Source organism: Miniopterus schreibersii, assembly GCF_964146895.1.
Source record: "Miniopterus schreibersii genome assembly, chromosome: 19".
NCBI lineage: Eukaryota > Metazoa > Chordata > Mammalia > Chiroptera > Miniopteridae > Miniopterus > Miniopterus schreibersii.
The window spans coordinates 4,513,853-5,078,916 of NC_138119.1; the positions used below are offsets into that span (position 1 = coordinate 4,513,853).

At 45.8% G+C, this 565,064-nt stretch overlaps 25 protein-coding genes, 1 long non-coding RNA gene and 1 pseudogene across 51 annotated transcripts; 14 read left to right on the top strand and 13 right to left on the bottom strand.

Moving 5' to 3' along the window:
• Positions 1-8,961: 8,961 nt before the first annotated feature.
• On the bottom strand, positions 8,962-30,504 carry SLC25A24 (solute carrier family 25 member 24). Of its 2 annotated transcripts, none has more exons than XM_081120551.1 (10): positions 30,183-30,504; positions 24,089-24,215; positions 21,628-21,715; positions 17,912-18,023; positions 16,798-16,956; positions 16,196-16,348; positions 15,239-15,346; positions 13,611-13,778; positions 12,185-12,335; positions 8,962-11,353 (listed from the first exon to the last, which is right to left on the bottom strand). In XM_081120551.1, the coding sequence occupies exons 1-10, from the start codon at positions 30,363-30,365 to the stop codon at positions 11,169-11,171; spliced, it is 1,434 nt and encodes a 477-aa protein (XP_080976677.1). In that variant the 5' UTR covers positions 30,366-30,504; the 3' UTR covers positions 8,962-11,168. The 2 variants fall into 2 exon arrangements, with proteins under 2 accessions (XP_080976677.1, XP_080976678.1); XM_081120552.1 differs by having other exon boundaries at positions 11,260-11,353; positions 12,210-12,335; positions 30,183-30,499.
• Positions 30,505-34,839: 4,335 nt separating this feature from the next.
• LOC308549319 (mitochondrial adenyl nucleotide antiporter SLC25A24-like) lies at positions 34,840-52,709 on the bottom strand (the record flags this gene model as incomplete). Its single annotated transcript, XM_081121865.1, is given in 11 exon segments — positions 34,840-35,015; positions 35,633-35,783; positions 37,579-37,746; positions 39,170-39,277; positions 41,402-41,554; positions 42,666-42,824; positions 47,273-47,384; positions 48,776-48,863; positions 49,947-50,073; positions 52,244-52,327; positions 52,329-52,709. Coding segments are annotated over 11 exon segments (1,707 nt in total).
• On the top strand, positions 43,293-44,918 carry LOC308548892 (large ribosomal subunit protein uL16 pseudogene; annotated as a pseudogene). The gene is made up of 2 exons: positions 43,293-43,307; positions 44,284-44,918. The product of its transcript is annotated as a large ribosomal subunit protein uL16 pseudogene (transcript).
• A 15,069-nt stretch (positions 52,710-67,778) lies between the features above and the next one.
• Positions 67,779-101,535, top strand: EEIG2 (EEIG family member 2). The gene is made up of 11 exons (XM_081121140.1): positions 67,779-68,020; positions 81,243-81,363; positions 83,960-83,989; positions 87,384-87,500; positions 89,095-89,141; positions 93,095-93,198; positions 94,968-95,063; positions 95,207-95,396; positions 95,502-95,629; positions 96,272-96,341; positions 97,356-101,535. The coding sequence occupies exons 1-11, from the start codon at positions 67,884-67,886 to the stop codon at positions 97,396-97,398; spliced, it is 1,083 nt and encodes a 360-aa protein (XP_080977266.1). The 5' UTR covers positions 67,779-67,883; the 3' UTR covers positions 97,399-101,535.
• Positions 101,536-103,451: 1,916 nt separating this feature from the next.
• HENMT1 (HEN methyltransferase 1) lies at positions 103,452-110,427 on the bottom strand. Its single transcript, XM_081121139.1, has 8 exons — positions 110,333-110,427; positions 109,105-109,202; positions 107,697-107,822; positions 107,151-107,263; positions 106,371-106,505; positions 105,872-106,051; positions 104,858-105,035; positions 103,452-104,098 (listed from the first exon to the last, which is right to left on the bottom strand). Exons 2-8 carry the CDS (start codon positions 109,126-109,128, stop codon positions 103,694-103,696), a joined length of 1,161 nt encoding a protein of 386 aa, XP_080977265.1. The 5' UTR covers positions 109,129-109,202; positions 110,333-110,427; the 3' UTR covers positions 103,452-103,693.
• A 4,244-nt stretch (positions 110,428-114,671) lies between these two features.
• Positions 114,672-123,453, top strand: PRPF38B (pre-mRNA processing factor 38B). 4 transcript variants are annotated; one of them, XM_081121937.1, is made up of 6 exons: positions 114,672-115,228; positions 117,999-118,067; positions 118,351-118,502; positions 118,583-118,643; positions 120,891-121,114; positions 121,436-123,453. In XM_081121937.1, exons 1-6 carry the CDS (start codon positions 114,950-114,952, stop codon positions 122,292-122,294), a joined length of 1,644 nt encoding a protein of 547 aa, XP_080978063.1. In that variant the 5' UTR covers positions 114,672-114,949; the 3' UTR covers positions 122,295-123,453. The 4 variants fall into 4 exon arrangements, with proteins under 4 accessions (XP_080978063.1, XP_080978064.1, XP_080978065.1 ...); XM_081121938.1 differs by having other exon boundaries at positions 114,675-115,228; positions 117,999-118,077; XM_081121939.1 differs by lacking the exons at positions 114,672-115,228; positions 117,999-118,067; positions 118,351-118,502 and having other exon boundaries at positions 118,600-118,657.
• Positions 123,454-127,454: 4,001 nt separating this feature from the next.
• Positions 127,455-143,425, top strand: FNDC7 (fibronectin type III domain containing 7; the record flags this gene model as incomplete). Its single annotated transcript, XM_081121866.1, has 12 exons — positions 127,455-127,517; positions 128,007-128,025; positions 131,131-131,385; positions 132,157-132,417; positions 133,412-133,669; positions 134,771-135,025; positions 136,458-136,715; positions 137,608-137,862; positions 138,510-138,764; positions 140,358-140,618; positions 142,278-142,307; positions 143,394-143,425. 12 exons carry the CDS (start codon positions 127,455-127,457, stop codon positions 143,423-143,425), a joined length of 2,202 nt encoding a protein of 733 aa, XP_080977992.1.
• Positions 143,426-146,125: 2,700 nt separating this feature from the next.
• STXBP3 (syntaxin binding protein 3) lies at positions 146,126-171,631 on the top strand. The gene is made up of 19 exons (XM_081120575.1): positions 146,126-146,294; positions 148,614-148,663; positions 149,264-149,345; positions 152,036-152,112; positions 154,919-154,997; positions 156,310-156,410; positions 157,619-157,773; positions 158,908-158,998; positions 161,750-161,874; positions 162,511-162,606; positions 162,740-162,797; positions 163,540-163,605; positions 164,656-164,736; positions 165,616-165,754; positions 166,020-166,126; positions 166,670-166,762; positions 168,372-168,457; positions 170,215-170,363; positions 171,154-171,631. Exons 1-19 carry the CDS (start codon positions 146,246-146,248, stop codon positions 171,246-171,248), a joined length of 1,779 nt encoding a protein of 592 aa, XP_080976701.1. The 5' UTR covers positions 146,126-146,245; the 3' UTR covers positions 171,249-171,631.
• A 3,169-nt stretch (positions 171,632-174,800) lies between these two features.
• Positions 174,801-196,372, bottom strand: AKNAD1 (AKNA domain containing 1; the record flags this gene model as incomplete). The annotated part of the gene is made up of 13 exons (XM_081121867.1): positions 174,801-174,932; positions 175,667-175,796; positions 176,655-176,736; positions 178,560-178,661; positions 178,754-178,876; positions 181,988-182,157; positions 184,877-184,962; positions 186,562-186,718; positions 189,284-189,417; positions 193,621-193,683; positions 193,781-193,929; positions 194,098-194,137; positions 195,395-196,372. 13 exons carry the CDS (start codon positions 196,370-196,372, stop codon positions 174,801-174,803), a joined length of 2,346 nt encoding a protein of 781 aa, XP_080977993.1.
• Positions 196,373-204,830: 8,458 nt separating this feature from the next.
• Positions 204,831-233,549, top strand: GPSM2 (G protein signaling modulator 2). The gene is made up of 15 exons (XM_081120481.1): positions 204,831-204,978; positions 212,727-213,030; positions 218,845-219,066; positions 219,432-219,567; positions 219,894-220,036; positions 220,605-220,728; positions 220,828-220,943; positions 222,552-222,707; positions 223,590-223,698; positions 224,498-224,627; positions 226,301-226,371; positions 227,269-227,445; positions 228,123-228,282; positions 228,977-229,191; positions 232,827-233,549. Exons 2-15 carry the CDS (start codon positions 212,975-212,977, stop codon positions 233,052-233,054), a joined length of 2,043 nt encoding a protein of 680 aa, XP_080976607.1. The 5' UTR covers positions 204,831-204,978; positions 212,727-212,974; the 3' UTR covers positions 233,055-233,549.
• A 317-nt stretch (positions 233,550-233,866) lies between these two features.
• Positions 233,867-253,398, bottom strand: CLCC1 (chloride channel CLIC like 1). Of its 3 annotated transcripts, none has more exons than XR_013997644.1 (12): positions 253,306-253,398; positions 249,507-249,686; positions 249,047-249,127; positions 246,431-246,538; positions 244,241-244,462; positions 243,859-243,999; positions 242,559-242,652; positions 240,141-240,238; positions 239,547-239,693; positions 238,151-238,489; positions 236,542-236,890; positions 233,867-234,830 (listed from the first exon to the last, which is right to left on the bottom strand). XR_013997644.1 is itself a non-coding variant. In XM_081120482.1 (12 exons), exons 2-12 carry the CDS (start codon positions 249,636-249,638, stop codon positions 234,813-234,815), a joined length of 1,656 nt encoding a protein of 551 aa, XP_080976608.1. In that variant the 5' UTR covers positions 249,639-249,686; positions 253,306-253,398; the 3' UTR covers positions 234,390-234,812. The 3 variants fall into 3 exon arrangements, 2 of the variants coding, with proteins under 2 accessions (XP_080976608.1, XP_080976609.1); XM_081120482.1 differs by having other exon boundaries at positions 234,390-234,830; positions 236,615-236,890; XM_081120483.1 differs by lacking the exon at positions 233,867-234,830 and having other exon boundaries at positions 236,488-236,890.
• A 2,372-nt stretch (positions 253,399-255,770) lies between these two features.
• Positions 255,771-283,884, bottom strand: WDR47 (WD repeat domain 47). Of its 4 annotated transcripts, none has more exons than XM_081121480.1 (15): positions 283,638-283,884; positions 274,024-274,190; positions 271,830-271,913; positions 270,462-270,546; positions 268,732-269,534; positions 267,375-267,498; positions 265,647-265,825; positions 264,965-265,225; positions 263,861-263,936; positions 262,920-263,077; positions 261,784-261,953; positions 260,820-260,990; positions 259,817-259,948; positions 259,012-259,230; positions 255,771-257,128 (listed from the first exon to the last, which is right to left on the bottom strand). In XM_081121480.1, exons 2-15 carry the CDS (start codon positions 274,179-274,181, stop codon positions 256,986-256,988), a joined length of 2,763 nt encoding a protein of 920 aa, XP_080977606.1. In that variant the 5' UTR covers positions 274,182-274,190; positions 283,638-283,884; the 3' UTR covers positions 255,771-256,985. The 4 variants fall into 4 exon arrangements, with proteins under 4 accessions (XP_080977606.1, XP_080977604.1, XP_080977603.1 ...); XM_081121478.1 differs by having other exon boundaries at positions 270,441-270,546; positions 283,638-283,860; XM_081121477.1 differs by having other exon boundaries at positions 267,375-267,501; positions 270,441-270,546; positions 283,638-283,860.
• Positions 283,885-290,276: 6,392 nt separating this feature from the next.
• On the bottom strand, positions 290,277-299,465 carry TAF13 (TATA-box binding protein associated factor 13). The gene is made up of 5 exons (XM_081121481.1): positions 299,341-299,465; positions 294,620-294,840; positions 293,712-293,790; positions 292,629-292,726; positions 290,277-291,544 (listed from the first exon to the last, which is right to left on the bottom strand). Exons 2-5 carry the CDS (start codon positions 294,644-294,646, stop codon positions 291,374-291,376), a joined length of 375 nt encoding a protein of 124 aa, XP_080977607.1. The 5' UTR covers positions 294,647-294,840; positions 299,341-299,465; the 3' UTR covers positions 290,277-291,373.
• A 147-nt stretch (positions 299,466-299,612) lies between these two features.
• TMEM167B (transmembrane protein 167B) lies at positions 299,613-304,712 on the top strand. The gene is made up of 3 exons (XM_081121614.1): positions 299,613-299,704; positions 301,620-301,751; positions 302,303-304,712. The coding sequence occupies exons 1-3, from the start codon at positions 299,695-299,697 to the stop codon at positions 302,383-302,385; spliced, it is 225 nt and encodes a 74-aa protein (XP_080977740.1). The 5' UTR covers positions 299,613-299,694; the 3' UTR covers positions 302,386-304,712.
• A 2,166-nt stretch (positions 304,713-306,878) lies between these two features.
• On the bottom strand, positions 306,879-313,080 carry CFAP276 (cilia and flagella associated protein 276). The gene is made up of 5 exons (XM_081121946.1): positions 312,917-313,080; positions 309,458-309,574; positions 308,811-308,926; positions 308,026-308,156; positions 306,879-307,653 (listed from the first exon to the last, which is right to left on the bottom strand). Exons 1-5 carry the CDS (start codon positions 312,995-312,997, stop codon positions 307,583-307,585), a joined length of 516 nt encoding a protein of 171 aa, XP_080978072.1. The 5' UTR covers positions 312,998-313,080; the 3' UTR covers positions 306,879-307,582.
• A 135-nt stretch (positions 313,081-313,215) lies between these two features.
• On the top strand, positions 313,216-359,848 carry ELAPOR1 (endosome-lysosome associated apoptosis and autophagy regulator 1). 4 transcript variants are annotated; one of them, XM_081121944.1, is made up of 23 exons: positions 313,216-313,501; positions 314,903-315,133; positions 330,401-330,521; positions 332,550-332,742; positions 335,325-335,472; positions 335,773-335,853; positions 336,454-336,559; positions 336,687-336,836; positions 341,802-341,890; positions 344,362-344,539; positions 345,438-345,566; positions 345,938-346,028; positions 347,696-347,801; positions 348,042-348,179; positions 349,121-349,384; positions 350,650-350,823; positions 352,690-352,870; positions 353,115-353,211; positions 353,713-353,814; positions 354,913-355,039; positions 355,117-355,295; positions 355,800-355,965; positions 356,987-359,848. In XM_081121944.1, the coding sequence occupies exons 4-23, from the start codon at positions 332,582-332,584 to the stop codon at positions 357,053-357,055; spliced, it is 2,736 nt and encodes a 911-aa protein (XP_080978070.1). In that variant the 5' UTR covers positions 313,216-313,501; positions 314,903-315,133; positions 330,401-330,521; positions 332,550-332,581; the 3' UTR covers positions 357,056-359,848. The 4 variants fall into 4 exon arrangements, with proteins under 4 accessions (XP_080978070.1, XP_080978071.1, XP_080978069.1 ...); XM_081121945.1 differs by lacking the exon at positions 313,216-313,501 and having other exon boundaries at positions 314,758-315,133; XM_081121943.1 differs by lacking the exons at positions 313,216-313,501; positions 314,903-315,133 and adding an exon at positions 315,199-315,516 and having other exon boundaries at positions 356,956-359,848.
• Positions 359,849-361,672: 1,824 nt separating this feature from the next.
• Positions 361,673-374,079, top strand: SARS1 (seryl-tRNA synthetase 1). Its single transcript, XM_081122101.1, has 11 exons — positions 361,673-361,916; positions 364,730-364,800; positions 366,524-366,604; positions 367,450-367,608; positions 368,516-368,659; positions 369,447-369,602; positions 370,540-370,761; positions 371,340-371,469; positions 371,727-371,884; positions 372,567-372,696; positions 373,028-374,079. Exons 1-11 carry the CDS (start codon positions 361,781-361,783, stop codon positions 373,183-373,185), a joined length of 1,545 nt encoding a protein of 514 aa, XP_080978227.1. The 5' UTR covers positions 361,673-361,780; the 3' UTR covers positions 373,186-374,079.
• Positions 374,080-381,921: 7,842 nt separating this feature from the next.
• On the top strand, positions 381,922-405,793 carry CELSR2 (cadherin EGF LAG seven-pass G-type receptor 2; the record flags this gene model as incomplete). Of its 2 annotated transcripts, none has more annotated exons than XM_081120230.1 (34): positions 381,922-385,222; positions 389,398-390,045; positions 391,883-392,105; positions 392,472-392,587; positions 392,747-392,835; positions 393,197-393,354; positions 393,715-393,878; positions 394,013-394,138; positions 394,491-394,657; positions 394,947-395,234; positions 395,324-395,498; positions 395,730-395,871; positions 396,040-396,160; positions 396,547-396,730; positions 396,900-397,001; positions 397,707-397,801; positions 398,045-398,254; positions 398,649-398,832; positions 398,954-399,082; positions 399,168-399,348; positions 399,515-399,682; positions 399,769-399,895; positions 400,007-400,207; positions 400,502-400,676; positions 400,990-401,102; positions 401,237-401,316; positions 401,406-401,532; positions 401,637-401,759; positions 402,360-402,487; positions 402,705-402,793; positions 402,906-403,097; positions 403,237-403,404; positions 403,517-403,751; positions 404,087-405,793. In XM_081120230.1, the coding sequence occupies 34 exons, from the start codon at positions 381,922-381,924 to the stop codon at positions 404,112-404,114; spliced, it is 8,757 nt and encodes a 2,918-aa protein (XP_080976356.1). In that variant the 3' UTR covers positions 404,115-405,793. The 2 variants fall into 2 exon arrangements, with proteins under 2 accessions (XP_080976356.1, XP_080976357.1); XM_081120231.1 differs by having other exon boundaries at positions 404,238-404,390.
• A 2,455-nt stretch (positions 405,794-408,248) lies between these two features.
• PSRC1 (proline and serine rich coiled-coil 1) lies at positions 408,249-411,915 on the bottom strand. Of its 3 annotated transcripts, none has more exons than XM_081120232.1 (8): positions 411,840-411,915; positions 411,440-411,493; positions 411,291-411,348; positions 410,410-410,851; positions 409,795-410,071; positions 409,454-409,705; positions 409,040-409,127; positions 408,249-408,824 (listed from the first exon to the last, which is right to left on the bottom strand). In XM_081120232.1, exons 2-8 carry the CDS (start codon positions 411,456-411,458, stop codon positions 408,821-408,823), a joined length of 1,140 nt encoding a protein of 379 aa, XP_080976358.1. In that variant the 5' UTR covers positions 411,459-411,493; positions 411,840-411,915; the 3' UTR covers positions 408,249-408,820. The 3 variants fall into 3 exon arrangements, with proteins under 3 accessions (XP_080976358.1, XP_080976360.1, XP_080976359.1); XM_081120234.1 differs by having other exon boundaries at positions 411,885-411,910; XM_081120233.1 differs by lacking the exon at positions 411,840-411,915 and adding an exon at positions 411,621-411,682.
• Positions 411,916-412,068: 153 nt separating this feature from the next.
• LOC308548568 lies at positions 412,069-477,266 on the top strand. Its single transcript, XR_013997633.1, has 4 exons — positions 412,069-412,608; positions 413,817-413,866; positions 475,789-475,856; positions 476,282-477,266. It is a non-coding gene; the product is annotated as an uncharacterized lncRNA (long non-coding RNA).
• MYBPHL (myosin binding protein H like) lies at positions 416,332-426,565 on the bottom strand. The gene is made up of 9 exons (XM_081120237.1): positions 426,272-426,565; positions 421,232-421,320; positions 420,510-420,705; positions 420,141-420,280; positions 419,838-419,997; positions 419,602-419,738; positions 418,441-418,627; positions 417,532-417,578; positions 416,332-416,421 (listed from the first exon to the last, which is right to left on the bottom strand). The coding sequence occupies exons 1-8, from the start codon at positions 426,516-426,518 to the stop codon at positions 417,568-417,570; spliced, it is 1,167 nt and encodes a 388-aa protein (XP_080976363.1). The 5' UTR covers positions 426,519-426,565; the 3' UTR covers positions 416,332-416,421; positions 417,532-417,567.
• On the bottom strand, positions 429,324-484,322 carry SORT1 (sortilin 1). 2 transcript variants are annotated; one of them, XM_081120235.1, is made up of 20 exons: positions 483,951-484,322; positions 466,985-467,044; positions 465,507-465,580; positions 457,517-457,619; positions 456,840-457,004; positions 454,032-454,105; positions 451,560-451,609; positions 450,564-450,694; positions 447,733-447,877; positions 446,747-446,902; positions 444,847-444,953; positions 442,008-442,110; positions 441,437-441,605; positions 440,671-440,861; positions 438,648-438,837; positions 436,030-436,146; positions 435,346-435,454; positions 434,368-434,474; positions 433,977-434,100; positions 429,324-433,770 (listed from the first exon to the last, which is right to left on the bottom strand). In XM_081120235.1, exons 1-20 carry the CDS (start codon positions 484,266-484,268, stop codon positions 433,756-433,758), a joined length of 2,508 nt encoding a protein of 835 aa, XP_080976361.1. In that variant the 5' UTR covers positions 484,269-484,322; the 3' UTR covers positions 429,324-433,755. The 2 variants fall into 2 exon arrangements, with proteins under 2 accessions (XP_080976361.1, XP_080976362.1); XM_081120236.1 differs by having other exon boundaries at positions 450,564-450,691; positions 483,951-484,306.
• Positions 484,323-487,702: 3,380 nt separating this feature from the next.
• PSMA5 (proteasome 20S subunit alpha 5) lies at positions 487,703-501,905 on the bottom strand. The gene is made up of 9 exons (XM_081120238.1): positions 501,727-501,905; positions 498,030-498,096; positions 495,584-495,710; positions 493,319-493,386; positions 492,296-492,403; positions 492,153-492,211; positions 491,477-491,579; positions 491,093-491,179; positions 487,703-487,941 (listed from the first exon to the last, which is right to left on the bottom strand). Exons 1-9 carry the CDS (start codon positions 501,753-501,755, stop codon positions 487,864-487,866), a joined length of 726 nt encoding a protein of 241 aa, XP_080976364.1. The 5' UTR covers positions 501,756-501,905; the 3' UTR covers positions 487,703-487,863.
• Positions 501,906-508,433: 6,528 nt separating this feature from the next.
• SYPL2 (synaptophysin like 2) lies at positions 508,434-521,432 on the top strand. The gene is made up of 6 exons (XM_081120239.1): positions 508,434-508,564; positions 508,725-508,799; positions 514,935-515,059; positions 516,025-516,226; positions 517,389-517,580; positions 518,942-521,432. The coding sequence occupies exons 1-6, from the start codon at positions 508,511-508,513 to the stop codon at positions 519,086-519,088; spliced, it is 795 nt and encodes a 264-aa protein (XP_080976365.1). The 5' UTR covers positions 508,434-508,510; the 3' UTR covers positions 519,089-521,432.
• Positions 521,433-523,067: 1,635 nt separating this feature from the next.
• On the top strand, positions 523,068-531,827 carry ATXN7L2 (ataxin 7 like 2). 6 transcript variants are annotated; one of them, XM_081120241.1, is made up of 12 exons: positions 523,102-523,243; positions 523,943-524,006; positions 525,134-525,199; positions 525,544-525,648; positions 526,043-526,253; positions 526,545-526,834; positions 527,408-527,490; positions 527,860-528,113; positions 528,948-529,143; positions 529,265-529,386; positions 529,861-530,653; positions 531,682-531,827. In XM_081120241.1, the coding sequence occupies exons 1-12, from the start codon at positions 523,181-523,183 to the stop codon at positions 531,694-531,696; spliced, it is 2,262 nt and encodes a 753-aa protein (XP_080976367.1). In that variant the 5' UTR covers positions 523,102-523,180; the 3' UTR covers positions 531,697-531,827. The 6 variants fall into 6 exon arrangements, with proteins under 6 accessions (XP_080976366.1, XP_080976368.1, XP_080976371.1 ...); XM_081120240.1 differs by lacking the exon at positions 523,943-524,006 and having other exon boundaries at positions 523,068-523,243; XM_081120242.1 differs by lacking the exon at positions 523,943-524,006 and having other exon boundaries at positions 523,078-523,243; positions 526,641-526,834.
• Positions 531,828-533,124: 1,297 nt separating this feature from the next.
• On the top strand, positions 533,125-538,080 carry CYB561D1 (cytochrome b561 family member D1). Of its 4 annotated transcripts, none has more exons than XM_081120577.1 (3): positions 533,125-533,317; positions 533,763-533,800; positions 534,317-538,080. In XM_081120577.1, the coding sequence occupies exons 1-3, from the start codon at positions 533,170-533,172 to the stop codon at positions 534,818-534,820; spliced, it is 690 nt and encodes a 229-aa protein (XP_080976703.1). In that variant the 5' UTR covers positions 533,125-533,169; the 3' UTR covers positions 534,821-538,080. The 4 variants fall into 4 exon arrangements, with proteins under 4 accessions (XP_080976703.1, XP_080976704.1, XP_080976705.1 ...); XM_081120579.1 differs by having other exon boundaries at positions 533,132-533,265; XM_081120578.1 differs by lacking the exon at positions 533,763-533,800 and having other exon boundaries at positions 533,131-533,265.
• Positions 538,081-544,634: 6,554 nt separating this feature from the next.
• Positions 544,635-546,760, bottom strand: AMIGO1 (adhesion molecule with Ig like domain 1; the record flags this gene model as incomplete). Its single annotated transcript, XM_081120576.1, has 2 exons — positions 546,587-546,760; positions 544,635-546,160 (listed from the first exon to the last, which is right to left on the bottom strand). Exon 2 carries the CDS (start codon positions 546,093-546,095, stop codon positions 544,635-544,637), a length of 1,461 nt encoding a protein of 486 aa, XP_080976702.1. The 5' UTR covers positions 546,096-546,160; positions 546,587-546,760.
• Positions 546,761-565,064: the final 18,304 nt, after the last annotated feature.

Consider the following 565,064-nt stretch of genomic DNA (forward strand, 5'->3'; position numbering starts at 1 on the left):
ATCAGGAGAGTTCTCACCCAGGCGTGGGGTGAAGCCACTCTGAATTTTCAGCCTAGACGTGAAGACAGACAGACAGGAAAAGAGGGAAAACCAACCAGCTCTAGCTCCCAAGTCCTTTCCTGAGCAGTATGCTTGGCTCACCCGACAATCCAAACTACTGGGAACAGCAACAATCTGACTTACTAATAACCAAAGTCTCTAATGTTAAGACTGTGGCTAAATTTAAACTTTCAAGTGAAAGGTGTGTGTATGTGTGTGTGTGTGTGTGTAGATTATTTGAAATGGGAGAATTCGAGTAAAAATACCAATGCTCTCCTTACTCGAAAGCTAGACTTTCATCATTTTTAAGGTTGACATTGGGCAGTTCTAATAATGCCAAAAATTCTTGGAGACAGTCATGAGAAGAGCACCCATAATTCCCTTAGTAGATGCAAGATTGCCTGTGTGGATATTAAGTTGAATTATGTCCCAAATTCTTTTTTCTGGGAAAGAAACAAAGCAGCCAAGAAACTGGTACAAATGTGGAACAAATGTGGACAGCGTAAAAAACATCAAGGCCAAAGCAACTGCTCCTTCAGTCTCCTAGATGCAGTCACTGCTGCGGCAGGTTGGAATGAGATTTGAGCCCATATAAAAATGGGAATTAAGCAATTTAATTTTCCAGGAAACTAGTTAAGAAATGAAGAGGAATGTGGAGGCCATGGTTATTAAAATAAAATTTAGTTCACATCAATCATGTTCAAGAGAGAAAAGTGATTGTTTACAGATGTCTGATGGGTAAGAAAAAGGCGACTGTCCACAGTGACCTGAAGCACAACAGAGTTTCTTTTTTAAAAAAGGGAAAACCTGTAATATAATGAGCTGTTCTCCCAACTATATTTTGATGAGTCTCAGGAAAGAGGAAATGTTCATAAATTGTCACGTAATGGCCTTAAATAAAAATCAGTTATTCGTAATTTACCTTAATGTGTGTTGGCCAAAATGCCACATATGTATCTGCGGGTTGCTCTGGGTCACGGGTATATGGATCGGTATTCATTGAGTGATTCTTTCTACTTTTCTGTGCGCAGAAATTTTTTATCATAAAAAGTCCAAAAATCAGTTAATCAAACAAGAACTATTTAAAATAAACTGTATGAAGGCTAAATAATTGAAATATCCCATTATCAGGTACCAAAAAGAACCAAGTATCATTACGGCTCTTTGAAAACATGGTTAAAAGGCCCTAATACAGACTGCTCTCTATCTTGGGCTTATTAGAAGAGTTTATATTCTTTTATTACATGGTAAAAACTGAGACCCCTAGAAAATAAAGGGAGGGAATAAATTCACATTGTTGTCAATTAAATATAAAAATGTTTTGGTGTTTGTGTTTGCACCAAATAAAGAGAATGAAAGTCTAAAACCAATAGTTATGTGCCCAGCTCCGTGGGATGTTATCTGCCCCAGAAGATTTAACTTGGGCAAGAAAAAGACTTGCACACAAAATAGACACAATAAAAATACAGAGCAAAATTAAGTACAATTATAGATTAAAATGTATTGCAGATACACAAATACAGGGCATATCTGCTAGGCAGAATGGCCCCCCAAAGAGGTCCAGGTCCATCCCCAAAACCTGAAGGTATCTTCCCTTCCATGGCCAAGAGACTTTGTGGATGTGATTAAGTGAAGGATCCTAAAAGGCAGAAGGTAGCCTGGGTTGTTCTGGAGGGCTTGCTTTAATCACAAAGGTCCTTACAAGAGGATGGCAGGAGAGTCAGAGATGAGACCAAACAAGCAGAGGTTGGAATGCGGTGGGTGACAAGCCAAAGAATGGGGGCCATCTCCGGGAACTAGAAAAGGCCAAGAAATGGATTCTTTCCTACAATCTCTATAAGAAACACAGCCTTGCTGACTTACTTTTTTTATTTTTATAAATTTATCTTTATTTTTGAAAGTATTACAAATGTCCCCTTTTCCCCCCCATTGATCCCCTCCACCCTGCACCCCCCCCCCCCCAGGCCTTCACCACACTGTCGTCTTTGTCCATGGGTTACGCAAATAGGCATATAAGTTCTTAGGGCATTCTCCCCCCCCACCACCACCACCCCTGTCTTTGCTTTGTCAGATTGTCAACAAGGAGGCACCCCCACTTTCTATTCCCCACCAGGTCAAAACTCCCTGGGCTAGGGAACCTCCCAGGAACCTATTCCCCAAAAAAGAGGGGATGCTGATAATATGGCCAGGTAAAGAGCAAGGACATTTACTGGGTGACATTTTATAAGTACAATCAGAGTATGATCAGCTCTTCCCGCCCCCCCCCCCCCCATCTCTAGTTCTCTCTCTCTCTCCTGATTCCACCATTCAATCTCTTCCTGGTGACTTCCCTTTGCGACAGCTGAAGTGTGTAGCCTAAACCAGATCCGTTTTATATCCGGAGGAACCTCACCCTTACTTTTCCTCAGCCTGCCTGTTAAAATGACACCAGCAGAGACATGAAAAGAATTTTCTGCACTGGAGCCCTGGTCGGGTAGATTAGTTGGTTAGAGCATTGTAGATATAGCAAGGTTGTGGGTTCAGTCCCCGATCAGGACACATACAAGAATCAAACAATGAATGTGTATGTAAGTGGAACAACAAATCAATGTTTTTTTCTCTATCAAATTTCTTTTTTTAATTTTAAAGAATTTGTGCATTAGAGCGTGCCATCTCTTGCTGCTGGAAGCCCCTCTAAACAAGCCGAGGCAGGACTCTGGGGGAAGAAAGACAATGTAGAGAGGGGCCTGAGCTATTCCCAGCCCTCCTGGCTGAAGCCCCTGATACGTGAGCAAGGCCATTGGGACCATTCACTCCCGCGTAGCCAGCTGAGACCAAAAGAACTACCAGCAACCAACAGAATCCTGAGGAATAATAAATGTTTGTTGCTTTGACTATGCTTTGGGATTGCTTTTTATGCAACAAAAACTGATACACTGCTTTGCCTTGGACTCAACATCCCACGATTTAGCTGTTTCAATCTTAGACCAAATAAGCTTACAACTATGAGTTAATAAGAAAAATATTGGATAAGTAAAATGGAGCCAAATTATGGTGAAATTTAACTTTCACCAAATTATGGTGAAAAAAAGAGGCATTAAAAAAAGACAGGGAAAGGACATGATAGAAACAGTATTTTAAGAAGGTACATCTATTAGGCCCTCTGTAGGATGTATTAACAGAAATACAAACTGAAAACAGAGAGGCCATTGTGATATTGTCACTGTAATTCAGGGATGAAGGGGAAACACAAAAGGCCACTAGAAAATAAAAGCAGAAAGTAGAACTCTTAACCGATCTTATGGTTTATATGACTCTATAAACATAACTAATCATAGCAGAGGCCGGTGGTTGTTCACCGATTGTTTCTCTTTCCTCCTGGGCCCACAGCTAGTCTGCATTTCCCAGACTCCCTTGCAGCCCAGTGTAGCTGTGTGGCTGAGGTCTGGCCAATGTAATGGGGGCAAAAGTAATGCACTCCACTTCCAGAGCTGACCCATAACAACTTCCTGCGGGATTCTCTGTCCGTGCTCTGTCTTTCCTTATCTACTGGCTGGATGGACAGGATTCCGAAAACAGAGGGAAGGCCAGGGCCACAAGGAGACTAGGTTTCCACACAGCCATGGGGAAGGCTACCCACTAAGTGGAAACATCTGCTATGAACTTTGTGGGAGCAAGAACTAAACCTCTATTATGTTGAGCCACTGAGATTGGGCGGTTTGCTTGGCATGGCAGCTAGCATCTCTTACCTACGGAATCCAACTGTGCCGCTTCAGGCCTAATGATTTACCATACTCTAACAGCAGCAAAAAGTGGTGGGGTGCTATATTTCAAAGCACAAGGACCTGGGGGCAGGCCAAGTAAACAGGGAATTTGAACAGAGTGCACCAAACACAATCCGAGCCTTGTGAAGATGGAACTCATAACACGATATTGGAAGGGCTTACCTCACTAATAAAAAGCAAGTGAGGCAGAAAAGAGGCGACACTCCAGTCAATCAGTGAAGCCCCGACTGGGAATCCAGGTTTCTGATAATACATGGAAATTAGAACTCATTTAGCTGGGGACGAAAAGAGAAGGAACAAGTGAAATGGCTGGGGGCGCTCCAGGGAGACCAAGCTGGGCGACAATCACAGAGATAAAAAACGCAGGGTAGAGTTCAATGGTTCTGATGACGCAACAGCTTCCAAAAGTCCCCTTCGGCCAAAAATTAAGTATCAGGCTCTGTCTTGACTTGCCCTGCTGGTAACTTCACCTCTTGGAAGTCACAGGAAGCCACAGAGGGAACCGATGTTCCAGACCTAATTCTGAGAAACAAGGGAAATGCGGTTGGTGATCGGAGATGACGGGAAGTGACCGTGTCATCGTGGAGTCTTTTATAGAGGAAAGGAAAGCTTCGAACAGTTGGACAATGTACCATTAGCTTGAGAAGATGGGACGTTTGATTAAAGACAGAGAGGACCGGAGATCCGATAGAGAAAATTTGGCACAAGAGGGTTCAGGTATTTTAAAAGTGTGAACTTCTAAAAAAAAAAAGTATGAAATTCTAGGTATACAGTCCTGAATATCTTCCTGTCCTTTGAGGGGAAAAAAGTGGAGGGGCACTTAAAGAAATGAGTAAGATTCCATGACAGTTCTTTGATTAGCTATGACTTAAAAGTATACATTTGAAAGAAAACAAAGGACAGACGCAGACATAAAACCTGGAATAGAGCCTGAAGACCACAGGCCACCATGGGGATGCTGCACCTGGAGCCCAGCATGCCAGCCGGGGTGAGTCCCAACCCCCTTGTCAAACATCACCACATGCTCCTTCCCTGGCGGTCTGGGCCCCTCTGCATCTGTGTATCTTACTCAGGAAATTTCCAAAAAATCAAGAATTTAAGTCAAAGTAAATCAACAGATAAATGGACGGCCTCTGATGGTGTTCAATGCCCGTAACAAACACTTGGCCTTGAGGAACTGAGTGCATTCCTGTAGGAAAAGAAAGCAGGGCTGGAACGAAATCAAAGCTGTGTTCAGGGACAGCGAGTGGCAAGGGGTACCCCCCTTTCATCAGGTAGATGAGCCGTGACCCAGAGAGGCAGCTGGAAGGATGGGGAACCAAATACGTTTATGTTTATGTTTACGTGTAAATTCATTTCAAGCCACCTCGCTATCTGAAGTCTCTCTCCTCCTTTCCTCCCCACTCCCTGCATGACGCTCCCACCGCTGCAGGAAGGGACAGTGGAAAGAAGTTAAGAATTCATCTTCAGTGCCCCTGAAACCTATATAATTCTATTAACCAATGTCACCCCAATAAATTCAATTCCTGATAATGTTAACCCACTAGACTCTGCAAGTCCCAAGAGGGCCAGCGCTAGGTCTTGTTCTCCACCCCACTTCCCAGTACCTGGGATGGAAAAATCGCTCCATAAATATTTCTTTAATGAGCGAATTGAAAAAGCCTCATTAATTCTCTATAATGGCATGCGTCCAGGCCAAAGCCAATTACTCTCATCCTCAGAGCTATGCTTCGTGTCCACACATCTCTCAGCCCTGCTGGTATTTCTATTATTTCCTGCCCACTGTCTGCAGGATTTCCTCTCTGCTGAGATGCCCGACTCGCTTCCTCATGGAAGTTTAATGAAGTTGTCAGCAGGGTCCTTTCTCATCAGACAGCCTGGCTTACATTTCACTTAAGGTCTTATTAGCATGCCTAATTTCATTTCCAGAAAACACTCTTAATTAAACTACCAAATCTGTGAGCATTCAGGTGGGATCGGTTTGCCTGGCAATCCAAGCGGCTTCCTGGACCCTGGGGACGTGTAACATGGAGCATAAGCCACCTCCCTCCGCCTCCCTTTCCTCACCTGTAAGTGGGGATCACCGACCCTCCCTGTGGGCTGGTCGAGCGGGTCAGTGACGTGAATACAAGACGGGTTGCGCTGAGTAGGTACTGCAGCTACCTGTGTTAATATAACTGTTATTATTCCATTTCTGGCCTTCCAGACATTCTTTCCCTCCTTCCCCGAAGTGCTCAGTGAGACTGAAGTCTTGACTCTGAAGCTCCTTATGGGATAATTCACGGAAACCAGTCAGTTCAGTTCTCAGCAAACAACAGCCATTATTATTATTATTACTTCCTCAATTCCTCAACTCACATTCCCAGGATCCCAATGTAGATTAACTCCGTTTATACTAAGACATAAATTATTAACAGACTTAACCCTAAGAACAGGTTATTCGCTAACAGAATAGTTTCTAATTGATGGGGACATGGGAAGATAGGTTTGAGTTTGGACAGGAGGGTCATCTCCCTGCCTCTTGGGTCCTCTCCATAACCACAGGCCTCACAGCATAAGACCTGCCCCGATGTCAGAGAGGAGCCCGACCACGCCTGCTCCAAGTCCTCAGGCACCAAAGTGTCCTACTCAAATTCTTAACAGCGTGAAACAGCACAGGGTTATTAAGCAATTATTTCCCTGATGTAATCCTCTCTTCCACTTTTTTTTTTTTTTTTTTTTTGGGCAATTGTTCCCTCTCCTCTTAATTTGGCAATTTAACATCTGTAATTAAAGATACTTCTGTATCCCAAAAGCACGGTAAGTGTAACTTACAGACCTACCCTGGGGAAAGCAGGGTACTGCCCAGCTCACTGGGCTGGTGCCCTGTGCCTTGTGGGAACAGGATGAGGGGGGCTGGCTGATCTGGCTGAGCAGCAACAGTGGCTGATGGATGGCACTCTCCTTCCCCTGGAAGGTCCCTTAACATGTGCAATAAACTAACTGGACGTCATCGCTTTCCTGACTCCTCCTACCCCCAACACACACATGCTGGGTGTCCCCTTCAAGATGCTCTATTTGGCCACCACAACACGTCCAGCACCTACCACCATTCTGTCCACCTAGAGTGCATTTAACACATACCTGTTGAATCAATGAGCAAGTTTAAAGTTCCCCGTGGAAGGGGATCCTTTATGTCTACTTTCCCTGGGAATAAGTTCCATGGCTGGGTTAGGATTCCGGGGGCCAGTAGTTCCGAACCATTGAGAAAGGGGGAGCAGACGGTTTATTACTGATGAAACAGGATGGCAGCCCGTGGCCTAGGTGGGTGACTGCAACAGACATCCTAACACCCCCAGAGTGAGGGGACTTAACCTCCCATCCCCAACTGAGCCAGGCCACGTGGTTTAGGGCAGCAGGCGGATCAGAATAAGCCTGTTCCAAGTTCAGGCGGCTCCAAAGAGAACAGCAAGTGGAGGGGGACTGGCTGAGCTCGGGAACCGGGGACCCTTCCCAAGCTGGCTGGGCAGGGTCCCGGGAGTGTTAGGGTTGTGTGTGCGTGTGCGCGTGTTTCTGTCTCTGATGGCACTGGGAAGGCCACCAGCCTGGATCACAGCATGAAAACCTCACCCTCTCTGTCTCTTGATGGGGTGGCCCAGGCCAGGTGTGGAGGGCCCTCTCCTGGTCACCGGTCACACTGAGTTGGGCTGGCCCTTTTGCAGGCTCAGCATCCTGACCTCTGGGCTCACCAGGCCCTGGCAGGCTGTGGATCTGATGGAGGCGGGTCTTTCCAGTATGGAACGGTGCCCCTGGGCTTGTTCTTAACCCATCACTCAGTTCATTGCTCCCATGCGTGGGGGCCTTTCACTTGCTTTGTTTTATTTTTACACTTCTTTTACCACCCTTGTACTTCAAGCTTGAATTATGAGTGTCTCAAAATAGTTTAAGCAAATGAAAAATATTCATTATACTATAAACACAAATATCTCGAAATACCTTCCACGGTCACAGCGCTCACGTCTGAACATCTACACTACAACTCTGTCTACGGCCAGGAATACCTGTTTTTCAGTCACCTCTAATTTGACTTGTAAAATGTGGAATTTTTCTATTTTTGAAAAGTCCCAAAAAATAAAAACAAGCCTCTCTCTTCAGTGCTCTACACAAAGGGCCTTCTCTCCTGCGCTGGTGACAGGCCGAGCCTGCCCCACTTCTCCGACCAAAGCAGCGATGGTTCTGCGGGAAAGCGCGAGTGGCCGCGGCAGCCGTGGGAACCTTCCGGATGGACACAAAGTAACAAAGTAACAAAGTAACAAAGTAACGGGCGCTCCGCCGCCTAGGGGCCCGGAGCGGCAGAGCCGGGGGAAGCCTGCCACCTGGTGGCGGCTGGAGGCCACGCCAGCTAGTCCTTCCGCACAGGGGGCGCAGTTCCACGCCCCGCGGGGACGCAGAAACCAGACGGAACTAAACGCGGACAGACGCTGCGCCTTTCCTGCACCCGCACGCCTGTGGCAGGGGTCACCGTAGGAGTCAAACACAGTACGAGGTGGACGATACCCACCGACAGAACAACCGCAACGACGCGCGGGGGCGGCTCTGAGATTACGGTCTCTCTCGAAATACCTTGCTGCACTGTACTCACCTTTCTGACGAGGGTGGCGACAAAAGGCCTCAGAGGTCCGGAAGGCCCACCCTTTCGCTTAAAGGAGGCGCTCTGCGGCTTCCCACTGGCATATCCACGGTGCCGCCAGAACTGCGCCTGCACGAGTACGAGAGGCTGGAATGCGAGCACCGGTACCCGCTGGTCTTATCATCAAAACACCCAACTCACGCAGGAGCACGGAGATCACGCGGGAGCATGGAGTTCACGCGGGAGCACGAGGCTCACGCGGGAGCACGGGGCTCACGCAAGAGCAGGAGCCAACGCGGGAGCATGGAGATCACGCGGGAGCACGAAGCTCACGCGGGATCATGAAGCTCACGCGGGAGCACAAGAGCTCACGCGGGAGCACGAAACTCACGCAGGAGCAGGAGCCAACGTGGGAGCACGTGGCTAACGCGGGATCCGGTAACTAACGCAGGAGCACGTAGCTAACGTGGACACACCGACCACGGGACGATTCGCGACCCTCGGAGGAAGCGCGGGGTTTCATCACACTCCTCTGAACCAAGTGGATCTAAAAGTTGTGGTTTATTTCTGGAATTTTCCACCGAATGTCTCCCTACCCCAGCCGATCGCGGATGACTGACGTGGCGGAACGTGGAACGGCGGGTAGGGGACGGGACCGTCGTGGTGACTTGGCGCCCGGGCCTCACGGGCCTGAGCTGCTTCCGCAAAAGCCGCCCTGGGCCGCGGCCAGGAGGGAGCCCTGCGAGCAGTGTCCAAACGCGGGCACGTCGTGTTCCCTCCCGCGAGGAAACACGCAGGCCGCGTGACGTGTGTTTCAGCGGAGCCTGTCTTGTTTCTATGGTGACGGCCCCGGCTTCTCCTCCACGACGGTGGGGGAAGCGGTGCACGAACACTGACGCCTCGTTACGGTGACTCGTGGGGCGCTTTTACCTTTTCCGCGCAGAGGATAGTCCCACCTGTTCGGTCCCTGCCATAACCTCAGCCGAAGGCTGCCATTCAAAGTGATTGCCGCGCCCCGGTCAAGTTCAGGGAGTGGAACCTCTCCGTGCACCCAGGCGACACCCAGGCGACACCCAGGCGATGGCGCCACACCGGCCCCGGGCCACACAGCCATTGTGGTTTTGCTTTTAGATACACTGTTGTTTTTTAAATAAGGAAACAAGTCATTTTTAAAACAAGTACTTTTTTTTTTAATATAAATGGAAAGTAAATATTTGCTAATGCCAGAAATAATCTATCTTCAACTCCGGACCCTTTTCAAGAGATACAAGATCATTGTTTCAAAAGATACAAGATGCACAGATGAATCACATTCCCTCTTTGCAAATGTGAAAATAGCACACGATTTAAATTCACAATGAACAATGATGATTTTTCAGTAGCTTGAAATTTCAGTTGTTCATTCCATAATTTTTATGAGTTAAAAAAAAAAAGTTAATCATGTACCTTAATATTGTCGTTTTTTGTATTACTCCAAAGTACAAACCACCCTAAAGATAAGAGTCCCACATTTATCATATGTATTATAAAAAATACTGAGACACTTACCAGGCAAAACTCATAGAATGAAAACTATATTTTGGGATATGTTTCACAAAGACAAGTCCAACATTTCTCTTTGGTTCATAAAATAGAAGAGGTAGATTCAAATAAAGTAAATACCTATTCTGTCACTAGATTTTCACTAAAAAGTTGGCAATTTATAACACATTACTAGAAATCAAACAAGTTCAGGAACTAAATTTACAAAGCGGTAAGAATAACTTCAACTAATAAATATTTTTCTAAGTCCTAATCACATAAATCAGAAAAGATAGTTGACTACAAAAAAAAATGGCTCTAGTAAAATAAAAACATGCTATCAATATTAAAAATTAAGTTTTCTATTTCATAACATGTTCTATAACTTGGGACAAGAGAGAATATAAATGTGTGCGTTTATAAATTGGGCCTTTCATTTAAATATAAGTACCTAATATATGAGAATAATATTTGTTACTATTAACATGTACTATTCTCCCAGGTTTGTGTTGCCCAAGTTGAGAATTTCAGGTTCAAAGAAATTCAACAATGAGGGGGGGAAAGAGAATGTCATTTGCCCATGATCAACCCACTTCATGTAACTAAGAAATTTCAGATTACGAAGAATGGTCCCCAGAAGCCATCCTTATTAAAACGAAATCTGACCCAAGTAGGAAACAAAGGACAAACAAAAGACAGATGCTCTTGAAACGCTGATACAAGTCAAAAGGTTTTGTCTCCTGGTGTTTTTCAAAGCAAAGACACATTAAACAGAATCCTTCGAATAAGCTGCCTTGTGTTGATAGCATAACAGTAATATAACGACAATCAGTGTGTCATCCCTTAAGTATAAGGAAACTGGCATAAACTTGAACCATCCAAAATAAAGACGGATGATTTATGATCTACCACACAAAACAAACCTAGTTCAGGCAGGTACGTGTTTCAGATTTAGGGTTCGGGGCAGAGATCTGCAGGAAGGACTTAGAAGAAGAGATAAAATACAACGTTCTGGCCTTTTCAAAACTGTATGAGCTTATCAAAACTATGATTTTTTTTAAAAACATTTCCGTATGTACAAAATTGAGCGCAAATGTCTAAAGTGATCACCGATAAGCTCTTCCTTTTTGTGAAAAAATAAGGCTTCTTGCAAGTCTAGAGGGAAAAGTCCCCCTGAAGATTATTGAGAATTTCTGTAATCATGCAAAAGAAAAAAAAAAAAAAATTTCAACGTGTCATTTCTGGGTCACTCCTAAAGTTTGTTTCATGTTCTCGTAAACCACGTAGCTGATGCCTACAGCAGGGAGCACCTTCATGAAATTTGGGGTGATGCCTCGGTAGAGTCCTGGTATTCCTTCTTTGGAAATGATTCGGCGAAAGAGGCCAACCATGTTCAGCTGTGGGCTTCCTTCTACCATGGCTAGAAAACAAAAAAGGGAACCAGGCTAATTTAATACTCGAGCATGTTTTGTTCTTATTAATACACATAATTATGATTCAGAATGGATCAGAAGGAAAGAAAATTTATTCCAAGGGATCCAAGAAAGTACCCCTTTATATAAAGGGGGAGGGGTGGTCGGACTTGGAAGAGAGGTTGGGGATAGAGCTGTAGATGCCCAGGGGATACTATTTAAAGAAATGACAGAGGGTGAGATTGGCCAGGGAAAGAGCAAAAAAGAAAAAGAGAGGCACAGAAAGTGTACTTATATAGAGCAATAGAAACCAGCGAACCATAAGAGAATTATCCACGAGACGGCAAGGAAGCCAGGAGGGGAGAGTGGGATCAGAGCCAAGGGAGGAGAGAGTGTCAGGTGGGGGCCATCACAGCCGAACTTGTAGCGTCCACAGTAACAAGCCGTTCCCGCCGCCACTGACCAAGAATCAGACAGAGGCCATCCTGGGCTTCCCGTAGATTGCTGCTAATTCTTGCAGCACTGCACAGTTCTCTTTCTTACAGATGAGAGAACGAAAACCCAAAGAGGTGGTGTGCAAGGACCTTACCCAAGGCCATCGAGATACTAAAGCTCATATAATGTGTTCTCCACACAGGTAAAAAAAAAATCCAGACTTCGTTTATGCATAAGGCACAGATACACATACAGGACGCGAGCAGCGTGTCCGTGGTACTAAAATGAAGGAGGGGTTAGGAAAAGGCTTTGTATAAAGTGCCCCGAGGGAGGCAATAGAGATCCTAAGGCTGAGGTGCGGGATCCTAAAAAGCCCGCCTGCGCCTTCTTCCGCCCGGACCCACCTTGGGCCTGCATGCGCGTTCTCACCAAGGCCAGCGGGTAGCTGGCCAACTGCCCACAGGTGCTGGACAGGGCGCCGCAGCTCAGCAACACCACGACGCCGGGGTTCACGGAGTCTTGGGCAAAATTATCCAGCCAGTGGGACTTCAGGAGCTGCCAAGGAACAGAAAGGGGGAGAGGCGGTGAGCAGCGAACTTCATGACCGCGTTCACTCGACGTGACCATTTTCCCAGCGACCCTCGTCCTCGCGGGAGACAGGCCACCTTTCCCCAGGAGCGGCGGGGACCACTGAGGATGCAGACATGCAAGGCCTGCATGGCTGCTCGGCTGCCTCTGAACAATCGCGCGGGTCCACAGCACCACCAGCTGCAGGGCCTAAACAACACTTCCCACAGCGAGTCTGAATACAAATAACGTGGCACTACCGACGGCATCCAGCTTTGTACTTGACACGTATGTCATTTCACTTAGTCCTATTACAAAGCTTGGAGGCGGAGATGCTCTTCTGATTTTAGAAATGAGGAAAATCGGTCTCAGGGATGGGTGTGTGTTTTTTAAACAAGGGTGCAGAACCAAGTGTGCTGATCCCCCAGGCCATGCTTCTATCCCAATTTCCTTAAAAAGTAAATATATACCAGAAGCCACTGAACAGTACACTGTAAATAAATTAAATGTATGATATATGACTTGTAGCTTCATAAAGCTGTTTTTTAAGAAATCCAGTCTTCTCAGAAAGGTTTCATCACACATTCCACCGCCGCCCTCAGCTGTCGGCTGGTCCTTCCTCGTGTGCCCAGAGCACCACTGGCCACACTGTGCTCCTTCGTCCCCTTGACCACCTCCCCCGCCAGACCTTCGGGCTTCTAAGGGAAGATACCCAAGCCCCTCTTTCCAATCTCCAGGCCCAGTGTCTAACCCAGGGCCTTGCACATAGTATGTGCTCACTTTGTCAGGTTCATACATCATTAAACGGTTTAAATGGCAAAGTTGACTTCAAAACTGTAGTTGGAGTTGTTTCGTCAGTACCAGGGATGAATCTGCCGCCCACGCCAGTCTCCTGGCTTTATGGACGTGCAGTATGACCAAATCAGAGAAAATGTGTCCTTCTTGCCTAATTTCTCTGCCCCCACCACCACCAAAATCCCCAGTGCCACCTTCTAAGCCGAACAACTGTATCAGACTGTGAGTCCACTCTCTTCATTAATAAAAGTGATTCCCAGAGAAATCTAATACAAAACTGACCACAGGCGTACGGGGTCTCAGACTCAAGGTACTTGGGGGGGAAATATAAAAGATCACACGACACCATGGAATCTATTTTTGGTCACAAACTGTTCCCTGGTAGATACGTACTCCTTCAGACAGAGTCAAATTCGAACAGTAAGAACTATTTACACTTTCAGGTTCAAACGACTGCTACAAACTCACCTCATACACGGCGAGGTCTATGCCCGCGTAAGGTATGATACCTAACAGATTGGGAACATAGCCTTTGTAAAAAGCTCCCATGCCCTCGTGTTTCAAGATCTTCTTGGCGCAGTCGGACAGCCCGGAGTACTGTCCAGTTTTGCCTACCGCCAGCCTGGTTTTCAAGACCTGGTCGGGAAGGAACATGACAGAATATGGTCACTCGAGTTCACTGCATCGGCATGAAATTCAAAGCAAGTCATTTTACAGGAAACAGCTACCCAGCACTACTTGCGACTTGTGCAGTTCATTGCTGTGTTCTCCTTACATGTTACCTCTACGGAGGGACTAAGTCGAGGGCCACGAGGAGCCACTCATTGCAAAGAGAACCTGAAGGAGGGCAGTGGCACAGGGAACAGAGAAAGGATAACCTACTGGTGTCTTACCAAAATGGACTGGTGGCCAGTTGGACGTGGTGGGAAATGGTGGAGTAAGAGGCGACTGCAGTGTTTCTAGCTTGGAGCACAGGATGGGGGCGGCACAGAGGGGGGAAGGTGATGCTATTGACTGAAATAAGCAACGTAAGAGGAACAGCCGGTCTTGGGTTGGGATGTTTTGAGGGGTGTGTGGAGTACTGTGAACCACCACATTAAGATGCTTGCAAGGAAGGCTAGGGTGAGAGGTGAAAATTAACAGCATATCTTGCCTAGGTCTTACCAGTTGTTGAAAAACCCCTCCGTCCTATCAATAAAAATATCCACACCCACAATATTATTTTTGCTCTACAGTGGACATTGGGAAGCTTTTCCTGTAAAGGCCCGATGGTAACTACTTCCTTGCTGGCTGGCTTAAAACATCAGGTCTCTGTTGTATATTGGTTTGGGGGGTGGGGGGGTGGTTAACCACTTTTTTTAAATGAAAAAATTCTTCTTAGGTCAAGGTCTTTACAAAACAGTCCACAGGCCCGTGATTTGCCAACCTGTGCTCTGAGTGAAGGATGTCTAGGCAGGACTGCCACCGCCTAACCTGATGCCGAGTTCCATTATGAAATTACGGTACCAAAACTCTCTGGAGAGGACCCGGTGTTACCATTCTTGCCAACACTGTGGCCCCCAGCCTCCACGGTGGCCCCCCTACCCCCGCTGCCTGATACTCACACCCTGTGTGGTCTCCTCCCACACTCTACCCGGGGTGGTCGGCATGACCAACAGTTTGCAGCAGAAGTGACCAAAGACTGCAGCTTCCATCTTGGGTGCTCCCCCACCCCTGAGATCACCAATTTGGGGAAACCAGCTACCATGTTGCGCGGACACTTGGGCAGCCTAGGGAGAGGCCCACGGGATAAGGAGCCCCTGTCTCCAGCCAACAGCCAGAAAGGCCGGACAACAAAGGCGAGGGTCTGGAAGCAGAGCCGTCCCCGCTGAACCCTGCGGTGACTGCAGCCCCAGCCAACACCTGGACCGTAGCCTGTGAGACACCCTGGGCCGGAGGCACCCAGCCCAGCCGCTCCCGGATGTCTGAGCCACAGAAACTGGGAGACAGTAAATTCCTGTCATTCGAAACGGTTCATCTGGGGAATACTTGTTGCACAGCAATGGACCGTTAGCACGAAGACCATTCCCACTGTCAGGCCTCCCAATGGCACGCACCTCCATAGGATAAATAAACGTCTGCGCAGTGGCTCCGGCCATGGAACCAGAAACGAATCTCTCAAACGTTCCTATTTTCTGTCCTTCCTCGGTGAGCATCTTCTTGTACTGCGTAAATCAATTTTAAAGGCACATGAATATTTGCTCTAGACAGAATTGTGTGTCCCTGCCCACAAAATGCATATGCTGAAGCTGTAACCCCCAGTGGGATGATATTTGGAGGTGGGGCCTTTGGGAGGTAATTAGAGTTAGATGAGGTGGAGAGGGTGGGGCCCTCAGGACAAGATTAGTGTCCTTATAAGAAGAGACACCAGAGAGTTTTCCTTCTCTCTCTCTCTCTCTCTCTCTCCTTCTGTCTCTCTCTTTCCCTCTCCACATGCACGCACCAAGAAGACAGCCCCCACCGCAAACCAAACTGGTCAGCACCTTGATCGTGGACTCCCCAGCTCCAGAACAGTGAGAAATAAACTTCTGTTGTTTAACACCCCCCACTACACGGAATTTCGTTACAGCGGCCCAAGCCGAATGAGGCAATACCAAAATACAAACCAGCTCCTAGAAATCAATTAACTGGCAATGCGTCTACGTTTCCCAACACGCATACGCCACGTTAACAACACTTAGCAGGAAAGCAAGGCTTAAATGCTGATACATCCAGCCTACTGGACAGCGGTTTCGAGTTAGGCCTCTGCAGAGCGCAGACGTTGCCCAGCTGGGCCCAGCGGCTCCTCTGCCCCAAGAGAACCGCGCTCCTTCCCGGGCGCAGAGACACAGGGGTAACAGCGTGTCTGTAATTTCCGAATAGCTGCCCCGCAGCTTTTTTTGAACGAGGGTTTATTTTCACCAGGACAAATAAAACTATTAAGTAAGCGACAAATATTAACGACTTAGGAAAACGGTTTTGGTAGGTGATGCATGGAATTATACTATCGCTAACCACACAGTGATAAGAATTACCTGTTCATATGCCCAGAACTTCACAGCCGTCTCCGGAGCAATTTTAATGACATTTGTACCATTTCCTCTCCAAAGGGAGCGGATGCCTCCTTCTTTCACCATCTGCCGGAAGCCACCATATAGGTTCATTTTGTCGGATTTTGAACCATGGACCTAAAAATAAAAGTAAGATGATATAAAATACTGGTGGCATGTTATTGTTACTGTTTCTAAAGTAACAGTACTAACCACTCTCTTTTCTCCAATACTGCAAGAAGATATATTTGATAAGAGAATATAGGAGGCTGAGAGTATATATTATATATAAATAATTTAGGGAGAAACCTACAATAATGGCTGGAGACTTTTTTAATTAAACACTAGAATAGTCAAAGAACACCAAAGATTAAAAGTTCATCACACACATGTACCAACAATTTAAGATTTGGCAGAACACTGAAATAATTACATGGACTGATTTTAGGGTGAATAGCAATAAAATAGACATTTTTTAAAAAGGTATGAAAGACTATTACGGAGAGTTTTTTAACTTTTTTCAAAGCACCGTATTTATCGTGGTTTGAGGATATTTAGCACAAACAGACACAAGGTCACAAGTTCACCTGCATCATGACTTTGAGCCGGTCCAAGGGCGCGGTGCTGGTGCGGGAGACGGCGCCGGCGATGCCTCCCGCCAGAAGCTGCCTCCACCACTGACCCGACTTTTTTTCCTCTTCTGTGAATTCATCGGGAATAGTTAAACTATCTCCTATGTCCATACCCTGTTACGATGAAAAAAGAGACCCCCGGGCCCCATAGATTAAAGGTCGATCATTCCAGCACGTCTGTTTAGAGACGAAGCGCGTGTTATTTCACAGTTAAGATCAGCTTTGTTCCCTAGAAAGTACCTGAGGTGACTATGAAGAGCTGCCTCTCACTAAGCAAGTGTGGTGTCTGTCAGTTCACAAGAAGTGAAAATTAACAGTATTCACAAACTTACAAAACCAATAATCCCAACTTTCTTAACAGATTCAAAGTAACTCCTCCTCTGAGGCTAAGTCAGAATGAAAGGGCAACATTTCCATTCTTTTTAGCTACAGAAAGAAATTAGCTTATCAGTTCTCCAAAGGCACATCCTTTATCTCGAAATGACATCCGTTATGCTTTGCACCATGATATGTGCTTTAAATATGTAAATAAAAATTAAATAAAAACTATGTATGTCAATACCCCTAAACTTATTTCCTATATAGAGTATCTATCAATATTTTTATAAATCTGACTTGTCATTGAAAACATTCTATACAAAACTTAGCTAACAGGAGGTATTGTTTAAAATTACATGCCCTCCAATCTCTTCTAAACTACTATAGATTACAAAGGTAGCTTGAGAGAAACGAAGTTGTACAATGATAATATTTTTGCAACTTTATCATCTGAATGATTTGGGTGTAAAAGATTTTATAGGTAAGAGTGTCTGGGTAAGGAGCTATGCAACAGCAGTAACCCTCTCTTTCTTCGACTGTGAATACGGTGGATGCTGTTACCAGCTACCTCCAAAGACACGGTAAGAATCTGATATGCGAGCAATAAAATCAGCAGAGCCCCACAAGTTCAGGAGCCGCTGGGACTTGGCTGGGCAGCCCCGGCTCTAAATGTTCCAGCGTCCCCAGGTGCTGACTACACCAGTGCTTACAGCTCCACAAACGTATACATTGATCCATAAAGCCTACTTACAGTGGAATGTTTCCAGAAACGGATAATTTCCTCAATGTCTGTGACGGGATTAAACAAGAAGTAGTCTCTCCACTCATTCCAGTCTATTGTCATGGTCCCATCAGCATCGATGCTGGAAAGAAAAAGAAAAAAAAAAATAAGCTAACGAAGGAACAAAACAGAATTTACAAATAAAACTAACATGACTGGCTGTTTTGTGGAATGACAGTTTCTTTTCCAACTGGATATTCTTACTGAATTTTTTAAAATCCTAATTCACAATAGGTTGTTGGAAATGGCAGCAAGCACTGGGTGGTCTTTCGTATAGTTTTAATCATTTAGATAAAACAATGGGCCCTAAAGTTACAGAGAGACATCACTGAAGACAATGTTTGGTGCTCTGTCAGACCCTAAGTCAAGGAGCTATCAAACGCAACACTTAGAAGATAAAACATTGGAAGGTAAGTAAAGAATGGTTTATGATCCATTTTTCCTTGCACTGGCTCAGGAAGGTGTATCTGCATGTTGTTATAACATTTGGATGTGATTTGGGAATATACTCGACATATCCTCTCCATTTCCTTCTCCAACTTTCTCTAAACTAAGAAAATTAGCAGTGATTATGGAAAAAAAAAAAAAAAACTTAGTGATTGGGCCTTTTGAATCAAGAAATCCTGGTATCTCATCTTGAACATTTAAAATTGATGTCATAGCCTTAAATATTTTTCATTTAACTCTTTTGTTTTATAAAATTCTGGGCAATCATGCCATTTGTACCTGTTTTGTCATAAATTACATTAGCCTGTAATTTCCCTCTTTGTGAATTGTCTGCCTTTGGCATTATGGTTATAATGACCTGATAAAATGGACCAGGTAGTGTACTTTCACACTCTACAAATATCTATATGTCTGTTTTTTGATAGTTTGTAAGAACCATCTGGAGCTACATTTTCCTTTATGGGAAAATTTTAATTACTGATGCAGTATCTTTATTTAGGAATGACTGGCTATTTCTTCCTGATTCCGTTTCAGCAAATCATATTTTTCTAGAAGTTCTATTTCCTATGTTCTCATATTTATTGGCATAAAATTATTCATAATATTATCTTTTTTAAATTTCTGAAGCATCTCTGTGCAATTGGACATCATTTATTTACAAGTCATCTCTCTTTTTTCTTCATCAGTCTCTCCATAAGTTTGTCTTTCCAACAATCAGCATCTGGCTTTGTTGATCCTATTACTATATCTTTGCTTTCTGTTTCCACTGCTGTCTTCACCTCCTTCTTTCTACCTTCTTAGAGATTATTCTGGTTTCTACCCTTAACTTAGCACATTAATTTTCAGTCTTCATTCTTTTCTAATATGCACAAGCTTTAAGGCTATAAATGTTCCCCTAAGTACCACCACAGCTACATCTCACAAGTTTCAATATGTGGTATTTTCATTTTTTCTAGTCAAAGTACTTCTGAATGTCCCCATATGATTTCCTCTTTGACCCATAAGCTACTGAGCAGTATATATCATTTCAAAAGCCACTGGACTTTTTGTAAATCATCCGTTATTGACTTCTAAATTAGTGCAGAGTGATCCAGGAAGGCGGTCTTCATAATACCATTTGTTTTGAAAATGTGTTGAGCCTGGCTTTGTGGTCTACTGTGAAAACCATTTTTATGCATGTTCCATCTGCATCTAAGCAACATTTTTTTTTCTAATTCTCTGGGACAAGGTTTTATTGTATGACCATTAAATCAAGCTTCTTATTTATTTAAATCCTTTGTGACTACATTTTTTCTCTGCTTGACCTATCAAATACAGGAAGGTGTGCATTAAAATCTCTCACCACTACAATGGACTTGTCAATTTATCCCCAGAATAATCATTAGCCAGCTTAAAATTTTTATGTCTTTGTGGTGAATTTTAAAATGTGATGGTGACACTCTATTTTCATGAATGTGAAAGTGTGTAATTTTTACCTTTTAATCTTATTTGATATCAATTTAGCTATCACAGCTCATTGAGAGAGAAAAAACAACAGACACAAAAGGTCACATATTATATGATTCTATTTATATGAAGTGTCCAGAATTGAAGAGTCCATAGAGACAGAAAGGTAGTCAGTGGTTGCCAGGAGCTTGCAGGGGACAAGTAAGAAATGACCGCTGATGGGTACAGGGCTACTTTTGGGGGTGATGGAAATGTTCCAAAATTAGATAATGGCAATGGTTGCATGACTGTGTACATATACTAAAAAAATCACTGGATTGTACACTTTAAAAGAGTGAATTTTATGGCATGTGAATTATATGTCCATAAAGTTGTCATACAATATTTATATAAACAATTATATAGCCACTTCTAAATATCCATCCCTCCGCCTTACCCCTGATCTACTCTGGAGCTTGGGCTTAGAATTTGCATTACCCTTAAAGCTTTCAAAAGGAATACAGGAACATGATTTCTGGCCTAAAAACAACCACCAAACAAAAACCCCACTTTCCCGGAAGAATGTGACTTTAGAAGCAGGACATTACATGCTCCGTATCCCACTGTCAAAATGCTGTTTATCTTTTTCATGTTACAGCTTTTCATTTCCTCAGGAAAGCCTTTCTCATCCAGCATTAACAAGAGCAACACCATGCTCAGCTCTGAGACCTGGGCCTTCTTATTGAGCAGCTGCTTATAAGACAAATTCCAAAAAGACAGAAGGGAGGAAAATGTCACGGGTGCAGACACAAAAGGAGATAAACTCTACAATAAAACCATTTAGAAGAAACTTAATATAATGTTGAAGACCAAAAACATTCGTAAAAATATTAATCTATAACATAACTGCCCTTTTCTTGTTCTCTGATGTCATAAAAAAAAAAAAATTAGTCCCTATGGTGTATTTCTAACAAAAGGGCTTTCAGGGAACTTAGACTTCAGAGATTATTGTTCTATCCCATGAAACAAAACGTTAAGTCTGCAAAGGTCTGACCTGTGAATGGTGTTTCCTTGTCAGTCAGCTGGAAGAGCGCTGGAATTTCCCTCTTACCCAGTCACGGGTAGGCTCAGTCATGTGACAAATCTGCTAGACTCCTGCTCTCGAGACAATAAGTCTATTGTCACATTAGACACCAAATGGGAAACAGAACACTAACCCTCTTAGACCTCTCTACACATTTAACACCTCCCTGACATGGCACCGGCCCTTGGGGGCTTGCAAGAAAGGGTCCTGTCTGTCTCTCCCTTATATGTGGAATCTAAATAAACGAAGCTAAACTAAACGGAAACAGACTCACAGAAACAGAGGCCAAAGGGATGGTCACCAGACGGGAGCGGGTGAAGGGTGGGTGAGAAGGTGACGGGAAACAGAGTAAATGCTACTGGGATGAGTTTGCACGCTGACAGATAAGGGCTGGAATTAGTGGGGTGCTCACACTGTGAGGTATAAAAATGCTGAAGCACTATAATGTATACCCGAAACTAATATAAGATTGTATACCAACTATACTTAAACAAAATAATAGATTTTGAAGAGAAGGAAGAGTCCTGTCCGAGCTTACACTCCCCACTCGTACCCGTTAGAGGTACGTGTGCAAACACAGTGAAAAGGAGGGAAAAGGGGGAGAGAGACTGAATGGGGCAGTGAGCAGCAGCAAGACGCAAGGATGCGTTTCAGCCACACTGACAAACGCAGGACAGGAAAATGAAAGTCAAAAAAACTCCAGCAGTCCTCGAGCAACTAAAGAGCTTACCTTCGAAGAATCAGCTCTGCTTGCTGTTCAGAAATAGTTAGACCCAGTATCTGGAGAGACTGAACAATTTCGGAAGCCTCGATTTTTCCTTTAAAAAAATAAAAAGAGCATAAACGGAGACTCAGAACTGTAAGGACCTTAGAAATCATGAATTTCAAATCCCTCATTTTATCAGGGAAAGCCTTGAACTGATGAAGGTGAAATTATGAATTTAGGGGAGCATTAGAATGCGTAAGTACCAGCTGCAACACCGACTCAAAATTTAACAACTACATTAAACAAGGGCACACACATCATTTCACTCAGAAATTCTCCCGCAGAGAGCAAAGGAACAGCATGAGAGTCTGGGCAATATAAGGACAGTTAGAGGCACCCATCTCTTAGCAATTAAATTCCTTAAATACCACTCTGAATGTCATACTCTTAAATAGATACAGTCGATTCCCGTCACTCACGGTAGTTATGTTATGTTCACAGGTCCCCATGAACCTGAATTAGCGAACCCTGACCCACTGTTCCTGCAGGAAATACGGGGTTAGGTTCCTATGAGCCTCTGGTCACAACATGTTCATCAACCAATCAATACACACCCTTCTTTTATGTGTGTTTCTGTCTAAAGACACCTTATGTAATATATATTATGCATTCTTTAACATTGAACTCACAGTCAACAGTACTACAACTGTGGCCTGAATGAAGCTTACCCATCGCATGTATTTATTTCCTAGGGCACGTCACGGCCTTCTTGCATTTAGAAACGCTAGACAGCACTGTGCTTGGGAGCCATTTAAAATGGCAAATCATCAACCAAAGGCACAAAAATGCATAAAACATGGCATGAAGTAGACTGAAGAAGGACACCTAAAAGTATCTTGTTTTAACTATGAAAGTAAAGCATCACCTTGTTCTATCTCAGCTACAAATGTGCACGTCAAGGAACTAAAATGTTTCACTGCTCTGAGCATGTCTACGAGTGACTATGAAAGTGCTATGAGTATTGATTCGGGGGTTAAATTTTAGCAAGCAGGCAAATTCTCAAATACAGAACCCATGAACAATGAGAATAGAGTGCATATGCTTTGCTTTAAGGAAGTCTGACAAACAAAAGTATAAACCTATAATGAGAAATTGTTTTATAATATACAAACAAGATAAATTAAGGAGAAAATGCTTGTATTTTCTACAAACGTATCATAAAATTTCATCGTTTATTTCATCTGGTTCAATTAGAGTTTTCTGATGGACAACCAAAATGTGCACAATTTACGCACTGGAATGACTGGCCTCTACGTATCTGGCAGATGGCCTTTGAGGTGGCACGTCGCCCAGCTACTCTCTGCCCTAGCACACTGCCCGGACAGTCCGACCTCTGCCGCTGAATGGAGAGGGCCCAGGGGGAGGTGAAAGTTTACAGGCAAGAAGTCGATTGTAAGAACTGAATTTTGCTAGAAGACTAAGACCAAGGCTAGACTTAGGGGCATAAAATGTAAGGTTTAGGGGAGGTAGCAAATGGTCCAATAGCACAACTTTCCACCACAAACTCCACTCTTCCTAGCTGGGTCACAGACTTGAACAGTCTTCAAAACCATTCAAAGGGTTTGGTTGGTTGTTTGTTTGCAGGAATCTGCCTTGAATCTATCTGAATATAATGTTCAGTATAATCCAGGGGCCAGTAAACTATAACCTTTCTTCCAAATAAAGCCGGTTGCTTGCTTTTGTAAATAAATTCTTATTGGAGCACAGCCATGCCCATTCATTACCTATTGTCTATGGATGTGCCATCTGACAGCAGAGAGGAGTAGCTGCAGCCTAGAGAGCATGGCCCACAACGTGAAACAGTTATTATCTGGCCTTTTCCAAAAAAAGTTCGCCAACTCTGATATGAACCATATTTTCTCTCAATCTATTTGTTTAATTTTTAAAAAATAAGAAGTCTGTGGATAAAATGGTCCTGATTACTCCTATTTAGGAAGAGTTTGGAGTCTGCATTCTAATTTTTTAAAATAAATTCTCTTTTCCCATCCCCCTACTGTGGGGCTCTTGCTTTTTGCTTGACACAAATGGGACTCTCACTCCAAGCTATTAATCTAAATAGAGAAACCATAATTCCACGCAGAAGACACATATTTAAATGCCTATCTTTTTTTTTTTTTCTTCCTTTTCCTAATTTTCAGGATCAGAGAGAGTCTGCTCTAAATGAAATCTTTCAAAAAGACTATCAAATGTAAGATAATCTACAAGTTTTTAAAATTTAGATTATGTCATATCTGTGCCTAATATGAAAGAAAAATAAATCTCTCTTGCCCAGAGAGCAAGGAAACATAATAACCATCATTATTATTATTATTATTATTATTATTATTATTACCTAAGAAAAGAAAGACTGACTATACGTTGTTTTAGGCTCTCGGAAGTCTAAGTACTTCCATGCAGCTGGTGATGAACAGAAAATAAAACATACCATCATTATTTTTGTCCAGACTCTTAAATGCCAATTTCATTTTTTTCTCATGGTCTTTAAGGTACTTCATAAATTCTTCAAAATCCAGCTTCCCATCTTTGTTGGTATCACCCGTAGTAAAAATTTTCTACAAAGAAAGAAAAAGACAGAGGTGTTAGCCCTGCAGAGTTACTCATGAAGCATCCACAGCAAGGCAGGTAAGGGCCCTGAAGGCGGCAGTGGGGCCCAGGTCAAGCTCGGGGACATGTACGTGTGGCTTCACCCTCTCTGCCCAAGGCCTGGCCTCCGGTGCTCGAGTCCCAACCCCTCTCTGAGCACAGCCCCCAGGAGGCCCATCTTCCCTTTCTCCTAGGAGGAGGTGACCCCTATGTCCTTCAGGCCTTCCTAAAGCTCAAGGATGTCCAGGGTCCCGTCTTCCTCGTGGTCCATGTACCAAAAGAGCTCCTCATGTCCATCGGGGTGGTCTGGAGGCGGGGGCGGTCCACGCAGCGGCCCCCCCGAGGGCCTCCCGGGGGTGGAAGAGAGAGAGGGGAGGGGTCTCTGCCCACCTCAGTCCCGACAGCTGGCACCTAGGACAGCAGCATCCTCTGGGGCACAGGGCGCACAGCCTCTCCAAGGCCAGGGCGCCTCGCCGCGCAACGGCTCCGGGGGGAGGCGCGCGGGGGGCCCCTGGAGCCCCGTGGGGGCCACGCTGGGGGGCCGGCCCCGAGGGGGGGGCCTCGGGGTTCCAGCGGCGCTCCCAGGGCAGCCGGCCCGAAGCCCCGGCGTCCAGCACGCGCTGCAGGAGCAGCCCAGGGGGCGCGCTCAGGTCCACCCCCCAGGACTCCCAGGAAGGCCTTTGCGCGGGGCCATCTCTCAAGGTGGATGTTTTCAGAGCAAAGTGGGTAGCGGGGCGCTGGGCCACAGGGGGTCGGGGGTGGGGCCCGACCGTTTTTGGAAGTTGTTTGGCCACAGCTTTCTAAGAAGTCTTCTTCTAAGGTCCAGACCCTTAGGCACTGCTGTAGTGAAGACTGGGAATTGGGGACCTAGTGAAAATTCGCCCATCTGGGCCTTTCCTTCTGTGATGCTCGCGGACCCCCCCACCCCTCACCCCAACCCCTAGACCCTCATCTTCACCAGGGGTCACAGTGGCTGCTGGGCAGGGCTGCTCTGACCACCAGGGTCCCAGCCCTGCCCTCAGGGATGCACAGCTGGGAGGACATCTCCAAGGCAAGTCGGCTGGGGTCCCAGACAGGAGTCAGGGGACACTCAGAAGCAACGTCCCTGCCTTCTGAATCCCCACCCTCCGGAACCCTAGAGGGCTCTGCTGTTCCATACATATGCCTGTGGTCCCTCATCCCGCACCACCAGAAATGGGGACCAGCGGTTTCAAAATAAAAACCAGCTTTTTACGTGATGTGTTTTCCTAAGTATGGAGCGCTCTTTAAAAAGCTGAGCATTAAGATTCACATAAAGCAACAAGAACACGCATCACTGCTGGTGGGAATGCAAAATGGTGTGGCCGCTTTGGAAGACATTTGGGGGGGCATATGGAAAAAAAGGAAGACATTTTCGCAGATTCTTACAAAAGTAGACACACGCTTACAATACAATCCAGCAATCACAGTCCTTGGTGTCTTCCCAAAGGCGTTGAAAACTTATGTAACTTATGTCTACACAAAACCCACACACAAATGTTTGGCTTTATACAAAATGGGCCAAAACTCGGGAGCAACCGAGATGTCCTTCCGTAAGGGAGGGGTACACAAACTGTGGTACACCCAGAAAACGGAACATTATTCAGCGTTAAAAAGAAATGAGCTAGCAAATGATAAAAAGACATGGAGGAAGCTTAAATTCACATCACTACGTGAAAGAAGCCAATCTGAATAGGCTACCTACTGTATGGTCCCAGTTATATGACATTCTGGAAAAGGCAAGACTGTGAAGCCAGTGAAAAGATCAGCGGTTGCCAGAGGTTAGGGTTTGAGGGGAGATAAATAGGCAGAGCACGGGGGAGTTTTTAGGACAGCGAATATATTCTGTATGATACTATAAAGGTGGTTACAGGTCAGTATACATTTGTCCAGCCTCACAATATGTACAACACCAAGAGTGAAACCCTATAGGGTAAGCTATGGACTTGGGGTAATAGTGATGTGTCAATGTAGGCTCATCAGTTGTAACGAACGGATGTGCCAACATCTGCTGCCAGATGTTGATAATGGGGGAGTCTGTGTACATGTGGGGACAGGAGGGAAACCTCTCTGCCTTCCTCTTAATTTTGCTGTGGGCCTAAAACTGCTCCAAAATATATATATATATATATATATATATATATATATATATATATATATATATTTATATATTTACATATTTATATATGTATATATATGTAAAGTCATAAAGAAAATTTAATCAAGCCCTTATCTGTTAGTTCTTGCCCTGCTGACTCATCATGCCAAGTCCTGACACCATAACGAGGACCCTTGCATATCCCTGAAACACCCATGGGTTTGCCCGTGGGAGGAGGTTGCGCCACGGTTAGTCACAGGCACTCCTGCAGGCTTTGCAATAGTGTTTCCCCCGCGCTGCCCGGCAGGGCCAGATGCCCAGCGCAGTTTCACAAGACGCGCTGTGGCCCGATCAAGAACGAATCCTCCAGCGTGAGGGACCTTTCCAGTCCACAGGGAATGGGCCTTCCTTGTGCTCCGCTGAGCATGCAGCCGTCACGGTGAGTCACAGAAGTCGGGCTCCCAGCCGGGGCCCAAGGGTGCCCAGGACCAAGTAGGAGAGACAGGAGTCGCCGGCAGGGTAATGAGGAGCAGACTGACAGCACTTTGCAGCACTGACAAGACGGAGCAAACCCAAGCGTGGACAGCCTTGCCCTGGCTCAGTATTGGGCATGGTCCTGGGCACCGAAAGGCGCTCTGTGTCCCCAACAGGAAGAGTGCATGAGTCCAGGAACCAAGATATGAAAGCAAGAGTGGTCCCCCGACTGTCACTCCCAGTGACCTAGGGGGGGACTTTTGCTACCTGTTCCCACAACTCTGGGCTCTGCAGGGTTAGTTTCTAGTCCCCAAACAGGATACACGCTTGTGTCCAGGGACCAACAGGCAAGAGGAGAAGCCACCATCTTAGTAGGTGTAACTGACCCTGATGAGCAGGAGGTACGGCTGCTTTTACACAAGGGAGACGGAAACGCATGCAACGCAGTGACCCACGTGCCCAATCCAAGCGGTGACTGGGTGACACCTACAGTAACACTGGCCTGAGAAGCTCAGACCTCTCGGGAATGCAGGTTTGGGTCACGCCACCAGATAGGTCACCAAGACCTGCAGAGATGATGGCTGGGTGTGAGTGGAATTTAAAATAGACGGTCAAGAAGGGAAATAGTGAGTTCCAGGTGTGACCAAGTGAAGCAATGGGGACTGTGGTTTGTCCCTCTGACTTCCCTGAGGAAGACAGGCTGGGGACCGTGCAGAGGAGCAGATCTGTGGTGGCCAGGTCAGATCACCTTCAAGACAACCTGCTGCGGGAGCCCAGGGGAGGGAAAGCCTGCCCCACCACGCCTTTGGGACTCGGGACACACTGTGGCCCTCACACCAAGTCCACTCGCCCTGGGTTGTTCCAGCCCATGACCGGCCACAGCAGGTTCTAGCTCTGGGCAGCCGATGCCCAAGCAGGACTCCCCTACCAGACAGCACTTCCTCGGAGACTCCCCTCTAGCCTCGTTGAGACTTTCTAAGAACCACACTTTGGCCTGAAGTTCCATCTAAGGCAACCCTTCCTTCTTGCACTCTTCTCACAGGAGTTAAACTTGCACCCTGGTCTGAAGACCCTGTTGGTTCCCTCCTGTTTCCTCTCCCGTGCCCTTCCTGGGCATTTTCCCCAATAAATCTCCTGCACACCCAGCCGCATCTGGGTTTCCTCGGAGGCCCAGAACTGACGCAGTTCCTACCAGGAGGGGTCCGAGACAAGAGGTGGGGACATGAGGCCTAGGGCCTGGCCTGCTCACTGCCCCGCAAGCAAAGAGCCCTGGCAGCCTATGGGGTAAGGATATGCCTCACACAAGGCAGGAGCCCAAATGCTGAAGATGTCCCGGTGGTGATCTGGGAAGATGACCTGGTTGAGGGCAACACCCTGACTTGTGCAATGATTTGGGCATTTGTAAAATATGAGGGGCACTATGCTGTGAGGGTTGGCGGGAAGGCAGGATGGTAAAAGGAGCGATTCACCAGGCAGATGCAACATGCTAGGGTTGACTGTATCGAGAGTATAGTCTCAAAATATAAAACGGGGAAACTGACAAATTATAAAGAAGAGGTGGCAGATCCACAGTCTCAGAGGGAGTTTCGACACCTCTCTTTCCGGAGTGACGGCAGTAACAGCACAAGGTCACTTACAGGCTAATTGTTCATTAATTGCTTAAAGGCATTAATGCATTCATTCCTCACAATAACCCTACGGTTACCTCCGCCCCAGAGAGGAAACTGAGGCCAGAGAGATTTGTAAACGGGCCCCAAATTAACTAGTAAGTAGCAAAACCAAGATTTAAACCCAGGCGGGCTGGCTAGATTTTTCTTAGTTTCTGATAAACTTATCTGTGCATGTGAAAAGATGTTTATCTGCCACAATGAGGGGGGCAATAAAAAGATTAGAGGTGTGGGGAAGACTAAGCAGAGCACAGGGGTTGCTGGGGCAGTGAAAATACTCTGTACGATACTATAATGATAGATACAAGTTGGTATCCATTTGCCCAAACCCATAGGATGTACAGCACCCAGAGTCAACCCTAATGTAAACTATGGACTCTGGAAACTTAAAGCACATGGTTAAATAATTCATGGGTCACAGAGGAAATCATATTGGAAACTAGACAATACTTCGCACTAACAAACAAAAGCACAGCCTTGGGGGATACAGCTGAAGAAGTGATTAAGGGGACACTGTCGGTCAAAATTAATGAGCATTTAATGCAAGAAATTAGGAAAAGACCAAATGAGTAAACCCAAAGAAAGGAGAATACACAGAAGGGAAGAAAATAAAAAACAGAGACAATCAGCAAAAGGGACCAGGAATGACAGGGAGCATAACTACAGATACAGTCAGAACTTTAAAAAAAAATAATAATAATAAGTGAATATTTACAAACCTTGGGCAAAATGGGCCGTTTCCTAAAAACTGTAACTTACTAACGCTGACTCGAGAAGAAACAGTAAACTCAAGAGGCCAGTCACTACTACAGACATTGAACGAGTCGCCCAAAATACAAAACTGTAAAACAGTTGTCGGCTCCCGTGGTTGGATCACTTTCCTCGGGGGACCGGGACGCGAAGCGCCCTCTCGGGTTTCGGCGGGGTGGGTTGGAGGCGGTCCAAACACCTCGGCGCTGCTCCCGGCGCTGAACTTCAGCGCACAATTCAAGTGACTCAGAGGCCGGCCCAGCCCATCTGTGTCAATCAATGGAATGTCGCCCCTCCTCCTCAACAGGAAGTTGGCTTTCTTTTCATTTTCTTTCTTTATTATTAAATGTATTGGGGTGACTGTGGTTAATAAGAGCACATAAGTTTCAAGTGTGCATTTCTAAGACGCCTGATCTGTATATTGCGTCGTGTGCCCACCACCCGAAGACCAAGCATCTTCCGTCCCCAAGTGCGTATTCGGCCAAGGCTGGTTTTCCAGCAGATGCAACAGTGGGCAAAACTGGCTGGTGCAACAAGGCAGCTTCCAAGAGATACAGTGTGAGCTCTCCGCAGAATCGGGGCCCGGGAAAACCTGAGCGCTAAAGGTTCCCGTCCGATGGCGTGTTTGCAAAGGCGCACGGAGAGGCAGGTAAAGGGCCTGCGGCGCATTCAGGCTTAAAGGACTGGGGTCCGGGGGGCGAGCGTTCACTGCACTGATTTCATCTGGGAAGACACCGGGAGCCTTTCGGAACCCGCCGGGCCTCCGTTGGCGGGGGGTGCCTGGCCGCGCGCCCCGTTCCCGAGCGGCTGAGCCCACGGTTGGCAGGGGAGCCCCGGCTCCTCCTCCTTCCTGGCCCAGCCCCGGCCGCCGCCCTCCGAGCTGGCGGCGCCCCGAGTCCCCGCAGCCTCCGGGCCCAGCAGCGACCCACCTCCTCGGCGTCCTGGCCCAGGGGGATGCCCAGGCTCCGCAGCCCCTCCTGCAGCTCGCGGATGTCCACCACGCCGTCCCCGTTGCGGTCCAGCTGCTGGAACAGGGTCTCGTAGCGCCGCGGCGGCTCCGCGTCCTGGCAGGCCGCCGCGGGCAGCACCGAGCCCCGCAGCCAGCGCAGCATCGTCCCGAAGGCGCGCGGCGCCGCGGCCGAGAGAAGTCACGGTCACCCGGGGATCCCGCGCGACGGCTGCTGCCCGGCTGCCAAGACCAGCCTAGAGCACGACGCAGTAGCGGGGACCCCACCCAAGCCGGGCTGGGCGAGCAGGGAGGGGCCGGGCGCGGGGCGGAGCTCGCGGGGCGCCCGCCTCCACCGGGCGCAGCCCAGGGCGGGCAGAAGGGGCTGTGGGACCTGGGGGGACAGTGCCGCTCTGTGCCAGCGGCCAGGGGCGCGGGGGCGAGGAACGCGGACCAGGCCCCCAGGAGTCCCGGGCCCCCGAGGGAGCTAACGAGGGCGGGGAGTGGGGCAGTCCGGAGCTCAGGCTCCCTACCCTCTTCACTCCTGGCGGGGAGCCCTGGCGCCCTGCCCGGAGGTGGTTCTCTGCCTGGAAACTGGGCCAGGTCCGCTTTGTCTAGCAGATCTTTGTCTGGCACAGATCTCTTGACTTTTTCCTATCACTCCAGACACTGCACATCTCTGGGCCTGTTTTCTTTTTTAAAATGTTTTTACTGATTTTAGAGAGAGAGGAAGGGAGAGAGAGAGAGAGAAACATCGACGGGCTGCCTCCTGCGCGCCCCCTGCCCGGTCGGAGCCTGCGTGTGCTCCACCCCGATGGAACAGGCAACCTCTCGGTGCCTGGGGGGAAGCTCCACCAACTGAGCCCACCAGCAGGCTGGACCTGTTTTCCATTCACAAAAATGCACACCCTGTGATGGGAATTCTGCCCTAAGAAGCAGAGGAATTAAATCTGAAAGCAATTTTTTTTTAAGTAGCACCTAAAAATAACATTGTTATATCAATTATATCTCAATAAAATTGTGGGGGGGGGGGGCAGAAAACCAAAGTGAAAAAACTCAGGGTTCTTTTGCAGAAAACAGCGACATCCACCCAGGTGGGCAGTGGTAAAAAGAGGGTCTACTTTGTTTTACAGCTTAGTGAGTAGCCTCTGCCTCTGATAAATCGTAGGTAGCACCTGCCAACAGCACTTGTCAAAAAACCTCAGGCTCTCCCTCTCAAGATGGGTGCAGATACAAGGCTCCAGGTTCACTGCCCAGGGAAGACAGAATGTCTGACGTATAACATGGGATAGGGCACCAGGGAGAACCTTTCTTAACGTTCTTTCTGGTACTAAGTTCTCAAAATCCTCCTCGGAGGCTCCTGGGCTTATCTTTAGATGCTCACTGGTGGAAAAGTTAATGATGCGCCAGGGCCTGAAGCACTGCATTCCCAGTGACTCCCAGTTAAAGGAAAGGGGAGTGGGCATTTTTTGGGAGAGGATATGTATGGGTGCACAGATAGATTTTCCTTACTAAATTGGATTGACTTGGCTTCAGTATATCAGATTATATGTAATTTGTCAAATGTTCAAGTCAGTTCCACTTAGAAACAAGTCAAAAAAAAGGCAAAAAAATAAATAATTTATTCCTTCCTCCTGAGGTTTTTCTCTCTGATTATAGATCCACTACCTTTGTTAAGAAAAAGACTCTCCTGGGACTGGCATCCCTGTGTATTCCAACAGAGTAAGACCACTTTTCTTACAGCTCAGTTCATACAAACAGCTATATGCTAACCGCTTATAGGAAAAACACACCAGTGCCAGTTAATTCACTCCATCATTCGTTTACCTCGGTATGGACTCCTGGATGTTTATTTTACATGAGGGGTTATAATCCAATACTACTTCATCAATTTTGTTGCTCAGATTGGTCCAGCTTTGGTGACTGGAAGCTCTTTTAGTTGCGCCCTGTGCTCCTTTCCTATGTCCCCACTGATGTGTGTGTGTGCACGCTCAGGTTCCTCATATATACAGCATGTCCCCTCAAAATGTATACACATTTATTATAATTACTAATTCCAATGGGTTAAGTCTGAAAAGAAACATCAATTGAGCTATCAGCTGTTAAAGTGTGTATGCATTTCTTCAGGGACACCCTATATTTACTTCCCAAGTCCTAGAATTGGTTATTTCTCCAAGGAGACCTGGTGCCTTTATTGGAGAGTGCTATTAGAAACTCAATTTGAGAACTGAGAGGCTGTCCCCAAGAACAACAGGCTAAATCATCACTTTAAGATATTTTACAGAATGTCCAAGCCATAGCCAAGGTTGTGGTAGACAGTAGGCCTTCGTGTGAAACAGAGGCCCTGAGAGTGAGGGCTGAGCACAATCTTTAAGGAGGGACGGAGGGACGGAGGGACGGAGGGACGGAGGGAGGGAGGGAGGGAGGGAGGGAGGGAGGGAGGGAGGGAGGGAGGGAGGGAGGGAGGGTTAAAAGATCTGCCCAAAGCACTGACCTCTCTAAACTCAGTTCCTCAACTGAAAATTGGGATAATCATCTCAACCTCCTAGCGTGGTTGTTAGAATGAAACAAGAGAACCTTTTAAAGTGCTTTGAAATAATACCTGGCACAGAGCAGGCACTTAATCAAGTTTAATTTTTTAATTAAAAATAAAGACAGCATTGGACTTTGACTCTGATACAGTAATTGGGTCCACCTCCCCTAAAGAGAAGCCCTTGTAGAAGTCATCACTATAACTCAGCTACAGCAACACCATCCTACTTGGACTCACTGGCTCTGTGTCCCCCTTTCAATGGTTCTGTTGTCAGTTATCTTCTACCAGAGCACGTGATTATCACTCAAAGCCACCAACCTACAGCGGTAGCCGCACATCTCACCATACCCTCCTAGGCATCGTGTGTTTGAAAATGACTAGGCTACCGGTGATGCCCTAATGCTCCATGGGCCTCCCATTTCCACATTACTGCTCAACATGTTTCATCGATTTGGAAGGCTTTTAAAACATCTGCACAGCTACCACCATCACTCAAGTTTCTTGCACAGTCCTGTATCTCAAATGAGTTTTGCCTTCCTCCCTTGGGGCATCCGTGGCTGAGTTTAGCTCAAGTTCTACAAGTCTCCTCTCTCTCCTACTCCAGGTCTCCCATCCTCTCCCTTATGAACAAGGTCCCCAACTCCTCCCACCTTAACTGGGATGGATCTGAGTAAAACACTCCTCAAAAATACCTTCTTCTCTTTGTTCTAATTCCAGACCCATCTTCTCATTACTTATTTGGTTTCCCAGGCACTTTGATACCAGGGAACAGTGTGCCTGGAGAAGGGATGAAAGTGTTCAGGTTTGTGGGAAGTAGGAAGCTCCCCTCTAAATTAACAACTTTGAGTTGTGATATGTGTCTCAATCTTGTAATTTTTAAAAATATATACATTTATTGATTTCGGAGAGAGGAAGGGAGAGGGAGAGACAGAAACATCAATGATGAGAAAGCCACTGATCAGCTGCCTCCTGAATGCCCCCTGCTGGAGATCAAGCCCAAAACCCAGGCCATGTGCTCTGACTAGGAATCAAACTGCAATCTCCTGGATTCTAAGTTGATGCTCAACCACTGAGCCATGCTGGCCGGCATGAGTAATTTTTAATTAATCTATCACCAAGAAACTGATCATCCTGAGGAAATTAATAAAGGCAAATGTTTGGATCAGCAAGGCTAAGACTCAAAGACTGGGCATTAGTCAGGTTAGCTGGGTGGTTTGTCATTTGAGGCATATTGTGACCAAGCAGCCCATTGCCACTCTCACCTCACTCTTAGTGAAATAAATAATTCCAACAGAGACTAGGATTCTTTTTTTGTTTTTTCTTTTTTAATAAAAGTGAAAGGAGATATTTAGGATGTCAAAGGCCTGGCTCCGTCAACTCCTAAGTTGAATAAGAACTGCTTCAACAAGTATTAAATAACGCATTTAATTTTTAAATTCTTCCTCTACAATTTTTTTCTACTAGATGATAAACAGAAATGTGTTCAATGCTGATTTGTTCTCAATGCTGACTCCCTTTTAACAGCTGCAAATATCAAGAATAAAAATGAACCAATGGCATTTAGATTTGCAAGGAGAGGTACCCAGAGAAGTGAGGATACTTTATCGCACACCATTATTCCATCCACGCTCTGGCAAAAGGAACCCTGAGACCAACTTTCCATTCTGCTTAAAGAAGACAAATAAACTCTGATCGTTTGCTGTAACATCAATTTTAAGTGCACTGATTTTTCTTTTAGTGAATAAAACAATTTCAAGCTCAGCTTTAAAAAAAAAAAGTTGTTTAACTACAAAAAGGTTAACACAAACTGTGACCACTAACCAAATGTTTACAATGTTACTACAGTACCTGTAAACCCAACAGAAAGGAGGTTCAAGTTAGGATTCGAGGGAGGAGATGTAAACAGAATTCTGTGAGTATTAAAGACTTTAAATTAAGGAACTTTACCAAAATGATTACTTAATTTATAGATTTTTATAACAAAGAGAAAATGTTTTAACGATTATTTGATGCTTTTTTCCCCCTTTTAGGAAAAGACCAATTTTTCTTTATAACCCAGGTATTATCTTACAATTAAGTGATCAGAGTAATGACAACAATTTCACTTCTAAATTAGTCCAAACTGCCTTTTCACTTTCTCGTAAACCACGGAGCCGACAATCACTGCAGGGAGCACTTTTAAGATGTTTGGGGTGAGGCCCCTGAAAAATCCCCTTTTCCCTTCTTTTTTATATATATCTTGAATGAGACGAATCATAGAAGTTTTTCCTTTTTCCTTCAGGGCTATAAATTGAAGACAAAAATCAGTGTGATTCAGTATTTAATTTTTATACATTAAGATGGTCCAGTGATTAATGAGAATTTATAGGGGCTGAAATTCCTTCAGAGTACACCTCTCTCTCTACCCACAGAATATCCTCTGCAGTCCAATATCCTAGTCACTAGACACATGACACTATCTAAATCTAAATTAATTAAAATTAAGTAAACCTGCCTGGCCAGGCATAGCTCAGCGGTTGAGCACTGACCAAGGATCCAGGAGATTGCAGTTTGATTCCTGGTCAGGGCACATGCCTGGGTTGCAGGCTCCATCCCCAGTTGGGGGTGTACAGGAGGCAGCGAATCAATGACTCTCTCGTCATTGATGTTTCTATCTCTCCTTCCCTCTCCCTTCCTCTCTCTGGAATCAATAAAGATATTTTTTTAATTAAAAAAAAAAAATTAAGTAAACCAAAAATTCCCTTATCTCAGTTGCACGAACAACACTTCAAATTTAATAGCTCTTAGTACACCATCATAGCAGCTGGTTTCTAAGAATATGGTTACAGGAAACCTGAATATTAATTATTAACTTTTTAAACTTATTATTACTTCATTTAATACACACATACCCCACTCACCTTGAGCCTGCATGCGTGTTCTAAGAAGGCTCAGAGGGAAGCTGGCTATCTGACCACTCGTGTGAGACACGGTACTACATCCCAGAGAAATCATTATCCCGGGGTCCACAGAGTTTCCTGCATAATGTTCTAGCCAATAGGTCTTCAAAAGCTGGAAGAGAAGAAAGCAATAAACGTCCTTTATCCACTGTGCAAGCAGAAGCAGAATAAATTCATTGCTCAACAACTTCAGTAAACATTCCTGAGTAGCTGCTTGATTCTGAAATTATACTGAGCGTTTTTGTCATTTAATTCCTATAGAAACCTGACAAGTCAGAACTGTTGTCTCCATTTCATACATTTTATCAACAAGGAAGCTCATTCAGAGAGACTAAGGTATCAGGTCACAAAGATGATCAATGGGAGTCCAGGTTGATGGCTTGACTTCAGTAATGGTTCTTTCCACGATCTTTACAGAAGGTTGTTTCTAATCCCTGTACAGAGGAGGCTGTCCCCTGTCCCCGCTGTCCTCTCAGGGACAGGGCATGCAGATGTTCCCAAGTAAAGGAGTCATACAACCTCAGTTACCTTCTCTTATGTTTGTATCTGTGTAGGTTCTGTTTATTTGGGGTTTTGTTCGTTTCATTTTGCTTGACTGTTTGGCTTGTAATGCTCTTCAATGACCCAAGCAAAATTCCGGAGTCTCGAGGATTTACAGATTATAGAAAAGACTGCTAATCCACTCTAGGTTAACAAAACCATAATTTCTCAACTTTTAAGAAAGATTCATCTTTCCATATTTGCTGTTCCTTGCATGAAAGTAGCTGGAAGGAATTATTTTGCAACAGTGGGTTTAAAATATCACTAAGTGGTTTTCGAACTGTTCATTTATTAAAGGATACAACTTGACAGTTACATACTGGGACAATTTACTATGAAATGTATAATTTGATGCTTTAAAAAAAAAAATTTCAAATATGTCTTTGCTCGGTGTGTAACAATAGAGAGAGAAATGTATAATATCACTCTGGTATGAACAGTAGAAATTAAAGAGTGGAGGGAGGCCAACATTAAACAGGAGCAATGAAATTATTTAGTAAGATCACAGAAACAAGAAAACAAACAGGGAAAAAAGTACACATTATAATATTCAATACTTTAAACTTCTACCAAAAAGAAGTCAGCATATTTTTTTAAGGGCTAAATGAAACTGGCTATCTTTCTTGTGATGGTGGTACCACCTGCCAAAAATACCACTGAGCCTGTGCCTAGAGAGCTGTCCTTCCCATACTGAGAATGGATGGAAGCTATGCCAGTCACATGCTCTCGTCTGGTTCTTATGACCAGAGGAGTGTTGTTAAGATAGTCTACCTGAAAGGGTTACATGGTCATAAAAATAAAATGGCTGAAAGGGGAGGGACCTGGAGTCCTGCCTATTCAGCACCACACTGTCAGGATACCTGCCCTGGCTCCATGCTGCCTCCCCAAAAACCGTTTCCTTTCCACTATTCTCATTTTCACAACTGTGCAATAATATCTCTGTTTTCTCCATCTTAACCGTGTATCAGATTCTCCTAGAGAGTCACAAAGCCTGAATGCCAGGCCTCTCCCAGGAATAATTAAATCAGAGTATCTTGGGATGTAGCCCAAGAATATTTTTATTGATCCAAACATTGGTAATTCTGGTATGATCCAGAGATGAGAACCACCATTTTGTCAGCATTTTGGTCTATAATTATTATTACCAAAAACTAATTCACACACCAAAAAAACACCAAACAAAAAATTATTAGAATACCAGACAACTAACATATATATGAAAAGCCAGAGAAAACCATTCAATTCACTTCTTGGTCAGAAGCTATTTCGTGAAAAGTCATTTATAACCAGGTTTTTAGAATAAAATCTATTATTGTACCAAGTTTTCCCATCTCACACATGATGTTACATTACAAGAATAAACTTACCTCGTAAACAGTGAGGTCTGTGCCTGCATAGGGGATAATGCCGAGCAAATTGGGGATATAGCCTTTGAAGAAGGTCCTGACACCTTCTTGTTTCAGGAGCTTCTTGCCACAGTCAAGAATCCCTGAATACTGTCCAGTGTTACTGAGAGCCAGTCTGGTCTTTATAACCTGAATGTGAGATAATGTAGTAAAAACACATTAATCAGAGTCACTCAGCTTATCTAGCAACCTAGGAAACTGTATTATAGCACAATGTTTACTAATTATCAGAGAAATCAAAAAAGAAAGCAATCCTACACCTAATTTTGATTTCTTACTAACTCACTCAATAATGAACTGATATAGTATTACAGCTTTTTTTAACAGGAGAATATGACTCATCGTGGCTCTGATGGATACATCCACTCAACCTCCCTTACTGGGCTGTAAAGCAACATATTATGAAACAAATGATTGGAGACACCATTATTGCTTCAAAATAAAGCAACTACAGCCAAAATCCAAGTTTTAAAAAAGTACACAGTCTTGTTCAAGTGAAGAAAATTCTATGTACATTTAAATACATACTCTGGGGACTAGGGCAGCAGTGAGGCCTATAAACTATAATTTAATATGACTTGGGCTCATTGTGTGCTCATGAAGCAGTAACATAAGAGAGGCTACGAGGCCTATAAACTATAATTTAATATGACTTGGGCTCATTGTGTGCTCATGAAGCAGTAACATAAGAGAGGCTACGAGGGCCACAGTGGGCTCCAGTAGGTGACTGTGATCAGTACGCTGCTCAATGTAATTCTTCTGACAGAACCTCACTCCTTGTCCTCTTAACTTCCATTAAATGAATTTAAGGGAGCTCTACATAGTATGATAGGATAAATAACTCTCCAAAGAAGCCAACATAAAAAATAAAAAAGTCTCAACTCTGTCTTGATTGGGCAAACTGTGTGTCCTAAGGGAGCGCCACTGAGCAAGCAGGTGGAAACCCTTTGTTTTATGACCTTCTCTGCAGGACCCTACACTCTGGATAACCCCAGTCTTAAAACTCTAACCTCTCCAGGGCAGTGCACTTTCTTCTTACCCAACATCTCTGAATGTCCAATTCTAAGCCAAACTCACACATTCTATTCATGTCTTTCATGAAATCCCTAGCTGGAAATAATTTCTCCCCTCTAAATTTCCACTAATACTTCCTATTGCTCTCTCTTCTAAAATCTGTATTTTCTATGTTGGACCATCATCATGGATATACATGTTTTGTCTCCCTTCTAGACTATAAGAAGCTCCATGACCAAATGACTGTCTGACTCATCTCTGGATCTAGAAAAGTACCTCACACAGAGTGGGTATGCAGTATTAATGAGTAAGTCAATTAAACAGCAGACGACGTCACTGTTATCTTCTTGGTGCATCTATAATACTACCTTTATCCTAAACAACAAAAAAATACACTGAGGCCAACTGATACTTGATATGGGATTTAAATCTTATAGCTATAAAATTGTTTATTGAACAAATTCTTGATATGGGATTCATTTATTTCTTAAAAAGTTATGAAGCATTACTTTAGCTAAAATTTTATAATAGTACATACCTCCATGGGGTAAATACAGGTCTGAGCAGTTACACCAGCCAATGATCCAGCTATAAATCTCTCAAAAATTCCTATTTTAGCACCATCAAAACTAAGCCATTTCTTATACTGTATAAATAAAAATATTAAATGTACAATATTACTGAAATGAAATATATATTGTTTCTAAGTTTATAACATTAATACTACAAAATTATTTGTAAAAGTATTCTAGACACCTGATATTAGCATCTAGTAGAATACTTGATTTCAATTTTTATGCAATTGTCTAAGGTAATAAGAATCTTTTCCCTTTCCTTCTGCAGAGTAAGTTGGCAATATTAAGTCACTTAAGCACATTCATGAATGTCATACTATTTCATAAAAGGTATACAAATAACACAAAGGTGGCAGGGACTGTATCTTTTCTCTTTTTAGCCCCACACCTTCCATGTGGAAGGTACTTAAGATTCTTTGGCTACTGGGTAATCAGGAATAGTAACCTGATGCAAAAGGCTCGGTTTGTTACACAGAACAGTTTATTCTGGTTAGCTCAAGAAAACTGGGAGGCTACTACAATAGCACACGTGGAAATAAGGAAAACATAAATATCAGCCTAAAGGTCAGGCTTCACAGGAACTAAGTCAGTCAAGTTTCATGAGACTGAAAATGGAAACTCATTTAGAATCCAAGACAGCCTTGGAAGCAGGTTATCTTGTCTCCTCCTAGGCAAGATGCTTTCCCATTTGCCTTTTCCAGTGGTCTCTCATCAATACAATTCAGCTCCTAAGAACTGACTGGTTCTCACATCAGCGGCTCCCCATCGGGAAGTGCGACTGGTTTGGTTCACGTGGCAGACACCATTGTCTGTTCCCAGTAACCGTTATCATCAACTTCGTTTTAGTAATGGAGCCAACTCCACTATAAACTACATTTCCATCGCCTCCCTTGCAGCTAGGTTGGGTGGTTCAGTGACTCAATTTGGCTAATGAGATAGGAAGGGAAGTTGGGTATGCAAATTCTGAGACATCTCCTTAAAGATGCTTGGACTCCTCTTTCCTCCACCTGGGAAATGGCACATGGTTGTGACCTTTGAAGCCATGTGCTGAAGATGGCAGAGCTATACTGTTAGCCCTGGACCACTTGCCTCTAACATAATGAAGCTACTGTATTTTGGTCTCTCTTTGTTACAACAGCTTAGAATGAACCCTAACCAGTACAGAAATTGGTTACTAGCTGTAGGGTACTGTCATAACTAAAACCTACAATACATGGTCTAGCTTTACTGTTAGGACACAGATACTGCAACCTAAGGAGGTGGTGATCTGTCCAGTGCTTTGTGGAAATGCTTGATGAAACTACCTCCTGTGATAACTGGGAAGTTAAACCATGTGCTTTCTGAGCCTGAAGTTCTAGGAAAACTGACTATAAAATATCAGCATGTTGGTCAGTGTTGACCACTCCTTGCTGCTTTTAGCAAGATCTAGGAGACATGAACTAAGGCATCTTGCATTTTTTGCCTTTGGGCCTTCTCCAAAGTTATCGGAGCCTGCGGAAAACAGAAAACCTGAGACGTGCAAAGAGCACTCTTGGACTCTTATGTAACACTAATAACTTGCACTACTTAAAAATAAACATAGCTCACCCAGCCGGGCATGGCTCAGCGGTTGAGCGTCAACCTAGGATCCAGGCGATCAGGGTTCGATTCCTGGTCAGGGCACATGCCCGGGTTGCGGGCTTAGTCAATGACTCTCATCATTGATGTTTCTATCTCTTTCTCCCTCTCCTTTCCTCTCTCTGAAATCAATAAAGATATATTTTAAAAAAGAAAAGAAAAATTGGATTCTTCATTTAAAAAAAAAATAAACATAGCTCATCTCAAAGTGAATTATTTAAGCAAAATCAAAGTCCTATATCAGATTAACAAATTTTAAATAAAGCATTCAAACTGCTCAAAGGGAAACCAATATTGAAATATTTTGTGAGGGCTTCCTTCACTGCAACACTAAAATTAAAAGAACTACTAATACACATCAGTTATGGTAATATACTATAATCCATGGGACATCTTTTATAAACAATAGCAATATGAAAACAAAAAGTAATCAAATGAGAATGTACAAAGTCACTCATATTTCAGTTGATATCTACTGCTTGAGCACACTCATTTTCTCTCATGAAAGCCTAAACTTTTTAAACATTCAATTTAAAATCTGATCTTTGTTATAAAATTCCACAGACAACAGCATTTACCTGTTCATAGGCCCCAATCTTGATGGCCGTCTCAGGTGCAATTTTGAAAACATTTGCACCATTTCCTCGCCAAAGAGAACGAATTCCTCCTTCTTTTACCATCTGTCCAAACCCACCAATTAATCTCATTCTTCTTGACTGTGAACTATGAACCTAGAAAAAAAAGAGAAGATATTCTCAGACTAACTAATATGGCTGTGCCTCATTGCCTGGGGCCCAAAAGAGCTGGCAGATCTGCAAACTTTCCAATCTCTCTAAAGATGATGATGCCCATCAGTGCATCAGCGTGTTGTCAGAAAGCCTCAAAACATAGAAGGTGTGAAACCCAAGACCAAAGTCCCCAAGATTCAGTACCTTGTTGCTCCACATGTCCTGCAACACACACATCGGCCATGGCTCTGAAGAAGTAGCATAGTAATAAAACTAACAAAGAGGCTCAGAGTAAAGAGGCTACAGAATTTGGATAGGAGAATGAAGGAAGACAAAGAAAAGCACCAGGAACAGACTGCCAAGAGATGGAGGCTGTCCACTCTGACAGCTCCTACCTCTAAATATGAGTCAGTCGAAAATAAGATCAGACATCAACCAAAAAACACCCCAGCTATTCATAATCCATTACCAAATGTCACGATGTTACCAAAATTCCAAAAGACAATAAAAAACAAGGTATGTAAATTTAATTACAAATTTAAGTTCACTAGATTGTGGATTATTAATTTTTGTATTCTTGCAGAGAAAGTATTCAGCAAATATAAAATTTTAATTACTTCACAGATTAAGCCATACACTATATTATAACTACTGTTAACAATCCATTACTCAGTAAAATAAAAGGTAATTAGACAACACTACTTCTAATGAGATATTAATCAATAACCCACTCTGGTAACTTAACTTCCATTTTAGAAATATTCTTAGTACTGAAATAGTAGAGTAAAACTAGGCTATTAGGTAGGTGTCAGAGTCTAGAAATAACTAATAAATTAGACTAATGGTGTCTTATCACTTCTTTAGTAGACTTATGTTTTTGAAAAAACTTCTAATAGAGTGGTTGGTTCTATTATTATTTCAAATGAAAATTCATTTAAACAGTATACAAGCATCTTTAAGAAATTTTTTAATATTGAAAATAAGACAATTTACATTTTAAAAAAATGTACAACTTTAATGACTAGTATGAAATGTATCAAAACATTTCCTTTGCAAGTTATCAAGGATTTTCAGGTGACTTTAACGCGTAAGGGCCAGTGACCATGCAATCTACCTGCATCATGAGTTTCAAGCGGTCAAAAGGCGCGGTGCACGTCCTTGAAATCATGCTAGCTATTCCTCCTGCCGCCAATCGCCGCCACCAATCTCCAGAACGCTTTTCTTGCTCAGTAAATTCATCTGGAATAGCTATGCTCTCCCCTATGTCAATTATCTGATAAAATGTAAAATCAGAATTAGATGATAGAGAAAAATGCAAACACTTGATAAAGTAAGAGGATAACTTTTTACAAAGACCAAAAAAACCACAAGATTTTTTTTTCATCTTTCACCTCACTGGTACTAGACCAAATAATTTTTAATAATGCATTCAGATATAGGTTTAATGTAAAATCAATTCCCGCTGATGAAAGAAATTGAAGAAGACACAAATAAATAGAAAGATATGCTGTGCTCATGGATTGGAAGAATCAATATTGTTAAAATGTCCATACTACCCAAAGCCATCTACAGATTCAATGCAATCACCATCAAAATTCCAATGGCATTTTTCACAGAAATAGAAAAGAAATCCCAAAATGCATGTAGAATCACAAGACCCTGAATAGCCAAAGTAATCCTCAGACCAGAAGAACAAAACTAGAGGCATCACACTCCTGCTTTCAAACTATACTATAAAGCTATGGTAGTCAACCCAGTATGGTACTGGCATAAAAAGAGACACATAAATGGAACAGAACTGAGAGCCCAGAAATGAACCCTGACTTATACAATCAACTAATATTTGACAAAGAAGCCAAGAATACTCAGTGGAAAAGGACAGTCTCTTCAATAAATGGTGCTGGGAAAACTGGATAATCACATACAGCAGAATGAAAGTGGACTCCTATCTCACATCACTTATAAAAATTAACTCAAAATAAATTAAAGACTTAAACATGTGAAACTCCTACAAGAAAACACAGCAAAAAAGCTCCTTGACATTGGTCTTGGTAATGATGTTTTGGATTTGACACCAAAAGCATAATTAACAAAAGCAAAAAATATGTGGGACTACATCAAACCAAAAAGCTTCTGCACAGCAAAAGAAATAATCAGTAATATAAAAAGGCAACCTACAAAATGGGAGAAAATATCTACAAATCACATAGCTGATAAGGGGTTAATATCCAAAATATATTTTTAAAACTCATACAACTCAATAACAAAATCCAATGAAAAAAGTGGGCAAAAGAACTAAAGAGACATTTATCCAAAGAAGACATACAAATGTCCATATATATGAAAAGATGTTCCATATCACTAATCATTGGGGAAATGCAAATCAAAACCACAATGAGTTATTCCCTCACACCTGTTTGAATGGCTATTACCTAAAAAAGAAAAAAGAAATAACAAATGTTGGCAAGATATATATACACATATATACACACATATACACATATATACCCAGAAATATATATACATACACAATGGTTTATTATTCAGCCATAAGAAAGAAGGAAATCCTGCCATTTGCAATAATATGGATGGGCCATGAGGATATTATGCTAAGTTAAATAAGTCAGACATAGAAAGATACTGTATGGCATTACTTATACGTGGAAACTAAAAAGCCAAATTCATAGTCTCTTTCCCTTCGGCATGCCACTGAAGATCCTGGTGTCACCAAGGGCCGGCGCCCCGCCCAGTGTTACGGGTATTATAAGAACAGCCGTACCCAAAGTCTCGCTTCTGCGAAGGGGTCCCTGATGCCAACATCCACATCTTTGACCTGGGACAGAAGAAGGCAAAAGTGGACGACTGTGGCCACGGGGTATCAGACAAACATGAGCAGCTCTCCTCTGAAGCCCTGGAGGCTGCTCTATTTGTGCCAACAAGTACATGGTGAAAAGCTATGGCAAAGATGACTTTCACAACCAAGCGCGGCCCCACCCCTGCCACATCTTCCACATCAACAGGATGTGGTCCTGTGCTGGGGCTAACAGGCTCGACAGGTATGCGGGGGAGCCTTTGGGAAACCCTAGGGCACAGTGGCCAGGGTCCACATTGGCCACATCATCATGGCCATCTGCACCAAGATGCAGACAAGGAGTATGTGACTGAGGCCCTACGCAGAGCCAAGTTCAAGCTCCCTGAACTTGGCCGCCAGAAGATCCACATCTCCAAGCAGTGGGGTTTTACTAAGTTTAATGCAGATGAGTCTGAAGACATGGTGGCTCAAAAGCCGCTCGTCCCAGAAGGCTGTGGGATCAAATACATGCCTAATTGTGGTCCCCTGGATGAATGGTGGGCCCTGCACTCATGAGAGTCTCAGTGCTGCCCCCTCCTTACACCCAACAATAAACCCTACTTCCTGTCCGAAGTAAAAAATAATAATAGAAATAAAAAGCCAAATTCACAGAAATTGAGAGTAGAATGTCAGGGGCTGGGAAATGGGGAAAATGGAGGAAATGGGGAGACATTGGTTAAACGGGACTTCCAGTTACGAGATGAGTAAGGTCTGGGGATCTCATGTACAGCACGTGACTATATTTAACTACACAGCATTTATCACATGCTTGAAAGTTGCTAGGAGAGTAAATCTTAAATGTTCTTAGCATAAAATAGGAATATTATGTGAGGTGATGAGGTGCTAAGTAACCCTACTGGGGTAATCATTTCACAATATATAAGTGTATCAAATATCATGTTGTATACCTTAACTTGAACAATGTTATATACCATTTATATCTCAATAAATCTGAAAAAACAGACAATGCAGAGAAAAGCACATGAATGTACAATATTTATATCAAGAGCCCTAGCTAGTCTGGCTCAGTGATTAGAGTGTTAGCCCTCAGACTGAAGAGTCCTGGGTTCCATTCCAGCTAAGGGCACATACCTCGGTTGCAGGCTCGATCCCTGGCCCTGGTCCAGGCTTATGGGGGAGGCAACCAATCGATGTCTCTCTCTCACATCAATGTTTCTCTCTCTGTCCCTTCTACTCTCTCTGAAAAACAATGGAAAAATATCACCAGGAGAAGATTTAAAAACAAAAAAAACTTACATGAAGAGAAGTTTAAAATGCACTAGGAACCAGTGAAATGCACATTAAACCAACAAGATATCACTTTATGCCCTACAAAATGGCAAATACAGAAAACTGGATAATGCCCAGTAACAGTAATCTATAGAGAAGAAAAAACCACCCTGCACTGCTGTGGGAGTGAGCTGCCCCAGCAAGCCATTCTGGCAAATAACATGGTTAGAGGGCATTTTGGAAAATGAAGACTGGATACCCTAGTAAAATTTATAAATGCATATTCCTTCTGACTCAGAAATCCAAATGACACTCTTTCAGATACATAAAAGAAAAGCATTTTGTGGGTGGGGAACTGGAGAAAACCTAGATGTCTATTACTAGGAGAATGGGTAAAGGGAGATGTTACACACATGCTATGCAGTAGTCAGAAGCAATAAGCCAGATGAATGCATAACAAATCTTAAAACATAATGTCGCATGATCAGTGCATGAAATCTGATGTGGCCCAGCCGGGTGTGGCTCAGCGGTTGAGCGTCGACCTAGGATCCAGGCGATCGGAGTTCAATTCCTGGTCAGGGCACATGCTCGGGTTGTGGGCTTGATCAATGACTCTCTCATCATTGATGTTTCTATCTCTCTCTCTCCCTCTCCTTTCCTCGCTCTGAAATCAATAAAGATACATATAAAAAAAAAAAAAAAAGAAATCTGATGTGGCCCTCAGCACAAGACTATCTGTGTGAGTTAAAGCGCACACATGAAGCAACACTATGTGATTCCTAAGAATGCATCTACATTCAAGGACACAGATGGAACATGAGACTAAGTGTCTACCATAATAAGTAACATTCACTGAACACATATATTACCTGTTTAGCCCTTTTCTAAATACACTAACTTACTAATTTAATTATCAGAGCTCTTAATATTATTATCCCTAGTATATAACTGAGGAAACTGAGGCACAGAGGGGTTCTATAACTAGTGGGTGGCAGATGTGAAATTCAAACCTAGGCAGTCTGACTCCAAATCTTATGCTCTTAATCCCCCCCTATATTGTCTATGAAGTGGGGGGGGGGGGTAAGAAGTCACAAGGATGGATACAAATAGGATGTCACGAACAAATAATTGACTTAACCCCTGCATAAGAAAAAAAGTTCCTAATTACAAAACCTCATTCGTTCCTCACAACTCCGAGGCGAATGGTTACATAAAAAGAGGAGAGGGGGTGACATCTTTGATCCTTTCTGACTCTAAAATGTTGAGCCTTAACCTGACTTTACATTTCCTATGACAGAAGCCCAAACAGAGCACATGATATCTGTGAATAAAGAAGAGTACGTAACTTTTCTACTTTTCTAGGACAGTGGACTCTACCAGAGTAATTTATCTGAAACACAAAAGAAGCCCTTTCAGCAGATGGGCATCCATTTTAAGTTCTAGGTTTTAGCAAACAAAGAAATCATGGTAGCTGTGTTTGTATATATAATACTAACACTCCTCATTAAATTAGTAAAACAGTGTGAGAGAGAATACTGTTATTTTAGTCACTGAGGCTGGAAGTATTATAGGAATTGTATGACCATAATAACAGCTATGACATTTATGACAAATAAAAATAAAGTACAAAGTAATCTTACAGTAGAACGCTTCCAGAAACCAGCAATTTCATTGATATTTGCTGCAGGATGAAGTAAAAAGTAGTACTTCCATTCATCCCAGTCTATTGTCATTGTCCCATCAGTATCAATGCTGAAATTTAAAAAAAAATTGTGCTTACTACATTTATAAAAACGCATTACATGCTTCTTACATATTTATTGTAAAAGCCACTCCTTTGGACTTCATGAATATTGCTGTATTTTCATATTTAATAGACTTTATTTTTTAAGAAGAATTGAAAATATATTCCTGGCCGGGTGGCTCAGTCAGTTGGAGCATCGTTTCATACACGAAAAGGTTGTGGGTTCAATTCCGTTAGGGCACATACCTAGATTGTGGGTTCAATCCCCAGTAAGAGCACGTAAGGGAGGCAAAAGATCAATGTTTCTCTCTCTTTCCCCTCCTCTCTCTCTCTAAAAATCAATAAAACATATCCTCAGGTGAGGATTAAAAAAAGATTTTTTGAGAATACAACACAGAGAGTTACACCAGTTTCCCCTAATGGCAACATCTTACGTTATGATGGTACATTTATTACAATTAATAAATCAATATTGATACGTTATTAACTAAAGTTCACACTTTACTCAGAGTTCCTTAGTTTTTAACTAATGTCCCTTATTTGTTTTAGGATTTCCATGTAGTCATGTCACCTTAGGTTCCTCTTGGCATGACAGTTTCTCAGACTTTCCTTGTTTTTTGGTAACTTTGATGGAATTTCTTTTGTATTGCTTTTTAATTATTTATTTGTATTTCTCAAACACATGCCTGTGCTCTTTTAAAGGGAAAGGCTATTTAAAGTCACCTTTGTATTGCTAGCACTGAGCACTCAGTAAATGTCTGTTGAATGAATGAATAAAACTGACTGAAGATGAGCCTTATACCTTTTGACTCTTCTAATAGTATTTTTACCTCTAACCCTTTTCTCTCTACTTATAGCTTTTAAAATCAACATTAAAATAACCTTTTATTTATGAATTTAAAGAAAAGACTCACTTTTTAACATGTGACATTCAGGATTTACTCAACTTTCAAGCATCTCAAAACAAAAAATACATCAGATGTTGTTTCTTTAAAGTCTGAGTAAAAGGTGGAATTAAGTGAAATGCTTTTACAACTGCATTTTTCTTAATGGAAATTCTAAAAAACAAATTCCATTCTGCCAACAGAAAGATCAGTACGATGTCCAGGTCTAGCCAAGAAGAACTAATGGGTGTAGAATTTATCCTTTCACTATAAGCAATTACGAAACTGGACGCAATATATATATGGCCAAACGCTAAGCTATGCATGACTCCATCCATCTCACAAAAGCAGTTATTAGAGGGCTGTGAGCTTAATGGAAATTCTGTAGCTGCACAATGTTAGAATAAAGGAAGGGAGGAAGAGAGGGAAGGAGGAGCTACATTTATGGAAATTAGTTTCTAACAGGGAATATTAAACAAAAATGAAAACTATTAACAATAAGGATAAAGGCTGACCTTTGTAGAATTTTTTTTGCCTGAGCTTCAGAAATACGTAAACCCAGTGATTCCAAAGTAGCAATTAGTTCTGAAGTTTCTATTATTCCTGTAAAAAGTAAAAAAGTGTCAAGTTAAAGTCTCTAAGATAACAAGGCAAAATATACTTAGAACACAAGAGTCTTAAAAAGCCAATGTGTTTCATAGGCCTTTCATCCCATATTCACAACCCAAAGACTAAAAAGCTCTAAAATTAAAAGACATTTCATCAACTACACTTTAATTAAAAAGGGCTTTACATTCCAGAATGAAAAAAACAAAAACAAAAAACAAAATAAAAGACATTTTGTAAATTTTGCACCAAAATTTATTTGGTGGCAGAACATGCCTTAAACTGATGTGAAGTTAACTTTAGACCATTACTTATCTAATTTAGTGTTATTGTTTATTTGTTTCACTAAAGGAATATTCATGAACAGTTGACCTTTGCCCTGGCCAGTGTGCTCAGTGGTTAGAGCATCCACCCAAGAACCGAAAGGTCTCAGGTTCAATTCCTGGTCAGGGGCACATACCTGGGTTGCAGGTTTGATCCCTGGCCCCTGCTGGGGCAAGTGCGGGTGGCAACTGATTGACGTCTCTCTCATATCGATGTTTCTCTCCCTGTCCCCCTCCCTTCTCTCTCTAAAAATCAGAGGAAAAAATACCCTCAGGTGAGGATTAACAAAAAAACAAAAAAGGAAATATAAAAATATATTAAAATGCTAAACCTGATCTCTAGATAGCAGAGTTACAAGTAACTCAGTTTCTTTCAGGAGCTTGTCTGTGTTATCTAACTTTCCTGCAACTGAAATATTTTCAAAATCATCAAGAAAACAATAAATATCATTTTTAAAAACTACCATGATACTTTCAGCTCATATACTACACAAGAGTGGAGAAACCTACTCACTAAGCCAAGAAGCTATAAATTCAGAGGGCAAAAATTATTTTATTAAAATGATGACAATCAAACAGAAATTATAACACTAATAGATGTAGTTTATATATTATTCTTAGAAATTAAAGAAATACTGCGTAACAAGTAATAGAATTGAATCTTTGATAGTAGGAGTTAGTTGAAGGCTAATAAACATATCCTGTAATATTGTTATTTGTGCTGAGCTAATTGTGAGTAAAACACACATACACACACCATCCTTATTTCGGTCCAGCCTGTTAAATGCCAGCCTCATTTTTTTCTCATGGTCTGTAAGGTATTGCAGAAATTCTTGGAAGTCCAATCCTGAATCAGCATTGGTATCTCCAGCTTTAAAAATTTCCTGCAAGAAAGAAGAAACCACTGCCAAGATGCGTTGCAAGTAAAGCCCCTGTACCATTCTAACATTGGCCCATTTCACTCATGCTAATTATGATTTCCATCCACAGCCACTAGCCTGGTTTTTCACTCACAGCTACAAAGCTAAGTGCATCAAGTAACCTTTTATTTTAAAGAGTGTGCAATACTACAGTCAATAGCCACCATGTCATTCCAAATTATCACCAATCTTAGAAAAATTTACCTGCAGTTATCAATGAATGCCAAGTACCTTGAAAGGATACTAAGATACATAGTTCTTGCCAACAGAGACCTCATTAAATGAGATAAAATATGTGAAAGTGTAGTATGACCCACAGCTTCATAGTTTGAGACCTATAAAGTAAGAGTGTATGTTCAAGTCTCATTAGGGTGTTATGCTTTTGTAAATAAAAAATTAATAATCCTAATTTTTAAATGCACATCACCTGTATTTCTACTGGATTCCCAAGTCAAGGGCACAGGTCGTGTCCTGTTCATCTTTGTACCATCAATGCCCAGCACAAAGTACAGCACACAAAGGCCTTTAATTAGTATTTGTTGAACTGAAAAATACTGCGAGCTGGGCCCTGAGACTAGGTCCTAAGGATTAAAAGAAGAGCCTAGGCTGGTGTGGCTCTATGGTTAGAGCCTCGGCATGCACACAGAAGGGGTGCAGGTTCGATCCCCAGTCCCCATTGGGAGGCATGCAAGAAGCAACCAATTGATGTGTCTCTCTCACATCAATGTTTCTTCCCCTTTCTATCTCTCTCCCTCTCTCCCTCCTTCCCTCCCTACCTTCCACTCTCTCTGAAAATCAATGGGGAAAAAATCCTCCGGTGAGGATTAACAAAAAAACAAACAAAAGACAGGAAGATACAGTCCCTGCCCTGAAGGAAATTACAGACTAGTAAAGGTCACTCATATAACCAGAGAGAACACATTGAGTGACATAATAGGAAGGTATTTAAGGCACAGTGGAGTTTCAGGGGATTCAGGAGAGCCTGTATCCCTGCCATTCCTCTCTGATTCCTACCTCTCTCAGGTTTCTTCTCTGATATCCCTTCTCAGGTTAGCAGAAGCCTGAGATACTTGACAGGCTGAGGTGCAGTGTCCTGGAATTCTGGGCTGGAGAAGGAAGTAGAACCAGAGACTGTTCTAAGAGACAGTGCCCAGAGACAAAATAAAAATAAAACCATGTAGCCCTAGCCGGTTTCGCTCAGTGGTTAGAGTGTAGGCCTGAGGACTGAAGGGTCTGGGGTTCAATCCCAGTCAAGGGCATGTACCTCCCTTGCAGGCTAGATGCCCAGCCCCCATCAGGGCGGGGGTGGGAGGCAACCAACTGATGTGTCTCTCTCACATCAATGTTTCTGTATCTCTCTCTCCTCCTTCCACTCTCTCTGAAAAGCAATGGGGGAAAAAAATATCCTTAGGTGAGGATTTAAAAATAAGTAAGAAGTAAATAAGTAAACAAATATAAAAAACCATGTAGATGGTTTAAGTCACCGATCTGAAGGAACTAAGCAGAGTGCGAGGACACAGGTCTGAGATAATGATATAAAAATTAATTCAGAGCAACAGGTTTTGGAGCACAGAACCCTGAAGGAATTTCCTGAGCCATGGGAACATCTGGACTTCACACACACACACATACACACACACCCCTCTCACTGGTACAGAGCTGAAATAAGTGGGGTAGTATCTGAAGACTGTTTAGCACTTGACAGAGGGGAAGTAGAATAAATGACACCCTGAAACTTCCATCTGAACCTATTTTTAAATAATCAAGTCAAAGACCCGTCTAGAGAAGAAAGACACCCCCTCATTTAGCCGAGGTCCTAAACAATCAGCTACAGAGGAAACCCCATGGATCAAGGTCTGACTCGCCCCAGACCCTGGGTCGGTCAGAAAGAGCCGCCAGCTCTGGGGACCCATCTGTGCCTGTCCTGAAGTGTGAACGACCTAATTAAAGAGGCCTCCGACTCCTGCATTCACAGCAGCTAACACAGCTCCTGAAACTCTGTGCGGGTTCAGTGAATGCTGAATGAAGTCACCAGAAACCCACTCGGCCTCTCCCACGAAGGCCAGGAGGAGGCGTCCATCATGGCGGACAGCGCCCATCTGAGGAAGGTGGAGCCGTGCGTCGCCGGCGGCACTATCTGTGCGCCAGGAGCTCCAGCAGGGGCGGGTGTGGCTTCCCAGCTACCCCGCGTCTCCGCAGATGCCCAGGGCCATGTTCCCTCGGTCAATCACCTTCTCCGACTGCAGGCCGAACGAGGAGCTCCAGTTTCTCAGCCCTTCCCGGAGCTCGATGATGTCCACCACCCCGTCCCCGTTGCGGTCCAGGTCTTGGAAGAGGATCGCGTAGGGGAAGAAGTCGTCGTCGTCCTCCTGGCAGGCCGCCCTGGGCAGCACGAAGCCCCGCAGCCAGCGCAGCGCGGCCCGTCGGGTGGCGGCCGGCGGGGTGGGCGGTGGAGGCCTCAAGGCCGCCTCTCCTTGGGGCCCAGGCGAGGACATCCCGCCCTCCGGCCCTGCCACCTGCTGTGGCCTCGATGATGATGATGATGATGATGACGACGACGACGCCGCCAGGAGGCCGGTCCAAGCAGTCAGCGCAGCCATGGCAACGGCCCAGCCGAGCCGCCAGGGTTGGAGCCTCCCAGGGCCAGGGTACCGGCGCCTATGGGGCTGTCGAGCGCTCCGACCGGGAGCCTCCGCGCGACCTCGCGGGAACCCTGGCGAGCGCCACGCGAGAGTTGGCGCACCGGAAGCTGGGACGGCGGACTTCCTTCCGGCCTAGAGTCGACCCGGAAACAGAGGGGACCGGAAGTGAATTCAGTGCCCTGCGTGGAACCTGAGCTGCGTGTCCAGCATCTCCCGGTGTTGACTCTCCGTCTGTGGCAGGTGAGTTGCTCTGACTTGCGCCCCTGACGCCGGCGTCCAGTGCCCTGGTGCCTCCCCGCCTCGCAGGGAAGGTCATCGCCTGCAGTCAGGGTCCCATTGACCCTGCCGGAGAGTCCGGAGAGGGCGGCCTTCCCGCCGTTGGAGTGTGTGGACAACTGATTTGGACAAAGAAGCCATACAGTGGAAAAAGGAAAGGCTCTTCGATAAATGGTGCTGGGGAAATTGGAAAGCCACCTGCGAAAGAATGAAACTGGACTGCTGTTTGACACCATACACAAAAATCAGCTCAAAGACCTAAATGTAAGACCTGAAACAATAAAACACGTAGAAGAAAACACAGGTACTAAATTTGTGGACCATGGTCTCAGATAGGATTTTCTGAATTTAGCCCTGATGGCAAGGGAAGTAAAAGCAAAAATAAATGAATGGGACAACAGCACATTTAAAAGCACAGCAACAGAAATCATCAACAAAACAAGGACAACCAACTGAATGGGAGGAGAGATTTGCAAACAATGCCTCCGATAAGGAGCTAATATCCAAAACATGTTACGAACTGATACAACTCAACAACAAGGAAAAACAATCCAATTAAAAATGGGCAGAGGACCTAAACAGACACTTTTCCCAAGAAGACATGCAAATGGCCAACAGATGTGAAGAGATGCTCAGCTTCACTAGCTCTAAGGAAAATGCTGCTCCAAACCACAGTAAGATACCACCTCACGCCTGTTAGAATGGCTGTTACCATTAAGACAAGAAATAAGTGTTGGAGAGGCTGTGGAGAAAAAGGAACTCTCGTGTACTGCTGGTAGGAAGGTAAATTGGTACAGCCACTGTGGAAAACGGTATGGAGGTTCCTCAAAAAGTTAAGAATGGAGCTATCCTATGACCCAGCAATCTCTCTTCTGGGTATCTACTGGAAAAATTTGAAAACGCATATTTATACACCTGTGTCCATTGCAGCACGATTCACAATAGCCAAGATATGGAAGCAACCTGGATGTCCATTGATAGACAAATGAAGAACATACAATACATGTATACAAAGGAATATTACTGAGCCATAAGAAAGAATGAAATCTTTCCATTTGCAGCAACATGGATGGGCCTAGAGGGTATTATGCTAAATGAAATAAGTCAGAAAGAGAAAGATAAATACCCTATGATTTCACTCATATATGGAATCTAAAAAACAAAATAAATAAGCAAATAAAACATAAACTCATAGATACAGAGAACAAATTGATGGTTGCCAGATGGGAGGAGGTTTAGGGGGATGGATGAAAAAGGGGAGGGATTAACGTGCAAATTGCCAGTTATAAAAATAGTCGCAGGGATGTAAAGTATAGCATAGAGAATGTAGTCAATAATATTGTAATAACTATGTATGATGTCAGATGAGTACTAGATTTATTGGGGTAATCACTTTGTAAGTTATAAATGTCTAATCACTAAGTGGTACACCTGAAACGTAATATTGTTTGCCAACTGTAACTGAAAAAATAAATATAAAGCAGTAAAAAAAATACCAAAAAATATATATATAAAGTAGAAAATGCTGAAAAACTTCAAAATAGTCCAATTTTTTTCTATACCATAAAGTTATGTTAGGTTAATATAATGAGGTTATATCAGGTAATATAAATTGAATTTTAATCCATTTAAATGCAAATTTCTAGTGAGTGTTTATTAAAATTTAAAGAAGCTTAAATAGATTTTATAACAAAAATTTTAATAAAGATCTTAAAGTATAATTCTGGCTTACATAATATTAAAATTCCATATTTGAGTCTAATTTCTGTGTTAATCTTTTTAGAGACTGTATATAGCCTCTTTTCATACAGACTTCTTGGAATTGTAAGGAGAAAGCCACGACATCCTCTTGTCTATAAATAAATGTACGTAAAAGGACAGTTCAAGATTTCATTTCTGCAGTCCTCTCAAATGTGGCCTTACTGATTCATACACCAAACAGTTTATCCACACTGAAGGAAGCAGCTCAGAAATCCTGTAACTCTGTGGCTTTTATAAATTTAACCAAAGACACTGATCATATTTAGCCATGGGATGCCTGTTATGCCTAGAAAATGAGAGGAAAGGGAAAAGTAACTCTTTTTCTAACTTTATGCAAATTCGTATAGTAATGATACTTATGAAACAAAGAACTTTACAAACTAATAATGTATGAAGCACTTATTTTCAGTATAATATTTTTATTCATGAGCAGATATTTTAGATTTAGCAAATGAACAAAATATTTTTAGCTGTTATAACCTCAATCCACTAAATGTAATTTGGCTCAATGACCAGTAGAGGGTGATAGAATATCAGAATGACAGCATAAGAATGCATTTAGGGACCATGTTTCAGACATTTTCCTATAAATGTAACTTACTCAATACTTTTCCCCCAAAACCCATTACATATTTATCTATTGAAAATACAAAGTATATAGATCCATCACATTCATGATGTAGAAAGATACCGTGAAAACTTTTTTACTTATTCCTGTTTTATTTATCATTCTATTTTACATTTTTTTCCCTATGTCCTACACCATCATGGAAGCTCATTAACCAAAGAAATACATTGCATCAGGGTTTTTTTACCTTAAGTGCTGCAAATATCGTTTATCTGTCTTATCGGTATCTTTCAAGAGTAGTCAAGTTAATGAAACTCAATGTAATGGGTTCACCGAGCCAGCTGCAGTTGTTTACAATTACTGTTGAAGTGCCTCTTGTTTAGGTTGTTATAGACAATTAATCCTTCCTTTTGAAGGGTATCAACCTGCAGTTATTTATGGAGTACCCACGAGATGCTCAATTTATGTGCTGTAACAAATTACCAAAAATTGGGTGGCTTGAAATAAAAGATATTTGCTTTCTCACAATCCAGGAAGCCAGAAATCTGAAATCAAGGTTGGATTCTTCTGGAAGCTCTGAAGGACAATCTTTTCCTGACCACTCCTAGTGGTTGCCAATAATCCTTGGCTTTTAGCTGCAGGTGGCTCAGAGGGCAGGAGGCGGAGGGGAGGCTAGAATGGGGTTAACTGAAAGTATGTATATCACACAGCCGCTCCAGACACCTGCCCGCCTCCCCACCCTCCTCTCCCACTCCTGAATACCTGGAATACCAACTAGCATTGGACTCCTGGCCAAAAAAAAAGGTGCTTGTCTTGAAAACTGCATAAGCCAACTGAGGAGGTTCAGGAATGCTGAGGCTGACCGCCAGCGCCCCAGTAAAGCTCTCTCCATATGTGCATATTGGAGCGCCAAATCTCCCCTCCCCCCAAAAAACGACAGGCTCCAGCATTCTCGGCCTAAAAGGAAGGCAACCATGGATGAGGCTATTTATAGAGGCGGTGGCTGGATGCCCATCAAGAACCTGTGCCCCCCCTTTCTTAGAGCGATGCTCCTGGGCTCGGCTGCCGGCCAGGGACGGCCTTTCCCAGCCTCTGCTGCACCCAGGTGTGGCCCTCTAGCTGGTGGGACAGGAGTAGAAGGGATGTGGGTCCCTTGCAGGCCAGGGCTCTTGAGAAAGTAGGTGCATCTTTTCAGTTTCTCGTTTCACCTTCTGGCAGCCGGAAGCAGAAGACACCAATGCCCAAGGAGGTGCTAGAAGCAAGATGCTATGACAAGTTAAACTCTGTATGTCGTGTCCTTACCGACAGCCTTCCTCACTAGGCCTGAGGCAAAGTGGAAAAAAAACATCTGTCCCATTAGTCTCCCACGGGTGGAGGGAAGACTCACAACTCAACTGAAGATGCCAACCTTTCAGATGTCATCTAGTTCCTCAGCCCCTTCCATTTCAGCACTTATATAGCCTTAGGATAAGCAAAGGAGTAAGAATCCACAGAGTGGGTTTTTTAAAAGCATCTTCTCTGTGACTGTCACTGAGGATCTGACCTTGACACTTGTCAGTGAGCATCAGTGACTCAGGAGAGTCTGCTCAAATTAAAAACGGCAAAGTTTTATTCAAGAGTCTTAGGATTTGGAAATCCTAGGAACACAACTAGGCGATACCCAGTGTTCTGGGGAAGAAGGAAGAGCTGAGAGTCTCCTCACAGTAAAAAGTAAATAAAGCGCATTCTTGATTCTTAGCGTCTGGATTGGCTTGAGATGGTGATCGTCCAGGTGCCCAGTGTTCTAGATCACGGAGCTCACTCGGGTTGTCTAGACACATGAGCATCCTTCCTTGAAGTTGGGAGGATTCTTCAGAGGGTTACCTATGGGATCTCCAGGCACTGACACACAACTGAAAAGCTATAACTCCTCAGGGTGGTAACAGTAGGATTAGAAGAGTTTGTTCATGCCTCAGCCTCCCTGATTTTAGTTACTTCGTAGTTTGACTCTAATGACTCTCTTTTGCCTGTTCACTCTTTCCTCACGCATCACTTTGGAATGTGGGGGTTACTGGGGTTTCAACTGCTGGTGAGTCAGAAAGAGGCCCGTCTTCACGCCCTGTTAGAAAAGACTAACAGTAGCCTGTCTGTGCACTGCTATTAGGGCTGAATTCTAACTCCTTACTCCATTCAGTACACGCTGCGTGATGTGGCCCGGGCTCCCTCCCCGGCCTTGCCTCCCGCACGGTCCTGGGCTAGGCTGCCCCGGCCCTCCAGGTCCTTAGCTTACGTACCATTCCTGCCTCACGCCTCCCTACATGCCTGCTGAGTGTTCTTCCTCCTACTACCCCTTTCTCTCGCTTTCCGGGCCGCAGCTTAAATATTACCTCGTGACAAAGGACTTTCCCTAAACAGCTCCTCACCCGCACTCCAGTATCCTCGCTCTCGTGCACTATGTATTTTACTTTGCAACATCTATCGCAAGTGACATAGCTGCGTGCGTGCGTTTCCCGGCGCCCGCCTGTGTCCCTCTGAGCGTGCAGTTGGGGCACGTTTCCCAGCCCTCCTCTCAGCAGGTGGCTCAGTGCTAGCACACGGAAGGCAGGCCGAAAAGACCACTTCCAGGCAGAGGGCCTTCCAGGTCTGTTTGTTTTCCGTCTGAAAAGAATTATAGTTGAAATATGCAGTAGACCTATTTAGCCCGATACTTTGAATGCCGTATTTAACTTTACTCACTTTGAATCTTAAGAGCTATCTTTATAAAAAGCTGTTCTCTTCTCTCTTTTTTTTTTGGAAGGAAAGGAGGGCCAAGACTTAAGGTATGTCGAAATCTGAATATTCCTTCTTAGAAAGATTGTATTACTCATGCCAACTGGGAAGTTGTATTTGATAGTCATGATAATGACAGAATTGTCTACGGGCTTTATATTTGAAATATATTAACCACATCAGATTTAATCTAGAAAGACCCTTAGTTTAAGGGTTCAAAGAACATGTTGGCTAAAAGCTTAAACCAGGTCCATCCATGGATGGGCACTTCCTGTTGTTTTTGTTAAAGATAGAGATCCTGTGTGCTATTTTAAGAATCTCCTAGGTTATAGATTGGAATGCAGCGAAAAAAATCTATATACCTCAAACCCCGGGCTGGCCAAGAAGGTCAGGTTAAGGTGATAAGAGGCATGTCCCCATTTCATCAGCCTGAGAACATAACTCTGTTTAAATAGTGAAACAACGCTGAATGCGAGTAACCTGGGCGCTCACTATCACAGTGCAGGATGCAAGATGTCCTCCAGGGCACCTGGCGTTTTCCTCACTGCCATCCGTCAAGGTGAATGGAGCGCATGCAATTCCATAATAGAGCGTAAATTCACGTCTTCCTTACGAGAGCGTATTTTCTGCATCAGTTCTCATCTGTTTCTCCTCCTGCATCCCCTAAACTTGCTTCAAGTACCAGCATCCTCTCTGTCATGGAGATTTAGGAAATCAAAGCCGTTTTTCACTTCCTCTCCCCGTTCCATCATCTGCAGAACTTTCCAAGGCCTAGTTCAGAGCCTCACCACCTGCTGTCTGCACAGCCGCGATAACCAGCCTCCGAACTGGCCCCTCGGCCTCCTCCTAGCCCAGCGTATCTTAAACACCCCCATCGGGGTTTTGTTCCTAACGTACAGCTTTGCTCAAGCGCCTCACAACCTGCAAAATGAAGCCTCGACTGCCCGGCCTCGCACTGAAAGCCAGGCTCTGGCCACATTCGGTTTCTAACCCGGTTTCCCTCTGCTCTTTATAGCTACCTTTTCCTGTGTTTCAGCCCAGACCCCCCTCCTCCCTGGCTTTATGCTTTCCTGCCTCTCCGCCCCGGCTCAGGTCAGAAATTGTTTTTCCTTCCTTCTCTGCCCTTGCAGATCCCCTGCTTCCTTCAGGACTCAGGTCCTGCACAGGCCACCCTCCCCCACAGAGCCTTCTCTGGATTCGCATCTGGAAGCGATTGCTTCCTCCTCTGAAGAGCTCCGGGAGCGATGTGGACGCCTCTTTCTCAACCCTTTGTTTTACTTTCCCTCAGCCCTCTGAGAAGATCCAGCTCTTGTTTGCTTTTGTACCCTCTAACGGAATACTTGCATACTGGCCAGCTAAATAAATAATAGTTGAAGAAATACATATGTATATACCCGATAAATAAGAGGCACTTGAGGCAGATAAGAGCTGCATGTAAAAGAAGACATGAGCTCATGCACAGAAAAATACTGACTTGGCCCAAGCTGGCTTGGCTCGGTGGTTAGAGCGTCTGCCCGAGGACTGAAGGGTCCCGGGTTTGATTCTGGCCAAGGGCACGAACCTCGATCGCTGGCCCGGGTCAGGGCACATGCAGGAGGCAACCAATCGATGTGTCTCTCTCACATCCATCTCTCTCTCTCTCTCTCTCCCCCTTCCACTCTCTCTGAAAAGCAATGAAAAAATATCCTCGGGTGAAAATTAAAAAAAAAAAAGAAAGAAAAATACTTAACCTGATACTGTCTCAAGACACCAGTAAACGAGAATATTGAAAAGGGAACATGTATTTATATCTAGCTAATAACATAGAGTAATCTTTCCTAAGAAATATCTCTCAAAGGATTTATTCTAACTGACATATTCTAACGCAGAGCTTACGGGTAGTTTTTTCGTTTGGTCTTTTTACGGGTAGTCTGAAGTGGAGAAACATGCCTAACCCTTTCATTTCCACTTTCTTTATTATTAATACTAGCCAGTGCTGCTGACTTGGCTCTAGGGAGTTGAAATAATATTTGAAACACCATCAATTCTGAATATGACTGACCAAAATCATATTTAGACCAATAAATATAAAATCAAATTGAATTGAAACACTATCAATTCTAAATATAACCAAACTTTTCTCCTGGCAATTTTAGTTTTTGAAAAATAGAGTCAAAGTCTGTTTTTATTTCACTATACACCCTTTCCCCCCACTCTACCCTTTTGAGGTCACCTTTAAAACATCATCAAATTCACTTTTTTCATACATGCCTAGCAAAGCTCTTGGTACATAAACACTCCCTGAATCCTGAACGGATGAACCCACCAAATAAGAATGCTGAGAGTATTTGTCAGCTGCTACCTCTGAGTGATGACGCTGTGCCCAGAAATCAAGCTGACAATGAGCTGGGCAGAAAACAGAGGCTCAGTAAATATTTGCTGAGTTTAATTCACATAGTTTTAAACCTGGAGAGGATCTCAGAGATGATTCACCTTCCGGTAATCACTCTATGTTCACGGTGCTTTCTGCATTTATTGAAGCACATTTATCAGCAAATATTTACTTAGCTTTTCTCCTTGAAGACAAAGGCATTGTGATGACCCACCTTTCCCACATACCTGATGCTTGGCAGGTTATAGGCACTCAGACGCTTCCCCGAGTGAGCGAGAGTAAGAAATGCCTGCTGTCCAATATCGCAGCCATTTGCCACCTGTGACTATTTAAATGAATTCTAATTAAATACAACTTAAAGTTCATTTCATTTAACGCACTGGCCACATCTCACCTATTCAGTGACAGCATGTGGCTACCATAGTGCACAGAACAGAGAATATTTCCATCATCACAGAAAGTTCTTTTGAGCAGTGCTGGTCTGGACTACTTTTCTTCAGTTGTCACTTGCTCAAAATCAAACCATCAGAAGCAGAACCGGGATTAAAACCTGGAGCTCCTAAATCGAGCAGGCAACGTCTGGCCTGCGAAATCATTTGGTCTGGCCCTGCCAAGGCAACCGGCAGTTCCAAACATCACATTAGGGGTGAGTTAATTAAACGTTTGACAAGATATAGCAGGCTAATTTTTAACTTGACAGTTTTGTATGGCCCTCAAATGATGTTATAAATACCCAGATGGCCCTTGGCAGAAAAACGGTTCCCCACCTCTGTCCTAAGTCAATGTCCATTGTTGCTAAGTCATAACTCTGATTCATTTCAGAATTCCAGCTGTTTGTAGCCCTAACTTAGAGCTAGTAATATTATGGGAGGCGTGGTCTTTGTCTTATGATTGCCCTAGCAGCTATTTTATTTTTTTGTATTGTAATCAGTCAACATGCATGCTTTACAAACAAAAAATATAACAGATTTAAAAATGTACCTGAAAGTTTTATACCTCTGCTGTAAACGGAGAAAATAATGCTAATTTTAAAAAACCTTTCCAGGTGCCTACCTAAATAAAACATGATAGTATTCTGGTCTTGTGCCAATTTAATTAGAAAATGCACAGAAAAGGCTCTGGTTTAGTGGTTGCTTTTTGGTTTGGTTTCTTTGAAGCATTTCCCTTTGGTTTACTAATTTGTAAAAATTCTTTGGATCTAAACCAACAGATCAGTTTGGGGATTATTCAAGGTTGGTTTGGTTTGAGTTCTTAAAAGATCTCCTCAGCCTTTTTTGAGAGCATCAGAAATTTCTAAAATGCTCTTAGAGAAAGAGCTTTATTTCCTACAACTCCCACAATCTAACTCTGTCCTCAGGAAGAAGAGAAACAGGTTTGGTGTTGACCTAGCACGCTATGCCGCTATGCCGTAGTCCGCCCATTTGGCCGTCAAATAACCATTTCCCCTTTCTTCCCAAATACCACACTCACTCTTTCCCCAGGGGACATCACCTAAAATCTCACCCGGTCACCTCATCAAGTTCAAAGTACAAGATCCCCAGGTAACCACAGGCTTCTCCCTCACGTCTGAACATAAGGCCACATCGTCTTATGATCCGGTCATTCTCAACCAGGGGTGATTTTGCCCCCCAGGAAACATGAAGCAAGGCCTGGAGACATTTTTTATCATCACAGCTGGGAATTAGGGGGTTGTTACTGGCCTCTGGTGGGTAGAGGCCAAGGCTGCCGCTAAACACCCTGCAATGCACAGGACAGATCCCACAACAAAGAATCGTCTGGGCCAACAAGTCAGTAGTGCCAACAGTGAAAAACTCGCTGTGACCTATAAGCTAATAGGAAATCTTCCCCAATCACACCCAATATATAAACACCGGCCCACTGCCGGGATGAAACCCTGCATGGAGGCAGGGTGAGGGCCAGGCGGCAGGCCTCCTTTCTCCTTTCTCTCCATTGTCCTCTGTGGCCACTGGCTCTGCCCTCTGGAGTTTTTCCCCTAAGCCCACAATGAAGCATGACTTCTTTGTGTACAGTAAAGCTTTTAGCCCAGGCTCATGATTTCTTTAGCATCTCAGTCCCTCAGGAACTGAAAGGCCTCTGATCTATTTGCATCCGATCAGTTTCATATGCCGGGAACGCTAACGTTCTTTCCTAGAGATCATTCTCGATCGATCCTAGCTTATTTCTTTGCTTTCTCACCCCCATACTTCTCTTCCTCTCAACTTAAAGGGCCCTCAGACTCAAATGGGAAGGCTACACCCTAAATCTAATCTTGGCTGCACGGCTGAGTTCTAATGAGCCCATGTTGCCCAGAAGCTTTTTCAATCTTATTTCCTGTTCTTTGCAGGATAGAGCAGCCAGTTCTTCCAATCCCTCGAGGCTCCGAGTTTCTGTACTCGCTGCATTCCTTTTCATTCCTTTTCATGTATGCGTGGAAACCTGCTTATTGCCGCATGAACTCACCTCATTTTTTCTAACATCTTGCTAAATGCAACTACTAAACATAACCCACTTACGCCCCATTTTCCAACCTCTTCTAGAGCTATGGGCTTTGTAGGCACTTCCTTGCCTTCTGATTATCACAGGCAACTCTTCTACCAAACGTCTCACCACAAGTTTCCATTTTCCAGCTGCTCATAATTGTTCCTTTGCTGTCTGACTGCCTACCTGGCTGGCTTTAGATTTTTACGACAGCGCCCTGCTTCCGTAGCAACTTCTGCATTAAGGTAACGCAAGCTGCTGTAACAAATATACCTGAAAAGGCCACAGTAAAATGTTTGTTTCCTGCTCAGGCGACAGTTCAATGGAAGTGTCCTTGGTCAGGGGCGGAGGAGTGAGGGAGTCCCTCTAGCCACACAGTCACCTAGGGACCCAGGCTCCTAGAGCCTCTGGCATCTTGCACATGTAACTTCCAGCATGTCCCTTGTCATCAAATTCCAACCAGCAGATGCCAGAAGAGAGGGAGGCGACGGATGTTAACTAAAGCGGTGAGGGTAATCATTTCACAGCGTGTACCTACATCAAATCATTACGTTATACGCCTTGGGTTAATACAATGTTGTATGTCAATTATATCTCAATAAAACTGGGGGTGGGGCACAGTTCCCTGCTGGTGTCGGCAGCTCTCCACGTGCTGACTCAGCCATCTGGGCTGCTTTCAGTCTTGTGGCTACTGCATCTCAGCCCAAGGTTTCCTCCGTGACTAGTGTAGCAAAGAAGAGGAAGTCTAGGGAGCCGCTCAAAGGCTTCCACTGTCTCCTCCTAGAAGTGACACATTACATCTCACGTATTATTGGCCCCCACCTAACCGCAGGGGGGGGTCTGGAAATGTAAACGCCACTGTGCCCAGGAAGTAAAGGGGGACCAGATACTAGCGTGAACACTAGTGATGTTTACCACTCATGATGTGACCGCGAATTCGGTAGTCTGTTGACTTCCACTCCTCCAGCCCTCCCAAGGGTTTCAGGAGCTCTGAATTGCCTGGCCGATACCCCTTTGTTTTTTGAAGTATCTGGTGGTGTGGGGTTCGTCTGGGGAACCCTGCCTGAATCAGGTGTGTGCTGGTAGCTCTCTGTCCCCTTACCTCCATTCTCTCTCCACCCTTCGGTGCCCTACTCTGTGCCCCAGGAGGGCATCCCCTACCAACTACATCTTTGCAGGTTTCATTGCCCTCTGGCTGTGGTTGGCTTTGGATAAAGGGAGGTACCGCCAGACTGTAGGTCCCTTACCCTGCCCTATAAAGAGTTCTGTAAAGAGTCCTTTTATTAAACCGTATTTATTTAAACACTGTGAGTATGATGTCTGTTTCTTGCCTGGACCTTGACTCATACAAGGTGTTTAATAATCAAAAATGAGTCTAAAAATAGAGTACTAGACTCCCTCCCTACCTCCAGTTTTACAGCAGCTGGAGATCTTTATAAAATGCAAATCTGACTCCGGCCTGGTGGCTCAGTTGGTTGGAGTGTTATCCCATACACCAAAAGGTTGTGGGTTCAATTTTCGGTTGGGGCACATGCAGAGGCAACCAATTGATGTTTCTCTCTCACATCTCTCACATCAATGTTTCTCTCTCCCTCTCTCTCTCTCCCCCTTCCTATCTCTCTAAAATCAATAAAAACATGTCCTTGGGTGAGGATTTTTTTTAAAAAAATCCGAATACATTATCCCTCTATTTTAAAACTTCAGTGGCTCCCTATTATATCCCTGTCACCACACCCCACTCTAAGCTGCCGCCAGACTCAACTACTTTTGGTTCCTCCTGCAACGCGGTCTCCCTTCCCCTTCCCCCGAGCCTTTGCACATGCAGTAGCTTCTTCCTAGAAACCGCTCCCCACCCCCACTCCATCATTCAGACACCAGCTCAAACGCGACCAGCCCCAGAAAGTCTTCCACAACTCACTTGCCGAGTTAGATGTCATCAGGTGCTCCCCCAGCAGCCTGGGTTTACCGTCACACACAGACAGAACGCGGGGTCACGCTGACCGTAACTGCCTGCCTGCTCATCTCCCACAGGCTCCAGCATCCTCCGGCCGACTGCAGGATTGAGAGCAGGCGCCGCATCTCAGATCTCCAGCACCTGGAAGGACTCGGCACCTAACGGGCTCTCGACGAATCTTGGATGGTTCCTGAATGTTACCAAAAAAGCTTGAACCCTCCTCCTTCAGCTCCTTTCCTCTCTCTTCTCATTCAATGACAAAAATCAGAAAAAAAATAATTTTTAGCCCGCCACTCTTCATTACTACCTTCCATTTACTTCCCAGACCATTTTCATCTTACTTTGTCACCCCTTCTTGCAGAGACTTCTCCTGCCAAGGTTACCGATGGACCTAGGAGATCTTCAGTTTAGCAGTTTCTTTCCCATTGTATGAGAGGAAATATTTTCCCTTCTACCCATCTAAATTCTTCTGGCTGGTTTAATAATCAAATTAACACGAGAGATTAACAAGAAAATAACCAAATTTATTGCCTATGTACAGACGGTGGGGGGAGTCTATTGAATAGGGGACCCTGAGGACATACACTCATTTCTTAAAAAATAACCACTTAAAATGACATAATTTGGGATGGCAGCTCCCTCAGCTCTCCATGGATCATGAAGATTTCTCTCCCTCTCTCCCTCTCTCTCTGATCTGTTGGCACATCTATGTCACCCTCCATTTATTTATAATCCCCGTGTCTTGTTCGTTTGTATCTCTGGTCCCCTGCATAGTGCCTGGCACACAGTAGGCCTTCGTAACTATGAACATTAATGATTAAAACCCTTCCTTGGCTTCCAGGCCGTCTGTCTTGATCTCTCTCTCTGACCGTTCTCAGGCACCTTCACAAGCTCCTCTTCCTCTGTCTACCCCTTCAACGTTGTTCTGCTCGGAGTCGCCCACTGTTGCCCACCTCTGGGGCTTCGGCCTTCAGGGCCGAACGCTCTAATCCCCAACTGCACGTTTTCAGTCTTAACCTCTCGCCTGACCTAAGGCTGCCCTTCTCTCCTGCGTGTCTCTCAGATCATACAAACGCTCATCATCTCCTCCATCCCCAACCTGCCCCCCTCCAGCTTCCAAAGCTCATTCAGTGGAATTAACATCCACCTAAGCTGTCCACGTTACAACCCTCAGTGTTCCCCTTAAGTCTCCCACTGCCTTTCCCCCTGGTCCTGCTGGGCAACCAGCCTTACCCACTACCAAACCCCCAGCCCCCAATCCTAAACTCTGTTCCTGGGTCTCTCCTTCTATTTCTCCGGCGGGGAACACCCTCCCCCTCTGTGCGAAATCCCGGTGGCTCTTTGAAATTCGGAACAGCGGTTCACTTCAATGAATTGCTTCCTCTTCTGAGCTCTAGACAGACTGCTTCTTCTCTCTGAAGAACACACCTTGAGTCTCGGTTTCATTTTCTAGTGACTGATGCACATAAGGCTCCCTCACTAGATTGTAAAATTCTTGAGGGCAGGCTTCTGTTCTGTTCTGTTTTGTTGCATTGGGGCTAGCCAGTGACCGACATTTCAGGCTATTCACAAATATTTTTACGTGGCCCAGCCCCGTTGGCTCAGTTGGCTGGAGTGCCCTCCCTGACGCCAAAAAAGGTTGTGTTCGATTTCCCGTCGCGGCCCATACCTAGGCTATGGGTTCCATCCCTGCTCGGTACCTGCTTGGGGCGGCCTATCCCTTCCTTTCTCTCTCTCTCTCTCTCTCAAAGTCAATAATCCTCAGGTGAGAATTAAAATATGTATGTTTTAAATGAATGAATGCATGAATAAATGAGGGACCCGGGCAGAGAACCTCTTCAATTGCACCCTTTCAGAGATTACTTCCAGGAAACCTTTGCGTTAACAGGACCATTATGACTCCGTTGGAAAACACCAACATTGTGTAACCAGCCCAGCAGTCTGTGTACATTGAAACACACGGGCCTGCCTGCAGACAGCAGGGAGCTGCTAGGCATCCAGGGAGACCAGATTTAGGTTTATGTGCACAGCCAAGTCTGACAAGGGAAGCTATTATTTTATTATTATTTTATTATTATTATTATTTTATTATTATTATTATTATTTTATTATTATCATTTTGTTATTATTTTGAGCCCTTCTGCACTCGTGGGTCCCGGGCGACAGGGACCAGAGCCTCAGCTAGAGGCCCCCCGCAGCAGTCCAGTGCCCGGGCAGGTGCCAGGCCCCCAGCACGTTTCCCTGCTGTTGCTTCTCCCTGCGTCGCCCTCGTATTATATTAGAAGGCTCGTGAATGGGGGGTGCCTACGGGGGATCCTGGTTTTAGGGTCTCACTGGGTGAGGACCCTGATGACCCCTAGTCACCCCAGGCGGGAGCCCCAGAGGGAAGCGCGCCTGGAGGCCCGGGCGGGAGGCGGGCGGCGCAGCACCGCCCGCGGGGCCGGGAGGAAGCGGCGAACGAGGCTCCCTCTGGGTCGCGCTGGCCTCTCTTGACCCCCAGGGAGACGTGGCGCCCTAACTGCCGCGGCGGCTCGTTTCCCGCAGCGCGCCGCCCGCCCCCCGTTTCCCCGCCCGGCCCCCGCTTCCGCCGGTGGGGGGCGGGGCGGGGGGCGCTGCGCTGCGCTGCCGGCCGCCGCCGCTGGGGGCGCCCGGGGCCGGGAGGCGGTTCTCGGAGAGTCGCTCCCGGGGCTCGGCTCGCAGACGGGCGGCGGCGGCGAGCTGCGCACCGACACGGCGCCCACCGGCCGGCCGAGCTGCAGCGCGATCGTGGCCGCCGCGCCCGGGCCCGCACAGCCGCGCGAGGCCCCGGCCCCGCTCCCCGCCGGCCCGCGGCGCCCCCCTGCGCCCCCGCGCGCGCCTCGCGGCCTCGGCCATGGGGCCGGCGGGGCCCGGGGCTCGGCCGAGCTGAGGCGGTGGCGCCCCGCGCGCCCCTGGGGGCCGCCCCCGCCCCCCGCTCGCCGGCGCCTGGCCCTCAGGATGATGAAGAAGAAGAAGTTCAAGTTCAAGGTGGACTTCGAGCTCGACGAGCTGTCCTCCGTGCCCTTCGTCAACGGCGTCCTCTTCTGCAAGATGCGGCTGCTGGACGGCGGCAGCTTCAGCGCCGAGTCCCCCAGGTAGGCGCCCGCACGGCGGGGCCGGGGCCCGCGCCTCCGCACCCCGGCCCGCGCCCCCGCACCCCCGCCCGCCGCGCTCCTGCCCCGCGAGCGCCCCTCTCCGGCGGCCGAGGCGCGCGGAGAGCCCGCGCCGGCTCCCCCTGCGCCCCCGCGCGCTGCCTCCCCGCGCGCGCCCAGCTCGCCCCTGGAGACGGCGCTTCTGGTTTCCCTCAGGCCGGCTCCATGTCTGCGAAACGCGGAGCGCGACTGGGCGGCCCCGGCGGACGCTCACAGGCGTCGCCGCGGGCGCCGGAGCTCCGACCCTCCCCCCGGTCGGTTCCCGGGCGCCCCGCGCGCAGGTTGCGCCGGGCTGGGGGCAGGGGGTCCCGGGGCTGGGGGCGGGGGCTCCCGGGGCTGGGGGCGGGGGGTCCCGGGGCTGGGGGCGGGGACGGGGCGCAGCCGGTGCCTCCGGGGGAGCCTGGTCTCCGGTTCTGCGCTCGCGGCCCCTGCATTACGCACGTGACGCGGGCGCCCGAGGCTGTCGGGGTGGGGGACCTGGAACCGGCGCCGGAGCCCAGGCGCTGCCCGCATTTCGAAAGGAGCCCCAGGGGCTCAGAATAAAGTCAGGAGTCCCTCGGGAGTCATGTCTGGGCCATTCGTGAAGGTTGACAGACCTGCGCGAAGCTGAGTGTTCCTTAAGAAAGTAGAAAGCGTACAGTACAGCATTTTAAAAAATGAACTTTTAAGCTCCTGCAATCGAGGGGAAAAGGTTAACACTTAATGCTTCTGTTGCCCAGCTTGACGGTTCAGAGACTCTGTTCTTACCCTGAACATGTTGTGCTTTCCTTTCATCTGCCCTCCATAAATGTCGAGAGGTGGTGGAATGGGGGCCAGAAGATTGGCTGCGGTGCCAGTGTCGAAGCCTAAGGAAAGCCAGGAATCGTGATGTCTGGCTGGCCAAGGATGTGTGAAGCGCTGTTGATTCTCAGCATTAAAACATGGTCAGCCGAGTGTCGTTTTTTAAAATTAAACTGGGCTGGCAAATCTGTGGCTATTCAGCTAACTAATTAAACTGCAATCATTTTTAGCACAGGTAAGAGAACAGGGTAACTTGGCAAATATTGTATCCGCTGTTAAGGCGTTGAAAAGCCAAGTCAGTTCTTGAATATCCTGTGGGTGCAAGCGGCAGCCTTACCCTGAACCTTACCCTGTTTTGCTGCAGGGTCCCACCTACACTTCTGGCCTAGACCAGGTCTCTGGGGCCGCTGGTGACCCCTGGTGGTTGGGGTACCTCCCTACCGCCTCCTTTCTCCCTGGGGTTGTTGATTTGGCTCTCTTCTTTCAGATCAGTTCTGATGCAGGTAATCATTAATTTAGCAAATATCTATAGGCTGGGCCCTTCAAATATGTTGTCACGTTGAATTCACAGCAAGCCTGTGATCTGGGGATTCCCATTTTGTGGATGAATAAGCTCAAAAAGCATAACTGACTTTTCCCAAGGTCCCCTCCTCTGGTAGGTGAAATGCAAAGGTTATTTATTTATTCACTTTTTTAAAATATGTTTTTATTGATTTCAGAGAGAGGAAAGGAGAGGGAGAGAGAGAGAGAGAGAGAGGGAAACATCAGTGATGAGAGAGTCATTGATCGGCTGCCTCCTGCACACACACCCCCGACTGGGGATCGAGCCTGCAACCCCCGCATGTGCCCTGACCCGGAATCGAACCCTGATCTCCTGGATCCTAGGTCGATGCTCCACTATCGAGCCATACCTGCCGGGCAGGTGCCAAGATTCTAATACAGGTCTGTCTAATCTCAAACAGATTTATGCCAGAGAAAGGAGAAAATTGTGTGCTCTGCTGAGTTGGGAGGTTCCTGATGGTTTTAACAAGCAAGGGGTATATTTGATTTGTGATTTGCACAAGTTGGAAAGGAAGAAGGTGAGTATCTGGGTTAAACTGAATCCAGGAGTCAAGAAGTGCCCGGCCAGTGTGACTCAGTGGTTAAGAGTCAACCTATGAACCAGGAGGTCACGGTTCGATTCCCCGTCAGGGCACATGCCCGGGTTTCGGGCTCGATCCCCAGTCGGGGGCGTGCAGGAGGCAGCCGATCAATGACTCTCTCATCATTGATGTTTCTCTCTCTCTCTCTCTCCCTCTCCCTTCCTCCCTCTGAAATAAAAAAAATTTTTAAACATGCTTAAAGAAGTTGAGAAGCATCTTCACTTAATTTTGCTTTGTTAAGGAGACTGTAATATATCGTGAGGGAGGCGATGAGGCAGTAAGTTATTTAACATTACATGGAGCTGACAGCCAGGTGAGACATATTTACTGTGTATTTCTTAGATTCTGGTCGGTTGGAAGTAAACCTGCTTACTAAACTTTTCCTCTAGAACTTCCTTACACCATTTTGCCCTTTTATTTTTTATTTACTTATTTATTTTAATTTTATTTTATTTTTCAATTGCAGTTGGCATACAATATTATATTAGTTTTCCTGTTTTGCCCTTTTAAAGAATATTAGTGAAAGTTAATTTCAGAAGGATCCAATTTCTCCTGGGAAGGTGTGTCCAGTGAAGTGGTTAGGAAAAATATAAAGACTAAAAGGTATTTATTTGTAATAAGTGTTACTAAAATGATCAGATTTTACATAACATAGTTAATAAAACATTCCGAAAACACATTGTACGACTATAATAAACTGAATCCAAATCATTGCCTAATAAAAAGTTTTGAAGAACTTTCAAAGGCAGAATGTTACATTATTTAAGTCTTTTCACAGCACTCTTCCTTTTTAAAAGGGTTTAAATCACTTTAGGTTTATTAAGACCATTAGAACAGGTTTAATTTCTGGTCTGCTGTAATAAAAGGAATAATAGGAGAATTTTCCTGTATTTTTGGGGATTTCCAAGTTTGCCATATGTTTGTTCATCTTTTTTGGTGCCCATAACGAAATACTTTTCTAGGTTTCACATGGGCTTGTGGCAAAAAAACATGTGAACTCAGGGAGTGTCCGGGAAGCTAATGAGCACATCTGTGTATTGGATCTTTTACTTTATAAACAAGCCAAAGGGATTTCTTGTCTTTGGCCAGAGCATGTGTTCATGTTTTCAAGATTTTAGTTCACTGCACATCGTGTACTTCCTTTTAGTAACCTTTTTCCTCATTGCAAAAGTAATATAGATTCATGTAGAAAACTTAGAACATAGAAAAGCAAAACTAAAAACAAAAATTGCATAGAAATGAACCAACCAGAGATAATCACTGTTATTAATATTTTGGTGTATAACCTAGGAATCTTTATTGATTCATACACATACACACTTATCACATACTTTTTAAAAAACCAAAATGGGATCATACTGTCCTTGCATGTTTGTTTCACAAACACGCCACGGCAGGCAGCCTTAGGGCCAAATTTTATGCACATTCATTATTATTTATTTAGGATTAACACTAGAAATGGAATTACTGAGTCCAAGGGCTTGCAGGTTTTTAAGGTTTTTGATATATATTATCAAACTTGGCCTTTAGTACATTAAGTTAACTTTTTAAGATGTAAAGGTCACTAATAACTAGCAAATATAAAAAATAACCAGTATTAGAAAATGCTGTTTGACCATATGGCACAGAATTCTTTATACCCTGACCAGAAATGGGGTCATCTCTTCACATTATTATAATAGCTATAATAATAATAGCTAATGTTTATCCAGCATTTCCCCCATGTGCCAGGAACCTTTAGAGTCTTTATATCCTCAAAATAATCCTAGGAGGAAGGTTCCATTATTCCATTATCACTATTACTACTGCCTTTACTACCCTCGTTTTATACCCGAGGAAACAGAAATGCAAGAGGCCCTGAAAGTTACGCAGCGAGTAAGCACCGAGCCAAGAGGCAGTCCGGCTGCAGGGCCCACTCTCAGTCACTGAACTCTGCTGCCTCTCAGATCTTACGGGATATGTTTTCTCATTTCTGTGTTTTAATAAAATAGTGGATACACATATATAGCTGTTCTGAATGCCAGTCTCAGAAAACTGGTTTCAATAGGTAACCCCACTAGACACCACAAGACCTGGCCCCTTCAGGTTTCCCCTGAGGTTATTGTATGTGAAAGATAAGAAACATCCTACTCACATACTTTTCAGAGTAGGACGTTCCGATAGAAAGTCTCAAAATTCAGTCTCATCCCTGGGTAACTACCTTGTAAGAATATTATGAATGCCATTTTACACCAGTCAGCTACGATTCGCTATTGTATTACCTAGCCTTGCACAGTAAGCAGTTTATAAATACTTATTGAAAATGCAGATATTGGGAGAAAAGCTCTATTGTGGCATCACTAAGGATGATAAATATACAGAGATCCCCAAATTAAGTATATGAGGAAGTATATACTATTCTGTGTGCACAGCTTATTAATTCTTTGTAAGATTGTTAGTGAAAGTTAACTTAGAAGAATCTAGTTTATAATTCTTTGTAAGCTGTGTACACAGGACAGTATACACTTCCCCCCCGTTCAATTTGGGGTGTCGGCCTTTGAGGGATATTATCAGGTAGAGATCCAGGGGTGTACATTAGGATTCTGAGGAATCCTGAATTACGTCAATAACAGGGTCCGAGACGAGTCTCGAGAGAGGAGGTGGTCTTCAAATACTAAAAAAATAAGCTTGTATCTATGTGTATTTTACATTCCTAATTTCATTTACTTCTTACAAAATCTCTTTATAGAGATGTTACCTCCTGTTGGGTTAGGATATATGCTCAGTGCTGTAACACATATATTAGAAAAATAACAAGTGGCTTAAACGAGATAGAAGTTTATTTCTCTCTCCTATAAAGCCCAAGCTGATGCGGTGGCTGGGCGCTGTCAAGTGGTCAGGGCCCTGACTCTTTTATCCTGTTGCTCTCTCACGCCCAGGGTATCACTGTCATCCACACGGACTAAGTTGGCTCACCCCACATCCGAATTCCAGCCCCTGGGAAGGCAGAAAGGGGAAGGGGAAGTCCCTTTTGCTCACAGCCCACTGACCAGAAGGCAAGCCCAAGGCCACATCCAGCCCCAAGAAAGGCTGAGAAATGTCGTCTCTGCTGGGTGCCCAGGTGCCTGACAATTTTATGCATTTATTTTTAGGATAAAGATTTGAATGTGATTATAGATTGGGGCAAAGGAATAGTGTAAGATAAAATAGGCTACAAATATTAAAAACACAGCCATGATTGAGAACCTATCTTTCTTTTGTCTTAAAGAAAAAACAGATTTTTCTGTCCTGGACCCTGTTTACTGTTTCCAGAACAACTTCTCAGGCTTTTCCTAAGCAAGTGGTATTTCCAAGCATTGTGGCTTAGAGACTAGCTCACACCCACGACTTATTTTATCATTGTGAAATGAGGAACTACCCGTAGAATTGATTTTGGACCTTACACGTTTGCTTCATTTCATTTTAGTGAGTCATCAGTAGCCTAGCATTTGAGTGGCATTTTCTTTCTAGTCAACGTTTTATGTTTCCTGTTCGTAGACTGCAACAACATTTCAATAGCAGTTTCTGGGAATTCTCTGGTGCTGGTGTGAAGTTGAAGTTGTTAACGTTTTATCTTCTGTTGTTCCCATTTGAGGCCAACTCAGGATCTCCTAAGGTGTTGTGTTTTTAAAAGTGTCTCCTCTGTCTACCGTCCTGGACATGGAGGTCTTCCCATTTGGTCATCACTTAAGGATGGCTTCTCCAAAGCTCAGATGACCATCTTACTTGGACTGTCCCCCGGCCATCCTTGTTTCCTCTGTGTACCGGGCAGAAATAGTTTCAGAAAGAGCAGCCCCAGGAAGGGAGTTGGAAAAGATTGTTCACAGTCCTTGCAAAAGAAAGTAATTGGTTCCAGAATTTTGCTGGCGGACCAAACCAGTAAAGAACCTTTTATAAGAACCATAAATTACCTTTCTAATTTCTATCAATGCATTTCTGGTAAAGGAAAAATAAACTCAATAATAAGTTAGTAATACAGATAATATGCACTTGTAATTATGTACAGGTGAGAGTGTAAATTCTCTTGTTACACTAATGAAGTGTAAACGCTCCTGAAGCAACCAGCAACTCAGTAGCTAATAACTGCGGAATGAGTACTCGCCGTTTCCTAACCTCAGAAACTGGACGTTAGTACCAGCTGGTAGTAAAAATGAACCTGAGAGCTCTTTTGGCTAAGGTACCCCGTATAAAACCAGCATACAAAATCATTGAGAGGCTATTTTAAATATGTATTGCCGTTTCTTTGACTCGCCTACTCTGCTCCCACTGGGGTTTCCTTCACGTGGGGAAGGTATCAGACATGTCGCGTAATGATGGCCTTCGTGGTGCACACACCTGAAGTTCACGCTCACTGCTCCAGGTGAGCCCAGCTGCCCCCGCAGACTGCGCCCCTCAGCACACACCCCAATGTGCAGGCTCCGTCCAGCCCCACTACACCCCCCCCCCCCCCATAATCTCAGGCTTCCACCGCTGCACAGATCTCTCCAGGCTGCTCCCCGGACCCCCCTCCAAGCAGAGCTCACTAGACCGTGGTGCCGAACCTTTGGTTTTAATTCACTTCGTTTACATGGATTTTTCCTCCTTGTAGCATTATGATGATTTTAAGGGTAACCCAGACAGCCCGAGTTGCGCCTTCCCAGGACAGCGGGTGATTCTCCTGGTGCTGTTCTGTCACATCCCACTCATCTCACTCGCCGTCTCAAGCATGTGAGCCCTCTGCTGTCCGCTTCTCGTTATCTTTATCTCCAGACAGGTCTTGGCGTCTGACCGTGTTCCCTGGAATTCATGACTTCATGTCACTGTTCCAGGAAACGTCCTCTGATGCTATAGAGTCGGTTCCTTTCCAAGGACTGTACTGGTGCAAGTACCGAGGCAGGAGGGTACTTTCAGAACACACAGCAAAACCTCATTCAGGTCCCACTTCTCTTGCTCTCCGTGTCTTCCATTTACAGGGCAGCTCCAGATGTACCTAGAAAATGTCCCAGGATTTTATAGGAACAAGGGAATTACTATACCCCGGGACTCAGGAAATGTATCCTACAAAAAGCTTTGGTGAGAAGAGCTGACTCATAACACCCCATGGTTTACACAGTACTTTAAATATATCGTTTCATTTTCCGACTACCCTTTGAAGTAGGTCCTTAGACCGCTTTGTAGATTCGGGCAACATATGTTTAGCAATTCTTAGCTGACTACAAAACATTTCATAAGAGAGGAAACTTAGGGAGAGGAAAGTAATTTGTCCAGCATCATTCGGAGCTGAGATTAGGCCTGAGCCCAGGTCTCCTGAGTCTGAGATGTGTTCCCTTCCCATCACACCATGCAGATGAGGTTGGATGGCACGTAAAGGATGGACAGCACCTGGGAGGGCATCCGGCAGGGAGAGAACCGCAGCGGGCAGGTGTGCAGGGCATAGCAGCTGCGTGGGAATAGCGGGTAAGTCAGGTTCCTGAAGACTCAGCAAAGGCGAATCATTGGGCATCAGATGTGCGAGGTGGAGGTCAGGCCATGGAAGGTCATTGAAGACTGTGGCCTTTAGTCTACAGACAGAAAGAGGCCGTACAATTTGATCTGGGAACTGGTTGGTTGAATATGTGATATAGAAACTGTTCACAGCTGTTATTTTCACACATGCTTTTAGATTGTTCAGAAAAGACAAAACCGTCCTTTAGTTTAAAAATAAATATTTTCAAAAGAGGTATAGAATCCGTAGCTCATACCAGCCTCTGAGTTCCGTACAGTTGTCCCTTGTCCCTCTGTTTTTAGGAGTTCTGGGAACATGTTTTCATGCCTATGGACATAACCTGATTTTAATTTCCTATATTGTTGGAGGATTTTTACCTTATTGAAACTGGGGAGTTTTGTGTAGTTTTCTTTTTGCTAAGCTTTCCTAGACTATTCTGTAATGTGGATTCTTAAATTGTTAGTATGAGGTCTTTTCTTAGATTAGGATTTTTTTCTATTACTTCATTTTTCTTTGTGTCTTCATCTGTCCTTTCCTTTCTAGAAAGTGGGGGGTGATGCCATGTGGAATGTGTGTAGTTATAGCACAACAAATTAATTTTCTGGGATGATAGAATATTTTTGTTACACATACTCATTTTGAGCCCTGGCTAGTTTGGCACAGTGGTTAGAGCGTTGGCCCGCACACCAAAGGGTCACAGGCTCAATTCCCCGTCAAGGGCACAGGCCCCGGTCGGGGCGCGTGTTGGAGGCAACCGCTCGATGTGCCTCTCTCACATTGATGTTTCTCTCTCTCCCTTCCACTCTCTCTGAAAAGCAATGGAAAATATATCCTCAGGTGAAGGTTAAAAAAAAGACGAGTTCTGGGTAGTAAACAGCAGTCTGTTGACAAACTTGCCTGCATTGAAGCTTGTCTTTTCGCTGGCCCTCCTCCTGATGCAAGAGGAGCCCCTTCTCCTAAGGCCAGTCCCCTACCTGTGTCTGGGTGCCATCCCCTCTGGCATTCTCAGGGACAGGTCCCCTCTGGCGCCATCATTCACACCCTGTCAGATCTTTGACTTTTTATCTTGATTGGTTCTTTCCCGTCAGCCCTAAACCATGCTCATGAAACCTCCCCTCCCCCGAATGGCCCCCTCTGGCTGCCTGCCTCACTGTCCCCACTTTATTACTAAAACATTTGCAATCAGTGGTGTGTGCCCCACTTCCCACGGTGACCTGCCTCCCGCCCCCAGCTTTTCCCTGAAACTTTTCGGCCTTTATCTCGCCTGCCCTCTCTGCCACGTTCCATACTGTTGAGCGACTCCTGTAAAATCTCCTCCCTCGCCTTGGTATTCATGATAACGTGGCTCCTCCACTGCTCTCTCTGTTGACCTGGTGACCGGCCGTGCCCTCACCTGCCCCCTTCCTCCCCTGCCCTTGCCGGTGTCCCCTGGAGGCCCGGGCTCAGCCCGCCTCTCTCCCTACGCTGCCCACTCTCTCTGAACGGCCTCGCCCATTCCCGTGGCCTCCCTGACAGTCCCCATGCTGAGGACTTGCCCCTAAGTCTACAGCCCTGTCCTCGCCTTTGAGCCCTGGGTCTCTCTGTGTACCCATGCGAGGGACTCTCAGGCTCCTCGACCGGAAAATGTCCAAAACTGGGTTATATGCCCCTCACTGACCAGCACCACCAGCAGAATGTGCGAATGAGAGAAACTCTTCTTGTGTTCAGATGTTTTCCATTGAATGACAGTCCTCTCCACCCAGTTACTCAAGCCAGAAGTAACCCTGGGGGTGAGAGATTCATTTACCCTTAGTGTTGTAATTAAAAGCCACAATTGTGTAGATCTGATTTATCCTTGGAGTCTTAAAATGTTTGTTTTTGCCTCAGTTCCCAAAGGTTCATTTTCTCAGGAATCTTTGTCCTTCATAAAATAAATTAATGTTGAAGAAATTCTGTACTTGTAAACGTAACCATTGTTTCTCTGCGGCGGACAAATGTAAGTGGACTCAGAACTGCTTAGATCCTTGATAATAACAACTCCTAACATTATTATGGAGATCCGCTATAAGCCAGGCACTGGTCCAGACACCAGGTGTAATCATTCACTTGGTTTTGCAAAATTCCCACGAGCTGTAGGTACTGTTACCATCCCTGTTTCACAGAGAAGGAAAGGGAAGTTCAGAGAGGTTAGGGAATGGGTGCAGCAGGACAGCTGCCAAGTAGAAGAGGCAGGATTTGAACCCTAACATACTGGCTCTGGACATGAGCTCTTAACCTCCGGCAATAATACTGTCTGGCAAACAGCTTGCATTCCTCATAGCAGTTTTTGTTCTTTTTTAAATATCACCATTTCTAAAAAAGTTAAAAATACTTTGACTTACCAAGACATGGCATAATTTTAAATATGTACCTCGAGTATACATATGCAAGTTATTCTTAGACTATTAAGTAAGTTTGCTAATACAGTAACTAAGTAGTCACAAGAAATAGATCTATAATTTTTATTTTATATTGCTTTTATTTTTTAAAGACCTTTTAGATTTTCTTTTACTCTTTTGAAACATAAATAATAGCCATAGCAACATTTATCTTCTTTTAAGTGTCCTCTGCTTATGTATTTCATAATCAGCATCTTTATCGTTTTATCTTAGAAATACTTGGCTTTTCAGTGTCAACACAAATCATAGTCTGTTGCTTTGTTTCTTGAAAGTGGTTAAGCAACCGTATAAAGCTCATAGGAAGTTGATGACTCATGTAACGGAAAGCACTTACTAATGTGACTTTTGTCTCAGTTGTCAAGTAGTCTGAGTTTGTTTCCATGGTAACCCATCAGTATAACAAATTGTCACGAAATAACTGCCACTTTTTTTTTGTTCTCGTGTGTAGTTTAGACAGCCTTCTAACAGCTGTGTGTGTGTGTGCATTAAGGATATTTTTATCACAAAAAAATTCTGAGTCATTGCCTTAGGCACAGAAAAATTTATTTAGAGAAATTGTTTAATACTCCAGGGCTATTGCTTTGATATTACAAAATCTAAAAGATGATTTAAATTAACATATCTAGTTCAACTTGACTTCCTGTTCGTGAAGGCCACCGTCAACGATTCTTTAAGCTTATAGATGTTTAAAATCCATTTACAGTATTGGTTCATTCGAAAGAATACTGTATGTTATCATAGGAGAATCTGTCACAAGCAAGGCGGGGCAGAGGGAATGAGGACCTCGTCTGAGGGATGCAGACGTAGGGACATGCGGAGGAAGCCAGTTCAGCCAGTTCTTGCCAGCCCCTTCCTTGGGCGACAGTGGCCTAGGATGGGGAGTGGCAGACACCCAGGGCAGCCCCGGTGGGTCCTACAGGACGCCAGGCTTTCACCTGAAGGCCGAGTTGGGAAAGATTCTTAGAGGAGGTAGTGACTAAACTGAAGTTCAGGTTAAACTGGTGACTGAGGGAAGTTGAAAGGGAGAGAAAACATTAAGAACAATGGTATACAAATGAGAAGTAATGTGATGCAAATGGGGAATGACCGAATTATGACACGGAAGGGTCCAGAGGTGAGGCTGAAGGTGGGTGGGCAGGGCCTCGTCATGGAGATGCTGTGTGAAGGAGCTTGGACCAGACCCTCCAAGATATGGGGAAGCGGGGAAGGACTTGAACAGACGAATGACATCCTCAACTTTGTATTTTAGGAGTTCTCGGGTAGCAGTGAGGAAGGTAGATCTGAGCAAGGACAGTTTAGGAGGCTGTTGCCGTATTTCAGAGAAGATCTATTGATTAGGGTCGTGGTCAGACACAGGAAGGGGGCTGATTCAGGAACAGCTGCGAAGTAACAGAGGCAAGACTTGGTAGCCGGGACTGTTGATCTGTGGCCCCTGCATCACATTTATTCAACTCAGTCAGCAAATGTCATTGCGTGTGGATTGTGGCTGGCAATGTCCTGTCCAGAGCGTTATGCTGGGCTCTCATTCATTCCAACCTAACCCCTTGGCTCATTAGACTTTCTTCCTCTCGTGGAAGAACCTCTTCCAGAGCCCAGCATATATGCCAGCCGACTGCTTAGGAGCAGTAGTCATGTGTCCAGGTAGCGTCTTCACCCCCAGCAGATAGGTCTGAGCTTATTTATGCCTTGGTTGGGTGCAGCTATACAGGTCCAATGCATTTTATCCATACAATGATTTGGTTTTGCTTTTAGCTCTATTGAGGCATAATTGGCAAATTCATTGAATTCAAGCTAATTAACATATCCATTACCGCACATAGTTTACCTTTTTTTTCTTTTCTTTCTAGAACACTTAAGATCCACTTTCTTAGCAAATTTCAAGTATACAATACAGTATTGTTAACTAAGGTCACCACGCAGTACGTGAGATCTCTGGAACTTACTGCTCTTGCATAACTAGGGTTTGTTTTGTTTGTTTATTGATTTTAGAAAGAAGGGAGAGAGAGAGAAACATCGATTTGCTGCTCCACTTACTGAGGCACTCCCTGGCTGCTTCTTGTATGGGCCCTGACCAGGGGCTGAACCTGCAGCCTTAGCGTAGCCAGCGGAGCTGCCCGGCCAGGGCGTGTAGCTGAATTTTGTGCTTTTGGACTTCTGTCCTCTCCATTTCCCACACTTCCCAACCCCTGGCAACCACTCAGCTGCTGTGAGTTTGACTATTTTAGATTCCGTTTTGGTGAGTTGTATGTTTCTAGGAATTTATTGATTTCTTCTAGGTTGTCCAATTTGTTGGCATATCATTGTTCATAATAGTCCCTTAGAATTCTTTTTATTTCCGAGGCATTCACTGCAATGTCTCCTCTTCCATCTGTGCTTTTGTCTCCTCTCTTTTTTTTCTTAGTCTAGCTACGGGTTTGTGGATTTGTAATTTTTCCCCCCTAAAAAAAAAAAATCAGCTCTTATTTTTGTTGATTTTTTTTTTCTGTTCTCTGTTTGATTCATGTCTACTCTGATCTTTATTATTTCCACGCTTCCGCTAAATGAAATAGCCATTTCTCTCTCTCTCTGGGAATCCTTTTTCCAGCATAGACTCTGTTTTGTCTAAGATGCTTTTCGCTATTGGTTTGTGTCTCTTTCATATGAAGAGACTTTCCTCCTATTTAACTACAAGGCAACAGAAGTTGCTTAGAAGCTTTGCCCACGTGGAGCATGGTTTTCGGCTCAGGCTTTTACTGCAAGTTCTGCTGCTTCCTGCCTTAAGTGACCTTGAGTTGACCTCCCTCCTCGTGCCCCATTTCCCTGATCTGTAAAGTGGACGCCAGTCATCTCCCGGGGTGGTTCTGAGATTAAATAACGGGCAGTAAGCCGTCCGTACTTGGCCCTGCTGCTGCTCTTACAGCTGCAACAAGGAGTGAACCTGTGGCAGCTGTTCCCTTTGGAATAAGTATCTGTTTATATTTCTGTCTCTTGCACTAACTGTAAACTGCAAGCCCTACATGTTTAGAAATACCATCACTCTCACCTTCACATTTTAAACACCTAGCACATCTCCAACACACCTGAAATAAATGCATATTGTGTTTTGAATGAATGGTGAAGCTGCAATTCATATTGATTGAGTTGATAAGTAAATTCGCTTTTGCTCGGTGTCTGTGGAGAATTGAAACCTGCAAAGATTTTCTAGTCCCCTTGCTAGGAATTCGTTTGCTTGGAGTTTCACTGTTTTCCGGATACTGGCTCTTCACACACCAGTGTTGCGCGTAGACTGGGGCGCGAGCGCGTGCGCCCGTTTATCGTGCCATCGGTAATAGGTCACTAACCGGTTCTCTTTTTCTCCCCCTCAGGGAGGTGGTGCAAGCAAACTGTGTCCACTGGAGGAAGAAGTTCTCGTTTATGTGCAAAATGAGTGCCAGCGCCGCCACAGGCATCCTGGATCCCTGTGTCTACAGGGTGTCTGTGCGCAAGGTATAAAAATAGCCCGCCCTGGCTCCCCTTTCAGGACCCATAATTAGCCCCCTCGTCCCTGACGCACTTTATTTAGCTCTGCTTTATCCTTCGAGCTGTTATATGCATCCCACTTCCCGCTTGCAGCACAAATTCAAATCACTATGACAACTATCAAGAGGAACCCAAAGTTACAGATTAAGATATTATTCAGGAGCCTTATCTCACTATCGAGATACGTATAAGCATTAACCTTATTTGCGTTATTGGGGGGCATATGTATGTCTACACCCCGCTGTTCAGTAACCGCCTCTTTGCTAGGTATTGTTTTCAGGACTTTACATGTATGCTGTCTAATAACAACCCCAACAGTAGGTGTCATTTTTTTCCATTTTCAGGAAAAATCAGGCTCGGAGAGGTTGTTACTTGCTCAGATTCACATAGCTAATAAGTGGCAAAGTAGGGACTCAAAACACAAATTTTTCTAATTCCAACTCCATATTTTCCTTTTTATCTATTTCCTTTCCACAAATCGTGTTGAGGCATTTTACCAATAATCTCCCAAAATGGTGATCTCAGGTGGTTCAACTTAATCGTATATAAGCACCCAGTCCTACCTTTTGTGTGTGAAAATGCAGAATCCATTAGTCACCACTACTGGCGAACTAAACTACTGGCTGTAAAATGTCAAGTTGACACATAAAATTCTCCATCACAGACCTGAAAGTAAAAACACCTGCGTCAGTTTCCTAGCGCTGCTGTTAGGAAGCACCACAAACTGAGTGGATTAAAGCAGCAGAAATGCAAACAATAGACAGGTGATGTGTTCTAGAACTCTACCCCTGAAACCTATATCATTTTATTAACCAGTGTGAATAAAATTGAATCCCAATAGATTCAATTAAAAAAAACTTAATTTAAAAAAAACACAAAAACCAAAATAAAGCAACAAAAATGTATTGTTTTACGGTTCTGAAGGCACTAGGGAAGAAACTCACGCCTCTCTCCTGTCCCTGGCAGCCTCAGGCATTCCTTGGCTTGTGGATGCATCCCTTCAGTTACATGGCTGTCTTCTCCCTTTGTGCCTCCACATCATCTTTGCTCTGTGTGTGTCTGTGACTATATTAAAATCCCTCCCCCCTTTTTTTTGTAAGGACGCCAGTCATATTGGATTAGGACCTCATTCTAACTAGATTACTTTGCAAAGACTCTGTTTCCAAACAGGGTCAGTTCTGAGGTACTAGAGGTTAGGGCTGCAACATATCTTTTGTGGGGAGAGGACTACAATTTAATCCATCACAGGCCCTCAGATTATGATAAACCTGGGGATTTGTACTTCTGAAATTAATGGGCCAGCTTGTCCCAGACCACCTCTGCCTCTGAGAACCACCAGAAATGCTAGACAAAATATTAAAAATAGCTGCTCAGAGGCATTAGCAGCTGTCAAGGCAGTAAGGACCTGTCAGGCTTAGAATCATAGACAAGGGAAGCGGAGAGATGAGCCTGACATCCAGCATTGCTTTTACCCTCAGAGCATTTGCTCATTTGCAAGCAGCGGTTAAGAAGCAGCGCAAAAAGCAATAGCCTAATAAAGAAGAAGAAAATCAATAATTCATAATGGGGTAGACATAGCGCCACGGCCACCGGTTACATCGACGGGGCAGGGAAGGGGGAGGAGCAGGAGACGTTCAGGAGTAACAGAATTTACCATCGATTGCTTCTCAGCTTATTTAAATTCACCACTTTAAAGATGGAAATGGCAGGTAGTACATTTTGTATGTGGTTTATGCAAGAAAGATAAAAGCCAACTCCATCCAGCAAACACATGTTTAAAAGTGAGGGTGGGGAGTTTGGCCCTAATTATAGTGGCAAACACATAAACAGTGTATGTTGTATGCTAGGCATTGTTCCAAGTGTTTCACACTTATTAAATCTCACATATGTGTGATATCCTAAATCCAGAGACTTGGCAAATGAACGTCAGTTCATATTTTAAATTGTTAAGGCATCTATATATTATTTTTCACTTTTGTCCGTCTTATTCACATTAGATGAGAGAGTTTCTGCTATATTAACACAGAATATTGCCATATGTATATGTATATGTATATGTATATGTATATGTATATGTATATGTATATGTATATATAGTGGGGAAAAGTAAGGTGTGTATAGTATGTTATCATTTGAGTTGTCTATCTATATGCTTAGATATGTATAGAGCATCTTTTGGAAAATTCTTAAAAATTGGTAACAGTGGTTGTCTCCAGGGTAGGGGTTTTGACTCTTACTAAAACCTTTCTACAGTGTGTTAATATGATTAATTATTTTAATCTTTCTTTAATGACTCAGGTTCTTGCAATGTGTCTGGGATCTTTTTGGCAATTCCTTCAACAAGCAGGTCAAATATTAGCTTCTCACCATTTGTTGCTTTGAAACTTAAGTTCTAAATAAAAATCCTGGTCATTTTTGGGGAGCATCTAAATAGTTGGATTTAAGATCATCAGAATTATACTATCTACAGGATATAAATGTCTACTTCAGAATTATTGGATACATGTTTCATTTTAAATCCTTAATCATGTGATAACTTAATAGTGTTTTCTATCTTTGGCAGGAATTGAAAGGTGGAAAAGCTTATGCGAAGGTAAGTGAATGGCCTTTAACTCTTTTGGAGTGTGTGATATCACTCATTGCTGTTTATAAACTTAAAAATGAAATAGTTTGTTCTTCTAATTGCCATTCAAATAGGCTTTTTTAAAATAAAGCAACTTGGAGATGGAACAGTTGGCTTCAACGATAAATTAGAGGTATATTCTTTCTAAATGCTGATTATAGGATGTTCTTAAGTTTCAGTTTCCAACTAGAAGATGGTCTCTGGTTTGCACTAAGCAACAGCGTCTGTTAATACGTTCTTCCCAGGAGGTATTCCCAGTCCCACCTCCTCTCAGTAGAATAGGCTCCCTCCTCTGTGTCTTCCTACACTCTGTATACACCTGATCTCTTCTGTCCTTTATACTTTTATCGCCTATAAGGAATTACTAAAGAATGTGCTCACCTTTTTTGCTAAACAGAAGGAATTAGTAATACTACTAGAAACCCACACACTCCTCTTTCATTTCCAGTCTCTGTGATGGTATCTCTGTCAATCAGTCATCAAAGCCAAGGACCAGGACTCTAGTTCCAACCATCACATCTGCCTGACTCCCTAAAACTAATTGGCTGCAGTGTCAGTTAGGATGCTCTTTGCTACAAGTAACAGAAAACTCTCCTCACCTAGACATCTTTTTAATCTCACAAAACAAGTAGGTGTGAGGTAGAGCTGCTCCGGGATTGGTTCATCCAGTGACAGGAGAGCGTCTTCAGGAGCCCATGTTACCTTCCTCTCCCCGCTCTTTCATTCTCTGTGTATTGACTTTGTCCTTGGCTAGTTCCCCTCGTGGTCACAAGGTGGCTGGCTGCTCAAGTTTTAGTCAACATATTGACTTAGGACAAAATCCAGCTGCTTCCCCATGTGTGACTTTTTTTGAGTGAGAAAACTCTCTCAGTGGCCCTCAGGGTTTCCCCATGCCTGTCGCTGGCCCAGCTGGGTCATGCATTCACTCCTGAACCAGTCATGGGCGCAGGAATGGACTGCCGTGGTTGGTTCAGACTGATCACAGCTTAACAAGGGGCTGGAGGTTGGGTTACTTCCCTTGTGCACATGGATCAGAGTGATCGTTCTAAGATTCAAACACGATCGTATCATTCCCTCACTGAGAAACGTAAAGTAAATCAGGGGTAAAGGGTGACAACTGCCGGGTAGGAGAGGGAGGAGCCAGGTGTGTTTTAGAATGGGGGGGCTTTAGAGGGATGACATTTGAACAAAGGTATGAATGGAGTGAGGAAGAAAGCCACAAGGAGATCTCAGAGGGAGCCTATCAGGCAAAGGAACAGTCGGTGTGCAAGGCCTTGAGGTGCTCGTGGCATTTTCTAGGAAAAGAGCACTGTGGCTGGAGTGGGGAGACGAAGTCGGTGAGGTGGCCAAGGACAGAGGGGCCAGAGACAGTCAACATGGACAACTTTTTCAAGGAGTGTTGCAATCAAGGGGGAGCATAAAAATCGTCCAGTAGACTAGAGAGGTGTGGGGGAGGTGGTGTTTACTTTGTTCGTTAAGATGGAGAAGGCCCAGCACGTTTGTGTGCTGGTGGTAATGGTCCAGTAGAGAAGGCACATTGTGGAATGCGGGGGGGGGGGGGGTCCCTGGAGCGGGGAACTGGAGCGGGCCCGAGGAGCGCAGCCAGTTCACCGCCAGAAAGAAGAAAGGCAGATGTGAGCACAGATGCAGGCTGGGGAGTGAATGCGGCTGCTGATAAGAGCTTCTGAAAGCTAAGTGCTCTTTGGATAGCTTTTCTCTTCTGAGTGAAATATGAAGCAAGGCATTAGCACGGAGCACAGATGCGGAGAAGGCGTTTGAGGTTTAAAGAGAAAAGATAATGTATGAAATAGGGCATGCGGGTGATGTGTGATCCGATAGCCACACGAGTCTGCACATGCTCGCTTGGATGTTGGCTTTGTCCTGGACATACCCAGGCTTTTTAACTGATCTGTTGAAGCCCCTAAAAGAGGCAATAAGAGCAGAGTAACCATGTGAAAATGACATAGATGTTACCTGTGGTGTGATGTGTTCTGACTTACTGCAGTTGGGGCTTATGGCCCTTCAGCTGGACTCTTAAGTTCTTTTTTTCATTCTTTTCATACCAGTTAAAAGCTATGAAAATAATGTTCCAGTCTGCTGTTAAAATCTTCATCTTGAGTGTCATTCATATTGCCCAGTGTGTCTTTGAAAATCTTAAAGCAGGCAACTTAAAGTTGTAGCAGTGTTTGAAATGGTCCGTGCTTTTTATGTATTCAGGGAGGTGTGCTTAATAATTGCAGACTCAAAACAGTTTTTTTGTTATAAAAGATTCTGTGTACACTTCATCACAGAGTAGACTTAATTTGTTTGTTTGTTTTAATTAAAAAGAAGAGCCCTGGCCGGGTAGCTCAGTTGGTTAGAACATCAAGCCGATGCGCCAAGGTTGTGGGTTCGATCTCCAGTCAGGGCACCTACAAGAATCAACTAATGATGCATCAATAAGCAGAAACAACAAATCAATGTTTCTTTCTCTGGCTCTATAAAAAAAAATTTTTTACTTAAAAAAAAGATATAATGGGATTGACTTGTACCAATTGGAAACCAAAAAATAAGGTCTAGTACAGCAGAGGAAAGACTGGAGGGCAGTCTTTGGTAGCAGCAGAAATGGTGACCAGGCCCGGGTGGTAATAAGCAGGAGGAACAGGTTTGAGCTGAACTTCTGGATGGCAGCCAAGAGCGTTGGCGCGGGGCTCAGCCTTGGGGAAGGAAGGAAGTACAGTTTTTAAAGAAAGATTCAGCTCAAGGGTGATCAGCAAGGCAAGGTTATGGAAGGTGCTGGAGGAGAAGGGGCTTGTACCAACGCAAGTGTGTGACACACACTTAAATCATTCTAGCTTTCACGTGGAGAGTGGGAAATGAACAGCCTGCAGCGGCCTGCAGCCGTCAGGGGTTAACTGGGAGCTGAGCCAGAACCCGAGTAGGGAGAGGGAAGCCTGGGCCGTGTTCTCTCTGTCTAGGCAGATGAGCTTGATTGGTCTGCTAGTGTTTGCCTCAGTGAAGTGCTCCTGCTAATCCCAGTGATTTAAGTTACTTAATATGCCTCATTGATTTTTACTTCAACAGTTATATATTTTTATGTGTTCAGAAAAAATATATTTAGCACATCAAAGCCATGATTTCAAAGATTGCATTGCTTATAATAAGAGTACAGCAGCTACTCAATTTTTTACCAGAAGTGAGCCAATTTAAAGACACACACTGAGCAAATAATAGAACAGGTATTGTTAAGATGGCAAAAACTGCAAGTGACTGAAGTTTGAAATAACTTGTCTACAGCATGGGTTGAATATTTATTTTAAGGAGAATATGATAGAAGCCTAGTAGATATTCTATGAATACAACTTTTTTTTTTTTCTTTTCATAGCTGGGCTTTGCAGATCTAAACCTGGCAGAGTTCGCTGGATCGGGAAATACCACTCGTCGCTGTTTACTGGAAGGCTATGATACCAAAAATACAAGACAGGATAATTCCATTCTTAAAGTAAGCACGGTTCAAGATTTGCATGTCAACACTTGAGATCCTCTGCCTTTAAATAAGCACAGGTATATACTGTCCAGGGCAAGATGGGAATCAATACTGAGACCCTAAGCTGAGCACGTCACTGAAATACTCGCCACCTACGGAGAAACTGCCCAAGTCACAGAAGCAGGAAAAAGTAACCGGGTTTCACCTTCACGGCCCGAAAGTGTTTCTCTGTGGTGCTGTGACCATTTGGGAATGATGCACATGACCACGGCCGCCTCAGGGCCCACTGGAGGAAGGAGCGTGATGGATGGATGCATACCGTCAGATGTTTATAGCCCCCAAAAGGTTACTCCCAGAGGTGGCCAGGTAGAAGTCACCGTGTCCTCTTGTAGCTAGTGAAGTGCTTAAAGTTTCCAAACTTTGTTTCCAGTAAATATTTAGCTCCAAAGATGTAAAAACGCACCAAGTGGTGATGATAGTGCGTCCATTCCTTGCACAAATTCAGCAGCTGTAAAGAAGGGAGGGATGTCATTGGAGTGGGGAGGCAGATGGTGAAAGAAGACCAGCAGGGAGTTTGAAAAAGAACATGGTGCACACTTCTGTGCACATCAGATTGATTTTATGGCTTTATGGTTGTCTCTGTGTAACTGAAGATTCTCCAAAGCACTTGCATTCACCTCTGTGAAATAGGCAGGATGGGAGAGGTGGGCACAGGTATCTCTGCTCCGTAGAAGCTGAGACTCAGAAGGCGAAGAGTCTCGCTAAAGTGGTGGGTGGCAGAGCTGAGACCAGAATGCCTCCACGTGCTTTTACTTCCCTCTTTATCCCGCCTACATTCCATGATCCGTGATTATCATAACCTTAAAAATGCCCCTTGCTCCTTTGCCCCCGTCTCCCTCCATGGCTGTCCCCTGAGGAATCCCCAGCCCTAAGCAGACTCAGCTGCCCTCCCTGGGTCTGGGTCCCAGCTGCCCTCTCTGGGTCTGGGTCCCGGTGGTTGAACATTGCCGGAGGAATCACCAAGTCTAGCTGGTGTTATGACGTCACGCCCTCCACCATCAAGCGGTCATGCTCCGCTTCCTTTGTAAGCTTCCTTTCCCTGTTACCCTGGTTTTCTTTTTCTTATTTTTAAAATCATTTTTAATTGTTCAGTTACAGTGGACATACAATATTATACTGGTTTTAGGTGTAATCACCCCAGCGATTAGGCCTTGTATAACTTACTAAGCGATCATCCCGGTAAATCTCGCAGCATCTGGCACCACGCCTAGTTGTCACAATACTGTCGACTGATTCCCTGGGCTGCGCTCCACATCCCCAGGGCCATCCTGCAACGACCAATTTGTACTTACTCCCTCCCCCCCCCCCATCCTCCCATCCCGATTCCCATCTGGCCACCGTCAAGGTGTTAAAAATGATTTGTACCCGATGTCTGTCTAGAGCAGCAGTTTATCGTTGGATGTAACCCAGCTCGGCCGTCATCCTGGTCGGTCCTTTCTGGACGGGACGTAGGGAGCAGGCCTCCGTGGACGGCGCGCCTTAGCAGAACATGGGGCCCTCCTCTCAGGAGACCTTGCATAACCCTGGTCTTTCTCTTTCTTACGTTTAGGTTTTAATCAGCATGCAGCTGATGTCGGGTGACCCGTGTTTTAAAACGTAAGTCCATGCTCAGTAAGTGGGTTATTTATCTGAAAGTGTAATAGTGATGTATTTGTTTCAAGTTTTACATTCCTATTTTGTAGCGTTTGCAAGCTAATCCCAGTGAAGGGACAGTTCCTCTCCTGGGTGACTGGCCTGACCCTCATAGAAGTTGCTATTACCTATAGCCCAACGAACTCTCCACACCCCGGATTATTTAAGCTATAGGTCTTTTCTCATCTTCAAGTTTGGGGTGAAATTACACAAATTAAATTTTTTTAATTTGACCTCTGTGGACTTACTCATGTCTTCAACAAAAACCTAGTAAGTGTCTTACCATGTGCTAGGCTCTATTCTAGACATGACCAAGAGCAGGGAGAAAACAGGCCAGGTCCCTGATGCCTTGGAGCTTCTGTTCTGCAACAAACAACAAATTCACAAGTAAATATATAATGTAGAGACGGCAATGAGTTTATTACTGACCCTTTCTCTGCCGTTTCCTCTCCCTGCTTATGAAACCCAAATACCAAAAAAGCTCAAAAATAGATCACCTTATGTTCTAAATTGTCTCCACAAATACAGTTCTGAGAATCTCAAGTTTATATTTATAAAGACTTTTATAATGTGTTAGAATAAACAGGCATTACCTCATCACGAGATACATAAAAATATTTCTTAGGAGAATCAAACCCCCAATATTTGTTTTTTCTCTGAATATCTGAAATTGTGCAATTTTCAGTGGGAAAAGGACAACTCTAGTATACATACTGAGTCGGGATGGAACAGGAAAATGTTTGAACTACTGATGCAAAGAGTAAATTTTTTATCAGGTGATATTTTAACATATATTAAATATGTAAAATCACAGTACTTTAGAGCTGAAAAGAGTGTTGGAAGTTGTCTAGTTTAGTGATTGTTTTTCCCCCAGAATATTCAGCTACAAAATGTTTTACTCAAATGTATTATGAATCCCAGTATATAACATTTTTCTATTGAGAGGAAAGACACAGATTTAAATAACTGCTGGAGAGCTTCATTCTACTCTTCTCTCAGCTTTTGTCTGTCTTTGAATTTTTCGTGATATAAAGTTTTTTTTTTAATGTACTAGAAAAACTAACAAGAGTAGAGCAAACCCTTAACATTCTCAGATTTAAATGCTAGTTTGTGTTGGAGCAGATCTAGGGATGAAGTGACCCTTTTGAGTAGCTAGGGCCCTGGAGCAATCACACTCCAGAAGGAAGGAAATCACCATTTGTCAAAATCATTTCATGAACATGACTGCCTCCCTGTTTAATTCTTAAAACAACTCTAATCTGAGTATGATCCATATTTGTAAGCGAGGATATTGAGCCTCGGGGTCCCGGGATGCACCCATTCATTCGGTACACGTGCATTCATTGCCTACCATGTGCTAACATTTACCAAATTGAATGAGACCAGCCGCTGCTCTGAAGGAGTCACTGGTCACACGGGAGAGACACACAGCGTGTGGTGTTACTGAGGCACAGAGGACAGAGGCCCTGCTACTTTCCTTGGAAGCCAGGAAAGTCTTCACTGAGGGGGGGACACTGAGCTAAGTGTCCAGCGATGATCGGGCAATTCCGAAGCAGGGGAGGTGGGTAGAGACGTTCCGGGAAGAGAAGAGAGCATGCACAAGTGTGTGGCGCCGCTGTGGGGCGTGACTGCTGACAGGATGCCGCAGGTAGTGTTGTCACGGGAGGCTGTCACTTTTCACGGGCTCTTAACGTTACTGTGAAACTAAAACCAAGCAGTCCCGTCTCTTTTGTTCCATAATTGAGCCATATTAAACAATCTCTGATAGGGGATATAAAAACATTTTCAGGACAAAAGGGTAATAGAATAAAAGCTGGCATGTGATGGGCACTCAGGGATTATTTTTTCAACGCGATGAGTCTAGGGCGCTGCCGAGTCCCTGTGAAGATTTTAGATTCTTCGTTTGCCTTAGTATCAGTCCCCGTGTTGATGGATTCTCTCCGTAATGCTTTGTGGCCTCGGCATCAGAGCAGTTAGTGCAGTGGCTGAAACTGTCAAGGGCTGGGATTCTCCGAGCTCGTTGAGACTGCAGACCAAGGGGTGCCAAACCCAAGGTATTGCTGTGGCCGTGAAGTCAGGCGGCAGGAAAGAGTGGAGCCAGAGGGAGACTGCTAGAGGGCGAAAGGGAACAGGGCTCGGGCTGGGGGCTCGGAGGGCTGGGGAGCAGGTCTGAGAGGTGGAGGGATGGAGACACTGCAATCAGGCCATCTGTGAAAGGAAAGCCAGAGCAACTGGCCGGGAAAAGATAAGCCTGCAGACAGGCAGGCCTGAGTCACCACCCATGATTAATGACTGGCTTCGGACTCCATTCTTTGGAAGTATATATCTTCTACGTTCGTTCTGCTTACAGAAAATTGAATGCAGGTATTGTGTGTTTTTTTCACCAAGCTGTTTTACATTACAGCAGGTCCTGGGATAATATTGTTTTGTTATAACATTGATGAGATACTCTAGGGACTTAGCTCTTGTTTATATCATTTGGCCTATGGTACAATTGCACTTGTTTCCCTTAAAGTTCCCGAACCTGTCAATGATGTTCAGTGAGGACTTACTGTTATTAAAAATACAGATTTTGGTAAATTTAGAGGTAGGTCTGGGCCAGACCGCCAAGGGCCTTGTATTGCCACCCTAAGGAGTCTGAGTTTTATCCCTAAGGAGCTGTGGAAGCCTTTAAACCGGAGAGTAACCTGTTTGTGTGCACATTTCAGAAGGACCACAGTGAGTAGCCTGGAAGAGAGGCAGGCAGCGGAGCTCGGAGACTCGTGCAGTCACCCAGGAAAGGGACAGCGGCCAGGCTGAGGTCGTTAGTGGAGATGGAGGAGAGACAATGAATAGGAAAAGTGTGAAGGAGCCTCTGTGGGATTTGGAGGTTGATTGGGTATGGAGAAATGTGAGTAGGGAGGAGAGAGGTGGTGCCCAGGGTTCTAGCTGTGGTGCCCTCGTGGACTGTAGCGGCCTTCACAGGGATGTGGAGTCCAAGAAGAACACAGATTTGGGGAAAGAGGGCGACTTCAGGCGGGGATATACTGACTTCGATGTACCTGCAGGACAAGTACTTGAAGATTTCCCAATAGGATGTGGAATTCTGGAAATTAGGAGATCCTGGGATATAACTCATCTATCAATAAAACAGGTTTAATGGCGATCTTAAGTGTCTGTATCCTCAGGACCTGAATCAGCTTCGTGATCCCTCCACCACCTTCCTGTTTCATCTCAGGTTACCAAGGGATAGTCTCTAGGAAAATGTGGTTTTCCTCTGGAAAATCAGCCTCTAAAGGTTAGGGATGTTTGTATTAAAAAAAATAAATAAATCCTCTTAGAACTCAGACTTGCGCCTCCCAGTTTCACGGCTTCCACATGGAGATTAGGAGCCTTGAATGAGCCAAGAAAAATATATCCATTACCCACTTCCAGAGGTTCCAGCCCAGAAAGCAAATCTAACTGGGGCTCTTTATAGACTCCCCCTGGGGCAGGCGATGAGAAAACCATGGACACTATTTAGCGAGTTAGCGGAGCCAACAAGGGGGCCTAGGCCGGAGGCAGGAGGTACCCTCTCCGACCTCTGACCGGAGGGCCGGGGCCGCCTCGCCTCCGCCGCCTCATGGGTGCTTCCCTGCCTGAGGTGCCAGCTGGCCGATGGAGCAGCCCCACTGATAGTGCTGGGGACACGCTGACAGAGCCCCCCTCTTTTCCCGACTCGCTTTCTGGCCTCACATTTTTGGTTGTGTAAAAGAATCCCACCCACCCCCCATGAATTTTAGTCAGGTTTTGAGGATGCTCGGACATTACTTGGTTTTTATTACTTTCACCCTTGAAGAGAGGATATTTCAGGCACCTTCCAGAGGCCGTGTGCCCACCACACAACCTGTCTCTCGCCCGTAAACCAAGTTCTGACCCTTAGAAATGCTTATTCCCAGGCCTCCTTCTACATCCATGTCTATACCGATTGCTGGTGAGTCCGAATCCCTGGAAGAAGATCGAAAAGGGGGAGAGACTCTCAAAATCCACCTCGGAATAACAGGTACGGCCGTGCAGCTCGCTGGGCTTTTCCTTGGTGAGATTCCCGTGGCCCCTCCGACATTTAAACTCTCCGGGTGTGCGACTTGAAGTGGGTCCGTGAGTGTCAGTCATGCGGTCTGTGGTTACGCCAGGCCCCCTTTGTCTGCGGTGTGCGCTGACGCATCAACAGCCTAATGCTGCGGGGACACCCCCCCCACCGTCGTATGTTCTCCCGACAGACACCCCAGGACACTGCAGGATTAGCACCCTGAATCCTTTGTGTGCCTTAACCTTCCCATTAGCTCCTCCTCGTATTTAAATATTCCGAATTCTTTCTCCTATTGAAAAGCCAGGAACTCATCCATCAGCCCTACCTCGCCTCTCCCCCCTGCTCTTCGGGGGGCTCTTGCTCTCCTTCCCCCTCATCTCTCACGCTTCTCATAGAAAACCCTTCATTAGCAGCCACCCGCTCATCTCCCTTCTCCCTTCAGTCGTGTCCACCCGTCCCCTGCGTGCCAGCTTTGCCAAACTGGCCCTGCTGTTCCCTGTGCTTGTCCCCAGCGTTCCTCGACGCTGGTCAGGTCTCGGGGTGAAGCTCCTCCGTGAGGCCTTTGCCCCGTTAGCAGGTGGTGGTGCTTGTGCGCGTTTCAGTACTTGCCCCATTCTGCTATAACCTCTCCCCCTTCTCCACTCGGAACATATATTTTGTCTTATCTGTTTTGTCCCCATATATCTTCTACAGTGTGGGGCACCTGACCCAATAAGAACTTAGTAAATAGCTACCGAATGAATAAATTTTGTAAACCAGTAGGTAAATGGGTGAATTAAGGTCAGAGCCAACCCTGGGAGTAGAGTTAGTCCTGTGTAATTTCCATATGAACCAACCCTTTGAGTTTGGGTTGTGTCGTCTCTGATCTGTGACGTTTAGGACCACATCGGGCAGGACGAGGGTGCTAATGTGGATGGTATCTTACCGTCTGTCCAGAAATGAGAGCCCTTTGCCGGAGGACCAGGTCGCTCCAGGGGCTCTTGTGTCTGATAGCGGTCGCTGCCATCATGACTGTGTTAATCAGTTGGCTTCCTTTTGCCTCTAAGTGAAAAACAGTTCTAGTTTCCAAATAGTTCACCCCAATGAAAACGACAGTCACCATTCCGCCTTCCGCGGGAGAAGCCCGGTCCTGGAAATATATAATCAGCAGCTGGAATATGTACATTATCAGGGAGCCACTAGAAAGGGCTCTGACGCTTTTTTATCTGTACATTTACTTTGGAACTGAACACTGTAATCAGTTTCTGAAAAACGTTCACTCTTAATGCCACATTCCATGCTGTGTTGACTTAAAACAAAGACATTTGCCCAAATTGTAGCCTGGCACTAGCAACACTGACGTTAACGTAGCTGAGTGCTCTTCAGTGTGCTGCTGTGATGGGTGTTTGAGAGCAGGATTTCCGTGAAAACCTGCGATTTTGTGAGAATTTGTAAGAATACATCTGACCCATTTTTTATGAGAAATACTAAGCAATAAAAACTGAAAGTTTTATTTAAGGTAGAGTTCTGTTAAACCTATTTAAAATACTCTAGTTCAGTAAGCTAAGGAATTCAGGTTTTTTTTTTCATTTTTTTTTGCAAGACAGTCGTTTCCATTGCACAGATTTAAAGGAATCTCTTTCACTCTGCAACTTGCTTTTCTCGAAAATGAACTTGGCAGTTTACAAAGTCTGCAGATTAGAACACAGTTGACCGTTGACTTGTGGGCAGTGATAGTAACATGACGTGATAACGTATTACAGATCTCTCGGCAAAGAGCGCCTCCGTTCCCGAAGAACTTGGTGCCTGTGGACATTCGAGGACATCGAGCCATGCGAGCCAGCAGTCAAAAGTATCAGGTCGGTGGAGGCCGAAAGTGAAGTTGAGCTCCTTAGACCTTTCTGGCGCCAAAGGGACTAGGAACGGCTGCGGTGCTGGAGGAGGGGGTTTGGCCGCAGTGTGTCTGGCATCCTGTCACATCCAGAGTCATCTTCTCTGACAGGGTACAGCTCGTGCCACTCCCGGTCATCCAGCTTCTCCGAGTTCTGCCACAGGAGAAACACGTCCGTGGGAAGTACGTCAACAGGCGTCGAGAGCATCCTAGAGCCATGCGATGAAACTGAGCAAAAAGTAGCTGAGCCAGATCTCGATACCGCTGATAAAGACGACACGGCTTCAGAAACGCTCACCAGGTATCCCTCTGGTCTCAGCTCAGTGCGGGGTGGGGGTGCGGGACAGGGCGCTTTGTTTTCACAACGCAAGAAAAAGGAGGGAATTTTAAAAAATTATTTCCAAAGGTGCCCAGTGAAACAAGATTCTGTAGAATCTCAGCTGAAGCGAGTTAATGACACCAGAGTGGATGCCGACGACATTGTGGAGAAAATACTACAGAGTCAAGACTTCAGCCTAGATTCCAGTGCGGAAGGTGAGTGGATGACCGTTCAGTACATGTAGGTGCAGGGGTCCGAGGCGGTGCGGCCCAGGGGCCAGCCCTGTTGCACATTTTGAAATAAATGTTATGCCCATAAAAATCTGAAGATAACTTTGTAGCTCATTTGTTTTCTAAGAATGGATATTAAATCCTTGGGAAAGGACTTTAAAAAGCTCAGTTTTAAAGAAAGCTCTTAGTGCACTGTTTCGATGGTGCGCCAATATCTACCATGTTTATATACGTGACGATGGATGTTTGCATCTGCGTTGTTATAACTGGACGTAAGGGCTTCCAGTCACTGTTGTAATTTGGAAGGTTGGGTGGTGAACTTGGAATGACATCGAACAACAGCATCCTTCGCTCCCTCCCTAGCATTTCCACTGCAACTGACAATTTACGTGCCGCCAGCTTGAAAGGTCGAATGACCCCTGCTGGTGCGAATGGAGCAGTTAACAGTGCACGTGGTTTCATCATCTAAGTGGTCGTAAAGAGAAATAATTAAACCTCTCTTGTGGAAATTTGTAGGAAGAGCTGTTTGATTTCTTTAGTAAAGCTGAAATGTGAAGTATAAATTTGTCGCAATATGAATGTTGTTTGACAATAATAATTGTACCCACAACACATTTTAACCTGCAGAAGAAGGACTACGGCTCTTCGTGGGCCCCGGGGGAAGGACGACGTTTGGCAGTCATCACCTTCCCAACAGGTACGCGGTCCCCACAGGACCTCTTAGCGCCAAGAGTAGACTGACTTTTCCTTTTGAATGTCCGTGAGGAGGAGATGAAGGTCCCAAAGTTTGTAATAGGCTGAGGCTGGGAAACACAAATCTTAGTAGTTTCACGAGAAGAATTATAGCTCTTTGTGAGCCCTCAGTGTTTCTTATTCTGAGTGTGTTTGAAATTATGTTTTATACATTTATTCGTTGATGTCCTTAGATGTATCTTTAGAATAGATTCGTAGAGGACCGGTAGAGCGTTGGGGAAGATGCAATATAAAAAGGACACTCAGAAAAGAGTTCTGCCCTGGTCGGTGTGGCTCAGTTAGTTGGAGCATCATGCCACCCCATACACCAGAAGGTAGCAGGTTCAATTCCCAGGTCAGGACACACACCAAGCAGACTGTACCTCCCTAAAACTGAGGAAAGGGATAGTAGTTTTGGGGGTGTCATCAGCAGTCTGTCAAAGCAAACCAGTGAAGAAATAAACCCCCCCTCAAGATCGTTTTCCCTGTAAGTCTTCATTACACGGATATAATTGACAGTGCAGACCGTGGACAGAGAAACTTCCTTATTGATCCAAAGTATTGCCTTCCGGGAAGTGCATTAAGACGCCACACTCCCAAAGCAGCTGAAACCTATTATGCATTCATTCTGCACAGTGAATATACCGGGTCAGTATACATTCTTGGGTGAGACTGACTTTAGGATTTACGTATAAACACGTTTGCCACAGTGTGTTGATAGGGTAAGAATCTGGAACCATTACTAGATTATTGTGGGAGTTAAGCATGAGAGGATCAGGGACTGGACTAATACAGTGTATTAATTATAAACATTAATATTTTAAGTATTCTCTCTCTGTGATGTATTTAAACCCAGTAGAAATCAAATCTAGTAGGAAATGCCTAATGCAGTCTCTCTTCGGAGCCAAGGTTAACAGGGACAATTTCAGACACCGCTGCTCAGAATTTTCAAGTTGTGTTTTTTTTTCCTACTGTTCAGAGTGGTGTCCGGAGCTTACGAACAAGTGGTGATCAAGCGCTAGAGGCCGGGCTGGCGAGCAGAAACTTCCCTGTGGGTTTGAGATGTGGGCAGCTGAGCTGTCACAACTCTCCCTTCAAGCACTTATGGCAAAATGAACCTGTTCATGCGTCCAGAGGAAAGCCAGCACTGCTTTTTCTCGGATGGTGCCCACCTCCCATCCTCTCCCACACACAGGGAACATCAGAATGGTTGTGTCGGGGCCTCGAGTGTCCTGTGTGTCTGGAGATCCCTGGCCTCCGTGGTCACCGCCCGTGATCATGAAAAGACTGTATTTGTTCGGCTTTTTTTTTGGTTTTTTTTGTTTGTTTTTCAAAACCTCCTGGTGAGGAAAACAGCACTGTGCACCTGGGTCTCATTTTACTGTAAAGTACAAAACCTGGAGTCGGGGTGCGCGATAGATTTGGGCTCTAATTACTCAATTTTAGGTTTGAGAGATAATAAATGAAGATAAAAACCCTATACATCCTGTCAAGATAGTTGTAATTCCTGGTAAGGAAATCTTGCATATTATACCACCTAGAGTATTGTACTAAGTCTGTTAATTCTTTTTGATACAGTAATTGATATAAAAGTGGGGGTGTTCATGCTTTGGGGAAAAGCTGTACTACAACTGAAACCTGTAAAATGCTTAATGTAAACGTATCAGCCACAAGTTAAGTGTGTCTAAGTCTGAGCTACAGGAGTGGGTATAAAGCCACTATTAGGCCGTGTGTGTTGTTTGTTAGTATTGGATGCGCTGCGGAGCTCCCGCTAGCGCTCGGTGGGAGATTCCAGTGTTAGGCCATTGTCACGCACCCCAACATATGAGCTGTTTTAACTAACTGAGCAGTGTCTGCTGGTCTCAGGAGCCAGAGTTTAGAACAGCTGGAGGAAAACGGATTTGATGAGCAGCAGAGCAGCCTTCCCCGTGAGTTCACACTTACCTGAAACTCAGAGGTATGCCAAGGAGGGCATGGACGGGACCGGGACAGCCGCTTGGCCTGGACCTGGGGTCTTCTGTCTTAGCCTCTCCTCCCACCCCGTGATCAGATGCTGTGCTTTCTTCTTACTGCATCAGAGGCAAGAATAGGCTGGAACATACACCAGACAGAGCTTTTAAAGTGAGAATATCCGATCTGGATCCAGGGTAATGGCACAGCAGACAAACCTGAAGACTTTTTCTGGTTTTATGTGACAGTTTATGTGTGGAAAGATCTTAATTTTCTTGGAATCGCCCAGTCAGTAAAGAAAAATGTAAGATTCTATAAAACCAGAAATTCCCAGTCTTTACTTTTAAAACCACGTCCAAGTAACGCAATATGTTAGAATTACCCTGGTCTGTGTACTGTCGTGTTGGCAAAATAAGGGGGGGAATATTATTTTTAAGAAAATATTATTTTAATATCCAAATGGAGAGGTTGGAGAGACTTTGAATAGTTCACGTTAGGGTTTTTGTGGGGGATTTTAAAATTTCAAGGATTGGGTATTCCAAACGAATCCAAAACTTTTACAAATAGACTGAGATTTTTTAAAGAGATGATACCCCAGTTTAGAATATTTTGAATGTCAAGAGATAGGGTTTTCTGAGTCCTTAAACTTTCTTCTTTAAAATTTGTTTTAAAGGGAAAAAAAAAAAAAAAATGACCTGAAGATTTACGTCTAACCCAGGAAAATGTTACTTTAAGTGATAAATAAGTGAATGGTCCATTTATTGTATATTATGGGGGAGGGGGGAGAATCAAAGTTTTCAATAGAGATATGAAGATATTGTTTAGAGAGAGATTTATTATGACATGTTTTAAAAACCTATTTTTCTACTTTCAAAATATTATCCCTAGTCTGTATTTTTTATGGGGACTTCTGCAAATGATTTTGCAGTTTTGAAATGACAGCTAACAGCTGGATTGTAGGCAAGGTTCAGTGAGGACAGTCTTCAGATCGCTCAAAGGTGCTATATTCCAGCACCAGCCTCTCACTCAGCCTCGGCTGCCCTTGGCCAAAACCTTTATGCAAGACCGGCTCTCAGTATTTAAAAATGATACAGAATTACTTTCTAAAAACAAAATGTGGATTTTGAAAAGCACAAAAGTCATGCCTTTATAAATTTAGCAGCCACCAGATAACATCTTGACTTACATATGAGTAAATGTAAGACGTTTTAATAGATAGAAACATGAGGAAGAAAAGAGATGGCAGTGTCCTCTGTAGCCAGTGACGTCTGCATTCATTTTATTCTCGTTTGTGTCCCATCCACATACTTTGCAATCACATTTCCTTACAGTCCTTAAAAATATTTGTTCAAGGTTGCCTAAGTGTCTGCCTCCACTCCCAAGTTCTTCTTTTCTTGGAGCATGTCAATCTGCTTACTCAATACCAAGTTTACTTTTGGTTTTGAGTTTAGAAAATCAGATTTGAAAAAGTAGACCTTAATACAGTGATTGCTAAATATTAAACTCAAATGTCAAATCCCCCAGTCTTGGAGAAATTGCACATCTGTGACATTTTCTAACCCTATATGCCAGAGAAAATGAATGGTATTTTAAAGCTGAGTTTGTGATAAGAGTCTTAAATGCCTTGTGTGGGGGGGATTATAGAAGCAGCAGGTCATGAGGCCACTTCCTGTGACTCGTGCTGGTGACTGAGAGGATGTGAAAGGCAGCCAAGGACAGAGAAGGCCCTGGGCCATCAGTTTACATGTTGCTGGTTGACTCCCCTTTGCGGTGGTGGTGAAGGTTCTGTATACAAACAACTAACATGGATTACTATTTATAATCTGACAAAGTCTTGACTAAGATTCTTAAAGTATCTACTAGCCCTGTCAAAATATATTCGGGCCTGGCCGGCATGGCTCAGTGGTTGAATGTTGACCGGTGAACCAGGAGATCACGGTTCGATTCCCGGTCAAGGCACACGATCCCCAGTAGGGGGCGAGCAGGAGGCAGCTGGTGGATAATTCTCATCATTGATGTTTCTTCTTCTCTGAAATCAATAAAAACTTTTAAAAAATAAATTTAAAAAAAACATATTCGGGTAGCAATGAGATTTAATAAATTGAAACATCAAGAAATAATTTTAGACTTTAAGATTGCCATGCTAACGGCCACTCCGCAAGCTCAGGCTGCCAGTATTGTTAATATTGAAGTACTCTGACGAGTTAGGCTTCCAGTGCGTGTAACAAGGCTCCGAAGAGACTGGGCTCACAGGATGGGGCTGTATTTTATTTCGGCAGGTCTTTCACTGGGACGGTTCAGAAATTCTACTGTCAGTTCTCCTAGACGGTACGTCATGTGACTATAATCAGGTACTGTAGCTGTAGCTGAAACTGATATGCCGCTTTTTACGTGTTGCCTTAGGTACTATGCATAATTTTAATAGCTGAGACGCTAAAGAATATGAAGTCTTAAAAATATAATGGAAGAAATATGCCTGTATTAACCCTGTTTTAAGACCGATCTGGATATAAGGCCTTATTACTCCCTTCTACGTGTGGCGTTTCATAAAATAATATACAGGATGGGGCAACAGGTGTACAGTTATCTATATGGAAAATAGTACAATAATTCATAAATAATAATAAGAGAAACTGTTTCGTGTACTCACAACTGTAAACCTACTGTTGCCCCATCCTGTATACAGTGTATTTTAAACAGTTGTGTAGGTGGTTTCTAGCTCCTCCGTGTGACAAAACTGGCGGATTTTTTTCATTTACACAGGCTGTGTGCTCTGCATTTACAAATGTTTATGTTCATCTCATATATATATATGTGTGTGTGTATATATATATGTGAAAACTCTCGTGATATTCATTGACCAAATCCCATGCACAGGAAGACATTTCGGGTACATTGTTGTTGTTTTTTTTTTTGAACTACATCTTATTTGGGAAATTACATCTACATCTTCGTTTTTATGCATTTATTTGTTGATACAGTTGTGAGTTGTCATGTAAATGTCCAGGTGAAAATCTGTATTGAAGTGATTCCATTAGTATTCTGTTCTGATACTTGGAGAATGACCTTCATTTTTATGTATTTCTTAGTTTTACCTGCACTACTCTAAATCCAGGAAATGTTCCTTTTTTTTTTTACAAAAACTAATTTTTTATTGTAAAGTATTTGTAATAATGTAAAAGTGAATCTTATACATGTCCAATAAAAATCGTATCTTAAAAGTTTGGAATGTTGTTTATACTCCCAAATTTCAGTTGAGATTCTGTTGCTTGTCAAGGTCAGAAGCCAGAAGTGAAAGAACCAGTGTTAACTTTTCCCTGGGGGTTTCCCAGTGAAAGACACTTTACACCCCGAGGCAGCTCCTGCAGTGCCGGGTCATGGACCTGGAACGAGAGACCTGCGTCTGACCCGAACGCCCCTCTGGACCTGTTTTCTTTTTCATTTTTATATTGATTTTAGAGGGGGGGGGGGGAGAGAGAGAAACATCAATGTGTTCCCAGGCCCAGCTTTCTTGTTATGACTCAACGCCTAGTGTTTTTCTCTTTCCCCCTCCATCCCCCCTCCCTTCTTAAACCTTAATTTACCTGTTCCTGTTCTTATACCATTTACCAGGTAGCAGCACATATACGGAAATGAAATCTTTCTTCCCATCTGCATGAGAGGAAATCTTTGGTGGAGTCAATCCATCCCACGTTACTTAAGATGCAAAATAGAAAGGGCTTCAACTCAGACCTTCCCTGAGTTGGGACAGGGATCTCTATTCCAGGTGGAGCCACGCAACAAGGAACGTCAGGCCTTCGTGTGTGAGTTAGCTCAGACCCCATTCCCATGCAGTGACAACCCAGGCGGGTCGAGGGGTCTCCTGAACCATTTCTCTGACGACACTGACTTCACTACTAGATTTTTTTTCTTTAACGTAATTTATTTCATTTTATTTTTTCCACTGCTAGATCTTTAAATCATTTCCGCAGCACTGTCCTGTGTTGGAAAAGCTTCAAACCTCTATAGAAAGTTGCCATGCCTAAGTATGGGGGAGGGTTTTGCACCTTCTATCAGGGAGCCCTCAAAGCAAAAGAATGCATGTAAGTGAGAAAAGTGTGCCACCTTCTGGTGTCGAGCGTCAGTGATTCAGCTCAAACACACCTCTCCCACCTGATCCTGTGTCTGCCCTTCTCTCCCCATGTGTTGTTACAACCAAAGGAAACATTTTTCTTTTATCACTAATTTGAATTTGAAATACTTGCAAAAAGATTTGGAAACGCTGCATACTTTGCCTTAAGTAGGGTAAAAGTGTTTCCCTTTAGCGTGGGATTAATGAAAGAGTCTGTGAATCCAGTTCCATGGGGATTCCTGCTAGAAAGGTCTGGGTGGGCGGCTTAAATAAATGGCGTCCAGACAGAGGGACAAGGCTGGACGAAGACACTGCGGAGGAAGATCAGCCTATCCTACGAAAGCAAAGAATCTCGAGTCGAGGGTGAGGTGTGGAAGCAGGAAGCAAGGCAGTGAGCCTGGGAGAGGCAGTGAGATGATCAGAGCGTCATGTGGCTCCTCGAAGCCGGACGGACGGGGCGGAGTGGCAGAGACGAAGGCAGCGGGCAGGCAGGGCACACAATTAGGCGGGGCCGGCGGGGACCCGAAAAGGCACCGAGTTCATCTTCAAGGCAAGCGTGTAACTGGCTTCAAAAGCGACTGGCAAGGTGAAGTTAACATTGTAGCCTTCATGACTGCCGGGTCCTACCCGCTGGCTAAGTCTCAGCAACGCTCCTACGTGGTCCCTATTTGGAGGCACCCCCAAAGGTGTGCGCCGCACACGAGACACACGTTAGCCGCAGCATCAAAGCCAGTTTCCCCCCATTACGTGCACTTCCCTGTCCTCCGTGGCTGCCACCACCCCAGTTCCAACCAGGAAGCTGCCAAAGGGGGTGTTCGAAACCCAGAGACGGGGTTCTCGTCATGAGGCTCCCATTTCCTTCTGTCGCCTGCAGCCCTGATTTGTATGACATTTTAGGCTACGGATGAGAGGTCAGAATCGAGCCCAAAGGAGGTAGAGGATTCCAGTGAGATTTTTAAAGCAACCCTTATTATCCCCTGGGAAAAAGTTTTAAACATTCCATTTCCTTTAACTCAATTTCCTTTAACATGTTTTAATGTCAACATACGGCTCCAACAACAAAAACCAAAAAAAAAAAACCACCACCACCCTATCAGGAACTCTCTACAAACGCCTCCAAACAAAATAAGCCTATTTATAAAACAAAAACAAAACACATGGCAAGTAATTTCAAAATCAAAAGTTCCTTGAATGACTACGCAAGAACACCAAGCCAGCCGGCCGGCGGCCGAGACCCTGGCCCTCGGCACAGCCGCTCAGGGGCTCTCGTCGCGCAGGTTGACCTTCACGGCGGAGCCGTCGCTGCTCAGCCTCACGGTGTCGCCGATGAGCGCCCGCATCGTGGCCACGTCACCACACAAGCGGCTCACCTTGGGGTACGCGAGGAGCCTTTCCAGCGGCACGTACAGCTTGTTCCCGAAGCAGAAAGGTCTGGGAGACTTCTCTATTCTCAGTTTCTCAAGTTCTGTGAAGACCGGTCCAGAAAATGTGACGAGCCCGGTGTCGCTGAGCCTGTGACCGTGTTCGTGGCCATTCCGCAGTATCCTCAGGCTCGACACGTATCTGTGCCTCAGGCTTTGCACTTGTCGAGACACCTCATTTGCCAATGCGAGTTTGCGGACCTCTTTTTGCTGTAAACTCGGGTAGGAGACTGAATAAACCTGAAAGGTGGCGTGGGGGGGAGTGGGGGGGAACCATTTAGAATATAGGAAAATTTTCCAAACCATCAGCAGGACCTTTGTACCACGGGGATCAGTAACTGTATGTACAGGTTTCAAACCTGACTGATCGTAACGGCCACACCTATAACGGAGGCCGAGCTACGGACACACAGGGTCGAAAAGGAAAAGTGTTGCCCTGGCCGGTGTGGATCAGTGGTTAGAGCGTCGGCCCGAGCACCGCAGGGTCCCAGGTTCAATTCCCAGCCAAGGGCATGTACTTCGGTTGCAGGTTTGATCCCCAGCCCTGGTCAGGGCACGTGTGGGAGGCAACCAATCGATGTCTCTCTCAATGCCTCTCTCTCTCTCCCCCCTCCCTTCCACTCTCTCTAAAAAACAATGAGAAGAAAAGTGTTGCCAATTAAAAGAGAAATCTCTTTCTTCACCGAACCTCCTGAAACCAAAAGGGTCTGAGATGCTTGGAGGCTCAGTTCCAAGTCACTGAGCCCAGCTGTGAAACCTGCTGGCTCCCCCTTCCTGCCGAGGATCCTCACCCCTTACAGAAGGAGCGCTGCTGGCCCCAGCTGCTCAGAAGGCCATCGTGGCAAGAGGCCAGGAGGTCGGTCTCAAGGCTCCTCCCGGGGTCAACCTCGTAATCAGGTCATTCCTTGTCTCTACAGTAGGGACTCCCCATGAGAAACAGTTCACTATCACAGTAGATGTATTTCTTGTCCCGACAGCTACCCCATGGGGAATACTCACAATCTTATAAACATGTCGATCACACTGCTCTGCAGCACCCGATCTGGTCGCCGGTGCTCCGATCTTCTGGAAGACCCCTATCTGGGTACAGTAGCCGACGTTCCCGGCTCCTTCTGGCGGCTCCCCGACCCCAGTAAACTCCACCGAGTAACCGTAGAAATTTGCCACACCTAAGGCCCTGAAATCAAAACAAGGAGAGAGGTCGTTTTTTTCTAAACTTAAGAGCTAATTGTTAAATAGTCAGCAATGTCCAGTTGACTAGAACGTGAACAATACCACGAACAGAAAGACTCCTAAGCCGCAAGTTCTTAAGGCACCGCACTAAGCCACGCCGTGGGGCCTGCTCACTTCTCTGAGGGGCACTAAGGCGCTGACTGCAAGTTTAATTAACCACAAGGACGTGGCGGAAAGGAAAGTCGTGGGGCGGAGTAGAGGAGGGACAATGACACCACAAGGGCTGCAACCCCAACTCCTATTTGGGTTTGGAATTATGCCGGGAACACGTCGAGCCCCTGGGAGATGCCCCGGGGCCAAGGCACCGCGCTCAGGGCCTCAGCTTCCCCCAGCTCCGTTCCCGGATCTCCACGCCAACAGTCCTGAAGCCTCCACGCCTGCAGCCCACGCACCCTGCCCACACTTGCCTGAGACCTAAGAGAGGAAACAAACTTCCCCATTTATTTTACTAAGGGGCACTGTGGAAATCAACTTTATTGGAAGAAAGCAAATCATTTCAGTCATGTATAGGTAAAGACTTACTTGGCAGAATTTTTTTTTAATTGATTTTAGAGGAGAAGGGAGGGAGGGAGAGAGGGAAACATCAATGTGAGAGAGAGACATCCATCGGCTGCCTCTTGCACACGCCCTTAGGAGGAATCGAACCCGCAACCTTCCCGTGCACAGCACACAACAATGCTCCAACCAGCTAAGCCACATGGGCCAGGGCTTACTTCACAGAATTTTAAACTTCAGTGGGGTCCCAAAAAACAAACAAAATCAAAACCCTTATGAATTCACCAAGTCTGAAACTGCTTCCTGTTCCACTCAAACTTGTGATCTGAATCTCTTAAGGTCACTGCCGGGAACAGGGGGTTGAAGTCAGAGTTTGGTGTGCTGATGACGATCATGGCTGGAGACAGGTACCCAAACACGACTTCGGGAAACCTGGCCAGGTCTTCTGAGTCCAGATGCTCTATTCTGAAATGGTTAGCGGGGGAGAGAGAGTAAAACCTAGCTTCACTTGCAGATATTTTCCTAATTCATTTAGCAAAAACCCATTGCTGTCCCCACACTGATTTCTCCCGTCTCTGAAGATGTGACAGTGACCTCAAACGGTCTCACCCTTCCCTTCGCCCGTTCCAGATGGGGCAGGACGGTAGCAAGCCAGTCCCAACTGACTACCAGTTTTCTTGACCGATAACAATTAAGATTATATTTAGGAAACAAAGTGTACTGAGACTAATTTGGTGAGGCTTTTCTAATGAATGTGTACAGAAGAAATCTATTTAATACTTACAACTCAATACAGGCCACTAAGTCAAATCCAAGCAAACGAGAGTCCCTCTCGACAACGGAGCCGTGGTACAAGGTGATAGACAAATTCAGATCCCGGGGACTTAGATACTCCCCAGAGAACGGAGACAGTCTACACCTGCAGAAGCGTTATTGGAGACGTCAGGGCATTTGAACACAGCTGTTTAGAATGATCCCAACTACAGACACCAGGTCATAGAGTAACTTCCTCTCGTGGGGAGGTCACTGGCCAGTAAGAGCAAGATTCTGAATATTTGATATTGCTCTCGTTTTCAATACTTCTGGTCTCCCGGCTCACTTTGGATCAATGATTTTCAATTTATTTATTTTTTCTTTAAAAGAAAAACGCTCTTGAAACAATCTATGGAAGTCTAATAATATATAGGATATAGGAGAGCTGCTCTGTTTCAAACTGGAGGTGGTGGTCCGGGGCTCCATTGTCACCAGGGCGTCCAGCACCAACGTAATTAGATTCTTGCCCTTTGAAATTGAATTTGCAATGCTCTGACTACCATAATTGCTTAATTGAGGCTATACTTTCTACACTGGTAGAAAGCAGGTATTCACGTCGCACACAGCTACTTAGTTTGACGGCGCAGTCGTTCGTCAGTGAGCCCGAGGCTCTCTTAGTGTGTAACGGACAACACACTTCCACGTTTCACGTGTTTTACACATTGCGTAAAACGGACAGTGCCTCCAAGCCTATTTAACCATGCCGCTAGTTTTAGATTAGCGCACAATCCTTCCAGAAACTAGGTATTACCTTTGCGATCCTATTTTATCTATATTGATGTCTACTCCAACAATCAGTTCCAGGCAACTGTGTGACTTAATCATCTGTATGAGGGAAGCATTGCCACACCCCAAGTCTGCAACCTGTAGATGAGACGAAAGCTGTTTCAAAGACATTTATAGCCAGAGAAGTCAAGTGTGATCAAAGGCTTTTTTTTTTTTTTTTTTTTTTTTACAGTGAGTGGGTATCAAAAATGAAGCCAAAAACATTATGTGTAAGGATCTCTTTGGCAGAAAAAAAAAAAAAAAAGTACATAAGAGGAAATTTATCTCGAGACCCTATGAGCCTGGTGGGGGTGGGAGGAATAAGTTCTGCTTAGTTTCGCCTGTTCACCAAACTTTTTCCTCTACTTCCCTCACCCCGCTCTTTCGAGCTTAGTTTTCTCTCTATAGCCCTTTCCCTCCTTGCAGTAATCTTTTTGAACCGTCTCTGGTTACTCACTGACCGAGGCTTCTGTATCTGACAAAACATTTTTTTAAGACAGCTTCAATTAAATGTTTGGAAACAAATACCTACCTTCTTGGGTTTGTGGCGATTCACTAGATCGTTAACAAAGCTGTATCTCTGTCTGTACAACGGAGGGGAGAAATTAATTGCCTTCTTGATGGGAAGGTCAAAATTACCATCAACCGCACTGTTGCCCTGAAAGTTTACAAACAGAAAGTGTTCTGAATCACGCGTGACTTCAGGAATGAAATAAGAAAAAAACAGCTGTATTTCCCCCAGTTAATTGGCAGAGTACACTGGCCTTTCGGCCACCTCTGTTCTAAAATCATTAGGTGGCACTGGGTTTCCTCCACAGTCCATCTAAGTCTCCGCTCTTATTTTTTTAAATGTTTTTATTGATTTTTTTTTAGAGAGAGAGGGTGTGAGAGAAAAACACCGATCGGCTGCCTCCTGTACACACCCAACCGCGCTCCAACCAGAAATTGAAAACCCAAAACCTGGGCATGTGCCCTGACTAGGAATCAAACCAGGGACCTTTCAGTGCACGAGACGATGCTCCAACCAACTGAGCCACACCAGCCAGGGCTACTTCTTATTAAGAATCTTGCTTTATGCTTTCTATAGTTCACAGTCAGCTGAACGAAAAACTACTTATGAATGCATTGCATAAAACAATTATAAACCTCCCCGCTGCAAGGGATCTTTAGGGAACTTCCAAAGACTGGAGTCCAGGCAGGCAGGAGGCTGGAAAACTGTTCATGACTGACAAAGTCTCTCCTTGACCAAAATGAGGTCAGGCTCCACTGCAACCTCCTCTGACTAGGCCTGGACCTGGACCTGTCCTGTCTTTGGCCTGCCCAGCCTGGTTTTAGCAAGATTCCTACTATGCCAGTTTAAAGGGAATCCCCTGCCCTTGATATATGATCAAACTCTGTCTCTGATCAAGTTCCTCATTTCTCACCCCTGATACCTGATCATCTTGGCCTGCCTTCAGCAAGAATCCCGTTAAATCTGTAACTCGCTTAACAAGAATCCCCATACCCTTGATGTCTCCTCTCTTTCCCATCCACTGACTGCCCCCTCACTCTGCTCATAGGCTATAAATCCATTAGTCTTTGTTGTATATGGAGTTGAGCCCACTCTTGCCCCTAATTGCAATGCTCTTATTGCAACAATCCTAGTAATTCTGTCCTAACAGAATGTTTCTTTAACATGGCCCCACTAGGAAAAAGGAATTATGACTAATCCCTAACAGCTATCCCTGCTCCTAAATGCCAGTATTACACAGGGGTACAGTCCAAAAGGTGCTTCTGTCCAAGAGAAATAAAATACCAGCCAAATATGCAACTTCCTTGTAGCCCATTTTTTAAAACTGCTTTTAAAGCGTAATTGTAATATTTTATTAAATCAATGTATCTAAAATTGCAAGAATAACTCTTGAGAGTCATGCAAGCCAGTTAGAAAGAGCAGCAATTACCTCTTTGTTGTTGCTCTGTTCCATCTTGTCTCTCGAAGTTTCCTCGAAACAAAAATGTAGATGTATCCTTCAAGGTCCAGGAATCAACAGCGACTGGGCTATAAATTTAAAAAATATATCAGTTACAAAAAAGAAGCCAGGACAAAATAGCTGCCTAGACCAGCAGGGAGGGGAGAAAGCGGCTTTCTCCATTCCCTTTCGATGTTACTATGTAATCCACAGAATTTACTCAGTAAGTATTGTTTCAGACAACAGCCGACAGCTTAGAAAACCTAAATAACTGCACTGTGCCAAACCCAGCTCCGTGCAGCCCAGCGTAGCCCTAAGGCACCATTCTTTCCTTCGTTTACCATCTTTTCAGTTTGACCATTCCATTAAAGCCCTCGACCTCATTCAGACTGCCTGCAATTACCCTTTCACACACGGTCAAAACGAAATTTTGAGGGGAAGAGAGTGTCCCACGTAATAAGCAAGAGATGCTCCAACATCTCTCCGATAACTCACAGGTGAGCTTGAAGTTAAATTCTGGTTCTCTGCTGCAACTTGGTCTCCACTGCAGGCAGGTGGCCAACGGACTCGCAGGTGTAGGCAGTGGGGTACATTAGGGGCCGGTGCTTTTGCTACCACCATGAGGGTCTCTGCCCAATGAGTGGCGTTTGATAGTGATCCTTGCTACAGGTGTGACTTGAATGTATTAGTCTCAGGCATTCGTTGGCCTGTTTTCAAACCAACTTGGTGAATCCTGCTATGAGCTACTAAAAAGGTGGGTTGCGTAGGGTTCAAACTGGCCCAGTTTGTCACTGATCTCAAGCCCCTGATTGCACATAAGCATCACCTAGAGATTTTTTTATTTTTTAAGTCCAGGCACTTATCTCAGGGAGTTTTTCATTTTGTTGCCAAGGATGGAGACTGGACAATAGTACTTTCTAAAATCTCAATCAATCAAGGTTGAGAACGCCCGATACACTGAACAACCTTCCTTGCTATAAACACTTTTATACTAAGAGACACGTCTGTTCTCTTGGTACCAAGGACCTAGGTGATGCGGAGGTACCTGTTGTTTGGGGTTGACCAAGTGTCACTTTGTAATATCCTGGAAAAAAAATAAAATAGGATGCAGGCAACATGTCAGTCGCCTAACTTTTCGAGTTATTCTCTCACTCGAGTCCCGAAACCCTCCTCCAGCCGCCCAGCGTCACAGCCGAGCACGAGCGGTCGCCAGCCTTACCTGCGAGCGAGAAGCGCGTCCAGGTGGCCGAGCGCAGCGCCGCCGACTAGCGGACAGCGCCCGGCGGCAGCCGCGTTTCACTCCCGGCCCCGCCCCGACGGCCGCGCACGCGCAGTCCCGCTGCGTCGCGTTGCCCGGGCGCGGATGCGCCTGCGCCGCCGCCTCTTTCTGGGCGCGCGCTCGCCCTCCTCCGGGCGCCCAGCCCGTTGACCCCCTAGGATCCCCGCTCCTAGGCTTCGGTTTTGCGCCTCGTAACGGCCGCGGTGGCGCATGGCCCGAAGCCATTTTCTAGCTGCGACTGTTGGGTGCCGGCCGCGAGCTGTTGGGGGCGCGGCCCGAGCTGCAAACGGTCCCGGCGCCGGGCCGAGCGCGAGCCCGCCGGCGGCTGGCGTCCGAAGGAGCCGCCCCTCGGGCCCCCAGGACAGTCCCCCAGGGGCCTGCGGGGGTACCCTGAGCTGGGCACAGTTGCTTCCATCCATCTGAACTCAGAAAAGCTTTCAGCCCCCAAACCTCCAGCTGGTAACTTCTGCAGCTGGAGACGCAACCGCACGGCCTCTTGGAAACGTTACTGTATCGGGTGCTCCTGCCCCGCAGAGCTTCAACTTGACACTGTGTCCATCAGTTCTTTCTTGTAGGTGATGGAAACGTTTAAGGAAGGGAGGAGAGAAGCTGCCGTCTCTGGGGGGGGGGGGGGGGGATTTTTTTCTTAGCCCTACTTTAAAAGACAAAGCCGGTGTTTACTAATGAATTAATGACCCATTAATATATACCACAATGTGTCGGAAGTGTATTTTCAAATAATACCTACAATGTGCAAAGCACAGTGCTAACAACTTTGGGGTATCACAAAGAAATGACGTAATTGGTTTTGGTAAGTGGAAGGAGTCTATCTCCGAAAAAACGTAACTCGAAGGTAAACTTCACTGAGAGGTTCCCATTGGCCTAGGGACACCAGTTTAACAGACTGTCTTACCTCCTTACGCAGAATATGTGATTTAAATAGAACCTTTAGCCCTCGCCGGGTGGTTCAGTTGGTTAGAACGTCGTATCCGCCAAGGTTTCGGGTTCAATCCCTGGTCAGGGCACATACAAGCAGCAACCAATGCATGCATAAATAAGTGGAACAACAAATCTATGTTTCTCTCTCCCCCTTTCTCTAAAATCAATTTTTTAAAAAAAGGTTGCGAGTGTCTGAATCTATTCCATCTCAGCATTTCACTTAATTCCACCAATCCATCTCTCTTGGAGCAAACACTCCTATCTAAAAAAAAAGGGGGGGGGGTTATATGTATGTTTACCACAATTTAAAATTCTTAAAGAAAAAAGTTTTAAGTTAATAGGTGATCTGTACAGGATTCCTGAAATCTAGAGTTTTCGCCTTAGCCGCTAGTTGGCTCCAACTCTCCCTGCAAATGTGCCCATTTCATCATTCTCCTGGCCTCCTACTATTTCAGAGGCCGGAAACCATCCTTGGCTCTATCCATTCCCACTCTTCCCACACTTGGACATTTACCAAACCTTGACCTCTTCAAGCTGTCAGTTGCATCTGTTCCTTCCCATAGCCAATACCTTAGCTTACCCTTTGTCATCTTTTTTTTCTTTATACCTAATCTTACCTCGCTCCACCAGATTCTAAGTCCTACTAGATACGGACCATGTTATGCATTTTCAGAATGAGTTTTAAGTCAGACCTTTCATCCTGATTTAACTACTACTCTCTAACCTTTGTCAATTTACTTAACCCTGAGTGTTGATTCATTCCGTTGAAAATGAGAATTAAATAAGATTATCCATCAATAAGTATGCACAATGTATCTATTGTGGACCAAGTACCAGTTTGAGTGAAAAAGACAGGTAAAGGTCCTCCTACAGTTCTTCTAGTCCAGTGGGTGTGTCAGCCATGCAATAAGTGACCAAAAGTTAACCTGTGTACCAGCTTGAGCCTGATGCTAAAATTAGCATGAAATATTTGGAGGGCTTGGGAGAAGGCAATTGTGTTTTGCATATAAAAGGAATGAATGTGTAGCCCTGACTGGGTAGCTCAGTTGGTTAGAGCATCAGGAGATGCTCAACCCAAGGTTTTGAGTTCAATCCTTGGTCAGGACTCGTACAAGAATCAACCAATGCACGAATAAATAAGCAGAACAACAAATCGATGCTTCTATCTGTAGTTTATCTCCCTCTTCTTTGTAAAATCAATCAATAAAAAAAATTTAAATAAAAAAATAATAAAAGGAATGAATGTAAACAGTTTGTGGCCAGAAGGAAAACTGTGCCTGATTAAGATGCACAAATTCTTGGGACACTCCTATTGCGACGTGGGGTCTGTTTCTCCTCCTGAATCTGGGTGGGTTTTGTGATTTCACCAACGAATGGAATACGGGAGGGCCAGCTTCAGGCCCAGGTGTGAGGAAACCGGGGGCTTCTACTTCCTGTCTCCTGGAACACCTTACTCCTGGAACCCAGGTGCCAGGCTGGGAGGCAGAACCCGCAGCCCCATGCAGAGGCCCACCCACCCCACCCCAGGCTGCCAGCACCAGCCAGTCTTGGCAGCCCTTTGACGAAGCCATTTGGGAAGCAATCCCCCAGGCCCAGTGGAGCATTTTAGCCAACCGCCTGAGGGCTACTAGAGCAGCTGGGCCCACACACACACACACACCCAGAGCTGGGAGTGTCTGAGAATTTACTCTCTCCTAGGTAGCGTTTTGTTTTTTTTTTTGGCTGATGACTGACTGCTATGGATATATAAAAAATCAGCTCCCTTAAGTTTTTGGAACAACAATGGGGTATAATTTATACTCCACCTGCTGGAGCTAAAGCCAAAAATTCTGACCCTGTGCCTCTGCTCTCTTTCCCCTATAACCTCTTCAGAATAAGAAAGAGTGAAGAATAAATATTGTTTTTGGCCTCTTAAAAGTCTGTCCTCTGCCCCTTTATATGGCTGCCATAGGTTTTTGTTTGTTTGTTTTTGTTAATCTTCACCCGGGGATATTTTTTCCCACTGAATTTTAGAGAGTGGAAGGGAGGGAGGGAGGGGGCGAGAGAACAATGACGTGAGACACACACATGGATTGCTTGACTCGAACCCGTGACCCTTCGGTGCTGGGGCCTACCTTCCAACCACTGAGGTCAGCCAGGGCTGCAGGGTAGGTTTTAACAACGACCCTGACATTGCCGGCAGGCTCGGACTCTCGTTTCCAGGAGTCACCTGCTTTCCTGCAGGTGGAAAGGGAGCCTCCCTTCCCCAAACCACCGATCCTGTAAGCCTATGCAGGAAATACCAGAGTGGTGTTTGATGGCACCCGAGTTCAGAATCCACTGATGCACAACGAAGGCAGAACATGTTACGGAAAAAAAAAAAAAAAAGCCAGGCGAAAGAGAAGATAGCGTATGATTTCACTTAAAATTCTAGGCACTTCGGTGGCCCGATTCCTATCGAGCCATTACTCCCCCATCAGCGTATTTCCTGGCTCGTGTCAACTGGGATGTTTACTAACAAGCCCCCACTTCACTAGGTGTACTCTCCTTCTATAGACATTCGGGCTATTCTCTGCCGATAAAAACGGCCGAGTCCATTACCACCCGCAGAAAAACCTAAGTGCCTTTTGTAGCCGCCTTTTCACGCCCAAACACGAGGCTTCTCTAGGTTATGAGTAGCTTTTGAGAGAGAAGACAGATTCTGACTCACTTTCACTCCCCCCCCACCTCCTCCCGCCCTCTCTGGCCCCATTTCGGTGCCTCGCCCAGTGTTTACCACTCATTCCGCACCCGCAGAATGTAAGAAACTCGAGAAGGAACGAAAAAAACGCATCTAACAAATGCCTGGGGCCTCCAGGGATAGGAGCGCTTTTAATGCTTGGGAAGCTGTTATCTCGATCTTCCAGTTTAATAAATCCAGGCTGGAACAAGACCTCGGGTCGGACAAGAAGACCTTGCACCGTAACCACGAGGAGGCGTGAGGTCCTGGCCACCATCCTTCCCGGAGAATCGGAAAACCGTGAACTCAAGGAGGCGCGGATCCTCCGCAGGACTGAGAGTCACGAATTTGCAAGCAGACAGCCACGCGAACTCCCTCTTTCTCGGCTTTCCAGAGGAGAAGCCGGGGCCCCCGTCTACGCCCTAAAACATTCCAGTTGGACCGACAACGCCCGCTGACTCCCGAACTCCCGGGGGAAACCGAAGAGTCGGGACCAGCCAGGCGCCGCAGCGACCGGCGCGCGCACGGAACGCGCGGCGGAAGTAGAGAGAGGAATCGCCGGCCCACCTGGGCGCCTCTGATTGGCTGCCGGCGAAGCTTGGAACTCTGGGGCCTGTGGCGTCACATCCGGCGGGCCGCCATCTTGTTCCCAGGAGCAGTTGGCGGAAGAGATCGCGCTCGCTGGCCGCCGGCTCGCCTTCTGCCGGGAGTTCTCGCGGCCAGCGTCTCGGCGTCTGCTCTCGACCCAGAGTCCCTTTGTCGGCGTCCTCGTCGCCCTCCCTCACCCGGCGGGGGCACAGCGAGGCGGCCCCCCTCTCCCGACGGCGTTCCATGGAGTAGGGTCCCGGACCGTTGTCCCGAAGAGCGAGCGAGCTTGGCCCCCTCCCCCCTCCTTCCTCCCTCCTTCCTTCCGCCGCAACATGGCTAACAACAGCCCCGCGCTGACAGGCAACTCGCAGCCGCAGCACCAGGCGGCCGCGGCCGCGGCCCAGCAGCAGCAGCAGTGCGGCGGCGCCGGTGCTGCCACCAAGCCGGCGGTCTCGGGCAAGCAGGGCAACGTGCTGCCGCTGTGGGGCAACGAGAAGACTATGAACCTCAACCCCATGATCTTAACCAATATCCTGTCGTCGCCTTACTTCAAAGTGCAGCTCTACGAGCTCAAGACCTACCACGAGGTGGTGGACGAGATCTACTTTAAGGTACGAAGCAGCGTCTAGGCCTGGGCAGGGGTTAAGTTCGCAGAAGGGAGTATGGCGGAGGCGGCCCCCGAGATTTGAAGATTTGGGGCTGGGGGAGAAGTTGGGTGGGGGGAGCTGTGGCCAGTAGTCTGCCAGGGAGGAGTCAGACTGGGGCCGCCCCCGTTTCCTTTTCAGATTTTTAGGGCTGCGTGAGCCCGCCGCTGTTGATCTCTCACCACTGCCACCACCCACACCTGCTGCCCCACCCCTGGGGGGAGTAGGACAAGAAGGGTGGGGGAGAGCAGAAAAGAATAACTGACGCCTCTCCGGTTCACAGCTTTAAAATTATTCCTTTTGATGTGGATCTACTCGGCGCCAACTTGTTGGTGCTTCTCCCACTCACCCCGAGCCAGGGCGTGTATTGACTTCAATGTTGGCCTCGTGTTGTTGGTATTTACTATCCAGACAGGGACATAAATGGCCAGGGCGGGTGGGGTGGGAGGGTTGAGGGTGGAGAGGTGCCAGTGGAAGAGATGTTATGGAAGGCCTGGAAATTTTCCCAGCAGGAAGTCAGGAGTAAGTGGTCTCAGTTACCTGTGCATTGGGCTTTTTAGAATTATCTGGGCCCTGGGCTTCTGCGGCAGGGTCGGTGCTGGCTTGGCTGTGCTGGGGAGCTCACCTGGCGCCTCCTCACTGCACTCTTGTCTCAGTTCTTGTTTCGTTAGCAGGATTGACTCAGTCTTGCAGCGAGGCTCGGAGCAGCCCAGGGTCGCAGGTAGAGGTATGCACTGTTAATCATGCTCAATCGCCATAAATGCATTTCCCTGGGTTAAATGAACGGCTAATTAGATTTTTTGGGCCACTGGTTTTGGTCTTTTCTTTACCAACTAGATAGGCTTTCTCCGAGTACCTGCAAATTATGTAGTTTTTTTAAAAATGTCTTCCGGGCCTCCTAGGGTTATATTTTTTTAAATATTTATAATAACCTTGACGATCTTTAAATATTTTAGCTAGAGCATCTAATATAATACAGTCTGTTTTGTCTATATTGACTTTTAAAATTTATTTATTTATTTATTTTAAGTAGAGGAAGGGAGAGAGAGAGAAACATCAATTTGTTGTTGCACTTATTTATGCATTCATTGGTTGCTTCTTGTATGTACCCTGACCGGGGATCGAGCCCAAAACCTTGGTGTATTGGGACCATGCTCTAACCAACTGAGCTACCATTTTGAGAATACAGTTCAAATGTGGGTATAAAAAGTACCCTGAAATGTTGATATCCTTTTGCAAGAGTATTGTAATACTGTAAACTAGGTGTGGGGTTTTTTGTGTTTTTTTTTTAAGGTAAGGCCTTTTTCAGCATGGAGACAGTGGTGAATATTCAACCCTTAGCTTTAGTAGTAAACGTCAAACCGTTGAAAATTGAGTTTCTGCTCTTTTTGTGGCAGGTTCTGTTTACTATCAGGCAAATGTTAATGTGATAGGGAAAAGCTTGTTTTCAAATACTGTGTTTTGAAACGACTTTAAGATTCTACTAGAAATTATTTAAATTTAGTTATAAAACTAAAGCCTCAGCTTTCTTATCAATACGTTCGATCAAATGTTCAATCAAATGATCAGTGAAATGTGTAGGCTTCCAGTTTTATAAGTGCATTTTGTATTGTACCCACCTCTTTGGCTACCCTTTAAGGAATTGAAACCTCTTTTATGCAGCAAGCTGGGGGAAGGAAATGAAACAGGAAAGCAGTGCAGGAGTCAGCTGAGCAAAATAGTGTAGTGCTTTACATTTAAATGCCTGCTTTTCTGTTTGAAGCCACTGAAAAAGATTAAAATGTAACTAACCATGGGTAGGTGGAAATAGGGTTTCAGAAATACATAGTAAAAGAACGGGGTTTTATTTTGCTTTTAAGAAACAGTGGCTCTTATCTTTCCAAAAGGCCTCCTTGAGTTATATCTTTTGTAGAGCTAATATTCTTTCTTTGCTGTATTTTAGGTAAAATATGTGGTTTTTATAGGGTGCCCACCTTAGCAAAGATGATACTGAATCTTTGGATATAGTTAGTGTAATGACCAATGACATTCATTCAGTTGAATTGGTTCACATAATTAGGTTGAAAATAAATTATACACTGACCAATAGGAATGATCTCTGTAGGTGTGGTTTCTGATTTCGTCTTTAATCAGGAATGAATATAATGCCCGATGATGGTGAAAAAAAGATGAATTAAATTCCAAAACTTTGCATCAGAAATAACTTATTGTTTTAGCATACTTTCTTCAATTCCTTTATTTTAATGTAGGATTTTAAATCACTATAAAATTGAACTATTAAGGGTATTTTAAAGAATTTGTTTTAATAATCATTGATACTTTTTGGTTTAAGTGGGAGTTTATATCCATTTAAAAGTGAAAATTTTTCTTTTTTAAGCAACTCATATAAAGTTTTACAGTTGGTATATTATAGGATATTTTTTACAAGTATATGAGACTAGAAATGTTCTGGTTCCACGTTACCAGCTCTCTACAAAGCTAATGGGATTTCTGCTCTGTAAAGCTGTTGAGGTTTTGTTAAACCCTAGTAGCTTTATTGGTGCTCTCTAAATATCAAAGCAGTTTTTTAAAGATGGTTTACATGCTTAACATATGTAAGCAAAATATATACATGTCAAAATACCAAATTCCAAACTTTTGGAAGAGCTACTCTGTTATGGACTTGGATTTACTTTAATCATACTTGTAAAAAATTTGAAGTATGAATGTTTGTTGTGTTCCTCTTTTCTATTTTCAGGTCACACATGTTGAACCATGGGAAAAAGGAAGCAGGAAGACAGCGGGCCAAACAGGGATGTGCGGAGGGGTAAGTAGAAGTACGTGCATTTTTCAGTTTTTCTGTGTCTGATGACTGAGTTTATACTTATGTCAGTTATACACTCAAATGACAGCAAATCTTAGAAGTTTGTTTTTTTAATCTAAATTCAAGTGTCCTATATATGGAGTTAGAATAGGTGGGGTTTTTTTTATGCTCTGGTCTCATTTTTGGATTATATATTGTTAATAATACCTATCAGGATTAATCAGTTGGTGTTAAGTAACTCCATTAATTATTTTACTACGTTTTTTTTTAACTCTTTTCCTTAAAGGTTCGAGGTGTGGGAACAGGAGGAATTGTTTCCACAGCTTTTTGCCTATTATACAAATTATTTACTTTGAAGTTAACTCGCAAGCAAGTCATGGGTCTCATAACACACACAGACTCTCCATATATTAGAGCCCTCGGATTTATGTATATAAGGTGAGCGTGCATCTATCTACATTTCCAGTGAGTAGCTCACTTTAATGCATGTAAGCCTAATGAGTGTTCTGTGATTGTAGGTATACGCAGCCCCCCACAGACCTATGGGACTGGTTTGAATCCTTCCTTGATGACGAAGAGGTATGTCAACAAGGGTAATAATTAGTTTTTTTCTGATTCCTCTCATGTTTTTAATCTTTTATTTATTGGAGGTTTAATGTCTTCCAGAATTTTCTGTAGTTAAGTTTATTTCACTCAAGTACTTTTGGAATTAATGTCCTTTAACAAAGACTTGGTGGGTTTTATATATCTTGGGCTAATTTTTCTTAACTTTTGCTTCCTCATTTTTAGGTTTAAATGCTTGATAACTATTAAGACTTTTATCTTTCTAATGTTATGTGTATGGTATTGATATTGACTCATACAGTCAATAGGGACTTTTTAAGGTGCACTGTGCTCAAGATTGAAGTGATAAGACATGCACATAGAATACTAATTATAGCTTTTTTTCCTGGAGCTTTTTAGTTCTTTATCATCTAACCTCTTCCAAATACTAATGTTCCCACTTGCATAAAAATGCAAAATTGAAGAGCTGCATGGAACTTAAGTAGGCTGAGAGTTAGATGACTTTTTCAAAATGACCAAAATATTTCAATTCTAGCTTTCTGACTCCTGTTATACTATATGTATTTACAAAGCTAGTACACCTTTTCTTTAAGTTATTTTAGGTTTTGTTTTCATTCGAAATCTATGTGCCATTCAAGCTTACCAAGATTGAGCTGCTTACATATGCTCAGAAAAGAAGAGTTGCTTTGGAAAACCTTACCCTTTCAGGTTTAGATCACACAGTGTTATTAGTCTGTGTATATGGTGAATCCTGGAGCTCAAAGACTTATCAGTGAGCTTTATTGCCCATGTACCTACCCTGCCTCTAGTTTGTATGTTTAGGTTCATAAAACAAACTTTGTGTTACATTTCAGTAGTCATGTTTTTATTTTCTTCTATTATTAACATATTTTTTAATTGTCCTCTTGTGCCTTTAAGGGCCAGCCCTATACTCTGGATGGCCCTCCTAAACTGAAAGGGAGGTTGCTGTGTATCCTGCCAGACTCCCCTGATACAGCTGAGCGCAGGGGAGCAGAGAAAGCATAGCCCAGGACAAGTCAGTGGTCCTGTTTTTAAAGTTGATCTAAAGAACTTGTTGAATTAAAGGATAGTTGTAATAGAAATCTTTCTAGTATGTTATTATGTGGACACCTAATCTCACTCGTATAAATATGGAAACTTTTTGTGTGCATTTTTTTCCTTTTGGCCTGTTTACTAAGTTGTTCAGTATCTCAGAAGAAGCAAAAGGTGTGTGTTAGGTGATAAGCCACAATCTTCAAATTTTTTTCATTTTAGATGAGATTTTTTAGGCTGAAGCACTTCTCCCTTCTATATGTAAAAAGCATGTGCCTTTTCATAATTGGTATTGTGTTAGGTTTGTTTCTGAATGCTTCTACGTAATGTTTTTTATTGTGTTTACAAATCTGAGGATCTCTATTTAAGCTAACTTATTGTTTTCTTCCTTAGATATCTGCAGCGATTATATTTGGAAATACTGTATATCTGAACACTTAAATGTGTGTGAGTGCAAGCAGTTTTACCTTTAGCTCTTGTTTTCCTGTTTAGATAACAAATCTCACTTTCCTTGTGTGCTTGCACTATAGGTTTGGGACTGACAATAGCTGACTAACATGTCCTGAGCTGTGAGAGGGCATAGCAAGAAGGCCTTCATGCGGTAATGACCCTTTTCAGAGACAATGGTCATCATGGATTATGCGTTTCCAATTATTTGTTCATTTATTTATTTTCTACATGACTCTAAATTAGAAACCTCACTGCTTCATGGCAGTTGGTTTGCTATTGCTTCCAGTTTTATTAGGGCTTCATTTTATATTAGAGCTGTCAAAAGATAGTCTTTAGACAGGAACTGTCTGAAGTAGTTCATATGTAGCTAGGTCACAGTGCTAGGAATGATGTGTGCAAACATTTCCACAGAAATCATTGTATACTTAGTAGGTATGTGGAATGCAAATTTAAGTTGATCCACATAGTTGAGTAATGTAAAGGGCTGTTTCATGTTCTTACTGTGTGAGAGCAGCTCTCTCTATGCCTAGGAGGCTGCAGGATTTGTTGGCACCTGCATGCACACACTTACTTAAGCCCAAGTATCTCTCTGTATCATTCATTACCAGATTAGAAGGGTACACATTGAAATTGTCCTGTTAGAATTTTTTTTTTTTTTTTGTATTTGAGATACCAAAGATGGAAACTTATTTAGTAGTGTTCATGTATATATTGGAATAATTATTTTTGACGGCTAGGGTATCTTTTGTGTTTCTGTAGGACCTAGATGTGAAGGCTGGTGGAGGCTGTGTAATGACCATTGGCGAAATGCTGCGGTCTTTTCTCACAAAACTGGAGTGGTTTTCTACCTTGTTTCCAAGAATTCCAGTTCCGGTTCAGAAGAACATCGATCAACAGATTAAAACCCGCCCTAGAAAAATCAAGAAAGACGGGAAAGAAGGCGCTGAGGAAATAGACAGACATGTTGAACGCAGACGGTCAAGGTAATGTAACTCTTGAATTAAGTTTATTTTTAAAACATGCTTTATACAAAGGTCCTTGCAATCAGTGACAAGTTCTGGTTAATGGTGTTCATTTTATGGGTTCGTCACTTTTTCTCCCAAAAAGTCATTTTCTGCCTTTCATGGCATTTTCAACAAAATCATGCATCTGTAAATGTGAACAAGCAAAATGTTTACTTTAATCTTTCTTGACTTGTTTGTGTAAGCTAGGGATCTAAATAAATAACCCTGATGAAAGTTAAATTTTTTATAAATATGTTTAATTCAGATTTTTTTCTTTCCTCCCCGTTTCTTAAATATTAGGTCTCCAAGGAGATCACTGAGTCCACGGAGGTCCCCAAGAAGATCAAGAAGTAGAAGCCATCATCGGGAGGGCCACGGGTGTTCTAGTTTCGACCGAGAATTAGAAAGAGAGAAAGAACGCCAGCGACTAGAGCGTGAAGCCAAAGAAAGAGAGAAAGAAAGGCGAAGATCCCGGAGTATTGATCGGGGGTTGGAGCGCAGGCATAGCAGGAGTAGGGAAAGGCATAGAAGTCGTAGTCGAAGTCGTGATAGGAAAGGAGATAGAAGGGACAGGGATCGGGAAAGAGAGAAAGAAAATGAGAGAGGTAGAAGAAGGGACCGTGACTATGACAAGGAAAGAGGCAATGACCGGGAAAAGGAGAGAGAGCGATCAAGGGAGCGATCCAAGGAACGGAGAAGTAGGGGTGAGGTGGAAGAGAAAAAACATAAAGAAGACAAGGATGATAGACGGCATAGAGATGACAAAAAAGATCCCAAGAAAGAGAAAAGGCACAGTAGAAGCAGAAGCCGAGAAAGGAAGCACAGAAGTAGGAGTAGAAGTAGGAACGCGGGGAAACGGAGTAGAAGCCGGAGCAGAGAGAAGTCAAGTAAGCATAAGAGTGAAAGCAAGGAGAAGTCAGATAAGCGAAGCCGAAGCGGCAGTCAAGGAAGAACTGACAGTGTCGAAAAGTCAAGAAAAAGGGAACGTAGCCCCAGCAAAGATAAATCTAGAAAGCGTAGTGGAAGCAAAGAACGTTCCCACAAGCGGGATCACAGTGATAGTAAGGACCAGTCTGACAAACATGATCGTCAGAGGAGCCAAAGTCTAGAACCAGAGAGCCAAGAAAAACAACAAAAAAACAAAGATGAGACTGTGTGAAAATGTTTTGTGAAAGTGGATCACATTGAATCCTATAAATCTTTGATTAAATCTGCTTTTTCCCCTCCCGAGTTGAGATTGTTGCAGTAGTATGTACTCTCCAGGCTCCCCGTAGGCTGCGTTTTCATTTCCTTTGTGTAGGGAAGTGCCTTTGTAATCCCATTTATTGCATTGATGTTTTCACCCAATTGTTGAGTTCGATACATAATGCACAGATTGTTCTTGCATTTTTATTGTTTAATTGTTTTTGAGATGTACAGTCTGTACATATGTCCTGAAAATGTTTTAATTTCTTTGGCATGGTTGCCATGTTGGTTAAATTTGTATAAGGCAATAAACTGCCACTAATTCTATTTTTGTTTCGTAGTAGGTGTGGGATTATGGTTTGTGTACTGAAGTTAGCATGGCTGTGCTTTTCGTAATAGAATGCTAAAGACTTTGAAAATGGATCTTGGACGTTTATTATAGGAAAATTATGTGCTTTCAATGTACATGAAGGCAGCAGTTGTAGGATTAACATTCTTGTCCACTGTATATTATCTTGGAAGACTTGTTAATATGTTACACTTAATATTCTCCACAGTTAACTTTAGAGAGAATTTATGAGTAGTTTCTGATACAGAGGTTTAAATTAGGCTATGATTTGATCAAAAGTCCTTTTAGCATTCTACCTCAAAGGGACACTGTTAGTATGCCTAAAATTTATTCACTTAGTTTTTTTATTTGAAAAGATACATGACGTGTATTTTTTTTTTAATTTCTCAGATTTTAAAGTACTATATTAAAGGAAAAAATGTTTAAAGCCCAGCATTCTTGCAGCAACCATATACTAACATGAAATTGGGAGAGGGTGGGGCAGGTGAACAGAGAAATAGATTCAAGCCTCAAGCTTCCAAAGCATTTTTATAAGTGGGAAATACTTAAATTATAAAACAGCTTGATATAGTGTCCTTTTTTTAAAATTCAAAACTTTTTTATTGATAATGAAGATCGATGTTTGAGTTTTTAAACTTAACCTAGGACAGAGAAGTATTAGAAGTAATGCTGTGCTGCATTATTTAAGATTATCGGCAAATTATTTGATAGATTGTTCTTATGACTTGTATTCTGATTACAGAGAAGGATCATGAGTGTGGAATAAATACTGGATTAAATCCTTTATCCTGGGTGTTGACTTTTCCCCTATGTGTTAATATGTTTTAAAAGTATTTTTGTGCAAATTGGTAAAATGTCACAGTGAATTTTAAAGCGTGTAAGCTAGAATCAGACCTATGTCAATCCTCAGTCATCCTCAGTGGTAGTTTCCTTTGTTCTCAGGTGGTGTGTTCCTGGGTGGTTCTTTGGATTGAGTGATTACTCGGTTTCACATCAAAGGTGCTTATTTAGGTACTTTGCACTTGGATTACATGATCGGACTTAAAGGAACTTCTATTATTTAATTCTTTTTAGAGCAGAGAAACAGTCTCCAAGTGATTTGTTCAGTCAGTGCCCAGACTAACGTGAGTGTTCCTGAAATCATATCATAGTAACATTTCTCTGATCTCAGTTTATGGTGGCCAGCTGATGGGCACTCGGGAGCCACCTGGCAAAAATGTTGAACGGAGCAAACAAGTATATTCCTACCTAACTCCAGAAAAAATCATTAAATGAAGGAATTTCTCTATGAAAATGCTATGCTTTTTTTTTAAAGAGAATATTCTGTCAAATTGAGATCAAGTGAATTGACACTAGACACATGGAAATTAGAAAACTTCTTGAGTAATGAAAAACAGTAGATACATCATGCGTGGGAAATATTTCTGGTGTACCTAAATTAATGATGCTGCTCCTTTGAATGTAGTTCTACCAGAAATGTTAATGGTATATTTTAAGCAAAATGTGGAAAAAAGTTACCTCAAATGGAGGTGGAAGTTCTATCACAAGCTGCATCTGATTTCCTGTGATATTTTAAGTTAGGTTTGCTTTTGAGGAACATTTTGATAGAACATGTAATAATACTAGTTAATGCTAAATATATTAGGGATTATTTCTTACAACATGAGAAAAGTTTTTGATAGAGCTTAATATAACTAGTAGCCTCCAATTTTTGTTCTCAGAGTACTGAAATGGTTTCATATTCTTAAAAAAATTTCCATATAAATGCTGCCCAATTAATCTTTTAGGTTAGTTCTTAACCTTTGAGTTATGGGCATTTTTTTAGGGATCTAAAAGCTACAGATCATGTCTAGAAAAACAAAAGGACTTGCCCTGGTCGGATAGCTCAGCTGGTTAGAGCAACTGTCTTCCTAATAGGCCAAGGTTGCGGGTTTGACCCTCTCTCTAGGCAGCACATACAAAAAGCAACCAAAGAATGCCTAAGTAAGTGGGACAACAATGTTTCTGTCCCTTTCTCTATAAAGTCAATAAGTAGAAACTGTGTAAAATAAAAGGACTCAAAATTTGTACAAAATTTCAAAAGGACTATAAACTGCCTTTGGGCTTTTGGGCTGTTTACTGATCTTTAAAAACCTGTGGCCCTGGCCGGTTTGGCTCAGACTTGCAAACACGGGTTACACTTGCTCAAGGTAAGCAGCTGGCCTCCGCTCCCAAGTCTGCCCTTCATTGCTCTACGTTGTGATACTGGAGCTGAGCCTTGAATATCTTGCCTGCTGATGCAACATTAAACTGGACTGTGGAGGATGCTGCAGAGGAAAGGAACTTGGCTTGCTGGTTCTGGCGGGTTCTTTCCTTCCGTAGTGTATAAGGCCATTGGCATGTCCAGTGGCACCTCGTGGGAGGGTGTTTCCCAGCAAGTCCTGCTGGTGCTTCAGCAGCCAGCCTCCTACTAAGTCTCCATGGCACCCCAGTGGCTAGCTTCCTAACTAGTTTTGTTGACACCCCTTCCTCTCCAGCCCCAGATTTAGTATCTCAGCAGAGTGGGCCACAGCCACGCCCTCTCTGTCAGAGTCTCAACGTCTTGCAAGGGAACCGCTTCCAAACTTGTTCCTTGGGTCCTCTGCCTAGAGGTAGTGGCTGCTCCTGTAGCCACTGTTCCTGTATTATTAAGCCACCTCCTTGCCCTTAGTAATTAATTGCCTGTTACTGGTTAGTAATTATATCAAACTTCACGTTTAAACTACTGTGTTTTCTGTCCCCCGACTGGCTGATACAGTGGGTTAAGATACCAATCATAAGGGCCCCTACTTCACTAGGCTGCTTGATAGCCCTGATGTAGTCTAGTATAAAGTTGTCATTTGAGGATACCCATCGTCCCTCCCCCTCCCCCCTTTTTTTAAAAGATGGCCCAAGCATCAACCTATGAACCAGGAGGTCACCGTTCCGTTGCCAGGCCACATGCCTGGGTTTCCGGCTCAATCCACAGAGGGGCGTGCAGGAGGCAGCTGATCAATGATTCTCTCATCATTGGTGTTTCTCTCTCTCTCTCCCTCTCCTTTCCTCTCTCTCAAATCAATAAAAACATATTTAAAGAGAAAAAAAAAATTGACCTGAGTTTCTCTTCTCTGGAACCCACAAGCCTACCTGGTTTCTTTCGCTGTAGCCATCAGGGATCCCTGATCAGGGAAGGTCTTCCTGACATTTTCTCGACATTTTATTCTTACCTATCTGTGCTCAGGACAGGTAAGAAAATGTCACCGACTTGATTGGACTTGTCGAAGAAGAGGAACAACACATTCTAGGCGCAGCTGCTTTTCCTTGTTTGGGACGGTCTGTCGGGGGGCAGAGCGGGCGTCTGGGTGTGGTGGGAGACCGCAGAGTGAATTAGGGCCTCCCTCAATCTTCCTGGACAATCGGCCCTCCATCTATATTCCTTCTGCATCACCAAACGACTCTTCTTTCCCCTACGATGGCTATTTTAAATCTTCACTAGTTTCTTAAGTGCCCTGCCCCACCTCCACACTCCTTCTCAACTTCACATACAGAGAACATTAGGTAAAAAGTCCCTCAACTCGCTGCCTTCCCTCCGATACGACAGCTGGAGCTTTATCTTGGACCAAGAGTAAGAGATGGTAGACTAGGAAAGTGGACAGGGCCGCCAAGGACTCCATGGAATAGAGTGGCCCCCACTATTTTATATCAGAAACTTCTGTTGAAAACCACTTTATAGGTTTGCTGTCAGAAAAACCTAATTCTAACTAGAGATTTTATACCTGGACTTGTATACCAAATAAAGCCAGAGATACTGAGCACTAGCTTAGAGAAGGAGATCAGGTATCAGGGTGGTCCTGGGGATGGAGGAATTTACTCTGCTCATCAAGGACCTCCCACTATCTTTCCCAGGACAGGGACGTGCTCCTGCCCTTTCATCTTTATTTATTTTGAGATACAATTGAACAACAGCAAAAAAAAAAAAAAAAGATAATTGACATACAACACTGTGTAAATTTGAGGTGTACAAAGTGTTGGTTTGACACATTTATATATTACAACGTGATTGCTACAGTAGCGTTTGCTAAACACCTCTGTCGCATCATCGAATTATTTCTTTTTTGTGTGGAAACCGGTGAAGATCTAGTCTCTTAACTCAGGTTTATAATTCAGCACTGTGGACTATAATCAGCATGCTGTGCATTAGGCCTCCAGGACTTATTGATCTGCTAGTTGGAAGTTCATACCCATGAGAACATCTCCTTAATGCCCCCCCCCCAACCCCCTGCCCTTCCATCTTCCAAATGGAAGTTTTGCAGCAAATTGCTCCCAACAGCAGACTGATCACTTCCTACAGAGAAAAGAAGAGCAACAAAGACCGGAAAGGATAAATAAAATTGGTCAGGATTCCCAAGTTGGAAAGAACTGTCCCTCTTTCTCAACAATTTTCTATACAGCTTTGTAACATTTTTATTTAGAAACAAAATATTTTTAAAAAAGAAATGGAGAGCATTCTGCATATCACCTTCAAACCCAGGATACAGTAGCTTTTTGGCCTGCTTGGCATGGCTTTCTTCAGCGCTCTTTTTTCAGTCTTGGCAATCCCTGCCCCTGCCTGTCTCCAAGTGCCTCTAGTTACAAGTCAGCCCCACACTGAAGGGGAGGAGCTACTCTCCAGGGTCTGTTCCCAGCATCCCAGCCCACATCCCAGCGACCTACAGTGCTGCCCTCCTGGGGACCAAAGAGGACCCCCATCACTCCGTTTTGTGGCCCGTGAGTACCGGGTCGGACACGATGGCTGGTGGGCCCAAGAAATATTTGTCTTTGATTGGATTCAGTCTTCTCTGTCTTAAAATGGTGAGTTGACCATTCTGGCCTACCAGCAACTATTTTGGGGGGGGGGGGGGGAAGAAGACATTAGGGCCTAGGAGGTGAGGAGATAGAAATTAAAATACTTTGGACCATACCAAGATTGCGTATGTTTGCATGTTTGAAATGTGACGCAATTTACTAGAGGAAGAAAACAAAATTATCATTATAGTTTAAGAACAAAGATTTCTGAGAAATCTGTCAGCAGCTACTGACTTCGTTCAACAGGCAGATTCAGAGAGAAAAATGAAATAGTAACGTGAGCTGCCTCCTGCCTCTGAATTCTAGCTGGGATTGCTCCGTGGTAGATTCGAGTGTGGAGCAATGATCTGTGCAATAAACACTGTGTAGACTGAAAGACTGCTCACATGATGTGTGAAAATGTGATGAATTTATTACCCCCCTGATTGATGTTTTCACATTTCCCCAGATGGTGTTCTTCTTTATGGTTCTAATTTTCTAAACCTTCCTTTTCAGGTTGCTTCAGCAAACACAGGTAAAGTCTTAGAAAAGTTTTTTATTAAAATCTCAAGATTCTCTAATTAAAAAATGATTTTACACTTCTAATATTGCATAGTTAAAATGTAGACAATGATAACGCAGAACTAGAAAAGGGCTTTAAAAAAAAAACAACACAATTTTATTACCATTTTTCTTGAATAAATGACTGAAGGCACAGATAATTTCCCTAAAGGCCTCTCCTAACTCATACATTCTAGAAATCTCAGCCCCCCCAGAATGGAAATATGTATTCAATGGGATTAAGATGATCTGGAGGGACCTTATAATATCGATTATATCACCAGTAAACTCTCATACCAATTGAACATATGAACAATTTTAGTTTATTATTTTATCTATACCCTCGTAAAGAATGTATAGATAAGGCAATTTCAAATTTGATATTAAACATGGCTGAGCCATAAAATGCATGCATATACAATAGTTTCTTAAAAAATCATTTCATGCTTTATTCTTACTTATTCTCGAGAAGCCTTTAGAATTGAGCAGGAAACTATGAGGCCTGTCCAGCCACATACAGAGTGATTTTTATAAGTGGCCTTTGGATAGCTCTGCTGCCTCCTGGAGGTCCCAGGACACATGCACTGAGGCCCCTGGAACCAGCTGGCTGTTGGAGAAAGTGGGGCCCCTGAGATGCTGACCACGCTGTCCGTCGACTCATCCCGGCTCCGTGGGTGGATGCGCTCCATCGCCCGTGTGGAGGCTTCCACTTGGGTGCGTGTGTTTTGATTCTCCCGGGCCCTGGCGTCAGCTGTCTGTCTGTGTCGGGCGCTGGGCGCTGCGGGCAAGGTCAGACCTCGGCTGGTGGGAAGCGCAGGTGCTGAGCATCCGAGGGCTTCCCTTCTGACTCGTCGGGATGGTTGGCCGCACCTCTAGGGAGAATGTTTTCTCTCCTCGGTGCGCAAGCGGGCCAAGCGCGGGACTGAGACCTCGTGAAGAGCTGCTCGTCACGGAGCCCAGCCGACCCGCTCAGGCTGCCCCTCTCTTTAAGGGAAACTGCAGGCGTGGGGATCCTCCGACTGCTGTTCCTGTTCAGATCCTGCCCTAGAACCTAGTGACAAACGGGCAAAGCAGGCAACCCATCTCTCCAGCCTGTGCTGGCCCCAGACTCCCCAAAATCTCGCCTTCCCTGGCACCCCTCCATGGCAGTGCCATGCAAGCTGGCTTTTCCGAACCCAAGACTTATGGTCCTGGCGCACACACACACACACACACACACACACACACACACACACACTGGCCCTTCCTACCTTTCAAAGTCCCCTTACATACACTCCTTTTTTTAATTTTTATTTTTAGAGAGAGAGGGGAAGGGAGAGGGGTAGCGAAGCATCGATGAGAAACATCGATTGGCTGCCTCTCGCATGCCCCCTGCCAGGGATCGAGCCCACATGGGCCCGGACCTGGAATCAAACCGGTGACCTCTTCGTTCACGGGTCGACGCTCAGTCACTGAGCCACACCGGCTGAGCTTGTATACACTATTTCACTTCATCTGTACAACAGTCCTGAGATGCAGGCATTTTGCATTTCAATGTAAATTTTAATACGTAGGTATTATTAATGTTGGACGTTCTCCAGGGAGAAAACGGAGACTAGAAGATGTTAAATGACTCGTACATGTTCACAAGCAAAAGTAAATGGCTCCCACCCAGAGTTCCTGAGTCCAAACCCTTTGCTGTTTTTCACCAGCAGGCCCTGAGCTTCATCCTGCTGAAACCGGCTTCGTGTATGACTCCTTCCAGGCAAATGTGCCTCTCCCGGCTCGATTCAACAGGGCAAGTCTGGGGGAGTCTTCAGGCCCCTTGACAGGCCTGCAGGGAAGTCATCTGTGACCTGCTGGTCTTTTATATTCCTCTCCAGCTGCTCCGCAAATGCACCGTCAGGCCTCCTGTGTCAGTGGCTGGTTTGGTTGTCACTTTCCCAGGAAGTTATTCCATCCTGTTGAGCAAGACTGGTTGACATGGGAGATAAACTGTGGGGACAATGGAAACAGAAGGAGCTGAGAGACATAGCATACTGCACAGGACGAATAACTTGAGGAGCGGGAAAGGGGTGGGTGAGTGGGAGGGATGAAACGGGGAGCCCCTGTTGAGGCTTTCTACCCTGCAGGGGAGAGAGGGGACATCCAGCTCCCTGCAGAGTCTGTTTCTGCTGGCAAATGGCTGGGATGGGCAGGCCTGCCACCTCCCCCAGCATACAGAACCGTCATCATTTCCTTCCGATGGCTAAGGAGACACTCTGGGTCACGTTCAAGGAATGCCTGGCCAGTGCACAGTGGAGACTTTGTTCATTCTTGTGGCATGGCTCTGTCTGAGACGCTGCCAAAGCCAACCCTCTGGGCTATTGGTGCAGAAAGAGAAGGGTGTCTGTATGTCGCACATGGGGATTTGGCAGGAGGGGGCTGCCGGGGGGAGGGGGTGATACTGGCAAGTCACACATTTGGTCTGTGATGACGCTTCCTCCTCTTTGCCCTATAGTCAACGCGTTGCCCTTTAGTTTTGAGTTTGGCATGTAGTGATGTTACCCCTAAACCGAAAAGGCCAGGTGCCAGTTTCAAACCTGAGACCCAGCTATTTTTGCTTGACCTTTTCTTGCTCTTGGGTCTACATCTGGAGCATTTTTGTGTCTGTGGGATTTTTGCAAAGCAGCGAATCTGATCACCATGCTGTGCCTCCCACCCGATGCCGAAAGTCTAGGAATGTCTAGTATGAGCTTGTGACATAAACATTCGTATCTTCCTGGCAAACTGTGGCCGGGCCCAGGTGAGCAGGGACCGGAGCAGCCCGGTTTATGCTGAGGCAGATATTTTGACAGAGAAAGGGGGAATAAAGCCGATTTTTATTTTATACAGAACAATCTGAAAATGGTCCCATTCTAATAATATGAAAGGTTCTCTTCCGGAAGGTAGCTTTGCCTTTCTTTTTCTCTCTTGTTTTGTTTTTTTAAATCTGGAAAGTAAGGGCAGAGACAATGTCTGAAGGATGGCGCGAAAATGATGTCGTTTGCCAAGTAAAATGCTGAAGGAAGTAATTCTTACAGGTGTTGTAGCTAATGTACAACTTCACCGTCTCTTTCAGCTCCTGAAATACCCACTATTGATCAGGCATACTCCAAAATCAGCAACAGTATCACTGTGGAATGGGCTACCGTGCCCGGGGCCACCAGTTATCTCCTCACAGCCAAAGATGGGGACACCGTCATTGAAACCACGGTGGCCAACTCCCCAGGCACTGTGACGGGCCTGAAGGCTGCCACCTCGTACCAGATCACCGTCAGATCCATCAGTGCTGCTGGGAGAAGCCAGGCATCCCCTCCAAAGCAGGCAAAGACAGGTAACTGGATGCCCACCCTCCGTGGAGCCATGGTTTGTGATATGGATCGGTTACACTGAGGCTGCAATTGCATGATGTCATTTGGGGTCACGTGGGTGCCTATGACTCAGGGCCCAGGTGTAAAAGCCACCAAATGATGTCTTTGGGGAATCTGGTTATCTTCGGAGAAGGTGGCATTTAGATGCTTTGGAAAAGAACCATCCCTGGGCATTTTTAGAATTCTCCCTGCTTGTAAATCTCTGGAAAAGGGATTTTTCGGTTTTTGACCTCAGTTACCCATCAAGACCATGCTGAATAAAGAATGCTGAGGGGGTTTTGCTGCACTTTGACTTGTTTGGAATAAACACATTTGGAGTTTGTCATCAGTGTAATTTAAATGGATTCGATAAAGTTGTACCCAGGCACATTTCTGAGAGGTTCTGTGTAATAAAACAGTACAGACCATCATGTCCCGCACTGACTCATATGATGATTCCAGGGATGATTTATCTAATTTCTCACCATCCTCCGGTTTATAGTAATGCCTAGAATTCCTGTGATGAACTATTTATAATCAACACACACTGAAATAGTAATTCTTATGTTTTTATTAAAATAGCAATTTTTTTTTTTTTAAATAGCAATTCTTCATGAAACTCTGCATGGATCCTTTTGCAAAGCAAATCGTTATTTCATGACATGGATCACCAACCTCAGAATACATATTCCTAGATACGAATTCTCCTCGACCAAACCTCTGTAACACAAACACACGCGTCTCTGTCTTTGCAGTGCTGGCTGCCCCGATTCTAGAAGTGAGCTCTCCAAGTCCAGACTCGATTCTCGTGCACTGGGGAGCTGTGTACATGGCCACCGGATTCTCCGTGTCCATTATGCGTGCCAATGGCTTGGGGAGAATATGGAAGGAGAACACCACAGACACCACCTTGACATTCACCAGTTTAGACGCCGGGACTCTCTACACCATCAAGGCCTACGCGTGGAATGCCAACGGGACCCCTGGGGATGACTCCACCTGCAACCAGAGAACAAGTAAGGCTCAGCTCAGCCCCCACACCTGCATTTTGATTGACGAGAGGGGCTGCGCATGGGATCTGTCGAGAGCAGTGTTAAGCGCTGAGCACAGAGCAGCTGGCTCAGCTATTTAAATGTATGAGTTTATTTATAGTGCCCTGTCTGGTCCCCCTTTGGTAGCTTAAATGCTTACTGCATGAATAAAGAAATGCTCATTTCGTAGCAGATGTAACTAGTTAAGATGATGTCGTTAGGGTGGCCCTAATCCAGTATCACTCATGTCCTTATAAAAAAAGGGAAATTTGACCCTGGCCTGTGTTGTTCAGTGTCGGCTCATGCACAGAAGGGTCACAGGTTCGATTCCCGGTCTAGAGCATGTACCTGGGTTGCAGGTTCAGTCCCTGGCCCCAGTCAGGGCGCATGCAGGAGGCAACCAATCGATGTTTCTCTCTCTCTCTCTCCCCATCCCTCTCTTCCACTCTCTCTAAAAATCAACAGAAAAAATATCCTTGAGTGAGGATTAATAACAACAACAAAAAAGAGATTAAATTCGGGCACAGACATACACATACAGGTAGACTGCTATATGAGCATGAGCTCTACCATCTATCTACAAGCTAAGGAGAAACGGATCCTTTCTCAAAGTCCTCAGAAGGAACCCACCCTGCCAACACCTTGATTTCAGGCTTCCAGCCTCCAGGACTGCGAGATAATACATTTCTGTTGTTTCAGCCACCTAATATGTGATACTTTGTTACAGCAGCCCCAGCAAAGTCAGGCTAAATAAACCCAAAGTCTCTAAAAACTTAAAACACGGGGACACAAACGCAAAGGAAGTTCTCTGGGAAACCAGCCGCCTCTAGGACATGACTCTTCCCGCCCCCAGCCTGGTGTAGACACTCCCTCTGCCCCTCTCTGCCCGAGAATCCTTCTATCCAAGCACTTGTTAGGCCAAATCTCACTCGGGTTCTTGAGGCTACTGCAAGATCGCAACTGTTTCTCAAAAACGCAGGTCCTCGTGCTCCTGCGGACATTGGAGTCTCTTTCGATAGCGGGGCTCTGAAGGCGTCTGTCTCATGGGCCCCGACGGAAGGAGCTTTCAACTACACGGCGGTGGCTGTGGGCGACAGCTCCGAGCTGAGCTGCAGCACGACGCTCAGTGGCTGCACCATCGCGCCCCTCCGGTGCGGGACGGAGTACCGGATCTCCGTGGCAGCCAGGAACGACGCTGGAGCCAGCCGGTCGGCTTCGGCGGTGACCCTGAAAACCGGTAGGTGACCGGTAGGTCACTGGGGGGGGGGGAGCCAAAGGGACCGCCACTCGGAAGCAGGTGAAGCGAAAAGGAAAGCTGGGCTAAGTGAAAGCACTGCGTCGGATGCGCCGATGCGTTTGAGTGATGTTGACTGTGAAACCAAAAAGGAGGCCCGGTTCCTATTGCAGGTCTTCCCTCACTTAGTTTCTTTTTCGTCTGTAAGGTTGTAAAATTGTAACCCCCAGTGTGAGTCACACACGTTCTGACTGCACGGTACAGATAGGGGCCTCTTCCTCGCATGGTGTTGCACAGACCTAGGCTTGCGGGAGCTATTTTCTAAGATAAAGATGGGCTGTCTGTAGTTCTGAGTATGTGTCTAGATATCTCCCCATTTTCATTCTTATCAAAGACATAAAGACATACGGACGTGGAGGTTTACTCCTTTGTTTAGAAATAGCTACGTGTCTGGGGGATGCGGACTGACATTTATCGAAGACCTACTATGTCCCGGTCATTATACGTTCATCATTTTATTTAATTCTCGTGACCACTCAGTGAGGTAGGTTCTGTTATCTCTTTTTTTAGATAAGAAAATAGAAACTTAGAGAAGTTCAATAATTTTTCCAAGGGTCCAATGATGTTCAGTTCCTGCACCATCTGGAATTCAAGCCTAAGTTTGTCCGATTTCACTTCTCTAAGCCAAAGAAAATGTAGATAACTACGACAATGTCCATATCAATAAAAGAACTATGTTTAGAAAGTTCTATGTGTTTCCTGGGCCTGAAAACTGTGATTTCTATTAGAGATGACTAAAATTTTAAAAGCTTGGGGCCCAAAAGAATCAACTTCAGTTGAATTCATTCCTTCAGAAGACTTCATTTCATGCCAATCCTGGCACTGCCTTCACCAGAAGCAATATTAACGCAATATTGACCAATCCGTGCCCGTTTCTGACACAGTCTAGCGTGTGTGTAGGGTGTGAGATAGATTTCAGGACATGTAAGAATGTCTTATTGGCTTGCACATACTGTTCGATGTAGTCTTCCTCTGGCATCCTGGACAACTGCGAAGCTACAAAGAAAAGTCTCTCGCAGCTATTTATTATACGTGATTTCCTAGTTGCATGTGCACCTGGAAGAGTGACGATCCAAGAAGATCCCCCTGGCCACCTGTCTGTGTCGTGGTCCAACGTAGACCTGGGTGATTACTACGTGGCCTTTGTGAAGAGTGATGACGGCTTGGAAGTCCACTGCAACACGTCCCTCACCCAGTGCGACTTCCTGTCCGAATGTGGCTTCACTTATTTCATCAGCGTTTTTGCCTATAACAAGGCAGGGCAGAGCCCTCTGGGTGACGTGTTCAATCACACCACAGGTAAGTCGCACCTGGTGCTCATGAAGGGCGCCCTGAGTTCACTACGTGTAGCAGCAGAATGGATCACCTGTTACCTGGGCCCCCCTCGGGGTCGCTCGGGGGGCCAAGAATGGAAAGTGAGTTTCTTCCTTCACACTTTCCAGACTAGGAGGTTTTTGGCTTCGTGGACCTAAGTTTAACAAGAAGGCAAGGTTTCAGAGAGAAACGGGGGCGGGGGAGGAGAATGTAGTTGTTTAACCCTGCTCTGAAAACTTGAACCCTCCACCAAGGCCTACTCAGTGTTCAGCCTGGTGCTGGATGCTGAGGGGAATGTCTCAGGAGTTCATTCCTTCCCCCAAAGCAGGAAACAGATGCAAAGACCCTACATGGTGTAGAGGGCTTTGCCGAGGACTCCTGGGTTCAAGTCCTAACGTGACCACCAACGAATTTGTGAAATGGAGACAATGACGTCTACCTTGCTAGTTCCTTAGCATCCCCCACTGCAGAATGAGACAAATAATAAGTCATGAGAAGATGAACACGAAAAGGCACAATGCGAGTATTTTTATTAGCACCATTATTGCTGTTACTATTAATCTCCACTAGGCTAGGATCTTCCAGGGGGCAGGGATTATGTTTCATTCATCTCTTCATCCTCAGTGCCTATCCCAGTGTGACTGGCATATGCGAGATGCTCGATTTTTGAACAGTGAGTGGAGTGAGCGACTTAAAATTAATCAACTATGTTTACTGATAAGAATACTACAATATAGTTGTAAAAAAAAAAAAATACTAGCTGGATTATAATACATTTTTACCAGGATGAGGGAACCCAATAATCAATGCCTTTGGAATTTGGGGTAAGAGGCCTCCAGGCCTCAAGAGCCCAGGAGGCTCTTCCGGCGGGCGTGACCTTGAGCTGGATCTCCAAGGATGGGCGGGGGGTAGGTGGGGCAAGAGCGTCCCAGGGACACTCGAAGCGGAGTTGGACATCGGTCAGAATTTGTCTGTGAGGTGCTGCAGGGTCTCTTCTAAAATCCACTAACATGATGCTGCGTGCCCCCCTCTGCCCCCCAGTTGTCTCCGGTTCAGCATCTGGAAAGACCGATCGGATCTAGCAGTTAGACCGAGGGTGGTTTTGTCAGGCCGAAGAGGGGAGCGGCATTCCAGCCGAGGGGTCAGCCGTCTGTGAGGCACAGGGAAGTGAGAGCACTGGTGTGATGGGGAGCTGAGGGGTCTGGCGGCAGGGGGCCCAGGCCGGTGCAGCTGGTAATGAACTTGAATGTCATGCTTAGAGGACTCATCCTCCAAGTGGCTGGTGTTAGGACAGCCCCGTAGGAGGGCCTTGCAGTAATTTGGGACAGAGACAGAGTCTGCGCGCGGGGAGGTCTGCGGCCCCTGAGGACAGTGTTGCTCCTGTGCTGACCCCCCCTCCCCCTGTTCCCGCATCCAGCTCCCTGCTGTCCTAGTGACATCAGCCCTGTGTTGGTGTCCAGTGACAGAGTGGAGGTCGTCTGGTCTCCTGTCCGCGGTGCCGAACTCTACCAAACCAAGGCCGTGGGCGGGCTCGACGCGGTCGAGTGCAACGACACGGCGCCGGCCTGCACCCTCTCGGCTCTGCAGTGCGACACCGAGTACAACATCACCGTGTATTCCTTCAGCGAAGCCCGGGGCAGCAACACGTCCTGTGCTTCCCGATTCGTGACCACGGGTACGATACAGCTGCGACTTCCCCGCCGAAGTCTGCCCCACCCGCCCCTGCTGCGTCCCTCGGGAGGGGCCTCCAGCAAGAACTGCAAAAAGGCTGCCTTCCACTAACCACTCTGTGCTGGGACTGTTATTTATATATATGTGAAAATAATAGTCCCAGCAAAGAGTGGGATATATATATATATATATATTTATATTTATATTTATATATTTATAATTTTTAAATATGTTTCTATTGATTTTTTAAAAATATATCATTATTGATTTCAGAGAAAGGAAGAGAGAGAGAGAGAGAGAGAGAGAGAAACATCAATGATGAGAGTCATTGATGGGCTGCCTCCCACACGCCCCCTACTGGGGATCGAGCCCGCAACCCAGGCATGTGCCCTGACCGGGGATCGAACTGGGGACCCCTTGGTGCATGGGGCATTGCTCATCCAACTGAGCCACACCAGCCAGGCTGCTGGGACCATTAGAGCCCGAGGGGAGGCAGAAGGGAAGGTGGAAGAGGGAAACGTGGAAAAAAGAAAACAAAAGGGGAGATCATGAGGATGGTGGGAGGTTTTGCCTGTCAGCCATTCACTTCCCCTACCTTTGGGGACCCTGCCTGTACTCACACCTTGAAGGTTAAGACCCCAAAGGTTTGTCTTAATTACTTTTGCTTTTGGAGTCCACAACGTAGCATCTTCCAGCGAGTCCGACGCTCTAGGAACCCGAACCCTATGTCGATGGCTTCAAGGGTGCACACAAAGACTGTGAATTCGGCCTCCACCCGTGGGGTGGTTGAAAGTGATACTGAGCTCATTTGGGGGAGAAAGTCGGTTTTAGGGCAAATGGCACAGGTGATCATTTTTGACGCTCACCGTTTCCGTTAATAATCTAAACCCTCTTAGCTCCTTGCAGTCCTGAAATAAAAAGCGTCTCGAAGGATGCCTCCTCCGCGGTCCACGTGCACTGGAGATCCAGTAACGAGGGCACTACCTACACGGTGACGGCGAGGGGAGCGGGGGGGCTGTACCGGTGCAGCAGCGCCGGCCGGTCCTGCGCCCTCGGGGGCCTGCCCTGCGGCTCCGTGTTCTCCGTCACCGCGGTGGCCGAGACGCGGGCCGGCCGGAGCCTGCCCAGCTATAGCGTGCCCCTGGAAACCGGTAAGTGGCAGCCACCAGCTTTGGACATTATTTTCTCTTATAGGACAACGACAGAAGGCACTTGGGACTATAAAAGTTGAAACGTAAGAAGCCGCAGGATAGAGATGACTCTAAATACATTAAGAAGACTCTAGATATCCCGCTATGCTATACAGCGGGTCCCTAAAAAACTGAGGCTCGGCTGTGGTACTTGTAGGTGGCGAGGAATGTTTCTAGCTTTTGTACCAATTATATGCCATGAAATGCATGAGAAACGCAAAAAAAACTTAATTACGAATGCTGTGAAATTGGGGAAGAATGTTATATCGGGAGAAGGGGGTGCACGCAACTGCTGCTTTGGAATTTGCAACTGGAGTCGTTAGAGTTGGGGGACAACAAAGGGTCTTCTTATTCTGGAAACAATGGGGGGAACCTCGTATTACCCACAGCCAGTCAGGGCATCGTGTTCTTGGGGAAAGTGCCCATCACGCATTCAGTTGATGTTAAATGATTTGTGAGAGGAAATGAGGTTTTGCTTAACAAAAGGAAATTTTTATTAACACTGAAGGTTTGAGAAGTGTAGGCTATTGAATGAGACACAGGCAAAATACCGCTCTTGGTCATTTTTCACAAATAACCCTGTTACATTCTGTTTTCCCTCGCTTCAGTGCCCTGCTGTCCAGCCAGTCTGACAGTGACGCAGGTCACCCAATCAGTCATCAACGTGAGCTGGACTGTTGGCACCGGGGCCCTAACCTATGTTACAGTTCTGGAGTCCCACACTGGACAGTCTAAGTGTCACACCCATCAAAACCACTGCCTCCTGGGATGCATCACTTGTGGCGTCAATTACACGGTGGCCCTAAAAGCAGTCAGCGCCACCGGGCTGACTGCAGACTGCACCTACCGACCCTATGCCTCTAGTAAGTGAATTCTCCCTCGGGCTCTACGGTCTCGCTCAAGGCCTTGACTGTCCATCTCAAATCCAGGCATAAGCCCTTCCTTCTGGTTGAAAAAAGATGCTGTCTCTCCTGGGAAAGAGTTTAACGATCAGTTCGTCGGGCCTGTCGCAGGACACGGGACAGGAGAGCTGAAATATAGTTTTGCCATCCCAGGGGTAGTAGAAAGAGTGTGAAACTAGGAGTCTAAAGACGTGGCTTCTTAGAAGCTGGGTTGCCTTATCTCCCCTGGTTTTGTTTCCTCACTGGGAAGAGAGAGAGAAGTAATCATACCGTGAGAGCATTTATAGTAAGTCGGTTTATGCCGTCTTCTGGCCCGCTATCTTTCTTTAGATTTGCTGCCTAAGTTCTCAGCCTGATATCCAGTTCTGGGAATGTGGTCCTTTGCTTAGCTTCACACACATACACCCCAAAATTGTTTTAAGAATAAATCCAGTGGGCCTGATGATCTATAACTGATTTTTTATTAATATTATTATACAACAAAATCTTTATTTTAGTTACCGAGGAAGCCACCATCTGGTGCCCTGCTTGACACCTAACGTGTGACCCACTCGAGGCATTTGGAAAAAGAGAAAAAAAGCACCTAGTCAGCCAGCGCGGGGGAAGTGTGACCGGCAGGGCTTGGTCGCCTGCCTGTTGTGTAAGCGGCGGCTCCCCTGGCATCACGCTGCTCAGCTCAGCCCCATAGGTCTTCTCGATTAAAGCCGAAGGCAGTTGATGATATTTAAATTCAGTCCCACTAGAATCATATGAAACTAGGATAACGGGAGGGCTCTTGACAAGGATTCTGTACATTTGACTCACAAGTTTTGACTCAAGTACAACATGTATCTGTCAAGTGTGACTGTTTGACTCACCATTGCTATTAATAAACCATGCACAGCCTGGCCGGGTGTGGCTCAGTGGTTGAGCGTCGACCTAGGATCCAGGTGATCGGGGTTCGATTCCCAGTCAGGGCACATGCCCAGGTTGTGGGCTCGATCAATGACTCTCTCATCATTGATGTTTCTATCTCTCTCTCTGCCTGTCCTTTCCTCTCTCTGAAATCAATAAAGATATGTTTAAAAATAATAATAATACTCCATGCACACCCTGGCCGGTGTGCTCTGTTGGTTGGGTGTTGTCCTTTGTATGGAGAGGTCACTGGTTCGATTCCCGGTCAGGGCACATGCCCAGGTTGCAGGCTCATCCCCAGTAGGGCACGTGCAGGAGGCAGCTGATCAATGTTTCTCTTTCTCCGTCACTTCCTCTCTCTAAAATCGATAAAAAACATATTTAATAAAAGATCCATGCCCCTCACACACTTGGATTTATTTTCTTTTTTTTTCCTTTCTTTTCTTATGTCTTTTTACAGCCTCGCGCGTTTCCTTCACTGTGTTTACGTGTCGGTTTCTGATCATGTCGCCCACCGTGGAAAGAACCGAGTCCCTCTTCAAATCTTGCTCTCTTCATGCGTTATTTAGAATAGGTGGCTTATATTGTTCCCCCGTAGTGATAAAGGCCATGTCTGCGTGATGGGGAGTAAGTGGTCCGTGTCTGGTTTTGATCTTCCAGGTGCCTGCTGCCCGCTGGGGGTGAAGTTGTATAGGCTGGGCCCTAATGGCATCCGGATCGACTGGCAGGCCGCCAGGGGCTCTGCCAACTACAGCACTGACCTCTACGGCTCCAAGGGCATTTTCACCTGTTCCCCAAGCTCCGGCCTCAGTTTCTGTGACGTCGCTGAGATACCCTGTGGGGACGTATACACCGTGATGGTCTCACCGGTGGCTGAGACAGGACTGAAGCTCACCTTCTGTCCGAAAAAAATATATTCAGGTAGAGCAAGTTATGACCCTTTGTTTAAAACTAACCCTCACGCCAATCTATGAATGGAGACTCAGAGCAGTCACCCTCACCTGAGGGAAGGGAGATCAAAGAGGGTACGACATTTCTACACCCCGCAGGCAGATTCTGGCTGCTGGGGACCCCCTGGCTTCTTGGGACTCGTGATGCTTTATTATTATTTGATTTGGAGACACTCTGTCTTCCCTCTCTGTCTCTTCTCCTTCAGGTAAAGGACCAGATGCTCGCTGCTTAAATAGTAAAACTGATTTAAAGATTTTTTTTTTATTGATTTTTAGAGAGAGAGGAAGGGAGAGGGAGAGAGAGAAACATCGCTGTGAGAGCGAAACATTGATCAGCTGCCTCCTGCACGCACCCTACTGGGGACGGAGCCTGCAACCCAGGCATGTGCCCTGGCCGGGAATCAAACCGGCAGCCTTTTGGTGAACTGGGTGGGTGATGCCCAACCAACCGAGCCACACCAGGGCGGGGATAGATTTTTTAACACAGTCTTAGAGATAATGATGGACACCTTGGAATGTTGGAAATTAAGATACTTAAACTTTTATTTGCACAGATTCAGACTTATGACTGAGGAAGAGTTGGGGAATCAGAAAAAAAACCCATAAGAATTTATAAATCCTAAGTTGGGTTTGGCAATATGTGATCAAAAATCATGACCGTCAGCGAGTGCCATCTCACCAGAGCTGGCAGCAAAGCGCTAGCAATTCCCTGCTCTGTACTCCAGCACCGACCTTCTGCCCCCTCGCCCAGGGCGTAGTCATGTATTTTTCTTTAAAAAAGAAAAGAGATGATGAAGCCTTCGAACACAGGAAGAGGGATAAATATTGGCTCAGAAATCTTCACGGGTAACCAGAATCTGAAATTTCCCATTATGTGTAGGTGGCAAGAAGGTTCGAGAGGGCTCCGGGAGGTGGAGCCAGGCCAGTTCCCCCTCGGGGGGCGTTCTCGCTGTCCTCGGCTGTCATGCTTCGATTCTTTATTTTTTCATTATCTCGTCCACAGGACAAGCTGGCCCAAAGCATGGCCCTCTGGGAAGGCACAGGAATAGGTTGTTGGGGTGTGTGATGAGCCTTAGGAAGAAGAGGCCACTGCTCATAACATATCTGCATAATGTTTTACAATTAATCAAGTGTTTTAAAATGTATCAAGTGTTTTCACTTTCAGTATTTCATTGAATGCTCAAAAAATATCTTGTTGAATGCTCCGTTTCCCTGGTAAAAACCATGCATTTGGGGGAAATTTTTTGGTTTTTTGTGTGTGTGTTTTTCAGTGTCGGTGATGCCTTACTCTGATAACTAGGACATTATTGTAAACGACTAATGCCTGTTATTTATTGAGTGCTACGTGCGGCCACTATTACAAGGGTTTACGTGTATTAATTGATTCCTATAATAACCCTATGAAGTTGGCATTCTTCTTCTTACCACTTATAGGTAAACTGAGGCACAGAGTAATGAAGTGACTTGCTCAAGGTCATATTGCTAGGAGCTATGTCCTTCTCCTGTCGCCCAAACTGGTTCTTATTTATTCCCTGGTTTACTTTCCCTTTATTCTTTCTTAAGTTTTATCTTTATCATCTTAAATATGTCAATAAGTATATTTGAAATGCTGTGTTTTTACTTATTGCAGTCACCTGCTCTGGAAGTACGCTTGGAATGGGTAAGTCGTTTTTCTCATGGATGAAATAGAAGGAGATTTTCTTGTTGCCTTTTAGGGTGACAGCGAAGTCAGGATCAAAGCTGACCCTTCAATTAGTCAGGAAGGCAAATGCTGGGGTATTTGCTTCTTGTTTGCATGGACAGATGTGCCCAGTGGAGGAAAAGGGTTGCTGAGAGGGAGACTGGGATCAAGATAACTTTTTTTTTTTTTTTAATCCTCATGTGAGGATATTTATCCCATTGCTTTTCAGAGAGAGTGTGGGGGGAAGACACAAAGAGATTGATTGGTTGCCTCCAGCATGCACCCTGACCGGGGGCCGAGCCTGCAATGGAGGTAAATGCCCTTGACCAGAATCGAATCTGAGACCCTTCAGTCTGAGGGCCGACGCTTTAAGCGCTGAGCAAAACTGGCTAGGGCGCAGCAATCTTTGTTTTAACGAGCCTGCCATGAGATTCTGAGGCATGCTAAGGTTTGAGAACCACGGCTCTAATTCAAGGAAGCTGCTTGGGTGCTGGAAACTTGATGCAGGTTGGAGGGAGGGGGCAAACGATCTGTTTGAGGTGACAGGGCTCTAACCAGAGGTAGACTGCAGGGCTGTGCCTGCCATCACTCTGTGGGATGTCCATCGTCTTCAGCACCCCGCTGCCTCAGGGTCTCCTACACATTCCAGGGAACTTTGGGGACATTTCCTCTTCACAACTATCCTCCGCAATTGATTTTTATTTTCTCTACACCACGTTTTCCAAGAACCATTACAATTTTGGAGCTCCCGGAGAACACAGCAGTTGGTCTGGGGTGGAGAGGAAAGTTCTTTGTCCTGGGTCCATAGTCTGAGTTCAGAGTTCTTTGGGAGTGCTCATTTCATGAAGCAAGACCGAGGTCCCCTGGTTAGTTAGGCTCTGCTAGTCAGGGCCTCTTGCCCTTTGAACAGTTCAGGCTCTTAATGGCCGGCTTCCTTCCCTTGAAATAGCATTTCAGATAAAAATGCTAATCTAAATCTCAGAGAGGTTTGAGGGCTTTTTATTTAAGAAAATGTCTTCATATTTCATGCATCTTGTGCCATATCGCCTCCCTTGTCCTTCTCAGTGATCTACAGAGGGAAGAGAAATGCAGATTGACAGAGTGAGCCAGGGTGACCACGGAAACTTGACCTAGTGAGTAATTTGAATTGACGTGGTGTGACTCAAAGGTAAAGATTTTTGTCTTTGTTTTTCAAAATTCTTCTCATACCTTTTGCAGGGTTGTCTCAGATGTTAGTGTGCCTAGAGATGGACAAGCTCTATTAGCCTACATGATGCTTCTAGGATAGGACAAGCTCTTTAGAAGAATGACTTTGACACCACTTCCGAGGGTGATGTCAGGTGTGTCGTCACCTGCATGGGACTTCAAGATGTGCTGCAGAGAGGACTCAGGAGAGACCTGGATCCAGAAAGTCCTCCGGAAGGCTCCCAGAGTAAGCTCCTGAGCTGGGCAAGTCCTGGATACATGAAATATCTGCTTAGGATTTTTCACATGCAGATTCGCCATGGACTTCAACACATCTGCTTCATAAGTGTTCCATCGACACCAGCACTGACCATATAGCCCTTTAACCATCCAAGGGCTGGAAAGATTCACTCCCAGAGAAAATCACATCAAGTCACCATACAGAAATGCCACTCATCCCCAAACAAACCACGAGGACTTCAGCGTAGGTTGGCTAGCAGCAGCTGCCAGGCCCACCCTGTCGTAACAAACACCCTCATCTCAAGTTGGAAGAAACCGAGCTGCTTGCAGGGTTCACCCAGCCAAAGCATCAGGCAGCGTGACATCTGCTGGAGCGCCTGGGAAAGCAGAGTTGTTGGCCTGTTGCTAGAAGGATCACAGCCATGCTTGTGAGTGTGCAAAGACTTTGGATGGAGAGACAGCCAGGGCCAGGACCTTGAACTGTGGCAGACTGACATATGTGCATCTTTGTGGGGAGGACCATCAGTTTTGGTGGCTGTATCCCCCAATCACATTGTAATCGTGTGTGTTTTTCATCTCTGGAAAGGCAGTAATTATATATAATATAAATCTGTTGTACCTAGAAAATTTTGTGTCCTTCAAATGCCAGTAAACTACCTATAAAATAGTACAAGTAGCATTTGTGTAACACACACACAACTACAGTGTTTATTCCCCTGAAGCATATCTGTGGAGCCAAGAACTGTAGTTAGGAACCACCACAGAATTCTGCCCGAAGGGAATTGGAGCATGGAGTTGGGCTTTGGGTAAACTGGAAGGGAGGGCAAACTTCCTTGTTTGTCTCCTTTCCCTTTCTGTGTAAGAATGATGAGAGATACATAATGTGTCATGGATAAGAGGTACTCCCCAGAGCATCTGCACTTGCAAAGGAGACAAGCCATAGACCTCTAACAATGGAATTTGCAGCCTCAGCTGGCACACACAGACGAGTGGTGAGTTTAGTTCACGTTTGTTCCAGTGAACGAACAGGGAACTCATTACTTAATACACCTCCCAGGTACCATATCCGGAGATTCTAACTCAGTAGGTCTGGGATCAGGCCTGAGAATCTCTAACTGTGACAAGCTCACCAGGTGATTCTGACTCCAAGTAGGGCCTCTTGTGTTGTTTTCAGCAATGCCATATGTTGTGCTTGAACCCACTTTATGGGTGATTTCATTTTTCATTTTGCTTTTCTCTCCTAAAGAGCAAACGCTGCCGGTTACCCCACAGACTGCTCTATTTGCTTTCGGTGTGACTCATCTGGTCTTTTTCCCCTACTCCACCACCTGCTGTGCCTCCCCACCAAGTGACTTAACTTCACTAGGTCTCAGTTTTCTTGTCTGGAAGGGTTGCTTTGGGGGCCAATGAGATAATCTGCTTACCACGGGTGCCTGGCCTAGAATAAGCACTCTGTAAATATCAGCATGATTATTAGCAGTAGTTAACAATTTCTGCTTCCCTAGGTGACCAACTCGAATTAAGACCGTTCCTTCTTTGCAGATCTCTGTAGTAAAGTCTACTTCCTGCGAGTGTGTCACAGTTGGGGTGCTCAGCAGCTGCACCCACCTAACTCATGACCGATTGCTTTAACTCCAAGTCTCAAAACGAACCATCTCTGCAAACAGATCTCTGCCTAAAACTTTCTGAGCTCATGTGATGGCCTCTGGGAATCAGCTTTCAACAAGAATTCCCTTCTTTTGGATTCTAAAGCACTGACAGCCTCTCCCGTACCATTTGGCACATGCATTTCCGTCCAGCTGGTTATTGTTTTATTGGTTCCTTTACGCACATCATCATCATGAAGGCATTTATTTGCTTTTGAAACCAACTTTGGGCGACTTTCAGCAGGCCAGGAACTGAGCTCTCTCATTCGGCTCTAAATTCTTAAGAAATGGGCTTCCCGTGGCTGTGAGCTTCCCGACAGCCCCGCGCAGCTCCGGCCCCGCCGCGGGCGCAGCTCACAGCTCTGCACCATCACCAGGTCCTTGCAAAGAGTCAAATACACCTGGACGGGGGTAAGTTTTCCGTCTGGTTGTTGAACCGGCTGCTGCGTGAAGCCCATCACGAACCGCTTCGCAAAGTGAAAAAATTCTTTTGCAAAGACGAAGAGTCCGGCCCGTCTCCGTGCACAGAACCCGCGAATTTAAACCTCGGCGACCCAGTCGGCCGACCACCCGCCCGTCCGCCCCTCGCGTTGCTTCTGACGTCACCGGACGTCGGGCCTCCGAGGACGCCCCCTCCCGCTACGGCCGGCGTGACGTCCCGACGCGCTTCCACCCGCACTGCGCAGCCTCCGCCCAGGGGTGGGCGGGAATCCCCGGCCGACGCGCGGGACGTCAGCGGAGGGCGCGGCCGGCGGGTGGGCGGGGCCACCGAGCTTCCCTCGGCGCTGAGGTAGGTGGCGAGCCGGGGGGCTGCGGCCGCTCCTCCGCTGCAGCAGCGTTCGGAAGATGGCGCCGCCGGTGATGGAACGGGGGCTGAAGAGCGTCGTGTGGCAGAGTGAGTGCGCTGGGGCGGGGGCTGCGACCGAGCAGGCTGCAGGCGCCGCCACGCCCGGCCCGGCCCGGCGTCCTCGGCACTTGTTGCTCCGGGTCGCGAGTTGCTCCTGTTGCAGCTCCTTCCTTCTTCTCTTCCCGGCGGCGCCGGCATGGGCGGGGTGCGGGGACGCGGCCTTCGCGCTCGCGTCGGGCACCCGGCCCCCGCCCCGGCGTGTCCTCCCGCGGCCCCCGCGCGGGCCCCCGGCCGCGCCCCCCCCACGCTCCTCCGTGGCGGCTCCAGGCGGTGATGTCCCCGCCGCGACAGGGCCCGGTGTCCCTGCCCCGCCCCCCCCTGCGCCTGCGTAATCGTGTGAGGACCGAGGAGGGGGTGACAACCGTAGTTTTCATTGCCTTTAAAAAAACAACTACTCCTCACGCTCAAAACACACCCTCCTTCCTCCATTCCTGAGTGACAAACTGCCCGTTTGTCAGCAGTTCGCGAGAAGGGACCAGAGCGGCACCCCCGCCTCCCTCCCCCCTTCCACTCGCGGGCCGCTCCCTGCTCTTGGGACCCGACCCCTTTCTGGTTCCCCACGTCCCGCCCTGTGCTCCGGGACTTTCATGAAAGTCGCTCCACTGCCAGGCCTGCCAGGCCGGAGAAGGAATGAAACCGCCCGACAGGAAGAACCATCATTGTTTGGCATTGCTGGGTGCAGAGTAATTACGGCCTAGTAGTGGAAAGGGAGCAACATCTAATTAGTATTCCCGACTCTGGCTTGTGGAGCAAAGAACAGAGAGGACCGAGTTGAAATTCCGAGAGTTAACCGAGGTCCTCGTGTGAAATTCAGACTCCTCATCAGTTAACTGGCGTGGTGCTTAACATACTGGGTACGGAAAACAAGTGTATAGAGAGAGAAGGGAAAATAGAAAAGCTACGAAAACCTCTTTTTACAAGTTGGATGATTATAAGGTTGCATTTTGTTTTTCGAGATTTACGCGGCTGATTTTTAAGATATGGTAATGTTTTAAAGTCACAACGGCAGTTAAGTGCATTTATATGGAAATGGGTAACGAATCGTGTTGTATAAATAATTTCCAAGAGATATAATGGTCCTTAGCATCAGCATTTATCCGGGAAAAAAGGTTAATGATAGTAATTTCAGTCTTTGATAGCATGGAAACTGGGCAAGAGAGGGAGAGTTTAGAGGTAACAGGATTTCCATCTGTGCTGTTAATGTGAGGTAGCACCAGGGTGTCGGACGGAATGTAAGATAAAGAAGACAGGAGACTGAATGGAAGGAAAGAGATATGAATAAAAATAGTTCTTAGAATCTTTGTGTAAATAGAGACATAACCCAAAGACAAGATGATGTTCATTCACCATTTAGTAAGGAGAGAGAGAGCGAGCGAGAAGGGGGAGCCTCTGAGATCTATTAGCAAAAGATGACTCTGAAAGAAATGATGAAAGAATCTCCTTAGAGGTAGGAGAATCCTACATTTGACTGGGCAAAGGTTTAGCTAGGTTGAAGGTAGTAGTTATGTCAGGGTAGAAAGCTAAATAACCTTCAGTTTACCCACAGAGTAGGGAGAAGGGAACTGATTGTTTAGAACATTTACTCTGTGCCAGGCGCTCTTTACGTATATTAAAACTTAAAAGTTTTAATCTGTGATTCACAGCTGTTATCGTAGCTGCATTATTCAAAATAGTCAAAAGTCAAAACAACTCAAATGTCTGTAAATAAATAACATGTGGTATGTTCACACAATGGAATATTAGGCAATAAAAGGGGATGAAGAACTGATACATGCTGCAGTATTGATGAACCTTGAAAAAATTATGCCCAGTGAAAGAAGCCAGTCACAAAAACCCGCATATTGTATGACACCATTTATATGAAATATCCGCAATGAACATATCTTTATAGACAGCAAGTAGATTAGTGGTTGCCTACATGAGGGTGGGGATTCAGGGATGTTGGCTAAGAGGAACGATTTCCTTTAGAAGTAATGAAAATGTTCTAAAATTGATTATGGTGATAGATGCCTGGCCCTGAATATACTGAGAGCCATTTAATTGTACACTTTGGGTGAATTATAGTTGACTATTTACACAAAGATTCACTGAACAACACAGGTTTGAACACCACAGGTTCCATTTCTACATGGAAGAGAACTGGGTTTTTACAGAGTTTAACAAGTGTATAAGCTTTTTATGTAGCTTAGCAGAATTTCAAATTGGATATTTCCTCAGCCACCTTGGGCCTTTTGAGTAGTTATTCTATTATTATATTTCTGACTTCTGATTAAGTTTCCTAAATAATTCTTTTATTTTTTTCCCCAGAAATAAAAGCAACAGTGTTTGATGACTGCAAGAAAGAAGATGAATGGAAGGTAGAATTTGCATATTTTGCCCTTAGATTGAGGACTTCAATATATTGTCCTTATTATACTTTTATAAGAGTATAGAATCTGGAACCATACCACTTGTGTTCAAATCCTAGTTTCACTTAATAGTTGTGGCTTCTTGGGCAAATTATTTGATCTCTCTATGCCTCTGTTTCCTTGTCTATAAAATGGGATGATAGTCCTCATAGAAAGGTTGTAAATATTAAAATGAATTAACCCATGTAAAATGCTTAGAACAGTGCCTGGAACAATTACTATTATTCTACAAGTGGCATTTTATAATTTTAAGAAAATTTGATGTTAAACATAACTTAAATTTAAAATGAACATTCTCTGCTTCAAAATGGAAATATTTCCATTCGCTCACTTGTATATAATACTACATGTATGTATACTGAAAACCAAATCTCTAGGTAATGCACTTTAAAACATGAGTTGAGATAATTTTACCTACTGTTCTGATATTTGTATGTTATAAAATGTTTAGAAGTTTGAGTAGGTTTAATGGATTAAATTCACTGTTTTGTGTGTGAATTCTTAGCAATCAAATGTTTATACTGTTTTTTAATTTATATTCAATTTAAGATCATGCTTTTAGATGAATTTACCACCAAGCTTTTGGCATCATGTTGCAAAATGACAGATCTTCTAGCAGAAGGTATAACTGGTAAGTATTACCAATACTCATCATGAAAACTTTTTATTGTGATTGGGAAAGTTTGAAGTATTAATAAATTTTAGTAATTGTGTTTCTAAGGGGATTACGTTTTATTTTTTTTATAACTCTAGCCATAATAATTACATTGGACATTGTTCTTTTCTCTTTGAATCTTTATAATAATCTCTGTAACTTGGGTCTTTTTTTTTTTTCCCCTCACCTGAGACATGTAATTAAGTGTCTCTAACCAAGAGTAAGTCATTTGCCTTGTTGAGTTTGTTCTCCATTTTTTTTTTTTTTTTTAATCTTCACCTGAGGATATGTTTATTGATTTTAAAGAGAGGAAGGAGGAGAGAGAGAAAAAGAGAGAAAGAAACACCGATGTGAGAGAGAAACAATGATTGGCTGCCTCCTGAGACCTGGGTATGTGCCCTGACCAAGAATCGAATCTTCCACTTTTTGGTGTACAGGATGATGCTCCAGCCAACTGAGCCACACCGGCAAGGGCAATAATACTTTTTGATGTCTATATGTAAAATAATCTTTTATTGTTGATTACATATTCAATTTGCAATCTTTATTACCTTTAGTGGGAAAAAGCTCTAAATTAGAAATCAGAAGATGAAAGCCTTGATTTTTTTGCTATTGGATAAGTGTAATATTGGGTAAGCCACTTAAGTTTCCAGAGGTCATTCTGATGTGCAACTGGAGTGAGAACCATTTGCTAATAAGTTCGAAAGTACTATGAAACTACAGAACCATTTTGCACCGTAAGGAGGTTTTACTGAATTTTTGTAGACTTATTTCTTACTGTGTGTTCAGTGCTGATAGATGTTTTTCAAGGAAAGGATTCTGTGGTGAAGTAAGTTTGAGAAATAGCATTTAGCAAAGCTAAAGAGGTTTCTTTAGGACTTTTTGGAGTTTTTTATATGACCCTCGGTACGGGTATAGTATTCAGTTTTCTGAATTTATTTGACCACAGAAAGATTTTTTTGAGAAGCATTTTGTAGGACTATATATCATGGAGCATATTGCTCTGGACTGTTCTCAATATCCTCCAGAGTCACCTAGTTTGCTGTGGGGTTCTTTAATTTTTCAATTACAATTAACATTCAGTATTATTTTCAGGTATGGTTTATTGTGGTTTAATCATATCGTATCTCCTAACTTGAACTTGTCACAGCCCTTTTGAGTTCCACATGTGCTCCTGAGAATCCCTCTCTGTTAGACTTGGTTTTGGCAGGTTCATTGATCAGAATTAGTTTTTATTCAGCTCATCTCGAAAATATTCAGTAATGTCTGGGACTTTTAAACAGTAGATGAGAAAAAAAATGCATACATAATGCTACTTCAGTGGAGTAAAGTCAAGTAAAAACCTTAAAAAAAATAGATGGAACTAGATTATTTCTTTGTCACTATTATAGGAGTAGCTATGAAAACCTCTCTTTTTTCATTTAATAGATGTCCACTTTTCAGTGGATTGAAGAAGTGGCACTTTCTGCATTTGCTAACCAGGCATTTGGAATATTTTCAAAGTCTGTGTTCCAAACCATATCATGTATTTTCACAACACTTCCACACGTCCATTATTGACCAAACATAATAGTATGTATAGTAAAAGGTCACTCTTAGACCCTTCGTTTTGAGTATTAAGCAACAGAAGTAAGTTAACACAGATTTAACCTTAATTGTTTAAAGGTAAAATTACAGTTGTTGAGAATGGAGATAAAAACAAAATTAAGTATTTCCTTGGCAATCTTAATTGATATCCTACCAAATAGAAACTATGATAAACTTACACTTTGCTAATATAAATTTAGGAATGAGAAAATGTATCATCATATTTAAAAGAAAAGTCCAACAGTATCCTCCCTTGCATGTCAGATTAATGTTTTTAATTCTTCCTAGGGCCTTGCCAGTGGGAGTCTTGAAAAATGGTTCTTTTGATTTGTAGAAGGAGAATACTTTAGCTTTAATAGATAGTTTGACAATTTAGAGTTTACTAGTTTAAATTCACTGTTTTATATTAGGTACTTTTATAAACTTCTTAATTTCAAAAATAAAAATATAATTGAATAAATTATGGTGATATTTCATTGTTGAAAGAATAATGTGTGGTTTTAAAAGAATAGGAGTTAATTGGAAATTATTTAAAGAATATTATAGAACTGTGGTTAAAAACTTGGGCTCTGGAGTTGGACAGATGCGGGTTGGAATCCCATCTGTTCTTTCTATCTGTGTCACTTGGATAAGCTACTTCTTTAAACCTGTTTTCTCATTTATAAAATACCTATAGGGTTATTATGAGATTTAATAGATAATTCATGTAAAGTGCTTAGCCTGGTACCTGATATCATAATTGCTATTATTATAGTAGAATATTTTTAAAAAGAAATACATACTTTAATTTTTAATACATTTCTTGGTTTCTTCGTGGCCTGTTGATCGCTTGTGCCGGTACACCTAACTAAAATAAATGCTCTTTTTTCTCATGATGAACACTTAGCCCAGAGGTTAACCTTAGGGAAAACACATTTTTTAAGATTTTTTTAATTTATCGAATGAAGTCAAAGAAAATTAATAACCCAAGATATGTAAATCTATTTCTCTGTTATAAATAAGAAGTACAGTAAAGTTTATTTTAAAAATGTCTTGATGTATAAATATTTGGTTATATAAAATGACTTTTTTTTTGTTAGTTGTGGAGAATATTTATAAGAATCGAGAACCTGTCAGACAAATGAAAGCTCTGTATTTTATCTCTCCAACATCAAAGGTGAGTATTTTGAATCTTTAAAAAGTATATTCTTCAATATTTTCACTATTGACATAATTTTCTCACAGGAAATACAAAGTAATAAAATACCCTTTATTAGAAAAATAGTTCCATAAACTGGTTTGCTTAGGAAAGCTTTTCTGTTAGAAGATTGTTTCATTTGTACTCTTCTCACTAAGAATATGTAAGTGAAAAAATTCCTATCTCTTCCATATATGAAAGCAGAATTTAATCATATAAAATGTTAAGTTTCTTTGAATAATTGGTTATTCATGCAGTTCCTGTTCAGTCATAATTTTTAAGAGGAAGGAATAGTCTTGAATTAATCATTTATCCTAGTGACTTCCCTACACACGTGAATGTATATATATATGCATGTGTGTGTATGCGCGTGCACACGTGTATATGTATATAAATTTTTTTTTATGTCAAGGGAATTTCTTTAGTTTATAATCTAGAAATGGGCCCTGGCCAGGTAGCTCAGTTGGTTTGAGTGTCATCCCAATATGCCAAGCTTTTGGGTTCCATCCCAGTCAGGGCACGTACAAGAAGCAACCAGTGAATGCATAAATAAGTAGAACAACAAATCTATGTTCCTTTCTCTCTCGCTCTCTCTCCCTCTTTCTCTTCCTTCCCCTCTCTCTCTCAAACCAATAAATTAAATATATAATTCAGCCATGATTTAACTCATACTTAAAGCCAAACTTTCAGAGCCAAATAAAGTATCAAATTCCTTTATTCAGTACAATATCTGAGAATGCGTTTTTCAACACATCCTTTGGTTTATCCTCACCTAGAATGTTAATTTGGCAATTCCAGTTTTCTTTCTTCTAACTCTGGCAATATGAAAAAACATATATTCCCTATTTAGTCTCTATACATTGGCTGCTAGTGAGTTTTAACAATATTTTATATCTTTTTCCTGATACCAGTTCATAAAATTCTCAATTAGAAAAAAATGCAAGCTAAAAGCACCATTTTTTACCTACTAAATTGGCAGAGGGATTTAAAAAAAAGTATATATGTATATAAATCTCATTTTATCAGTGGATAATGGAGCAGAAACTACTATAAACTGCTAGTGGGAGTATAGAGTGACACAGCCTTTCTGGAAAATAATTTGCTGTTCTTTATCAAGAACCTTAAAACGGTCTATATCGTCAAGTTTATTATGAAGAAGTAATGAAATAAATGGTCATATTAAGTTCCTAGCAATAAATAAATCCAATTAAGTTCTTAGCGTTAATAAATAATGATATGAAAGACTGTGTGGTTATTGAAAATGAGGTTTCTAGGAAATTTAAATGGTCTAGGTAAAAGTTCATTTATAATGTTAAGTGACAAAAGCAGGATACAAAATTGTATGTTCAGTAAAGGAGTAAAGAATTCAGAGAAAATGGTACATGAAAGTGACTCCCTTTTTCTGCCACAGCCAACTCCAATTTCTCTTTTGTCCTTTCTCTTCCTGTCCTTAATCAGTTACCTGTTGGGTCCTACAGGCCTCTGGGTATAAGTGAGACTTTGGGCTCCTTGCCCACTGGTGGAGAAACCTGGCGTGAGACTTTTCCTCAGGGACTGGGCAAGTACCTGGAGACTAGACCAGATAGTTCCTGGGCAAGGACTGTAAAATGACAAATTTCAGGAAGAATTTGGCCCTAAGAGATTCTGTGAATCCCAAGGGAGAGGTCAGTTAGGTGTCTCAGAAAAGCCCTGCTGGCCTGTTTGCTTTTATACCTGTAGCCCTCAGGAGGAGAACCTCTTTGCCTTCCTCCTCTGGTGGAAGAGCCTCTATTGAGGATACGCCACCAACTAAACCTAAGCCTCGAGTGAGTTGCAAGAGCAACCATGCATCTGAGGGGTCAAGCTGCTAGAGAGAGGAAGTTCAGTAAGAAGAAAAAAAATGCGTGTCTAGCAAACTCTAGCTGCTTGGAGAGAAGGATGACACTTTGAGCAGAGAAATAGTGCACAGTGAGATTCTAGTGAGCATCTAAAGAACTTTCCGAAGCTCAAAAGTGTGACTTTTCAGTTAAAGTTACTTGAAGACAAGGATAATCACTATTGAAATTTGAATAATAGCCTGGAAGATCAGAATGGACTATCTCAAAGCAAAAAAAACTCCACAAAGTCCTGGAAATCTTGGGGGGGAAAGAGACTTGCAGGATAGATACACAAGATCTAATAGAAATATTGTTTTAGGAGTTCCAGGAGGAGAAAAGGGGACATATGAAGGAGAGAGAATTAAATCTTTGTTATTTTTTGCTTTCAGACTGCTGTATCTTTAAAACTAGTAGTGTTGAGTCATACCCCACCAGACTGGATTACCTGACACTCCTCCTCCTTGCGGTCCTCTACCAACCTCTGGGTTTTCATTCTAATCCCTTGACAGTTTTAGCTCCTAGCTCACTTCACTCTCTTCAACTCATCTCCAGTCGTAGTCTCAGAGGTTTCAGTGTCTGTGTATATAACACTCCGAGTATGCTGTTTGTTGACTTGTCAGTTCCTTGATCTATTGTCTTCCAGCAGTCTTGTCTTCTATGTTGCTGCAGCTTCCCAGCCACTTGATCATTCCTAGATCCCCTCCTTGCCAAACAGCACTCTGTTCATACATATCACCTTACTGCTTTACTACATTTCTAGCTGTCACTGGCTAGACAACATAGCATCTTACAGAATAAGTTTATAAATTAAGCTTTTAGACAGTTAAAGTTTTACTTTATCATCAAAATAAAACAATCTCAGTTATTTCAAAAGCTAGTATATTAGTATTTAATAAAATATATATTAACATCTAACCTTTTTTTTTAAGTCTGTAGACTGTTTTTTACGTGATTTTCCAAGTAAATCGGAGAACAAATATAAAGCAGCATATATATACTTCACTGACTGTAAGTTGCCTTGTAAAAGTCATTGCTTCATTGTTTAAAATCGTTATAATATGCCAATACTAGTGACTTTCTATTCTAGTGAAAAGTAGATGATCATATGTATCCTAATTCATGCTAAAGTGATAGAAAATTAGAAGAAATCATCCCAAACTAGTTTCAAAAGACAATCATTTTTGCTGGTATACAGAGGTGGGGGGGCTGGTGAAGAGGGCTAGCCCTCAAATTCTGTGCTGATCACAAGAAGAATTATTTTTTAAAACAGTTTCAATTGGGGATTTGATTATATAAGAAATAAGACCCTTTGGGAGGGCACTGAAGAAACTCCCATCTGTTTGGCAAATATTAAGGGAGAAAATCGATCACATTTCTCTTACTATGCCAGATGTTCAAATAGAAAGCACCTAAGGGAATGAATCACAGAGAAGGCCAGACACATAGGATTCTGTTTTATGTTACATAATTACACTGCAAAATAAAAATGTCATTGATCTAAGTTAGGTCTTAGTCTCTGCTATTAGAGATTCATCATTTTAAGGAGTGTGTTATTTTTCGTGTTAATTATTATTTATGTCATGCCCAGTAGTAGTGTGCATTTTTAAAAATTTCATACCTTAAGTATTTGTCACTTAAGTAATCTTATTATACAGAAACTCTTGTCTATGGAATTGATAAAATGAATGTGAAGCCTCTTTTACCTTAAGGAATCTTGAGGCTAAAGAGCTTCATGTTAAAAGACACTGGAAGCCAATGGCTGATATTCTAACTTAGATTTGATGGAACTATAAACAGGGGAAGAAAAAATATGGGTTCTGAGGTCCAGAACTCACTAGTTCAGAGTCTTAGAATTTCCTGACATCAGAGCAGTTCCTGTAATTAAAGAAGGAATTAACAGTTTGTGTGGTATGGTTTACACTTAGCAACCGACTTAGAAAAGTAGTGCAAATTTCTAAGATGTTCTGAAAGTCCTACAAAATTTTGTTAAGTCATGAGTTAGAACCTTATTTTCCTTCCTGACAATTTTAGTTTTCTGTGTTAGCAGCTATCTAAGGAAATGCATCTTAGGGTATGGTGGATATGAGTGGGGAAAATGGAATTTCTGGAACAGCCCTCTTGACTAGAGGACATCTGCTCTGTAAACTGAGGAACAATATTTACGTATTATCTCTGTCCTCATGGTAAATTATGTTGTGAAAGTCAGTAATTTATATAAAAAATTCTATTCTTAGATGTTGGAATGGTTTATTCAAAAGAGTAAAAATTTAGATGGAGTTATACGCTTTGATTTTTTTTTTCCTCTTTTTTTTCCTCTCAGTTTGCCCTGATAGTCTCTTTAACAAAATTAAGGCTTCTTGCTCTAAGTCAATAAGAAGATGTAAAGAAATAAATATTTCCTTCATTCCACTTGAATCTCAGGTACTTTCTATTTTATTTTTAATTTTAGTTCATAATAGGTTTTAATATTTGGTTTTATGAGCTTATTTATTAGTAAGGTATATTTTACTTACGTATTTGGCGAATTTTGAATAATCCTCAAGTAAACACTTTCCATGATGAAGGGAAGAATATGAGTACTTTATTAGAATATAACATTAATAATGAAAGTGGGGTTTAAATTTCACATCTGCCACTAAGTCCTAAGTATGTCGAGTTTTATAGCACAGATTAGGAGAGCAAATGATTTTGAGCACAATCTTTGTTAGATAACTGAGTAGTACAGGCACAGGTGGATTAGCTACAGCTAACTCTCAGTCCATGTTCCAGCTGCTGTTGGTTGGGATGGGTTATGTTCTGAGAAATGAATGACTGTGTGAAAGGAAATGCAGTGAAGTTGATCAGTAGTTTATCAATTAACCTATAATGTTTATTACGTAGCTACTTCTACACTCAATCCATTATCCTAAGCTAAGAGGGATCACAGTTGTTTTTAAAAAATAAAATAAAAATTAATTTAGTTAGGAACTCTCAACCCGTTAGAGAGCTTCTTTCGTATTCTTCAAATAACACAATAATAGTAAATCTCTAATCCGATTCTTTGCACATAAGCAAATGCTTTTGTTAGTTGAGTAAATAGGTCTGTGAGGTCACTGTATGTATGATAAGACCAGTACTATGGCACAGTGTTGTGTCTTTTTAGGAAGTATATCTCTGTTTTAAGAACATGAAGAATATAGGCTAGGGAATTGAAGACATATGTCAACTATGGAAAATTTCTAGGTTATTCTCCAGAAGATTTTTAATGTGTGCCAAATATATAGACCAATTTTGGCTTTGTTGTATTTCTTTGTACCAGGTATTAGGTTTTTATTTTAGTTTGACTACCTCAGATTCCTTCATCTGTTGCACAGGTAATGAAAAGCAAACAGTGCTATCTGTATATGAAACAAGAGCTGAAGGAGAGAGGTAGACTAAGCAGGAAAGGAGAGAGAGAAAAGAAAGCATGAAATTCAGATGACAGAGAAAATGAGATTTGATTAAGGTAAAGATGCAGTTGTTTCAGAAAACAGCATGGTTAGTGCAAGTATTTTTTTTTAATGCCCCAAATAATAGCCGCGTTTTTCTTGATATATTTTTTAAAATCTAGTCTTCACATTGACAGCATAACTTTTTTTGGCCTCACTTAGGTATATACTCTTGATGTACCAGATGCATTCTATTACTGTTACAGTCCAGACCCCAGTAATGCAAACGGAAAAGATGCTGTAATGGAAGCAATGGCTGAGCAGATAGTTACAGTGTGTGCTAGCCTCGATGAAAATCCCGGAGTGAGGTATAAAAGGTAAGGCACTCAGTAGTGTCTGTTTATGTTATGTTTTCTATTTGCTTTCCAGTGTAGCGGTAAGAAGTAATGTTTGTGCTTAGGTGAATTGGTTTGCAGAATTTTCCTGTAAAATTATGCTGTACTTACACATTTAAAGTGTGAGGTTTAAATTTCAGAGTAACTAATAGCCTCTGTTATTGTTTTTCAGAGCTTAAATTTGGTGTGATTTACAGGCATGTTTTTTCATGAGTTTAAGGCATGCTTAGAGGAAATATCTTTATTGACACATAGGGGCTATAGTCTTACATTTATTATTTTATTTATTATTTTTATTTTTTAATCCTCACTCTAGAATATGTTTTTTATTGATTCTAGAGTGAGAGGAAGAGAGGAGAGAGAAACATCAGTAGGTTGTCTCCCATATGCACCCCGACTGGGGATTGAACCAGGAACCTGAGTTATGTGCCCTGACCTGGAATCCAACCTGTGACCCTTTGGTGCATGGGGCGATGCTCTAACCAACTGACCCATACCAATTATACTTTTAGATGTAATATACCTAGAGAAGTGTACATGGTGATATATGTACATAGATTTTGTTTCAACATTGTTTGCAAGAGGATAGAATTGAGAATGACTTAAATATCCATCTTTAGGGGAATGAGTACATAGCATCCAGTATAGTTATTTGGTAGAAGTATACATATAGAACTAAAGTGAATAAATTTGATATATGTGCCAACATATATAGATCTCAAACATATATATAACAATAAAAACATACACTGTTAAGACATATATACTGTAATGGCAGGAAGAATACACATCGAATTCATGATAGTAGCTTCCTTGGGGATAGGAGGATTAGAGGTAGGGGAGAAGACTAGGAATTGGAAGGGAGATAAAGGGAACTGCAATTTTATTTATGTTTCCTTTATATTAAACAAATCTGAAGCACATACAATAAGGTTTACATTTATAAAATCTAGACAAATTGATAGAACATTATATTTGATGTTACCTGAACTTTCCCATTTCATAAAATTTTTTAAATTAATAAATTGCATGGTTTAATTTTAAAATTCGACTTTATGATATTGTAAAGTGTCTTGAAAGAAAGGCAAATGTTTGAACGTTTTTTTCCATTTCTAGCAAACCTCTAGATAATGCCAGTAAACTTGCCCAGCTTGTTGAAAAAAAACTTGAAAACTACTACAAGACAGATGAAAAGAGCTTAATAAAGGTAATGTATAAAAGGCAGATAGTGATTATGCATAAAGTCTGACTTACTTCTTTATAAACGAAACAAGCTGTTGTATATTTTTAGTATTGATTTGGGAATCATTAACATAGATCCCCAATATTGATTTGAGAATCATTAATATGGATGGTAGTGGAAACCTTACTAGTGTGGTGTAGTGGGGAAGATACAGGTTTTACAGGTACTGTGTCCAAATTCTGACTTTGCCATTTAATTTGTAGATATGTCTATTTGGGCAAATTATATAACTTCTCTGTGCCTAAATTTTCTTATGTATAAAATGGGAATAATGAGAGAATATCTATTTTACAAAGTAGTGAGAGGATTTAAATAAGTTAATGTGTATAAAGCTCTCAGAATAATGCTTGCCACTAAGTAACCATTTAATAGATACAGTTACTCCGATTATTACTTGCTCTGTGAGCTTGGACAGATTGTTTACTCCCAGTTTATTTTCATCTGTGAAATGAGGATGTAACATACACCTTGTTTGCTTAGTATGAAAATTAGGTGAGTTAACATGTGTGGCACATGTAGTAGTTCAATAAATAGCAGCTGTTGTTATCCTGTGAAGATAGTATAAAGTAATCAAGGACTAAGGTTGGAACCTGGGGAATACCTGCATTTAGGCATGGTTGAAAAATGAAGAGCCTGACAGGTGGTGCCAGAGGGCTGGGAAGCCCCATTACAGTAGGTAAGGAATGAGAGGGAGAAACTAGATTGTTGAGAAGAGGAGATGGGCAAGGGAACCACCAATTACACTGCTATGTGTTAAGTGGAATGAGAAGAACCCATAGAATGTAATGGGAACATAGGCTGGGTGGGGCTCACTCTTATTCTAACTGGAATCCTGGACGGCATCCTGGAGGAAGAGGCCCTTGAGCTTGATGAGAGTATAACGTGATAGAAGAGGGATTTTATTGCTTAGATAACAGGATATTTTGGGCAGAGGCATAGAGAAAAAGGCAAAATTCACAAACACCTTGGCTAGATATAATGTTAGTTTAGAAATTTAAAAGTTAATGGTTTTTGCTTTGGAGGTCTAGTGAAAGCTCTTGCTGGTTGCAGTTATGAAGACAGTGGTTCAGTGCACATAGTGTAGTAAGTGTCAGTAAATGTTTATCAAATGAGGAAAGAGATATACAATCAGTGTATTAGTAAATGTCCTAAGTCTTTCATGATTTCAGTAAAAACTGGCAAAATCCACAAAAATAAATAAAACTCATCCTTTCCCTTCTTCCTTCCTGGAAAACTATACATTCTTCCAAATGCTTGATATCTATCTTTCCTTATTCAAGGGCTTGATAAAATGTCACCTCCTTTTTGAAGCCTTTCCTGACTCTTAGGTCAAGGGAGACTTCCTCCCATAGCCTGTCATAACCCCAAGCCCTGATACAGCAGTTGTTTTTCCTGGTCATGTTTCTGAAGACTCAGAACTTACATGTATTGAGGGCTCACGCGGTGCCAGGCTGTGCTAAGTGTTTCATGGTATTATTACATTTAATCTTTACAATGATCTTTTAAGCAGAGGTTCTTACTATATTTTGTTTTACAGTGAGAATACTGAGATATTAACAAGTTAAGCAGTTTACCCAAAGTCATAAAGCAAGAAAGTGGTCAAGGCTGGACTCAAACCCAGATCTGTCTGATTCCTAGAGGCTATGCTCTTAACCACTAAACCATATTAAGTAAGGTTTATTTAAATGAGTAAATAGTTAAGCATTTTTTAAAGATCCTATTAATTTAGCTCTGCTGTAAATAAATAGGAAGTGTTTGTCTAATGAGTTGTAGGTATATCTTACTGCTTTGAATAATCCAAAGAATTTATTACTTTTTAAAGTGAAATATGAAAGATACTGATAATAGCAATTATTTTTTCCAGCACAATTATTCACTTTTTAATGATTAATGCTGTTTATGAATTAATGAAAGTAAGGCTTTCATTAAGATTTATCGTCTTAGCTGGTGTCAGTATTATCTTTTTAAGTAGCGTGATGGTGAAGAGCACAGGCTGTGGAGTGAACCTGACCTAGGTTTGAATCTCCATTCTGCCGCTTCCCAGCTATGTGATTTGGGTAACTTATTTAAGCCTTAATTCCTTCATTGTCAAATGAAGATAAGACTACCTGTCTCATAGGGTTGCTATCAGAATGAACTAATAATATATTTCCTGCTTAGCAATGTGTAGCACAAAGATCTCAAGTAATAGCTACTTTTCATAATTTATATCAGTTTTAGTGTTTATGGAGCTGAATTCCTAAGAAAATAGATTTAATACAAGCCAAATGTTACTTTTTTTTTTTTTTTAAATATATCTTTATTGATTTCAGTGAGAGGAAAGGGGAGAGAGAGAGAGAGAGAGAGAAACATCAATGATGAGAGAGTCATTGATCGAGCCCGCAACCCGGGCATGTGCCCTGACCGGGAATCAAACCCCAATCGCCTGGATCCCAGGTCGACACTCAACCGCTGAGCCATGCCCGGACGGGCCAAATGTTACTTTTTTAAAAGGAATTTTCACAGTATTATTGAGCATATCCTTAACCTAATTATGAAAACTTTTGGTTTTGTAGTTTGGGTTTTCTTTCCCCTATTGTGCTACTCAGCTTTTGCTATTTTAGTGTACTGTGATAGAACTTAGGAAATAAGTCTCCTTTTGTTTTCTAAGATAGTAAAAAAGTGTTCCCACAAAGAGGTGGAAGTTTCTTAAGATAATTTATCTTGTTATTCCAGGGTAAAACTCATTCCCAGCTCATAATAATTGATCGTGGCTTTGATCCTGTGTCCACTGTCCTGCATGAACTGACGTTTCAGGCAATGGCGTATGATCTACTGCCGATTGAGAATGATACATACAAGCAAGTATAACTGGAAGGGCATCTAAAGGGCATATACAAACAGGATAAGATATGAGCAATTAATGATTCTTGTAGGCACCAGGAATCTAAAATCTCTCAAAGATTTTTTAAACATTGATTTTTAGAGAGAAGGATGGGAGAGGGGGAGGTGAGAGAGAGAAAGAAAACAAAAACATCAATATAAAAGCAAAACATCGATCTGCCTCCCATACGCCCCCTACCAGGGAATGTGCTCTGACTCTGATGGGGAACCCAGCTGGCAACCTTTCTGTGCATAGGACGGCACCCAGTCAACTGAGCCACACAGGCCAGTGCACTCAGTCTTGTTCTTAAAGTTGATTATAGAACATTGCATTTTTGTTTTATAAAATACCATTTTGCTAACCTAAAACTCTGTAATAATGACAGCTAAGTCTAACATTTGAAAGTAAAAATGTCTTGGTAGACATAGCACTTTGATTTTTAATGTAAGGATTGGAGTGTTCCTTAATTTTGAGTAGGTATTTATTCATTATCCCCTCAAAATAGTGGACATGTACTCTTCAGTTCTTGAGCTATGTCTTAAAGTTATTGTTTGTAAAAATGTTTCTTCCACTTTTGGGGAGGTAACAGTTTTATACTTCTGTCTACTGGTAGATATAAAACAGATGGGAAAGAAAAGGAGGCAGTCCTTGAAGAAGATGACGACCTCTGGGTCAGAATTCGGCACCGGCATATTGCGGTTGTATTAGAGTATGTGAACCTATTTTAATTTTTATTACATATTCTTTGGACACTAAATACATGAAAGTACATTCTGTAATCTTAAAATGTCTCTGTAAAGAATTACACCTTAGAAATTTAAAGAATTCTCTCAATTTTACAGGGAAATTCCCAAGCTTATGAAGGAAATTTCGTCAACAAAGAAGGCAACAGAAGGAAAGGTAAGAGAGAGACTTATTTAACTTTCTAAATAATGATGGTGAATTTTAAAGTTTGTTTAAAATTTTTATTTTATCTATTGAACTTTCTGCTTCAGATTTCTAACATATACAAAAGTAGAGTAAATGAACTCCCATGTACCCATTACCTAGCCTTAACAGTTAGCAATGTTTTGCCTGTCTTGCTTCATTCAAGTTTCTTTTTAAAAGGCCACTTGGCCACTTTTATCAATGCATTGTTGCTAGGTTTTTTATATTCAGGTATAATTTACCTAAGTAAAGTGCACAAATGTTAAGTGTATACTGAATAAGTAGGAGTCACAACTTAAATCAAGATACAGAACATTTCTGTCATTCCAGAGGTTCACAATGGCATAATCTGTAAATAAAGAAAATTTAGTCTGATCCTTTTCAATCTTTATTTTAAACTAGCTTTTCTGGTAGTTAATACCTCCTGGCCATATAATCATTTTATAGAACTAGTGATAGAGAATATTATTGTTTCATTTCTAACCTTAGGGGAAACATGCTTGATATTATTTTTGTTTATGGAGGAAGAGTAATTTTGATTTCAGCTACTTGATGGTGGTTGAATCTGGAAATTTCTTAAATTTTTTTTCCTTAAAAAATTTGTCCAATATTTAGTAAATTAACAAATATTTAAAACTACAGGATTTTAAAGTTTTATATAGAATAACTGAATCATAAACTTGCTTTTAAAATGTTTGATTTTTTTTTTTCCTAGACATCACTTAGTGCTCTTGCCCAGCTGATGAAAAAGATGCCACATTTCCGGAAACAGATTACTAAGGTAAGCAGTATTGTGTGTGAGATACCTTATTTATTAGTCCACCTAGTTCTGTAGTCAGGGGGTAGCAGTGTGTGTCATAGGATACTTGGTGTTAACTGTACTGTAAAAATCTTACTCTAGTTCTGAGAAATAGCCCAAATAACTAAGCTTTTCAGTAGTATTTTCTCTACATATAATCTAGATTTATCCATATCCAACTTAAACTTTTATATATCTTTGTCTTGAATATTGATACAGAGGATGCTTAGCATTTATTAACTTAATAAGAAAATTCAACATTGGATCAACTAGTGTTTGTTCATCTATTTGCTTCTTTAACAGTTACATATTAGTAGATTTAAAGAGTAGTTAAACTGTGTGGGCAGGTAAACTATTTATTTGCTGTTCCAGTTATCCTTACAAGTTATCAGAATAATCTTTACATATTTTTATCAAATTGCACCCTAATTAAGAACTAATAATACAAATTCAAACTTTTTCTGCTGGACTTGAATGACTGCACTATTTTTTTTCCACCTTATTTTTCTTTACCCGGAAACCCAACACAAATTCAGTTCTTTAATTTTATTTTTTGCTGTCTGTTGATTGTCCCCTGTAGATCATGTTAATTCTCACTTTTTTTCCCTTGTTTTGAGCTGTTTCCCTTGCTTTACATGGTACCTCCTTTCCACCCACACCCATACTTTCCTTCAGGCCAATCTCAAAAGTTTAATTTTGTACAAAAAGAAATTAAAATGCTTTAAGTCAGCAATTTTCAACCTTTTTAATCTCATGGCTCACATAAACTAATTACTAAAAATCTGCAGCATAACAAAAAATACATGTTTTGCTCATCTTACCAAAAAAAAAAAAAAAATAGGTATAATTTTGATTCACTCATACCAGGTGGCTATTGTTGTGTTGGTGGTTGTCATTTTTTTATTTGACAGTCTAAAGCAAAAGAAGTTAGTGCTTCTGACTAAATAGTCAGGTATTACATATTTTAAATAAACTTTTAGCACCTTGGTTGAAAATCGCTGCTTTAAATGATTGATTTCTTTTGTTTTTCAGCAAGTTGTCCATCTTAACTTAGCAGAAGATTGCATGAATAAATTCAAGTCTAATATAGAAAAGCTCTGCAAAACTGAACAGGTACATACAGTGAGAAATATCTGTGTTCCTAATAGATTTCCTGAGGGAGTTTTCTAAGGTACAACCTAACTTTGCTCTCAATACAGTGTGTCCTGAATCATAGAATCTCCCTCTTGGAAGGGAACTCACCTAGGCCATATTTAATACATCATTTCCCACCAATATTAACAAGTAGCTATACGGTATAATAGTAAGCAGGTCCCTCCTAGTCTGTGATTATGCATATTTGATTGAATGGGATGATTTGAGCATTTGGAGCATTATTTCAGGGAGCATTGTTGGCAGGCCTTTCTCAGGTATAGCATTAACGTAGCATCCTGCAGAGCATTGTGCAGGCACATTGAACTTGTTGAAGAGGCTCCTCTCTAAAGCAAAACTATTAGATCAGTCCTGTCTAATAGAATTAGAATGCAAGTCATGTAATTTTATATATTTTAGCAGTCACATTAAAAAGGTAAAAAAAAAAGTAGTTAATTTTACTAATATATTTAACTTAACCCAATAAATATATCCAAAGTATTATCATTTCAACATGTAATCAGTATAAAAAATTTAAAAATATTTCACATTCTTTTCTTCATACCAAGTCTTTAGAATCTGGTGTTTTAACTTATGGCACATCTTAATTCAGACTAGCCACCTTTCAAGTGCTCAGTAGCCACATGTGGTCATGGCTACCCTGTTCGTACAGGTTTATAGTAATGGTTTTCTTTTTCTCTGAATTATTTTTTGACTTTTTACATTTTCTACAATCAGAAGTTTACAAGTGATGCCCACATTTTCCTGTGAAATATCATCAGTATTCTATTAAAATTTGCCAAGATTTTTAACTGAAATGAACTTGGGTTATGGACCATTAACTGTGTCATTTTCAATAAGGACCTGGCACTTGGAACTGATGCAGAAGGACAGAAGGTGAAAGATTCCATGCGAGTGCTCCTTCCAGTTCTACTCAACAAAAACCATGATAATTATGATAAAATCCGAGCAATCCTCCTGTATATCTTCAGTAACAATGGTAATGGAGACTTTGTTCATTTTCATGAATTCATTAGAATACCCAGCTCTAAAATCATGTTACAGTAAGTGGTTTACTAAGAAAATTCAAAGGTAGTAGCTGAAATTGGCTAAAATAAGTAAAAGGGAAAATATGAAATTAGGAGAAAACTGAAGGTATAATATTTGTTTGCTTTTTATTTAAAAAGTGTTATTCATGGGTACTACCTAAAACCTAGAAATGAGTGTGGTAACCATTATATGACTCATACTTTTACTTATCTAAGGAACTACGGAAGAAAATTTGGACAGGTTGATCCAGAATGTAAAGATAGAAAATGAGAGTGACATGATTCGTAACTGGAGTTACCTTGGTGTCCCCATTGTCCCCCCGGTAAGAAATCTTATATTCTATACATGCTTATAAGAAAGTATAAGTAGCTGTTTGCATTAAATGTTTTCTTATATGGGTATCCTTGTGGACAGTCTTCTTAATTTCACTCTGTAGATTTGATAAGTAAAAAGTTAACATTTTTATCCATATATGAGTAATTTGGACAAATACATCTTTCTAGTGAATTTATATCTTATGGCTTCTATTGTAATTTGCTGTTTATGCTTTTCTCTTTATGATTAATTTATAGCAAATTTTGAAAGAACTCTATTTAGAATCTCACTCTTTCCCATCAAGTTTTATAGCACTTCGGAGTAAACACATTATCTGGTACTACTATAAATCTTATCCTTAAAGCAAAAAATATTACAAAGTTATGTGTCCACACCTATTCAGATTATTTGAATAGGCATTTCCAATCTTAGTTTTAAGTAATACAACATAGTATTTGCTGTAAATTAAATATCTTTGTTAGAAAACAATAAAAGAATATCACTAAATAAAATACTGGTTTTTAATTTTTTTGCCCTCTAATTATATTAGTCTTCACAAGGCAAACCATTAAGAAAGGATCGGTCTGCAGAAGAAACTTTTCAACTCTCTCGATGGACACCTTATATCAAAGATATTTTGGAGGTAAAATTCATTATATTTTACTTATACTTTGAATGCCGTTCTGTAGAGCATTCTTAACTGTTTGTAAGTTTATCTGTCAGTCTGGATGTATCTATAGGTCAGGAATTTTCTGCAGTACTGGGAGAGTTTGCCAAAGAAGGCTGTATCTGGGGTCAGGGGAGGAGTGGAAACTCTTGAAGATTCTTTCCTTCAAGACCTCAAACACCACTGACTGCCTCCAAATAAATAAATGCATAAAAATCAATACACACATGCTTTAAGGAAAAAACTCTGTTTTAAATAACTGTATATAGCAGAAAAACAAATAATTTACTTGAATGAAAGTCCAAAACAAAATAATGTTTGTATATGACCACTACTAGAAAGTGTTAGACTCCAATATTCTCAGAAATGTACTTGTGATTAAAATGTAAACCTCACTATGGTTTGCTGTTATATACAACAGATGGTTTGTGCCTTTAGTATTGTTTGCTTAGAAGATATTTAATTATAGGAAATAAGAAAATAAACTTATAAAAATTGTATTATGAACTCTGTCAAATCATCACATTGATTCTTCAGTCATAATTATATAGTTTCATGTATTACTGCTTTCCTTCAGGATCTAATTGGGTACAGTTTATCACTAATTTTTCTGTTTTGTTTGGCTAATTTTATGTCACACATACTTAATCATAGATGAAAAGTTTAAAGAATTTAGACTTTATATTCTGTAGCATAAGATTTTTTTTCTCCTTATAACAAGGATAGAGAACTAACTAGTTTTTCTTGGCACGTATTTTTAAAGTAAGAGTTGACTTTCTTGAGCCCTTTAACAAAGATTTGCATGTTAAACTCAGAAAATCCACTTTTGGCTCAATGGCAGTCTCAGACTTCCAGGATTTCCCCTAAAACTTGGCTTCTTCCCTTCCTGCAGTCCTTTTGAAATATCCTTGCACTACTGTGCCCGCTCATTCATACCATTTGTACTGTGTTGTGAAGCAGTGACCCCCAGCCCTTTTGATCATGCACACTCAACCATAAAATCTCTGAGCATAAGCTTTCAGCCTATTTATTTATAAAGTACTGCGTATTACTGTACTAGTAAAACATGTACATAATATTTCCACATACATAAGTATATCATAAAATGTAACCCTAAAAATAGGAAACTCTTTAAAATGAAAATTTCCCTCACCCCTATGGATTGTCTTATGTAGCCTTGGGCCAGGGGTGCACTTCCTGTTGTAGAGTCACTGCTATGGAGGGCAAGGCCTGAACTCTCCAGTAGCCTAAGAGGTGTGTCAGGACTAGTGTGGTATTTAGAAATCCCTGGCCCTCTAGACATAAAGGTCCTGATAAGATGCCTGGAATCCTCACACCAATGTGGAACCCTCCCAGTGAAGAAATGAAGGCACGCAATAAATATTGGTTTAATAAGTTAGTAAATGATTGCGTTAATTTTTGAAGCAAATAAGATTTGTGAGGTTCGAAGATTAAATATAAATTAAATATATATCTTTATGTTCCTTAATTGTAAATACAAATTTTGAATTTCATGCAAAACAAGTAAATAAAAATTTCTTGGAATTTACATTTTCTTGCTGGTGTTAACTTTTCTCTTCTCTAGGATGCCATTGATAATAGATTAGATTCAAAGGAATGGCCATATTGTTCCCAGTGTCCAGCAGTGTGGAATGGCTCAGGAGCTGTAAGGTAAAACCTGTAAATATTTTACATGGGAACCAAGAGTATATCTTGTTCCTGTTCCACCTTTCAAAACTAGCAGCTAGTTCTCTTTCCCTTTTCCTGTTATTGCCTCAGTGTTCCTTAAGGGGGCAGATGGAAGCTATCATCCCAAGGCTAGACAGACTAAGAACATTATTAAAAGTATACTGTGCGCTCCTACACTGCAGAGTCTTAGAGGTCATGTAGAGCATGGTTTCCAAAGTGAAACAAGATGACCTGTTGGGTACTTACTTTTACCTCAGAAAGGGAGCAGTTAAGTTTTATTAACATACCCTAGTATACATACGTAATTTATAAACTAATGTATACTTTAATCAATGCATGTAAATGTTTATTTTAAATATTTACTTTTCAAATAAAAGCTCAAAACTTTTACCAGTGGGGTATGGGAACAAAAAAGGTGATCCCCGTGATCTAGACCAGTGCTATCCAGTAGCACCTTCTGCAGTGATGGAAATGTCCTGTATCCATTGTCCATTGTGATAGCCACTAGCCACATGGAGCTGCTGAGCACGTGATAGTTGGCTCGTGTGACTGAGGAACCAACATTTCTATTTTATTTCAATTAATTTAAATTTAAGTAGCCTAATGTGGCTAAGTGGCTACTGTATTGGACAGTGCATATCTAAAGCAATCTGAGGAGGAAATGGTAGAAATAATAGCTGCTGTTTATTGAGCGTTTTTGTGGAACCAGACTCCATACTTACTGTGTTCTATGTTACTTTATTTAATCTGAAAACAACCCTTGTAGTTTAGAGAAGTTAAGTAACTTGCTGAAAGTCATACTGAATTAGGAAGAAGCAGAAGCAGAGTTGAAACCCAGGTCTGACTTTTTACTTAACAGCTTTATTAAGGTATATATAATTGGATTAATCCCATTGTATATGCTTAAAGGATACAGTTTGGTTTTGATGTGTACACATTGTGAAAAGATCACTACAAATATATCCATCACTTCACATAATTACTGTTTTCTTTCTTTTTTTGTGTGTGTGGTAAGAAGACTTAATTTAAGATCTATCCTCTTAGCCAATTTCAAGTAGGCAATACAGTTTTTGCTCACTATAGTTACCATGCTGTACATTAGCTCTCTAGAACATAGTCATCTTGCATAACTGAAACTTTGTGCCCTTTCACCAACATGGTATATACACACACCACACTGTCTTTATCCACTTGTCTGTGTCACTGACATTTGAGTTGTTTTCGTATCTTGGCTATTGTAAATAATTCTGCAGTAAACATGGGAATGCAGATGTGACTTCAGTATCTCCTACCATACTCTACCGAGTTCTAGAGAGGGACGTCCCAATACCACATCAGCTCCAAATCAGTACCTGTTACACCCCCCATAACTTTAAAAGCCTATTCTTTCACTTCTACTTCCTCCAATTTTTTAACTTCAAGAAGTCATAGACTTCAGGTATATTATTTCTTAATGAAATAAATAAAAGAGGGTGTTAGCTCTATTTTATAGGTAAACATGCTGAGCTAGATTATGAGTGATTTGTCCAAACTATCACATCAAAATTAAACTTGAAGTGAGGCTGTCCTTCCTTATTTTTGGTGCCTACTCCTTTCATAGTTAACTCATTTCTTTAAAATTAGTGTAACTGGTGCCAAATTTGAATTTGCTTGAGTTAGGCTTTCTGAAGTCTATAAGCAGTAAGGCTTTGGAAGTGTCTATTACATGTTATTGGGGTTTTTTTGTGTGTGTTTTTTAGTGCTCGCCAGAAACCCAGAGCTAATTATTTGGAGGACCGAAAAAATGGGTCCAAGCTGATTGTTTTTGTTATTGGAGGAATTACATACTCTGAAATGCGCTGTGCGTATGAAGTGTCTCAGGCACACAAATCCTGTGGCGTTATCATTGGTAAGACTTGCTTTCCTCTTTTCTGTTTCTTTAAACAGACTCTAAATGCAAAAATATATATGTAGAACTTTATCTTGAATTTTACATTTACAACTAAATTGTTGAAAGCAGAACAACTTGTTTTAATCATAGTTAATGTTTTATCTGATGTGCTAGAGTTTTTCTGGTCAACCTTTTGATAATTTTCTTTTTAAATATCCTGTTTTTGAGTGAATGAACTTCAAAGTATTACATTCTTTAAAATTATTAAATATGTCCTTTAAAATATGTTATGTTCCATACTTTTCTTGCTCTTATCATTAAATAATTTTTGAGACATTTCTACGGAACTATTTTGAATTATTTTGTACATGGATCTGACATTGTCAAGGCCTGTATGTTGAATTCAGTTTTAAGAACTTCAGTAAGAGCCTCTTATATATAAGCTCTCCTGACCCAGGCCTCAATCCTCAGCACTGCTTAATGGTTCTCTGTGATTGAACAGTGACTTTTCTGTTGTGAGGGCAGAGTAACCTCCAGTTTTGCTATTCAGTATATCAATATGTAGCACAAGGTAGACAAAGCACCAAAAGTGGGCAGTGTTTCTGAAAGTTTACTGAGCATGCTTACTGAAGAGGAAAGATTGAAGTACTGCAGTGTGGGCAGATTTCAGGAAGGTGTCCTACAGGAATTTTGTTCAGTTGCCCCAAGTTATCCTAACTTTGCATACTTGAAGGACAGGACAGTGAAGTTAGCCAAGGAAATTGATTTAACTGCTGGCCTCTGAAAACTTATCTTTTTTCCCTGCCAGGTTCTACACATATTTTAACACCCAGAAAGCTGTTGGATGACATAAAGATGCTGAATAAATCCAAGGATAAAGTCTCCATTATTAAGGATGAATAGTATTTGGGGGAGAGGAGTTCTTATTAATACTTTCAGCTAAACTGGATAAGACGTTGTTGCTATTATGTAATTTCAAGTGTAAATATTTTATGGGATAAGGACTTTTCAGATATATTTCTTAAAGGACTGCTTATGGTTACACATAATTGGATTTGCCACTTTTAATAATTTAAATGTTGATATTTTATTGATGATGATAAATATTAAAATGCTTTTAAAAAATGTTTTCACCTTTGGAACAGAATATAAGTTGTGGGTAATTTTTCACAGCTACCTATGTACATACTAATTACTTGTTAGATACTTATGTTTTATGTTGAAATACTGTTTTTGGGAAAGTGATTTTAAATGAAAAGGTTATAAAATTTAAAACTGTAAATGTGTATGTATGGCAGAATGATTTTCTATACATGCAGTTTTTCTTTCAACTGAAATTCATAATTTCTTTTATGTGTAAATCAGTCATAAAATAGAATGATTTCACAGTATATACTATCTTTCTAGATACTTCTAAAGAACACAATTTTATATAACTCTGAAATCATATATGTTTAAATTGGAAAACCAAAAATAATCATGAACATTCTAAGAGAAAATAAATACATAGTTACAAAAATGTATCTTTGTTTTGCGGGGGAGAGATGAGAGAAGTTAGGAAGTTTAAAAGTTCTAAGCCAAGGAGTTAGAAAGAAGAAAGAAATGCACAATAATCTTCCCACCAAGATAACCCACTGACTTTTTAAAAAAGTAATGTAAAGTACAGTGGATTCACATTGCTCAGCCATAGTCACAAAAACAAAGAAAAATATCAGTAGTTCACAACATACAAAAAGTTTTGGATCTGGCCCACAGGGCCCAGGTCCTGGCAGTTTATTTTGTAGATGTGTTTGTAAATCAGTGGTGTAGGTGTCTGGTTCCCTTCGTGACTCCCATCGGGATGCAGGCATATTTCTTTTAAAATCAAAGGAGCAAGAAATGTCTTCCTCCTCAGTAAATTTCTACTACCAAACATTTTTGGGTATTAAATATAGACAAGTATATATTCATATTTGGTATGAATTAGGTCTATTTTAAATAATTCATTAACAAGATTACAGTAGAAACAAATGATAAAAGGATGATTTATCATTAGTATACTCTGGTAGTTAACTAAAGTGGATGTCACTTCTAAAGAGGTGACAGCATTCTACGAGCAGTCCCCCCTCACCCTGCTGTCTTGGTCCTGGCACCTCAAGCAGGAAGCAAGCACAGAGGCCTCTGTGCTGTGGAAGCTGCCAGCTGTGTTTACACCACCTCTGCCCTCAGCGGTCCTGAGCCTGTGACTCAGCATTTGGAGATACAATCACAGTTTCTTAACAAGCTTGTTTTTCTGGTTTATTCCTGCAGCAGAATTAGAAGAGAGGTCTATCAGCGTTGACACAAAGAAGTTGCATGAGGGAGGAGACAGCCAAGGCTACAGAATCAGTAAATATAATGTTGTCTTTGTAAATCAGAGCCTGTCCAGCATTTTTCCAGATGCCTTAAGGAGGTTGCCCTACTTCTTTTCCTGGGATGAGTCATGTTGCAGTGATTGTTATAATGATCCTCAATCATCAAGGAGATGTAAAATTATGTTTAGAATATGGTTTAGTAAAGCAGAGGTGGATTGTATTTTTAAGTAAAAAATGACTGTAGTAGTTTCTCTAAAGGTCAGTTCGAGGGATTAGGAACATCATTTATGGAAGTCCTTTCTAACCGGAGTGCCATGGATTTGCTTCAGGTGTCTGTGGACTTTTAAAAATTGGGTGCATGTTTATAAGTTGATTTTTCCATGGGAGAGTGGAGCATACAGGAGGGAGATGCCACAAGTTTCATCACATTTTCAAGAGGATTGAACTCCAAAAAGGTAAAGAGCTACTGAATTGTTTAAGAACACTTCAAGCCAGAGAATTGCGTGATTTTAAGTTTGGGGACAGGTTCTCAGGCTGTGATGAAATTTAGGTCTGTGATGAATCTGGAAGCCTCTTAACACATACACAGTATTTCTCTGAAATACTACTGCCAGTCTTCACTATCTTCCTCACAGTGCCACAGCCTATAGTAAACTTAGCCACAAAGTCAGAAGAGTCTTGAGTCTTGCCTCTGCTTTCTCTCTCCCAAGGCACCCGAAACCAATTTCCAAGCCCCAAAGTTAAAAATAACCCATTCTCCAGTCAGCTAGTCAAACAGCAGCTGCCATGGTCACCACAAAAATCCTCAGCGTGGGAATAGATTCAGCTCTTCTCCCACTGAGCACAGCTCTGGGGATGGGAACCCATTTTTTGAGTATTCGGAGTGAATGGAGGCCTCAGGAAAGAGGGAAAGAAGCAATAATTTGCTCCTCTGTCATTAAGGAGGTATAAATCATTCTTAAAGGAAAACTCCTAACCTTACTCTGACATTCTGCATGAAATGGTATAAATTTCATGGGGTACATAGGGTATATAGTTGTAATGAAATGCCTTCACTTTTGTCCCAAATTTCATGAACCTAGAGCTAGGGCTATCATTTTAGGACATTTCTGACTTCAAGACAGCTTTCATCAAATAATTTCTGAGCATTTTGTAAGGATTTTATACAGTACAGAAAGTAAAGATACTCCACTTCCCCATAAAACTCCCTGTTCTACTCCCTGAGGGTCCACTCAGTGTTTTTGTGTACTTTCCAGAAAGTATGTCTTCCCCTTGAAAACATACACAAAAGATCACACATGGGTATTATCAGGCATCGTGCCATTTTTTCAGTCTTGCCGATCGACCTCCCTCATTCTTTTCAGCAGCTGCAGAGTATTAGTTGTATGACTGTCTTTGTTTACTAATGGCCACATAGGGTTTTAGGTTAGTTCCAGTTGGGGCTGTTCCCATCTGGGCTGCATGGCCATCCCCCCTCACGTACCATGGCCTGTGTGAGTCACCTGTGAGGTAAACAGCTAGTGGTGGGATTGCTCCAGGTCAGGTGCATGTAAAATTTGGTAGAATTTGCACCAATTTATACTTCCACCAGCAGTGTCAGAACCTGTCTCCCCCAGCCTCATTGACACTGGGTTTTCAAAACTAATTTTTTTTTTGCCATGCTAATAACTATAAATGTATATTGTTTTGCTTCCTTTTAAAAGGAATAACATTTCTTTTAAAATAAATACTTGTTGCCCGGCCGGTTGAGCATCGACCTAAAATCCAGGCAATCGGGGTTCAATTCCCAGTCAGGGCACATGCCCAGTTGCAGGCTAGGCAGCCAATCAATGACTCTCTCATCATTGATGTTTCTATCTCTCTCTCTCCTTCTCCTTTCTAAAATCAATAAAGATATATTTAAAAAAAAAAAAAAAGTAAAATAAATACTTATTGATTTCATTTTAAGAATCAGAGGTCCCTTTTTTCTCATTTAAGTACTTTGTGGTCCCCATTTCTTATGATATTGGCATTTTCTCTAGAAATTCATCCTCCTAAATTGTGTAATAAGTAACACATTTTAGAGGGAAGATTAAGTTTTCTTTGCCTTTTTTTTTTAAGTTCTCAGTTGCCTTGCGTCAGACTAGTATTTCAGTTGATTCCTCCGTCTCTGTAGCTTGGCGAGGTCTTCTGCAATAGTTCTGATCATTTGATCAGTAGTTTCTTTCAAAACTATTGCTGTTCTTAGGGCATGGTCCAGAGACGAGTTTAAACCCTACAAGGGAGAAATGCGCACATTTTAGTTACATAAATTTGCCACTGTTCCTGTCAGTTGGTTCTCTCATCAAACACTACGAGGTAGAATTTGGAGTGCTCTTTTTCCACCCAGTCTGTTTCTGTTTTTTCCACCTGGTCTGTTTCTGTTTCTGTTTCTGAAGGTTGGTTTCCTAGGAAACCAGTCAGAGATGGAAGATATTTTTTAGGGCAAGGGACATAAAAAAGACCGACCTGTGACTAATAAACATGAATCAGAGGGTGAGGTTGGCAACCTGCTGGGCCATTTCCCCACTGTAGAGAAAGAGATCTGAGAAAGAAGAAAAGCTCTTGGGGGCCGCTGAAGGGGATTAACTTAGGGACATAACCACTGAGAGGGCAGGGATACAGCGCATGCATGTTGAAGCACTTGAAAGTGGCCTGGGATTCGAGTTACTGATTCGAAAATAGGATGTGGCTGGCAGCTCTAACCCCATTGTCACTGGAACAGACTTGTGAGCAGCCAGGGGATCCTGTAGCTGAGGCACCGCCCACCAAACACATTCTCCAGGAAGTTCCCCTTGGAACCAGTTTAAGGGTAACACCACGTGGCTGCTCAGGCCTTGTGTCTTTACATTTTAGCAGAGCATTTTTGGATGCTCCATACTGTAATAATTTAAAAGCCATCAGTTTTGTGGTCAGCAAGCCCAAGCTTACAAGCTGCAAGGATTCTAGAATGTTTTTCTGAGTCCTTACCTCAGATTTTGTTTCTTCAACACTGCTAATGTTGCTTAGGGATTTGCTTCCAGAAATCCTGCAGGAGTGGAAATGGGCTGAGGATGCAGCCAGGTCTGAATGGGAGGTCATGGGAGCCTTAAGGTTTTTTCTGGAAAGGAAAAGCACACCGACACTCATGTGAGGCGCCACGCTCAGCTCTGGCGCAATGGGCCCTGTGAGTACTGTGGTGGAGTCAGGCCCCCTCTGCCTGCTGCAGCTCTCACAGTGCCCTGGTGGCTGACCACAGCTAAGCTGCAGAAAAAGGTGGTTCCCATGACCACAAAGGGGATTTCCTCCCAGAACTCGTCTCCTTTTCTGTTGGCACAGAAAGAGGCAAAACTCCAAAGAGGTTTTTATTCCGTTTTCATTGTTTTGGGGTCAAACAGGTACATACCAATCTGACCAATGTAGACACTTGGGGTTGAGCTCATTCCAATGCCAGTGAGAACTGACACAGAAAGGAGGCAGCAGCAGTAGAGAAATAAAAGCAGCCCCTCTAAGTAACCAGGCTCCCTTCCCATGGCACTGAGTCTCAGTGATGGTCCTGAGTCTGCCTTGGGTGAGGGAGGGGTCCAGGGCCACTGTGCAGTTCAGGTCATGCCCTGCATACTCAGTTTATTTTACTAAGTCTGCGTGAAGGGCACTGCCTGGAGTTACGCCTTGCACAACCCTGAGTAGTGGCCCCAAGGAGTGCCACAAAACCTTGCTTGACAGGTGGGCTATGGAGCCATCCTCATATCTTCCCCTGGCTTGAGATTCCTTCCACTAAGCATTATTTCTTTGGTACATACAACTAGTGAATAAACGAATGATTGAAGGCCTAGCCAGACTTGGGTTTGAATCCTGTCTCTACACTTAAGATCTAGATGATCTTGGGCAGGTAATTTAATGCACTAAGCACACAGTATGCACCCAACCAGTGGGTAGCCATTTTTGTTATCATTACTACTAATAAAAGAATACTTACTTTCCTGGTATGGGCTCATGCTCATCTTGAGAGGATTTTGAATTTGCTCTCTGGGAATAGATCCAGTTTGGTTTTGAACAAGCTGAAAAATGTTAACTGTGATTAAATTCAGAGCATCAGAAATAATCCCCAAATGGTGGGTATGTGGGTATCAATTCCTGAACTTTAATGTGTGAATGAGGTATTTAATTAAAATTTAATAAGAAAACTGGAGAAGATAGAGTGCAAGGAACTTTCTGTTGAGTATTCTGAAGTCAAAGAATTCAGGAAAAGAAATTCAATTTTTAAAAGTAGTTTTATTGCCTGGCTGGCATGGCTCAGAGGTTGAACATTGGTCTGTGATCCAGGAGATTCTGGTTTGATTCCTGGTCAGGGCACATGCTCGGGGTTTGGGCTCAATCCCCAGCAGGGGGCGTGCAGGAGGCAGCCGATCAATGACTCTCTCATCATTGATGTTTCTCTCTCCCCCTCTCTCTTCCTCTCTCTGAAATCAATAAAGATACATTAAAAAAAAAAAAAAGTTTTATTAGCAGACAGGAGACCAGGAGTCTAGGTTCCCTGGGCACTAGCTGTGGAGACCTGGGCATGTTGTCTAACTTTTCTGGGCTCAACTCCTTCATCTGAAAATGGAGGAATAATCTCTTCTCAGAGGTTGACCCAATTGGATTCCTGAATTCCCCTCCAACTTTAGGAGCAAGGGTTCTAGGAGTCAGAAACTAACAAGTAAATCACTAAGACAATTCTAGAAAACAGACTAAACAGAGAAGATACATGTGTTAAAGTCACCCCTAGTCCTCTCTCCTCCCCTTTCTCCTTCCAGATCTCCTGTCTACCAGTGTACAGAGGGGTTCACGACCTCCCACGACAGCCCACACCATTTTCTGTTCGCTGCAGTTTCTGGAAGGTTCTTTTTTAACACTGAGCAAATAATGCCTCCCTGTGACTTCTACCCCCTTGGCCACTATACGTTTAAAGATGGAGTTCAAGATCACATTTCACATGACTCAGCTACTTGCCTCATCCGGATATTGGAATAACAGGTCTCATGAGCTATGGACCCAAAGACCAAGGAATAGTAAAGAAAGCTGCCATGTTGCTTCTGCAGAGTCATTAACTGTCACCTTGATAATCCATCCAACTGGAGGATTTGGCAACTGAGGCCAGTCGGGTCAATGACATCCTTTAGCCTTAACCATGCGCAGCTGTGAAAGGTAAGAAACATTTTCCCTGCCCTGTCCCCAGAGAGGGAGAGAAAGCTCTGAAGGTAGGACTTCACCCTTGAGGAAAAGGTGTCGGAGAGCCAGGCAAGGCTGTCCAGAGGCAAAACGGAGCATTTCCTTCCCTCCTCTGTTCTCTTAGCATACTCCAACTACTCTTAGCACTTACCACATTCTGCCATGAACTTTTCCTTTCTCGCAATAGATTGTAAACTTCTGGGGAGGGAGGAGCTGTGTCTTATCTTTATAAACAAATGTTTGTGAGATTTTAATTTTTTCCTAAGCAAAATTTTGCATTGAGCAACGATGTTTAAGGAGTGCAAAAATAGCCTATTTCTTTACACGCTGACTTGTTAATGGGGACCTGTTTAAAGCTTTTGCCACTCCTGAGTAATAGCAGTGGCAATTACTTGATTGATCATTGCTCAGCAAATATTTATGATTTGTTACCAGATTGCACTGGTATAGTACTTAATAACTTTCAAAGTCCTTTACTGCTAGGATTTCATATCTCCCAGCTCCGCCTAGCCTCTGCCATCCAGATGTCAGGCTGGACACCTGGGTAGCAGACTGGAAAGGGCAGGGCCCCCCCTGAGTGGAAGGCGTGGCCGGGGTGATGTGGGTCTCCCAGGCCCAGGAGAGAGACTCAGTTGTTTACAAAGGTGGGATCATGCAGAGATGTACTTACAAGGGGAAGAATTATTTTCATTTAAAAAGAGCTGGACAAAGGTAATTCCTTCGCTATGATTTAAGTAAGTCTGTCCCGGGGTGTTGTATCTGTAATGAAATTCTAACAAGGAAAGATTAAAAATATGACTCATTGCCTGGGACCATTGCTGTCCCCACTGCTGCCTTCTTTTGAGGCCTCCCTGTCACCCTGACCTTTAAGTGGTTCTTTATGGCAGCCTCTTGGGGAGTTAGGAACCTTAGTGCCGCAGGTCTCACATATCTTGCTCTGCAGCCCAGTGCCAGCAGCAGAAGAGCAGCTGAGTCCTGTATCGGGACCTGAAAAAACCCAAGTCACACAAAAGAAGTGTGAGTTTCTTAATTACAGTCATAAAATGTGGCGTGGTGAGCAAAGATATAACTGTGCAAGGTCCGCATTGGACACCACAGTGTTTAACTCCCCATCTGTGTTACCCAGGGGAGTTGCCAGCCTGGAGTGACATTCGTGATCCCTTTCTGACACAGATGTTCCGATAAGTAACAGTTCTGATAAGAAAGCCTTGATTTGCCTTGCACCTGTGGGTACTTAGTAAAAGTCTGCAGAATAGGTGGATCTGTGAGAATTTGGCCCTCTGAATTATCAGACAATCTTGCATTTGGAGTCACTTTTCCAAATTTGCCCCAGTAGATCCACATTCTCTTCTCAGCCCTTGCTATGGCCTTGAGCTCGTGTTTTGTCACCCAGGCCATTGGAAAGATGGTTTCCTCCCACGTCAGTTCATGAACCCATGTGGGAACCTGAATTATACCTTTGCCCTCATCAGTGCTATGAGATGGGGAGAGGCTAGTGGTGGGGAGAATGTGTGTCTGGTGCAGGTCTAGAAATTATTCGGCAGGCTGTGGGCAGTGGAACTCTCCAGGTGAGGCCAGAATGTGGGAGCCTGGGCCACGCAGATGAGCATGGCAGGCTTGGTTGTCCAAGCAGCGTCTCAGCTCCAGGAGAGGAGAAGCCAGGGGACCAAGCCTCTGCCAATGCTACCAGCCTCGCTGCATCCATGAGTACACTCATTTCTAACTTTATATGTCGAAGTATAAGTCACAAATGGAAGGAGCTCTAGAAGGGTTTCTTTCTTCCCTAAATCTCACTCAGTCCATAGTTATTGAATGCCTTCTGGATCCTGAACACAAGGAAATTACAAATAGAGGACAGGGACTTACCTGGGAAGGTTGTGTTGCACAGTGAAAAGAGCAAGAGATTCAGGTGGAAGGCAGGCGTGGGGGGTGGAGGATGGGGAGGGAAAGATTAACCAAAGAACTTATATGCATATATGCATAACCCATGGACACAGACAATAGTGTGGTGAAGGCCTGGTGGGGGCTGGCTTGTGTAGGGTGGAGAGGATCAATGGGGGGGGAAGGGGAATATCTGTAATACTTTCAGCAATAAAGGTAAATTTTAAAAGGAGAGAGAGATTCCAACAGGCCTGAATTTGAGGCCTAGCTCTGCCCCTTAGCTGGATGGTTGGACATAGGTCCACATAGTCTCTGACATGTTCAGTAGGTGGGCTGGATTTAGTGACTCGCTTTAAACAGAGAATAAAGTGGCAGTGATAGTGTATAACTCCCAAAACCAGGTCATAAAGGATGTTGACGTGTCCAGTCTCATTCTCTTGGATCACTTGCTTTGGGGGAAGCTGGCTACCATGTCTTAATGACATAAGCAGCCAATGGCCGTGTGAGTGGCTATCTTGGAAACAGATTCTCAGCCCCGGTCAAGGCTTCAGATGACATCAATGCTGGCCACCACCTTGACTGCAGCCTCGTGAGAGATGCCAAGCCCAAACTACCCAGGTAAGCTGCTCCCAAATTCCTGACCCAGAGAAACTGGATAGTAAATGTTTTGAGCCATTAAGTTTTGGGATCCTTTGTTACCGAGCAGATAACTGCTATACCACCTCTTTGACCCTGGCAAGTTACTTAATTCTCTGGAGCCTTCACTTCCTTATTTCTAAAGGTTATGATTCCTACCTTACAGGGGTTTTGTGACAGTTAAATTACATACACTATGTCAACAGTTCTCAAACTTCTGATTTCAGAACCCTTTTACACTCATAAAATTGAGGACCCTAGAGAACATCTGTTCTCTATATAAAATTTATATGTCCTTTTATATACCTGTGGTGAAATCTCCCCATGTTGGAGAAGAGCTCCTTTCAGTCAGCTGAAGAGGGAGGGGTAAAGAAATATCTATACATAAATTTTACATCATTTTTGCTTGTACAGAATCACTCAGATCTTTCCAAGACTGAATGGTCAGTCCTGGGTTTTTAATTGAGGTGTTTAAAAATATTTTACTTATTATATCATTTAAAAGTGACAATCCATTTCATATTAACAAAACATTTTTTAAACAAAAACTAACTTTCTGAAAATAAAAAAATTAGAAGAGTTGCATGTCTTATGTCTTGGCAAGTATCTTGAACATCTGGCTTAATAGAAGGCAGCTGGATTCCATAGCTGCATCTCTGTTCAATCTGTGGTAATATTGGCCTTGCACAGATATAGGGTGTCCTCCCAGAAATGTATACATACACTTTGAATAATTATAAAGGCAGTGCTTATTAAAATATATTTCATTTTCAATATTGAGCTTTCAGCTGTTAAAGTATATACATTTTGGGGGGGACACCCTATATATAGCTAGAAAAGACAGGACCTTGTGGTCCCCTGTAAGGGTCTCAGGGACTCCCAGAGGCCTTCTGACCACACATGGAAAAGCTCTACTCTTACAGCATCTGGTATAGTAAGTGTTCAATCAGTGAAACCTGTCATTATTACAGAGAAGAAATAGAACTGAATGTGACGTAGAACAGTGAGTTGGGGAAAGGCTCTTGGCTAACAGGCTCTATGAACAAATGTAGGCTCTCTGAACATAGTCCTTGTTAGCTCTCTGGCCCTGGGTTCCTCAGATATAAACGGGTGATTTTCATGCTCAGCAGCTGCCTGAGCGGACACGCCTCAGCCCTACCTCTTCCCCACCCAGGGCAGTTCTGCCAGGGGATGTTTCTCTGCTTACATTATCTTGGAGAAAGACTCCTATGACTAAAAATCATTGGATTCCATGCACTATGCTCTCTGGGTCTCCTCTCAGCTCTGACTTTCTTTGCTTCCCTGACATGTGTATGGACAAGTTGGTAGCAGCTCTCATATGGCGGGTAAGCTTATAGGAGCACATTGTGGATCCCGCTGGAAGGGTGATGGCACACACCTGAGTGCATGCAGGCCTGCGACGCCACCAGAGACAGGTGTTGGCACTTTCACCTTACTTGACCACATCTTAGTTAAATTGTTTAGTTTTTAATTCTTTACAGTTTGAAAAAAAAAAAAAGCATGCAACACCTCAGCCTAGGCAATGCTATTTGGAGTGGCAGGTGGCAAGCTGGCACCCACCATGAGCAGGCCCCACAGATAGGGACCCTGAAGACGGAGCAAACACAGACAGCTTCAGGTCCCTCAACTTACTGAGAAGTGAATCTGGGTGCCGTGCCTGTTCTTGAAGGGCAGTGGGGAGCCTCCCACAGTTGATCCTCCGGGGGCCTTTCATCTCCACAGTTTGCTTCCTAAAACAGGTGCATTAGATTCCATAAATCTTCAGTAGACTTCTAACAGTGAGTGTTGGTAAAGCTGAAGCGTCAAGTTTCCTACGTCAGAGCCTGGACGATATAGCAGTGGCATGTTGTCCTGCACCCAGGGGACCCTCTGCCTGCCTGTTTGAGCTTCCCCATGAGAAGTGCTACCCTGCACAATTTGGCCAGGTAAGAACATAGTTACCAAACATTAAAAGTAAATCTGTTTTGTTCCCCAGAGGATAATATCTAATCATCACACATACATGTGCACTATAGAAATTTGAGTTTGGAATAACATTTGGAGTTTCTTTCATATTCATGTTTCAGAATCAGTTCTTATTAGAAGCCATGCTGTATGTCAGTATGGGTCACATGGCTTCTACTCTATAAGTACAAATGGAAGGAATCCCTAGTCCACAAAGTGGATTTTGTCCCGTGTTTACGGGGCTAGAGGCTAGGGGGGCATCTGGGCTTAACTTTATCTGTCGAGGCCACCAGGGGGCATCAGAAAGATGCCTTACAATTGTCATTTACCAGCCGCTTCCTCTGACCTGTCTTGCTTCAGCCTACCACCTCCACCGAAATTCTGACTCCCCAAAGAAATCCTAATAACAACTCTTAAAGCACTTGCTCAGCCCGTGGGGTTCAGCAATAGCCCCTGGGGGAAGTTCCTCATTCCTAGTGGGGAGGGCACCATGCCCATAGTATCCTGGACCAAGCCGGGGAGACAGGATGAGACTGATCCCAGAGAAGGGAGGGGTGTGAGCCTGGAGCGCTGCTGAGCAAATGCATACAGGTCTCGCTCTGCCTGGATTTGTGGGGTTGGGGCTGAGAAGCCAGGCCTTTCCCTCCTCCTGAGTCACATTTCCTCACACCTCATTTTCTGTCTCCACCCTCCTCCCCTGGGGCCCTTGAACATCTGCTCTCCAACGTGGGAAACTTGGCTCGCTCTCAAGTGAGTTCCATCCAGCACAACTTTCTTTTTCTGCCTCTTTGAAATGTCTCTGTGTGCTGAAATCTGCCAAACATAACAACTGAGGGCAAGCTGCTTGAGAAGACAGTTTTAGTGGCTTACATCCAAAGTTCTGTTGCAGAAACAACACAAAGGGATAAGTATTTACATGTAGCATTTGTGTGCATATATATATATATACATACACACACACACACACACACACCACCCTGCAAATACCCTGCAAACATGTCCATCAGCAAGCTTCATAAAGAACACAACCACCTGAGAGACCTAATTTTCTAAAAGAGCAAAGAGTAACCCTCTGAGCAAACGTTACTCCTCAGGGATTATGTCATTGACCAAGATTTCCATTTATAAATCATGTCCATCTCACCACTCCCCAGCAGAAGGTCACCGTTAGGTCTGATTTTATACTTAGTTGTACTTTTCTCTCCATCTGTCCATCATAGAAGAGTAAGTTTAGTCTAGGACATTGGTCCCTCCAGGGTCTACACTAGGAGTTTGGAAGAGAAACATTTAGTACCTCGAGTGTTTAATGAAAATCTTTTTTAAATGTAAAATATTTTTATTATTATTAGTAAGACCTTTAAAAAAATACAGAATCTAGATTTTAATTCAATAAATAAAAATGGTAGTGCTGGGATGGCTAGAACGTAGTAAGCACATCAGTGCCCCCTGTATTTAGAGTCAGGGCTGATGACTGGTGTGTTGGTTTAAAGTCTTAAGCCATGCCAGATGACACTGGGTGAATGTCACTGGGTGAATGTCAGCACAAACACTATGCTGTGTCTTCTTGGGGGGGGGCAGAAACTCAGTGGAAACTTGTGACAAGTGCCCCTTCCCGTTGGGGGAATGCTTTCTAACAGGAACCTCAGTCTTTCAGAGCTCGTCTGCTTCTATTAGTGTCCATTACGTAGGTGTAATAGTGGCTGCCAAACAGCTCCTCCCTCCTTGACCCGTAACCTTCCAAAGGTAAATTAGCTGTGCTTTGGCCCCAGTCCTTGGTGCCCCTGACCTTGGAGATGGTGCCTCTCAGTAACTGATAGAAGCTTCAAATAAATGATCCTGAATCCACATGGGCTAACAAAGGCTCCAACGAGTGTTTCTAAAACATGGATTTCTCCTTAGGATTTTATATCTGATTTTACAGCTTATTACCTTGACGATTTCTTGCTGAGTAATGGGGAGAAGCAAGCCCCAAGATGTGGGATAAGGTTTATTTCTGGTGGGACCAGGGGTCAAAGGGGGAACCCAACAGGGAAGATTTCACTAATCCCAGGAGAGCAGTGGTGGGGAGCTAGTGCACAGTGGTGTGTAACAGTAGTCCATCTGGGCAATGTTTAAAGGAGCCTACAGGACAAGCCACCCTCCGTGTGCTGTAGCCATGATTCTTAACCAAGGGGGCTCATCAGAATCACCCGGGAGAGATTGAGAACAAGAATTCCTCCCAGGGCTCCACCCCTGGCAAGGCTGACAGTGTAGGTGGGACTGAGGCCTGTGCATGATTTAAAATCTCCCTGGTGACTTTGATGCCGTCCCCAGTAGAGAACCACAGCTACAGGGACTTATAAATTGGGAGGGAAGCTGGGCTATGTGCCCAGCCCTGAGGTCTGCGGTTCTGTAACTGGGCCAGTGGCTCTGGCACCCAGTCAGCGAGCTGACGCCCACTCTCACTGGAGTCATTATCCCAAGCCCGGCTCCCACCCTGGGAGTTTAGCAGCCAGAAACCCTCACCATTTGAGGACCCGGTGGCAGATGGCACAGCTCCGACTGGTTGTCCCTGCACGTTCCTGCCTTCCGGAGGTGTCTTGGGGGTCCTCCTGCACCACAAAGCACACACAGATGTGGCTGTGACTGAGGAAGTGACTCATTCCCTGGCTGCTCACACAGCACAGCCCAGCAAGCAGCCAGGCTCAGCTGAACTCACCACTGCAGGGCTGCTAGGTTCTGATGCCTCACTTAGAGGGGCCTGTGCTGTAGGCCCAGGGCTTAGAGAAAGAACCTTCAGCACAGCTGACTTCTTTCCTCCAAGCAGATTTTAAACCTAGTTTCCAGGTGAGAGGATACTCTCTCCTTTTTCATATCCTTTGGTTTCACATTACCCCAAGCTCCACCAGAGGATGAACAGATTGTAGAAGATAATTTTAAATCTGTCCATCTGACCACTGGTAGAGCAATACTGTCAACTAAGAATTAAACAAGGTTTAGGGACTATCTAGAGGCGGAGATTATTGTTTAACACACAAAAAAATGACACCACTGGCCTGAAAGGGCTGACACCACCCAGCGTGTATTTCTTACGATGGTTTTACCCTTTAGGTGAACAGAAAATAAACATACTTTTCTCACCAGTATAAACAATGCATTGTGCAGATAGCTTTCTGTGTCTTTGAATTACTTCCTTAGGAAACATCTGGGTCAAAGGTTGTGAGCATGTTTGTGTGATGACAGGAACTAACTGCCAAATTGCTTTCCACAAAAGTGCGAATTACACAGCCACCAACAATGTGGGCCACTCAGTGACCACACCTTCCTCTGCATCAGGGAGTATCAGTTGAAAATGCTCTTGTTAACTTACTAAGGGGGGGTGGCACCTGCATTAATTAGCGTTTCCTCTTTCGGTAAAGGAGGTAAATGTTTCCCTATGTGCTTATTTGTTGTGTTCCCTACTTGTGATTCTTTAGTTCATATCTTTTGTCCGTTTTGGGGAGGGTTTCCATGTTTTTTATTTTAAAAAAACAAGCATCTGTTGATTGCTCACTGTGCCAGCTGCTTCTCCCACGCCTCCTTATCCCTCCCCACTATCCTGGCCCATTGTCCCCATTTTAATGATGAGTAAGTGGAGGCCCAGAGAATTTAAGCAACCCAACAAGGTCACACAGGGAGACAGATGATTCAGTTTCTCAGAATTTTACTTCATTCTGAAATGTTCTGATAGTTGAGGCTACAGAAACAAAGTGTAGAAAGACAGTGGTGCTGGATTGGAGTTCCTAATCTTGCCTCTGTGGACAGTCCAAAATAAGTTAACTTGGGAGAGAGAAAACGCAGATGAGGATTCATGGAATTGGTTCCTGCACCGCTTGTCGCTCTATCTAGAAGAGCGAGCACCAGACCGTTAGGAGGAAACATCATTTCTTCCCGGCACGACCCACAGAAATGTTACTGCTCGCCCAGAAAAAAAGCTCTTCAGCAGTTTGTCAGCTTACACTGTGTTGTTACAGCCTAAACTAATCAGAGATTTCAAAAGCCAGCACTTGAAATAGCTTCTAGTTTTTATAAGCTAGTTGCATTGTAAATAATATGGGACTTTGGGAAGTTAAATTTTCATGAACTATTAAGAGTTTTGTGATTTGGTGAATTCTATCCTATAAATGCACAGGAGCCGTGTTTCCTGGCGTGGAATTGGTCTGCTGCATTACCTCATCTGAGGGTGGAGAGGATGCGGATGGCAGGTCACCCGGGACGGCTGGAGGACTCACGGGAGGAGAGCCAGCTGAGCTGTGTTTGCCTTCATCCATCTTCCCTTCAACGCCTTCAGGTAGCATCTCCAACTGGAAGATTCCACCTTCCACTTCTCTGAGTAAACAAACAAGGACAGGCATCTTGTAGGGTGGGTATGCAGTCAACATTCTAGCTAGGAGCAGCAGCTCTTGAACGGAGCGTTGCTCTATGTTATTAATGTGGCCTGTCTTCATAAAGGACCCATGATGGAGACCTGCCCTGACAGCATCCTGTGTTTAGTCTCCAAAGGCTCGAGCTCTGATTCTCGTTTTGTTACTTATTAGCTGTGTATCCTTGGGTAAACCCGTAATCTTTCTGTACTTTCATTGTCTCAACTTTAACAAAAAACTGGGTAAAGTCTACTTGAAGAAAACATGCCCCTGGGCCGGATATACTCATCCCAAAAGTTTTAACTCTTCCCGAATTAATCTGTAAATTCAAATGATCCTGAGCAAAATTCTAATGGAATTTAAGGAAATCTGGTTCACTAGTTACAGAGTTTTAATAGGAGAGTGCAAGAATAACTAAGGAACGTTTTTGAAAAAGAAGGAAACATTTCAAAATCTCTACTAAACTATAGTAATTTATAACTGTGTGGTTGATACAGGAACAGAAACCTGGACCAGTGGGATGGAGCGGACCAGCCCCATATACCCATGGCGATTTCATATATGATCACAGTGGCTTTTTCCACCAGTGGTGAAAGACTGGCCTATTCAGTAAGTGGTGGGACAAAGATCTAAGCACGAGAAACCAAATAAAATACAGGGAAGTGTGTTCTACCCTGGCAGGCAGAAGAGAGTGCAGAAGGGGGCAAGGAGGGACTGAAAATTTAAAGGAAGAGAAATGATGAGGCAGGTCGCAGGTTGTGGGAAGCGATGAGGCTGAGGAGGTTGGAGAGTGAGTGAAGCAAAGGATGTATGTGAAAATGTGCAGGTTTGGAAATGAAGAAAATATATTTTTGAGGGAATCTGATCTTTTCTGTAAAGCAGAAGACGATAGTATCAGAGCTTGGTGGAGGTAGAACCCCGTTTCTTGGCTTCTTGGCTTCAGGTGTTGGTGTGTGAAAGACTCAGGCAACTTCCAGACAACGTTCTGACAAATGAGATGCATGAAATCCAAGCAGTTACGTTTGCAGCTTGCTTTTTAAAGGCAATAAGAAGAAGGTTTTTGTAAGAGCATAACAGTTGACTTCCAAAATTGATTAGTCAATGATTTTGCAGAATTCTCTCCCCTACAGAAAGCTACCTGCAATGGCCTTTGGTTTCAACACTTAGAAGGTTCTCAGCATACCAGCACCTCGAGGGTTGCATGGGGTTCTGCCACGTGAGAGCAAAAGGACCAGCCTTGACTGAGCAGCTTTGCCTGCTCTGAGGTGGCTTCACAGAGTTTGGGGAGAGGCTGGGTCTTTCCATGCCCCAGCATTGAAAGCTGCTCCTGCATATGGGATATAATTGCAGCTGAAACTCTCTTGGTATATGCCGGGGCCAGGCACAGTGTGGGTGTAACTGGGATATAAATAAGGCATCGATTGCATAACTTCGGTCTTAATGTGCACAGAGGCCTGACTTTAAAACTCCTGCCAACAAGTGGGATTCCTTGGAAAATAAATATCCTTACTCTGTTCATTTTTAAACAAATAGGGAAAGCATGTGGATGCCTCCTCCCCCCCTAAAAAAGCTTTGGGGGAAAATAAATATTAAAACCCCATCCTTGCTGTCTAATTACTGAGTATTGAAATAGCAGTAGACAGAGGGCTCATTCATTTTGAAAAAGTAAAACTGCACTTTGGGGAAAGTGCCTTAGGATGCAAGTGCTAAAATATAAACCATTAAAATATTTTGGCATGAAGGATGATTCGTATTAAAGTTCTGTGAATAGAAAGAGCTGACCTTACAAATATTAAGCCCACTAAATGGGTTCTTTTAATTCATAGCAGGAAGTTATATGGAAACAATTCTACCCTCGATTCCTGGAATACGTCTTAAAACTATTTGGATTGGAAAGAGAGACGATCATGGTGCCATAAAAACGGCCAGCTGGAAACTTCAGTGTGAGCGTGCATCCAAGGTTCTAATGTGGATTAACTCAGGAATCACTTGACTTTAAGTTTTAACGTTTCCCTCTATCAGGATTTGTGGGTCCCTCACCCCAACATTAACCAACCTGACCCATCCTCTTGTGCCCACTGCCCCTTTGGAATTGTCTGTAGATGAAGGGGAGAAAGAGAGAGAGAAGAACCAGGCAGGAGAAATAAAGGCAGAGTGGAGTGAAGGAGAGGCCAGAGGAGTGTGGAGAGGTGAACGCCCTCTGGGGCTAGACGGAGAGCCCTTCTAGGGTTTTCTTGGGCCCTTCTGGATCTCAGAACCAATTATAATAACATCCAATGAAATGCAAGATGGCAGTGCAATTGTCTCTCCACCTGGGTCATCACCTATCATGGGACCTTACCATAGTGGGAATTCTTTACTATCTGTCACATGGGGTGACAGCTGTTCATTGGTGGTGTGGCTTTTACTGACCCTTGACATATCTGAACCTTCAGTGGCTCTCCTGGCATTGAACCAGTAGCCACCTCAGAATCCCACCTGAAGGAGATCTCTTCTCGGACCCTCCCACCTCTCTCAGTATAAACCTGACCTTTCTGGGTCAAAGTCATTGACAGCTGGGGATTCATGCTTGTGGACCTGCTGCTCCAGAGTCAGATGCTTCTCCTTGTTGGCCACAAACTCCTGCTCCAGCAGTTCCAGATGTGCCTGCAGTTTCTCCAGCACCTGAAGCCGAGAAGTCGCTGGAATCAGTCACATGTAACCCTGTGCGTGGAGTTGTTTTTCCCAGAACCCACGAGGGTGAACCCTGCAGCAGTGTCAAAACAAAGCCACCATCCTTCTGGCCACTGCTTGTTTCTGAGTCTGACATCTAAAATACAGACAGGAGCCCTCTCAACATTCACACCACCCTCATAGCACAAAGCTGAGAGGTTCAGTTTTTTCTGATTCTCTCCCAGAACCCCCTCACAGGCCTCTGGACTTCCTCAACACAACACTAATAATCCTGCACATTTGTAGAATGATTTTCCACTTCTAGAGCACATTCCCATTCATTATCTTATTTAATCTATGCATCAGGGTTGTAGTTGCTGCAAAGTAGAGTTTATTATCCTTGTTTTATAGAGGAGGAAATCGGAGCTCTACGAAGTATGTCTGATGCCACATAGATCTTACATAGGAACTGGGTTTAGAGGACTTGGGTTTGAGTCTGTGGCACTTAGTGAGATGGGGAAGAAACAGCTGGAAGTTTAGCCACAAGCTTCAAATGGGTTTTGCAGACGTCGCCATGTCACCACATGCAGCCTCACACAGGTGAATGTGTAAACCGTGTGGGTCAGTGGCTTGTCTTGAAGTTTAGAGGCTTAAGCCCTGCAGCCCAGTCACTGAACATTCCCTGAGCACTGCCTACGTCTGGCCCTGGGCTGAAAGTCTGAGAGATCCAAAAATTCTAACAGGCACAGTTCCTGGTCTCAGGGACTTTATTCCAGTTGGGAAAAGAGAGCGTGGATCGGAGTACACTTTGCTATGGCTCAATGGAAGAAGTGAGACTCAAGTCAGGCTTGAAGGATGCTCAGGAGGGCCTGGACTGGGCAGTATTCATGAAAGTGGAGAGGGAAGGATGAATTGGGGAGAGATTCCCAAGGGCAAGAATATTGCATGGTGGGATCAAAGGATCAGACGAAACCAGGGTTTAAGTTCAGACACTGTCACTTACTAATTGTGTGATTTTAGTGAACTTGAAGTCTACACTTCCATTTTCTCATATTGTGAAAATTAAATGAGCTAATACAGTGTCAGGAGCATATCACATACTCAATAGAGGGTAGTTATCATTAATTCTTATTATTAAAAATGAATAAGCAAGTTTTGAAACACATTGGCTGTTGGGTATAGAAAAGGGCAAGTATGGTAGATGTTTTCTATTTCTCCCCCTACATCCATCCTCCATCCTTCGTGGCCCACCCAGGAGGTTGACCTTCCGTGGACGGCATTGACAGGAGGGAGGAACTGAAGACGGATGAGGTAGGGGTCTTTGTTTCCCTGATTTCCTCCTGCCTGTATCGTCGCGGACTGAGTGTGTCTCTACCAAGAATCACAGAGCTTATCAGCTACTCCTACAGCTACTCTCCTAGTCTCTTCTGCTCCATTGTTTCCATGACGTGCTTTCCATTGCTCATTGGTTTCCCTTAACCTTGCCCACACTGTTGTTAAATGATGCCTTATTAAACACTCCGCGATTACTCCACTGGAGCAGGCCACCTAGTTCCCTGCCAGGCCGCCAACCGATTCTGTAAATCTCACAGACAGTGCTCAGGGCTCTAGCTTAAGAGATGGGCAGAACGTGAAAGCACTGATTAGCATGAGAAATTTGGAAAGGCTTACAACTTTGAATGAAGGTTATCAATATCAACAAATTCTACAGTGTTAGACGAGGGGGAATTTTCAGTGAGAGTGGGCCATCCAAGTGAAGACACAGACATTTGGAGATACAGATGAGAAGTCAGGACTAGTAACTGAGGAATTGGTAACAAAAATGACGTTAAAGCCATGAGAAAGAATTAGGTGTTCAAAGGAAAGAGAGAGAGAAGAAAGCCAATTATAAGTTGTAATTTAGGACCTTGGATTTTGAATCATGTTATATCTCAGAAGAAGACAGGACACAATTTCCTAGCTATAAATGTTCCTTGTGCAATTCTCCTAACGACTCTGAGATGGGAAGACATGCTACATGTCTAAGGTCATACAACCAAAATGTAGAACTGATGATGGCTGCTCCATAATCAAAATGCTTTCTACTATGTTGTGCTGCTCATGCTGAGAAGGTTACTGTTGGTCCTGTCTGGCCATCTCCCAATTCCAAACCAAAGGGGCCTGGAATTCTCAGACCAAGGCTGACACTATCAGGAGTCACCTTTCCTCTCCTTTCCATCCCAACACGAATCCCCACATGTCTTCTAACACCAAGAAGAAACGTCCTGCATCGAGGCCTTGAACCAGTTCCCTGTGCTTTGCTTGGTCCTTTAAAATTCTATGTTCTTGCAGTTCCTGAAAGCCTGGGTTTTTGGAGATTGCCTTGATTATCTACTCCTTAACTCCTGCAATCTGGCTTCCCTGGACCCACCAGTTTGTTGAAACTGGGCTTGCCAAGGTCCCTCCTGACCTCTGGGTTGCCAAGCCCAATGCATATCTTCCTTTCCTTCCTCCCTTGAACATCATGGTGTGGCCCACTCCCCACTTCTTAAAACCCTCTTTTCTCTTGGTGTCTACAGCCCTGGCCCTTACAGGTCTGCCTTGACCTTTTGAGTCCCTCCTCATAGGTCGTCTTGGTGGGCCTCTGGTTTCTGGTTCCCATGATTCTAACCTTGGACTTCACTGCTTCCTCTGTGTGTTTGCCTGGGCAATCTCATACCCCATAGCTTCAACCCACAACTATACCCAAATTTTCATTTCTGGCCTAAACAAGCCCTCTGAGGTCCAGATCTATTGCTCTAATTGCCTACTGGACCTCTCCAATTGGATGTCCTACAGGGAGCTCAAAATGTCCCACACCAAACTTGCCTGCTGCCTGCCTCCCACGCCCATTAGGAACTGGATCCTCCGCTTTCATTCCTGACCTTGGTTGCCCAATCTGAAATTCATCCAAGCCTCCTCCCTTCCTTTACTCACCCCTTTCTATCTGTCACCACTTCCTTAAACCCTTAGACTTGTCCCCTTCTCATCCTCATTGCCAGCCTTGCTTCAGGTCCTCATAAGCTGTTCCCTGGATATGGCTTCCTAGCCAGTCTCTGTTCCTACAGTCTTGCCCTGAGGGTGCTCGCCTTCTCCTAACTTTAAACCCTTCAGTGTGTTCCCGTGACTCGGCCTCAGGCTGAGGTCTCAGCTCCTCAGCATGATGTAAGGGCTTTCACGACGCAGCCCGTCTGCCTTCCTCACCCCGTCCTTTCACCACGTGCACCTAAGCTCCATCTGGTCGGTTGCAGTGCCACGCAGTTCCTCACACTCTCCTGTCCCTGGGCCATTGCACCTGCTAGTTCCTTTTCCTGGAACACCCTTTGGCCCCCTGCTCTGCCAAGCTTATCCAGGTTCCTCCTACAATACCCAGCACAGAAGTCACTTTCAGGAAGCCTTCTAAAGTGCCTTGCTCTAGCGGACAGAATGAGTCTCTTCTCGGCTGCTGGTTTTTGTCTGTGAAACCCAAAGATTTTTATATGAAAAGCACAGCTTCAAGATCAATTTTAAGTTTTCAAAGTTTTATATTTTGAGTTTCCAGATATTGGCAGTCCTTATAAACTACAACCCTTGGGACCTGTCAGCTCTGGGTGGGCTCTGTAACCCTTTACACAGCTGGTGCGCTTGTCTCTTGGACCTTCCCTGGTCTCAGATTCATTATGGGGTGGCTGGTGAAGAAAAACAGAAATCAGCCATAAGTAATAAATCCCCTGAGAAAGAGAGAGAGCTGAGCATGTACAGAATTAGAATTCTAGTCTCTTTAGCCCCTGTAACATGAAGCCCTGACCTCAAATAATCAATGAGACCTGAGCCTTAGCATGTTGGGAAGGTGAGTGGTGTGATGGGAAGACGGGGTGAAGGGAAAAGAGGAAATAGCGTAAGTTAAACGTTAACACAATTCTGTACTAAATAGTTAGCATATAACAAGCTTGAAGTATGTTATCAAGGATCTTAATTCAATTCAATTTAGCATTAATTACTAAGGGCGTGATATATGTAGGACACAAGGCCAGGCCTCTGGGGACCATTGGGCTATGGAAAGATGAAGACAAGATTGCTATCTGTAATCTTCAGCAAAACATTCCCCCAGAACGTTTCCACTCCCCTCAGTGCAGAAAAAACATGGTGCTAGGAAGTCGTCATATTTACCCGTGTCAGATTCCCTAAGAAAGATTTAAAAACTGGACAATTTATTACCAGCCTCTCGTCTTGCTCATAGCAGGGAGTGTCCTGTGCGAGGCTTTCAGAAAATTCCTGCACCTGCAATGAAAAAAATTCAATGTTTCATGAGTGGCATGGTGTCTCATGTTTGAATTTGGTTACTTCTACTGTTCATAATAAGCTTTAGAGGGATTACTTTAGTCTTTAGCCGAATGGTCTGTTCTTTTAACTTCTGACACATATTTTCCCCTTGGGATATCTTCTGGAAGATGTAAGAGGAACTCAAAGAAGGGTCTTTCTGAGGGGTCGATGACAACTTAAAGAGGCTTGCCTCGGATTCTGTTCCTATGTAAGAAAGAATAAGTTTCGGCTACCGTTCATCTCAAGTTCACTGCAGATTTATAAATCCTGAAAACAGAAGTCGGTGGCAACCGCCACCATTTGCTATTAAAAAAAAAAAAAAAAGATTTCGAAATGTGTATCTAAATGAAAGAGGTTGAAAAACACTAGTACCTGTGAGATGTTCTTGGCGGGTATGCGTCTCAGGCTCTATCTGCATAATGAAAGGATAACAAAGCGTCATTGTTGATGCTGACCAGTGACACCATTATTCAGAACAGCCTGATGGGTTCTGGTCCTCGGAGGCAGCCTGGGGTTGTGTCAACAGCTGGAACCCTGATGCCAAGGCTGAATCACCCTTTGACCCTTAACTGCTGGGTGACCCAGGACAATTAGCACTGGAACCCTCAATTCCTCACCAGTAAAATGGGGACAGTAACAGGACCTACCTCACTGGGTCCTTATGAGGATTAAACGTTAAGTACTTAGTCTCAGGCACGTGGTGAGCACTGCGTACCCTTAGCTGTGTCTACTATCATGTCTGATGCTAGTATGTGGAACACGCAAGCATTTCTCCTAAAACTAGACCACAAGCTCTAGGAGGGCAGGGACCACTGTAGTCTTGTCACCAAGTCTGTTGCTCTCATGAACACCAAACTCATGGCAGCCAAGCTCTAGAGAATATGAAATAGTTTGCATTAAGTTCCAAAATGTGTGTCAAGATAGTGATTTTTACCAGGACATGTCCCTTTCGGTTCACCACAGGCTGGCTGGATAGGAGTTTAAGTTCCAGAGTGATTCACCTTGAGGGGCTGCCTGTCATTCACAATGCACAAAGCTCAGAAACATTCCAGTGCCCAGACCTAAACAGTCATGGTCACATTAGACTGAATATCATGAATGTCTTGATTCGATGGATATGGAGCCTATGGAGTCCTGTTCTCCAACCTGAAAGGACTAGAGAAAAACCCGACACCTGACTTGAGACTCCCACTGCCAGAGGAGAGGAGCCTGACTGTGGCTGGGGGTTTCTGAAAAGTCCCATGGCCCACGGAGAATTAAGGCCATGCAAACCAGCAGGTCTTGGATGAGCAGAGGTGGGGTCTCCCCCGTGAGGCAGGAGTTCAGAGTGTGCAGGGCCTGAGGAGGGGGCGGGGACCAGCCAGGTAACGGGGTGGCTCCTGGGGGAGCGGGGCTCAGTTTCAAAGGGTAAGATAAAGTAAAAAAAGGGGGGGGGACTCAAATTCCTGGCTGAAGAGTTTATATTTTATTCTATGACATGTTGTCAGTCCAGCCCCTGCTGCTTCTCACGAGGGCACCCACTGGGCTTATGAGAGGTCACAGTACTCGGTCAGAACTAGAACTTGGAACCTCCTAACCGGAACTGGGTTTTGACCACCTCCCAGTGACCCGAGCTGATACAGACAAGTGGGGCCCCGTGTCTGTGCTTCCTGGAGGCGAGTTCACTTACCTCCACCTGCTGTGAAGGGTCCATGGTCTTCTTTTTCTGCTCTCCTTCCTCAACACAGTTCCACCTAGACACGCTCCCTAAGATATCTTGCACAAGAGCTAACCTAGCTCTCAGTTCAGGAGAAAAGCTGACTTGCTTGTCTATTGGAAGTGGTTGGACAGTCATGTTCATTTTAGGGATTTTCACTTTGGGAGCAACATTAGAGAGATCAGAGAACCTGTAATGGACTTGGTCATATTTGAACCTGTGGCCTGGTCCTGTTTTTTCTGTCTGCAGTTTTTGCACTTGGCAGCCTTTCCATTTATCACTTGGACTCTTGGTTTTAGTTAAAAAGCTGGAACTTTTGGGATGGCTGCTGTCTTTAGCAGCCGCTGGCTTTTCTAACTCAGAGGCGTTTCTTCCTGTCGCAGTTGGCGAACAGCTCGGCTCACTGACACCTTCATCATCCTTTTGGGGGCTGAGTGTGTCAGTGAGTTCCGAGGTTGGCTCTTTTAGCCACGATCTCTCAACATAATGCACAATAATATCTTTAACAATGGCTTCGTCAAGACAGTCAGTCCTAGGGGTCTCTGGGAGAGTTTCACAGTGAATGCCTTGGCCTTTTAAAAAGTCTTCTTTGGAAAGATGAGGCTGTAAAATATCAGAAAGGTTTGACTTTGAAAAGTTTCCTTTACTAGCTGGGATACGAAGATTTGGGGGGCATCTTTGCTCTTTATGATCATATTTTTTCTGGACAGCATTTTCAGTCATTTTATCCAGAGTCAGGGCCCTGTCTGCGTTTCTGCACGTCTCTTCATGTGTGGCCTTTTCTTGAGGGTCCTCTACCATTGAAATCATTTGACCTGACACATTCAGGATGTGATTTTCTGAGGAAAAATTGTAATCATCATATAGCTCAGTTTGGGAGAAACCTGCCTCGTAAGGGAAATCCTCCTGCTGCTTCAAGGCCGTAGCTTCTGAGAAATCGGCTCCATCCATGTGCACAGCTGGCCTTCACGCTCTGTGCCTGCCCTTGGTATTCTTAGTTGTGACAACAGACCTGGTTTTCATGCACTGTCCTCACTGTGTGTCCTGTTCTGTGCAGAAAGAGAAAAGCCTCATTGTTAAATATATTCGAATAAGTGTGGGAGTGGGCTTGTCCTGGAGCCTCTGCTGGAACAGAATGGATGCTTCTCATTGAGAGAAATTCAGTGATGATTCTGAAGGCAGGAAGCTCTGTGAGAGCTAAGCCACCCCAAATGCTGCAATAACATAATCAGTGGTCTATAAGCAAGGGGAAAGGGGACAGGGAGTTAAAGTTTTTATTCATTAAATCAAGGCAGACATTGGTTCTCTGGTCAATGACCAAGTATTTATCAGTCTGTCTCACGAAACGCTATTTATTTGGAATTCATTCTCCCAAAATAGGAGCTTGGGATACAAGTAAAGGATTGATTTTTTTAAAGTCCAGTGGGGAACCAGGAGTGGAGAGACCAGGATTTGAGTACTATCTTCTCCATTCATGAGCTATACACCATTGGGCAAGTTATTTAACTTTCCTGGGTCTTAGTCTCTTCTTCGTAAAAATCGGAATAATAATCCCTAGTTCACAGGATTGCTGGATGAACGTGGGATGATAATGCATATAAAGCTCTTAGAATAGTGTTTGGCACAGAGTGAGTGTTCAGTAAACAGCAGTTTAAAAATGAAAACCACCCTCAGCATTGGAATACTGAAGAATGCCCAGGTGCAGAAGGCTGGGTGCTCTCCATCCGTGGGGACACTTAAAGGACAAAGGAAGGAATGATCTCTACCAGAGCCTTGAAACTATTTTTAAAATCTATCTGTAAATGAATATATTGTTTGATGGTGAAAACTGTCACTAAATAATTTTAAGTAAAACATGGTCTAAGACATTCAATGGCCAGCAGGCACAAAAAAAGATGCTCAACATCACTAATCACCACAGTGAGATATCACCTCACACCTGTGAGGATGGCTGACGTCAAGAATAGAAGAGATGACCAGTGTTGGCGAGGATGTGGAGAGAAGGAAACCCTCGTGCACTGCGGTGGGAATGTGAGCTGGTTCAGCTGCTATGGAAAACAGTATGGAAGTTCCTCAGAAAATTAAAAATGTATCTACCATGTAATCCAGCAATTCCACTTCTGGGTATATACTCAAAGAAAATGAACATAGGATCTCAGAGACGTCTGCACTCCCGTGTTTGTTCACATTTTTCACAGTAGCAAAGAGATGGCAAAAACCAAGTGCCTATCAATGGACAAATGAAAAAAGATGCGCTATAAATACAATGAAATATTATTAAGATCTGAGAGAAAGAGGGACATCCTGCCATTTGTGACTACGTGGATGGACCTTGAGCACATTATGCTAAGTGAAATGAGTCAGAGAAAGACAAGTACTGTCTCATATCACTACTGTGTGGAATCTAAAAAGCCAAACTCATAAAAACAAAGTGAAATGGTGGCTACCCCAGGGGTGGGGGTTGGGGGGGAGGGAGGGATAGGGCCTACAATCTTTAAGGGCACAAGCATACAAGTAGTTACCAGTTTAACTGCAATAGCCCTGGAGACGGAATGCACAGTATAGTATCAACAACAGAATTATATTCCAGCTTGCTAAGAGACTAGAACTTCATTATTCCACTCACCAAAACGAAATGACATTATGTGAGTTGACAGAGGTGCTAATTATGACTAGCATGACAATCATATCACAGTGTATATATGTGTCAAATTAAGTTCTACACCTTAAAATCACACCATGTTACATGCCAAATATATTTCAAGTGTTTCAGGACTGTTAGTGACGTAAGTTACAGCCTCAAACTCATCTCATGCTGTCTTTGTATCTTGAGGTGCTCACGGCAGAGCTCCAAGCCCTTCCATCCAAGGACGGAAAGACCCTTTGCTGGCCAGATCCTAGTTTCTAAAATATCATTCCATTTAAACTGATAACATTTAATTTTTGCTAGGATTCTTAAGAGAAAAAAGAGACACCAAGATAGACCAGAAGCCTGTATGTAACTCTCCCGTTACACATAGGAAAACAGCTTCTGTTACTATTATTATCGTTTTCTTTGTTTGTGTGCAAAATACCAAAAGGTTTTTTTCCTGATAAAGGAGAATCTGTTCTTAGCATCAAAATGGGCCCCTTACAGGCAGCTGGACAGAACTGGATCATCTTCCCGTGAAGACACCGGCCTCCATCTTAGACTCCAAAGGTTCATTCAAAGAGCGTGCGCCGAGAACCCGGCAGAGCCCAGTTTGACTTGCTGAGCTCAGGGGAACGCATCTGGGGCGGTGACGGCTTATGCAGCCAGACTGACCATTGTGTGCTCAGCAACGGCTCACAGACCCCCGAGCCTGAGCACTGAGCACTGAGCACAAAGGCCGGCTTCCCCCAGGGGCCCAGGCCGGCAAAACCCCGCAGGCTGGTCCCGGCCAGGAATGAGCCGCAGGGCACTCGCCATGCTGGCCGCTGTGGCCGGCCTGCTCTACTTTACCATGAAGTCTGAATGTGGTGCCGAGGTGCTGACTCGTGTGCCAGTTTAAGGGAAGAAGATAATGGTGGCCGGGGTGACTGGGAATCTGACCGAGTCAATTGAGAAGGTCTATGGACAGAAAACCCCCAAATCCTTAGTGCTCAGAGACCAAAGACGGTCAGTGAATCGTCGTCTCTGGCTGGTAAGTGGTGTCTGTTCTAGTCACTGAGCCCATTAGTGGAAATACAAACGTGTTATGTTGGAGAACCGCTCCCATCTACGAAGGAAAACCATGGGGCCTGTGACAGTCGCTTCATCCCATCCCCGGTACCCTCTGTTCTGTGTTCTGCTGGCCTCCAGACAGGCTGTATATGACCCAGAGATAGAGGAGACAGCAGGCACTGCACCTACCCACCCTTCCCTGCCTCCCTCCACCGAAGCACCAGCCACCTAACACTCTCAGATCCCGAACCCCACTCTTCTACCACCCACCCTACTGACTATAATGAAAATCGGAGTTGACTTTTGGGGGCAGTGCTCCAACAATCCAGATTCTTCTTACTCCTTTATTCGTGTGTCATTAAGAGTGTGAACAGACTGCCGTTAGGAGCTTTAAGTATGTGACCCCGTGACATTTTATACCAAATGCAGCAACCTGCCACTCTAAGCCTTCCACCTGCACAGCCTGCAGTCAACACGAATTGGCAAAACAACGGCAGTAGCCACAGAAACTCACCTCTCCCGGGGTCTCTGAACATCATGGAGTGAACCGGTCAGAGGGCCTTGCAACACAGATGAGCAATCCTTTAACTCAAAACCATCTTTCTTTTTTCATAGTTGGAAGCCATCTACAACTGAACAGGAGAACACACACTAAGCTTCAGTACCATGGTGGGGCTGTTCCGCGTTCCTTCAACTGCAAGATGTCAGCTGTGAAGGTTCCGTAGGGTACTGCTGATGTGACCTAAACATTTTGGGGGGAGTGTCTTTTAAAAGCATTCAAAAATACTCAGTTCAACTCTGTTTTAATTTTCAAATTCTCTCCCTGTTCCCAGCTCAAGATTTCTGTTTACCCATGAGAGCAAATAGGAGATGTCTCAGAGTAGTGTGCATTAGGCCACACCTGGAGGTCAGGTGTTGGTGGATTTTGTATCCTGTGGATGGTGTTTCTAGATTAAAATATTTTCAAGAGTAATATGATACAGGCTCCCTGTGCGGTGACTGCATTCATTGACGCTCTGGTAATCCTATCAGCGAACTTTATCTCAGAAATACGGGGTGCCCACCAATGCAGCAGGGCCTGTGACTGTAACCAAATACCATTCAGTGTGTGGCTTCAGCCTCCTACTGTTGAGTGGCAGGAGGGAGACGCTGAGATGGTGCAGCAGCTCGATCCAGTCCTCCCCGGAGAGCTGGGTGGATCTATTATTTATAGTCACCCTCAGCGATGTAGGCCTTCTGGGAGCATGCACAAGTTTGATGACCAGCTGTTACACATAATTTATCCCGAAACTATTTTAAAAGTCAGAACAGAAAAATCCTTTGAAACTCTGAGCAGGCCAGTATTCAGAGAAGCTGCTGCTTGGTGTTTTACCAGCAGCCTTCGCTTGTTTTCCTTGCCCTTTCGGGGTCAGCACTGTCTTTTTATCCAGTTTTCCCATCAACATAACCACATAGTCATCACAGATTGTCTCCTTTGTTCTATAAGCCATGGGCCTTTCCTGTGCTCTGGGGACATTTAGAAAACTCTTGCCAGTTGATTTTCTAAGACTAATTCTAATGACAAATTTTAAAACACTGATTTAAAGAATGTAAGTTTTAAAAAAGGACTTTGTCCCTTCCTTAAGTTTTCTAGCTTAAGTTTGGCAACCTCTGCAGAGATAAGAAGAGCCAGAATATTTTAGGAAAATTCTTTTTCTTTTACTTAAAGAGATATCCTTTTCTCCCCTGCCTTTCACTCCCAGCCTAAAGGTCATGGGTTCGATTCCCGGTCAAGGACACATACCTGGGTTTCAAGTTTGTTCCCCAGGCCAGTCAGTGTGTGTGTGGGAGGCAACCAATCAATGTGTCTCTCTCACATCAGTGTTTCTCTCTCTCCCCCCCTCATCCTCCCCTTTTCTCCTTTCCACTCTCTCTAAAAAAAATCAATGGAAAAAAATATCCTTGGGTGATAATTTTTATAAATAAAAATTAAAAATATTAACTATTACATAAAACACATCTTTCAGTGCTTCAAAATCTTAGCTCTTTTGGTCATTCTGTCTGGTTTTATATAGAAGAGAAGGATTTGAAATGTAAATTGTGCCCTTGTAGGAAAATAACAGCTCTCACTATTTCCCTAACCCCCTTTTTTTTTGTAAAAAACACAAAGCTCTTTAAATAGTAACAAAGTAGTCACCCCCACCACCACATGATTATACAGTAAACATTACCTAATCCAATGTGAAAATGCCAATTTTATGAGCCAGTATTAGCTGCTATATTAAAACACCGGAAGTGACAACCACAGGAAAGGTAAATAATACTCAACACTTAGCCTTTTATGATAAGCTTGTGTAGGCTTAATAAACATTAATTAATTAAGACTCAAGGCACCCACCCAGGCGAGGTCCTTCTTCACCCTCTCAGAACTGGAAGGATCCACAGTGCAGCGCTAAGCAGTTTAGGACAGGCAATAATTACCTGCTGGAACGATGGCAGTGCTCTGCACTTTTTAACGGAGAGGACCCAGCCCCATTAGGAGCTAAACCCTCTCCCTTTAATCCCCAGGAACAGATTGAGGGAGAGGAAGCCACTGAGCCAGAATCACACAGCAGGTCCCCAGCAGTGAGGAGTCAGCCTCTCGGATTCAAGTAGTAGGTGGGGTGTGAAGCAAGTGAACGTTTATTGAGGGCCTACTATGTGCTAGGCCCTCTGTGTCATCCCATCCACCCTCTCCAGCCCCCCAAGATAAATACCGTGTCACCCCTCCATTAAGACAAGGAAAGGCGCTGGGAGGAGCAGCGAGGGCCATTAGGACTGCAAAGCCAACTCGTGTCCCCTCCTGTGAGACCAGGTGTCACTAAGTGCAAGAAAAAACAGGAACGGTCAGACTCCCCGAAGTTTTTCTTCAACAGGATATAATTCTGGCAGTTTTCTATTGCTGCTGTAACAAACTTAGTATCACACATTTAGTAGCTTAAAACAACACAAATCATCTTTCTGTTCTGGAGGCGGGAAGCCTGAGACAGGTCTGTCTGGGCTAAAGAGCAGGAGGTCGGCAGGGCCCGGTTCCGCCCGGAGGCTCCCGGAGGGAGTCCTCGGCCTTTTCCAGCTCCCGAGGACCATCCCTTGGCCCGGGGCTCCTTCCTCCGTCTTTGAAGCCAGCCTCGCAGCGTCTCTGGTTCTGCGCCTCCTGCCTCTTCCTCACAAGGCCCCCAGTGATTACAGCACGGGCGCCCGGACGGCCCAGGACAGGACAGGGTGCGCGCCTCAGGATCCCTGGTTCCACCCCGTCTGCCGAGCCCCGTGTGGCGCGCAGGGGCGCACACTGGCAGGTCCAGGGACCGGGATGGCCATTGCCTTGCTGACCACCGCACTCTGCGCGTCTGGAGGGTTCCTGGAGGACGGGCCTGTGCCGCCTCATTCCGTCCCCAGGCCCGATCTCTTGCCCCCTCGAAGCCCCTCCCGCTGTGGAGCTCTGTGGCCCCACGGGGCAAACCTGAGGGGCAGTGAACTCCGGGGGGCACGCCTCAACGCAGGGATGTAAGAGCAGAGACTACCCGAGCGCGGAACCGAAGGGCCTGTGCCCAGCGCGGTGGCGAGGCGGCTTCTCCATGGCTGAGGGTCGGGGCCCCGGGGCTGAGGAGAGCCCGCGGTCGGGGCCGCTGCACGGGCTGCGGGCGGAGCAATGACGCGACTACAGACACCGCGGCCGCGTGGCCCGGGGCTCCCCAAAGCCCTGCCCGCGGCCTAGGAAGTCCGGGGGCGTCCCCCGGTTCCTGGGAGGGTCTGAGCTTCCTGGGGGGTGGGCGCCTCTGAAGCGCTTGTTCCTCTGTCTCTGAGATCAGGGTCCTGCTGATGCGAAAGGCAGGGACAGTCCGGGACGGGGCAGTGACCTCGCCACCGAGGGGGAAAGACTTCGACGCGCCCACGATTCTGACGTGTACAGCGACCCTCATTGTACGACAGGAGCCCCTGGGCGCCCGCGCCGCCCGCAATGGAGCCCGGCAGCGGCGTCCCCGGCCGCGGGCACTCGGCGCCCGCGCCCCGCGCCGTCCTGAAGGCCCCGACGCCGACCAGAAGTGAGGCTCGTGGGCACCGCGGGCCGGGCGCCTCCCTCCCCCTCCAAGCCAGCGGGGGACACAGCGGGGGGGGCATCTAGGCGAGGGGCGCTGCGCGGAAAGGGGCCCAGAGGAGGAGCCCCGAGACCTGCCTGCCGGGCGCCTGTGGGTGCCCCGTGCGCGGGGAGGGGGGCCAGGGACGGGGACCGGGGGGCCGGGGGGAATTCAGATTTTATTTTCACCCAAGTGTGAGGCGCCTCAAGGTTTCCCAGTAGGAGATGACGTCACCCGATGCACCCCTTTAAAGGGCGTTTCCCAGAGGCCCGGCGGAGGGAGACGGCGGCGGGCGCGAGGGGCCCAAAGCCGCGCCCGGGGGAGGCGCGGGGAAGCGGCGCCGGACCGCACACGAGGCGTCCGCGCCAGCGCCGCGCTCGCGGGTCGGGAGCCCGAGGGCCTCCCGCCCAACGGGTGCCCTTGGTGCCGGCGTCAAAGGTCGCCGAGGGTCCTGACGAGCAGGTGCGGGTGCGGGGCAGCCCCGCACCGCGCCAACCCCTCAGGAGCCGGCGGTAAAGGTCGTTAGCGATCCTGACGAGCAGGTGCGGGTGCGGGGCAGCCCCGCACCGCGCTAACCCGCAAAACTCAGCTCCCGAAGCCTAAGCGCCCGCCTCGGGAAAGCGGCGCCACCACCCGGGCCCGCCCGAGGAAACTAAGGCCGGCGGCCGGCCAGCCCCGGGGAGCCCGGCTGTCCGTCGAGCTTGATGCCGGAGACGCTCCCACGGAGGGACGGGGACGGGCGTCTCTTCACCGTAAAAAGCTGAGGAGACATTTACATTTCACTTCGTGGAGAAGTGGCTGAGACACGGTCTCACCAAGTCGACCCGGTTCTTCAGCCCTGACACGCTCTAGCCTTGGTATCGTTGTGAAGAGCACACTGAGACTTTATTTTTATGAACTGGGTGTGGGGAGAGCGGCAGCGGAAGGGAAGGCCGTCTCCCGCGCGCGTGCAGCGCAGCCGCCCGCAGCCGAGGAAGCCGCGCGCAGTTTTCCCGGGAACCGCCGACGTGCTTCCCAGCGGCCGGAGAGGCCGGCGGGCGGCGCGGCCTCCGGAGGTGAGGCCGCCTCGCTGGCGCTCACGGCGGCGCCGCCACTGCGCAGGGCCCCGTCCTCCTCGACAACCCGCAGGACCCGTCCCGCCGGGTGCGCGCCCTCCGGGCCTGCCCGGGGCCCCCGCCGCTCCCGGGTCCGGGCTGCGCCTCCCAGAGCTCTCCCCGGGCGGGGCCGTGGCTCCGCCCACCCATTAGTGTCTGAAGAAGGAGTGAGGGGACTGGAAAACAACTTCACCTGGGCAGCCCCGGGCAGGTCCCGGGGCGAGGCCGACCGAGCCCCCCGGGCCCCGCTCCGACTCACACGCCCCGCCCCGCGCCCGCTTAGCCCCGCCCCCCGCCGGCCATTGGCTGGCCCGAAAGACGCGGGGCGTTGTCGGTTTGAATGGGAGCCATTGGCGCTGCAGCGCAGGCGCAGAAGGCGCGGGAGGGGCGGGCTGCGCGGCGAGACCCCCTGGGCGGTGTTGGGACCGGCGGGGCCGCGTAGAGCGCCCTGGGAGCTCTGGCTCACGTGACCTGCTGGGGGCGGGCACCTGGGCGGGGGGCGCGCGCCGGCCCCCTGAGGTGCCCCTGCCTGGCCCGTCGCCCGCGGCGTGCGGACCAGCCGCGGGGAGGGGACGCGGCCGCCCGCCCGTCGCCCGAGGCGGCGGCTGCTGCTGCTGCTGCTGCTGCTGCCGCCGCCGCCGCGTCGCCGCGTCCACCGTGTTCTCCGCCCTCGCCGGCCCGCGGGAGGTGAGTTTGAGGGGCGTCTGAGGGCGCCCCGCGGAGGGAGGGACGGGGACCGTGCGTGCGTGTGGGGGCGGCCTGGGGCGGGGGCGACCGCCTTTGTTCGCGGTGGTCTGCGGTCCCGGGCGGCGGGGACCTCGGGGACCCCGGGACGACACCGAGGTGCGTTCGCGTCGGAGCTGTGAAAACGCGAGTGAAGCGTAGCCGTCGCGTTCGCTGATGTTTTAGCATAAAAAGTAGAGCGGGACGCGGGGACTTGTCAGGGCGTCCGAGCGCGAGTCACACACCATTGAACGCCGGCCCCGCGGAGCTGCCGCCCGGGCCGACGGCGGCCACCTGCGGCCGGGCGCGGGCCCCTCCCCCGGCGCGCCCGGGGCGGTCGGGGGCCGCGTCCACCCCACCTCCGGGTTCGGCGCCGTGTGGGCCCGCCGGCCGATTTACGGTGGAAATGGGTGGCCGCTGCGGAAAGTTTTAGTGACCACGGCCGGAGAGCCCTGTCCTGAAAACCTGTGCAGAACCTTCCAGTGTTTCCTCGCGTTACTGGTAACCGGTGTGGAAACTTTTAACGGGCAGCATTTGAAACCCACGAAAGGAAACGAGGAAGGGTGGAAGTGTTGCCTCGGCGTGATTTCTCCCCGGCGGAGGGCGCAGCGCGTGGGCTCCCGGCGCCGCGGCGATACGAACCGCTCCTGCCGGGTTGCCCCCTTTGGAGCAGCGGCTTTGGTTGATTGTTTAGAACCGAGTAAGCAGCGTGAGGAAAGCGCGCCGTCGGTGACGCGGGCGTGTGCGGAGGGAGCGGGGCTCGGGGTTGCGTTTCTTTACACCTGGCCACGGGCTTGGTCGGGCGCGCGCTCCTGCTGTGTTTACACGAGGGGTGGAGCCCATACAAAGTAACAGTCGTGTGATGTGTGGTTAGAGGCCTTTCCCCCTAACTCTTTCTCTTTGGCCAGATGAGCAGTTGTATTTTCTTCTGTTACTAAGTCAGCATTCGGTGTTACAAAGGTTATATTGTAATATAAACCTCAGACTTGGTTCTAGGCTAATTGCAGCAAAAGATGGGCTATGTAGACGTTTAAAAATGACCCTGTTCTTCAGCGTAAAGTATTTCTAAGGTGTACTGAAAAGATCAACATTGTGTAGTTCTCAGGAATCTCAAAATGGAAAACCTGCCATAGATTTAGACTATTCTAAATCTAGTCTAATCGACACGTTCTTTTAAAATAATAACAGCAGCCATTATCATTATTGCTACTGTACTTTATGGAGTACTTTTATTAAGTACCAGGGCCAGGCACTGGGTTAGGGGCTTTATAAGTCATATCTCATCACAACACATGGCTAAGTATCATTATGTCCAAACCAACTCTGAGTGTTTAACTAGCTTAAGATCATATAACTAATAAGTCACTGTGCTGGTATTTAAACCAGGGCCTGATCCCAGAGCACAGCTGTATTCTTCCGTGTGTTTGAATCTCCTCCAGGTCTCTGGATTCCATCTGAGGGACATAATCCTTCGCTTAAAATGCCCGAAGGTCCTGCATTTTGTTGTGAACTATGCGAAAAACATATTCCAGTTTTCTTTTAGGACTGCTGACTTTTTTTCAATACCTTATAAATCACATAACATTTTCAGTATCCTTTTAAATCACCTTTGTATATGTAGTGCCAAAGTGAGTACTTCATCTTTATAAAAACAGTAAAAAATAAAAATACTTTCCTGAGTTATTTACATGAATATGAATATACTCTTTACTGTGGAGTAGAAGTGTATTCAAGTGTGGATTTCTCAGTATGGTAGGATTCTTTGCTGCTTTATAGTTCAGTTCCTCCCAGGCAAGAAATCAAACACCTTTGTTGGACATCAATTATGTGCAAAGCAGTTTGCTTCTGGAGTTTTTGCAGTATCTTTTTCCTGTCTCCCTGTCCTGCCCTGTATGTTGCTGCCAGGTTATCTTCCTCGCACAGATCCAGCTTTGCTGTTTCTTTGTGGAAAAAATTATAAGGTTGACCATTATGTAAACACAAGGCCAAACGTGCTTTACCCATATAATATTCAGAGTCCCTCATAGTTTAGTACCTTCTTCGACTTCTCTTTCCCTACCCTTGACCCAATGTGCTTTCCTGGCACACATTCTGTGTGTTCCCTCCTCCTCGCTTTTTTTGAGTCATTTCCTCTATTTGCCTAATAAGGTCTGCCCATCCTTCAAGGTGCAGTACAGCTTTTATTTCTTCCAAAAAGCTTTCCTGAGTCCTCATAACATTATTGAATTGAATTGAGTCATTTTTGCAGAAAATGGTGTAACTTTTACAAGGAAAAGACAGTTATATTTTCCTGTGAAAAATTCTAAATTCAAACTCTTTACGGATCCAGTTTAGGCATTTAAAATCCTTTTGTACTTGGGATTTATTTCTGCTTAAAAATGTATTTGAAAGCAATTTTGCCTTGTTAAAATCCTGTTAGAACGGATGAACAACACTCAGTTGAGAGGACCACTTCTTTTCTACTTCACCAGTGAGTTTTTCATGTACGTACTAATTTAAGCTAATGGCTGACTAGCAAGGGTAGCAATAAGTGGCTGTGGGTCGTGTTCTCTGGTGACTTGATAACCAATTTTCCTAAAGTTGCATTCTCCCCATTGTTTACTAATAAGTATTTCTCTTTTCCTGGCATAGTAACATCATCAGAAGACTATTTTGAATTTTACTTCTTTGAACTTTTATTAACTGCATCATGTTGGTCCAATAATTTGTGTGGGCCCTAAAATGATAACAACAAATAAATGAATTTATATTTATTAACAAAAGATTGCATACAGATCAGAAAGGGCAAGGGCTGAATATACTGTATTATATGAAGGAGTTTGTGTGTATGTTTGTTTTAACAAATTGGGCTTAGTGCAAATGTCCAGTGTTTTTGGGTTGCAGACATTTTCTTGTGATCCTGTCTTATAACCTAAGCAGTCATCTGAAAAGCACTGAAAATATAATTGGCGTTGATTAAAATTTAGAATGTCTTTTCTAAAAGTCATCCTTGTGTCTATGATATTATAATATGTCTATGTATCCAGAATTTTGTGTTTATAATAATTAACTAGAAATCACTTCCCTTATGCAAGTTAGAGACTCTCAGAAGGTTATTAATTTTACTAACGGATTAAAAGGACCATGTCTAAAATTGCCTTATAGGAGGGAAGATTAACATCATGTATTTGTAAGTTATGGGCTTCAGTTTGACGAAAAATAAAACCAAGTAATAGAGATAAAAGTACTAATTTATTCTAATGAATATATGTAAGACTTTTTTCCTTTAGTTGAATGTGTTTATATTTTTAAGTATAAATAAGTAAACTTGTTGGAGCAGGGCTCTTGAATCATTATGATTACTGAGAAGAGTGGCTTGAATTAGTGTAATCACTGGCTTAATTCACGTGGGCTTTGTATAATTTAAAAGCAGAGCCCCTTTCTAGTTTGCCATTCCCCAGAAAAATAGTCAGTATTCAGCTTCTCCCTGAGTGGTCATGGGCTGCCCAGCCCTAATTGCTGAGAGGCTGCTGGTGCAGTAATTGCGAGGCCCACAGCGCCTTGTGTGGAGCCCTGGAAACTGCTGCTGGCTCACAGACAGTCAGCCTTCCTCGTATGGGTGGACTCAGACTCTTCGCCCTTCCTCACTGTTTAACAGCAGTACGAAGGTGAAGGCTTGAATAGTCAGTGCTCTCTCTTGTAGATTACATTTTGTTTTAGTATTTAGTTTCAAATTTCATGTATGGCTTTTATTAGTATTTTGGTTATCCAGGGAGTGTAATTCTTTGGTGTCCTTTTAACTTCATGTGATGGATAAAAACATAAATGTTCCTCACTAAAAAAGGAAGTTTATGTATAGCCCCCCCTTATCCTTGGTGATGGGCTCTAAGACCCCCCCAGTGGATGCCTGAAACTGGGTAGTACCAAACCTTGTGTATATTATGGTTTTTCCTATACATAAATATCTTTTCACTTAAAGGAAGCTTCTCTTTGGCATATTTGAATTGCCAGCACCACTACTCTTGTACTTTGGGGCCACGATTACGTAAAATAAGGGTCACGAACACAAGCCCTGTGATACTGCGACAGTCAATCTGATAAGGAGGAGGCTACTGAGTGACTGGGGGGGGGTGTACAACTGGACCAAGGGGGTGATTCACATTCCGGGCTGGATGGAGGGGGTCAGCTGGATGGAGGGGGTCGTGAGAAATTTCACCACTCATAACGGCAAAATGTTAACATTTATGAATTGTTTCTTTCTGGACTTTTTCATTTAATATTTTTGGACCACAGTTGATCGATGATAGCTGAACCTGCAGAAGCAAAACTGCATGTAAGGGGGTTAGTTGTTTAGAATGGTGAGCTTTCAGGTGTAAACAATTGAAAAAGGAATTCTTATTTTATATTAATAGAATTGTTTTTGGATTTTACTATGCTGAAATGGTTGCATTCATTGTTATGCATTTTAAATGTCCACAGCTCTGTACCTGCATTTAAAAAAATCTGCCAAGAGCCCTGGCTTAGTTGGTTGGAGCATCCTCCCATAGACCAAAAAGGTTTTGGGTTCAGTTCCCTGTCAGGGCACATACCAAGGTTGCGGTTTACGTTTGATATATGCGGCGATTATCAGTTAACGTTAAAACTATGTTCAACACTGTAGATTAAAATAGCTATAAACACATAATCTTGAGTTATCTTTAGTTCTCAGTATTATACAATAGTTTGATTAGATTATATTACTGGTTTACAGATTGTGTTGAATAAAGAATCAGAACTGTTATGCATTGCTTTGTTATTTTTCTCCTATTGCAATTTCTCTTTAATTTTGGCACTGACTTATTGCAGTGGTAACATTTAGATCTCATTGGTAAATTGAAAGGAGTAAAAAAGATAAAAATGTAACTGTCTGTCCCCTACTTCCCCCCATCGCCTTTTTTGCAAATATTTCACTGCGATGGAGAAAGCAAGGCTAGGACCTTTTGCTCTGGTTGTGTACCTTGGACAGTGCCCAGAAGTGCAGTTGGCTTACGACAGGAGTCTGCCTTTTTCACTTCCTAATCAAGTAATTAAACGTGAGGCCATCAGAGTCATGTACTAGTTGATCGTTCCATGTGTTTCTGTCTGTTTATAGGATGTGGAAAAATTACTGCTTTCTCTTTATTTCTTTATGGTCAGACCAAAAGATGCCACCAGGGAACAGTTGTGTTAGCAGTGAGGTTTTGGAGCATTGTTTTTTAGGACCTGGGAGATGCTATTAAGGTTATATGTGTTCCTTGTAAATTACTAGTTATACGTCTTAATAGAGGTTGGAGGTTAAATCTGATGTTTTCTTAATATTCTTCCAAAGCTATAATTTCCATTTCATTTTCTGGTCATGTCATTACATTTCTTATCCTAATGAACAATTCATAATTTAATATTTGTTGCAGATTTTATTAGTGTTTAAAGTAGTAACACTAACAGATATAATAGATGTAAACACTAAGATAAAGTATGTGTTAAATGTGAAGTGGATTTGCTAACTCCATGCAATGCAGGCATGAATGGACATCTTGTTACTAAATTGGTCAGAGAATTCTTGCAACACAAATCATTGAATCAATAATTGCTTGTTTGTTCAAAGAGTAGTTTTAAGATAAGAACTGTTAATTATTATGGAGACTGTAATGTAAGAGTGAATTTTTTGAGGATGCTCTTCTTTTGAGAATATAAAGCCATGTTATATAAATTGTCCTAGTAAAATGGTGAATAGCATTCTCTGTCTTCTTGCTTGTTTTAATTATTTTAAAAATGGTTCTTCATGCAGTCTTTTTTCATTTAATTTTTATTATTTTTATTTAAAATTTTTATTTAAAATTCCTGTCCCCTACTCCCTCCTCTTTGGTAATCATCATCATCTCCTCTATTCGTCTGTTTGTTTATTCAATTTTTAATTACACGTGTAAGTGAGATCATGTGGCACTTGTCTTTCACTAACTTGTTTCCCCTTAGCACAATACCCCCTAGATCCATGCTGTCACAGAAGGCAACAGTTTGTTCTTTTTAATGGCCGAATGATATTCCACTGTGTATATATACCACGTCTTTGTCCATTCATCTATTGATGGACATCTAGGTTCCAGATCTTGGGTATTACTAGTGATGCTGCAGTGCACATAGGGATGTGTATATACTTTTTTGAATTTGTGTTTTTTACTTCTTCCACTAAATATCCAGAAGTAGAATCGCTGGATCACATCACAGTTCTATTTTTAATTTTTTGAGGAATTTCCATACTGTTTTCCATATGGTTGCACCAGTTTACAATCCCATCAACAGTGTACCAGGGCTCCCTTTTCTCCACATCCCCGCCAGTACCTGTTGTGTGTTGATTTATTGATGTTAGCCATTCTGACAGGTGTGAGGTGTTATCTTATTGTGGTTTAATTTGCATTTCTCTGGTGATTAGTGATGTTGAGTACCTTTTCAGATGTCTGTTGGCAAACTTTATGTCCTCTTTGGAGAAATGTCTGTTGTGGTCCTTTGCCCACTTTTAAATCGGATTGATTTTTTTGGTGTTAAGTTATGTGAGGTTCCTTATCTTTTTGGATATTAACCCCTTATTGGATGTATCATTGGCAAATATCTTCTCCCATTCAATAGGTCGTCTTTTTGTTTTGTTGATGGTTTCCTTCGCTATGCAAAACTTTTTATTTTTATGTAGTCCCATTTGTTTATTTTTTCTTTTGTTTCCCTTACCCGAGGAGACATTGCCCCAAAAATATCACTAAGAGTGATGTCACAGAGATTACTGCCTATTTGTTTTCTTCTAGGAGTTTTATGGTTTCGAGTCTTGCATTGAAGTGAGTAATCTATTTTGAGTTTATTTTTGTATATGGTATAAGAGAATGATCCAGTGTTATTCTTTTGCATCTATCTGTCCAGTTTTCCCAGCACCATTTATTGAAGAGACTGTCCTTACCCCACTGTACATTCTTGCCTCCTTTGTCATAAACTAATCAACCATATAGGTGTGGGGGTTTTTCTGCGCTCTCTGTTCTGTTCTGTTCATCTGTATATCTGCTTTGATGCCAGTACCACCTTAGAGGGGAAAGAAATATAATGGGTTAGGTTGGCACACCCAGGAGGCTTCAGAAGCAGTGATAATGTTCTTCATCTTAGACTGGGTGGTGCCTTGTAAATGTTTATTGCGTCATCCTTCCATACACATATTTCCTGAATTTCTTTGTACCTACTCAATATTAATAAAAACATTTTAAAGGCCTTAATGAGTTCAAATAGAATATACTTTTAGAGCAAACGAATACAAGTATAACCTAAATATCAGCACAGATATCTTTTGAAGAAGTGAATTTACAGTTTAGAATCTACTTATTCAAATAATTATTGAATTTTCATTTTACTTATTAATAGTTTTTAAAAGCTTGAAGTATCAGACTTTTGTTTTTAGATACTTATACATATTCTATATTTGTTTATAATAGAAAATATTACATAAGATTGTATTTCAAACCAGTTTAAAAATTAAACTTACTTAGAATTCTCAAGTAAAGCTCATGTTCTTTCCCCTAGTCAGAAGCTTCATGGTGCAGTTGAGCCCGGGGCTGCTTTCCCCTGCAGTTGATGTGACAGTCATCTGTGGTTAGCTGTGTGATTGTGTGCAGCTTGGGGTTACTGCAGGTTATTCTTTGAAACTAGGACTTCAAGCAAAGCATCTTGTATTCCTTTTGCAGAAATGCTGCTGAAGTGCTGCTGAAAGGGCCAGAGATGCAAGGATTTGGGACACATTTTGAACCTTTAAGCTGTCTGACATTGACCTCCTTTCATTGTTAACAAGAAGAAGCAGGAGCTTAGGATGTATTAACACCCGTTCCTTAATGTGCTAACTGGACACTGTTCTGCAACCATTCCACATTGTAAAGAGCTGGATTGGCACAAAATAAGATAATCTCATATTTTACTCAGCTTATAATATGACTCGATGGAGGAAAATTTGATAAGCATGAGGGAAGACCATTCCTTTCATGTTCGTTACAGGTAAGACTACTGCTTTCTTCGTGGGTGGTTTTTAATCCTTATTTAAATACATATTTAGCTCTGATCATTTCAGATTTAACTTTGAAAATATTTCAGATACACTAGCCATAGTTTGTATCTCTTATAAATAGTTTTTTGTTGTTGTGGTGGTTTTTATATCCTTTCTATAGGAAAATGGTAGTAGAGACCAATGATATACTATAGTTTGTTTATTCTTTTCTGTGTAGAGTTTGTAAATAGTTACTTTATATTTTTGTAATTCTTTCTATAATGAAAATACAAAATTGAAAAATACTTCTAAATCTTTAGTGGTAAAAGATGGATTTTGCAATATGGTCAGCTGAATGACCTAATTTTTGTGTTACAATTTTTAAATGGTGCTCTTTCTACATGAGCTTTTTAAAAAATGGGTATTAACACTGGAATGTGTGGGTACTTTTCTAAACATGATAAGCAAATAGCCTGCTACTATTTAGTGATAAATATTAATGACATTTCTGATACATTTGGAAACAAAGCAAGAATATCTGCTTCATTATTATTTGACATTTAGTCTGGAAGTTCTGGCCATTGCACTAAACTGTAAAATAAACATAAACATAAGTATTAGAGTGGAAGACAATTTTTAGTAAGGTGATTAGATACTAATAAATCCCTTGTCAAAACTGCTACAAGTTAATATTAAATAAACATCAGAACATATAGCAACAAATATCCAAAATCTCTAATGAGGGAAGGTCTTTGCTGCCTTAGATGCCTCAGCACACGTGTAGGAAACAGTGAGATTTATCTTTGGAGCAGATGGCTCATTAGGGCGTGGTGCCAGGGAAGCTTGTTATAGGTAAGGCAGGGCATTTTTATTAAAAATAAAAAAGTTTCAAATAAAAGAAAATGGAAGGCATTCAACATAATTAAAATGAGCTTTTAATCTAGGAATTGCCCTCATTCCACCTTTTGGGGCATAGTCCTTGAAGCCTGGGAGTTACCTGCATACTTCCCTTCTCACTCTGTATCCAGTGGAAGCCTTGCCCGTCTCCCTCCTAAGTGTCACTCAGACTCATCTACCCATCCGGACCTCTCCCCTCACTGCTGTAGTTCAGTCCCTCATGGTCTTTCCTCTGGACTCTCCAATCTCATCCTCTTGGAATCCATCGGTTTAATTTGCCACTAGGGGCTCAGTCTGAATACACAGACCTAACCGTGCACCTCGCTTAATCCCTGTGGTGGCTCGTCACCTATAGGGCAGAGCTAAGCTTACGGGGTACACCAGATCTTCCACTCCTGGCCTCCGCCTCGTCCTCCCTCCATACTTCCAGTCCTCACCTCGCACCTTGAGCTCTGGTTCCTGGAATGTGTCGTGTGTCCCATGTCACAGTGCCTTTGCTCAGGCTACACCCTGTAATGTGTACCCCCTTCCCACTAACTTTGTTTAGCTAATTCTCCTTAACAGCTAAGAGCTCATATCTCCTCCTGGAAACCACTTCTAAACTCCATGGTTTGTCTGTGTGTCCTCTGTGCCCCTGTGCGTATCTCTATATTAACATTTAATGTGTCTGTTTATATAAACATGTTTGTCTCCTCCCTCGCCACTCTCTCCTTTGACCCTTCGTGCCCTAGGGCAGCCGTGATGCCTCGCCTGTCCTCTGGCTCAGCCCACATTTGATGGGTGTCCATTGAGCTTCCTTGGATACAACCAGCAGAGGAACCTAGTAAGGTGTTTATCTGTCTTGCCAAGTGTTTTCCAGAGCAGTATTCCTGTTAATTCTGTGAGAGCAGACGGGGAGGAGTGGACTGTCCCCCTGCCTGTAGGAAGGTCCTAGGTTTCTCCTTTTCCAAGACACAGTGTCGGTCAGACTTGGTCGCATGTGAGCACAGGACTTCACCAGGGGAACTTAAAACTCTAACTATTTTTAGTAAGAATGTGCCAAACAAACCTCTGGCTTCATTAGTGCTCTAAGATCAGCATCCTCTCTGTTGGTGGATTGTTGTATCATTGCAGGTAGCAGTTTGTAGCCCTTACGTTTGGGGTCAGGCCTAGTATAAGCTACTGTTCTACCATAGGAAACACTTGGCATGTAATGTTTCATCCACCTGGGTCTCTACTGTGGAGGTTCTCTCCTCTCCCTGGGGTTTGCGGTTTTGATATGGAATAGTTCTTTGGACACTAAGGAACCTCCTGAGAGGTATTGGAGCGCTTTATGAGGTATTTTGTAACAGAATTGTGAAGATAGAATGGATGTTGATAGTAAAATGGAATTAGTTCTAAACTTTAATTTTAAGTAATTATTCTTTTTAGGTATGATAAATAGTACTGTGGTTATAATTTTTTTGAAAATGACTCATCTTTTAAATATACACACTAAAATATTTAGAAATGAAATCATGCTTTTTGGAATGTACTTCAAAAGAATCTGAGGTTGGAGAATGAGGATGGAAGTAGAGATGAAACATACTGATAATATATCATATATTACTGATGTTGAAAGATGGGCATGCCAGTTTCATTATACTAGTATCTCTAGTTTTGTAATTCTTTGAGAAATTGTGTTCATATTTGTTACTATGAATTATAAACATTTCAATACTTTTTGGTATTGTAAAAAATTAGACTATTGCATATAAGTTGTAAAAGAATACAGTTTTGGTGTTGAATTCAATTTTGCTATGTGAATATAGTTAATAATATTCCTTCCTGCCCTGGCTAGTGTGGCTCGGTTGGGGCCATGCATTGAAAGGTTTCCTGTTCAATTTCCCATCAGGGCACATGCCCAGGTTTCGGGCTTGATCCCAGCAGCGGGTGTGCAGGAGGGAGCTCATCGAAGTTTTGCTCTCATATTAGTATTTCTCTCTCCCTCCTTCTCTAAAAGAAAAAAAAAAATCAATAAAAATATTTTTTAAAAAGAAATAATATTCTTTCCCAAAACTAGTTTGAGGTAGCGGGGAGTGGTGTAAAGAGAAGATTTGGAGACAGATGGGATTTCATTTCTCAGCTCTGCCTCTGTATGACCCTAGGCAGGTCACTTAACCTGTCTGAGCGTCAGTTTCCCCTTCTGTAGTAATGCCTATCTCAGAGGGTTATTTTGAGAACTGAATTTGATATAGTAGTATAGTAAAATCACTTTTAAAACTAAGTTACCAATCAGAATTTAAATCAAGATAATTTTGCACTACTCTCCTTTCTACAAAATAAACTAGAATAACTAGATATATGTGGGAAATTGAATGGATGAAAACTGCAGGACCAGGACTGGTCGTGGAAAAGGTCAGTGCCCAGTTAGAACACACAGAAGGTGGAGCTGAGGTCTGTAGATTTGACAGCTAGAGGACAGAGCAGGAAGGAGAAGGTGCGGCACAGGTTCATTTTTCAATCTCAAGTCCTGAATCCGTCATTTATTAAGTAGTGTGTGAGCCTTTGAGGGGAGGGTCAGATTTAGACATAATTGGTATTAAATCTTTTAAGTGATGTAGCATCAGTGTTCTAAACTTCTTCTGCTTTCATTGATATACTATGAATGCAGGAAACCAAAATTAAGGAGGTAAAGAGAAAAAAAATCTAGTATGGAAGAAACATTAAAAATAATATGAAAATATAAAAATGGAACGAAATGAAAATGACATGAGCTTGTGCAGAAAATGAGGAAATACAGCTATAATGTGCAGTCAGCAAAAGTGAAAACTTTCCCTTTGTGATTATCTGGTTATTAGAAGTGCACTTTCTTTGATTATACAACTGGACAGGTCATTGGGTCTCGAGAATAAAGGAACCTTGTGTGTGGGATGCGTTTTAATGGAGAGCTGTGTTCCTGGTTTGCCTTCTACTCTGGGTGTGTTCTGTTTTCAACCCAACTGGTAAACAAATGAAGTAATTCTATTCTCTCAGAGACAGAGAGGATATGAAATTACTTTCTCTGTTACTATTTAATGATCTTCTAAAATATTTATAGACTAACCTGCCCCAACTATTTTGCAATTAGATACATTTCATTGAGGTGTTGGAGATTTTGCCAGAACATTGACTTCTAATAAAATGTACCAGAGTCATAACATATCTCAGAATTAATCATGAACTAGAGTCTGAGACTGGATTTCAGGTGTTCGTGACTGAAATAACTTTCTAAGGTTTATTCTGTAGGGCAGCCCCACTCCATGGATTTCAAAGACACCTTTACAGCCAGTCTGCTATCACTGTTTCTAATGGGAATCATGTAAAATACCTTTTTTAAAATTTTGTTAATTGCACCGTCATTTGGATTAACGGTTCCAGTATCATGTTGTATAAGTTTAAATCCAGACGGTCAGATATTTGTGGTGAGGATATTGGTTTGAGGAAGACAATTCTCTGTTTTATGTGGACATAGGCCAGCACTGTTGTGAACTTCTAATTTTTCCATGTCTTACGTATGCAGAGCTGGTTCTGCCTTTGCTCTGATTTCCTGGTTAGCAAGCTCGTCACCCCGAACTGATGGTGCTGCTGTGTGGGCCTGTCTGCCGCCCCTGCAGTGTGAAATCATGGGCTTCCATTGATTGATGGGAGGAAATTTTACTAACCAGTGCTCTTTTGGTGGACCTTTAAGTTGTCTGTGTTTTTTTTTGCTACTGAGAACATCTTTTTACATGTATCTTTTTTATTTGTATACATGTAGCTATTATGTACAATTTACTAGCAGTGAAATTGCTCGCTCTCTCTCTAATAATTGGAATCATGCTTAAATTTAAAAATTTTAAGAGAAAAAGTAATGTATTTTATATGTAAAAAATATATTTTCCAGTTCTTTCCCTATAATTCTTAGACGTTCAGTGGTTTCAGTATTTAGACAAATAAAGACACCTAATTAAGGTACCTCATCTAGCAAAAGAACCTTTGATAAAATCACATTTTTACACATTACTGTTTTGCTGACTCACTTCTCTTCACACAGAATACCAGTAACTTCATAAAACCTTAAAAATAATCTTTTTCTTTTATGAACTTTCATTTTCTAAAATACAGTTCTAAAGGACAGTTTTCACTTATGAAAGATGAAAGACTTATTTGAAATGACATGAATATAACAATGTAGGTTTCTGATTTAACTAATTTCTCCATGTGCTTAGTGTCCCTCCTGTGTCTAATCCACTTGGTGTGAGATCGAAGCAGAGTTAATAGAGGTTTACTTGCATTATTTTTTATAGATCCATGAATGAGGGTGAAGTCACTAGTCTAACTATGAACAAACAGTAGCCTTTGGCTAAATCTCTTGAATCATAAAAAATATATATTCCTGGATGTAAAGCTTGGAAACGACCTGTCAGAGGTGACGACGTAAGTCTGAGCTTCTGAAGCAGTCAGCTCTGAACCTTGTAACTGGCTGTTACTCTCGGTCCAGATTTTCTTTTGGCCTCATCAGGTTTATTGTCCACTTTTATGACTCCATTTCAATCATGGCTCTAAGGAGCCTGAAGGACAGCACCTAGGAAATGTTTAATTGACCTGATACTAGAAATACAAACATATAATCATATCTGAATGAATTTAATTCATATTTCCTGTTAAAGCACAACTTAGAACAGTTTAAGAACATTATTTTAGGAGTGGGTTGCTGGGGGTAGGGTGGGCAATTAAAATGGGCTCCATATAGAGATATTCTATATAAAATACCTGAGACTCAGGTACATTTGAATAGGCAAATGAATGACCTTTTGCTATAAATAATGGCTTACTGTTTTGTCAGTCATGTCAGCTGCTCTGAGCAAGGGCAGCCACGACTCACATTTAAACTATGCTACTGGAAGTTATAATGTGATGTCGTAACTGTATCCTGTGTAATTTTGTAGAATGGAAGCTTCTTGCCTGGAACTGGCCTTAGAAGGGGAGCGTCTGTGTAAATCTGGAGACTGCCGTGCGGGGGTGTCCTTCTTCGAGGCTGCAGTTCAGGTTGGGACTGAGGACCTGAAAACACTCAGTGCTATTTACAGCCAGCTGGGCAACGCTTATTTCTATCTGCATGATTACGCCAAAGCATTAGAGTACCACCATCACGATCTAACTCTTGCAAGGTAATTAATTTTAGCTTTTTAATGTCCTTTCTCCCTAAATAGTCACTTTCAAAATATTTGTGTTTAATTTAAAAAACTAACAATACATTTAGTGAATTCTAACTAAATAGCATTGCATTTAAAAACTAATCTTTAGGCTGAGTTTAATTAAATTAATGAATTAGTGAAATGACCCTAGAGTTTAATTAAATGAATGAATTAATTAATTTAAATACAGAAATGTAAGTTTTACATTTTATTCAAAGTAGGTTTCAAGGCTAATGGGTCTTTCTTACCTTAAGCATATTAATTGTCCTCTAGAGAAAATTGTACTCTGGCCACTTTATATTTTAATACAATTTGTTTTTTTTTTAATTTTTTTCCAGGACTATTGGAGACCAATTAGGGGAAGCCAAAGCTAGTGGTAATCTGGGCAACACCTTAAAAGTTCTTGGAAATTTTGATGAAGCTGTAGTTTGTTGTCAGCGACACCTAGATATTTCCAGAGAACTTAATGACAAGGTAATAAGGAAACATTTCTCATTGAAATTGCTTTGTGTTTTAATTGTTTAATCATTCTGTAGTTCATCTAAAAGTTAATACCAGAAAAGAAAATATTCATAGAAAATAGAAGAAAAGAAACATACAAATTGTTAGAGGAAAAAAGTAAATGAGAGGTCCTTCTTCATACATGAGCATTGTTTGGTTCTGGGTGGACAGAGTGTAAACCCTTCTTTCTCCTGGCTGCAATATCAAGGGTATTACAAATGAATGTGTGTGGTGGGCACTGATACCTGACCTATGAGTTCTAAGTATAAAAATGAAATCTCTGCGCCATCTTCATCCAGGTGGGAGAAGCAAGAGCACTTTACAACCTTGGAAATGTGTATCACGCCAAAGGGAAGAGCTTTGGCTGCCCTGGTCCTCAGGACACAAGTGACTTTCCCGAAGAAGTGAGAAGCGCTCTGCAGGCAGCCGTGGACTTTTATGAGTGAGTAGTGCTGTCGGCGTGTGGGCTGCTAAGCTGTGAAACTCCTGTACATTCTTTATCCCATAGGAAGCGTGGATCCACTGTATACTTTAATGCAGGAGGAAGCTTTGATGTTTAGCAAAGACTTTAAAATTAGGGACCAGCAAGGGAAAATAAACCATCCAATTTTGCTAAAAGGTTACGGTTGGATTAGTAGTGATCCCCTCCCCAGGAAAACTTCCATTTAAACTGCAGGCTAGCGCCACTTAGTGGCAGAAACAAGAAGTGTCATTGGTTAGTCTAAGTTCTTTGGGGTAAGTTTAGTCTCTATCAATAGAATTTCATAGAACTTCTTAGCTTAGGGGTTTCAAGGTTAACTACATCCTTGACTCTGGGCAGAAACCCCCTAGATGGTTTAGTAAAGTGTCCCCAGCCAATTCATATAGCCACCCTCCATCATAGACACATCTTTAAAATGTGGCACATTGTGGCTGTAAGTTTAATTTTTTTCCCTAACAAAATGACTTAGATTTGTAAATCTAATTAATACACCCTCCTTATTTTTTCACAACTTTTTGTTATCACTTAGGGAAAACCTATCACTAGTGACTGCTTTGGGCGACCGAGCTGCCCAAGGACGTGCCTTTGGAAACCTTGGAAACACGCATTACCTCCTGGGAAACTTCAGGGATGCAGTTATAGCTCATGAGCAGGTACGGTGCAGGCTGTGGAACCAGTCACCTTCTCCATCTGCACAGTGATATTATTCTTTATTATCACTCTATCTATCTAATCAGAGTTTTCTCTTACAGCGTCTCCTTATAGCAAAAGAATTTGGAGATAAAGCAGCTGAAAGAAGAGCATACAGCAATCTTGGAAATGCATATATATTCCTTGGCGAATTTGAAATGGCCTCTGAATACTACAAGTTAGTCTGATATTTCTGTAGATAAATGTAAAATGAGTAGTATGCAGTCCTGTTAAAGCACAGGCAGGTTTAAAACCTGCTCTTTGCTGCACATTAGCAGTAGGACGTTGGGCTTCTAAGACTCGGTTTCCTCATCTGTAATGGAAGATACCAGTACCTTGCTTTTGGAGTTGTGTGAGGATTGAAGGAAAAACTATATTAAGCACTTACTTAGCATGGTACCTGCACAGTGCTCAGTAAATATTATTGTCCCTAAGATTTAATACCAGCAGTATGACCCCTTTATACTATTACTTTTTACCTTTAGAACTGTTTTTAAATGAAATTCTTAACTTGTTTAGCATGTGTAGTATGTATATTTATATGCTTTTTTCACCCAGTTTGTAGAGAGGCCAAAAGAAAGCCTAGTAACAAAAGTATGGCTTTCTTTTCCCCAGTGGTCACTGGGTTTTTCCACCCTTTCACCTCTCTGCCCATCTTCAATCCTCGCTCACCTGACTGGCAAGCCCAGCTCCTTCTGTGGCAGGTCTTTCTAACCCGTCCACAGACTTGACTGTAGATGACAGCAGATGTTAGGCTGCCTGAGATGGCCTGGTCTGTGCTTTCTAGGTTGTTTGGAGTTTTCCCTAATTAGTGGGGATCGAAGGCCCATACAGACTTTTGGCAGGAGCCCAGTTTGAATGAACCAAAGATACAGTGACTGATTTGTATTTTATTGTTAGAGAATCCAATGTGAGAGAGCACCAAATATTTTGTCATCTTAAAAAACGGTAAAATTCTTTAGGTCCATCTAAAAACTAAAATGTCATCCCACCTTCCTTTAAACATTAACCAAATGGTTAGTATTTGTTGATTAGATATGAAATATCCTCCCAAATATCACTATATAGGGAGTATATATTTTGACTTTAAATACACGTTTCTTATATTTTAAAGTTAAAAAACATAGATGCTATTCTTAGCATTTTGTAACTACTAACTTATTTAATCCTCACAAAACCCTGTGAGCTGTCTTCCCCATTTTACACGTGAGGAAATTTGGCACAGAGAAGCTGATGAGTTGCCCCAATCTCAGAGCTAAGCTGGGGTTTGAACCCAGAAACTCTAGTTTTACGGCCCATGCTCTTAACTGCTACACTAGCTTCTCAGTGACGATTCCATAGGCATTAGATAGAATGTGGTTAATGTTTAAATGTACTTAATATTTTTCATGACTCAGTGACTTATGGCCTAACTCAGTATTTTAAATTTTGACAGAATGTAAAGGCAACGGTGTGATTGAAAGATCACGTGAGCAGAGCCACTGCCACAGGGAAGGTTTTCTTAAATGTTAAAAGCGCTGTGCTAATCTTAGAAGCACTTGATCTTATGTGTCACTCCTTTTCTCTGGGAAATTAAAGGACCCTCAAATTTATTATAAAGTCTGGATTTGCCTTTCCTGTTTCAAAGGCATCTTTTCGTTCTGTCTGGAAGTAGCGGAGAAAATGCAGGATCTTAGGCTCTAAAACAGATTCACTTTAAAGGCAGGTGGAAAGTGAGAGTGTTATTTTGTGATTATCACCAAAAATAAAATGATGGGTTTATGTAAGAATTAATTTCTTCTTTTAGAAAGACACTCCTGCTGGCTCGGCAGCTTAAAGACAGGGCCGTGGAGGCACAGTCCTGCTACAGTCTCGGAAACACCTACACGTTACTCCAGGACTATGACAAAGCCATCGACTACCACCTGAAGCACTTAGTAATCGCTCAAGAGCTGAAGGACAGGTGAGTTATACACCTTGTTACTATAGTTATGGTACAATATAGATGCACTGTTCAATTCCTAGAATTTTTCCCGTTTTTAATAAAGTGTTTTCTGTGTTTCCTTTGTTCTCTTTTTAAGGAATTTCCTGTTTCAGTACCATCCTCTGTATTGTTTGAAGGGCTAGCATGTGTTAGGGGATTAGCCTAGTTCCATGAAGCCTTGGACCCAGATCAGTGACTAGGTTACAAACCCCACTGCCCACAGTGGTCCTTCTGACAAGACCAGAGTGGATTGGGGTGAACTTAGACCCACAACCCCGTGTGGCAGCCCCAGCTCATTGCTGCCAGCAGGCATGAGGGCCCATTATGTCAAGTTCCTCGCCTTTTTTAAAGAGAAGCTAGAAGTCCTGAGTTTCATATGAAGTCTACTGATTTTGAATGCTGGTGGCTAATTCCTTTTTTTCATTGAATGAAAAAACAGCATATATGTACAGGCCTTTAGTCCATGTTGTTTACTTTAGGAAACTGGACTTTACCTCAGTATGAAGGGGAACTTCTCTCTCCACTATCTCAGAGGTGGTGGGTTCTCCCCAGTTGGGCTTAAACACAGGCTGCACGATTACCCTGGTGCTGCGTAGAAAATGGGGTGGGGGAGCTGGACCTGTCCCTGACATTTGTTTATAATACGGTGCATGTTTAAAAAGGTGTTTTAATACTTGACTCTGAGTTCTCAGCATTACCTGGGTATTGTAGTATGTCTCTAGTATTGTGATAGTATGTTTTTTATATCAAATACCAAGTAAATGCAGTGCACTATGTGTACCTTTAATTACTGCTGGCAGCCCTGATTCCCATGCAGACTTCCTTTCAGATAACGGCAAGTTTGCCTTGATTGTTTCATAGAATTGGCGAAGGAAGAGCGTGTTGGAGCTTAGGAAACGCATACACAGCCCTAGGAAATCACGAGCAAGCCATGCATTTCGCTGAAAAGCACTTGGAAATTTCAAGAGAGGTACGAAGCTGAAAGACTGCTGTTTGCACTGCTGTGGTTCACATCACAGGGGACAGTCCTGGCACTGCTCTAGACTGCTCCTCTACGGCTGAGTGATAAGTTTAACTATGTATTGTTCTTGTGGCATCAGAACTGCAGAAAGCACTTTGAAATACTGATCAGAGGTGTGTTTGCATTGGCCTTGATGTAGGAAGGTAAGGCCGGGCACCAGGGAGTGAAGATTACTGGAATATGGCCCTCACTGTACCCCATTTCTGCATGGACAAGTAGCATGTGTGGGAAGAAAAACATGGCTTTTAGAGTCAAGGACTGGCTGTTACAGTGCTGCCACCTGCTGGCCATTTGAGCTTGGAAACCTTTCTGAGCCTCATTTCTATCTGTAAAACAGGAATATGTTGCAAGTCATTTTAAGGATTAGAGATAACATATAAGTGTCTACGATAATGTCTAGTGCTGGCTTAATAAATGTTAACTGTTACTACAGTGTGGAAATAAAATATTCTAAGGAAATTTAATTCATATGATGCTAAGTTAATGTGTCACAGAACCACAGTCTTATTTAATATGATCACGGAGATTAAGAGCAATCTAATATTTAAAGAACTAAAGAATTGATAAAATTTAACTAACTGTCCTATTGTCATGTTTTAGAAACTTTCCTTTTCTTTCTTATTTAAAAACATTTCATTCTAGTCTCATAGTTCCAACATAACTATTTTCATTCAGTTTTAGGTCACAACATTTTCAGCTAATCTTCACCATTCTTTGTCTTTACTCTAAAATATGTTTGTGGCTGTAGGTTGGGGACAGAAGCGGTGAGCTGACAGCACGGCTGAATCTCTCAGATCTTCAGATGGTTCTTGGTCTGAGCTACAGCACAAATAACTCAGTAATGTCTGAAAATACCGAAATTGATAACAGCTTGCACGGTAAGTAACAGGTCTTCAAAACCCAACTTGATCCTTAAGGTTTACCTTTAAATTAGTCACCACATGTGTACCATATCCAAATATGTAACACAGGAAGTTCAACATTTTATTAACACACTTTAATGAAATTAAAAGAGAGATTCGGGAGAATTTTAAAAACCCAAATCTGGTTCTTTAAAGACTAACCGATCTACAGCAAGATTATCCCAGGAAAAAAATGAGAAAAAGAGAAGTGGACATAAAATAGATGCAGCCAGAAATTAAAAAGATGAAATGATCCTGAATAATTTTGTAAAAAACATACTTGAAAACATAGGAGATGTGGACAGTTTCTAGGAAAACTGAAAGGACATTTGCCTCACACGTGATTCAAAAGGGGTTTGTACTCAACGTGTAAAAACTCCTATGAATTAGAACCAAGACAAATAACCCAACTAAAAAATGGGCAAAAGCGATGAACAGAAGATACACTAACAGCCCATAAGTACTGAAAGATATTTAACTTCACTGAATCAGGGAAAACTACAGTGAAATAATATTGAAAACCTATGTGGTAGAAAAAAAAGGTCTGGTAATACTAGTTAGTACTGAAACGATGTGGGTAATGGAAAGTCTTATGCAGTACTTACTGGAATAGAAATTGGTATATTTTAAAGAGCAACTTGGCAACACTCTGGTAAAGTTGAAGATGTACCAACCTTATGACCCAGCAATTCTGCTCCAGTTACATACCCTGACATCCACCTGGGAGAAACACTTACTCGTGCACACTAAGAGATGTCCAGGAATCTGGAGTAGTAGTACTTGTAACAAAAAATACTACCTGGAAGCAACCTAAATACCTGTCCAGTAGAATGGATAAGTAACTGATTTCCTAGTCCTAAAAAGACAATGAAAATTAAACTACATACATCAACTTGGATGAGTCTCACAACTGCTCCAAGGAAACAAGTTAGAGGACATGTACAGTATGAGACCATTTATATATGTTTTATTGCTTATACGTAATGAAAATATGAAAAATTAGAGGAAGGAAGAAGGTCGTTGGGGGGAGTTAACATGGTTTATTTTTTAAGCTGGGTAGGTATCATGTATTCCTTATGCCTTTTAAAATATTGCCTCTCTTTAAGAGCTGGAGGGGATATGAAAGTTTTTATATTTCATGATAATTTTATTGAAAAAGAATTTTGAGGAACTTAACATTTCTTGACTGGCAGTAAATCTGTCATCTAATGAGACCTTAAAATGGAAATGGGCATCTCTGAAATAATATACTGGGAATGTTATTTTTATTCGTACCCCAAAATTGAGGATGTAAAGCCTTTTCCTTATGTTTTTTCTTATTTAAACCACTCTGGTCTTAAGGAGCTAGATAGTATAAAACCAATTATTATAAAAAGCCGTTTCTAAATTAAGAGGTAATGTTAGTAACCAAAGTTAGTTTCCCAGCAAAATGTAACTTCCTTACACCAAAGCCTTGGAGGAGGGAGTGCATATCCTATTTTTATGTAGTTGATATGGAAAAGTATTCTTCTAAAAAGAGCATGTTTGTACGTATTTCCTACTTCCATATGGGTTTGTGTACCAGACTTTAAAATTCAATAACAAATAGCCTAGTGATGCTGAATTTGTAGTCTGAAGGTCTCCCTGGTTTATTTACTCTTTTTACAAAGGTGCACGCCCCAAGTCTGGACGCCGACACAGTATGGAAAACATGGAACTTATGAAGTTAACACCGGAAAAGGTGGGCAGTTTTTATGTTTTGAATTTCTTGACCTGTTATAATATTTTAGTAACTTTTAATTTAAATGAAATAGTTTATTTTTAAAAATAAAACTACAAAGTAACTTTATTTTTAATGTACAGTTCTCATTATTCATGGATTCCATATTTACAGAGTTGGCTACTCACTAAAATTTATTTGTAACTTCAAAAAAAATATTTGTAGTGCTTTTTTGACCCCCATGTAAGGTCTCGTTTTGCTTTCAACTCTTATATTAGTTTCAGATCACTAAGTCTCGTTAGCATCCATCACCTCACAGAACTATAGAATTTTTTCTTGTGATGAGACCTGATTTACTCTTAGCGTCTTTCAAATGCGCAGGACCAGATTGGCTGTAGTTGCTGTGCTGTATGTTACATCACATCTTTGTAACTTACTTGTGTTACAACTTTGGTACCTTTTGACTCTCTTCACCCGTCTCATTCACCCCCCGCACCCCCACCTCTGGCAACCACCAGTCTATTCTCTGCATCTGTGTGCCTGAGGTTTTTTTGCAGTTTTTTTACATTCCACATATAAATGAGATCATATGGTATTTGTCTTTGTCTGAATTACTTCACTTAGCATATGCCCTGAAGGTCCGTCCATGCTGTTTAATGACAGGGATGCCTTCCAGAAACGCACTGTTAGGCAGTGACCATCACCGAGGGCGCTCACACACACCGAGGTAGTGCAGCTGTCGCTCCTCGGCTGCGAGCCTCTACAGCATGAGACTGCACAGAGCCGCCTGAGATTCAGTTAAATGCAGGAGAAAAGGGTACAGTCAGGAGATGCAGTAAACGGAGATGTGTGGGGTTAAGAAAGAGTTCTGGTGTTTTTTCCATGTCCTGCTTTACACTTACATTTATAATTTTGTAGGTACAGAACTGGAACAGTGAAATTCTTGCTAAACAAAAACCTCTCATTGCCAAACCTTCCACAAAGCTGCTCTTTGTCAACAGATTGAAGGGGAAAAAATACAAAACTAATTCCTCCACTAAAGTTCTCCAAGATGCCAGTAATTCCATTGAGCACCGAATTCCGAATTCTCAGAGGGTATGTACGTGTAAAATAAGTTTTCGAGTACTGTGAGTACAGTAGTCCCCCTTATCCACGTTTTGCACACCAAGGTTTCATTTACCTGTGGTCAAATGCAGTCCAAAAATATTAAGTGGAAAATCCCATGAACTCATGTTTTAAATTGCACTCTGTTCTGAGTAGAGTGATGAACTTTCATGCTGTCCTGCTCTGTCTGGCCCAGGCATGAATCACCTTTGTCCAGTGTCTCCACGATCCCTGCCTGTTACGTTAGTCACTCAGTAGCCAGTTATTAGATCAACTGTTGAGGTATCGCAGTGCTTGTGTTCAACCCTATTTTACTTAATAACGGCCCCAAGTGTAAGAGTAGTGATGCTGGCAATCAGGATGCCAAAGAGAAGAGGGAAACTGAACCTGGGGTGTTGCCTGTATCACTGATATTTGCATAATTCATTCTTCAGGATCTGAAGCAGTGCCCCTCAGTCTGAGGTACATTTTGTTAGCCTTAGAAAACAAGGATTAAAAACTAAAATAACTACAAATGCTTTCTGTTAGTTGGGTTGAAATCTTTTAATAATAACTTTGCCATCTTGTATTTTTATAAAGAAAATGCTAGCTTTTAATGTATATCAAGATACTGTTCCAATGATGATCTGAGGATATGCTGGAGTATTCAGATTTTCTCACTATTTCAGAAACTCAGTGCAGACACTGTTGGAGATGAAGGGTTTTTTGACCTATTAAGCCGATTTCAGAGCAACCGGATGGATGACCAGAGGTGCTGCTTACAAGACAAGACCTGCGGGACGGCTTCCAGCGCAGCTCCGTCCACTCCCCCAAGAGTGATGCTAAAACGTACGTTATCTGTGCTTCCCCAACTTTAATAGTTTCCTTTGATATTCCTGAGTTATTTCTGAGAATTCAGTTCTCATAGGAGGTACAATAACATCCCAAAACAAGGTTTTGTGTCAGTGCCCCTGAGTTCATCCATGTTCCTAGTCCAGGGCACTTTCTATCACACTGCCTCTCTAGTGTCTCTGGGGTTGGGGAAAAAAATGAGTTATATGTACCTTATATGTATAATGCAAATGCTTCACATCTGGATTAAAAAAGCCAAGACAGACTGAAGAAAACTTCTGCCTATGGCTGAAGCTCAGGCCTGCCAGAGCCTTAGAAAGATGACTTCCTTTCCCCTTGAGAGAGACTTCCCTGCAGCACTCTAGTTAGCTAAAAGGTTCCTATCCGGGGCATGGAGTAACAACAATCCCATTCGTCTTGGCTGGACGCATTATGTAAGAAAAACAGCTGCTTTACCTTCCGAAATCTAGTCCTGAATCTTGTGAAGGTACATGTGGGTGGGCACCAGGTAAATGCAGTCAAACCTGAGCTACCACCAAATGGATGGTAGAGGTTCTCTCGATCCACTGTCCCACCCATCTCTGACTCTCAGTGACAGAGCTAATAGGAGGGTGGGACGGTACTGGCACTGAACACAGCATGAGGAGCTGTATGACAGATGTGCTTAATGTTGCGTTTTTCCGGTTTGTAGCATCCTCTGTCTCCGTGGTGTCCCCCAACACGGATGAGTTTCTAGACCTTCTTGCCAGCTCACAGAGCCGCCGCCTGGACGACCAGAGGGCCAGTTTCAGTAACTTGCCAGGGCTTCGTCTGACACAAAACAACCACCAGTCAGTCCTGGGCCACCTGATGACGAACGACAAGGAGCCTGACGAAGACTTCTTTGACATCCTTGTAAAATGTCAAGTACGTGAATATCTTTATCACCCGTTTACAGAAGGATGCTGTTGAGAGCTTTGGCAGTATTAGAACTCAAGTTGGGAAGGGCTCACTGCATTAGTGATAGCTTCTTGTTTTGTAGTCCTTTTGGCTGGTGATGTGGAGAGAAAACTGAAAGAAATGGGACAAAACCAAAAAGAGCCCCTCTTCCCTAAATTCTAAGGAGGCAGCATAAGGAGCAACCAGTGATTAAGTTAATGTAGGGACCTGTCTAAACAGTTTACCATTTGGGAAAAAAGTACATAGTACAAAAGCTTTCATATTTTAGCTGTTTTAATAATTACTAACCAGTGTGGTTAAGGACAGAGAAAAATAAGCATTATTTTCACTCAGAAGAGACATTTTCTCCGCCCGGCCCTAGCTCTTATCTGTGCCTCGCTCATGATGATGACAGGCACCGCCTACATTCATTCAACAGAAAATGACTGAACACCTTTTATGTTCTGGGTACTACTCTAGACATTGGAGATACACTTGCTTTGTAGTGGGAGAGGCATTAACTGTGTGTGTACAGGTTAGTATGTGTCAGGTACTGATACTTGCTGTAAAGAACATTAAAGCAAGATAAAAGGCTGGTGGTTGGTGGGGAGAATTTCAGGTGTGGTGGGGAGGGAAGACATGTCTGGATTGACATCTGAACAGAAACCTGAATGAGCCAAGGCAGTCAGCCATGTGAAAGAACATTCCACAAAGAGACAGCAAATCCCCAAAAGTTTAGCAGGTTCAAGGAACGGCAAGGTGATGGATGTGGAGTGAATCAAGGTGGATGGAGAGGTAATTGGGGCCGAGGGCACCTAGGCTGCAATGGGAAGACACTGGAGGCTTCTGCATGGTCATCCTGGCTGTTAGTAGGAAAACCAGCTAGGAAACTAATGTGGTAATTCAGGCAAAAGACAGTGGCAGGAGTGATGACTAGTCAGACGATGGGTGAGATCTGCTAATAAACTGGGTAGTGGGTATGAGAGAGAATCGAGGGTGACTCCTGGCCTTATGGCTCGAATGAGTGAGTGGAACAAATGGTACTATTTAATGAAATGGAGACAGGAGAAACAGGTTTGGGGAGGAAAGCAAGAGCTCTACTTCAGAGTGTAAAGTTAGGTACCTGATCAGACAGTCGCGTTAAGAAGGCAACGGGACATAAAGGTGTGACCCCAAGAGAGAAGGAACTTCGGGAGTCGTCAGCAGGTAGCTGGTATTAAAGCCCTGGATGGAAACTCCCAAATCTAATTGGCTAGAGGAGATGAGCCCGCAATCAGCCAGAGCTGGAAGAAGACCTGCGTGTGGGTAAAGCTAAGCACAGCAGGTGTTTTAAGGAACCTCCAGCTGTGTCAAGTGCTGCTAAGAAGGGGAGTAAGATGATGGCTGAGCTATTAGATTTGGCAACACTGAGATTAGTAATTTTGAAAGATACTGTTTTAGTGAGATGACAGGGACAAAGGATGGAGTGGGTTGAGAAAGGGGGGATATCATCAGTTGGAGGGGGAGGGAGGTGAGTTTTTCCTACGCTGGGAGGTAATAGGGCACGTCTGCAGAGGAATGCGGAGCAGCTGGAGCAGAGGAGGGTGCGCACATGGAGGTGGGAGCAAGCAGGAATTCTCTGCTTCCTTCTATTTTCTCAGCAAAGTGAGTAGGGGCATAAACTGTTTGAAAAGAAAAACAACTTTCTTTCAAAGAAAGTTGACACTTTGTGACACTGAAAGCATGCTGACCTGTGCTGAGCACTCACTCGAAGTTCATGGTCACTGAAGTCAGTCCGGTCAGTACAACTGTGTATCTTCCTCCAGTCACAACCAGATGCTTAAGGAGAGCTTACAAGGTTGGTATTTTGCCCAGAGAGCAGGAGAGTGGGGGAGAGAAGCACATGCCAGGTAGTGGTTTGGAATCTAAGGAGAAGGAAATGCAATGTGTACAAGTGAAAAGTAGCCGTGACCTGAGTCAATACAGAAATACTGAACATCAGTGAAGCAGATGCGTAAGAATTAGAGAGGGGTGGGTATCTCCACAGCATAGCTGGAGACTTCAGTACCCACCCCACGGTCAGTAATGGGCAGGACAACCAAGCAGAGGCCTTGAACAAGCAGTGCACCCCTGCATCTAACACATCAGAACACTAACGCCCAAGTGCACACGGGAATCGCTCCAGGGTGGGCTGTATGTGAGGCCACAAATGAAGTCTCAGCAGAATTTAAAAGACAAACTACAGGATTGCTGGAGAAATCAGAAAACCTGGGGAGGGTTCTGAAATTTAGAGGAGGGGGGCTCGGGGAAATGTAAAGCTGTGTTCATGTTAAAAAGGAAAGTCTTAAATCAGTAACCTGTGCTTACAACTTTAGGAGCTAGAAAAGCAACACACTAAACCTAAATCCAGCAGAAGGAAGGAAAGAGGATGAGGCCAGAGACATATAGAGAAAATCAACAAAACCAAATGCTGTTTCTTCAAAAAGATTGACAAACCTCCTAAGCTAGACTAAGAAAAAGACAAGGCTTAAATTACTAAAATTAGAAATAAAAGTGGGGACATTACTCCTGATTCTACAGAAACAAAACGTACAGAATACCATGAATATAAGCCAGTAAGTTGGATAAACGAGATGAAATGGACAAATAACTAGCAACACAAAACCAGCCAAGAAAATCATGAAGAAACATGAAATAGACCCGGTAAGAGATTCTATCAGAAATCAGAAAGCCCTGGACCTGATGCCTGCACAGGCACATCCGACCAGACATTTAAAGAGCTCACGTCAGTGCTTCTCAGACTCTTCCTGTGACTTAGGAGTCATTCTGTGAGGCCAACATATTGCCCTAATACCAAAACCAACAGGACACTATACGAAAACCACGGACCAACATCCTTTTTGAATACAGAGGCAGAAATCAACAAAATACCAGCAAACAGAACCCGGAAGTATAGTAAAAGGATTGTATACCAAGACCAGGTGAGATTCAACATATGGAAATCGATGAGTGTAAGAAAAAGTACCACACAGTCATCTCAAATGATGCATAAAAAACATTTGACAAAATTCAGCACATTTATACACTAAAAACACTCAAACTAGGAATGTCAGGAAGCTACTACAACATAAGTCATTTATGAAATACCCACAGTTTTCCTCAATCAGTGGTAAAGGACTGGAAGCTCTACCCGGAGCAGCTGGGCAAAAAAAGAAACAAGCAGCAGCCAGACCGGAAAGGAAAAGGGAAATTACCTTTTGTTCAGAGTGACAGGCCCTTCTATGTAAAAAATCCTAAAGATTTCACACACACACAAAAACGTTAGAACTAAGGAGCAGATTCAGCAAAGTAACAGGATATAAAATCAATATCCAAAAATCAGTTGTTTCTCTATGCTACCAATAAGGAAATTAACAATTCCACTTACAATAGCATCAAAAGGAAAACACTTAGGAACTAACCAAGGAGGCAACAGACTGGTACAATGTAAACTACAAAATATTTCTGAAATTAGTAATGACATAAATTTCTGAGAAGAGGAAAAAAGGAAATGTTTAAAGCTGTATTTCCTGTTGAGAATGACAGGCAGCTCAGTGCTCCCTCCCTACTGTATCTGGGTTTTAATCTCTTTCCCGTGTTTCCAGGGGTCCAGATTAGACGATCAAAGATGTGCTCCGCCACCCGCTGCCACGAAGGGACCCACGGTACCAGATGAGGACTTTTTTAGCCTTATTTTACGGTCTCAGGCGAAAAGAATGGATGAACAGAGAGTTCTTTTACAAAGAGATCAAAACAGAGACAGTGCATTTGGACTGAAGGACTGTTTGCAAAGCGATGCTCTGTTGGAATTTAAAAGTTCAGGAAGAAAATAAGCAAACCTCTAGTTACTGTGGATGTATTTTTTTACAGTAACCCTGTTTCCTTTCAGAACACTGCAAGGAAATTCAACCTACTACTTTTCCTTAAAAGGAGAAGTTCCAGCACTGTAATGCCGCTTCAAGGCTGTGAGGGTGCGTAAGTACTTAACCTTTGTACAGCAGGAGTGTGAGGGACACTGTTGGACACTCACGTGCTTCGGTGGAGGGGTCTGCTGATAAGGTGCTTCATCAGCTTCCGTGACCCCTGCTGGGACTGTTCTCTGGCAGCTTGTTAGATCCTTTACCTCTGTTTGTAAAGTAGAAAGTTAAATGAACTCTAGTCCTCCTCATCGACTATGGCTTTTTTTATATGTAACCACCAGTGTAGAGAAATTATCCTGTCTATAGTCTCAAAAAAAAAATCTGTGTTCTCCCCCTCCAACAAAATCTGTGTATTTTCAATATATTTTTAGGCCAAAGCCATTATAAAAGAGACTTTTAAGAAATAAAGTTCTTTTAGCTTGTTTGGGTTCTTTGTTAAATTAAAAAAATAATGATGGGGATATAGGTTCTCAGAAACGCCTCATGAGCTACACATCGTAGAATATACTTACACAGTGCACCCTGCCAGCGCTGCAGGTTTGTTTACACCAACACGTGAGTAACTGGGTTGCTATGATGTGACAATGGCCATGATGTCACTAGGCAATAGGAACTGTTCAGCTCCATTATAATCTTATGGGGCCATCACTGCATGAATGGTCTGTCATTGACGTCCTTACATGGCACATGGCCATATATATCCATATAGATACAGATGCACATATGGTTTAAAACTGTGTCCTATATTGCAAAATACTGCTGTAAAACTTTTTAGGATCTAATGTTAAAAAAACAACTATGTGGTTACGTCAAGAACCTAAGCCACAAAACAGATGAAAACTCCTAAAATTTCAGTATGAAAGATGGAGGTTAGGACCTCAGTTGTCATTAAGCCTCTCCCCAGAAACCGAAAGGTGTTTACAAGGATATGTAACAACACATGACAAAGTTTAGCAAAAACAAGACAAGGATAGAGCAGAGCCTGGACCCTAAGGCCAACTGCACACGGCAAATGCCCCCCCTGGAATAAAAGGAACACTTCACTTCTGGCGCGTCTCACTCTGCACACCTGGGGAGGGACCCGGGGCTCTTTCTAAAAATCCTTAAAGTGATTTTGATTGGCAAACAGTGCGAACTACTTCTCCAAATGGCCAATATTTAAAAAATAAAAAAGGAGAAAGTTACACAATCTGGAATTACATTAAGGGCTCAAGAAGAAAAAAGATTACTCTTGTTAGAAATTTTGTTAAAGTAACTCAACACCTGGGTTTTATTACGATTCACACATTCTATATGGGGTATAATGTCCTAGACTTGCCTCCTTTTAAAAAGTGCACATAAGTTTCATGGGGCTTTTTCTTATAAGAAGATTCACTGAGCAAAGACAAGCGTACAAACTGGAGTAATATAAAAGGAAGTGTATATTTTGTGTATATGGTAGTTCTCAGGCCCTGTAAACAGTCAACATTATTCCACTTAAAAACTGCTTGTAAAAGCTGCCTACACCATTCTGATTTCTCCAGAAAGCTTGTCTAATCCCTGGTGTTAGTGATAAACACTGGCTAGACGATCAGTGAGCCTCCCGCTCCTAGTTACAAACTGGCCTGGGTGTGGTCTTCCCTGCACTGCTGTCAGCAGCAGGCACTGCCTTGCTAGCCGCCGAAGTAGAACTCATCCCCACATGGTCATCTGTAATGAAAGAATACAAAGACTGAATTTTAAAGTTTTTTAAAAGATCCATTTTGGGACTGATAAAGGGCTGTCAGGAGTGCGGAAAGCACTCACTCCTCAGTCTACACCTGAGGCCCTCATTCCTTCTAGAACAGACCCCTGCTCAGAGGACAGCCACGCCCTGGAGAGCACGGCCCCGTCAGGGAACAGGTCTAGTCCCCAGAGAGGACTAGGTTATGTGCATCGACATTCCGAATCTGCTCCAAACCACCGGCATCCTGCCGTTAGTTCCTCTGTACATGCCTAGTGTTATAAATTTTAATACACAATTCTTTTTGTATTTCCTGAAAAATATTACCACTTCCCTGATGATATACTGAAGACGTTTGCAATATTAAACTAGGTAATATTAACACACAAAACTAAAATTGTTAAAAGCATCTAAGCAATGCTTCAAGGAGCCAAAAAAGGGGTATTCTACATTTCATGTAAAAAACATACACAAAGTCGTAAAGTACATGATTGTCTAAGCACTATGCTGTACACCTGAAACTAATACAAAATAATATTCAATGAAAACTAATTGAAAAATAAAATTAAAAAGAAACATGTCAGAAAGCAAATGCTCTCAGTCAGTCCTTTCCTCTGAAATAAACACCTGAAGGAAAATGCTGACTATTCCTGACTGGTAGTGTTCTTAGTAAGCAGCTGGACATAAATGTTAGTGCGAATTTGCTTTTTAGACAGGTACCAACCAGCAAAATTTTTGTTTTTTCTTAAGTTAAAAATGAATAGTTTTAAAAATCAGAATAACTAATCTAAAATGTTGATTGTATCACCTGTCTCTAGTTAAGAAAACACCCTCATCTGTTTTCCCCACGTGTACTCTCTGTGTATAACCTCTAAAAATGCGCACTTCCTGTGGTCTGCCCAAACGCGGTTTGCTAGAATACAAGACACTGTCCTATCCACAGTCTCCGCTGCTGGGGCTCTGAACAGCCAGCAAAATGGGTCTTCTAAAGCCTGCGCACTTCGCCTGGTGGGGAAAACAAAGCCACTCTCAAGGGCCATTCATTACACAGGAAGAACTCAGATTACTGACCTAACATGCTGTTAACCTACAGTCCCCGGCAATCTTCAGGCTGTCTTAGCAAAGGGGAGGGTGACAGGGGTGACAAGGAAGCAGCCCCAGTAACAGCTGCGAGGTGAGAGATGCAGGCAGAACATGAAACTACAAAGCCACCTTGGCCTGTGAGCAGCCTGCACAGAGACATGGGAGCTGGTTGTATGGACCCCACGGCCCTATGAAGATGCTGAAGGATATGAGGAGAGTAAACTTGCCTGTAGTGGACTTTCCTTAGAAATGGTTTGTGAATACCGGCCACTTTGGGGACGCCGTGAACAATTAAATTATTCTAACTAAAGTAGGTACCACAGGACTTCTATCAGGCAACGCACTTTGGTTACCTGGCTCCCACATATGCCTATAAACAATAAAACTTCTTTTTCAATGTCCCTAATTCCAACTGGCTCCCTCAATTATTCAGAATTAGTGATGCTGCTGTATTTGTTGATCTATGAGATCCTGTTTCAAAATTAATACTTTAAAACTTTGTGGGACATATCTCAACATCAAAGAGAATATATAAAACAGATAAAAGAAGTTAAACAGAAATATCGTGAGTTAATTCTGATTGTCAGTAAAAATATTAATGTTTTAAGTTGGTACCTCTGTAATATCAGAATATCTGTAGCAAACAGTGAAGAGTATACGTTACAAAGTCCCGTTACACAAGGATGACCTCTGAGTGCTGTCCAAGTCCCGGTTCCTCTAGCAAACGCGGGCCGCCGGCCGGGTCCCTCCCAGCTGCTCCCTCGGCCGTGCTTGCTGGGCTGGGTGTGCTGCCTTCCACCGGGCTGCCTTTGTCATCAGTCCTGACCTGGGCCTCTTCTGCTGCGGGTGGACCTCCCGCAATCCTTGAGATCCCCTGGCCAGAGATGGGCTCAGGAGGCTGGCTGCCCTCTGTGCTGGTTTCTGCCTGTGCGCTTTCTCCCGGGATTCCATCAGTCTCTCTGGGCTAGAAAGTACAGAAGTACACTTTGTTTCACCTGTTTATGTACCATAATGTGAAGGTTTAGTGATCATGCTTATTAAGTTTCTATGCAAATCTGAATTCTCTCAAAGTGCTGGACTGTACGGAATGACATGGAGGAGTGGGGCACTGAGGACGAGCTAGGTGATGAGGAGGACTGGGGACCACTACTGCTAACTTCTCTTGCCAGGTGAGAATAATTCACCTGACAGACATTTACTGAGCATATACTAAGTTCTAGATGCTGGGGATACTGCAGGAACAGACGAGACAAAAACCCTGCCCTCACTAGAACTTATATTTAGGTTGCGGAGAGAATCAGGCAGCAAACAAATTAGCAAAGCATCACCCCAGAAGCGGGCCGGTCTCAAAGGGGCTCGGTGAGTAAGGCTTGAAGAAATGAGCCAGATGGCTGTGGGGGAATGACTCCAGATCATGGATACCAGCACAAAGGCTCTGAGTTCAAGGACTAGTCAGGAGTGGAGGGAGCGGGGAGGGGACCAGTGCACGAACAGGTGGGGGGTGGGCAGATGGCTGAGGCCCTGGGCGGTGGTGGCAACTCTGGTTAAGGTGTGATGGGAAGTCACAGGAGGATTCTTAAGATGAGTAACAGATAAACATTAACTATGAAAAGAACACCTTCAAGTTTTCTAGATCCATGCAGATATATCTCCTTTATTATAAGGAACTCCAAAGGAAGGGAATCTACAATTTCCTCGGCTCTATTGTGTTCGTGACTATTTTTCAAAGGTTTACACTTGCAACTGCAACTTAAACTTTGCCAATAATAATACAAATTGCTGTCTCAAACAAAAATGGAAATGTCCCTTTAAATGCTCGATAATGGTGGGGAAAGGCCTCACTGTTCTGCAGGAAAGAGCAGTGTCACCGCCAGTGCTACAGAAGACTGGGAAGGCGAGGCTCTCCATCCCCCGCCCACTCTTCCAGCCAAGACTTGGCCTTCAGTGAGGCTTCCCTGTCTCCAAAGGGAGCCGTGTCAGTCGCGCCCACTGGCTGGTCTCCTATGAAATTTCATAGGAATTTCCAACTGTGCTAACAAACTTGTTAAAGAGTGCTTCACATAAAAAATCAAGCTCCTTTCTTCTAAGGAGGCTGCCCTAACGTTTGAGCAGAGAGTGGGAAAGAGAATGAGTAATTACAGTGCAGGTCAGAGTTACCCACGAGTCCTACAGGAAGCACTGAGGCTAAAGCAAAGGGACAGAGAACGAACCGCCGCTGACTTACACTGGGCACCACCTCAGGATGCTCTTGCACCGCTGTGTCCGGTCTATCAACTGCCCGGAGCACTTCGGGGCTCTTGTGGCCAGTCTGAGATCTCGAGTCAACAACTTTCTGTCTCAAAACATCTCTTCTACTTTCATACGGTCTGTCATAAGGGCCTTGATCGTGGGGGCCAATTTGGCCCCTATAATAAATGTCTGCATCACCTGCTCCACCATGGGGTCTATAATAAATTTCCCGCTGCTGGCGCTTGTCACCTGGCAGAGCCGCGGGTGGTTCTTCTCCCGGACCACCTAAAGGCCTCAGCATGTGAACTGATTTTCCAGCACCATAGCAGAAACCCTAGAAGGAAAAGACATACGCATCCCTGAGTACATGGCTGGCTTACAACAAAATTAGGAGGGGCTTTTCATTCAGGGTGCTGACAAAATTATGTCATTTACTTTGTGGCATTTATAGACATAAACGTTAAATTTTTTCATTAGCGGTCTCTTCTTTCATACAGGGCCAGAGTAGACAATAAAAACTGAGAAATCACTCAGTTATATTAAGTAAACATTTCAACCAGCTGGACATATTCTGACTGAATTATAACAATGGCAGTTAGGCTAAAGCCTTGAAAGTTCCACTGGAAGGTACTGACCGATAGCCACACAGATGTTGTCCACATTCACACCCATCCTTTAGATGGTAAATGCTGAAAATTTTTCAGTTGCACATCATGTAAACATTCTCTGGTAGGTTGTTTTTTGGTTTTTGGGGGTTTTTTACCAATACAAATTTGGTTTGGCTAAAGCTACAATTCAACAGGCTTTGAGTCCTAGTCCATGGGAAACACTAGGCAGCACTTCTCAGTGCGTGCCCACGGAGCGCTGGGAGGACCCTGAGGCTCACAGTGCAGTCTCTCCTTGCTGACCGACTATTTCGAGCCAGAACTTGCCCGTGTGGCCGCCTGCTTTTCCATACTTGAATACTTGGGACCGGTCAGCAAGGTTAATAAACATCCCCTCCTGAATCCCCAAACTGTCAGTACACCTGCCTCTTCCACACCCCTTTCTGAGGCTATTAAACCTGAAGCTCTTCCCTTCCCAGCGTTGAAGAACTCAGACCACAGCAAGGAGGCCCACCTTCTCGAAGAGGACAACAGCCGACCGTGTGTGTATTAATTCACCACGAGCAAAGAACCAACTGAAAGGAAGGTCTTATTTTAAATCACTGCCATTGCATCTACAATCCAACTTGAGCACCACGTCCTTGCTTAGAGGAACATACGTGGAAGTATGAATAAAGCTGTGCACCTAAAAATTATCTTGTCGCACCATTAGGCGTGACTCAGCCTGATGATTCAGTCCTGCCCTTGTTTGTAAACCCCGAGCTGTCGGCGGTGCTCTGTACTAACCAGGACGGCCAGTGCCATGATGATAAGCACTGGGAGGTGGAGTATCGCTGGGATCTCCTTCAAGAGCGCTCTAATAAATTCACCAATTCCTTTGCCGATGTACTTCAAAGGCTCTGTGATAAAGTTGGTGAACGTCACTGCCAGGGCCTAAAAAAGGTAAAAGCAACTTCATTTTTTTCCTCAAAGGATTGAGGCTCATAGAATGAGCCAAAATTCACAGGGCACTGAGGCCAAGTTACATTACATAGATCAAAATGCTGTTATGTGTTTTAAAAAAGTGAAAAATCACCATGTAATGGAAGTATTTTTTCTGAAACAAAGGTTATTAGCAAAATGACTAAAATATACTAACAATTTTAGCCCTAGCCAGGCGGCTCAGCTGTTAACAGTGTTATCCCCGATATGCCAAGGTTGCAAGTTCAATCCCCAATCAGGATATATACAGAATCAATCAATGAGGCATAAATAAGTGGGACAACAAATTGATGTTTCCCTTTCTCTCTCAAATCAATAAATAAAAACACTAACAATTTTTAATATATGCAAGGGTTTTTTGACTTTGTATAAGTAGTTTTTATAAAATATATTTCGTACCTTTGTTGGTGGGACCAACAAAATAGGGTTGACTAGTAACAGCTCATAGTATTTTTGGCATGGGTCATCCTTATAGGTCCATGAAGTTCTAAACCACTCTATTTAGAGAAACAGACAAAACACTGAGTCATTTAAAAAAAGTGCATTTCATTCCCAAATAAGACAATATTTTGGTTTTACCTCACCACCACCACCAGGCTACTTTAAATTATTTTACAAAATAGACCCCCTGTAATGCCAATTTAAAAAAATTTTCATCTTATGTCCAAAATGCTCATTTTAAAAATCCATTCAAATTCTACAAGTCTTATGCAGATAAAATATAGAGATTTCTAAAAGGTAACTATTTGAAAAGTGGGAAACTGAATAAGACTGTTGGATTCCATCAGTCACTGTCCTGGCTGTGACACTGGACTAGTACAGGTGTGCAAGATGTCACCACTGGGGAAAGGGCTCACAGGATCTCTCTGTATTATTTCTTACAACTACCTGTGAAATTACAATAATCTCAATTAAATTTCAATTTAAAAGTCAGTTCTTTCCTCATTTTATGAAATAAAGTAGAACATTAGTCCTCCCAGTTTTTCTAAATCAGGCTTACAATATGTACTAGCCTGAGGCAGAGGAGGCATTCAGTTGTCCCTGAAGCCAGGAAGCAAGGCTGGGTTGGTTTAGTTCCCATAACTTTTTAAATAACATTAATTCTGGACACCTGACTATAGAATCTGCTGAGATCCTGTTGTGGATTAGGCATCAGGGACTTGAATTTATTTACAAAGTGTCCCTGAACATTAAACCATTCCCACCACTAGGTATACATAACTAAACGCAGTCAACATTACTGAGAATGTTTATAAAAATCTGTGAGGAAGTAATTTCCCCCTTAGTAAAAAAATAAAATAGTAAATCTAAAATATAACATTTTATAAGTCAATATAAGGAGAGTAAGTCTAAATGGATATTCATTCATATATATAGATTCACTCCTTTAATAAACTTATGTTGAGGACCCAGAACAAGCTACACACAGTGCTGATGGACAGAGTGGGCACAGCACCCTTCAGTCTAATGGAGGAAGACAGAGCATATCAGAGTCAGCGAACATACAGTTTCTAGTCTTTCCCTGTGACATCACATGAGCACAAAACTCATTGGTCGGAAACCTAAGACTCTTATTTAATAGGAAAAAATTTAAATGCTCCTTATTAGCTTGGCTTTATAAATCAAAACCCTGGCAAATATTTTTAAAATTTTCTCATATTATTTAAAATAAATATAAATACATGTTTATTCAACAACTCTAAAAGCCCCTTTTCATTTACCTTCCCCCCTCCTCTGCTTTCTTCCCCTCTCAATCCAAAAAATGAAATAAGGGAAATATAGTAAAAGCATATAGTAATTTAATATAATTAAAATGCACAAATACAGGGGTGGGCAAAAGTAGGTCTACAGTTGTGATTACATGAAGCAGAGTTTATTCTTGTATTATTTATTCTTGTATTATTTATTTGTATTACAACTGTTTTTGCCCACCCCTGCATATCAAGGACCAGCAGAGAATGGATGCCCCAAGTATAATAGTGAGAATTAAATTTATGTATCATCCACAAATACAGCCAATGTTTTTAGATAATTTGGGATGTTCTATAGGAATAATTCCAGATGCCATTCTGATAAACTGTGGGAAATGTGTATAACTGCATTTTTACATCTCCATGTAATCATACTGATAGAGAAAAATGACACTGTAATCATACTGATAAATTGAGAAAAATTACACCCAAAAACATATCATCCAATTTATTATGCACATACGGCACAGAAGTCAGAAATCTGGGTTAATTTTAAGTATTCTTACTGATTCAAGCTATTAATTTTAAGACAATTTAATTTACTTCTCTCTACCATCTATGCTTGAAAATGATCAGGCACTGCCATAATAAAGGCCCTTTGCCCTGTACTGGAGGGCAGTCAAGAGTTAAGGGGGTCAAATATATGGTGACGACTTGCCTTTAGGTGGCAAACACAGTGCAATCTATAGATGATGTCTCAGAATTGTACACTTGAAGCCTATATTCTATTAACCAATGTCATCCAATAAATTTAATTAAAAATAAAGTCAGAACAAAGAATTAAAAGAGACAGTGAAAAAGTAATTAAATGCATGGTTTGGGGACGGTGCTGAATCGGGAAACGCAGAGCAGACGTCTGTGCGAGGCTGAGGGAGAGTCTCTCCTGGGCTTTCCCTACATCTACCTTTGAAAGCCAAGAGTCTTCTTGCCTGCTCTTCTGATATAAAAGATTCAGTCATGAAAAGCCTCCTCTGGCATTTTATCACTTCTCTGTAATTTTTCATAAGTCTCCTCATTCTCAGAAATTCTACTCCAAATCAGGCCAAGCGAACCTGCAGCGCCTTACCCCAGAGACTCCCGCTCCAGTCCATCTTCTCCACGCACACCTTGTCCAGCGGCTCCATCTTGGCGACTTTGGCCTGATGCTGGGCAAAAGCCACCTGACCAACACCCAAAGGAAGCATGAGCGCTGCTAACAATGGTTCCGCCTCCACCCCGCCAACATCACAGCCAGATAGCAGGGTTTAAAAGATTTTAATAGGAAAAAATACATTATTTCTAAAGAGTAGCTCTATTCAGCTCATGGCAAAGCATAGTCTTAATGCATCAAGTACAGATAAAGAACTGATTACACTGCCTTCTTTGTAAGTAATTACGATGAAGGAGAGCCTGGTCACTAAATAGTTTTCAAAGATCAGTTCAAATATGATTCTTACCATGCCCCAAACTATAACTATATAATAAATGGCTACTTCTCATTTCATGATAAAATGGTGTTTTGCTTTGGATGGTTTCTAGCACAAATGGCCTATAAAAAGATAATATATCTTTATAAATTAAAGCCCCAGGGAAATCAGTGAGAACAATATTCACCAAACAACCTCCCTTTCTTTAATTTATAAATAATTACAAGTTCTAGAAGCTATGGAACTTGGAACAAAAGGCTTAAAAAAAAAAAAGAGTCATAATGGTTTAACCAGATGAATTCATTGAAAATACCTGGCTATTTGACTCCCCCTGTTAGAAAGATCTGAAAATTTCCTGCAATGACCATGCTGTTTTGACAGGAACAGTAGTGCTTCTTTTAAATTTCTATATACAGCATGATCCTAATTTTGAAAGAATTAAAATTTACAAAAAAGATTGTAAAGTAATACCTCCAAATACTGACGGTGATTATCTCTAGGTGACAAAATTATAGGTCATATTTAAAAATTAAATTTCTCTGTATTTGTCTTTTCTAAATTCTCTACCATAAACATACCATGTTTACATTTAGGAAAAAACCTATCTTTTAAAAACTAATATTTTGATATCATTTCTAGCAAACAATAAAAGAATATATCCCAAATCACTAAAAAATGTTTAAAATAGGTCCGCCTCACTCTATTCTGATTTAGCTGTTCAGATGTTACCCAGCAGAAACTGGATTATGAAAATCAGAACTGAACTTCCCCCCCCACCAACTAGTCAAGGACCCCAAAACCAGGTACAGCCAAGCACTTGCCAATTACACACCCCCATCTCCAACCCCTGCCTCCAATCCTCATCAGAGGCAAGGTTCTATACTAGCTCTAAATAGATTATCTCTTCTCTTATTATGAAATAACATTTAAAAATTTTAAAACTTTCCACCTAAATAATACCTTGTATAAATACATCCAATTCCATCCCAAACTGATGAGGAAACTGATCAGTAAAACACGTTTCAACTGGGTGTACCAACGAACATAGGTCCAGAGCTGGGTAGCTATTAACATCACGATGCAGAGCAGACACAGAAGCACCTCGAAAACAGAAAAGAGAGCGAGCAGAGTCACTGCAGAGCCGTCCTCCCACCAAAACGGTAACGGTCAACACAAACAAAAGAACTGGCCACAAATATGCAAAATCGTTTGTACCATTTTGCTGAAAGTTCAGCGGCACGGTATGAGTGCCTTAGTGCAAGTTCTTAACATAACTGTGCTGGAGTTTTAATAGCATTTTTTTTAAAAACCTGTTAATCATGCCCCCCTCATCCCAGCTTACCATAAACACATCATATGGATCCACACCAAAGGAATCTTCAAACTGCCACTTCCACTTTTCAAAATCATGTAACTTAAAATTAATTAAAATATCACTTAGTGCTTCATCCAAGGCGCCGGGCGTCCAGTCTTCTCCACTGAGAAACTTTTGTATTTCTACCAAGGTTTGACTCTTAAGGATAATCTCGGCATCAAAATGGACATCGCCTTTGTTTTCTTCAAGCTGAATTAAATTAGCCAAAAAACAAATAGAAGCATTTTATTATATTACTCAGTGAAATGTTTCAAGACAAATGCCCTTTTGGAACTAAACATATAACTAGTTCACAGTATTTCACACATAAAATAACTAACCTCATCCACCTGTCTCACAGGTTGCATGAAGACCAAAGAGAATACATGTGAAAAACATTTCAAAAATTGTAACACTCTACGCAAATAATGCGCATTTCACCAAAATACAGTTAGTTCTTGCTATTCGCAGTAGTTATAATCTATAAAGTCACCTCAAACACTAATTAGCAAATACTGAACCTCCGCTCCCACAGGAAATACAGGGAGAGGTTCCTGTGAACACGCTGCCGCCAGCCGCCAGTCAGTCCGTACCCTTTGCAATGAGTCTCTCTAGGGACACTTATTTAGTATACGCGGCTGACTCACTGACGACGAGCTCCTGCCGGCAGCTCTGTATGGAACTCAAGTCTGAACTACGCTGCTCTAGCACACGCACCTTCTCTCTCAGGCACCTCACAGCCTTCCTGTGCCTGGGGCACTAGACAGCACCGCACTGGGGAGCTACTTAAAAGTGAAATACCCCCCCCACACACGTGTGAAAATGTAGCACTAAATAGACCACGAAGAAGTACATGTTTATAGTCTGAGAGCTGAAACAGGACAGCCAGCTGGCCTTGCTGGACCTCAGCTGGGAACCAGCACATCAGGCAGCTAAAATGTTTGGCCACTCTGCACATGTCCAACAGTGACCACAAAGGACCAGGAGCACTGACTTCAGAGTCACAAATAAGGTTTAGTGATTAGGCAGATTGGCAAATACAGAATCCACAATAATGACGATCCACTATCTTATGGTTCAGTTTACGGTTTTCCATTTGCAGGCAGTTTTCAGAGAGCCTAAAATTTGCAGTGATACAAATTAGAAAAACAAAAGGGATCTCAAAAAGCAAAATATCTGAGTTCCTATGAACACACATTATATATGTATATAACTACCTTTATTAGTGCGAGCTCAGGTTAGCAAAATCATGGTAAACATTAACTAGTTAATACAAATAAGAAAAAATTCTTTTTTATTTTACAAGCACAAATATGTATATTAAAAAGTAACATAAAATGAGAAAAACCAGTGTCATGTCAAATCACAAATTATCACTAAGCATAAAAAAAGCAGTCGATTAATATTTTTTAAAAACCAGGAACTATGTAAATCTTTCCAAACACCTCCATCTTGGGTATTCTCTGGCTATTTCCTTGTCTCTAAAGCAGGCTTTCCACCTTGCACACACTCACAAGGCGTGCGTTACAGGGTGCGCATGAGAACATATGCTCTTACGCTTCCAAAGTAAGGTGGGGCTGTTTAATTATGCAGCCAATGTTCCTTTCCCTTGTTTTCTTGCTATTCTGACTGCCCAAATGAAAACAATGACTATAAAAATGGCATCTTAACGTTAATTATGAACAAGATGCACACAATATCCAATTCTATACAAGCAGCACCTGCCACAGCAATCAGCTGGGGGCAACTACTTAAAGCACATTTCCTTCTCCTCGGTGTGCAGTGACCTCCCATCACCTGGGTGTGGAAGGAGGAACAACGGGGCTGGCAAATTTCCTCACCAAGTCAGGCGTGCACTGAGTTTCCAACGGTGCGGTGTAGTTCAAATAGCAAATTTAAAACAACATCACCCCCAACTCAAGTAAGTGATTCAGCAGTCACAGGGTTGAGTAAGTAAACCCCCGAACTGGAAGGAAAAGAGGAGTGGCTGGCACTGCCTTCCACTGAACCTCTGCAAAGCAGGCTGCTACCCTGGATCCTGTACCAATAGGTTCTGGTACAAGGGACAGGCAGGTACTCTGTTAAAGCACACCGATGCTCTATCACTGCTTTACACAATTTGCAATTAATAGTGAAAATATCCACTACACTGATCAGTATCACACCACCAATACTCACAAGTCCAAGCTTTCTGGCTTCAATTAAAATTTTACTTAAGTATCTCCTAAAAACAGGATTGTTTTGACTTTCACAGTCTTTCCTCCTTTTGTTTTCACAGTCTCCAATCTGTAATCACACACATAAAAAAAGTTAGCATTAAATTTAATGTAAGGGTCGAGTTTCTAGCCTAGTGGCCCCAGCATGACCAAAGTAAGGTGCTGGTTATTTTTTTAATTAAAATTTTTTTTTTTGCTTTTTCGAGAGAGAGAAAGGGAGAGGGAGAGAGCGCGAAACATCAATGAGAGTGAAAAACATGGACTGGCTGCCTCCTGCACGCCCCCTACCAGAGATCAAGCCCAAAATCGGGCATGTGCCCTGACAGGGAATCGAACCAGCAAACTTTCCATGCACAGGACAACACCCAACCGAGCCACACTGGCCAGGGCAGGCACTGGTTTGTTGTTGTTTTTTTAATATATCTTTATTGATTTCAGAGAAAGGAAGGGAGAGGGAGAGAGAGATAGAAACATCAATGATGAGAGTCACTGATCAGCTACCTCCTGCACGCCCCTGGCCAGAGATCGAGCCCACAACCCGGGCATGTGCCCTGACAGGACCTGAACTACTATCTCCTGGATCCTAGGTCGACGCTCAACCGCTGAGCCACACCCGGCTGGGCAGCCTGGTTATTTTTATCAAGCTTGCATTAAAATGTAGAGCTTGCCTGCTGTCTGTGGGCTCTCTCTTTGCCAAGGCCAAGTAGGCAACAAATGAGGAACATGAGTCCAGCACTTGGCCATGACTGGCAGTTTTTCTGCTGACTTGTAGCTATTTTAAAGCTGAAGACTGTAAAGCAAGGGGGCAGCGATAAGCAGAACATCTGGGCCAATCCATCTCTTCATAAGGGCAGACCGGGGGGTGGGGGGGGTATATAAAGAGACAAAGAGAAACAGAGGCAGGGTGAAGCCAGAAGAAGGACACAGCAAAGAATTTCTTGAATGTGCATATTATTTTTGGCCTTTTATTAACTTTTGTCAGTGACTGATCGCCCCCTACTACACGGGGCCCTTTGGCAACCCCTCAGTATGTAAATCTTCACTAGAACAGACTCCTCTGAACTTTGCTCTACGGACACCACAGTGGTCAGGTCACCGAGGACGACAAGGCTGTCTTACACACAGTAGGACGCGTAATAAGCAGCTTTTATCTCTCTGAGTGAGTGTGGACCAGGAGCGTGGAAAAGGACCTCCGATGACTGACAAGATGATAACGAGCACAGTCAGGACAGGGCACGTGAGACAGTCACGTGACCGTTTCCTCCGCTTTCAGGCAAGGTTTACAAACCTTTACATTTGTAAAAATTTCTCTGTAAGAGAAACAGTTTTTAAAAAACCAAGGATTCAACTCCATTCTACCCATCATGTTTTTTACAATGTTTGAACCAAAGTCACAAACAATGGAACAAAAAATTTCTATAAAAAGGCAGTTCTGCATTTCCTACTGTGCAGCCAAACGCTCACTGGAGCACAACGCCAGAGAAACAGAGGCAAACTTCGTCCACACAGTTCCTCCCTGGCACTCGGCTCAGACGGCAGTCACGTCTGGTAAGAACCATAAGCAGGTGCTTATAATCGCGAAATGAGACGTATCTGGATCTCAGAGAACACGCGTCCATCTCTCGGCCTGGACACCCCCCCCCTCACCTCTTCTCTTCAACCCATCACTGCCGTCAGCATTGCTGGACGTCGGCCAACCCCTCTCCATCTCAGGTCCCTCAGCTGGTCCCCACAGCCATCAGAAGCCGGTTCCCACAGCACAACACACGTCCAAACCTCTGAACAACCCTGACTGGTTTCCTTTCTCATGAGCACTACCTCAGCCACATAAATAGAAGGGCTGAATAAAAAAGGACTTGCTAGCACTCAATACATTATAATAAATCCTTATATTTGGAAAAGTAACTCTTACGCTTCTAAGCTGGTATCAGGCCCATTTCTCTGTTTGCTACATTTGTCATGAGTCTGCTATACTCCAGCACTATGACAGGTGACAGAGAATCAAGAACGAATAAAACACATGCCTTGTCCCAAGAAAATATCAGTCTGGTAAAGAAATAATACAGTGAGATAAATATTACAGGAAAAGAAAAGAACTACTTAACAAAAAGACCAGAGTAACTTAAGAGAAAGCAAGGCTAGAGTAACTAAAGAAAAAATACTATACAGTTGACCCTTGAATAACACGGGCTTGAACTGCTCAGGTTCACTTACATGCAGATTTTTTTCCAATAAATGCATTCTGTACTTTAAATGAATTTTCTCTAGCTTACTTTATTGCAAGGATATAGTATAATGTAACATGTACAATATGTGTTAATCGGCTGTTTATGTTATCAGTAAGGCTACTGGTCAACAGTAGACTGTTTATAGTTACATTTTGGGGGAGTCAAAAGTTATACAAGGATTTTCAACTGTGTAGGGGGTTGGTGCCCGTAACCCCCACACTGTTCAAGGGTCAACTGTATATATAAATTGTACAGTGCATAGAAACAGAAATAATGTTAACAAGCACAGAAAAAGAGAGCAACTTAACATACTATAAATAATATAAAATTCATGAATAAAAAAGTCTAACCTTATCAATTAGAGAATCAAGTCTGCTGTAACATCCTGACAACTCATCAGCGTACGAGTCAGGGCTGACCTCTTTTTTCACCTAAAGCAGAGTAGAGAAAGATTTTATCTCTTTATAGTTCACTGTAAAAATAGTCTATTGTTAATGAAGACTAAAATTTTAATTTCATCATTTTATAACTTTTGTTATATTTTTCAACTGTACTGAACCACCAAAAAAGTAAGTCTCAAATGTATATACCAGCTAAGAACTAAAATCAAGTTAGTTTGCCACCTGATGGGCTTCACGTTCAAATTCAAAACAGAAATAACCAGGTGGGGTTGAAATAATCTTGGACTAAGAGTGTCATGAAAGATTCTGTATGACTACTAATCACTGATACATGACTCTCAGCTGAGTGAACACCAACAAAAGCAGATTATTTTCATCAAAGGACTGACAAGGTGTGACACACACATACCTGAGTTCTCCTCATTGTTCCCGAAGCAGCATCGTAGTTGAGCATGTCTGTGGGGTCAATCCAGTCATCATCATGAGCATTACCAGCTATCAGCCATAGGCATTCGCAAAGCAGCAGAGAACACAACAGCATCTTGCATGAAGGCTGAACACAGGGTGTTTTTTTTAAAATATATCTTTACTGATTTCAGAGAGAGGATGGGAGAGGGAGAGAGAGAGAAACATCAACGATGAGAGTCGTCATTGATTGGCTGCCTCCTGCACAGCCCCCAAATGGGGGTCGAGCCCACAACCCAGGCATGTGCCCTGACCAGGAACTGAACCACCATCTCCTGGATCCTAGGTCGATGCTCAACTGCTGAGCCACGCCCGGCCAGGCTATAATTTTTAATACATATAATGAAATATAATTATTTTAGAAGAAATTGTAATAACTATCTACTTCCTAAGTAGTGCTAAGATAATGCTTTTTTTCTGAACTGAAAACAGTAAAATGGCATTCACAAGTAAATATACACACACACATTCTCACTGAAACAAAAATAGAGATTTTCCATATGATTCAGCAATTTCATTCCTAGGTGTGCACCCAGAAGAAATGAAAATATATGTCCACACAAAAACTTGTACACAACTGTTTTCAGCCACATTATTCACAACAGCCACAAAGCAGAAACAAAATGTCCATCAACTGACCAAAGGACAAATCAAATGTGGTAAATCTAGACAATGGAATATTATTAGGCCATAAAAAGGAATGGATATTTTTTTAGGAATGAAGTATTTACTGATACATGCCGTCATATGGATGAACCTGTGAAAGAAGCCAGACACCATAAACCATGTATTAATTATCTGAAATGTCCAGAATAGGCAAATCTACTGCGACAGAAAGATTAGTAGGTACTTAGGGCTGGGCATGTAACAAGGGACAAGAGGGGTGGGAGTGAAACGGTATAGGGTTTCCTTTTGAGGTGATTAAAAATGATCTAAAATTATGGTGATGGATGCATATATGTGTGAACATACTAAAAACCACTGAATTGTAAACTTAGAAGCCACACTGAGACTGGTAGGAGGGACAGGGACACAGAATGGGTCAGTCCCACAAGCATGGTGTGGCAATTAAGAAACTGGAGAAATATCTTGGTTGCAAGGTCCCCCTGAGGAGTGAGGAGTCACACCTGGCTCCCTCTACCGGGGCGCCATTGCCGGGAAGCGAAGACCCCACAACACCTGGCTGTAATAACCAGTGGGGATTGCATCTGAGAAAGACAAGCAGCTACTGGAGGCCTAGATATTCCTCTTGAGGGGCCTGGCACAAACTTTTTTTTACATTCAATATTATGATGATTCATTTCAGGTATACAGCATAGTGGCAAGACAATTATACACCCTGGTATTTCCAGTACCCACCTGGCACCATACACAGTTATTACAATATTATTGACTATATTCCCTATACTGTAATACCTTTTGTTAAATGGCCCCAAACTCCGTACAAGCAGCAACCAGTCTCAATTTGCACTGTAACTGCCATTAGGTGGCCCCAAGCCTGGCCTAAGCTGTAGCTAGTGTTGGCCTGGAACATAACTTCAACTAAGTGGCCACAGACCTGGCAAAAGTGGGAGATGGCCTCAGCAAACATTGTAATGCCAACCAAATGGTCCCAAGCCTCGGTCTGCAGCATAGCCTCTCACAAGCGCCACCCAAGCGCCATCCAAGCCCAGCACAAGTGGTAGCCACGCAGAGATCACTCTGTAGCTCCCATTAGGCAGCCCCAGGCCAGGCACAAGTGATGGCTGACCTTGGCCTGCACCAGAGCCCTTCCCAAGAGCCTCCAAAACCCACACACCCAGTGGCCTGCTTCAGACCACACTCGCTCTAAAAAAGACACCCCCAAAGGGCGAACTCAGTGTTTCTCTCCCCCACCCCTCTCTCTGAAAAGCAATGGAAAAAATATCCTCGAGTGAGGATTAGAAAAAAAAAAAAAAAGACTCTAATTGAGTCTGAGGTGGGCCTGAGATCCTGCATTTCCAAAAAGCTCCTAGAGAAGGCAGAGATGCTGGCCCACAGACCACACTCTGAGAAGTGTTAGGACAGGTAAGCAACCATCATGTATTCGTTTAGCTTAATGGTGGCACCTGTGATTCTACTGCTTGTTTGTGTTAGTAATGGTCTCTCTCCCCCAGTTCCTATTTTTTATCATTTTTTCATCCACATTGTAATATAAATAATAATAGTAGCTAATCTTTGACAGGCCAAACCCTGCTACATGCATCCATTCATTTAATGCTCACAAAAACTCTTGGCGGTCATACTGTTGGTATCTTCATTTTATAGATTAGGAACACAAGTAAGGTGCCCAAGACTACTCAGCTAGTAAGTGACAGAACCCAGGCTGGCTCTACCTAAACTGCCCCTCCAGGGGCAAGATGCAAGTGGCCTTGGGCTATCCAGAGAGGGTGGAGGGAAGACACTGCTGGATTCAAATGTCTACACAGTGGGAAACAGAGAGGGGCTTGGGACCTGAGCTACTAGACTGAAGAGCTACCAAGACAGACAGAGATCTCCAAGGAGACTGCCAGCTACTCAGTGGAAACAGATACACCTGGACGTAAGGAAAACAAAAGATCCAATTAGAGGACCCACAGATGGCCAAGAGACATAAGAAAACATGCTCAGTGTCACTAATCGTCAGAGAGATACAAATTAAAACCACAATGAGGTACCACCTCACACCCGCCAGAATGGCTCCATCAACAAATCAACAAACAACAAGTGCTGGCGAAGGTGTGGAGAAAGAGGAACCTTGGCACACTGCTGGTGGGAATGCAGACCCGTGCAGCCACTATGGAAAACTGTGCGGAGTTTCCACAAAAAACAAAAAATGGAACTGTGACCCAGTGATCCCACTTCTAGGAATATATCCTAAGAATCCTGAAACATCAATCAGGAAGAATATACGCACCCCTATGTTCACAGCAGCGCAGTTTACAATAGCTGAGATCTGGAAACAGCCCAAGTGCCCATCAGCAGGTGATGGATAAAAGCTGTGGGACATTTATCCCGTGGAATACTACGCAGCTGTGAAGAAGGACCCCCTACCCTGTGGGACAGCATGGAGGGAACTAGAAGGTATTATGCTCAGTGAAATAAGCCAGGCAGAGAAAGGCAAACATCACAGGATCTCACTCATATGTGGAATCTAATGAACAAAATAAACTTACAGAAACTAAATAGATCCAGAGGCCTGGAGGCCTGGAACACACCGACAAATCTCGGGGGGAGATTCACCCCATCGCCCCCCGTCCTACAGAGAACCTGGCTGGTTTTCACCACCCGCTCAAACACGCGCCTAACTCTCTATATTCAAATTAGATTTGGAGTTTTTCTAAATTAACCACCCCCTAACCCCGGCTCTTCTGCGAACGGTATCTGTTCAAACGACGCGTCAAGTTTTCAGAGAAAACTCAAACCAACAAAGTTCAACGTTCGTCGGGTCGGCTTTCGCTTTCGCTCTCGCGCTCGCTCGCGCCGCTTCCCCAGGCCGCTCTTCGAGCCGGGAAAGGCCGCAGCGACCGCGCAGCAACCGGCGACCCGGCGGCCGCTGGCCCGGGAGGTGAGGCGCCGGGGGGCTCGCCCGCGCGGGAAACGCGGCGCTCGGAGGCCCCCGCAGGCCCGGAGCCCGCGGCCCCAGCTCCCGGCAGCGCCGCCGCCTCCCCGCCGCCCGCCCCTGCGGGCCAACCGCGCAGCGCCGCCCGCCCGCCCGCCGGCCGCACAAGCACAGGGACACTCACCGCCGCCGCTGCCCGCCGCGGCCCGCCGGCCTCTCCAGGAAACCAGCTGACCGCCCGGAAGCTGGGAGGAGGCGCTCGGCGCCTGCGCGAACCGCCAAGCCGCCCGGGCGTCCTCCTCGACTCGCTCGGCCGGCGGCTGTGCGGCCTTCCCGGGCGCGCCGCTGATTGGCCCGCTGAGGGGGCGGGGCCAGCCTCTGTGGGCAGGTTTGCCGCCCGGGACTTGATTTTCATCCGCAGAATTCTCTGCCAGTGACAACCCACACCGAAGCCAAATACATAAAATGGGTACGAAGCGTATTTTTCGGTCTTGATGTATTTTATAACTTGGAATGTGAAACATTTGCAGTAAAACCTGGGAATCTGTTTTGAGCATACTATTTTAAATGGGCTATAATGAATGAAAATAGTCTTATGGGGAAGGGCAGAGGGATTTTGTTTTTGTCTTTAACTGCTGATCTCGCAGTCTTATCAGGAAACTCTCCAAAGAGAAAAGGGTAAGTTTATGAGAGATGTACACAAGTTATTGGCAACAAATTTTAAAGTGCCTTCAATTTTGGTGTATAATGTAGTATTTGAGTGTGCACGATGCATATTGCAATTCTTTTAAGTTAAAATACACCTGGCGTAAAATGTGTCATCTTACCCATTTTTAAAGTGTATAGTTCATTGTCACTAAATATATTCACATTGTTGTGCAACCACCACCACCATCCTATCTCGGCTTTCTCATCCTGCAAAACTGAAATTCAGGACCCATTACACAACTCATCACTTCCTCCCAACCACCACCATTTCACTTTGTATCTCTATGAATTTCACTGCTCTAGGAACCTCACATAAGTGGAAGCAATACCGTGTCTCTGTGACTGGCTTATTTCATTTAGCATAATACCCTTACGGATCATCATGTTGTAACTTGTGTCAAAATCATCTTCCTTTTTTACGGCTGAATAATACTCCAGTCTATTGTTTACCAGTTTGTTTATCCGTTTATTTGTTGATGGACTCTTGGATTGCCTATTTCTTTTGGCTATTTTGAGTAATGCTGCTATGAACATGAGTGTACAAATATCTCTTCGAGCCCCTGCTTTCAATATTTTTCTATATATACCAGAAGTGGGAATGCTGGATTATACGGTAGTTCTATTTTTAATTTTTTTGAGGAACCATCATACTGTTTTCCACAGTGGCTGCACCATTTCACATTCTTCCCATTTGTGTACAAGAGTTCCAACTTCTCCACATCCTTGCCAACACTTTTTTTAAAGTGGCCATCCTAATGGATGTGAGGTGGTGTCTCATGATTTTCATTCGCATTTCCCTAATGATTAGTGATGTCAAGCATCTTTTCATGTGCTTATTATTAGCCATTTGTCTGTCTTCTATGGAGAAATGTGTATTCAAGTCCTTTGCCCATTTTTTAATCAAGTTGTTTGTTTTGGGGAAGGGGGTTATTATTGAGGCATAGTTCTTTATTCTCAATATTAACCGTTTATTAGATATATGACTTGCAAATATTTTCTTCCATTTCATGGGTTGCCTTTTCACTCTGTTGATTGTATCCTTTGGCTTATTACAATTAAAAAATAGTTAAACATTTAAAAAATAAAATTTGAATCAGACCTCTGAAGCTTTTGCCAAGGAGTTAACTTCTGTACCACCCTCCCATCCCCACTGTCCTTCCTGGAACCTCCTATTGAAAAGGGTCCAGAGAATGCAGATACTTCAGTTTTCTTACTTTCTCTTTCACATGAACCTCTCGAAATCTATTCACCTCCATGCAGAAGACAGTGTGGAGGCATGGGAAGGACATATGTAACCAGGTATTTTTATTGCAGTAAGATAACTTCTAGTGCTTATTATCTAATGCACTGAAAAATGGATTCCATATCCCACATATAGAAGGATATTAAAGTTTACTCCTTGACAGTGCTGAAGGCAGAATCCAAAATTTTATGAACATTTTCTACCATGAAGTTAAGCTGGTCTATATCAAGAAATTTTCACTTTTTCTAGTTATAAACTTAACACTAATGACTTGCTATAATATCTAAAATGTGTAAAATTAAGCATGAAAGTAAACTAAAGAGACTGTAACCTATTTTTAGCAGAGTTTCCTTCTGCATGCCTGAGAAGCAGCAAAACTGTGTACCTACTGAATATCCACAAGCTAATTAGATTTCATTTCTTTCTAAGAACACTCAGTTCAACACATTTGTAGTCTAAGTTAGAATTTATACATTTTACCAGGTTTGTATTAATCAACTTTCACAATATGCTTAAGACAGGAAGTTCTCTGGATCTTGAATAAAAGAGGTAGAAGACACAAGGTTTAAAAAATAAATTAGTGGAAGAACTTTAGAAACTTAAGAATTGATTGCTCATCCATCAGACCACACTACCTCCAAGTAAACTGGAGAAAATAACACTCTAAATGGAAAGCCACAGACACTGAGCAACAGGAATAGTTTTAGGTGTCAAGAGGTCTTTATTGAAATAATAGCACAGTTACACTTCTAATACCCTTTCCACTTGTATACAATAGTTTAAAAATGCTTGCTACATACAGTGCACAGACAGTTCAATAATTAGAACCAACTCAACTGCATTTGAAATAAATAAAATAGCCTATTTAATAATTTAAAGTAAAATTACTGTACAATATGAAAATAAAGATACTTAAGTGTTAGGATCTACATTGCCGTAGAAATAAAATCATTATTCTGCATTACATAAAACAGTGCAAGAAAAAAAATCCAAATAAGCTTTTGGAGTGCAAAGTTTTAAATTTCCATTTTTAAGTTATCATGCAGACATAGCATTTCAAGCCATGCTATAGTCTATGGCAAAGTTTTCATTTTTAAAGGAAAAATGCTAGCCAGTAAATTGACTGTACCGCCTAGTGTTGCATCACATCCACTGCTGCTCTGCTCCTACAGTACAGTTTGGAAGGGAGGTATCTTGTTGCATTCAAAAAGTTGAAATTAACAAGTTTCTGAAGCAAACACATTTACCTTTTAAGCCTGAAACAAAATAATGTGACAAAATAGTAATTATATCCCTGGATCAAGAAAAAAGAAAAGGCCTATACCACATAATGATCTAAGAAGCAGTTTCCTATCTATCTTTAAACTCAAGAATGATCCTCAGTGAAAACAACCATGTAACTTTCAAGAGACATAAAATTCTGACCTCTAGCTGACAAGTGATACGGTATCATGGGATCGTGAGAAAAGCAAAAGTAACTTCTGAACACCTATGTTTAATCTGTGTAGAACTTGGTTGCATTACGTGTAATAATATGCTTAAAGTACAGTTCAATTTCAATGTGTATATAAAACTGTTATTTCGGCAAAGACCAAGGAATGCTTTAATACTAAACCGTAAACACATCGTCCACCTTGACTGGAGTGCACACTGACAACATAAGAGCTCTTCCGCAGACTTTGGCAACAAGACGACACACAGCAGGTCACAGCAGCACGAGCGCACGTGGAAGACCGAAAGCACTGCAGAATAACACGCCCAACAGCTCCTACCAAAGGGGTACAAGGTCAAAGGGGCCTCCTCATGCTAAGCCACTTTCCTGGTCAGTCTATGTTCTTCAAATTTGGAATTGTCACAACTCAGTAGTCTTAAGTCCTCGTGCTTTCATTGCCTCAACTGACACTGGGTGTACTCTATCCACGGTAAGTCCAGAGGGTTACAGTTCTGTCTGCAGAGGACGACAGGAAGGACAGATCTTGGGTGTGCCATCTGCACTGAATCACTTTATCCTTGTGCTCCCCCACCACCATGATGGGAAGCTGTTTAGTGAGGTCTCCTAAATTAAAAAAGAGAAGACATATTGATTTATAATACAAAGTAAGTATATATATAGATTTCACAGACTTCCTGTTACTTTAAGACATTACAGTATAAAAATCCTAAACTATATTAATACAATACATTGTATTAATTGAAAGATTTAAAGAGAGATAAATTACTGAATTGTCAGTAGTATTTGGTAACATGCACATAGTGACACAGCTGCCACTCGCTCCTTAAAACTCAAGTTGAGTTCTCCCTGACTTCAGTGTTACTACATCTTGGTTTCCTCCACAGGTTTCCTTCCTCTTCCTTACTTTAAAGTTTGGTAAATCTCAGGAGTCAGCCTTCAGGTTTCCTGTTACCTTTATCCCTCACTTCCTAGGAAATTTCATCTAGTATCATGGTACCATGATCATTAATATACCTATGATTCACATCTATTTCACCTCCAACCTTGACTTCTCACCTGAGCTCCAGGCTAGTATCCAAATAGCTATTCAACATCTCACCTGGTTGCCTGACAGTCATCTTAAACTTAACTTGTTTAAAACAGTCTTGATTTTCTTGCCTAAACCTGTTTCTGCCCCACCTGTCTTGACCCAATCTCAATGGTACCAACTGGTTGCTCGTGCCAAAAACCTAGGAATCAGCATTGATTCCTTTTTCCCTCACCCCCTAAACTTAATCCAAAAAAATTAAAGTACATCCCAAATTGTCACTTCTTACCACCTCCACCATAGTCCACCCTAGTCCAAGCCACCATCATTTCTCACCTAAACGGTTCCAATAGGCTCCTCACTGATATTTATACTTATAATCCATTCTCCTTATAGGACTAAAATTATCTTTTAAAAAATGTAACTCAGACTGCCCAGCCAGGCATGGCTCAGCAGTTGAGCATCAACCTAGGATCCGGGAGATCAAGGTTTGATTCCCAGTCAGGGCACATGCCCCGGTTGTGAGCTGGATCCCCAGTAGGGGGCGTGCGGGAGGCAGCCGATCAATGACAACTCTCTCATCGTTGATGTTTCTCTCTCTAAAATCGATAAAGATATTTTTTAAAAATGTAACTCAGATCATATCACTCCCTGTTTTAAGGCTTCCACAGGATTCCCATTATGTTTTTTAAATGCCTATAAAACCTGCCTTATCTATTCTTCTCTCTCCTTTGGTTCCCCAGCCACACTGGCTTCTTGCAGTGTCATAAACACGCCAAATTTGTCCCTGCCTCTGCACCTTTACACTCAATGTGGTCTTCTCTTTGTTCCTGGTGTGGCTGTTCCTTCTCATCATTTAGGTCTCTGTGCAAATGGCACTTCCCTGGAGAGACCTACTCTATCCTACTGAAACTAGCGTTCCCTACTTCCCTAGTCTCTTTCTCCTACCTTGCTAATTTTTTAATAGCACTTGCCAATACCCAAAATTACATCATTTATTTGGGTTACTTTTTACTGATGTCTAAAATGTGAGCTCCATCAAGGAGGAAGCTACCTGCTTGTCTGTCCCTAGTTGGTACACAGATTTGCTTAATACATGTTTAACAATAAAACTATATACTAAAAATATAATTACACAAATTACACACTAAGTTTTTCAAAGTAGAAACAAGGAGTACATAAATACATATTTTAATATCCACCATCATTGAACTGTAATGATTTAGTGTAATAAATGTTGATTATTTTAAATGTTTTTAAAACCATTTAATAAGACTATTCATTCAATTTATTTAATAATTTGCTATAATTCATTTCAATATAATACCAGTAGTTTGCTCAGTAAATACTATAAAAATAAAATTTGAAAATGTTTTATAGTCAATCCCACCAGATTAACAAAAAGGAAAGATCCCAGATAGGAAAGACTGAAAAAAGGAAAGAGGTCCATTTGCATCACCTTGTAGGTCTGTCACCTTTATTTTCATATCGTAGGATCCTGTTAGCAAGTAGTGAGCTCCAGGAGAGAATCGAACAGAGCGAACATCGCTGGAATGAGGGTGGTAACTTTGTACCATCCTTCCTCCTCTTATGTCATACAACATGCAGCTAGAATCTTCTTGCCCTGTGGCTAAGAGACGACCACTGGGATCTACAGCTACAGATGCCACTGCACTGCCTGGATAGCGGGAGCAAAAAATTAGGGTCAGAGCTGGGAGGAAAATTAGGAGGTCAACAGAGGAACTTTGGGGCATTGACAATTCTATAAAACTGTTGTGTATATAATGGTAGAGAAGTGAAGAAGGAGAGATAAGGTAGAGAAAACGTTAATGTTGCAAGAGAGAAGATGACCAAAAAAACTGAAGTCTCTGAAATGAGAGAAAAAGAACTGACCATAATTTAAACAATGAGCACAGAGTTTAGAGATAAAGATAAGTATATAAAAACTAAGCAAATAAAACAAAATATATAATTGCTAACACCAAGTTCTGAGTTCTAAAATTGCCCTGCTAACAGGATAATTAAGGCATGATACTTAATCTCTCTGGGCCTCGGTTTCCTAAGATGAATATTATTTTTACAAATAAAGTAACAGATGAAAGCATTTTGAAAGAATTTAAAGTAATCCATAAAATACCAAGTATTATTTTACTATTGTTCCTATTAACTTTTTTAACGTATATATTGCAGAGGACAGGAAGTATGCAAGTGCAATTTATAGTTTCTTTCTCATAGAAATTCGTATAAATTCCAGAAAAACCCACCAGTTCCATGGAATGTTGTGCCAACAACACGAACACAGCTTGGTACTCGAAGATCCCAGAATCTAACAGTCTTATCTTGGGAACCAGATGCAATCATCCAGCCACTCCAGGTATAAAGTGCTAAAATATGTCCTATGAAAGATCACACGCTCAGTTATTACTGTGGAACAGTGCTTTTCTATAACATATTCAGAGCTAAATGCTCCTTATTATTGGGCATGTGATGGTCTGCTTAATCAAATATACAATGCGGTAGGGGTTTTCCACATACATATATTTTGGCTATAAATATTAAAATTCAGTAAAATGCACAACAACATATGGAATAAACTTAATGCTTTTGGTTATTCAATATTTTAGGACATTATAATTAGTACTGAAAAAATATTTTCATTTGGGACCTGGCTGGGTAGCTCACTCAATTGGTTAGAACATCGTCCCAATGCACCAAGGTTGCGGGTTTGATCCCTGGTCAGGGCACATGCAGGATTCAACCAATGAATGCATAAATAAATGGAGCAACAAGTCGATGTTTCTCTCTCCCTTCCTCTCTCTCTCTTTAAATATATATACATATAATTGTATTTGAAATTATGGCAAATTTTCCACAGAGGAAGAAGCACAAGGCTGTGGGGTTAGATCACCAGCTTTGGAAGAGACAGACCTGGGGTCGTATTTCAGTTCTGCCACATTTAGCTGTAAGATACTGGGGAAGTCATTTGCCTTTTCATGTACAAAATGGGGATAAAACTTCCCACTTTGTAAGGTTGTTGTGAAGGAATTATGTGTATAAGTAAAGGACTTAACACACAGGGAAATGTTAGCTATCATTACTGTGTTATCTAAAGTTCACAATTTAACTTTCTGAAAGAAAAATGTCTTGTCTTGAAGAAATCCATTTTGATGAAATATACCCCATTAATGAAATGCAGGGGGAAGGGGGACAGCGGGAAAGCATGGGTTGAACAAAAGAAAAGTAGTGTCTGATACTGATATCACATACCGGTATGTCCACTCAGAGCATGCAGGCCCTGTCCTCTTTGACAATCGGTTGTGTAAATGTTACAATCCCCTGCACCAGCACTTATCAAAATAGCTCCACCACTTTCTGGGCCTTCCATAAATGCCAAGTCTCTAATTGTCCCATCATGCATACTAAATTCCAGATCCGGTCCTGAAACAGCAGTAAGAATTAAAACAAAAAGGTGCTGCTCAACTTACTGTGATCATTTGAGATTGCTAAACTGCCTCAAAGCTGACCAAGAATAATAGCATAGTGGTATGGTTTATATTTGCAAGTAGGGATTGACACTATAACCAATTTCACTTTACTGAGCAAAGAACTTCACGAAATCCAAATATTGGTCTGCCAGTGTGGCTCCGTTGGTTGAGTGTGTCCTGTGCACCAAAAGGTTGTCATTTAGATTCTCTGTCAGGGCACATGCCTGGATTTCATGCTTGATCCCCAGTAGGGAGCATGCAAGAGGCAGCCGATCAATGTTTCACTCTCACATGATGTTTCTCTCTCCCTTCTTCTCTCTCTAAATATCTAAATTTTTAAATATCTCTAAATTTTAAAAATCTTTTAAAAAAAACACCAACCCAACCAATACTGGTTCAGTCATTATCTCTAAAACAGCTATATGGAGAGTTATCTTTCTTGTCTTTTATCCCAAAGAAAATGAAAGAAAAGACAGATACTCTCTAGAAAATGTACATTAATACAATTCTGGTAGCTATTTAAAAGTTATTTTTCTGATACCAATAATTTTCCCACCTATAAGAACTTACTAAAAAAAAGAAAATAATGTCTAACGAATACAACTAAGTAATTAGAATGTAAAAAAAATTCTTAAGGCTGTATTCTTAGATTTTATTAAGGACAATACAAAGATACATGAGAGCTACAACATGGGGAAAAAATAACAATATACTGGTGAGCTACTGCTTCCATCCTTGGGCCCTACCTGTTGCATTACATGTCTCCGCATTGAAGGGCAACACTTTGACATATTTGTCATTTGATCCTGTTGCTAATAACTGTCCACAAGGACTCCAGGCCACACAGTAAATGGATCCTTTATGATGTTTATTCCTTTTAAAACGTACCACTGGCTGCTTAGGGATATCATGTGCACTAAAAAAAAAAAAAAAAAAAAAGAAAGATATTTCTTGCTTGCTAAAGTTAATGAAGTTCTATATTATGGTTGTTCTTGAGGGGTGGGGAGCAAAAAGAGTATCTGACAACATGTTGACAACATGTTAATAACAATTTTCAAAATCTTCAAAGAAATAAAGCATATTTAAAATCCAAAAGTAAAACTATAAACCATTATTATATTAATCTCATTTCAGAACACATAGAAAACAGGATATGTTTTTTAAAAGTCTTCATTTCACATAGTTTTCATGGACTTTAACTCAGAAACACAAAATAACTTAAAGAAGGGCTAAGAAAGCTTCTAAACTCAAAAAGTTCAAGAAGCATTTACTAAATATATAATATGAGCAACTGCTCGGAGCTGATGGAAGACAAGGAAAGGATTAAAAAATAAAGAAGGCGAGATTCCCATTTAGGTCAGATTCCCATTTTAGTGACACATGTCTTTAGAGACACATGCTTTATGTTCAAATCCCATAACCTGCTGAAACAAGAGAATAATATCAGAGTTAGACTAAGTAAAAATGGAATTTTTGTAGCTCAAATGGTTAACTATCAGCAATTTCATATAGTTGGACCTAGTATTTCTTTGAAGCTAATATTATAAGAAATTTATTTTCTCAAAGTCTATAACTAGCATTACTTTCTCTTCATCTTATGTAATTTAATTGGAATATAAATATCTTTAAGGTTAAAAATACAAAATACAAAAGCCATGGAAATAAGTAAAAGTAGAGTTAAATAAACAATGGCCTAATCGAAAACATTTTAATCAATGATTCTTATGTATATTTCCTAAGCATTAAAAATAAAAATTAAAAACAATAAAAGGAAAGGAAATAAAAATTAATACTACTGAGTGACAGTCCTGAAAAAGGGACCAATATAGCTAAATTAAAAACTGAAGCAAGAATGGCAGGCAGTACAACCATCTATCCTTACCTGGGGTCAATGACCTCTGGATAGGCGCATACTCTCAGAGTTTTTGAATTTGAACCAACAGCATACAGACTACCACCTGGATGAAAAGCCACTGCTCTAACAGCCTGTGTGTCTTCCAGGGTATTAATGCAAACAAACTGCTTTTTTGATTTGTCATCCTATAGAAAGAATGAAAATGAAAGTCATCCTATGAAAAAAACGAATTTGAAAGAATTCATATTTATCCCATTTTCAATTCATTTGAACTATATAGCATTCACTTTATGTTCACTATCTACAATCATATATTCTTTTAAGTGGCAAAACCAAATTATCCCAACTTTTCCATTTTTTGCTACTCAGTGCTAAACTAAGCTCAGAGAGCTTATAGAAATTCAAGTTTTCCTTCACTTACTATGTCTTATGTAATTGAATGAGATATTATTCATATAAATTTATTTGACCAGAAATGCTACATTTTCTATTAATCCATATACAAGAAATGTGACTGTTTGCCAAACAAATAGCATGGGTAGATAAGACAAAAAGGGAGGGAAATAACTTTGTCTATGGGGTTAAAACGTGAACTACAGAAAATAAGATAGAGTGAAGCTGTATACTGGTTAGGGAAGGATGTCTGGTTCCAAAGCAAAAAAACATGCATTGATGAGAAGCCCCAGGGCAATACAAATAATATCTGAATAAATTAACCATAGGGTTCAGAGAGTAGTGCATAGCCTCAGCTCACTACTGGGCCATTAATATGAATATTCTCAAATGTGTTTTCTGAGGCAACCTCTTCAATTAGCCTAGTGAAGGCCCAACTACCTTGAGATAAATCCCAGCATTAACAATAATGATTATTTCTAATAATGGTCCATTCTTTGAATTAAGAATTCCTTAGCAAACTTTCCAAGTACGTATATGTAAAAACAATGAAACCTCATTCCCCAAAGTATTACCTCTTCCTCTCTTGATCTTGACAGATTCCCTGAAGAATCTCCAAGAGGTGGCTTAATGACCACATTTTCTGATGAGCTGTGTGAGCAGAAATTCAAATAAAGTTTACTCTGAACATCAAAACAGAAATTAATTTGTCCATTCAATCTCTAATATTTATTTTTTTGGCAAATGACCCTCACTGTCCCTAAAGTTACTCTCTCGGGACTCACTGACACCAAGCACAGTCGTAAGGAGGGAGTGAGAAGCCATTCTGGAAAGGAGATTAAGTCAAAGTCCACAAATTTTATTGTGAAATGTCAAGTACCTTGCCCTGCTTAGTTCCAGAATCCTGGTTGTTATGACTAAATCCTACCCCAGGCAGGACCCTGAATTGCTCTTTATGAAAATTATCTGGCCCAAGAGGAATGACTACCAGAAACTGACAATTGAGGGTCCCACCATAAAACAATGTTTCCACTTAATCACTTCTTTGTGAGCTCAACAGGCAGAGAGGTACAAAAGCAAGTTATGCATTTTCAAATGAACCACTCTCAAAGGTTTTTAATGTTAAGAATAGATGGAGAAAATTTTCCTTAACTTTTCCCATTGCATAAAGTAACACTTGTTAATTATGGCAGCAAAACAAAAAATTCTCCCTAACCAGTGAAAACATAGATATGCAAGAAGTCTTCAATTGCTATAAGGGCAAGAGCTACTAAGACTGTCTTGCAGCAATCATTCCACCATATTGTAAAACACCTTCTTGTGCCCTGGAAGTCTGTGAATTAGATTATTTGTTGAAAGGTACCAATGGGAAAAAAAGAAAAGTCAGAGAAAAGATAAAGCCTAAAACTGTATCATCTCTGAGTAAGATGGCTTACAAAAAAATTGAACTGTCTTGGTGTGATAAGAAAGCAAAAAGAAAAATAGGGGAATACAGACTATTAAGAGATAAGTTAGTAGAAGAGAATAGAAGTAAGTGAAAGTAGATTAGAAAAATTGGGCAGGTAAATGAGCTCCAAAAATTTTTATTCATAAGGCTCCAAAGAGAAGTTTGAATTTCTATATTTCTATTCATTAGTAGGATGTTAATATTTCCAGGTATTACAAAGTAAAGCACTTACATTTGGTTTCCACAAGAAGGGGGTTCCTCAGGAAAAGGTATGTGATTTGTTGATCCTGGATTACGAGGAGTGCTTGTATAAATATTTGAAGCATCATGTGCTAATCTCTGACTAGAATCTTGGGGTGGTGTAGAAAAACTAATGATAGAGGAATTATTAGATCCATTGCCTTTGCTCCCATTACATTGCTGGTTGAGTGTGGATACCTCACTACCAAGGCTATCCATTCCAATATTTAATTCACCAAGCTTTTGAATGGACCTATAAAATAAAAAACATAAGTATATTTAATTATAAATTAAATCACATTCCTAACATATACTGTAGAAGATTAAAAGTTTGAGAAGGTAAATAAATACATGCACATATAATATATAATCTCTGGCAAGTATAGTACTGAAAAATTACCATCTTCAGCTTAAGACATCAAGATACTGAAAAAAGACCCACATTTTTCTACAGTATACCACTATAAAGGGGATAGGCATAATGGACATCACTGACTTTTTAAAAGCACCTTTTATCATAAAAATGCTGTGACTGAAAATATGTAACTCCACATTACTTGAAACACTTAAAAAGCCTTAAAATTTCAAACCCTACAAGGAAAGTAGCACTTATTGCATGTTTCTAATAGCTTTTAAATAACTCCTTATATTTAAAAAATGACTGAAAGACCAACCTATTCAGGAACTGTTCAGTGAGATTCTGCTGCTGGTCAGGACCATCCTCCTGATTCACACCTCCTTCAAGCAGCATCTGCTGGTATATTTGTCGCTGTTGCTCCTTCTGTTCTAAGTGCTGTTGATAGCGTAACCTCTGCCTATAATACTCTTGAAATTGTTCTGTTGAATCTCGAAGCTTAAAAATATTAGAAAAATATATTTGAGCAGACTATGACTGAAAATGTCCCTACTCAACAGTAACTTCTATAAATGCTGAACAAAATATACAAATAGCTATATTTAACAATTAGAAAATACTTAATATATTGCTCTTTGAAAATAGCAAAGCATCCATAAGTCTTAATAGTCAAGTAGATTAGTTAATTTGCTTTTTTTCCACAGCAAGAGACTGACCAAAATTAATAGTCATCCTGTATCCCTGACTAACCCAAGATAAAAATACAAATTATAGTGGTCACAGGGGGGACATGGTTAGGGAATATGAATAAAGACTAGTAAGACTCTACCTACATTACTTGAAAAAAATACTTACTGAGGGATTGCATTAATATATAATAAACACAATAACCTTGTCCAACACACTTAATTTAAGCATGTAAATGGTTTAATAAGTTACTCTAGAGAGAAACAACATTTCCCTCAAAAACAATACTTTAGTTCAAGTTTCAAATGGAATAAATGGGTGTTCAATGTAGCAGTCTCAACACTCCTACTGCACTCCTCTAAAGGAACTGTATAGCACTCAAACTCACAGACTTAAATATTTAGTGAATTCCAATATTGGCAATATTGTATGTTTTAATGTGTTTTCATTTTCATTAGTCTCTGAGGATTTTCTAATTTCCCTTGTGATTTCCTCGTTGACCCACTGGTTAAGAATTATTTCATTTTGAAAAATTTGTGAATTTTCCTTCTGTTACTAATTTCTAGCTTCATTCCATTGTGGTCGGAGAAAATACTTTGCATGATTTCAATCTTTTTAAATTTACTGAGCTTTGTTTTGTGTCCTAACATATGGTTTATCCTGAAGAACACTGCATGTGCACTTAAGAAGAATGTGTATTCTGCTATTGTTGCAGTGTCTTATAGATGTTTGCTGGTCTAAATGGTTTATACTGTTATTTAAGTCCACTATATCTTTACCAATCTTTTGTTTAGGCATTTTATCCATTATTGTAAGTGAGGTATTAGAGTCTCCAAATATTACTGCATAACTGTCTATTTCTCCCTTCAACCCTGTCAGTGTTTGCTTCATATATGCTGGGGTTCTGTTGTTTGGTACAAATACGCATTTGTATTTTTAATAGTAATTTTTCTACTTCACTCTTAATGTTCAGTTGAAAACAAACAAAACAATTTATTCAACTTATTAAAACTACCTACTACTCACCCTTTTTCTAAGTGGCATGTAAGATAAATTTTACACCCTATTTCACAATTTCCTTTCCAAAACACCACAGAAAAATACTCTGGAACTCTAAAAGCTTAAATAAAAGTATTATTCTATACTATAGATATTGTAATTTCTTATTCATTAAATCTAAGTAGTAAAATACAAAGCATGTATCTTAAAAATACAAGCTATCCAAGTTTAACGTGAGTTCAATCACTTGAGTCCTGAAATATGTAAGATTAATGTCAACTGTGGTATTTTAGATTGTTAATTAATTCAACTGACTCCTCACAGAGACAGCAGCTCTGAGAGGCACCGGCTGTAGTGCTACCTCATTTTTCTCCTGCTTAGCTGGTCCTGGGCTCTGCGCTCCATTTGCAGGCTCTTTTTCTGAAACTGAACTCTGGCCCTGGATTTCACTGTTGATAGGCTGCTGTGTCTCAACAGGTGTATCACTTCTTCCAGAAAGGTGCAAGAAAACAAGGAAGAGGTGGGAATGAAGAAAAATATATTTTAGTTGGAGAAATTTTAATTTAAACCAATTATCATTTAACATTTGACATGCCAGACATATCAAAATATAGGTCTATGGTTCAGGAAAGCAGAGCTGGATAATCATTTTCACAAAGACATCACTAGTTAGGAGCTTTGTACTCATAAGTACCTAAGCATACACACATATACCCAGAGAAGGAAGAAGACAGACCTGGGAAGAGTTTTTAGCTACTAGGCTTTAAACTGGTAATGACCATATGGTAAAATATAATTTCTAAGTTATTAACTGTACAGAGATAGAATCAAATAACCTTCATAAAGTAACATTTGATTTAATTTTGAAATTTATACAATACTTCCATATGTATTATCTCATTTAACTTTCACAATAACCTGTGAAATAGGTTAGGACTCCCATTTCACAAATGGGGAAACAGATTAAAAAACAAGTGATTTTCCTAAAATTGCACAGCTAGTAAATAAAGCTAGGACTTGAGTCAAGGTCTTCAGACTCCCAATCCAATGCTGGCCCATGCCTAAGGATTGTTTTTTGGGGGGAGGAGCTGGGGATATTTAATTTTGAGACCATTACTTTGAATAGCAAAAGCTTACATATTTCAACAGATTTTTCTTCCTTTTTGTTTTGAGTTTTCTGTTCAAGTGAAAAGATATCCTCCAAACTACCACACACTCCTTTATAGAACTTCCTTTACTGTTTATCTCCTTGTTCAACATAGTAACTTAATCACTGTATTCTGGGATGTAGCCTGGTGCTCGCACGCAGTAGACACTCAAATGTTTTTAAATGAATACTGACTTCAAACATGTATCACCACAGTAGGAGTCTCTTCATATGGCATCTTTAACATAATTGACCTAACTGAGCTTTTACTTACACCTCAACTGTTTTTTAAAACAAGGTAAAAGTTTTCCTAAGTAAATTTTTATACTTTATCCACAGCACAGCAGCTCTCCTATAGCATGTCATGATGCCCAGTCAGGGCACATACAAGAATCAACCAATAAATGTATAAATAAGGGGAAAAACAAGTCAATGTTTCTCTCTCTCTCTCTCTCGCTCAAATCAATTTTAAAAAATTAAAAAGAAAACACATGCACCCACACCCATACACAACAATTAGATTATCTCACGCTTGTGGAGATTTCCCAATTTTTGATGAGCAAAATCTTACCGTTCAGGGGATTCTTCATAAATACTGTGACACTCTGTATTCTCAAGCATGAGACTTCTACTGAGGTTTTGTACCCCTGGATAATGGAAGTTAGCAAAGGAGTGTGACATTGGAGAAGTTTTGTTCCCAAGGTCTGAGATTCTCTTATCGTGACTGGTCAGCCCACAAGTGAGGCCATCCAGAGCAGGATTCAGAGAGCGGGTCATATAGGCATCAGCCGATTGAGGCCTCCTCATTGGAGATGATGGATAGGGAGAAAGTTTGCTGATAAGAGGAGTCAAAAGGTCAGCGTATGCAGCTTTTGTGGGTTTCAGGAGTTTGTCAACATGAATATTAAGCATTTTCTGTTCAAAAGCACAAGAGAAGACAGAAGATGGGAGATTCTGAAGCCACGACAATAAACTCAGATCCAAATCATCACAACCATTGCCACATAAGAGGTCGATGCCAAGAAGTACTTCACTTTCTGTGATTTCTTCTCCGGTTGCTTTACTCTGACAAAATTCTACGCAGCATTCATAAAGTAGGCCCTTCATTACAAGCTGAAACAAACGATTGTTACTTGCTTTAAAACCAGCCTCACTTAGTTTCCTATCAGCAGGGATGAATTCTGCAACCATGACACAAGCCTCTTCAAAACAGTGAACTCGTGCAGTGCTGGGATTCCAGTCCTTAAATTCGGCATGATTGGTCAGACGAGGCAAAGTCAAAAGCAAACAGAGCTTGCTATAATCATCTTTAGAAGGACAGTACTCCTCTAGGGCATGTAAACATTGCACAGCTTCTTGCATGGTAAATTCCAGCTGTAAGAAAAATATAAGTTATTACTATAAAGAGATCTGTGAGATACAAAAACAATGAAAGTGTTTCATTCAAATACAAAGATACTTTACATATTGTCATAAACTATTGAATTGCAAAAGCATAACCTCAAGTGTCATAAAATACTCATATAATTTTTAGGATATTTAACAACCTTCAAGTCAGAAACCAAAATGCTTTTCACTACCAAAATGAAAAGATTAAGAGTTAAGGTATTCCGGTTTCTATATCTTACATATGGGGAAAGTTAGGATGCAGATTTAACCAAAGTAATTCAGTTAGTTAGTGACTAAGATAATAAAAATTCGGACTTTTAACTTATATCCCAGTGTTCTTTCCACTTTTGAACATCATTATCCAGCAAACATTTCTCTATTACATGTGAAGGTCCCCACTGTAATTTCTTTATGGTTTATTTCAATGAACACTTACTGGCACTTAATAAAAGTTTCACTGGTTTTAGATGTAACCATACTAATATTAAAACTTGAAAAGTAATCCTCTAATCAAAAAAATTTAATATCATTGAATTTATATTGTAATAAAGACAACCATCTTATCAAAAAACAGTTTCTGCATCAAAGGAAATACTTCTAGGTCAAGAAAAGAAGCACTGATGTAGAGTCACCAAGTCAAACATCTACTGCTATCCAAAGTACCTTGACCAGGAGAGGGAGCACATTCTCTCCAACCAGCCAGCCATTCATTCATCCTCACTACCTAAATCGCAGAATGAGTTTAGACTCACTACAGATGGAAAGTACTACAACTGCCAAAGAGCAGATCTTACCCCATCCCAGCTCAAAAAAACTTCAAAAACTCATGATATTAATCTTTTGTTTTAGTGAATAAGATACTTATGACTGAAACAAGACTAGGGCGCAAACCTTCAGGAATAAAAATCTTACATGCTGGGGCTCATCTTCTGCAGACATTGCATTGTTAACACATAAAGCTTCTAAAAACTTCTGCTTCAGGATAATATAACGAAACCTGCGAAAAATAAAGTATGAAGCATTAAAATGATTAAAAAGCTGAATTACAGCAATGTCAAAGACTGGAAATGGAACTCAAGTTCCTGAAGGAAAACTAGCCAAGTGTGCCTTAAAGAAGTAATTATTTCTTTAAAAAAAGAACATTTTTAAAAATCAATTTTTCAATGTCTCATAAATCAAATGTACTTGTAAGTTATTATAAGTACCTTTGCTTTCAGGAAATTCTTAAAATATTTTATGAAGCTTATTAGATTGTAGCCATAATAAAAATAATTTCAGCAGCAAGTAATCACAATTTAATACTCAAAGAAAGGATTTCTATTTCCAAAATTAATTCTAAACAAATATCAAGTTTTTATAGAAGATGTCAAATATAACCTAATATTAAATCAAAGTCCTTTATATTTAAAATGTTTTTGTTTTATCAAAATATGACGCCTGGCCAGGTGAGGCTCAGCAGTTGAGCATCAGCCTAGGATCTAGGAGATGGAGGTTTGATTCCCAATCAGGGCACATGCCCTGGTTGCAGGCTCGATCCCCAGCAGGGGGCGTGCAGGAGGCAGCCGATCAATGATTCTCATCATTGATGTTGCTGTCTCTCTCCCTCTCCCTTCCTCTCTCTAAAGTCAAAAAAGACATATAAAAAAATTTTTTTTAATTAAAAAGTACATCTTGAAGGCCGCCAGAAAAAAAAAGAAACATTACATACAATAGAATAAAGATACAAATACAGCTACTGTTTGTCAGAAATAATGGAGCCCAAAAGACAATGGAATAACATCTTTAAAATCTTCATACTTAAATCTTCATGGCTGGGTGGCTCAGTTGGTTGGAGCATCATCCCGTACACCAAGAGGTTGCAGCAGGTTCAATTCCTGGTCAGGGCACATACCTAGGTTTTGTCAGTTGGTGTATGTATGGGATGCAGCCAATCAATGTTTCTCTCTCTCTCCCTTCCTCTCTCTCTAAAATCAATAAAAACATATCCTTAGGTGAGGATTAAAAATTAAAAATAAAATAAATAAAATAAAATCTTCATACTATTATGAAGAAACAACTGCTTCAGATATGACCCTTGTGATTTTCTGTATGTAGACATTGTTAACTAAATAGGTTTGTATATCAGATTTTCAACTAATAGAAGTACATGCAACTTGTCCTCTGGAAGTGCTCCACATCAATGGGAATACTAACGGTATTTTATATAATTGTTATTTATTGTTTTCTTTTGCTAAACTTCTACCAATGATAAGACACTAAAAACTTCAAATGAAATCTTACCTTTTTTTGTCAAATTTTTCCATACATTCTAGAGGCTGAATGAACTGAAGAACTTCATCCCATTGACCATCAAGGATTAGCTGCCTATATAAAGGAAAAACCCATGTCTTTATCAAATTTGGGTTACACTAAAAGTGGAATAGATGACAAGATAGCATTAAAGCTTCAGTCTGAAGTCTGTAATGAGTTGAGCTTTTTACTTGGTTCCTCAACCACTATAATAAAATAATTTTTTCACAATTTATTTGTAACAACATATGCTATACAAGAAGAATTTGTGAATCTGTAACTACTCCTCATTCTTATATATATATGTGAATTTTTTCACGTACGTAAAAACAATGGACTAGTCTAAAAATTCCTTTATTTCCCTATTCATCTTACAGTTTCAAAGCTACTGTCTATTACTTAGGGGTTAGTGTATAGATATGTTCCTGTCTCAGTGTTTCTCAACTGGGGACAATTTGGCAATGTCTGGAGACATTTTTGGCTGTCACAACTGGGATGCTACTGACATCTGGGTATACTTCAGAGATGCTGCTAAATATCCTACAATGCACAGGACGCCCTCACCCCAAACACACACACAACAAAAAATTATCTTGCACAAAATATTAATAGTGCAGAGGTTGAGAAATCCTGCTCTAAACTGTGAATCCTACATCTTTGAGGCATTTAGTACTAAAGTTTACACTCTGAGAATGAAAACAGGAAAGTGTAAGATCAGGTTTCATCCTACTTTAGGTTCTATGGGAACGTCTAAGCTACAAGGCATTCCTATTGCTGCTCTCCTTTTATAACAGAAATTTTCCTCCTTTTGGATATTTAGGAAAGTAAACTTTAGAAAGGAAGGGATGGGCAGGAGGATCTACACAGGATTGCCAATTTTGGATTCTGCAAAAAAGGAATATTAATAAAAAGCAATCACACTATATATCATAATCATTTTATAAAGGGATATTTTAATAACTAAAAATGTAGGAAGGAAGCAATTTCAAAGGCCAGCCCTTTAAGAATACATTTAGCTTAATGAAAAACTTACTCTTTTATAATTCCATGCATTTCCCCTCAGACCAGCAAAACTTCACAAACTAACATGTTTTGGGGGGTTATTTGAGCCACTGCTAAACTGAAAGACAGGGCCAAAGAATACTGCCTCAGGACTGCTTCCTGACCATATCGCTGACTAAGCTCCCAGGGCCCAACAACATCCATAGCACCAAATACAGGGCAGTGCAGAGTTTAAATAAACTCCCCTACTATAATAAAGCTTTTTTTTTAAAGTTCCTTTTCCATGAATTAGGAACACTTCATTTCTTAAGGATTTCCAAGTCACAAAATGCCACATGTCCAAGAATCTGTACTCCTTGTCAAGGATATTTGGTATTTTTATCTCAAAAGCACAAAATACATTTCTCTCCAGAAATCTGGGTTTTTCTTTTTCTGTCCAATTCAAGTTAGGATATATTTAGCTTTCCATTTTGGCAAACATTAATTCCCCTTTGCTCTGCAATTCCATCTCCAAAAATCTTGTTCTAATCCAAGATACAGAAAAGAGATGCTCAGTAGAGCATTTATTTAAAGAAAACTGAAAACAATTGAATTGTCTAAAAATAAAGGAACCATTAGGAAATTAAGAAAAATTGAAAAATTTTAAAGTGTAAATTTGTAATCACATAGAGAATCCTTATGATGTTAATGGATAAAGCAGAACACTAAACTACAAATGCAAAATAGTTGCTGTTTGTTTTTTTAATATGCACAGAAAATTATCAGTAGTGTGTCTGAGTGGTGGGGAAATTTTTCTTCCTTATTTTTCTATATTTTCTATAATGAATATGTTTATATAATGAGTATGTTTTATTTCTATGACTGAGAAATGATATTTCAGAAGTATTTTATCTTTCTGGAGTCTCTGCTTCCTTAATCAAATACTTTTTATGACAATGCCACAACCACAATGTAGCTGTAACTCTTGTTTTTTCAATAGGCCTCTAGATCTTACTACTGAAAACAATCTACAGGAAACATTGTTTTGTAAATGTTCTAACATAAAGACAAACATTTTAAAAAATTATACTTACATAGCCTCTTCATGACAATAAAAATCTACCTGTATTATACATATTATCTTATTGATACATAACATTTCTTTAAAGGAGCTACAAACCTCACAGTACTAATGAATTCATACCTCAGGAAAAGCATATCATCTGAGAACAGGCCATTTATGACTCCACTTTCCTTCTCAAGAGCCAACATACTAATGTGAAGCTTCTTTGAATTCAAGAAGTCTAAAATTAGCTTAATGATTTCAACCTCTTTTACATTCACTGTTTCTTCAGCCGTCATGTTGATAGCCTAAATATTGAACAGAACAAAACAAAAATTAGTCTTATTGTTTTATTTCTAAGTGTTATTGTCTGGAAACTACTGTTTGGAAATACTTAGTACAGATATTTTAAAGTGCAATTTTAATACTTATCAAAACTAAGTCATTCTTTAAAGTGTAATAAAGGTATGACTATAATTTTTTAAGTCCTTATCTTTGAGAGATACACATTGGAATAATTATAGATTAACTGATAAAAAGTCTGTGATTTGCTTGAAAATAATACAAGAAGAGGGGAGTGGGAGGAGATAAAGATGGAACGAGAATAATCACGACTACTGAAGCAGGGTAATGGGTAAGGGAGGGTCACTTGCTATGGTCTGAATGTTTGTGTCTCCCAAAATTCAAATGTTGAAATCCTAACCCCCAAAGTGATGGTTTTTGGAGGCCTGTAGGAGATGATTAGGTCTTGAGGGCAGGGCTCTCATGACTGGGATTAGTGCCCTTATAAAAGAGACCCCAGAAAGCTAGCTCAATCCTTCCACCTTATGAGGATACAATGAGAAGACAGCAGTAAGCAACCAGGAAGACAGCCCTCATCAGAACCTGACGAGGCTAGCTAGCACCCTGATCTTGGACCTCTAGCCTCCCAAACTGTGAGCAATAAATTTCTGCTATTTATAAGCCACTAGTCTACAGTATTCTGTCATAGCAGTCCAAATGGACTGGGACAATATTATTCTTTTTACTCTTGCACGTTTAAAATTTACCATAATAAAGAATACTTTAAAAAGTTACTAATAAACAAACCATGTTTGGCTATACTATAAATACCTTGCCCTAGGTATTCATACTCATTCCATAAGCGCTTACGGTCTTTTTTCTGTGACAGGCACTGTCCTATACTCAGGAGACACTGGCCCTGTCCTTAAGAAGCTTATAGTCTAGCAGCAACATGTAATATGTTGTACCCTGTATTTTAGAGCGAAACAAAACAAGGCTGGTTAAAATGTGCAACTTCAAGTCATATTGGTACTATCAACCTAAACAGCAATGTTATTTCCATTCTCTAAAATCCCTTCTAACTCTTACCTGTAAGTCTGCAGTGACACAACTGAGCACATGGTCATGAATTCATAAAGATACAGAACTAGGAAGAATTCTGGACATCATTAGGTCAACATTCCCATTTTACAGATGAGATCATACAAGTTAAATGGTCAAAGTTGTTGCAATTTTCAAATGTTAAGGCTCAGAGCAATACCAACTACCATGCTAAAGGGACTAGCTACAAAGAAACATCAGACATCAGATGAAACAAACTGTATACATACCTTTCTCACAGGACCAACTAATGTTAACCAAGCTCACAGAAACATAAACACATACATGTATGTAGAAGGTTAATTTTTTCAATGTTTACTATTTTGTCAATTTATTTCTTCATAATGAGAAGTGCAAATGTCTAGCACACTAGAATGCTCACATCAGATGAGTACTTTTTCTCTCCTACATAGAGAAGGTGGTAGGGTAAACAAGGCACAGTGCATAGGAAAATAATTATATAACTCAAATATTTAGTGATATCAAACTAAGCTAATCTCACACCTCCACCTCCACAATAAAGACATGCCTGCCTAAGGAAACAGTCAAATCCCAAATCTTTCTTCCACCAAGCCAGCCGCCCAATTCCTCACGCTTTGGATTTCCCTTTGCTGTCTTCTGAGCTTACCACCCTCCTGTTCATAGGCTTTATCCAAAAGACAGTAAAATGAATGACATTTCCACTCACTAAAGTCTAACCACATTTCAGAAGTATCTCCCTAAGATTACTCTTAGAGCACAATAATTAGCAATTTTAGCATTCCCCAAATCTTCAGATAATTCTTTCCCAGGAAAGGAATGGCTTTTATTAATTAAACTCTCAGAAAAAAATCATATTCCCCCACTCCATCTCTAAGTTCTTAAGGGGCACTTCATTTATATCACCATGTACCAACCATACAACTTAGCGCAGAATTGAGATTACAATTTTCTGATGTTGTCCAATACACACAATGATATTCAACATTTTATACACTTCATATTATTCAACATTCAGTCTAAATATGAAGTAACTCTGGAGTTACTATGAATTTATAGCAATAGTCATATTTTAAATCCACAACTACAAGTTCAATGTTGCCATCATTTCTAGTCAATAAAACCTAAGAGAAGAAATACATTCTTACAAATACATATTTTACATTGAGTTTACATTTACATCCTAGTTAACCTAGAATTCATCAGGGTTTTAAAAAATTAATTTTAACACAAGTCTTAATTCCATAATGTGAAATTCCCCATAGAAATGTATGGTATTTTAATCACCCAACCCAGAATTTTAATTCTTACAAGCTTCACTATTACTGTATACAATATAAAACACAGGCGTATGCTTGACTGTATCTCAGAATTATTTTCTAACCACCCTGTGTTATTGAAACATTTTTTTAGAGGCTCCAAAATCCTAGCTTTATAATTTAGAAATTAGATATGCTATATATATATATAGTAGTCCCCCCTTATCCATGGGGGATACATTCATTCCAAGACCCCCAGGAGATGCCTGAAACCATGGATAATACTGAACCCTATATACACTGTTTTTTCCTATACATACATACCTTTTCACTTAAAGGAAGCACGTTATGGCTTCTCTGGCATATCCAAATTACCAGCATCACCACTCTTGTGCTCTGGGGCCATTATTAAGTAAAATAAGGGTTACCTGAACACAAGCACTGTGATACTGGGACAGTCTGATAACCAGGACAGCTTTTAAGTGACCAACAAGCAAGTAGCACATACAGTGTGGATACGCTGGAAAAGGGATGATTTGTGACTGGGGAGGATGCAGCGGGACTGTGCAAGATTTCATCATGCTACTCAGAATAGCACACAATTTAACACTTATGAATGATTTATTTCAAAAATTTCCATTTAATATTTTCAGACTGTGGTTGACTGCAGGTAATTGAAACTGTAGATAAGGGGGACTACTGGACATGTTTTTAAAATAACATTTAGTTCATAAGCATTTTTAATCTCATTAAGCTATTAAACATTACAAAGCTAGAATTTTTTCTCATTCAGAGAAGAATTCAATAATAAATGCTTCTTCCCCCTCCTCAGGGAGGCTATAAATCAGTAAGAGTTAACTAGTTTAGGAACTACTAAAATTATCTTTTAAAATGAGATGTATAGTACAAAATGTTAAATTAACTTAAAATATAAAAATCAATGAAGAAATGTCTCTAAAAAAAGTACAGAGTAGATTTTATTTCCAACTGTTCTAAAAGCCATTCAAAAAAATAAGAGCTCTGGCTTTTCAATCTAACTAGTATTTAGGCAAAGTGAGCTCTGACAGCATCTTAGGTAGATTTGCCAGCCCATGGTGTACATGAACAATGACTCACCACTCAGAATTTATGTAGGGTCAAAAATCCAGTGTATTCCACTGAAAATAGAAAACAGACTGGGGGGAAAATCAGCATGTTTCAGTATTTCCATACTAAATGACACATTTGTCTTTTAAAAATATCATAAAAACATTTTCCTTTAAAAAATAAACCTTTATTTATATCCAGTACCTGGACTAGGTGAGGTAAGGAAACAAGAATTTTCTTTAATAATGAGCACATCTGGAAACCAGCTGGAAGGTGGTTAGTGTTTTAGTACTTAGATGACAATATCCACAGACACTAAATTTCAGATGGAGTCTCTATGTGGACTCATACTGATTCTCATCATAGTGAAACAAGATTAGAAGAATGTATTAAGGGGCCAGAAATAAAATTTATTTTTAGAAATCTAGGATTAAATATAAAATGTTAACAATAAGAAAAAAAGAATAATGGCAATAGAAATATACTGACTTCTATGTACATTTCCACACATAGATATGGAAAAAGTTTCATGAAAAAAATGTCAGTGGTAGCTTTCTAACCAAATATAAATAGATATGATTTAAATATTCCTTTGCAATGAGATTACTTTACTTACTTATAATACACATTGGGAAGGAAGAAAAACACACAAAGCTAAGAATCATTAACGAGTATAAGGTTGCCCTGGCCAGTGTGGCTCAGTTGGTTGGATGTCATCCAGAGCACCAAAAGGTTGCCAGTTCGATTCCTTGTCAGGGCACATGCCTGGGTTGAGGGCTCCATCCCCAGCTGAGGGAGTACAGGAGGCAGCTGATAGATATTTCACTCTCACATTGATGTTTCTCTCTCTCCCTTCCTCGCTCTCTAAAAATCAATACAAAACCTTGGGGGGGAGGGAGTATAAGGTTAAAGAAATTGGGGTACAGCCACTGTAAATTTTATAGTCAAGAAAAAAGTGCTTAAGAAAGGCTCCATTAATCCCCAACTCCATCCCACACAATAAAAACCACTTTCTTTATTTTTCCAACTATTACAGAATGCCCAATACTGAACTATGGTGCTTTACAATTCCAATCTGCAAGCAAAAATGGAGATAAGGAAATTAAATACTGTGAAGCCACTGAAGAGACTATCACACTACAACACAGGACTGCTGCACTGTTTCCTTTAAGAAAAGAAAAATAGCCCGACTGGGCATGGCTCAGCACTTGAGCGTCCACCTAGGATCCAGGCGATTGGGGTTCGATTCCTGGTTGGAGCACATGCCCGGGTTGCAGGCTCAATCCCCAATCAGGGGTGTGCAGGAGGCAGCCAATCAATGACTCTCTCATCATTGATGTTTCTATCTCTCTCTCCCTCTCCTTTCCTCTCTCTGAGATCAATAAAGAAATATTTTTAAAGAAAAGAGAAAAGAGAAGAGAAGAGAAGAGAAGAGAAGAGAAGAGAAGAGAAGAGAAGAGAAGAGAAGAGAAGAGAAGAGAAGAGAAGAGAAGAGAAGAAAAGAAAGAAAAGAGAAAAGAAGAAAAGAAAAGAAAAGAAAAGAAAAGAAAAGAAAAGAAAAGAAAAGAAAAGAAAAGAAAAGAAAAGAAAAGAAAAGAAAAGAAAAGAAAAAAAGAAAAGAGAAAAGAAAAGAAAACCTGCTAGCTTTCCTTTGAACAAAATAGCACTCCAAAAACTTATGTTGTTGCCAGGTCATTTAATGTAAATGTCTGGTCCTTCAGGAATTATAAATGTGATGTTGCTACTTTTGCCCCACCCTGTATTAAATAGTTTTTAAAAACTGATTTTTAGAGAGAGGAAGGGAGAGCCAAAGAGAAAAGAGAAAGAAACATCGATTTGTTGTTCCCCTTATTTACACATTCATTGGTTGATTCTTGTATGTGCCTTGACCCGGGATTTAACCTGCAACCTCAGCATATGGGACGATGCTCTAACCAACTCAGCTACCCAGCCAGGGCCCCCACCCTGTATTTTAAAAAGGGAGGGCACGATACCTCTGTGTCCAAATAAATAATTACAGACTGGTGTGGAGAGATACACATCAAACTGTTCAGAGTGATTACCTCTGAAGAAAGGAATGGGACTGGATGGAAGACTGGGAAGTAGGAAGGGAAAGGGGCTGAGGGAGACTTTTTTTACTCTTACCATCTGTAATATATATATAAATAGTTTACAACCAATATATTTTCATGCATTACTTGTACGTGTATACATACCCTTCTTATATGAATACAATTTTTAACTTTAAAAAATATATATTTAAGAAGATTTTTGTAATCAGAGGCACCCACCTGGTCTGTGCCCAGATTTCTGAACCTCAGAAACAGTGAGATTTGCTGTTTTAAGCCACTAATTTTGGGGACAATTTGTTACATAACAATAGATAATATAGAACTTTTTTTCACAAGTAAAAAAGTTTTTTTTTCTTATATTGAATTGAAATCTACTTGAGACTTTCATATAGTTATGTCTTCAGGGTCAGCATAATACAAGTCTGTTATGTTAAAAAAACTTTCACATACTTAAATCTGACAATAATCATGTTTATTCCTCTACTTCCTTCAACCATTTTTCACATAGTTTTAGGTCCCCCACCATTCCAGCCATTCTCTTCGTAACATTTGTTAATCTTCCTCTTAAAACACCTCAAATTGAACATAATACACCAGGTGTGGTCTGGTGAGCAACCGCATACAGTGAAACTAATACTTCCCATGATGTAGGCACTATACACGGAACACACCTGAACAACTAAACTATAAAGAGTACCTACCATAAAAGAATTACAAATGAAATGCAATGGAAGTTCAGAGGGCTAATGCGGTTTCCTGGTAAGAATAGGTTGAAGGATTGTTAATAGGCTAAGAAGCAGAAATGGGAAGGGAAAGGGTACTAACATTTATTGTGCATCTACTATGTCAGGCCCTGTGCTAAAGAGTCCTATATATTACCTATGTAATTCTTACAATTTTATAATTCCGTTTTACAGATGATCACAGTAATGCTCAGAGACATTAGGTACTTGTCTAAGGAAACAGCAAAAAGTACAGAAGCAAGAATGGGTCAAAACAGTCTATCTGACTACAATCTTGTGACCTTTCCACTACAACACTGTGACATTTGTTGGGGTAAAAACAAGAGGGCATAATTAGGATTCAAGTACTCTTAGGCCTAATGTCAGTCAAAGTTTTAGAAACTGGAATTCAACTTATTTCCTGTGCTATGTAGTGATTTACCATTCATTAGCTGAGTAAGTCTTAAATTTTTCTCCATAAGGGCCTAAGAAACTGAACACATCTTCACAGAGCCCTTAAGCATGAAAATTTTTTGAAGTCTTTGAATTTTACCTTAGAAATTAGTGTGAGCATTCCATTGTCCGTATTATCTTTTTGTTTTAATATTAAAACAATATATTTTGCACGGCCAGAGTGGCTCAGTTGGTTGGGCATCATCCTGTGCGTTGAAAGGTTGTGGGTTCAATCTCTGGTAGGGGTACCTAAGGAAGGCAACCGACCTATGACTCTATGTTTCTCCCTCTCCCTCCCTCTCTCTAAACATGTCCTTGGGTGAGGATAAAAAAAAATATATATATATATATATATTATGGCAATAATGCTGCTACTTAAAAAAAAAAAAAAAGCAATATATTTTTATCCAAGTCTTCAAGTGAAATTGATGGCAACTCCATAAGTGTGTGCCCTGTTATCTGACCACAGATCTAGCCCTTGGCACACAGCAGCTTACCTCTAACTCCTATTTGAAAATACTACTATTTGAAAAGCATAAGTCAAACAGGACAAAGTAAGCTATTTCTTTATAAATCAAGAACCAATGACCCGACACTAAGGATTATTTAAAAACAAATGAAACCCAAGTCATAGTTATTTGCCATAGCCTTATTTTCAAAATATGAGAACCTCCTACTGAAAGCAGAAAAGCAACCCTTTATATAGACAGGGAACAGCCTTTTCTCCATATCACCACATATAGGGAGGAAATAGCCTTTTCTCCATGTCACCACAGTAATAAAGAACTTCTGCTGGGGAGTAAAAAGGCACCTTAATAGTTCCCATGAGCTTTTTAAAGCCAATCTAAGAAATAAGGTCTTGGACCTGAAAATGCTAAATAGATCAAGCAGAAAATTTTAATTATCCTTGCAAATGCTCCACTCTATTAAAAGGTAATCAATAGATGCCTTAAATTTTTTCCAGAGTGCTTTCAAATACATAATTTTATTCAACTTCAGAGCCTATTCCCAGACTAAAACAATAACAGGTATTATCCCCATTTTACAGATCTAGAAATCAGAGTCAAGAGAAGGGTGAGTACCTCTTCCAAGATTGTAATCAGCAGCAAAGGGAAACTTAAATCCTAGCCTTCTGACTTTCAGCTTACTGATCTAAGGGAAAATGCATCTTTTCATACTTATTTTGAAGTGTTTCTCAAAATTCAGCATATATCAAGTCTATCACATGCTGCCCGTTCAGTATGTAACTATAAACTCCATTTCACAAACGGGAGAGGTTGAGCACAATTATGTAACTAGGAACACAGGGCAGTACCCCTGTTCTCTATGAAACATCCCTATTATTGGCTTTTAAAAAAATAGGAGAGAAACAGGGAAAAGAATCAGGAAGTCGGAGGGTGGGAGATAAACAGTTTAAAATCCTTTCACAAAAAATTACATATTTAGTACACCTAAAACTAATATAATGCTGTATGTCAACTGTAATTGAAAAAAATTTTAAATTATATATAATGGCATCTAACTTCAAGGTGTTATTTTAAACCTAACAGTATACCGTCATGGCTTAATTGCTTGTCTTTTCCATCACTGCATAATATTTTTTCTTTCCTGTGTGGAAGAAATCTACCCCCTAAAACCTAAAGTAAAATTGTTCATTCCATCTTCTTTCTAAATGAGACCTCGAGAATATACCATATAAAGGAAAATGGGCCCTTAGGCATTTCTCCTTTCTAGTAAAATTTCAATGCAAACACATGCCAACACTGGAGACAAAAAAAAAACAACTACTTAGATTTACTGTGAAAAAAGATTTCTAGCGCATTAAAATCTACATGTTATTTTCTGTGCCATGAACTTCTCTAAGTATTCTATGAAGTCTACAACAAAGAGAGGGAAATTAAGTGTTAGGATCCCAACCTATGAATCTGGGTGGAACAAAGACTTCTCCTTTCATTATGCAGAGAACCAAGTTGCCAAAAAAAAAAAAAAAAAAAACGCTCGGCTCAGACACCATGGGTGGTTAGTGACTGCGAGTCTGGGTACAGAGAAGAAAAAATCCGATGCTGGTCAAACGCCGCCGCTGCCTGCCCGTCCCCGGCCCGTCTGGCCCAGGCCTGGCCCCAGGGCTGCAGCCCCAATCTCTTTCTCCCCAATACAGGGAACCGGCTTAACCCCGCGAGCTCTACGACCTCCCACGTCCCCTAGGCAGGCGCCCCCGGCCCAGGCTCCACCCCCGTTCCCAGCCCAGTCGCCGCCCTTCCCTGGACCCCAGCCCAGACCCCCAAAGGCCGGTCCCATTGACTACCGACGGAGGAACGGCCAAACGCGACCCCGCGGACCTGCCCCTCGCCCCCTCCTCCCGGCCGAGGCGTGCACTTCTGCGGGGCTCGGCGGAGGGGCGAAGAAGGGAGAGCCCGCACCGTCTGCCCCCATCGCCTCTCGCCTGCGACGAGGCGGGCGCGACCCCCGCGGTCGCTAAGGGCTCAGGGGCGGGCGGAGCCAGGGCGCGGGCCGTCGCCGTGCCCCCGGAGCCGGGCAGGCAGCGAGGGAAAGGTGTGGTCCAGGGGCGGCGGCCTCGCATCGGCCCCGCAGGTCCCAGGTCCCCGTCCCGCGGCGCCGGGGCCTCGCCCGCTACCCCTTCCCACCCAGTCAGCACCCCAAGACCCTTCGCCCCGGCAGTGACCGCCGCCTTGGGGGTCGCCGGGCTCGGAGCCCCAGCAGGTGGTGACAGGTGGCGACGAGTGACCATGGCAACGCGAGGTGTGCGGCGCGGCCCGACCCCGCCTCCGCGAGTCACTCACCTGAGGGCGAACCTGGGGCGGCGGCGGCGGAGAGCGCGGCGGGAGGCCGGCGGCCGGGGCCCGAAGCGGCCGGCTCCGGGTGGGGCGGGAAGGCGAGGGCGGCGGTCGGGGCTCGGCGGCGGTCCTCCCTCCGCCGCGCGTCAGTGCATCAGCTCGTCAGCCCGTCCTTCTTCCCGTCCGCCCCTCCCAGGCCGACTGCCCTCAGCCCAGCCTCTCGCAGACTGCGGTTGTCAAACCGTGCCGAGCCCGGTCCCCGCCGCAGCCCAGCCAATCGGCGCGCTTCCCCGAGGCGCCTCAGGACCCCGCCGAGCGGGGCGGCCACGCAGGTGCCTGCGCGGAAAGGAGAATCGGCCGGGCGGGCGGAGCGGGCGGAGCGGGCGAGGCGAGGACCCGCCCGCACCGACGGGCTCGGGGCCAGAGCTGCGAGGGCGGGCTGACCCCGGGGAAGAGCGGGCGCACTGGTGCGTGAGACCCGCAGCCCCCTGGCTGCTGGGACCGTGCGTCCCGCAATAGTGCAGAGGGGTTGACGCCTCCCACCCTGGAGTCCCCTGCGCGTTAGAATGGACTCCTGATAGTCTTCCTGGATAATGTATTAATAAAGGCTAATGAAATGCATCTCGCCTCCTCTCCTTTTTCCCAGCCCCGTCCTTCCTGCAAGCTCCAGCAGCTGAATCGCCCCCTTTCTTGATTTTGTGATGATCTGCCTTGAAGCGTTTGTCGGTTACTTAATACTCAACATGTTCACCATTTTTTTCTACCCCTTTTGGGCGTAAGGTCCTTGGCCGCAAAACCTCACTCCTCCCCAACCCTTCGGTGCAGCAGGAGGACACCCATGATCCGGGCAGCCCCACATCTGCAAGATCATCATCTGGACTAAGCCGGCAGCGAAGAACGCAGGGCCGATTCTTCTCAAGCATGAACTTTTTAACCAAAGAACTCTTCGTTTTGTTTCAGAACACTCTGGGTATTGCCTACTTGTGCTCCCGGTTAGCAAACTCTACGGCCTTTGAATGTCTTTACCGTTTATTTCTAGCCATGGCTCATTTACACTGGGGGTGGAACCAGTCTTCCATAAACATACACAGCGCTCAAAGGAGCCGAGCTAAGCATTCAGGGGGTAACGCACGGGGAACTGAGAAGAGCGCAGTGACATCCTGTGATAACCTCACCCTCACAAAGGCAAAAAGCCAAGCGTGAGCTGGGCCTTCCAAAGTGGGGGACATGTAGTGAAAAGAGACTGGTAATAATAAACATCAAATTGGTGCTGGCAGGGTGGCTCAGTTTGTTAAGAGCATCTCCCCAATGCGGCCAAGGCTGCAGCTTTGATCCCCAGTCAGGGCACATGCAAGAATCAGCCAATAAATGCATAAAGTCGAACAACAAATCGATGTTTCTCTCTCTCTCAAACTTAAAAAAAAAAAAGAATAAACTTCAAAAACATTTCTGAAAAGGGAGAATTTAATCCAATTCAAAAGGAAGTGATAGCTTGAGGCAAAGGTTTTAAGAAAAATATTTACAAATTCAAGGAAAACAATTATAAGCACAAAAGCTGAATTGCAAAACTTTGTCTAGTCCTGATTAACTCCTGAAAGTCTTCATTAAGAACCCTCAGTGATAAGTGACCAACAAATAAATATAAACACAAGTTAATGTTACCCCAGGTGTTGATATCTAAAAAAAAAGACAAAAAAAAACAACAAAAAACTTTACAGAATGTTTAAATTGAAAAAATGGGAAGATATGATATATCCTGGAATAGTTTGTCAATTATTTGGCCAGTATATTTCACCTGAAAATCCACTTCTCAATCTTGAGTCTCAAACAATAGTAGTTGCAAGACCCAGAACCATTTAAATATTTAAATATTCCATTGTACCTAGAGTTACTAATTAGGGACAATCTGGCAAACACTAACCACCTATTAGGGTCAGAGTGGTATAAAAAAGAAAGAAGCTGACATTGGTTTGGGCATTTGTTAAGCACAAAATAAGTGTTTGCCTATGTTCTCATTTAAACCTCACAATCTCCTTTAAAATGCCTGTTAATTATTCCCATTTAGAGATTAAGGGAAATAACTTGCCCAAGGTCAAATAGCTGATATGTACCAAAGCCAAGATTCTAACCATTCTGACTCTTAAAATCTTTTTCCACTCTACTTCACCCTGTACCAACTATAATTTTTAGCTTCAAGAAACAGACTTTATTCTGACAAGGTAGAGTAAATAAAAGGTCTTATTCATGTTTATATGCCCCATATTCTATGGCATAGTGTCATCTGCATCTCAATTTTCAATAAATAGCAATCAGAATTGCTAGAAGCAAATACATAACCATTATATTTCAAGAAAAGGGGGATGGGAGGAAAGAAACCAGACACTGTAATACAAGATATCTAGTACATCTTATCACTTGTACACCGACAAACGCATTGATTGTATATTTGCTTCCTAGTGTAACATCAAGTGTTACACTACAACCTTAATAGCTGTTAGCCTAAGGTATCAGCTTTCCTTCTATACTCGGCCACACTGCTTAAGATTAGATCTACTTGTCTTTCACTCTAGTTGCTGCAAAGCAGCGAATTGTTCAGAAAGGACAAGGCTTCCTTAGATGAATGACTGTCCTTAGATCTCGAGGTGCTGCCTCAATCATTCACCAAATATTTATTGAAGGCCTACTCTGGCTCAGGAACTAGGTTAGGCATTATTTGAAAACGCAGGTTCTAACTTGACAGAATGACTCACGGTGCCTTGTGACATAAATGCCTACAGGCTAAGGTGGACCCCTTTTAATATGATTCTCAAATCTCACTTCTCAAAAGGGGAATAGAAGTTCTTGGTTTTCCCCAAATAGTAGAAAGGAATCTGAGTACAAGCCTAAGTTAAGGAAATCTTGTCTCAAGCTGTTCAGGGGAAGTTCATTGGGGATAAAGGAACATGTTTTAAAAGCTCTACTCTCATTGTTAGAACACACTCATAAATACACACACCAAAGACCTGTATGCTTCCCAGCCAGCAGTGCCCAGTTTTGTGAGAACAAAGTACCTACACTGGGGCTTCTCCTTCAAGCAGGTTCAAGGACTGTGGAGGTAGAATACCAGCTCTCCGAGAGCTCCTGTCTAGACCAGACCCCTAAACAAAAGCTTAAATTACATGTGGACGGGTAAACCGAATAAAGAAAAATACATTCTTATTTTAACATAAAGGAGATGTGTTTTTATTTACCATAAAAATCTGATGCTACATTCAAAAATAAAATTTTTAAATATTGTTTCAGAAAAAAAATACTTCATTGAAACACTTCAAAATCAAAAAAGGGGGAAAACTCTATGTTAGGAACTGTTAATAATACATAAAGCACATTAAGCATCATAATTTTGGATGGGTGTTTTTTAGGACAAGGTATGCAGGCCGGCGATCGAACCACTGAGAACACCAGCCAGGGGGAGGCAATCTTGAAGGTAGGTCCCCTCACCCTGGGGGCCATTTTTCCTGTTTCTGTTTTAACTTTATCTTACCTGAAGCTCTAGGCAAGGAATTCCCTTAACTCCCCTCATTCTGACTCACCCTCATAATTATGTGTCTGTTTCCCACATGCAGCTGCCTAGAGAAGGGAAGACTTCACTGGCCACACTTGCAAGTTTTACATCTGTAATTGGCATCCATTTTCATACAGTGGTTTTATGACTTTGGTTTCGGCGATCCACCCCGAGATGTGCTCTCCATTTACTGATGAAATTGGTGTCTGAGCCTGTAATCCTGCAAATCATCTGGACTATATAGTACATTCTCCCAAGTAATGGAACCTCCCGAGGCCTCTTGGGAAGCAGCCAAATGACTCTCCAGACAACACCTCTCTCCAGTGATGAGAAGCCAAGGGAACTATCTCCCCCTTTTAAAAATTTCCACACTTAGAATTAATATTGCAGTTTTTACTTCAAAAGACCAGTTTAATACAGTAAAACCAACAATTTCAAGTGAATCATAGCTGTGTTAGACATTCTGAGCATCTAACAAACATGCTAGCTAAAAAAATAAAAGGTATGATTTTTTTAAGAGCTTCACTTAAAGTGGGGGAGGGGAGCTATTATGGATTTTAAAAATTTAGACATACCAACCAAATGCGGCGACTGTGTTAGGCAGAATAACAGCCCCCATTCCCCCCAAAGATGTCCTTGTCCTTAGTCCCAAAACCTGTGCATTACCTTACATTGTAGGAGAGACTTTTCTAGTGATTAAGTTAAAGGGCCTTGAAATGGGGAGAGCAGCCTAGGTTATCCAGGTGGGTCCATTATAATCACATGGGTCCTTAAAAGCAGAGAACCTTTCCCAGCTGGGCTCAGAGGGAGCTGTGACTACAGAAAAAGGGTCAGAGAGATGCAACAGAGCTAGCTCTGAAGATGAGCGTGGACTGTGAGCCAAGGAATGCTGCCTCCAGAAGGCAGTGCAGTTTATTTCCTGGAACATCCAGAAAGGAACATGGCCCTGTTGGTACCTTGATTTTAGCCCAGTGAGGCCCATGTCAGACTTCTGACCGAAAGAACTGGTAAGATAATGATTTTGTTTTAAGTCACTAAATTTACAGGAACTTGTTACAGCAGCAATAAATACTAATACACAAACTCAAAAAGATACTTTGAGACAAGAGATTTAAGCAGGAATTGGGTATTAGATGGAATATTAAGGAATTAAGTGTTAATTTTTGTTAGGGTATAACAGTATTTGAACTACCTTTTTAAAAACTTTTTGTTAGAGATACATATTGAAGTATTTATAAATAATACAGTATCTGAAATTTGCTTGAAAATACTGCCCCTCTCCCCCCTAAAAACAGTGGGAAATAGGTAAGATGGTTAAGTTAGCAAAAGGTTGATTATCGAAAGTGAGGGCTCACGATACTATCCTTATTGTGTATACTTGAGATTTTCTATAGTAATTTTAAAAAAACCAGTGAATTACCTTAGCAGATACCACCTGACCACTAAAGATCAGCACTGTCCAAAATAATTTTATGATAATGAAAATGTTATGTATCAGCGCTACTCAGTGCAGGAGCCACTTAATCATGGGGCTACTGAGCACCTGAAATAGAGCTAGTGTAATAGATAACTTAATTTTAATTAGCTAAATAGCCCCATGTAGCTAGGGGCTACCGTATTACACAGTGCAGCTCTAGATATTGGAGGGAGCCATGCAGCCTTAGTATCAGGATTCAGTTAATAAGCAAGCTCATGAATCAAGTCAGTGCACTTCTGTACTTTTTGTCTGCCCAGCCTCTTTCCTTTTCCTGCTAATAGCAGTACCCAGCTCCCACCCCCCACTCCAAGCCCTTCTTTACCAGGGCTAGGGCTTGAGATCCTGGCTATAGGACAACTTCTTCCTGGCCAGTGTTTGGTCCAAGAATGACCAGAGCCAGGGCAATCATGGTCCTCACTTGGAATTCTCTGTATTAGGAAGTGAAGCAGCTTCCTCGATTAGGAGTTAAATGGATGGAACCCTACAGCTACTTGCCATCACGTTCCCTTGACATACTGAGGTTCCTGAGAGTCAAGCCAAAATTTAGATAAAGATGGAGTCTGTATTCTCAAGTTCTTCTTTCCCTTGTTTCAGTTAGATAAGCCAATAAATGTTTTTGTTTATGCTATTTTTTAGTTAAGTTCTATCACTTGCAACCTATAAAAGTCTTAATACAAAATCCCATAAAAATGCTTCTTAGCCCTGGCTGGTGTGGCTCAGTTGGGAGGGCATAGTCCCTCGCACTGAAAGGCTGCCAGTTCAATTCCCGGTCAGGGCACATGCCCGGGTTTCGGGCTCGATTCCCGTGCAGGAGGCAGCCTATGGATGTTCTGCTCTCACATGGATGTTTTTCTCTCCTTCTCCCTTCCTCTCTCTGTAACACACACACACACACACACAACACTTACATGCCAGGGTCATTAGCAAAATAGTAAGGCTAATGGCACTGCAATACAGACTGAATTGTGTCCCTCTAAAATTTGTATGTTGAAGCCCCATCTGGCTGTACTAGAGATAGGGCCTTTAGGGAGGGGGTTAAGGCTAAATGAGGTCATAAGGGTGGAATCCTGATTCGACAGAAGTGCTGCCCTTTTAAGAAGAGGAAGAGACAACAGAGCTCTCAGCCATGTGAGGACACAGTGAGAAGGCAGCTATCTGCAATACAGGAAGAGTCCTCACCAGAACCTGACCATGCTGGCACCATGATCTCGGACTTCCAGCCTCCAGAACGGCGAGAAAAGAAATCTGTTGTTTAAGCCGCCCGGTCTATGACATTTGCTAAGGCAGCCCGGCAGACTAACACAGGCACCCAGTACAACCGCCCAGGTGCCGATTACAACCAGTTCCTTCTTCAGGGTGAAGCAGACCCTGATTAGCAAAAATAGTGATATGTTAATACTTTATTCTTCTTCTCCCATTCTTGATTTCAGCTTAGACTGGAGTAGCTTTTCAACTAGTTTTTTACCTTTTTAAATAACAAAAAGATCAGCACAGTTATCTTGAATCTCACTATCAATTCAAGTGCATTATACTAATAATACAGAAAAAATTTTTAGTGAGATTAAGCAGCTAGGATTATACTTTAAGTGGGAGAAAAAAAGCTGATAAATCACACATAGTCAAATTAAAGTAGTAATCTTTTTTAATTTTTCACGCTTTAATCCTGTATCAATAGGTTAAGAAAGTAAAATTTTCCAAAGTACTGATTTGTATATAATGTTTAGAAGTGGCACACAAAACATTCAGTTTTGCAGAGTAATATTCAGTGATCCCTCTAAATGCAGTTTTAATCCTGATTTTAAGCTAAGTACAATAATAATATAATACAATAAGCTAAATACACACAAAACCTGTGTATCCTGATCTACACAAGTGGTTTCCACAGTCACATATGGTTTTAATCAAGTACACATTTCCACAATGAACAAGTACTAACAAATGTTAATAAAACACCACCCAAATGCTTATCCTGCCATCAGCTTTTAAGCAATGCCATTCCTGCTACTGAAAGCATTTGTTTTTATTTAGAAGGGAAATCTGACCTGGGAAAATGAATTTTCTTAAAACTTGACAAATCATATAAGCCCAAAAGGTTTTAAATCAAAAAGCTTTCAACACAAAAGCACTCACATGCAACTTTTAGTTTCTCCCTCCCAAAAATCACTTTATCGAAAGAATATTGAAACAAATTATTACCTTAAGACAGATAAACACTCCTACAAAAGACTGTATTTTCTTCTATCACCTTCTCCTTAAAAAGAAACAGACCATTTCACTATCTTTTAATAACTTCTCAGATTGCTGCAGCCTTAAAACTTTCAAGTTTTAGCTATCATGTCTTAGCTATCATAAAGTGAAAGGTGCCATTTAGATTTCATATATTAAAGAGCATGGCCTACAACGGCACAAATACACCTGATACATAAATACTACATTATTTAGACAGTCAAAAATCAGGAGATACTACATGGTTTGCAAGATTCTTCGGCTTATGTGTGGTCATTAAAACCCAGTAAGTAATTCAGGTATGCTAGTATGGCAGGCAATTAAAGTCTCAAACATCACTCTAAGATCCAAGACATGAAAATAAAGGTGGAAAACTTTGTGCTTCTCCATCTTTCACTTACATGGCTAGTTATCGGGACTTGACTACGGAAAATATATGGTTATTATATATGGTCTCCTCAGATGATAAGGAAGCTTCAGAAAGTTCAAAAGTTGTCAAGATCCATAGTTTGCTTCATCAAATGCTTTTCTAGCTCGTTTCAATTCTTCATTCATAGTAAGCAAGTCTTTAACCCTAGCAAACTTCCTTGGGTCCTTTCGAATCAAGAAGACGATATCTTCAACTTGTACCCGCCCTTGTCTTCCAATTGACATTGCCTTGTGAGTCTATTACAAAGAAACACATTAAATTCAATTAATTTTTTTAAAATGTAATATTTTACTTTTAATTTGCATGTATACATTATTCTTCTTTAATCTGCATGTTTACTACTGGTGAGTTTGAAGCTTTTTCTCTTCTGTTCCAGCTATTCATTTGTGAATTGTCTTTTATTCATGTCCTCTGTCCACTTTCTACTGTGTGATTAGCAATGTTTCTCTTAGTCCTTTAGAGACATTTTTTAATATTAAGGACATGAAAGCTATCGAATTTATTGCTGTTTCTTTTTTTTGTTTTTTGACATATGTAGTTTTTGCCATCACTGTGTAAAATAATTTTGTAATTTCTTTGTAATCACCCATTTCACTTAAAATTTGTGTCCATCTCAATGTTGGTGGGTTTTCTTAAAATCAAATCTAATCCCCCTATCATTATATATTTATCCTGTGCAAAAACAAAGGTTCATCACAGCATTATTTCTAATGACTAACAAACGGCAAACTAGATATTAAGGCTTTAAATAAATTTTGAGCACATCCACTCAATTAATATTATAAAACCATTAAAAATATAGAGTATCGCCTGGCCAGGCATGGCTCAGCAGTTGAGCATCGACCTAGGATCCAGGAGATCGAGGTTCAATTCCCGATCAGGGCACATGTCCTGGTTGAGGGCCTGATCCCCAGCAGGAGGCATGCAGGAGGCAGCTGATCAATGACGACTCTCTCATCATTGATGTCTCTCTCTCTCTCTCCCTTCGTCTCTCTGAAATCAATAAAGACATATTTAAATATATATATATATGTATATATATATATATATATATATATATATATATATAGTACTATGCAATGACATGGGGAAAATGTTCCAGGGTTACCTAAAGGAAAAAATATTTACATACTGTATATACATATATGTATATATATAATCTCCATCCTTGATGATAAATAGTAACCAGGAACTTCCACAAAACAGAAACTCAAATGGATAGCTTATTTCTAAAGGATGCCATAGTTATAGTCTTATCTAAAAGTTAGAATTTCAAATCTATTCCTCAATTAATTAAACCAATTACCAAAAAAACCTTACCATTTCAGTGATGAACTCTATAACAAGGTCTTCAAGAATATCCACCGACTCAGTATAAGGATTCTGGTCATCCCCAAACCCATACATCATACATCGTACTGCAAAAGAATAATCATTCTTGTATACTTGGACAAATTTAGCCATTTGACCAATACTTTTCTCAAATTAGAATTGAACCAAGTTATAGAATATATTGGTATAAAAACATATTTACATTGTATTTGTTGTCTCCAAGTATGATTTTGGTGTAAAAGGTTTTAACCACAATGTCATAACCAACTATTCCCATTTAGTAGGTAGGAACTCCCCTTCCCTCCCAGCTGAGCCCTGACATCAATAGTCTTTCCCTAACCTCTATCATCTACTCACCAACATTCCCAGACTACCTTTAAATGAATGGGCAGGGACAGGATGAGTGGCAATGACTTAGCCTTTACTGGGGAGATGAGGGTGTCAGTAGGGCACTGGAAAATAGAAGGCAAAATCCTTTCTGATATGACCACAGGGAAAAGAAAGTGAGTGTTCCAATTACCTTCTTACAGGAATGTGGTAATCAAAAGGAGATAGGCAAAGGGATTACTATCCAGAATCTTGATATTTCATTCCCTAGATAGGGGTGGGGAATGTCTATGGCCCTGGAAATCATTTAGTCTGGCCCTGCCAAGGCAACAGCAGGTGGGACTTGAAATTCAATAAATCTAGGAGCTTTTTTCATAGCTAATTTTTAAGTTGATAATTTTGTATGGCCTATGAATATCCAAATGGCCCTTGGCAGAAGAAAGGTTCCACTCTCACATCGATGTTTCTCTCTCTCTTCCTCTCTCTCTAAAAATCAATAAACTAGTCTAAACTAAATAAACTAAAAAAAAGTGTGTGTATGTATATATATGTATGTGTATATACATACACAAATAAGTTTTGGTTAGGCCCATTACTAGTTATGATTCACAAGTTAAACAATTTTATAGGCAAGTCTGAAAATAGCGTCCCTACAGGGAAACACATTCAGAACAATAAATATACTTTGAATGCACATGTCCCAAGCTTATCATCTATAATAAAATCATTGTAAATATTACTTACACTCTTTAGAAAAAAGTCTCTTTCTTTTACCCTGCCCACCTTCTGCACCTCCTCCAATTTCTTCATTTTCTTCCTCAAACTAGAAGTTAAACCGTATAATCAGAAATGTCAAGTAACTGCATTGCATTTGACTTTTTAATAATTAACACCCCCCCCCGCCCCAATTTTCAACGCTGATATCACGCCAGAAAGCCTAAAGCAAACTGCAGCAAAAACTCACGAAACCATAGCATTTCAGTCCAACCTCCGGCTCCCGCTGGAATGGCTTCTACAATAATGCCCCCAACAGAGAGTCCAACTGCCTTTCTGGAAGAGTCCTAATGGCCATACTTTTTTCTTTTTTTTTCTTTCAACCAACTAAATTGCCCTATTGCTAGACAGTTTTACTATTTATTACAAGAGTTGGTACTGAATCAAAGGAAGAAAAACGAATACTAAGTGGGGCTCACACAGTGCTCGGAGCTCTCAAGTCAGCCTCAACCCCATTTTACGACACGAAAACCGAGGATCGGAGTTAAATAACTTGCTCACAGAGAACAGACATCTTGAAACCCAAGTCCCGACTCTCGGTCCGTACTTGACAGCAAGTATATACAGTTTCGTCAGCAGCTCAACTGCGGGTTCACAGCGAGCGCTAACAAACATGCGCTGCGACCTTATAAACGCCTCTCCGTAGGCAGATGCGGACCACAAGCACAGGGCGAGGGGCCGCCTGCCCCCTCTCCCTTCACGTCCTGCCCCACGTAGTGAAAGAGAGGATTCGAAGGAAAAGGCGGGCACGGCGTCCAGTCCCCGACTGGCCCGGCTGAATTCACTCAGAAAAACAGACCCGACTCCGAACTCGGCCTCCGCTACTGCACCCGAGGGAGTGAAGAAAAGAGCGGGCTGAAACAGAGGTGGGCACTCACAGTGGGGTCCTCCTCCTCGTCCGCCATGCCACCAGCCAGCCCACGGGGCCCGGCGCGCCGAGCTCCGAGCGGGTTTTACTACTTCCGCCGCCTCACTTCCGGTGACGCGCGATGGGGCGGGGCCTGGAGGGGCGGGGGCTGAGGGGCGGGGCGTGAGGGGCGGGGCCTGACGGAGGAGAGCGCGTGCGTCCAGCCTTGGAGCCGAGGATGAGCTCGTCGCTCTGCAGCCCCGAAGAAGGAATGAAACATTAGCCAAGGAAAGGAAGCCCGGGCGGCGTGTATCTCGTTGTCACCTTAAATTTGCTTCTGCATGTGGAATCACCACTATCTGACTCGGGACTGCCAAGCTATGGGTGGGTCATTGTCTTGGGCTGCCCCAGGGGTGTATTGGAACGATTTCAGCAATTCAGAGTTCCACTGTTATTTATGCCAAGCTTTGTGCTGGTTAATAGGGATATTGTTCTTCACTATAGTTCTCAAGGGAGCGGTCCCACCTCTTAGACGGAGGGTTTACGTTTGTGTGGGGAGGTTTTGTTTTGTTTTTTGGTCAGAACAACGATTGGAAAAACCACAGGCATTAGAAGTCTAAAGCTAAGGATATAAAATGTTCTGCAATGCAACAGAGGGTGCCATACATGGAAAAACTGTCCCACAATACACTATTTCCGAATGTCCTAAACATTCAAGTGAGTGAAAAGTCTGTTTATAATCATCTGAGCCTAGAATCCAACTGTTTATACATGTATACACATACATATCCCTGCCCCAGATTCCTGGCAAAGAGCTCCTAAAGCCCTTGTAAATTCCTAATAAGAGCACTAGGAGCATCTTTTGTTCTAATGAGGTGACTGGAATGGCTCCTGGATTAGGGCTGTCATCAGAAAGACCAAGCCATGATTAGAAGCTTGGCATTTTCAGCCCATTCTCCAGGGAGGGGAGAGGGGCTAGAAATGGAGCGGAATGTGCCTACGTGAGGCATAAAAATCCCAATAGTAGGAGGTTCGGAGAACCTCCAGGTTGGGGAAAACATTTAATACTGGGCGGGCACATACCCCAACTCCACAGGGCTAGAAGCTCTGCACTCAGGACCCTCCCAACCCTCACCTAATGTATGTCTTCACCTGGCTGTTCATCTATATCCCTGATTGTATCCTTTAATAAACTGGTAAGCACAAGTATTTTCCTGAGTTCTGTGAGCTGTTCTGGCAAATAATAGAATACAAGGGAGAGGAGGTCACTGGAACCTCCGATTTGTAGCCAAGTCAAACAGAAGTTGTGGGTATTCTGGAGACCTACTACTGCGACTGGCATTTAAGTGGGGGGCAGTCTCATGGGAGTGAGACTTTAACCTGTGGGATCTGACACTATCTCCAGGTAGGCAGTGCCAGAATTGAGTTAAATTGTAGGACGCCTAGCCACTGTTGCAGAACTGTTTGGTGTGGGGGGAAAAGAGTATACCCACACATTTAGGGACTAGAAGTATCACAATCGAAGTGTTCTGTACGAAAGTAAAGGAGAAAGACACATGCAGGAAGGAAAGAACTGGGAATTTCCCCCAAAATAGCAACTACCTTGAAATTGGATGGAATTCATACTTTGTTTTGTTTGGAACTTATCAAGAGCTGTGAACAATTTCAGGAAATAATGTCACCAAAGGCCATATCACTGGTAATAATTTGACTAGCCAACACTCACTGGAATCCGTCTGCATTGGTGGTGATTCTATATATAGTGTAAGCATCCTAAATCATTACACCCTCTAGTACAATCATGCCTGAGCAGTTACATATTGAAACACACATTATTACAATTTACTGTCTTTATTTTACCTTAATATTACAGTTAGGGTACTATGTATTATTTTAAAATTACATGGGTAGTTAACTGTATTAGTTATTTATTGCTGTGTTAACAAATGATGCCAAAACTTAGTGGCAAAAGCAATAAACATTTATTACAGTTTCTGTGGGTCAGAATTCTGGGTGCAGTTTAGCTGGGTGCCTCTGGCTCCAGGATCCTTATGTCGCAGTCAGGGTGTTGGCATGGGAGACCGAGACACAAAGCTGATTGCTAGTTCAAAGACTGCACAGGAACAAAGGCAAGAGAGAAGGGAGGCAAAGGGCAGACCCTTAGAAAAGGTACACCAAGAGAAAGAAAAGACTGAGGAATGTCTCAAGGGACAAAAGATAAAAAAGACTAAGAGCAGGAAGAGAGAGAGAGGAGGAGGAGAGGAATATATTTTGGAAGCCAAAAGAGAAAAAATTTCAAAAAGCAAACAAGTGGTCTGGTGTGCTCAGCGCTAAAGAGATTAAGAGATTAAAGACCTGGATTTGACAATAGGTGGTGGTAGAATAATCCGGACACAGTAGTTTGAAGGCAGTGGTGAATATGGAAGCCAGAGGAGAAGTAGCCTTAGAGGGCAGTAGGATCAAGGAGGGCAGACTCTGAATAAATGATAATAAATAGGGCTGCGAATTTCTGTCAGACTCTTAGTTAACTGCTAGGAAAAACCAGGTTTCACTATAGCAAAAGAAGGGGAATGAGCTTTTAAAGAGACTTATTTGCAGAAGAATGGAGTTGGCGGAGAGGCAGAAGGGTGGGACTATCAGAAAAGAAGACCATGGGAGGCTGGGTGGTGGGCTTAAGGCGTGATGGGAGAGGGCAGGCAGGCAGTACCAGCTAGACCCCAGATTTGGGCAGAAACTGTGCAGTCCCACCTTCACCCTGCCCCACCCTTTGCCCCCACTCCCTCCCCTGCACCCCAGGGTATAGACCTCTGCAATGCTATACCATTTGGGGCTTATTGAGGTGGTATGATTTTTTTTTTAATGGCTTTCAGAATTTCCATAATCTTATGCAGTTTTAACCATCTGTTTACCAAATAATGTCCATACCCTTCGGTTAAGCATGCAGGCTGAGGCAAAATGAGTTGGGTTTGAAATTGGCTATGCTACTTTGAGACAGATTAGTTGACCTCCCCATAGATCCATTTCTCATCTGTGCAATGGGGAAAATAACAGTTACTAACCTCATAAGGTTATTATGAGGCTTGGATGTGTTCCTACTTATAAGGTGCTCTGGGTAGTAACTGGTATGTAGTAAACATTCCATGTGTCAGCTGTTTTTATTTAAGAACCTACGTTTCAGCATGACCTGCTATGGGACTGTGGATAAAATGACAGACTATGCAAGTACACAGTCCTGTGCTGATAAGCCTTACAATGCAGCAGGGGGACAGGAATTACATAGATAATGTATGCTCTGGAAGTTTATGATGGGGGAAGGACACCCATGAAGGTCAGAGAAGCCTCCCTTGAGCAGGTGAGGTCTGAGCTGAGACCTGAAAGATGAATGAGTTAGCCAGTGAAGGAGGGAGGGTGTGCAGCGCCCCAAACTTATCTTGTACTTTCCCATCTCCATGCCTTTGAGTACTTTTACTCTTTTTCTTTCTGTTGAAAAGCTACAAGCCTTCCAGGCCCAGCTAAAAGGTCTGCTCCTCCCTCAAGCCTTCCCCGAGCAGAAAGCACTTCTCCTTTACATTCTCACAGCACTATTTACATCTTCCTGCAACACTTCTCACTTTCTACTGTATTTTCCAGTTTTTCACACACCCAGCTTATCCTTGTCTACTAAATCTTAAACTTATTAAGAACAAAGTGCTTCTCTTTCATCTCTGAGCTCCCAAAGGCTAGCGCATTCCTTACACTTAGAAGTCCTGGAATAAATATTTGCAGCATAAATTAATGCCTGTTTGACATTACCCTTTCAAATATGTTGTAATTCAAATGAAGCTATTGTTGCAAGCTGTGTCTTTGGGACTGAATTTACTCTTTGGTTAAACCAGAATGCCATTGTCATGGTCCCCAGGACTGATTAGTGTTTGCCACAGTGACGGCAACGACCCTAACAAACAGGCCACTGTCCTTGACTGACAGGCATTTGGCAACAACTGCCTGTCCTCCAGCGGAGGCTGAAATGAACCGAGGGAGGACTGTCTGAATTGAGTCCCCAGCCAGTTGGGCTCTATTTATTCTTCACAGTTGGGCTGCAAGAGATAGTGACCCAGGCTTTGGCCTGATGTGAGGCTCTGGGGCTTTCCAAGGTGACAGAAACACTAATGCTTGAAACAAAATAATCAAAGATGGGTATCAGTGACGGCATCCTAATTTGAAGCAGTGTGATAATAAGGGGAGGGAGCTTTGAAGTCAGATAGACCTAGGTTTGGATCCTAGCTAGCTAGCTATGTTATCTCACCTGTGTGCCTTCTTTGAGCCTCAGATTTCTCCTTGAAAAAATATTCTGCTAATCAGTGGTGAAGATTAAAGGTAATGTCTTTACACACACACGCCTGTGCTCTGCTAAAATGTGTTTATTCATATATCTTCTCCTATAAAGTTTGTTCCCTGAGGCCAGGGACTCATTTTTGTCTTTATTCCTGCAGATCTAGCAAAGTGTCCAGCGTGTAGTAGACACCGGTAAATATTTTTTAAAGAAACGAACAACAAGAGTAATAGCTAACATTTACGGGGCACTTACTTCATGCCAGGTGTTGTAGATAGTAATTCACTTAATTACTGTTTGGTTGTTCCTTTCTACGGTCTCAGGGCTCTTGAGAGGAAGCCCGGGACCGAGGCCACTCAGTTGCAGGCGGGCTACAGACCTACAAACGCATACAGCAGCTGCCACAGCACAAAATAAAGTGCAAAGCTGCAGGTCCTTACCTTTTCGCCCACCTCGACGGGAACAGCTCAAGTCACGCCCCAGCACACCTGCCGCACAGGCACCGGGAAGAGACTTGGTTACCATGGCCACGCAGGACGCCTCCCGGACCGCGCGCTTCTCACCCAGACGTAACCACGCCAGCCCCACGCCCACAGCGTCCCCTGTTCGGCAATCTGCTAGCCACGCCTGATTGCGTTCGGCGCTCGCCCCCCTGCCCTCGCGCCTGCGTCCTGCGGCTCCTACCCGTCGCCGCCGCGGGGATCGGGAAGTGTCCAGCGGGAGCTGGGTTCCCCCGCCTTCGCTCCGGCCACCGCTGATCCCGGACCCCCTCGCCAGGCCCGGGCCCAGCCGCCATGACGAACGGTGAGGGCCGATCCCGGTGCGGAGGATGGGAGGGAAGGACGGGGGAAACGTGGCGGGCGGGGCCGGGACTGACGTGGCCGTGTTCCCCGCCCCCTCCCCGCTCAGCCCTCTCGGCCTCTCCGGGTGCCCGGGACTCCTGTTCTCTAGACCCCTCCCCGGCGCCCGGGGCCAGTGCGGGTCTGGAACCACAGTGCCTCTCGCGCCCACACCCAGCGGCCTCGGTCCCTACCCGGTGCTTTCCCTTCTCCCCTCCCCAGAAGTTCGTTTTGGCCCTTAAAAGCCTCTTGGAATGGCCACTCCGGGTTGGATTTTGCTTTTGCACCGGAGAAAAGAGAGGGATCTTCCTCCCAGCCCGCTGCGTCCTCATAGTTTCCGACAGGAGGCTCGTTATGAGGGCCAAGTCATCACAAAGGAGCTCAAGCCCCGCACTTTGGAGGGGTGAATGTAGAACCTAAAAAAGTGTTTGTTTTTTTGGGGGGGGAAAAAAATGCCAGAAAGCTTTCTCTTGTTAGATTATGAAGTTTTGTTTGGGTGGTTCCATCTAGCGACCCCAGTTAGTGTTGGGTTTAGATACTGACTCTTCTAAATGATTCGACAGTCGCCACCCTGTTTATCTGACCTAATTTTCCAGGCCTCTTCAAACACTGTATAGACACGATTTCTGAATTCCAGGGAAGGGCAGGAAGCAGGGCTTTTGTGGGCTTTCGAGTCAGCCTTACAGGAAAGAAGGGAAAGCCTCTTAGGTAGTATGATTTGAGGGGCACAGGAAAGCATTTCTCAAAAGTACCTTCTCCTTAGCCTGGCACCGAAGATTCAAGTTTCACCTCTTTGTGAATTTTGGCATTGTCTGCAATAACTTATGGGAGGAAAAGACTATCCCATAAAGGTATCATTCATTGTAACAGCTTAGTGTATGTATTCATTTACTGAACTCTTTTGTGACACCTCGCTGTGAGAGTTTTACTGGAAGGAGAGAGGGAAGTAGAGGGGTCCAGAGCTGGCAGATACTGGTTACGTAAATTATCCTTTTGGACCTTCCTGGGCAGTCAGAGATCTGAGGTTACCAGGCACAGGAGAAGGGACATCACCCAGGGCAAGAAATCATCTGAACCAGGAAATAAGAGAGCAGTGTGACACATAATAATTACTGAATCAACTTTAGTTACTCTCCCCCCTTTTGTGGTTTGATATCTTTTTTTGCAGTTAGGTGACTTATTGTGCTTGCACGTATAAGAAATAGCTGTTTACAAATGTAAGAAAGAGAATTGTTTGAAGGTTTTCCCCGCTGTGTTGAAATGTGGAAGCCTCAGAAAGATGTATATTTTTTACAAGAATCTGTTGCTATTCTGGCAGAAATTTAGTTTGTAAGCATGAAGTCATAAGGTAAGTGTAGGAAAATTGTAGTCATATGGATTCTAACTCTTGCAATTTCCATTAAGCTTCACTTTTTGCTTTAACATTTTCTTCAACAGATGCAGATCTGAGAGACTTGGCTAAATATCTAGTTCTTTTTTATCACATGAATATTTTTTAATGAGAATATGTTTAATTCTCTCAACTGAGACTCCAAGGATTCTTAGGGCTCTCTCAACCTCTTGCCAACACTGGCCATTTCTGGGAGACCAAGTCCACATAAACTGAAGCACTTTTCTCAGGATTTGTAATTTTTAAAAGGGGAGGGGAGGGCAGAGCACAGTGAAATTGTTGTAAGGGGAATGCCTACAAGCAGTTTTTGGGAACAGTAAGCTAACCTTGCTAGTCCCAGGACCTTGGCTCCCTCACATCAAGTGTTGACACTGCAGTTGAGGTTATCATCTTGATAGTATATCATACTCTGTGCTCCTTGGCGCTCTCCAGTGGGATCATCTGTCCCAAAGTGATGAGCACCAAAGGTTCCCTTTTCTTCCTGTAACAGTGTACTCCTTGGATGGGATTCTGGTGTTTGGTTTGCTCTTTGTTTGCACCTGTGCCTACTTCAAGAAAGTTCCTCGTCTCAAAACCTGGCTGCTATCAGAGAAGAAGGGAGTTTGGGGTGTGTTTTACAAAGGTAAGAACATATCTGTACAGGAAGAGGAGATTGCCATATCTGGACAGTGAGGTGCTACAAAGTGGGGGTGAGATAGGCTAGGATTGTATTTCATTCCACTTTTACATAATTGTTTATTTTAGCATCAGGATAATTTTAATATTCTCCATAGAGGGAAAAGTATATAAATTAAACAATTTTAGACTGGACTGGAATTGCTGGGAGGAATATTTTCCCAATGAAAAGTTTTTCTGAATTTCTGGAAAGAATATATTGGAGTCTTTTAAGTTTTGATTTCATTAATTCAGATGCTTTTTTACTTTTTATTTCGGGCACCTTCATCTGGAATCCTAACTACCTAAATCTGTTTGCACAATAGGGCAAAATATAAACAAACAGTATATTTACCTAGAACCTAGGGTAGTATTTAAATATATTCCTGAGTGGATTCTTGAGACCCTTGGTAGGTCTCTTCATCTGTGACTAGAGATTTCAAAATATCACCTTGAAAGTGAAGACTTCTATGAAGGGCTGGATGTGATTTCTTTTCTCTTTTTACTTTTGCCTATTAGCTGCTGTGATTGGAACGAGGCTCCATGCTGCTGTGGCAGTCACCTGTGTCGTCATGGCCTTTTATGTCCTGTTTATAAAATGAATTCCAAAGCATCCATCTCATCAACTGCCAGCCAAGGGGACAAGAGTGAAGAACCTGTTGGGGCCCGGAACCAGCATAGGAGAGTTCAGCTAAAATCATGCAAGTCCCCAGGATGATACCACAGCATCTTCCCCTCCCATACGTGGGGAAAACTCATGGTTACAAACATTACTTATGCTTCGGGGGACTCCAGAAAGCCATTTTCCTTAAATCAGTCCTCAGCAGACAGCATATAGTATCCAGATAAATTACACCCCTGGGTGATAATGTTGCATACCTCCTGCTTAAAAACCCATCACCAATTTTGTTCCTCAGCCCTTGTCAGGATCTTTTCAAACTGAGGCTCATTAGGGAAGGACGTAAGCTGTGTTCAGATCTCTTGGAAGGAGATAGTTTTGAAGACTTGACTTTTTTTTTTTTTACTGTTTTGATTCAGATTTGGCAAAATGGAGGAGGGTGGGGGGAATGAGTGGGAAACGGGAATTGTACAATGCCAAGAAATTTTTTTGGCTTTGGAAATTTGTCTTTCATATATCCATCTGGCAACATAAGACAACATGGTCCTCATTGCAAAATGAGAACAGATGAAATTGCTGTGCTGTGTGCTGGGCGCTGGAGAGTGTTGCCAAGATAATATGGGCCTACATAAGATTTGGAAGTTACCTGTCTGTGATGAGACCAGAAAGCAGTAACTCAGACAAGAAAAAGTCTTGTGTTACCAGTATCCCCAAAAGGAGACTTCACCCCAACAAATGGTATAGGAAAATGAATCCACTGTTTCTATTTTCCTTAAACCTTTTTATATTTCCTAAATTACTGAGGGCTAAGTACTGTTACTCAGTTTTAAATGCCACCACTAGGGAAAAGAGAAATGGTTGAAGAAATAATTATTTAATATATTTGCAGCTAGGGTAGAAGAAATAAATCTAGTATATTGGTTCATATATGAGTAAAGTTATCTAGTATAAATTGATTGTGATGTTAAATGGAAGTTTTATCATGTTATCCAAGATACAAATTTATTCTTTGTTTTAAATCTGGGTTATTAGGGCAATATTTCGTTGATTACTTGTTTTTCTTGGCCAACTCTTAATTTTCTTCACACTAAAATCCTCTTTAGCTGTCCCTTGTAAAGTCTGTATTATAAGAACATGAGAAATTCGAATGAGTGAGAGAAGTTGCTGATAGTCATAGGCATATTTGGACAGTTCATAGAATTCATGATTAGAATGAAGGTGGCTCAACATTTAAAGGGAAGACTTCTCCATTCCCTCCTCCTCATATCAGCGAAAGGGTCAAATATTATATTTTTGAAGCCTAGAACTTCTTTATTTAAAAAAGCTTGGTCTAAAATTATTGTAAAATGCAAGCTTGGCTATAGGTCTACCAGTTGAATTGTCCATGAGAGTAAAACTTGACTATGGACAACTTAGCAGTGGTTGACCCTGTGTGGCAGTAAGTTGTCTTTTGTCTTACCCTACAAGGACAAAAGCTGTCAGGAAGTTGAGCCTCTGAAATAGGCAGTTTAGTCTTTGAGGATTTCTCGAAGTATAGAAGGCCATCACGTAAACACTACATGTCGGATCATCTCAGAGTTGTGGCTGTTCTCTCTTCAGGAATTGGTCCACAGGGTAAAATTTTAATGATTCATATGTTTTCCATGGTCATTTCTGAGGATCTTTCACATGAGAGAAAGGAAAAGGGAAAGAAGAGTTATACCTCGTGGGTGTGAGTTGGGGACCTGTTGGCTAACGGGAGTCACTCCCTAGAAATACAGGTTCAGTATGTTTGCACTTGTTATTGTGTAGCTTTAATGGCTTTTGTTTTCTAATAGGGCTAATGTCTCTAAGTTTGGTGCTTAGAGCTGTTTCATATTTTGAACTAGTTCCATTTCACAGTTTTAGCTATTCAAACCAATTTTTACAGCCTCCTGGGTGGGGCCATCTTGACTCTTGAATTGTAATATTTTGAGATGTTTTCATTCCAGAATGTACCAAAAAGTGCACAGAGTGAAGGCAATTTACAGCAAAAAAAAACAAATCCACAGCTTATTTCATTTGACTTTATATAAGCAGATAAGCAGAAACCTGTTTAACTCTTTACTTTGCTTGATGTGTCATATTTTTTTGACTTAAAATTGTAGTTCTTCCTCTAAGAGAGTCTTTTAGGGTGGAAGGGTGGGGATTGCAATATCGTCCTAGATTCAAACTGGCATCACCATAAACCCTATATGCCAGGGTGGAATGAATTCAGCTTTTTATAGTTGAAATACAATTTTTTATTCACCATTGTCTGCACAAATCCTTGAAAATAAATTTCTTTCCCTACCAGTTTTGTCCATTTCATTTGTCAGCTGCTGACAAATATTCCCTTGGGCTCTGCCCATAGTATACCTTTTTAGTTTAAATTAATACCATAATTCCTGTTGAGCACTGTGATGCTACTGAATGTATGATATATTTCAGAATCTATGAGAACTTTCTCCTTTGGGGGGAGCTGATATATATATATCAGCTTACACTGTATATATCAGTATATATATATCTATATGAATAAATTTTGAGGTGTATCAAGTAAGGTAGATGATACTCCCCAATACATTTTACCTACTACTGCTATTAAAATACAAGTATCGCCCAGCCGGGAGTGGCGCAGCGGTTGAGCGTCGACCTAGGATCCAGGGGATCAGGGTTCGATTCTCGGTCAGGGCACATGTCTGGGCTGCGGGCTAGGCAGCTGATAAATGGCTCTCTCATCATTGATGTTTCTCTCTCCCTCTCCTTTCCTCTCTCCGAAATCAATAAAGATATGTTTAAAAAAAAAAAAAATACAAGTATCATCTGCCCTTACCAGCCATAAACTTCATTCAGATGATATTAGGTTAACCAGCCACACACCTAGGAAACCCTTGAGCCAATGGGACTCTGACACATAAATTGGATACTTTCCTCTATGTGTTATTCCAAGTGCATGGTAAGGCTGGCAAAAGTATAGATTATAACTTTACAAGTCATTTTCTACTAATCTGCAAGTCTTCTGATTTGCCTCCCCCCCCACACACATACATGTTTCATTGAAAAGGGAGAAGAAACACGTTAAAATTGTGCTTTCATTGTAAAAGGAGCTAACTTTACTTATACAATTATTACTGTTTTTAACTTGACTCATTCTGGAGTTTGAAAGTCTGAGTGTTTTAATGGAAAGTAAACAAAGGTTCAGCAGTATTACTGCCACAGTACCGGGTTCTGGGGAGCAAGAGGGCTCTGTGAAGACAGGGATATGCCTCCCTCCCTTTACTCATTTCACAGGTATCCTGACTACCCAATCTAATCACCTTTCCCTTTGGAACTCCTGGGGAAGGTGATGGTGGTAAAGACCAGAAAATGCCTTCTCCGTGGAAAGGAGTCATTCACCTATTACTGAGATTGAATCATCTTATATCCAGAACTTGGATCAAAAGTCAAAGGAAAACTACATATATGTGTATAAATATGTAAGTAACTGCACAAAGATCAAAAGACCATCACGATTCAGTGTTGTGGACATTTGTCCCACCTGTCCCTAAGACGTGGCTTCCCCTCCGAGCCACGCGAGGGCAGTAAAGTGCGCACTCGACAGGGTCGTGTGCTCGCTGGTTCCTCCCAGATTCCTCCGAGGCAGGGGGAGGGGCGGAAGTGTTGAAAAGAGGGTGCGGACTTCCGGTCCCTTACGGGAGGGAGAGCAGCGGCGTGGGGTGAGGGTGTTGTGTCTTGTGCTGCGGTGTCGCGTGGATGGTGCGTGTGGGCCGAGTGTGTGAGTGGACGCATGAGTGTGAGTGTGCTTGGGCGTGCAAGGCGAGCGCGTGACCCCCCCTTCGCCCCTCCCCCCGTCTACACCTTGATCTTATTTGATCGGGTTGGGACCCCAGCCCCGCCGGGCCGACCCGAGATGAAAAGCTCCCCTCCTGCGAAGCCCCCTCCTCGGGGCGCTGTGCAGTGAGGCCCCTTGGGCGGCGGCAGCGCCGCGGTCCCGGAGCCGGTTCTACCGGGCCGGGCGCTCAGAAGTGATGAATTGATCAGATAGATGAGGCCGGGCTTGTCCCGGGCCGCTGATTATCGAGGCGATTCTGATCTGAGCCGGCCCGGGGCACATGGCCGCCCGAGGGGTGAGGCTGCCGCGCTAGTGGACGGCGGCAGGCTCGGGGCGCTGGAGCCCGAGGGCGGAGGGTGATTGAGCTGGCGCCCCGGGCCCGCGGGAGCTGGAAGGGACCGAGGCTTTGTTCTTCCCTCGCTTCCTCCCATTTCTTCCTTAGACCCGCCTGGTCGGGATGACTGGTAGCCACGCTGCTGCCCCTGGTGCAGCGCACGGTGTACGGCGTCTGCCGCTAAGGGATATAGGCATATATATGCGTGTCTCTACATGCGTATGTCTCCCCGAGAACTTGGAGAACTTAGAAGGATACAGGTACCCTTTCATCCTCACTCGAGGATATGTTGGTTGGTTGGGTTTTTTTAGATACCAGAGAGTTTATTTTTCCTTTTCACTCAAAGATCACAACAGTGAAGGCATCATAGGTACCCACAAAACACTGGTCTCAATAAACTGAAAAAATCTTAAACTTGTTTCAGTCCCAGAATAATCTTCAGTATGGAGGATATGTTTTTACTGATTTTTAGAGAGAGAGAGAAAACAATGGTAAGGAGGTAGGACCTGGGAGATGGAGCACTGCACTCTGCCCCTCATTCCCCCCACACCCCTACTCCCTCCAAAAAGTACAGCCCAGCAGATGACTAAATCCAGGAGATCAGAAATCTGTTAAAAGGGACATCAGGACCAATATTAATGCTACATAGAACTACTAAAATTACAGTGATTGTAAGCTCATTTAAGACAATGGGCTATGTCCATTGTTGTTTCTCCAACACTTAGTTCTGACACAAAGGTTTGCAAGAAACATCGAATGGATGTATCTAGGGTTGGAATGACTCCAGCTTACAAAATAGGAATACTTGCCTCCTGCCTGAAACTTTGCTGTTCTATCCTAAATCCTTGCAAATATGCTCAACAAGACTAGTTTCTAGAAGTTGGGAAACTTCCATCTTTTAAGAGTAGTCTATGGGCAAGAGACACTTCAGGCTTCATCATGCACAAATTTTTTTAATGGAGGTGGGCAGCAGGATGTTGCACTATGACTGATTAGTCCAGGGGCCGGTCACCATTAGGTGGAGAAGAAACCACCATCGTTCTTGCGGGAGTAGCCTCCATTGGTGGCTGCAGTGTGAGGGGACACTGTGGAGAAAAGGGAGTGAGCTGTGAATTTCAGATCCGTTGTCAACACTGGGGACCTGTAATCACCCATACATTTATGGACACTGCAGAGGAGGTTCTTGTAACAGCTGAGGAACTGGCATATAGAGGACAGATAGGGGGTAGCTATTTTTGTCCCCTAGAGGTAAGGCTGAGTTAGAAGCTCAGACAAATTGAATTCATTCCATAGTCAGCATGTCCCCTGATACTAGTCTGATATGGGCCAACTTAATCACTGCTCTTTCAAGACCCTCAGTTATACCTCACCCCTGTTCCCCCATAGCCAATCACCCCAACTCCCTGATTCCTGGGTCCATTTAGAAAAACTTGCATCACCCATCTGCCCTAACTTACCTATGGACCCCTGGATGCTGTAGATGGAGTCCCTCGTAGGGCTGGTCCAATGTCTGATGTTGGCTCGGGAAGTGATGGGCGGCAGTGGGGGAGGGAGTACGCTTTCTCCAGAGGATTGGATCTTGCTGATTCTAGAGGACGGTGTGGGGAAGAACAGAGCAGAATGAAACCAAGCAGGGGAAAGGTGAGGAGGGGAGGAGTTAAATGCAACCTCAAAAATAAAGTAGCCCAAGGCCCTTTTTACCCTCTGGAATTAACCAAAGATTTTGTTTGTTTTTACAAACACAATCTTGGAGGTTCTCTGTTCATTTCAGATAATAAAAATACAGGAAAAACAAGTGGCGAGAATGTGGAGAAAAGGGAAACTTCTGCACTGTTGGGAATGCAGACTGGTACAGCCACTGTGGAAATCTAATGGATAAACTGAACTAATAAGCAAAATAGAGACAGATTTTTACAGCAGATAGACAGCTTGGGGGTGGGAATGGGAGGGCAGTGTTGGGTTGTGTGTGAAAGGATTGAGAAAAAAAGAAAACTCATGGACACGGAAAACTGTGGTGACCGTAGGGGAGGGAGGTGGAAGAGGGTATATGGGGGATAAAGAGTGATGGAAAAATAATAATAAAAGGAAAAAATGCAGAAATTATTTACAGGTACCTAGGTAAACAATACAGGAATCTTTTTACAAATGAGTACCCATTGATAGCTATTTCCCAGGTGGTGCATTACTTTATTTGATTGGTGTTATTATCCTAGGGTGGAGAGGCTCTGCCTCCACCACTTACCCGTGGGTATCTTGGGTGGACTCCTGGTGTATCAGGATCTCATTTTTGTTCTTGAACGCCCCCGTGTGGTGGTTGTACAAGGCTGCTAAGCGGAAATCCAGGTCATCCTTTGGTACCTACAGAGGAAGTCAAGCACTCCAGGGTTAACGCACCACCTCTACCCCGGCTCTAGTCAAGTTCTTTTGGGCTCTTCCCCAAAAGTAAAGCGAACCCCTTTTGGGCCTGGGTCCACCAATTCCTACACACCAAGTTGTACACGATGACTTGTCAATATGGACCTGTGTCTCATGGTTAGGTCTAAGAAGTAGTGAGCTCTCCCCATACATATGGGAATCACTATACTCTCCCCGATTTGGGCTCCAAGGGCCTTACCTCATTCACAGTTATATTCAATCTTTGTTTTAATCAGAAGAGTGAGAAGTATGGTAAGGAAATGATTTGCTCCAGATAATTGACTGGAGCACAACCCAAGCCTCTGACTTCCCAGAAACCAAATAAATTTGTATTTGGTTTTAGATTTGGTAGGATCTTGGACTGTGGACAAAAGGAAAAGATACTAAAGCAATCAGGGACAGACTACCTTTCAGAGAGGATATTAATAAGTCCTAATTGGATGTAAAGAGAAATAGCATTTCAATATTAAGTACCTCAGGTTCAAAATAATAAGCACTCCGCCTCATGGAGGTGATTGTGAGAGTTGAGTTGAGCCGATTCCAGGGTTCCTGTTGCTGAGCAAGGTGAGCTGGATTCTCATATGGCGGTATCTGCAAAAGAAACACCCCATGAGGACCAGGTTACCTGGTTACAGGTCCTGGCTGATATGGTAGCTTCAGTGACATCCATCCCTTCATCCTATTTTAATTAAATCACAGAGCAACATCTGCAAAGAGAAGAACAATATGGAGCAAGACTCCCCAGTCTTCTGGTCCTCCTAAGTCTTCAGTCTTAGAACTGACAGAAATGGGCCAGGAATCTAGGGAAAGGGGTGGAGTAGGACAGGGGGCAAAGGGTGGGGAGAGATAGGAAAGATGGTGAGCTTAGGTTTAGACATCCTGAGTCTCAGGAAAAGGTTAGACACCCTAATGCAATTATGTTGGAGCATCATCCCGTATACCCCAAAGGTGGTGGGTTCCATTACCAGTCATAGTGCATACCCATGTTTCAGGTTCGATCCCCGGTCAGGGTGCTGGCGGGAAGCAACCGATAGATGTTTCTCCTCACATTGATGTTTCTCTCTGTTTCTTTCCCTCTCTCCTAAAAAAAAAAACTCCATTGGACATTCAGTCCTCTATTATTTAAGCATGAATGCATATAACTGCTTCGTTATGTGTAAAATGTCATAATGTTCATCGCTGTGTCCCCAGTACCTAATGACTGAACTACAACCTAGTAGAAACCTCATCAACCTGTCCAATGTCAGAACCCTCTCCTCCCACACATGGCAAAGCACTGTGTGACTCAGTTCGATTAGACATTAATTGAACAGTATGTACTAGGCACTGTGCTATTACCAAGAAAGATGAAAAAATGAAAGAAGGAACCCAAAAATATAAATGATGCAAGCATAGGCAGCTCTCTTCCCATGCCTTGAAGGCTACATATGCCCCGTCATCTCTGTCAGAAGAGGGATGAGGTTGTCTTTCAACGAGAAAGTCAAGCATGAAAGCCATCTTCACACCCACTTCCCTTCCATCTCAGAGAAAGCAAAGTCCCTTTTACTCAGGAATAACCCCTCTTCCCTGAACCCAACCCTTGCGTATGCCTCAGAGACCTGTGCCATCCTGGCATCCCCTGGACCCAGCTCCTCTCCCTTATAACCATCTACCTACCACTCTGTCGCCCTCCCTACAGGGCCAGATTCTTCATGAGCCATCATTTACTACCTTCACTTCCTCCCCCTTCCCATTCCCTCTCCAGCCTGGCCTCTGCCCTGAGCACCCACTGAAATCCCTCTTGCTGGTGATCAATGACCTTTGTGGCCAGGTCAGGTGGATCCTTTCCAGAGCTGATATTATCAGACCTCTGCAGTTTCTGGCACCATGATTCTGAGTTTCTCAAATGTTCTCTCCACCCTCTGTGGGCCCAGCTCCTCTGGTTTTCCTCTTGCCTTTAACTGTTACTTCTCAGTCCTGTGTTCCCTCTCGGCCCCTTAGACAGTGGCATTCCCCAGGGGTTGAGTTTCTGCTTTCCTTACTCTCACATTTGCTGGATGAGCTCATTCCTTCCCATGGCTTCAACCACCATATGGATGCTGTGGCTTCCAGATGTACATCTTCCACCCAGAACTCTCAACCACACTGCCTGCTGTTCACCCCCACTTAAATGTCCCACAGGCACCACAAAAGTGACATCTAGGTAATTGATCTGAACATCTTTCTCCCTAAACCTGCTTCCCTTGGATACCTCATTCAGTAAATGGTGTCAATTAAGCCCTCAGAAACCTAGGAGTTACCCTAGACTCATCCACTCTCTTGGGCTCATATCTAGTCAGCCACGAAGTCCCATCAGCCCTGCCCTTCGCATTTCTCTCACATCTGCACCATATCTCCATCCCCTGCATCACTGCTTTAGGCCCATTTTTCTTCCCCCTGAAGACTGCTGCCTCCTGAGGCTCCTGCCTCCTAGCTGATCCCTCTTGTCTCACACCCATTCTATTAAATCCACTGCCACTTGTGCTTCTCAAAACACCCATTTGTTGTGTTGCTCTAGTGCTTAAAATCCTGATGAGATTCCCAGCACCTCCAGGATGAAATTCTAGCTCACTAGCATGGTGTACACAGCACACTCAGATCAGGAAGGTCACTTCTCCAGCTTCTGCTCTCTCCACTCCTCCACCTCACACCAACACTCCAGCCATTCTGGACTCATTGGCCCCAAACAGGTCAGCCTCTCTCTCCTGTCCAGGTGTATGTGAACCTGCTGCTTCCTTTGTCTTGCTGGTGACCTGTTTCCTCCTTCCTAACTCATGTTGCACCTCTTCCCTCACCTGACCCAGCTCACTCATATTTCCATGTCAAAGCTCCCTTGCTCTGGGAAGCTTCCTTTTAGTTCCCAGTTCTCCTGACACACTGTCTAACTGTCACAACCCACGTGCTGTCATGCGAGCATTTTTGCTGTTGCTGTTGTCAGTCTGGCTTTTCTACTGGAGTTTCTTTAGAGCAGGCGCTTTTTCTAATGTATATGTCCTCATTGTCTAATGGTGCCTGGCATATAGTAAATAATAAATGTTGAATAAACAAAAAGAACCTCTTTGATTATACTATTAAGCCACCATTGCTATTTAATTTTCCTTATTTTGCAGCACTTCAAACATCCCAGCAGCCCTGGCCGGTTTGGCTCAGTGGTTAGAGTGTCAGCCCTTGGATTGAAGGGTCCTGGGTTCAATTCTAGCCAAGGGCATTTATTTTATCTCAGTTGCAGGCTCATGGGGGAGGCAACCAATGGATGTCTCCCCCCCCTTTCTCTGAAGAGCAATGGAGGCTCTGGCTGGGTAGCTCAGTTGGTTAGAACATTGTCCCAATATGCTAAGGCTGTGGGTTAGCTCCTCAGCCAGGGCACGTGCAATGAATGCATAAATAAGTGAAACAAAAAGATCAATGTCTCTCTCTCAAATAAGTCAATAAAAATTTAAAAAAAAAAAAAAAGACAAACATCCCAGCCACTTCTGTTAGAAAAAGGATCATCTAAATTCTCAAATCGCTGATACACAAACACATTCCAGCACTAACCAGAAGACAGGGGCGGTGTGAGGACACATGGATAAAGCATGACCTAGTGGCCTCAGAGGCTTTTCTACCACTCCACACCTCAGACCTTTTCAGAGGACAGACTTCCAAACGGCAAAGGGTGGCTTGGTGGAACCTGGGCCCGTTTAAGCCCCATTATACCGAGCTGCTCTGGGCGGGGAGAGCCCCTAGTTCATCTAGACTGGAGCTGTACTTCTCTTTGCTCAAAGGCGCCTCTGAAACGTTAGCAGACCTGAATACGGGGACACGGAGGCAGGCTGAAAACCGATTTCTCCAGGACCTGTGTCCTCATCGGAGTTCTGCGACGGAAAGAAGAGTGCCGTCGGACCTGCTAGGACTCTGCACAAGAAACCACCGTACCTTGGAAGCCCTCAGTTTCCCCAAGAAAGAATCATCGTTATTCAACGTAGGCTGCTGGAAAGGGTTTCGGGTGGGAGGCATGGTGAAATGCCCAGCAAGAGCTCTCAGGAGGGATGGGAGGCCGGCGCAGCCGCACACGACCTTGCCGGCGAGGATCCCGGCTCCCAATTGTTTGGAACGCCCACTTTCGGTTGCCAGGCAACGGCCCCACCACCTATGACAGGTGAATTCCCACCGAGAAGAGCGCCACCTGGCGGCCCAACGAAGGAGGCCCCTCGGGAGGAAGCTCCTGGGAACCCAGAGGGACAGCGCTGCTGAGCATACACCCAGGAGCCCTGGATTTGCACTCCTAAGCCTTAGGTGAAAAAACAGAGGCCTCCCGGCGTGCAGGACTAATGCCAAAGGCTTCAGCTGGCGAAAGGAGTCCTAAAAGATGACCCAGAAGCTCCCTTCTCCCTTGCATCAAACAAAAGGATTTTTCAAAGCAACGAGAGAATGGGAATGTCCAGAGACGGAAGAGCCCGCGTGTCGTGCTTGGAAAACTGCTGGCTGAACAAACACTCCTCGCTTAAACCTGGTTTAACTGTACGAGTCGCAAGGCTTCGCGTCAAGCCGGCTGTAAAGGCCCGGATGGATGTGGTGGGATGGATGTGGCAGGATGAATGTGGAGGGATAGATGTGGAGGGATGCATGTGGAGGGATAGATGTGGAGGGATGCATGTGGAGGGATGGGTGTGGAGGGATGCATGTGGAGGGATGGGTGTGGAGGGATGCATGTGGAGGGATGGATGTGGAGGGATGGATGTGGATGGATGGGTGTGGAGGGATGGATGTGGAGGGACGCATTGCAGGGATGGGTGTGGAGGGATGCATGTGCAGGGATGGATGTGGAGGGATGGATGTGGATGGATGGGTGTGGAGGGATGCGTGTGGAGGGATGGATGTGGAGGGATAGATGTGGATGGATGGGTGTGGAGGGATGCATGTGGAGGGGTGCGTGTGGAGGGATGGATGTGGAGGGATGGATGTGGAGGGATGCGTGTGGAGGGATGCGTGTGGATGGATGGGTGTGGAGGGATGCATGTGGAGGGATGCATGTGGATGGATGGGTGTGGAGGGATGCGTGTGGAGGGATGCATGTGGAGGGATGCGTGTGGAGGGATGCGTGTGGAGGGATGCATGTGGATGGATGCATGTGGATGGATGGATGTGGATGGATGGGTGTGGAGGGATGCGTGTGGAGGGATGCGTGTGGATGGATGGGTGTGGAGGGATGCGTGTGGAGGGATGCGTGTGGAGGGATGCGTGTGGAGGGATGGATGTGGAGGGATGGATGTGGATGGATGGGTGTGGATGGATGGGTGTGGAGGGATGGATGTGGAGGGATGCATGTGCAGGGATGCATGTGCAGGGATGGGTGTGGAGGGATGGGTGTGGAGGGACGCATTGCAGGGATGGGTGTGGAGGGATGCATGTGCAGAGATGCATGTGGAGGCATGGATGTGGAGGGATGGATGTGCAGGGATGGGTGTGGAGGGATGGATGTGCAAGGATGGGTGTGGAGGGATGGATGTGGAGGGATGCATGTGGAGGGATGGGTGTGGAGGGATGGATGTGCAGGGATGGGTGTGGAGGGATGGATGTGGAGGGATGCATGTGGAGGGATGGATGTGCAGGGATGGGTGTGGAGGGATGGATGTGGAGGGATGCATGTGGAGGGATGGGTGTGGAGGGATGGATGTGCAGGGATGGGTGTGGAGGCATGGATGTGGAGGGATGGGTGTGGAGGGATTCGTGTAGAGGGATGCCTGTGCAGGGATGCATGTGGAGGGATGGGTGTGGAGGCATAGATGTAGAGGGATGCATGCGGCGGGATGGAAGTAAGCCCTCCAGAAACGGCCCCCTTGGCAGTGGGTGACAGCCTCTAGGCCACTCTCGTAGGCTGTAACCTCTAGAACAGGGACAACGTCTCAATCTCCTTTGTAGCGCTTCACACGCAGGACCTGCTGGGTTGAGGATTTGTCGACGCCACAGCTGCAGAATTAGAGATGCTCATAAGTAGTCCGTGCCTCGAAGGGCAGTGGAAACGTGGTGGCGGTGGCTCTGAGGAGGCCTCCACCGCGTTTTTTACACAAACCCTGTGCCCCCTTGTCGGGCGACTGCAGGCGGCGGGCGCGCGCACTTCCACGCGGCGCCGGCTGCCATGGCGACCGGCAGGTGAGCGGCGGCGCCCCGCGTGGTCCCTGCCCCGCCCGCGCGGAGGGAAAGAGGCGGCGGTTGACAGGGCGACGTGGGAGGAGGAGACGCGGGAGGGAGGAGGGAGGATGAGCGGCTCCGGCGCGGCCTGGAGGTGACTGAGGAGCGCCCAGCGCCGCGTCCTGCGCCCGCGATCTCCCCCCCTTCTCAGCAGCCGCAGCACCTGAGCGCGGCCGCCTGCTCGGGGCGACGCTATGGCTGATGCGGGGCGCAGCGCCCACCCCGCGGCCGCACGCAGGGCAGGGGCCGAGCGCCCACTCCGGCTCCTGCGGCTGCTGCTCTGGGCTGGGACCGCCTTGCAGGTGACCCAGGGCGCCGAGCCGGAGCTCCACGCCTGCAGAGAGGTACTGTCCCGCCCCGACCCCTCCAGTCAGAAAGCCCTGGATCCCGGCGGGGCCTTGGGCACCTAGGCACAGGCAGTTTCTGGGGCCCCCGAGTTTAGGGTGGTTCCTTGGGGATGGGGGCGGCGGGGGGCAGACAGGCGTCTTGGGGGGCCCCCCGCCGGGGGACCGCCTCCCATTCGGGCGCTGAGCTCCGGGGGAAGGTCCCACCGTGCGGGCCGCGGGTCCTGGGCTCCGGAATAAGGTAAGACCACAGGGGCTTTTTCAGCTGGGATGAAATTACCTTAAAAGTGGTTGAGAACAAAAGATTGTGTTCGTACAGGGGGGAAAACAGAACGTGGGGAAGGGGAGTGGGGTAAGAAAGAAGTTAGGGAGCCAGAGGAAAGGAGTGGAGAGAGTCCGGTGCCTTTACCATGGCTTCAAAGGAGCGTGAAAGCTGGGAGACCTGCGAGAGGGGCCCGCAGGTCCCCTCCCCCCGTCAAACACCCAGTCCCCGTGCTGGCTGCTAAAGGCAGACCCTCTTCTGAGCTTTGCTTCCCTCTGCACTTTGCTTGGTGCCCGACAGCACATGGCCCACCTTTGACCAGACTGTGAGTTCCCTAATATCTCACCTTCCACTAATCTCTTTCCTTCTCTGACCTCTGCTGACATGTCATCAGTCTTTTTCAAGGTGTTTCTAACATGTTGTGAACATAATTCAGACAATAGGTACTGAATGCCTTCCAGCCAAAAATGCCTTTTGAACATTCTTTTTGGAGAGATACAGAAAGGTATTAAGGAGTAAAACTCAGTTGTTTCTGTAGTACTGAAATAACAATATTTGGTTGTGCCCTGAGTAACTTTTTTTAACCATATGGCAGAGGCAGCAACAAATATTTACAAGGACTTCATTGGGGAAGGCAAAAAAAAGTTGTCCTGTTATTTCTTGAGAAATGTGAAAAACTTCACAATATATCGAGGGTCTAGCCCTGTAGAAGTAATCCCAAATGCCATACTTGGCTAAGGTTTTGAGAAGTTGAAGTGTTTTTGTGCTTGCTCCACTTATTTATGCACTTATTGGTTGCTTCTTGTATGTGCCCTGAGTGGGGATCAAACCCACAACCTTGGCTTATCGGGAACAGAAGTTGAAATACTTTTTTTTCTAAGTTATTAGTGTTAACTGGTCAGCAGCCACAACCCTATCTGGAAATATGTTATTACAGTGTTCTAACCATGGACTGTCTATAACATAACAGACCATGAAGAAGTGGGAAGAGAGAGGAGAGAATTTTGTGTGGGTACAAATGCTTGACGTCATGAATACAACACGTGAGCCCAGTGAGACTTTTGAGTCCTGGTGACTACCTGCCCTGGGCCAACAGCATTTCCACTCAGCCCCTTTCTGCCCTGTTTAAAGATGGCTGGGAATAGGCTGATTTTGTCAGTGACTGTGGCTTACTGGCCTTGGTGGCTCATGGTCTCTAACCAAGTAAGATAAACAGTTCCAACAAGCTCAGTTACCTGAGAATTCAGCCTGGGAGTCTCCTGGGTGGAAGGTAAGAATCTTACAGTTCAACTGCCACTTTTTGCTGAGATCTTTGTCGCCTGTGTAAAATGTGAGACATTTATGAAATTTAACACTATATCGTTCTGGTTTGGACGCAAGGAAGTACATTGATGCTCGAGAACTACAACTTGGTTACAGATCTTGTCCTTTTTAAACGACTGACATCTGCCTAAGCGAAAGATCTTGCCAGAGAGTGAGCTTAGGGCTGTGGGAAGCTATGGGACTCAACTTGTCAGCATGCCAATCCCTGCCTGTTACTTACCACCCAGTGCTTAGATCTGTAGAATGGGTATTTTAATAACACCCACCTCAAAAAGGATTGCTTTGAGGATTGAAAGGAAACTACAAATGAAACACAAATTAGAGTTACCTGACCCCCTTTCCCACTCAGCTTCTTCACCATCAGACCCACCCCCCAGGCCAGAGGGAAAGTGGCTTAGGGACTCATGCTCATTAGGCATGGGAGTCAGCAGGTTCTGTTTACACGACTTGAGCAAACAGTGGCAGCAGAACACCTTCGACTCCAAAACAATAAGGAAGAGAATGAACCCATTATTATAATATTCTTCGCTTGGCAGTATGAACTGACCCAGCAAGTTTCTGGGCTTCCAACCCTAAATGGTGAAAAACCAACTCAGCATAGACTAGCCCTTGTCTGTTCTGTATCTGCACATGAATTTCTTGTGAGTCTGTGTTGGGTGTTAGAGGCAGGGACTCTTATCAGGCCAAGGCTGACCCTAATGATAACAATGCTGTTCTGGCCTTGTTTCTGAAACCTGAGGCATGGCTCTGGATCTCATCAGGGAACAGAGAGATTTGGCGTGAGGCCTAAACGTTGAACTCCTTAAAATAGGGAGTTCTAGATTGCTAAACCTGAGCTCTTGGGCTTGGCATTCCTTCCAGTTTTCCAATCATCAGGGTCACCAGTGGAACTAAACATCCTGTATGGTGTTTGTCTTCATGAATCATTTCTTTAGCCCTGTGCTCACCCAGGCTAAGTGCTGACTGAGAGCCAAAGGACCGACCATTTCCTATAGCCCGATGAGCCCAAGTCAAATGAGAGAGAAGCAGAAAACTGCCTTTAACATATCTGCCTGGTCCCAAGGCTCCAGTGTTAACTGCCCCCAAAGGGACTTCCCAATCTACACTGAAAAGCCCATAGGGCTGAGGAATCTGGCAGACATGGATTAGAATAACATTTGTTGAATGAGTGACGATTCTCCCACTTAGTAAGGATGCTATGTTGAGCAAGTTAATTAACTTCTGACAGCATCCAATTCCTGATCTGTAAAATGGGGATGGTAAAACCTATCTCGTAAGGCTGTTGTGAGGATTAAATTAAATTAGATAACACATGTAAAGTGCCTAGTACATAGGCTCGACGTGTCATAGGTGCATAACGAATATTGGTAGGCAGAAAAGGTAAGTGAACAAATAATGACATAAAAATGATGAGATAAGGTTAACATATGGTAAACAGTGTGGGAGTGGCGAGATAGAGGTTGATAGGGAAAGAAGTCTTATTTAAACAGTTGGTACTTGATCTGGAATAATCAGTAAAATTTCAATGGGCAGAGATGGAGGAAGGGTGCTTTCTAGATAGTGGGAGGATGCTGAGCAAAGGTCCACAGGTAGAAAATATAAAAGAACTGAGAACTGCAAGAAGACCGGGTGGCTGAAATGTGGAGTAGGTGTGGGGTACACTAGAAATCAGTGTTGGAAAGTCAGAAACTAAGTGGAGAATTCTGAAGGATTTCAGGCACAGGCAGCAGCCTGCTGAGAGTGGTTAGCATGAGCACGGAGTCAACCTGGCTGAGGCAGGCCAGAGGCTGAGAGCAGAGGGATGGAGGCCAGGCAGCCAGGCCGGGAGATGTTACTGAGGTCAAGGAGAAGGTTAACAAAGGGGCTGCTATGGGATGGTGGCTGGTGGATAAGTGGAAAGGCATAGATATGAAAAGTGTGCAGAAGGCAGGGTTAAAGGAGTTGGCAATGAACTGAAAGTGTACAGTGATGGCGAGGGCAAGCCGAGGGTCTTTGCCAGGATTTCAGAGCGGGGAGAGCAGGAGGAGCTACCAGCCAGGATGCAGAAACAACAGCTTTGGGAGTATAGCAACCACCTTTCCTGGTCCTGAGTCCCCTGGGATCAGTCCCTGCGTGGATGGGAAGGTCCTGAGACTGTGACATGCTACCTCACTGCGTGAGCAGAGCTTCTAGACCTTATAATTCCTCCTGGATTTGTTCTGACACATCATTCGAGGCTTGAACTGCACAGGGAAACAGGTCGATCTAGGAAACATTCAGGACCCCTGAGCTCTCAGAAAATGTTTCACCCAAAGCATAAGATTTAAAATGATTCCTTGGGAATCTTCAGGGTTGGCTGTTTAAGACATCCTGCCATATTTGTTAAAGAGAAGATTAAAATTCTCTAATGGCCATGAAGTATTTATAGGTGGCAAGAAGGTCTTTTTTTGTTTAATATCAATAGGGGCCAAAGAATTATAGCTTCTTGAGATCCAAAGACATTTAAGAAGCCATTTTGTATATTCTCCTGTCTCAAAGTAAGAGTATATATACTAAAACTGAACCAGACTGATAATTATCTGACTTTACTTTTAAAAAAAACTTTTAAAATGATATAAGTGACACATTTCATTTGCAGAAAAATTGGAAAAACATTAAAAAGAAGATAGTAAAAATCACCTATAATCCTATCACTCAAACTATCATTTTTATGGTTATATTTGTGAGAGAGAAACAGAATAGTGGTACAGAGTGTGGGGTCTGGATAGGCTCGGTCCAGTGTCCAGCTCTTCCACTCAGTTGCTATGACCTTGGGAAAGCTATTAATCTCCTCATGCCTTAGTTTCTTCATCATTAAAGTGGGAATATTAATAGAGTCCACATAATTACTATAGTATGACAGTTAAGTGAATTAATACATGTATGCTGCTTAAAACAGTTCCTGATGCATAGTAAGTACTCAGTAAATGCTGGCTGTTATCATTAGATTTTTAGTGGAAGTATAACATGGTCTTATAGTGGTAAAAAATTAAAAATTTAATGGTGAATTGAAAGGGAAAATAGAGTAGATGATGAAAGATATTCTGAGGCAATGGTTGAGACTTTGGTGTAGAGAGCATAGCAGTTAAGAGTCCCGAGTTGTGCTGTTCAGGTGTGGTTGCCACCAGCCAGCCAACTGTGGCTGTTGAGCACTTGAAATGTGGCTAGTACAGCTGAGGACATGACATTTTAATTTTTAAAAATTTTAAATTCATTTAAAGTTCAAGTTAAAATGGATAATCAGTTCTATTATTGAAACACTATTACCTGTGTTGGAACAACTTGGGTAGGTGAGTTTTTCTTAACTAAGTCTTATGGGATCTAAATGGTTGTAAAATATTCCTATGTGTGACTTGTTCACAATTTAAACATTCATTCTCTGGGTATGATAGATATTTGGGTTTCCAGTGTTTGGCCATGTCAAACAAGACTGCTTTGAACATTGTGGAACCCGTCACCTGGGGCGCAGGCACAAATTTCTTGAAGCTGTAAGCCTAGAAGTAGGGTGCTGGGTTGTGGAGTGTGGGCACATTCATCTGTACAAAAGATGCCAGATTATTTTCCCAATGAGTAAACTAATCATAACTTACTTGTCAGTGACTCCAGAGGCTGAGATTCCATGAAGGCCTACTCACGTTAGCCCCAGACATACAAAGCTAGGGCTGAACTGTGGGCCACGCTCTCTAATGTCATTTCTTCAGAGCTCGGGGGGAGGGCATGCTTTTCTAGAATTTTAGAATTTTATAGTGTTTCTCAGTTTTCAGTGGTTTGTAATCTGATGCATCCCAGGTTGATGGGTTTCCTTCGATTCTGGAAGCTGGCCAGATGTATTCACATTAGGATAATTCACTAGATGGAGTCTGGGTGCAAGTTACCTCCAGTGGTGGGCCTCTGGAGATTGGTAGCATTTTAAGGTCTCCAGGTATCATCATCTTCGGGTAAAATAGATAGGAGATGGCCACTGCTCTGCACTCTACCTGAGAGGAGTCCAAGGTATAGTGGTGACTCTTGGGGAAATGCCGTCTGGGCCATCTAACCGCATATCCAGATTTGGTGGGTTTAGTCACCTTTTAGAGTTTCCTTTTACATTCAGGATGAATCCTATAATGAGGGGCTTGATGCTGCCTTAGACACTGGAGGGACTAACTTCTGAGAAAAGGACTTACCAGGAATTGTCTAGTCCTATAGAATTTAGATTATTTCTGCAAATACAGACCTTGTTCATGCTCTGATAGTCAAGTAGCAGAGGTCTTCTTTGCCTGGGGACTCCTTCTTTTAAAGAAGATTGCTAGCTAGAGAACATCACATTGTTCATGTAGAAGTGGCTTCTCTACCCCAGGTAACCTCGTTCTAAACCCCCCCTCAGCTGCTTCCCCCTCCACCCAGCCAGGAGGGGAAACTCCCCACTCTCTGCCCATGCGACGCCCACCCTCCTCTCCTCTCTCTCTTTCCTCCACCTCCATGGTCCTTGGGGAATAGTTTGGCTTGAAAAGCAGAGCTGATACTCGCACATAGCCACGCCAGCCAACTTACAAGTTTGGTTAAGTGTTATGAAAGATACTTTGCGAGGTTGTGACAAGGAGACTAACTTAGATTGGGAAAGTTGGAGCGGCTTCTCTGAGGGGTGAGTCTACGTGGCGAGCTTAGGGCTGGAGGGGTCTGGCAGGTGAAAGTGAGGGACCCCGCTTGCAGGCAGGAAAGAGTCTTAATGATGGCAAGAAGGCCCGTGTGCTGGACAACATAATTTTACGCTTATAAAATGAAAAAAGAATATCCCCATTTTGAAATTTCAAAAACTATTAAAGGAATAGGTGAGATTTTAATCAAAGGTTCCTGGGGGCACGCGCTTATTTAAATTTTATCATTTACTTTTACATTTTATAGTAATATACGCTAATAATAATAATAATTCACATATAGTGAGTGCTCTAAGGGACCTACATGTATTAACCCATCTAGTCCCTACAATAACTCTATGAGGTAGGTACTATTAATGTCCCACCCCTATTCCAGCCCACACCATTGCCTCTCCTCTTTCATGCTGTATTTTTCTCTATAGCATCCTTTACCATCTGACAATATTTTACACATATACATATGTGTGCATATATATATTTATAGATATATTTAATAAATATATATATTTAATTGTCCATCTCTTCTGACTACAATGGAAACCCTTTGAGGCCTGATATTCTTATATGTTTTATTCCATTTCTGTATTTCCACGCCTGCCACACAGTAGATACTCAAAGAGCTTCCTGAATGAATCCCCATATACAGATGATGAAACTAAGGCACAGAGAGATTAGTCCGCCCCGGGTTACTTGGCTGGTAAAAGAGCAGGACTTCAGGCAGATGGACTCGTAAGCGCCATGCTATATCCTGCGTGTCCACGCAGACAGTCCAAACTGTACAAAGGGTATAAGCTGAAAAGTGTAAGTTCCCCTACCCTTTAAAAATCCCCAGAGGATAGCCTCTGTCAACACTTGAGGAAATATAGTCTTGAAATGTTTTATGTCTATACAAGCACGTCTGTCTAGTCTTTCTTTACTTTCTATACAAATCAGATCAGAATATTTGTCCTTGACTGTATTTTGCTGTTTCCATTACTGTAACTCTGCACCTCTACTTTTTAAAAATTCTCACCTGAAGACATTTTTTCGATTGCTTTTCAGAGAGAGAGAGAGAGAAACATTGATGTGAGAGAAACACATCGACTGGTTGCCTCCCACAGGGGCTGGGGATTGAGACTGCAACTGAGGTACGTGTCTTTGGCTGGAATTGAACCGGGGACTTTTCAGTCCTCTGGCCGACATTCTAACCACTGAGCCAAACTGGCTAGGGCTATACCTCTACTTTTAACAACTAAGCTGTGATTGATTCTATGTAGGGGACAATCACTTATTGAAACAAACTTGACGAAAGGTCAAGTCCAATCATTTACATGGTAATAGTGCTGCAGAGCACATCCTCTTATATGTATCGATGTGTACTTGTTTGAGTCTATCTGTAGGATAAATTCTTAAAAGTAGAATTGGTGGCCCTGGCTGGGTGGCTCAGTTGGTTGGAGCATCATCCCGTGCACCAAAATGGTTGCGGGTTCAATTCCCAGTCAGAGCACATACCTAGGTTGGGGGGTTCAATCTCCAGTTGGGGCATGTAGAGGAGGCAACTAATCGCTGTTTCTCTCTCACATCAATGTTTCTCTCTAAAAATCAATAAAAAAAGACACATTCTTGGGTGAGGATTAAAAATATTTCAAAAGTAGAAATCATGGGTCAGAGAGTCTAAGTGTGTTTAACATCGTCATAGACGTGTCAAGTTGGCACATGGAGTTTTAAAGACAGCATCAGTCTTCTCCATCTGCAGTCAGGAGGAGGAGGGAGGTCTGGCTGTGAGGGCTGCCGCCTGAATTCGTTCTCACCCGGGAACCACTGAGACACGGAGGGCCCGGCTGGAGAGCCTGCCAGCGTTAGCAAGCTGCCAGCTGGCCCCAGTCAGGGCAGACAGGCCTGATGGCTCATTTTGCCAAATTTTCTGAGAATAATTTTGTCAAACTCATAGCTCCTCAGTCTGTACTGTCACTCTGATAAGTGATAAAAATTGTGCCGTTTGTCACATTTCTTCTTAAGCTTTCCTATGTCATACCAGATAGAGCACAGAACAGATCATTATAGTCAGTGCTTGACAGCTGCTGGAAGAAAATATATATTTCATACCTCCTTGGCTCTCCACTTTCCAAATTCCCTTAAGTCTGAGAAGCCTAATAGGAGGTTATCACCTATTTATCTTCTTTGATTTGTCATGTATTATTAAAGGCATTTTTAAAAAGACCCACAGAACAATGTGGTGTAAAAACTAAATCGAGTTTCATCAGCCCAGAATGCGATTTTCTAAACCTGAATCTTACTGATGATACAAAAGGCCAGATAACAACACCACTACCAATAATAATAATAGGACTTTAATATAATAAGCCTGCATGCTAACTGGAGTACCGGTCTCCTTACCCCATGCAAAACAAGAAAGGAAAGCTGTTTCTGAATTAGAAAGGGAATGAAATTGGCTAATTTTCTGCTTGAAATTGATTACTTCACTCTCTAACCCCAATCATATGAAAATAAAAGAGTGGCTGGTAAGCCACCAAGAGAAGAGTAAAAGGGAGCATCAGTTATATCTGTTCATCTGGCTTTGTTCAAATTCTCCTAAGGATGTGTTCGGCTCAGGATAGCACCTGGGAAAAGTCAGGCATGGCCAGCCCTGTGCTCCACTCGGATTGGAAGGAGCTGTGCCTAAATATAAAGTAAGTAACAGGTTAGCAGGTAGTGAAGAAGAAAACAAAGAACTATGGGGCAGGGGAGGGCAGATTTTTAAAATAACATATAGAGTTTTTAGTTTTGCAGTTCAGGTGGGCCACTCTGGCTGTAGCCCAGAGAGAGGCTTGGAGGACAGGAGGTAGAATAGGCAGGGAGTCTGTCCTCCAGGGAGTCTGTCTTCCTGGTCTCCATCACAAGCAGCTAGCCTATCAAAACACTAAGCCATCCTTGGAGAATTTTGCATAGGCCAGGATCTAGTTGATCTGTTTTTCATGTATCATTAAAAGCTCAGGTGAAAATATTTAATGGAACATTTTGATCTTATTAAAAAACAAGAAAATCACATCTTTGAAATATAATCTCATAAAGCCCTGCCTTGTAGACAGATGTGTGTACCACAATCTCACCTATCAGAAAGGGACTGGAATTTATAAAGGGACATTTCGTTTCCTAGCGACAAAGCCATTGCAATCCTAGGGATATTTACAGGCAATACTGAAAAGCCCTCTGCCCCTGATGGACTGGCCACAGTTACCGAGTGTCATAAATGTCAGTGGCCAGTCTTTCTTTTGGAGAGATTAGCTTTGGGGGAGTTGCTAGGAGGGAAAAAGTGGAGAAAGGACAGATGTTGTTTCATATGTATGAGAAGATGCATCAGAGAAGAGGGTGAGTGGGGGCAGGCAGTAAATAGCGGGGGAACTGGGGAGGTCTCACAGCTGTTGTCATCATAGCTGTTAGGCCAGAAATGTCACTGGGCTCCCTTCTCCCAGCCCTATTGCTAGAAAGAGGAGAGAAGAGTCTGGGTGCCCCCTTCGTGAGCCCACTCTGGGCAGGGTCATAGCAGTAGCTGGCTGCTGGTTTTTGTTGTTTTTTTTAGCCAGTTTACAAAGAGCTTTCCTGAACATAATCTCCTATTGTCTTGAGAGTTGATGTTACTCAGTTTTGTTTGTTTTGGGGATGTGTGTGTCTGTTTAATCATCTTAGCAGAGTGTTAGCATCCCAGTTTTATGGGCAAGGGAATGAGTTGTGGGGAGAGTTAATAACTGGTCCATGATCATGCAGTTTTGAGCACGGCAGGACAAGATGAAAGTCCAGATCTCTGGCTCTAATCCAGAGAGCCTTGCACAGCTCCAGAGCTGCTCTAGAGCCGTGCCCTTGTCCCACAGTTCAGTCACTCAACAGCTACTTATTGATACCTGCTATGTGCTGGACAGTGTTCTGGGCGCTTGGGCTCATCAGTGAACAAAAACAAAGTTTCCTGTTCTTGTGGAGCTTACATCTGGCCTGGAGTGGGGGCAAGGTTAGAAACTGACAACAGGCATAATGAATAACTGAGTTATAAAGTGTGCTTGTCAGTTGTAAATGCTATGGAAAAAAGCCACTCAGGTTGTGAGGATCACTGGGACAGAGGGGAGCAGTTTACAATTGTAAACAGGAGGTCAGGATGTAGGGATCATATCAGGGAGGGTTGAGGGGCTAAAGGGGAAGATCCATGTAAAGTGCCTGGAGCCCCGGAGCATGGATGCTCACATGTGCTCACAAATGGAGGCTGTCACCACTACACCAGTCCCACCTCCTCATTAGCCTGTCAGTGTCTTCCAGGACCCCGCAGGCCAAGGCTGTGCCCCAACTGGACAGCAGCTCAAGTTACAGACAGGATGGCCTAGAGCATGGTGACACAGACTGCCTTAGCTGGGTGTTGAGCCCCAGAATCTGCTTTGTGTAATATGTCCACAGCCAAACCAGTAGGGCAGGCCCTGTTGGGGTGACCAAGCATTGTCCCTGCTGCTTTTGACCAAAATGGAAGCTGGAAACCCAGAGTAATGAATAGCAAATGCTGAAACAAGGGCAATGATGTAAGGCCAGGCACCTCCATGCTCCTTCAGACTGGGAGCCCTGGGGCTCCTGGCACCGTGTTGCTAGGCAACAGTCCACAGGCTGAGGACCCTCAGCAGGGGTGTCAGTGGGTCCTGCCTGCTTGGGGTCTGTTTGCTTTGGCTGCTGCTGGGTCTGGTGCCTGCTCTGGGGGAGAGGAGGTATAGCTTGTGGGTAAAGGAAATGACTCTGTGGGGTGAAGGCCAAAAGGCGTCCTTGACCCTGAGTCTGCCTCAGCACCTACAATTCCACCATAGAGCGATTTGCTCTTAAGACTGTGGTGTTAAACTTCTTTTGCGTGAAACTTTCAGTTCAAACAAAATCTTAACTGAGAAGAATAAACATGTAAAAGAGATGGAAATACCAACGTTGTTCCATTAAAGGGGGGAGGAATCCCAAATCCCCCCCATCAAAGGGACTGACTTGCTAAACCCTAGACTCAGGAGCATAATTTGAAAATCCTTGGGTTAAAGTATTTTAGCCCCGTTAAAGAGTGAACAGCCTTTGGCTGGTAAAATATTAAGCTATTTTTTTAGTTACTAATACATTATGACAGAGTATAATGTTTTTCTGTGTGTAGGAAGGTGGATAACAGACTCCTGAGAGGCTCTGATAAAAACTGCGGACCCTTTGCCCAGAAAAATACCTAAAATTCTCCCCCCAACACCTAAAATTCTGCATTGGGTTGCATAGAGGAAGTAGTCAAGGACTGTAGATTAAGGACCCCTGTCTTGCGGGAGGCTGGTTCATCTGATTTGCTTCCAAACGGGATAAATATTTAAGTCCTGAGGCTTGAAGAGGAAGGAAACGGAAAAAATCTAGAGGAGAACCAGAATCTTGGGGGCCAGAGCCCAGGACTCTGTATATTTGACGTGATCCCCAGGCAGTTGTGATGATCTGACAGATGCAGGGTTAGGCACCCAAGCTCTGGAGCTGGGATGTCTAGGCCCCAGGGCTCAGGACACCCTGCTACTGAGTCAGCAGTTCTAAAGAGGGTGGGAAGGAGGAAGGGAGAGAGGGAGAAGGCCTACTGACCGGCTAGAAAACAATAGGAAAGGTCCTGTGTCTTCCACCCTACCCTTCACACTGGGACAAAGCAAGGTCACTATGCCCTGAGCCTCAGCCAAAACCCAAACCTGACTGAAGGTGCTCTAGAAGCCAAAAACAAAACAAAACAAAACAAGAAAACCTCACAAAGAACAGGAGTCCAGGAAACCATCCAGCTAGGGCTGGGCCTAGAAGAAAGTCTGACGCTTAAATTCTGACATTTCTCTGTGGTGTCCCATGTTCTGTGATAAGTCGACTAGCTCATTCCTAGTCGACTTGCAGAGGGGTGTCTGCAACTGAGTCAGCAAACACCTACTGACCCCACTGTACCAAGCTTGGGGCATTTGCCTGGCCTTCCCTGCCCTCACCTTGACATTCTCTCCAAAGGATCTGCTTTTCAGGGATGGTGAGGAGATGGGGAGGAGCCTGCAGTTGGGGGAAGAGCAGGCAGGACACAACCTCCTCCAGACCGCAAGGCCTCTAGTCAAAATCCGGGTTTACTTAAGAACCTGTTTCTTGATGCAGGCCCTGTCCCAGCCAAGACAAACCCAAGTCCTGTTGATCCCATCCCCTGCTTCCTTGGGTGGCTGACTTTCTGCAACAGTGACTCCGCGATTCTAAGGCTCAGAATGTGAGACACCTGCTTGACTCTGTCCATTCTGTCTGTGGGGCGGAGGTGGGATAGGAGTGGTCCCCTTCTCCCCAGCAGTCTCTGGGCAGTGATTCTTAACCCTGGTAGCATTTTACTCAAGTGTACCATTTATCTAAAATTTGTGGATTTCAACGTATATAAATTTTACCTTAAAAAAACAAAACCTATGAAAAATAACAACTTCAAATGGGGAGGAGTGGGTCCCAGGAAAGACCATGAAAAGAAATGGACTTGGCCCACGTGTCTCGCAAAGGCCAAATACAGTCAGAGTGGACTGACAGGATCTGCTCGAATAGATTAGATATTTTAACACCAATGCTTAGGCCTCAGAAGTGAGCCTGGCTGCTAGCAGATAGCCAACGCTGTCTCATTTAATTTTTAGTTTTGGCTGTTAAACCTGGCACAGTGTGAGTCTGTGTTTGATTCGAGGGATGAGGGTGGGGGATTCCTGGTGGGAAGGCCTGAGTTCTCACTCCATGACCTACCAGCTGTGTGACCTTGGACAAGACATTTCACCCCGATGAGAGTGTTTTCTCATCTGTACAAGGAAGGGGCTAACCCTGCTCTGTTTGTCTTATGGGGAGATTGAGGAGCGAATGAGCCAGTGTTTGGGAACTGTGAAAGTCCTATGCAAATGACCAGCATAATTATGTTCCACTGGGAACATAGCGGTCCCTGCCTGCTTCACTCAATTCCCCATTTCATTTACGTACCATGGATTGCACCCCTCATTCTTGCAGCAGAACCCTTCGTAGAGCATCATCTTTAGACCTGGAAGTGATGCATATGGAATTGCCCTATTTATCTCAGCGTCCTCTGAGATAAGGAAAAAACTGGAATTATGAGGAAAACAGAACTTGAGAGATGTCAGCCAAAGGAATAAAGAATTCCCATCCTGGCATTCTTTCTTTCCTAGGCGACAGTCACAGCTAAATACGAAGCAGAGGATTCTCATCAAAAGTTAGGTTCACAGTTCCCAAACTGTCCCCTTGTCCCCTGCATCTCTTCCCCCTGGATGAAAGGGTTGAGCTTATGTGTGGCGGCCCTGAGCCACACTGGGCACAACATCTGGTACCTATAAGTGGTGGGTGTACAGTATAGATTTGGTAAATATTTATAATAGAGGAAAATAAAAACGGAACTCTACAGTTGTTCTCTTGTCATCCTAAGTGTCTAGAACTACAGATGGAAAAACACATTATCATATTTACACAAGTCTGAGAAGCCATTGCTTCTAAGACACACCATTTTTTATGTACCACAAAGAATGAAAAGGCTCTATTACTTAAAATATGACACGGTGCTTCCTCGTTCTATCAGTTATAAGCCAAACATCTTCAACAAATGTTAAAATGGGCAAGAAACAGGCATTTTAGAATAGATGAAGTGCAGTATGTTCACCTCTTCCAAAGGCAAAGCTTTCTCCCTTTGGTTCTGACACATTCTGGGATGAACTGTTTCATTTTTAGGCCCAGCTCCTTGCATTTATACATGATGTGCAATCATGCTTTCAAATGGGTTCAAAGGGGACATTAAGTCATTTTCCTTATGGACATAATAATACAAAGTAGTTCTGCATCTGAATATAGTTTTAGTGCAGATTGTAAAATACTTGTCAGAGTCAAAGTCAAATGAATTCTGTGCTCTTGTTTATTACAAGACTTAAAAGAATAAATGTTTAGGGGCAGTTGGCACATCCCTTCTGTTTTCTCTCTCCCAGGTAGTGGTTTTTATTGTGTGTATTATCCTATATAAGGGTTGATTTGGCCGTTCTGTTGTTATTTAGCTTATTCTTAGTTCAGGCAAAGCAACTAAATGGTGAGTTTCCCACTGCACAGAGAAATCAGGCATCATGTGATGAGAGCAATCACCTGTGTGGGCTAAATATGACCTTTCCATAAAATGGGAGGTGGGAATTCATCGTCTTTCTGGGCAGAAGGGCGCACGAAGAATACAGGGGAAAAGAAATACAGCTTCTGTGACAATTCTTTGTAAAATTTTAATGGAGCAGTCCTTGCTCATAAGTTCTACAGTTTGGGATAAAAACCCCACCTGTTTCCAGCCTACTCTTTAGTTACCTTCCCACAATCCTCTGGTATCAGGACATTACTTATACACAACAGCAGAGAGTCACGCCAAAGAAGGAGATAAAGAAGGAAAGAGAAAAAATAAAAAGAAAGGATATTGAAGGGCTAAACTGTGGATGAGTGGAGGGACGGTCCAAATAATGACAGCTCCCATGATGCCTTGCTCCCCACCCAGGCCCCTGGGGCTTGTTGCTGTATCAATGAGGGTCAGTAGCCACTGTGCTGGGGAGGAAGTGGGTGAGAAGCTGTTACCGTTTGATCACTGCTAATGTGTCTATTGCCACCGTTCTCTCCCCTGCAGTCTGAGTACCACTACGAGTACACGGCCTGTGACAGCACGAGTTCCAGGTGGAGGGTTGCAGTGCCACACACCCCAGGCCTGTGCACCAGCCTCCCCGACCCCGTCAAGGGCACCGAGTGCTGTAAGCAGCCATCCCTGCCAGGGCCACCCTGTCACTCAGCTTTGGGCTCTGCCCCAAGCCTCCTGCCACGCCAGCCAGGCCCTTCCTGACAGTGCAGCTGCCTTAAGGAATCCGATTTTCCCCCCACTCAGTCCCCATCCCAACCCTTTTGAGATTTGGTGCAGAAGTATTATTTCACAGATGCAAACTGGGTATCTGAATTTGCTTTTTAAAAAATTTTTTAAATCCCATTAGGGTATAAAATATAAGTTATCCCAGCTGTGTGCCACTCATATATTTTTTGCAATGTGCATACACTTTCTTTTTTGCCTGTGTATCCCTGCAGTCTACACTCACCAGCCACAATCAGTCATTAGAAAGATTGCAATTTGCTTTCATTCTTGGAAAGGAAGCCAGAGAAGGTGCATTTCTGCAGAGACAGACCTTTAAAATGCACTGGGCATCACTCCGGGGAATAAGAACCTTCCCCGACTGGGGAGCTGACTGTGCAGCCAGCAAGTCGATGGCTTGTCTGCAGTTCCTGTACCCACCTCTGTGATTCACAGTCAGAACTTCTCTACAGCTGGCAGCTCATTCACTTCCCCTGCACTGTTCTTTTTAGATATGCAGAGGAAGTAACACTAAAAGTCAGGGACTAGAATCAAGGAACACTTGAAAATTTGGAAGGGAGATTGAGGGCATTTAAATTCTAAACCAAGCTTAGCATAGTGCCTGGTTCAGTAAATGAGCAAATAAATACTTGTTGAATGGATGAATGAATATTGCTAAGATCTGAGTAGAACTGAGGTGTGACTAATGGAAACAAATAAGCCATCTTCAGTTAATTGAAGATGAGCCAACTTTACTGAGCTCCTCCTCTGTGCATATATCCATTCATTTTTCAGCAAAACATTTATGGAGAACTCCTCCTACGTCTGTGTCAGTCACTGAGCCACTGTCCCTGGAGAAGCTTAGAGCCTAGTGGGAGGCTCCCCTCAATATGATGTGTTAATACGAGGCGAAAAAGAATGGGAGCTATGGATACTTATTAGAGATCAGAACCACTTGAGCAAAAGGTTGGCGGTAGAAGAACATGTGATCTGGGATGAAGGCAACCTAGGCAAGGTGACAGATGGGGCTGGGGTAGAGAAAGGCCTGAGGTAGGAGGTCAGCTGGGAATTTAGGTTGGGGGAAAAGTGTGGAAGACTGAATGCCACACTGAGAGCTTAATTCTATAACCAAAGGAGAGGACCAGATTATATTTTTAATTAACAGGAGTAATAGTACATATCAGTGTTTTAGAATGATACTTCTGACCACAAAATGAGCAGAAAGAAATGGGGAACCAACCAGTTAGAAGGACACTGCAGAGGGTAAGCTAACAAGTCATGAGAATCCCAACCAGCATGGTGGCAGTGGAACCAGAAAGAAGACAGAGGCCAGAAACTTAGGTGGGAAATCCAAGGCTGAAGGGCCAGGTGCCATTCAGAGGGGGTGGCACAAGAGACAATGGTATCCTCTTCATTCTTTGGAGAGGCCTCAGAATGGCCAAGGCTGCTCCCTTAGGAAACAAGACTGGCAGGGATAAGCCTAAGCCCCTCAACAAGGCAGAGCTTCCACAGCCCTAAATCTCTTTCCTTTTTAAATAGCAGCTTTATATATTGGATATAATTTACATGTCATAAAATTCACCCATTTAAGGTGTAAAATTCACTAGTTTTAGAATATTCACAGAGTTGCATAACCATCACCACTATCTAACTTCAGAACATTATCATCACCTTGAAAAGAAACATCAAATCCACCTGTAATCTCTTCCCATGCACCCTCCCCCAAGTTCCCGGCCCCACAGATTCACTGCCTGTCTCTGTGGATTTGCCTGTCTGGACATCCCACATTCATACAAGACGTACCATGGCCCTAAATCTTAGCGGGCCCAATGCCTAGATCACCCTCTGCCCCTCCCTCTAGGATGCCCACAACCCGCCCACCTCTCCTGGGGCAGCAGTGGCCCCGCAAGCCCACCCTTCTCCTTGCTCTGTGTTCCAGCCTTTTCTTGTGAAGCTGGGGAGTTTCTGGACATGAAGGATCAGTCCTGTAAGCCCTGCACTGAGGGCCGCTACTCCCTTGGCACGGGCATCCGGTTTGATGAGTGGGACGAGCTGCCCCACGGCTTTGCTACCCTCTCAGCCAACATGGAGATCAACGACAGCACCAACGAGTCCACTGAGAACTGCACTTTGTGAGTGCCCCCCCCAGCCCTCCCCACAGTGCTGTTGGATGGGACGTCCATCCACCTCAGCCCATTCACTGACCTAAAATGGACAGGCATTTGTTACAGGTGAAAAACATGGGGAAAGAGAGGCAGATAAGACGGCCAAGGGTTAAATGGCCCAGTCCATTTAAAACAAAACCCAATCGGATTTCCACCAAGGAATTCTGGATCAGTCATAAACATCCTCAACTTGACTGCAACACAATGTGTAAAGCACTGGGTATCTTCCTCGCTTTGGTGCTAACTTCTAAAACTGGTCTGCTAAGCCTGAGTTCAGAGGTTTGCAGGGTGTCGAGCAGGACCAGAGCTTTGGTCAGTGGTAGCTGAGATCTTTCAAATCCTTTGAGACCCCAGTGACCAAAAATTTTCCAGTTCAAAAGGAGGTATTTTCAGCAATTGAAAAACTCAGTCCAGGGTGCTTGTAGAACCGGTGAGCTCTGCTTGTCAAACTCTTTGGATATATAATCCCAGGGGTAGGAATTGATCTTTTTTTTTTCTTCCTCAAATTTAACTTTATTGTAGAAAGTATTACAGATTCCTGTTTTTTTTTCATTGACTCCTCCTACCTTGCGCCCCCCCCCCTTTCACCACACTATTGTCTGTGTCCTTGGGTTATGCATATATACATATAAATTCTTTGGTTAATCTCTTTCCACCCAAAATCCAACCACAGTACTTTCCTGCTGAAAATTCTGGATTCTATGGATCCCTATAGCTCTTGGAATAAAATCCAGTACCTTGCCCTGGCCTGCAGGGCCCTGCCCCGTCTGGCCTCTGCCATCTGCCCATTTCTCCAGCCTTTCTCAGGTACCTCCCCTCTTGCTTGCTATGCCCCAGCCATTTGGCCACCATGCTCCGTCCGGCCTCACGGCCTTTGAACACTTGTCTCCTGGCTGACTCCTCCTTCACCCTCGGGCCTCTGCCTGAGTGCCACTTCCTCAAAGAAGCATCCCTTACTCCACAGACTCCTATTACACACTCTTGCATCATCTAGTCTTTCTCCTTATGGCACTTATCACAGTTATTACTGCATGATTGATTGTGTGATTAGTTAAGCTTCTGTCCCCTCAGCTATAAATAGAATGCAAGCTCCAAGAAGGAGGGGACCAAGTCTGTCATGATTTTTGTTGTATGTCCAGCATCTAACATCTGGCACAAAGTCAACATGAAATAAATAACTGGGAACCAAATAGGTCAATTCAACAAGTTTCCATGGAAGGATCCTGAGCCTTCAGGGGCTCCTCCTGGTTCCTGGATAAATGTCCCAGGACCAAGGTGCAAGAAACATCCCTTAGATCCAAGACTGAGATAAACGAGAGGAAACAGGAGTGAAGAGAGAATAATATAGAAAGGATGTTGTGTGTTAGCAGAGAAGAAGGGACAGAAGCCCACGTAGTGTACAGGTGAAACAAGAATGAGAGAAAGAAAGATGTCAGCATTAAAAAAGGTTTTAGCCTAGCCCGCGTGGCTCAGAGGTTCGAGCATTGACCTATGATCCAGGAGATCGAGGTTTGATTCCTAGTCAAGGCACATGCCTGGGTTGGGCTTGATCCTCAGTGTGGGATCTCTCTCATCATTGATGTTTCTCTCTCTCTCTCCTCCTTCCTCTCTCTGAAATCAATAAAGACATATTTTTTTTAAAAATAAAATAAAAAGGGTTTCAAATATTAGAAGCCTCTAAGTTTTCCTGTGCAGTTTCTTCTAACTTGAACTTATAAAACAGTGCCACACAGCATGAGCCAGGCAGGGTGTCCGGGTGGTGGCCATGTGAGAATTCCTCTTAGAGCACCTGCCTCTCTTTCCCCAGGGCCATGGCAAAACAAAGCAGGTACAAATGACTGTGAGCAAGTTTCTAATCACTTTCATGCCTCAGTTTCCTCATCCTAAAAAACAGTACTATTTTTATTGGTTGTGGTAAGAATTAATGTGTAAGAGGATATGTGTAAGAATTTGGAGCGATGCCTGGCACTGGAAATCAGCGAAGACGTGTTGTTCTGATTGAATGTGAAGTGATCTTCACCAGGGACAGTTCTGATGAGCACTGGAATTGTGATGCATTTTGCAAATGTAACCCACTTATGGCACCCTTTTAATTATTCATCTGACCTCAGGAGTTACTTAGAGCTGATGCCGGGGAGCACATCGGCATTAAGTGTTGTCTCTTTTAACAGGAGAATTCGATACCATTAGGTTAGCTGGGTGTCTCCGATGAGCTCAGCGCAGGCATTTTGGATATGTTTCCATCTGAGAATAATAACATTAACTGCTGAAGAGCTGGAAGACTAATCTGAGGCCCCCTTAACGGGACATTATTAATAACTGGAGACCTGAGCTGGTTTCAAGCAGAACAGTAAAATAGCAGGGGTATAATGTGGGGGCACCTCTTGCTGGTTCCTTGATCTAGAGGCCATTCTTTCCTGAGCATTTTCAGGCCTAAGCTTCCAAGTATGAATCACAAATCTAGAATTCCCCCAGAGAACTAGAAGGTCACACAAAGCCTGATGGGCTGTGCCTCTGCCAGTGAACATGGCCCTGGTTCCAACCCACAGGTCCAAGTGGGTTCCCCTGGGCGACTACATCGCCTCCAACACGGACGAGTGCACAGCCACGCTGATGTATGCTGTCAACCTGAAGCAGTCAGGCACCGTCAGCTTCGAATACTACTACGCAGACTCCAACATCATCTTTGAGTTTTTCGTAAGCCCCCGGCCAAGGGGGAGGGTGGGGGGCAAAGACCCTCCATGGCTCCAACTCATTTGCAGGAATCGCAGGTGCAGTCCTGCCTGGGAAGCCTTCACAGCTGGTTTCCCTCTGGAGAGGACTGTGGGCATAATGGGCTGAGGCTTCAAGAGGGGAGGGCTCCGTGGGGCAGGAGTAGAATGTCATTATGTTCCCAAAGGAAACTGGCAACTCCTTTCCCACAAGAAGGGGTTTCTGGGAGGCTGCCACAGAAACTTAGATGGCTGAGACTCTGACCCCAAACTCCTGCTGCCTCAGGTCCAGAATGACCAGTGCCAGCCCAACGCAGATGACTCCAGGTGGATGCGAACCACGGACAAAGGATGGGAATTCCACAGCGTGAGTATCATGCCAGCCTCCCTGCAGCCTCTGCTGGAGATGCCGGCCTTTCCTAGAAATCCCAGAAAAGGGACCAAGGGCCTTTCCTCCGAGTCTGGGCTTCCTCCTGGCCTGGGCTTCCATCGCCCTCCCCTAGAGGACAGGGGTCTGACAGGAGGAGGATGCTATAGTTTCTCTCCTCTTGAGTTGATGGAAAATGGGGGTGGGCTGACGTGCTGCACCAATGGCTTGACCCCAAGGACCAGCCGCAGCTTTCCAGCTTTAAGGGCAAGGTGTTCTGGGGGCAGGAGACTGATACACAGAACCAGAGACGAAAGAGGGAATTCTGGTCACCCTGCTGTCAGGTCCCTTCATTGGTTTTGCTATGGAGTAGCTCATGGTGTTTGTGACTAAGGGGGAGCAGGAAAGGTTGGGAGAGGGTTGTAGAGAAGGCTCAGAGGACGGAGGAGCTAAGCCAAGATGGGGGGAAGCGCAAAGCCGAGGCAGTGAGGAGGGGGGCCCATAGGCACTGACTAAGAGGGGTCCCAGCAGGAGGCTCACCCAGTGCACGAGGAGTCTCTCTCTGAGACTGAACTAGCTCCTCCTGTCTGTGGTGTTTAGGTGAAGCTAAACCGAGGCAATAATGTCCTCTATTGGAGAACCACAGCCTTCTCAGTGTGGTCCAAGGTTTCCAAGCCTGTGCTTGTGAGAAACATCGTCATAACAGGTATGCAAGTGGGGCCGGAGGCTGCAGCTGTTGCTGAATTTCTAGCCTTGTGACCCTGCAGGTGGAGGGTGGGGGCCGGTCCCCAGGGGCTTCAGTCTTCAGGCTTGCTTTTTGCTTCTCTTTCTAGGGGTGGCCTACACGTCTGAATGCTTCCCCTGCAAACCTGGCACATACGCAGATGAGCAGGGCTCCTCTTTCTGCAAACTTTGTCCCGAAAACTCTTATTCGAACAAGGAAGAAACTTCTTGCCACCAGTGTGACCCTGACAAATACTCAGGTGATGCTTCTGAGGGTGGGAAGGGTTTGGTAGGTGACACCAACAAGCACAGGGAGAAACCAGCAGTGGAGCCATCCTCCTGGTCAAGCTCCAGACCTATCACTCTTAAACCCGTGCTTTCTGGACCCTGGAAGAACCTTGCCAATCCACATCCCACCAATTGCTCTGGAAATAAAAATGAAACCATTTGATAGGTATTTATTGAGCCTCTACTATCTGCCAGCCCCTATTCTAGGTGCTTGTAATATATCAGTGAACAAAATAGACAGAGCGCCCCGTCTTAATGGAATTTACATGCTGGAGGGGGTAAGGCAGACAATAAACAATAACTGTAATAAATAAACAACAAGTATATAAAAATTTATATTATATGTTAGACAGTAAAAAGTGCCTGGCAAAAAGGAAAAGCAACTCAGGGTTAGAGGACTTAAGAGAGTCAGGGAAATCTTTTTTTTTTAAGCAGTAAAATTTTTTAAATGAAACCCTATATAAGATTATAATTATAAATAATATGTACAGTAGATAAGAGGTTTATGTGTATTTTAACTTATAACATTATCAAAGTTAATTTAGAAGAGCCACGAGGCTGTATTGATGAGCAAAACATTTTGATTACCAGCTAAAGATGGCAGTTACAATCTTTTATCACCCTGAGCATCCACTGAATTCAAAGCAGGACTTTTTGGGAATTCCAGGGTTCCTGAGAACACTGTGCCAAAAGAAAATAAGACAGCTTAGAAGCAGCCTCTGGATAGTGTCCCAAAGCATTCCAGGACCTGGTCATTTGAGGGGATTCCAGGGGTGGCAAGGCTCTGGTATAAAAGGAACAGTGCTCCCAGAGGGCCCTGTGCTCAGAAGTCCAGTGGTTGGCAAGGGGGCCAATCTCAAAGACAGGTTCTGAAAAAACTAGTAGGGAAAGAGAAAGAGTCTCTTCTCTCCCCCTGCAAACACTCATAACTATTCCATTTTTTCTTTCTCACACAGAACCATAGACAAGCCCAGCTCAAGGCCCTCTCTCAAGCAGGCCCTGTATCCCTACACTGACATACCCACCCTTCACACAGGTGTAACAGCGTGTGTTGGCTCAGCCAAGACCTGCCGTTGACCTTGTGAATTGCTTATTTTTACACTGTTCCTAAAACAAAAAATCCTGTTTTCTACACAGATTTTGCCAAAGGAGTACAGATTTCAGCAAGAACAGGAATGTTTAGATTTTGGGGGAAGTTTCTATCTATAAGTCTCCGTTCCTATTCTTCCACTTCAATCTCTTCCCTGCTCTGCAAACAGTAGCCTTTGTGAGTCCAGGTCTCCAGCTTCCTTTCTAGCCCAGCCGCTGTTCAGGGGTTTGAATGGCAAGGTGGCTCTAGAAAGACTGCCTAGGAGTATTTTGATCAACTCTTTGTAAACTGATTTTTATGCAGAGAGCTGTTATGAAAGTGTTAGGTTGGGAGTCTGAATTCTTAGAGTCCATTCTCCTTCTGATACCCATTCCCCACTCCACCCCTTTGGCCGAGGAGTGAGTTTTTACTATGAAGAGCATGGGCAGCTTGTCGATCACCTACCAGCCAGGGGTACAAAGAGAGTTACATTTCTTCGGGACTTGATTTGTCCAGAATATGGGGTCAGTGGGATGCTGGGACAATGCAGAGAGAGTCTGATCAGAGCCTATGATGGAATGAGCATGAAGGAAGTGACAGGAGACCCTAGGAACACGTAGTCACCCATTTATAAATAAATCCTGAGTACCTGGTAGGTGCCAGGGGCTTGAGCTTGGTGCTAGGGTTAGAACAGGTGCCTGCCTTCCAGCTTATGTTGAAAAGGGGAAACATGGTTATAGAAACATCTTAGTAACTTTGTGGTGTAGGAGGTGCTGGGATAGGAGTGCTGAGTGTAGCGGGCAGTGGAGGCAAAGAAGGGAAGCAGCCATTCCTCTCTGGGGAGGGAGGAAAGGCTTCACTAGCTGTAGTCTGAGAGATGAGCTGAGTCTTGAAAGACAAGTTGGTGATTTGATGGGGGCAGGATGTTTCTGAAGAAGTGTGAGTCAAAGCCAGAAGGCTCAGAGAACTTCGAGCAACTAGCATGGCTGGAGCTAACTTGGAGAGAAGTCACATCCAAGGTTGAGAGGTGGGCAGGAAACAGATTATGGATCAGTCATTCTGTGCCACTGCCCCCAAAATTGAGATCTGATCCTTTCAGCAGTGGGGGCCATTAAAGAATTTCAAGCTGGGGAAATGATCTGGCTTGTGCTTTTGAGAGACCGCTCTGGTTGCCATTTGGAAAATGGATGAGGAAAGGAATGGCTGGCTGGAGGCAAAAGTTCTAGTTGGGAGATTCTGCCACAGGCACCATTGCTGGTATCCAGGAGACCTAGACTGAGGCAGAGCCACTGGGGGTGGAGATGTTAAGGTCAAAGGCTTGACTGAAAGCATCTTTCTCATTGATACCTAAAATCTGATAATTAGGATTAATTCCTTCACGTTACATTTAATAGTTAGGGATTCATTTCCTAAGAGAATAGCAAGGGATTTAAGAGCATGAACTAAATTACTACAGTTCACACCCCTGCTCCACCGTTTACTAGCTGTGCCACCCTGGGCAAGTTATTTGTCTGTGCCTCAGTTTCATCATCTATAAAGTCGAATGTCAGTAATCATATCTACATCATGGTGTTATTGTATGGATTAAATAATGCAGTGAAGTATTTAGAACAGTACCTGGCCTGTAGTGAGCACTAACTTTATTAATTCATTTATGTTAAGGCCTGCCCCAGCAGTCCTCTACTAATACAAAACTACTGACATAGATAGCAGTAATAATGTGTCACTTGTATAGTACTTTACAAATTACAGAACATTATCTCATTTATCACTCATAGCATAGTACAAGAGCGACCTCCCCACTTACAAATGAATAAAGAACAGCTCAGAGAGGCTCAGGGGCTTGCCCAGAGTCTGCAGTGGTATCTGAGCCGGGCCTGTTTTCCTCTTGTATCAGAATGAGAACACTGTGCTCCTGGAGGCAGGGAGGAGACACTGGGAGCAGGAGGAAGGTGCAGAAAGAGAAGCTGGAGACCCCAAGATAAACCTTATTTCCATACAGTTTTGGCCAGGGCCAATCCCACAGGAATCACTTTTCATTTTCTCAAATATCTAGGCCTATCTTTCAAACTTGACTAGTACCCAACTTAAACACCAGGATGAAACCTGAGCCAGGAAAGTGAGGTCCATCTCAGCATTTGGGTTAATCATTTATTAACACCACCTTAGCAATTGTCAGTGTGTAAACAGCTGGACTCCTTTTGCTGAAACCTGGAGCTAGCATGTCAAGTTGAGCAAATATTTGCCCAGCAGAGAAAGGCCCCTGCGCGGAATACACTTTCTAACAGGCAGCTTGCAATGTGCTGGAACCAATACGCAAGGGTCCTGGAATCTAGTGTGTTTTCAGCATCTCCCCCCAGATTTCTCCTGGCCATGTCAGTAAAAAGCAGGAGTCCCTGATCCCTCTGTGCTGAATTGGGCTTTCTGCTTCTTAACCAAGCAAATGGGCTAAGAAGACCCCAGCTGTTTCTCAGCCAGTAGTTCCCTCTTGCTCAAGCTAATAAGATGGGGACAGAAGAGGCGTGAAGGGAGTGGGTGGGAATGGGTGGGGTGAACTCCCCAGTGCAGGCCAACAAAGCGGTAATCAGGAAATTTTCTGATCCAGGACCTCATTTGGCACCTTGGGAAGAAGAAGAGATCAGTTGAGAAATAAGCCCTTAACTGGAAGAGAGAGAAAGAGATTTTTAATCTTTATTTAAAAATCCTGTGACAGTTACCAAATAAAAATAATCCCTACAAACCCAGGTAATAAGATTTACCAGCATTTAGTGCGTCCCTACTTACAATGTGCCAGGTATGTGCTGGCTCCAGCCAGGTAGATATTATTATTCCTGCTCTACCTACGAGAGCACTCAGGCTCAGGGGTCAGTAACGTGCCTAAAGTGACACAGCTATGAAATGATCAAGTGGGATCCAGATCTGTCCAACTTACTTTCTCATTCCACTCTCCCACACTGCCCGTCAGGTAACAGGGAGTGAGGCAGTCCCACATTAGCAGATGCTGACCTGCAGGTGACGCTGTAGTCACATTAGAAATAGTGGTGACAGTGGTAGTACTAGCATTGTACTCGCATTCTATAAAGCAGTGATTTTTATTCTGTGGAAAGTAAATTTCTTGGAAATTTAATGCATGAATTGTGTTTGTGGGTTTTTTTTTTGATAGAGAAAACAGGTCTTTTTTTCAAATTCTCAAAAGGGCACATAATTTTTAAAAGGTGCAATCCATTCCTTTAGAGAGGGATTCATTGAAACAATTCTTGCTATCCAGGGGTTCATAGGGTTAAAGCAGAACTAACACAGACATGAAAACACAGAGCAGAATAAATAAAACGATAGTTAACATTTTTTATTAGGTTCAGAGAGAGTGCCTGGGGGGAGGGGAGGGGAAAGAAGATATGAAGAGAAAATTCAGAGAAAGAATGAGAACAAGAGCATGAAGGCATGGTCCTAAGCTTTTCTGTTTCCCTTCAACTCCCCAAGAATAGAAACCGCAGTCAGGATTCTGTGGCACCTGGAAGATGGTGGATTTCAGGGGACTTGGGTTGGTGGTAGTGAACCAGCAAGATGCTCTTTCTAGCCACCCACCCTCATTGCAGGTCCTCTGGCCAGTCTGCTTCTCCCCACCCTGCCCCACAGTGCGGCCTGGTGGTTTCTCACCAGCACCGGGGACTGGTGCGCAGGGCTGTCCGAGCAGGGCTTTAGGGACTGTAAATTCTGCCACTGAGGCCAAGGAAAGAGTCAGCGTGCTGGCTTTTCTACTTTCCGCAGTATCTGTGTTATGCTGCGCTCCAGGGCCTTGGGTCCAGAGGGTCATGAGCTCCGCTTTCCTATGTAATTTCAAGTATCTGTCCTTGCTTCTGCAATTTAGAAAAAGGATCCTCTTCCTGCAAACTGCGCCCAGCCTGCACAGACAAAGATTACTTCTACACGCACACAGCCTGCGATGCCAACGGAGAGGTGGGTAGCACACTATCAGGGCCCCTTTGCCTGTTCCCTGGGCTTCACCACATTTGGAGTTCCAGCAGGTCCTGAAGCTGGCACCAGAGAAAACCCCAGAGACTACAGAGTGACTCCGGGGCCAGTGGGGGCAAACGAGATGGCCTCACTCACTTTCAGGCCAAAACTCTTGACCACATTGTCCCCGCTATGGGTTCAGGCTCTATTTCAAAGAATCATTTCACTTCTTTTGATTTCTCCTTTGCTTAGCCCCTCTGGACAATGGTTGCCTGTCCCCGCACACTATGTCCACAGGGAACTCATCAGACTTCCTGGCTCACTGGAGAATGGCCTGACTTGTCCCTGCTGGTTCCCTCTTCCCCCCAGGCTCTTGGCCTCAGAAAGACCTTCCTTTGTAGTCTGCACATTCTGAGGATTAACCGCTGTACAAGGCACTGTGCTCCAGAGGGAGATTCCGAGATTGTAAGGCTCCTGCCCTCAGGGAGTGTGGAGATGACAAGAAGATGGGCCTGACCAAGGCAACAAGATGTGCAGGGCACTGGGGACCCTGGAAGAGGAGTGACAGGGCTCCTCAGGGAAGGCCTCTCTGAGAAGGTCATTGGCTCATTTCAACAGTCACTGTGCTAGGCATTAGGTACTCAGAGGTTAGAAAAACCGAGGGAACTTCTACTCTCAGGGAGCTTAATTCTTGGTGGGAAGCAAGTGGAGAGAGACAACAGATATATAACAAATGGTTGTGTAATATATCACAGAAGAAACAAGAAACGATTAGGAGATAGAGAATGACAGAGGGTGGAAAAGCTATTGCTGAGGGTAGGGACCACCTCTTGGAGGAGGTGACAACTGAGCAGAGACCTGAGTGAGGTGAGGGGGGAGCCAAAGCACTGTCTGAGCAGAGGGCACAGCAGCTGTAGAGGAGGCAGGCTTGTGCCTGGTGAGTTCGAGGAACAGCAGTCAGGGAGCCGGGATGGCTCAAGGGCACAAGGGGAGGGGTCTGTCTTAGATCAGACACTCCAGATGCACCGTTGGCCTCTCTAAAGCAGTCTCACGAGAAGACAGAATCAGGAGCTGGGAAATCTGCATTCAGCACTGAGCGTGTGCTTGGCTATTAGCATGCATACACGTTTGTCAGCTGGCTGGCTGGCCGAATCCTTTTGCTGATTAAGCATAGGATAAAGGTGGGTCCTAACAGTGACTGTTTTTCAGTCACCTCTTATTCCCCACCCCACCCCCACCCCCACCCTCCTGTGTGGAGCATCATCTCCTTCCCTAGCAGCAAGTGAGGATGGCTGTGTATCTTATCAGCTGCCCCTCAGACTCAGCTCTGCAGTGTCTGGTGCTCTATATGACCTTGTAAAAATTGCCATTTTCTTGGCCTTGGCTGACTCACTAAATTACACAAGGACAGTCCTGCTCCTCTTATCCTCTGGGCATATTGTGTGGCTGAATGTGGCTGTCTTTGCTCCCTTCTGCCCCACTCTCTCCCCTCCCGCTTGGGCCAAGGCCTTCTAGGTCTCCAGTGTGCTCCTTCTCTTGTCCACTGACCTGATGGCTGCTGCTCTTGCCTTCCCACCCCCAGCTTTACTGAGATAAAACTGAGATATAACACTGTGTAAGTCTAAGGTGTACAGCATGTTAATTTGAGACGCTCACATGCTGCAAAATGATGGCCACCAGTGTCAGCGAACACCTCCATCATATCACATAATTCCCTTTTCTCTTTAATGGGAAGAGCACTTAAGACCTACACTCTCAGCGATTCTCAAGTACATAAAACATAAACTGTAATCGCCATGCTATAAGTTACATCCCCAGAATGTAATGGTCTTATAACTGGAAGTTTGTACCCATGGGCCAGCATAGTACTTCCTGCCCTGATGTCCCATGTGGGCTGTTATTATGTGATTGTTGTCCTTGCTAGATGATGAGCTCCTGGAGGGCAAGGCCCATGTCTCTCTCATCATCTCTGAGTCCCCAAGTCTGGCATAGATGCATTAGCTTTCTGCAAGTGTCCGCTGAATAAACAAAAAAGCAAACACCCAGAAGATAAACAGGGACACCTCAGCCATCCCCTCTTTCCCCAGGGGTTATGGAAGCCACCTCCACTCCATCCATGCCTTTCTGAGCTCTGGGATTTTTGCCAGCTGCTTTTTCTGTGACCTTGGTACTAATAAGATTCTACATTGGAATCGGAGCTTTCTCTGAAGACAACTGGTTCCCCATCCACTGTCACACAAGCTGTCATTAGGTTCCCTCTTCATCCAGTCAGCCTGTATTCAACAGGCATTCAGTGAGCACAACCATATGCCAGGCACTGGGCTAGGCACTTGGGATACATCAATGACCGAAACAAAGATCCCCACCCTGGTGGAGCTTTCACTGTAGCCCAGGGTCTCCCGTCCTCAAGTCAATTTTCCTAAAGATGTGCTAAGTTACGCACAGGCTAAGTAATTCTTGGTCCATTTTTGCAGACACAGCTCATGTACAAGTGGGCCCAGCCGAAAATCTGTAATGAGGACCTCGAGGGGGCGGTGAAGCTGCCCGCCTCTGGCGTGAAGACCCGCTGCCCGCCATGCAACCCAGGCTTCTTCAAAACCGACAACAGCACCTGCGAGCCCTGCCCTTATGGCTCTTACTCCAACGGCTCTGGTAACCCCTCTACCGCCTGGTCCCTGCACCTCCTCCATTCCCAGCTGTCCTTCTGAGGGAGGCCGTGAGGGCCAGGACACCCCTGAGGGCTAAGTCAGGAGAAGAGCAGTCAGGGTGGGCTCCACCTGTAGGTCACAGTCACACTTGAGAACTACCTGCTCTTCTCATTCCAACTGCAACAGTGACTCAGGCCCGCAGGTGCCCCATCCTCACCAGAAGCTTCCAGCATAGGGCAGGGATGCCAATCATAAGGTGTGAGGAGCTGGGAGGGCCAGCTCAGCACATGTGGGCCTATAAGCAATGCTGCAGAAAGGAGCTGGGGGAATTTGTGCACCTGTTCATGTGAATGCATTTACTGCTCGTAATGTGACAAATGGCATGAACTGTATGGACCAGACCAGAAGATATGTTTATTTTTGTTTGTTTGTTTGTTTTTATTTCAGAGAAAGGAAGGGAGAGGGAGAGAGAGAGAGAGAAACATCAATGATGAGAGAGAAATATTGATCGGCTGCCTTCTGCATGCCCCCTACTGGGAATTGAGCCCACAACCAGGGCATGTGCCCAGACCGGGAATTGAACCCTGACCTCCTGGTTCATAGGTCAATGCTCAACCACTGAGCCATGCTGGCTGGGCACATCTACGTTTTGAAAGGGAAAATTAGGTGGGCAAGGAAGATAGCTGGAACACGGGAAGGCAGGGTCAGTGTTTTCAGCTTGAGTTTGTCAAATACGTTGCCAAAATGCTTTTGGTTAACTTGATATAACTGTGCAGTGGTGCTCAGTACACTCCCCTTGTTTGGCTGCCCATGACTGTGGACACTTGTCTGTGTGACAGCAGCACCAGTTAGGGTGGCTGCAGCCCTCTTGCTGAACTCATGGATCTTGTCATCCCCCCCAGCTTGTAGACACTGCCCTGCAGGGACTGAACCCGTTGTGGGATTCGAATACAAATGGTGGAACACGCTGCCCATGAACATGGAGACGACCGTTCTCAGCGGAACTAACTTTGAGTACAAGGGCATGACTGGTAAGGGCATCTCCGTTCACTGCACACTCCCAGCTCCCTGCACACCCAATGGGGGCTCTTCCTGCATCACGTTTTCACCCTCCAGATGTCTGGAGAAAAGTGAGCTAATCAGGCCACACATTCCCTGGACAGTTCCACTCCTCATGGGCATATATTCTACCAAATCTTGTTTTATAGAGGCAGAAACTGAACTAGAAACAGCTTGTACACGCCCCAAAGGTCTTGCTCTGAGAGCTTCAGAGTCTTTGGCCAAAGTAATGGGACAGGTGTCACATGGCTTGTGTTGGACACTGGTTCCAGAGTGTCATCTGGGTGCGCATCTGCCCTGCTCCCGACCCTCTGGAGCATTAACTCCCTGCTCTCCTTTCCAGGCTGGGAGGTGGCCGGTGATCACATTTACACAGCTGCTGGAGCCTCAGACAATGACTTCATGATTCTCACTCTGGTTGTGCCAGGATTCAGGTGAGGAATACAAAGCTAGGGGGAAGCCTGCACCACCATGGCTACATCCACGGCCCACATACCTTGGAGTGCTGTGGGGAGAGGGCTCTGGCATGCAGAGGTAGTTCAGACAGAGAGTGCATGGCAGTGGTCTAACGGTACGAACCTGAACCTGACCCAGGGTCTCAGTGGCTGCCTGTGCTAATCTACCTGCCACTCTCCCATCCCATCCAGCTTCTTCCATTCACTGGCACATGCTGCTTAAATTCTTCCTCCTCACAGCATCAGATAAGATTTTTTAATTTTTTAAATTTTTAATAGGGCCAGAAGTGCCCATGGACAGTTCATCTTTATTTGGGGCAAGAAGATTGGGTGGGATTGTTCTCACTGACATATTTATCCCCTTATTCCAAGAAGACCTAGGACAAAAAGCAATTTGGTTGCCATTAAAAACATACTACAGGCGGTAAGATTGACAGAATGAGCACAGAAGACAGAGCCCTTGAACTTTGCCACCTACTGGCTTTGTGAACTTGGGAGTCACAGTGCCCCTATAGGTGTTAGAACACTGGTCTGTGAAACAAGGGAGATTGACAGTCTATGAATTTGGACTAACTCACATTGAGATGACTCTTCCCATCCATTTGTTAGCACTACTGCATAGACAGGAGCTGGGACCTGCAGGTCCGCAGAATTCAAGCAAATGGCCAAGGCTGGGGAAAAAAAGCCCTAAGTGGATTTCCAGAGCCAAAGGGAACTCTTCTGCCCTTGTGCACTTTAAAGATGAGGGGGAACCACTCCATGGGCTCCCTGATTCCCCATCCCATCTGGCTTCTCCATTCCCACCTCCAACCTCCCTCCTTTCTATACTTGCCACGGTGCTCAGCCCAGGGCAGTGGCTTGGAAGGTATTAGTCTCCCTTCCCCGAATTTACATTACTCAGGGCTGAGAAGATATGTCCCATGTTTGAGAGGTAAGAAAACTTTTTAGGCTTTTTGAGGAGGTAACATTCCCAAAAGTACTTTATGATTTGAAAATTTGATCACCATAGTAAAGGCTTCTGCACCTCACCCACTCACTCCCCCACTTCCCACACTGTCTCTTCCCCAAAGGAAGGAGCAGCCTGAGGTCTTTGCTGAAGAGATTACAAATTGAACTATCTGCTCATTCAACCCAGGCAAAGCTCCCACCACCCCAGAGAGAGAGCTACTAAGTGAATGTAGACAACTTGCATCTCATAATAGCGGTGCTTCTCAAACTTTAATGTCTACATGCATCACCAGGGATCCTGTCAGCATGCAGATTCTGACTGGGGGGGGTGTCTGGGGAGGGGCCTGAGGCTCTGCATGTCTAATGAGCTCTAGGTGATGGCTCCCACTGCTGGTCTGGGGACTGCACTCTGCCTGTGAGGCTACTTAGCATATTACACATCTGGTACAACTCTGGAACTCACCACAGTGATGGGCGGTGGTAAATAAGAAAGATATTATCTCCATTCTACAGACAGAAAACTACAGTTTGGCTATGTCAAGGTCACATAGCTAAGGTGGCAGAACTGGACTTCGTCCACGCTCTTTCCAACATACTTGGAGCTCAATCCTGTCCCCCAGCAGACCCTCTGCTGCTCCCTGGGCTCTTTAATAAGCACTGCCTGACCTCTGGAACTGACTTTCATTTCTGGCCCACAGACCCCCACAGTCAGTGATGGCAGACACAGAGAACAAAGAGGTGGCCAGAATCACATTTGTCTTTGAGACCATCTGTTCTGTGAACTGCGAGCTCTACTTCATGGTGGTGTGTTTCCCTTCCTTTGCCTGCTGTAGGGCTCCCAGGGTGGGCTATTGGGAGGGTGGGTCCCCTCGGCCCCACTGGTGCATCAACATAACTGAGACCCCTGCTTATAGTGATTTCACAGAGGAAGGGCCCAGGCTGTCCATCAAGGGCTTTGCAGTTCCATGTGGGTCTGGCCAACTGCGATGGCCCCAGCAGCCACCCAACCATTGTGCCTTCTTCACTTGTCTGTCTTGGGTTCAGGGTGTGAATTCTAGGGCCAACACACCCGTGGAGACGTGGAAAGGTTCGAAAGGCAAGCAGTCCTTCACCTACATCATTGAGAAGAATGCTACTGTGAGCTTCACCTGGGCCTTCCAGAGGACCACCTTTCATGAGATAGTAAGTCCCTCCCCTTGCCCGGACCCCTGGCTCCCAGAAGAGACCCCTGAACCCAGGAGGATTCCTAGCATTAGTTTAGGTAGGAGTGTGAGGGTTGGAATCCAAGTATTAGGAGGATCTTGAGGAGCCAAGCAGAGAACTGCCTATTCCAGCCCTGAGAAGCATCTAGCCTCGTCCATATGACTTCCAGGTAAGCTCCTTAAATGACCTGTCTCTCCTCGGCAGGGCCTACCCTGAGAACATCCGGTTCATCCCTGTTATTTAATAATAACAACTCTGGTTTTATTTCCTTCACTCAGAGTAATGCAGGTTAATTGTAGAAAACTTAGAAGGTAGAAAGAAGCAAAAAGGAGACATAAATCACCTGTAATCCCACTACCCAGAGATAACCCAGTTAACATACAAGTTTCTCCTATGCAGAGGATACTCTACAAATACTTTGTTCCTTTCACAGGGAAAAGACCTCTCTCTCCTTCTCTTTCTTTCCTGTTATTGAAGGGAGAGGGTGAGAGAAAGAAACATCAATCGGTTGCCTCCCACATGTACCCCAACTGGGATCAAACCCACAACCTAGGTATGTGCCCCAACTAGGAATTGAACCCAAGACCCTTCTGTGCATGCAGCAGTGCTCCAACAAACTGAGCCTCACTGGCCAGGGCAAGACCTGCTTTTTTCATATAACAGTATCTACTGCATATTTCCCGCATGGCCCTTAATATTTCTACACATTATTTTGAAATGGTTCAGGTTTGCTTTAAAATGACACAGAATGTATATAAAGAGCTACTGTTGAGTGAGAAAAAGAATAAGCTACTTCTCAGGTTTTCCTCAGGTATTGTAGGGTAAAAAAGGTTGCGCAGTAATTCGCTATTTCCAGAGAACCCAATTGCTGCTGCTGTCTCAGGCCTCTGCCCTCTCTCCTCTCATTTCCTCATCTGCAGGGCAGAAAGTACACCAATGATATCGCCAAGATCTATTCCATCAATGTCACCAATGTCATGAACGGGGTGGCCTCCTACTGTCGGCTCTGCGCCCTGGAAGCCTCCGACATGGGCTCCTCCTGTACCTCTTGTCCTGCCGGCAACTACATTAACCGGAATTCAGGAACCTGCCACTCCTGCCCTGCTAACACAGTCCTGAAAGCCCATCAGCCCTATGGAGTCCAGGCCTGCAAGCCCTGCGGTCCAGGGACCAAGAGCAACAAGGTGCCAGCAGCGTCCGTGCATCCTCACCTTGGCCTTCCAGGATGAGCCGCCTCAGAGGGTGCCAGGTCCTAGATGGGGTTCTTGAGGAGCTGATCCCCAAGTAGTCCCCATTGCATACTCCCAGGGTGGAGTCCTGGAGGACACCCCTCCAGGCTGTGACCACGAATGGCAAGTTCTTACCTGTAGCAGTGGTTTTCAGGGTCTAGGCCTCAGTCGCAGACAAGTCTCATCCCCCAGAGATGAGTCAAGGAGATCGGTGACCATCTGGTCTGGACAGTTATTTGGCATCTGTGCAGAGGCCTGAAGGGAAGAAATAGTGGGACTTGTGGCTCAATTCAGACCTACTTCACTCCAGCCTATTATCGTGGGAACGTGCCCCCTCTCCTTTGGGAGGGTAACCCACCTGTGCTGAGACACACGGATAATTGGGATGGCTGTCTTCTATCCCTGTGGTGTCTTGTAAAGCGGAAAACGGCGCTGTTGGCCACGTACCACCCAAATCTCAGAAAGTACTACAACTAAAAGCTCTTAAGCCTTCATTAATGCTTTTAAGTGAATTCGCATTTTGCTGACCACAACCACATGGACATACATCTATAAGGCATTATTTATAGTCTGCAAACGTTGCTCAGCTTAGCTGTGCAGTAAATGCAACAATTCTACAGACCCCTGGCAACCTCTGGGGCGCCCTGGACTTTTGCCACACACTTCTTCCCCTGGGGCTCCCTCTACTGCCAAGGGAGGGAATACAGTTGTGTGAGGCGGCTGCTAAATGAGGACCCTAAAATGGAGCAAGGGAGGGGTTTATAGGGAATGATGTCCCCTCTGAAGTTCAATTTCCTACAGAGACCCTGGGAAAGAGGAAGCAGGGTTGAGGGAGTTTGAAATGGCAGGGTGGGGGTAGAGGTCTGTCTCTCCTGCCATCCTCCCTTCCTCCAGTTAGCACCTTGTAGTCTTCTGCTTGAAATTAAGAAAGGTTATCTTGTGCCGTGAGAGAGTTCTATAATGTAAGCATAGGGACAAAGCTATAGACTCAGACCCAGCTACTTACTGGAAGATAAAAAGTTTGGGTTTGTACGTCACATATATGCTAATAATTGAATGGCAAAATGTACATAAGCCCCACCAGCCACTGCTTCACTCCCTTTAGGGCCCACCTGTTTCTTTTACCCCACTTGGGCTGGACCAGGTGGGGCCTCTGCTGCGGTCCACGGTCCCCTTGAAGCCTGCCCCAGCAGCCAGCCTGACAACCCCTTTCCCCTCAGGTCCACTCTGTGTGCTACAACGACTGCACCTTCTCAATCAGCGCTCTGAGCAGGACTTTAGACTACAACTTCTCGGCTCTGGCAGGCACCATCTCTCTGGCTGGAGGGCCAAGCTTCACTTCCAAAGGGTTGAAATATTTCCATCACTTTACCTTCAGTCTCTGTGGAAACCAGGTAAAGTGTGTCCGTGCTGATGGTATAAGAATTGAAAGGGGTCATCTGTGGACCAGAAGCCAGAGATGGACACAGGAGAAAAGCTAGCAAACCTTCAGGCAGCAGGGGACTGAGGAGACGAAAGGTTTTTAAATAATCACTACTCTGAGTATTCTCTCCTTTAAAATTAAGTCATTTGGATAATAAAGCTTTAGGAAAATAAGTCTTTTTAATAAGGTGTCCATTTACTCCTCTCTGACCTTCATTTCCTCAAAATGAGTTTATAAAAACTGTGCAGGAGGAGGATTTTTTTCCCCCTTAAGAAGCAGTTTTCAGTAATCGTGGCACCTGTCATTTGTTTCCTAAAGGGTGGATAAAATAAATTATTCTTAGTTCATCTGCTTTAAGTAACATGAAAGGCTTTATTTATATCCTAAGGAAAGAATGTTACCACCAGTCATTTCATGCTGCTGCAGATATTCTGTATCCAAAACTCAAAGGCAGAAACCAGTGCTCACACCACTGCAGCACTTGATGAAATTATAAACAAGCCAGGATCTGCAGTTGGAAAGTTAGTTTCCAATTTTACCAAATAAAGAGCATCTCTGAGCATTTAGTCTGTGACTCTGTGTGGAGACAGGACCTTGACAGCGCATGGCTACTGCCTGGCTTCTGTAGCACACAAAAAAAGTTGAGCTGTATTTATATGGAGAACATGTCAAGAAATAAAGTAATCTGAGAAAGATGAGGGAGAGATGCCTCTATCTTGTTTTTAAAAGTCTTTGGGAAGAGTTAAAGCTTCAGAAGTAACAGTGGTAATTCAGGAATTGGGACTAATGAAAGCCCCATGTAGGAAAAGTTTCATTCAGTGAGTGGGAAGAGATGAAGAGGGGAACTTGGAGAGTTTGCATCTTTTGCTCCTCTATTCTCAGAAACGCTTATTGTGTACTGTCACACTACAGGCCCTTAGTTCAAGGACAGTGCTACTATGTTTTATTATTTAAAATCTCCTTTCTGCTCTCGTGTTATTTCTTATAATCTAGAAAATAAACGGAGATATCAGATTTGGCAATTTAGCTCAATTTGTAATAAAATGTATACTATTAAAAATCCTACATTCTAAATACTCAGTCCACTTAAATTTAAAATATTGAACAAATGATTTTATATTAGCAAACAAGTTCTATACTGATAATCCATAAATTTAGCATCTTTGAGGGAGCAATAGCTCAATATTTTCTCTACTACAAAATCTTGAGGAAGGAACCTCTCAGCTCCTACCATCTTCCAGATTTCTTGTACAGTGAGGGTTGTTAAAAGCCGAAGGAGAAGCAGAGTATCTTCTCTTGGTGATTTTAAAAAAATAGAATAGGTTCCAACTGGTCCTAAGATGCGCTATCTCAAGGCAGGGAAGGGGCTAGTTATAGGGTCTGTTTTAACCCCTGGGAGTTGTTGAGACAAGCCTGGTGGAAACACAGCACAGAGAAGGAATGTGAACTAGGCCAGATGTTCAAAACACCTCATGGGATCAGTTACATACCTGTTTCTGTCTAGAAAACTGACTGTGCTAAGGAAGGCCCTTAACTGATAGATTAAACCTTGGAATCAGTTGTCACCATTATAACCGTGCTCATACAGGGTCCCCACATGACTCCAACGAAACAAAAAGACTGGGGTCCCCTGGGCCAGAGGAGGACACGTAGGCCTTATTTTTACCTTTTTTAAGCTACTTATAATTGTACCTGGGATGAATCATTCGACTACAACATATTAGAAGGCTAAAAATGTTAAGACATTAAAAAAATTAAAATGTTCCCTGTTCTCTTTTGGGAACTCTGTGACCATTCACTCCTTCCTGTCTCTTCTTCCCCTCGTTCCCCTGCCCAGGGTAAGAAAATGTCTGTGTGCACCGAGAATGTCACCGACCTCCGGATTCCTGAGGGTGAGTCAGGCTTCTCCAAATCCATCACAGCCTACGTCTGCCAGGCACTCATCATTCCCCCAGAGGTGACAGGCTACAAGGCTGCCGTGTCCTCCCAGCCTGTCAGCCTCGCTGATCGACTTATCGGTGAGTTGCCCAGCTGCTCCAGTCTGTTTGAGTGTGTATGCGTGTGAGAGTGAGGCTACCAGGCTTCCATCTGGGATGCCAGTGCCCCTGGGGCCTCTGACAAACCTGCAGTTCACCCTTTCATGAGCCACTAGGGGATGTGATGAGATAAAGGAGGGCTGGATGTTGACAGGTATTAAAAGAATTGAAGTGGCTGCCAGCTAATGCGACTAGTGAGAACTAACGAGGAGCTCTGATTTGGCAGGTGTGACAACAGATGCGACTCTGGATGGAATCACCTCCCCAGCTGAACTTTTCCACCCGGAGTCCTTAGGAATACCGGACATCATCTTCTTTTATAGGTGAAGACAGGAGGCCAGGCTAATGCAAGTGAAACTTAGGGCTCCTCCATAACTTCTTTTGCATGCCCCCCTCCTCTAGCCACTTAATACTTTTCAAGTGAGAACATGTCCAGGGGCTAGCAGGTCTGCCCAGCAATGATAGCTGGAGGCTGGGAGTTCCCTGATCCCAGCTTCTTGGGTATTCTTGGTGCAAGTCTGCCTTGGAGGCAGGGAGAAATAGTGGATGATCTATAGATTTCTCTTCCTGCCTAAGGACAGACACTCCAGTGTTATGCACATGCTGACCTCCCTAGACTAGTGCATTTCCCCTTGACTAGATCTTCCTGAACCCTACTCTCTCCAAAAATAAACCACGGTCTATGTACTCCCTGTGTGTCAGGTGACAGCCCAAGTCCTGACTTCCTAGGCAATGGACCTGTCCTATGCTGATGCCATTTAGTGACTCTCCAATGGCACAGATGGGTGACTCATTCCCCCCACGGGGGCTGGCTTTCACTGCAGGTCCAATGAGGTGACTCAGTCCTGCAGTTCTGGGAGAGCCACCACCATCCGGGTCAGATGCAGTCCCCTGAAACCCGCCCCTGGAACTCTGTCCCTGCCCAGGTAAAGGAATAACTAAGTTGCCCTTTCTTGGACTTGATCTATCCCGAGAGTCAACAGTTGCCAAAAAAGAGCAAATGAAGAAACAGTCTGAGATCCATCACCGGGCTCTTGGGGGCATGGTCGCACTCCAAACCCTTCATCTTCAGATGTCAAGAATGGGGTAGAAGGAAGAGTTGAAGCTGCCTTCACATTCCCAGGCCATTACGGGGGCAGCTGCATAGCAAAGTGGCAAGCTGCTGGGATCTATCTCCTCTGCTCACTAGCTCTGTTGTCGTGGATACGTTTCTCACCTTCTGTAGGCCTCTTCCTGATTTATAACATGGGGATAACAGTAAGTTCCCTCAGGGGGTTTTGTGAGAATTAATTGAGACAATGAGACTCGAGGAGTTCTCAGGGTGCCTGGCATGTACTTGCTACAATTAGGATTAATAAAGGTGTAGGGAATCCTAGAAATCTCTCCACAACGAAAAGATCTGGTTCTGAGTTTAAGAGCCAAGTGCAGTAAATCAAGAATCCCCAAACTAACTTGAGTACAGCAACCCCCCCCCCCCCACCTTTTTCACAAAACACCAACTAACATCTCAAGAGGCACTGGTGCCTTGAAGAAGATGGTTTGTGAGACGCTGCTCCTAAACAACTGACCAGGGAAATGGGGAGAAGCAGGAGATCTGACCCCAACAATTTAAGGCCGCTGTTCTTGTTGTAGTCAACATCACAGGAAAGTAACTAATGGATATCCATGACCTGAAGTCCATTCTTGAACGCCACTGCCAGGAAGCTGCATCGAGTGGCTTCTGTAAAATGTCACATGTCCACGGGGAGAACAGGAGCCCATGAGGGGTTGGTTGGGGCATCATGCTAGAACTCAGACACCTTACATTAGCTCTCATCTGATGTCAGCAGAAAAAAACATAGAGTGGGGAGCCCGTGGAGGTCGAGGCGGCCTCTCGTCATCAGGGAAATTAGAGAAAAACCTGAATGAAGGGACTAGTTTGGCAAAGAGAAGATGGATCAGGCAAGATATGTGATCACAGGACTCCAAGCAAATTTCCCCCACTGGTCCAGCGAGTGGGCTCAAGTGTCCTTTTTGCTTTCTAGCATGTGCTCCGATGGGACCTGCGACGGCTGCACCTTCCACTTTCTGTGGGAGAGCATGGTGGCTTGTCCACTCTGCTCGGCCGCTGACTATCATGCCATCGTCAGCAGCTGTGTGGCTGGGATCCAGGTAGGTTTTTCTGCTTGGAGACCTCCCAGGAGAGGAGGGAATGTGATATGTGAGCTGCTTGTTTTTCTACCCAACAGAAGACTACCTACGTGTGGCGAGAACCAAAGCTATGCGTGGGTGGCATCTCCCTGCCTGAGCAGAGAATCGCCATCTGCAAAACACTGGATTTCTGGCTGAAAGTGGGCATCTCTGCGGGGACCTGTACTGCCATCCTGCTCACAGTCTTGACCTGCTACTTTTGGAAAAAGAATCAAAAGTACTTGATGGCGGGGTATTAGGGTTTGGGGAGGGACAGGGTCGATGGGAGGAGAGCATCGGAGAGGATGAATTCATGAGCTTTCTTTCTGGAGTTGGCCGCAGACCCTGTGACCCTGGCCAGAGACTTGCCGAGCCCCTTGTCCAGTGTGTGCCTTGGTTGTACGGACTCCTGAGCGGGGATCAGTACCACCAAGTGGTCTATAAATGAATTATGGCTGTTGGATGCTCAAAAGGAAAGCAAAGAGTATCCTTAATTTGTTGTTGCTAATAATAATAAAAATGCCTTTATGATTCCAGTATTTCTACTAAGCTTTTAGATCAGAGAAACGGCCAGCCTCGAGGGGAAAAAAGATCACTGACATGGGAGCCAAGACTGCTCAGCTATAGGCCCAGCCTCACACCACTTTGCTAGGCTTGAGCCTCCTGACCCGCAGAATGGGGACATCTGCGGGTAGCCCGCCTCCTCTCCTCTTTCCGCTTATTCCATGTCCCCGTTTCACAGGCTAGAGTACAAGTACTCCAAGCTGGTGATGAACGCCTCCCTCAAGGACTACGACCTGCCCGCGGCCGACAGCTGCGCCATCATGGAAGGCGAGGACGCGGAGGATGAGGACCTCTACACCAGCAAGAAGTCCCTCTTCGGGAAGATCAAATCGTTTACCTCCAAGGTAGGGGGCCTGGCCAATGCGCCGAGGTCAGCCTGGACGGCTGGAGAAGGCACCAGACCTAGGATGCTGAATGCCCCATGTTGTTTGGGGGGCCGCTGCTTTGCTTTGTACCTGCCACACTATTCTATCCCCCCACCCCCACCCTGAAAACCCTAGCTTCTGCCTTCTTTGTTTTCACACCAATACTCTTTGCCCTGGGGCCCAAGGCTGCTCTAGGCCAGGCTCCTTCTCCCTCAGCTCCAGCTGGTGAACTGTTTGGGCCTTTTAACTTCCAGAAGGAGTAGATGCACCATCCATGTTGTAAGAGTCATTCCCCCCCCCCTTTCTTTTCTTTTGGAAGGAGGGGAAGAGGTGATCTCTAGGATCAACTTCTGATAGAAGGGAGGCTCTCCTTTGGCCAGTGGAGGGTGCTGTCCCCCAGATGTTTGGCCCTGGTCCCTTGGGGGTTGAGTCACAGCTTTGCGTGGGTCGGTGGGTGAGTCTGAAGCTCATAAATGTAAGACAGACGGCACTGTTGCTGGGCGTGGGGCCAGCAGACAGCACCCAAGCAAATCCTCCAGGGCCACAGCCCTCTGCAGCCCCACTCGGCCAGCACTTCACTGGTGCCCTGAACCAACTCATCCAAACAGGTGTGGGCAGGGAGGGTGGTAAGACAGGAGTAGAGGACAGGAGGGATGGTGAGGAAAGAAAGGAGTCACCTAACAGGGTGACTCCCTTGGCCTCCATAGACATTGATTTTTTATTTTATTTTATTGGTGGGAGAACAGTTTACCTTGGGACCCTTTAGTCTTTCTGAAACCTCGGCAAAGATGCAAAGCAGAGGGTTTTAAAGATGTTTCTTATCCTCCGGCTGCCTGAAGGGAGCAAGAATAGAAAGTGCCTTACATCTGTGTTTCCACAAAGCCACTGCATGCAGGAATTCCATAAGGGTTCCTTCTGTCACCTATTTTCCATTTCTCTCCTTTGTTCCCCAAACATGTCCCTGTGCAGCAGCCAGCTCCTGTCACCATCTCTCTTTCAGAGGACTCCTGATGGATTTGACTCAGTGCCACTGAAGACATCCTCAGGAGGCCCAGACATGGACCTGTGAGAAGCAATGCCCTGTCTCCCCTGCCTCCTCACCTGGGCAACCACCTTGCGAGCCTGTGGAGATTTGGGTGCTGGCTTCCTACAACATCCACTGCGGGAAATCTCTTCATCGTGGCCTTATCAGAAGTTTGAATTTTAGATCTTTTGATGTTTTTTTATAGCATACCCAAACCCTCCTTTCTGCTTGCCTCAAACCTGCCAAATATACCCACACTTTGTATATTACTCTCTTGCTTGCATCTTGTTTCCCAAAATGGTCCAGCTACCAGAGCCATAGCTTCATCGGCTCATAATCCTTACAGCCCTAGAATGAAAAGATTTCTCTCTTCTTGAGTATAGAAACTACTTCCCTGTTGTCTTATTTAAGGGCAGAAGCAGCTGGGAGTTTCCCTGGTCATGTGCCCTCGGCTCATGATCTCTTTAGGAGAGGCTGGGTGAGCGGGGTATTGGTGTCCCTGATGGGCCAGCCTCATGGTCGCCTGGATTCCTCTCTCCTGGATAAGCAGCTCAAACTGAGTGTAATGGATATAGGCTGAGGGCCGGGTGAGTAAGGCCTGGGTGAGAAAAGGCTCGATGAGCACGGAGAGGCAACAGGGAAGGTTTGGGTTTGTTCTTTAAACTAGGTATACTCCATTCTCTTTTCTTAAGTAAGAGAGAAATATTCTCACTGGAGCCAAAAGAAAAAGTTCACTGAGAAAATGCCCAGAGCCCTGGTGGATCTACTCCCCTCATTTTTTTTTTTTTAAATCTCCCACTATCTCCCTATGATACTAAAGAAAACCAGGTAAGCCCCAAACCCAGATGTTGTATTTGCTTTTACCCACAGAGATGACAACCCTGCCAGTAAGGACAAGGACAATTACCCATCCTTGAGTACCCCACACCTAGAGGCTTGGGCCGTATCATGCAACAGTGGTGTCATATTTTGAAAGAACACAGGGAGGCCACGGTTTTAACGGGGCCACACTGGGGGGTCCGGCCCACAGTGCAATGGACCTGAGGTGACAATGTCTGCATATAAGCATAATTCATCTACGCAGCCATGGAACAAACAACTTCTAGGCTGGCCAGAAAACGAACTGACTCCCAGGCCCAAACCCCAGCAGCAGAACCAGATCAGCCTTTCAGGAGGAAAAATAGGGGAGCTGGACACGGTGCTCACCAAACTGGGACACTTCGTACTCTCAAGCCCCTGTCCTTCCCTTTTTCCTGTCCTCATTTTCTCTGTGTGTCAAAAAACTGAAAAGACTTCTGACCCCAATTTCTGGCAGCATCCCTTCTGAAAGGCGAGTACAGTGAGTGTCGTCCTCCATGTCCCTTTTTTTCACTTTTACACCATCACCGATGAACTTTAACTAGAATGGTAAAACCAGAGCAAGAGTCCACATTTCCTTTTTCTTTCTACTACTGACAATCCTCCCTCCCTATCAGGCTAGAATGACCATCCCTTGGCCAAGGGCCCCAGTGCCCATGGCCTGTGCCTGTCTCCCTTCTTGAGTGGCCATTGGTGACCAGGTGGTAGGGAATAGAATGGAGGTGGCATTTCTAAGCAGTCTGTCCGCTACAAAATGGTGTGCTGGTCCTACTGACCACTGCTGTCCCAGAAACAATCTTATAAAAGGGTCAGTGAGAACTAGAGCCCTGCCATGACTTCTGGCCAACAACAGCGTCACCGAAGGCAGGCAGTCCCTTTGGTTCAATAAAATCTAGAAGCTTTTCTTTGGGTATCCAAGTCCTCCCTCCTCCTGTGGGAGTCAGGCTCTCAGAAACTCTGGCCACGTTGGCATTTCTCCGAAAGGGTGCAGATACTAGTTCCTGAACTCCGGCCCAAGGCTCTGTGCAGCCACGCCCTGGGCTGCTTGCCCACTGAATAACCTGTGACAAAGGCCACAGGCCATCCTGAGGCTATTTTAGAAGTGGTAGGACAAAGTACATACCCTGCTGGCTTCTTTATTCCGACATCTTGAAATGGAGTGCCCCCCCCCCCCAGCAACCTCAGACCCCACTGATGCAGTCATAATACTTTAAGGGTCTCTTTTTAACCATCCCTTAGAGTGCTGACTTCTGCAGATCTTCCCTGTGTCCTGCCAGGAACCCCTGAGTTATGCTCTTGGGGTCACCTGTTGCTCCCCTGGCAACTTAGGCACGCTAGATATTTGGTGATAGCTCTTTTGAGCTGTAATTCAAACACCATACAAATTCTCTCAATTAAAATGTACAATTCAGTGGATTTTAGTATACCTGGAGAACTGTGTCCGGCACCACAATTAATTTTAGAGTAGACGAAGTTAGATGGTGTACGGGAAAAGCCTTGCACCCTTAAACTAAGGCTAGAGTAGTTTGTATAAGCTATTGGGGGAGGGAGTGTGGGCTCAGGACATAAAATATTTAAACCCCATTTGGTTACCTAAAGTCCCAGAACACACAAGCAACTCTCATCGGATAGACGGCACCTGTGTTTGGCTGGGAATACAAATAAAGATTGCGGCATAGTCGAGGACCAGGGGATTTCTTATGCCAACAAAACCTTTTGCTTTCAATCTCTTTTTTTTTTTTTTTGGTGTCTGACTCAACATTAAAGATAAAACTGACTATATTTATACGACAGAGACTTTGTAACGCAATTTTTCAGCTTTGTGAAACCGATTTTTTAAATTTTTTTTTTTTGGTCTCCTCACGGCTGGTTGGATTTCCCTTTTCTTACCCTGTATTCCAAGAGTTTGTAGTTTGTTACGGGGATGGGTCCTGCGCGTCACTTTTTTTTTTTTGGTGTGAAATAAAAACATACCTTTCGAGCTGTTTTCCTTCCACGCGGGCTGGATGGCCGGGCGGGTGGGCGAGAAGCGGGGACCGGCCTTGAGGCTTCAACTGCGGAGGAGAAGGGTTCCGGGTCCCGCGGAGTCACCGAGACGACAGCGGTACCCCGGGGCAGCTCGAGCCTCTGGCCGCCTGTCGGGGAGTCAGCCACCAGCCAGAGCCTCGGTCTCCGCAATGTAAGAGGCAGGCAACGCCGCCTCAGCTCCCAAGGTGCAGGGAGGCCCGGCCCGGAGACCGCGCGCAGCTTCTTAGGCTAGTTCCGGTCCCTTCCAGCCGGGCTTCCGCTCGGCGGCGCCGAGGCCGGCCCCATAACGGGGCGACCACCCATGAGAGCAACGTTAGCTCGTTTGGGTCTGAGGTGGATCATTAGAGGCTACCCGTGGATAAAACCCTGGAGGGAGTCAAGAACCATTTCCCAGGGTAGCTGGGTTTCCCTGCGTCTGTTTTTCCTTCACTCTAGTTGACGGCTCCGTAATTCCCTCAAAAGAATTCCCTCAGCTGGTTGGTTGTGACCCACATCTGGTTTTTTGTTGTTGTTCTTATTTTGGTTCTTTTTGTTTTGTTTTAAATATCTTTGTTGATTTCAGAGAGAGGACGGGGCGGGGGGGGGGGGGGGGGGGGAGAGGGAGGGAGAGAGAAACATCCATGATGAGAGAGTCACTGGCCGGCTGCCTCCCGCGCGCCCCCTGCTGGGGGTCCAGCCGGCTCCCCCGGGGCCTGTGCCCTGACCCGGAATCGAACCGCATCTCCTGGATCCTAGGTGGACGCTCAACCGCTCAGCCGCGCCCGCGGGCTGTGCTCCACATCGGTATCTTTTTCTCCGCAAGACCCAGCACGGTGTCTGCCGCGTGGGAGATGCTCATCACATCCCCACCGCGGGAGCGACTTGCAGGGAGAAGGCTGAGGGTGGAAGCTTGTGGGGGGTTCAGGGAGCAGGGTCCGGGGTGAGCCACTTGCCTTGGGACAGCCCGGGCCCTGAAGCCTCCGTACGCAAGGTGAGGAAAGATGGGGAGCACAGGACGCCTATCCCCAAATCCTCCGATCTCTCCTTACCAGGGAGATCCTTTGATTACCTTCAGCTCCACCAGCTACCAGCATTTTTACTGTATAGGCCTGAATGTTACCCAAACGAAGTGCGACGAGATCTTTGCTCAAGTTTTCTAATATCCTAAGACACGACCTCAACACCTCGTGCTGCCTTCGAGGCTGGTCAATATGTCCCCCTTGGAATATTTCTTCCTGGTGTCTCCCTCCAAAATATTTCAATCGCATTTTCCCGACCCCTTTGATCTTAAGGGCTGGTCAAGGGACACTCTGGTTTACCCAATAATCAGATTAAGAAATGTACCCTAGGTCACCTGGGGACGGAAAAATGTAGCCATGCTCGTCTCCAGACGGAGAAGAGAGCAGAGGGGTCAGGGAGAGGGTCCGGTGTTAGGACCCAACCTTGCGAGCCCGAACCTGGCCATCTGGGGCGGCGCCGGCTCCCAAGCCGCCCACCCCACGGGCGGGCCTCCGTCTAGCCTGAGGCAACGTCCCGGACCGTGAGGGGGAAACCGCGGCACTCGGGGCGGTGAGAGCCCCCACAGAAAGGGGGCAGAGCTGGGGAGGAAGCACTAGAGGTGACCTAAAGCCGGGGCCGGGTGCGGCCGGGTGGGGCCGGGTCACTGCGGGAGAAGCCCACGCTCGCGCCCGCGCCACCCTCCTTTCCGCCGCCCAGCCTGCAACACGGCGGCCTCCAGCCAAGAGGCCGCGCCAGGGCTCCCGCCGCGCCTGCGCCTGCGCCTGCGCCTGCGGGGGGGGGGGGGGGGAGGGGCCTGCCAGCGCGCCGGCGCAGTGCGTCCGTCATAAATTGACGCCCTGGCTGCGATTCTCATTTCCCCTTATCGTTGACCCGGGCGGAGGAAAGATGGTGTTGGATCTGGATTTGTTTCGTGTGGATAAAGGAGGCGACCCGGACCTCGTCCGAGAGACGCAAAAGAACCGCTTCAAGGACCCGGGACTAGTAGATCGGCTGGTGAAGGCAGACGGCGAGTGGCGGAGATGTGAGTACCGGGATGCGCGGGATGTCCCCGAGCCCAATCCCAACTTCAGCTCTCGGATCTCGTTACCGCTCCTGGAGCCACAGCTTCCGCCCCTCGTTCGACTCCCCCCCCCCCCCCCAGGTTGCGGTGGCTCGGAGGCTTTCCCGGTCCCCCGCCCCCCCCCCCCAAACGCTCGGGTAGCCCGAACGGTCCCACTGTCTCCGTCCGCCGGGTTGGTACTAGGTCCCTTCCACGCGTGCTCAGTGCGGATCGCAGGTCCGTCTGGGAAGGAGCATGGCGCATGCGCATGAAGAGCTGTCAAGGCTTCTCCCAGCAAGGGTAGCCAGGGCAAAGCCAGGGCGGGAGGTTTCCCTTTTCCTAACACTCATCTTTGGCCGCCTCTGGCCTTTTTCTCATCTTCAGCAAGGCCAGAGTGGTCTCCTATTTTGATAGGACCAAAGGCTCCAGCCTGAGTCATATCTACCACGTAATAGTTTCACTCCACCCATATTGGAAGTATTTGGAGTCTTTGGAGGCCGTTCCTGGCTAAAAGCAGTGACCCCGGAGCTTTGGGGAAAGTCATGCCCCTGGTTTGTTGATCATACCTTTAAAAATTGAGAAAAGTCTTTTCCGTGGTAGGTCAGACATGGGGAGACAGGTGGGGTGAGGCAAGAAAAAGCTTGTAATTATTGAGGCTGTGCAATTGTGCTTTGTGGAATTTTTCTGGAAAAGGCGTTGGCAGAGTTTGGCTAAAACCTGAAACTGAAAATAAAACCATAGAACCCTTTGCTTAGATTAACTGGAGTAGTCACCCATTGGCCGAATGCTGTCAAGCACACGTGATTAATTTTGTCTGATGCAATAAGTCTGCAACCAGCTGAGAGTCAAGTTTATGACAGCACCCTGCAAAGGCAGTCACTGTCCAAGAGTGTGGTGGCTTTCTATGAGGAGCATTGATTTTCCTAAACTTAGAAGGCTATGGGTACCAGGAAAGTATTTGTTTGACTTTGGTTGTCTGCTGACTCCTAATGTCTTAGTCACTCTAATGTGGTAGTTTATGACAGTGAGATCCTACCACCTGAATCTGAAGTTTTGGGTTGCAATGGAATTAAATTAATTGGAAGGAAAAAACTAAACTGGACACTGTTTTACTGAATCAGAAGTATCAGATTTTTCTATCTGGTTATCCATTCACTGTTCTGTACTAAATGACTTTGAATGTGTGAGCTCGTCTCTTATGTATAATGAACACATTTAGGAGTTTTATCCATTTCCTAATTAATGGATATATGGTGAGGGGATGGGTTCTTCAGGGACAGGGCTGTGGTCTATGCATCTGTATGTCCCAGTACCTGGGTTAACATATACATACAGGATATACATGTACACACGTATACATATAATCCCAGTACTTAGCGCTGCACCAGCTCCTTGGTAAGGGCTTGACAAAGATTTTTTTGAATTCATGAATATCATCTGTGTTCAGGGCACTTTGCCCTTCTGTATGAAAAGCAGTTTATTTCGCTTATTTTCAACTCATTTATTGATTTGAATCTTTTCTACTTGACATCCCTTACCAGTTCCCTTTGCAGCCAAAGGGAGTTAATGATTTTTCCCAAGTCGCTTGCTGCCGAAGGACTGTGACAGATCTTGTATCACAGTTATTTTATATCCGAACCTCAGATCAGAAGTTGGGGTTCTCCTGTCATTGGCTGCAACAAGGACTTGTAACCCCGAGCCACATTGAGAACTCATCGTGTTCTCCAAGGACACAGCGAACCTCACCAGGCCCTCCATTACAACTATACCTTTTCGCCTGCCTGTAGACCTCCAAGGTGCCACTAGGGCTGTCAACGGAATCTGACAAAACGTGGAGTCCTAGCACCACAGAGTTTACCACGGCTCTTCTAGCTCCAAGTATTCATACTGTGGCTTCTTTTTAATTCAGAGTAATACACTGAGGACACTTTTGGGCACATAAGCATTTGTCTCGACTACTTCCGATGCCTCTAGATTTCCTCCTGTCTTGCAGTCTGCTAGCTATCAGAATCCCCCCTCCCCCCCCAAGAAGTGCTGTTCTGAGTGAAATTTCTTTTTCCTGTAAATTGAAGTTATTTCCTCTTAACCTTGGCTGTAAACACCTTCCCGGGCCCTTGTCATTGGAATAACAGTCTTAACTGCTTTTAGTTTCACCCCAGTCTCACCCAGTCTTGGGCCACACCCAGGACATGTGATCTTTTTGGAATGAAAATCTAATCATTTGGCTTCCAGGCTTAAGTCTTGCAGTGCCATACATACCTTCAATCTGTCTAATAGAAATACAATGTGAGCCACAGGCATAATTATTAATTTTCTTGTAGCCACTTAAAAAATGTAAAGAAAAACAGATGAAATTAATTTTAGGAATATATTGTATTAACCCATAGATACAAAAATTATATTTTTAACATGTAATCAATAAAAAAAATTATTTAGATATTTTACATTCTTTTTCTCTTTTACAGGCCCTCAAAATCTAGCATGTATATTTTTACACTTACAGCACATTTCAGTTTGGGCTAGCCAAATTTCAAATGCTCAGTAGCCACATGTGGCTAGTGGCTACCATGCTGGACAGTGTAGCTCTAAAGCATAAAAAGCCAAATTTCTTAACACAATTTACAAAGCCCCCCGTTCCTTCCTAGCTTGATCTGCCACTCCCACATATGCCCGTGCTCTGTGGTCTAGCCTTGTTATGCTCCGTGAGATCAGTCCTGAGGAGCCATGATTAGGAGACTGAGGAATCTTAATTATATGCGTATTGTTAGAACATTCTCGGGTTCTTTATTCTTCAGGCAGATTTCGAGCAGACAACTTGAACAAGCTGAAGAACCTATGCAGCAAGACAGTTGGGGAGAAAATGAAGGTAAGAGAACTAACAGCCTTGAGAGTGGAGGTATTTAATCTTATTCTCAGTTAATACATAATTTCTAGTTTAGCGCCTGGTTCTATGAGATACCAGACTTCTTACCAAAGTGGGGGGATTATTTTAAAAAGAAAGGAAGGATGACAGGGAGGGAGCTAAGTGGGTGAATCCATCTTCCCTATTCAGGTCTTAGTCTGTTTTGCTGCCACAGAGCCAGTGGCTGATAAACAACAGGAATTTATTTTTTACAGTTCTGGAGGCTGGGAAGTCCATGATCAAGGCACGAGCAGATTTGGTGTCTGGTGAGGGCCCACTCCCTGGCTCATAGACACTCTCCTTGCTGTGTCCTTACATGGCAGATGGAGCCAGGGAGCTCTGTGGGGTGTCTTATGAGGTAGCCTCCTCACCTAGTCACCTCTGAAAGACTGCACCTCCAAATGCCATCACACTGAGGGGTAGGTTTCAGTGTAGGAATTTGTTGGCTTTCAACATTCAGCCTATAGCAAGGTGAAAGTCTTGCCACACTAGTCATTCATTGTTTATTCTGTTCTTACAATAAGAATATAAATTCCACCTGTAATTTTTCCCCGTTATTTCTTGAGTTTGACCTCCAGTGCCAGGAAGACTTTCCTATGGTAGACTTCAGGTCCTTTGTTCAGGCTATTCGAGCTGTTTTATGTAAAGAGCACGGATAGAGACTCCAAGTCCTGGACTATTGGCTTGTGTGACTTGAGGCAGGTTAACCTCTGAGCCTCAGTTTTCTCATCTGAAATGACAATACTAACATTCACCTATAGAACAGAATTATGAGAATGAAATTTTTTAAATGGGGAGAACCTGGCACAATGCCTGGAACATTGTAGTTATTTACCAATTGCGAGTAACAATGGATGGCCTTCATCCAAAAAGTGCTTCCATGCTTGAAGAATGTTAAGTTTCAGTTCCACCTTCCTTAGTTAACCCAGAATAGTACATGTTTTTATCTCTCTTCAAATACACCCTTTTAACCTCTTAATCATTTTTTAAAAGACATTAAATGCATCCTATAGTCTGTCTCATTTTTTTCTTGTAAACCTCTAAACTGAACCAAAAAATTAAAAATTAGGAACCTGAACCAGTAAAGAACATAACGAAGAGATTCCCCTGGGATTCGAGCAAGTTACACTTACTGCTGGTCCGCTTCCCTCTTTTCACATTCAGCTTGTGGCGGACTGTAGCAGTTGATATAGATCATCACACTGGTGTTTTTCCTATGGGAGCCGTGCTGCTTAATCATTTCCATGCCAGAGGTCCCATAATCATGTCAATTCCCATGTATTATGCCTGTGTGTTCTGGGAGCACACGCACTGTTAGTGACAGCGAAACTTTTTTCATAGGGTCTCAGGCTCTATTCCCTGTTGGGGCGTGTGTGGGAGGCAGCCGATCGATGTTTCTCTCTGGCAGCGATGTCTCGCTCCCTCTCCTCCCTTCCTCTCTCTCTGGAATCAGTGGAAAACATATACTTGGGAGAGGATTACAAAAAGCTAGAAAGCGGCAAAACAGAGACTTGAAACTTTTTCCCCCCTCATTTCCAATTTACTGTTTCTCTCAGGTGTTGCCTTTTTTAGAGAGTTATGTAGGAAGTTCTGTGATTAGTTTATATGATATTCATTTGGTGTGCACTTATAAAGCGATGTCAGAATTTTTATTTATTTAATAGTGTTGTTTGTTTGTTTCCTGCAGAAAAAAGAGCCAGTGGAAGACGATGAGTCCATTCCAGAGAGTGTGTTAAATCTCGACAACCTCACCCCAGACATATTAGCTGTAAGTTACTGTCCATTTCTAGGTTGGGATTTCTGTTCTTTTATCTTAACTTTCCTCCTGGACAGGGGCTTGCTGACACTCTGTTCCACACAGCATTGGGGCATCCTTGAATTTTTGCCGCTGGGACATGTCCCTGGAGACAGATGGAGTGGAACAGTCAGGGGTAGGAAGAAGAGAAAAACGGGACTGAACTGTGTTTAGCTTATATTAGTCTATTTTCACAAAATCGGAATTTTTCAGTTTACTATAATTCAGTAAATACTCACTATATAATGGGCCTGGAGCAGTAATTTTCAAGTTTTTAGTCACTAAACGCTTTCTTAAAACCCATAACACAAAAGCATAGTAAGAGCATAAGCACAAAAAAAGTAGTGTTGCGCTTGAAGGCTGGGTTGGGGGTGCTCTTCCTGTCCAGCCCTACCTGCTGAGGGCTCCCCATAAAAAATCAGGACAGTTTGAAACACCTGCAATAGGAATACAAAATTAGCTTAAGACAGGCCTCTTGCTCCTAATAAATGTATAATCTCCCTAGAGAACAGTTAAGTGCAGTAGTAATAGAATGCTAAATTGGTTTAATCAGGAAGCAAGAGCTCTGAAAAGAGCTACATATTAAAATTGCCAAGGTATATAGGAACATGCAGAGTGGCCAGAATCGATCCATCTCTGCCTTAGGCACCCCAAAAGGAAATGCCAGTGGATTTGTCAGGGCAGCGTCGCTTTGAAAGCCTTCATTGTCAGTTTTTAAAAGGCTGTCACAAGGGTTGTCATCGGAGCACCTCGGGGTTAGGGCGACAGAATCTTTTTCCTGCTCTGTACTTGACTTGCTCTGGCCTGTTTGTCCACAGAAACTGAAAGTGTCACAGATCAAAAAACTCCGACTGCTCATCGACGAAGCCATCCTAAAGTGCGATGCCGAGCGGGTAAAGCTGGAGTCAGAGCGCTTTGAGAACCTCCGAGAGATCGGGAACCTCCTGCATCCCTCTGTGCCCATCAGTAACGACGAGGTGAGTCGTGGGGCGCTCCTCTGGGAAGGACAAGGAAACACTGACACTCTGTGTAATGGGCTTTGTATCAGAAGCAGGCCCTTTGTGTCCTCACTCTGCCCTCCAATTGAGAATTGAAAGTGTCAGATCCTTGCCTGATTGGGAAGTGGCGGAGACCGCAGGTAGGAGACTCCTGGCGCACAGATCTCTTCTAAATCGGGCTGCTGTCCTCTGCTGTTGCCGGTGGTAGCAGCCAGTCTCGTGGGAGGGATCTGCTAAAACAACCTCGCCCCTCACCCACACCCTGCTGAGAAGCTGCAGGTTGAAGGGGAATCTGCATGATAAAAGTTTCCTGCTGAGTGGGAGCTTCCCCAACACAAAGCTGCTCTGAGCCCAGTCTTTGTTCCCTGACACCCCAGCCAGAGCAGGGCCCATCTGTGCCTCTTTCATTCATTCCCTGGTGAACAGAATGTTAAACTCACTGCAGGCTGGCGTGGCAGACTCTGGAGGTCGGGGGCCCTCACCCCACCCTCATGTGGCCCTGGGACCAATGAGAGCCTGGAAAAAAAATAATCTACATTCTCCTCTGCACCCCAGGCAATGCTGATTGTCTGGGTAGAGGTGTCGTAGTACAGGGCATTTAAAAGGGTAAAAAAAAAGGCCACAAACAAAAAACACACAATGTGACATCTTTTGGAAAATCATGATTTCAGTTTCATGGCTAGATTCGCTTCTAGGAATCTAAAAATGATTATTTCTCTATTGAGCACAAATTCTCTAGCAAATTCACTTCTCTGGTCTCTGGAAATGATGACCAAAACCTCATGTGGCTTCACTAAGCTTTAGGTTGTTCTTAGAACAGGGTTTGGAAAGGTAGACGTGGAATTCAGAGGTTGTGTATCTTTCTCTCCTGGTCTTGCTTCCTTAGGATGCGGACAACAAAGTAGAGAGGATTTGGGGTGATTGCACGGTCAGGAAGAAGTACTCACACGTGGACCTGGTGGTGATGGTCGATGGCTTTGAAGGCGAAAAGGGAGTCGTGGTGGCTGGGAGTCGAGGGTATTTCCTGAAGGTGAGAGTTGGGAGCCAGTGGGGATGGGATTATAAAGAAGGACTTTTAAAAATACTGTGCAGAAAACATAACTTACTTAAGGAGGCCCACAAATCCACCACATGTGCTCCCCTTTCTACTACAGGCTTATTGGCAATTAGATACAGTTCTCTTTCTAAGGCAGGAGCGTGCTATCAGGGGTGCTCAGAACAAAAGCTACCGCATGATGCCCCGCAGTGAATACATGTTTTGCTGACTGAATCAGAACAGTCTCTCCTTTGAGGAGCTCAGTGTAATTGGACAGTTAGACAAGTGACAGAGTCAAAAGCCACTGTGATAAGTGCCGTCAACGTAAGAAACCTCCAAACCTGTAGAGAATTTTTATTTGAACCAAACTGAGAAAATGCTCTGGAGAATGGCACTTTTGTAGCTTATTTTATACATTAGAATCAAATGAGACGTAAGGGGTAGGGGGAGTTACATGAAATCCACTGGTGGGAGGTGGGAGAAAGCAAAGCGGTGAAATCTCTGGGAGTGAATAAAAACAGAGAAACACATACTTCTTTGTTGGTGGGTATAGGATAATTAACAATGAACATTTACAGCACATGGAGATGATATTGGGGAGCAGGTAACAATGAGGGGTTCTGTGGCCCATGCTCTGGTGGGTGAGCCCTGAGGGGGCCTCCTGTGAGCCCTTGGGTAGTCATATTCTACCCCCACATAGTTGCCTCTGAGTGCAAATTCTAGCAACTAAACATGACAGCGACAGAACCCAATCACCCTTGCTGTGTCTCTGCTCCTTTAGGGGCCTCTGGTGTTCCTGGAACAGGCACTCATCCAGTATGCCCTTCGCACCTTGGGAAGTCGGGGCTACATTCCCATTTACACCCCGTTTTTCATGAGGAAGGAGGTCATGCAGGAGGTGGCACAGCTCAGCCAGTTTGATGAGGAACTTTACAAGGTGAGTAGTTGGGCACTGCGGCAGAAGGACTTCTTCCATTGGGAAATTTAACCTCAAAGATACTGGAGCAGCACTGTCCAGTAGAACTTCCTGCGATGATGGAAACGGTCTATATCTGTGGCTGTTGAGTACCTGAAATGTAAATTTTTAATTTTAATTTTTTTAAATTTTAATTTAAATAGCTATACATGGCCAGTGGCTACCATATTGAACAGTGCAGACCTAGGGCCTGTTTGATCTTTCCCCCAGGTAATCTGTATCATGTACCTAAGTGAGCATGCGTTAACATTATGAGCCTAGAGAAGAGGCACATGTATTGAGTGGCTGGACAAAAGGACATTATAGAAGTGGCCGGTCTTACCGTGCCCTCCTCCTCCTGAGCCCAGACTGGAAGCTTCCATAGGGCAAGACATACATTCCTTGGGATAGATGTGTCCTCTAGTTTGTGGCTCCTCTCAACCCTGGACCATCTCAGGGAGAACCAGAGGGTTCAAGTCGAGGTTCAGAAGATCATTCTAATCAACTGAACACCAGAGTGATTGAGGATTATAACCTCTAGACTAGCCCATAAGCACCAAGAAAGCAGAGACCATGTCTCCTTTTGTCCAGCATTGGCCTAAAGGACTTGGCCTGTAGTAAATGCCTCACGAACATTTGTTGAGTGGATTACGTTATATTGCTATCAGCTCAGGTTTTCTTGTACGCCTGCATCATAAGTAAAAAGTATCAGAATTTTTTATCTCCTTTTAATTTGCTTTTCTTTGAATTCTATTAGAGACCTCATTTGGGACTGACCCATTCCCTCCCTTGTCTTTAGTGTCCCCTGCTCACTCCCAGGCAGGGATTAAAGAAACTTCGCCCTGTCCCGTCGCTCGTATCTTCCCTGTGGTTTCTGCTCTAGCTGAGGTCTACCTCCCTCACTCTTAACCTCCATCAGGTGATTGGCAAAGGCAGTGAAAGGTCTGATGACAACTCCTATGATGAGAAATACCTGATTGCTACCTCCGAGCAGCCCATTGCTGCCCTCCACCGGGATGAGTGGCTACGGCCAGAGGATTTGCCCATCAAGTATGCTGGCCTGTCCACCTGCTTTCGCCAGGAGGTGGGCTCCCATGGCCGTGATACCCGAGGCATCTTTCGAGTCCATCAGTTTGAGAAGGTAAGTAGAGAAGTCAGGGTGAGGAGTAGGACCCTTCTATCTATCTGTCCAGGGTAGTTAGAGGAGAGACAGGAGCTGTGTCGCTCAAGCGCATCCTGGCTCCAGTCTTGCCTCCCATTGCCTGCGTCTGTGTTTCTGGGAAGGGCCTGAGCAGCACATAGTGGAGTGACTGCCAGCACAGACTCCAGTTCCAGGCTGCCTGAGTCCAAATGCCAACTCCATCACCTACCAGCTGTGTCACCTGGGACAAGTTGCTTAACCACTCTGTGCTCAGTTTCCTCCCTGTAAAAGGAGGGTAATAATAGTACCCACTTCATTAGGCCCACTATGAGGATTTAACTAGTTAACATCAGAAGCGCTTAGAACAGCACCCAGCATGTGTGCAGTAAGCTCTACAGAAACACGTGTTCTTGCTGCACACCCAGTGCAGTGCAACACCTCTCTAGCTGGGGGCCCCAGCCTCGCCCGACTCCCAGTGGTATAGGAACAGGTCTTCATTGCAAGAATATCTCCCACTTGGGTCCTTTAGTTTTTCACCCTGTCCCATTGTCGCTGTCTCCTTGGGTCCCTCTTTGCAGATTGAACAGTTTGTCTACTCATCGCCACATGACAACAAGTCCTGGGAGATGTTTGAAGAGATGATCACCACTGCAGAGGAGTTCTACCAGGCTTTGGGGATCCCGTACCACATTGTGAATATTGTCTCAGGTATCGGCCTCCCTCTCTTGCATCCCACAAACAGTACCCACACCACACAAAGCAATAGCTCACAATCCAGTTAATGGCCCACGTTAATTAAAATATCACACTCTTTTCCCTTGGGAGTGTTTGCTGATAAGAATATCTGGGCGTGATTTTACTTCTGCGGATAGGGTGTGAATTAAAGAATTCTTCGGGTTTGCTAAAAGGTTAGCCTTCTGAAATACCATCCCTCCTTCATGAATTCTAGGGGTGTTTCCTTACAGGTTCTTTGAATCACGCTGCCAGTAAGAAGCTTGACCTGGAGGCCTGGTTTCCGGGCTCGGGAGCCTTCCGTGAGTTGGTCTCCTGTTCCAACTGCACAGACTATCAGGCCCGCCGGCTCCGAATCAGATACGGGCAAACCAAGAAGATGATGGACAAGGTAGCAGCCTGGGAGGCGGGCACAGGGCCCCCGGTGCAGAGGGGATCGGCCTTGTTTCTCAGCCCTCAGGGCACGTGTTTCCCAGCATCGTGGGAGAACTGAGTTTTTCCATCTAGATTAAAAAGGGAACCTGAAAATGACTTCTACCGAGTCAGGACTGAGTCCTTTTAGATAGAAACCTGATCTAGCCCCATTCTACAAAGTCATTCTAGTTTTTCTCTTTTGGGCTTTGTTTTCTGTCACTCCAGATAAAGAATGATCCTCACTTGTCTACCCAGAACAAGTTGGAGGCAGTGTCTCCCCACTTCTCACCCAAGGAGGTTTGGGTTGTAAGCTTATCTCTTCAAACCCAATTTCCAGGCCCTACTTTTCCAAGTCAGGGACTTGAAAAGGGTCAAAAGGAGAGGCCCCTGTGGTCGTGTTTTCTGTTTCCCTCAAAAGGCCCAACTCTCCTCAAAATACTGAGACCTGCCTCTTGTCACTCATGGAGACATGAGGAATCTTCCTGGAGTTATCTGAGAGGCAGTAAATACCAAACAGAACTCAGGTTTAGAAAGGGCTCAGTAATGGGTAGAAGTCATGAGTCTGAATTGGTTAGTTGCTGTGGGGAGTCTGGCCGGGTGATGGCTCCTGGTCATCGCTTAGACGAGCTGAGGGTTGAGTTGAACTGCTCTCTGCACAGGTGGAGTTCGTCCACATGCTCAATGCTACCATGTGCGCCACTACACGCACCATCTGCGCCATCCTGGAGAACTACCAGACAGAGAAGGGCATCATCGTGCCCAAGAAGTTGCAGGAATTTATGCCGCCAGGTGAGGCCCAGCCTGGCCTATCCTCCTCTCCTCTGTCTTCACATTTCCGAATAGCAGGCCCCTTTCAGAGTGAACCCAGTTTTCTTGTTCACACACAGTCCCCAGAAACTCTGCCTGTCTCCCAGTGCTGGGCACTGCAGGGGCAGAGCTGAGAAGGTAGCCGGTACAGGCATGATATTCTATGGAAATGCAGCTAAAATCCAGGCAGGGGGAGGAAAGGATGAATGAAACAAGTGCCCATTGTGGGTGCCCTTTTGTGCACTCACCCCGAGTTCCACGGGCTCTGACTCCTGAGAAACGGTAGGTTACTCGGTTGGCTGTTCCCTTCCAGGTCTCCAAGAGCTGATTCCCTTTGTGAAGCCCGCACCCATTGACCAGGAGCCATCCAAGAAGCAGAAGCAGCAGCATGAGGGCAGCAAAAAGAAGGGAGCGGTGAGCGATGGCGCCCTGGAGAGCCAGCTGCAGAACATGGAGGTCACCACGTCCTGAACATTCCTTCCTCCCAGCTCTGTCAGCTGGCATCCCAGAGCCTGCCCCTGGGCGGGGAAGCCAGACACACTCATCGCCGCGCAGTCCCACTGCATTGCTAAAACGGGAACCATCTGCCACGCGCAGCGCAGTGTCCCTGTCTGTTCCCATAGGCCTGTGATCCAGTCACCGAGGACTAACAAAACCATGTAACGAAGGGCCCTGGGGGAAGGCTAGGACTCTTCCGCAGTGTGCTGCCTGGGGCTCTAACCCTGCCTCGCAGCTCTCCCTGGAACCATACTTTTGCTTTTCCTTCTAAATAAAGTTGTTCCATTTAGCAAGTCAGAGAGCCTTTGAGAAGGTAGGTGGAGGCAGGGGTAGATTTAGTAAAGGCTCAAGGAGGGAGGGAAAACTTTGAGTCTTGGACACACAAGCTTGTAAGACCATGACCAGGATCTCTTTTATAAATCTCCTGTTTAAGTGGGACTAACTTAGAGACCAATTGATATAAAAAGGCTCATAGCATTTCTGTTCTCCAGAAAGGGCTCTGTGGAAAGGGAGGGAGGCTGTTATGCCTCAGGGGAGATGAGACTATATTTAATCCAAAAGAGGCCCTAGATTCAAGAGCACGAGGCAGGGCCTTACTAACAGCTGCTTCTCTTTGAAGTCATTCCAAAATGGCAAACCAAGTGCAGAACAGCTTGTCACTGTCACTGTAACTCCAAAGGATGGCAGTAGTCAGCAGGATGGGGAGTGGTGGAGCAGGTTTAATCCCTTCTCCAAAGCTCCCACTGTGGCCGGATAGCCAGTCCACCCTTGCTCTGGGGAGGGTGATGTTTAGGCTCTTTATTTACCTGCTGCCTTTCATCTGCAATCTCCAAACACTTTACCTTAATAACACCTCTTGTTCGTTTAGTGCTGCTTTCCTGGGAGCCTAAAATACTTCCTATACATGATCTCTTTTATCTTTGTGACGGTCCCAGAAGGGAGGGTGGGGACGTGATTATACCTCTTCCTTCATATGGAAGACAGTACATGTGGGTGATGGAGATGGGACAGGGCCAGGGGAAGCCAGGAGTCCTGGTGCTTGAAGATGAGAGGACTCTGAACTGGATGTCACTTAGGATCCTTTATATCATCTCAGCGTCCTTAGTCCCTAAGCAGCAACTTCCCTGAGCCTGCTGGAGCTTGGCATCTAGGAAAGCGGCTGTGTGCTTGGTTTTCCACCGGGAACTTGGGGCTGATCCTATTAATCTTACTGCTGTAAACCCTGTAAAATCGGGCACTGAGAAGGGTGACTGATTGCAGTGGCTCTCTTGCCACAGGCAGGCTCAGTCAGCCCGCCTCTACTGTAGCACATTGCCCTCAGCTCTGGGATAAAGCCAGGGCCAGGGGATAGAAGAGCAAGCTGCTCCCACTTAGAAGGACCAGAAGTTATTACTGGAGCCTCAGCTCCTTGGTCTGGAGAAAGGCAGTTTACACAGAAGCAGGAGGCTGGATTTGCTCACTACCACACAGCTCTCCTGTTCAAAAAACCTATTGGGCTTTGGAGTTGGAAACTCAGATGGCCTTGAGCACCCCCATCTAGCCACACAGGTCACTGCAGCTGCCCACTCTGCTCCCCACTCCTACTCCCTTCAGCACCTGGGGCTTGTGACCTTCCACCATGGGCAGAAGCCACGGCCCTGAGCCCATGGACACCTGGGCCCAGCTCTTGGCTTCCCTGCACTGACTACCTTCTCACCTGACCAGTTTTCTGGAGCTGCTTGCACCTGGAACTCCCTGCTGTTTTACGCAGAGTGCCTTCTGCCCTGTGCTGTTGGCAGCCCACTTCCTCCTTGCCAACCACCTACCTGCCCTGTGGCTGGGTGAGGGTGTGGACTGGCCTGGGAGCCTGCCTAGCAGAAAGGAATGCATGGAAGCTCGAAATAGAGTTGTTGCGTGGACCAACTAGGATGTTAGTAGATAAGTCTATCCCCCCTTCCAGAAGCCAGAGGAGAAAAACAGCCAAAGTTGTGAAGGAAAGGATGACCCTGCAGCTGAGGCCCTTCCCGGCAGGTCATCACCAGAACACAGGCTGGTGAGCACAGGGACACACATTCTCATTTACACAGTGCTGACCCCGTGTCAGGCACCATTACGGGCATGGGTTACAGAAAGAATGGGACACAGTCCTTGCTCTCAAAGAACTCACAGTCCTAGGGGAAGGTGGGGCCTGCCTTCCTCCAGTGTGAGCTGAAAACCCAACTCTTTGCCTCCCTGCAGCAATGGGATGAGCTGATGCAAGCCTTGCTTAGGAATGGCTGGCCTGGAAGCTGAGCACTTGGGACTGGGCCCAGGTAACCTGGACTCCACCCTGCAGTTGCCTCCGCAATCCATAGCTGATACCCTCATCCCTGGCACCTTGACCTGCCCCATCTCGAACCCCAGCTGCCCAAGCTACCTAAGTTAGCAAACAACCCCCACAGGCTGAGTGGAGTGAGTCACAGCCCTGGGTCCCTCACCAATCCTTGGTTCCCACACCCAGGAATTCAGGGCTCAAAATGCAGGTCTGGGTGCTTTAGGCCAGAGAGGAGACACAGGCCTCTACCAAGAGACACAGACAACCAGGAGACAGACTTCCAGAAAGAAATGCTAAAGAGGGCAACGTGTGGGACCAAACAGGAGCCCAAGGAGCCTGCCAGCGCTCACCATCTCACCATCTGGTGGGAGGGTCAGTTAGCCCCCAAGGAGCCAACCACCCCCCAGGGGTGGAATCACTCCTGGGAACTTTCCCTGTGACCTGTCCCGCTTTTCCTTCCCAGAAGGTTTTCTGGTTTACCCAGGGTCCCCAGACAGCCTCCTCTCCTCCCACCCCCAAACCTCCCTGGCTGCTCTCCCAGGAAGAGCCTGACTGGCAGAGTTGGGATGGGCCCCAGAGAAATGTGCTGCATGTCACAGCCTGTGCCAGGAGAGGGGCCTGCTCCACCCCCACCCCACCACCCCACCTCCCAGCGTGGGGTTCCCCCAAAGCTCCTCCCAGATGCACACAGAAGGAGGGGCCAACCCTGCGTCTCCAGGGGGGAGTTCTGGTGGGGCTGACACCTCTGCTTCTGACATTGCCCTTTTAAGAGCCCCCCCAAGGGGCGGGGGCGCTGCAGGCAGGTTCTTGTTGCAGAAAACCCGGGACCGAGCTGCCATCCACCTGCGGAAAAGGAGGAGACCCAGCCACCCACCCTGCCAGGTCCCGCCCTACCCGGCAGAGGGAGGGGGTCCCAGGCACCTCTGATCCTGAGAAAGCCCCTTTTTCTGGAAGGACAGCCCCTCTTCCGCTGCTCTGACCGGTGGGTTGCCGAGCCCCGCATTTTGGAGAGCTGGCCGGGCCCCTCGCCAGCAGACCTGCAGTCAGAGTGGCCTGGAAACGGACTTTCCCGGAGGCGTAAGAGGTCTGATCCTCCAGGAAGCCGACGGAAGGAAAGAATTTAGCACCCATTTAGAACAGCGTTCGATCTTTCCTCCTTCCATCTTCTCTGAGAAAAATAATTTTTCTTTCCTGTTGTGTGTGCCAAGCCGGCCCTTGCCTGCCGGTGCCCTGGACCTCTCCGCGCTCCCTGCGGCGCCCCTGGGTGCCCGCGCGGCCGGCTCTCCCGTCCCTCCCCGCCCCGCCCACCCCCTCCGCGTACCTGCAGGCTCGCTCCCCACCTCGGAGCAGCGCCGGCTGGCGCGGCCGACCCCACTGGCTCTGTCCCCTCCAAGATAAACACGCAGCTTCTAGGCTCTGCTGCCTCCCCGACGTGCCAGGCTCCGCCCTCTCGGAGGGAAGGAGGACTGTTCCAGGCTGAGGGAGCAGCAGGAAGGCCTGAGCACGGGTCCAGAGGGAGGGGGAGGCGGGAGGGAGGCCAGAGAGGTGGGCAGGAGCCTCTCCCGGCTTCTCTGCGTTCTCTCGACCTCGGAGCCCAAATCCAGGAGCTCAGGAGATCATGCATCTCCTGCTCCAGCCCCCTAGCTCCCAACAGCCACACTGAGCCTCTCCACCACCAGGATGGCAAACCCAAAAGTCCAAGTCTAACTTCTTATCTGAGCCACTCTCCTCTGGGTGTTCAGGCACCCAAACCAAACTCCCAGGCGTCACCCTGGACCACCCCTTCCTCATCCCGGGTGGCCAGCCTCTCACAGTCCCACTGAGTCCCTACCTCACTCAGATCTGCCCTTCTGCAGCCGGTTCCTCTCCTGGGCTGCTGCCGTAAGCGTCTCCGGCTGCCCCACCAGACGCCTTACCCGGTGCCCAGAGTGTGGCTCGGACTCTCCCCTCGGCTGCTCCGATAAACTGAGCAACTAAGATAGTGAAGGTGTTGCTTTGGGATTTGAGCTCATGGCTCAGCCCCAGGCTCCATCTCTTCCCCTCTGTGCTCGGGAGCCAAAAATGATCTCAGTGGAATCTTAGATGAGCTGTGCATCTGTATGGAATGCTGGCCTGTTGAGCCACCCTCGGCGAACAACGCTGGCACTGTGGGGCGAAACTACCACTGGGTTAAGGTATCCAACACCATCTTTTAATGAGCCTCAGAGAAAGTCTATGTAACTTGGCTGGGATGTCAGGCCTAGGACTCGTGGCTGCAGCTGGCATTGCTGGGAATGCCGTTCTGTGGTTCAAGCAAACGAATGCAGGGCTGTCCACAGGGGAGCCTAGAGACCCAACTGCCTCCCAGAGGGTGGCTCCAGGGATGGAGGGACACCTGGTCACTCCTCTATGCCATCCATCTATCCATCCATCTGACCAATATTTACTGAGTGCCTACTATGTGTCAGATACCATGCCAGGTGCTAGGATTCCAAGGCATACGTGTTGTCCCTGCTCCTGGACCTTACTGCTTGCTTGTGGATAAAGCAGATGTTAACCAAGTAAATGAAGAAATAAATACTTCATGTAAGTACAAATTGCTATACCTGCCATGAAGGAAACATTTAAGACTGCCAAGTTAACAGCTGGAAGGAAGCCAGGATGTCCAGAACAGAGTGAAGGGAGGGGTAAGAGTAAGAAGAGGCTGGGCCCCTCTTCTTGCTGGGCTTTGTGGACCAATATGAGGAAGTTGGCTTTTATTCAAGGTGCAACGGAGAAGCCCAGTGCAAGATTTTCAGGAAGGGAGCAACATGCTCGGATTCTGACTTTACAAGGTTACTCTCTGGAGGACACCACGAGGGGTCCTCTAATCAGATAAATCCAGACTGTGGCACATTCAACAAGAAAACTAGCCTGGACTCTTCAACCAATCAATACCCAAAATCCAAAGAAAGAGAGACAGAGATAGATGATACCAGGAATCATGGCTGGTGTTCTGGGAGTGGGGGTGGCAGGGGTCGTGTGGGATGTGGGAGAGGGTCTGATTCTGACTCTTAGGAGCTGCACCCTGAGGGCAGAGGGTTGAGGTGCCAGGATGTTTAACCTCACTTTCACTCCATTCTCCACAAATTCTGTGAGAACTCACAGTGTCAAAAATTATCAAAGCTAGGTGGAAGGTCGCTGGGGATGCATCACACCATTTTGGCAATTCTTCTGAATCTTGACATTTTCCAAGATAAAAAATCTGGGGAGGTTTTTTTAAAATCTAAAAAATACTTATTAAAGATTACTTTGGCTCTTGGGTGAAGACTGGTTTGAAGGGGAAGCAACCACAAGAAGAATCCATAGGACTCTGAGTGCCTTTTCTGTGCCAGGCACGGAGTGGGCGGTTGAGAAATGACGGTGCCCACCCTCAAGGAGCAACCCCTCCAGTTGCAAAGAAAAGTGGAGAAAATGGACTAGGCATTCAAGGCCTGCCTCTTCTGCTGGTTCCTGGTCACCTTCCATTCCACTCTACCCCATAGTCCCAGAGCGACAGTGTCTGGAGCTCCACCTGGCTGGGCTCACCCCTGCCCATCTCCGTGCCTTTTATAAAGTAGCACTGAGACCAGAAACAGGATCAGGCACCATGGGGCTATCCCAACAGGTCACTTTCCTCCCAGAACCTCCACGGTCAACTGGAAGGCTTGGCCTAGAAGAGCAGTAAATTCCCTTTGAACACGTTCCAGGATCTTGCTGCACCTTGGTTTTCTCCTATGTAGGAGGGAGGTCTAAAAGGTCCTTACAGCTGGAAAGTTCCATGAAGTAGACCGCCCTTCCCCTCGGGGTCAAGGAGAACACCGCCAGGGCAAGCCCTGGTTTGAGACTGATGCATAGATTTGGAAGTTTCCTTCCTGCTTCTGAGAAGTAGAAATAGCTGAGGAGGTGAGAGTGGATTGGGGAGGCAGCTCTGTCCTGTGCCCCTGGGGACAGGGTGGGGAGTGGATTAAGGACTATTTGCCAAGCGTGCTTGGAGATGAAGGGAGGGGTTCCTTGCATCCCTCAACCTGTCTGCCCTTTGGCAGGAAGGCCACTCACCTGCAGGGGCCCCGCCTGCCCCATGCCTCCCATGGCAACCCCTGCCTCCGTGCTAGGCTCCAGAGCAACGTCCCATGATCCAGAGCCAAGGCTGCTGCTCTCTCCTACCCAGAAGCTCATTTCAGTACAAAAGGAGAGAGATGAATGGAGAGCCGCAGTTTCTCCATGAGTTGGCTTGAGCCTTCAGCAGAAATGAGTCTCATTACCCAACCTCGATGCAAAGGATAATTAACAGATGGTATAATTTCTGAGCTTTCTCCGCACCACATGGCTATTAGGTGAAGAGCAAAATGCCTATGCAGCCCCAAGATCCTCCCAAACCACAAAGTCAAAGGAAGTCCAGAAGGGCAGAGCCACCTCTCTGTCTCTGGAGCTGCCCTTGGCCTTGACTAGAAGAAGAAAACTCATCTTGATAAAAAGGGAGGGGATTCCCCTAAGCCATGGGTCCTCCACCCTTCTTCCTTCACCCTTGCCATGAATGTAGACTAACCCTTACCCTTCTTGCTGTCCCTAAGGCCCATCTCCTTTGTTTTCCCCTGGGGAGAAGGGAGTGTCTGGTTCAAAATGGGTTCCTCCAGACCCTCAGGTTCCACAGGGTGGCCCATCTGTTTTATATTTGGAGCTTCTACTTCATACTTTATTGGGGGGGGGGGGAGGACTCTGCTGCTAAATAAACTTTTGAAAACCACTGACCTTATCCAAACCCCTCATTTTACAAAAGGGAAATTCAGGCACAGGAATTGGCCCAAGGCCACACAGCTAGAGGGTGGTGGGGCTGGACTGAAGCCCTGGCCTCCTCCCCAAGCCAGCCCTTATAGCAACCAGGCCCCTTGCTGCTCACCCAGTTGGCCCTGCAGTCCCTGGATGGTGGCCCTGGTTAGGGTATGAGAGAGGAGCTCTCCTCCTGGAGCCCCCTTGCCTGCCTCTTTTTCATGATCAGCTTCCACACTGAGCTCCCCCCCCCAACTCCTGGAATCCCCCATGCCTTTCAAGTGGAAGGTCCAGTCCACAGGCCTGCAGGTGAAGAGGCTCAGGAGCCCTGTGTGCTGGGCAGGGCTGTGTGCTCCTCACCAAGCTGTGGGTAGGAGGGGAGTGACAGCTAGATGTTGATGGTGAAGGAAGGAGGGGCAAGAGGTCATCTCCCCAGACAGAGGCCCTGTGGGCAGTGAAAAGCAGTGGTCTAGGACCCGGATCCTGTTAAAAGCTCGGCTCCACCCTTAGCCAGCCTCCTGACCCTGTGCAACTTGCACCCTGTCTGGGGTTCAGAACTGGCAATATCACCCTGTTTATACCATCTGGCGTCTGCCCCCACACTCCCAGCTCACCTCCCCCAGAAAAGCCCAGGTGGTGCTCAGCGGGGGGGGGGGGGACCCCAAAGGGCAGCTTGGTGAGACCACGGCTTGATGAGGGGAGGGGCTCGGGACCACCTTGTGCGTTCCCAGGGAGGTGGGGTGTCCCTGGGAGATGGAGGAGGCTTTGTACTGTTGAGAAAGGCCATTTTAGCTCAGTCTGACCCTAGACCTGTGGGAGGGGACAGCGTCGAGGGCTCTCAGCAGCCAGAGGCAGTCAGCAGTTATAGATGGTGTGAGGTGGGCACTTGGCTTTTGAGAGCCCTTCAAAATGTTTTGAAAATCTCTAAGCATACTTAGCGTAGGGCCACTGTTTTATCATTTGCGGTCTGGTGGTTAACTCCTCTCTAGGCGGCGGTGGGGATCCGGGATGGGGGGTTCTGGACGAGGAGACTCCTAGAGCATCCGTGCGGGGGCGGGCGCTGGGTGGGGCCCACCTCGCCGGTGCGGCTGGCGTCGCCGCTTTAAGGCGGCGGCGGCGCGAGCAGGTCTATGGTAATGAGCCGCCGCGCCGCAGACCTCGCCGGCCCGCCGGGGAGGCGCGGGAGCGTGGGGCTGGGCCCGGGGCCGCGGCGACAGCGGCAGCGGCGGCGGGGACGCGAGGCGCGGGCGGGCGGCCGGGGCCGGGGGTGCAGCTCCGCGGGCGCAGGTGGGCGATCTCGCCGCGGCGGGGGGGGCGCCTCGGGAGTCGGGGGGCCGGCAGGGCCCGGGGCGCGCGGGGCCCGCGGGCGCAGGTGGAGAGCGCTAGGCGAGCTGGTGGAGGCGCAGCGCCCACCCAGGGTGGTCGGGGAGACCCGGGCGCGGGCCCGGCTCGGGGAACGGCGGGAGCCCGAGCGCATCGGAGCGCGCAGCGCCGGCCCCGCCGGGGCACCCAGGCGCAGGCCCCGCGGGGCGCAGCGGTGGCCCCCGGGGACCAGCGCCCCGGCCCGGGCATGAGGCTCGGCGGGGCCGGCAGGAGCCGGAGGTGGAGCCGCCGCCGCCGCTGACCCGGCCGGCCGGGCGCAGGGAGCGATGCGGAGCCGGGCGGCCCGCACCCCCCTTCCCACGCCGCTGCCGCCGCTGCTGCTGCTGCTGCTGCTTCCGCCGCTCCTGGGAGACCAGCTGGGGCCCTGTCGTTCCCTGGGGACCGGAGGACGCGGCTCCTCGGGGGCCTGCGCCCCGGTGGGCTGGCTGTGTCCGGCCTCAGACTCGAACCTCTGGCTCTACACCAGCCGCTGCAGGGATGCGGGGGCCGAGCTGACCGGCCATCTGGTGCCACACCACGATGGGCTGAGGGTCTGGTGTCCAGAGTCCGGCGCCCACATCCCCCTGCCGCCAGCCCCCGAAGGCTGCCCCTGGAGCTGTCGCCTCCTGGGCATTGGAGGCCACCTTTCCCCGCAGGGCAAGCTCACCCTGCCCCGGGAGCACCCGTGCTTGAAGGCCCCGCGGCTGAGATGCCTGTCCTGCAAGCTGGTGCAGACCCCAGGGCTCAGGGCAGGGGAGAGGTCCCCAGAAGAGTCCATGGGCGGGCGTCGGAAACGGAATGTGAATACAGCCCCCCAGTTCCAGCCCCCCAGCTACCAGGCCACCGTGCCCGAGAACCAGCCAGCAGGTACCCCTGTGGCGTCCCTGCGGGCCATCGACCCAGATGAGGGCGAGGCAGGTCGGCTGGAGTACACCATGGATGCCCTCTTCGACAGCCGCTCCAACCATTTCTTCTCCCTGGACCCGATCACCGGCGCTGTAACCACAGCCGAGGAGCTGGATCGGGAGACCAAGAGCACCCACGTGTTCAGGGTCACGGCCCAGGATCACGGCATGCCCCGACGCAGTGCCCTGGCCACGCTCACCATCTTGGTGACTGACACCAACGATCACGACCCTGTTTTCGAGCAGCAGGAATACAAGGAGAGCCTCAGGGAGAACCTGGAGGTCGGCTATGAGGTGCTCACGGTCAGAGCCACTGATGGGGACGCCCCTCCCAATGCCAACATTCTGTATCGCCTGCTGGAGGGGCCTGGGGGCAGCCCCTCGGAAGTCTTTGAGATTGACCCCCGTTCTGGGGTGATCCGGACCCGTGGCCCCGTGGATCGGGAAGAGGTGGAATCCTACCAGTTGACAGTGGAGGCAAGTGACCAGGGTCGGGACCCAGGCCCACGGAGCGCCACAGCTGCTGTTTTCCTGTCCGTGGAGGACGACAATGACAATGCGCCCCAGTTCAGTGAGAAGCGCTACGTGGTCCAGGTGCGGGAGGATGTGACCCCAGGGGCCCCGGTGCTCAGAGTCACAGCATCAGATCGGGACAAGGGCAGCAACGCTCTGGTGCATTACAGCATCATGAGTGGCAACGCTCGGGGACAGTTTTACCTGGATGCCCAGACTGGGGCTCTGGATGTGGTGAGCCCGCTCGACTATGAGACGACTAAGGAGTACACCCTACGGGTTCGGGCACAAGATGGTGGCCGCCCCCCACTCTCCAATGTCTCTGGCCTGGTGACAGTGCAGGTCCTAGATATCAACGACAACGCTCCCATCTTCGTCAGCACCCCCTTCCAGGCCACTGTCCTGGAGAGTGTCCCCTTAGGCTACCTGGTTCTCCATGTCCAGGCCATTGACGCTGATGCTGGTGACAATGCCCGCCTGGAATACCGCCTCGCCGGGGTTGGGCAGGACTTCCCCTTCACCATCAACAATGGCACAGGTTGGATCTCCGTGGCTGCTGAGCTGGACCGGGAGGAAGTTGATTTCTACAGCTTTGGGGTGGAAGCCCGAGACCATGGCACCCCGGCGCTGACTGCCTCGGCCAGCGTGAGCGTGACCATCCTGGATGTTAATGACAACAACCCGACCTTTACCCAACCAGAGTACACGGTGCGGCTCAACGAGGATGCAGCCGTGGGCACCAGTGTGGTGACTGTGTCGGCCGTGGACCGTGATGCCCACAGCGTTATCACCTACCAGATCACCAGTGGCAACACCCGGAACCGCTTCTCCATCACCAGCCAGAGTGGTGGTGGGCTGGTGTCCCTCGCTCTGCCCCTGGACTACAAACTCGAGCGACAGTATGTGCTGGCTGTCACTGCCTCCGACGGCACGCGGCAGGACACAGCACAGGTGGTGGTGAACGTCACTGATGCCAACACCCATCGTCCAGTCTTTCAGAGCTCCCACTATACGGTGAATGTTAACGAGGACCGGCCAGCGGGCACCACGGTGGTGCTGATCAGTGCCACGGACGAAGACACGGGTGAGAATGCCCGCATCACTTACTTTATGGAGGATAGCATCCCTCAGTTCCGGATCGATGCAGACACAGGGGCTGTCACGACCCAGGCAGAGCTAGACTATGAGGACCAGGTATCCTACACCCTGGCCATCACCGCCCGGGACAATGGCATTCCCCAGAAGTCTGACACCACTTACCTGGAAATCCTGGTAAATGACGTGAATGACAACGCCCCTCAGTTCCTACGAGACTCCTACCAGGGCAGCATCTATGAGGATGTGCCCCCTTTCACCAGCGTCCTGCAGATCTCAGCCACGGACCGTGACTCTGGCCTTAATGGCAGGGTCTTCTACACCTTTCAAGGGGGCGATGATGGCGATGGTGACTTTATCGTAGAGTCCACGTCCGGCATTGTGCGGACGCTTCGGAGGCTCGATCGTGAGAATGTGGCCCAGTACATCTTACGGGCATATGCAGTGGACAAGGGGATGCCTCCAGCCCGCACGCCCATGGAAGTGACGGTCACTGTGTTGGACGTGAATGACAATCCACCCGTCTTTGAGCAGGATGAGTTTGATGTATTTGTGGAAGAGAACAGCCCCATCGGGCTAGCCGTCGCCCGGGTCACAGCCACTGACCCGGATGAAGGCACCAATGCCCAGATCATGTACCAGATTGTAGAGGGCAACATCCCTGAGGTCTTCCAGCTGGACATCTTCTCTGGGGAGCTCACTGCCCTGGTGGACTTGGACTATGAGGACCGGCCTGAATACATCCTGGTCATCCAGGCGACGTCAGCTCCTCTGGTGAGCCGGGCCACAGTCCACGTCCGCCTGCTTGACCGCAATGACAACCCGCCGGTACTAGGCAACTTTGAGATCCTTTTTAACAACTATGTCACCAACCGCTCCAGTAGCTTCCCTGGGGGTGCCATCGGCCGTGTGCCTGCCCATGACCCTGACATCTCAGACAGCCTGACCTATAGCTTCGAGCGGGGAAATGAACTCAGCCTGGTCTTGCTCAACGCCTCCACCGGGGAGCTGAGGTTGAGCCGGGCCCTGGACAACAACCGGCCTCTGGAGGCCATCATGAGTGTGCTGGTGTCAGGTAAGGAAGGTCCCAGGTGACTCTGGGGGTGGGGACAGGCCTGGTACCTGGCACAGAGGTTGAGGGGCAGAAGCCAGTTGGGAAGGAGCCCCAGAAGTCCTGGCAGCTAGTGCAGGCCCCAACAGCCGCCCCGGCTGAGCCGGGCAGCTTCGGTTGGCTGCCCCCTGCCTACCAGCTTATGACGTGCTGCAGGAAGTCTTGCGAGGCTGCCCTGGCTGTGGCTGCCAAGAACTGTGAAAAAAGGCGCATGTAAGACTGGGGGGCCCGAAGAGCTGGGGGAGGGGAAGAGAGGCCAGTGGGCCCCTTCAGCACCCTTCACTCCGGCAGGATACTCCTGTGATCTCATACACAGCTGAGGGCGATGGGAGCACAGGGTTGACGCCACAGGGTCAGGACCCTGCTGTTGGGCCTCTTGGGCCCCTTCTGGCTCCCGGCTGAGCCGCACACTAGCTGAGGGGGACTTTGTCTCAAGCATTCTTTTCCCTCCAGGCAGAAAGGGCCCGGCCTGACTCCCCCTTCAGAGCTCCCACAGGAAGTAAGGCCAGAGCTCATTGTCTCTGTCCAAACAGACCCCACTGTCAGAGGCCCTGGTTCGGTCCGACTTGGGGGAGGGGCTGTAGTGAATCCAGGGCAGCCTGAGACCTTCTCGGCCCCCTGGCCACCCCATAGGCTGTTCTTAGGACACCAGGTCATCCCTGCTGGCTGTGACCAGCCTGGGCCCTGGGAATGGGGTGTGGGGACCAGGATGAGCCAGGGGACTGATGACCTTTGAGGGCAGAGCCCCCTGATCTGGTGGCGAGAGAACAGAGTCCTGGAGTGTGGGAGTCTGGCCAGGACCCAGACAGGGCATTCCTGCTGCTTGGCCAAGCGCTCAGCCTGTAGACTCCCTGGACAGAAGGGTAGGGGGAGGAGTGTTGGGGTAGGGGCGGCCTTGTGTCTTTTCTATCAGCTCTGCGGAGTGAGCACCATCAGCAAGGAGGGGCCAGCCCCAGAATGCTGAGTCCCTTCCCCAAGCCTGGGAACAACTGGGATCCTTGTGAGGACCCGTTGTTAGCTACACCCTGGGGATGGATTGATCATGTACCCCCACTCCAGACACATCAGGGAGGGGAGTCTGGGCCTGAGGGGAGGAAGAGGCTGGAGAGAGACACAGGGCATGGCTTCAGACTCCTCCCAAATCATGCTCCTTCCTGGACAAACACCTCCCCTGCCCACTCCTCTGGTGGCCATGGGAGCCAGGGTGTGGGAGTTGTAGAGGTCATGGATGAGGCTCTGTGCCTTCGAAGCTTCAGTTTCCCCTCCAGGAGGAGGAAGTGGGAGGCTGGAGTTCCTATGTCCTGTGTCCTTCTATGTTCCGGGGGGGCCAGGCAGTGGGAAGGACAGCCTCCCCTTCTTGTCCTCGCCCCAGCCTGCCCTAGGTGAGTGTGGCAGGACACTGAGGGATGGGGGCAGAGGAGGCCCCACCCAGACTTTGGGCTCCTATCAGGGCCAGCCCCAGACCTCGGCTCCCCTGGGACAGAGGGGAAGGCCTCCCTGGCCCTCCAGCCCTAGCCCCACCCTCTCCTCTCAGCTCTGACCCTTGGAGGCAGTCACCACGGCAACCCCAAAGTTCATGGAGGCTGGGGTAAGGGGGAATTGACTCCCACTGCCCCTTTGTTTTCCTTCTCATGTTCTTTGTCTCTTCTTTCTTTCCCGCCCCTGCCCGTGGGGGCCCTTCTGCACTGCCCCTCTCCAGTGCCCTCTCCCCTTCTCCTGTGTTGGTCTCTCCTCCTTTCCCACTTTCTCATTGCTGGCTCTTTTCCTGGGCCTTTGTCTTCCCCTGTTTGGTCTCCATGTTTCTGCCTCTCTGATTTCCCCTCTCTTGTGCCCACTGGCTGCAGCTGCCCCAGCCTGGGCCCATGGCTGTCCTGGAGCCCAGATTCTCCCTGCCCCTTTCTTACTCTGCTAGGGCACCCAGGAGCTCCTATCCATGGCTTGTTCACAGAGTGGCAGACCTCCTCCAGGCCTACAAACTCCACTGGCACATCTGCCAGGGGAAGAGAGACTTGGAGTTTGATTCTGCCACAGTCTGGGACCTGGCACTTTTCCAGGAGTGACTGGCGGGGCTCTGGGCACAGGTAGTGTTTCCTGGGGTCAGAGGCCATCCTAAGTGTTTTGTGCCCAGGAGGATGGCTCAGGCAATGCACCTCCCACCCCTGTTCCCACCACTGCCTTTGCACCTGAGGGGCAACCCAGGTCAAGGCAGGGGAGAGGAACAAAAAAGGAGGAGAGAGCAGTAGGTTAACTGCTGGGGATGGGGGACAATAGCAGAGGGGGCAGGTGGCCACAGATGGTGGACCAGATGGGAAGCAACAGAGACACAGTGGGCGAGGGGCATAGGCGGGGCCTGGGATGGTGGAAGGGGGGATGTAGGGAGGAGTGGTTGTTCCCAGGGCTGAGTGGTGGTGAGGTTTCTCTTGCTCCTAGGCCTTGACTGTCCCCTCCCCTCCCTAATCAGTTAGGAGCACCCTGTGTAGACTCTTGAGCTTCTTTCTGCCTGGAGGGCCTATCCCCTCAAGGAATCATCAGATGGAGGCCCCAGGTACACATGAGTCCTGTGCCAGCACCCTACCTGAGTGCAGGGGCTTCTGAAAGAGGGAGCAAAGTAGAGCCAGAGGTCATAGATCTGGGCAGGCTTCCCAGAATAGGTGAGTTTAGGTGGCTGGGTAGGCCAGGTAGGAAGGAACAGCCTCTGAGACAAGAGTGGGAGGAGCAGGAGTGGGTGATAAACAGGCTTGCTGTGAGAGCAGGCGGGCCTCAAAATCTCAAGCCATGAGGCTGGAGGACGGGTGGGTGGTGGGCTGAGAAGGTGGCTGAGATGGCCTTCCCAGCCTCAGCTGAGCCACCCGGTGTAGTCAGCCACCTTGAGTAGGTACGACAGAGAAGCAGAGTCTATTCGTAGACTACTCTTCTACTCTCACCCGACCCCAGAAACAACATCTCCTGCCCCATTCCTGCTACGGAGTCTTTTTTATATCTACTCAGGGCCCCTCTTGCTGTGTCTTAAAGACAAGTTTCTTCACGATGGAGGCTGAATAGATTCTCATCAACATCTTAATATTTACCAAACACCCACTATGTGCAGAACATTGTAGTAAATTTAAATATAAATATGAATATTCCTTATAACCTTGCCAAGCCATCCTCCTCCCCTTGACCTCCAGCTTTCATTTTTGAGCTAAGTGAAATCCATTCCCGTGTATCTATGCATTCAGCTGTGTATGGCATTGTTGGGCTTAGGGAGTGTGACTGGAGTGAGACAGCAGAGTGTGTTAGTACTTAGCTGCTTGTAAATGAGTGTGTGGCAGGCATCCTGGTGTCATGCCAGGAGCCAAGTGGGCAATGAGTAGCTAGAGGCCCTCGGTCCAGAGAAGACTTCAGCTCAATGGGGCCCTTTCTAGGGTCTCAGCTGCCCAGGCCTTTCCATCTTTACCCCCCTCCCCCCCCAGTCTCCAGAGCAGTGGGTGCTGCTGCTACTGGCTAGGTGGCTCGGCTGGATTTCCTGGGGTGGAGCCCCCCCAGGCTACCCTCAGCAGCCTAGAGAGTGGGGTGGGAAGAATGCTTTGTGTCCGGTGTTGCCATGGAGATAGTGGCCTGCGCCCAAGCAGCCATGGGACTCAGTGGGAAGAAGACCAGGTGGCCCACTGACCCAGTTCATCCCCCCCCTCCGCTGTGGTGGAGGAGGGGGGAGGCACAGGCAGGGGCAGGGTTATTGGCGTTGAGATATAGAGGCTGAGGGGGCGGGAGGATTATATTTGTGGCTCTCTCATGGTGCTCTGGTGCTGTAGGGAGATAAGAAAAAGGGAAAACAGAGTTCTCGTGCAGGGAGGCCCGCGTCTGGTGTAAGGGAGCGGGACCCATGGCTTGGGTAGGGAAAGGTGCACAGAAAAGCTGTGCCATGCTTCACACCAGCGGGTGTGGGGAAAGAGAACTTCTGAAAACCGAATCCCCTACGGAGCTCTGGGGGCGGATCCTCAAGGAGCGACCTGCCTGCAGGTGACAGATCTTCTCGGGCACCTTCATGCCCAGTGAGCAAAAAGGGGGGTCCCTTCTTGTCAGCTCAGCAATGCAAGCGTGCGCGGCTGCATTCCCGCCGCGGCCGCTCGGTCCTGACCCGTGTCGCCGCCTCTCTGCAGATGGCGTGCACAGCGTGACCGCCCAGTGCGCGCTGCGCGTCACCATCATCACGGACGAGATGCTCACGCACAGCATCACCCTGCGGCTGGAGGACATGTCGCCCGAGCGCTTCCTGTCCCCGCTGCTGGGCCTGTTCATCCAGGCGGTGGCGGCCACGCTGGCCACGCCCCCGGACCACGTGGTGGTCTTCAACGTGCAGCGGGACACGGACGCCCCTGGCGGCCACATCCTCAACGTGAGCCTGTCGGTGGGCCAGCCGCCGGGGCCGGGGGGCGGGCCGCCCTTCCTGCCCTCGGAGGACCTGCAGGAGCGCCTGTACCTCAACCGCAGCCTGCTGACGGCCATCTCGGCCCAGCGCGTGCTGCCCTTCGACGACAACATCTGCCTGCGCGAGCCCTGCGAGAACTACATGCGCTGCGTGTCGGTGCTGCGCTTCGACTCCTCCGCGCCCTTCATCGCCTCCTCCTCGGTGCTCTTCCGCCCCATCCACCCGGTCGGGGGGCTGCGCTGCCGCTGCCCGCCGGGCTTCACGGGCGACTACTGCGAGACCGAGGTGGACCTGTGCTACTCGCGGCCCTGCGGGCCCCACGGGCGCTGCCGCAGCCGCGAGGGCGGCTACACCTGCCTCTGCCGCGACGGCTACACGGGTGAGTGGGGGGGGGGGAGGGGCGGGGGGAGGGGGAGGGGGAAGGGACGGGAGGCGGGGCTGCCACCTCGTGCCTTTCCAGAGGAAGGTGCAGGTTACCCTGGACCAGTCACAGGCCCCACTTGCTCTTTTACACCGACCTCCTGGGGAAGGCAGAAAAGGGACCCCTTCTCTACCGCCCCCCCACACCCCAAGCGGTGTAACTGAGGTCAGCACTAGCTCTAGAGCCAAAGCTGCTCGGGTTTGTATCCCAGCTAGCTGTGTGTCCTCGAGCAAGTTACTTAACCTCTCTGTGCCTCAGGGCTTTAAAGCGGAAATGCTTGATCTTACATGGTGCGGAGGTTGCAAGGATTAGTTTGATTAATACATGGGAAGAGCGGCCTGTGGAAAACGTTGGCTGTGATTGAAGGGAACACTGAGATAGGCGACTTGCTTCAGGTCTCACCCGGAAGCTTGATTAGAGGTGAGGCTGGGCCTCCACCCTGATCTCCCCCCCACACACTGAGTGAGTGACCGGTTTGAGCGGCAGCAAGTGTGTCTCTCCCCAGGCATTGAGGGGAAGGCAGGAAGAGCTGGGAACACCGGAGGGGCTCGGGTGTGGGGATACAGGTGTTTCAGATCATTGCACCTGTGTGACCCTGAGCAGAATAGCCCCGCCCTGCCCAGGTGCATAAAAGAGGGTCCCAACCAGGAGGCCTCCCTGTTGACCCGTGACCCAGTCGCTGCTGGCGGCCCCTGCTTTGTGCTCCTGACCCCTCCTGGTAGGCTCTCACTTCTCCTCTGGACAGCCCTTCACCTCTCCCCCATGGCCCTTCCTTCTCAATGCCTTAGGCCTGGCTCCCCCTTCTCCAGAGCCATGCCCAGGGCTCAGCCAGCAGTGGCAGGCAGGCGCCACCACCTCCGCTGCTGCATCTTCCTGCCTAGAACTTCCCAGACTTGACTCCTCTCAGCTGCTGCTGGGGGGGGGGGTTGGCTTGGGGGAGGGGAATGGAGTCTTTGTCCAGGAGGATGAGGAGGGGGCTTAGAGTAGGCGAACAACAGTTTCCATGGAAACAAGAGCCAGTCACTAGGCACAGGAGCTGAGAACCTATCTCTAGAATCTGGGAATGGGAAGGGAGAGAAAGGGGTAGATTTTCCTGTTGGAATTTTCAGCTCCTCCGTTGAATCCTGGCCTGCTCCCAGAGCTGTTCCGAACTTAGCATCTCAAGGGCACAGAGGTCCTCAGTCTGGACCCCAGGGCTCAGGGTGGGAGTTCCCTGCCCTCTTCCTGGGGAGTCCCTACCTTCCCCCCATCCCCCAGAACTCCAACAAATCCAAGTGGAAGCCTGGTCTCATCCCCAGGGAGGGAAACTGATCTTGGCACCTGAAGGGGACAAAAGCACCATTGGGAGGGAGAGGGGGGAGGGAGGGAGGGGGGGAGGGAGGGGGTTGGCACAAGCTTTCATGCTGACCTGCAGGCCCTTCCTTCCATGCACATTCACCCCTGCAGGGGCTAGAACACCTCCAAGCTTGCTTGGTACCAAAGGCTACTAGGACCTGGGCCTTATAGTCAGGAACCTCACAGCCTATGCTCTTGAGGCCCAAACAGGGTATGGGAGGGACTGGGAGCTTCGGGGGCCTTGCAGGAGAGTGGTATATGGGATTGTGGTGAGAATGGCCCAGTGTGCCAGGTACAGCACCGGGAAGGGCTGGGGAGGCAGAAGAGGGATGCCGGGAGAGTTTGGGAGTATTGTGGGGTCACAGGAGACTGTGGGAGGTATTGCTGGGTGGGGAGGAGTCCCAGTCCCCCACCCCCTCTCAGGGACTTTGTCCTCACTCTGCCTTTCCCTCTTGCCCAGGTGAGCACTGTGAGGTGAGTGCCCGCTCAGGCCGCTGCAGCCCAGGTGTCTGCAAGAATGGGGGCACCTGTGTCAACCTGCTGGTAGGCGGCTTCAAGTGCGACTGCCCATCTGGAGACTTCGAGAAGCCCTACTGCCAGGTGACCACACGCAGCTTCCCTGCTCGCTCCTTCATCACCTTCCGTGGCCTGCGCCAGCGCTTCCACTTCACCCTGGCCCTCTCGTGAGTGGCTGGGCCTGGGGGGGTGATGGGCAGGCAGTGAAAGTGCTCCGAGCAGGTTGTTGGCAGAACCAGGCCTGTGCTCTTGGAGTTGCCTGTGCATTTTGCCAGCAGACCTTCCTCACCCACCAGGGTCCATCTATCACTCTCCCCCCAGCCCTCAAGGGTGGGGAACCAGGATGCCAAGGTTCTGGTTCTGGCTCTGGTTTGGGCTCATCTTCCACAGTTTTGCCCCATGGTCTACGTCCTTGGCCAAGGTGTCAGCCCCCTGGATGGTACTGAGTAGGATCCAGGGCTAGTTGGATGGCAGGGGTGCTGGCATCCCAGTCGGTGCCCCATTCCCTGCCCCTGTCCCCAACTCCCACACAGGTTTGCCACCAAGGAGCGTGATGGGCTACTGCTGTACAACGGGCGCTTCAATGAGAAGCATGACTTTGTGGCCCTCGAGGTGATCCAGGAGCAGGTCCAGCTTACCTTCTCTGCAGGTGACCTGCTTGCCCTGGGTCCTTGCCCATCTCCCAGAGGCCTCATGCCTCTCGGCCCCTGACCCCAAGTCAAACCTAAGCCCAGGACCAAGTATGAGCAATCCCTTCCCATTCCCAGCCCTCAGTTGGTGTCCCAGCTCACCTGGGTTCTTTCCGTAGGGGAGTCGACCACCACCGTGTCCCCATTTGTGCCCGGAGGGGTCAGTGATGGCCAGTGGCACACAGTACAGCTGAAGTACTACAATAAGGTGGGTGTGCGAGGAGGTCAGGGAGTTGGAGGGAGTTCTGTCCTTGGTTCAGGTGCTCATCCAGACCTGGGTGGCACTGCCTCTAGGGGGTGGGTCATGGCACTTCTGGCTGAAAGAGAGTGAGGGGGTGGGCATTTGCCACCTTGCTGGGGCATTTCCATTCCAGTGGGTAGTGCTAGATGCTCCCTGTTCCATTAGGCTGGCCAAATGCAAATGGACATGGACTTAAGCTCATAAGTCAGGTGTGTGCACACATATGGACACAAAGGGATGTCGGTGTGTGCTGGTCTTTGTGCCTGGCCCATGAACCTAGTGGGCTCCTTGCCCACTCTTTGCCTTCTCTGCCCTTCCCCATCCACAGCCACTGTTGGGCCAGACAGGGCTCCCCCAGGGCCCATCAGAGCAGAAGGTGGCTGTGGTGACCGTGGATGGCTGCGACACAGGGGTGGCCCTGCGCTTTGGAGCTGTGCTGGGCAACTACTCCTGTGCTGCCCAGGGTACCCAAGGTGGCAGCAAGAAGTAAGCAGGGGAGAGAACCAGGTGCCGGGGTGAGAGGGCCCTGAAATGGGAACCAGTCCAGATGGGGGCCTGCCCTCACCTTGCTTCCCCAGCCTGCTCAGCCCTCTGTGGGTGGGAGCAGGCAAGATTGGGGGGTTAGAGCAGAGCCTTGTGGATTGGTGTGGAGAGGGGGTGGGTATGAGGTGAGAACAGCTCTAGGGTGGGTGTGCCTCCCCTCCCCCTGGCACGGCTCTGTCTGTGGGTCCCCTTGGACACTGACGCCCTTCCTCTATGTGACCTGGTGGCAGGGTGTGGGGAGAAGGAAGAGCCACAAGCTGCCCATTCTACTTCACGTCACCACCACCGTTGTCACTCCCCCAGGTCTCTGGATCTGACAGGGCCCCTGCTGCTGGGAGGGGTGCCTGACCTGCCTGAGAGCTTCCCGGTCCGGACGCGGCACTTCGTGGGCTGCATGAGGAACCTGCAGGTGGACAGCCGGCATGTGGACATGGCTGACTTCATCGCCAACAATGGCACCATGCCTGGTATGGGAGTCTGGGGTAGGGCAAGGCCAGGAGCCCCATGCACAGAAGAGGGGCGATACCTGCATGTGGGGTCTCAAAGCCCCTCCAGCCACTGCCCCAGAACCCCCGCCTGAACCCCCTGCTTTCCACCCCAGGCTGCCTTGCCAAGAAGAACGTGTGCGACAGCAACACTTGCCACAACGGGGGCACCTGCGTGAACCAATGGGATGCATTCAGCTGCGAGTGCCCTCTGGGCTTCGGGGGCAAAAGTTGTGCCCAGGGTAGGAGGAGAGGCCGAGGCCCAGGACCTGTCAACAGTGCTGGGAGCCCTGGCAGGGAAAGGCACGGGGCAGGGCCCAGCTGAGCTGGGCTGTGGGTGGAAAAGCGTGTCTAGGCAGAGCCCTGAGAGGGTAACACAGGAGACAAAGGACCCAGTGATAGACAGGCTTGGGCACAGTGTGGGGCGGGCCCAGGGCAGGTTAGTGCTCTGGAGGGCGGGGCTGGTGAGGGCGCGGGCGCTAGGAGAGGCGGTGCTCTGCCTCCCACGTAGCTGAAGCTGCCACCACTGAGCATCATATCTCCTGAGGCACTCGGCTGCTCTGCCCTTCAGTCTGCCTTTATCTGCCTCCCCAGAAATGGCTAACCCACAGCGCTACCTGGGAAGTAGCCTGGTGGCCTGGCACGGCCTCTCGCTGCCCATCTCCCAGCCCTGGCACCTCAGCCTCATGTTCCGTACACGCCAGGCCGACGGTGTCCTGCTGCAGGCTGTCACCAGGGGGCGAAGCACAATCACCCTGCAGGTGATGCACAGAGGGGTAGGGGAAGGTGGACCCTGGCTAGGGCTGCTGCAGCTCCAGGGGTGGTCAGAGATATCCCTACAGGGTCTTTCCTGGAAATGAAAAGGCAGATGGATGGGCTTGGTGGGTCACTGCTGCCATCTATTGGGCCTGAAAGAAATAACACCTTGTCCTCTCCGGCCTCAGAGGGGCAGCAAGATGGGTTTGGTGGTCCAGGAAGGGGGACAGTGGGCTGGAAGAAGAGCCAGTTAAGGTGGTCTGATGACCCTCTTTTCTTTCCTCCCGATGCCAGCTGCGGGAGGGCCACGTGGTGCTGAGTGTGGAAGGTACGGGGCTCCAGGCCTCCTCTCTCCGCCTGGAGCCAGGCCGGGCCAATGACGGTGACTGGCACCATGCACAGCTGGCACTCGGGGCCAGTGGGGGCCCTGGCCATGCCATCCTGTCCTTTGACTATGGGCAGCAGCGGGTAGAGGGAAACCTGGGCCCCCGGCTACACGGGTTGCACCTGAGCAACATTACAGTGGGAGGAGTGCCTGGGACAGCCGGTGGTGTGGCCCGAGGCTTCCGAGGCTGTTTGCAGGTGAGCACCCTCCCCAGCCTTCCCAGCCCAACACCACCATCTTGGTGGCCTGCTTCACAGTGGGCCTACACTGCCCCTGTCCTTCCCAGGGTGTGCGGGTGAGCGAGACACCCAAGGGTGTTAGCAATCTGGATCCTAGCCGCGGGGAAAGCATCAATGTGGAGCCGGGCTGTAGTCTGCCAGATCCCTGTGACTCGAACCCGTGTCCCACCAACAGCTATTGCAGCGATGACTGGGACAGCTATTCCTGCAGCTGTGATCCAGGTGAGCCAGGGATCCAGGGAAATGGGGCAGGTTAGTAGGTGCCTGAGGTCTCACTCTGGCTCTGCTGTGTGACCTGGGGCCAATCACATCACATCTCTGAGCCTCATCTCCACTACAAAGCCATAGCCAGCTGGTACGGTGCTCACAGTGGAAGGAGGTGGGTGAATGTAGGTTTGAAGAAAGTGCTGGGGTAGGATGGGAACTGAGCCTCTCCCGTCGTTCTGGTCCCAGGTTACTATGGTGACAACTGTACTAATGTGTGTGACCTGAACCCATGTGAGCACCAGTCCACGTGTACCCGAAAGCCCAGTGCCCCCCATGGCTACACCTGCGAATGTCTCCAAAATTACCTTGGGCCGTATTGTGAGACCAGGTAAGTGGACACAGTAGCAGGGCCCAGTGGCTACTGCCTATCTCTGGTGTCTCCTTCAGAGCACCGAGAACCTTGCTAAGTGGCAGCCATGGTCAGAAGGGCCACACAAGGCCATACCAGGCAAGGATGTCAGAGGGAGCTCATGCCTACCTCGGCCCCTCTTTGCAGGATTGACCAGCCTTGCCCCCGAGGCTGGTGGGGACACCCCACGTGCGGCCCATGCAACTGTGATGTCAGCAAAGGCTTCGACCCAGACTGCAACAAGACAAGCGGCGAGTGCCACTGCAAGGTGACAACTCTGACCTAGGCCTTGACCTCTGTTCTACACTTCCTGGGCCCTTGAGGGGGCTGTGGGCAAATACTTCTTGCAGAGATGGGATGGGCAAGTGGATTCTTTGTCCTCATGTGTCTGGGAGGTTTGGGGACCCGGGACCAATAATTAACTGGTGAGTTCTGGGCCAGCTGGACTGGTTATTTGCTGCCTGTTCTGACTGGTTGGTGTCTCACTGATGGGCTAAACTCCCAATTATTGCCAGTTGTTAAATGTTTATGAAGACACTCTTGGCGGGGAACCTGAGGACAGGGAGCCTCTCTCCAGAGGGGCCACAGCTGGAAGGATCCATGAGCATCCAGGGAAGAGCCTGAGCCAGTAACCCTCTCTCCCCTCCTTCCCAGGAGAACCACTACCGGCCCCCTGGCAGCCCCACCTGCCTCCTGTGTGACTGCTACCCCACAGGCTCTTTGTCCCGAGTCTGTGACTCTGAGGACGGCCAGTGTCCATGCAAGCCGGGTGTCATTGGGCGCCAGTGCGACCGCTGTGACAACCCTTTTGCTGAGGTCACCACCAATGGCTGTGAAGGTGAGGCTCCCTTGATGGGTGGGTGGCCCTTCCCACTGTGTGCCAGGTCCTGGTGTCCCAGGGATGCCAGGAGCAGGCCCTGGTGGTAGATCTGAGGATGCTGAGGGAGGGCTGGGCAGAGTTACAGGGGGAGACCTGCTTCCAGGTGACCGTGTGTGCTTCCCTGCAGTGAATTATGACAGCTGCCCACGGGCCATTGAGGCTGGGATCTGGTGGCCCCGTACCCGCTTTGGGCTGCCTGCTGCTGCCCCCTGCCCCAGAGGCTCCTTTGGTAGGTGCTGGAGGCCTAGAATGTGGTATGGAGGACTTCGCCTCTCATGGGTGGGGTGGGGACGGAAAACCCCTTGCTGTAGATCCTGGGACCCCCTTTCTGGCCTCTAGGCCCTGGAGATTCCATGTCCTATTCTTCCCCGGATCATGGTTCCTCTGTTTCCAAGGGTGCCCAGATGAAGGGCGCCTACATCTTGGATTCTTAACAAAAGTGCTGAGAGACCTGCAGTGTGCCCCACAGGGCTGGGTGCTGGGATTCAAAGATGAGTCCCACAGTGTTCTCAGCCGGAACTCATCAGCTGTTTTTGGAGTTTTACCACTAGACAAATAGTCTCAGGAGGAGTGGATGTTGGGTGCTGTCGCAGGGGACCCAGCCCAGGTGGGGGTTGGTGCTTTTCCTCAGATTGATGATGAACAGAGTTCTCAAGCAGAGTGGCCAAGAGCAGAAGTTGGTGGCTGGAGAGGGACAGCGACACTGGGGCGGTGGGGCTCAAGGAGGCCATGCACCCATATTCCTGTAGCCCTTGTTTGAGCTGATCTGACAGAGGCTTTGGCTTTAGTGTTCTGCACACCTGTCTTTCCATTTCTACCTGGGCTACAGGAGGGCAGGGCCCTGTTTGCCTGTGTTCTGTCTCTAGCCCATGAGATTTTAGTAGAACTCCTGTGGTCTCTCCCTGAGGCAGCCCTCTTGGCTTCCTTCCCCCAGGGACTGCTGTGCGCCACTGTGATGAGCACAGGGGGTGGCTGCCCCCAAACCTCTTCAACTGCACGTCAGTCACCTTCTCAGAGCTGAAGGGCTTTGTAAGTGAACCTCTCCATCCCCATCTCCTCTCTCCTCTTCCCCCCGCCCAGTCTCACTTGGCCCACCCAACTTTGAGAAATGGATTCTGGAATTCCAGCCCCTGCCTCCTGAGGCCCCCACTTGGAGAAGCCATTTCTTCCCTTTGCTGAGGCCCCTCTACTCTAGTTCTGCCCTCTTGGTACCTCACTGCCACCCTCCTACGCTGACCCCCTGCCCTCCCCTCCCTTCTGGCTCCATCCTAGGCTGAGCGGCTGCAGCGGAATGAGTCAGGCCTGGACTCTGGGCGCTCCCAGCGGCTGGCCCTGCTTCTGCGCAATGCCACACAGCACACAGCTGGCTACTTCGGCAGTGACGTCAAGGTGGCCTACCAGCTGGCCACACGGCTGCTGGCTCATGAGAGCGCCCAGCGGGGCTTTGGGCTGTCGGCCACACAGGATGTGCATTTCACCGAGGTGGGGCTCAGAGGGCACAGGGGTGCCTAACAGTTAGGTGGGGTCTCAGTGAGTGAGTCCGCTCCTGACAACCTGAGGGCAGGGTCAGGAGTGCTCCCCACCCCTGCCTTTGGGCAGCTCACAGCTGGCATGAGACCTCCATGAGATCTCCTGGGCCATGGCTCCACATGTGGGTGACTCAGAACACCTTTTCCCAATGCTTTTCGTAGCAGGGTGCCCATAAAAAGAACATTTGTATTGCGGCTTGGTCTGACCAGGCTTCTCTGCTCACAGTGTCAGGGCGGGGAGGAATCGGCGTGTAGTACATTGAATGGGCCCAGGTGCACAGCCTGGTCATGGGGATGAGAGGTGTGGGACTGCTGGCATAGCCCACCGTGACCATACCTGCCCCCAGAATCTGCTGCGGGTGGGCAGCGCCCTCCTGGATGCAGCCAACAAGCGGCACTGGGAGCTGATCCAGCAGACGGAGGGCGGCACAGCCTGGCTGCTCCAGCACTATGAGGCCTACGCGAGTGCCCTGGCCCAAAACATGCGGCACACCTACCTCAGCCCCTTCACCATTGTCACGCCCAACATCGGTGAGACTGCTGCCCGAGGCAGGGAGGGGTTTATGGGGAGAGTCCCTGCAAGGGTTGGCTGTATTAGGACCCTGCCTGCACCACCCCCCCCCCCGTGGTCTGACCTGCCACCCCTCCCTAGTCATCTCCGTAGTTCGCCTGGACAAGGGGAACTTCGCTGGGGCCAAGCTGCCCCGCTATGAGGCGCTGAGGGGGGAGCGGCCCCCGGACCTTGAGACAACGGTCATTCTGCCTGAGTCTGTCTTCAGAGGTCAGTGGGGGCCTACGGGTGGGTCAGGGGCCAGGGTGGGGTGTCCCTGCGGTGCCCGGCTGAGTAGACAGTGTTCCTCTCCCAGAAGCACCCGCCATGGTCAGGCCTGCGGGCCCCGGAGAGGCCCAGGAGCCAGAGGAGCTGGCACGGCGTCAGCGGCGGCACCCGGAGCTGAGCCAGGGTGAGGCCGTGGCCAGTGTCATCATCTATCGCACACTGGCCGGGCTGCTGCCCCATAACTATGACCCTGACAAGCGCAGTCTGAGGTAAGCATTTGGGGACACAAGGAGTAGAAGGGGATGGGGGTTGGGGTGTGGGTGAGTGCTGAGGTATAGAGCGGGACTAGGGGTTGGGGGCGTCTCAGTGATGAGGGGTGCCCCCCCTTCACATAACTACAGTGGTGATTGTGTGCCTGCTTGCCCCCCCCATCAGGGTTCCCAAACGCCCCATCATCAATACGCCTGTGGTGAGCATCAGCGTCCATGACGACGAAGAGCTTCTGCCCCGAGCCCTGGACAAGCCGGTCACGGTGCAGTTCCGGCTGCTGGAGACGGAGGAGCGGACCAAGCCCATCTGCGTCTTCTGGAACCATTCAATCCTGTGAGCCTGCAGTGCCCTACCCCCTGAGGCTTTGGGCCCCTAGGCACCCCATCCTCCTGGTTCCTGACCCTGCCTCCCTCCTGCAGGGTCAGTGGTACAGGCGGCTGGTCAGCCCGAGGCTGCGAAGTCGTCTTCCGCAACGAGAGCCACGTCAGCTGCCAGTGCAACCACATGACGAGCTTCGCTGTGCTCATGGATGTGTCCCGACGGGAGGTTGGACCCCGGGGTGCCTGCAGAGCCGGGGCTAGGGGCCCAGGGCGCTGTGCTGGGTGCTCAGGCCCTGCTCTTCCTAATTCCCCTGGCCCCTTGCCTCCCACCCTGTAGAATGGGGAGATCCTGCCGCTGAAGACACTGACATACGTGGCCCTAGGGGTCACCTTGGCTGCCCTGCTGCTCACTTTCCTCTTCCTCACTCTCCTGCGTGCCCTGCGCTCCAACCAGCATGGCATCCGACGGAACCTGACTGCCGCCCTGGGCCTGGCTCAGCTGGTCTTCCTCCTGGGAATCAACCAGGCTGACCTCCCTGTAAGATGTCCCTTCTCACCCAGCTTCCAGCAATCTCAGTTCCCAGGCTCCCTATGAGTCCTCCCCACCCGACTCTCAACCCTGCTCCTGCAGCAGTAACTGATAGGGAGCCCAGCCCGGGACCTGGCCCGCAGTTTCCCCTTCTCTAGCTCCCCTTACTTCCCCAGCACCCCAGAAGCACCTTCCTCTGGCCCAGACCCTCCCACCCCCACACCCTCCCAATACCCAGGCTCTCGCCCTCTGTGGAAGCCACACTCTGGGGGTGCCCGGCCGCTGACTGGCTGGGGCCCTCAGTTCACTTGTACAGTTATTGCCATCCTGCTGCACTTCCTGTTCCTCTGCACCTTCTCCTGGGCTCTGCTGGAGGCCTTGCACTTGTACCGGGCGCTCACTGAGGTGCGCGACGTCAACGCGGGCCCCATGCGCTTCTACTACATGCTGGGCTGGGGTGTGCCCGCCTTCATCACAGGTACCCACCCCATTCTGGGCCTTGAGGTTCCACATCCCTTCATAGGCCACTGTCATGCCACATTCTCCCCACCCGTGTCCCAGGGCCAGAGGCCCCACATCCCGATGCCCCAGGCCAGGTTCTCCATAGGTGTCCTTCTGATTGAACCCAGCCCCTGAAGCCCCCACCCAGGGGATGGTTCCCTGTTCTGGAGAGGACTGCATGGACAGATGGTGCAGTCATTTTCTGTGCCTGGCCCTGTGAGCCCGCTTCACCACCTCACTGATTCCCAGTGCTGACCCTCCTTCCCCTGCTGCTGTCACCATGCTCCCAGGTCTAGCCGTGGGCCTGGACCCCGAAGGCTATGGGAACCCCGATTTCTGCTGGCTCTCCATCTACGATACCCTCATCTGGAGTTTCGCTGGCCCTGTGGCCTTCGCTGTCTCGGTAAGTGCTGGGAAGTGGGCTGGGGGGTGAGTGGGTCCTCGGGATCCTCGTTAGGAACAGCTGAGGCTTCCCCTGTGGGGTGGAAGCTGTCTGTCCCCTGATGATCCCCCTCATGCCTCCCCTATCCCTGCTAGATGAGTGTCTTCCTCTACATCCTGGCGGCCCGGGCCTCCTGTGCTGCCCATCGGCAGGGCTTTGAGAAGAAGGGCCCTGTGTGAGTACAGGGTGTGGGTGCCTGGGCGGCGGATGGGCAGTGGTGTGGGAGGCCTCATGGCCCCACTCACGGCCCGCCCCTCCCCCCAGCTCGGGCCTGAGGCCCTCCTTCGCTGTCCTGCTGCTGCTGAGTGCCGGATGGCTGCTGGCACTGCTCTCTGTCAACAGTGACACCCTCCTCTTCCACTACCTCTTTGCTGCCTGCAATTGCATCCAGGTACCCAGCCCAGCCCATGCCTGTGGGAGCCCCGTGGAGACAGGAGGGGAAGTGTGGCTGTGGGTGCTGCAGTAAACACTGAGCTGCTGCCTCCTGCCTTCCAGGGCTCCTTCATCTTCCTCTCCTACGTGGTGCTTAGCAAGGAGGTCCGGAAAGCACTCAAGTTTGCCTGCAGCCGTAAGCCCAGCCCTGACCCTGCTCTGACCACCAAGTCTACCCTGACCTCGGTGAGGGGACGAGGGCTCAGGGAGGTGGAGGGGTATTGAGGGGTCGGGGGAGAGGCGAGAGGCCCAAGGAGCCTGTTTTCTGTGCTTTGGCCCCACTTTTCCTCCATCCTTACATCCTTTCCTGGAAGGAAGAAGGGCCAGGGCAGTGGTATGTGTGGCCTGGGGAGAGGGGGACCTGAGGGATGGGGAGGAGGGTTTCGACTTGGGAGAGATGGGCATGGAGCTTGGAAGAATGAAGTGAGGAAGTAGCCAAGACAGGTAATCAGGTCATGAATGCCCAATACCTGAGAATCCCCTGGGACTCCTGGTAAATTTTCTGTGTCTCCCAGGATGCTCCCAGGAGACAGTTCCTGGTGCCATCTTTTACCAACAAGCCCTTATACAGCCGAGTCCAGGGCACTTGGAGTGCATAGGACTGGCACAGCTATGGCACCACTCAGCCCTGCGATGGGGGACAGCAGAGATGTGGGGCCTCTCTCTTCCAGCCCTGGGGGTGTGGGAGGCAGAACTTAGGGCAGGTTCCCCCCCGCTCTTCCACCTCGAGCCTAGAACCACCTCATGATGCTCCTCCACTTACGGACCTCTCTGTTCCCTGCCTAGTCCTACAATTGCCCCAGCCCGTATGCAGATGGGCGGCTATACCAGCCCTACGGAGACTCAGCTGGCTCTTTGCACAGTGCCAGCCGCTCGGGCAAGAGTCAGCCCAGCTATATCCCCTTCTTGCTGAGGTGAGCCCTGGTGATGGGAGGGCCAGGGAAGGGAGAAGAGCACTGTGCATGCAAGAGCCAGGCCATCCAGCTGCTGGGAGGGCACACTGTGGCTGACACCATTGGCACTTTCGTCAGAAGCAGTAAGGGACACAGGGCAGGAACTGGAAAACCCAGGAGAATGGGACACTGGGCAAGGAGCCAGGCTGACCCCTCTAGCACGATCTTGTCTTCTTAGGGAGGAGTCCACACTGAACCCTGGTCCGGGGCCCCCTGGCCTGGGGGACCCAAGCAGCCTATTCCTGGAAGGTCAAGACCAGCAGCATGGTGAGGCCGGTGCCCCTGATGGCTAGTCGGGGGTGGTGGTGCAGCTGCCTGGGTTTTGCTGAGAGTGAGCAGAGGCAGGTGGTCCAGCTGTGATCTCCCTCCTACCTCCCAGATCCTGACACAGACTCGGACAGTGACCTGTCCCTGGAAGATGACCAGAGTGGCTCCTATGCCTCTACCCACTCGTCCGACAGCGAGGAGGAGGAAGAGGAGGAGGCGGCGGTCGCCTTCCCCGGAGAGCCGGGCTGGGACAGCCTGCTGGGGCCCGGGGCTGAGAGACTGCCCCTGCACAGCACACCCAAGGGTGGGCCAGCTCCAGGGCTGTGGCCTTTGGGGACAATTGGAGGGCAAAGGGCCTAGGAACCCTGGGAGGCAGCGCGAGGCTGGTGACTCTCTTAGCTGCCTATCTTCTCTGGGACTCATTTACTTCCTTCCTCCACCAGATGTGGGCCCGGGGCCTGGAAAGGTCCCCTGGCCAGACTTTGGGATCACAGCAAAGGAGAATGGGGGCAATGGGGCCTCTGAGGAGCGGCCTCGGGAGAATGGAGATGCCCTGCCTTGGGAGGGGTCCCTGGGCCCCCTTCCAGGCCTTTCTGCCCAACCTCACAAAGGTGAGTGGGCAACCTCACACCTCACACTTGCCCTGTGGCCGGTGGGGCTCCAGGGCAGCCCCATGCTCCCACCCCACCTGCTTCTCATGGCACCTGTACCCCTGGCTCACAGGCATCCTCAAGAAGAAGTGTCTGCCCACCATCAGCGAGAAGAGCAGCCTCCTACGGCTACCCCTGGAGCAGGGCACGGCGTCTTCTCGGGGCTCCTCAGCCAGCGAGGGCAGCCGGGCAGGGCCCCCTCCCCGCCCACCACCCCGACAGAGTCTCCAGGAGCAGCTGAACGGGGTCATGCCCATCGCCATGAGCATCAAGGCGGGCACGGTGGATGAGGACTCCTCAGGCTCCGAGTGAGTGTGGCCGGGGGAGCGGGACAGGGTGCAGAGGCCCCGGCTGGGCTCAGCTGCCTCCTGGCCTCCCCAGCCTGCTCTGGTTGGCAGCCAGAGGACGAGCGGGCGGAGTGTGGCCCAGCTCCCTCACTGCGACATGCCCACAACCCACAGCGCCACGTGGGGTCAGCCCAACCTGGCATCCTGGCATCGGGCAAAGTGAGGGAGGGTGGGGAGCTGGGGTTGCTTTTCTGTTTCCTTCTTCTGGTGGAAGCTTTTCGCTGTCTCCTCTGTTCCTCTGTTCCAACTAATCCTCTGTCTGCCTTTTCTGTCACTTTCCTTTCCTGCCTCTCCAGATTTCTCTTCTTTAACTTCCTGCATTAACCCTGGGCCGGTGGTTCCTACACCCTGAGGCTCCCTTGCCTTCCCCAGCGGCACTCATGCCCCCACTCCTGTCTTGTGCTTTATCCTGACCCCGCTCCCCGCCGCCTGCCCGCCTGCCCGCAGCAGCGATGAAACGTCCATCTGAGGAGCCTGGGCCTTGCTGGGAGGGGCACCCACCCCACCCAAGGCCATCTAGTGCCAACTCCTTCCCCCACCATCCCCCTCACTGCACTTTGGACCCCCCGGGGCCAACATCTCCAAGACAAAGTTTTTCAGAAAAGAGGAAAAAAAAAGAATTTAAAAAAGGATCTCCACTCTTCATGACTTCAGGGATTAATTTTTTTTATATGCTGGAAACTGACTCCCCATTCCCTTCCCAAAGAGGATAGGACCTCCCAGGATGCTCCCCAGCCTCTCCTCGGTTTCCCATCTGCTGTGCCTCTGGGAGGAGAGGGACTCTTGGGGGGCCTGCCCCTCATTTGCCATCACCAAAAGGAAAGGACAAAGCCACATGAACCGAGGGCGCCGCACCCTGCGGGCTGCCCCGGGCGGGCCTCTGTATGGCGAGGGCATCAGTGCAGAGGGAGCGCCTCACCCCGCCTGTGCCACCCCTCCCAGGAACTGAAGAAGCCCCGTCCGGAGAGGGGGCAGAAGGACTCAGTGCCCCCGGACCCCCAAATGCTGCATGAACACATTTTGAGGGGAACCCGTGCCCCGGGCGGCGGCCGGGCCACCCCAGTTCCTCTCCTTTTCCTGGACTCCCGCCATGTGCTGCAGCCCAGGTGTTTGCTCAGTTTGCTGACCCAAAAGTGCTTCATTTCCCTGCCTGACCCGCACGTGGGGAAGGCCAGTCATGTTAAGTTGCGCTTCTTTGCTGTTGTGTGGGTGGGACGGGAAGAGTAAATATAGTGCTGGCTCAGTTGCTCCCAGCCCCGGTCACAAGTCTGGGTTTGGGGTCCACTCACCCACCCCCCAAGATCAGACAGACGACCCCACTTTCTGACCTGCTGTGGCCTCTGAGACATGTTCTATTTTTAACCCCTTTTGGGAATTGGCTCTCTTCTTCAAAGGACCAGGTCCTGTTCCTCTCTCCTTCTCCCCCCACCCCAGCTCCCTGCGAAGAGAGAGTTAATATATAGTTTTTATTTATTTACTTTTTTGTGTTGGGATGGGTTCGTATTCGGTCCCAGGGGGTCTTATGTGGCTGTTACAGGTTGGGTGTGTACCCAGCAGTCCTGGCATGGGGCCTGAGGCCCTTCCCTTTGCTCCAGGCTGTCACCTCCCTGCCTCTCTTCCCCCCCTCCTCAGTTTTGCCAACTGCTGTTCATTTGACTCACCATTTATGCTAAGCATGTAATCCAGACTTGTCACGGACTTTCCTCTGAAGCAGGTGAAAATGCTCCTGTTGCTCATTTGTAAGGCTGGTCTCTGGCTTCCCTGCCGTGGATTCTCCCCCTGACCTCTCCCCTCAGCAATTCCTGCGAAGGGTTAAAAATTTCACTGGTTTTCACTACTGATGACTTGACTTAAAAAGTACAAAGATGCTGGATGCTAACTTGACACTAACCATCAGATTGTACAGTTTGATTGTTACTGTAAATATCGTAGGGTTTTGTGCTTGTTTTTGTTTTTTTTTTTCATTTTCCCATACTACTGAATAAACTAGTTCTGTGCGGGTTGAGCACTGTCATCATTGCTTCTGGGTGGTGCCCCATCCTTCCAGAGGGAGAGAGGCCTGGCCTCTGGAAAACAAGACCAGGCAGGACCCGGAGGTCAGGGGACTCAGATAACAAGGGTCCGGTGTGAGCTAGACTCTCTACCGACATCCCAGCAGTGCTCCCCAAATAGCCTCATCAGCGCAGAGTCCATGTCCTGGCATTTCTAAGGAAGATGTGGCAGGAAAGTATCATTTTCGTGAAAATGAACTTGTGTAGCTGGAGAGGAGGCTGCATAGAGCAGGCAGGTTTCCAGCCGAACCCCTTAGGGCTTGTATTCTGTGGGCAGAATTCAGAAGGGGGGGCTGAGTTGAGAATCTCAAGGTGCTCAGTGACTGGTTACCTCCTAACTCTACTTCTCTGGGCCAATTTGTGTTTTTTTCCCAATGGAAATGAAGCAACTGCTCATACTCCAAGCCAACTATGTCCTCTACAACATTACTTCTATACCCAAGTTTTGTGTTTGTTTCAAAGGTCTGTTCAACAAACTAGGTAGGGAGTTAACATGAGGGCAGTTGAGGGTAGTGATTAAGAACAAACTCAGGCCCTGGCTGGGTAGCTCAGTTGGTTAGAGCATCGTCCCGATATGCCAATGTTGTGGGTTCGCTCTCCAGTCGGGGCACATACAAGAAGCAACTAATGAATGCATGGATGGGTGGAACATCAGATCGATGTTTCTCTAAAGTCAATAAATAAAAATTGGGAGAAATAGAACACAAATCCAGGAACTGGACTGAGTGACTTCATCTCTCTGGGCCTTAGTTTTTCCGCCTGCACAGTGAGGAGGAGAACATCCGCCTAATTGAGCTTTTTTGAGAATTAAATGAGTTGATAATACATGTAAAGTGCGTAGAACAGTTTACAGTGCATAGCAAGTAAGAGGCCAATAAACGTTGGCTTCCCTTGTTGCTACTGGGTGGGGCCGGGGTGGAGGCATAAAGAGAAAAATAGAAAGCCAGACCAAAGGGAAGGACGCAAGCAGGCAGCTGAACAAGATGGACTGCTGTGGCAGGCAGGCCTCCTCCCTCGCTGCACGTTGTTGCTTAAGCAGGTTTGGAGTAGATGGGGGCAACTGTGGGTGTAAAACTGACTGACCAAGAAGGCCCAAGAAACATGCCTTGTCCTCTCTGGCCACCAGGTGGCAACAGGACATGGATTTGCTGCTCCTTTTGCTTCTAGGGACCCACCAGGCCACACTTACCATCTGCTGGCCACACCTATTTGTGTGCCTAGGCTTGCCAACCTCCCAGTGTTTCCATCAGAGCAGGTAGTGAGGAAAAGGGCCCCGTTAGACACCAGTGCAGGACCCAGCTGCGAAACACACGTGTTCTTGTCTCTGCCAAATTTCCCCAGAGTCAAATACTCAGTGTGTCTCCACACCTCCTCCCCCAACTCAATTCCTGGAATCCCAGAGCTGCAAGAGTTGCTGCAAGAGACTGAGGGAAAGGTGACTGTCTAGGCAGCTGTCCCTGTGATATAGGTGAAGATGTGAAATGAACCTGAAGATCAGCCATAAAAAAGAAGAAAGCAATGGAGGACCCCCCTGGCCTGGGAACAGAGGAAGGGCATTTAAGTATCTAAGTAGGGCGCTTATGGACATATAAGGTGAGATGGGCACCAGCTGGCATCCACTTCCTCTGCCCAGTTGCCTGCTGGCTTCCTTAAGTCACAGCCTGGCCTTCAAGGAGGGACATTCTCTCAAAACTCACAAGGAATTGAGTTGGTTCTGGTTGCAAAGTCAAAGGCTGTGAGAAAAGGGAGACCCTTAGTTAAATCTGCTATAAATGAGTCTGTCATTCATTGAACTACCACCCATCCTGACCAGATATTTTTTTCAATAAATGAATGAAATTCTCTGCCACATACAAATCACAACACTAGGCCCTGCAGGGACTTATGGGTCCTGGTGCTGGCCCTCAAGTCTAGTAGAGATAAGAACACCAACAATTCTAATGAAGTAAAGGGGAATGTGAGGAGGTGTCCTGGTATCTTCTGCCTGTGGCAGAGGCTGAATACCAGCGTACCCACTGAAGGGCCCCTCAGCCCATAGGCACAGTAGAAAAGATGCTCAAGAATTCCTAGGAGGCTCCATTCTCTTGCCATGAAAAGAAACCCAAGTTTAAGATATAAATAATACTTTACCAAGACCTTGGCTTGACATCCTCACATACTGTGAATTAAGCTATATTTAACTTGATCTGAACCTTTTAATAACATTCAAACCCTGGGAAAAGGCAGCCTGTTCCCATTTAACACCAACAAGGGGGTAGTTACAGCCTGATTAGCTGGAATCTCGAGGCCCTAGGGCCTATTCAGGCTCCTCTGCCTGGGAAGCCCATCGGGCTCCCTCATTGGAATTACATAGGCGTTCAATCCAAAATTGTTAGAAACTGGAACAGGATTTACTTGCACATGTACAGAGAATATAAAAATACATTCATTTTATTTTAGAAAAACATAGGCCAAATGAATAAGCTTATCGTAAACTGGCCTGTTAAGGTTCACAGAATTCATAGGAGGCCAGGTGCCTGCCTCTGCTTCTCCAAACAGGCCACAGTCCAGGAGAGGATGTGATTCAGGAGGACTGCTCCTGGGAGAACACGAAGGTCAGTTACGGAGGCCATTCATTCACATGTAAATGCCCAGTGAACCACTGCCTGGGAAGATCAAACTCTGTGGAGATGAACACAGGAGCCGGGGTGGGTAAGGACAACACACTCTCCTGCGTTTCTCATCTGTGTTAATTTCACTGCTGGGAGGTGACCTCTTTTCCCTAATCTTTCAATCCAGAGAGTTTGAATCCCCTCCAGCTTAACCCTAATCCACCCCATCTCCCTGGGGCACCAGCCCCGGTGGCATCATCTCTTCCTTTTGCCCTCCGCAGTAGTCAGGAACTGCCTCCAATGAGAGGGCTTGGGAGGCCAGAGAGGTGAGTCCAGGCAGTGACTGTAGTGGTTTGCTACTGAATTCTTGCTTGCTGTCTTCATTTCTTTATCTAAAGAGACATAAGGAGGAACTGCTTTATTGCCCTTCTTCCTCAAGCCCATGCTATCCAGCTGAGTCCAAGTTCCGCAGGAAGAAATGGGACACCCCAACTTCCAGGCTCCCCTCCTCTTCCCCATCTTGCCACACAGGATTCAGGGCTGATGTGCCTAACAGCTCAGAAGCCCAGATGACAGGGGAGAGTGACAGCGCCTTGACCAGCCTTACCTGGTAGGTCCTGGGACTGCAACTTTCCTGGGGGGCTGCAGATTGCTGCGAGTGGTACCAGGAAGATTTGGTCGCTGGGAAACAGGAACTTGATGGGGGTTAACACAAGAAATGAGTTAGCAGAAAGTTCAAGTGACCTTCTCACAAAGATAAATACTAAATGAACAGGATGAGTTTGGGATTAGTGCTTCCCTCTCACCCAAGGTAAAGGTATTTGAATGGTATTTGAAAACCAAGGTTCAACTTCTTGGTCCAAGCCTACATTCCCTCCTTAACTAACCATCTTCAAACAGAGTTGAAATGAAGACGGAAGAAAGTGGTTCTTGTTACCAGCTCTAGGAGGGTGCAGTCAAGCTGGGCAAGAGTGTTTATTCTTGCTCTTGATTTCTCGTCTTTATGTCCATTCTTCCTTACCTCTGTGCCCTGCAGCGCTTGGTCTTGGAAGTCCTTTCCGAGTTGACGTTGAATCTGAAGCTAGTACACCACCTTTGCTGGGTGGTATACTCCGGCTGGTGAGTGGCACTCGGCTGATAGGCTTGGGGATGGCTGAGGGAACAGGTAGTCGACTGGAAGATTTAACAGCTGTTCCTTGTGGCCGAGACAGGCGTTGAGGGTTGCTGGTAGAAGGCTGTGGGGCCAAGACTGGTCTTACGGGGACAGGTGGGCCTGGTGTAGAGAGTTGAGGTATTTTAGGGTAAGCTCCACAGCCTCCCTACACCCACTCACCCACAGATTTGTTGCCCAGGTCCTCTCACTTGCTGTTGCTCTCCCACTGGGCCCAGCTTTCCCCCGGGTTGGAGGAGTTGATCGGGTTGGAGGAGTTGACCGGATTGGAGGAGTGGACCGGGTTGGAGGAGTGGATCGGGTTGGAGGAGTTGACCGGATTGGAGGAGTTGACCGGGTTGGAGGAGTGGATCGGGTTGGAGGAGTTGACCGGATTGGAGGAGTTGATCGGGTTGGAGGAGTTGATCGGGCAAGGGGAGAAGATGCTGTGCTTTTAGATGTGGGGAACAGATTGCAAGTGGGCGAATCCTGAAACACAAAGAGAGAGAAAAAAACGAGACTAAAATGGAAAAAGAATCTGTTCTGCTGGCTGATTAAAGGATAGAGGTGGAGAGCTGCCTAGATCTTAATAACGAAGGGCAGAAGCTAGCTGCTGACATCATCACCAACACCATTTGAGAGCTTATTATAAATGTTACAGAGCTCTGCACAGACACGGTGCAAAGTGCATGGCTTATGATATTTCCTTTAATTCCAACAATTCTATGAGGTAGAATTTCACTATCTCCATTTTACCAACAAGGAAACCCCTTTATGCCTGTATTGTGTCTGGGGTCACACATCCAGCCCAGGCCCTCTAAACTCACCCTCTTCACGATGGGGGTCCTCTTTCCAGATGTTGCCCGAAGAGCCCTGACTGACCCCTTCCTATCACTGCTCCGGAGTCGGGGTGTCAGGCTTCCTGGAGAGGGGGTGCTCCTAGCCAAAGGGCTCACAGTGGGTAACAGGTCTCGGACAGGACTGTCCTTCAGCACAAAGGTCTCCCGCCGAGGACTGGGCTTTACCCTGCGAGGCCCCAGGCCCTCGCCTGTCTTCTCCCGCTCCTGCAGGGCACACTGCTCCAGTTGCGTTGCCAGCCTGTTGGCCTCATCGAGGATCTCCTCCAGCTTCTCTGGGCTGAGGCGCCCTAAGCTGAACCTCACACCCTGGGGCGTGGGGGCTACAGCATTTAGGTCACCTCGGTGGGACAGGCCTCGTCGGAGGGGTTTCTCTGGAGTCGCCAACACTGCAGTGTCTTCCTCCTCACGACTGAGATAGAAAACAAACAAGGCACAGTGCCCACAGAGAAGAGAGCAGGAGACTGTGGGAGGGAGACTGGGACACAACGGAGCCCAGGACACAACCCCAAACCCTGTTGCGCATGCTGGCCTCCAGGTGATGAGACACCTGCTTCTATGAGGCCTGATCGGCTGTTAGCATTTACTGACACTGGAAATTATGCCAGATGAAGATGTGGCAAGTCCATTTACCCTTCTTAAGACCTTGCAATCTCATTCCAGCTTCTCCCTTCTCCGCCTTGCCCAGTAGTGGTGTCACCGGGGCCCAAGCAAATCAGCCACCAGAAGCCCCACTGCACCCAACCTTGCTAAATTACCAACCCTGGCCCCAGAGGACAAAAATTCAGCAGTAAAGGGTTAGTGACAGATGCATCGTTGGAGGAAAGTAAATAGCATAAAGCGGCTGGTACCTGTCGGATGGTGACAGCCCTCCAAAGTCCAAGGTCTCATCCACTATAAATTTGACATCTGTAGGGGAGGAATGGAGGAATGCCAGTTGTGGGTCCCTAACATGGCTCTCAATCATAGGGTCTCAATCTTCCCTCCAGGATTTCCTTACCTTCCTGCAAATCTCCCATGTTCCAGCCAGCAGGAGCAAGGAGTCAGCTTAGACCTGGAGACAAAGCATACCTTTTTCTCAGGTCTCCATCCTGCCCAAGGCTCCCAGCCAGACAGGCTGAGAGTGCAAGCCAGGGGTTGGGGGTCACGCTGGAGTAAAGCAAGCGTCCCAGGAGTAGCACCTGCCGCGGTTTACTGCCATCACCTCCCGGGAAGGTGCGCGGAGCTTCCCCTGCATGCTTATCGCGCTCCGCAGACGGCCCTCCCGCCCCGCCGCGAGCCGGCCTCTCCGCACTGGGGGCGCTCTACGCGCCCTATCTCCCTCCCAGCCACCGTCCTTTGGATTCTTCCTGTCCCCAAATAACCTTCCCACTTCTCGCAGCACCACACCCACAGCTCACCCTGAATTTTCACTTCCCGCCTCGCGGTACCTCCCGCGGACGGAGCTTTTCTCCCACAACTTAGTCCCGGGAATCAGCTCCGAGGGGGCGGGGCTCCTTTCAAATCTCTCAGGCCCCACCCACTCCGACCACAGGCGCGCAGTGATTGGCGGATCCCTGCCTCCTCAGCCCTGGGGGGGCGGGGCGGAGGTGGGCAGCTGGCCGGAAGTCTGCAGGTGGGGGCGGGGCGGAGAGCGGTTCCAAGAAAGACTCCATCCGGGCGGCTGGAGCGCGGCGGCGGCGGCCGCGAGCGCGCGCGCGCTCCCGGGGGACCTTCACTAGCCCGCGAGTGTGGGTTTCGGGCCCCGTCACCCCGTCTTCTCCGCCGCTTCCTCGTCCTGCCTAGTGGAGCCGGGGGTTGTGGCCCCAGCGACCCGCGTGGTCACCGAACGCCCCTCGCGGCCGTGGGCCCTGAAGCTAACGCTGGGCCTGAGGAAATCCGTTCCCTCGCGCTCAGGCCATAGGCCAGCGCCGCGTTTGCCCGGTTTCCTCAGGGGTGACCTGTCCAAGTCACCGTAGTTGCTAAACACCGATAATTTAGGAATGTCGAGGTTGTCTGAGAAGTGCCTCTGCCGCGGCTTTTTAAAGCAAGCCCGTCAGAGCCTGAGGCGGCCAAGACTTTTGTAAAAGACGACAGCGGGTCAAAAGGGCAAGTTGCAAAATAGTCCGGAGATGTCAAGGACAGCGCGGGGGACACGGTCCATCACAGTGTCTAACTGTACGGGGCCAGGTGGGTACTAGACCTATCGGGGCGCTCACCGCATACGTTCCAGAAGCGTCGAACCACCATGCTACACACCTGAAACTAGTATAGTCTTGAATGTCAACTGTAGTTGAAAAAAAAATTTTTTTTTAATTAAATGAAAGCGATGGAAAAGAAATACAAAAGACCACAATGGGCTTGAAGGACAGGGAGAACTGGGTTCAAATCCAGCGCCGACTCCTGGGTGTCTGTGGGGGGGCGGGCTTGAGGCAATGGTTGCCTCCGACCCCTGGGCTCTCTGTGAAGGGAAGAAAGTGACAGTCGCGGGGGAGTGATTCGGAGCAGAATCACGAATATCAAGTTTTATGCCGTGTGCCTTCGGGGTGCTTTTGAGGGGGGGGGTTTGTAAACTTACTACCTCTAAACTCCAAGCCGTGCTTGTAAACCCCGCGAGCCTGCTTGGGAGGTAGGGATGCTCTCTGTTGTTTCCAGGTGTTGCCTGTGAATGGACGGGGCAGAGCTTCTTAGAAATGGTCTAAAAATTAAAAGATCCTAAAAGCGGCCCAAGAGCTTTCCTGGAAACGAAGAGCTTGAGTTTTATTTATTTATTTTATTATTATTTTTTAAATATATCTTTATTGATTTCAGACAGAGGAAAGGAGAGGGAGAGAGAGAGAGACAGAAACATCAATGAGGAGAGAGTCATTGATCGAGCCCACAACCCGGGCATGTGCCCTGACCGGGAATCGAACCCCAATCACCTGGATCCTAGGTCGATGCTCAACCGCTGAGCCACGCCCGGCCGGGCAAGAGCTTGAATTTTAGTCTCCAGTGTGTGTGTGACCATTACTTGGACCATTTATGGGCTTTTTTTTTGCTTACTTCCTGGTTTTGAGCGGTGAAGTTGAGATGGCGAGGTTTTTAGGAGTGAGATGTTGCTGTAAGAAATGCCACAGGGAGCAGAGGAGCCTGGGGATTCTGTGGCTGTGTGATAAAGGGAAGGGTGGGGAGGCCCAGAACTTGCAAGCTTATGGGAGGAAAACCTGAGAGAGGAGGATTGCTGCTTTTTCTCCAGGCTTGCTGGTGAGAGTGGAATTTTAGTTGCTTCTAGGATTCAGGTTCTAGGGAGGTGGGGAATCCAGAGCCAGATGCCTCTCTCCGTCCAGGCAGGTAGTGATAAAGTGGAGATCTGGGGGAAAGAAACTGTTAATTAACTGCACTCTTTCCTCCGCTAGGAGCAGCCTGAGTGGGGAAACACTGCGCACACTTCTTCGCCCACCTTCAGGTAAGCGGGGGAAGCAGTTTTAGCAAATTGGAATTTATTTTCTCCTAAGGAAACGCGTCTCCAATTTTCTTTTGCCGAATGATGATTTTAAAAGCTGTTGCAGTACCAGAAAAAAAAAGCAGTGGGACTACTTTCTCTTCCAAATGACAACAAAGTTAGAAAACACAGATTTTAGGCACAAGAATTCTTCCCTCAGCATAAGGCCGCTAATCTGGGAACTATTTGTCCCCCTCAGCTCAACCCCAAATGATGCATATGTATGAATAGATGTTTAAGATTTTGGATAAATAATAAATACGTGAATTGATGAAGAAATTACACCCCCCTCCCAGGCACACGGTAGGCCTTAGTTCAGAAGGTACTCCACGGTGTTGAATGCATAAATGAGGAAAACAAGGGTTCTAGTGCAGTTCTTGAATGCAGAAGGAGTACCTGGGCATCTTGTTCAGTGTGAAGATTTTATTCTTTCACTATGAAGGTTAAGAATGTATGACCTTTAAGGGCCTTTGAGTATTTCAACAAACAGCAGAGGTATGGGGCTGTGGGCTGAGGCCGAAGGTCTAACTGATCCTTAGGGCATCATAGCTAGAAGTATTTCACTCCTTCCTGACATAGGCCCTGCTTGGCTGGAGTTCCTTTTTAGCCATCGGGTACATGACTGGCTGGCTCTGGACTCTGCCCTCCCCCCCAACAGTGTCAGCAGGGGTTATGTACATTAGACCCTACAAATGACTTATGTGCCTATTTCCCCAATTTTCCCAAGGATGGTACATAACTAGTTATATTCTAGATACAGAGGAAGAAGTTAATTTATGATATACAATGGATGCCTTGGGGCATTAGCACTTAATTATCATAGAACTTCAGTTGAGAAAGGCTGGAGTAGATACTTTGTCTCAACTTAAAATAGATCTTTGGTCTGAACTTAGAAAAGCCTTTCACACTCTTCGTAGCCAAAACACATCCCCTTCCTCCTCAAAACCTTGCCTTATATTTACTGGATTCTGGAAATCTTGTCTTTCTTAAGCCCATACCGACTACAGTGGGGGTCACTGAGTAAAAGAGATGAGAGGAAATAGGGAAGCTTGAGGTCAGACACACCTGGTTCAAATGCTAGCTCTGTTACTACCAGCTGCATACTTGGAGCAATTTATGAGCTTCAGTTCACTCGTTTGTAAAATGAGTAATAAGAGACAAAACTCTTAGTTCAATGACTGCTGCATAGAAGGCTGTTTTAGTTATATACAGAGTGGAGCAAAAGTAGGTTTACAGTTGTTTGAATGGAAAAGAATACAATAATTAATAAATAATAATACAAGAATAAACTATTTTGCATACTCACAATGGTAAACCTACTTTTGCCCCGCCCTATTACTGTGTAACAAACCACCCCAATATTCAGTGGATTGAAAACCACTGTCCACTTATCTGCTCATGATTTTATAATTTGGGCAGGGCTCTGCAGGGACAATTTGTCTCTACTCCACAAGGAGTAGACTGGGGTTGACTATGGCTGTAGGGTCCAAGGTGACCACATATGTCTAGACCCTTTGTACTGTCTGTCAACGAGGCTGCCTTGTTGTCCTTTATATGGCCTCTAATAATCTAGTAATCTATCCTGAGATTCTTTAAATGGAAGCCAACTTGCAAAAACAAGCAGAAACTACTAGATTCTCATTTCCGCTACATTCTTTTGGTCAAAGCAGGTTACATGGTCAGCCCAGATTCATGAAGTGGAGAAATAGATGCCAACTCTTTTTTTAAAAAAATTGATTTTAGAAAATGTGAGAAAGAAACATCTATTTGTTGTACCACTTATTTATGCATTCATTGGTTGATTCTTGTATGTGCCTTGACCCGGGATCAAACCCACAATCTTGGCATATCAGGATGATACTCTAACCAACTGAGCTACCTGGCTAGGGCGATGCCAGCTCTTGATGGGAAGAATACCAGGCCTTTCCTAGGATGGGAGGAATTGTTGCTCTCCCTTGCAGATTCTATCACAGAATGCCTTTAATATGTTACTTGTTATAAGAATAAAAGCAGATTCTTTCCCTAGGGCTTAAGCACATGATGTAATTTCTTCAGTATCTCCAAGACCTCAAGTCTTAGTGCTCTGTCTCTAATTAGCTATGTACATATTTATGTGTCTTGCTGTCTGTGTCTCTGTGATGGACGCGCATCCTGTCATTATCCAACTTTTACTGCAAAGACCAGAGAGGAAGAGGCAAGTTATCTTTAGCATCTCTCTCAGCACCTGGTACTGTGTAGAGTTCAACTCAGCTCTGTCATACACTGTCTAGGGACAAGGATGGTGTTAGAAACCTCTGTGGAAGGAAAGTGGATTTGGGAAGAGAAAGAGGAGTCTGAGGTTTTCTGAGATTGCTTACAGTCTGGCTAAAGAATTCCAACTTTCTAAATGGTTTTTCCACATGGAAAGGCATAAACAGATGGACACTTATGCACTGAGGAGCCTCACATTTATTTAGATCAGTCCAAACCAGACGCTGTACTGGAGCTCCTTGAGAACACAATCTCAGCAGTCAGGCTTCCTGGAGGCACAGAAAAGAGAGTTTGTTAAGGCCATAGCAGCCAGGAGCCCGAGCACAGACAGGGTGCTGAGGCAGCCCCACACTGTGAGTTCTCTCCTTACCCTGCTTCACTGCTGGGCACTGGCTGGGAGAGAGGGAAAGGACAAACACTGAGGAGGCTGACGCTAACCCAACACAACACTGACATGGGAACTTAGGGACGGCAAGGGAACTGTCTTTGCAAGCCAACTGGCAGAGAGGGTTCTGAGAAGTCTGTACTTTTAATGCATCCCTTAGGGTTTTCATTTGCTATTTATCAATGATAGGCTTAAATAAATGACTTCTGGGTTTGAATTCATTCTCAGTTTTTATCAGCTGAGTCAGAGGAGACATTGGGACCCCATTCTCTTTCATTCTCTCGTGTGCTTCTTTTTCACCTCACTCATCAGTTTGTACACAACATTTCTACTGTGAGTGATTTAGAATCTGAAGGCACTGTCAAATTCTAAACACTGATCTGAGTTGTCCTTTGCCTGTAATGTGCTGTTTGGAACCACATAACCACATGTTCAATTATTATTGACATGTGGTGATAATGATGGTTTTCTCCTCTTGGTAGGGGAAGGAATCCATAAACTTCAAAGTAAAAAACAGTCAATGAATCTGTTTCTCACCATGCTTATGGTACTGAGGTAGAAACACTTAAATGGCAAGAGCAGAGTCCTCTCCTTTCCCATGCTGCCACCACATGGTGGTGGTGACCCTTGTCCATTCTCCACTCCTGGTTATTCACTTGACATCTTTTCTTAGAGCATATGCCCACCTCCCTCCCACAGATCCCCCTGACAATCAGGCAGATGCCATCAGTCTTCTTCAGAGGTCCATACATTCTTATCATGAACCTGAGGGGCATAGGTAGGTAGAGGATGTGACAAAAGTAGACTTCATCTATGGTAAATTTCCTCCACGGGGTTGATAGTATTAGCTTACCAAAAAAAAAAAAAAAGTTAAAAGAAAAGTTGTCACCAGTGAATGCAGGATTGAAAGGCTCAGGAATACACATCTGTCCAAGTCTCAACAACACTAGCCATAAACATGAGACATTCAGACACCCTGTTTCTCCTTCCTTACCTTCCTCCTGGGTTGCCCATGTCCTCTTAGGGGGCCTCAAAGAGAAGCTGCAAGAATTCAAACATTTCTCAATGTTAATATCTCAGAAATCCCTGGGAAACCTTCTTTCGGTGTCCTGGGAAGGGATATGCTTCTCTGTTTCTGGGAGTCCATGGTGCTAATGAGGAATCTATGCATAGGGTAGAATACGACTTGTAGTTAACAGCCCATTTATTCCTGATTCATTCCACACACAGTTAAAGAGCATCTGCTGTATGTCAGAAACTGGGCTCAGTGCTGGGGGACAAAGGTGGGTAAAACTGTCCCTGCCCTCGAAGTGCTCATAGTTTAATGGGGAAACAGATAAGTAAATTGATAATTATAAAAACAAAGTGCTAAATGCTATGATGGAGATCTGAACAAGGTGACAGTAAATGAATGCTTTAAAAGAGGTAGAGAGATGTGCAATATTTTCTTTAAACAAACTAGAGGGGAAAGTCCTCTGGTTTGTTTAAAAGCCCAATAAACAGCTGCAGCCTTCCTGGACTGAATCAGAAGATTGTATTGTTTAAAAAACAAAAAACAAAACGAGGACCAGGAAACTTGGGCTCTTTCCACCATAGTGCCAACTCCTCAGTTAACCAACACTGGAAATCTCGAGTAATCCAGTAACCTCACTATACATCAACTTTCTCATTTGCAAAATGGAAGTAGCAACTCTTCTTATATTGTAGAATTATGACAGAGAGAAATGAGATAGTTGATAATAAAAATGGCTCCTCAAATACATTCCGATGTTGACAGTGATGAAAGGGCCCGAAGAGGGAAGCAAATTAAGCCCTTCTCCACCTAGGCTTGTGTCTTTTCCCCAACTTTTCACCTGTGGAGAAAGGAGAGGACTGCACCCTAAGACAGGAGTTCTGCCCTTACCTATCACGTCCACCCGACAGTCCACAGATGCCTCCCCCAGGGGGTTAACCGCCTTGCAGGTGTAGATGCCCCCATCAAAGGGACCAGGCTTGCGGATTTCTAGTGAGCAGATTCCCATATGAGTGAGGGCTCTGTACTTGGGGTTGTCTTGGATATCCATGTTGTTCTTCAGCCAGATAATCTTTGGCTGGAAGAGAAAGATGAGGGGGAAGTAAGGGGTGGTAAGAACCAATTCTTTCTGTGCTCAGTCTTGGGACACTTTGCCTATAAGGCTTGGGGACACTCTGGCCAGAGGAGCAGGAGGGGTAGGGTGTTTTAGGAACAGGTGGTACAGGGATCTAGAAAAGATAATGGCCTCTAGTTAGCTCCCCGTCCCTTATATTTGGGAAGGGGTTCCCCTTCCAGTACCCTCAACAGACCCCACGGTCCTTCTCTTGGTTAAAAAGAGCAGCTAAAACCTTGCCTTGTTCATCAAGTATTCCTGACTAGGAGAAAGGTGATGACTCCTATTGAATCCTGCTCAAGCAGCCCCTTTATGGATCAGAAGCACTGGGTGTCAGGTTCACCTCTTTTTTGTGTATACATTATCAAGTCTTTTGTATTCTTTTCCCACTGTTGGCTTGGAAGTTATTCCTGTCCCCTCTGGTTAGAAAATAATTTCTAGAGTAGATTTACTGATATTTTCTTTCTGAGATGTTATGGCCACATAGTCTGGTACTTGGTAAAGGTTTTTATGCCTTGTGTGGAATGAATAGGTTGTAACTAGACCTAACTGGCCAAAGGCTCAACTCTAGGCAGCTTGCATGTGCATGGCCCTGATCAGATGAGATGTGGTAGATGAGTAAGGAGAAACCAATGGGACTCCATCATCCCTGCCAGAGAAACAACTTTGAAGCTCATGCCCAATTGCCAGCCGGTCAGAAAGTGGCATCTTCATGCATGACGAACAGACAGTAAAAGGAATACTGGGAATATTATCCACGTCAGCCTGTCTTGGACTACAAGTGCCCTGACCATTCCTACAAGACCTGCTGTGGAAGAGGAAGATGATGGATGGTGATGGGAGCAGATGTTTTGGTTGGAATGCTCTTTGACATAGCTAAGGTTAGAGCAGGTGCAGGAAGCAGCATGGCTCAGCCACCCATAGAACTCCCCACTCACCTTGGGAGAGGCACGGACGCTGCAGAAGAGCTGGGCATCATAGCCAGTGACTGTAGTGCAGTCTGCCAGAGGCTGGGTGAACTTTGGAGCTTCAGAGAAATCTCGCTGGGCAAACCCCTTGGTCTTGTAAACTGTAACTGAGGTGACCCAGAAAAGCCCTGATATAGTGCCTGAGATCTCTATCCTCCTTCAAGTCTTTATCCTCCACTTCCCAGCTCAGGGTCTCTGCACCTTACCTGCTTTCTGGATGTGGGCAAGGTCAGCAGTGATGGGGGCTGTGTCACTTAGCCCACACTGGTTCTCAGCAAAGACTCGAAATGCGTAGGAGTTGCCAATGATGAGGTTGGATATTGTGCAGTTGGTGCGGTGATAATGCTCTAGCACTGTGAACCACAACTTTGGGGTCCCAAGAAGATGCCACGAATGAGACACCTGTTTTATGAACTCAGTCCACCTTAGCCCACCACATGGAGCTATCAGAGCCCCATTCCAGAATGTGCTATGCCTCCCTTTCAGCCTCCCTCCCACCTGGACCTCACCCAATATTTTGTGTCAGCCTTCTGCACCGTGTATCCCAGAAGTGCCGCATTGCCTGTGTCTTGGGGAGGTGTCCACTCCAGGGTAGCACTGGAGCCCCAAACGTCCACCAACTTGATACTCTGAGGAGGGCCTGGCCTCTCTGAAAGGGCCAAGCATGGCACTGGGCATGGTACAACTCACATGCATAGAAATCGCTTCAGGAATGCCCCTTCCCCTCCTCTGCTCAGCTACCCCACCCTTCATCCACTTCTGTTTCTCACACTTAGTGTGGGGGTCACCCTGGCTTCCCCAGCAATCTGTGATGGCTCTTTTCAGCCTGGAGAGGGAGCCCCTGAGGACCACCCTAGCTCCTGCTCTCCCCACCTTACCAATTACCAAGATGTCAATGGTGGCAGTGGCCTCCAGCCTGCCCAGCTGCACACTGAACTGGTAGCGACCTGAGTCAGCACGTTGGGCTTCTCGGATGAAGAGGATGGAGTCCTGCTCCCCATTCTGCACGCTCACACGACTGGCATCCAAGGCACGGCTATTATGTGTCCAGGTGGCTTGAGGTTTGGGTTTGCCCTGAGAAATAGGGATAAGGCTGTGAACAGCCCCAACAGACCTCTTGACCCTCCACCCCAGATCCACATGGTGACTTGACTCGCAGCTGCAAATTCCTTGAATTAGATAGAGGTTGGTGGACTCTCTCAGGGGACTTCTATCTTTCAGCAACAGCCTAAGGATCATGGGAAAAGAGGATGGCTTGGAGCCTCCCACCCTCTGTGAGTTTAGGTCATGGAAACACAGGGCAGCTGGGACTAACAATAGCCATCTGAACTCCCAAGAACCTTCCCAACTGAGAGCTCCCAGACCTCTGCTGACTGAAGGGCAGGGATTAGCCTCACCTCATCACATGGGGCCCAACCCACCCCACCCTCAGGAGTGCAGATGGAAGGCCTATTTGGCCTCAAACTTCTGGTGACGTGGCTCCCTTCATTCAAGACCAGGACGACTGCCCCACTGCTAGCAGGACTCTTGGTACCTGTTTCCAAATCAAACCCTGTCCTGGTCCCAGCCATGGACCCAGTGTGGGGCTGGGCATGATCACCTGGAATGGAATTCGTAGGTTCACAGTGTCTCCAACCTTCCGGATGTAGGTTTGCCTCAGGGCCCGAGGTAGCCAGATCTTAGGTTGCTCTGTGTGATAATGGGAGAGAATGGGGTGGTGAGCCTCAGAGTGGTGCTCAGAGGGAGTAATGCCTTCAGCTGTGCTCCATGGGCAGGTGACCCAGGCATTGCTCAGCAAATTGAGTTCTCTCAAAGGGAAGGGGAAGATTGCTCCTATCATATTGCTGGGGTTTAGGGATGAGCAACAGGCTAAGGGATCCTCTAGAGAGTGCCAGTCTTGGCAGTAAGAGCACTGGAGTGTGAACCTGATGCTTCTGTTAATTTATAGCTCTCAACTCCTGACTCTCCATCAACTAAGATTTCTTTTTTCTGTTTGTGCACAGACCAGTCCAGTCTGTGTGGTTTGTCTTTCCACCCATTTGCTGCATTTATCCTTAACAACACTCTTTTTGTCAAGGCTACTTTCAATGTTAATCCTGACCTCCAAGTGTCAACCCCACCCCCAGTTTGGTGCCAGACCCGGGGAGAAAGCTTTCCCTTCCACAGGCAAAGTCAACAGCCTGGACCCACTAGGACAGCACTGATGTCATTGCAGAGGTTCCTGGCGTCTGGGTCCCTTCCTCTGCATGACCGCCCTGCTCAGCGCTTGTACAGTGTCCTTCCAGATTGTGGAGGATCACTTTGTACAAACAGAATCTGGGAAATACTAGGTCCACTGCCTACTTCCCCTTGGTCTCCCAGGCCTGTTCCAGTGAATAGAGAGATTAGATTATGTTTATTGGCTTCCAGGATGAGGACAGGAGATGCTCAGGAAAGTGCTGAGTGTGAGTTTGGAGAATGACCAGGTATAATTTTCCTCCTTGGCCTCAGGGTGCCTTGATGGGAGAAAGTGCAAACATCCCACCTGGGTTCCCTGGGGGCCCAGCTAAGACTAACACAATTTTCTAGCCTTCTTGGGGCTCCTGTCTTTTCCTTTCTCAGGCAGATATAGTCCCCTGCTGCTGTTCTCTTAAGTGGAATGTTGCAGTGTCTCAGTTCCCACCAACTTCCCAGCCTCTCCCTAACTATTCATTCCTAGCAGTTGGGACACCCCCCCCCCCCCCCCCCGCAGTACACACTGTGGCAAACCGCACAACTGCTTGATAGTGGATTCCAAATTTTTTTATAACATCCATTTCCCTGTAAATACATTCCTAAGCATTCACTCCAACGTATGTTTACTTTTGAATTGAACTGTTTAAGTATATACATTATATAATGCAAAATTTTGAATGGTGAAGTTAAAAATAAAGAGAGGTTCTGCTATATTCTTTCTACGCCTCAATTTGTAGATTGTTGTCGTAGAGACCAACTTCACTCCCACAGTTCCCCCCATTACACTCTCCAGGTCACCTGGCCTTTGTAAATGAACATAACCACAAATATTCGGCGCACCCTGTCCATTTTATTTACCTAGTTTTCTGTTGTGTGCCTTATGTTTTCACCTGGATCGTGCTGTCTTAGACTACACCTCACCCCTACAGGAACTAAGGGGTACGGGGCCTCAAGTGCTGAGTGCCCATCCTCCCTGAGCTGCTCATGGTCTGCCTGCCTCAGTAGGAACCCAATAGCCACGGAGCCCAGGCAGCAGAATGACCCTGCTCTGTTTGCCCTCTGTTTGACTTTGATGGTTTGGAAGGAGGCAGGACTTGAAGAACAGAAGAAGTGTTTGTGCGATGTGTTCCTCTCCTGGGGCCATCTTGGCAAGCCACCAAGGACTTGAGAACAGGCGGATATGACTTAAGGGTTTTCTGAACAAAGAAGGTGGCAATTGAAAAGGAGGGTCAAAACCTCATGTTGTTGGGCTTGGTTCTCCACTGTTGGGTGGGGAAATCACCCTTCACACTTGCTGGGGAGAGGGCTGGAGAGAAGCCGGCTCTGCTGTCCCTTGCTCTGCCTACAGAATATCTGTGTTATGAAGGGCCTTGCTGAGCACCCGGCAAAAGGAGCAGACTGGAAGGAAAGGGCTTGGAGAGGGAAACATTTGCTGAGGGTGTCATGGATGGTTGGGAAGTTATGCTGGACTAGGACTCCTGCCTCCCCATCTAGGAATGTGTGTGTGACGGACCCATTCTCTGAACATGGTGAACCTGTCCACACACCTGTCCTCCAGTGTCCACCTGGGACTGGGCACCTTCGTCAGGGCTCTGACTGTGATCTTGCCCCTAGAGGGAGGTGGCAAAGAAGGGGCACCCTCAAGGATTGAAAATTCTGAGGTGAGAAAAGGAGCCCAGGCTGTCAGGCCTAGAAGATGTGTCAGCTGACCTCTGCTCTGCTTAGACTTTAGGAAGGAAACGGGCTTCTGTAGATTGGTATGTGCACATGTATATTTTGGTTCCTACTTGGTGTTTCTTTTGTTTCTTTGAAAAATACCTTGGTAAATGTTAGCATAGTTTCACCTGAACTACAGAGAAAAATTAAAGAAATAGGTTGATGTGGAACATAAACTAAGATGTGGGAATTAGGAGGAGGAGGAGGAGGAGGAGAATGGCTCTGAGATCCAGAGGGGATCCCAACAGGGGCAGAGAGAAAAAAAAGGCTGACAGCTAGGATGGTGGTCTCCCTGGAGGCCTCCCGTGCCAGTTCTTTGCTTGTGAGATTCTCTGACACAATGATGAATCGATAGGGGACAAACCGAAGTTACTAGAATATTCCAACTGAGGATAAGTAGGCGAGGATATGGCTTTCAGAAGGCTCCCAGATCCCACTGGGAGGGCAGAGGATGGTTTGAGGTTAATGCAGCTGACAAAGTGTGGGAGGTGGCAGGAGAGTGTTTGACAGCTCCAGGTGCCCCGGCAGCAGCAAGCATTTCCCCAGCTCAACCCGGCCTTCTTGTCTGCCCTGCAAACAAGAGCAATCTGACCCTTTGCTGAGAATGTTAATAGGAGGGCTTATTTGGGGCATCTCTTTTCACACCTCCACAGTCTGCGAGGTGTGAATTGTACTGACCTTGGGGAAACATGGCTTTCTCCTCAGATGCCAGGAGGGATGTGAATCAAAGACTGGAGCCCAAAAGCAGAATCTAGGTTTTCTAAGACCAGGTATGAGATAGCCTCAGTCTAGTTTTCTCCCTTCATAGTCTTGAGGAAAAGGCATTTTGAAAAGTCCTTTGAGAGCCATTGGCTCTGACCTGTGTCTCTCTTACTGCTGTATTTCTCTCAGACAGGACGTTGTCTAATTCTTTCTTAGAAATTAGTAGAGAAGACTAAAGTCCAAAGATCCTGGCTCTTCTTGATTAGAAAATTCCTCCTAGTTCTACCCTAATTTCATTCTGCTCAAGTTTATGCTCATTTCCTTATTCTTTGCCCACAGGAAAAATTGGTCATATGCTCTTATAACTTCCTTTCACATGGTTAAAGACTTTCCTCCAGCAGTTCCCTAAGGGCTGTGCAGTTCAGATTGATGTTATGAATTATGGCCTGGAGAGTGAAGAAACAAGATGGATACATTTGAAGAGTGAAGGATGTGTGTGTGCACACACATGCGTGTGTGAGTGTGTGAGACTATTAGTGTGTGTGTGTGTGTGTGTGTGTGTGTGTGTGTGTGTGTGAGTGCATGGTTACCAGAAGATGGCGAATGCACAAGGTGAGCTGTGCCTTTGAAACAACCAGAGATTTCCAGGGATCCAAAAAGTACCAGCATTTCTTAGAGAAACGTTAGCAGCTGCTTAGAATGTGGCCTTGGTCTTACTAGAAACCTGTCTGGAGGAGTGTGATGGAAAAGGAGCATGTGACCTCAGGAGCACTTTGTGAAGGACAAGAGTGGCTCTCCTTGAAGACCATGAAACAAAGGTCAGAAAAAATAAAAGGACATAGACATAGGCAACACTTCTCTGAGAAGGCACGTCCCCTCCATCTCCCATCCCCTTCCCGGGCAGTAGTCTTCCACTCCTGCTGATGGCTTTAGCCCTGGTTCACTGTCGCTTTCCCCAGCACTTATCCTGTCATGATCCCTGGTGATTTCAGCAGCCATCCTTCCAGCCTCTGCCCGGCCTTACATCATGCCCCCACCCCTCCAGGAATTCTGGCCTCTCCTGCTTCAGCCTCGTTCCTTGGTCATCGTCTAGGTCAATAACTGCAGTCCCTCTGTAATCTGAATTTCAAGCATCCTACTCTCTCATCCCCACCGCTGTGACAGAGATGGCTAATTGTTTCCCATCCAGATTTACATGATCTCATCCATATTATCATGATTTGTGAGAATCACTTCTGAGCCAAGGCTTTTAAGAAATTTCTCCTTCCATCTCTGGTCCGCTGAGCCAGGCCCAGTGGGGACCCCAGGCAAGCAGCACAGAGCTATAGGCTACTGAGGTCTCTGCCAGAGTAGCAGGGGGTGGGAACCTGGGACTGGAAGGGGCATCTACCACCTCCTAGCCCAAAAATGCCTCTTTGCCAAGAGGCTCCTGTAGACCACCACAAAGAGGAAGCCAAATGCTTCTCCCAGGAGGGCTCTGCTTCCATGGGGCTCAGATTCTGAGAGGTGGGGATTTCCCATGGGAGCCAATGGGGGTCTTGGGGTGGGTCTGGGAACTATGGCACTACCCAGGGAGAGGCAGAGTGTCATGGACTGTGCACTATTTAGCCTCCCATTCGCTATATGCTTTTCATTTCCCTCTTCTAGACAGCCACCATCTCACTCCTCATTCGCTTTTGACTGGCATTAGTACAGCAGGTCCTCCTAGTCCCTGTGACAGACATTTTTAAAAGGTAAAAATATAAACAGATAATTTTTAGTCACTGTAAAGTGCTACAAACACCATTCACTGAGTTTTCAACTCAAAAAGCAAAACCCAGCAGAGACACTTGAATAGCAAGTAAGAGTCCACCAAGGAAGGGGTTGGGGACTCCAACCAATGCTCCTCTGTCCTAAGTCCCCATCCCATGAAGTCGTGCAGCTCTGCGCAAACTTAAGGAGGTGCCATCAGGGTGTCAGGGATATCTTCCCAACTCCCACCCCCAGCCTTCCCACTCCCAAGGGTCACCTTCTAGAGGGGCCAGGAGCTGGGGAAAGGGGCTGCTGGCCCCCAGTTGAGGTGAAGTCTGGGGTTCTTCAGCATCCGCTGGGCTGGCTTCTTTCACCTTCAGCGTGGGTTCCGAGGCCACCTCCGGCGCTGTGGCTGTCTCCATGCTGGGCCACCGGAGGCTGGGCTCCAGTGGCAGATTTTCACTGTTGGTGCTGAGGGAGGGGCTGAGCACCTGCTCTTCAGCCTCTCCAGGGGTCCCTGCCATGGGGTTATGTAATTGGGCTGGCTTCTCCCCACCCAGCTACTCCCAGCAAGAAGGGCTGAAGCAGGGGCTGGGGGAAGAGAGAGGAATCAGCAGCCCAGAATAGCCACAGGAGGAGGGCTGAGGTGGCCCTGTTATCTTAGGAGTGAGATGACACCCCTCACACAGCACCAGGCAGGGAGGAGAGAGCTTGAGCTTCAAACAGCTCCCCTTCCTCCCCCACACAGACCATCCAAATGGGGTCTCTGGCTTCTGTGGGATTGGGTGACATCTTGACTCTTCACCTCCAGCTCATCCAACAGGGTGTTCAGGTCCAAAGAAAGGGGCCCCAGGATTAGCTGAGTGACAGGCACGCCTTTAACTGCTCTCTCTCTCTCTCTCTGCTCCCACATTCAATGCGTTGTAAAAGTCTTGTCAACTTGACCTTTTTTTGTTTTGTGGAATTTTTTGATAATCCTCTCCTGAGGATATTTTTCCCATTGATTTTTAGAGTGGAAGGGAGGGAAGGTGAGAGAGATCCATGTGAGACACATCTATTGGTTGCCTCCCACATGTGCCCAGATAGGGGCTGGAGCTGGAGCTGGAAGCTGCAACCCAGGTATGTGCCCTTGACTGGGAATCGGACCCGTGACCCTTTGGTGTGCAGGCCAATGCTCTAACCACTGAGCAACATCTGCCAGGGCTTGTCAACTTGACCTTTAAGGGTGCATCCCCATTCTCCCTCCCGCCCCCCCCCCCCCCAGTGACAGTGGAAGGTACAGTCTGCACTCAGAAGCCAGACTACCAGAGCTCATGTTGGCCCTGTCACCAACTAGTTGTGACTTGTGACACATCACAGTCTGTCTTAGGTCTATTTCCTCATCTGAAAAATAGAGATGATAATAATCATAGGGTTGCTGTGAGGAGTAAAAGAGGTAATCTGTGTAAAGTGCTTAGCAGAGTGTAGCCAACTAAGTGCTCGATAAATGGGAGCTATTTTTAGGTCAGGCCACTTGCCCCTTTGAAAGCTCCCTCACCTAGGAGATAAAGTACACATAGAGAGAGAGGCAGCCGTGGGGAGGGAGGAGAGCCAGGGGCATAAGGTCAGAGGACTTGAGTGTGACTTCTGGCTACACTACTCACTCTTGAGCTAGGTGACTCTGAGCCAATCCCTCCCTCTGGACCTCCGGTCTTTGGTCTGTAAAACAAGGGCTAATGAGGCCAGGGCTGCTTGAGGATAAAGTGATACAAATGTAGGGAAGTGGCCAACCTACAGGAGATGTCAGTTACATACTAAAGGTCCTCTATGATTTCCAGGTTTGCCAAACCATCATTCTACACGTGCTGTATGCTCCGTCCAAGTTATCTGGTTTCCTGTTGTACTTTTATCTCCAGAAGCCAGCATCCCCTCTGTATATACATCCATATTTCTATATAGACTATTTTTAGAGGTTTAGGTTCACAGCAAACTTGAATGGAAAGTACAGAGTTCCTCCCACATACCCCTCCCCACAAGGCCCTTATATTTTTATGGAAAAAAGTAGTGTGGTTGAATGAATAGGCTCCTTACTCACGGTTGTCCTTTAGCCCTCAATTTGGGGGCAGTCAGTAGGATCCCAGTAGGCTGTGTTACTGTCTTGGGGTGTGGGGCAGAAGCCCTCTTTGCAACTTATATACGGTCTCAGGGCCAGGACAAACTGTAGACACACTTTGGGCCCCGGAACCTGTTTACCAGGAGCTAGGATGGCCAAAGAGGGTGATCTTGGACCTGGACCTAAGGCTGGTTGGTAAGAGGCTGCACTTACCAGGTGCCACATCAGGACCAGTGTGAAAGCCTCTCTGACCTATTTCTGTCACTTGACCCAGCCAAGGCCCTTCTAAGTACAGACAGTCCCTACACCAGGGGACTCCAACCACCACCACCCTTACACCCAGGTTTTTAGTCTTAGCCCTTTGCTGCAACAAAGGGGTGAAAGAATCAAATAAAAAATGCAGACTCCTAGGGTCTGTCCGTTAGAACAGTATAATTTAATAGGTCTGACTGGGATCCAGGGATCTGCATTTTCAAAAGCAACCCAGTGATTCTGGCATAGGAAGTCTAAGAACACTGTTAGACAAATTCCTGAAAATAAAACCACCTTAGATCATCTCCCGGGGGAAGAACTCTTCCACCAGACAGCAGGCTCCTCAAGAGCAAGGTCTCTCTGCCTTGTCCTTTTCAGACTGTGATGCCAGAGCAAGTATTGCAAAGAAATATCACCCCAGGATGGCAGACTGAGGAGCCAGCTCAGCCTAAAGGCTCCAGGAGGGTCAGCAGGAACCTCTTCTAAAAGAAAATGTGAGAGGAAAGCTGCAACTCTTTGAAAGTCCTTAAATGAAATGGATCAGGAAGGACTATGAGTAAGAGCAGGAAGAAAAGTGTAAGAGGGGCAAATGGAAAGATAACAAAGTTAAATGTCAGTGTTGTCATTTGTCAAACCTGCTATAAGGAACATACAATTCAGGAGAGTGATTGTATGTTGCTGTGTCCAGAAGAAGAGCACAGCAATTGAAACCTGAGGTGTGTAGGGTGGGTCGGTTAGACTTTCTGGGGAAAAGAACAAGAAAGCTGGTCTTATAAATACCCAATATTAGATCTTTATGAGCATAAAGAGGAAGAAAAAAATGAGTTTCCCCCACAAATTATCTTAATACCTTTTATGCTATAAATGCACAGTCCTGGCTCTTTAATTGGCTTATTTGCTGGTTTGGTTTGATGGCTGAAGCTAGAAACTGGAAAAGCTATCATATTCACAAATTGTAGCTTAGTCATTTCAGTAGCTCAAGTAACAAAGTCCCAGTCTGTTTTATTTCTAACCCAAATATTGCAAATATACAGAAAATTACCAGTACAAAGTTAAAGACATCCAGATTTATTTACACAATGCTTAAGAAATTTGAGTTTTATTTCCATTTTGTGGAATTTTATTATGGGGTCTGGCTTTGTTGTGTAACTGGCATGGGTCATTGAGACTTGATTATCCCACCTCACATGCAATTTTCTGTCCCAAGGGAACAGAAAACTGGTTTGTTTTTTAGCGCACATGCAGCAATGATCTTAATAACTGCTTTACACTTTAATAGGAAGGCGGCTGTCCCATAGCTTGGGGAAGAGGCAGAGAAGATACAGAACAGGGAGGGACCACATGCTCAGAAAGGGAGCAAGAGACAAGAGAGGGCTGAACAGGCACATGGGGACCCTGAGCATTTTTGTGCACGAGGATAAGGAGAGTATGACTAAAACCCTCTTCCCTAGACATCCAAACACAGGAGGTGGGCAGAGTATCAGGGAACAGTCGTCACCTGACCACAACTGCAGGCATGCGGAGGAAGAGAACTGCAGTCAAGATTTGGGACACATCAATAGATCATTAGCATGTACACTATACAGTTTATACATGTGTATATGTACATATGTATAAAGGTACAGATTAGTTTGTTATTCTCTATAAACAAGAACCCTTAAGAATGCACTGGTGTGAGAAAATGCATACAGCAAGTTGAAGACAACTTCAAATTCATGTTCTGATTCTTATTATAATGTGATGTAACCAGGAAGGCAACGTGCTGCTGCGATTTCAGTTATCCTCCATGAGGGTAAGGCCTGGGCTCTGCTAGGGCTGACGGTGCTCCCGGAGCCCCCTGAGCCTAGCAAGCAGTGGCAGATGGAACAGAAAGCCTGGCACCTGCTCAGTGCCGGCGCTGACAGTCTGGCCCTCTCTACCACTCTATCATGTGGCAAATCTTAAACTTTGGTTTTGTTCAAAGGACATTTAAGTCCAAGTTTATTTTCCTACTTGAGAGAAGGTAGCAGCAAAGTTGAAAAGCTGAATCTCTTCCTATTTGAGCAGTTCCAAGTCTTCATATGGGACAAGGGGGCTGTACCGACAATGAGCAGGATGAGCTCTGAGCCCCTGCACATAGGGGCAGGGCTCTTTAGAGCCCTCCTAAAAGGGAAGAGAGAATCTCTACCTGGATGATTTGCCTGGAAAATAAAGAAATAACTAAAGCCAGGCTAGCCCTGCCACCTGGGGTGGGTGTAGACAAGCCTGGCATCATGACAAAGGCCATGGGAGAACCAGCAGGAGCTGGAGTGGTCAGTGCATTACTAATCTGTCAGGGATAAAAGGCTAGCTTGGGCATGTAGAGACCCAGAGGCAAACCTGAGACACACACACACATACCTATTCAGAGGCAGATGGCAAATTCTAAGTTTGTTATAGCTAGTCTATTGAATCTCCTGAGCTCAGCCTAAACTACCACACCCTCTAAACACTTTCATTCTTCTTCTAAGTGTGTTTCCATTCAAATCACAGCCTAGGTGTATGCATCCCTCGTCTCTGGTTGCATTGAAAACCAAAAGGCCCCTCAGGTCTAAGACACCTATCCATAAAGCAGGAAACATGGCAAGGTCTCCACCTGGATTTAAGAGCTCAGACCACGCTGGATGGTCTGATATGTCCAACCTCTCTTATGATGCTAAATTCTATTGCTGAGACCACTAGAAATAATCTCTTCTGCTCTATCAATCCTGGGATTTCACACAATATGCTATACTTCCAAAGATAATGCTCCTAACCTAACATCAGGACAAATTAAGAGATCTTTTTTTCTTAGACACAATCATGGGTTTAGGCTGTTTTACTCACTGGCTGAGGGCATACACTTGTGAGCGAGCAGGCTGATGTAGAACGCTAACTAGCTGGTAAAGGGAATAAGCCAGGCTTGTGAGCAGTCCTCAAACCAACTAAGCCAGCGAGCCAGCTAGCTAGCCAGCCAGGGATGGGAGAGACAGAGAATGGAGAAGGTGACTTAGTGGAGAGTCCACTCCTGCTCTCGAATAGTGATCCTCAATGAGGTGAGAGGCAGTTTCTAAACACACTCAAAATGATCATTACTTTTGTGTTTAGCCATGAAAAACAGGAGAATAAAATTTCTACTAAGGTGGCAAAAGGGTGCTAAACACTGCTCTGAAAGAAATGCCACTGATACCCACCTTGTAGAACAGCCATACTATAAGGAAGAAGCCCTGCTCCAGGTAGGCAGCACTGTTCGTAACACATAGGGGCCCTGGACAGTTTACTCAAGTTTTGCATCTCCATCTCCTAAAAGTGGGGATTAAAATCCCTGCCTTTTTTTTTTTAATTTCACAAGAATGTTGAGGTTCAAATGCTTTGAAAATTGCTAATTTCTACAGAAATCCCAGGTGTTATTATAAGCAAAGAGCCCTACTCTTGTATGGTTACAGAAGAATATTAACTTTCCTACATCTTAAAGCTGATCAGAGAATTGCCACATCTCAGCACATCTACCCCAGGGAGTATATGCTACGAGAAAGGGTGTAGATGAAGTAGGTCTTTGCTGGGCAGCAAATTCACTTTGGGCAGGAGGTGAGAGAGTCTGGGACAAAGGCTGACACTATATCCTTTGTGAGCTGGTTTATCTTTGGAATTATTTTAAAGTTAAAAACCATGCAAAATGAATGCTTTTCCTAAAAGACGAGTGCTCTCTGGCTCTAACAAATATTCTCTTTACAAAAACTGCCCTCCTAATATTATTTTCTAACTGAAGCTCCCTGACTCATTTAATTTTACTGCAGTTTCCAAGTCTCTAGAATTCTCCATCCACTCCCTCCCCCACTTCCCCTGCTGCTGTTATTCCATTCTGGTGAGGAGAGAACTTTAGCCATCTGCTCATGCATTCTGACAAAAGTTAATTTGGCACATTTACTTTTACGGACTTTCTGGCCATAAAATGAACTAGCAGCAAAATGGCAGTTACCAGAGAATGTCCCAATCATAATTACTGGGAGAAACCGTGACCAGCACAGCAAGTACGCTAAGACCAAAAGCGTACTGTACTCTATTCCTATATAGCAAATATTCAAGTTGTATTAAAACTAATTATTGCAGCTTTCCATGACTATATGGCCACCCAAAATCCACCTCACTACATTCTATAATTGAATTAATTTGAAAAAATGTCAAATGGAAAACTCCCTTAAATTTAAAATATGAACTTAATGTATCATATCTTACACTGGAAGTGTTTTCAGTTGGTTCAGCCCAAAGTTTCATGCCAATAAATTACTTGGCAAAGCTGGGGAAAAGGGGTAAGGAAGAGAGCCTGGTAGTAAAATTCTGATTTTTTAGAAAAGCCTATAGTTGTGAAAACATGTCTAGTCCTGGCTCCACATACAACACGCCACCTAAGAGGAAACAAAAAAACAGCCATTTGAATGATTCACCACCGAGCCAACACAGCAGGTAGAAGAGCACGTGGAAGACCATGTTCAGTCCTCAGGCTACACCGTGCATGCCACCATCAGTTTTAGCAAAGAGATCCCTTGGCCTGGGCAGGCATCCAGAGACAGCCCAGCATCGTCCTTCAGCAACTCTTCTGGCACACACACAGCATGGCTTGAAAAGTCTTGGAGGAAGGAAGGATCTCTCATTTAATAGGTGCTAAATCTAGTCAATTTTCTGATGCTCCCTTCTTCCTGCCCCCAGTTAAAAATATTGCCCTTTAAGTTCTCCTGATTTAGTGTCTTGGAAGCACATGGTTAAGTTAGTCACCAAAGGGCAATTAACAAGGGCATTGCCTAATTAAACAGGAAAAAGAAAAATCACTGTGATCTATGGCCCCTGGGGGAAAAAAAAGGTGGGGATCTGTGTGAGAAGCTGGTGTGCAAGGTTCTTGGAGCAGGGCTGTCCCCAGACACAGAAAGGTTGCCCAGGTGGTGCTAGTCACCACAGCCTCTGATTTCATCTCTGCAGCTGCTGTGTCACCAGCAGAGCCTAGGGATCACAACGACTACTTGGTGAGAGTTGATGCTGGAGTTGGCAGGTGCCCTGGGGCAGGCGCCATGCAAAACATGCAGGAATGGAGTCAATGAAATGTTCCTTCCCTTCAAATTCCATTTCATTTCCCTTAAAAAACAAAAACAAAAAGAGCCCATACTTTGCAAAAAGACAGAACTTGAAGTAAGACGTTAAAGATTTAAAATTTTTCCCCCTCAGAGCCAATTGTAAGTGTTTAGGGTTTTGCCCCCACCCCACTCCCTGCATTTCTTTAGTGGAAGTCCTTCTGGCTTTGACGGAAGCAGCGGAAACATAGCTGGATTCCTCACAATGGGAAATTTATTTCCCCAAGTCGGAGCCACAGGGAGTGTAAGAGGTACTGCGTTTCTATCATCCATGCTCGGTCCCAGCTCTTTGACGAGCTATTCCAAGAGGTCCTGAAAAGACACAGACCATATTATTTAACAAACTAAAAAATTCCTATTTTGAAAGTAATTATCTCATTTCTGGCTGAGTCTTATAGTCATTAAGTTTTTGCTTCTAGCTTATACCCTCATTTGCCTCAATCATATTTTGATCATGCATAGGAAAATAATCTTTTTTTGTACTTCTGGGTCACCCCCTCAAGAAGAAATAGTCTCACCTCATCTGAGTCATCATGATAACCACTTTTATTCCTGTGGGAGGCTGTGTCCAAGGCATCCACACCATCCACACCATTGGCCTCTGCATGTTGCTGTAGCACGGAGTACCGATGCACCAGGAACCTGTGGACAGAAACCCTGTTAACCCCAACGTGGTGAGGAGGGTGTATTTCTTACAGGACTGTGGATTTTCAGAGTTTTATCCACTCAGAGAATGAGTCACACATACAGGAAGCACAGCCCTAGTTGGCATATGGAAAATATAAGATCTGAGAAGATCTGAGCCTGATGTTTCAGTAACATCACTTTGATAAGAACAGACAACCATGTGCCCTTGGATGACTTTCTGGTTTGACTGCAGCACCTTTGATTGACTTCCATGTTCCTTACCTTCCCCCACAGACGTATTTCTTCACGATGAGCACTCCTGCTATGACTGTGACCAGCATCAATCCCACAGTGGCCAGGATAATTGGAACAGAATTTGACTTGGAATTCTTGATAAATTAAAACACAAAAAATTTCAGGCGTGCATATTCTAGGACTGAATTCAAAGAGGCTGCTGCTTCCCCTCATTCCTCTGAGTGATCTGCAGTCTCTAGGCACTTCATGATGCTACTCTTCCAACCCCCAAATGAGCAATCTCAGGAGGATGAACCAGGAGGATATCACAATGGGCAGAGGGTCACCAGAACTTCGACAGCCTTGAAGCTGTCAGAATGGTGCAAACTCAATGGCTTCAATGTCAAAGTTACATTGGAAGCTTTGTCAACTACCTAGATCAAATGGTAATTGTGACTGTTTTCTCTACTGCTGTTTATAAGTCTGAGAGCTTTTAAGGATGGAGCAGCAAAGGGAGATGATAATAGTGGGCTGAATGAGACTAGGCCAGGGCCATTAGCTGGAAAGAAGCTATGCCAGTGCTGTATCACGCAGGCCATCATGACACCATTATTACCATAGTTCAGTTTTTCATTGTGAAAACATACTTGGCACGACTTGGCACAGAGATCCACCCTACCTATGGTCCAGTGCTCTCCCACATGTGCAAAGGTCCAGCCCTTTAAAGCCAAACTTCTTGAGCCTTTTTCCCAAATGACCCTGAGCCTCAGAAATTTCCTCTACTCTATGCTTCTAAGACTTGGAACAACTTTACAGAATACTATTTTTCCTCAACAAAAAAGTTTTCAGTAGATGAGCTTATCATTGGATTACATGACCCATCCTTCATCCTGACAGTTTCCTGTGCAAAGGGAAGCCTGGCAGGAACAGTTTGGCCACCTTGTATTCAGTGATAAAATTCCTGATGCTGAACTGACTATTCCACGAAACCCCACTTGTACCTAATCTACATCTACTTTAAGATACCTGCTTTTCTGGACTCAAAAAGTTGCTTGTGCATTTCTTTTTCAAGTCTTTCACTTCTCGAACTGGATTCACTCCGCCTTGGCATTTGTCTCCTGGAATTTTCCGGTACCTGAAAGGCAGAGAAAATTTGTTACCAAAATACAAGGATGTATTCCTGGATTCTTGCCTATTTTCTGAAAACAAGATTTGAAAAGCTTCTCATCCCTATACCATCTTTCAGGCCTGGAGGTGGGGGGATCCACAGGGATGTTTTGGGCATATTTTTATACCAAGCATCCCTGACCTTGCTGCAGGGACATGCCTGCCCTTCTCCTTAAGAGACTGAGCCAAAGAACTGTGATCTAGGAAAGCACGTTAACACATAGTTTGTAAATGGAGGGGGAAAGATTTACCAGGGGAGGGAGGCAATGAGGTTCCGTTCTGTCTAATATGATGGCTATTTAAATTGAAATTAATAGAAATTAATTCAGTCCCTCAGTCACACTAGTGTCAACAGCCACACAAGGCTGGTGGCTACTATACTGGACACAGCAGATTACAGAACATTTCCATCATCACAGAAAGTTCTATACAGTACTTTCTAGAGTACCCTAAAACACTGCTCCGATTCCTGTGTGGAGAAAAGCAGCTTTTCAATCTGAACAAGGGTGACTCATTGGTCACAAAGGAGAAATGCCGTCTCACCCATTTGTTGTCAGGTGCTCCTCTCTGCCATACAGACAAAACTCCAGGTCGTGGCCCTTCAGCTCTGGCTCTTCCACACACTTGGAGTCATTTTCTGGACGGAAGTAGCCAAAATCACTGCAAAAGTCCACAAATAAAGTATCTTTTAAAGTTGCTGAAAGACAGTAACTGACTAGCAATTAAGGTTTTATGTGGGGCAGTGGATGGTTAATATTCCAGTCTTGGGTTGCTCAGGAAGGCCTGTGGCATCTATAAAGAAGGTCCATTTAGGAAAATAGACATGGAGAGGGCTAAAATGGGGGAAATAGCTATGGCTCAGGCCTAGTGAACTTAGGACTAGCAGCTGGAAGCACTGAGGTTGGGTTCCTGCACATGTCGCTCAGGTTCCAGGAAGGGAATGCCTGCAGCCTACATGGGGTTGGGGACTCACGCAACTAAGAGAACCTCAAATAAAGAAAACGTTCCAAACACATCATGTTTTCAACTTCATGCCAGCCTTTCCTATCATTTCCTTAGGTCTGTCCATGACACTAGCTTCCTTCCCCCACCTGGGCCCTAGTCACTTCTTTATCGTGACTACTGTGACTTCCCCTCCTGACCTATCTTCCAGCACACCCTTCCCGATCACACCCGTCCACTGGCTCTAATGACCTGCTTCTTCCCAGATGCACAGGGTCAAATCCTGCGTGTCAGGGCTCAGCTCAAATGCCATCTCCTCAGCAAAGCCTTCTCTGACCCACCTTCTTTCGCTCTAGTTGTAGTAGTGTCTTCCCTCCCTAAATCCCTGAGGCATTTACCACCTTCTGTTTCACAACATAATTATGTGCATCTTACCCAGAGAGTCCATAACAAACTTTCCATTTCCACTTTGCACTGCCCTGTGCACAGCAAGAATTTAATGAATATTTGGGGATTATACAGATGCTGCTTATACTTCAAGGTTTTTCTGACAACTATTTAGGGGAGTGGGTAGGGAGAACTAAGATGCAGAGGACACCACTCATCCAAGAGCAGGGGAAAACTGGTAAAAATTTTAGGTATTCAACCCTAGAGTAACCTTCCCACTAACACGCACACATTTCTTAAGCACATGTGGCAGAGTGTGGGTTCTGGGTCAGGTTCATATGCCAGCTCTGCCATTTCCTGGATGAGCAATTGTGGGCAAGTCAGTCATAACCTCTCTTCCCTTTGTGAAATGGAAATGACAACAATGCCCATCTCAGGCTGCTGAGGTTAGGTGTAAACTGCTCAGGCCAGTACCTGGTATAGTTAGTGCTCAAAAAATGCCAGCTGCTATCATTACTACTACACGATCATCAACTATAACATGCCTTCAAGGAGTCTAGAGTTTAATGGTGGAGACAAACCTACACACAATGAGTAAAACACAGTAGTGCTGTGAGAGGGGTTCCATGGGAGCCAAGATGAGGGAAAACTGGGGGAGGCTTTGAAGAGGTAATATCTGAACTAAGTACTAAAGGCCAAGCAGAAATCCGCCAGGCTTGGGGGTCAGGCAGGGAATGTGGAGACTTTCCAGGCAGATGAAGCAGCATGTGCAATGGCTCAGAGTTCTGGAGAAGCACATGTTTGAAACTGGGAGAAGCTCCAAATGAAGAGCCAGCCTATGTGCAGTCAAGGATGGGGACAGCCCCTAGAGTTTCACAGTATCAACATGCTCTAGCCCTACTATAACACAGCTAAGTGATCTGAGTGAGATTTCCCCTGTGGAAAGAGAGAGGAGGACCCCTGGCCATTCCACAGACAGATATGAGCCACATAGAAGGACCCACACTGGGTCAGACTTGGGTTTGCTTGGTCCTGTATTCTGTCACCTGTGATTTCAGAGAATATGATATGGGAGGACATGACTGCTACCTGCCTGCCTTCTTTTCCAAATCCTTTACCTTCTATCGGCATCTTTTGCAGGTAATGAGTTCCATCAGATTACTACCTGTGATGTCAAGCAGTCCCTCTTATTTCCCCTAAGTTATCTTGCTTAGGCTACCTAGGGACTCCCTTGCCCTTGTATAATTAGCTATATGCCAACCACACAACTGATCCTTAAGCCTGGATGGTCCTGGACTATGAGAGTTCACTTTGATGGTTTCTAAGCCTTGATGGGACACAGGGACCATAAATATACTGTCACTTTGTGTCTCAGGACAGAGCCACTCTTTCTCCCTTCAGTCTTACAGATGACCCAATATCTAAGTGCCCTACCTGCTGAACTCTGGCCATAGGGCTGTTTGCTAAAATCCAAAGTGTTTTTAGCTCCTGTACCTTTCCTCAGTGTTTTTACCCTAATCCTCTCCTGTTTTTTTATTCTCTTCCTCCTTATACACCTCCCTCCTTCCTACCATTGCCAAGTCAGGATTTCTGGCGGTTGCTGCTGGTTCTGCCCAATGATTAACTGTCTGATATATTATCTGTCCAATTATTAACAACTTTGGTTCCCTTTCTCTGTGCCTCAATATCCTTAATAAGAAGCAGCAGTTTTCCGCTCTTGGGGAAGAAGGGAAAGAAAAGGACTGAAATACTTTTCGGTCCTGTAAGACAACTGTGTTCCACCTCCTCCAGCCCGGGAAAGAGGCTGACAGGGATCTGAGGGATGCTGATACCAGAGGAAGTCCTCTAGGGAGCAGAGACAGATGGACGGCTGCTTGGTCACCACATAGTCCCGACCATTCTGACACACAGATGACTTGCGTAGCCGCAGGAACTGTTCTTTATAGCCTAAAATGCAGCCATCTCCATAATCTCCAGGGTCTGTAGAGTGAGCCAGCCATATGATATAGTCCTTCTCTTCACCTAAAGAAAAGACAGGTTGTTCAGGAAACTGCATGGCACAGAACCCATCTACATGAGGCGGCTGCCACGCGACAGGAAGAACAAGGAGAGGAAGAGTGGGGGTGTCTGACTCAACTCGCAGCTTCATTTTGGAACTGCCAACCAAAGTTACATTAGTTGGAGCCTACTAGCAATGAGCAGTTCCTCACACCAAAGGAGGATTATTTGCATCTCACCGCTCACTTGACTATTAGGAAAACCCTTATTTGTTTCAAAGTGGGAAGCTAGATAGAGAGGGTCTCTATGGTTCCTTCCAGACTGAGAGGCTGCTGGCTGTATGTCTTGTGCACCTATGTCCTAGGTCAGCAGGAGCTGTCAGAGGTCAGCAACCAGATGCTTTCCTTTAGGACAAGGCACCAATGAGCCAAAAGTATAGGTTCAATTTCACTATAGGTTAGTTTGCTTCAAACAGAAGGGAAAACATTCTCTTTCTAGATTTTTAACTCTAGTCGACTGGATGTCAAATGAAGATCGCTGATGACGGTTAATCTGGCTTAGTATGTTGGATCATCCACATCCGGAAAAATGACTCAAAAGCTATGTATCAGGTTTTTATCCTTTGGGGTATGAAGACCAGTACAGAGCCTGTTAAAGAGCAGGTGCTTAACAAATCTTAATGATGCTAAACTTTAGGGATAACTGGAGAGCTGCCTGCTATGGGGAAAATGCATAAGCAAGCTCCTTTACAGCCTTCTTAATGAATTTAGATAATGGTGACTCTCCAGTATTAAATCATATTTAAATATCTCATACAAAAGTAAGGTCCAAAGGAGAACTTCCTCCAGGAGTCACTGAATTAACATGTTGAGGAAATGGACCCATAATACAGTCTAATAATAGGACCAAAGTTCAGCCAACATGTCTTGAATCCCTGTCTTTTATCATATGATGCCAACACCTAACTGGTTTTTCTTTCCATATTTTTCAGTACAGTGTCAGCATCTTTGGTACTGGGGCTTGGGTGTGCTTGTGAATCTTTAGGAATACCTTTGCAATTAACATTTTAACTCCTTTTCTAAAGCCCTTTTCTGGGCCTTTAACATGCTTTCTAATTCGAAGTCACAGAACTCTGAAATGCCCAGTGTGGGCTCCACTGGGCCTACCCAGTAGCCATTCTAGAGCCTCGCCTGCGAGTGGCAGTCAAGCCAAAACTCTTGGCATGAAAATGTCCTCACTTCAACATTTTGAGAAGTGACACAAACAATCGATTAGATGCTCTTACAACACACTTCCATCTAAAGTTTCCTCTTTATAGTTCTGCTGTAATCGGGGTGAAAAACCCTGAAATGTCATGAGATAATTTTAGAAAAACATAAGCATGCGCTAAAAAGTCTCCTAAAATATTCCAGAGACCTAACAATGCAAAGCTGTCCTCTCCTATATGACAGCCGCAGCCACATGTGGCAGGGCTGAACTGAAATTTACTGTAAGGGTAAGTGTAAGATATACACCAGTTTTTGAAGACTTAGAAGAATGAAATATTTCATTGATATTTTTTAATACTGCTTACATGTTGAAATAATATTTTGCATACATTAATTATATTAAAATTACTTTCACTTCTTTTACTTTTATACTGTAAATGACAGAATGTTTAAGGTACATTTGTAGCCCTCCTTTTATTTTTCTTGGACAGTGCTTGTCCAAAATCCTCTGCCTGATTACCCACATGGGACATCCTTCCCTCCTCTTTCATAGCATTTTCTTTTTCCAGTGAAAAATTAAACTGGATTGGTAGTTTAGAAAAATGGGCTTAACAAGTTTCTGGTAGAAAAGGTCAAAGGGAACACTCACAGTTCCTTTGAAGGATATCTTTAAAATCAATGGTATAGGAGACCCACTGGCGAGTCAGGAAAGATTCTGTGAAACCCCAGATGCTGATATTCATGGACCTGGCTCCAGGTTCTGAAGCAAGGCCGGTAAAGTAGATGGGCTCCTTGGTGAACACGTAGGTTTGCCAGCACTGACCCTCGTCTGTGGAGAACCTGAAACCCCAATCAGAGAAAGATCATGACAGAGGATCAACATTTATCGGACTATCGGGAAATCACTCTGATGTTAGGTCCCAAACCAGAGAACCACCCTCATGATGGCTTACTGACAATTATATCAATTTTTAATGCATATAGTTAACAGGGTAGGAAAAGGGATTCATTCAGAGAGTATGGAAGAAAATATCTTTATAAAAATCCTTTCAGAGGAAAGATAATGACCCATGTAAGAATGTGCTTCCAAATCAACAAACAATTTTATATGAACTTTTACTTAAGGAGTCCTTCCCGATATGGAATGCTCAGACACTTGTATAATGTTCTTGTGGAGAGAAAGATTATTTTTAAAAGTGACAAAAAGTGTTAACTAGAGGGAGTCAGAGGTAAAAGCAAGCCATTTAACCTGAGTTGCCCTAAATGCAATCCCTTTAAGAACCTTCCCTACAGCTCTGCAGAATGCACAAATTTAAATCGGGGTCTGTAACCCCGCCCCTTCCCCAGCAAACTGAAACACTTCCCACAGTTGCCCTCTATGCAGAAAGTGTGGGTGGAGCTGAGCTCATGCATACTTAATCACATTGATAGGACGGCTGCTGTGCTCAATGGCCACAATGATGCCTCCGGAATCCAAGATGGTGTAATAGTGGGGTCCTTCCAGCATCTTCGTCCAGGAGTAACCCCCATCATCTGAGATGTACACGTCCGGGATCATTACTGAGATGGCATCCCCCACGCTACCTGCAACAACAACCCACCGTCTCCTCAGCACAGATGAGCAATGAAACAGAGAGGACTTACTGCCAAGAGGCTAATTTTGAGAGAATTTATTCTGATTATTCCCCATCATGACTCTTATGATAGAAAAAGGCCACTGAAAATTTGGGAAAGGGGAAAGTCATATTACTCTGACTGGAGTCTATGAAATACCCAAAGTACCATTATCATGCAAGAAATTCTACAAAGGATGGTAAAAGCCATGTTTGTTGATTTTCTTTTAGGGTGAATAAAGTCTGAGTGTCAGTGTGTTCAAGTGCTTCTTCCGGAGGGGAGGGGAGGGGAGGGGAGGGGAGGGGAGGGGAGGGGAGGGGAGGGGAGGGGAGGGGAGGGGAGGGGAGGGGAGGGGAGGGGAGGGCTCCTTACCATGGGCGATGACTATGCCCACGGCATTTGGCTCTGAGAGGGGGGCCATTGGAACGTTTAGTTTCTGGGAGATGCTGTAGGAAGCGTGAATATGAAGGCTGCACTGTGAAAAGAAACCAAAGCTTAGATTAAAACCCAAGGCGTAATTTTTTACTCATCTCACCAGCCTTCTAATAAACCTAACCCACACCTCAGTGGGATACTCTTTAAAAAAAAAAATTATGATAAATACACATAGCATAAAAATGACCATCTTAACCATTTTTCAGTGTATAGTTCAATAGTGTTACGTAATTCACACTGTTGTGCAATCATCACCACCATCCTCCTCAGGAAATTTTCGTCTTGCAAAACTGAAACTCTGTGCCCATTAACAGTAACTCCCCATTCCCAACTCCCCACCCATCCTGGCAACCACCATTCTACTTCCTCTCCCTGTGAATCTGACTACTCTAGGTACCTCATGTAAATGAAACCACAGCGTATTTGTCTTTTTGTGACTGGCTCATTTCACTTAGCATAATGTCCTTAAGGTTCATCCATGTTGTAGCATGTGTAAGAATTTCCTCCTTTTTAAGGCTAATATTCCACTGTATGTATATACCACATTTTGTTTACCCAGTCATAGGTCATGCACACCTGGATTGTGTCCACCTTTTGTCTATTGTAAAACTGCTATGAACATGAGTGTGCAAATATCTCTTTGAGACCCGCTGTTCAATTCTTTTGGATATAAATCCAGGGGTGGAATTGTTGGATCATATGGTAGTTCTATGTTTAATTTTTTGAGGCACCTCCATACTATTTTCTATCGCAGCTGTATCGTATTTCATTCCCATCAACAGTGAACAAGAGTTCCAATTTCTCTATATCCTCGCCAACACTTCTTTACTTTTTTCATAGTAACCACCTTAATGGGTGTACGGTGATCTCTTGTGGTTTTGACTTGCATTTCCCTAATAATCAGTGATACTGAAAATCTTTTCGTGTGCTTATGGCCATCTGTATATTTTCTTTAAAGAAATGTCTATTCAAGTCCTTTGCTCATTTTTAATTCAGGTTGTTTTTTGTTTTTGAGTTATAGGCTCAGCGGGAAATTCTTGATTCTGGAATGCATTAGTATATTTGGGAGCAATTATGCAATTATTTTCTCATGCGTAATCTTATTTTATTCCTGCATTACACCAAAGCCTGTGGTCAATATCTGAAGTATGATTCCGCACAAATGAACCTGGTGAAACCTGACGTATTTCTGATACTGGACATGGTGTGGTCTCATTAAAATGAGACCCAGTCCTGGTTTTTTGTTTTGTTTTAATCCTCACCCAAGTATATGTTTAGAGAGAGAAAGGGGGGCAGGGGGGGAGAGAGAAACATTGATTAGTTGCCTCCCGTAGAAACCCCAATAGGGAATTGAACCCACAGCCAACTGAGCCACCTGGCCAAGACCCAGTCCTGTCATTAAGCAATATTTCTCTGAAGCTAGATGAGGTATAAAGCAGAATGAAAGTTAGCACTTTTAAAGTTTCAAATTGATTAAAATGTAAATTTTTGTGTCATGTATGTTTTACTGCAAAAAAAAAAAAAGAGGTTCAAGTAAACTATTAATGAAATGAAGAGCAATGATTAGTTCTAACTGAAGATGGGCGGTGAAGGTAGTTAGGCTTTCCACAAATTCTAATGAACTGGGGTGGGGGAGATAGGCGCAGCCTCCCCAGAAACAATGCCAGCAGGGGCACATTTGGGGTGTGGACGGAGCAGCAGAGGATGGCAACAAGGGGCATGTCAGTGATAAAATAGGCAGTGACACTGAAAGGGCAGAAGAAAGCCTGCCAGGGGAGGAGAGGACCAGTTACCAGGTCGAAGCCTCTATTCATAGGCAAAGGGGAGCCAGGATATTGTTGAGGAGGGAGAGGTGTGGGAGTGTGAGGGCCAGGCAAGCAGAGGCCACTGCACAGCCCAGGCTGAAGGTAAGGAGGCAGCCGCAGGGCAGGGGCATGCAGGGAGATGGGGAAAAGGGAGAAGGGACAGACTCGATAGCACTGATGAGTACGGAGAAGGGGGAGAGTGTTGGGGTGGGGAAGGTACATGCAATATCACACTGCATGAGGCTCTGAAAACAAAGCCGAAAACCCAGCTTAGAACAGCGGACTGCATGTCAGCCACGGGTATTTGGAGGAGCTCAGAACTACCAACACTGTCAGTTTTGAAAAAAACTCTCTGAGTGCTTCCCTAAGCTTCTCTCAAATTCTGAAAGAGCCAGACGCAAATCTTATTTTTCTTTCCTTTTCTCTTGCCTGTCAAGATCTGTCACTCCTGGAATCTGGGGTGTCCTGGAGCAACACCTTTGGGGTCAGCGTCTGCTTTCACATGTACTGCCGGGTCACCACCCACACCACCAGCTATGTGGCACCCAGGCAGAGGCGAAGATAAGGCCAAGTTCTCCTCTCTCATTTCTGGCCAGCACGGCTTTGCACTGCTCATGAATGGCTAGCTGGCCTATGGCTTTTGTAGAATTGCTAATGTCTCATAGCTGCTATGCTCACTCCTAACTAATCCCCAACCCATCTGTCCATTCTGTTTCCATTCAGCAGTTTAGCAAAACACAAACTGTTAGCCCCCAGTTTTGTTTTTCTTTAGAAGACAAACAATCCGTAGTATTTTGGCCTTTCTTTGCAGGTCTTAGTTCCTACATTCTAGGTTAATTTCATTACTCTCATTTCCAAACTTTCCACCTTTACCTGTGGGCCCTAATCAGGTATGAAACTTCATTATTCAAAGAGCAGAACAGAGTGGCTGCTTTGCTCCAAATACATGTGACAACTGAAGTAAAACAAACCTCGTTCTTATTTTTTGCTGTAGCATCACATTCACTTTTCTCAGGCTTCCTCAGATGCTTCCACCTTCCTCCTTGGTCAAACGTGATCATAGTCTGGATAGAGTTATCTGCATGGGAAGAGAATGGTATTAAGCCTGACACACTGGAAGAACCCAATTAAGTCCAGTTTCTCATTGCAGAACTTGCTCCTAACTGAGACCATACAGCTCCATTACAACCCTGGAGTCCCATAAGCTTGTAACACTCAACATTATGGCTCAGTGTTAGTGAGTAACAGAGCAGCACTCTAAATATGGTATCTGAAGAAGGCTTCCCACCTGAACAGGACCCAATGGATTCCAGAAATCATCTAGACGGACACTCTTGAAAAAAGATACCTTTTATCAATCAGTTTCCTCCTTACCAACACAAACAGGCTGATGTCCACTCTCCTTCCCCGTTAGTTTGCCTTGAAGTAAACTCTACAATGGGAAGGCATCCTGTCTTAACTTTATAGGCAAGGCCATGATACTGGGCTTGTTTTAGGGAATCTCAGGATTCAAATGTGTATGCACAAGTCTGAATTAATAGTTCCTAATTTTTGTCTCTCCATTACCTCATATCCTATCCCTCTTACATCTTTTTTTCCCCATGTCTCTTCCCCATTCTCTGTTTTCAATGATATAAACTGTTATAGGTTTAAATTCGGAGATAATATGCTTTGAGTGTTCCAAGGAATATAAAACAAGAAAGCAAATCAAAGCAAATTCACTTACTCAATAAATATATGTTTTTAAATCCTCACCCAAGGATATGTTTCTACTGAATTTATTTATTTATTTATTTATTTTTTTAAGAGAGAGGGGAAGGGAGGGGGAGAGAGAGAAAGCATCAATGTGAGAGAGAAACATCAATCAGTTGCCTCTCATACGTGCCCCGACCAGGGATCGAACCCACAACCCAGGTATATGCCCTGACCAGGAATTGAACCCACAATTTTTTGGTGCAGGGGAGGATGCTCTAACCGAGCTACACCTGCTAATAAATATTTTTGTGTGCCCACTATGTGAAAACTTGTAAGCCTTGGAGAATATATCAGTGAACAAACCTGAAAAAAACCTTTGTGAAATATATATTCTAGTAAGGTGGGACAAACACTAGATGTAGTAAACAGGTAAATTACATAGTATGTTAGAAAATAAGTGCTATGGAAAAAACCTGCATAGCTAAAGGGGGACGGACTGTGTGTGTGTGAGTGGAGGAAGGCAGACTGAAATTTAAAATATGATAGTCAAGGCGAGTCTCATTCAGAAAGTAAATGAGCAAAGACTGGAAGGAGGAAGGTGTCAGCCCTGCAAATACCTGGGAAAACAAAAACAGTCAGTGCAGATCTCCAAACCATGAGTGTGTGAACTGGGTGGGCTGAAGGGGATTGGCACAGAACTTGAGAGCTGGAGTGACTAGAATAGAGGGAGAGAGGAGAGAAGAGTGGGAGGTGAGGTCAGGGAGAAAATAGAGGCCAACATCACTTGACCTTGCAAACCATTGCGAGGTCTTTACAAGAACGAACACCCTCTCCCCACCTCCTATCAAAAACTAAATACATAAAATCGTAAGAGTCTCCTTGGGGCAGCGAGTCTCTGTACTCTAGAGTAATGTGTTTACTTGTATAGGTGAGCTTTGGTAAAGGTGAGCACTGCAGAACCGCTGAGCAGAATGCAAGAGGAAGCTTGGCTGGCTACTGCTGTGCCCTCTATCTTTCTTAGTTCTATTTACCATCACTTGCTTAACGTAGAGCCCGAATTTACATAGGTAGGCTGCTGGCTAGGTAAGCAATGTTACTGGGGGAAAGGGCCACCAGTCTCCCCAAAAGCCTCACTCCCAACATGTTCAGCTGAAGGAGAGCTGTGCCAATACTCACCCTCAGAGAGCACACTTGTTATGTAGACCCCGCGGAGGGAGGTCACATTGGTAAAGTCTGTCTCACCACCGGTCGTGGTATAAAGATGTCGGTCCAAGGACTTGGAATAGACAATGCCTCTATCGTCCGAGGTAAAGATAGTGCCAAACCCGGTATCTGAAATAGGCAAACAAACAAAAACACTGAGTCTTGGGAGGGAACAGAGAGGCAACGAATGTCTAACCATACACATGACTGAATGACTGCACATTAGCCATCTATCTCTCTTCATGATGTAGATGCAGACCTGAGATTCAATCAAGATTTGATGCTCAAGATCTTCATGTCCATCTTTAATTCCAGTACCCATGATACTTAGTGCCTAGAGTATGGTAGACTTTGTTAAGTGAATTAACCAGATGCTACAGAAAAGCTCTTCCTAGATATATTGTGGTGGCAGAGGAACTGTGTTTAGATTCGTATCTTACATATCTCTAAATCTTTACACTCTGAAACAATGCTTCTCAAACTGTGACAAAGGATCAATTTTTGAATTTCCACTATGACACAAACCACTGCTTTTGTAAAATATAATAAAAATTAATCACTAGAACAATGAAATACAAAAGACAAAATATATCCATCAACTCTTTTATCATTAGATTCAACAGATATAAAATTACTTTATCAAGTGGCTTTAAGAGTTTCTAAATGCTTGCTCTCATTTCCTATACTTATTTGCTAACAGTTTGCAAATCAGCACGTCCTCTGAGAATTCTTTGAGCAACACTGTTCTAGAACACTTGGATATGCACACAAACCACACAATGTCAAAACAAGTGGCCTTTTTAACAGAGGTTACATATTCTAAGACAGACTATTCAGTAGGGCACTAATAAATTCCTAGGAGTAAGAGGAAAATCGACATGTAAGAATGAAAGCTACTAAAAGTAGGGCTTATAGCTTCAATCTATGAATTCAAGGGCGGGCCACTGATTTGCTCTTACCTCCAGGCTCATCTACGTGCATGAACACCATGTCATCATTGGCTGCTAGAATAGAGTAGAACTGTTCCTGCCCCACAGAGGGGAGCTGGGCCATGCTCCACGTGTCCCCTTGATCAGTTGACACATGAATCCTTCTTGTTGTATCCTGGAACAAATGCCAACATTTATCTTTTTAATTTCCTGCCAGGGTGTCATGTGCAGGGACATACTAGATACGTGATTATTAATAATTATAAGTATCATTATCCATTTCCTCACTGGATACAACTGTTATAAATGAAATGTCCCAACTACCTAGTAATTTCTAACCTCTAGCAAAGTTCCAGGCAATGGGATAATCCATTCTATTATAAGCAAAGCTATCCTGGCTTCCTCTCTGTCTTCTTCATTCTGGTGCGTCCTGTGAGATATTATCCTCCTAACCTCCGACATTCCAGTTTCCTTCAATAGAGCTAAGGGTGTGATGGGACCATCACTGGTTTGGCTTTACAGCCACTCACATATGCGTGCTCAGATAATTCTTAAATGGTAATTGCTACATAAAGGTCTGGTCCCTTTGAGACAGTCCTGGCATAATACAAAGAATTAGATAACTAAAGGTCTAGAAGATAGAGATGAAACCCATGCTTCGGAGATGACAAGGGAAGTCAAGCTGTGACACATCTCTTTAAGGAAGTCTCCCAGAACAGCCATAAGTGCACAGGCTGGGAAGAGGCCAAGCAGCATCAGAAATTAATAAAAGGAAGCTGATCAGGGTTTAGCTGTTAAAAGGAGTCTATTCAGGATGCAATTAACACCTACTTTCTGATAAATAGTTTAGAATAGCTACTAGATGCAAATTAGCCAGGGCATGAGACTGAATCCCAGGGCCTCCTTATGTTAAACACTTTAAATTTCAGTGACAAGTGCATTTTACTTATTTTTCTAAAACTTATATCGAGATGTTCACTTTGAATCTTACTCTCGTTGTTATAGGTAGAAGTTAGAGTTCAAAAGCACATAGTGGACTTTTAGTTTTGTAGACAGTCACAGTACAGTGCAGGAGGCTACCTCTGGAATCAGACAGTCTGATTTTCACCAGGGTTCAAGTTACTCAGTTTCCTCAAATAGAAATCGAAGGAACAGTATTAGCTTATAGGGCTGTTAGGAGGATTATTACAAAATTGCTCGAGGGAGTTACTGCAGTTAGTGTCTGCTCACCCAGCTCCAATTCTCTCCAAGCCCACTAATCAGTCTTTCAACCTCAGTCCTGCAATGAAACTGCTGTAGTCAAGCTCACCAACAACCTCCACTTTGACAACAGTGGCTAATTCTCAGCACTCATCTAACGCAACATCTCAGCTGAGTTTAGTACATTTGGTCCTTCTTGAAATACCTTTTTCACTTGTTTTTCATGATCTCACACTGTCCTATTTGCCCTGCCCACTGGTCCCGCCCTCCCAGTCTTCTTCCCTGGGTTCTCCATCTCTTTCCAACCTTTCAGTGGTGGGCGCTTCAGGGTGTGCTCAGTCCTCCCACCTCTTCTCTACCTACTCAATCCTACGGGAAGATATCTAGTCACGTGGCTCTAAACACCATATGATTTGGGGAGAACCCTATACCCAAATGCTTACTTGACATTTCCACTTAGATATCTGATAGGCATCTCATATCCAAACTGAATTCTTCATCTTCCTTCCCCAAATCCACTTCTCCTACAGTCTTTGCCATCATAGTAAATAGCACCACCATTCATCCCGCTGCTCAGGCCAAAGTCTCTAAAGTTATCCTTGGTTCCTCTCATTCTCTCACAATCCACATTAATTCATCAACAAACCCTATTGGCAATACATTGAAAAATATATCCACCATTTAACCACTTCTCCCCTCTTCCACTTCTCACTCTACTCTGACAACCTCCCAGCTGCTCTGGCTGCTTCCATGCCTGTGCTGGCAGGCCATTCTTTGCACACCTATTCTGTCAGATTACCGCACCCTGCTCACAACCCTTTCGCAGCTTCCCAACACAGTAAGAATAAAAGCCAAGGTCTTAATCACAACCTATAAAGGCCCTGGAGAATCTGGCCGCTAGCTCCCCCTTTGGATTGCCCTTCTCTGGGTCCCAGCCACACTACCATTCTCACTTCCTTCAATATATCAAGCATGCTCCAGCCTGAGGTCTTTGCACGTACTGTTTCCTCAGCCTAGACACAGCTATGCTCTGTCCTCAGGTCTGAGAGAGCAAGTCCAAACCAACCACCTGAAACAGCCCTGCTCCAATTCCTGTCACTTCCTATTTCCTTACACTGCTTTAGATTTCTTCATAGTTTTAATCATTACTTGACATTACATCATATTTCTTAGTTTAGTATGTATCTCCCCTACTTAACTAATAAGCTCTGAGAACAGACCATTTATCTGTTTTTGTCACTGCTAGGTACCTATTTCTATTATTATTACTGGACAATGAACAATGGATTGCTCTTTTCAGAGATGCATGTTTGAGTGAAGCCCAGACACTGGGTCTACACTTCCCAAAACAGACACCAGAATCCATGGGGTAGGATAGGCTGAAGCACAGAATAGCCGAGAAGAGGCAATCAGTCTCTATAAAAAGAATCACCCCAAATCCTACAGTGATATTAAATATTGCAAAAAGGCAAGCAACTCTGTCAGTACAAGCAGTAGAAGGGATCTACTGGAGGCATATTTACAGAAATATTAGAATTCGAAGAGAAGAGAGAAAAGAAGAGAAGAGAAGAGAAGAGAAGAGAAGAGAAGAGAAGAGAAGAGAAGAGAAGAGAAGAGAAGAGAAGAGAAGAGAAGAGAAGAGAAGAGAGGCAAACACTCACCTTGTCAGCCATCACCGAGGCAAAAAGGAAACGTCCCCCAAGACCGAATGAGTAGATTTTCGCACCAATGGTTTTGAAGCTTTTCCCCAAGTCTGAAGTTCTCCATAACTCCAGTGCCCCAAGGTCAGCTTCTTAAACAATACAAAATATTAATTAAAATTTTACTTCCTGGTGAGCCTCTAGTTCAAACAACTGTTTTAGAACTGCTCTTAATTTTATAGCTACAGGATTTTTAATCCTATGCATGTTAACCAAGCAAATATAAACTGATGTGTATTAGAGATAGGGAATTCACATGTGGGTTTTATTTTTATACGTGAGAGATTTTACATTGGGCAGAAAGATGGAGTTTACTTAATTCCAATACAGTGTTGCATAAAAACATCATAACCACAGCATCCTGTTTATGGACTTCATGGCACCATATGAAATTATCTTAGTCTATTTTAAGTTGCTTGAGTTTGGGTTTTCTTGTTGGTCACCCATCATCCTTACTTGAATTCAGCTCCATGAGAGCAGGCCTTGGGTCTCTTGTTATCTCCATCCTTAGCTAGTGTTTAGCACACTACTGCAGGTGCTCAAATGAATAAATGAATGAATTTGTTGAATAAATTAGTAAACAATTATGCTTTCTGCTTTGAAACTGTCACTGATGGGAAAGCCACTGGCTTCCACTGACAAACACAATCCATACTCTTCTGCAGAAATCACTAGGCATTTCAATCTGTTATTGTTTGTAGCTTAATGTTTACTTTATGTAAATACACTGCTGAAATTAAGTACAGTGTCTCTGTGTACAGCCTACATTTTTATTTGACCTAAGGCACAGTATAGTAATTTGGTTATACTTTCAAGATTTTAAAAATCAATAACAGCTATTTTCAGCTATTAAAATTATAGAAGAATGGAGGGATCTTTGATGTTTCTACCTCTTATGACTCAGAATATTCTACCATGAATGGACAGGACATTCTTCTGGGACTAAAATATACTTACTGCAGGAGCCATTCACATAGGTAGTAAAAAAGATGGTGTTTTCTGCTCCCCTACAATGAAGCAAAGACAGGAAAAAGACATAGTTCAGGATGTTAATGGGCTGTGTGGATCTTAATCACAAAACTCCAAGGAAGTCTAATAAGCCTCCTCCACAGGTACTAGCCAAAGCAGCTTCCTCGGATGCTGTACAGGGATTCTTTCACAGCTCCCTGGCCCCAGGCATTTGCCACAGTCCACTACACTTCTTTGTGTCAGCTCTTCTAGCTGGTCAAACTGGTCTACTTACACTCTCCAAATCTATCTCCTGCATTTCCTCATACTGTTTCCTTCTTAAAATGCTCTTCTCTTGTGTAACCAAATCTTACCCTCACAGTCTTCAGGCTGCAGCTTACAATCTAGCTCTTCCACAAAGCTTTCCCTGGCACTCCACCTAGAAACCTTCTTTGCTACAAACTTCTACAGCAGTGGTTCTCGACCAGGGGTGATTTTGCTCCCCAAGGGACATTTCTGGTTGTCACAACTGGGAGAAGGGAAGTTGTTACTAGTACCTAGTACCCAGTGGAGGCCAGAGATGCTGCTAAACATCCTGCAATGCACAGGACCCCCGCCCCCAACAAAGAACTATCCAGGCCAAAGTGTCATCAGTGCTGAGGTGGAGAAACTCTGTTGGAGAGCACTGTGCCATTCTGTATCAGCCACCTGGCACTCTTTTGTCACCCACTGAGTTATTTTAGTCACATAATGGATGCCTTATCTCTTTGACTACACTGTTCAGTTCTTCAGGGCAGGTACTAAGTTTATGCTTTGTTGTTTCCCCTCAGAACCTAGTTTGATGCTTTGCATGAGCTAAATAATTTAGTTCTTTCATCTCAAATAGACAACTGGGTCAGAGATTGAATTACTTAAATTCTAAGTTGGAAAAGGAGTTCACAGGGAGCTTGATTCAAACCCTGATAATACTTATAGAGTAGCCCAGGCAAAAGGTGCTGGCTCTGAGCATGTTCTTTCAGAACTTTAGGTTGTCAGTTCCTAGAAATCAAAGATCCAAAGGTGCGTAAACAGTCACCAGCAACCCAGTTAGGTTATATTTAGACACTAATCAAAGAAACGAGTTACAAAAGTAAGAAAGCTTGTATGGAATATAAAATGAAATACCATTTAAAAAAAACTTTTTAGTTTTAAAGATGACTTTTCTGTTTGTTTCTTTTAGCTTTATTGAGGTGGTATAACTGACGAATGAAATTGTAAGAATTTAAAGTGTACATTGTGGTGATGTATACGTAAAGATCCATTTTAATGATCACAATAACTATAGTCTTACTTGACTACATCCTACAGTGAAATGATTCGTTAATAACTTACTTTAAAAAAACTTCCCTCCTGAAAAGACCACATAAGGTACAAACACATCATTCAAACCCATAAAATAAAAGCAAATATGGCATGTGTCTACATTACAGATTTCCCTGACTCCCTCAGTGAAAGACATTAAATACTAAATTCTTCCTTGGGATTGTGGGCCACTGAACATCAACTATATGAAACTACAACACACTGTGCCCATTAGAAGTTACTGAGGTATGTGTGCACTCTTAATCTAGCGCTAAATAATTTCGTCCTGTTATGTTCCCTCAGTCTTTGCCTGCTCTGACAGTTCCCCTGGCATGGGCTTGTCAGCACTCATGTACCCCGCACCTCTGGCAGCAATCTGCTATTAACTGGGAATCCAGATGAACAAATTTGCTGAAATTAGTCAAAGAGAAAGAACAAAGAAGCTCTAAGCAAGGGTTTGAGCCTAATCAGAATTTTGGAGGTATGATGTCTCTTAATTCAATTCTTGCTCAACCATCCCTCAAATTCCTCAAACAAATCTCTGTTCATAGGCAGAAGGAAAAAAACTAAAGCCCAGAGATGTTAAGCCACTACTAGCAGCAGAGTCAGGTAGGACAAAGGTGACCTGACTCCCTAGTAAGAGCCCCTCCGCAACACCTTTAAGCAGGCACCTGGTGGGAGTGTCCCGAGAGAAGTGAATGAGTTCCATCTAATGGACAGTGTGACCCTGGCAACCTGGAAGCTCTGGGCCTTCTCCCTGATTCCTCACCTCATTCCTCATAATTGAACTGGATCTCTAGGTGAGGGGGTGTAAGTCTGGGGGCAAAGCTGTATTTTATGCTCTTCCAGCTGATATCACCATTTATGGAGAATAAACCTTTTACGTGCAGCAGCTACTCAGTCTTGAGCCTTGTTTTCTACTTTATATTCTAAAGTTTAGTGAGACTAAGTCCTCTTTCCTGGCAGATTAGAGGCCCCCCCCAGGTCAAGGCCTGTGTCATACCCCTCTCTCGTATCCCTTGTGGCACCCTGAAGAGTACTTGGCACACAGTAAGTGCTCAAAATTTATTCATGTGACTTTTGGCAGCACTGTCAGGAAAGGTTTAGGGCTCTGCACAGATGGAGTCTTCTGTTACTCACCATTTGGCCAAACATACTGCTTTGTGGATTTCTTCCCATTTTCCCCCAAAATTCTTGGACACCCACAGGCCATTCTGAAAGATTATAAATGACTTATCAAAATTCCGGCTTTATCCTGTGCAGCTGCTTGTATGACCTTTAATAATTTATATCTAATCATTAGGGACAGTAAACACACATGAAGTTCCATCTGAGCTCCAGAGACACACACATGGTTTACAGGGGCCCCTTCAGAGGCTGGGAAGTTGTGAATAACAAATGCTTATGAAGTTTTTCTACTATGTGCCAGGCATTGTACCAGACATTGCACTGGGGATACAAAGATGAATAAGACACACTCCCTCCTCTCAAGGAGCTCACAGTTAACAAGGGGCCCAGATAAGAAAGTGCGATAAGATGGGGTAGGTGTTATGGAAACACACTCTGGGGTAAGGACAGGGAAAAGAGAGACCATGCATCAGAGATGGTTTGTGAGGAAGACAGTTGAACTGAGTCTTAAGTGATGAGCAGTGTAACCAAAAGAAGGCAGGTGGGGAGATGAGATGTCAGGGCACAAAGATAGTCTAGGACTAGCACGGGCAGAGAGGTGACAGACATGGTGGTGTGTGCAGGGAGCTCAAAGCTTCAGACGCTGCTAGAGCACACAATTCATGGTGAGGGAAGGAGCAGCTAATGCAGGGAGAAGGGGAGCTGGGATACTCGGATGACAATGGGAAAGACGGACGGCACAGCATCTAAACCAGAGGCAGGAAAAGCACTGCCTTCATTTAGTTAGTGGTCCTAAGCCACGGCTGTGAGGGATAGGCTCAGGAAGAATTGAGAAGTTGGGTTCAGTAGAACTGGACTTTTCCTGTAGGGCAGGATGGGATGTGTATGTTGGGGAGCAGTCAATCACACTGGGATTCTGGCTGAGGGATGAGAGGCACTGTGGAATCTTTAACCAGTACGAGGATTAAGAGAAGGAGGGTACATCTGAGAGGAAAGCAGAAAGAAGTCAGTTTAGATTGAGTCTGACGTGCCTACGGGACATCCAGGTAGACATGCCCAGGGGGCAGCAAGACAGGAATCAGAAGCCTCAGGAGGAAGCCAGGACCAGAGACAGGGTCTTGAGAGTCTCACGCATCACAGTGATGGTTAAAATGGTATGAGTGGAGGAGATTGCTAAGTGGAATGGGCAGTAGTGATTTAGGGGTAGGTTGAAAGGAGTTGAAGAAAGAGACCAAGAAGGAATGGTCAGAAGATAGGAAAGAACTAAAGGGAATGATGTCACCAAAGCCAAGCAAGCAGAGCTCCCAAAAGAAGGGATTGGCTGAACCTTTCAAATGCAGCAGAGACAGTGAGATGAAGACTGACAGTGTCAGTTGCACTGAGCCCAGATTCAGTGGAGGGGGGCAGAGGTATCCTAGTACAGCTGGAATTAAATGGGGCTGCTACAGGTAGAATTTCCCTTCAGTGCTCCCTGCCCACCATTCTTTTTTCTTTTAATTTTCCTCCTCTGGGAATGTTCACCTCCCAGCATTTCCAATTTACCTAACTCTACTTAGAAACGGGAAAGGGTCTGATAGCACCTATTTGCACTTTAGTACACACTGGCCCATCTTCTCCACCCTGATTTTCGTACTTTAAACTGACCCTTAATTGGAAGAAATTTCAGGTGTAAAAGCAGGCTGCGCTCATCTCTTGCTGAGCATAGCCTATAGCCTGTTTTAACAACCTGAAAATAACATCGTAATGGGGTGGTCAAAGGGGATATCAATGGTTCTGTCCATTCCTAAGGGGTCTCTGCTCCCTGAAGGGCTTTCAGCTTAAGCTGCTAGAAGGAATTTCCAGGAATTGTTTCTTGAAGCTCTAAAGCCTATCCAGCAGGCTAGTTTCCTTCCTCTGGCTTCCTTGAGCTAAGCTTAACTCTGACCTTCCTTGAGCCCCCCCAGCCTTACCTCTGCTCAAAGATCTGCCTACCGAGGCCCAGAACCCAGCAATGGCTCTCAAATTTTGGTGCACAGGCTCGGCTGGGGAGCTTGTTAAAAACAATAGCCACCTCGCCACCAAAAGTCACTGATGTACTGTACCTGGGCTGGGGCCTAGGAATCTGCATCTTAAACCAGCCTCCCGGGGGTTCTAACTGATGTTGTTGGTCAGTAGACCACACTCTAAGAAATAAGATGAGAGACAGCCATATAAATATGAAGTGTAATTGTGATTATCATAGTCTAACCACTCAGCCACTGTGGGCCCTTAACATCCACGATAAAGGAGACTGGTTCTCAGGAAGGGAAAGCTGAGTGTGCTCCTCAGGGAATTTCACAAGGGGGGGCGGGACACTGGTTTCTGGGAAGAGTACAAGACTGTTGTAGGGGTACAGGAATTTCAGACTCTGGATACTTAATACATGAGTGTTGAAGACAGAAATCAATATGCTTGATATATTATGCAACAAAAAAGAAAAATTAGAAAGATGTGGTTTGGCCACAGGAAAGTAGCAGTATCAGGACTGTGACAATCCATGCTTATCCCTTGCAGAACAAGAATGATTACATTAAACTGTTTCCTAGTTCATTTTTCCAACAGCACATGTCTAGTCACTTTAAAAGACTATAATGACAACTAGGTATCATACTTATATGGAATAGACAGAACATGGAAATCGTGCCTTTTACCAAATAGGAAAAAAACACCAAAAATGCATACTTCATGCCACTAGAAAGCAGTCCAATACTGTATAAAAGTATTGCCCACGGGTCCTTTTAAGACAGTATATCCTGAGGATACAAATGCAGAAGGCAAGACAAGTTCTTCAACGAGACTTACTTCAGTGCTGAGGGCTAAAAGATAGTCAGAATTCTGAGGGCTGTACATCATCTGAGTCAGAGGATGAAATGGGAGATTGGTCTGAACAAAGTTCTTTGCAAAATCTGATGATCTGAAGATTCTTCCTCCGCGACTTCCTCCAGACACCTCCGCTGTTAAAATCACCTGGTTTGGAAGAAGCAAGTTCAGATTCAGGGTGCAACACTATGAAAGCACAGGAAGTCCTGCACCATTTCTACAAGACATCAGTTAAGAACACTGTAGTTCCAAAAGTAAGAAGAATTACAAAAACAGATTAGCTGGTGCACCCCACTCCTCAAGTATTAGTCTTATCACAAAATATGACCCTGAATTGAGCTAGTGCATCATACCTATGAATTTGAGCCGACATCAGCCAGTTTCCCAAAGACTAAAACGTCTGCCTTAAGGAGTATACATTGTAATGCTAACCAACTGCCACCTGAAAAATTTGGGTGCATCTTGGACAGGGGCCAAAAAAGAACCTGTGTGTTGAATCCCATTCTTTTGTGAACAGTATTAAATTGTGTTTAACTTTAAAGCACAGTAATAGTGAACTAAATATACTGCTGTGTATCACTGGATCATTCCAGTATTACCACCTAACAGCCCACATGTGGTATCAAGCACAGCTCCCTACATGCACAAATGAGTCTCACCTTTCCAGAGTTCTCAGGACCAATAGCCATGCCAAATTCAGTCCGAATGAAGGTGTTATTGATGAGATTTGTAATATCCTTAAAGTTCTTTCCATAGTCCTCACTGAGAGAAAGAAAAATAAAGACAAATTTAGAATGCAGTGGTCGTGGACACTGTTGGTTCCTACCCAGCTTCCACCACCCCGCCCCTCACTGACTTCATTGAGGCATCACCCTCCCTTGACGAGTTACATGCCTCAGGGGAGCTGATTCCATCCCTAGCTCCAGTGGTGGACTTGATTAGTCTGAAGGAAATTCCACAAGTGCTGGGGTCATGAAGGGGGGAGTGACCCAGATTTAGGCAGTGAGACAAAGGGGGAAATTTGGGATCTATTAGGAAACACTTCCTCACACTTCAGACAGTCACCTGATGAAATAAGTGGTCTATCTTTCTTTAGACCAGTGGCTCTCAACCATGATATTTTTGCACACAAACCTTCCAAGCAACCATTTGGTAATGTCTGGAGACATTTTTGATTATCACAACTCAGGGCTGAGATGCTAGTGGTATCTCATGGGTAGAGGCCAAGGATGCCACTAAACATCCTACAATGCACAGGACAGTTCCACAACAACAAAGAATTATCTGGCCCCAAATGTCCATAGTGCTCGGATTGAGAATCCCCAGCATTGTAGTATGTTAATGTAAAGCAAAAGGTTGCTATAGTCATCCTCACACCATGAGCACAACTTGAAGATGAAGTTAACATAAGTGGAGTGTACTGTGAAGGCAATTCTGGAATCTAGAGAAACAGCACCCACGACACTGGGTTGAACTGACCCTGAAGCCTGTCCATCCTCTGTATTTAGTTATAAGCCATTAATTCCCTTACTATTTATGCTAGTTTGAGTTGGGATCTCTGCTAAGTGTAGCTAAAGGCCTCCTAATCTATTAATACAGAGTACTCATGGTAAAGCTAAGTTAAGTAGCAGGAGCCTTAAAGTTTCCCCCCCCGCAAGGGTTATCATCCCAGGGCATAAGTCTCTAATGCTCACAGCACATGAAACACAGCTGGGGAAACAAACTTAACCCCAGCTCTCACATTGTTAGAGATTTTCCCAGGAGTTCATTTCAACAATATCTTTGAGAGGTATTCAATTCCATGTTTAGATTTTGAAAAATACAAGCAAAAAAATCAGTAGCTAATTCTCTTAAAAAGTGATATGGAAAACAAAAAAGTGATACAGAATGTGAAATCTTAATATTCATTTAAATTATATTTTAATGTCTATCAGAGACCACTGTGTATTGCGAGTTAGTTGCCAATGATAACGTAACGTGTGGTGGTCTTCACTGACAGACTATGACTTAAAAGATGGTACAATTTGGCAGCAGTCTCGACAAATAATCACAGAACCAGAGAACATGAGAAATGCAAGGGACTGAAGGGAACATCGTGTCCAACTCCCTCATTTCACAGACCAGGAGGTTCAAGGGGAGGCAATTTATCAAAAGCCAACCAGTTAATTAAGGGCGAAATTGAAACTACAATGCAACTCTCTTAACTCTCAGCCCCAAAGTAGAGACAACTTTTATTGATTTGTGAGGAATTTTTCCCTTACAAACTGCAGTCTTCCTCTATTTTGCCAGGGCTTGTGGCCTGGCAGCAAAGATCAGCTAAGAGGAAACTGGAGACACAGGAGGAAATTATCTTGGAGTGTTTGTTTAGGTCCTGGACAGTATACTAAAGCAAACTACATGTGACTTTAAGTTGTCTGAATAACTTCCCATCTCAACACACACACACAGAAAATTCCTAGATAAATAAAAGAGGGATCAGGCACCATCCAACAAATTCCTATATTGCCCCCCACCCTTTTCTGGCTTTGAAGTACAAGAAGAGTTCCTATCTCCCTGACAGCAGGCCAGAGATGTATAAACAATTCCTCGCTCTGCAGTGTAAATGTCATCAACAGCTCAGGCCTTCAAAGGGGCTGGCAGCAACTTGATTATCGCCAGCTTACAAATCTCCCTTCCTTCCCGATATCCCTCAGGGAACCTCCACAAACCTGTTGGCAAGTCTGTGGGCTTTTTAAGAACTTGGCACAACAAGCACATCCCTGCCCTTCAGAAAAAGAAAGCAACATGAGCAAAACAAAAAATCATCAGCTACAACACTCAGGTACTGCAGCCAGCTAAACAAATGGAGCACAATGGGTGAACCTGCTGGCACTGAAAATGGGGTTCTGTTGAGGCCATGCTGGGCTCAGGGATATACAGGAGCGGGCAAAAGTATAGCTGTGAGTATGTGAAACACAGAGTTTATTCTTGCATTATTTATCTATTAATTATTGTATAACTTTCCATAAGAGCTGTAAACCTACTTTTGCCCACCCCTGTATTTTAACATAACACTTTATTTAAGAATAGTTTTATTTTCTATCAGCATATACATATATCAGCATACAACATATATCATGAAGAGAAAATCAATGAAACACCTTCAAAATGAAATCCACTTTTTAAAATCCAGATGATAATTAGAGTAATGAGCAGCAGTCAAGTGAAAAGTTAACAAAACCCTGTGAAACCATCTGCTTTAGAAGCGAGCCATTTTAGTAACAATTCTACACATCAACCCTAATCTCTGCTCTTTCTGGTTACCAAAATAAATGATCACTTTTGCATTTATCTGTGGTATAAACGTGCATAAGAATATGCATGTTTATAACTCAAGAAAATAATGGTAGAATACAAATATTTTTGGGATAGATCCTAATAATACCCCCAAAGAACAAGAAAAATCTATAAATCATTAAAATACGTGAAAAAAGAAGTAATTATCACATGGACTTCTGGTAAAATATGGCATCAAAATTCCTAGTGAGTGGAAGCATCAGAAAGAGGTTTTTCCAGCAGACTTACATGTTGACACTCAACCCAAACATCCAGAGTCTAGAATTACACCCTTGTTTTTGAGCATTTTCCACTTGCCATATATAGGGCATTGTGACACCAGGCATTGGACCTGCAGACATTTAAGGAGAAGTAACAGTAAAAAATTCCTACAGTCTCTCAGAGGATCTTACATATTACCTCTCTCAACAATCAAACCAACACAGATAGCCTTGTTTGGTTGGCTTTCAGGCCTAACTATTTCTCCATCCCTTTAGTTCATTTTTGCCATGACTAAGTCACTGTAAGTTGCAACATAAAAACAACACGGATGACCACAAGCTCTTAAGAAAGTTACAGTTTTGTAGTTCTCCCTAATTGGGGAGCTTATACAGTTGACTCTCATTATTCGGGGATACTATATTTGCAAATATGCCTCCCCACTAAAGTTTATCTATAACCCCCGCCAACACTAGCGGCGCTTTCGCAATCACCAGCAGACATGCACAGGGCAGAGAAGAATCTGAGTCACCCAGTGCACAAGCTCCCAGTTGAGGTCCAACAAGGGGACGTTCTCGTTCTGCCTTCTTACTTCAGCTCTTACACTGTAAATAAGTGTCTTCGTCACGGTCTATTTAGTGCCTTGCATTTTGCATTTTTGAGCTTTTTATTGGTGATTTTGCTGTTTAAAATGACCCCCAAGCATAGTGTTGAAGTGCTGTTGAGAGCTCCTGAGCACAAGAAGGCTCTGATGTGCCTTACAGAGAAAATAAACGAGTTAGATAAGGTTCTTTCGGACAGGAGCTGGTTGTGAGCTCAATGTTAATGAATCAACAATACATACTAAATAAGGTGACTTTAATCAGAAACACACATAAAACAAGGTCATGCACTGATCAACTGATGAAAATGAATGCTGTGATCAGAGGTTTACGAGAACCCACCCCAGAATTTCCCCTGGGAGGAATGGTCCAGCATTCACTAACCAGTGTTCAGGGGACTACAAAGAACAGAGCTATTGTGAAGAATGCGAACCGATGGTGTTGAGGTTTCCAGTTAGAAGAGCAGTAGGGAGAATGGAGCTTATTAAGATGCGCCAAAGGAATCACAGGCCTGAAATCAGTGGCAGACAAAATGGGCAGCATTTGAATTTATAGGTAAACTGAACTCCCAATTACACTTCAGTCTCTTTTTTCACCCCAGCTGTCTAAAGCAGCGGCAGCTGAGCCAAGCACATCACTGAGGAGGCTGTCATTCAAGATGCCCAGCAGGAACTGGCTTCCTGTACTTCCCTCAGTATCTGTTGTATATCTTTAAGTTGTCCTTTTTTTTTAAACCTCAGTAACCTCCTGAAAAACTTACATCGACTATGGAACAAACTTTGGTATGAAATCTCTTAGAGATTCTCTTATTAATTTCCAAAAGTTGAACAACTTTCAACAGGAAATAAAAACCGCAACTAAAATGCCCAGGAGTTTTGCAGTAGTGGCACAGAATTCTGGTATAGAACGCTTACCTGTGCCTCACTGAGGCATCTCCAATGAAAGTCACACTCAGGGGCCACCGAATAGAAAGGTGCAGAACATCTGTCAGTTGCCAAAAATCAAATTATCATCCTAACCACAGCTAGCTCGTTTCCTTTTTAACGTCCTATCTGTAAGTGAGAGGCAAATGCTCTTTACAATCTGTTATACCAATTAATATTCTGTAACAGAGATCAAACTTATACCATTCAAACACAACTCCTTTAAATTGAAGACATTAACATATATTCATTTTAACCTAATCATCAATGCCTAGGGACTTTAGTTATTATTTCCCAAACCTTTCAACATTTTTTTTCGCAACCTAAAGACCAAAGTCTACGAACTCGGCACAGGTAACAGAGACAACTTCCTTCTATTCTTTGGAGCCTCTGTGCTGCACACAGCTCAGAACAGGTGCCTTTATTTGAATCCCAAATAAACCTTTGACCACATAAGATTTAGTGGAGAAAGATAACCCAACAAATAATATAATCATTAAAGCTGTGAGAAACAAGAGTCTTCAGAGTGGATTCAACAGGCTTTTATTTCTCACTTGGGCAACCTGAGCAAAGTCATTCTGATCAGACTGCTCCCTCCCTTTCCAGTTGCTGAAGGAGCAGGTGCCTCTTGGCTGGCGTGCTTAACGACATGAGTCACATTAGGCCAGGCCAGACGGAGAGGCAACAAGGCATTTACAGTTTCCACCTAAACTCTGGAGACTTTTCACTTCACAGCGAGGAGGAAAGAATTCATATTCAAAATGACCTCGGTAAAAACAAACAGCAAAACTGCTGTGCACCATGCAGAAAAAGCACCTTAACTGTTAACATGATACTACACCAGAAACAAAGAGGACTGCTCTCTAGCAGTGTGTGCTAGAGTTTCCACAGCCCAGAGAGACAGGGGACGGAAAGGGCTGAATCAGATGCGGGCAGGTATTTAAGCCATTTGTTTTTGTTTTTGGCAGTTTTAAAGTTAAGCACACTATTGAAAAGCAAAAGGATGGGGGAAAAGTCGTGAAAACACACTTCACTCCCCGTGGGTGAACCTGTCAGGCCCAGTGCTAGCCACACAATTAAACAGCAATGTAGGAATTCAGCAGACAAGCAAAAAAGTGGCTGAAGCAACAAGTATAAGAGATAATTCAACCTGGAGAAAGAGGAGCTTATTAGTAAATAGCCTTCAAAACATCTAGGGATCAGTAGGAAAAGAGGAAACATCTACGGGTTAATAAGAAAAGAGGTTTTCACCCGACCGGGCATGGCTCAGAGGTTGAGTGTCAACCTAGGATCCAGGTGATTGGGGTTCGATTCCCGGTCAGGGCACATGCCTGGGTTGTTGGCTCGATCAGTGACTCTCTCATCATTGATGTTTCTGTCTCTCTCTCTCCCTCTCCCTTCCTCTCTCTGAAATCAATAAAGATATAAAAAAAAATTTTTTTCTTAAAAAAAGGTTTTCATTTGCTACCGAAAAATGAATTGGTAATTAGCACCCTCTAGCACACAGATGGGTGATATTTACCACAGCAGCGTTAATAACAGTGAAAAATCAGCTGCAAGCTAAGTGTCCAAGAGAATGATGGTTTAGTAAATTCTGTCAATCTAACAAAAATGATGGGTTACGCAGAGAGGATATGAAAAATATCATAGTATGAGCATCAATCAGGGTGGATGTGGGTTGTAATGCCAAGCGTTAGCGACACTTGTATGTTGGCAGGGGTGTGCGTGCATCTCTAGAAGCCATGGAGGCATCTGAGGGCAGACAATCACTTTTTAGCAACTGGCACCTTAGAAGGTTTTCAATTCATTTTAACAATTGGCCCAGCACTGTCAGTATAGTCCAGCTACATGCCCTTGCCGGCTGCTGGCATGGCAGCAAACGCCACCACGTTCTTACTCCACCCCAGGCACTGCAAAGCATAACTCACAACAGCTCTAAGGTGATCACTGTTACCATCTTTCTTTTACAGATGACAGAAAGACTCAGGGAGGTTAAATGACTTGCTCAAGTTCATTCTGCTTGCCAAAGACAGTGCTGAGATTCAATGCCAGGCCCATCTGTCAACAAAACCTGGAAACTTGACACTGTACCATGTTGCTTCCCAAAACTATGTAGCCATATGATACAACATTAAAGGGGAAAATCAAGATAATAAACTGTAAATAAATTAAGATTACACTCGACGTTAAGGTGCAATTTTTCTTTCCTTTAAAATTTCCAAATGTTATATAATATACTGCTTTTATTATGAAAGATAAACTGTTAAGAAAAACTATCATAAGGAAAAAAATTTTATGACAGCAAGGTTTCTTAAACACTGGAAAGAGTTATGAAATTACAAATTCTTATGCATTTTCCCCCCCTCCCCAAACAGGATACTTTTCATCTGTCTGAAATGGTTCGATTACTATTCTAATTGAATAAACAAAGTCACCTGTAAATTATAGCCCTTTCTAGCACTAGGATTCTATAATACATTGTCAATCCTTATCAAATAAAAAAATTATCAGTCTAAAAATTATAGAGAGGCCAAGGCATGCATTCATTCAATTAGTATGGCCTGCCAGCCTAGTACTGCGTGTCAGTCAGTCATTTGGCTAATTGCTGGAGAACCCCAAGTTAGTCAAGAACCTCGGCTTAGTGGAGCTTACAGTGATTCCAAGATGGTAATTCCTTCTTAGCCTGTTTTTAAGCCAACATCACTGTGTTGAAGGGTAGAGAACACTGGCTCCAGAATCAGCAATTAAGATCACACCAGTTGGGGAAAGTGTAATCCATCTCAGAGATTCAAGACGTGTTCACTCCTACCTGGGCCCCGATGGCTGCTGGGAGATCCCTTGGCCCTGAGGTAGTTTCTATGTCATCTGCTAGGAGGTTATATTTTTTTTAGGTCCCCTTGGGAGGAAATGAGACAGGCATGGATGATTGCAAAGGCAATCAGCAATTTCTGAGAATTGGCTGGTCTTGCACCTTGCGATTAAGGAAAAGAACCTACCATTTAACCAAGCTGTACCTTTGAGAAGACAAATCTAAAATTCTGTAAATGTCACCATATGGTTCCAGAACATACACTGCCACCATCATTACCAGTGTGAACACTATAAGGCACCCTGGTAGGTCTGACCTGAAAACCTCCTCCTGATCTAGAAATAATCTAGATAATTTGGGCTCAAAGTGTTAGATAAATGTATTTACTTGGAAGGTACAGTAAGGATAGTTACTTCAGGGACATAAAAACCATTTTGTGCTCATAATAAACAGAAAGACTATTGAATTCCATGCTACCTTCCTGCAAATAAGTATCCATTTAAATTAATAAACACCCCCTACAGACTCTATACCTTCCTTTACCGTTCTGCCACTCAGGCAGGCAGGTCAACCAAATCTTAGAACTAGATTCCAGTTCATACTTCTTCAGGTTGTTAAGCACATATTAAAAAGTAAGCTGAATGTGACAGTTCGGTGAAAATTTAAGATGGCTGAAAGATCTTTTTAATCAACTGTCAGACTCCATGTCTAGGAAAGTGGGGAACTTACATTCACAATGTGTTACTCAGGCAATGCCCCAACCATATGTTATGCATCTTACCTTCGATACAGCTTGGACTGTCCGAAAGTCATGATTACCAGTGGTACATGGAAGGTAGTCAAGACTAGAATGATCTAGAGAAAGACAAAAACACAGTCAAAAAGAAAGCTAGTCCAATCACATGCTTGCCTGTGATGGGATTAAATCAACATCTGAAAGATTGCCTATAGGCCTGTTTTGCAGTAGCCTATACTGCAATATGTCAGAAAACCAAGAAGTTACTAGGGCTTTCAGTGATTCAAGGTCTCAACTCTTGGTTGAGATGGTCCCATTGCCTATACTTGAAGCAGTGAAGCAGAGCTAATCAACTACACATTACAGTAAAGGGAGAATTTAACTGTTTTATATCCAAATTACTGTAAGATATTCTCAGGCAAGAACCAGCCCTCTCCCAGTGTTCAGAGGCTAGATCAGTGTGGGTGCTGACAGAGGTCCCTGTACCACATATATCCCTCCTTTTCTCCTCCTCGCTCTTAGTTATCCATGAAATTAGTTTCTTAAATATATTTCTAGATAAAAATATGCATGAGGACAGATTCTGATAGGTTAGTACAAAGGAAGTCTCAAAAAGCCATATAACAAGAAATCTTGGAGATACCGACTATCATAAATAAAGGGATAAATCATGGCTATTAGAGCACAACTCAAATTTTAGAAGAAACTGGGACACGCTTACAGAAATTCTACCAGAAGTTTAACAATTAATTAAGATAATAAATTTATAACTTGCTCTTCAGCACCAAAATTATATTTCTTTGGGCTCCTGACATAGCCATCATGTGCCTCAATGCTATGATACTTACATTAATGGAATACCAGAGGGTATGGGCTGTGGCCCGTCCTTGTGTGGGCAGGATAACAACAGAGCCAGTGAACACCAAGCCTGGATTCAAGACCTGGGGCTGCTGCGTCCTTGGTGCACCCTCCTACTGGGAGATGGGCTACATACTAGGAGGGTAAGGAGCTGACACTCCTTTCACTCCCCCAAGTCTGACAGCACCTCCTTTGTGGTAGGGGAAGGGACACAGATGGAGCTGAACAGCCACGAGCCTGTGGGTGCCACAGTCCTTCAACACTAACTGTGGGAAAGGACACGGGAAAATGCAGTTTGGAAGAAAAATGGCCAGATGTGCAATGTGCAGGTTTTGGCTTCTACACAGGTTTCCCACGTGCTGTCAGGCTCCCTTCTCAGCATACAGCACATTCTCCTTTCTTCCTGCTCATCTGATGCCAAACAGCCACCAAGGACTCAAAAGATGTCTATCTTCCCATTAAGAAGAAGGTGGATACAAGACAGTCCCTGTTTTAAAGCAAAACCAAACCAACCACAGTTTCCTGAGAGTCTGTCCTGGAAACATGCATTTCTGTGACTAAGGTTGGGGACAGTTTCAGAAAGTAACAACATTTAGTGCTTAAACTCCCCAAATCTACACCTTCTTCTTGCTCAGTTGAATTCACAGCATCAAAACAGTACTTACCCCAGTGCTATCTCCAACCCAAGACAAGGATACGGAGCCACTGAGATCATCAAACACATGCTGTAAGGAAAAAGAAACTCATTTAGAAATGACATCTTTCCTTCAGTCTTTGACTTCCTTAAATAATTTAGAACACTATTACTTTCAAAGTAATTAAATTCATAATTATAAGGGGACATGGATTCCCAGAACAAAATTTGAAAGATAGGGTTTAACTACTTAACCTGAATTACAAATAACTTGGAGATTTTAATTCTCTCTCATACAAAGTAAGCCAAGCAGATGAGATTTCCTCACTGCACCAGATGGGGAGATGGGATAATCTCATCGCTTTCCCCAACAGAACTAAATATAAATCTACAGAAAGTATTCTTAGGATGCTTTAAAACAAGGGATCACAGCCCACACTGACAGCTATAACTGTAACTCAATCAGCATAATTTAAATTTTTCTAGGCAGCCTTCATAGGATAGGTGCATAGTTAATAACTGGATTCCTTTTGCTTTGAGGCTAACTCACACAAATGACAAGGGACAGAAGCGAGAGCAAATGCCCTTCTTTCACCTTTAAAATAGGAGTGATGATAATAATGATATAGTAATAATAATAAAACAACCTTAATAGAGTTGTGGTAAGAGGGAGGAGACAAAAAAAAGGAAAGCTGGTGCATTGTACCCAAAATATGGTAAGATATTGAAATGTAGTTTTAATAATCATTGAAGGTGCTTTTGGGTTTTGGTTTTCAAGTACTTTCTTTCTCTATTTATAAAATAATGTATATCCATTACAGAAAATGTAGACAATAATAGAGAGGTATAATGAAGAAAATATAAATCTTTCATAATCCTATCATACAGAGATATTCAAGGCTAACATTATAATTTTTAATCTCTATTGTTATTGGTTTTTAGCTGATAAAGAAGTAATTCCAAAAAGACCATATTGGCACTTGGTAAAAATTTCCAATCATAGTGAAGATCCTTCCTCTTTATCTGCCACATGCCCTACCACCCAAGCCCCACTCCCCAGAGGGCTGACAGTTTAGTATACATTTCTACTAAGTGTTGACGATTATGCTTTCTTATGAAGACTTATATCTTCTTAAGATTTTTAAAATCTCAAACATGCCCTGCCTATCCAAACACGAGGGGTTCCTGAGAAGCAGAGGATGTAGCCTGATACTTCTTGGCGTTTCCTGTGCCCCCCGCGATACTTTGCGCACTCAGTAGGCATTTGTTGAAATGGTTCTACATCATTCCCAAACCACACGCTCGATCTCAAAATAGTGCATGTCTATAAACGGTGGGTGCCCGGCGCTGGGCACTGGGCTGCCAGTCCCAGCAGAGGCGTCTGAGGAAGCAGAACTCAGGCACTGTTTTGCTCATCTTCTCATTTCCTTTGGTGGTCTTCCTGAGAGGGCCTCTGGATTCACCCATGCCATCCCCTCTGGACTGAAAGCACCTTTGAGGGCAGCAGGATCTCTTGTACAGTCTCCGTAAGGGGCACACCGCACACAGCGCTTGCTCAGTAAAGGCTGGTTAACTCTCAAACGCTTAGGCAGAGCTTCTCGCAGCCTCTGCGATACAGAAAGGCTATTCATACACGCGCACTGGCCAAGCATCTGTGGAAAGGCAGGGCTGCTAGAGACATCTGGAACCAGAAGCGCAAAAACTGACACAGCAACGTGTCTTGTAAGATGCTCTGCATAGAGCAAGACGGCATGTTCTCTTGAGTGAGGACAGGGTCTGAAATTATATCAATGAGCTCCTTGAGGAGAAGCAGAAATATCCAGAGCTATCACAAGCCCCAGACCACATGGGCTAACAGTCATCTAAACGTAGGCTCTCTTTCCAAGGCAGGCTCTGGTCACAGCAGCTGAGCAGGAGAAAAGAGAAATCCCCCCACTGCAGTCCTGGCTGTCCTGATCAGGCCACACCATGGCTTTTCCTGAGCCAGTCAGAGCCTGCACCTTTCACTTCTGAGACCAGTCGTTGCACACTGGCATCACTCAGGTTTCCTGCTGCCCAGGCACAGAGGGAGAAGATTCTTAGATGTCACTAGCAACCCGCAGCTTCACCTAAACAGCTCAAAGGATAGTTGACCTCATTCATCATCCAAAGAGTTCCTTTGGAAATGTAGGCCAGGTTTATTAACTATAATTGTGGTCTTCTGCTACTCTTAACCCTTCCTCCCTTCCCTTCCCTTCCCAAAAGCCAATTAAATTTTACTTTTGAGAATAGACAAACTCATTGAAAAAACTCATCCATCTACAGCAAATACAGCTAATTTTTTATATTTCAGTCTTTAATACTTATACTGGTGAAAGTAAAAGAAAAAAATGAAGTCAGGTTTAACAATAGACCAAAGCTCCGGTGGAAAAAAAAGGTAATGTGGAGAGGAGACAAATCCAGGACAGTTGGGGGACCAAGAGCAGAGACACAATTCTACCCCTTCCATGGGAGGGTTACAGGTATCTAGGAAAGGGTGGACCGTCATGGTCATGGTCAGGAGACAGAATTCACAAGTGTCAGCAAAAGGCCATCAATTCAAATGCTTAATCACTTATCATATTTAACATACTGTACATGTCACTCTACATTGTAGTGGCATCATAGGAATTTCAAAATATGTATTACTTTTAATTATAGCAATAAGAACATTGTCTGCCTCCCTTACTAGACCTGAAGCCCATCTGGTAGAGGGACCAAGCTGATTCATTTTAGCAAACATATATATAATGTAGCACATAAAAGGCACTTAATAAATACTGAATTCATTTTAAGGATTAGTTGTGAAGCTCTGGGAAGGAAGAGGAGGAAGAGATAAGGAAAGACCCTCTTATTTCCCTGTGACAGACATGGATATAAATATAAGAAGTTCTGTTCTGAGAGGGCTTCTGCTCTGGCCAAGGCAGAGTAACAGGGGTCAGATTAATGTTCCCACCTGGAATAGCTGCAAAAACACAAACTATGTAAAAAGATAGTTCTCAAGACACTGGCCTGCAGGCAACAAAGGAAAATAATCCCTGATGAATAGGAAACAAAGGGCCTACATCTGCTCTAGGTTGCTGTCCAGAGGGAGTGTCCAGGACACTGTGCAGGGAAGGGGAACCCAGGCAGAGCCCAGATGTCCTCCTTGGCTGAAGAAATGAGCTGGTGGTCTGAGGAGAACATAGAGGCTACAGCCACCATCAACTGTAGTGACCACCAACTCCATCCACATAGGCACACGTTGGTAAAGATGTCAGGAACCCATCAAAGCGCTGAGAGACACTGGCCAGGGGCAGACTATATATATGAGTAAGAAGAAATAAAGGTGTGCACACTGAGACGTAAGCAGGGCTTACAAAGGCGGGGGCACACGGAAGCAATAGCAAGGTGGCGGGAAAAGGTAGTTGTGCAGGAAGAACAAACATGAAGACATATGCACGTTTTGAAAATTTTCAAAGGGTAACAAATATGTTAATATTGCCAACTAAAGTGCTGAATATACAGTAGATGCTATTAAGTACTTGTTAAATAAGAATTTCAAATCAGGATAAACAAAGATAAGGTGGGAATCAAAGGGAAATCAAAACAGAAAAGGAGACGTGTGTGAGAAGAAAAGTAGTTCTGCTTGAAATTCCCAAGAAAGCTGAGACGAGGCCACAGGATCACTGACTCAAACAGGCATGGTTTCCAAGGGTATACAGAGTTGAACATAATCAACCAGCAAGTTATTGTTCAATTGTTCCAATCAAGGCAAAGTAAGATGAATAAAAGAAATATGAGCAGAGGGTAAAGCTTGTGGCTCCCGAGACCTGAAAGGCAGAATAATCTCTTTAGAAAGGGAAAACCCCAAACTGCCAACACAATACAACCAATGAACATCCTATAACATTAAAATACAGAACATACAAAAATATGGTAAAATACTGAACACATAAAAAGATTCAGGAGTCAAATTCAGCCAACAGAAGGCAGAGTGAATGTCTACCTCAAGCGCTGTTACGAAATGATGTTTGTGTTAGCTGTCTGGATACATGACAACTGAAATGGAGAAGGTGGGGGAGATCTGAGCACGTTTTATTTCTGGGGAACAGTAGCTGTGTTGCTCTAACGTAGTATGCATAAGAGATGGATTATTTAGCATAGAGAGAACATGACCTGGCCACTACATATTGCTAAGCAGTCAGCCAAATGTATGTTCTAGAAGCAGGTCAAAATAAAGAAAAAACCATGTAAATATACTGTTTGTGTGATTAGCAAGCCAAAAGCCAGTATCCACAGGGGCTACGTGGTGCATATGGTAATTTAGATTACTTAATCACATCCAGGAGGTTTAAGACTAGCTATGTAAAATGTCACTTCATTTATCTGGAGATGAGCAAGAACTTGCCACATCTAAAGAGAGGCTGATTAATCCCCTCGCACAGTTGCTGGCACAGGAGGAAACAAGCCAAAGTCCAAGATTGAGTGAAGTTTCTTTTAGTGTGTGACAGCGATTTTCAACCTTTTCCACCTCACAGCACACATAAACTAATCACTAAAATTCTGCGGCACACCAAAAAATATATTTTTTGCCAATCTGACCAAAAAAATAGGTGTAATTTTGATTCATTTACATGGGACGGCTATTACTGTGTTGGCTGCTGTTGGTTTTTTTATTTGTCACTCTAAGGGAAAAGAGGTCAGTGCTCCTGACTAAATAGTCAGGTACTGCATGTCTGAAAAATTCTTGCTGCACCACAGCACACCAGGTGAAAATCACTGCTGTGTGATGAGGACAGCATTGCAAGTTAGTGGTCAAAGAGCTGGAAAAAATATAAAGATGGACTCATAACTCCCTTCTTACCCCCAGTCTCAAATAAATTCCACACAGAACAAAGATTTAAATATAAAAAGTTAAATCATAAAAATCCTAGAAGTATGAGTAAAGATTCTTATAATCTTAGGAGGAGAAGACTTTGACTAAATTAAACAAAATTTTAATGGCAAAATACCAAAGAGAAAATTAACAACAAAAACAAAAAAACACTAGGAAAAATTATTTGCAACATGACAAAGGGTTAATTTAGAGTAAGTTTTCAAGTCAGTAAGAAAAAGGCAAAGCCCTCAGAGGAAAACTAGCAATTCACAAAAGGACACAGAAATGGCCAATAACACATGAAAAGCTATTTAATCTTGCTAGTGATCAAAAGAAAATCCTTTCTGGGAAAGGTACAAAATAGATCTTCCCAGTGAAGGGTGGCAACTGGATTACTGATGAGCTCTGTGGGTAGAAATATGTAAAATGCTACAGCTTTCCTGGAGAGCTATTTGGTGGTGTGAATCAGAACTGAAAATGTCCACACCACGTGACCCAGCAATGCCACTCTCAGGAATTTATCCTAAAGGGATAATCACACACCTGGACTTCCAGCTAACAACTACTGAGCACTTCCACAGGCCATCCACTTACTGTCCAAGCATCTTACACACATTATCACTTAGTCCACATAACAACTCCATGAGATACCACTGTATCTGTACATTCTAGATGAAGAATTGAAACTTTGGTAAATAATTTATGTTATGCAATAAAACAATACACCAGATGCTACTGAAAATCTTTCAGGTATTTGTTGACATTGAAAGATATTCATAGCATGCTGAGTAAAAAGCAGTAAATAGCACATAAAATCCTGTGTGTGTATTAGCTGAAAAGGTATCTGGAAGAATGTTCTTCAAAGTATTCACAGCAACTGTCTCTGAGCGGTGATGCTTTTTTCTTTATAGCTTTTCTGGATTGACTGAATTACTCCCCACCCCAACCTCAAATTAGCAAGAATCATTTTTAAAAAATAAAATACATAATTGATTTTAATTTTTAAAAAAAGGCTATATGAAAGGGTGGTATAAGAAGTACTCGTAGACCGCGTCAGTTTAGTCTTCTGTTACACTGGATAACAGATGTAACAAGGCTACAGGCTGGGTCAGAGGGCACCTGCCACCCGAGCCACACTAATGCTGGTGGTCTTGATTTAATTTAGGGCAGACATCATTATTCGCTGACACACTGACCTTTCCAGAGCCACATTCAGAGTCTTTTGTTCATCACCTGTTGAACAGTGATTTCTAGTGTCCCAGATGACACTGACAGTCATTGACTGCCCCCAATAGGGGAGCTCTGGGTAGCAGGGAGTCATGGGCTGGCATTTATAACCAAACTGGTTTTTGGGAAGTCATTATGCTAGAAAGTAGGGGGACAGCTTACACTGCCTCCTCTGAAATATGCCCACCTTGACAGCTGACTGCCAGACTCATCCATGCATTTACTGCCTATCATTTCAAAGCCTGAGGGCCACACATTTTAGAACCATGAGCTAACTCAGATGTTCATTTCTGCAGTCATGTGGCTAATCCCTAAAACACAACATTCTTCACGGAAATAACTTTGTCTTCATATCTAATTAAACCAGAAGCCTAATTAAATTACTGGTACTATAGCTTGGAGAACTTCAAGTTGGTCCCGAGAGTCATTGTAGCTTGGAAAAAACTCGGTAATGAGAAACTTCTGCCTATCTTTAGTTACACACCTGATCAAAAGTAAAATACTGCAAGAACTGCCTCGGGCACACCCGAGCCGGGTCAGTGTCACACGGACACAGACCAAGGTATGGCGATAGCCAGAGGGAAAGGGGGGTGGAGGGAGGTAAAAGAGGGCAAAGGGGAGATAAGTGGGGATGGAAACAGACTTGACTTTGGGCGATGGGCGCCGGATGCAGTGTGCAGATGATGTTTAGCTGAGTGACACACTTGAAACCTGCATGATTTTGTTAACTAATGTCACCCCAATAAACTCAGTTAAAAATGATGGCACCTTTCCCACACACTCCTGCTTCAACAAATACATGGAGTGGGGGGGCGGGGGGTACCTACCAAGTGCTGGACCCTACTTGGGGTGCTGGGGAAACAGCAGTAATCATACACATCTGTGCTCATGGAGCTTTAAAAATGCTTCCACAGAAGTCTAAAAATTAATGCTAAACATGCTAGACATTTAATCTACAGAAGACAGCCTGTCCCAGTGGAAATAAAGCTACAGAAGGGTGTTAAAGCCCAGCGCAGTAACTAACTGGTTGGGGAAGTAGGCACAAATCGTTTTCCCTCTTGGGAATCCATTTCTTCACGAGTAAACTGAATTATGCTCCTTCACCAAATGAAATAACATACAGAGGTGCGGCACTGGTGATCCCACCAAGAACAGGAATTTCAGACTTAGGCTTCCCAACCCCAGCAGGGAACATGAGTGGACGGGACACAGTGGCGTGCAAGAGGGGCCTGAAACAGGGCCTGGGTGATGCTCTTGCAGGCAGAAGAAAGTCTGACCAGAATACTGTTCTGTCAAGTACGGCACCGCTAGGGTCATAAAAACATGAGCCAAAAATAAGATCACAAATGTTCCAGTTCTCAGGGAGACTATTCTTAGAAATGAAAAGGCTAAACATACTCTTCTTCAAGTTTTCAAACCTCTTCAATCATCCAGCCTTGTCTGCAAGGCAGGATGATATGGAGGCAAGCACCGGGCTGGTAGGGACCCTGATTTTTATTTCCAGTGGTGCCTCAAGCCTGGTGAACTTGAACAGCTCAACCTGACTTCACCACCAAGGCGAGGGGAGGCTGGAATGACAACATTTTTAGTCCCTCTAAGCTTTAAAATTCTATGACTCATCATTAATTTAACCTCTCGGTTTGCTTTTCCACTGCTGTTTTCATAAAAAAAAAAAAAAAAAAAATCAGCTCCCTGCTTGACAACACTCTGGAGTTAAAGGGAGAGGCACAGCAACCTCCATCACCTAGAAACCTCAACAGCCTGGACCTCACCGAGAGGAAGCCGGCAGCCCGCTGGTGCCACCGCCCCTGCAATAAGAACCCACGCATTTGACCTCAAAGAGAAACTTGTAGACCGTCGCTATTCAATTTGCTAAGCTTGTTACAATTGCCTAAATCAGTCATCTCTTTCCCCGGCTTACATTAGAGGCAAATCCAATCTGGGGATAGTGCATCTAGAGACGGGCAGCAGCAAAAGGAACCGAATATTGCAAAGGGACTGTCATTTCTGCAGAAAAACACAGTAAACTTCAACCAGAAGAGAACAGCATTAGGCTCACAAACCTGGGCTGCTAGGAATGGGAGACAATGACCTCACATATCCCATCACCCTGGAGGGCATCAGTGCCATTAATGCCCGCTGTGGCGTAGCATAACGTAATCTCGATGCAGGGTCACTTGGCTGACTAAGAAGGCAGAAAAGTATTTCAGAAAAATTTCCACTGAAACAACAACAAACCCTTTGGCACTTAAAAGGGTAGGCTTCGTTTTTGAAAACATCACTTTCATGGGATAATTCATTCATTTCGAATCATGGCCAATAAAGGAGCTAAATTACAAAACAGCATTTAATTTTGACATCTTAGTCCCACTTCAGAGACAAGGACGCGATGAAGGATGTGCCCCAGCTGCCACCTGACTGACCGTAAAGGCTCACCGCTCACCCACTGCGTTGAGGACTAATCCCTTCCTCCCCGCCCCCACGTGGGCCCTCTTCCAGACCGCTGGGCACGCACTGAGCACTCTCCAGCCCCAGGCCTTTGAACATGCTGTTCTCTCTGCCTGGGATACTCCTACAGGCAAAATCCTGCTTACCTTCAAGTATCACATTAAATTATTCTCAGCAAGTGCTTCCTAATGTCCCCTCAATTATTCTCCTGAAGTTACTTTTTTTCTTCTTGGTACTTGTCACATTGATAATACATATCTGCATAATGTCTCTTTTCTCTACAGGGATCTTGTCTGCTGTGTTTCACACATCAGTCCCCAGAACCAGGAGCCAGTACAACGCCTCACATGTGGTAGGTGCTCAATAACCGATTGCTGAACTGAAGACTAACAATAGTAGCATTGAACCTTTACTGAGCACTTATGATATCTAAGACACCATGGCTACTTTACAGATAAAGGAGCAGGCTCAGAAAGGTTAAGTAATTTGCAAAAAGTCATGCAGCTGGTAAGTGGCTGAGAAAATTCAGACTCCTGTCTGTCTGACTCCAGGCGGCACACTCAATGACTCTCCCCAGCACCGTGTGAGGCAAAACTGGTGAAGGACGCCTAGGACAGCAAGGGCCCCTACCTTTAAGGAGTTTATAATCTGGGAAATGACCATTTAATAGGTGAAAGTGAATGCAGAGCAGGCTACTACAGTTAAGTGCTGGGTTACATGGTATAGTTAAATGTTGTAGAAGAGAAAAGCATAAGCAGTATCTCTCTCTTAATCCAGACTTGGCTCCCATGAATACCCCGAAGAGTTCTCTAGAAACACAGCTAGAGAAAAGCATGTAAGCCCACACGCAAACATCTGAGCATCTAACTGGTAATACATCAGAAGCTTTATGGAGACAGCCACTGCAAGACATCCTCGATAACAGACGAATGCACACTAAATCCCACGCCATTCTCATTTAATCTTCACAACGACCCATTTGATAAGATGAAAAAACTAAGGTTCACTGACATTACTCTGTCCATGGTCACTGCTGACGTGTGACTGCAGGTCTGACCTGAGACCACATTCCCTCCTAACCACTGCCTCCAAGAACGATCAATCATAGGAACAAGTTAAAATTTTGATGTAACTGCAAAGATTGAAAAAAGAACACATGCGCTTCTTACATTTCTGCCAATCTTGACTCTCTCTCATTCTTGCCACCCCCGCCCAAGCCTGCCACCCAACCCTGCCAAGTGATAAAACCAAACGCATTTATGCCTCATCTGTGCCATTTTATGCACATGTTCCTCTGGAGTTGGTATTTCTCAGGATTATTTGGCTGACAATTGGGCCCCGTGGATGCAGCAACAGATCAACAGGCTTATTAAGAAATGACATAAGTCATGCATATATGCTACCTCAAGGTTTTCAAAACATTTTTTCTTCAAAGTCTCAGGATAATGTACCATTTTATATGATGGGGACCTGAGGCTTAGAAAAGCTAATTGAGCTCTGTGGAGGGTACTATGACCTTTAAAGAGCGGAGAAGAACTCACAAGTATATGACTTACAACGGGGGGGGTCTATAACTTTGCTCTACCCCTAAAACAAGTGCACTGATTTAAAACACCTCTATGAGGTAGGCGAGGATTACAGGGGAATGAGTGGTGATGGAAAGACACGTGACTTGAGGGGGCAAACACACAATACAATATACAGATGATCTATTACAGAATTGTACTCTTGAAACCTATATAATTTTATTATTCAATGTCACATCAATAAATTAAATTTAAAAAATAGACTTTTTACATAAAAACAAAAAACACCTCTAAGAAACACTTCCAAATGGAGGTGTACCATGTTGGGACATGTGCTCTACCCCCAGCTCTTGGCCCATAAGCAAGTCATTTAGCCTCATCAGTTAAAGAGACCTGACCAGCAAATCAGCCTAACAATCTATGATTCAAACACATTCTCAGCAAGAGTTCAAGCTTACCTTTGTTCACAAATATACAGAAAACAGAAGTCTGTTCATGGGCTTCACTGTCTTATAGCTCTGGGTTTCACACGCCTTGGCTCACACTCTCCTTCAATAAGGTCCAGGAGTCCAGGAGTGTTCCTTGGAACCCTTTGCACTTGAAGTGTACAAGGTGGTCCGCCCTGCCCTCTATTCTGCTCTCCTCTCCCAAGACCGCAGCAATGGTCAGCCTCCACAGAGATAACTCTCTTGGGCTCTCCATCTCCACCTCTGGCTTCTTCAGCTCTAGCCTCATGTCTAGCACTATCTGTTATAATACTTTACCCAGTAAGTCCTAACACCAAACTCCCTACCTGTACCCTCTCTCTTTCCACCCCTTCCCCCACAAAGAGTGTCTTTTTTGACATCTCTCTATGTTTTCCTGGAACCCTTAATCATGCTCAACCACTTCTCCCCATTGACCTTGCCTGAGCATGTCCTGGGTTTCCTAATCTCCATGCCTCAACAGATCTTCCTGAGAATTACCTCCACACCTCCATCCGATCCCCTGACCCTCTCTTCACCCAAGGCCTTCCCAGGCTACCACACTGTAGAGGTAATGCTTTCTCCACAAGTTCTTCCCAACTCTCAGCAAGCATTCTCTGAACACCCAAACCCTTCAGGTGGCACCAATGTGATATCTTTATATTTAACTTTGCTTGTGCACGGGCCTGGAATCCATTGTACGTAGTTCAGTAGGTGTTTCAATGCATGACACCTACTTTAAATGAAGAAAATATTTTACATTTAACAAAACGTTTTGACAAAACTTCTCATTTGCTCCTCCAAATAATCCTAAAACTGCTTCTCTAGTTAAAAAACAACAATAAAAACAAACAAATAAAAAAACCCCAAAACTATGAAGGTGAGAGAAGTGAAGTGCTTATCCATGATCACAAAGCTATGAAGCAGCAGAGCCGGGGGAGGGACTCAATCTAGTTATTAAGACATCTCCTTTGAGTAGTTTTGTATACAACATGTCTATGATTTGAGTCCCTTTGACAAACAGCAGGTACCAGATAAACATTTGATTTGAACTATCTTGTCTGGGAAGTACTACAGTTAATTAAAAATTTCCTTCCCCGTTCAATTTCTCTTGGTGCTTCTGGGTGCTCTTACTGTTGAACCAGACTTGCCAGCTGGCTCAAGTACAGTATTAGCACTTAGTTTTTTAGAACATACAGGAAGAAAAGAACAAAGCTCTTAACAAAAGCAAATATAAGAGAGATAGTACTCATAAAACCCTAGAAGGAAAAGAACATCTATTTTCTTCTGATGAAAATAAACTAAGCCAGTTATTCACACATAAATTCTAACCAAACAAGGCTGAGTCTACTAATGGTAAGCTGACCATCTACTTCCAAGTGGCCAGGACTCCCCTGCCTCCCCCCCCCCCCCCAAGCCCCAGTTTTGGCAAAGTACTTGTAGGAAAGAAAAAAACAAATTTACTGCTATATATCTATTGGGCTTGTTTTTGGACTATCCAAGCAAGTGTCTTTGATTAAATTAGATTTTTCAGCTTAACAGGAATGATAAACTATTACCCAAAAAACAAAAGAGTCAAATGTCTTTCATAATTATATGGGGGGGAAAATATTCCTGCTATCTCTAAGAACACTCGTATTTCACTGAAGCAAGCTCTGGAGGTGGTAACAAATTACCCCCAGATGTGAAATCCAGGATACGGTCAAGTTCAACTGCGAAGCAGAACAGCCCCAATTTGCTTCTAAATTTGGAATCAACCAATAAGCTTCTGTGATCACAACCTCTGGCCTTCTCTTCTTCCTCATACATCACAGAATTATTTTAGACATTAAAAATCTAGTCCAAAATTCTCATGTTGTAGACGAAGAATTGAGGGCCAGATACTGAAAGGCAAAACAGAAAATAAATTGCATTCACAGAAAACTTTCCCAGCAAAACACCACAGGCTCTGAATGGAAGATTTTGTTTTTACTGTGGTTTCCTGAGGCTGGGGCTTGAAGGGAGAAAGGGGAAAACAGCCTCAATACTTAAAACAACCCCCTCCCCCACATGCCCAGCATTCACTAACAACCTCCCATAGGTTTAAAGGGTCTGTCATGAAGTCATTCAACCCAGCTTGCTCAAAGCCACACATCACTACCCCGTACACTTTGACTATTACAACAGCAATAAAAACCATGCCTAGAACTGACTGAAACTGAGCAGCTTGTTCCTTCGGCCCCATTATTCCTCAAAACCCCTACATACAGATCAGTGAGGCCACAGGCAGTGGGAAGAACAAGTTTTCATCAAGTTTTTAAAAAAGAGTAAAAGATGCAATAGAAACAGTGGTTATGAAGGCACAGAAAGGGAACTAAGGATGTCTAGAAATTTGCAAATGCAGTAACTATTTCATAGTATTTTTGGAGCCACTGCCACACAGCCCTTTGTGAGAAAAGCTGTATTTTTAATTACATGTCAAAGTTGATGGTTTTGTCTACCTTAATATTAGCTTCTAATCATATAAACCATCTGAGCGGCATTTCTCCAGCCTCAAAATTCAGTTGGCTCTCTATAAAGACAGAATTTGAGGAGCAGGAGTGGATGGGAAGGGAGAGAGAGGAGGAAACACCACCCTCCTGCTCTGACCACTGTCACTCAGGTGTTAAGCATAGCCTTTCACGTGAGGATCACGCAAGGGTAACAGGCCACCTAGGACAGAGTTGAAGAGCAGTGTCTGCAGCCACCCACTGAGAATCCAAAGCCTGTTGGCAAGAGCTGATTGGAAACGGGCAGAGTGGAAAAGGAGTTGTTAATAGCCTCTGTGAACTGGACGTGAAAGACCAGAGCAAACAGCAGGATGGAGAGCCTGTTATTACTACCGTTACAAAAAGAAAACAGGCATTAGTGATTGACCAGAAGAATAAGCCTTCTTCCACTTATTTCTACAGACAGACAGGAGACTCAGATTTCTAATTACAAATCACTATGCACAGGGCCAAATATCTGAGTCAGCAGAGAAGTCACCCAATTGTTACACTGCTTTCCTTTCGAGCCATTTGTCCCATCTGGCTGGCTCTCTACCTTCATCCCAACCAAACCTCAGATGAAGACTACTGACCTTTGCCCAGATAAATATACTTCACCAAATCTGCTGATACTTCTCGCTGAAATCCCCAATGCATAAGTCATTTTAACATACCTTCCGTGTCAAAGGTCTGGTCCCTCTACTGCAGGGGAGCAGAATCAACCAGGAGCAAGAAGGAGATCCTACAGAATTCCTAATCCTTGACCCCAGAACAAATAGGGCTCAAGAGAAGATGAACTGGAGGGTGAGGGTGGAAGTGCTGGGAAAGGCAGTATAAAGAGAGGCTGAGTATGGGAATAAATGAGACAGAAAGTTTTGGAAGTTCAGGGCAGTGACCTTCAGATTCCCAGGTGTGACCAAGATCCACAAAAGCCTAAGACTGGCAGCCCCCTGAAGCCCTCCTCAGGCACATGCAGCGCTGTCAGTCTGGACACAGCCCTGCCAGCACCACAGACAAACACACACATTCTTCTTGGACTGACACCCCATTCCACAGGGCCTCTCCACGGGGCCTGTTTATTTAAGATACAAGATGCTTTGACGTTGGGGTACAAGTTGGGAAGTCATATGTAAAGTAGTGACAGGAGCAGAGAGGACAGAGAATGAGCAACAGTTCCTGGCTTTAGCAATCTAAGTTTTAAGGACATTGTCCAATGTCTGAACACAGGAACAAAAAATAAGGAAATTATGTCACCACCACCACAACTCTGGCCAAGCATTTCATCTGTTTCTTTAAGACAGAGTTTCATGCCTAGCCTCAAAGGAGTGCTTATAGGAAGAATGTTTTGAAGGAATCCAACTTAGCAACCAACATTAGTAAAATTTCCGAGGCTCACTCAATTGCTCTCATGTACAAAGGTGATACACGGCGTGAGCACTCCAAGCACTTAAAGAATCAGTTAAAAATGTGGTATGAAAACAGTCTGGGGTTAAAGGCAAAAGGAAGGTTATTTATTTATCGAGTGTAAAAAAAGAGTATTTATAAATGCACACGCACACTTGTTGGCTTTCATGAGTGAAGAGGCCCGAGTTCTAGGTCACTAGGGCACAAGTTTCCTAAAACCAGAGGTATGAAAAAGCACTGTCATGCTTTCATTCTACTTTTGCTTTCTTAAGAAGATGAGTTAAATGCCAAGATACTCTCACAAGCCAAATAAGCCACAGAAACAGGTCCAGGATATTCGCTAAAACTTTCTGGAGCTTTTCACTCTCCAGTCTGAGTATCTTTCCTTTGGGTCCCAGTACCCCAGCATCTAGTGTGTCTTGAACATCTGGAGGGTATTCACATGCATTATGAATTAATAAGGCTTGACATGAACAACAATTATAACAAATAAGGGAACCAAGAACTTTTGATTTTGGGGGGGAAGTGAATCCTGTCATCTTATGAAAAACGACTCTAAGTGGCACTTTCCCAGCTGCAGAAAAGTATACTACATCGCTAATAAAAACCGGTTCTTGCATGCTGATATTTTTACTTCACTCTGTTTATAAAGGGTCCTAAAATACTAGATCTCTTCAATATAGTTCAGGATGACTTATTATGACTGTTAAAAATACAGAACTGAAAGCAGAACAGACTACTGCATGACAGCTCCTGCTGAAGGAGGGAGACCTCTAAGAACTGCTCCACTCACCACTTCAAAGTGAAGATTATTCACAGAGGTTCCACTTTTCCACATACACATGTTCCAAAAAGGATGGGATCTCTGAAGAGGCCATAATTTTTTTGTGTTTTGTGTTTTTTTCTTTTTTGTTTTTGTTTCTTCTTTTTTTTAATTAATTTTTTTGTTTTATTTTCTTTCTTTTTTTTTTGTGAGACTATGATTAATACATGAAAAAGTAGCAATTTAAAATTAGGTCACTGGAAGAAGACAAAAAATCTAAAAAAACCCCACCAATCACTGGAAATAGTAGCTACATAAAATGAAACAGAGGAAGTTTCTTTACATCCCGGGCTTTAAAGAATAAGGTTTCGAATCTGCTCTTGCACTGGCCTAAGAACCCCCTAGGCCAGTTTTATGAACCTCTTGCTATAGAAATCAATGTACTGCAAATGACATATCAATTTCAACTAACCAGGGAAGACTTTCCACTAAAGGAATGAATCCAGAAGTAGCAGCAGACCCTATCAACCAGGAAGAAAAGGGTCTGAAATACGGGGTAAGAATGCTGTGTCCAGCTGGCTCAAGGAAGGAAGTGGTAAATTAAGCATCTGTGTTGTGAAGCCTTTCTCAACTCCACTGCATGGAGGTGGGAGTCTACAAATTTTCCCCCTTGACAAACAGGAAGACTTTCTAGTACTCATTCCATCCTATCTGCACCCAACCTGTCCCACCCGTCAGCACTAGCTTGGCCACCTTTCTGCAGCTGCTGCTTCGGCTGCATTAAGCGCTTCTCAATGCTGCCTGCTTGTGCCTTGACGGCAACTGCCCGGGGTCTCAGATCTGAGAATTCAGCACAGGTAACAAATAGAGTCCAGGCAGAGGGGAGACAGTTCAAGGGGAAACTGGTATGAATGTGGCTATCCCAGGCCAAATGCAGTTAACAACTCATCTCTGTCCCCATGTGCACCTCTCTTTGTGAGACGAAGGAAGGGATGTAACAGAGAAAATATATTGAATTGAAAATACGTTATGAAAATGTGGGTAGCAACAATTAACTTATTTCTAGAAAAAGCGTGTGAGGAAGATGCCCAAGTTGCCCTGGAACAAGGAGCCAGGACATGCCTAACAATTTGGCTTTGTCAATCCAGTGGGGCACAAGGGTTGAGCTGCTTGCCTCTAGGGACACAACTGCCACAATTCAAAAAGTTTTCCACTAGGACCTAGCTCAAAGCTGAAGATCTACGACGTGTTTCTCAGCTGCTGAAAACCTTGTTACAGAGCACAGACTTCCTGGCCCGAGTCCCATGCCACCATGGAAGGTCAAACTGAAGGTGTTTTTAAGAGAGATGACATACATACTGTCATCCCATTTCCAGGCTTGTTCCTCTACCTGTGCAAACAAACTCGGGAACCGAACAAGTGCTTTGGGATTTCTGAACACCCCCTACCCACCCCGAAAGTACCGACCCAGAGGACACACCTTGGATTCTGCGCAGCCCAACTTTCTGCAAGCACTTCAGAGGTCACTGTTCCCCCACCTTCCCGGCGAGGTACAGCGCGACTGGGTCCTGATTGTTTACACAGGCGGAAAACAACGACACTCCGGAGGTTGTGACAACTTGATAAACAGAACGCCGGGAAAGGCTCGGCGGCCTCCCCTGTGACGAAACACGGCCGCTCCCGGGCCCGACCCCGCCCGCCGCAGCTTCGGGGCCGCGGCCCAGGCGCGGGCTGGGCGGCACCCCGCAGTCCCGGCGGCGCCCGGGCCCGGCGCCCGCTCACCTGGTGCGTGTTGTTCATCAGTTTAGCGACGAAGTCGGGGACCCGGCCGCAGTCCTCGTCCTGGTCGGGCGCGCTGCGGCGCCAACGGCCGCGGGGGAACGGGCCCCTGGGCGCGGCCGCCCGCAGCCCCCAGCTCACCCCGACGGGGCCGCCCCAGCGCGACAGCGGCGCGGCGGGCGGCGGCGGCGCGTCCAGCCGGTCCTGGCCGAGTGCGGGCCGCGGCAGCAGCGCGAGGCCGAGGAGGAGGAGGAGGAGGAGGAGGCCGAGGCCGTGGGGCCAGCGCGAGAGGCCGTCCGCAGCTGCTCGCGGCCGCTCCATCGCCGCCGAATGCCGACGCCGCCGACACCTGCCGCCCGGCGCCCGCCCACCCCTCCGGCCGCGCCACACCCCCGAGCCCGAGCGCGGCGCTCCTTGGATACGCGCGGCCGGGCCTCTCCGCCCCATAGGCCGGCCGCCTGTCCTTCTTTCCCTGCTCGCTTCTCATTGGCCCGCGTCGCCTCCGGCTTCGGGGGTCCTGGATTCGGATGCCAAGATGCGGGACTGATTGGCTGGAACGTGGCAAGACGGCTGAGGTCATCCCCCGCCTCGCCGCGTCTCGGGGCCCGACTTGCAGAGTTGCTCGGAGCTTCCCCAGCTCGCCAAGCTCCCCGCGCCGTGGCGCCCGACCCCGCGCCGCTCCCTGGGCGCCCTCAAGTTGGGCTGGGTCAGTCGCCTCCTCTCCCCCAGAGCCACCCCCCAAATTCTTTGGGTGGTGGCAGCGCCGGGAAAATGTCCCCAGGGAATCCCTGAGCTCGCTCAGCTGGAAAACAGGGCTTCGTCACGAACCGGTGCTTCAGGTTTTAAGCCCCGCGCTCTGGCGCGCCCATTGTCTGCTGAAGCAGCCACCTCGCTGCCAAGGTGAATGCGAATCGTGTGGGCTACAGCCCACGGAGAAGATAGAATCAGGGTGTTCGTGATTCATGCGAACTTCAAGTCCCTCCACCGCGTATGGCCTCACACTCACCTTCCTCTTCTGCTCGGAGTTAGGCCAGAGGTGGGCGGGGTTTATTGGTTTTCCTGGAGGTAGCAAGTAGCTTAGACATTAGGGGCAGGTCAAAGCGGGCACGAGGATCGCCCAGTGCCTCCTTCAGGCATGATCGTTTCATAGATGCATATTTATGTCTGCCAAAGTGCCCGAACCCCGCAGAGTTCACTTGCACAACTTTGTTTTTTCAGTCTATGATGTGCCCTAAATTAGCTCCCAGCCCACAGTAAGAAAAACACTTAGCTGGTCCCTTTATTGCGGGAACTGCACACATAACTTCTCGAACATGCAGTCCAGGTAAAACCAGTTCTAGATCTTCACTTTAATTGATTCTATCCCTTAAGAATGCTAGTTGTTCAGCAGAAAAGGCAGAGAATAGAAAGATACCAAGTATGCAAAAGTCACCCCCAATAAAGAAAGCTACTAAAAGTTACCTTTAACCATGAGCTGGAGGTAAACCCAAATGAGAATCTATTAACTGTAGAGCAAAATGGTGCACTTCACCCAGCCCAGTGTTTACAATAAAATCCTTCTAGTCACGTTAATTTGCAAGCAAAGATTTACAAATTTACATTTTTTTTCTAGAACAAGCATAGTAAGATGAAAAAGATTTTTGAATGGCATCTGAGCAGGATGGGAGAATCACTAGCATATCTTCAAGGTTTTCAGTTACTGAAATGACAGGATCAAGCTCGATGAAACCATGAACAATGTGTTCCTTTCCATCCACAACCATGTGTCGCATTATTTTTTAAAATACTGATTATTTATTAATCTATGCCAACTATGGGGTAGATCACAAGACAGTCAGTTCCAGTAGCATGTGATTAGCTGTGGGGAGAAGAGGGGTTATACAGGAATATTTCTTTGTTTAGTGACACAAAGATGAATGGTCTATTGTCTTACTGTCTGAAAAGAAAGCCAACTCAACAGTGCCATCTACTGGAGAAATTACTAAACACACTCACTTTAAATATTAAATTGTTGCAATTATTTACCTTCACTTTTTAACATATAGTTTTTAGTTATTATATGCTTCCAAAACACATAGTTCCTTCCTCAAACCTTATCAGTTGCTAGGGACATAGTATCTTGTATACAGCACTGAGAAAATGTTTGAGTGAATAAATGGCTTTAGTATTTCAGTCTAATGACACAGGCACTAAATACAGAAGTTGCCCTGTCAGATCTCCTTTGTGAAATACTGCAAATAAAATCTTTCTTGACTTGCAGGACTAAAATATGTAAATCTTTCTTATTACTAAAAAACATACTTTTCTCCCAGATAAACTAACTCTATAGCAAAAAGATGAATAGAAAGCAGTTACCTATCACAAAGCTATTACATTTCCTAGTAAGATTATTTCTGATTCTTTTCAAATTGGACACAAGAACCCTTGTAGAAAAATCTTAAAATTCTACAAAGAAACCAAAGTTCTATTCTTTCAAGAATGCTAGAATTCTATTCTTTCAAGAATTCTAAAATTAGAATTAGAGGGTATGAAATTTGTTTCAGCAGTTGTCTATAGAAAAATACACTGCCCAGGCAGTGCAAACTGAAGCTATTCCTTAGTAATTGTTTTCTATTTCCTACCTAATACATGTGACCAGAGATGCAACTCTCACCTCTCCCTAAAGCAGCATGTTTTGTCCATTCCCACACATGGTGGATGGTGCAGTAACATCTTAAATCTTAATAAGATTTCCCTATTACTGAGTAGGTGTCTAGGCTGCAAGGGACCTGGCGTTGTAAAATCAAGAGTTGATGATTTAAAACCAGAAAATCTGGGTTCGGTTCCCAATAGCTTAATTTTCTGTGTCCAGTCACACAGCCTTAGCTTCTTTATCTGTTAAATATAACAGTATCTACTTCATATGGCCATTTCTGAGGCTCCCGATAGATTGAGTCTTTAATCTCAACCAGTCTCATATAAAGGCATCTCTAATGGGGGAAGTTTATAGTATATTCCAAAGTGTAATGTAAACTACTTCTGAATTATAGCATTCTCTCTTCCTCATTTCTAATTGATTGCCAATGAGACCAAGATCATGAATTCAATTCTTTTACAGTCCTTAACTTCATTAAAAAACCACCTCTCGCCCGGCTGCTCTCAGTGGTTGAGTATCAGCCTAGGATCCAGGAGCTCAAGGTTCAATTCCCAGTCGGGGCACATGCCCGGGTTTCGGGCTCCATCCCGCCGGGGGCGTGCAGGAGGCAGCCAATTGATGACTCATTATTGATGTTTCTCTCTCTCTCTCTCTCTATCTCTCCCTTCCTCTGAAATCAATAGATGTATTTTAAAAACACAAACAAACAAAAAAACCTCTCTTTCCCAATTGTCTATTAAGATACCAGAACTGGTACAACATTCTAGCTGTACATCAGTGTTTGGGGAGGACCTCGGAACATGTTCTTTTGATACTCAATTAGGAGCATCTACTTCATATAAGGGAAGGAGCAAAAATACCTATTTACTTAAGACTAACTACAGTACTGAAATGGGTTTAAGTGGTATTAATATCTTAAACCACTGGGAGGAGCTGGATGAGTTTTGAGTTCATTGCCAGAACACAGGGACTCATGATACAGCTGATTCTGTTGTAGAGAACGACTAAGACAGCTTTAGATGTCCTGAGAGGGTAGGGATATGAATACTATCATTTCTGCCCCTTAACATAAGCATTGTGAACAAAAGACTGCAATAGAAGAGAATACTCTATTAACAAATATTTTAAGTTTTTCTTTATTTCAGAACTGCCTTTATGTACAGACATCATAAAAAAATGCACATACACTGGAGATTTTCCAAGGAATAGGAGCTGGAAATAAAAGTTAAGGGCAATCAGGAGAACTGAAATTGTCCCAGAGAAGCTCAGGATCGCACTTCCTTAAATGTCCTTGATAACCTCTTCAAGTTCTTCCTTTGTGAACATGTGGAAATTCTGGCCAGGCTGCACGGTGGCCAGCTGGAAAGAAAACAGTGAAGGGTTAATAAGGGGGCTCGGCCAGTCCACTGACCGGCAAGAGAAGCTGTGTTGGTGATGCAGCTGGTCGTCAGGACCTGAGGGATCTGCTGTCCCAGGGATATCCTTTCCGGCAGCAGCTTCCAAAAATAGTTCTCTGACTCCAAAATAAAAATTTTTATTGACCAAATTTTCTATTTTGAGGTTAACCCACACATCTTAGTTAACCAAATAGCTGGCATCACTGTCACTTCTTGAAATTACTTTAACAAGGATCACAAAAGCAGCAGCCAGTTACACGGGGTCAGTATTTTTTCTGTTAAAGATTCCTTTAGAAATACATTAAAAGCATATTTACACACCTGCAAGTTGAGCTTGTATGTGTGACCGCGAGTGACTTAGCCAGTCTGTACATCAATTTTCACTGGTAAAATGGGGATGACGACAGCACCTAACTCTCGGAGTAACTATGACGATTAAATGTGTTATGAGCCCGGCCAGTGCGGCTGAGTTGGTTGAGCGTCATCCCATCACTCAAAGGTCGTTTCATTTCCTGGTTGGGGCACATTCGTGAGGCAACTGATCAATGTTTCTCTCTCTCTCTCCTCCCCCCTTCCTCTCTAAAATCAATAAAAACATTATTTTTTTAAATCCATTAAAAAATATCTGTTAATATATGTAGCAAAGTGCTTAGAACAGTGGATAAAACATTATAATAAGCACCAAATAACTGTTAACTATCATGGTTAGGTATTATTTTCTTTAACATTGTCTATATGGCAACTTAGCAAAAATGTTTTGTTTTTTAAAAAGGACTGGCCATAAAAAGATTCTATTAACATTGACAGGAAATCAGTAGTGACTGAAGTTATTAGTAATAACCAGCAGTTCAGATTATAATCTACTTAAGCAATAAAAAACTAGGGTCAGAAGATGGTTAGTTTCAAATTTAAAACCATCAAGTTTTCCATCATTTCTGCTGACAAAATCATACCTACTTTGGGGCAATACTGAGGAACAGGTGCCACTTCACCTTTGCCTAAAAAGCTGTGTTTATTTTAAATGTAATGTTCTCACACTTTTTTAAAAATGTTTTTATTGATTTTTTGAGAGAGAGAGGAGAGAAACATCCATGTGAGAGAGAAACATTGATCGGCTGCTGCCTCCTGTACACCTGTACCGGGGATCAAGCTCAAAGCCCAGGTATGTGCCCTGACCAGGAATCGAACCAGTGACTTTCTGGTGCACGGGACAACACTCAACCTACTGAGCCATACCATCCAGGCCCGAAGTGCCCTTTTTTAATGTGAAGAGAAACTATAGTCAGAAAGTAATGCAGTTAATGGTAGGGTGTGGATATGACACACCTCTTCTCAAGCACCACTACAGCTGCATTGAAATTGAGTGAGCTATAAAATATCTTTGCCGTTTCAGTTGAACCAAGCAGCCTGAGAACCTTCGCTGTGAAATGAACAGAGCTACATTTAAATTACTGAGGTGGCAAGGAGATAGTCTTTGCAGAAATACCCAAGACCCTATCTCATTCAGTACCAAAGAAAACAAAATAGAAGGAACAGACAAGATCCCTCCTGAGGGTCAAGATCAGTGTCTCACTGCGAGTCCTGCACCTCATTTTTCAAATCTTTGCTAAGAAGGTGAAAAAAGCATGTCTATGAAGTAAGTTTTTCCATTTCTGTCCCAAATCCTTCTCCCCATTACTGCTCAAGGAGCAAGCCAAACGTCCCCCACCCCACCCTCCAAGCTCTCTCCAACTCTTCCCAGACTTCCTTCGGCCAGCGCCTTGTTCTGGGGTCCAGTTCTGCCCCATTCACTGCAGCCTATGGGACCTGGCTCTATTGTGAGACACCCACAGCACCCTCCAGGACTCTTCATTCTTCTGCCCCAACCAGTCAGTCCTCCACCAGGGATCACACAAACACACATTTTCTTAGTTTATGCTGAGTACAGCTGACAAATATCCTGGTAAGAGTTGACTGGTTTAATTTCTGACTTGTGATTACAGCTTCGGTTACCTTTTTAAAAAAATTTAATTGAAATATAATATACACACATACATACTAGGCCTCCAAGGGGTAACTACTATCCTGACTTTTTACAATTTTTGTGATTCCAGCCTCACTAGTATTTTAATGAGACCCAGCAATCCTTTCGCTCATGCCCGTCTTCCCTTTTCCCTGTCCATCTGGCTTTTCCAAATACTCCCCATTCTCTTAATTTCACTGTTGTATCCGCCCACCCTCGGCAGACAATCTAACGACGCAGGACCGCTCTCCCAACTCACCTCCAAACCTACCTCATCTTTACTCATCACTGCCTCCTTTCCTCCCATCTACTCTCAGCGCCCTGAATAAGGGCATTCGGAACCTGGTCCAGGCCTCTCCAGTGTCATCTCTTGCCACCTCCCTGTCTTACATCTCACACCCCAACATTCAGACAAAACCCTCAAAGTTCCTCTTGTCTTTTCTCCAGACATCACCTTTCAGTAAGCTTTCCCAAAGCCCCAATGTAAGTCATATGTTCTTGTGACAATTCACTCTTATTACTATTACAGAAGTGTCGCCCCAAGATGTTATTACCTGTATGTCCTCCACACTACACAGTATGCAACTTAATGAGAACTGGATTTTTCTGTGTCTGTATCCCTGGCATCTATTGTGGTACATGGCATACAATGGGTATTCAATACATATAATGCTGAATGAATTCTACTTTTCGAAACCAACTCCTTCATTTGTACCATGTGCCTTCCCTCTTCTAGAACTTTTCCATCACTATCTAACATGTGCTTTCATTTCTTTTAACATTTTTCTGTCCACTAGTTTCTTCTCAGCCCACAGAGTATTTTCAAGTCTTTCCCTATTCTTAAAAAGACAAAAGTCCTTTTCTTTAATGCTGCCCTCTGCTGTCAGTGTCTTGAGAAAGCAGCAGACCCTTATTTGGTCCATTTTGTCAGCTTCCTTTCACTCTGTAACTTCAGCTTCTGGCCTCTGCCACTCCTGCTTTACTGAAGTTGCTTACTCAAAAGATATAACTTCTTAAGACCTGAGCATACAAAACTGTGACTTTCTCAATCTATTCACTCTTCAGCAACGGGAGCTAAGATATGTGAATAAAAACTGTAAAACAGAAATACCTCTATGTTAGTTGCATTCAGCTTCTCCTCCATTACTTGTTTGAGGATGATCAGCGAGGACTTGATGGCTTCTTTCAGAGTCATGGACTTGAAACAAAGAGGGTAAGAAGAGTAGCCATTAATTGTACCTAATCTCTCCTTCCTTCAGGGAGCTGCCCTATGCCTCCCTGAAGAAACGGACTGGAGAGAAGACAAGCATCTTGTGGGGTGATGGAAGTGTTCTAGTGGTGGAGACAAGGGTATATGCAATTGTCAGAACTCTACAGTCTGTACACTTTATTGTATGTAAGGTACATCTTGATTTAAAAAATAATAAAAGTGAGAACTGTTATCAGAACAGATGTGGTCTAGATGTACATACCACAAGTGAGAATGCTTAATTACCTTGTGGTAAACTTCTTGCAAGGAGCTCTGGGCACCCTCTGAAGCAGAGCCAATTGCTCGAGCATCACACTGTACAAAGGTCCCCGATGGGTCCATATGAAACCTGAAAAAAAACCCAAAAGAAGAGGATTAAAATGCTTAAGAATGGTGTCATTTTATGTAGCAAATATGTCCTAAAAAATATAAATGCTTGGCCTGCAGTTAGGAAAACTCTACCAAAATATGGAGGCACAGATCCAAAAGATGTCCTCTGCCTGGAGAAACCAGATCTTTTAAAAAGTGTTTAAGAAAACTAAAGGCTCTTAAAAAGGGGGATTTAGAAAGTGTAGTATTGTGTATATAAATATGGCGCTTGGATGTGCCTACCTAAATAATATTTGAGGACAGGGATTGGATCAACATTCCAAAGCAAAGCTCTAAAGCACATCCTCTGGCTACAGTAACAAAGTCACCACTAATTCTTTCCAGAATTAGCACTGGTTCCAATCCGTGTGTTCTTCAGAGGACCCCCCAAATCTGTCTTTGTATAAACAACAAAGAATCACTGAACTTTAGAGTTAGAAGCCCTTCACTTTTTACAATTCTACAATAATCTTCTCAGTTCATTTAAACTACCGGTCTCCATCCCAAATTAAAATACTTTTCCCAAAAAGGAAGCAAGCAAAATGGTCCTTACAGTTGAGGTCCTTTCTCATCGACTCCTCCAAATAACAGTGCTACTCCAAAGGGACGAGACTAGAACCAAGAAACAAAAGGCATTAAGATAACGGGCTCAGAGGACAGTGTCCCAGGCCCCTAGGACAGCAGCGGCATACGCACCATGGCACCAGGGTCAGCGTCCTCCTCTCCAAACTGCAGAGCCAGGTTAGACACAGCCTGGGTCACGCTCTCCACCGTCATCGTCTCATTGTAGGTGAACCAGTGGTTCTAGGAGAGGAGCAAGGCATGGTCTGCCTTCCAAACAAGCAGGGAGTAAAGCAGCCCCACCGCCCACTACACAGGCCAGCCCCCGAACTGTGCTTGGAAACTAAAGCCTGAAGCCTCAAGCTCCAGGGTTTTCCTTAACACTAAACTCAAACGCTTGGGACTACGCGAGAGGAAGAGAAACAGCTCTGCAGATAAACTTTTACCGAAAGGACTCCAAGCGATGCTGGACTGGAGGACTGTTCCCTTGAAAAACGGTTAACCCCTCACAGCACCAAGGTCAGTCTTGTCACAAAGTGAATGCTAATAGCAGAGTGCCACTTGCCTATCTCATAGTTCTGTTAGTGTTGAAATTAAATCACTTATTCTCAAATAAGTACTGACAGCAAACTTGCAAATAAGTGCAAAAAATTTTACCCATCACATATATTTTTTTTTACTAGTCCGCTCTCCAGGCAGCAGGTGCTCACTTAAAAAAATAATAAAAATCAGTATTCCTCACCAGCATTTATCACCTGGTACCTCTCGTTACTCACCACAGGAGAGCTGTTATTTGCAAGCCCAGCAGCAAAGGCAGCTGGAGGGAGAATGTCCTTTAGCTGTGTTTACCTCCTGCTATGGTGCTCCCACAGAAAGTCAATTAGGGAACAGAATGCAGTGTGATGCTTGCTTTATAGAGGACAAATCAAGAAGCAAGAGACTGTCAGCACCATTTACCAGGGCGTCCTTAAAGCTGCGATGGTTGGGTGGCTAGCAGCCAAGTCTCAGAAAGTTATAACTAGGGATTCTACCCAAATCACGCCCAGGAGCTACATCTGATATTAACACAGATACCTGCAATACAACCCACATGGCTATAGTATCACTAAACAGGAACTCAAGCACCATGGTAAAGGGGAGAGATGATGCTAATTTTACCTGTGTCTCCACTCTGGCTTTATCAATTAAAGTCTTAGCATCAGCAATTAGCCCACTCATGGCACAACCTGTAATGTAAAAGCAACAGTGACCCAGCGGCCAAATCCTTGTAGAACTCTTTCATCCACTCAGGAAATACGGAAATTCTGGAGTGGAAACATGGCGCCATTCAGCAATCCCACAGCAATATACTCAAGAGATCAGATGGGAAATTAGCTGCACTGAACTCCAAGTATAATTATATTACAAATAAAAAACCATCCACAATGACACAGAAGTCCAGCTATTAAGATAGAAGACAGAGAAGAACAGCTAATCAAACATGAATTTCCACAAATTACATCCGTAAGCATCTCTTTAGCGCTTTTTAGACCATGAAGCATTTTCAAACTAAGCAAACACCAACACCCCAACAGGAGAAATAAGGGAAAAAACAACCATCTTACTATAAGCTTTGATGGAAGACCCTAGAATAAAGTCAAAGCCTTTTCATTTCCCTGATCAAACACAAACCAGCTAGTGTACTAGAAGGGAAGTCTGCCTGATGGCTCAAGAGAACAAGCTTACGGCTGTTACTTTACATGCCATGACGCAAAACCAAATCTCAGCTCCGGTCTCACTTCCATGTTTCAGACCTATAAGGCCAAATGACTCCTTTAATGTATCAACTTGGATGTACCACAGACTCAAATCAGACTCCATCTGCTTCCTTGGCCTCCACAAGCAATTGGATCCCAAATTCTACCAACCTCTACATGATTAACCTGTCTAGCATTAGTCCTTACCTCTCCATTCTCTGGCCACAGCCTTGGTTAAAGCCCTAATCTCTCTTTTTTTGGATTAAAACAATTTCTTACCTGGTCTCCCTGCCTTCGGTCTCAGCCCCCTTCACTCTACCTTCAACACTGTTACCAGAATGGTCTTCCTAAAACCCTAATCTGGTACTACCTCAGTGCTTAAAACCTTTCTCACCAGCGCAAAAGGATCAAGCTTAAGCTCTTTTGCCTGGTAAAAAGGAATTTCACTGTCTGACCCCAGACTCATTTCTTGCCACAGTCCATCCACCTCCCAGTCATATCAAACTGTTGTCCCAGGGTATTTTACACTCTACACAACAAGGCTTTGCTCATTTCTACTCCCTCTGAGTCGAATGCTCTCCTCTGCTATAGCTGGACACTTGTTCACTTGGTAAAACTTCTTTACCTTGTGGAATTCAATTCAGCTCTTTACGGAACCCTTTTCTGGAAGCCCCACTAAGCATCAGCCAAAACTAATTATTTCCTCCTTTGTACCCCTACTGAGCACATACAACAGCCTTTCTTAACACCTATGACACATAATTGCATATACTTATTTGCATGCCCATCTCCACAGATAGACTGTATGCTTCTACAAGACAAGGACTATGTCTCATTCCTTTCTGTATCCCTGGTGACTAGCACAATGTCTGGCACATAGTAGGCTCACAGAAGTGACACTGACCTACCTCCAAAAGACAGGTGTCCTGAGATAAAGTAGACACAATGCTCTAATCATAAAAGACTAAATTTCAGTTTCTGTATCTATGAGAGAGAATGTAAATCTTCCAGAGTGGTCACAGCATTTCATTCCGATGCCTTCCAGCAATTAATAACTTTTACAAATGTTTCGTTAATTAGATAACTAGACAGGTTAAGAAAATTTGGACAGTCAACTAAAATGCCAGGCTTATAAATAAGTAGAATTCCTCATGAAGCTAAGGCAGGGGAATTATAACAGAGACAGAAGAAAAGGAGGGGGAGAAGTAGGGGGAGATAGAGAGTAAAGGGATAAATCTGAAAACAGAGGCAGAGGACTGATCTGGTCAAGGTCTATTATTCTTACACTCTCTGAACCTTAGTCACTAAAGATCCTTAGGATTCCTCTTTCCTTAGAGAACACTCTAGCTTCCTACATCATCCTCTGCTTCACAGAATCCTCAGCTCCTGGTGGCCTCCTACCTGGGCTAATGTTGTGTATCAATGAAGACCCAGCCATCATAAGGAGCTGGTCTATGATTCAACCTTCACGTATTTCAACAACCAGCACATCTGCAGAATCTAAATTTGAGGGAGAAAGGAACTTCTGGGAGGAAGTGGGCCCTACAATTGCTTCCTACTCCTATATTATGCACACTGGCCTACTGCCTGGAAGTTGACGTTCATCTAAAGAACCTCCACTGGAACATCAAAGAAGCCTAATTAGCCCAGGCCAGATCCTACAGAGCAGCTTTTCCCTGCTCCTTACCTATGTGAGCATCAATCTCTACAATTTTCTCAATGCTGCTTGGCTCCATGAGTGGGGAGGTAATTCTCTTCTCCACAGCTAGGCACACCCCCTCTGATGTCTGGATCCCAATGGCTGTAGAACCAAGCTAAAGAGAAACATGTTATGGTTATCATGTACAGGTCAAAGCACAGTCTCACATACTCACCAGGAATCTTTCTGTATATCTTCACAAGATAGACACTTCAATCAGCCATAGCTAGTACGCAGAGAGGATAAGGAGCCCCCCAATCAGTAATGTACTGCTCCTGTCAATGGCAAGAGCACTGATTTACAGAATTTTGTGCTTCTAAAGGGGAAGTTCAAAAAAGTCTTGAAAATATCTGGAAAATGACCAACTTTAATGCTAATATTTTGGAGAGGGGCAGATTCTAAAGTTCTAATCATAGTGGGCAAGGAAGTAATAAAACTCTATAATGTTTTTTCTGGGCCTGGTTTCTTTTCACCTCTGCTATCTTGATCTGTTCCAAAAGGGGATATTCTTCAAATCTATGTTACCTCCAGAAAAATAATTTACTATAAAACAAAAAAGGAAAATAAAGAACCACCACCACCAAGGTAAAAATATTAATTTTTCGAGGTCACTAGCAGTCCACAATATAGCTTAATTTCATCTCTTCATCTCCATGCCACCATCCTAGTCACCTACCCCCCCGTCTCAGGTTCCTTATCTACAAAATGGTGATAATAATAACAATACATCAAGAAGGGAAAATTAATACATTAGCCGCCTACTCAGTCTCCCATCTTTAATTCTTCTCCCCCAATCTAACTTTCCTGTTATGACTTGACGGATCCAATAAAATGCTATTTTCATTACACTACTTCTCTAAAGAACTAATATCTCCCTACAATGCCTATAACATCAAATCCAAATAAGCTTCCAGAGCCCTCAAAACCTAATCCTACTTTTCTCTTCCAACTTTATTACTCATTATTTTCCAACAAAATCCCTCAGGAATAGCCCAACCCATCTTCTCATGCTGTTATCCCCTACCCTTGCACCTCTGCTCATGCTGTCTCCCTGCCTATCCAAATCCACTCATCATTCATAAAGCCTTCTAAGACTATGTGCTCTTGCCTCTGAAATACCATTACCTTCAGTTAGTCCTACACAGCAGTGACTGCCAGTGTGAGCGTCAGACTCCTGGAGCCTGTTAGTGCAAAGGATTCCAAGAATTCCATGAATCATTATGCATAACACACTTAACATGTCTGCATGAGAACAGGCTATTTTGTACAATATATCAAAATCAAGATAATTTTCTTTTGTACACTTATATTTACCCCCAGATATTTCTATATTACAATTCTGCTTAAACTTCACCGCCCGTTGGTGGGGCTGGGGAGAGAGAGAAGAGAAAAGAGGGAACATCTACATAGACTCTCCGTAGTGTTTAATATGACTCATTAGAACAGTAGTAACCAATGTCCAGATGCTCAGTATAATACTGACACAGATTTCCACTCCCTCCCCCAAGAAACCTACTCTAAAGGCATTCCCCCCACCTCTGCTGGCTAAATCTCACCCACGCCATCCGTCCGGTACCTCCAAGTGATAATTTCTACTTGTCAGCCATTTTTAGCCATTTCTCCAGTTCCTTTCATACTACTAAATCCTTATAGTTATCAAACTACTTTCTCATCAGCTACTCCTAAGTTGCCAAGGCAACAAGCCTGGCTATTTAATCACCAAAGAGCCTGAATTTTCACAAAGGTTAAATTGCATCCATTAAGGGCCACATCACTATCTCTATTCTACCCCAACCTAGGACTAGGGAGATCAGATACCATCTCATTATCGCTAAGCAATCTAGAAATTACTAGTGGTAAGGGACTTAAAGAAGCCCCAAAACTGAGGCTTGCACATCTGGGCAGAACTTTTGTCTTAGCTAAGGCTCAAAATAAATGCCACAGCTTGGAATTCTGATAGTCTCATACTTCACAGTAATGTATGGTTTCAATATAGGGCAAAGATGATCAGAAATAGAAATGATGGGCACTTGAAGCTGGCCCATCATTTTTTGTCCCGCTATTTATCACAATGCTTCCTCCTTCACTTCCATGTCTCCAACTAATCAGAATCTCTTTCCCCCTTTTCCAGATTCTCATACAACCATTTCCGCCAACACATCTTTCTAGAAGAGGTAGCTTAAAAGGAAACACAATAGCTCTCTCCAATTACGTGAGGAAATGTCTTATGGAAGAGGTTGAAACATCCTGTGTGGTTCCAGAGCAAAACTAGAACCAACCAAAGGAAAATTCAGGAAGTCAGACTTTTGATTTGATACAGGATAAATTTCTAGACCATTACAAACTATTTTCATATACACTGACTCTAAATGGTCTGCCAGCAAATGGTCTGGTTGCCATGAAATTTCAAAAACTATGCCACTTGATACTCTACCTTGATCGCCTCAATGGCATATTCCACTTGAAATAATCTTCCTTCAGGGGAAAAAGTATTCACACCCCTATAATTAAAAAAAGAAAAGGTATTAAAAATTGTCAGGAAAAATACGCAGAGTTCCTAAGCTGCAGCTCCTTGACATCTACCCCTAATGACCACAAGATGTGCAGGCTGTCATTATTCTTTACCACAACAATCTGTACCTTTTTTTGGGTGTGGGGGGGGGTACATAAACAGCTTTTCAAGGAATGGAACCTATACAGAGAACACTCCCAGAAAGTCTTCAGACTCATCCAAGGAGAGCAGGCGACTCACTCCCAAGCCTGGAGTTCCTCTGGTACACTCCCGCCCGAGCCTGGGGGCACGAATCCCTATCCTCACCCCACTGCGTGTGCTTGGTGTTAATATCCTACTTCTCAGTGAAAGACGGTCACAGGTGTTCACTACTTATTTGCAGGAATTAGTAATGCTACCTTAACTACAGACTAAGATCTGTGTTGTCCTAAAGCCAAACTTAGTTCATTCACTCAGCATACATTTATACCAACTACATGCCAGGCTGCTTCTCTCTAAAACAGCTCCCACCTTTCCTTGCTCCGGTCTGTTGGAAATTCCTATGGAGAAGAGGCATCAATAGTGGTCTTAGCTAGAAAGCCTTTCCACACACAATGGACACTTTAAAAATACTTGAACAAATGAATGAAAATAGTATGATCCTTGGATAATGGAGTCTGGATTTTGACATATGTAACGATATAGTATAGTATAGTGTTTTCAAATTTGTTTTATCAAGAACTCTTCCTTTAAAAGAAATTTTATATAAATCCCAAAATATAAAACAGATAATACAAGTTGACATTTTACTACATAACTACTATATGCCTGGTCTGTTATAAACATTTTAAATGATTTAACTCACTTAATCATCAAAATAATCCTATGAAGTAGTATTCTAAGATAGATACTATTTTACAGATGAGGAAGTGGAGACACAAAAAGGTTAAGCAATTTGCCCCAAGTTACTCAGCATATAAGAGGCAGAGCTAGAATTAGAATTTAGGCAAAGTGACTGCAGAGACCAAGCTTTCAACTATTCCACGACACTGACTCTGGGAATTATTCTGGCTAAATCAGGGGAGAATCCCACCATCCCAGCCACCTGTTGACCCCAGAGGTAACATCCCTGAGGTCATTTATAAGGAAGTGTAGGACTCTAAGGAACAGTTTTTTTTAAATCAGTGGGAGAAAACTCCAAGGACAGAAGACCTGGGGTTAAGTTCTAGTTCTGTCACTTACTAGCTTTAATTCCTTTGAATGGAAAAACAAAAAACAAACCCTATCCTGCCTCTGTCACAAGATAATCAGCATTGAATTGCAGAGAGTGTAAAAGAACTTTGTAAAGTGTAAAGTACTATTCCAATGTAGTATTTTCAGCTTAATTCAGGAACTTCACTTTAGTGGGGCATTACTACACCTTCCCTAATATGGGGCTCTGCTCTTGGCCTTCTTCTCAAACTTGACTGTTTTCATGGGTTATTTCATTTACGCCAAGTACAAACTACTACTTCTAAATCTCTACTACCAGTTTGACCCCTTCCCTTATTAATCTAAATGCCTCCTGAGCATTTCCATTTGGATATCCCCTGAGCACCAAACATTCAACACTTTCCAATCTGAAGTATCTCTTTAAACCCAACCATCCTTGCAAAACCAATTCCATCTCCTGCCATTCCGACTTCATTTTTATTTCAAAACACTGCCAATCTCCCAGTTCTCAAAGCTAGAAAGTTCTGAATGATCTGACTCATTCCCCCATCCTCTCCCATATCAACCATATGCCAAGTCATATCAATTCATATCAATTCCTCCTACACAGTAACTCAACACTCTCTTCCTTCTATTCTCAATGCCCTCATTACCTTTCACCTATTACAATAGCCTTCTAACTGGTATTGACTTACTCTTTCCCCTAATCCAGTCAATTAATCACTATAAAACAATTATGACAATGAAACTTCTTAAAACAAAAATTACAGCACCCAGTTACCTACAGAATAAGACCCAAACTCCTTAACTTCATACTAAAAACCACTCACTATCTAACACCATCCTGTTTTCCCCGTATCTCCCACTATTCCCAAATATATATCATGTGCCGGACAGAATGGAATTTCCCAAATATGCACTCCGCTTGCCCTTTCTTTGTATATCCTATATCTCTGCCTCAAAACTATTGACTTCCACTGTCCATATTTATCAAAATCTTGTTTTCTCAAGACTCAGTTTAAATATCAGCTTCTCTGTGAAGTTTTCCGTGATCCCCTAATACTGAACGGAATCTCATCAAAATTCCCAGGGTTGATCTGAATTTCTCTAATGACATGACTACATTTCTAATTCATACTGTAGTTACTTTTGTCAACAGTTCTTTAAAAGACAGTCTCCCATATGGGGCAAGGATCTTCACTTTGTTCACTGCTGTACAACCAGAACAGTGCCTTGTACCCAGCAAACATCCAAGTACATTAGATAAGTTTTAAACAAATACGGGTTGTATTTCAGCCTTCTTGGGAAGATACAAAAATAAGTAACACAAAGCAGCAATAAAGATGTTAAGTAAACCTTCAATGCTCTGGAAGCTAAATACTAACTAACAAAGTCATTTTATAGGACAGTAGGAAAAGATGTCAAGTTTTAAGACTTCACATACATCTTCTATGAGTCGGTAACAGGATAATGTTCGAGTTCCAGGTGGTAAAACTTTTGACAGGGTCTATGAATACCTGACAGGCAAAGCAGCTTCCCCAGCCACGGGGTGCAAAGAAAACATCTGCCTGGTCTTTGAAAAAAAGAAAAAAAGAGCTATGTTTAAACTTAACTGATCAAAACAGAAACTGAAAGTAAAAATGTCTGCAGCATATGTGCAATTTAATATTACTTAACATTTCCAACCCCTGAAAAGTTTTTTTTGAAATAAATACGACAATCTCGATTTTGATTTAGAAGCCAGGTCTGGCCTTCAACACAAATTAACTTGCTTTAAACTCTTTAAGCGCGAGAAAAGCCTAGGGCTAGTGGAATCGGGGTGACGAGGAAACTTTTGAGAACCCCTCTAAATACCAGTCCCGATAAAATCAGACTCCAGACACTGTATCTGGGCACAGCTGTGGCTGCCTTCTCGCTTTTAGAGAAACTCTACGTCCCAGCAATCGAAGGAAAGGCTGCTCTATCCCCACGACTAAGAAACTCCCACGAGGTTCTTCTCCGAGAATAAAAAGCCGCTGGAACGGTCAGAGCCAGTAGATACACTCTGGTTGCTCTTTCTCCCAGGGGGCACGTTTACATTTTTTAAGAAGGCAGCACTGAGAGATGAACCGGGAAGGGGTGACCCCGGCCTTCTCCGGGTTAAAGGTCGGAGTGCTGCCCCTCAGCCTCCTCCGAGCACAAAGCCGAGCTTCTCGCTTCCGCACCGAGTTAGGACCCAGCAGTGACTCAGCGGGAGGACGAGGGTGGCCGATTGGCACGAGTCTAGCTTGGGGAATCACAGCGGGCGGCGGGGAGGCCAAGAGATCCCCAGCCTGGGCCAAACGAGGGTTCCTGGGGCGCCCCATGACACGGCAGAACCCAGGCCGAGGCTGGGCCCCTGGCCGGCCCACCCAGAACCCCAACCCCATTTTTTCCTGCCGCACATTACCTGTCGTACTCAGACCGGGTGAGGAACATGGCGAGGGCAGGAGAAGGCGCGGCGGCTACGCGGGGATTTGGAGGGCCAACACGAGTTCACCGGCACCTAACTCCCCCACACCGCCACGGAACCGAGGCCCTGCTCCCCACTGCGCGTGCGCCCGCGACCCCTTCAGCCCGCCCCCCTGTGCCTGCCTCCTATTGGTTGTCCGTAGTTCCCGCTGACGTGATTGGTTCAGCGAGCTGCCCAGCCAGGCTTTGGTTGGTCCGGGGAGGGCGGGATAACGATCGTGCTTCCGCTTTAAGTCGCAGGTGGTTGCTAGGGGCGCTGGGAACGGCGGGCGTGCGGTGGGAGTTCTGCTGTTAGGGAAGGTGTAAGGGTTGGGCGCTCTGAACCCTGAGTTGGTGAGCCCCTCGCCGGCTCCCGTAATCCCGCCAGAGCCCGTGGCCCCGTTTTTCCAGGCTCTGCAGCCGCGCTTTGATCCCCCGCTCCTGGCGCCCAGCAGCGGTCCTCCGCGGGCTGCCGTGTGAAGGGCCCCGGGACTGGACCTGGGCGGTGAGGGGCCGCTGCCCAGGCCCTGAGCAGACGCCCGGAGCGGGTCTGTTCGCTTCTGCGCCCCCTGCCGCGGCTGTTGAGGAAAGTGGTGGCCTTTAGTCTGTCCGCAAGTCCTCAGGTGTCCGCGTGGTCAAGGTAATTTCACCAGCGTTTCCTCGCAGCGGCCTGCGCCCCACCCCGCCCCCAGTGCAGGTTTTCCACCTGGTGACTCAGCTCCGGATCCGGAATTCAGATTTTCTCTGCCTTTTCTGTTATTGAGGAGGAATTAGCTGATGGTGCCGCCTTTTTTATGCTTCTCGTTTCCCTTCCGTAGGGTAGGAAAGCAACTTCACAGCTTTGCAGAAAGACCGTAAGTGAATTATTTGTTCGAGAAAGATAACCAGCCCTGGCCGGTGTGGCTCAGTCGGTTGGAGCGTCCTCCCTTGCCCAAAAGGTTGCAGGTTTGATGGGCGCTTAGGGAGGCAACCCATCAGTGTTTCTCTCTCTCTTACTCTCTAAAATCAATTTAAATCTATATATATTCTCGGGTGAGCATTTAAAAGAAAGAAAGAAAGAAAGATAACCAGTTAAGAAGACATTGAATGGGCAATATATGACTGAAAGGGAAATGCCAGGGTTCCAGCTCCAGTTAATATGATACCATTGGTCAAGTCCTCAACCTCTCCAGGCCTGTATCTCTCAAAGTTCATACTTAGCCCTAGATTAGGTTTGTAAATGACCAGGGGAAATTTAGAAAAATACCTCTTGGGTATCGATATCTGTTTTTCCCATCATTTATTTCCTGTCTTCATGAATTCAGTAGGAATTTGGCTTTGCGGTCCCTAGACAGAGCTTCCACACGTTAATAAACACTGAGGAGAAATTCCGAGTAGCACTGGTCAGGGATCTGTTAGATTTCTGAGGGTGTCCTTTAGGTTTCTGGTCAGCTAATGTGGCCTATTGAAAAATGTTAGTTCAACTCACTATGCTTGCTCTTTCAAAGTTCTTTTGAAATTAATATCTAGTAACTACCTATATACCTATATAGATACTCAAGCATAGTATTTCCTGCACAGCCAAGGATGCAAGGTGCTATATGTAATATTGGATATGGAGTGAATGTCTCACAAAATTACTTGAATGTGGAATTCCTTCTGGGTAAATATTTGTGTCCCTATGTAATGAATGAAGGAGAGCTGCAGGTAGCCGATTGTGGGTAAGAAGGGACATCTCGTTTTCTCCCAAGAAAGAGGATCCTTATGGCATAAAAATCCAGCACCTAGTATAGTTTCTTGCCCATATTCAATTCAATAAATAACTGCTTATTAAGAGTTGGACCAGGTGTCCCTCTGAGAAAAATAATATAGGAGCCATAGAAGACAGAAAGGAAAGGAATGTAGTAAAATAGGAGAGAATGAGCTGAATTCAGAAACTGCCAAAGGTATATAAACATCCTGGAGAGCTAAGCACATGGGTCCTGGGGCAAAATAAACTGGCAGAATAGTCAGGATGGACTGGAGACACTACCCAAATGAAGACACCAGTAAGAACTGAATCCCAAACTATATTCTTTATGTACCTATAATCCCCTAACTTGTATATTTCTGACTGTAGGTAAACTAGAAATTATTACTTTAAAAAAGGACACCTAAAAGTGTGCATAACTGTCCTGATGACCCATAAAGAGAGATACATAAGAAAAAATTCTGGACTTGTTTCCGAGACTTGAACCATTAAAGAGAGCACCTCATGCTGTACTTTGGGTGGTGGCAGCAAAAGCAGGGAACTGGCATCTGGGCAGCTACTATAATGCTATAGACACTACCTTTAAAAAAGTTATTTTTAAAACCTCATGGTATCTCTTTGAAAGAAATAAAATGAAAGATGAGCTGTTTAAAAAAGTAAAGCAATTGAGGGTAAAGAAAATGTGGGATATGCATACAAGGGAATATTGTTCAGCCTTAAAAAGAAATAAAATTTTGATATGTGCTGCAACTTAGATGAAGCTTGACGACATTATGCTAAGTGAAATAAGCCAGACACAGAACAATTACGATATGGTTGCATTTATATGAATTCCCATGAATAGTCAGATTCAGAGAGACAAAGTAGGATAGTGGTTACCTAGGGCAGGGGAAGATGGCGGTGGAGGAATTATTGTTTAATGGGCACAAAATCTCACTATGGGGGTGATGAAAAAGTTCTGAAGATGAATGGTGGTGGTGGCTGCACAACAGTGTGAATGTACTTAATGTCACTGAACTCTACACCTAAAAATGATTAAAATAGTAAATTTTATGTTATGTGTATTTTACTGCAATAAAAATAAATAATTTTTTTAAAGTAATTGACATGTGAGTTCTTTGAGCACCAGTGCTGTGTCTTATTCAGCCTAGCACCTGGTATATAGTAGATGCTTTAGGAATATTTGTTGAGTAAATAAACAAGTATTTATTGATTGCTACAAACATACTAGCCACATAGAGATTAATATATGTGTCACTTGCAGAATTAAAGTAGAAAATTCAGTATATCAAATTGGCACTCTTAAAATGTACTTTAAAACTAGTATTTCTTTTCTTTTTCTTTCCTTTGTGGTTTTGTTTTGTTTTTTGTAAAATAGAATTTTGTTGGTTACAATCCCTAGGTGAAATACCGAGAAATGAGAAGGACTATTTCCTCCTAAAGAAATGCAGATCATTTGGACATTAATAAAAGTTTTGTATTCACCCACAGAATGAGAGCTCTCAGATGTTTTGGTAATTTTTTGCACACTTTTGACAAGGAAAATAAGATAAAATTATCCCCTAGTTGAAAGCTGCCGTAATTATTTTAGAGATGAATCACAGAGGTCTAAAAACTATGTTATAATAAAACATGACACTTTTCCATCTATACATTAGAAGCCTCACCAAATTTGTAGTACTTTGTTAAGGCAGCCCTAAGAAACTAATAGAGGCACATAAATGCAGTGGCCACAATGGCAGAAATGGAGGTTCTGTATGGGCCCAAAGGCTGATTTAGCTACTGATGCCTAAAGGTTTCAACCTGTCAGCAACGGAGACCAATGCTGAGCCCCCAATATGGCACTGTTACTCAAGGAGACCAACTAGCTACTTGGTGACAAGTTGACTACATCAGGTTCTTTCTACCCCCAGATCCTCAGCCAGCATTGGGCTAATGGAATACCTAGAATCCTGGTTGAACTACAAGCTCTGACTGCTGCTGCATTTTGGACTCATTCCAGGGACCTGTAGGCAAAAAGAGGAGTCACAATCATGACAAGGATAATTGATCCTGATCAACAGAAAGTAGCACTGCTTTCTACAGAATCCATGTGGTCCACTTGAGCATCTCCCTGTCAAGGCACATGCCCAGGTTGTCGGCTTGATCCCTAGTAGGAGGTGTGCAGGAGGCAGCAGATCAATGGCTGTCATCACTGATGTTTCTTTCTCTCTCTCTCCCTCTCTCTCTCTTCCTCTCTCTGAAATCAATACAGACATATTAAAAAAAAAAAAAAAAATAGTAGGTCTGTGGGGCAAAGGAGTGAATTGTGCTGGTTCTGAAAATGGGCCATTGGATTTCCTGCTGTGCAGAGCATAGTTGTTAATGGGCCCAGCTACTGACCTGGATTCACAACTGAGGCCACACTTCCCACAACCTGTTCCTAGCTAATAACTGAGCATGGCAGGATAATCATGCAGCCTCATTCTTTCAAGACTGGGACTCCTTTAATGGGCCACTTTGGCAAGAGGACTACCTGTGGGACTCAGAGCTCAGAGGGAAATTTAGAGAAAGACACAGTACATTTATGCAAGGGAAGTAAAAGAAAGGAAATAAAAATGAAACCAGAAATCAGTGAAATAAAAAGCAAATATACAAGAGAGAAAATTGAGAAAGCCAAAACTTATTAATCTTCAAAAATACTAAAAAATTTCATCAACTCCTAGCAAGACTAATAAAGGAAAAAATGTAAGAAAACACATTACCAATATCAGCAATAAAAAAAGGAACATCACTACAGAGCCTACAGACATTAAAAATATAAGAGGGTATCATATATAGCTTTATACCAATAAATTTGACAATTCGGATAAAATGGAAAATTTTGTTGAAAAAGAAAAGACCAAAACAATAATAGAAAAGTCTATATTTTATATTTTAAAGGAATTCATAATTTAAAACCTTCTAAAAAAAAGAGTCCAGATGGCTTTGCTGGTGAATTCTTTCCAACATGTCTACTACTTTTAGAAAGGCATAAAAGACATATTCACACTTTCTGATGCTTATATATTACACACTCTATTTGTGGATTACTAATGTCTCCCTGCTGCATGCATCATTCATTTAGCACCTACTATGCATTATGTTAAGAGTTGTAGATAAAAAGATGAATAAAGTTTTCAGCAGAGGGAGCTTTCAGGTTGGTGGAAGAAGCAGACATATAATGTAAATGCAGTGAAATAAATGCTAATAAAAATCTGTATAAAGTCCCATGAGAGGGGTATGAATCCAGGGACAGGAAGGCTTTCCAAGCATTAGAGGTAAAACCATGTGCCATGTGCTATGGGCATAAAAATAACTGGGAAAATAGAGGACGTTCCTTCTCAGTCTTCCTTACTCATCTCTCCTTATTCCCTTGAAATTTTTGATACCTCAGGGTTCTGTCTTTGGCTTCTGTTTTGTTTTTTTGTTTTGTTTTTTAAATCCTCACCTGAGGATATTTTTTCCCATTGCTTTTCAGAGTGGAAGGGGGAGAGAGAGACACACAGAGAGAAACATCGATGTCCGAGAGACACATCAACTGGTTGCCTCCTGCAAGCACCGCTTAATCCTCATAATGACCTTATACGGTAAATAGGGCAGAAATGATTATCCCCATCTTTATGGAAAAGGAACCTAAAACTCTGGGTCAATTTATTAAAAACTGGATTGGGGACTCAGTTCCTTATTTAGCCTAGGTTTGTCTGCAATCAGGGGAAGTTCCCTCCAAGTCCAGACATCTGATCCAGCCACTCCCTCCTACCCTAACTTTGGGAAGGCACTTACTCAATGCAGGAATGAATTGACTGATAGCTAAATGTTTGTTCAAAAGCAGTCATTCAGAGGGGACTTTCAAGAATGACTGTGAGGAGGTGGGTAATAGGCGCTGGGCCGGGTCTCTCCTGGCACTGCCCACTGGCTCACTCAGTGACCTTGGACAGATCACTTAACCTTCTTCCACTGCTCACATTTACAAGCCGGTAACCTGAATGTGTAAAATTCTTGACTGCTCACTTGGGGCTCCAGCCCAACACTTTTTGAAAGCTAGGGATGGATTTAAGATCGAGCATAATGCAACACTGCCAACTTTTCGATACAAATTACATTCTTTGAACCCCCTAGCCCTCGGACTTTATTTTCACTCTCATTTAAATTGTGATGGCTATTTCCAAGTTGAATTTATACTTTTAAAAGATTAATAACGTTCAAATCATGACATGCAAATGCCTTTTGTTGTTAAAAAGGTAAAGCAACGCCTAGCTAAACAATAAAAAGCGAACCATTTATATTCTATTGCCCTTTTTGTCTGTACCGGCTCTCCAAGGTTTTGGAAGCGAGCGATTTGTTAACCGTAACCTTAGACTTGGATTGCAGCCCCGCTAGCGCCTTTTGAAAATCCTTTAGGTTCTGGGTATTGGGAGGTGGAAGAAGAAGAAAAATGGCACCAGATCCAGGGACCTAGGGAAAGACGAGCTAGGAACCGGTGCGCCCCAGAGCGCAGACCAGTTCCCGACTCCGGCGCTGGGTTGGAGCGGCCGCGGCGTCTCCCTCGGGTCCGGTCTGGCCCTGGAGGCTTCTGGCCAAGAACCTGAGCCCCCTCGCGGCCAAACGGCCCGCGGAGGCCACAGGTCCCTTTAAGGAGCCCCGCGGGCTGAGAAAGGGGCGCAGGGGGCGGGAGGAGGGTTCCCGAGCGCGCGCCACGTGACTGGGCGGCCAAGTGCGCTGGCGAGTTTGACAGAAGTTTGAATCGGACTCGGGGGCTTTCTGCAGCCGGAGGGGCAGCGCGGCGGCCGCGATCTCGGCGAGCGCAGCCAGCAGCGCCCCGCGACGCCCCCCGCCAGCCTGGATCCCGGGCCGCCGCCGGCCGCTCGCGCTCCGCCGCTCGCGCCCCCCGCCGCGGGCCCGCAGCCCCCCGCCCGCCCGCGGCCCCCGCAGCCTCCGGGCGAGGGAGCCCAGGCCCCGCGCCGCGCCCCAGCCCCGGCCCCGCCGCGCCAGCATGTCCACGCCGGAGAGCCCGAGCCGCCCAGCGGACAAGTCGCCGCGCCAGCAGGTACCCCCGCGCGCCCCTGGGGCGCCCTCAGCGCCCTTCTCCACCCTGGCGTCCGGACCTTTATTGCGCCCCTGTCCCGGGTGTGGGTAGGAGGCGGGGGAGCGGCGCTTCCCCGGGGTCCCCCACCGCCCTGAGCCCTGGACCTCCCTCGTCTCCACAGGTGGACCAGCTGCTCGTGGGGCTGCGCTGGCGGCGGCTGGAGGAGCCGCTGGGCTTCATCAAAGTTCTCCAGTGGGTGAGTCGCTGCCCAAGCCGCGGGCTATTTCGGGAGCCTGGCCTGTGACGCTGACCCGAAGCAATGTGGCCGGAGTGGGGGGCAGGGAGGTCCCGCGGGCCGCAGCGGGCGGGAGGGTGGGGGGCGGCGACAGGTGGGCGGGGGAGGGGCGCGCGGAGCCGCCGGCCTCTCGGGCGCTGGGCCGCGGGAGTGCGAGAAGCGAGGCATGCGGAGGCTGGGATTCGGTCCTTCTATGTGCAAGGCGCCTCTGCCCAGGGCGCTCACATTTCACCGGGGCGAGAGGACCCGGGTGTAACCTTTCCAGAGCTCTGATCCTGCACATACCAGTCCGCGGTGGCGGGAGGGGGCAGAGGACACCGGGCACGGGGAGCGCCTCGGAGGGCAGAGGAGGGAAGGAGGCGGGGGACGGGCCCCATCTGCACCCGGACCCGCCAGGGCCTGACTGGTCCTGCAGGTGCGCTCAGGGGGACAGGACAGGCTGGCGGTTGTCCTGCTGAGATCACTAGAGTAACCTGGGTTCCTGGAACTGAGCGAGGGCAGGGGATGGATGGATGGATGGATGGATGGATGGATGGATGGATGGATGGATGATGGGTGGGTGGATGAATGAATGAATGAATGAATGAGTGAATGGAGGTCTTGGCCCCAGGATTAAGTATAAGAGAAAAGTAAGGTAGAATAGTAAAAATATCAGTGTAGTCAAAATGTAGCTTCTAGAATACCATAGAATGTTATTCTGGGAAGCTGGGGCCCTGGGTTCCAGACCAGGTCCTGCCTTTCTCAGCCATGTGACCTTGAGCAAGTCATTTCTTCAGACTTCAGTTTCCAATATCAGTCAAATGTTGATCATAACGACCCTAGGGTCCCCTTCTGCTCTAAATGGGTTGGCATGCTAGAGTATTGCCCTTCGTTAGACTTGCCCTATGACCTTGAAGAATCACCTTCCCGGGGCCTCAGTTTCCCTTGCAGGGGTCTAGGGGAAATACAGTCTCCTTGCTTCACCGGCGCTTGGAGACATGGTTACGCTCTCTGTCCCCTGCAGTGCCCACGGCCTCCCCGGGGGAGCCGGGAATGTGGACAGGTGCAGCCGATCTTCCAGATCAAGAAGACGTGTTGCGAGCGTTTAGCTACCATCAGAGGAGAGACTCTGGTTAGAATAACGCATTAGTGCGCTTTCAGCCCAGAATCCGGCTGGGGAGTAAGTTACCGCTAGTACTGAGGAGGGCTGAGTTCTAAAGGGCTTTTAAGTCACTGGAGGCAGGAGTTAGCACCGTGTCACCAACCCCTAAGTCACCACTTGGATGAGAAACATCAAATCTGGAATCCAGGGGCAATAGTGCATTTGGGGTTATCTCTGGATATCTGAGACCCTGACTGGGGCCACGGGCCAGCTTGGGGAGCTTCCAAGTGCAAACTCTGGGACCTGGTGGGGACTTTCCACTTTCCCTGCTGCCTCAAGAGCAGCTGGACAGACTGCTGACCCAGCTCTTTCGCCTCCTCCCACTTTCCTGCTCTGACCCGCCACCTGAGCACCACCGGAAGGGGCCGAATCAGAATATTAAGGCCCCGCGTGGCTGCCTCCAGAGCTAGGGAGCCATGATGAGTGGTCCGGGGGAGCAGAGCCTGAAGTGTAAGAGTACGATTTTATCATTAAACTAGACAAATGGATCTAAGGGAAATTTGAGACTGTCAAGGGGCGAGGGAAACAATGAGGTTATTAGGCCATGGAATCATCTCCCAAGGGGGAATTCTGCAAAGCTTTCTTCTTCAACTCTTCTATGCTTTTCTCGACCCTTCCCCCACCCCTTGCCCCCAATACCTGCAACATTTCTATAAAGGCTGCCCAAGGCAATGCCTAGGAGAATGACCCAGTCTCCTCCCACGTTCAGCACTGATCCCTAAGTGTTGACCCATCTTCATGATCCTTTTATGATCCCCAGTCTCATAGAGAGGGGATGTGCATTTCTCCCATAATGATAAATTCCAGGGGTCAGGGCTGGACCTTGAACTCAGCCTCCATTTGAAGGGCAGCGTCTTAAGGACACTTGAATTTCTTTGACTGCCATCCTCAGAGCAGGAGCTTCATTGCCCCGAGCCTCTGCAGATGAGCTAATGTAAAAGTACATAGGAGCCAGCATCAGAAATGACAGTGAAAGTGTCATTTGGGATTTTCACTCATTTCCTGCTTGGAGGGATCAAATGCTCCTGACTTGAAAAGGGGAAAAACAAACAAACCCCCCACAAGTCTTGATAATTGAAAACTTTTGTTGTCATTATTACCAAAAGCAAAGGTTTTACTGTAATCCTGGCGGGGAAGAAAGTAATGTTACTCTTTTATTAGTCAGGAGCTTGGCTTAGTGTGTCTTTAAAATTCACAAATTAACTAATCTCACCTCAATTCCAATTCTGGTCTCACTAAGTCTGTAGTAAGCTAGTGAAATAACATGGGCATAGACCAATTATTGGAGAACGGATTTTTTTTTTTTTAAAGAAAAAGGCAGGCTTTGAGGTCAGATGGGCTTTGGTTTAAATCCAGTCCCCTCTGCTTGCTAGCTGTGGAACATAGGGGAAGTGATGACACTTTACAGCCTCAGTGTCCTATCTGTAAATGAGGGTAAGATCTTGTGGGCTGACTGGGAGAGTTGCAGGAGGTAATATCTGTAAGGGATCTGAGCATCCAGGAAGACCATGCCGAGCCTGGAAGTCTGAGGGGTATTCCCTAAGGGTTGGTTCCCTCCCCTCCTACTCCCGAACCTCCCCTGTCCCCTAACTTACCCCTTAAGCAGACTGTCAGCTAGACTTGTCCTTTGGTGAGATTATTTAAATGTCACTGACAAATCCTCACTTTGAGGGTAAGGTACAAAAGAATGGCCTGGATTACTGAGTCACTGTTGCCGTAAGAAGTCATATTATCATCACCTGGGTGTGTCCCAGGTCTATAATTCACCTCTGAGGTGCCAAAGTCAATTATTTGGCCCTGGGGTCTCTGTAATGAAAAGCAGCTATTTCAGTAAGTGTGGGGAATGTGAAAGCAACCCACCAGAGTCCATGGAACCAGTGAGATGATGGTGGATGTAGGGTTTGGTGGGGAGAACTTGTCATGTCATTCTTGTTGAACACTAACATTAACTGGGGAACTAGTGTTCTCAGGACTGGCACAGGAGTATCCCAACACGCAAGTCAGCGCCAAAGTGGAGCTTCATCCTTAAACTGACAAGGTCACTCTGACGTCTTTCCAAAAGAGAGGCAGAGGCAGGAGGAGGGGGAGGTGGCGGGCAGTGTCTGACCATCCCTGTCCCCAGCAATGCAGGCCCAAGAGGAGGAAGGCTGGTTGGCCTCAGAACTCTAGAGATCCAACCCCCACCTTGTCTCAGGGACTCCATCTCTCCTTGGTTCCTGTTCTTTACGACCAGTACGAGGCTCAGCTCAGAGCCTTGTACTTGGTGACGGGTGGTTTCAGTCCTTTCCCGCTCATCCCTGAGTCTCAGTCACCTGGCACAGGTAGAGAAGAAAGCAAAACAGGTGCAGAAGGTGGAGGGGGCGCCCCTCTCTGCTCCTGCATCCCAGGTCAGAACTACCCCCTCCCTCCACATAATCCTCCCTGCACATAGGAGATCTCTCTTTTTTCAGCCTTAGTAACTCTGTGATGCAAGGCATTTGTTTGTTTGAGCACAACACTCTCCTTTCTGGATATAAACTCTAGTGAGCAGGCAGAGTCTTATTTATCTTTATGTCTCTGGCACCTGGCACAAAGTAGATGCTCCATGACTATTTGTTGATAAATGAATGAACGCAGTAGAAAGAACACTGGACAGGGAATTGGGATATGTAAATTCTAAGCTTGGCTCACACATTGGCTAAATGTGACCTTGGGAAAGTCACTTAATCTTCTGGGACTTCAGTTTCCACCTCTGTGACATGAGACCGGGGTGCTCGATAATCTCTGAGATCCTTTTTGCTCAGCTGCTCTGTGAACCTGTGAGATAGTCCTCTGAGTTCTCCCTTCCTCCACTTATATAGCAAACCATCTGTTACCTGGCACCAGCTGACTGTGATGTTCAGACTTAATCAAATATTCTGGTTAATAAAGGGTTATATAGGTGTTTAGAGATTCCTGACTTTCAAAGAATCAGCACAGAAGAGAATACAGTTAAGATAAAAGTTATTATGGGTATATTTTGCCCATAAAAAAATCCTAAGTCAGGGTTCAGGGTTGTCAGAATCTCAGGTGGTCACCTAGACATAGCAGAACTTTTGGTGACAATGGAAGAGCTCTATCCTGTGTCATCCAGTATGGCACCTGCTGGTCACATATGGCTAGTGAACACTTGAAACGTGGCTAGTGTGACTGAGCAACTGAGTTTTGAATTTGATTTTATTTTAATTAACATATATTTAAATAGGCAAACTTGGCTAGTGGCTAATGTCATGGAATATGAGCTCCATGAGGACAGAGTTTTTTTTCTCTTTGTTCACTGCTAAGCATTAGTGCCTAGAGCACTTCCTGGTACACAGTAGATGCTCAATAAATGTCATCTTTCTGAAGATGCCAGGAGTGCCAGTCAAGAGAAAGCTAGTGAAGAGAAGGTTTCATAACTGCCTGTCCCATCGCCCCAAGTTAGGAATATTGTACCTACATGCTCAGGGAACCTATCCGGGGCCCTTCACTGATGAACGGCCAGCAGGTAAAAACATGTCATTTGTGCTGCGCTTCGTAGAACAGGGAGCCCTAATGTGGCCAGTTGGGCGTCAGAAGCCAAGAGGAGTAACGAAACTCCTCAGAGTGATCAGAGGACCACAGAGCTGACAAAAGATTAGAGGACGCCTCTGAGACAAGCGCCGCTGGGACACCAGTGAGGCGGCTTGGAGTACGCGAAGGGTAATGTCGCAGAGGCGGTGGGCACGTCTCTGCCGCTGTCAGGGGCATGAGCGCCGGGGCCCTGCGGCAGCCTCGGAAGTTTCATGCAGAGGAGGTTGTTCAGGCATCGGGGAGAGGTTGTACCGTCTCCTTCCCTGGATGCTTTTTAAAGTGGAGACGATTCTTATTTGTCTGAACTAAACCTCCTAGAAAGAGAGAGGTGCCATTATGACCTTTAAAGGGGGGTCAGGCTCCATCATGGAGAGGCTGTGCCAGGCCAGGCGATGCAGGGCGGGGCTGTGGCACGGGACACCACCCTGGGGCAGGACACAGCTGCGGGCAAGGCCAGCCAACAGCACACTGACGGCCTTACCCTCAGCAAGTGAGAGGACTGGAGCGTTGGAAAGGCCTCCAGATCACTTCCTCCAAACCCCTCATTTTATGGGTGAGGAAACAGACTCAGAGCAGAGCGAGGTCACCCGGCTAATCTGTGACAGGGCCAGATTTCTAGACTCCCGATCCAGGTCTCTTCTCACTCCACAGCGCCATCCAGCATTAGCCAAATAATGTGCACACAACTCTGTTTCCAGCTCTGGATGCAGGGCGAGGGTGCAGATTAGCTGTCTTCTAGGTGCTTAATGTCCAAGACGCCAAGTCATAGAGAAACAGGCAAAAAACGGACAATTAACAGAATAAACTCCCTGCTTAATGATTACATCACGAACAAGCCAATGAAGTGGGGCCTGAGCAGATGATGTGGGAGGATCAGAGATTCCAATTTCTCACCTCCTTTTCTAATCAAAGCTTCTTTCCTCAGGAGGAAATTTGAAAATCATAGTCCTGGCCGTGTAGCTCAGTTGGTTAGAGCGTTGTCCTGATACACCAAGGTTGTGGGTTTGATCCCTGGTCAGGGCACATACAAGAAGCAACCAATGAATGCATAAATAAGTGGAACAACAAATCGATGTTTCTCTCTCTGTCTCTCAAATCAATAAACTAAATGTGTTTTTTTTAATTTAAAAAAGGAACTCATGGGATGAAGGCATTTCATTTCACTTAAGACAGGAGGTTTAGTAAAATGAGAGGAAAGCAATTCAAATGGCCTGAAATGCCTCCAGTTCCTGAGCCTGAGAAATGGGAACATAGCCGAGGTTGGGCATGTGCGTGCACACACCTCCCGCCCCCCATATCTGCACTGCTTAGTCAGAGGGTGGTTTGGAAGGGCTAGACCTCAGCCCCCGGATGCATTCTGACCCAAAGGGCTTCACTCTCCCCAGCTTTTTGCTATTTTCGCCTTCGGGTGCTGCGGCTCCTACAGCGGGGAGACCGGAGCAATGGTTCGCTGCAACAACGAAGCCAAGGACGTGAGCTCCATCATTGTCTTGTTCGGCTATCCCTTCAGGTGAGCAGCCTTGGTGTCCACCCCGCACAGCCTCTCTCACTGGCTCGGCAGGACCTGCTAGATCTCTTCCAGACGCCCACAGACCTTTCGCAGGGTGTCACTCCCGAATGGGGTCCTTCTTGCCCGTTAGGAATGTCAGACACACCGACCAGAGAGAAATATAAGGGCAATCAGATAGACCATGGTTGTAATAATGTCTCAGCCCACAGATAACCAATAGCAGGTAACAGCGGCCTTACAGAAAGAACCCAAGCAGCTTGGGATGGAGGGTCACAGGAGCCTGGGCAAGCTGGGCAGGTCTCTGACCCACAGCAGCCTCCTCCCTGCCTCGAAGGTAAGGAAGCTTATTAGCACTTAGATCCCAAAGAGCTGATCTGGCACCAGAGTAAAAGGAGGCACACTGTGCCCATGAGGTAGAGGAGAATAGTCTCTCCTGGGTATTTGGGAGCTGAGTGGGGGGGGGCCCAAGTGTTCAGAGGACAATGGGGACAGGGCTCACCTTTTCAGAAATTCCTAGTAGCAGCAGCCAAGTTAGATGAACTGTCTCTTGTATATACTGGGATGTTCATTTTCCTCTCTGCTCGATATAGTCTCACTGGGGCCTACAGAGGGCCTGGGGATGGGTGAGTCCAGCCTTAATGTGGCCAACCGTGGCCTGCACTTGCCCTGGGGCAGAATGAAGCTGATTTTCTGGAGGCTTGGCCACCAGAACTAGATGGACTATATATACTGGGGTTGTGACCTAGAGGGCCCTGGAGACACTTGGAAATACAGGGCCACCCCGTCTGGGCAGGGTGGGTGAGTGTGGGGTGGTGGCTGAAAGGGATGACCAGTGGGGTGACCAGAATCCCAGGGAAGATCCTGTCCTGGCTGTGAGGCTCCCTCCAGGGACATTGCCCCCTTCACGCCCCCTTCTTGGCTCTGGGGCAGGATCCCCGCGCTCAGGAGGCCTCCCCACCCCCCAGGTTGAACCGGGTCCAGTATGAGATGCCGCTCTGTGACGAGGAGGCCACCTCCAAGACCATGAGCCTCATGGGGGACTTCTCGGCCCCCGCCGAGTTCTTCGTGACGCTGGGCATTTTTTCTTTCTTCTACACCATGGCCGCGCTCGTGTTCTACCTGCGCTTCCACAGCCTCTACACGGACAACAAGCGCTTCCCGCTGGCGGTGAGTGCGCAGGCCGCGGGGGCCGGGTCCGAGCCGGTGGCGTCCCTGGGCCCCTGACACCGGCCCCTCCGGGCACAGCGGCTCCCAGGGCTCCCGAGGCCAGGGCAAGGCCCAGCCTCAGGACGCTGCCTCTGCCAGCCTCCCATGGCCTGGGCTCCCCACCCGGGGCACAGTAGCATCAGGACGCAGGCTCTGGAGTCAGACCGCCTGGGTTCAAGTCCCCACACTGTCCCTCATTAGCTCTTGGGAAAGTTCCTTACTCTCTCTAAACCTCAGTTTCTTCAACTATAAAGTGGGAATAAAATAATACCTGTCGCACAGTGTTCTGGGGGGATGAAATGAAAATGGATGTAGCCCGGGCCTGTGTGGCTCAGTAGGCTGAGTGTCATCCCAGGCACCAGGCGGCCACCCCCTTACTTTCTCTCTGGCCCAGGCTGCAAGGTGGAGGGGGTGCCTGAGGGGCCCCTCTGTCTCCAGTAGCCTGCCCTCCCTCTGCCTCCAGTGGGAGCTGAGCTGTGGCTGGTCAAAGGCTAGGCTGGCCAATCATTACGTTGTACACCTGAAACTAATATAATGCTGTATGTCGCCGTAACTGAAAAATAAGTTTAAAAAAGGAAAAAAGTGTTAAAAAAATTTTTAAGACAGGGAAGGGAGCCCAGCCGGTGTTGCTCAGCGGTTGAGCATTGACCTAGGATCCAGGAGATCGAGGTTCGATGCCCAGGTTGCGGGCTCCATCCCCAGCAGGGAGCATGCAGGAGGCAGCTGATCAATGCCTCTCTCATCATTGATGTTTCTATCTCTCTCCCTCTCCCTTCCTCTCTCTGAAATCAATAAAAACATATTTAAAAATAAATAAAGGAAGGGAAGGGAGAGTGAGGAGTTAAGGCCACTTGGGTTTTGTGGTGGCACTGACCAGCAGATGCCTTAGTCCACTGTTACCTGACCTTGGTCTGAGGGCATGGGCAGGGTTGCCCCGGTGGCAGGATTTCTTTGGTTGATGGCAGTGATCGGGTTCCTGAGAATGATCCAGGCTCCCTGAGGCTCTGGGCAGGATGGGAGAGGCACCGTCCTGGGCCCCAGGGTCCTGGTACATTAGAGCAAGAGGAAAAGAAGTGAGAGTCCTGGGGTCTGATTGTATTTCCTGTCCCTCTGCTTCTCCCAGGACTTCTGTGTGACCGTCTCCTTCACCTTCTTCTGGCTGGTAGCCGCAGCTGCCTGGGGCAAGGGCCTGACTGATGTCAAGGGGGCCACGCAACCATCGAGCCTGACTGCGGCCATGTCTGTGTGCCATGGAGAGGACGCGGTGTGCAGCGAAGGGGCCACGCCCTCCATGGGACTGGTCAACCTCTCAGTGGTGAGACCACCAGGGCATTTTGGGGAGGCAGGACTTTGCCAGCTGCCCCGGTCTGTCCCAGGAGCAGGTTCTGAGAAGAACAGAGAGGGTGTCCCCACAGCTGGGATCCCCTATACGTGGAGGCAGTGCTCCCTGTGCCTAATGCTGGCTGCTGGCTCCTAGCTGACCCTTGAAGACATTTAGCTTCCTGTCCCTTCCTCCTTCCGCATGTTGCCTTCCCATTTCCCCTCTCTTCTCCCCACCTGCAGGCAGGCATGCCTCACTCCTCCTGCCTCTTTACCGTGTGTGTGTGTGTGTGTGTGTGTGTGTGTGTGTGTGTGTGTGTGTAGGGGGAGCCCAGGGCTGTAGCTGTGCCCAAAGCTGGGAGCAGACCCAGAATGAGTGGGAAGGGGCTTATTGTCACTCAGATCTCCAGACTGGAAAGGGGCTTTGGGCAGTGATGGGTCCAGCCACTGAACACATTTTTGGCCATCCCAGTTGTTACAAAGTTGAAATATTTTCGTATCAGTTGGTAAATAGCTGAGACCTCGAGCTTTCCAATGTCTTGTCATCCCAGCCGCCTCAGCCCTACCCTGCAAATGGCCTGAACCTCCCCAGGGCCCACAGGCTGAAGGGTTTAATCCTTGGCACACCAGGGAGGCTTCTCGACCTTGCTGGAACCCTACTGATAGGTTTCACCCTCCAAACCCCCCACACTTTATTGTAAAAATTTTCCCACATACAGCAGAGTTGAAGGAATTTTACAATGAACACCCACGTACTCATAAGCTAGACTGTACCACGGGCATTTCACTAGACTCACTCTATCACGTGTCTGTCCGCCTCTCTCCATCCATCAATCTGTCTTATTTTTAATGCATTTCAAAGTTAATTGCAAGCGTCAGTACACTTTCCCTTAAATACTTCCTGATGAGAGGTTTTAAGATATTGTGAATAAATATTTGAATATAGCCCTGGCTGGCTCCCTGGCCGAGCCCCTGGCCCTAGGGAAGGAGCACCTTGGACAGCTCTGGCCACACCCACTGGCAGAAAGCTCTGGGAACGGGGCCCCAGTGCGATATGGGAAGAGCCACTAGGACCCATGCTCCTTGCTGTGCTTTGCACAGAGCTCCACTCCAGGGGCCAGAGTCTCCTAGCAACCGAGGCCCAGCTTGGGTGCATCTGTACACAGTTAGACACTTTCGCCGGAGAGCCCCTTAGCGAGGGATGGCCTTGAACTCCGTCTCAATATCCAGTTCCCCGTCGTTTAGTTTTCGCAGCCCTCTGTACTTCTCCCCACCTGCCTCTGACCACAGGCATTCCCCTCCCTGTTCCCACGACGCCCCCTTCCTCTTCTCATAAACTCCCCGATGTTTTTGCAGCTTTTCGGCTTTATCAACTTCTTCCTGTGGGCCGGGAACTGTTGGTTTGTGTTCAAGGAGACCCCTTGGCACGGGCAGGGCCAGGACCAGGGCCAGGGCCCCAGCCCGGAGAGCACTGCTGAGCAAGGAGCCGTGGAGAAGCAGTAAGCAGCCCCCACCTGGCTACTCCCGAACGGACAGCACCTCGGCTTCCAGGACCTCCCTCCTCTTTCTCCTCCAGCCCCCCTCCCCCACCGCTCTGGGCTTTGAGCTTTGAGAAGTCGTCGAGGGACGGGCCGGCAGCAGCTGTCGGAAACCTGGGCAGCCCTCCCAGCGGCTCCCTGTCCCTCCTCTTGCTGGAGCCCAGATGGCAGGAACTCAGTGCTGCTTGTCCACTGCCTGGGCCCAGGCACCTTACTTGGGGTCGTATGGACCCTCAGAGCCTCTGCTGCAAGCGAGGGGTGGGGGCAGGAGACCAGAGTCCTGAGACTAGTTCCTGGCAGCCACCTCTAGCAGCCTGTCCAGCTTCGATAAAAGTGGGGGAGGGGAAATTGGCTGGCCCCCTGCGTGGAGGGCCCGGCGGTGGTTTAGAGACCCCACTTCAATGGCTGCACCCAGGCCCTGGGCCGCACTGCTCTCGACAGCCCTAGCTCAGTGCGCTTCCCACTCTCTCCTCTGGCCTCTGCTTGCCCGCTGAGCCCACCATGTGTGAACCAAGGAGGCCCACCAGCCTGGCAGACAGCCTTCAGAGGGCCCCCCCATGAGGCCTTAGACTCAGTGGGGAGCAGATAAATTGCAACTGCATTGAAATTCAAGAAACTAAAGCGAGGAAACTTGCTGGGGAGTCAGTTTCTTCTCTTTCCTCAGTCCCGCCCCTCCAAGCTGGGGCTCTTCCCACCAACGCTCTCAACTCGTGCTGGCCCTAAACTCCTTACCTTCTTCCCTGTCCCTGTCCTCCCCCTTGGGCTTGGTCTAACACTTGGGGGGCAATGTGAGGGGTCTAGGGGCATCTCCGTCTCAGCGCCCCCCCCCCCCCAGCCTCTCTGCCCATCTCCCTTCCCCAGCATCTTGGGTCTGAGGCACTCAAGAGCCTTTTCCAAGTCTGGCCAGGCCTTCCTTTCATTCCTGTGGGACCAGACAGGGGCTTTGGAAGGGCCCAAAGGACCATCATGAGGCTAAGTGGCCCCGGAACCCCAGGACATGGACGGATGGGCCCATTTCCTCCTGATTCTCTGCCCCCCTCTGCTCCTTCTCTGGCCCCTCTTTCGTACTTCCCCTTTCACCTTACAAAGGACATGCCCTCTCCCTCTCCCTCCCTCCCGCCTCACCTCCCCCAGGCGCCCCTGTCCAGGGCAGGCCGATGCTATTGGTGCTCTTCACTTCGGGGACCCAGTTAGTTCCATATTTGTCTTTGGTGTGTCTCCTCTTCCTGATTTCAGTCCCTCTCTGGGCCCCAGGGCCTAAGACACAGTGCCCACTGGGTAAGGGACATCTGTCCCCTACCCAGTTCCTACCCAGTCTGCCTTGGCCGTAGGGCTGCCCACGGAAGGATGAAGAAGGTGGAATCCAGCCATTTCCCAGTCCAGTGCCAATTAGCCCATTTTCATCCCAAAGGCAAATATGCCCTGTGCCAGTCTCTGCTCCGGATGAGTCAACCCCTCCAACCTCCTTGCCTCCCTAAATGCCTTTCACAGGAACACGCACATTACTGGGGCACCCAGGAGTCAGACCTTTGCCTTTGGGCCAATCACTTATTCTCTGGGGCAGAGTCCCCTCAAGTGCTGCAGAGTCCTTGGGTGCAAGACTTAGGTGGTTTGGTTTTGTTTTTTCCAGAGATACAGAGAACAAAGGGGCGACCTTCATTTTCTTCAGGCTGGCCCCTGTGGGGGTCCATGAGCAGCTTCACTAGAACTTTGTTTGGATGCTGCGTACATATTTATACTTTATTTGAAATGTGATGGATACAGTGTTCTCATTTGGGGCCGAAGTTAGCAACTGGCCCTTCACTGGGGAAAGGGTGTGTACATGCTCCTGCCAAGGACTCCTAGCTCAGCACTTCCCCTGGAGCAGAGAAGGCTCTTTCTCCTCCAAAGGCTGGCTTGTTATCAGCCAGAAGAGCCTTGATTTAGGTTATGGCCTCTCTCTCCCTAAGAGGAAAGGCGGGGCTAGGCCAAGTGCCCAAGGACAGGGCTGTCCTCATAGGATTCATGTCCCCTCCAACCAGGGCTGGCATCACCACTCTGCCTAGTGGGGCCAGGGGTAGAAGAAGGTGTCCGGTTTCTCCAGCTGCTGCAGGAGGCTAATAGGCAGGGCCCTTTGCCCTAGTCAACTCTGACCTCACCAGGTTGCCCACCTAGGACCTTTCCTGAACACGAGCTCCCTCCACCATCACGGTCTTAGGTCACCTGTCTCCGGGATGCAGCTCAGGGGTGGGGGGAGAATGTTGCATGTTGTTTTCTGGTGCTTGTTATTACACGTTGGAATAAACAGTGCTTCAAGCATTTGCCACGAGGAGCCAAGCCTGGAGCCCTTCTGGGGATTTTTATTTTCTCTTCCCTTGCTTTAAGTTCTTGGACGCATCTCTGCATTTCCACCAAAACATCATTCTACCTCTCCACTCTGCACCCCAAGTCTGCAAACTGAAGAGTTGTTCTTGGCTTGCCCCAGTCTGGTGACATCTCTTTTGGTGGCACCAATCAGTCCCAGGTAACCGAGTCTCATTAGCAAATTTAGAACAAAGTCAAAAGGTGAGAGAGAGCGAGAGACAGAGAGGCTTCCACAATGCTGTTTTCATTTGTTCTGCGACCATCTGTGACCCAGACAAGCTTCCTGTCTGAGTCGAGGGGGCCATATGCTCACCCTCTTGACTATAAAGGTTCTTACTGAACAAACTTGCACCTCTCTCCCCCTTCTGACAGTCACCCACTATGTTTACATTCCCTAGAAAAATAGACCTGGGCATGTTCCATTTCACCAGGTTCCTGGACACCCTAGGGATCGTCTCTGGTTCTCAGATTAAGAATCCCTGCCCTCAGAGATCATTCTTGAGGGGAAAGTGAGAAGAAGTCTGAGGTCTCTAAGTCACAGACCTTGATTTATTTCAGTTCCCCTTTAGCTGGAGGCATGAATATGGGGTGACATGTGAGGGCTTGAGGAGGAAAAAGAGAATTAGGATCTTTCTTCTGATGTGATGGGGAGGGGCGGGCTTTTGTCTCTTGATTGCGTTAGGGTAGGAAGAATTTTATCAGCTGAGAAGAACCAGGTGGATGATTAAGGTATTTCCCAGGCCTTAGCAAGGGAAATGACAGATCTGATGAGAAATCTCCCTATGCCGAGGCTCTGGTCGTAGCCCTTCCAGCCGAGAAAATACTCATTAGGAAAAGAAGCAGAAGTGATGGATGGAGTCAGGGTCCAGCCAGGGTTTGGGAAGAGGCAGTACAGGGTATTGATCGCAGTGCTCAGGAGGAGAGAGACGATCAGCAGAGATGCTGCAAACCCAGTTCCGGGGCTGGCTCTGGCTCCCAGATAGCCTTCTGCCATCCTGACAGGTGATCTCGGTCAGCTCAGCGAGGTCCTCCCAAGCCCGGCCGACGCCGCTCCAACCCTCCGCTCTGCACCAGGGCAGCGTGGGGTTCCCACAGAGAAGGCACGACTCGGGAGCCGAGGACCCTCCCCCACTCCAACCCCCGTGTCCTTCAGCACACCCTAGACTCCCTCCCCTTGCCCTTCTGATTCACAGCGCCCACCTCCCTGCACCTACCCTATTCGATCTACAGGGGAGCGAGGTCGCTTCGCAGCCGCCAGCCCGGGCAGGGGCGCCAGCCAGCTGGCGGAGGCGCGGCCCGCAGGGGCTGGGCGTGTGTGCGGTGAACCTGGGAGAGCGGGCTGGCAGCAGGAAGGATGTGCGCACAAGGGCTAGGAGCGGGGGTCCCAGGGCTCTGGCATCTTTTCCCTCCAGCAATTGTGCATTTCGGAGGGGGTCTCGCCGCAGGCTCGGGAGGCAACGGCGCCTCCTCCAGGACTACATTTCCCAGAAGGCTATGAGGGAGGGAGGGCGAGGGGCCGGCGACCTGCGCTGCGCTTGTGCAGAGCGTGAGCTGGAAAGGTGGGAGGGCGGGGGAGGCGTGCCCGCGGCGGGGCGGGGGGAGGGGGCCGCGCGGCGGCGGCGCCGGGGCGGGCGCGCGTCCGCGGCGGTGATGGCGGTGCGTGAACGCGCGGCGGCAGCAATGGCCGCTCTGGAGCGGCGGGTGCCGAGTCTCGATGACTTCGCGGGACAGAGCTGGAGCTCGTGGGTGGAACGGGCCGACCTGCCCGCGGCCGACGGTGAGTAAAGCTCCCCTAGAGTCCGAGGACCCCATCACTGTCTCCCCTCCCCCCCTCGGGGTCCCCGCCAGCAGAGGGGAGCTGCCGACGGGAGCCGCCGTCCGGCTCCCCGGCCCCCCAAACAAAGGACCCACCGGGTCCTAGTGCCCGCCCGCTCCCCTCCTCCGCGCCTCCGGGTCCTAGCGCCGGCTCACCGCCCGCAGCCCACCCTGCCCACCTCTGTCTCTACCGGTGCCCAATACCTGTCCCCACATGTGCTTGCTTTTATCTTTCTTCTTGCTTGCTGTCCTCCAGCTTCCGCCCCTCCTGCACCTGCCTCGGGCTTTCCCCATCCGCAACAGTCCTCTCCACGTGTTTCCCACGCACCCCACTTCTGTGCCCTCCTCCCAGCCCCCCCTTGTTCCTTCGCCTTCTGCCCCACACCTCCTGTTCCTTTTCGGCTTTTGCCTGCCGGCTGCGGTGCTACTGGACCCCCTCCTCCTCCGCGTTAGTTCGTCGACCTATCCATCTATCTATCCATCCTCCCTTCCTCCCTCCTTCTGTCCATCCATCCATGCCTCCAACCCACCGTCCTTTCCCGGGCCTCTTGCCCTGCCTCTTGGCTCTCTCCCCTGAACCCCACCTTCTGCAGGCCTCTGGGTGCCTTTGGTGATCGGGCTGACAGCCCCCTTCTCCTGATCTTTGTCTCCTGGGCCCCAGGGAGCACCTGGCCTCGTGGCCTTTGGGGTGACAGCAAGCATCACGCCCCTGAAGAAGTTTGCAAGTAAGAAGAGGTGGTGGAGGAGGACCGCTCCATGCGGTCTCTGATGACACTTGTTCTCTGAGACGTGCGACTCCCAGCTCAGTTCTGTCCATCGCTGCATTTTAACCGACTTGAGAGTGGGAGCTGCCCCTTGTCTCTTGCATGCCTAACCCACCACCCCTCATTTCTGGAGATTATATAAGACTGTCAGCAGTCTTCTCAACCCAGAAAGGGTCAAATCTGTTAGTAGGTGTCTGGAGCAGACCTTAGTGGGAGCCCAGGCTACCAGGGACTGCCCCATGCTGGGTGGGCGAGGATGGGGCCATTGTCAGGGTCTGGGTGCATTGAGAACCGGAAATGGAATCAGCCGGGTTTGGTGACTCAGAATTGATTTTTTTTTCAAGGGACAGGGAGGGGTGTAGAGGAGGGAGGGGAGAGGAGTAAGGTAGGGGGATGGGGAAAGAGCTGCTTTGCACAGCTAAGGTGTTTTTGTCATCCACCTAGAAACTGAGAGGTACAAGGGCAACCCTTGCCCAAAACCCCCCTAAAGAGGGAAGGGGCTTGTATCACTGACCAAGGCTAACTTTGAAGATGCCAGAGGACTCCAAGACAACAGTTTCTCTGCTCTGTGGCCATCCTACCAATGCAGGACCTGAGAAACTGGTGTAACTTTGACCATGCCATGGTAACCCAGGTGGAACAAAATTGAGTTCATGGGGATGGGGACCTGGGAGAGTTTCTGTTTGGGATGCCACAGAGTAGCAGAAAGGACCCAACTAAGAAATCTCAAGAAGGGACTCGGGATCTATAGTAAAATATGTTAAGGAGTGTTTCTCATTTCACTGGGGAAGATAGTTACCCACAGTCACTTAAGTAGTTGGCAGTGGAACCTTGAATCTCACCTTGAAGTAAAGGGCCTATAAGAAAGATGGCTGGATCCTTCCTAGTGGGACCAGCCCCTTCCAGAGGTAGCAGATGAAGGAAGAAAGGGCACTGGAGAATGACCCACTAAAGGTTCTCCAAGTGGTCCTGAGCATCAGGACCTTGTCTGGGAGTGTGGGCTTCCTACTACCTGGCTGTAGGCCCTGGTCGGGTAGATGGGGCTTCTGGGAAGGGGGTGGTCCTTCTGAGCTGTGTTTCTCCTCCAGGGGCTGATCTGGAGGACACTAACAAAAGCACGAAGAAGTTGGATGCCATGACCCTCATTAAAGAAGGTGGGAGTCAGTACACATTAGGGCTGGGGGCCTTCCCCTCTTCCACCACATGCTTGGAGGGGTGGGTCTGGGGTCCTCACTGTGATAGGTCTGAGTTCGCCCATTCACCTGGCTGCTGGGACCTGTTGTGGGAGATCCTGATCATAGGGGGTTGATGCCCACTTACCTGAAAGCCCACATTCTTAGGGACTGGTTAGATTGAACTCTGGGAGCCTCAGCATAAAGCCTATCATGCCAGCAGGGAGGGGAAGTGTCTTCTAAGTGGTGGAGTGGGAGTGCTCACCGATCTTACAGGGAAGCCCTGGGGTCCCCAGCCCCAGTGATGAGGGCTTCTGTCATTGCAGACATGTCCATCTTCGGGCACTGCCCTGCGCATGACGACTTCTATTTGGTCGTGTGTAACCACTGCAGCCAGGTGGTGAAGCCTCAAGCTTTCCAGAAGCACTGCGGTGAGGGGAGCCCTAGGGAGGACAAGGGGCAGGGCAGCCGGGCCGGGAGCTCCCAGGTCAGGGGCAGTGGGAGGCCATGCGTGTAATGGAAGGGGGCCTTGGGGATAGGAAGGTCCTGGGGGTGGCTTCATAAGATCGTGGCAGGTTGGGGTTATAGGTTGAGCAAACTTCCAGCCATTCTTTCTGGTGGAGTTGAGGGAAGGAAGAGCTGAGAGATTCAGGAAGCTGGGTCCTAGAATTTTGAGTCTTGAAGGCTCAGATTCCGAGGGGAAGGAGGCACATTGGAAATCTAAATTCCAGATTCTCTGTGGTGAGTCTGTGAGCAGGGATAGCAGGTTGGGAAGGAGGTAGTTGGTTACTCACCTCCATTGCTCTCTCCACCTCCTGGTGACAGAAAGAAGACATGGGCCCCTCAGCAAGCTTTACGCCCGGGCCCCACCCCCACCTCCAGCCCCCGCCAGCTCTCAGAAATGCCATGTAGTGAATGGGCAGGGCCCAGCTTGTAGGGCCCCAGGTTCCACCAAAACCTCCTCCAGGGAGAAGGGCCAGGGGTCCCGGAGCCGTGGCCACCAACCTCCTGAGAAGAGCCAGAAGGACAACCTCTGGTAAGGAGAGGCTGGAGACTCCCAGAGACCGCCCGACCCTGGCCCAGGGAGGGGTTGACCAATGGAGGCAGCTGTGGGGCGCTGGGTGCTGTTTGCATCAGGAGGCAGCCGGCTCTGTCTGCAGCCCCCTCTGCGTGCTCCAGGGAATATGGGGTCCCCTCTTCCCATGTTCTGCATCCCTGCTGGAGCCTACCCAAGTTCCAGGGCTGGGAAGGATTTGGCTCTGGGCTAGAGCCCAGGCCCCAGGCCCAGCCTCCCTGCCCCTAGTCCACACCCTCTCTCCATGTGTAGCCTTTTCGTGCCTGTGGTGAATCTGGAGAAGATGTCCGGTCTCCCGAAGCCCGATGGACATGGAATCAGGGTGGCCCCACCCTCTGCTTTCCTCAGCCAGCCGGGCAGCCTCACCAAGGACTCCCCTGGAAAACCCCCCATGGTGCCCCCTTCTAAGGAACTTCCTGGCAGAGAACTTCCTGGCAAGATAACCCCCAGCGAGGGCCCCAGTCACCGGGCTGAAGGCAGCCCCCCTGAAAAGGAGCCTGGCGGGGCCAGGCTGCCCCCTAAAACCCACCGGAAGATGGCTCGTGAGTAGTCATGGTCTTAGGGGTCAGGAAGGTAGAGTGGGGACCCTTGCTCTGTCCCTGGACCTGGTGGAGGTGGGGCAGAAAGGAAAGGACCTGATCATCACAGGTCACTAGGGTGCAGGTGCCCCTGGTCATCCCTTGACATGGACACATTTGAGCTGCTTACTCTCAGGGAAGCTTCTCTCTAGCCAGGTCTTCCAATCAAGGCTAAGAGAGCCTGTGCTGAAACAGGTGAAATTATGCTTTCTCACCGTGGGCTGGTGACTGTATCTTTTCTCACCTATACCCAGGGCATCACTCCTCCCACAGCTGGCTTTCCTCACATCCCAGATGTCTTTGACTGCTGTTGTGTTTTGATATGTGTTGCCCTATTTGGGGCTTGGAGTCTCCAAAAGCAGTGCCTGGGCTGCGAATGGGAACAGGGATGGTTCTTGTGCCCAGGAGAGAGCTGCTGATACCTGGAGATGTTTCTCTGGAAGGCTGCAGCCTCACACTGGAGGGCTGGGGGCTCTTCACCTCCCTTAGGCCTACTGGAAATGGCTTTGGGCCTCACTGGAACCGCTTTCCCGACAGGGAAGGAGTTCGACCTCAACAGGCAGTGTGGGGTAGTAAATCCGGAGACCAAAAAGATCTGTACCCGCCTGCTGACCTGCAAGGTAATGCCCCTCCCACCGCACAGGCAGGGAGGATTCACTGACGTGGGCCCTGGGCAGGAAGAGGAACTTAGATGTTCTCCAAGATCCAGCTCCAAGGATCGGGGTGAAGCCCAGACCTGGTGAGGGGAGGGGGAGGCTGCCCCCAGGGGGCCTAGAGTGGGGGCAGCCGGCATGGGGTGGCTTCCAGATCCCCCATCCCGAAGGAGGGTTCTGGCCCTGTTGGGGAGTGAAGCAAAGACACACAGACACACCCACAAACACACTCACACCCCCCCTCTCTCCACTTGCCCAGGCCAGAGCACACGGCTGCCCCTCACCCCTGCTCAGCTCACATTCCCCTCCCCACCCCTCCATCCTGCTGTGTTCTAGATCCACTCAGTGCACCAGCGCCGGGAGGTCCAGGGCCGGGCTAAGGACTTTGACGTGCTAGTGGCGGAGCTGAAGGCCAACTCTCGCAAGGGGGAGTCCCCCAAGGAGAAGAGCCCTGGGCGCAAGGAGCCAGCTCTCGAGCGCCCCTCCCAGGAGCCCCCAGCCTCAGCCCCGGCTGTCGCAGTGGTGGCTGTTCCCAGCAGCACCTTCTCTGCTCGTGCCAAGCAGACCTACCCATACTGTGCACTGCCCAGGTACATCCAGGATCCAGCCCCATCTCACCTGGGGACACTTGGCCCCAAGCCATAAGGGACCCCTGGAGACAGTCCCAGGGAGCGTGCTGGAAGATGCTACTAACTCCGCCCCCCGAGCATGGGAGGAGACCTGGGGTCCCGGTGGGTGCGGAAGTGGGTGACTCTGTTTCTAACCAAGCCTGCCACAGTGCCCCCACCTCAGTAGTGTGCCAGTTCCAACGCCCAGGATGAAAACGTTTTCCCAGCTGCTTTCGACAGGCCAAAACTCGTAACTGGGGAGCCAAAAGGCTCAGGGAGCCCAAAGGGTCAGGGTCCTGGGCGAGGCGGTCCTACTGTGTATTCATTTGCTGGCCCCTTCGTGTGCAGAGACTGCGCTGGACCCTGGGGAGAGCCTACCTTGCCGGAGGAGACACACACGCCTCTCTGCCTGTAACAGGAGGGGCAGACAGAGACACAGGCTCAGCTCCCAGACAGGCTCACAGGAATATGTGATGCGAGAAGGGGGTTGAGAGAATTGACTGGGCTGACCAGAGCTGGGTGCAGTTAAACTCAGAAGATTTGCTGGAGGAGGCGAATCTGGAGCAGATTTCCCCCCGAGGAGGCAGGGCCTGGGAAGTGAAGGGGCTGGGGAGAGAATCCCGCGGGAACATGGCCCCTGATCTTTCTGGCTCTTACTCTGTGAGCTCTGTTGTTCCCTCCCTTCCTCTCCTCCCTTCCTCTCTGATGGCCCAGCAGGGTGTCTGCCCTGGCTTTTTGAGCTTGTGGGGTTCAGGGACACCCCTGCCCTGACCCACTCCTGTCACATGGCCCTCACATCCCCTTTGGCCCTTCCAGGTCCCGGGCCTCTGAGAGCGAGTTGGATGATGAAGGCCCCTGTGGTGGTGATGGGGACCCAGGCCTGTTCCCCTTCCCCCTGCCCCGGGGTGGGGCCCAGGCCTCCAGCGAGGAGAGTGAGGAGGAGGGGACATCTGATGACCTCCACCTCCCCCCTGACTGCCATTATGCAACCCGGCCCCCCAGGCCACAGGCGGTAAGGACCTGGGTGGGGTCCAGGGGTTGGGGGTGGCCCAGCCCTTCTTGCCCACAGTGTGTGCCGATACCCTCCCTGCATCTCAGGGCCCACTAACCATGTACCTTCCCTCTGTCTCCAGTTCTGCACCTTTGGGAGCCGGCTGGTGAGTCCAGGGTGCTATGTGTTCAGCCGCAGGCTGGACCGGTTCTGCTCGGCACTGAGCTCCATGCTAGAAAGACATCTCAGCTCACACATGTGGAAGTGAGTTTCCCAGGCTCAGAACTTCCCTCCCCAGGCCCCAGGCATAGGTGGGCCCCAGAAGCCCTAATCCTTTACACATACCCATAGATGTGGCTTGGCTGCTTGCCAGGGAGACCCCAGCCAGAGGGAAGAGGTGGGGAAATTTGGCAGCTTGGAGCTGGGCTAAGGCAGGGCATGAATGGTGGCCTGGGAGTGACTCTCGACTCTTATCCATCACTTCCAGTACCTTTTAGGTAACTAGGGTTAGGGGCTGTTCAGACATTTTAAAAATGATATTATTAAAGGATCTCTATCCTAGTTCATTCGTATCTGTCCCTGTGCCTTCTTCCTAAGCCTCAGTTCCAGCGTCTCCCAGCAGATGGCAGCACTGCCAGGGCTTTGGGCCATTTCTAGGTGGGGCAGAGATTGGTGTCTGTTGGTGGAGAGGCCCTCTTGTTTGCTTGACATGACAGTGTCGCTCTCTTTTTGCTGCAGGAAGATCCCACCGGCGGCGGAGCCTCCATCCCACCTTGCCAGCTCCCCCCTATCTGCTCCCCTGAGCCCATCCTCTACAAGCAGCTGCCCCCACCTTCCAGGCCCACCCCCTAGACCTGCCTGCCCAGCTTCCACGCCCCCCACCAAGGACAGCCTTGTCTCCAGCTACCCTGCCGGCTCCCCCAGTGTGGCAGCTGCCTGCAGCCAGGCTGAGTGCATGGGCGGGAGCCAGGCCATCACCTCGCCACTGCCTGCCAACACGCCCTCCCCGTCCTTCAGCAGGCTCCCACCTTCAAAGGCCAGCAAGTCGTCCAAAAGCAAGGATGGGGCCGAGGTGGAGGCGCCTTCCCGAAAGCGAAAGCTGTCCCCTGGCCCCACAACTTTCAAACGGACCTGCATCCTGGAGCCCACTGGAAAAGGCAAACCTGCTAGCTGCCGGGGCCTCTCGGCCAAGACTAAAACCGCACTGGGCATGGGGCTCAATGGGACGGTGGGGCCCAGAGTGAAGCGGGCAGGGCCCCTGGACTGTCGAGGCTCCCCTCAGCCTGCCACACCAGTCAAGGCTTCTCAGATGGACAACCGGGGAGCTGCTGGACTCCCAGCCAAGGCCCTGCCCACCAACTGCCTCTCTGAGGAGGAGGTAGCCAAGAAGCGGAAAAATCTGGCCACTTATTGCCGGCCAGTGAAGGCCAAGCACTGCCAGACTGGCCCCCCTGCCGACGCAGCCTGCTCTGTGCGCCGCAAGAAGCCAGGTCCAGCCCTGGCCTTTGAGGAGAAGTGTTCTACACTGAAGGTAGCCGCCCAGCTCCCTGCAGAGCATGGGCAGGGGAGGGTCAGGATGGGTGCGGGTGCAGTGCACCATGGGAACCTGACACAGACAAGGTGCTGAGTAACTGCAGGGAAGGGAGGAAGGGGCAGGCTGAGGGAGTTCCTGGGCCATCTTTAGGGAGAGGTGGGTCAGCTCATCTCAAGGTGACCCCAGCTTTTGCTTGATGGACCTTTTGCTATCCAGCCCTCTCCCTCGATCAGCCTAAGAGATGCTTCCTCTGCCTCCCCCTCCCACAGCCCCCACTTTTGTCATAATCAAAGGGTCACTTTCTGAATTGGCTGTGGTCTTCACTCCAGGAACTGGAGCTACCTCTGTTCCCTGAAGGGAAGGAAGTTGGACTCTCTGAACTCTGATAAGAAAGGTTTGGGAGGTGAGGTTGAGCTTGGGTCCCTAAGCTGTGGCCTAAACACTGCAGAGCAGGGTGGGTAGGTCGGTCTTGCTCATTGCTTTTGCCTCTGGGCATCAGGGCATGGAAGAGTAGGGACACAACTCAAGGTCCACATATGTGTGCATGCCCACCTTGCACACGTACCCAGTTCTAGGTTTTCAGGTGCCAGGCAAGTTTTCTAGGGTTTCTGGTAAAGCCAGCAGCCAGGGTGTTTTTTTTTGCTTCTGTTGATGGAGCCCCGAATAGCATGCCAGGAGCCATCCATAGGATCTCAGCCAGGAGGGAGTTACTGGGGGTGGGAAGTGGGGATGCTCTCCTGGGTTAGGCATGGGCCAGATGCATACCAACACCTCTGGTACCCATTTGAGAGTGGTGCGTGTGGCAGTTGCCCAGGCCTAAGTGCTTGTGTGTGCACACGTGTGCATGGCTGTTCTCCAGGCTGTCCCTGTGGGGCTGGCTTTCACCCTTCCCCTTGCTCAGCTTTACTCACCAGGCCAGCAGGAGGAAATCAAGCCTTAGCTCTTGTGGTCCACACAGTTCACTGAGTAGGACAACCCGTAGGCCCCCAGCCTGACCCTGTCTCTTGCCTCTTGTCTCCCTGCAGTCAAAAGCCCATTAACAAGAAAGTGCCTGCCCACTGCGATGGAGCCGCCAGCACCTCCTCCCCTCCAGATCCGGGCCCCAGGCTGCTGCCGCTTTTTATAACTTTATATTATTTTTTTTAAGAAAAAAAACTTTAAAATACCTCAAGACTGTCTCCCTGTTCTGTTCAGCTGCTAAGAAAATATAAAAACAGAAACTTAGAAAAGGAAGGGGGAAAAAATGTAACAAAATGAGTGTCCTTACTGTCCCCTACCATACCCCAGGAGGCTGAGATGATGGATAGCCAGACTCCAGCTTCCCTCTCTTTGTCCCTTGAAACAGTGTGGAAATGGCTGGGGTTTGTATCATTGGGAATCTTCTTTCCAGGCAGGATGATGAGGCATGGCTCTGAGCAAGCAAGGCTCCCCAGAATCTTGATCCCAGAGCCAACTCCAGTCCCATTGGGAAGGGAGCTTGAAGGGGAGGGGAGCCACACCTCTGGTTCTGCTCTTGGATATTGGCCCTGAGGATCTGTGGAAGTCAGCTGTGGCACTTTCATGGCCTTTACAGCAACCCTTGGCCTCCATGGTATCTCTGAATTATTGCTTCATTTCTTCAGTTGTTCCTGCCTCTTACTAGCAGCCTCATTTTCTCCACCACTGTGGGAGCTTGTATTGAGTTGGTAACTGTTCTCAGAATGTCCCTGCCTGTTTTGGTCTCTCTCTCTCTCCCTAGCCTGTGGGTTTGCCTTTAAGGAAGGGGTACAGCTTCTCCCAGGTAGGCCTCCTTGAGCTGAACCACACCTTTTTGGGAGGCAGGAAGGGAAATGATACGGTCACTTACAAAGCTTTCTTGGTGTGGGAGGCCCTGGTCTCTTAGGATCGCCTGGCTCCCCAGGGCTAAGCAGATGGTGTGGAGGCGGCAGGGGCTGGGAGTGCCCTAGTTCTTCCATTTATCTCACTGGGGACAACTGTTGTGCAGATAAGAGTATCAGATTGTTGGTCCTCAAACCTGAATTCAGTTAGGCACTGGGCACTGTTTTTTCCCTTGTCCTTTCCTTTTTGTCTCCTTGCTTTAAAGCAGGGAGACTCATTCCCTTAACGAGACAGAAGAAGGGATGGTAGGAGAGTGGGCAGCCAGGGAATTCCAATATTTACTGGTTCCACAGTCTTGGTTCAGTGTAGCAAACTTGTGATTTGGGGTCTGGGTGACATCAGTTGCCATAAATGTATTTTCCACCGGCTACATGAGACATAAGCCCTTACAGACAAAGATACTCTGAGGTTGGCTTAAGAAACTCAGTGGGCCGGGAGCTGTCCAGTGCCCTACACCCTCGGAGCTCTGCCGGGGGCTCGCTTTCCCCCCGGCCTCCAGATGGCGCTGTGGGCGCGCCCGGCACCGCCGCGCGGGTGGGGCGGAGCCTGTCCCGCAGCCGCCGCGCCTCCGCGGACGCAAACCCGGAAGACGCGCCCGCGGCCGGGAGTGCGCGCCGGCCCGGCCCGGCCCGGCCATGCAGGTCCTGGAGGTGGGCCTGGTTCCCGCTCCAGCGAGGGAGTCGAGACTGACCCGCTGCCTGCGGAGAGGCAGCGGGATCTTGGCGCACCTGGTAACTTTGGGCTTCACCATCTTTCTGACTGTGCTGTCCCGGCCGGGAACCAGTGAGTGTGCGAGGCGGGCGGGGCCGGAGGGGCGGGGCCGAGGGGCCGCGCCTGGGGGCGCCGGGAGACGTCCGTGGGGACCCGTGCAGAGCAGGGACGGGCTGGGGCAGGGCTCTGGGTGCAGGGGAGGAGAGGCCGACGACCGAGCCGAACTCACGAGTTCCTCATTAACAGGGCCCCTCACGGAGGCTACGGGGAGGGAGGCTGAGGTCCGGTCTAGGGGCACCGGGCTGACAGCTGCGAGGTGCCCAGTGGGGAACCCAGGCTGAACTGGTGTGGGTTTGGCCTCATGGTTGCTCCACTTTGCCCTGAGATCCTGGTTTCCGATTAGGGTTGGGGATAGTACCCTGACCTGTCCCCTGTGGCCAGATTCTTCGGGCTCCAGCCAGCCTCAGGGGCAGAAACAATGGTGCCCAGCCGTCAGTGTGTTCTCTTTGATTCTTAGGTCTTTTCTCCTGGCACCCTGTATTCATGGCCTTGGCGGTGAGTTTGGGCTTCTTTATGCGGCTGATTTGTTTGGCTATGTCCCTAGGGAAACATCCAGCCTGCAGAAGGCTCAGCCTTGCTAAGGCTCATAGAGATGGGGAAACAGGCAGGGCTCCAACTTTCCTTGCAACCTTTGAGGTTGGGAAACACAGGGCTGTGCTGTGTCAGGTAGCTAATGGGGGTGGGAGGGGGTGGAAGGTATTTCTCTGCAAGGGCCTGAAAGGAGGAAGTGGAGGGGGTAATACCCGGTCACTCTTCCCCCAAAGTTCAGGAGGAAGTTTTTAACATTTGCTGTTTCCATTGGCCAGGAAATGGGAGTGACTGTCTGGGGGGGCGGGGAGGGGTGTGGACTTGGATGTCAGCCTGAATGACAGAGACCTGCGCGCAGGAGGTCCTGGTGGGAGTTCTTTAGCCCCCTCCCTTTGTCCCCCTTTTTAGATATATGAGAGCACCTCCTTTTTCTTAGGCCTCCAAGCTGGGCTTCAGGCTCACTGGCCCTCTCCTTGTTCACAGTTCTCCGTCTGCATGGCCGAGGCCATCCTGCTCTTCTCACCTGAGCACTCCCTGTTCTTCTTCTGCTCCCGAAAGGCCCGGATCAGACTCCACTGGGTGGGGCAGACCCTAGCCATCCTCTGTGCAGCCCTGGGCCTGGGCTTCATCGTCGCCAGCAGGACCCGCAGTGAGCTGTCCCACCTGGTGTCCTGGCACAGCTGGATAGGGGCTCTGACACTGCTGGCCACTGGGGGCCAGGCACTGTGTGGGCTCTGCCTCCTCTTTCCCCAGGCAGCCAGGGTCTCAAGGGTGGCTCGCCTCAAGCTCTACCATCTGACATGTGGGCTGGTGGTCTACCTGATGGCTACAGTAACAGTGCTCCTGGGCATGTACTCAGTGTGGTTCCAGGCCCAGATCAAAGGTGCAGCCTGGTACCTGTGCCTGGCACTGCCCCTCTTTCCAGCCCTGGTGATCATGCATCAGATTTCCAGCTCCTACTTGCCGAGGAAGAAAATGGAAATATGATTCCCTCCGAACTCTGAATCTAGATGGCACACTCACCTTGGACTTCAGTGGTTTCTTTGGTGATCTTCAAGGGCTCCACTTCTGAAGTGGTATGGTTTTTATACTTTTAGCTGGGCCTGGGACTACAGAAACCCACTACTACTGCTGATGGATGACTCAGTGGAACTGAAACGGGGAAACATCCTGGGCTCAAGTAAAAGGTGATGGGGAGTTGATCCTGAAGACCGCACTGCGGGTGCGAGGCAGAAGGGTTGGGTGATGGTGGTGCAGTCATTTCTCCATTGCATGCCTGATGCAGGGTCGGGTTCCTGTAGCTTATGAATGGCAGCTGGGGCTCTTTGAGTCACTTGGGAGAAAGCAGTATGGTGTAGTGGACAGGGCCCTTGGGTCTTGTTTATGGGTTATGGTCCGCATAGGCTCTATTGTGTGACCTTAGGCAAGTCACATGTCTCAGGACTTTGGTTTCTTTATCTGTGTAATGAGCATTTCTAAGTGACCTCCAACATTCAGTGTCTGTCAGGTTGATGTCACAGAACACCTTCCAGCTCTGGACCGTGGGCTGGACCACTCAGAATACTCAGGGTGTAATTCTTACATCCATCATCCCCTTACTATGGAGGAACAGGTCTCCCTTGTGGCCTGCCGGGAATCTATGCTGATTTTGCCCCAGACCAGGGCACAAGGGGTCAGGCACTGTGGAGGGAAGGGGCCCAGGTGAGAGTCTCCTGACCTCCAAGACAGTAAAGGCACTAAAGTCACTTTAAAGCTTCGGGAGAGCAAAGGGCACTGGCTTACCCAAGCCTTTGGCTCCTAGCTGGGCTGCTTGGCCCAGCTAAGATCTTCCTTAACCCACCTTGGGATCTGGGCTTGCGGGCAGCAGGACAGGGCTGCTCTCCTTCCTCTGACATCATTCTTGGTGGCGAAGGAGTCCTGAGCACCTCGTGTTTTGCCAGACTTGGGCTCAGGTTTTTGCCTTAGCACATAGTTTTGTGGAGCTATCTGGAAGGTTTTAGAACAAAATAAGAGCCCTGGAAGTGGGGCAGGGCTTTTCTGATCTAGGGAAGATCCCTCTTCCTCATCACCTAAGTTTTCCTCACTGTTGTTTCTTGCCAGCTCTTTGGCCCAGCAGGAGGCTGAGTTTGGTGCCAGCTGGCAAATGAGGGCCAGGCCCTCTTTGGAGAGACCCCTACTTGTTCCCCAGACTGCCCCCAGCAACGAGGGCTGGATGCCAGGCTGGCTAAATGTGATCGGGCTCCTCCCGGGTCAGTGGCATCTCCCAGGAGCTCTCTAGACCCTGAGCATCTGAAGGGGGCCCTGCAGTGTGGAGTCTCATCTGGGGTCGCTTGGATCAGGCATCCCATCTCCTCTCCTCCCGTCCCAGCCAGTGCTGGGAGTCTCGCCCTGTCCGCAGCGGGGAGAGACGGCCGGGTAAGGTTCCCCAGCTTGCTCTGAGAGCTCAGTAGGCAACGCCAGAAAGCTGGCGCCTGCCTGAGGTGTTGCCTCCTCCCAGGTGGTTCGGGGGCTGGTGGGCGGGTGGGCAGGCGGGCTGACAGCCGGCAGTTTGCGTGGGCTGTGCCAGCTGATGTCTATTCCCAGCCCTGGGAGGAAGGGGGAAGTCATTTATATTCTGCAGGAAGAAGGGGCCACAGCTGTCACCTTTCTGACCAGGAGGCCAGGAGGGCAGAGGGCAGAGGAGGGCACAGGTGGTCTGTTTAGCTGGCCTGGCTGCAGTATAGGGAGTGGGTCACCAGGAGGAGCCGTTCCCTGCTGGCTGGATTATGGGGGGACTTGCCTCCCTTTCCCTCTGCTTCTCTCCCTCCTTCACCACCTGCCCGCACACCCTGGGGCAGCAGCTAGACAACCATTAGCCCTTGGTGCCAGGGTACCCATCCTCCAGCTGGGATCTCGGTGGCTGCTGGCTGCATGTGCCTCCTCCCCCCATGCTCTCTGCCCCCACTCCAGTGTCTCCCCATCTGGAGTATTAGCTGGGCGCCTTAGTGAAGAGGCAGAGGCTTTCGGGGAGAAACACGTGGCTGCTCTTTTGCCCTTGTCCCGACTAAGGAAAGCTGCTAGTCAGACTGTTTAGCCTTTTTTTAAAAAAGCCAGGGTGCTCAAATTAAAAAAAAACAAAAAACTCATTTGCACAAATTTGCATATCAGGCTCCCTAAGTCCTGATTCCAAATATTATATTCAAACTCAACCTTGAGGACATTAGAAATAGAGGTTTTTGTATCCAGACCCAGATGGTAATAGGGTTACCATTCTGGGTTCAGATGCCCCCAGCCCCCATCTTTTCTGGAAGCTCCCCTTCCCTTGAGTCCCACAATGGCCAGGGTGTGGGGCTGTTGAATGGCAGGAGCTCTACGTCTGGGGAAGTCCACCAGCCTCACCTTCTCTGCTCTTCAGCTGCATCAAAGGTAGGCTGGTATCTCTTGCCAGCTTGGGCCTCCTCTCCCCACCCTCTCACAGGGCAGACTACCCCACCCCACTTCCTGACACTGGCCTGTCCCTTCTTTCTTGTCCCCACCCTCCCGCCCCCATGCCTGGCTGCTGTGGGTCTTGTTTTTCAACCTCGCTGTGGGAGATCCAGGCGTCTTCCCGGAGCCAGCTGGCTGCCCTGCCAAGGTCTGTTCAGTGTTAATAATAATCATTAGCTGAACGGTGCCGGGCCTTTCAGCTCCAGACCTCCGAGCTCTGACAGGCTGAGTCAGCCAGCCCTCACCTTCCCCTCTTCCCCCCTCTTCCCGGGCTGCCCGGTGTCCGAATGGGAGGCGCTGTGGGAGGGAGCAGAGGCCAGGACTCTCACCTCCCAGCCGTGGTTGGAGGCTGCTTCCTCTGGCAGTGGGCCCGAGAGGCCTCTGAGTAAACCGATAAGGCTTTTTACCCGACGAGGGTCAAGATGTAGAAAATGGTGCGTGCCCCGATGACGCTGGTAGTTAGTGGCACTGGCAGCTGCCGACACTGACCTGCTAGTACTCCTGCCCTTCCGTCTACCTGGCCTCCAGGGGACACCCTGGTCCTGACCACTGACATCCTTTCTGGTGGCCCCCTGCAGGCTCAGGGAGCAGGACGCTCCCTGGTTGGCAGAGTGCGCGTGTCGTGAGCACACCTGCTGGCTGTTTACTCCTAGCACAGGTGTGGCCATGAGCTAATCCCTTACTTTTCGACCTACCTCCCAGGGATGTTGTGAGGGTGAGAGGAATGCGTGTTAACTGACACTGGAAAGTTCAAAGCATTAAACACATGTGAACAGGTGGCATTTCTGGTTCTGGTCCTCTCTCTCTCTCTGCATGGCTCAGGCTCTGCTTCGTTGAGGGAGGCAGTAAACAGTTATGGGTAATGACACTTAGGGGACCCAGGTCTCAGAAGGGTTGTAACGCTGGCCATCTAAGGAACACAGACACATCTCTTCCTGGATGCAAGGTCAGCTCTCACACTCCTGCCAGGAATGCCACCAAGTCTGTGACTCTCCGAAGCTTGCTGCCTGCCTGGTGGTTTCAAGTCTAGGCGCTGATGGGAAATCGGGGGGTCAGTTATCCCCTGGTCCAGCCTGAGTTCCTGGAGCTAGTTGGTCTCCCGCCCACTTCAGCTCTTCTGAGGGGAACCAGAGCAGACAAGCCAGGGTAGGAGGGAGGAGCAGTAGCAGAGCACTGCAGCCCTCCCCTGTGCCACAGGCTGAGCATCACCGCCCCGGCCTCCATGCCGGGTGCTGGACACAGATCTGAGATGTTGCCCCGGCTGTCCATAGGCTTTTCTGTCCTTGTTTCAGAGTCTTGGAGTAGGGTCAGAGTCCCCTCCTCCTCGAAGCACTTTATTGGAATTAAAACACACACACACACTAATCCCAAGAAAGCAGTTCTGTTTAAATTTTAAATTTCCATTCCATTCATCTGAGAATAGCCAGCAGCCTGCCCAGAGTAGACACAGAGAAGCAGGAATGAAGAGCAGAGGCTTCAGGGTTCGCGCTTTTATCTGAATTGTTTTTTCTGCCCCAGGATCCAGGAATGGAACACCAGTCGGGCACTGTGGGCATAGTCTCAGCAACTCTCCCCAGCACAGGCACAGGGAAGACAGAGCTGACATGCAGGGGGCAGTGCCCCTGGGCCACCCTGGGAGTGGCTTGAACTGGACTGTCTCCAGCTCCTGGCTAAGCTTAAGCACACACATTACCTCCAGTAAGAGGACCTTCCCCTGCCCAGCCACCCAGAAGGCTCGGCTAGTCACCACTGTGCAGGGAGTAAGAGTCCCAGTTTGTTTGTTTTTCAATCCTCACCTGGGGATATACTTTCATTGATTTTAGAGAAAGGAAGGGGGGGGGGAGGAGAGAGAGAGAGAGAAGCATCAATTTGAGAGGGAAACACTGATGGGTTGCCTCCGTAGGCACCCAGACTGGAATCAAACCCAGAACCTAGGTATGTGCCCTGACCGGGAATCGAACCTGCATCCTTTTGGTGCACAGGACGATGCTCCAACCAACTGAGCCACCCAGCCAGGGCAGAAGTCCCAGTTTTTAAACTATCTGCTGTTGTCAGAATTTCCCAGATGATTTTTTTAAACCTCTGTTGAAAGCTGGTTAAGCAACTACTTCAGGCTATTCTTTGGAACCAGAGGACTCAGCTCTCTCACTAAGTATCCATAAGGGGACCCCAACTCCCTTCTCTCTAAAACAGATTCCCCCACAGTGCTTTCTGTGGATGCTCAGGACTCGGCTAGGCCCTTCTGCTTAGACCCACACCAGAAGCCAACTCCGGCCAAGTGAGGGACAGGGAGGTGGGAGAAAAGCACCGCCCAGATACAAAGTTCCATCCAGATACAATGCTCCCCATCCTGCGTGCATGTGTGAGTACCTACTTGTGCATGTGCAGACATGCCGTCCTAACTCTGGGGTCACCGACTCTGACTTTCTGTGTGCCAGCGCTGGAGGGCACCTGGATGTCCCCCTGCAGGGCTCCACGTCCTGGCTCACTGACAGTCCTCTCTGGCATGGGTCCACGCCCTCTGGTTCTGGGACGGTAACTTGGGTGATAGAGATTGGAAGGCCTCAGGGCAGGTCTAAGTATCTTTATCACCTGATATTTTCCACCTGATGAAGGGGCTGGATGTGGCAGCTGCTTTGCCTTCTCTCAATCCCCGGGAGAGGAAGCATCCAGCAAGCTCACTGTGGCCAGACCAGAAAAGCCCACTGTGCCACTGCATAGCCCCAAGCCTTTTTTGCAGTGTGGGCAGGGCAAGTAAAGCTTCATCACTGGTTTCCTGGGAGACAAGAAAAGCCATCCAAGAGCTACAACTGCAGAAAAGGAAGGAGTTGGAAGACCAGGATGAAGAGAGGCAAGGCTGTCACATTAGCCTCGTCCACTCCCGAAGGGCCACCTGAGAGAGCTAGGCAGAGCGCTGCAGGCAGGGCAGGCAAATGGCACATCTCGGCCAGAAGCTAGTGGTTGGGGAGCGGGAGGGGATGCAGCCATGGGCTTCCCTGGGGTGATGGGGAAAGGAGTATCAGAACTTCTCAGGCTCAGAGCAGGGCTGGACACGGGCCAAAAGAGGGGGGCACCCGCAGGAGTCCGCCCCAGGCCTGTTCTCTACCAGCTTCATCCTGTTGGCCAAACTCGGCCATTGCAAAAACTGCTCTGAAAAGATGAAAAATGATTATACATGTAGATGGGAGGGGGGGCAGGTGGTGCTCTAGCATCAACATCTGTCATTTCACTGACTGCCAAGGTTGCTGTGGCTGTGAGGTGTCTCCATGCTTCACCACTGTGGTAGCTCCTCCCTAAGACAAGACGACAGCGAAGGTTCCAGACAGAGGAGGGCTGCCCTTTGGTCAAGATTTTATCAATGGAAGAAATCAGGTAATTTCTCCAATTGGGATTCTTTTCATTTCTTTTTTCCTTACACCATTTCCTCTTCCATTATGGAATCTACCATGACAGTCCCCTTCCAGAAGAACCGAGAGTGGCCAAAGAATCGCATGTTCAGAGTTCAGTAGAATCAATTTCAGCCTACCAAGAACGCGGGGAAGGCGTCTCTCTATTCTGCGCAACGCCGAGCACACGGGAACTGTCAAGAATTATTAACCTGCCCACTAGACGAACAGATTTTAGCCAAACTAAGACGGTCATCATTTACAACGTGGAAGTATACTGGCAATAAAATATTGTTAAAGTGAGCTGCCCCCACCATTTCTTTTAACCCAGTCTGAGCATTTTCCCATAGTACCTTTCATAGGCTGTTCTAGACTTTTCACAGAGCTCTGCAGGGAGGCCAGCCTCCTCCCTGGGGATCCAGGACACCTTCATTATCTTCAGGCTCTCCTGCTAAGATGCCTGTGACATTTCTTTAGAGAATCTAAACTATGGTCTGCTGGCCCAAACCCACCAGCTGCCTGATTTGGTAAGGTCTGTGAGTTAATAAGATTTTTTACTCTTTAAATGGTTGAAGAAACTCAAAGCATGTTAAAATGATATGAACTCCACATTTCAATGTCCATAAAGAGCCTGAATGGAGCCACACTCATCCATTTATGTACTGTCTGGAATTCCTGTGACATTGGGCACAGCTGAGTAGTCACAGAGACCATGGCCTGCGAGGCTCAGCACACTATCTGGCTCTTTACAGAAGTGTGCTGACCCCGGGTCTGTGTTAATGCCTGGATGTGGATTCCACCCGAGCCCATATGGCAGCACTGAAATATTCTCTCCCTACACAGGCCACACCCTTCTGAGGTACAGTGAGCCCCACCCACAGGCTGAAAAGAGAAATGAACCAGTCACAGACTCCGCCAGAACAGAGACTCAAGCCAGGTTTAATGATCATTGTCTAGTTTTTAGAGCCCAGAGGCTCCAAGCCTGGGTACACACGGGGGGAAACAGGGTCCTGGACACAGGGAAGCCAGCCTACCTGGCCAGCAGGACTACGAGGAAGTACAGAGGAAAGACCACACAGAAAAACGAATCAGTTGTCTCTGCCTCCCCAGTTGGGGTGTACCTTCTCCTGGCCCCTCCCTAGGAGCCCCATAAAAATAGGCAAAGAAAAATGGTCACAGACAGACTGTCGAGCCGTGTCAAACTGTCTCCAGGGACATCTGCTTCCTGGGAGACATGTCTGGTTTATGGGTGTGGGGAGGTGGAGTGGAGGGGGTGATCTCTCAGCCTGTTCTTAGAACCGAGCCTGGCGGTTTCCTACACAGGGCTCTAGGGAGGTTACATAGCTGAGTACTTGGTCCCCCAGGAGAAAGCGACCTTTGGGTTCTGTCAGCTGAAACCATGGAAGAGGCTGACCCATGCAGTCTTTTGGGGACAGCCAGGCACACCTACCAGTCTCTCAAACTAGGGCCAAACTAGTGGACAGAGCAGGGAGACTTACAGCCTCAGGGCCTTTTCTTATTACCCAAGGTGGGCTGACCTTCTGAAGAAAATGGCCCTCCTTGTCCTCAGGAACTCAGCTAGAAAGCAGCCCAGAAGGCCTGCGTCATTTGACATTCAAGATGTTCAGTGTCCTAGATGGCTCCTGGAGGGGACGCTCCAGCTTGAAGGTGAGATTTTCCCAGGCTCCCTGGGAAGTGAGCAGGGAGTCCAGGGTCCTCCAGCTTCAGGAACAAAATCCCCACGGGACTCTGGAACTTAACCAACTTTACCCTCCTGCCCCTGTCTTACCAGGGCAGCTAACGGAGGGAGAGCAATACAGCTGCTTGGTCCCCTGCCAGTTTCCTCTGGGTTGGTCCTTGACCTAGTTGTCCACTTATGTCTCATCTATCATCTTTAATCCAAGGAAGGTTCCTGAGCGTCTGAAGAACCAGCTAGCTCCTCACCACCCCTTCTCCCCACGTCCTCAGCCTATGGTTCTCCTAACCCCAGGCCTTGCAGAGAAGTTACTTGGTGCCACAGAGATGTGGCTGAAGCTTCAGAGTTCAGCATTAATTAAAATATAAGAGTTTATCTGGGGAGCCTGGCGTGATCATTGTCTCCTACAGGGCAAGAAAATCACGTGAAGTTGTGCACGTAGGTGGAGACCATTCAGAAATGGACCTTAGTGGGGACTGAAGAATCCCTGTCCTGATGGGAGCCAAGGCGCTGTGTGCATGCGTACCTAGAAGCGTGCGTACCTATGAGCATGCAAGTGCTTGAGGGAAATGCTGCACCTCTCAGCAAACTGGGCACTAAGAAAGGGTGGACAGCAGCCTTGGCCTCCCAGTTCCCTTTCCCAATCTTAACAGGCAGTGGGAGTCAGGCCCTCCCAGCAAGCAGCCCTCACCCGCAGGTAAACAACTCTCAGAACCTAAGGAGCAGGTCAGAAGATCTGGAGAACTTCCACTGGACAGGGAACTTGGTGAGAGGGAGGGGACAGACTGAAAAAGACCAACGTCAGAGAACATTTTCACCTCTGCCCTGCTGGTGCCCTTGACAAAGCTCAGAGCAGCCATCTCCCAGAGCTTACAGTAGTTACAGGGAGAAGTCTGAGGGAGTGGCCATCTCCATCCCCAAAGTATTCTGTAGCCTTGGATGGAATGGAATGTGGCCTGTTCTTAAGTGCCTCTGGCCTGCATAGACTTCCGGCTAAAAGAGCTGGGGGTGGCAGAGTTCAGTGCCACCAACTGTCTCTTACAAGGCTGCCTGGAACCTCGTGGAGACACAGAACTCTAAGCCACATTCCAAACCACCATTCTGGGGCAAAGACCACGTTGACGGAATCCCCTGCTCTGGCTTTGCAGCAGGGGTTCCGAGAGGAGCAAGGCAGCTTGGTCAACACAGGAGATACATACCTGCGTCCCTAAGCCCAGTCTAACCCGGCTGGGGCCAGACCTCCCAGGACTCTACCCTCCGCGGAGCAGCATTTAGGGAAAGCTCAGAATCCCACCTGAGCCTGATAAGGAGACTGAATGAAGAGATGGCATACATGACAGGCAGGACCAGCTGGATGCTACGTAAGAGAGGCTGGTCCTTGTGTGAAGTGCCCCCCACCCCACACCTGTGGCGGGCATCCGTCCATAAAAGCTCTGCTTTCAGCAGCCCCCGCCCTGGCCTGACACACAGGTGCTGGAACTAAATGCTAATCCAGTTTCACCAGCCAGGAAATTAGCCAACCTGGAGTCCGCGCCCCACCTACAAGCTCTGTGCTGCACCTATGCTGTGGCGCGGACCCCTCTGTGCCACTGGTCCCAGGACAGGGCACAGATACCACATCTCACCTGGCTGCCATCTCTACGGGCGGCAGGCCAGGCTCCTCGGGGAAACGAAGGCATTAGGGAAAGTCTCCCAGCAGCCTGGGGAGCGCTACTGATTGAGGTCTCAGCCCTTTCCTGACTCATCTCTCCCAAGGTCTGCAAGCGCCTCTGCTGTGAAATGTGACTTCCTGGCCAGAGAAGATCCTACAGCTTTCCCCAGCTCCTGTGGACGCTCCCCAACACACCCAACATCACAGGTATGGGTGGGCAGAGATAGATAATAAGTGATTTTCCCCCCAAATGGGTTTCTCTTAAGGAGCTAGGGATGACCTCGAAGTTTAGGGACTGTGCTCCTCCCCCCACCCCTTCCTCATTCCCACCAACCTGGACATGCTCCTCCTCCTCCGCCACGCGACAAACGCCAGGGCTCTGGGGAGGGTGTAGCATTTGCCTGAGGACTGATATATCCATATTTGAAAATCATGGCAGCCACACCCCGGCTGGGCTCTTGCCTTCTGCTGTACCCGTGACCGATTCTCAAGGTCAGGGGGAACCCACTCCCTTGGGCAGCCAGCCCTCTCTTCCATCCCCTCAAATCCTTCAGGGGTGCATTACCTCTCCTGGGGCAGAATCTCCCCACCAACCCATCCTGCTCACACCACAATGGGCGTATCAGAGAAGACCGAGCTGACGGATTCCGGGTCCGACATCCTCCGCTGGCCCTTGCCTGTCGCCTCGGGCACCGGCAGGGTGTTGCCTGGCTTGAGCTTGCCATTTTGACCCTGCCCAGGTCCAACAGGTTCCAGGAAGGCCACCCGCCGGTCAAAACCATCATCCTTGTCCCCACCGGCCATAGGATCGTGGTTGGGTGTGGTACTAAGCATAGAAGAGCTGAGGCTGTCTCCTTGGTGGCTGGAAGGCTTCTCGACACCCCGGCACCAGCAGCGACAGGGGGTGAGGTACAGGTATATGAGGACCAGGACCACACTGAGGATACAGCCCACCAGGGTAGTATAGGCTGTGTTGAGGGTGTCGTGGTGTCCGTGCAAGGTGAAATTGTGCACCTTCAACTCCACAGACAGTGTCTCATTGAAAGTCTCCCCCATGGCGAAGCAGGTGTACACCCCCCCGTCCTCAACCTGCACCCGCTGGAAGTGAAGACTGCCATTCTCAAACACCGTCACTGTGCTGTTGGCCTCCATGTCTAGCACCCGTTCATTGCTGGGGGTCACCCACACCTTAGTCATCCCCTGCTGCTTGGTGTCACAATGGATGGTCAAGGTGTCACCCAGGTGGGCCTCCCAGGCACGCTCCTTGTACTCGCTGCAGTTGAGGTTGAAAACACTGTGCAGCTTCTTGGCGCTCACGCAGTGCAGGTCCTCCTGGAAGTCCACCACGGGGCTCAGCTGTCGGTGCTGCCAGTGCGCGAAGAGCTGGTAGAGCTCACAGTTGCAGTGCAGGGGGTTGTTGTGCAGGTACAGCCCGTTCTTGACCCACGCAGGCAGCTTCTGCAGGTCGGACAACGGTAAGGTCTTCAGCCTGTTGGAGGAGAGGTCCAGGAGTGTGAGCTTGGGGAGCCTGACCAGTTCCAGAGGGAAGCGGGAGATCTGGTTCTGGCTCAGGTAGAGTTTCTGCAGCTGGGCCATGTCCTCGAAGGCCGAGCGGTCTACCGCCATGATATGGTTATTGTAAAGCAGCAGCACCTCCAAGGCCCGCAGGTCACTGAACAGGGACTCATCCAGTGTCCGCAGCTGGTTGGAGGAGAGGTCCAGGTAGCGCAGGTTGGGTACTGGGGAGAAGGCCTCCGAGGAGATGAAGTTCAGGTGGTTGTGGCTCAGCAGCAGGTAGTGCAGGTAAGGAAGGTGCGTGGGGGTCCACTCCGCCCGCAGGCGGCTCAGGTTGTTGTGGCTGAGGTCTAACTGGGTGGTGTAGCTGGGCAAGGCGTGGGGCACGTTGGGCAGCTGCTGCTTGGAACAGCTGAGGATGTTGCTGGCGCACAGGCAGGCGGCAGGACAGGTAAACACCGGCCGGCCGGCTCTGGCCCCCTCAAAGACCACCAGGAACCAGGACAGCAGTGGAAGCCAGAGGCCTCGCAGGTCACGCTGGGGTTGCATAGTGTCACTGGGGAGGGCGAGGAAGGCCACCAGGAGGATCTGGGAGGGCGTCACCCAAGCATGTTCTGGTGGGGTAAAGAAGGGTCACTTTCACTACTGGCCTGAGAGAGGATGGGTTTATGGTCCCCAGGACCAATGGAGGGAAGGACCCGCTCCCTCACGCCCCCACCCGCATTGGGCTAGGAGTCAAAGGAAGAGATGCAGTAGTTCCCAGGCACTGTGCAGGCAGTGGGCTCAAAATACTGGGACAGAGGAGCAGGTGGACACAGGGCCTGCTGGGCCAGGGGCACAGGAGTGCAGGATGGGGACATGCCCGGGATGTCAGGCATGGCTGGTTCCACGGAGGTTGCGGTTTGGAGGCGGGGTGTGCAGGGCCTTTGGGGTGGGGGGGAGGCGATGACGGAAGGACAGCAGGGCACGGGCCATGTAGGGGTTGAGGGTCCCCGGGGCCTGTCGGGGCTGGCTCCCCCCGGGACCTCTGGTCACTGCACCTGCTCGGCGAGGACGAGTCTCAGCCCATGGCGGGTCCGGGCGCTCCGTCGCGGCCTCCCCCGGCTGCGCCTCACCCGCCGGCCTGTCGCGGCGCCCGCCTTGCGCAGGGGCCCGCGCCCAGCGACATCGCCTCCCGGGGACTCGCCGGGCGCCGCTGCGCCCCTTCCCGGGCGCCTCCGCCTGCGCCGCCGCGCCCGCGGGAGCCCACCCTGCACGCCGGGGTCCGGGGTCCGGCGTGGAGCGCTGCGGGGCGCGCGAGGCGCCGCGATCCGAGCGCAGGGAGCGGCGTGGGGGCAGCGAGCACCGCGCGCGTGCCCGTCGCCGCCGCCGGAGCCTCGGGGCGCGCGCGCGCGGGGGCGGGGCGCACGTGCGTGTGTTTGTGTCGGGGCCGGGGCCGCGCGCCGCCCAGTCGCCCCGGGGAGCGTCGGGGCCCGTCCCCACCTGGAGACGGGGGACTCTCGCCCCTCGCTCCTCTGTCGCTTCCCCCGCCTTCCTCCGCCCCCCAAAGCGCTCCCAGGAAGAGTAGCTCCAAGTGAACTCGCTGCAGCTGACTCCTGGGCAAGGAGCGTCACGCGCCTTTTAATTTTACAAATTAAAGAGATCTAGCTCAGTGTTGGCGGGAAATGCATTAGGTTCCCCCTCCCCTCTCTCTAGGGCTGCGAAGTCTCCAAAATTTGGGGAATGATTTGGGGAAGGGCCTTCCTCCCCGCCCCCCCCTCCCCGCAGTCTTGATGCCACTGTTCCACCACCTTTGGGGTAACAAGGAAGGGTACAGCCCCTCAGTCTGCAATTCAGCTGGGCAGGAGTGGGGGCAAGGGGAGGCCTTCGGCGCATGTGCAGATTCCAGGATCCCACTCCTCAGACACCATTCAGCAATTCCCACTCCACCCCTGACACAGCGCACACCCACCCACTGACCCACCCAGGGGCTGCATACACGCCAGGGTCAGGTTTCTATCCCTGGAATCTTCAAAACCCTTCCCAGCCTGGGGGGCCATTCATCCCTGGGGCCTGGCCACTATTGCCCTTTCTGAACCAGTGCGGGCTGTGTCACCTCCCCTCCTGGAGCAATATTGCATTGTAGTTTCTCTATTACCGAATCCTTAAGATGAAGGGCCCAGGGTCTTCTTTAGGGCGGCCCTTGAAGCACCAAGAAGCTGGTCACAGTCTGTGTTCCTGGGGGTTAGGCACTGGGCGAGGGCATGTAAGGAGGGCCTAGACCTTATGATTCAAGGCTTGAGCTATCCGGGTGGTAGACCCGGGGGAAGGAACGCCCTTTTTATTCTTTCTCGCCTCTTACAACAGCAAGAGCAAGACTGAAATGAATGTCTCAATACATTAGCCTGCTAAGAGTTTTAAAAAGAATTTATATCTGTCACATATGTTTTACGACGAATTTAAGTGAGTGCAGTATCTCTTCAAGGGATGTTAACAGGATAACCTTATGCATAGTGTGAAAAGGTCTTTTTCCTGTTCCTTCCAGGTGTCTGTGATAAGGTGGGGAGGTTATCAGGCAGCGGGAAATCCTGAAATGACCTCACATCCCGTCTCTATTGCCACGCAACAAATAACCCCCAAACTCAGTGGTTTAATACAATGATACACGCTTACTGTCTTCCACTGACGGTTTCTGATGGTCAGACTTTCAGGAGCGCTTTGGCAGGCGGTTCTGGCTTGGTGGGGGTCTCTCATGCCCTTGCAGTCATGTCAGATGCAGCTACAGTTATTGGAAGGCTTGGCTGAGGGTGGGGCTAGAGGCTCACTTCCATGACTCACGCCTGTGGCTGGCTGTTGGCAGGAGGCCTTGGCTGCTCTTCCTGAAGGTCTCTCCACAAGACTGCTTGAGTGTCCTCGTAGCCTGGTAGCTGACTTCCTTCTGAGCAAGATGTCCAAGAGAGAGCAAGGCAGAAGTCACATTGACCCAGCTCTCCGAGGTCACACCTGTCACCTCCACATTGGTCGCAAGGACCAGCCCTGATTCAGTACGGAAGGACAGTACACGAAGGATGGATACCGGGGGAGAGGGTCATTGGGGCTGGCTATCACGCACATCATCTCTGAAGTCACATCTATTTTTTAATTCTGAAAAATTTCAAACATACACAAAAGTAGAGAAAATAATACAATGAACTCCCATATAACCATCATTCCTGTTCAATAATTATTAAGGAAATTCCATCATTTTATTTTGTAATGTGTCCCTGAGACACACATGCCTTTCCCACCTCACCCTCCATCCCCCTAACTTTCCTTAGTTGCAGTGTTCCAGGCCCTCTCTTTCTCACCTTCCCCCTTTCTGCTATGTTTAAAGGATAGAGGAGAGACAGACAGAAAGAATATCCCTTATGCTGGACACCAGTCTCAAGTGTGAGTGTCTGCAGCTTGGAGAGGTCCCCACAGATACAGTCCTTAATCAGTCTTTCCCCCTACCCAGCTCATTCAGAAGTAACCATGCCATTTTCAGATTTTAATGTGCATACAGATCACCTGGAGATCTTGTTAATGTGAGGATTCTTAATCAGTAGGTCTAGGGTGGGGCCTGAGATTCTTCATTTCTAACAAGCTTGGTGATGGAGACACTGCAGGTGCTCCACAGGCCACACTTTGAAGAGCAAGGGTCTAGAGCTGTGCTGTCCAAATCGGTAGCCACTAGCTCCCCGTGGCTATTTAAATTAATTAAAATTAAATAACATTATAAATCACTTCTTCAGTTTCCCTAGCCTCCTTTCAAATGTCCAATAGCCACATGTGACTGGCTGTACTGTTGAACATAATCACAGAATTTCCATTGGACTGCAGTGTGTAGAAAATTGACTCATGATGACTTTCCCACAGCTGCCCTCTAGACCAGAACAACCATCTATTAGTTCACAACAAAAAGAGAACCTTGGCAGGGTAAATAGCAACAGGCTGTTTACGGTGGGTATTTATTTCCTCTTGCTGGAATGGATCAACCCAGTATCCTTAAATACAATTTGGAAGGTTGTTTGGTTAGCTTGGCATTTAAACAAAAGAGGCTGGCTATGTCTACCAGGTTATGAGACTGGATGAATTGCTTTTCTCTCTACTAGAAGTATTTTTTTTCTCAATAACTAGTACTGGGCATCACAGTCAGAGCTGGAGACTGCAGCCACCTTTTAACTCCTTTGCAAAGACTCCGTGTGGCCGGCCACCCTTCTCTAGGACAGTGTAGTCTGATATGCTGGGCACACTTAGGTGCCCATTTCACATTGTATATATGTCCTTATAAAACATTTTATCTCCTATTTTGTCTGCTTACATGTCCACTTCCCCATCGGACTGCAAGCTCCCTGAAAGCAGTGATTTGCCCTAGGTCTGGCTCTTAATAGGCATTCAAAATATGTTTGTTGAATTAATGTATTAATTAATAATTGCATTAAATTAGCATATTTATTATATATTAGTCTTGATGCCTGTTGTAGGTAGAGCATAACATTTGGGCTTGGACAAGTCACAGCTACTGACTGTGATTTTGGTATCTCACTTTGTTCTACCAAATCTCATTCCATTATCTGTGAAATGGGAACAAGACTAGCACTAACTATGAGCTTCATAGGGTTATTTGGGGGATCAAATGAGCTAACAGCTGTGAAAGTACTTCATTGTTTATAACTATTATCTTTTACAAATTTTTGTTTTCTCCATTAGAGTTAGGAGAGCCCAGTCTTGATGTCAACATGTGTACAGATTACCTTGCACGACTGTCTGCCTTGTTCCCACATTCTGGGATGTCGCCCATTTGGAAGATTCATTCATTTTTTAGAATATATCTTTATTGATTTCAGAGAGAGGAAGGGAGAGGGAAAGAGAGATAGAAACATCAATGATGAGAGTCATTGATCAGCTGCCTCCTGCACACCCCCTATTGAGGATCAAGTCTGCAACCAGGGCATGTGTCTGACCGGGAATCAAACCTTGATCTCCTGGGTCATAGGTCGATGCTCAACTGCTGAGCCACACTTTTTTAAGTTCTTCCTCTCTGACTTAACTTTCTTTTACAATTTAAAATATTTACAAATTTTAAATACAATTTACATTTTAAAAAAATTTAGGGCCCTGGCTGGGTAGTTCAGTTAGTTAGAGCATCATTCCAATATGCCAAGGTTGCAGGTATTCAGGACACATACAAGAATCAACCAATGAATGTATAAGTGGAACAACAAATAAATGTTTCTCTCTCTCCAAAAAAAAAAGAAAAAAGATATTTAAAAATGTAAAAACATTCTTGCATTTTGTGGAGAACCCAGTGATGCTACTGATATCAGCAGATTTGTAGTCCTTGCAGTATCTCCAAAAAAGGGGGGGGGGCTCTAAAATGAAGCTACTTCTGGGAGGGGTCACAATACAGATGAGTCATTTGTTCGGTATTGCTTAAAGTGCCGATATTGAAGCCCTTACCATCGGATCGAGCCCTTTCTATAGTAGTTCACCTGTGTTTCCATTTTTGGTTTGTCCCTGAAGGTTCTCAGTCTGGAAGATTCCTGTTGCCACCTCCCCCACCCCCACCGCCATAAACCTAAGCCGTCCCTCATTTCACTGACCCTTTTGACATTCAACTTACCTGTTAGCATGCTCACCCATTACTCACTCTCCAGGAGGTAAATATCTCCTCTTTGGGGATAGCTGACATCTGACACCCTTTTGGCTACTTCTTACCCTTTTCTGCCTCAACCCTGCACACTTGATCTGCAGAAACCACACATCTGGATATTAACTGGAGGCAGAAGAGGAATCTCTGCAGGTGGGGGGGGGGGGCATAGACACCTTTCAGTGTCCTGGGTTCTCCAGGTTTGTCAAATAAACTGGAAGGCATCTTGTTGAATCTACAACTCATGTTCATCATGGTCAGGGCTATTCTGCTTCCACAGAGGTGGTCATTCCTGATGGCTAAGTCATGAGCACTTTCTTGACTTTTGACACCCACATGCAGTCATCTCACAGCACTCCTGCATTGAGTCATCAGATAGTCGTGCCTTTGAAATATTGCTAACAAATAAGTTCATGGTTCAAAATGTTCTTTCAGCCTTCAGGGGCGGGGTTCCGCCACCACAGTCAGCCTGCAGCTGGCCGGGCATCCCAGAGATGGAAGACTGGTTCCCAGGCCCTGTAACAAACAGGACTCCCCTGGAGCTCCTGCAGTGTGGGCCTGGGCATCCAGGCCAGTTGGGATTGAATCCTGTTGTGCCACTCACTTGGTCACTTGAGTCACTTAACCTATAAAATGGGCATAATAAGAATACTCATGTTGTGAGGATTTAAATGCTCTAACACACAGGTGGAACCCTGTAAATGTGGGGAGGAGGAACTGGGCTGTCCTTTATCACTTCACCCTCGTTTTCAATGCGCCATACATACGATTTCCAGGGATAGAAAAGCAAACAGAACCGGGGGAAGCTGTAAGCTGTGGCCTGTGCTCTCCAGGGGTTTCAGGACCAGGTTCTGGGCACAGCACACCTGCTGTGCAAAGCGGCTTTGGGACAAGCTTTCCCACTTCCCTCGCTCCCTACCTTCCAGCCACACGGCAGCCCCTTAGTTTGTTCTACGCGGAAAGTCTGGAGCTGCCACTCATCCTCGGGAACTATGTTGGGCAGAACTATCAAGTCACAGGCCTGAGCTCTTCCCGGAGGTGGTTATTTGAATGGAGTGTCTTCAGTCTCCCATTTGGGCAGAAGCAGGGCCTGCCAGTGAGGAGTGCTGGCGGGAGTGCCGGGAGCCAGTCCTCAAACCCAGAGCCGTGTCCCCGCGGCTGTCGGACAGCTGAGGTCTGACAGCATTGCCTTCCCCGCAGGTTTTCCTCATTTTCTTTGCCTGCTTCCACAGACAGTGCACCCGCCCTCTCTCCCTCCCACCAAGGTCACCACTCAGCAGGCTGTGATAAATGTCATCTTTTTTTTTTTGAAAGTCGCCTTGGAAAAAGGCAATTTGACTGCAGTGAGGCAGAACAGGGAGCTGAGAGGCAGCTGCCCTTATCGACCAGAGCCCAACCCCACAAACAAAGCGAAGAGCAGTGCGGAGCCGCCTGGGGCTCGGGTGATCCCACCCCCGCCCCCGCCCCAGGCCCGCAGGGGTCTGTGCCCTGCGCCCGGGCCTGCGGAGCCTGGGTCCTGTGGTCGGGTCTGCTCCTCCCTCTTTTCCTCTCCCAGCCCTTTGTCTTCTGCTACTTGTTTCCTGGCTGGTAACTGAAGGTCCCGAGAACCCCCACAGCTCTGGGGGTGGGAGCCCTCTCCACCGTGGGCTGCTGATTAGCGTGGGGAATAAATAACAGCAAGCTAATTATCTTCTGATTGCGGCTTGCTTCGCTAACAAGGCCGGGCTGGAGCCGTGAGGCTGCAGCTGATCCCATTCCAAGCATGCTCCAGGGCTCAGGGAAATTTCCGTGCCTTTCCAGTCCGGGGGTCTTCCTTTCCCAGCTGCTGGGGAGTTCTGAGTGGAGGGGTTTGCGCTCCTGCTTCACCCTGGAATTCAGACGCTCACTTCAGACGCGCTGCTTGTGTCAGACCTTATCGGGCGATGGCAGCAGGCTTCTCGTAGAAGCACCAAAAGGCTTTCATGGAGGCTTAGGGGTTGGCCAAGGTCACAGAGAGATGGGTCCTCAGGGACAATGCTCTCCTGCACTTAGTATCCTAATTACATCTGCTACTCCAACTGCTTAGACTGAGTGGTGCCCATCAGACCTACAGGCAGGGAAGAAAAGTGCAGAGCACTGGTATTGAACTTGTCTGGGTCCTAGTCCTACCCGATGACCTCCATGACCTTGGACATGGCCTTTAATCACTCTGGTCCTCGGTTCCCTCTCTGGAGTGAGTGTCAGGCAAACCTTGGGCTTCACTTCTATAACACTCCTGAAAAAACACAGATCCCGGGTCCTCTCGTAGGAAACAACAGCCATGCCCAAGCCGAGGGATATTCTACAAAGAAGCTGGATTCTACTCTTCAAAAATACCAAGAGCACAAAAGACAAGGAAAGACCGAGAGACTGTCCCAGACTCAAAGAGAACGAAAGACCAGACAACTAAATGCGACCCATGATCCTGGACTGGCTTCTGGGCCTGTCAACAATGTTATTAGAACAACCAGTGATGTTTGAGTGGGGTCTCTGGGTTAGACAGTAGTTTTGTATCCATGTCGGTTTCCTAATCGTGATGTGTTATGGTTAAGAGGGAGAATGCCCTTGTTTTAGGAAATACGCACTGAAGTGTTAAGAGCTAATGGGGCATCACTCCTAAACGGACCTGAGATTACACATATGTGTATATATGGGGGAATGAAGGGGGCGAGGGGGCTGCAAAATGAGGCAAGTGAATTTAAATCTGAAACAGGAGACAGATTGAGGAACTGCTTGGAAGGTATGCAGGAGTTCTTTGTACCCTTCTTGCAGTTTTTCTGTAAATTTGAAATGATTGCAAAATAAAAAGTTTAAAAAGAGCATAGGCTGCCCGGCTGGGTGTGGCTCAGTGGTTGAGCGACGACCTATGAACCAAGAGGTCACGGTTCAATTCTTGGTCAGGACACATGCCCGGGGTTGTGGGCTCAACCCCCCCCCCCCAGTAGGGGGCGAGCAGGAGGCAGCCGATCAATGACTCATCACTGAAGTTTCTCTCTCTCCCTTCCTCTCTCTGAAATCAATAAAAACATTAAAAAAATAGATAAATAAAGCACATCCGTGCTTTTGGACTGCGGGAGGAGAGACACGTGGCGAGAGCTGGAAGTTAACGAGAGGTGAGAAGCAGGAAAGTGTCACAGAAAGCTCAGGGGGTTGGAGATAAATAACCTAGATTGGGTCTTGATCTTGTCACCTACCAGTTGGGTGATCCGGAAAAAGGCACACCACCTCTCTGAGCCTCTGATAATAGCATGCATCTCGGAAGAGTGTCATGTGGCTTAAATAATAATGTATGTGACAGCTCTTTGTAAGTCATGAAACACGATACTGAATATAAATCATCCGTAGTATCTTCTTCCTCCCAGAAAACTACAGCTAACGAATGTGAAACCGTCTCTTCGTCCTGACATCCCTTTCAGTTCTTTATCTAGTTACCATCGCGACGTGATTATTCTCACAGAGATTGTCCCTTTATGGACTGAGAACTGACACCCGGGAAGGGGGCCAGTTGATGGCAAAGCCGCCGGGGACTGCCCTGGGGTGTGTCTGCGTCCGTGTGTGCACAGCCTGTGCACGCACATGTGTCCTGGAAGCCTCGGTTCTAGGCGCCTTCTCTGCGCAGAGACCCTGTGAGGACTGATGGGTGCTACTAGAAATTCACACACACCTGCTAGTGGGGCCTGGGTAGTCTCTTCTAGAAGGAAAGCCCCTTCGCTTCTGTCTCTCCTCCTGGCAAAAATACTTGTGTACACGGCGTTGTGGCACAAACCACTGTCCCGCAACTTAGGGCCCTAACGCCACAGGGCGCAGATGAGCTGCTAGAAGGTGTGTGTGTGGGGTAATGAAAACCATCGTTGCTGTTTTATACCCTTTCCAAAGCCTCTCACCCACATTCCCTCCTGGGAGCCTTAAAACTACAGCAACTACTGCTCTCGGTGGCTTTTCACAGGTCAGAACAGCCTAGCGGTCAGGGAGACCAGGACTTGCCCCTGTCCACAGGGCTAGTAAATGACAGGGTTGGGCCCTCAAGCCAGGACTCTAACAAACTCCCCCCAGAGGTGGTTTGTCCTCGGCACCTCTCTCATCCCTTTCCTGCCTTGAGGGGGCGCTGTTTTCTGTGCCCTTGGCTTCTCAGAGCTCCTCTGCCACAAGGACGCCCCCCTCCCACCCAGAAGCACCCTATACTGGGCTCCCTCTCCAGGCTGCCTGGCTTAAGGCTGTTCTGGAGCCGAGAGAGAAACATGAGGGTGAGGCTTCGTGCCAATGGCCTGGAGGAGCTGGCCCCAGGAAATCATGTTCGTGCCTCTCTGATTCCCAGGCCAGCTGCGTGTCATCTTCCAGTCCTTGCGGACGTTTCTCTCTCCACAGTGTCAGAAGGAGCAGTACTTCACTCCCTCTAATCAACTCCATCGCTGTGAATCTGGCTGGAGAAGCTCCGACAAATCCAGGTCATCACTAGGCTCCCTCTGCCCTGAGCATGTCTTACACCCAGACAGACAGATGGACTGACGTTAGACACAGCACAGCCCCACCGGTCTCAGCCATCCCTTGGGAAGCAGCTGTTCCTGGCCTGACGGAGGTTCAGGGGAGAAGGGCTGCTTCTGGTCGCAGTGGTGTGACCAGCGTGCATCCTGCCTGGCCCAGGTCCCCTCTCTGTCCCGACAGCCCTGAGAAAGAGCATGCGCTCTGCGTCTGTCAGAGATCAGTGTGTGGGGTTGGTTGGATGTGCTGGATGGGTTGAGGGTGAGCCCAGGCCCTGTAGCAGACTAGAACCAACACCAACCTCCCGGGAGGTGGCAAACCTGGTCTCCCATGTGCCTCCAGCAGCTGGTGTCTTTGGACAAATTCCTCTCCTCCCTGGGACATAGTGGGTGCTGTCCCCCAGGGTGGTGCTGGGGTGGGGGTACTGGAGGCAGGATGGAGGGGAGCCCTCAGGCCCCACAACTCTACTGGTGACCCAAGCCTGCACCAGCACCCTGAGGGCCTGTGACTGAGAGGCCAGGGGCTATATTAGCGCTCGGCGTGGACCAGAGGGAATGAAAGCAGCACTCTACAGCACTTTAGAGCTTGCTTTCTCCCTATGCTAAGTGAGGAACTGGCTCGGGATGCTGGAGGTCTCCCCCAGCCTGGACACTTTATAACCCCATAAGTAAAGAGCCTGTTCATTCATTAACACTCTGCTCGTGAGCCTGCCAGGTCGGCAGTATGGACAGTTTTCACCGGCCCTGGGAGCTACCCAGCTGACCTGCCTCCTGGGCCAGGCAAAGGGAGGAGAGTGAAAGCTGTGATCTCCTTCCCCCCTCCTTCCACCGCCAGCCATTCCCCAAGGGCCAGAGCATCCCCTGCCGTCTCCCCATCCACAGGAAACAAAACCCTGCTGAGCCCAGGGCACAGAACGGGTGGGCTCCGGGCCAGCAGAAACAGCTGCCGTAGGTGTCATCTTGCTGTGGGGGTGGGAAGGAGCTGGACTTTTAAGGTCTCATCTGAGACCAATGCGGGTAATCTGAACCTCTTTGCTGTCCTAATTCCCTGAGAGAGAAGACTCAGAGGGTCCGAGTGGACCAGGTCAGAGTTGGGCTGCCCAGGCTCCAGAATGGGAGGAGCTGAGCTTTCATGTGTGAACCCCAAGCGGCTCTGCGTAGGGCAGCCCCAGAGAGCAGCACAGCCCACAGCGCCAGAGGAGGCAGCCACCAGGCCGCTCCCCCCGCAGACAGACGGGGTATTGATCCTGCGCGCGCCCCTCCCTCTCTCCACTTCATGGCGCAGCTAATGGCCCGGAAAAAACTGGCCAGCTGTTCCTCAGCTGTGACATAACGAGCTCAGGGACGATCAATGCCCCTTCCGGTCTCTAATTAGGCCTGGGAGCTGGCTGGGGTGAGAGTGTGGCCTGTTTCCTGAGGGCACCACTTCCACTCCAGTCCCCAGCTGCTGTCTGCTGGCAGCCACCTGGGCCCACGCATCTGTGCCCTGGGGGAGGGGACAGGGCCACAGAGGGGCCCAGGGGAGCCTTCTGACGCAGGGCCCTGTCTCCAGCAGCAGAAGTAGGGACTCTGTAACCATGTCATGTGGGGGTGGCAGGGCTGGTGGGGAGATCCGGGCCTGCATGTGAGGCTCTATACCCCCAGCTCGCGGCCATATCCTTTCTGCCTGAGTCTGTCACTCTGTGCAGTGGCCTTCAGTCCCAACCCTCCAACTCCCTGCCCCTGAGGCCCTGCCCAGGACCCTCCCCACTACCGGTCCTGGATGCACCAGTCCCAGGCTGCAGGGAAGAGGCTGGTAGCAAATTTGGCTCCCAGCCCGGCCTCCCTCTTCTATTTATACCCTCAAGTCCAGGGAGGGATGGATCGGATTCTCAGTGTGCTCACTGCAGAGGAGAAAGCGAGGGTGGAGAGAGAGCTGGAGAGGGAAGGGTGTACGCTAAGGCAGAGAGACAGAGGGGCAAGGGAGCAGGCCCGGGGCTAGGAGGCTGCGTCAGAGCTCTGAGGACAGGATAGGAGAGCAGATGACAGAGGTCAAAGGAGGGCTGCCAACTAAGAGACAGGAAAAGTGAGAAATGGGGCGATGGGGTAAGAAAGAGGAGATGGGAGACCAGGGCTGCCAATTAAGAGACAAAAAAAGTGAGAAATGGGGCAATGGGGAAGAAAGAGGAGATGGGAGACAGGGAGCAGGACACACCCTGTGTTGGGTGGGGTCAGGCCCCAGGCGCCCGATCAGATGCCCTGTCAGGGAAGCTGAGGTGCTGGGCAGACAGTGTCCAGGGGCCCGGTGTGAAATTACAGGCGGCAGGAGAGAGGCCTGGGGTCAAGGAGGTACAGGGAGCAGAGCTGTCTGGAGAGAAGGGGGGCGTGGAGTCTAGAGATAGGAAGGCCGGTGGGGACCCTCCCCTAGGATCAAGCCTGTGGACTCTGCTTTCTGGGGGTGAGGGCGTGTGATGCGAACTAGAAGCAGGAGTCAGGGCAATGTGGGGAGAAAAAGAGGAGGTGACTGTTGGGGACTTGGGAGTAAAAAGGCTGGAGGGAGGGGTCCAGGTTTTCTGCAGCCTCCAATCTGGGCTGTGGCTTTTTGGGGTAGCCTGGGCCTGGAGGGGATATTCTCCAGCCAGCCTCCCGTCCTACCATTCACACAGTCACACACACACCAATCAGATGGAGCCTCTAAGACTGAATTTCTCCTGACTGTGATTCCCAGAGGAATGACCTGGTTTGTGGAGCGCAGAGGTGCTCACTGCTGTTTCCTGCACCCACTCCCCGCCCCCCCCAAAACTCTCAAACTGTCAGGGCCCTGGAGAAAGAAGACACTCAAGGAGTTGCTGACTCAGACTCAAAATCCAGAGCTGCAGAGAACCTGAGGGAGCATCCTCAGGCCTCATCCAACCCTCCTTTGAAGCTGGGGCTCCAGATGCTCTGCTCACTTAGGCAGATGCAGCCTCTGGACTCTGAGCTCAGTGCTCATTCCAGGATACCTGCCTGCCCATCTCTTCCTAGCCACCTCCTAGGAGTAGGAGGGATTTTCTCTTGAGAGCCTTGGTCCTCTTGCCAGGCCCTCCCAGCCAAGACTGTGGGAGGTCAAAAGGTGAAAAGTCGGGGCCCACAGGACAGCAAGTCCCCCAGGAGGGACAAAGCCTGTGGGTTTGGAAGGGAGAAGCATCCCCCCAGACGGCAGTTGACTCTTTGCAGCTCATTGGCCAACACTGCCCTCTTGTGGCTGCTGGCTGTCAGGGCAGCACAGGGGCCCTGAAATGGAGCACTTGGCTGGCTCCTTTCTCACCCAGGTCCTCACCATCCAGGGACCCCTGCCCCGCCCAGAGCAGGGCTGATTTAGACCCTCCAGGGCTACCTCTCCAGGCTAGGCCATCTGAACTTTCACTTACCATTCTCCAGGACGGTCCTCAGGTAGGTGGAGGAGGGCTGACCATCACCCCTCCCACACACACCTGTCTGGGGGTCTGGCCCTTCCTTAGACATAGGGGCATGAGAGTTGAATGGGAGAGGGAGGGTTCTGTTTTTAGGTGAGTCAGGACTTTGGAGGAAAGGAGAATTCTGGGAAAGAGGCCACAGGGCCTAGACCCCTGTGCCCAATGGTGACCAGGATGCAGAAGGAAGGGTCAGGCTGCCCAGGGGCTCAGTAGGGCTGGCCGGGCTGAGGGATGGTTGCTTTGAGGGGACTGTCCCAGAGACTCAGAGCAGGGGTTCCCCCCAGAGTCAGAGACCAGGCATACTGGAAGTGCCTAGGTTGGGAAAGCAGCCCAGCTTGGTTCATAGGCTGGAGCGAGGACCTGGCAGGAGCTGATGACCCATGCTGGAATGAGAAGCTGGGTGGTCCAGGGTGTCACGTCCCTGCGGATCAGGCTGGGCAGCTTCTTGTGACACCATGAATCTAGAGGGGAGAATTTCCAGACACTCAAATTACCACTCCACCCTTAGCCTCCTTCCCACGAAATGGACGTGCAGGTCACTCTCAGGGACCTGAGCTGGTGCTCCGGGAGCCCCACCCCTCTGAGCGCCACTCCCAGGAAGCATGATCTCTATACCCCTTCATCTCTGACCTCCCCTTTCCTCTGAATCCCTCTGATGTGTGTTCATAGGCACTGTCTCCTTGATGACCCATATGTTTTCTCTCCTCCCTCTAGGCCTGAAAGACAAGGAAAATTCCCAGCCTCCAGTTCACCCCCTTACCCTGGGACTTGTGAGTTCAGTAAATACTTACTGACTGACTCACTAAAAGGCAGGAGGTGAGTACATCTGTGGCCCTACATTTCCCTGATCATAACATTTTACTCCGCTGACCTTCCAGTCTGGCTTACCAGGCCGTCCACAGCCCAGCTGATTTACCTCTCAGTGCTCATGTCTCTCCTACACACAGATAATTTTCCAGTCCAACTGGACAACTCACAGAGCCCTGATAATCCCTGAACTTGCCTGTCTCCATGTTTTTGCTAGGCCTGATCCTTCCACCTGGACTACTCTCCTTCAAACTCCCACTTAAAACCCTACCCTTCCTTTAAGATTCAGGATGCTTCTTTCATGAAGCTTTCCCAGATCTCCTGAGGGAATAGGTTCACTTTTTCCTTTGAATCTCCACGGCACTTTGACTCTCTTTTGAAGATTATAACCCACTTCATCTCTTTTCTAGATTATAAGCACCAAAAGGTCAAGGTTTGTATTTGTTTCATCTATGTATCCCTCTCTCTTAACCTCAATACAGAGCTTTGCATATAGTAGGTGCTCAATAAACATACCTTGAATTGAGTGAAATGGAGTCTGCAGTTTGGGCTGCTAGGAGCTGAAGGAGGTGGGAAGGGGGGCTCTGTGGCTTCAGGAGTCTACAGGAATGAGCTCTGAATGGCGAGGCAAGGACCATTCAGGGAGGTGAGTGGGGAGTCTGGGTCTTCTCAGAACCTTGCCAGGAGGAGCAGCATTTTGCTGAAGAGAATAGGCAGCTGGGAGGACCTCGGCGATGCAGAGGGTTAAATACAGGAGCCAGGGGTTGGGGGACTACAGTTGGCTTCAGTGCCAGGTATGATGGACCCCAAGTGTCTGCATCCTTAGTGACAGGCAAAAAGGGGTGGCAACCTGGAGGCTTGGATTCTGCTCACATCTGCTTCACCTCTAGCTGTGTGGCCTTGGGCCAGTTCCTTCCCCTCTCTGGGCCTATTCATCTGTAATATATGTATCTGACCTCCTATGACCCTTTCAGCTATTCTCACTCCATTTTGAGGTTCAGAAGTAGAGGGGTAAAGCCCAATGGGGACTTGACCATGAAACCGCCCCCACCCACCCAGGCCTGAGCACCAGGAATGACCCCACCTAGGTCCTGGACCAGAGGAGGTGACAGAGTCCAAGGCCAAGAAGGAGACATGTGGCTTGGGCAAGCTGTGGCTTGGCTCAGGGGATGTGGAAGGGGTGGCAGGGGGAGACAGCACCTTCAATTCAGAGCAAGTGAAGTGCCCAGTTATTGGGCTCGGGGGAGGGGTCCTTGGGGACCCCTTTTCATTCACTGTGCTCTTTGTCTTTTCTTGTCCCATCCCAGACTCAGTAAATATCAAGCTGGGACTTGAATCCCAGCTGCTCAACTGTGTGGCTCTGAGAAAGTCACCTCTCTGTGCCTCAGTTTCCACATGTGTAAATGGAGTTACTGAAAAGAACCCAGAAGATTGTTATAAAACTACTCGTGTGAATTGCCCAGTATTGTCCTGCTGCTCATGGCCCTGAGTCGGGAGGACAGCTGGGACAGACTGCCCGGCCAGCCGCAGGACAAATGCTTCCTGGTGCACTGGGGGTGGGGGGCATTCGGAAGGGCAAGCTGATGGGGGGCAGGTCGGATGGGAAGGTGGGCAGAGGGGTGTTGTGCAGGCAGCCCCTGACCGCCCGTGAGCAAGGGCCACTCTGCCTGGGGACCCACGCACTGCGTGGTTCTCAAGGACCCAGGAGTTCTGTGGGAATTTTTTTTCGGGGGTCCAGCACTGAGCCCCAGCTGGTGGGTGGGGATGGGCAGCCTGGGGGAGGCTCCCTGGTCTCCGAGCAGGCCTGGCCTGCGCACCACTGTGGGTGTTCCTGCCACTCTTTGGAGCCCGGTTCATCTGAGGCCCCCGGTTTCTAATCTGGTTGGAAGGATTTATTTTTGGGTCCCTGTAACCTAGCAATGGGCTCACATGACCAGTGGCAGCTGCAGGCTGAATATACCGTTGGATCTTGGCTCCTGGCAGGGGGTGTCGGCCAGACTGTGGGGGGATAAAGGCAAAGGAAGGCTCTTACCTCTGCCCTCCTCCTCTCCCTCCTCAGCCCCTCAGCCTGGCCCCAGGTGGTGGGCAGCGGGGCGGGGCCTGGGGAGCAGACACAGGAGCCCCCAGGCAGCTGGGGGCTGAGCTGCAGGAGGCAGGTCCCAGCTGGGAGCCTGCTCTTTGCCGGGAGGGTTGGGTGTCCGTGAGGATGGAGTGGGTGCAGGGAGGACCTGAGGTTGGCATGCTGGGGGCGAGGCCAGGCTGGCGAGTGGGCGTTTGAACAGACAGTCTAGGCCTGGGATCTCAGGGGCACCCCCAGTCGGGGCTGGAGGCCCAACAGTCGGCTCCTTCCCTCCCTTCCCTGTTAAATTGTTAATATTCCTGGGAGAGCGAACACGTTAAGCTGCTCGGTGTGAGCGGATGTATCAGCCTCTTTCCTGAGCGCGGGTTTGGCGGAGGCAGAGAGCAGGGGAAGGGCGCGGCCGCCATGAAGCCACGAGGGCTAGAGGGAGGGGCTGTGGGCACGTAAAGAGCATCAGGTAGATATTTATTGGATCGATGGATGGATGGATGGAAGATGAACTTGGGCTCAGCTGGTGTGGCTCAGCAGTTGAGCAACAACCTAGGATCCGGGAGATCGAGGTTTGATTCCCGGTCAGGGCTCATGCCCGGGTTGCGGGCTCGATCCCCAGTCGGGGGAGTGCAGGAGGCAGCTGATCAATGACTCTCATCATTGATGTTTCTCTCTCCCTCTCCCTTCCTCTCTCTGAAATCAATAAAGACATATAAAAAAAATCTTTTTAACAAAAAGAAAGATGAACTTAGTTCACTTCAAGGTCTCACCTGAGGGGACAGGACAGGGTGGGGGTCCTGGGGGGTGGACATAGCCCTGTCAAGAGGTGCCGGCAGGCAGGGCTGACCATGGAGGAGGTCTGGGATGGAGAAAGCAGACCCCAGCACCAAGGGCTCCAGCACCATGCTGAGGAGTGGCTGCCACCGCCCCGCACCTGTAACGGGAGCCCGCTCCCAGGTGTGCGTGCCGCTCGCAGGCCTTGGGTCTCTGATGTGGTTCGTGGCACCACCCCCAGCTTCTCCACCTTGGTCTTTCCCACACCCTCCCTTGTGCCGGGCTCTAAAAGGACGGACTGGCAGGGCGGGGTGGGGAGATGTAATTTCAACAGGTATCCATCCCTGATAGAGATAATTCAATGAGATTCAGCAGAAGTGCCTCCCCAGACTGGATCTTCAATAACTAGTAGCATCATTGTCATTGTTGCTGTTATCATCGTCGTCATCATTGTTGTCAGCTGCCTCCAGACCAGGATAGGCAGTTTTTCCTACCCCCAACCCCCACTCTTGAGCCAAGAAGGCTTCCAAGAACTGAGAGGACCCTCTCAAGGCCTCTGCCTCCTGGACCACCCTTCCCAAAGGCTGCCCGGCAGGCACCTGAGGACCTGGAGACTGGCCAGCCGGGGTACCTGCGCTAGCTCCCCCAGGGCCGTGTTTGTATTGCAGGCTCCCTATCCCTATTAAATTAGCTGGGGAGTGAAGGCTTCTGCCCATTTTATAGATAGAAAAACTAAGGAAAGGAGGCCAACTCGCGGGCCAGCTCTTCCCACCAACCGATGGAGGAGAGTTCAGTTAGAACCAAGGTTTTCTGACCAACCTAGCGCTTTCTCTAATCCTGTTCTGATGAGCCTGAGTCCGCTGTGGTTGGACTGGACCCCTGCCAGTCTGGCTGGGCCCCTGGGGGAGGATGGTGCTGATCAGGCACAGGCTTTACCCGATCCCAGAGGGTTTGATTGGCGCCAAGATGATCCTGCCAACATGACAGCACAGGGTTTGGTAAAAGTCACTTTGCTGTCTACAAGGTTTAACTTGACATTTTGATTTGATTTTCCTGTGCTCAGGTGTGTCCAGTTCTGTTGGAGGCTGTGTCCTGAAGACAGCGGCCACTTTAGGACTCCAGCCCGGAGTCTCCTTATGTCAGGCCTCCAGAGAGGCCATGGGGACATGGGGGAAGGAGTAAACGCTTTGGCTTCTGAACAGACCTGGGTTCAAATCCTGGCTCTGGCACTTACTTGCCGTGTGATCTGGGGAAAGTCACGTGACCTCAGGCACACATTCCCTCACTTGGAAAATAAGGCGAGTAGTAGCTGCCTCATAGAACCAGAATGAGGATTGGAGGAACCAAATGGCAAGGGCCTGGCACTCATGAGGGCTCAAGAAAGGGCGCTGGGGACAGAGGAGATCACTGTGTTGGGCCTAGGCCAGTCAGTGGCCTCTTTGTTGTTCACCTGGGGCCTGGGGCAGCCCCCTTGCCCCCTTACCCCCTCTTACGTTCCCTGAGTAACTTGTTATTCTCATGGCCTTTGGGTCTGGTAAATAGTCCCAGAATTCCCCTCCTCCCCCTTTAGAGACAGAAGGAGTGTCTGGATGGGCATGTCTGAGGCCAGAGGGCTCCGGAGTGGGCATCATGCCCGAACTCCTTGTCTAGGCTCCTGGCTCTGCCCTGTGTGGCTTTGGGCAATCTCTTCACCTCTCTGGGCCTCAGAAACATGGACCCCTTGGCCTGTAGAGTGTCTTACAGATCTACAATGTTGGGATCCTGTCCTGGGGTCAGTCCTGTACCTAGGGGCAATGACCGTTTTTCTTCACAGCTGGTGGGAAGCCATGCCCCTTCCTCTCACCTGCAAAGGCTCATCACAGGCGGCCTCAGACCCTCCAGTCCTACAGGCCTAGACCGATCGGAGCCTCCCCAAGTGCCTGACTCTGCCTGCGGGGAGGGGCTGTGGTGGCATGACAGGGTGGCTCACTGGGATGTCAGATCCCCCATTTCCATCTCCTCTCACAGTCCCATACAAAGTAAACACACAATCTAAGAAAACAGTAATAATGTGCTTCTGAGCGGCAAGAGCAGGGTTAGGATGACCTTTAGTGCCCTTTCAAACCTGGCCTCCACTCTGCCCTGCCCTCCATACATCCCACAGCTTCCGAAGGAGCCAGACCTCGGCCACCCTGGAGCCTGTGCTCTTCCAGGCCTCACCCGGGCTCTGCGTGGGCACTGACTGGACTCATGCAAACCCAGGGCTGTCAGGACCCTCAGGGAGCATCTATCCTGCATCTTTTTGAA

Excerpts from the sequence above, each read along its gene's own strand:
- SLC25A24 (XM_081120551.1), bottom strand. The coding sequence starts at position 30,365 with ATGCTGCGCTGGCTGCGGGGCTCGGTGCTGCCCGCGGCGGCCTGCCAG. Across the intron at positions 16,349-16,797 it reads GGCTCAAAGTCATGATGCAG|GTCCATGGTTCAAAATCCGA; the intron begins GTGAACTTGTGA and ends TTTTATTTTTAG. Across the intron at positions 15,347-16,195 it reads AGTTCTGGGCATATGAACAG|TACAAGAAGATGCTCACCGA; the intron begins GTAATTCTTATC and ends TGATTTACGCAG.
- EEIG2 (XM_081121140.1), top strand. The coding sequence starts at position 67,884 with ATGATGAAGAAGAAGAAGTTCAAGTTCAAGGTGGACTTCGAGCTCGAC. Across the intron at positions 68,021-81,242 it reads TTCAGCGCCGAGTCCCCCAG|GGAGGTGGTGCAAGCAAACT; the intron begins GTAGGCGCCCGC and ends TCTCCCCCTCAG. Across the intron at positions 89,142-93,094 it reads GGTGACCCGTGTTTTAAAAC|GCCTCCTTCTACATCCATGT; the intron begins GTAAGTCCATGC and ends GCTTATTCCCAG.
- HENMT1 (XM_081121139.1), bottom strand. The coding sequence starts at position 109,128 with ATGGAACAGAGCAACAACAAAGAG. Across the intron at positions 106,052-106,370 it reads TTAGTGGCCTGTATTGAGTT|AATAGAGCATCTGGACTCAG; the intron begins GTAAGTATTAAA and ends TAACCATTTCAG. Across the intron at positions 105,036-105,871 it reads AGGAAGCAGTTTCAGACTTG|GGCCTTAGGTGTGGCAAATT; the intron begins GTGAATTCATAA and ends TTTTGATTTCAG.
- PRPF38B (XM_081121937.1), top strand. The coding sequence starts at position 114,950 with ATGGCTAACAACAGCCCCGCGCTGACAGGCAACTCGCAGCCGCAGCAC. Across the intron at positions 118,503-118,582 it reads CTCGGATTTATGTATATAAG|GTATACGCAGCCCCCCACAG; the intron begins GTGAGCGTGCAT and ends CTGTGATTGTAG. Across the intron at positions 121,115-121,435 it reads GTTGAACGCAGACGGTCAAG|GTCTCCAAGGAGATCACTGA; the intron begins GTAATGTAACTC and ends CTTAAATATTAG.
- STXBP3 (XM_081120575.1), top strand. The coding sequence starts at position 146,246 with ATGGCGCCGCCGGTGATGGAACGGGGGCTGAAGAGCGTCGTGTGGCAG. Across the intron at positions 148,664-149,263 it reads AGAAAGAAGATGAATGGAAG|ATCATGCTTTTAGATGAATT; the intron begins GTAGAATTTGCA and ends ATTCAATTTAAG. Across the intron at positions 149,346-152,035 it reads TCTAGCAGAAGGTATAACTG|TTGTGGAGAATATTTATAAG; the intron begins GTAAGTATTACC and ends TTTTTTTGTTAG.
- GPSM2 (XM_081120481.1), top strand. The coding sequence starts at position 212,975 with ATGGAGGAAAATTTGATAAGCATGAGGGAAGACCATTCCTTTCATGTT. Across the intron at positions 222,708-223,589 it reads GCTCAAGAGCTGAAGGACAG|AATTGGCGAAGGAAGAGCGT; the intron begins GTGAGTTATACA and ends ATTGTTTCATAG. Across the intron at positions 228,283-228,976 it reads CCCAAGAGTGATGCTAAAAC|CATCCTCTGTCTCCGTGGTG; the intron begins GTACGTTATCTG and ends TCCGGTTTGTAG.
- CLCC1 (XM_081120482.1), bottom strand. The coding sequence starts at position 249,638 with ATGCTGTTGTGTTCTCTGCTGCTTTGCGAATGCCTATGGCTGATAGCT. Across the intron at positions 244,000-244,240 it reads ATCCATATGATGTGTTTATG|GTGCTTCTGTGTCTGCTCTG; the intron begins GTAAGCTGGGAT and ends TCTGTTTTCGAG. Across the intron at positions 240,239-242,558 it reads CTGGAGCGGGAGTCTCTGGG|AGTGGTTTAGAACTTCATGG; the intron begins GTAAGGCGCTGC and ends TTCTCTAAATAG.
- WDR47 (XM_081121477.1), bottom strand. The coding sequence starts at position 274,181 with ATGACGGCTGAAGAAACAGTGAATGTAAAAGAGGTTGAAATCATTAAG. Across the intron at positions 261,954-262,919 it reads CCAGAGGTCATTGACCCCAG|TGCACATGATATCCCTAAGC; the intron begins GTAAGGATAGAT and ends TTTTTTTTTTAG. Across the intron at positions 259,231-259,816 it reads CACAACATTCCATGGAACTG|GCAGTGCAGTGGCATCTGTA; the intron begins GTGGGTTTTTCT and ends CCCGCTATCCAG.
- TAF13 (XM_081121481.1), bottom strand. The coding sequence starts at position 294,646 with ATGGCGGACGAGGAGGAGGACCCCACT. Across the intron at positions 293,791-294,619 it reads ACGAGGAGGAGGACCCCACT|TTTGAGGAAGAAAATGAAGA; the intron begins GTGAGTGCCCAC and ends TTTAACTTCTAG. Across the intron at positions 291,545-292,628 it reads TAGAGTTCATCACTGAAATG|ACTCACAAGGCAATGTCAAT; the intron begins GTAAGGTTTTTT and ends TCTTTGTAATAG.
- TMEM167B (XM_081121614.1), top strand. Across the intron at positions 301,752-302,302 it reads TTGGGGTGTGTTTTACAAAG|CTGCTGTGATTGGAACGAGG; the intron begins GTAAGAACATAT and ends TTTGCCTATTAG.
- CFAP276 (XM_081121946.1), bottom strand. The coding sequence starts at position 312,997 with ATGCCTCCCACCCGAAACCCTTTCCAGCAGCCTACGTTGAATAACGAT. Across the intron at positions 308,927-309,457 it reads CTTATTATTTTGAACCTGAG|GTACCAAAGGATGACCTGGA; the intron begins GTACTTAATATT and ends CTTCCTCTGTAG. Across the intron at positions 308,157-308,810 it reads TCCACCCAAGATACCCACGG|AATCAGCAAGATCCAATCCT; the intron begins GTAAGTGGTGGA and ends ACCGTCCTCTAG.
- ELAPOR1 (XM_081121942.1), top strand. The coding sequence starts at position 315,367 with ATGGCTGATGCGGGGCGCAGCGCCCACCCCGCGGCCGCACGCAGGGCA. Across the intron at positions 348,180-349,120 it reads GGACCACCTTTCATGAGATA|GGCAGAAAGTACACCAATGA; the intron begins GTAAGTCCCTCC and ends CCTCATCTGCAG. Across the intron at positions 353,815-354,912 it reads GGAACTCTGTCCCTGCCCAG|CATGTGCTCCGATGGGACCT; the intron begins GTAAAGGAATAA and ends TTTGCTTTCTAG.
- SARS1 (XM_081122101.1), top strand. The coding sequence starts at position 361,781 with ATGGTGTTGGATCTGGATTTGTTTCGTGTGGATAAAGGAGGCGACCCG. Across the intron at positions 364,801-366,523 it reads CAGTTGGGGAGAAAATGAAG|AAAAAAGAGCCAGTGGAAGA; the intron begins GTAAGAGAACTA and ends TGTTTCCTGCAG. Across the intron at positions 372,697-373,027 it reads GCAGGAATTTATGCCGCCAG|GTCTCCAAGAGCTGATTCCC; the intron begins GTGAGGCCCAGC and ends GTTCCCTTCCAG.
- PSRC1 (XM_081120232.1), bottom strand. Across the intron at positions 410,852-411,290 it reads GGGCTGTCACCATCCGACAG|TCGTGAGGAGGAAGACACTG; the intron begins GTACCAGCCGCT and ends TTTCTATCTCAG. Across the intron at positions 410,072-410,409 it reads GGACCCCCATCGTGAAGAGG|GATTCGCCCACTTGCAATCT; the intron begins GTGAGTTTAGAG and ends TTTGTGTTTCAG.
- MYBPHL (XM_081120237.1), bottom strand. The coding sequence starts at position 426,518 with ATGGCAGGGACCCCTGGAGAGGCTGAAGAGCAGGTGCTCAGCCCCTCC. Across the intron at positions 421,321-426,271 it reads GCTCCTGGCCCCTCTAGAAG|AGCAACCTAAGATCTGGCTA; the intron begins GTGACCCTTGGG and ends ATTATCACACAG. Across the intron at positions 420,281-420,509 it reads CATTGACATCTTGGTAATTG|AGAGGCCAGGCCCTCCTCAG; the intron begins GTAAGGTGGGGA and ends TGGCCCTTTCAG.
- SORT1 (XM_081120235.1), bottom strand. The coding sequence starts at position 484,268 with ATGGAGCGGCCGCGAGCAGCTGCGGACGGCCTCTCGCGCTGGCCCCAC. Across the intron at positions 438,838-440,670 it reads AGATATCCTTCAAAGGAACT|GTGAAGAGAAGGACTATATC; the intron begins GTGAGTGTTCCC and ends TCTTTTCTTTAG. Across the intron at positions 434,101-434,367 it reads AAATACGTCTGTGGGGGAAG|GTTCCTGGTGCATCGGTACT; the intron begins GTAAGGAACATG and ends TTCTGTCCACAG.
- PSMA5 (XM_081120238.1), bottom strand. The coding sequence starts at position 501,755 with ATGTTCCTCACCCGGTCTGAGTACGACAG. Across the intron at positions 498,097-501,726 it reads ACCCGGTCTGAGTACGACAG|GGGTGTGAATACTTTTTCCC; the intron begins GTAATGTGCGGC and ends TTTTAATTATAG. Across the intron at positions 491,180-491,476 it reads TGCAAGAAGTTTACCACAAG|TCCATGACTCTGAAAGAAGC; the intron begins GTAATTAAGCAT and ends CTTTGTTTCAAG.
- SYPL2 (XM_081120239.1), top strand. The coding sequence starts at position 508,511 with ATGTCCACGCCGGAGAGCCCGAGCCGCCCAGCGGACAAGTCGCCGCGC. Across the intron at positions 508,800-514,934 it reads TCATCAAAGTTCTCCAGTGG|CTTTTTGCTATTTTCGCCTT; the intron begins GTGAGTCGCTGC and ends CACTCTCCCCAG. Across the intron at positions 517,581-518,941 it reads GACTGGTCAACCTCTCAGTG|CTTTTCGGCTTTATCAACTT; the intron begins GTGAGACCACCA and ends ATGTTTTTGCAG.
- ATXN7L2 (XM_081120245.1), top strand. The coding sequence starts at position 523,117 with ATGGCGGTGCGTGAACGCGCGGCGGCAGCAATGGCCGCTCTGGAGCGG. Across the intron at positions 526,254-526,544 it reads AGCCAGAAGGACAACCTCTG|CCTTTTCGTGCCTGTGGTGA; the intron begins GTAAGGAGAGGC and ends CTCCATGTGTAG. Across the intron at positions 526,835-527,407 it reads AACCCACCGGAAGATGGCTC|GGAAGGAGTTCGACCTCAAC; the intron begins GTGAGTAGTCAT and ends CTTTCCCGACAG.
- CYB561D1 (XM_081120577.1), top strand. The coding sequence starts at position 533,170 with ATGCAGGTCCTGGAGGTGGGCCTGGTTCCCGCTCCAGCGAGGGAGTCG. Across the intron at positions 533,318-533,762 it reads GCTGTCCCGGCCGGGAACCA|GTCTTTTCTCCTGGCACCCT; the intron begins GTGAGTGTGCGA and ends TTTGATTCTTAG. Across the intron at positions 533,801-534,316 it reads CTGTATTCATGGCCTTGGCG|TTCTCCGTCTGCATGGCCGA; the intron begins GTGAGTTTGGGC and ends CCTTGTTCACAG.